The sequence below is a fragment of the Crocodylus siamensis genome, chromosome 5 (assembly GCF_052110815.1).
Source record: "Crocodylus siamensis isolate JL-2025a chromosome 5, ASM5211081v1, whole genome shotgun sequence".
In the NCBI taxonomy this organism is placed as follows: Eukaryota; Metazoa; Chordata; order Crocodylia; family Crocodylidae; genus Crocodylus; species Crocodylus siamensis.
This window is the reverse complement of record NC_143399.1, coordinates 137,735,018-138,311,733: the sequence shown is the minus strand read 5'-3', so window position 1 is coordinate 138,311,733 and position 576,716 is coordinate 137,735,018. Positions and strand designations below refer to the sequence as shown.

The 576,716-nt window shown below is 42.9% G+C and overlaps 3 protein-coding genes and 1 long non-coding RNA gene across 6 annotated transcripts; 1 reads left to right on the top strand and 3 right to left on the bottom strand.

Annotated features, from left to right (window-relative positions):
- Positions 1-60,377: 60,377 nt before the first annotated feature.
- LOC149864668 (uncharacterized protein T26G10.4-like) lies at positions 60,378-62,108 on the bottom strand. Its single transcript, XM_090049113.1, has one exon. The coding sequence runs from the start codon at positions 62,076-62,078 to the stop codon at positions 60,564-60,566; it is 1,515 nt and encodes a 504-aa protein (XP_089905239.1). The 5' UTR covers positions 62,079-62,108; the 3' UTR covers positions 60,378-60,563.
- A 174,949-nt stretch (positions 62,109-237,057) lies between these two features.
- Positions 237,058-242,278, bottom strand: LOC149864667 (uncharacterized). Of its 3 annotated transcripts, none has more exons than XR_016442216.1 (4): positions 241,846-242,278; positions 239,838-239,964; positions 239,647-239,736; positions 237,058-238,227 (listed from the first exon to the last, which is right to left on the bottom strand). It is a non-coding gene; the product is annotated as an uncharacterized LOC149864667 (long non-coding RNA). The 3 variants fall into 3 exon arrangements; XR_016442215.1 differs by having other exon boundaries at positions 241,936-242,278; XR_016442214.1 differs by having other exon boundaries at positions 239,838-241,925.
- A 177-nt stretch (positions 242,279-242,455) lies between these two features.
- On the top strand, positions 242,456-344,762 carry STT3B (STT3 oligosaccharyltransferase complex catalytic subunit B). The gene is made up of 16 exons (XM_090046461.1): positions 242,456-242,900; positions 292,664-292,772; positions 295,757-296,044; positions 303,176-303,241; positions 306,950-307,049; positions 319,046-319,144; positions 320,741-320,887; positions 323,031-323,079; positions 326,468-326,622; positions 328,433-328,644; positions 330,921-331,108; positions 331,595-331,766; positions 336,455-336,628; positions 338,011-338,124; positions 340,115-340,327; positions 343,036-344,762. Exons 1-16 carry the CDS (start codon positions 242,647-242,649, stop codon positions 343,114-343,116), a joined length of 2,421 nt encoding a protein of 806 aa, XP_089902587.1. The 5' UTR covers positions 242,456-242,646; the 3' UTR covers positions 343,117-344,762.
- A 4,072-nt stretch (positions 344,763-348,834) lies between these two features.
- OSBPL10 (oxysterol binding protein like 10) lies at positions 348,835-554,271 on the bottom strand. Its single transcript, XM_090046463.1, has 12 exons — positions 553,901-554,271; positions 500,435-500,610; positions 498,762-498,841; positions 473,696-473,884; positions 430,244-430,454; positions 414,582-414,736; positions 394,650-394,796; positions 382,813-383,296; positions 357,588-357,774; positions 355,755-355,937; positions 354,424-354,577; positions 348,835-351,637 (listed from the first exon to the last, which is right to left on the bottom strand). Exons 1-12 carry the CDS (start codon positions 554,176-554,178, stop codon positions 351,593-351,595), a joined length of 2,289 nt encoding a protein of 762 aa, XP_089902589.1. The 5' UTR covers positions 554,179-554,271; the 3' UTR covers positions 348,835-351,592.
- Between the last annotated feature and the right edge of the window lie 22,445 nt (positions 554,272-576,716).

Below are 576,716 nucleotides of genomic sequence, written 5' to 3'. Positions count from 1 at the left end.
GTTGTACAGAATAAACACAAAAATGAAAAACCATTAAAAGGAACACAACATTGTTACCAAACAAAACTACAGTTCCTCCCACCAAAGGTGTTGAAGAACTTGACCAGAATGCTCTGGATATCAGACCTACTTTCTCAAAGATAATGGCTTCAAACCTCCCATTTGTCTTCCGTGCTAGTCCAAAGATCTTTCTCTACCAGCCTTTAATTCTTTAATTGGTATTGACACCAAGGAAAGAGTGCCACCTACTGACCCACTAGCACTATTTCTTATTGCACATCAATTTTTCTTGCTGGTCTCCCATCAAGGTACTAGGTTTGCGGCCCTCATTAGCGTATGAAATGAAACTTGCAGGGCTGAAACTACAACTATTTCATAAGAAAGGGAATTGATCATGCAGGTTAAGTATCAGATGACACTGTGACTGTGGCTGAAGACCCAGCCCTCTGGGCAAAATCCTGACATCCCTTGTTCTCCCCATTCATGTCAATAGGAGGTTCATCTGAGTAAGGAGCATTAGGCTATGGCTCTTTGGATTTATATACTCTAAGGAACATACTGTCATTTTGACCATTCCATTTTCCCCAATGTTGTTAAAGGAATGAACAAGATTTGGCACCAAGTAAAGGACACGCTTCAAATCTGCTCCTCTGTTTATTCTTCCAGGCCAGGTCCAGACATTACCCTTTTTTTGGTATAAGTGATCAGAGTTTGTGCCAGAAGTGCCAGTGGCTTCTTTAATCTTGGAGTTTCCTTGGAGCATCCCCCTGCTGCTGATTAGCAGAGGGGTCCTGTTGCTCGCCACTTGCTGCCTGCACCTGATGGCCAGGAGGTGAAAACCATAGCATATTTAAAACTCCTTCCTGGCATACATAGACTGGTTTAAAAATGGGGGAACACAGTCTAAGATTTGCCCCTCACCATCAGAGGGTGAATGTGTGTCCTGTTCTCTACCAATCTAAACTATGCCACTTACAGAAAACTGCTCAGCTTAGATCAAATCTGCCTCAAGCTTTTTAAATGTCTGTACCTCATTCAAACATCTCATCTGCACTAATATTTCATCTCATGAACCTCCTTGCACTGAAGTTAAAAAGCAGCAAGAGTGATATCTTGATTCCTAATGCATGCTGATTATTCAGGTCAAAGGATCTGCAGCGACCATGACATGGCTTGTGACAAGTGATGGAACAGTGGATCTCTCTCTTCAGAGATAGTAAATGTGAAGACAGCTGAAAAGCAGGAGCCAACACTAGAAGAAATTAATGAGTAACTAAATGATTTAACAAGTACCGTGTCCTTATTTGACTGGAAATTAGATGAATTAACCTAAAAAGAATAATGCGCTGACAAGGCAGAAGAACAACTACATAAGCATATCACAAGTCAGTAGTACGCGGAAGGGAAAAGACAATCTGTACTTTAACATCCCAATAGAAAAGGTTACAATTCACACAGAAGTTGTTTTCTGAGGATGACAAAAAGGGAAAGCAAGCTAGTATACAACTATTATGTAGTGTACCTGTTTCGTTTCAGCTCAGGAGGGTTCTAGTGTGGTAAAGTAGCAAGTAATGATTTGACACCAGGATAGTCTACCCAAGCTACCAGCAGAAGAACTGTTGCTCTAAGCTTATTGGCTTTGCAGAGCGGGGAAAAAATGAATTTTTCCTTATCGGGACTGGAGTGCAGTACAATGATCACAGCCAGAGTTCAAGGTCAGCAGCTGGGCCAAACTGCAAGAGCCAAAAGCCAGAAGCAGGAATCATGATGCCAGGCAGAGGTCACTCCAAACACAATCCAAGGATCAGGAGTCTGAGATAGGGGTCCACAGAGCACACTGAGCAGTCTACTGTGCTCCTCTATAAGGCCCTGGCCCTTAAATAGCTAAGCTGCCTCCTGCTCCTTGTGAGGCATGGACCAAAGAGAACCAGGAGTCTGAAAAACAAGCAGGCCACTGGTGCGTTAGGCTGAATCATCTTGCCTGAGGTCAACACAGAAGGTTGTAGGGGAGGCAGAACACGTGGAGGAGAGGTGATCTTTCAAGTCATATTCCCCCTGCAATAAAATGAATGAAATGCGTCTGGCTTTCATGGGCAAACAAACTGAAGTATAGACACAGTACTCAGCAAAGTCAAAGGAAATGCATAGAGGGAAATGCTGCTTACCAGGGAACCATGAATCTGCAGAAAAATCACTGAAGAGCAACAGTAATATCATGCCTATCAGTAATTATCTTTGCAGGCTGTTTTGCAAACATTTGGTTGCTATCATGGGCTCCAGCAGGAGTTGCAGCTGCAATATAAGGTGACCACTTAGTGGCTTTTCCCATTGTTTGTTGTTTAAACTGCAAACTGTGCCTGCTGATGAAGGCAATGTGATATACTCTGTGTAATGCTTTCTCAATTATTTTAATAGGCTCACCTTTTTCTTGGTGGTTTATTCTTTGATTGACTACCCAAAATCATTCTGAGGCAATACATCCAGATTTCTTGAAAACTTAATTGTGATTCAAAGAAAAGGTCTTTTAGACAATTTTCATTTTCACCGCAAAGGTAAATGCACTCTAGCTAGCTAACTTAACATCCTGTAAGGGATTATATCAGGCTTACCCCAAAAAATAAAAATTGTTTTGTGCTGCCCTGGTGAATTAAAAAATTGTTTCATTTTTCAGCCTTCTTGAATCAAAAGGACCCAGTAAGAATGAGCCTATATCCTGATGGGTGGGGTTCTTACCTGTAAAAGGGACAACTGTGTCCCTTGTTCCAGTGAATATTAAGTTTCCCTATATACAATGGAACAGCTTCATCAGGGGGCAGCCAAGACCAGCAGATATTTTAATATTTATATAATCCAAGTACCAATTCAGTTCATAATTCTATTGAGCACACATCAATACCCATGAAGATCTATAAAACTACAATCAGGCCAGTATCCTCCATCCCAGGCTTGGGAGTTCAGATATTCCCCATATCCAGGCAGACAGATTACATGCAAATCCCAAACTGGGAGGCCTGGGAGTTCAGATGCCCTGAGTCACTCTCAATCTCACTGTTGAACTGCTGACAACGGTCCAGATCTGTGACCCAGATAAAATTGCTTGTTGCTGCAAATCCAGTTGTCAAACCTTAAATGGTTCACTCACAACAGTAGGGGCCAACCTTTTGGGCAGGTATGCCACAAATTAGCTCCACAGCTTCCTCAAGTGCCATTCCAGTCCCCTTCCCCTACCCAATATGCTCTGCTTTCTGCTTCCTGACCTATCTACCACCAGGCTTCTTGTCACCTCCTGATCTGCTGTGTGCCATGCACAAAAGCTGCCCATGCCACTTGTGGCATGCATGCTGATAGTTGGCCATCCCTGACTTAGATATTTCAGGGTTCTTTTTTTTTCAGCCAAACCTATTCATGGAGTTAGTTTTTAAATGGATTTCCTTGGCCAAAAAAAGAACAGACTATACTTGCTGAAAAAATTTTGCCCAGCTCTAGGTCAAGGTTTTCCAAAGCACTTTGCAAACACTCACTATACAGTCTGTCACACTGTGATACAGGGAAGGAATACACAAGAATCATGAAATAAAGCCTTCTCTGCAGAGCAATAAACTATCTGTTTCAACATTACATTACTCAGCACTACCTAAGGATGAAACTCACTCCTGTCCAGAAACCCTCAAAATAAGGTGTGCGTAAGACTCCAGGGGCTACTTAGCACTTTGGTTGGCCACCATGTGGAGATGTATTTACCCCAAGAGTTCTGGATTGGATTTGATATACCTCTAAAACTGTAGGGAGAATATACAGACAGAGCATCACTTGTACTAACAAAGACTTCTTTGAAATAAGTGCGTGCTGAACATTCCTCTTGAACCTACCTGTTTATTCACATAAGTGGCCTTGGAGTATATGACACATGCTAGTGAAGGCATTCCATATTTTGTCTCTTTACTGCTTTGTATGCATGGCATTAAATAATGTATTTTATGTACTTGCTCTGAAGAATTATGTTTTCCAATTCCATTTGAGTGCTTAGGTGGCACCAAGCAGACACACAAGACACAAAAGTACAATATGCATATGGGAGCTCATGTCACAAAAAAAGAGATTAATAATTTTGTGGTAGACCCATGCTCACTGTGTTGCTGCTGGCCTGCTCTGTCTACCTCAGTGTGCTGCACCAGGGTCTATTGGTCTGCCATGACTTGATGTTACTTGAGGTTCCACTGGAGGAGGATGTTCAGTGTTTTCCAAACCCTGGGCGCTTCAGCTGGTGCTTCTTCTATGGGGCCCCCTACCTCCCCTTCACCCCATCCCTTTCCACTTGGGTGTCTGGCTTGAGCCTCAGCGGGATTTGGACATGCTGCAGGCACTGTCTGCTCCTCCTGGATGGTCTGTCATTGCCCCACTTACCCAGCTGGTGGTACAGTTATCTCCAATCAGAAAACGAACAACTTAACAATACTAGAACCGAAACTCTCCCTGGGGTGCGGGCAAGCAGGGAAATGATGCTTACTGCATCAGGCACCTCTTTTGGGCACCTCCTCCCCTACACATCGGGTACACCGTGTGCCTGTCACAACACTCCTGCATCGGCGCTATGACCCCAAGAGCACTGGGCTCTGGATCACGTGGCCCACAGCCATGTCTGATAACACCCTATGGGACAGCTTCCCACACCGTGGCTTCCCCTAGCAGCCTGGCAAGTTTGGACAAATGTTGCCCAACCATGGGTCTCAACGCCTGAAGGTGTATTGGTGTGGTGGGTTCTGTAGCCCAGCTCCCTGGTGGGTTCGCTTCACTGCTGGGACTTGCCAGTGCATCTTGGGCTGTCGTCATCCTGCCCCAACCATCCTGCGTGTACCTGTGGGCCATGTCCAATGCCGGTGTGGTCTCGGTGGGTTCTGAGTCCCTGGTTCTCTGAGCAACTGCCCCTCTGCTTGAGCCTGGGTTCTTCCTTGCCTCAGTCTGGTCTGCACGGGCCACCTCTGGTTTGGATGGACTCCATGCCTTTAAGAAATGAGGGCTCAGATATAGTGGGGAAACCCCGGCCACAGTTGGAGCTGCCATGCTGCCCGGGGGTCGATTGGCTTGTGGCTCCACCAGCTCATGCCGGCTGCAGGGAAGGTGTCCGGAAGCGCTGTGGGTGGTCCCTCCTTCCTGCTCCCCCCAGTGTGTGTTGGGATGGCTCTTTTTGTCCTTTGAGGAGCCCGGCTGTGGGGTACTGGAGCAGTCACATGCAGACCGGCCACCTGGAGCCCAGCGGTACAGTGAGTAGGGTGCAGACTTGCCACAAATTTGTTTTAATATAATCAGGTAACCTAGCTTTGCTGGCATCTTTGTTTAAACAGAAAAAGATCACCGATCCTTTCAAAAGGGTAATATTAAAGTCTGCATACATCTTTTAAATGTAGATCTAATTTTTGGTATAATAACCTGTAAGGCATATAAGAACAAGGAACAATGGTCTCAAGTTGCAGCAGTGGAGGTTTAGGTTGGATATTAGGAAAAACTCTCTCACCAGGAGGGTTGTAAAGCACTAGACCAAGTTACCTAGAGAGGTGGTGGAATCTCCATCTTTGGAGGTTAAGGCCTGGCCTGGTGAAGTCCTGGCTGAAATGATCTAGTTGGGGATAGTCCTCCTTTGAGCAGGGGGTTGGACTAGACGACTTCCTGAGATCACTTCCCGCCCTAATCTTCTATGATTCAGTATGTTTCAAGGATTGCAATGTGAAAACCATGTTGGCATGGTTCAAATGGAAAAATAGCAGTAGTTACAAAGCAATATGTACACAATCTACAAAAGCTCAATTCTGGAATGTACTAGATATGTTTCTACAGAATGCTAAGCATGCTCAGTGGCCAGCCAATCTGCTGAGTGCTGAAAAACCTCAACAGCTTGCACCAAGTGCTCAACACCCCAAAATTAGGACCTAATACTTCAGTGATTTTTTTAAAGAAAAAATATTAATTAAATATTATTAATTTCACCTTTGTTCTGTATTAAGATTATGTGACTCTCATCAACTCTGGTAATGTCAGAATGAAAACTAAATCTATTCTTAATGCTTTAAACTTTCAAACAAAACAAAAAAACAAAACCCCATCTGTTTATTCTTGGGCTGACAAATAGTTAAAACTTGATAGCAATTAATTGTGAGATTTAAGATAGTAGTTGCAATTAATCACAATTTTAACCACACAGTTAAACAATGGTCAGCACCCCCGACCCAACCGCCCAGAGCCTGTGTACCCTGAAGCTCCTCCCCCACCCCACCAACAGTGCACAGCCCCAGCCCTGACTCTGGCTCACCTGGTGCCTGCTCCAGACTCAAACAGCAGACCAGCTTGAACCCATGCAAACAGCTGTGAACCCAGTCTATCCCACACCTGCTCCAAACTCACTTGCCCATGCTGAGCAGCAGCAGGCAGGCAGAGGCTGCTGCTTAGTAGGAAAGAAAAGCCCCTCCCCCTCACCACTGCTGGGCCCTTATTGCTGCAGCTGCCCAGAGCCTGTTCCCAGGCTGCTCTACCATTCCTCTGCACTTCCACGGCTGTCCCACTGGGCAGCCCAGAGGTGGCAATGATGGCAGCAGAGACAGATACCACTCTCATCTGTTTCTCCCGCTCAATCAACTGCTCTGCTTTCTGCTCCCCACCTGATCTGCCCTGTACTGCCTGGTTCCTGATCTGCTGCATGCAACACACACAGGCTGCCTATGCCAGTTGTGGCATATGTGCCTCCAGATAGCCACCTCTCCTCTGTGGGATAGGTAATTAGCTGGCAAGATTTCTATTTTCAGAAACAGTTGCTGTGTTGATGAAACTGATGAAAAACAGACAAACAGATGACATGTTGTTCAAACAAAGAAAATGTTTTGTTAAAAAAATCCTGACTAATTCTAAAAGGCACCTTTATCTCTGTGGCAGCCTTAACACTGAGATGTGGAACCAAATAGGCATAACTTCCTTTTCATGCCTTGCCTTCAGATAGAGGTTAAGGGTGTCCTAACAGAGCAGTTATGGAAAAGTCTGTATAGCCACTGTTTGTGCTATTTGTCTTGGGGATAAAGATTGCACTATAAACTCCAGGGCCCTTAATATGGCATTTTTGACAAGCATTTAGTTCACTGAACTAAATATCAGTATCTACATAGGTCTATTGATATAAACATTTCCTTACACTTTCTAGACTTTCATCCTTTTAACCAGTGTTTCTCAACCTGTGGGATGTGACCCAAAAGTAGGTTGCAACAATATATGAAAGGGTCATGAACAACCTTTAAAAATGAATTCTCCATTAAAGGAGAAAAACGTGGGAAACCATGGCTTTTCCCCTGCAGGCTAGCAGAGTCCCAGTCTGTAAGGGGCTATTTAAGGCCTCCCCTGGCTCACACATTGCGGGGCTGGGGCCAAGGGGTCAGAGGACAGTGGGTTGGGATGGAGCGGCATTGGGTCTGGACTGGCCATTAATGTTTACAAATGGGTCCTGGTACAAAGAAGGTTAACAACCACTGGTTTGACTACAAGCTTTGAAAACTTCACGTTTCTTTCTGCTTGCCTTCCATTGCACAGTCTCCTCATCCATTCAACCAAGCAAAGTGGCTTATGCATTTTTCCCCCCCAGCTACACTACACAGAATGGCATCCATCTCAATAGAAAGGGTTTACATACAATCCATGGACCACTTGGAACTCCAAGTCAGACTCAGGTGATGCACAGACCTTGCACTGGCCCTCTAGACATAAGAAGCTCCTTAGTGATGGAGTACTGGGTGAAGAGAATGAAAAGTTACTTCTACACATTCAATGAAATTTAAATGGATTTTCAAGCATTAATCTTACAGTAATGAAGGCTGTCTATGGAGCTGGGAGATAATGCTGCCAGTGAGGGGGTGAGATTCTAACTCTGGAAATTCCCTACTCTCCAAGCTGGAGTTGGGAAAACCTGCACACCGGTATTTATTTTCTTAATAAATGTCAGGGGTCTTGCAAGGAAAACCGAAAAGAATACAATATTTTAAAACATGCTTGACATTTCCAAAAAAAATGTTCTATTTACTGAAAAACAGAACTCACAAAATCGAGAATCGATTGGGTGAGGGGGGAGGTTAACCTAGGGGCTGATTGGAATTTATGAAGCGAAGAAAATATCATAAGGCAAATCAACAGGAAAAAGAGTGAGTAATGAACTGCAAAGCTAACAGCAAAATTACCCATTCATTTGGTAAAGCAAGAATTCTGTTAATTAAACTTTTATAGCTCTTATTGCTCAACATATTAAAGGCTAGAGACTGGCTTTGAGACAACATCTATTGAAAGGGAGGGGGTATAAATGGTCATATACAGGTTGGAGTCGTCAGAAGAATTCTGGCAGACTATGCCATCTCTGATGCATGCACACTGGCCTCTGGCCTCCCTCCCACACCAGCCTTGCTTTGCTAGTTTGTACAGGTGGTTTAGCAGAGCCATGGCTTTGAGATCACCGGTCTTTTGTGGAGAGAAGAGGAAGGGGAGTCTGATGCCACTGGACAACTTCATACTAGGGCAATGCCTGCAATCTCTGCTGCCAGTTAGTTTACCTCTGACAGTTTGCAGAGGAAAGGCTTTTCCTCACATTCCCCTTTCCTCAAAATCAATTATTTGGCCCTAAGAAAACAAATAAGAGTTATTAATAACTTGCACTCCTGCTGGCAGACCTGATTTACAACAGCATTCCTTCAGTTTTAGGCTGGTGAAACTGTATCAAGTGCTAGTATAAACCTGGAGGGATGCAGTGGACTACCATGCCAGATCAGTTGCAGCCTCTCTCTAAAGGAAGAAAGTTCCTCTTCTGATTCTATGTGATGGTTAGATCTATTGGTATATTGGGTATATATCCTTTCAGTTTTGTAACATATACACCAAAACTGAAGAAGCCCTGCTGATTTTTGTGTGCTCTATGTTCCCTAGACTACAGTTGCATTAGTCTTCTTCCAGAGCATTATATTCACAGGATCACAAATTCTTGTCACATATTGTCACTTGTGTTTGTTTCCTGCAGCCTTAGTGTGATGGCTGTAAGTGTTGTAGGGCTTGCTACCACTGCCCTGAGCTCGTCTGTCTATGGGCGGCAACAAGGTGGACCTCAGCTTTGGATCACCTGGTCTTCCAGGAAGTTGGTCTTCTGTTTTCTCTCCTGCCATGACTTTGATGAAATATATTCCCAGGAGGCACTGCCTGCGGTGATCCTGCCTGGTCTCGATCCCTGTTTCTTCTATGGAGCTCCAAACCTCCCCTTTACCCCAGCCCAGCCTCTCCAGATGGTACTCACAAAATCCTTCTGCAGCCAGGTCACAGTACTGCCTGTTGTGGTATTGTCTGGCTCTCTACCCCCAGGGTGACCTTTGGTCTCAATTAAGTACACCCTGCCAGGGCTGTTCTTGTCCTGTGCTCAAATATCAAAATGAAAAGGCAAAAAAAATCCCAAGGAAAACCCTGGTTGCTCTCAGCCTCCTTGTCGGGCTCAGTCCATGTCCCCTTTTACCTGGGATCACGTTCTCAAAATCCCAATCGCAGTGATCAAGAAAATCCCTTAGTCCAGTCTTTGTTATGTGCCAGCCTGCCCTGCGCCCCTATGAACATTTACAGTCTCCTTGGGGTCTCCCCCATGTGCAGGATGGCTCTACCTGTAACTGTAGCTTCCCTCAGGCCCTCCTTCGGATCCTCTGTTGAAACTCCACTCTGGAGATTATCACAGGCCTTGTGGATTCCCTCTCTCCAGATCCTCAGCTACGGCTCGGGAGATTATCACCAGCCGTGTGTGCGAAGGCCTCCGCCTGCCCCCTGCTCAGGTCACTGCCCCAGAGTTCCTCTGGCAAGTTCTGCAGCCCTCGCCTGCTGGGATGCTCAGCTGCTCCTCGTTCCCTGTGGTTGCAGGGAACTGACGCCTCTCTGCCCCTCTCCGGGGCCAGAAATACCTTTCGCCAGCCTTCCTGCTCCAATCCTGAGCAAGATGCTGCTCTGGAAGTGTGTTGGGTTATTTTCCTTCCCTTCTGGTCTCCAGCTGCAGCCCTGCCAGCCCTCTATGCTGTGAGTTTTGTCTCACTCCTTCACACTTAGCCACTGAACTAAGCAAGTGGTGACTCCACCTTAGGACTGTAAATACTTGAGTCATTCAGTCCTGTTTGTTGAACTGTCTCCTACTGGGTATGCCTGTGTGTTCATTAATGTGCCCTAATTATGGAGCATTAAGTTTACTACCTGTAATGACATTACCTGCCTTTACAGGTACTAAACTTAATGTGCCATAATCAATGCTTCTGCACATTAGCACAGATTAATGGATTTTTGGGGGGTTATTAGACTAAAACTACTGTGTGTTAGCACAGGCTTTGCATTGTGTCTCATGTAGACACATCCACTGACAACAGTTTGTGTTGCTGTGTGAGGTAAATCCATTAGTTTATCAGCTCAGCTTTTTGTTGCACTATGAGCAACTTCCATGGCCGGATCTTGTTCCTGCTCCTCCTCTGCTCTGCACCTGGGCTTCTGAAAAGGAATGTAAAGCGCAGAGCTAGGGTTGTGCAAAAAAACCAAAAAAAAAAAACCAGGCCAAGTAGTAGCAACCGTAGGAGCTGTAACCCTAAAATACAGTGTGCAGCATCAAAAGAGCAAGTGGAGGTGGGCTAGGGACTCTCATAGTGGTCTGACTGACATGCATAGAGGTACAGAGAACAAGAGGGGGCACAGGCAACATTGCATCCAGGACTCACAAATCATTTCACAAAGGCAGGTGAATGCCATTTTACTTGTAAGGAAAACAAAACACAGAGAAGCAAGAGCTACTCCATGTCACATAGTGGGTAGAGATGGGTCTAGAGAATAGGCCTTCCAAGTCAAAGGTTAGTGCTCTATCCACCGGTCCATACCGTTACATCTTAATATTTGTTAAATATCTATTTAAGCAGACCACCTCATTTCCCATAGTGACTGGGTATTGAGCATCTTTCATATAAGCCATATCTTTAGAAACTTTAACTGAAACCCTAAGGCAAAGGACTTGACTGCATGTGCAGTTGATGAGATGTCAATGGGAAGATATAAACATGCAGGAGAGAGAGATTACAGAGGCGAAAGAGAAGTGTTCCAGATGGGAGGCAGTATTGTATCTGAGAATGCTCCTTCTGCCCAAGGAGAAACACTCTGTCTTTGAGACATTTAGCTGAAGGAAGAAAAGAGGGAGCAATAAGTTTATTTAACTAAATAGGCTTTTTGGTTGTAGCCGTGTTGGTCTAAGGACATAGGCAGGTTTTGAGTACGTGTGATATATTTTTTTTTAGACCAACTGAGTAGTTGGGGAAAAGTTCTTGGCAAGATTTTGCATGAAGTCACCCTTCTTCAGCCATAAGGGGTCTCTGCTGGTCTGAGATTTCAAGGAATGAGAAAAGCTAAAAGTGTGGCAAGATGTCAATGAGAATGTAAATAGGTAGAAATTAGAAAGACAAAAGGTAAAGCAGGGAAGGGATGGGGAAGAAAGCAGGGAGGAGGGGAAGGCTAAAGGGAGCCATTACAGTGATAGAATACAAGGGAGAAAAGAGGCTGTCTGTGAAAAAGGAAATCGTTGGAGATCAGGAAAACAGAAATGAGAGAAGCTAAAAGTATGACAGGATGTCAGTGAAAATATAAATAGGTAGACATTAGAAAAACAAAAGGTAAAGCAGGGAAGAGATGGGGAAGAAAGCAGGAGGGGAAAGGCCAAAGGGAAACACTACAGAGGTAATAATACAAGGTAAAAAAGAGGCTCTCAATGAAAAAGGAAATAATTGGAAATCAAGAAGACACAAGGCAGAAAAGTAGGGGAGGGGAAGGGAGAAAAAGTGGAGGAAAAGAAGAATGTAAGAGGTCAGGGCAGGCAGGGACCTGGTGAATCTGATGTCAGGCAGGTTGTAATGTGTCACAAATCCAATGTCTACATTGAATCCATGATTTTTTTTATCCAGTAGATTTATGAAGTTAAGTTTGTAGGCTCATCTATGAAAGGAGTTTTGTAAATTCCCCTTGAGGATTAGAAATGTAAGACTGGAGAGTGAGTGATTGTCTTAGGAGAAGTGTGCCCGCACAGTTGGTTGGGTATTCGTGTCTTGGACAGAGTTTGGTGTGTGCGCATTCTGGTGCACAGTTGTTGTTTGGTTTCTCTTGCATTTTTTCCATCAGGGCATTTGGTGCACTGGATGAGATATATGACATTTCTGGAGGAGCAAGTGTAAGATCCAGGAATGCTGATGGTTCTGTTGTGGGGTGTGGTTATTGTGGGGGTGGTGATGTGTAGGAAGGTTTTGCATTTCTTGTCCTGGAATGGTTTGGATCCATTGGGTGGGGTTTGGGTCATAGGGACTTTGCTTTTGGTGATGAGGTTAGTGAGGTTTGATACTTGTTTAAAGGCTAGGATGGGTGGTTCTAGAAAGATGTCTTTAAGAATGGGGTCTTCTTCTAGTATGGGTTGTAATTGTTCGAGGATTTTCCATGTAGGTTTCAGGGAAGGGTGATGTCATAACTAGTGGCCTGCGATTGGTGGGGATTTTCTTTTTGTACTGCAGCAAATCTTCACTTGGTACCGGGGTGGCTCTTTCAAAAGTGTGATCTATCTCTCTAGAGGAGTGTCCGTGTTGGCTGAAGGCCCTTTTGAGATTTGTGAGATGGCGATCATAGGTATTCTCCTTGCTGCAAATTCAGTGGTATCGGAGAGTTTGGCTGTCAGTTACAGCTTTCTTGGTGCGTTTAGGGTGATTGCTGGTTCTTTGTAGATACGTATGTTGGTCCATGGATTTCTTATATATGGCATTTGAATTTTACCATCTTGGATATTGATCATGGTATCCAAAAAGGAAATACTGGTGTTAGTGTATTCAAGCGATAGTCTGATGGAGGGATGATGATGTATTTTTGAATATTTGGTGGAAATCAATCAGAGACTGCAGGGTTTCAGTCCAAATGATGAAGATGTCATTATGTATCTCAGGTATAGTAAGGGTTTGATGGTGCAATTCTTGAGGAAGTCTTCTTCTAGGTGGACCATAAAAAAGTTGGCATATTGTGGGGCCATTTTGGTGCCCATAGCTGTGCCCCTAGTCTGGAGGAAGTGTTGGTTGTTGAAACTGAAGTTGTTGTGTATGAGGACGAAGTATATGAGTTCAGCAACATCCTGAGGTCTGTATTCTGAGTAATAATCTTGCTCTTGTATATATGTGAGGCAGGCTTGGATGCCATCCTAGTGTGGGATGTTGGTGTATAAGCTAGCGACATCCATCGTGGCTAGGAGGGTATTGCTGGGAAGACGGACTATGTTTTTGAGTTTTTCAGGAAGTCAGTATTTCTATCTATTTACATTCTCACTGACATCCTGCCACACTTTTAGCTTCTCTCATTCCTTGGAGCCTCAGACCAGCAGAGACTCCTGATGCCTCCCGATGAAGAAGGGTGACTGTCCCCAAAAGCTTGCTAATAACTTTTTTCCAACTACTCAGTTTATTTAATCACATCTACTCAAAGAATCTTGCCTGCCTTTTACTAAGACAGGCAGAAAAGATGAACAGACAAGAGTCAATAGATACAAAAGGGTCAGGATTATCAGGTCTGGCATAAGAATATTTGTTAAAATTACAGGCAGAAATTAGGTGACAGCAAGGAAATAAAAGAAGCAGAGTGACAAAAAAATTTAATGAATTAGAGCTGGAAAGGGGAACATTTATGGAAAGAGTTTCCAACAGCACACAGCTTTGACTGAGCTCTGTTCAGAGAGTGAAAGGCCAAGGCCAAGCCCTTTTGAAAACCCCAGCCTACATATTTCTAGAATTAGACTATGAACAGTTTGCACAGGAACACTGCTATCCCTATTAAATGGAATAACTTTGCTAAGAATGTATATTTGTTTTATTCGTTATAGTGCAAATCACAACACCCTGAAGACTGTGGTCAACATTTTCAAAAATAGAAGCCTAATGTTTGAGTCTTAAGGCTATATGTAGGCATTAAAATAAAGTAGGCAGTTTCCTACTTTAAGTACATAAATGTCACTTTGGGAACCAAAATTTAGGCTCCTATTTTAGAAAACTTTGGTCTATAATCACCACCTTAGTTTTGCTTCAGATTTCAACTCCACTGTGTTCTGAACGCAACTCTCTGACCCAGCAGCCAGCTGACTGGCTGACTTAAATTTTAGATGAACCACAAGCAAAAATATGGCTAGAGAGAGGAATCACACATAACCTGGTATAAGTGATCAGAAACTGGTGTAAACCACTAACAGAACAGGAGTTCAGTGCACATAGACAGGTTTCAAAATGGTGAAACCTAAGACCTGGATGGATGTAATATCAGATTTAATCAGTTTGGGTTAGACCAGTCTATCAAACTGCTGTCCCAGATCCCTTCCGACTCAAGTTAGGTGATAGTCCCCAGAATCCTAGGATGCTTTGGGACCCCAGCTAGGCATGCCTATGGCTCAATGCAGCGGAGGGTCCACAATGACAGCAGGAGGTTAAGGGCATGTACCCTGCAGCTAATCAGGCATGGCCTCAGTTTTGCTGGGTTCAGCCACTCTCGGCAACATCTAGCGCACTAGGAGACATGCAGGAGCACCCTCCACCTTCTAGCCACAGCTGGTGCAGGCATCTGCTTTCCACCCTCCACCAACAGAGGAACATGTGTTCTGTCCTCTCCCAAGCCAATCTATGAAGCTTAGAGAAACCCTCATAGATTGGATCTATTCCTATTCGGGCTGTTTGACGGTCTGTACTTAGCCTTAGCGAACCAGTCATTGCCTTTTATTGTTCAACAGCTGGGACGATTAAAATTCATGCAGAACATTCACACAAACACATTTTGCTTCATTACTTTTAAGTAATAAATAAAAATGGATGTTGAAAGTTCTGCATCCCCTTTCTTCTTTTTATTGCTTTGATATACTAAACTACAGTGTCCCACAAAGGCAGATTTCTATTCCATTAAGGTTACTTCATTGAGAAATGACTCAATTCAGCAAGCATGTTAGAGATATGCACCAAAGACAGTATAATATTGCACCACTGTCTGGAGCAGGAAGAAAATGTTCATAAATACAGTAGAAACTATATTTAAAACAACTGAATGGGAACAAAAGACTATAGACCAGGTACAAGCAAGCAGCACTGTGCCACTGGAATCACCTTTCAAAGCATAGCATTCTTCATGGACTATATATTTCACAGCATCTCTGAAGAAATGTTAAATCAATAAAATACCTAAAGGTTGCCAACGAATCAGACAATGTTATATAAAAAGCCAAGCATTATTGCTGAGGGGCAATGTAAAAGCTGAAGAAATATTTGTCAGGAAAAGGCCATCCATCCTGCTGGAGTCCATTCATATTCTGTCACCTGACATATTCCAGCTCATGCTGGCATGCAGCAACAACAGCAGGTACTGTATATTTCCACTCTCTCTGCTTCAACAGCTTTTCTTGATGCAGCAGGACACTTAACACACAGTCATTTTGATTTTTGGAGCTTCTCTCCTTCCTGTCTCTTTTCTTTAATGATATTATGAAAAGACAGGCTAGTGTTGGCAACACAGAGACCAATTAAGATTCTGGATCCATCAGTAAGATCTCAAAGCATCTGTTTTCTAGACTGCATATTTAGTATTAAATCTCTGAAGAAGTAGTAAATTATTCCTGTCTTGTTACTGTGAAATCAAATCTAAGCACCTTTTCAAGACCTATAATAGACATTTTTTTTTTTACCTGTTGTAGTGCCTGGGAATGCACAGTCTTCCTGCAAACATCTAATAGAATATAATGTAATCTTTGCCAAAGCAAACTTCTTTTTACTGCTGATCCTGTCATGGAAGTTAACTTATTACTCCTTGAATAAACAAAAAAGGAGGATATTTCCCATTTAGTGTTCTTCTTATTCTTGCCTTCTCTTTATTTTGACACCTTAAAGTGTATTTTGGGAAGAAACCCATAAGTAGAAGGTGACTGGAGGAGGAGGAGGATGGTGATCCTCCCATGTTTTAGCTCACTTAACCTCCCATATTTGCAGCTACCCAAGAAATAGAAGACTCAAGTTCTTGGACTCCTTGACCAATAGGAGGTTTAAACCTAAACCTCTCCTGCTTCCCAGCATGGATTTTAAGTCATCTGCAAATTTGGGTTTTATGTTTGCATAGGTACACATATAGGGAGTTGCGTAACTGCTTGGCCAGAATGCAGCCTACTTTGCATGCTCAGTAGCTGGGTGGGCACTTCTGCATCTGCATCTGCACTGCACAGGGAATAGGGTTGCAAACTGTGCATGATTGCCAAAAACAGCAGTTGTGTGGCTGGGTGAGTGCCATTTGGGCATGTATAACAACAGAATTCTGCTCTTAATTCCCAAGAGCAGTGGGAGCTCAGTACCTCTTAAAATAGTTTAAGCCACATGGAACATCTTTGACAAGCTTAGGTCTAGAACTCAATCCTCATGTCTCACAAGGCTGTGGTTAAGCCCTAGACACAGCTCCTACTCTTCTCCTCATTTTATGCATTTCACTCTATAGTCATGTCCAGACAATAATTATGAATTTCAGAAGCATAACAAATGGAAAATATCCCCCATTTTGGAAATAGATTGTGCCAATTTATCTATTTACCAAAAATACAAAAGCACTGAGACTTCTTATAACTATGTTCTCATTTAATTGTGTCAGTTTACCTCCTGCCATCAGGATCGGTTGGTGCCTCAGCTACATTTATAATGGACCTAGGTCTATTGCAACAGTTTCAAAAAGTACAACTCCTAGGACACTAGGACATCCTGAAGAAATACCATACTTATTTTAAACCAATGCTTTTGAGATAGATGGGGTCAAGTTCTCCTCTCAGTTATACCACTGCAACCTCCCTGACCTGAAAAGGTTTCACTAAGGCAGATCTAGCCCAGATTCTACCAGGCTAAGTACAGACAGTCAAAAAGCTTGAGGCAGAATTGATTCAGTCTTCACAGGTGGTGTAGATTGAACTGATAAGCAACTGAAAAGACATTCACTTTTGATTTCAGAAACGCAGCCACATGCCTACAGTAGGCCAGGCCACAGCTTGCCAATCTGAAAGAATCTCAGACTACCCTGGACTTGTGCTCATCCCATCTCAGCTCATCCCAAACCCTTGCTTATTTTTACTTAAGTGCTTTAATGTTGGATTTTTGACAAAGCTTCACTGAAATTCTGATAAGCTATATCATAGTTGTTGACTTGCACCCATAGATGCTTCTCTAGCAAATCCCAGGATGTCATTCTCCCCTTGTACTCGGCCTTGGTGAGGCTGCAGCTGGAGTACTGCATCCAGGTTTGGGCTACACAATTCAAAAAGGATGTAGAGAAGCTTGAGAGAGTGCGGAGGAGAGCCATGTGCATGATCAGAGGTCAGGAAAACAGACCTTATGATGAAAGGCTGAGAGCCATGGGACTCTTCAGGCTGGAAAAGCGCAGGCTCAGGGGTGATCTGGTGGCCACCTATAAGTTCATCAGGGGTGCTCACCAGGATCTGGGGGAACATCTGTTCACCAGAGCACACTAAGGGATGACAAGGTTAAATTGTCACAAACTCCACTGTGACCGTTTCAGGCTGCATATAAGGAAGAAATCCTTTACTGTCTAAGCCCCCAAGGTTTGGAATAGACTGTCGCTGGAGGTTCAAGCACCTACTTTGAACACCTTTAAGAGACTTTTTGATGTTTATCTTGCTGGGATCCTATGATCGCTGCTGACTTCCTGCACCTGGGGCAGGGGGCTGATCTTCTGAGGTCCCTTCCTGACTTTTGTCAGACTGACTTCTAATAAGTTTCTTTGAGGAAGCAGCAAAAAAATGGTAAATGTTAGCAATGCCAGAACCCTTTTCCTATGTTAACCATCCTCTGTAAACTGGGGACTGACATTCAAAAAGAAAAAGCCTGAATTGATTCAATTTTTGCAGGTTAATCTAACCTACATAGATTGAACAAATTTGCAAGTGAATAGACATTCACTTTTGATTCCAGAAATGCAGGCACATGCCTACAGTGGCTCAGGCTAGAAGCCGGGGGGCATTAGAGTGAGCCCTCACTTCCCTTTCTTAGTTTCATAGTTTGTAGGGCCGAAAGAGACCTGAGCAGATCATCAAGTCTGACCCCCTGCCACGGCAGGAAAGAGTACTGGGGTCAAACGACCCCAACAAGGTGACTGTCAAGCCTTGTCTTAAAGACCCCCAGGGTATGAGCCAGCACCACTTCGCTTGGAAGTTGGTTCCAGATCCTAGCCACCCTGACAGTGAAATAGCGCCTCCTGATGTCTAATCTGAATCTACCCTCTGCCAGCTTGGGACCGTTATTTCTAGTCACTCCTGGTAGTGCTCGCGGGAACAGGGACTTCCCCAATCCTGCTGGTCCCCTCTGACTAGTTTGTAACAGGCCACTAGATCCCCCCTCAGCCTCCTCTTGTGGAGGCTGAACAGGTTCAGGTCCCATAGCCTCTCCTTATAGTGCCTGCCCTGCTGCCCCCGATCATGTGAGTGGCCCCCCTCTGACCCTCTCCATGTTGTCCACATCCCTCTTGAAGTGCAGCACCCAGAACTGGACACAGTACTCTAGCTGCGGCCTGACCAGTGCTGCATAGAGGGGGAGGATCACCTCCTTGGACCTGCTTGAGATGCATCTGTGGATGCCTGACAATATGCGGTTGGCCTTCCTGACTGCATCCCCACACTGCCAGCCCATATTCATCTTGGCAACAATGACGACTCCAAGATCCTTTTCTGCCTCTGCACTGATGAGAAGGGAGATCCCCAGCCTGTAGGTATGCTGCTGGTTCTTCCTCCCCAGGTGCATCACCTTGCACTTGTCAGTGTTGAACCACAGTCCCCCAGTTTTTTAATGAGGATGGGGTAGCTAGTCCCAGTTCAATCTCCACCTTGGCCTTCCTGACCACCCCCCTGCAGCCCCAAGCAACCACAGTATAGTCCTCCCTGGTGATGGCACCTCCCTTCCATTGGGTGTACACCTCCCTTTTAGCTAGGAGACATTCTCAGATGCTTTTGGTGAGCCATGGGGGCTTTTGCACACTCCTGCTCTCTTTGATCCGTGTTGGGATTACCTCCCTTTGGGCTTGGCGGATCGTCTCCTTAAGGAGCGACCAGTCTTCTTAGACACCTGACTCCCCTCCCCTCCAGAACCTCAGTACCTTTCACAGCAACCGCAAGGCTGAAGGGAAGGTGACCTGGGGGGCATGGCCAGGCCCCCTTCCAGGCTGCTAAGTATGATTGGGAAGGATTTAAACTCCCACTCTTGCCTGCAGGGACCCCAGCCAGGGTGCCTGGAGGGGAGTGGGAAAAGCAGCCCTTTCCACGCTTGTCCCTGGGGGGAGGGCGGGCATGGCCACACACCATCCCAGGAAGTGCCTCAGAAGAAGGGGGGCAGGAATGGGGATTAAACTCCCCTATCTCCCATCTTGAGCATGGGCATGGGGACCCCAGCTTTCCCCCCTGCTCATGCAGCAGGGGGCCTGGCCAGAGCCGGCCAACATGGCTGCGGCATTTGCCTGGGGCTCAGGCTGGAGCTGCGGGGTTGCGGCACAGGCTGCAGGGCCAGGGCTGAGGCTGTGGGGATGAGTTGGGCTGGCCCATGGGCACTATAGAGAGCAGGCATAGAGGGGCTGGCCCCAGCTGGGCTGTGGGGGTCAGGCCCTTTCCAACTGGCTACAGCTCAGCCTGGGGCCATGGAAGCTTTGCAACCAGATTGCTGCCAGTTTTGCGTGCCCAGGCTAGGAGGGGCTGTCATCAAACAGCAGCCAGCTGGGAAGGCCCTGGCAGGACCAGCACACAGGTTCTGTCTGGCACAGCTGCAGCTGGCCAGGTACTGCACAGTGACAGACAGGGGATGTAACAGTGGTGGCTGCGAACAGACAAGCCCCCATGGTGGATAGCTTCCAGGCTCTGGCCTGCCAGCACCTCTAAGCTGGCACGGGCAGCCTTGAGTATGATTTATCTCATCCCATGCGGCCAGGCCAAATGCCAAGGTACTCACCCACAGCTGCAGTGGCATCACCTCTGTGCCGCTGCCCAGCCAGCTGCCACCCATGCTGCCAGACCAGGCTGTCACAGAGCCACAGCTGGTATGGGGCCTGCCCCCACTGTGCCCTTCCCAGCCAGCTGCGGCTCCATGACAACCCCACCCAGCCTGGGCACAGGGAACCGGGAGCCAGGAGCACAGTTCCCACAACCCCAACCCAAGCTACAGGTGGCTGAGAAGGGCCCGCCCCTGCAACCCAGTCCAGGCTGGCCCCTCTGCACCCACCTGTAGCAGCAACCATGGGCCAGCCTGGCTCAGCCCCGCAGCTCCAGCCTCAGATGAGGCAAATGGATAGTGGGGCCATGCTGGTCCGCTGGATCTGGCCATGTCCCTGCCCCTATAGCAGTGATGGGAAGGGGGTTACCCTAACAGGGACTGCTCCACCCCAACCAGGCAGACCCTGGCTGTAGTCCCCAGAGGGAGAGAGGGAGGAATAAATCCTCTCCCTGCCTACATTCCCTTAAGTGGCCAGCCCCAGCCAGTGTCTGGCCATCCCCCTGCCTCTGTCCAGCTAGAGACCAGAAAGGCGGGGTAAGCCTTGCTGTCTACAGAAGACAGCACAGCCCAGCCCAGGGCTGAAAAACAAGCTGGGATGCTGGGGGACTCTGGTTTAAACTTAAACCAGAAAGGGGTTTGAGACACAAGTTTCATAAACTGGTTTGACCCAGATCAGTTAAGTCTGATACTACATTCCACTAGGTTTACCTTAAACCAGTTTTGGCCATTTTGAAAGTGGTTTATGTGCACTGAACTTCTGCTCTGTTAAACCAGTTTCCGATCACTTAAATCAGTTTATGTGGAACTTCTGTCCCTAGCCTAGAGGCTGGCTGCATAGATTCATAGATTCATAGATTCATAGATTCATAGATTCATAGATGCTAGGGTCGGAAGGGACCTCAATAGATCATCGAGTCCGACCCCCTGCATAAGCAGGAAAGAGTGCTGGGCCTACATTACCCCAGCTAGATACACATCCAACCTTCTCTTGAATACCCCCAGGGTAGGGGAGAGCACCACCTCCCTTGGGAGCCTGTTCCAGACCTTGGCCACTCGAACTGTGAAGAAGTTCCTCCTAATATCCAATCTAAATCTGCTCTCCTCTAGCTTGTGGCCATTATTTCTTGTAACCCCCGGGGGCGCCTTGGTGAATAAATACTCACCAATTCCCTTCTGTGCCCCCCTGACGAACTTATAGGCAGCCACCAGGTCGCCTCTCAACCTTCTCTTGCGGAGGCTGAAAAGGTCCAGTTTCTCTAATCTCTCCTCGTAGGGCTTGGCCTGCAGGCCCTTAACCATACGAGTGGCCCTTCTCTGGACCCTCTCCAGGTTATCCGCATCCTTCTTGAAGTGCGGCGCCCAGAATTGCACGCAGTACTCCAGCTGCGGTCTGACCAGCGCCCGATAGAGGGGAAGTATCACCTCCTTGGACCTATTTGTCATGCATCTGCTGATGCACGATAAAGTGCCATTGGCTTTTCTGATGGTTTCGTCACACTGCCGACTCATGTTCATCTTGGAGTCCACTAGGACTCCAAGATCCCTTTCCACTTCCGTGCCACCCAGCAGGTCATTTCCTAGGCTGTAGGTGTGCTGGACATTTTTCCTCCCTAGATGCAGCACTTTGCATTTCTCCTTGTTGAACTGCATTCTGTTGTTTTCTGCCCACTTGTCTAACCTGTCCAGGTCTGCTTGCAGCTGTTCCCTGCCCTCCGGCGTGTCCACTTCGCCCCATAGCTTAGTGTCATCTGCAAACTTGGACAGAGTACATTTCACCCCCTCGTCCAAGTCGCTGATGAAGACATTAAAGAGTATCGGTCCAAGCACCGAGCCCTGCGGGACCCCACTGCCCACACTCTTCCAGGTTGAAACCGACCCATCCACCACAACTCTCTGGGTTCGACCCTCCAGCCAATTCTCCACCCACCGGACTGTGCAGTAATCCAAGTCACAGCCCCTTAACTTGTTCACCAGTATGGGGTGGGATACCGTATCAAAGGCCTTCCTGAAGTCCAAGTATACGACATCCACCCCTCCTCCTGCATCGAGGCGTTTTGTGACCTGGTCATAAAAAGAGACTAGATTGGTCAGGCACGATCTACCTGCCACGAACCCGTGCTGGTTTCCCCTCAGCATAATTTGTCCTGCCGGGCTCTCACAAATGTGAGCCTTGATGATTTTCTCAAAGATTTTGCCAAGGATGGAGGTGAGACTGACTGGCCTATAGTTACCCGGGTCCTCCTTCCTCCCCTTCTTGAAAATGGGAACCACATTGGCCCTTTTCCAGTCCTCCGGGACTTGACCCGTGCGCCACGAGCATTCAAATATTCCCGCCAGTGGCTCTGCAATGATGTCGGCCAGTGCCTTCAGTACCCTCGGATGGAGCTCATCCGGGCCTGCCGACTTAAAGGCATCCAGTTCCTCCAAGTGACCCTGCACCACCTCAGGGTCCACGCATGGAAGTCTGGTGCCTTGCTGCTGCCTCCCTACACTCCCAGTGAGAGACTTGTCATGCCTCTCACTTAGGAACACTGAGGCGAAGAACTCGTTGAGGAGTTCAGCCTTGTCCCCTCTGTCCGTCACCAATTGTTTCTGCCCATTTAGCAGGGGTCCTATTCCTCCCTGGGCCTTCCTTTTACTCCCTATATATCTAAAAAACAATTTCTTATTGTCTTTTACTTGGGTTGCCATCCTCAGCTCCATGGTAGCTTTGGCCTGTCTAACTGCCTCCCTACAAGCACGAGCAGAAGAGGTATATTCCTCTTTGGTGATCTCTCCCTGTTTCCACTTTTTATGTGCTCCCCTTTTGGCCCTTAGTCTGCCCTGGATTTCTCTGGTCAGCCAGGGAAGCCTCCTGGCCCCTTTCCCTCTTTTACCTCGCACGGGGATCGTCTCGCTTTGTGCGAGAAGGATAGCTTCCTTAAGGCACAGCCACCCTTCTTGGGCTCCCATCATTTCAAAACTACTACTCTGCAGTGCATCCTTCACTAATCGCCTGAGTTCGCTGAAATCAGCTTTCCTAAAGTCCAGCACGTTCACCCTACTGGTTACCTTACCCACTCGACGCCTTATGTTGAATTGTACTTTTAGGTGATCACTGTCCCCCAGATGGCTACCGATCTGTAGGTCCCCTACTATGTCATCCCCCGTTGCCAATACCAGATCCAGTAAGGCATTCCCCCTAGTGGGACCATGTACCTCCTGCGTCAGGTGGAGGTCCTGTACACAGGTTAGAAACCTGCGTGAGCGGTGGGACTTTGCTGTCTGTGTCTCCCAGCAGATGTCCGGGTAGTTTAGGTCCCCCATGACCACCGCCTCTTTAGCTTTTATGGTCTCTGAGAGTTGCCTCAGGAGCCCCAAATCTATTTCTTCCCCTTGATGTGGGGGTCTGTAGCAGACCCCTACCACCAAATCCTTTTCTCCTTGCCCTCCATGTAGCCTAACCCACAGTCCTTCTACTTCCTCATCCTTTGATTCTGTCTTGATGAGGGTTGATGTATATTGCTCCTTAACATAGAGCGCAACCCCTCCCCCCCTTTTCCCCACTCTGTCCTTTCTGTACAATCTATAGCCCTCAATATGTACCGCCCAGTCGTGGGATGGATCCCACCAGGTTTCCGTCAGCCCCACTAAGTCGTAGTCATTTAGTGCAACCAGGAGCGCTAGTTCATCCTGCTTGTTCCCCATGCTCCTAGCATTAGTATATAGGCACTTGAGCCCTGTGACTGGTGCTTTTGCTACCCCCTCGCTCCAAGTCCTAAAGGGCTTTTTGTCTCTAACCTTCCCATGAGTGGCTGATCAACTGATCTGCTCACATGTGAGGCAGAATTACTTTCTTAGCTTACAGTAATGTAGAAGTCTTGCAAACTAAATGTAATGCAGATTCCTCACTAGCTGCCATTACATATGTCTCAATGTCCTGCTTTCCTACAAAAAGTTTTCTGAAACCTTACTTAGCCATTTTTTCAGGTTGTATGCCATTGGCTTGTTATATTCCATACACAATTCTAAACTACTTGGAGGAAAACAAATTTTCTTTATATGTTTTGAGTGTTCTCAACTCCTTGGTAGTTCTGCTTTTCATCCTGACTATGTTCCAAGTTAAGGGGTCCTCAATCTTAGACAAAACATTGTTAATGCCCTCTTGTAAATACGCTTGAAATGTTTTTTTATTTAGCACTACAAATGGGGTTCTTCTCCAAAATTATCATTTTCATGCCAACTGTGTTCTAAAATTTCCCTGAAGGGAAATGTTTTATTATCATGTCAAACAAATGTTTGAAAAATGGTTACCCATTTCAGCATTTAAAAAATGAATTAAATACATTGTTTTGTTTCTAGTTACTGGACATGCCCTCTTTCTCAATTCATCCTGGTTGTGGTACAAATAAAAGAGATTAAAGACCAAATACATTGCAGGTATACCTTATTTAATTTAAATGCAGTTAAACTGGGTTGGATGCAGCCCAATTTGTTTCCATTAGAGTGCATTCCTTTCATAACAACAAGCTTGATGAGAGATCATAGTATCTTGAATATAAAATCTGTTGTCTAACAGGGGATGTTTACAGGGTTTTATCATAACACAAAAACTCTTTTCTTTTCCATGGATTCTCAGTAGTTTTGACACTCAAACATTTCACAAATAACTTTGCCTGTTCTGGCAAAAAAACGGAATAATGTGACCCCACAAAACATAGCTGATCAAACATGGCATTCTATTCACAAAGATATCCACAAAGTAATTTTGTTCAATAATTCAACCAACCCCCCAAAATATCTGGACATATTTTTTGTGGTCTTAGCATAGATTTATGGTTATTGCCTCATTTTTTTTTTTTAACCTAACAAAAACGAGAAGGCTATAGGGTAGAGAAACTGGCATCTCTGTTTATTGATCCTGGTCATTATCCACAGCCCACAAAAGTCAATAAGACTTTCCATTGATTTCAATGGGCACATCTACACGAGACACTTTACTATGCAGCAGACTAATTTGCTGCGCAGTAAAGTATCTCTACACATGCACAAAAATTAGGGTGCAGTACACTATTTTACTGCACTGTTGGATAGTCCCATGAGATACAGGTGGTATCCAGCAGGGCAGTAAATCACTGCACTTACATGCACATGTGGATGGTGATGTCAGGATTAGTTTACTCCAGCTCAGACTGAGCCAGTTTCAGTCACATTACCTGATCATGTAGACATGCCCAATGGGACTCAGAACATCACCTAAAAACTGATTTTACCATGAGTTACATCCACTCCTCCCAAACCCTAGAAATCCTACATACAATGAAGCTTCTCAGTTATGGGCCTTAGAAGAGATGAGGCAAAATAAGCAGGTACTCATTAGCAGAATGAGGTGGGTCATATATGACAAAACCACCAAGGATTCAACTTAAACATTTTTACAGTAATAAATTGAGATGGAGTAAAGTATGTGCCACTTACATGACAATTACTATGTTTCCACACATTAAAAATATGATTTCTCTGCTGCTTCTCTCTTCAAAGTGTACAGATTATGCAGATAAGTCTTTTTTATTTAAAAATGGTCATTGACATCATTTTTATTTGAAATATTTAAATCCCCTTGGCACTATTCATACAAGACCTTTATAAATGAGAAAGGAAGGAAAAGATTCTCTCTCTCTATTGCAGTAATACAGTACTTAGAAACTGACATGATTTTGGCTGTGACATAAATCTGAGCTAAGCACAAATGTATGCCCAGTTTTAGACATATGAATTATAACTACTTTAATGTTAAGCCTCTAAAAGTAACAGCAATTCAGTTCTCCAGCTGGGGCAAACTTACGTAGCTCTCCTGTTGTCACTGACACCAGCTAAACGTTTGCTTTTTCAAGGAGAAGTAACTCTCCCTTTTCTAGAACAGTGCTGCTACCATATGATTTGCAAAGTAGTACTGGTACTGGGGGGGGTAATAAAATTGGTATAGCAAAATGTAGCTAATTGACCAATGCAAACTCAGCCAAATTTCTCACTGTGCTCCAGAAATGAGCTCCCTGAGTTTATAACTCCTGTGCAGAAGCCACATGAGAAAGTAGTTACCTTCTTCATCCTTCCTTTCTGGGGACTAGTATGGAGCAAGATCAAAAGGATGTGAGTCAATATCATGATGCAAACAACTGTCTGCTAAGCTAAACTCACAACATTATTCAGGTCCAGATTCAAATACAGCTGCATCAGTGGGACTCAGATATTTTATGCAAGCTATTCACTTCACCCCTACCCTACTGTTCTCTTAGTCTGGTTAACTTTGCTTATTTGACAGCTTTCAGGCATAGTGAAGCTGGCTGGAAAGCCTCTGGTCACTGCGGTACAGAATAATGTATTGTTATTATGCCATCTCATTTTGAGTCTCAAATGAAAACAGCTGTTCACCCTTGCTTATTACCTGCAGTGTCTTTCACCTTCTGCTGTTATTTATCTCAGTAACTGTATTATTTAACTTTGTGAAGCACTTTGGGATATAGTTGAATTAGAGGACACTAAATGTAAAACAAAGTGGGATTCTTAAATCAGACTTTACTGATTGCTATGAAAGCTTCTAAGGAATCTCTGCTAGTGCTTCCTTCAGAGTCACACTTTACACATCTGTTCCATACCATTTCACGGAAAGAATTTTAGGCCCCAGTTTTGTATACTGTATTTTTCTACCCTGGTAGTTTCTGGAAATCTTTCAGACCAAGGAATATAGGGCAGCCTGTCATCTCTTTAATGGTGCATTTTTAAGAGGTATATAGCAAGTGCAATACGTAGCTTTATGTACCTTTTCTGCATCACTGCATCTTTCCAATTAAGCAAGATTCTCCATTGCTGCAGGCTTGACCAGTCAGATTATGGATTCCAGTGAGATGTGCCCAAGCTGAATGCTGCAACACAAAAGAAATTGTAAATTACATGAAAAGTAAAATTAAACTGATTTATTGTAAATGTAGTCATATAATGTACTTTACGGTTGGAAGAAAAATGAGAAATGTGTTAATTTTAATGCCTAATGGGTCAGATTCATACCTAGTTTATATAGTCTATTAGAATGTAATAGAAAAAGATTTTCCAAAGACTTTTTGACGAAGCTACAGAATTTAATAGAAAATAAAATCCTTTCTATAGTAATTTAAAGGATAGTTTTAAAATGTCCAAAAAGTATACCATTCTTTAAGTCTACTAATTAAAGTCACCTCACTTCTCTGTGACTCTCTTCACCTTCCTACCCTTCATCTGTTTTGTCTTTTTAGACTGAAAGCTCTTTGGGGCTGAGATTGTCTTTTATTGTCTGTGGATGTAGGGCACCCAACACAATGGGGTTTTGACCTGTATTGGAGCTTTCCAATATTATTTTAATATAAACAATAATTTTCTGATGGACAGAGAACTTGTGAAATGAAAGTATTAAATGCAAGACAGAATCTGTCTAGAGCTGTGTTTCTTGGCTTCCATTTATTTCAAAAAACACATGTGCACTTCAGGTCAGAAGTTGACTAGCTACTCACTAGCACTGGGCATAGTACAAGGAAGCATTTCACACACAAAGTATAACGTATGACCTGAAACAAACCCATCGTCTTACTGTTGGCTTTCTCTTAGACATAGACCATTCATTACTGGTTGACACCATGCCCTTTTATCAACTGAAAAACTAAACTGCTCTTCTCTTGTGACCCGAGCCAGGTACAAACCTTTGTATCCTATAGTAACCAGTCTTCTTAATAAAGAAAAATGCAGTCTGTAAGATTTGGTTTGTTGAACACTAAAAAAGAAAGATGTTGATTTACTATTAAATAAAATACCAGCAGACTGGATGCTGCCATCAGTAGCTTCTCTGCTATTTAAGACAAAGGTTTTGAGGTCTTAGAAAGCAAAGGGTTTTACTTAAATACTCTTTGTGGGAAGAAAACATGCAGATGAATGAATCATGGTTTCAATTAACATGAAGTGCACTTTGATGGCCAGCTTCATTCAATCTGATTCATCATTTAAAGATAAACGTACTTCTGTAGAATGAATAAGTGGGCATTCATTGTTCCACATATTTAACTCCTGGAGCAGTAATGGCTGTTTTGACAGATGAACCCACTCTAAGGCAAAGGCCTTTAGGGCACATGAAGTGTTAAGGTCTGTAGATACTCAGGGATCCTCTTAGCTCACTGAATTAAATGAACTTTCAGCTCTGAGCAGAGTGATGGTGAGTACCTAAGATTTAAAGACAAACTTCTCAGGAACAGTCTTCTCAGGCAACAAATTATGGTTTCTTCAAAATGAAGACAACTGAAATACTGCAGAGGAGTCAAGAGGTGGCGGGAACAGGGAACAAGCTAGATGCAGACATTTCCTCATTTCAGAAAAATAATCTGTAAATGAGCAATGTTGTTCTGATCTCAATTCCAGACCACACTGATGCCTCCCAGAGAGGCTTTTTTCTTTGACAGACAAATATTGTATCTTGGTCACATTTGTAGGCTGCTTCCTCCTAGCAATGAACTAATAACAAGGAACAACAATTAATGAACTCAGGGACATTACAGACCATATTACTTTCCCTTATTCATTCTTGCTTTGAGTCCAATGGCTGTGCTTGGTTAAACAAGGGTATGTTATTTTAGAAAAAACATCCAATCTTGTCAAAAAATGTTGGAGTCATAGATGCCTCCCAGTTATGGAAAATCCACCACAACTCTTGGTAAGTTGTCCTAATGACTCTTACCTTCATTGTCAAAAACGTGTGCCTTATATCTAGTCTACATTTGTCTGGCACCAACTGGCTTCATGTAGCTTTCTTCCTTCCTTGGCATAAATAACTGCTAGCAAACTAACTTTGTAGATTATTTCTGTCAGGCCAAGAGTAGATAAGGACGGGGCAATAACAGGAACAAGCAACCAGCAGCAGAAATCAGATAAAATAGATCTCCCCCACCCACATCTGTCAGCTACTCACTATTGTCTAACTTCCATAATTTATGCCCAATGGAATCTGGAACAAAAGATTTCGTTTAATTAGAGACATGACTAGAAAGCAGTCTCTATAATCTTCTATTCAGAAGGGAAGGAAAACGTCTTGCTGCCATAAGCAGAAAACAAAAAATAACAAGGAGTTTTGTTTCGTTCCCTTCTTATAAACTACAATTATAGAATCATAGAAAATAGGGCTGAAAGGGACCTCAGGAGGTCATCTAGTCTGGCCATCTGCTTAAAGTAGATTCATTCCTCTCTAAGCTGTTCCAGACACATATTTGTCTAACCTGCATTTACAAACTCCAAAAATAGAGGTTTTGCAGCATCTGTAGGTACTCTATTTTACTGCTTAACTACTTTCAAAGTTACAACAGTTCTCCTAATATCCAACCTACATTTCCCTTTTTGCAGTTTGTGACTATTACTTTTTACACTGTCCCTTTGGCCAGAAAAATAATATGCCTCCATTCTCTTTCTAATCACCCATCATGTAGTTAAAGACAATCTTCCGCAATCTTTGCTTTTCCAAACTAAACAATCCCAGTTTTACTAACCTTTACTCATCAGTCATGTTTCATAGACCTCTAATATTTTTTTTGCTCTCCACTGGGCTGTTTCCAATTTGCCTATGTCTTTCTTCATTCATTGACACAGACAAAGCTGAACTATCCAAGGAACTCAAATACTGCAGTAATGCATTTTGTAAAAAAAAAAAATCTGAAGATAATAGACTAGAAAAGTGCTCAATCCAGCAATGAATAGAGATCCGGAGAATGCTTGGGTTGGGTATCCCCCAGATTGAACCCTTAATTAAGGAATGATAGGCATGTATATTTTGTACTTCATGGTAATTTACAAAACTGTTCAATTCTCTGCTGGGGTGAATTTCCACCAACACAGAATGTGACCCATTTTCTTCTTGCAAGAACAAGCCATGAAGGTGAAAATGTTCTGGTGGCATCATATAACTTTGAAAGTTGCTACCATACTTTGTACAAGTTTTTTCCAGGTAAAACTTCTGCCCAGGTTTAGGCTATGGAGATCCAGAAGGTTTTCCTGTAGATGAAACTGGTATAGAGGAAGAATTGGAGGGAAGGCAAAACAAGCAGGTGGGCAGTAAACTTTCTCTGGGCTGATGCTGTGGTAACTGGGACTGATGTGCAGAACCACATAGAAGGCAAAAGTCAGCAAAGCTCACTTTCCTGTTTCTGAGCCCCTTTAAGCCAAGCCAAAAAGGGAGATGCTACCTCATCTCCATGAATGTTGCTAAAATTCAGGCAATGCTCTGGAGACAGTAAAGGTAGGAGGTAGGTGTTAGACCCCAGCTCCATGCGGTGCCCAACAACTGGGGAGACGATGGTCCAATTATCTGTGGATCCTGTTACTCATTAGCCAGAGCAGAGCTGGGAGCAAACACCAGCCCATATTACTCGCAACAGCTTTATTCAGAATGGAGACAGCTTCAGGCGAGCTCCCACACTGTCAGAATACGGGAAGCAGCAATGAACAGTAGTTTTTTCCCACATTTATACACTTTGATTTATGCTTATTACCATTCATTCTACCCTCACCCCTCCTATGTTCCACCCATTTCTCCTCCCATCTCAAGCTCTGCCTCTGTTTACTGTTTGTTTCATTAACATGGAATTGCCTATGCATTTCATTCATTTAGATGCCTTTTTGCTATGAGCACATGTCTAAGACCATGAACCCTCTTCTTTCGGTCAATGGGCAGACTCTGAAGGTTTCTATACTAATCATCATCCACCCTTTTGCATATGTTCATCTTGGTTATGTGTTATCTTCCACATTCCAATATGTTTTTCTGTCCCATGTCGTGCCATCCCTACCCTTTTTGGGCCCCTGTATCTTATCTCATTCGTTGCTGTAGCTGGTTCACAGAGCTTAGACTTGATTGCTGCTTTTTTTCCCCCAGAAAAAAATGGTTAACACAATGAAAATGGTTACCTAGTATAGACAAATCATATATATATATAAAAAAGATATGTGTGCGTGTGTATATGTATACACACACATATATACACACACACACACACATATACATGCATATATATATACACACATACATATATCACAACAATCCTATTATATGGTTAAAACTACTTGCCTAAGCATCTGCAAGTTTATTTTAATACACCATTTTGCCTTGTGGCCAGCAACTTTGTTGGGACACAGATCAAAGCCTTATTCCAGCTGCAGATTCAGTGCTCCCCAACAGTCTGATTGATGGTCACCCTAACAGTATGGTCTTGTAGAAGAGAAAAGAGGGGGTTGAATGAGAACATCCAGTAACCATAATCATTAAATTCTATCAATTTTGTTTTCAGGTAGTCAGATTTCTTCTAATACCCCATTGTTCTCTTTTCTTCTGCTGCTTTCTCACAGAAAATGAACCGTCTTATACGAGCACATTTAAGTTTACTTTTAAAACCAGTCATTAACTTCCCCTCCCTGTTTAATCAGCTCAGGTATTCAGATTTATTTATTTCAACAGATCAATCCCCTTATATGACCTTAGAAAAAAACCTGCATTTTAAAAATGAACAAGTCAGTCTGGTGTCTGGGTTTTCACTACTGTGCTTTTAAGACACCCAGATTACCTGCTCATTTTTTTCTTTCTTCCCTGATATGGAAGTTGCTGTGCTGTCTGATATTTACTGTCAGGTCAGATCTGGATGGCAAGACATTGTTTGTACCTGAATCCTGCTAAGACTACTGGTGCTAGGCAACCTGCCACAGGCAGATACTGAATACGGTGAGCTGCTCAAGTTTATAGTTCAATGGGATGCATTTTCTGTCAGCAAAATGTGGCAACTGATTCACTCTCATCTTGACTCAGAGCTTCCCCTCCCTCTGTCTCTTTCTCACAGCACTGTCAGCTTTTTATCAAGTTTGGAATATTGCTGAGCTAAAATAAATGCTCCCTTCCCAGCCTAACACTGTGACCTTCATATTCCAACATAGTCATCATGGGGCACATTGATTATTGCCATGCATTTTAAATTGGTCTAGCTGCTAATATTCTGAGTCCCTTCATTGGTGGATTGAATCATATGGCAGAGACTGAAGAATCTGACTGATGGCTGAATTCTACAAAGTGCTGAGTGTCCTTGTTTTCATTGCTTTCAAAATGGCACTTATTTACCTCCTTTACCTTTAATGAGCACTCAAAACCCTGCAGGATCCAGCCCTCAGTTCCCTAATCAAACCATTAGATACAAACTTTTTTGTGGTTAGTGAAATGCCCAGGCTAGCTTAATAGTATCTTTACTGATATCTTAGCACTTATATATCCTCAGCATCTGTTTCAGAGGTGACAATGTTTCATTCTACTGTACATCTGTATTCAGATCAATACATCTCTACTGAAACTAGGAATTTTACTGAACAAAGTTAGATTAAAACAAGTGACAGCGGGCACACACCTACACAAGATGCTTTACTGCATAATAGGCCAACTTACTGTGCAATAAGCATCACCGTCTACACATGCAGATACTTACTACACAGTAAATTAGTCTACTCCATGGTTAATTATTTAATTATGTGTATGCAGCTGACCAGGAGCAAATTTGCTCCCAGTCAGCTATGTAGTAAGGGGCAGGAGATTTAAAGAGTCAGGGCTGGGAGCTCCTTGCTGCCAGGGCAGAGGGACATTGTTGCAGCCTGGGCTCCACCACTGGAGCCCGCCCTGGCAGCAGATCGCTCCTGGGGACAGGGAGCAATCTCTCCACCCCTGCTCTAATCACGGAGCTGGGGCCAGGAGCTCACTGCACAGGGAGACTTTCCTGCCCAGCCTGGAGCTGGCTGGGACCTGCCCCAGACTGTAATAGTTCCTGGCCAGCCCTGTGTTGTGTGGGAAAGTCTGCACTTGCAGCCTGGAGCTGGCTAGGAACTGTCCTGTTGCAGGGCAGATCCCAGTCAGCTCCAGACTCTACATGCAGAATTCCCTGTGCAGCCCAGGGCTGGCCAGAAACTGTCTCAGTCTGGGGCAGGTCCCAGCCCCACAGCTCTTTCCCAGCTCTGTGCCCCAGTCAGGTGATTGAGGCATGGAGCTTGGAAAGAGCTGTGGGGGAGGAGCAGGTCCCAGCCCCCTGCCCTAATCCACAGGTAGGGTAGCTAGCATTGAGCTCCCAGTTAGGCTACGCCACTGGTAGGACAGCTCCTGGCCTGGAGCTCCCCCTGGCTGCTGCAGTGGGGCAGAGCAGGGTGGGAGCAAATCTGCTCCCAAGAGGGAACACATGTAGACGTGCTTCCCAGTAGGTTTATTGCACAGTATTTTTACTGAGCAGTAAGACTACTTCAAATTTATTACATGTAGACATGCATGTAGATGCATGGAATCAAGTAGTAGTAATGACATTCATTATTATTTGAATTGCAAAGCTACTGAAATCCTTGTCATTTGTTTTGATTTTGCTTCTTGGTGTCATAAGTAAATGTTTATATGGGATTTGAACATACAAAGCCTGATACTAATGCTTACCAGCATGGTACAAAATTTTCATCTAACTGCTTAAAAATAATGCAAATCACCAAGCGCAATGTATATGCCAAATACATAATGTACTGCAGATTTTTCTAGGCATTTCTATCATATCCACAATGTGGTCAACTGAGGGAAGGTAACTAAAGTCCAAAATGCAATTTCCCTTGCCTTACCCCATTTCATATCTTCACCTCATGCTATGCCCATAATGTTTGAAACATTATTTAGGCTTCTGGGTTCCCACCTCTAATCTACTTTAAGCTGAATTTGCTTCTGTGGTATTGTTCACAATAGGTTTAACTAGGAATTGCCTATACAGTGCCTATACAGTCAATTGCCATTTGGTAAACATTGCCATGGAAAATGCTTCTTAGGAAAAAAATGAAGTTTTCATAACAGCTAACACAACATTCTTAACTAGCTCTCCCACCTTGATGGTGAAAACAAATATACCATGTTAATATAGGTACATAAGTGTCTTATACTACCAGAGAACAAGGGGTTGGGGTGGTGCATATGGTTGACAGCCCAAAAGTCACAATCTTGAGGTCATTAACAGAAGCACTCATGGTGCGACTCTGTCGGATTCTAATGAATCTGTGAATTCTGCTAAATACTTGTCACAAAAGGACCAAAGAGCAAAATAATTTTAGCTACATGCAGTGTATTACCAAACCATTGTAATTCCAGGACACATCTTTTACTACCATTAGATTGCTGCTCCAATTGCACTGGTGCCAATGTGTGCTGACACCTAGTTGTCACTTGGGAGAAAAATGGAACCCACATACCATTTACTAATAAGGAATACAAGTAAAATAATAAAATCAGATTCATGAGAGATTGGCCCACATTTGCATACAATACGTTGCATCATTTTTAGGTGCAGCAATGTCGCCCCGGCTGCTTACTCTCTGAGCTGCTTCTTGGGGACAGACAACACAGTACGTAGTTAGACACAAATAAGGTTGGGGGGCAGGAGGCACAGTAAGCAGGAAATGGGTGCTGGGGAGCAGACAGTGGCCCCAATCCAGGTCAGGCGAGAGGGGAACAGGTGGGATGTTCACACTAAGTTGTAGCCTAGAGCAGTGGTCTCCAAAGTGGGGTGCACGCACCCCAGGGGGTGCGCAAGATGATCCATTGGGGTATGGGAAGAAAATATTAGAACTTCTATTTATATTTATTTTTTATCTAAAAAAATAAGAAAGAAATTAAGCTTTATTAATATTTAATATACGGATCGACCCTGGCACCCTCACTCAATCCATATGTCAGATGGTCACGTGTCACATATGGTACGCGAGTAGTACATGTATATAATTTATAAATAAATAAATATACATATATTGAGGGTGTGTGCTCAAAAAATTTTTACTGATAGCGGTGCGCAATCAAAAAAGTTTGGAGACCACTGGCCTAGAGTGGCTACACCTCAGTGTAGCATGATCTGGGTAACACAGATCAGAGATAAACCTAGGGTGGAGTGGTGTAACTTCAAGCTACCTAAAGAGTGCTTAAAACTAGTTTCAGGTGTTAATGTCTGGACAATCCAGGGGGTAAGAGCTCCTGAAGCCACCTAAAATCAACATGTAACAAGGCTCTGAGAGATTGCACAGTGGTAAGTCTGGTGGGATTGGTAACAGAATCCAGAACTCTAATATGGCAGGTGCAAGTCCTAGACATGTTGATTCTCAAAATAATTGTACCCCATGCCTGGGATTGGCTATAATGACTACCCTGACCGCTGAACCATGCTCACCTTTCACAGGGAGGTAGAGAGCCCTGGATTCATGACCACTAATAAGCCACTGCTGTCTGGCAAACAGTTCTGCCTTTTGTAATGATTATTTCAGAGGATAGAGGTTAGCCCAAGCGATAGTGGTGTGTCCTGGGAATCTGAAGATTTGACAGTATTGAAATCTTGCAAAGGGACCCTGTCATTGTTCAAAATTAGGTTTGTTCTCCAGTTTTAAAACCAGAAAATTGAAGTCACACAATTAATGCCCCCAAAACACAGGCATTCCATACTTTAGTCATTCCTTAGGTTATAAATTAGTAGGTTTGAAAGTAGTAGGAAGTCTCTTGCAGGGGACTTTGGAGTAAGAGAAAGGACATGAAAAAGTTGCCTCTGAAGTCACACCGGTACAGGCCAGGCAAGAAAAGGGACTCCTTGACTCCCTGTGGGGAGTAATCTGTGTAGGGACTAAATAGTCTTCAGCAGATGGCCTCAGGTCAGCAGAAAAGGACCTAACTGATATGTTTAATGTATGTGAAATAGCTTTATTTTAAAGAGAGAAAACTGAAGCCCTGAAGAAATGGAACTGAAATCCTGTGGGCAAGGCATGGTCTTTGGGTAGGTGGTAGCCCATCAGCATCCTTTTACTGTATCCTTAATGTGCCTGTGCTATCACTAATACCTATGGTGGAAATGATTACTCCAGGCAGAGAGTATTAGTTATATTTTGCAGGAGGTTTAATGTAAAGGTTTTGCTATTGAAGTATATATTTAGCAGCCATTATATAAGGATTCTTTCTACCAAATGTTATGTTTTATGTTTTGCCTTAGTACAAGCCTGAAACGGATTTATTAGTCTGCCAAAGAACAAAACCATAATTTTCTTTTATTGAACTCACTCTGGGTAGCCATCACTCTACAGAAATGCAGATGGTCATTTTATTCTTCGTCTTCCTGAGAGGATGAAAGCCACCACTTCGCTGACACAGACAGCGAAACAGTCATTTATAATAGTAGGGCAATGTACAACTGAATATTTGCGTTAACTGCACATACTAAGGCATTTTAAACTGCTTCTTTAATACTTTGAAGAATATAGAGATGTAATCAGATTTACATATGTCATGTGCTGGTTTATCAACATAATTTTGGTACTTAAAGCAAATGAAAGATCTGTGCAGTACACAAAATGCTGACCTCCAATTCACCCTTAATTAAACACAGCCCACTTTTACTGTACTTATTCATAATGTTGCTACTAAATAGCTCTACTTTTTTGTTAGCTGTCTCTTTTTCTTCATTCATTTTAAGGGGCATCTGAGATAAGATCAACTTAGAGCTATGCTTTTATTGATCTTTTGGAACTTGCGAGCTTTAATAAATAACTCTGTTGTTCCATTGTGGGTCTTCTGGGCTAGGGACAGACTTTCAAAAAGCCTGAGCCTGAATTGATTCAATCTTTGCAGGTTAGTATAACCTGGCTAGGCTAAACTGGCTTGTAACCACAAAGACATCCCCTCTGGACTGAATAAACGCTGGCACATGCCTACAATGGCTCAGGCTAGGACCAGGAGGGCACTAGAGCAACCCTCCCCTTCCTTCCACAGTGCTGAACTAAGGGGGGCATGGCCAAGCCCCCACAGGATGCTCTGATTAGGGAGGGGTTCCCCCTCCCCTCCTGAGCAGGCCAGCAGGAAATTGATAACACAGTGTTTATCACCCTATTAAGAAAACAACAGAGAGACATTACCAGCAACCTGTGGATTCTGCTTTTCTCCCATCTGCCACAGCATAGACCATAGCCAGCACGTAGTCTGCTAGCTAATTCTGGGTGTCTGTGTAAGGCCAAGAGTACAACAAAATCCCTTCTTGGGGGAGGTGGGGTGGGGAGAAGCAGAAGCTAGGCGGATGCCTGCAGTCTCTGCCAGAGCTGTAGCCAGGGAGCAGAGGGGAGGGGCCAGCCCTGCTGTGGAGCAGAGAGCCCTGCCCAGCCCAGAGAGCATCCTGGGATGCTGGGGGACTCTGATTTAACTTAAAATGGCAAGCAGTCTGGGACAGACATTGCATAAACCGGTTTGACACAAATCAGTTAAGTCTGATACTACCTTCAACCAGGTTTACCTTAAACTGGTTTTGTCCATTTTCAAACTGGTTTATGTGTACTGAACATCTCTTCTGTTACAGATTTAAACCAATTTCTGATCACTTGAACCAGTTTATGTGCAATGTCCTTCCCTAGCTCTGCCATACCATTGGTTCAATTGGTCATCAGCTAGCACCAGAGTTGTCTGACATTTTTGAGAGAAGTAAATAGTTAAAACTGATGATCCAGATTAGATCCTCCATATGTGTTTACTTCAAAAATACCAGAAGAGAAAACTACTTTAGTCATTGACAAACAAATCACTTTTAACTTTCCCAATTACCAAAAGCTCTAACTGAATGGAGTAGAAAATTTGAGGCTCAAAAAATCCCAGATTATAAAAAATCCTATTACAGGTGTATTTTGTTACTAGGATAGAAATAAATGCCAAATAATAAACATAGGTATATCAGGGAAGACTGGTACAATTTTGAATAGTCTGAAATTTGAATACCGTGGTATTTCTAATGTCCAGCAAAAATCCATACTATAGCTATCTGAGATATGTTTTGGAGTATTATTGTATTATGTTTTGACAGCCAAAGAGTGTCTTAGCCTCTGGCTCACATTCTGGTTGCTATGGAGTCTCACTGCCCTAATATATCTGTGCCCTAGGGGGTAATATCATTTCCAGATCACACTAACATGCAGGGAGACCACAGTCCTTTCAGATAATGCTGTGCCCCCCTCTAGGCATCTAAGTAGCTATGCCATTGATCATTTTATTGGGACAGGGTCTGTCCCATACAAAGTGGTCTCCAGATTGAAGGGCAGGGAGAACCATATCCCCAAATGCATCTTATTTTTACATATCCTATTTTATTAATTTCTCAATCCAGCCATGAACTGAACACTTTCTTAACTTAAAGGAACAGGCTGTGTGTGACTAATATATTTCCAGGAAGAAAAGAGGTATGCCATCATTATAGTATCTAAGCCACAGCTACCTAATGTGGATCATAGGTTAACATACAGATTTCCTCAGGGACTTTCTCCCCTTCTCATAATTCCTGCAACAACTCAATTGTTTACTTGCAAAAATAGGGAACTGAGTAAATAATGAATATTTGTATTGCACATGGTTTTTAACACAATTTAGCCACTAGATAGAGGGTGGACAAGGCAGTGGCACGTGATCAGCAGCAAATGCTGCACATCTCCCAGGCTGACAGGCTCTGCTCCAGGTCCTGGTATCTCCTCCAGGTCATGAAGAATTCTCATGTTTAATTATTAACAGAGTGCTAGAGAGCAACAATGAAAGGACAAGGAAATATAGTCTCTGACATTTTTTTTTAAAACGGATTTTCTGTCCATTCAGATTTCAAACGTTGATCACTTTTCTTTTACTTAGGCAGAAACAGAGGTGTATCTGGTAGAAAAGTAATCCAATTTGGTACAACAATCCCACTGAGGGTCTGCATGCATGAAAGTTTTACTGGTCTCTTGTGCTAGTAGGTTTAAAAGTTGGACCTATTTTTAAACTGCTTTAGTTAAAATGATGCACAAATTTTAAAAAATGGACAACAAATAAAAAAGCAGTTGTTGTTAAACCCATTCCTAAATCAGACTGTCCATGGAGCTTTCTGCATCTGTTTAACTCTTTCAGTTTAAATGTATACCTTAGATTAAAACTGCAGCTTCCTGATATAACCAAAGGTTTAGTCAGAGAAGAGAAAATGAGTGAGATGCCACAGGACTCTGAAGATTACCATCACCCCTGCACTCAAACTCACTTCTTGCTGGAAGACTTCCTTTTCCAATCAAAGCAATACAGGCAGTTATCTACTTAGAGGTGTAACAGTTCAGTGCATCTATTTTTCCTACTAAGAATTCACCTGCACTACCAGTTAAATCTAGGTGATAGTCCTAGAACCTACGGGAGGTTAGGGAGCCCTGTAGGCTAAGGGGCAAGCACAGGAGACTCCTGTACTGGCAATTCATTGAGACTGTCGTGATATTTAGTGTTGTTTCTTAAAGTCAGCCATCCTCCAATCACCTCCAGGAGTCAGGTGATTACATGATAATCTCAGCCCTCTTTATTTTTTAAAGTAAATTTCCAGCCTTAATGATTGTTGAAAAAAGGCTGGATACGTGAAATGTCAGCATTCAAAAACCAGATGATAAATACGATTCAAAATGTATTATTTTAAACCTCTAATGGTTTAAAGCCAACCTCATGTCTTGTGAAGTGGACCTCATGATATTTGAATGTTTGGGTTTGACAATTCTGTGGCTGGTGAAGCTCCAGTTGTCAAAAACAGGAGAGAAAGCTTAATTGTTCTTTTCTCCCCCCAAAATGCTGAGCTCAATCTTCATAATAAGGTAAAGCAGCCACACAACCTGCTTTAATGCCAGCTGCCCAAAACCAATTGTATTGGCCACTACTAATGAACAGCTAAAGTACCTAGAACCCTGGCTCGAGCATCTCCCCAACATCTTCCCTGCAGCATCCATGCATCCTTGTTCTAAGTGTGTCAAGTAAGGGATGATAGAAGGTGCATATGCCAGCTTCATATCATCAGAGAAATCTGGGGGAAACCAGCTGTTTTTCATTATGGTAAAACAAAAAGATCCAAGCAAGCCCAGAATTGGAGCCAGTGTTACTTTCAGCCTAGCTATCCATTTGCCAGAGCATTTCAGCGCAAAGAACATTCTTTTACCAATCTGCCTCCACTAAACAGCAATACTGAAGATGCTGGGAGTGCTGGAGAGTCCTAGTAGATGGTGAGGAGAATCTAAGAAACTGCTGAAGGGAAGAGAGGTCAGCAAAGTCTGAATGGATGCACCAAACATCACCAGAGTGCCCCAGAGACCTGGACATCAATCACAAGTGAGCTTTGGAGCTGATAAAATACAAAAAAAGAAATATTAAAATGAAAGTTTTGGGTGTTTATAAGTAGACACTGTGACTACACCAATTTAGAAAGCAAATTTCAATGGTAGAATCACCCTGTCACTGAATCAGCGATTACGCTACAGTAATAACACTTGGGGAAGAATTTGAAGATAGCACAGAGAGTGAAGTCAAATTCTGTGGATTATGGTATTCAAGACTAAGAATTTAGGGATAAGAATGTGCTGTACCTAGTACACTTGGTAAATGGATTCAGTGCAAACCTCCTTCAAACTTCTGCTAATGCCAGATTTTAGTGTTTCCTCTTCAATCAGAGTAAATTATAAGGCGTAAGCATTCATCTCACCAATTAATCTCTCCTGAATCTGATCTGCATATTAGTTGCTTGAAATAGGCTTAATATAGTCTTAATTGCATGAAACATGAATATCACTTTTCACAATGATTAGGTAGTCACATTGCCCTTTCTCTCAATTTGTCTAAATGTTCATATATACATTAGAATTTAGCAGTTAAGTTTTATCTACACAACATCCCTTGATTACTTCACTGTGGCGTGTACTGTACCATCTCGTTAAGATATCTAATCTATGCAAAGTACATCTGCTTGGTGTATAATTTATTAATATCCTTCAGAGCCTCCACCTTTGATAATGATTGTAACTCAGTCACAAAAAGTCCATAGAGAGGAACCACATAAAGGTATTTCTAATCTGATCTCTACAGTAGGAAAAATAGAGTAGTGAAACGTAGAATATTAACCATCTCTCTACAAGAAGAGAAGGTTCACTGAAGCCTCCCTTGTGAACTAATGCAATGTAACTTCATTGTGCTGGAACAATCCAAGGATCATAATAATCCATCAGCAGCATAGTGACATACCTCGTTTGCTATTGAGTACAGCCCAAAATTGACCAGGAAGAGGAAACTACAAGGCTCAACCCCTATCCGACAATCAGACAGGGAGCAGATACAAAGCATGAGAAACAGTCCCTAACATTCAGTTCTTGGTGTGGTATAAATAGGACTCATGCTTTGCATTGCAACGTAAGCCACTCCCAGCTACGATGAACTTTTGCGTATGAATATCTTCCTTCCCCTTCTGGATAATGGAGCATAGTGCAATTATGAACCAAGGAGAGGCCTGGGACTTAAAAGCTCCTGTATTATAAATAATCCTGGTACTGACATTTCTGTGTTTAAGAGTTGGGAAACTACTACTCATTAGGGGCGTTCAAAACAGGCCATATTTTATTTGAATTTGGATTTGGCCCAAATCAGGGATAGTGATTTGATTCGTTGATTTGGATCACTGTCCCAATTTGATTCGGCTGAATCCGAAGATTCAATGCTGATTCAGAGAATCAGCAATTCAGCCATTGGCACAGTTTAAAATGTTTTTCCTACATACCTCGAGGTACCAGGTGTGGCTTGTGAATGCTTGTTGTATTGCAGTAGCTATAATTGGTTTAATTCCTTATATTGCTATTTTTTATAATGAATTATTTAGCCATTAAGCTAAAGTTAATTTTGTTGTGATTTACTTTTCATAATATGGAAAAGAGGCAAGAAGGAGTTTTGGACGCACCCAACAACCCATGACTCCATTCCTCACGGTCGGTCTGGCTGGCCACCAGACTGATCTGAGCAACTTTAGAACTTGGTAATACCTTAACCATTGCAGGACTGTGTTACTGCCTGTGTGTGTGCTTGGTTTTTTTGAATGAATGAATGAATGAATATGTATGGGAATGAGTGAAGCAGGAGCGCGGCGGGGTTCCCCTCCCCCTCCAATTTGCTCAGTGGCAGATTCGGAAGTACATCTGATCCACTTCCAGGTCTGCCACCAAGGGCACGGAGGACCCAGCCCCTGTACCCCCCCCCCCCCAGGTTCAGCAATCAGCCACAGAGGGACCCCAGGTGCCCCCCCAGACCAAGGAGGCACCAGTCACCCAGCAGATCCAGAAGTGGACCGGAAGTATTTCTGGTCCACTTCTGGGTCCAATGCCAAGTGCACTGGGGATCCCCCCCTTCCCCCACCCGTGGGCTTCTCCATCTGCCCCAGCATCTCAGCATTCACAAGCTGCCTGGTGCCTTGAGCAATGTAGAAAAAGCATTTAAAGCTGTGTCTATGTCTGAATCACTGAATCTCTCCAAATCAATTTGGAGAGCTCCAATTCAATGCAGAGAGATTAACGGGTCTCCTGATTTGATCTGGATTCAGAGATTCGGCCACCGAACCAGGCTGAATCGAATCAGTGGCTGAAGCTTCACACAGCCCTGCTACTCATCTCTGTATATTTGGGGCCATTATTTTTACTTATTAATTTATATTAGAGAAGTTTCTTATCCCCAACTGGGATGCATATTGCTGGGAAATATACAAAAACATGGGGGCAAAAAAGACTTCTAGGTGATACAACTAATAATCTGATGTGGGATATGACACAAGTAGGTTTGTTTGTCTGCTACTGTAAGCTGCTCTGAGCCTTTCTGGATAGGGTAGGATATACATCTAAATAATCATGATAATACATAATGTACAAACTTAATGTTGTCCCCAGGATTCTTTATACCCCTAATAAGACCATAAAGGATTCTCTAATACTTTTCCACTTCCCCTTGCTCTCAAGGATGTTACCCTTTTGAAGAATATACAAAGCATGAATTCAGAAGCAAAGAAGCACAGTTGTGCTCATGCAGTCCCTACATTGGGAACATGTCGCACGTGGCCATTTTTGGTTTGCAATGATTCATTAAGGATATTGCAAACCACGTTATTAGCAATCCCAGGCACAGAGCTTTTGCAGCAGTGTAAAACTGAATAGCTTTCCTATGCAGTGCTAAAGCTCACTTTGATACAGTAATGAAACAGAAGCCTTGACGTTTGACTAAAGCATTTTTTTTAAAATAACCTCTCAATTCCCTCATGCATTTACACTACAAAATTGTATTACGACTCAGTCCACCTTCCACTGAAGTAAAGGCAAAGTTCTCAGTGAATTTAAGTGAGCCAGAGCTGGGCCCATGACACTCATTTTTTTCTTTCAAATGAAAAAGAGGGAGGCTGTGTATTACTAGCAGTGATATGCCCTTTCTAGACTGCATTACAGTACAATACATGTTGGGGGAAAAGCAATGTGGTCTGGAGAAAGGAAACTTACTGTGTTCCCTCGGGAAATAGGATTTCTCCCCAACTGTAAAACAGGGACAATAACATTTACCTTTTACATACTTGCTATGAAATTCACCTAATTAACAATCGGTCCAGTACTCGCATATAAAGTGATATAAAAACCACTTGTTCATAAAAAATTATCCTAGGGAGGAAAAAAAATTAAAAAGTGAAAATAAGAGATACATTTTATATCACTTGAATATCAAATTAACTGGTTGCACCTGCAAGTCAGGCAGTTAGATGCCAAGTGTCATAATATACACCCTAAATTATCCCCCAGCCACAAAACTGCACCAACTATTGTTTGCAAATACAAAATCAGAGGCCAAATGAGTCCCTTTTGAAAAAAATCAATGACTTAATTTCTGCCTTAGCATTTGGCTTCTTACTGAAACCTTGGATGGGCAAAGAGTGGCTGCTGAGTTCCTTCGAAAGATACTTACCAAAGGGAACATCATCAGTATAATGCATAGAAGCTGAAGATAATTTATCAGAAACATCATGGCAACTGTGCTTTCCCCAGTAGTCCCAATGATCCCAGTAAACACTGATTTCCACTGGTGATTCTCTAGCTCAAACTTTATTCCAGCTGATGGAAGAGTACATTGTGTGATATGCAATGTCCTGGAAAAAAAGCCATCACCCACCACTATTTCAACCTTACATTACCAGTAGGAGCTGATAAATCTAAGCAAACTTGACAGTCATCTTTTGAAAACAAATTTCTTGCTGCTGGAGAAAGAGTATTATGTGCACAGCATGAAAGAGAGTGATAAGGCAATCCCTTTCTTTGTCTATGTTTCTCTTTTCAGCTCCTAAAGGCTTCCAAAACTTTATCGCAAGAGAAAAAAGACTAAAGCACAGCTGATGTACTTATGTTTACCAGATTTACCTATCTCCAATATATAATCCAGTGTGGGGCATGTCTACACTGTGTCAGGCTGAGCTAAGGAACATTACTATGGAAATACAACACAAACATCATGTAACCAGTTCTTGGCACAGACCCAAGGCACACTCAACACAGCTGCCAAGCTCCAGCATACCCCTGAGAGAAATGCTAGATATGCCCAGAACCACTCTGATGGCAGCTACACTACTATTTTTGGCACAGAGTGCACATGAGCAGAAGCTAGTGGGTGGGGAACATTTTCATGGATAAGTTTCCAAGCACAGTCTGCTATGATATAGGTTTCCTAAACGGGGAAAGAAAACCCCCATCATCAAATGCACGCTTCCAAATATTTCCATTCTGATGTTGTTTTCTTTTAAAATGAAGAGACGATCCAGTCAAGAATGTGACTTCCCGATGGAGGTTAGATAGATTTATATACAGCTCTGCCTTGGGGATGATTCAGAGCAACACTACATGGGGGCTTGTGGGGTTGGGGGCAGAACTGAAAGGGAACATCTTTTAAAAAAATACATTTTGAGCAAAGGCAAAAATGTAAAAGCAAGAGAGAGTACAAAACTGGAATCTCTGGCTTACTGGTGGATAGTGATTCCTGTTCCTTTTGGGAGGAAGGGAACAACAGGCAACCTTCTACTCACACAGATTTCAATTTATAGTTATTGCGTTCACTTTTCATAGTGGGTGGTGTTCCACACAGTTTCATTGTGATGTGTGTCACCTCATGCAAGTGCAAAAACATAACTTACTCAGTAAAAGGACTCCAGGGCATACTAATAAGTGGATCATACTGGACAAACAAGACTTTATTATTTGCATGTGGCTTGGCTCTCCACTCAGCCTGCTGTGTCTGGCTTCCCTTGCAGAAATCAGTGCTGAATGAACAGCTTCCGCAGAGAATTAATGTTGATGCACCTCAGAGCTTCAAGCCTGGGCCAGTGTAGCTTAGGTGTACTGCATGGACCAGCTTCAGCTACAAAGGACTACAGATGAGACCCAAGACCCTTTTTTGCATTGGTAGAAGAGAACTAGTATCCTTCAAAAAAATTTGATATTACCCAACAGTAACCCAAAATAACCCAAAGTAAAGTATTAGCAGTAACCCAAAAAAAATTAAATTACGAAGAAAAAGAAAATGCAACGAAACTGCCCTTACCAGTTAAAATGAGCCATAAAATACTATCATCACTTATAAAGAAGCCCACATGACAGAAATACATAATTAGTAACTTAATCCTTAAAACAGTGTCCATTAAAAATCCTTGTAATATTTCTGATCTATGCAAGTTGATGTGACATAAAGAAAACTATCTCTAGCAATTCGTTCATATTTATAGTAATGGCTTTAATATTATTTTAGAAAATGCTCTTGATACTTTTGAGAAGTATTTACTTCTAAATTATTGCATAATTATATTGCTCTTTACAATGTAGAATTGAGCAACTCACCAATGCACAGCTTTCCATTTACTCTCTCCATGCCGCGATACAAGGGGAAAAAATCCAAATGCAAATGTGTAACGTGTTGTCACCAATCAAGATATTGTTAAATAATATTAACCACAAATCTGTCTATTTTTCAAATAAAAAGTTACAATGCACAAGTCAATTTTATTGAAGACAATGGGAAAAATGTTTCAGGTTTCAGTGACAAACTGCAAACACTGGGAGGAGCAAATTGAAGTGGGGACAGAAGTGACTGTTACTTGTAATGGAGCTGACAGCCCCATCCTGCTACAACCTAGATTGTAAGAAACCCTGGAACTTGACATCCAAAATGACAACCCTGAGGCATGCTAGGGAAGTAGCCAACCTATATAAACTAGCTTACTAAAAGTGGGAAAACAAAGCCACTTCCCACATAAACTGGGTAAGACATTCCACATGAAAACAAAGTAAGGCACTCTTTAGGGTATAGTTACGTGTTACAGTTCATACGTGTTAACTCTCAGGAGTGTTAGGAAGTGTTCAAGTCACCATGTGTTGTGAGCAGTTGCATGTTAAGTATTAATACCCTTTCCGATGTGCACAGCTCAGACCTCTGCTAGAGGGCACGAACACAGGCATGGCTAGGAGCTGCCAACTCTGCTTTGTGCCTGTTCTGTTCACCAGTTCTCTAGCAGCAGCATAGCCTCCAGGGGCACAGATCAGGCCCCCTTCACTCGAGCTCCTTACTCATCCACCCCCACACTTGCACCTAGTTCTTAGCTCCCCAGTCACCTGCACAACAGCTCCAGGGGCTATGTGGGGGCTGGGCTCAGCTCAGAGTTGGGGCAGCCACTGCCTCCTTCTCCTTGCCTGAACCTAGGCAGGAGCCCAGCAGGGGTGCACAGGCCTGATACAGGCACACAGGATACTGCTGGGCTCACCTGCAGCTGCCCAGAAACACTTTGCCCTCCTGCAGTTTCCTGTCAGGTAGTTACTGGTAAGGGGCGTGCCTTCACCCCCAACAGCTGTTCGCAGGTCTTTGCCCCATGCATAGCTGACCCGGGGTGGCTCCCCCACTCTCTCTCTCTTCCTTGTTCCCGACTCCCATGACTTTTCTTGTTTGCTGGTTCTTGAAGATGTAAAGGAAAGGGGGAGAGAGAGAGAGACTGGTGCCACCGCTCGACTGCCACCGGTTGCTGATTCACGCTGTGATCCCCACGCAGGCAAAAAAAAAGAAGGGTGTCATATGAACTGAAGAAATGAAAAGAAATTTTATTGGACCAACAGATTCCCTTTCTGAGTTCATCAGGGTCTAGCCAACTCCTTTACTTGGTCTATCTTCCTTCGGACGGCTGAGCTTTCCCCATAGGAATAGATCAGGTCTCTTCCTTATTTATATCGCCGCCACCCCTGGCCTGATTGTTTTGGGAGGCAGTCAATCAGGGCAAGGGATACCTTGAGGGGAAGCATTGGCTTCTTTCTCTCTTTTCCTAGTAGATCCTTGCCCCACTCAGCATTGATCAGACACCAGAGGAGAGTCTCTTGATATTTCTCCAAGGGAGAGAACAAAAAAACAAAACCAGAGGGAACCAGGCTGAGACCAAAGCAAACCTCACAGCCCCAGTTCTCCTCTCTTCATTGCCGGCCTCTCCAGCTTCATTAACAAGAACCAGTGATCAATTAACTAACCCAAAGATAAGCCGGGGCAGAGAGTGCCCATATTCTCTGCTTGGCTCTCTCCCTCCCTTGGATGAGGGCTCCTCCATGCCCCCAAGCCTACCGGTCTCTTCTCCTTTTTTCCCCAGAGTTCTCCATATCGGGCGAGCCGTGGCCATGTGCCACTCTGCCCACTGGCTTCCAAGTTCACTCCCCTCTCCCAGCCCTCTGCCCAGCCCCAGATATTCAGCCAGTACAATCCCCCATACTGCTTCACCTGGTGACATGTTAAAGCTGGTCGGATGTGCACCAGCAGCTCCCGCTGTAATGTGGAGACCTCAAGCTCGGAGCTGGAAGGAGACGCTGGGTAAGTTTCCCCTGTTCTTTCACATTGCCTAGCAGCTCTCCACCCACCCATTCTCTCCTTCTCCCTGTCCCCTATCTCTCTTCCCCGTGCCCTCCTCCCGCTGCCCCCGCTTTCCCTGCCCTCTATCTCACTTTCCCATGCCCCGCTCCACTTCTGCTCCCCTTCCCCACCCAACTCATCTGCAGTCCGGCTGTCCCCAGCTACCAGTCCACAGCTATAGAGTCCTGGAGGATAGTTAGTCCATGCTGGAAGTGGTACCTCCTGGGATGCTGGAGGACTGCACATTGATCATTTTATCTCAGTGGAGCTGCAAGAAGTTAAGGTAACTCAAGCTAGGTAGCAGGGTTTAAAGATAATACTCACTCACAATGGCATAACTTTAAGACACCTAGAGGGCACTTAGCACTTGTTAATGAGCCTTAACACATGTACAGCCCCCACTTTTAAGTGCCCTTAATATGGTCTAATTGTAATGTGTAACCTCACCCTTACATCAACTAAAATGATTAATAACTGCATCTTCAATTAAACAAGCTGACGTCTGAGGAGAAACTGTTCACCCTGTTGGATAGCATACATGGTGTTGAGTAAATGTTGACGTTCCACAACACTACATCACTGGCAGAATGGATATGTTCCACTTTATGGAAAACTAAACCAGAAAGCATTTATTAGATCTCCTGAGGAAGAAGTATGAGAGGGTACTCTGGGAGCAGGGACCCTGGAAAACAAATGTTCCTTGCTCCCTATTCTCCAAGCAATTTTATTCTCAGAGTCTCCCCTGTATCATTTCCATTCTCTTTCTAATAAAACTGCTGACCTTTCACAAAGTCCACAGAAGCCAATATGAACCACAGAATGAAACAAGGAAAAAAGCAGAAAAAGACTGGGGATCCAAAGAGAATAGACTGAAATCATAAAGAGGGATGGGGGGTACAATGCCCACATAGTAACTAAGTAGGAAGCTGATGACCAAGTGGTCCTCTTTAAGTCTGCAAGTTCCCTTGTTCCCTACTTCACAAGCAGTCCCATTATACTAAATCCCTCTACATTCCCCAGCCATTCTTTGGCCTATGATCTCCACTCTCTGAGTCTTGCTCACCATAAATCAGTATCCACAAAAAGCCTTGAAAATCCACAGAAGATATACATTGTTTTATATAGTGCTCACCATAAGGATTACTCTCTTGGACCTTCTGAGATGTGCAGAAGTTTTACAGTTGCACATGTACTTAATAGATTTCTATGAGGCCAAAATTTTCCCAAACAGTCCCAAATTTGTGCACCAACTTTAACATGAAAATACTACTCATATTGGTGAGTTTTTCAGTCTCCACCTTTATTCAGTCCTTAGCCTTTAAGCAGTTGGTAAGTCCAGCAGTGAAACCTCCCCTTCTTGTATGTTCCTGAAGCCACCAACCCTGTCAGAGCAACAGTGCTCACATGCAGCTAGAACTTGCCAGATTGTGCATAGTTAGTAAATATGGTCATTTGATTATGGTTGACTGTAGGAGTAGGGTTCTCTCATATCACATGTGTATAAAGAAGCAAGATAAAACATAGTACTAATAGATGTGGAATAGATAAAAGTGGAATTAGTGAAGCCAGTTCCTCAGCTTCCAATGTCCCTTTGGAATACTTGTCTTTTAGGCTAGGAACAGACGATTGCATTTGTCCCTGGACAAGTTCTGCCTGTGTTTGTCCCAGAACAGAAATGGCCCAGAACCGGCATGTACATACATCGTCTGTCTAATCAGGGTTTAGTGAACAGCTGAATGCACTGATGTTTTTCTGCCACTGATGCAATAATGAAATCCCAGGTTAATCATTCAGAGGCACGTTGTAATGTCCCAAGAGAAACTGTTAGTACTTTTTATCCCATAAACATTTTTAGGATTTATCCCAGGAGAATGGTTATAGATGTCTGAGTGATTGCATTTTCTCATGGAAGAAATGGTTTATCCCCAGGACCTATTTACATAAGGCTGCTCTAAGCTAATTGCAGATCTGGGTTTTAAGGCACTCCTAATCCATTTTGCATTTTAGCCAAACTACAAGACCAATATTAGGAAGGCAGATTTGAAAGGTGTAGTGAAGTTTCCAGTCTGTACTGAGAAAGGGTTTATGTAGCTAACTGGGCTTTCTGGCTGATTATGGATTGGTAATATTCTTGCATATTAATTATCCAAGCAAACCAAGATAGGATATATTGTGGGTTTATTACCTTAATAGCATGGTCATGTGTTTAGTTGGTAGAGGGTAAGAAGGAGCAAGATTATGGTATCTCTTGGTTTACAAACATATATTATAGGACATTCTATGGTGATGGTTGCACGTTAAGATGTATACAATGTACTGCATGTAGATATAAGTTGGGTTAGTCAAGGATATAGGAGCAACTTTGTTTGTTGATTGGGAATTGTGGCAGTGACTTCAAATGTTGCATGAAGGGTGACATTACTAGAATTTGAAAGTTCTACTTCATTAGAAGAGGACCTCTGGTTTCACAATAAGGTGTTGACCAATTACCTAAATATGCATCACATTTGAGAAATAAAATGATAACATTAATCAGAATTCTGTTTATCCACTTGCAGGATGCACGGACTAAAGCATAAGTAGATATATTTAACACAACATTTAAGAGTCTAATACTTAAAATGCTTTAGAAATGGATGCTGTGGAAAATAGATATATGGGTGACATTATAACTGCTTGAAATGTCACAGATTCTCACCTCAGAAAAATCAGTAATTTTGCATTTTTCTATGATAGATGCAATAGTTGCAACTAACGTAAAATTCATAACACTTTATGCACATTGCAGGACATTCATATTCTAATGCTCCCTCATTTCTGGTATTTAAAAAAATGTCTCCACTTTCACCCCTCTAATTATTTTAAGTGAACTAAATTGATGAGAGATTCTAAGATGAGTGTACTTTTCAGGTTCAGGACTAGTCTTCTGTATTTAATAATCAAGACCCTTGCTTTTATGGACCACAACCCAAGAACAGTTGGGCATATGTAATTTTAAGCAAATGATTCAATGAGGATTACTTAGCTTTAAGAGCCCTATAGGCCAAAAACTTTTCAAACAGTCCCAACTTTCTGCTCCAACTTAACTTGAAGATACTGCTCATATCGGAGAGTTGTTCAGTCTCCATGTTTATTTAGTCCTTAGCCTTTTCCCTAAAACTGTCGATGAGAGTGATATTTCTGTTACAAGATTTTTATTTTGTGGACCACTCTCCCACAGCCCAATAGACTGAGAACACATACGCTACCCAACAGCTATCAAATAATAATCAGTTTCCATTATTAGGAACCTGAGCTATATTCTAGCAAATGTCCTTGAAGCGAATGGCTCAAGGGGTTATTAATGCAAAGCCATTTTTCAAAGCAACAGCATGCACAAAAAACACATCATTATCAGAACCCAAATTATATACCAAACCTGTAGATAGCATCATGAGCAAAATACAACTGTCTCAGAAGAATACTATGAGATATATCACCATGGTGAGAAAAAAATACGGTGTGGATGACAGAGAGATGGCGAGAAAGAGAAGAGTTAGCAAGGTTATATTGAAAGTTTAATCCAAATGCTTAGCAATAGGCATATAGCTGTCTCCAACACTGTTGGTCATTTACTACTGAGAACTACAAAGTTACTTTGTGAACTGGTCAGACCCCAGGAGATTTCACATTAAATGAAAAGTTGAATGAAGAAATGCCAAGAAGGAAGTGAACTGTTTACAGATCTTGAGGGGAAAAATGAGATCTTTAGTTTTAAGCCAAAGAAAGGGCAGAGAAGAAATATAATTTCAAGGAATGTCTTATGTACAAGCTTTCCAGTTGGTACTGAACTCAAGATAATCTTTTAAATATTATCAAAAGGCATTCATTGGCTTGCCCTGGTGAAAGCAGTTTCCATAGTTTTATTATAATTCCTTAAGTTTTATGGAGCCAGTTAAAAAGGAGGTGAAGCAGAGAAAGTATTAATTTAGCCTTTTATGACAAGCTTCACAAATTGTTTTATTCTAAGGAAATAGTTATCTCTATTGCCACTGTATACAGTAATAATGCCCAGGAAATTGTCACTTCAGTAAAATCCATTGTAAACCATGAGTCCTTTAATTTTATATTTAAGTTGATCTCCAAAAGTATTGTAATCATTAAATACCTGACACTTTTTGGCTTTGTAGAAAAGCAGTAAGAAGGCATATCATGTTGCTAAGCCTCTAGAATTAAAATGAAAGACTTAACAGGACTGAAGAAAAATGAACTGTACAAACAAGTTGCAGAATCTGGAAATATTTTCAGAGAGACAGCTAAGATTTTGGGGAGAGTGATTTAGAGTTTCATCTTTTCTCTATAGTCTGCTATCTAGAGATGGATTTCTGGTACAATTTTTCAGAATATAAATACAACACAAAGGTGAAACCAAATCCAAACTGAAAAAAGGTTTTGCTAATGTCGCTAAGAAGAACCTTAAAAACAGATTTCATTCTGGTGTCTGTTGGTCAGATGAACTTAAACATTTCCATACTGCTGATACTTTTCTGGCCAAACTTTCATAAAAGCTTTCTAAATAGCAATTGCAAAATTTGTACATACAACATTGCAAACAGGCATTTAAGCTGGGATTTGTGGTGGCTAATGAAGGTACATACCAACTCCAGCTGAATTCCAATGGCAGCGGGCACATCTACACAAGACATTTACTGCACAGTTGACTAATTAACTGTGCAGTAAACATCCTGGCATCTACACATGCACCCCTATTAGGTTGCACAAAACTAATAACTCCACAGCAGGGTAGTCTTGCAAAATACAAGTACAACCCTACTACAGAGTTTTTTTGTGAACAGCAGCACACATTTAGATACTGCCCTGGCTGGCTGAGGCACAGGGTGCTTCAATACAGAGCTAGCCAGTGGGCAGCCCCTGTGCTGAAGCACCCTTGTGACCTAACTAGGTAGTCCGCAGCACCTGGAGCTGGAGGGAGCAGCCAGGCCAGGGCTGCTTGCCCCCCTGACTCCACATGCTGCAAAAGGCCTGGCTGAGGCACAAGGGTGCTTCAACATGGGGCTAGCCAGCAGGCAGTCTCACACTGAAGCACTTTATGCCTGAGCCAGCCCCTGGCAGCATGTGGAGCCCTGTCTGAGCAGCCCTGGGCTGACAGTCTAACCCTCAGTTCCCCTGCCAACCTGTACTGCTCTGACAGGGGTCCATGTTCTTTGCATGAATAAGCTCCAGAACAATATGCTCCCAAGTTTTCTGCTTCCAAATGCACGTTCAAACATTGCACCCCAGAGCAAAACACTCCAGGGATTATTTATGCACACTAACTGCACGTGTAGATACATCCAGTGGGTAACTGTGTACAGTTCTCCTGCAAGAACTGCTTAGTAACACAAGTAATTATGAATGTTGATATAATTTTGTGCATGCAAATGAGAGGATCTGTATGCGGATGTGCAGATTGGATTTTTCACTTTGAAAATACATAATGTAACTGTCAGACACATTCTTGGAAACCAATAGTACATTTTTATCATCTAAAAAACAGGGAGACTCCATCTCAGCATCTTAGCAAGTGTATTTACATGCTGTCAAAAACATCCTGCTTGTCCTACTCTTGAACATAACAGTCTTGCAGTTTAAATGGATTAAAAAATCAACATGAACCAGTAGATAACATACAGTTATTTCCTATTTTAAACCTAAGGGAGGAACTACCATCCCTCGGGTCATCCTGAATGTTTACTAAGGGTGCCTACACGTTTAAGGGAGGTTCTCTAACTCATGGCACTTTACACAAAGCACCATGAGTTAGAGCTTCCCCCACTCCCCCATCATACACCTGTTGGGTCAGAGCTCAGGCCTGCCTGCATTAGCTCTGGCCAGCAGGCAGAGGCACTCCAGCAGTCTCCCAGGAGTCTGCCAAACCGCCCCTCTCCCCAGCTGCACCCCTCCCAGCCCCAACTGCAGTAAAGCCAAGCTGGCAGCTGTATGACGTCCTTGTCAAGAAGCTCTGGCAGGGGGTGGGGGAAGGGGGATCTCTGTTCCACCCTACCACCTTGCCCCCAGCTCCAGCCATGGTTAAGTCCAGCCAGCAGTTGCATGCTACCCCTTTGCCTTCCTTCCCCCACTGCACAGGAAGGAGACTCTCGCCTCTTTGCGACAGCCCCACACATGTGAAAAATTAACCCTCGAAGGAACCTGAACAGAAGTTCCCTAAGGCATTCTGCTCTCATACGCCTTCAGCTAACAGCTGATTTATCAAGGGTTAATTTTTCATGCAATCAGCTATTTTAAAAGCACTCTGCAGCCATGAGCATGTTTTATGACATGGTTGTAGGGGGCTTTCAGGGGCCAGATCATGCAAAAAATGCAACTTGTGTAAGTACCCCAAGTCTTTTATAAATAATTACGCACAGTTATTTTGGCTGCCATGTTAAAAAAAGCCAAATAAGACAGAACACAGACAATAAAATAGTTAATTAAAGCCCAGCAATAAGTTAATGCCTGCACTAGCATATTACCTCTGTGCCCATGGGGCCAAAAAATGAGAATTTCTGCTTACCTCAGCCACAAATACTTTCCCTTCCCAACTTCAAGCCCAGCTTCAGTCATGTAACAGAAATGTAAGTAAGATTTTCGATTCAATACCTAGCAGATATTTGTCTATGTCACAAAAGTACCGGATGACTGCGTTACCCTCTGTTCAAAAGTAGTACAAGGGGCGGTGACGCTCCTTACTAAGATGACGGAACTGCAAAATTCCACAGTCAGTCCAATGGTAGTTCGTAATTCTCTCCCACTGCATCTGGTAGCATAGAGCTGTACTTCCTACTCCATTTGATGGTGTAAAAACATTATCAAACAGAATAGGAAATTCCATTTCAGAGTCTGAAGACATATAGGTTTGGTAATATTAAGAGACAATATGGGGTTTTCCTTCCCCTCTTCCCAAAATCTTTCCCTCATGGCAAAATTCCTGCTCAATTATGTATTGGCAAATTTTTTCAGGATGAACCAGAGTTAAAAACAGTGCTGTCCCCTCTTCCCTAACATTTTGCTTTGATTGTCAAGTCCTTAGCAAACAGCAGCAGAAATAAGCAGGGGATTTAAAGCTTTGCACTGGAAGGAAATGACCACAGAGCTGCTTTACTACCATATAATATATACAGATGGTGCACTTTCATTTATAATACAGCCTGAACTTAGTCTGTCAAACAAACTGCAAGAAGTAACATTCTGCAGCAATGTTTCAGATTGCAAGTTCAGCCAACAAATATCCTGGGGAGTACTACTCAATACTGCAGAAAATCAAAGGGAAAATTAACTAGTATTTTTTCGATTCCTATGAGCTACTAAAATTTTTTGATTTAGGGATCTACGTCACTCCTTATTGTAGAGGATATCTATGGTGCCAATTTCCTCCCAATGCTATACAAACTGAGACAAGAAGCAAATACCTGGAACTATATATATACTATTTGGCTGAGCAGAACAAATGCAATAAAACTGCACTGACTCCCAAAGGTATTTTAGATATTGTATATAATGCCCTATAAATACTACTTAGCCTTTCTTCCAAAAACTTAATATAAGTGTAAACTTTTATGGATCTTTTAAAAAGGATTAAAATTAAGATTAGTGTATGGAGAATACTTAGTAGGAAAAGGGGGTTGGGTGAACTTCAGGAGATACTACAAGGAATTTCTCCTCAGATCCTGTCACACAAGAAAGATGATCGTTTGGTTAAAAGCACTGAACAGGGATTCAGGAAACTAACTCAGCCACAGATTTCCTATTAATTGGTCTTGTCAAGTAATTTATTTGTAACTCATTTCTCCATCAGTAAATGGGTATAACCATATTTCATTTCTCCTACCCTATCTTTATGTATAATGAAAGGTATTTAGTGCATGGATTTTTTTTTATTTGCCTGTATGCATATAGCATGTAATACAATGGAAATCCAATGCATAATAATTCTCCCTCCAGTTAGTTTTCAGTCCTCTAATAACAAATCACACATGTAGCTACAAGATACACATGCAGCTACTATTATAGGTCAGCTTTTGCTAGCAGACATCATATATTTAACACTTACTTCCCAAGCCACATGCAATGAGCACCCTCATTTTGTGAAATTAAATGTTATGGGTTTCAAGAACTATACCAACAACGCAGTTTCTCACATGCTCCGTTTCACATGCACAGTTTCATTATTCTTCTCCCTCTGGTTTTAATAGATAACTGATGTAAATAAAAAGATGAATTAGAGATCCAAGAAGCTACTTCTGAAACTTCTCCTCTCTCAAGGCTGGCAGATGTTCACTCAATGGCACAATGGGATCTGGTGCCGGTAACCTCCTGCCATACCAAAAGTGACAGGAATCATATCCCTATCCTGCCACTGCCAGCAGAGATCCTGGGGCACAGGTCTGGAAATACTGGATAGCGGGAGTCAACTGATTCCCCCCTCCTGACAACTGCAAACCCATGGGCTCCCCTGCCAGGACCATGGGATCTGGGAACCTCTCCACAACCTAGGATCCCAATGAACCTTTACTGACATCCCAGCCCACGGGGACCCTAGGAGCAGAGAGAGGCTCCCCTGTCCCAGGGTCTCTGTGTGCCAGTGTCAGAAAACTGAGGATGCAACTGAGCTGACCTGCACATGTGGTTTTTTAAAGTCCCAGCACAGTGGGAGATGTCTAAAGGCAAAAAATCTGTAATGGTGACCATGACATAAAGAACATTTACCAACCATAACTGTATTGAAGCAACCACGATACTGTACCACCACTTTCTTCTACCTGTATAATATGAAATAGGTGAGCTACAGTATCTAAGATAAAGGGAAAAAAGAATGAAAGCTTAAAATATATCAGCAGCATTTTAAATATGGGTCAGAAGCTTTTACATTTCCTCCCTGTGGAAATTGCATGGCTACCCCCCATTCAATTCTCTGAAAAGTCAAATGGTCATATGGTATAAAATCCCATCATCTATATTTAGAAAGTTTTCTGAAAATTGCCTGTACAGACATTTTCCTGTCACCAGCCTGAACTCATGGGGTTTTGGAACATATTGGCAGTCAACTCAGAAGGAAAAAAAGCCCCGTATAGCTTTTACCCAAAGTAGCTATAATCTTGTGAGGCAGTCACAAACATCACATTCACCAGAATAAAAGGAGCTCCAGATATATCATGCCTCTGAGGCCTAGTATACATTCTTATTTGTTGGCTTTTAGGTTTAAATATTTAATACTCTCACATCTGTTATTTTGATTTAGAAATCTACTATAAACTATATTGGATGACACCTTGCGGGTAACTGTCTCCTTTGTGAATGAGAACACCTGAAACTTTATCAGTTTAAGCCCAAATTTGCCTTTGTTTGACTCTTTTACTTGAATGTATTTAAGTAGCAAATATCAATCTAGAAGCAAATTGTCAACATGCATATTTCTTGAAACTGTTCCTTAAAGAATCACTTTTGTAGAAGTCTATATGTAATGTGAGTGTCTGATGTTGTTTTAGATTATGAATTGTGAAGTTCACTCTAATTTTGTAATGCCAAGTTTACATCCTGCAAAGAGAAACATTTGGAATAAGTGCAAAGCTGTAGTCTGTCACTACAAAGTGACATGGTGTTATCAAGTAATATCTGGCAAGACACCACAATTGGATTGGATTCTGAACAGATTTGATAACAGTCCAAACTAAGGAAATCGTATCATCTGTTGTGTGTGACTGGTTATAAATTGTTTAGAACAATTTATCCGGCTATTGGTGCCAAAGTCAGTACTGAGAAGTGCAGCTTGAGACAGTAATTTTGGCCTGAAAGATAAACCTGAATTCCAATATTAAGAAAACATAATATTAACACACTGTTGTAACTCAGACAGCTGTCAAATTAGCTGTGCCACAAAATGAGCTGTGAGAGACATTAAGGTGCCAAGAAGTATCATTAATCACTTCGCTAGTGGATGATGTACCAAGTGGCAATGAATGTGACCATTATGGAAAGATGCTACTCGGTGGTGGTGCAGTTTAATATTGATCGCTCCATCACAAGAGCCATTTTACTGGAGACTGCTGATAAATACACACTCAAGTTTTGTAGTCATTGAAGGTGTTTCAGCTGTTATTCATCTATCTGACTTCAGATTATAAGTCATAGAAAGAGAAAGCAACTCAGTACTTTGGCTCAGCATACACAGTAATACCATGTAGTCTCCAGTCAGATCCTGTTCAAATGAGTTGCTTCAAACTGAGCATGAAGCTTTATGGACATTCATCTGGAAACTGACCTGAAATGGAATAACAATTCTAACTCTCTAAATTAAAGATCAGTTAGTGCACTTTCCTATACCAGTGCTACAGAGTTATGTAACCAGTGAAGAAGTGAACAGGAGGATCTCTAGTACCCAATCCCCAGGTGCTAGGAGACAGCCAACAGAAAACTAATGGCTTATTTTCTTTAACCTCCTTATCTAATTATTTTCCCCTCCTTTGGTCCATTTGCCCAGCTGAAGCAAAAGTCATCTGCCTTAACCTCCATTCCCAGGATGTCAATCTCTGCCCCACCTCTCAAATCTCACCACTGGCTTTCTGAGAGGAAAATATTTTTTGTGGGCAATGTCTTACTGGGCCAACTGCATAGTTGGGACACATTTAGATAAGTTTTTGGGCACAAGGTACCCTTTCTCAGATGCCCAGAGAAATCCATGCCTTTCACATATTACCTAGATTACTACAGCTACAGCATCACTCCAACACATCCCTGGCTTTGTGTCATTCTACAACAGGTTCAACCTTCTTGGTCTCACTTTCAACACTACAGGGTAACTGCCTACAGCTTGGTTCTCAACCACACTTCACTGGAAGATTTATTTAAGTATAATGCAACCACACAACGCTCTGGGCACATATACTCTGTTAAAGCAATAGAGCACAAAGTTCTCTGCATCTATTTTGTATAGCTAGATTGCAAAGAGGGGCTCTTTACATGTCTTTAAAAGAATCTTTGGACTCCATTCTTTGCTCAAATCTCTCACTTCTGCTCCCTGCCCTTCTTCCTCAAGGAAAGTAATTAATCTGGAAGGGGCTGATCAGAAGCTATTACATCCATGCAACCCCGTAACAAACATATACTTCTCCATGCCTTTCCCATGGCCCTTATCTTCTATTCCTCACAATTGTTTGCAGCTCTCCTCTCCCCCCTCCCCCCGCACTGGGTTCTGTTTCCCATTTCTCTTTGATCTCTTCCTTCTCCCAAAACCCTCTCTCAGACAGGGGGCTCTCCTTAAGTCCCCATATCTGGTTTGTTTAGTTTAGCAGAGTGGTCCTCAATCTTTTTAGATTCAAGGCACTCCTCTGCAAGTGTTCAGAATTTAGCAGTACATGATCTTAAAAATTAATATAAATTTGGCACATTATAATATAAACATTATATTTTTGAGATGTCATTAATTGTATTACTATATTATAATATAATATAATATAAAATTTAAGACAACAGCCATCCTTTCAGGCTGCTTCCTCTGACACTGCCTGGCCCTGTGCACCCAGCATGGCACCTGGGCTACCTACACATAGCTCCAGATCACTGTTGGGGACAGGGAACTGGCAGGCTAATTTTGTCCGAGTTATCGCAGGGCATCCCTCCTCCCAGTCTAAACTCTAGCCCAGGAATCAAAACAAATAGATCCCATGTGCTGGTCTGCACATACACAGCCAAGGGGGTTCTGGAGGATTCGAGAGGCAGGGAGGAGGGAAATATATGAGGCTCAGAAGGAGGGAAGAGCAGGCAGAGACAGCAGCAGGACCCCCTTCCCTCCCAGGGTCTGTACCTAAAGGGACAAGCACAGTCTCCCCACCACTGCTCCTCCAGGGACTCACAAGCCAGGGTCCAGAGCCACCTATGGCCTTGGGAGCATGTGAGAAACTGGGGAACAAGCTGGACAGCAAAGCATCAGAGCACACTGCTCACAGCAGTTAGTGCTGGGGCTGCCAGAGGGTGGAAGAGGGCAACCATGGGTGCCCCTTGCCTGTGTGACTCTGAGACAGGTGGAGGAAGAAATGAGCAGTGTACTTATCAACTTGTACAGGGGCCAGGCATTACAGCACTCCTGATAAGGTCTTGTGGCACTCTGGAGTCCTGCAGCACCATGGTTGAGAATCACTAGTCTAGAAAAATGAAGGCTGAGAAGAAATACGATTGCCACCTGTAAATACACAAATAGCAAATACTAGGAGGGAGGAAGGACGAGCTCTTTAAGCTATCACTGGCAAAACAGATTGACTTTTATTAGTAGATGTTTTGGTTGGGGAATCCAGGAAAAAGATGACAATGTTGAGATGGAAATACAAAGCGCCCGAGCGAGGGACTAACAATCCAGGGTGGGGGAGAGGAGTGGAACGCGACTAGGTTACATACCATACAATGTTAGCCAACTAAGCCCGGGGGTGGGAGGGGTGTGGAAGGGGGAGGGGGGGATCGCGACGCTGAGAGGGAAAGAAGATAGATACACACATACCCGTTACAGTGGTCCGCGATGAAGGAAGTGGCTCGGAGTGAGCGTCTCAGTCCATAAAGTCCGATCGCGGGGGTCCTCTTCGGGTGGGGCGGGGTCGTCCGTGGCAGCGAAGTCCTCTCGACGCGAAGCGAAGCGGTGGGGGGGCGGTTCAGGCGGCGGCGTCCTCCGGGTCCGGTCCGGCGGCGGCTGGTCTGGAGGGGTCGATGAACTGGCGGTGGCCCGTGATGTGCTCCACGTAGATGTCGCGGGACCAGCGGATGGTGTCGGACACCATGAGGCAGCGCATCAGCTTGGCGTAGCGGCGGGAAACGCGGCAGGCGCGGAGGACGCTCTCGTTGTTGGGGTCCCAGGCTCCGAGCGTCCCCACGATGAGCGCGTCCACCGTCACGTCGTAGCCGCGGCTCCTCAGGGTGTCGGCCAGCGGGGCGTACTTCTCCCGCTTGCGAGCCCGGGCCTCGGTGAAGGCTTGGCGCCGGTTCTCAAAGGGGATGGTGACGTCCACCATCACGATCTTCTTGGCCTCGTGGTCCGTGACGACGATGTCGGGGCGCAGCTGGCTCTCGCAGCCCGGGACGGTGCGGTTCACGGAGATCTCCCCCGTCCCGGCTGGGATGGCTCGCACCAGGCGGTCCTGGACAGCGTTGTGGCGCAGCTGCCAGGCTCTGGCGTGCGGCCTGCAGCTGCACAGCACGTGGGGGAGGGTCTCCAGCGCGTAGCCGCACCGTCGGCACCTCTTGTCCCAGTGGCCGAAGCGCACGGCTCCGTTCAGGGGCAGGCAGTTGAGGCGGGCGCGGTGGAGGAAGCGCCAGTCCGCAAAGCGCGTGAAGCTCCCGCTGGGCATGAAGTGGTTGCTAGCGTCCCACTTCGAGGTGGCGTCGAAGACCTTGCCCTGGTCGGGTTTGGCCCTCAGGTCGCCGGCGTACTTGTTGCGGACGGCGTCCTTCAGGAACCTCTCCAGGAAGGTCCTCATGCGGGGCGTGACGGTGATGCGGTCGGCGTGCGGGGCTGGGCGCAGGCAGACTCCCAGCTCCCGACCCTCCTCGGTCCAGCTCCAGGCGCAGCCGATGCGGTTCCCGAGGCGGCGCGTGGCGTTGCGGGCTCGGCTCCACAGCGAGGCAAAGTCCCCGCCGTCCCGACTGAACTCGCCCTCGAGCGAGCCGCTGAGGAAGGTGGCCAGGTCTTGTCCGGCGGGCTGCCGCCCGATCCTCTTGCGGGCAGTCTCCTCCAGGGCGCTGGCGGCGATGGTACTTACTGTGGCGTCCGGGCAGGTGAGGAGGCGGAAGGCGTGGGTCACTACCGCGATGTCACACAGGTCTCCCATGCGGGGCACGTTGGCACCTCCTTGTCGGTAGGGGATGTGCAGGACCTCGTTGCTGGCCCACAGCGGCAGGTGCAGCCACTTCTTGAGCAGCCACTGGATCTCGGTGTCCGCCTTCTTGAGGGGCGTCTTGGGGACCGCCGAGCCCCTCAGGACGAACGCGACACAGGGGATGAGGAAGGTGTTCACCGCGTCGATCTTCTGCCAGGGGGCCAGCAGGGACGAGTCCAGCTTGCGGGCGTCCTGCACGATCCCGGCGATGGTTTCCTCTGGAGTCTGCCTAGCCCGATGGCCGGTGGGCGTTCCCAGGTGGCAGTAGGCCTCGCCATCGCGCAGGTGCTTCATCGCCTGGCCCTGGACCGTGAGGGTGGAGTCCAGGACGCGGCTCTTTCGCCTGCCGTCGATGTGCAGGGAGGCGCACTTGGCGACGTTAAAGTGCAGGCCCATCCATCTGGCCGCCTCGGAGGTCACGTCCAGCATCTGCTGCAGCTGGGCGGCGTCGGGGGCCAGGAGGACCAGGTCGTCGGCGTAGGCCAGGACGCTCAGCTTCTGGCCGTATAGGTCGAGCCCGCCGGGGCCGCCCGCCACGGCGCGAAGGAGCGGTTCCATGGCCAGGTTAAAGATGATGGGGCTGAGGGGGCAGCCCTGTCTCACCCCCGACCGGATGGGGATCTCCGCGGTCTCTCCGTCGGTGGCGCGGACGGTCGTGGTGCAGCCAAGGTAGAGCTCTCGCACCGAAGCGATGACGCCGTCCGGTAAGCCCAGCTCGCGGAGGGTGTCGAAGATGTGGCGGTGGGGCACGGAGCCGAAGGCGTTGGAAATGTCCAGCCACGCCACCGCGCACTGCTTCCTGGTCCTCCGGGCGTTGTCCAGGGCCATCTGGAGGGTGAAATTGTGTTCGTAGCAGCCCTCCGTTGACATGAAGCCCTTCTGGCTGCGGCTCACGGCCCCGCCGGTCACTGCCCAGTCGGTGATGCGAGCCGCCAGGCAGCTGGCGTAGAGTTTGGCCACCGTGGAGCACAGGGCAATGGGTCTCCAGTTGCCCGGGTCGGTCGGGTCCCCTTTCTTGTGGATGAGAACCGTCATGGCCCTCTTCCAGGCGGCGGGTGTCCGATGGAACTCTCTGCACCTGTTAAAGAGAACAGAAAGAATAAGGCAGCCCGGGTCACGTTTTTTGAGGAGACCGTACCTGATGCCGTCCTTGCCGGGGGCGGTGTCTCTGGTCCTCTTCAGGCGGGCTTCCACTTCCCGCGGCGTGAAGGCCTCCTCGAACCCCTCTGCCGGGGGGACGGGGGTCAGCGCTTCGACGGTCGCGGGGCGTGGGGTGGCCACCTCTGCCGGGGGGTTGAAGACCCTGCTAAAATAGCGAAACAGAGTCTCCCGGGGGACCTGGCAAAAGGCCAAGGGCCCCTCCAGGATCTCTCTCACCGCCTTGGGGCGGTTGGCTCGGTACAGCTTCTGGAGCCGGGAGGCCGCTGCCGGGTCGTAACGCTGGCGTCTGGGTCGTCGCTGGGGCTGCGGTCTGTTGTCTCGTCGCGTCGTCGGTCTGCTGTCGTTGCCTCTCCGGGGTTGGCCCGGGCGGGCGGCCGCCGAGAGCTCATCCGTGAGCCGAGTCACCGAGGCCTCGAAGGTCTCAAAGGTGGCAGCCCAAGAGAGCTCCTCCAGCCAGAGGGCCTGCCACGGGGTGGGCATCCTCTGCTGTGGGGAGGGCTCCGCACCCGGGGATTCCGAGACGCCCGGGAGCTGGAGGGCTCCCGGCGGTTCGGTCTCCCCAGGCGGCTCCGGGGTCCTCGGCGGGTCGGGCAGCCTCGGGGGACCGGGAGGAGGGGTGTCCGGTCGGGGTGTCACGTCCGGTCGGGGAGCTCCAGGAGTCGACCTGCTTGGTGGCGTCGCTGGGGCAGGTCCTTCCGTCGGGTGCTCCTCGGAGGCCTGGTCCGGAGGGATTGTCGGCGGGGCGGTCGGCCTAGCAGGCCTTCGCGCCGCGGTGCGGGTCAAGGCGGCGGATCTCACCAGCGTGCCGGGTTTCCTCTCGGCTCCGGGACCCTGGCAGACCTTGTGGTGGTTCTTGAGAAGTTTCAGGGTCTCGTACTCGATGCCGCAGCGGGAGCAGTAGAAGGCTAGGCGCAGCCGATGGAAGCGCCGGAGATGCTTGTTAAGGTCGTTGTGTGCCCTGTACTGCCTGGGTGGGTGGCAGGTGGGGCACAACAGCTTCGCCGGAAGAGGGAAAGGAAGGAAAGTGAGCGCAGATGCATCTACGCCGTCGCCTGGGTCATCCGTGGGGGGATCGGGTGCCGGGGGGGTTCGGGGCTCCTCCACCAGCATGGGGAGACCCGCAGGAAGGTCGTCCTCGAGACCGCCGGGGTCCGGGGGTCGTCGCCACTCGGGGCTCGCCGTCGCTACCGAGGGTCTGTGGGGGCCCGGAGAAGCCCGGGGCCACTCAGCCGTCGTTCGGGGGGCGTCCTCAGGGTCCGGGGTCCTCCGTCGGGAGGCGGCCCTCGTCAGCCGGGGTTCCGGGCTCCGAGAGTCTCTCTGCTTCCGAGGGTCGGTCGATGTCTGGGGATCTGACATCGCCGGGGTGCATCGGCTCGGGTCTGCTGGTTCACCCTCCTAGGAGAGTCGTCCGAGATCCGTGGCCGGCGGTTCGCCCTAGCGGGGGTCTCCGAGTGCCTTGTGCATTCTTATTAGTGGATCAGGGTGTCCTCAGTCCAGCGGTGTTTTACCCACTTTCGGTCCTCCAAGCACAGGCGTTCGCCTACTCCGACCGAGGGAGACCCAAGGTCTTCGGCTACTAGCCCGAGTCGGGGCTTTCACGTCATCAGGTCCGGCGAGCCGGATAACCCATATGCTACTTGCCTGAGCGACCCAGCGGCTTGCGCAACCGGCGCTCTTTCGGACGTACTGGCGGCACCGCTTTTCCTCGCCCGTCAGGACTGATAAGAACCCACGCTGCACTGGAGAAAAGGAAAGCAAGCTGCTAGTCAGCTCACTTTTTGTGGCTATTATTCCGGCAGTCTACCGGACGGGGCGGGGCGGGCGTCGGTCCTGGCAGAAGTGCAATACCAGGCCGAGCACGCGTAAAAGAAGCGGTTCTCTGTCTTTCCAGATATTAAACTGATAAGAACAGATTGACCTTTATTAGTAGATGTTTTGGTTGGGGAATCCAGGAAAAAGATGACAATGTTGAGATGGAAATACAAAGCGCCCGAGCGAGGGACTAACAATCCAGGGTGGGGGAGAGGAGTGGAACGCGACTAGGTTACATACCATACAATGTTAGCCAACTAAGCCCGGGGGTGGGAGGGGTGTGGAAGGGGGAGGGGGGGATCGCGACGCTGAGAGGGAAAGAAGATAGATACACACATACCCGTTACAGTGGTCCGCGATGTTGAAGGAAGTGGCTCGGGGTGAGCGTCTCAGTCCATAAAGTCCGATCGTGGGGGTCCTCTTCGGGTGGGGCGGGGTCGTCCGTGGCGGCGAAGTCCTCTCGACGCGAAGCGAAGCGGTGGGGGGGCGGTTCAGGCGGCGGCGTCCTCCGGGTCCGGTCCGGCGGCGGCTGGTCTGGAGGGGTCGATGAACTGGCGGTGGCCCGTGATGTGCTCCACATAGATGTCGCGGGACCAGCGGATGGTGTCGGACACCATGAGGCAGCGCATCAGCTTGGCGTAGCGGTGGGAAACTTGATCTGAGCCTTCAAGAGGCCGAGAAGCGATACTAGACATAAACTAGCCCCATTTTCAGCCTAATTTTTTTTATGATTGCAAGAAGATGCTAATGACCTGAGTAGTGAGTGGTACGATTAGAGAGTCCAAGAAGCCTAACTAGTTACTTTTGGGTTGGAGTTTAATCAGTTTACAAATGACATTATATATGACATTGTCTGCCCAGAATGTTCCTTCCAGTTCTATTCTCCTATAAGCCACTTTGGTAAGTGGATGCTGCTACTGAATTGTAAGGACCAGGAGATGGGTGAGTTCTTGGCTACTGATGCAGCCAAACAAAAGTAGCCTTCCATAATGGCACTTTCTGCAAAGCCAGAAAGATTGCTATCACAGCAGCTGAGACAGAACTATGAGTTCCCTTTAATGTAATCTAAGGACCTAATGGTGCTCCTTGACTAATATGTCTGGGGGAAGGAAGAGCTGTGGACAAATTCCTCTCTACAAAGAGGAACTGTGTAGGAAAGATGCTTGTACATCAATAGAAGTCAACCTGGCAGTGTAAAAGGCCAAAATGCTATATCACTTTAGAAGCAGAACTTCATTTATATGAGGAGATTAAATGGCCTAATCAGGTCACCTCAGACCCAAAGACCCAATATTTGGATCTAGATTATTGGAGTAAATATTGGAGAGGGAAGACAGGGAGGCCAAAACTGTAGGGTTAGTTTGGTGCACTGAAAAGGCTGAATCAGTTACAAATTCAAAGCTAAATTTGGACTAGATTCCAATCTCCACCTTTCACCATGACATGAAAAAGGACAGCGCTGGAATCTGGGATAGAGTTAATCCCGACTGAACAGAAGAATAGAGTGCCCTACGTCACTAGTTACTTCACCTTATATATCCAAAAAGAAAAGGAGAGTTCAGTGCATTCTCACACCAGTTCAAAAGAACGTGACTGGCATCTCTTTGGCCACTATTTTGTCAAACAAGCCTAGGACAATTGTTTTCTCCAGGCCACACTCACTTTGCCCATTTGTTTACATCTCATCTACAAAGCTGTTCCTTTCACTATCATATGCTGCTTTTTGTAGTTTTATTGGAAATATTATAACAAATTAATAGATACGATAACAACACATACATAAAGAAAACCAAGCAAAACACATGCAACACATACAGAAATATACTGTGCTCAACACAGATGTCCTTTTCTTTTTTCAGTTTCTCATCTCCCAGTATACCTCAAGTATATCTCATAAAGCCCTGTGATAACACAAATTTTTTGCTGGAATAAGCAGTGTAAGAAAGGAACATTACAAAACTAAGTTAATAAAACTGGCTGCACACTCTTCCTTTCAGACTGGCCAGCAACATCTTTCACTAAAAAGGAAATCATAATAAATAAATTGTATCCCGTCTCTATCAAACCTGCATAATGTACAAAATGTATAATGTACTCTTCTTGTAATCTCAGTTTTCCATTGATAATAGCTCTGAACTCTTCTTGAGTGTTAAGTTTCCATCTATTTTCCAAAGAGAGTTTGTAATCTTTGATTTCTCTTCAACAGAGTGATTGAACTTACTGCAAGGACAACAAGCATTTTTATTCTCTTTCCCCCCCTCTAGACTAGTTCTGTGGCTGTAGTATCCAAAAAATTGAACAATGTTTTAAAAAAAGTAATAACCTCTCCTGTATTATTCAGGCTTTGATCTTTGTCTCCTCTGTAAAGGCACTCAGTATGTACACCTCATTTCATGAATGATTTGAGGAGACAAATAGAAGCGTGTGAAGCCCATAGACAGACAATTAACACCAAGACCAGTGGCGGCCGATCAATAGAGGGTAACTCAGGTGCCGCCCCACCAGTTTCAGACAAACATGATCAATGTCATGATCATGATTATGCTCATACATTTCACATTAGGCCTGTGTGAAGTGGCTAGTATTTGATTCAGATTTAGATTTAGCTGATTTGGGGGACAGCAATTCGAAACACTGTCCTGAACTGATTTGGCCGAATCTGATTCAGAGATACAGCCACCGCCAAGTCAGCCGAATTTCTGAATCAAACAGGCCCCATCCCCTGCCCACTCTCCCAACCCCACCAATGGCTGCTCTGCCTGGCCCCAGTGTCCCAGCTCTTTGAAAAGAAAAAAGCCCCACACTCACCAGTTCCTGCCAGGTGGGGGAGCAATCTCCACTACCCCTCACTTCCCTGATCTGCATGGGGCATGGGTGTTCTGCCACAAGCCCCCACAAGCCCCGATGGCTGCTGCAGCAGCTGTTGAGTGTGGGGCTTTTTTTTTTGCTTTTTTTTTTTAAGAGCTGGGATGCTGGGGCCAGGCAGAGCAGCCATTGAAGGGGCTGGAAGAGCAGGCAGGGCTCAGGGAATGCTCAGGTCTGGGGGAGCAAGCAGGGGATGAGGCCTGGCAGGGGTCCCCCCCATGAATCCCTCCCCCCTCTTCTGGCCCCCTACCCCCTACTTACCGGCACAGAGTCCAGGTCCAGCCCCCTGTGGCAGCGAACATGGACTGCCCAAATCTCCAAATCTTTTCTGAATCAATTTGGAGAGCTTCAAATCCATTCAAACCTTTTAATAGGTCTCCTGAAATGATTTGGAGTTAGAGATTCAGCCGCCATATCAGGCTGAATCTCTTCTGAATTGAACCAGCACCTGAAACTTTGCACCGCCCTAGTACACAAAGACAACAAAAAGCTGAGTATGCGCAGTAAGCACCTCAGGGCAATCTCCTTACTGCCCAAGTAGTGCATGAGCAGTAGAAACACTTCAGTAGTTTGAATGGACTGCAATAACCACTTGTTTAAGCAAGCAGCAGGATGCCTCTACTGCTGCCATAGCCTGGATAAAAAACTGTTGGGAGGAAGGCGAGATGACAGGGGGTGCCATGTGCAGAGACATGCACTGGCCCCAGGCAGCCTAAAGAGCAGCTCCAGCAGGTAAATGTGGGAAAAGGGAAAAGGGGATTGAGGCCCCTGTAGGGAGGGAGTTGGGCAGGGCTGGGGGGCTGCAGGGCCCCAGTGAGGAGCAGGACAGGGCCACACGTGGCTCGTCCAAGGGAGGGGGAGGGCCAGCTCCTCGCTGTTGCACGCACTCTTGGGGGGTAGGGGTGACTTGTGCCCCCCAGAACTGTACCTGCAGCAGGTGCAGGCTGCAGGCTTGAGCTCCCATCCTGTTGCTCTCCCCTGAGGCTTCCAGAGCCCAGGAGCCATGACCTGATGCAGATGGGGACAGCAGGGCCATGCAGAGATTCCTCGCCGCTGCGAGCTGCCCCTGCACTGCCCTGGTAATGCGCCCCCTGCCACTCCTTTGAGGAACCCCATATCGCTGCCCTCACTGCAGCCCCACACACAGGGGGCATGTTGCCAGGGCAGCAGGGGGTGAGAAGCAGTGAGGAGGTGGTTTTTGGCACAACTCCTCCACTCCCTGCAGTGCTGGGTCATGGCGGGGGAGAGAAGCAAGCCAGCAGGGGACAGTGGCAAGCAAGAAGTCTACTGTTCCCAGCCATCTTGCTTCTCCCCCCATGACCCAGCATTTCAGGGAGGGGAGGAGCCACATGGAAAACCTCCTCCTTGCCACTTCTTGCCCCACACTGCCCCAGTGATGTACTCTTTGTGTTCAGGGCTGTGGTGAGGGCAGTGGTGCAGGGCTGCACTTCTCAAAGCATTGGCAGGTGCAGGGGTGCATGGCAAGGGCAGTTGAGGTCGGGGGAGTAGTTCACAGTAGCAAGGAATCCTGCGTGACCCTGCTCTCCCTAGCTGTGCAGGGTCACTCCCAGTGTGAGGCTCTACCCACCTCACCTGTCTCACAGGTCACCAGCCATGCCTGACCAAAACTATTCCTGTTGAACTGATACCTATACACACAAACACAGCAGGATGTTGCATTCATTTATGTCAAATATAGCCTTACAAAACTATTTTTTAGAAGGCCTTTTCATTAATCCAGCGTGTGCAACAAATATTTGACTTTGAGCATTTCAGAGGCCTGCTTTTTCTCCTCCTCCCCAAAGTGAAGATATCAACCTCCATGGCTAGGGACAGACTTTCAAAAAGTCTAAGCCTGAATTGATTCAATCTTTGTATCTTAGTCTAACCTGCCTAGATTGAATCAGTTTGCAATTGAACAGCCATTCCCTCTGGACTAGAGAAATGCAGGTACATGCCTGCAGTGGCTCAGGTTAGAAGCTGGGGTTCTGCAGTCCCAGGCTTTTCCCTGCTTGCTGCTCAAGGGGCAGGAGTGTTGCCAGATCCTGCCCTGCCCCAGACTAGCACTGTGAGGCAGAGGGAATGTACAGTGCTTGCATTTGTTGATGATACTGGGTTTTTCAATCTCCCTCTCCCTGCTTCATCATACTGTCTGCAAACCTGACCAGCAAGGGAGCCAACAGAGGATGATAACACAGAGTTTATCAGCCTATCAACAAAACACAAGCCTCTCTCATTAGTTTAAGCTCTTCTTAAACAGCTTTTTCCAAGGAAGGAAAAGAGGGGCATTATCAGCTGACCTGTTGATTAGCTCCAAAAAGCCCTAAGTGGATACTGTTCTGTCTGCCTTTGTCCTGTCCCAGTGAAATTGGAGACATGCACACACACAGCTCTCAACATTAGCTAGCATACCACATGCCTAGGGTCCATGCTGTAGGAGGAGGGAGAGAGGGAGGAAGGGAGGGAACCTTGCTTGAGCAGCGAGCAGCAAAGGAGTGTGCGGCAGGAGGAAGCCAGGTAGACCCTGTTGTGCCTCCAGTCTCTGCCAGAGCTCTGGCTAGGAAGCAGAGGGGCGGGGTTAGCCCTGTTCTCTGGGGCAGAGAGCACAGCACAGCACAGCCCAGGGCTGCAAAGCATCTGGGATCCTGGGGGACTCTGGTTTAATTTTAACCAGGAAGGAATCTGGGATAGATATTGCATAAACTGGTTTGACCCAAAGCAGTTAAGTCTGATACTACATCCAACCAGGTTTATCTTAAAACCAGTTTCAGCCATTTTGAAACTGATTTATGTGCACTGAACATTTGTTCTGTAACAGGTTTAAACCAGTTTCTGATCACTTAAACCAGTTTATGTGTAAAGTCTGTCCCTAGCCTATGAGACTACCTGATGTCCAACTTCCCTGTGCTTTTGCGCTTTCTCAATAGCATCTTTTTTAAGTAAAATTTGTTTCCATTACCCACCTGGTTTTATAGTCATCTCCATTCTAGACAGCTAATGATAATACAGGATGCTCACACAGCTAAACCAACAGGAAGCTTGGGGGAATATTTAACTTCTTTTCTAGTTCTCCTGAGAGCCTTCACAGAGAGAATTAGTCAGTCAATATCTTTTTGATTTTGCCCAAAAGTAAATTTCTTTTTTTTTTCACATGTACTTTTGCTAATTTAGTTTTGGGGGGAAAGCCCGAGACAGAAAGCTCGAAAGAGGCAGCTGAGAGCCAGGCTGTAAAGGTAAAGGTGTCCTTGGCATGAGAAGTAGGTATGGTCAGCACCAAACTTTAGCTGCCGTTTACTCCCCAGTAGCCAATTGGCTAGAAGGCTGGGTGAAATACAGATACAGTTCTATACAGAGAGATAACAAGCTACTGGCGTCTGATAGAACATGACCTGGGAAACTCCTGTAGATAACACTTTAAAAGATTTGGATTGAACCAGCAAGTGTAATTCAAAATAGCTTTGTTATCATGACATGATGAACTAGCATTACCAAAGTAGAAACATTATATATAATGTATATGCATATAAAGATACAGATATTCAGACATCTGCCAAAAGTAGGCTAGATCTAACCAGGATGGGACTACACACTGTGTTTGGATTGTTCCCAGGTGTTTGGGAGGTGGGAAAGTTTGGCGCACTGCGCATTCATGACCCCAGCAGCAGGATGATAACACAGTGTAGAGCTGTGTCTACATTCCTTCTCCTTATTACATTTCAGTTAAATGACTTTAAGACACTTCTAAAGTTTTGCTAGTCTACCTACAGACTTAAATCCCTGGAGAACAGAAGCAGAAATATTTGGAACTCAGATCTCAGGCAGTCCTTTGCACAGACATACACAAGAAGAAAATACAGGAGTATGGCTGGGTACTGATGTATGGGATTTCCTATCCGTCATTTTGCAATAATATGGGGTATTGCACAATTTACTTCATCTACTGAGCTGAAAGAGCAAGAGCCTGGGACAGCAAGGATTTTTCTGCCCAGTATCTGGGCTACACATGCCAGCCATTAAGTACTAGTCTATAGAAAAAGAGATACATTTAGCAAAAGATGTTTGGATCACTAAATTCAAACAGCAGATAACAGAGCAGCCATCAGTGTCTAAAAGAAAGAGGCCACTAAAATAACCTACCTCCCTCTCTTAGTTCTGCCTTAGAGCTCTAAAGCCTCAGCCCTATACAGCTAATTTAGTAGAGTACAGAAAGTTGTGACAGATGAGGTGAAATGCCATCAAGGATGTCACATTTTGCAGACAGAGTCATAGCCAGGAGTTATTGGAAAAATAAGGTTTGAGAATCAAGAGAGAAAGCAAGCAATGAGGTTATAGGATTCCTCTGTTAAACAAAAGACACCATAGGAATGAGACAGAGGCCAAGAGTGGAGAGAAAATCTGAGTTCTCTGCGGTATCCATAAGGCAACAAAGCAATTTTTAGGTAATATAAGAGTGGTGTATTTTAAATCAACTCTTCAGCTACATCTACTTTCTGCAAATACAAGGGAGTGAGAAGGAAATAGGGCAAGTAAATCTGCAGATATATAATATATATAAGAGGCAAATCTTTGGCCAAAGCAACCATGAAAGGTGCTGTGCCAAAACTTTGGTAGGGACAGAGAGGAGATCAATAGCAAATGGGTTATGAAGCCCCTTGCAGAAATCAGAGGCAATGAAAGGTGATAGAAGGACCCACAAGACAGAGGATACCTGGTCTTACTGCCAAAGTTTTTTATGTCCTACTCTCTGCTACGCAGGTGACTAGGAATGCTTCCTGCATTTGTCTTTGTCATTGCTACCATCTTATAACCAAGAGAGTTTGGTACCCAGGGATACAAAATAAATAGGCACTGAATTGCCTAGAATGAGCTTCTAGACATGTGATTATTGCAACAGATCTATCCCATGTAACATGGCTTCAGTGGAGACAAGATTTCAAGGCGAGCCACTAGGAACACTTCAGAAATGTGGCTCATGTTGAAGCTTTGGAAAAGTTACCACATCTGCTTCCCATTCCCTGGGCGAAGCGTCCTGTTACCACTGGAATTCCTAACAATGCTGACAGCATCTTGTTCAAGGAATGACAGTGGTAACGGACTTCTGTGCATAAATGCAAGATAAGGAGAAGGAAGAATCCTTGGATCCTCTCCCACATGCCTCTGAACTCATTACAAGCCTGTACAGGGCCAGGCAGGCACAGTCTGACCTAGAGAGGTTAGTTTCGTGTCAACCACTCCTCTATTCCAGAAAAATAATCTTGGCTTAATCTTATTTGTAGGAGTCTGATAATAGGGAACAATTTATCATCCAGCTTAAATAAACAAATCTCATTTAAAATCAATTGTTCTACAGAGTATACACAATCTATAGTGTTGAAGTGTCACTGTGAAAACTGACAAGCTCAAAATTAGATCCACCAGCTGTGATGTAGTTTGTGGAAGCAGAAAGGCACACCACACTGTCTCTCTGCTCCACTTTGTTCTTCCATGGAGGTGCAAAGGAGTGGAATATGAAAGAATCTTGCTCACCAAGTACACAGAGAGCAAGATTTGTGTATTTTTCATTATCCTGCAGGCTCACTAGGCTGGAAAAGAAAGGCAAAGAAGAGGATGGCTGTGACACACAAAAGATTTTTGAAAGGCTAGTAGTGTGTGTGTGCATTGGTGGTGAGTTGCCTCACTGAGAAACTAAGATGTTGCCTGTGCTGCAGCCCTCTATTTTGTGCAGGTAGCACTGACAGAGTTTTCCAGAGCTGCAGAATGAGTTTAAAAAAAGTGTAGCTGGATTTTTTTTTAAGGCAGTTTATATATTGTCAGCCTTGACAATGTCCCTGTAAAGTGGCATGTGAAATGAACCAAAGGGAGAAGTGGGGAAAAAGACCTCAAGACTACTAAATTCATGGATTATTGAACATAAGAATGTTTTCAGACAGAAAGATACAAATTCCCTGATAACCAGACACTTCGTTGACAAGTCACATCTCATTTTCAGTTTTAGGATTAGAGGAATAAAACATGATCCGATGTGCTTTTGTGCAGGGAGACAGAAGCAACTCAAATGATTTTTCTCAATATATTAACTTTCCTGTATTGAGCGACCCTACACTCCGAGAATTCTACATTTGCACACGTACTTTCAATGACTATATACATGAACACACACGTACACACACATACACACTTATGATCTATAAACCAACAGTATATTTATAGCATAATTTGTGTGCGTGTGCTTTAGATGTATGCTCACGTAAGCCCCCATATAGTTATATATAGAGAACAGCGCAAATGATACAAAAGTGATTCGCAACCGGGGCAACGTGTTAGCACTGTTGGTGAGCAAATATGATTCCCAAGATAAACCCAGAGATTTCAAACAGGAATCCACAGTGTTAACAATGTTCTGATCTGTCGTGGGCTTTCTGAGTTCTTTGCAACAGAAGACTTACTTATTTTTCTATAGTCAAAAAATTAATGAAAACTAAGCTGGCATTTTCTGAAGGGTGTCTTGATTCTAAAAGAGTTTAGAATTATTATTACAGAATAATGTTATAATTTAGGCTATTCATCTAGATATGCTTTATACATTTTAGTTAATATTATGACATTTAAAAAACTGAAAATAAATGAGTCACAAAATGCCTCTGTGTCTATATGAGTTGATCTTTGGTAATAATACTAGACTAGAGACAATGGAGAGTATTTAGCATTAATGAAAGCACTTCGACCAACAGCGGTATGTTAAGGAAACTAGCTGGAATTGGAAGAACCAGTTTGCTCTTATTTGTCTATAGGGTGGAAGTTTGGAATAGTTGGAACTTACTCAAAGGCATAACAGAGCAGGTTAGCTGTTCAAAAAGAGAGTTATAGAGTCAAAAAACCTCAGAAACCCACAAGATGCTTCGAGCAAGAGAGGCTTTAAGAGATAAGCATGTTTCCAAAGCAGGAATGTTGGATTAGCCCCAAGACCAACAAGGACTGGGAAGAAGAGAATAGCATATTTGTTATAATTATTTCCTTACACTGTGCATACAGCTTTACATGTCATCAGTAACAGTTCAGTCACTGTGACCTGCTGCCCCTGGTCACTCCAGATCATTGTGCTGCTCTCAATTCCATTCTCTTGAATGGAGTAATCTCCGAGTGTACTGAGAATGTCCGCTTGGGAGTTAGTCTGAAACACCTACTCAAACAGCACCATAAATTCACCTTAACTTACCATACACTTAAGAGGAGATTCTTAGTATAGACTAGGGTAGAAAACATCAGGACCTGAAAACACTTCACTATCCTGAAAGAAACAGGTCCATGGCAAACTGTTTGAAAGAGCATGAAATTATGCAACTCAGACTGAATAACTTATGCAAACACAGACAGTGATGATGAGCAATTCTTTTGCATGTTGCTTGCATGTGTAATGTACTTGGATCATGTGCCAAGTATTAGATTGCCCTCTAAGCAGGACCACCTGCAAAACCAGCTGGGATGAGTCTGTAAACCCAGGTCCTTCATTTGGGCTATGGCTGCATCTGGTAATAGTTCAGTCCTGATCCTGTTTTTATACCTCAGCTTCAGCCCCAAGTACCTTGTCTCTGCCTATCCTGTTGTGCATCTGAAATCCCCAGCTCCCGACCTTTGGCCTGACCTATACTATGAACATGGATATTGCTTAGGATTAGGTGTGTGATTCCCACTACCTGGTTCTGACCAGCCACGGATCTAGATTCCCCACAGGCTCAGGCTACCTTCACATTACTCAAGACTGCTCATGCCCCTTCCTTACATGAAGGGCCTGTTGGCAGATTACTTTTACCAATTTTTAAACTTCCATCAGGTTGCTGCCAAAAACACTGTGCAGAATTCAGGAGTGAAGAAGGGTAGCTTCCATCCCTTGGAACCAACATGAACAAATGCAGATTGAATTTATTTTCTTATTAGCTGTTCTTTGACCTTGCATCTCCAACACTTAATCAGATCATTCTCCATCTACCTAAGGATCACTCAACAGCAAAACAAACAGGGGTTGTGCCATAGGCAAACTCTTTGGGGCAGTGGGGCGGACAGTTAAGAGAGGGGAAGCACGCAGGAGTCTTACTTAGGCCTCAGGTGCTGCTGCTGCTGCTGATGCCACTGCTTCTGCATGCACTGCCTGCCCCAGCTCTTGGTCGTAAAACAGCATCAGCTCAGTGTTTGTACACTGACTGCTTGTGCTAGAGTAATGCCATGGGGCTGCTCTTCCTACTAGGGCACAGACTCCATGGGGCTGGGATACAGTCACTGCCCAGGGCTGATGTGCCTAATAGCGTAACTAGTGGTGGGCAAGAGGTGCACCACACAAGGTCAGAACACATTTCAAGTTAAGGCTTTGATTTCTCAGTCTCTCTGCAAAGTCTGAGAGTTATGTTTCTGAGGTGACCTTGTAAAATCACTGCACACGGAAATCCACAAGTGTGACTGAGGTGACCACCTCATTGAGGTGAACCTGTGTGTGCTTACCGATTAAATAGGGGAGAAGGGAAATGCGCATGTGTGAAGCTGGTTGGGGGAGAAAATAAACATTGCCTAATTATCACAGTAAGGACAGAAGCATGACAACAGCATGGAAAAAGGAGAAGAAGGAATTGAAGGAGGAATAACACTGGATGATTTAATTTCACTTAATATTAGACTGAACAATGTAGATAATTCTGAGGCAGCTGACACTGAGTAAATTTAAAGCTCTCAAATGCTGTATGGCTCAGGTTTAGTTGTTACGAGACAAGTGAAAATTTAGATGTCGAAGTGGACAGTACCAGCAAGACATGTGAGCAGAGCACAGCAGCACTTCAGAAATTCCTTAACCTGCTGGAATGAACCAACATTGTACTGACATAGGGAAAGGGACAATGTTGAGTACCAACTTACTCCAAACCATAGGCATCAACTTTTATTTTTGCCGCAGGGGGGAAGACACATAGAAAGTTTTACATATGGCAGGTGACAGCCCTCTTCTCGAGGAAGTCCAGGACCCTCTGGCCCCTATGTACTCAGCACCTCTGCTCCTAGCCACTATGGGGTTCTTGTAGACAAAAAAACCCTCCAAAAAACAGCACTTTATTTTAAACTCTGAGTGTTCCTGTGCCGAGCCCAACACATGCCCAGAAGAGATGTGTTATTTCAACCCGGCCTGCCCGGCATCTGTAAAGATCAGGGATGTTAGTGGAGCTTTTTGGTGTTTTTATCTAATAGCTGATTGAATCAGCTTTAGCTAAAAGTGCCAAAAAGCCCCACTGAAGCACCAAAGTCTTTACGTGCGCTGCAGAGCTGGGTTGAAATAACGTGCTGCTTTTTCTGGTAAAGCGCGTATTTTGTTTTTTGCTTTTTTTAATGTCTGCATGTAGCCTATGTTCAAAAAAGTTTTCCCTTCTACTTAAAAGGGAGTTGGAAACAGAAGAGGTCCACAAAAGTAAAACAATATAAATAAGAATGAATAAAAATCCTCTACGCTCTGATCTATATACTCAGGCTTTTAGGCCATGCAGAGTCCCTTAAAAGTATATGACACTTCACATGGGTCTGATTGCAGAGTCAGGAGCTCAGCAGAGAAAGGAAAAGAGCAAAAAGAGACAACTAAATTAACCGTAAAGTGAGTTTTTAAAAATCTAATGTAAGAATGGCTGGCCAATCAGAGGACTTGCTATAAGTAGGTAACTGGACAGTATAATAGCAACCAATATTCAATGGAGGACTTCAGAATAATGAAAGGAATAACATGAACTCCCTACACACATTGATGGGCTCCAAACACCGTAACAATTTAGAGAGAGGTCTAAGCATCATTGTGGAGAGTACAATGCCCAGCAGCAATATAAAAAAACTAAATAAGATGTTAGGCTGCATTAAGAAAAAGATAGAGAGCAACAGTGAAAATATTATGGTGCTATTATATAAAAATCAATAGTATAACCTCAGCCTGAGTATTGTGTTCCCCTTTTGGTCTCACAATTTCAAGAAGGATAGAGCAGGAATAGAGAAGGGCAATAAAAATGATTAGAGGCACCGAAAGCCTTCCATGTGCGGAGACATAAAAAAAAGATTACAGCTATTTAGTTTAGAAAAGAGATAAATGGGAACCTGACAAAGATATGGAATATAAAGAATGATACATAGAAGGTGTTTGATATTTTGCAATTTACCCCATCTCATAACACAAGAATATGGAAACACCCAATTAAATTAACAAGCAACGCATTTTAAAACTCAGAGAAAAATCCAGGACCTGTAACAATCTCTTCAAGATATAACTGAAGCAAAGAGCTTTGTAGGCTTGAAGAGGGACTAGATATTTGCATGAAAAAATAGGAACTTCATCTTTGTATGGCTATACTATACAAAGTAAACATTGATCAAGGACATTGCTCCAGTGCAAACGTTAATTCCTGTAGGCACATTATTACAAACCTTGTCCATTATAAGTTAAGTTTATACTTTCCTCTGGAGCATCTGGACCTGACTGTTGATAGACTCTGGGAACTGGATGCCTGGGTCTGATTACAGCAACTCCTTTGTTCCTAATGGAAAAGATAAAAAAAAAAAATAAGACTGATGAAAGTAAATAATTACATGCAAAATATAACTAATCCTGGGAATTTACTGGAACAGAAAGAAAATGAGCTGTGACAAGATTAAAAAAGGATCACACGCATATGAATAAAGGGTATGTATTAACATTCCTAAGCACCCACAACTTCAATTAAGGTTGCAGAAGATGCAGGTGCTTACAACTACTGAAAAATTGGGCCCCAGAACAACATCTGAAATTACAGTAGCTGGGAAAAATATTATGAAGGCAATTGATCCTCACGCTTCACACTATGAGCTGGTCACCAGCTAAGGTTAGCACAGCATCTTCTTCTAACTCAGTGCAGGTAATTAAGTGCACAGTAGGAGTGTTTGCCCTCTTTCTAAAGCATCAACAACTAGCAGGCTTTGTGATTCTGACCATTTGTTCTGCTCATTGCAGCAAATTTTCACCCAGATAAAGAGTCAAGATACATATAATTAAATCCAATCACAGTTCACTGCAGCTTCCTGCTGGGATATCAGCTTTTAAAACCAGGGAGTAAGACTATTCCAAGTGACTTATTCCTGTCTGCCCTTTATTTACAAATTACTAGCACCACTGAAGTATGTCAGCTTTGATTGTGCCATGCACACAATCTAAAAGATATTTGAGCTTTACAAACACATTTGATACAGGTTCACAGATCAAACTCAAATGAAAGTCCCAGAGATAAAATGTACTTATTAATCCACTAAGCCATCTACTGGAAAAAAAAATCAATAATATCTCAAATGTAATGTATTGTAAGACAAGTAAATTAGAGTTCAGATTACTCTATCAATTGGAACATCTAACTTTCCTCAGTAATTAAGTATTCCATATATGGTAAAGCGCCTTTGGCACCAGTAGCTTTCATAAAAGTATTATAGGAATAATAACACCTTTTTATTATTAAGTGAACAGCAAACTTCCTAAATTCCATTGACTTTCACTTTCCAGAGGGCATACCCAGAAACAGTGACTCCTGAGCAACCAATGAGCATGTTCCTACTGTAATCAGAGCTAGCATTGGAAACAAAGTGTGTTCTATGAGTAATGCTCCTGTCCTTTCTTACTTTGACCCCACTACTAACAAAAAGTTACATTAGAAAATCTATAAACACTCCTTACCATAGTCATAGGAACAGTATGGCTATAGAAGCCAAAAAAAAATATAGCTTACACATAACTAGAAGCATTTTCTTGAGTTAACATGTGGCTTAGAAGAATACACAATCCCTTTGCATTGTTCTTAGAATCACAGAGTCATAGAAAATGAGGACTGGAAAGGACCCCCATGCTCAAAACGGAACCATCCCCAACTAAAGCACCCCGGATCCCTCTTAGCTGAGCCGGTAGGGAGCCACGCTCCCGAGCCGCGAGAACAGAGCGCGCAAACAGGCGCACTCTGTAAGAGCGCACCAGCGTTTGTGCTGGAGGGCAAGCAGGAAGGACCTGGAGGCTGACTCCTGCAAGCGCAGGGCAGAGGCACCGCATCTAGCTAGTAACAGGCAGTAACTCCTACAATGGTCTCAACACGGAGTGCTACCAGGGCCCCTGCCCGGGGGGTGCGGCCTTCCCAGGGCTTGTCTGAGGCCTCCACCCAGACAGAGCCCACAGGGGGGCTGGTGTCCCCCAATCCCCTGGCCTGTGGGAGCTGCCCAGCAAGGCCTGTGGGGGCAGGGACTGGGGACCCCCACACCTGTCCTGCAGGTGCCCACCTTAGGGCCCTGGAGGCACAGGTGACGGAGCTCCAGGAGGAGGTTAGCAGGCTGAGGGGAATCTGAGAGGCAGAGGAGGAAATTGACAGGTATTTTCTTTCCCTACAGGGTTGTACGACCAAGGAGGATGCACCTCAAGAAGTGTCCTCCACTGCTAAGTGGTAGACGGTCACCTCCCGTGCCAGGGCTGCTCGAGACACAGCAGCACCAGTTCCTCCAGTCCAGCTGAAGAACAGGTACGAGGCCCTGGCAGCCCTGGAGGAGGAGGAAGAAAAGGACGAAACTGGGGAGGAGGCAACTCCACGTTCACTGTGTCCCAAGCAAGCTGAAGGAGACAAGCAGGCCAGGAGGAGGAAGCGTCGCGTGATCATCATTGGCGACTCCATCCTGAGAGGTATGGAGGGCCCCATCTGTCGCCAGGACCCCTCAGCACACGCGAGGTCTACTGCCTACCTGGCATGAGGATTCAGGACGTGAAAGGGATGCTCCAGACCATAATCCGGCCCACTGATTATTACCTCATGGTCCTAGTCCATGTGGGCAATAATGATGCGGCCAGGAGCACGCCTGATCGCCTGATGGAGGACTACCACGCTCTGGGGCGTGTGCTGAGGGAGATGGGCGCACAGGTAGTTTTCTCTTCTATCCTGCCGGTGAGTGGACAAGGCAGATGGCATGAAACGTGCATTGCGGAGACCAACTGGCAGCTACAGGAATTGTGCTTTGAGGCGGGCTTTGGCTTCCTCAGCCATGACCAGCACATCACAACGAGAGACATGTTTGGATGGGATGGGCTCCACCTTTCCCCTAAAGGTAAGCGTGTGTTCCTAAGCGAAGGTGGACCTCCTCCGGCAGGCTTTAAACTAGGCTCATCAGGGGAAGGGGAAGATGAGGGCGGAGGAAACATAAGACTGCCAGACCAAACAACACCCACAACTACAGCCCAGCCCAGCCCAACGAGCGAAACGAGTGAACAGGTAAGCAATGGGGGCCAGGGCAATCCTGGGACTAGGGGGACAGTACACACATCCACAGGAGGCCTCAAATGCCTCTACACAAATGCTCATAGCATGGGAAACAAGCAAGAGGAACTCACCCTCCTGATGGCTGACACCAGCCCAGACATAGTGGGGATCACAGAAACGTGGTGGGACTCTACACATGACTGGGCGGTGAATGTCAAGGGCTATAGGTTGTACAGGAGGGACAGGATAGGAAGGAGAGGTGGGGGCATGGCACTCTATATCAAGGAGGAATACATATCCTCGTCAATTAACAAGGAGTCAGAGGAGTGGCACTCTGAGGTGCTTTGGGTTAGAGTACAAGGCAGTCGAGGGGAGAGAGACTTAATGGTGGGGGTCTACTACAGACCTCCCAACCAGGGAGAAGAGCTTGACCAGGAATTCTTAGTTCAGCTCACGGAGGTAGTGAAGGCTAAAGATGTGGTAGTCATGGGGGACCTGAACTTCCCGGATATCTGCTGGGAGGAGCAGTCAGCCAGGTCTGACCACTCACGTAGGTTCTTAGACAGAGTGCAGGACCTCCATCTAACCCAGGAGGTGCACAGCCCCACCAGGGGGGATGCCTTGTTGGACCTAGTGCTGGCCACAGGTGATGACCTGGTGAGGGGGCTGCAGGTGCTCGACCACTTGGGCGACAGTGATCATCGCCTGCTGGAATTTACCATCCAGCGCAAGGTGGCAAAGGCATGCAGTAAGACAGCAGCCCTAGACTTTAGGAGGGCAAACTTCAACGAGCTAAGGAGGATAGTTGGGGATGCACTGAGGTCCCAGAGGGGAGGGGAGCCAGATGTCCAAGGAGAAAGCTCGCTCCTTAAGGAGGCAATCCTCCAAGCCCAAAGGAAGGTAATCCCAATGAGGATCAAAGGGAGCAGGAGAGCACACAAGCCTCCATGGCTCACCAAAAGCATCCGGGAATGTCTCCTTGCTAAAAAGGAGGTGTATACCCAATGGAAAGAAGGGGTCATCACCAGGGATGACTATTGTGCAGTCGCTCGGGGATGTAGGGGGGCAGTTAGGAAGGCCAAGGCAGAGATGGAATTAGGACTAGCTTCTCAGATTAAGGACAATAAGAAGTCCTTTTTTAAATACATAGGGGGCAAAAAGGAGATCCTGGGTAATGTGGAGCCCTTGCAGGATGCATTGGGAAATTCGGTCGTCACACCAGATGACAAAGCTAACATGTTTAACGATTTCTTTGCCTCTGTCTTCCTAAGTAGGGACCAGAACAGCCACCTCTCTGCCTGGCCCCCCTCGGGCCCCAGGGAAGGCACACCTGGGCCAAAGGTTAGCGAGGAACTAGTTAGGGAGCTTCTGGAGGGGCTGGACATATTCAAGTCAGCCAGCCCAGACGATCTCCACCCTAGAGTCCTAAAGGAATTGGCCGAGGTCATTGCAGGACCCCTGGCATGGCTTTATGAGCACTCGTGGTGCTCTGGTGAGGTACCGGAGGACTGGAAGAGGGCCAACGTGGTTCCCATCTTCAAAAAGGGGAGGAAGGAGGGCCCAGGAAACTATAGGCCAGTTAGTCTTACCTCGATCCTAGGCAAGCTGTTTGAGAAAATTATGCTGGCACACATCCATTAAGGGCCAGCAGGGGACTGCATGCTTAGGGGCAACCAACACGGGTTCATCAGTGGCAGGTCCTGTCAGACCAACCTGGTGACCTTCTGTGATCAGATTACCAGATCATTAGCTGCAGGGGTAGCAGTGGACATAGTCTTCCTGGACTTCCGGAAGGCTTTTGACACTGTCTCTCACCCCATTCTCATTAAGAAACTGGGGGGCTGTGGTGTAGATACCCACACAGTCAAATGGGTCGCCAACTGGCTGGAGGGCCGAACCTAGAGGGTGGTAGTGGATGGGTCCTTCTCAACTTGGAAGGACGTGGGCAGTGGGGTTCCGCAGGGCTCGGTCCTCAGACCCGCACAGTTCAACACCTTCATCAGTGATTTGGATGAGGGGGTGAAAAGCACCCTGTTCAAATTTGCTGATGACACTAAGATGTGGGGGGATGTGGGCACACTAGAAGGAAGCATCAGGCTACAATCGGACCTAGACAGGTTACAAGGGTGGGCGGACATGAATAGGATGGGATTCAACACAGACAAGTGCAAGGTGATGCACCTGGGGAGGAACAACCGGCACCATACCTACAGGTTGGGAAACTCCCCTCTTGTCAGCACAGAGGCGGAAAAGGAGCATGGGCCGGCAGTGTGGAGAGGCAGTTAGGAAGGCCAACCATACCTTGTCATGCATCCACAGATACACCTCGAGCAGGTCCAAGGAGGTGATCCTCCCCCTCTATGCAGCACTGGTCAGGCCGCAGCTGGAGTACTGCGTCCAGTTCTCGGCGCCGCACTTCAAGAGGGATATGCATTGAGAGGGTCCAGAGGAGGGCCACTCGCATGATCAGGGGACAGCAGGGCAGGCCCTATGAGGAGAGGCTACGGGACCTGAACCTGTTCAGCCTCCAAAAGAGAAGGCTGAAGGGGGATCTGGTGGCCTGTTATAAACTAGCTGGGGGGACCAACAGGCATTGGGGGAGTCACTATTCCCCCGTGCACTGCCAGGAGTGACCAGGAATAACGATCACAAGCTAGCAGAGGGCAGGTTTAGGCTAGACATCAGGAAGCGCTACTTCACAGTCAGGATGGCTAGGATCTGGAACCAACTTCCAAGAGAAGTGGTGCAGGCTCCTACCCTGAGGGTTTTTAAGAGGAGGTTGGATGAACATCTTGCTGGGGTCGTTTGACCCCAGTATTATTTCCTGCCATGGCGGGGGGGGTCAGACTAGATGATCTACTCAGGTCCCTTCCGACTCTAGAAACTATGAAACTATAAATCATCCCAGCCAAGGCTTTATCTATCCAGGCCTTAAAAACCTCCAGGGATGGACATACAACTCTGGGTAACCTGTTCCAGTGTTTTACTAATACCTAGTGTCTTCCTAATACCTAGCCTAAACTTCCCTTTCTGCAACTTGAAACTTCCCTTTTTTCTGTCATCTGCCACCACTGAGAACAGTTCAGCTCCACCCTCTTTGGAACCCCCCTTCACGTAGCTAAAGCTGCTATCAAATCCTGCCCCCAGTCTTCTCTTCTGCAGACTAAGCCCAGTTCCCTCAGCTTCTCCTCATACATCATGTGACCCAGCCCTCTAACCATTTTTGTTGCCCTCCACTGGACTTTCTCTAATTTGTCCACATCCTTTTCATAATGGGGGGCCCAGTACTCCAGATATGGCCTCACTACTGCTGAATAGAGAGGAATAATCACTTTCCTCAATCTGCTGGCAACACTCCTATTAGAGAACCCCTTGGAGTCGCATTCAACATGGGGCTTTACAGTCAAAAGACTTATACTATTCTGTATCTTGTAAGTACTGTTCATGGAAAGTCTTTTTTTTTTATAAGAATATGATTATGTTTTCCACAGATCTAAGGCAAGTTGTTCTGGGAAAAGATGAAAAGTTCACTTTTTTGTGCTATTCATTTGTTCTTCAACTCCCTCCCTTTTACAATTGCGTCTGATCCCCTACCCAAAGAAATCAAAAGAGGATATTTATGATCAATGGAAATGTAGTCAAAGTTGCTGAGTTTCCTGTAGTACAGAAGTGTTGAGATCTAGGGACAGATCAGACCATATCAACTAGCTGCATGGAGAAGCAGGAATGACCAGCGATTCAGCACAAAAAATGTTTTATCAATCAGGAAAGAAAGACATACTAAACTTTAGATGTTGATGGTCTCCTTGACCTTTCAACTAATGCCATATGAGGAACAATTGATGAATGAGACAACTTGTGCCTTGTAAATATGATGTTTTGTCATTATTTCTCTTTTCTATAGCACCATTAGTCTAATTAGAATTTTACTGACGAGGCATCAGAATTCTTCTACCCCCAGGGCCCTTTTCCACTACTGAGAGTGTATGTCTACTTTTCATTTCCTGCACATTACATTTACATGTATATTAAAGTAAGAGGCAGAACCAGAGGGGGTGTAGTCATGCAGTTGTACCCCTGTTTTAGGCTATGCTGTAGGAGCATCAGCCTGGGACTTCTTTTTATCCCCAAAGCACTTAAGAATCCCCTCCTCCCCTGCCGTGAGCATCCTATCCCTTCCATTCCAAGCTCAGTGGCACTTTTCCTCCTCTCCTATTTCCCGCTCTCCTACTTAGCATTTTCATTTACCCTGGCTGAGCTGGGGAGTAGGGGAGCTGCAGAGCTGCTTCTGCCCTGCTCCAGCCAGGCTGTGTGGGGAGCTAGACTTGTAGCAAAAGTCCCAGTTTTTCTTTTCTTTTTTTAAAATGCATTCTCTCCCCCTTCCCCAACCATTTCTGACTTTTTCTCTCCCTCTCTCTTCCCTATAGATAAGTATAAGTGAGCTAAGACACAGGATAAGCTTCAGCATATTTTTATTTTATTTTATTTTGGTAGCAAGTTGTATTTGTTTTGGTTTTTTCCCCTTCTTTTCAAACAAGTGCCCTGTTATGGATATCCACTGTTTTATATTGTATAATTATTATGTTTATATTGATTTTTACTGTTCTATGTTACTGTTTTACTGATACTATGTGATTTAGGCATGTAAGTTAGCATAAGTAATGCCAAGTTTCCATTTTGTTTGTCAAGTCTCCATCTTGTGTCCCCTGCCCAGGCATACCCTACTGTAACTCTCTTGTAACTGTGTGACTCATACCTACCCCTCCTATGTAACTTGGTACCTGAATGAATGGGGATGAATGAGGGTGCTTGAGAGACAATGTCAGTAGGTCTAAAAATAGCTTCCTCTGAATGACCAAACCATCAGCTCCACAACCCAACCATCAACCTGCATTGACCCTCCCTGGCTCAAGATTTGAAAGACAAAGACTGCTGCAGATCCCACTCAAGCCACCATTACAGACACCTGAAACTGCTTGTCCTGACCTGGAATGCACATGCTCAGTGCACCAGGGGCTGACCCTTGGCTATGCAAGCCCCCTGCCACTGGGGTCACAGAAGGTCTGCCCCTATAAAAGGGGGCAGTGAAGACAGACCCAGTGGGGATGCCATCTTCACCTGGACCAGACCTGCTCCACATCACACTGCCGGTGACCACCCCCCCCCCCCGGACAACACCTGCTCGACAAAGATCCTGACTGGCCACGGAGGAGCCCCTTCCAACCTAGATAGGTAGCTATCACCCCCACTGTCTCTTCAACCAAGGACTTGGACTTTGTTTCTCTTCCCTACCTGGACTCCAACCTTACCAAGTCTCTTTCTCCTGCTACCATTGTGAGAGTGTGTGTGTGTGTGTGTGTGTGTGTGTGTGTGTGTGTGTGAACCAATAACTTCATGGGGCTGTGCAGTGTGTTGTCTGTTTAATAAACCTGTTATTTTGAAACCCTGAGTTGGGTTTTTGTCTGTTTCCTGATTGTTTTCCCCTTGCCACCACTTATCTGCCTCAATCTCTCAGCTGTCAGCCTGTTTCCAGCCCTAAGCTCCCAGCTTTCTGCCTCAGTTTCCAGCCCCAAGCTCCCAACTGTCTACCTCAGTTTCCAGGCCCAAGCACCCAGCTATCTGCCTCAGTGTCCAGTCCCAAGCTCCCAGGTTTCTGCCTCTCTTTCCTGGCTGTCTCCTCATTGCCACCAGGCTCCTCCCCTTGCACCAGTGACCTCAAGTAACCCTAGGGCTACTTGACCTTAAGTAACCCCAGCTCCCCTCCAGTCTGCCAGTTCTAATCCTGGCCCCAGCAATTTTCACTCCTGGCACTTTCACTGTCTCATTTTAACCCCCATCCATCACCATTCTTCCCCTCCTTCTGGAGATCTTTGACCCTTGATTCCCCCTCCCATAGTCACCAAGCACCCTGGGTATCCCAAGTACCCTAAGCACACACTTACACCCCACACCACCTAAGTTAAGAACTCACTTGTGTGTCTGTGTAGGTGGGTGGTATGTGTGTGAACTGGTAAGTGTGTATATTGGTGTGTGTGTGTGTGTATATATTTATATCATTGTGTGCATGATATATGAATTAGTGATCTGTGTATGTGTACTGAGTGTGTGGGTATTGACAACCAATTGTTGTCTAATTTTTGGTGTGTATAGTGTGTATGAGCTTGAATTGGCAATAGCTGTATGTGCCTAGGCTGGTAATTTTGGATGTGTGAGTGTGCCTGAGTTAGTAGTGTGTGGGTGTATGTGCCTAGTGTGTGTATGCACCTAATTGATTTTTTTTGAGTGTGTGCATGTGCAATTGTACACCATGCCCTCCTGTCTAACAGCGCGATATTGAGATCCTAAGCATTGGCTTGACCCCACAGGACAACAGACTCAGCTAGGGATAGCAGCAATGGTGGCAATGGTGGGTGGCTCCCCCTCCCACCTGTTTCCTACAAGATGCCCCCCTCCAGCCCAGGAGCTGGCACAGAGACAAGGAATCTGCCTGCCACTACTGCCATCTCTGGCCAATCCCAACTCCCCATGCAGGTGCTTCTCAGAACTCAGGCCGCAGCAGGGCAGAAGCATCTGGGACCATAGCAGTAACCTAGAGGCAAAAGTATACAAGGGTGGGGGGAAGCAGGAGAAGTACTGGGAGGGAAGGGAAGGTGCTGCTAAGCATGGAGGGGAAGGAAGGGGATGCTGAGAGTTGGCAGGAGGGATTCTTACCTGCTTCAGGGACTTAAAAAAAAGTCCCTGGTTGATGTTCCCATGGCATGGTCTGCCCACCCTGGTGAAGGGGAAAGAGAGAAAGCTGGGAGCCAAGGTGCAGCTACCACTGCAGCACCAGTTGCTGCTCCCCTTTTAAAAATTCTTGATCAACTTATGATCAAGATTATTTTATGTTACTCAAGAAATATAAAAGCTGGGGTGCAAACAAGAATAAGACCCAACTTTTCTAGACCAAATAATCTAAAGCTTGCAGTGAACATATTAAAAAAATGCATATAACACAGTAGAATGATATTGTGAATAACAATGTACAACAGATGAGTGGTGAAATACATACTCCTGTATAATAGTACTATGATCATTTTAGGATTTATTTTAGTAAAGTAGTTGGGTAAATCTTAGCTAAAATATCTTCTCTTCATACATGTGGAGGTTAAGGACAATAGGAAGAGGTTCCATAAGTATGTTAACCAGCAAAGAAAAACCAAGGAAGTTGTCCTCTGTTAACACGCCAGGTGGAACTCCTATCTGAAGATAGAAAGACAGTGGAGCTACTCAACATTTTGCCTCAGTCTTCACACAAAAAATTAGGCAGTCTTTACAAAAAAATTGGGGTATGCCAATGCTCCTGCTGGGATTTAAACCCAGAGATTCCTAGCTAGAGAGTCTTGCCCCTCCACACAGGGTCAGACCGATTTCCATTTCTGGGATCAGAAAGGAAGTTAACCCTATGGTCAGGATGGTATGGATTCTGAGAGTTTTTGTCTTCCTCTGTAGTGGGGGCATGGCCCAGTAGCTAGGATCTCTTGAGCATTTATCAACAATATTTTATAGAAGCAGGACATTGGCTGCCGTTATTCCCTTGCTTTACCTGTGGCAGGTTAGGGAGTTAGGTTTATGTTGTGTCAGGGCTGAGAGTAATCTTATGTAGAGTTTAAATGAGTGTTTTTCAACCCATGGGTCGTGACCCAAAAGTGGGTCACAAAAATATTTGAAAGGGTTGCAAGCAAGTCCCCCAAAAAATGCAGGAAAGCATGGGTTTCCCCTTGCAGGGTGGCAGCATTCCAGCCTGAAAGGAGTTGTTTGAGGCAATTGGAGGCAGTGGGTGCACATGCATCTGCATGCATGCACACATGGCCAGCTTGTAGCCAGGCAGGGTCATGGGAGCAGCCCTAACAGCTGGATGTACATAAGTGTACAGGGGAATGGGATTTGGAGGTCCAGTGCTTGGGGAGTGAGTGAGTGAGTGAGTGAGTGAGTGAGTGAGTGAGTGAGTGAGTGAGTGAGTGAGTGAGTGAGTGAGTGAGTGTGTGTGTGTGTGTGTGTGTGTGTGTGTGTGTGTGTGTGTGTGTGTGTGTGTGTGAAGGGGATGGGTGCCTGCCAGCACTTGGGGAAGGTGGCTAGGCACCAATGCTGCATCAGGACAGGGGGAAACAGGGGGAAGGTACCTGCCACTCCAGCAGGGGAAGGGGGAGGGAGGGCTCTTTGGGGTTAGATTACATGTAAAAGAATGTAACAACTTTAAATAGATTTTCCTCTTTAAATTATAAGAATTCTCCTCTTTCAGTTGGCCTGCATTTACAGTAATCCTCTGGCCTGTTTGCTGCCAAAATTAAAATGTCTGTGTTCCCCAATTCCACAGTATGATCATACAAAATACTGAATATATGCAAGCCTACAATATGATATAAACTGTATTGTAATAGCAACATTAAAACTGTAAAGCTGTATAGTTTGCAGCATCATGTAGACATTTTTCTTTATCACTGATCCATGGGGGAACTCACCTTCTGCATACCCCGAAGTACTTATCCAGAACACTGTTGAAGTCACCAGATTTCATCACCAAGGATTTGGCTACGCAGGAGAGTTAACCCAAAATTGGTGGGTTACTACCAGTGGACTACTGCTACAGCATTAAACCATGATATGTGTGCTCTTTTCCTGAATGAATGTGACCTTAACTTAATTTCATTTAATTCAGATTGGAAAGCCACTTTAATTTTGGAATAAGAGCACCCACACAATGGTTAATTAGACTTAAATAATCACTTTTAATTTCACACCGTTAATCATTTCAGGCTGCTAGAATTCATTTAATGGCACAACAGGATCTAATCCCTAATCCCAACAATTACTTTTCCTACCATGCTACACATGCAGAGCAGGAAGAGCAATTTTGAGATCAGGGATCAGATCCCAATTACACCCTTTCTACTTGCTAGTGCAGCACGAGCCCAGGATCATGATCCTGAGCTCCCCTGCACCATCAACTTAAAAGCCAGAGGCTGGCAGCCCTACACAGGAGGGACCAACAATCAACTGGCTGTCACTATTCTCATCCCCCCAATGGCCCCAGGTCCAGTTGGAGACTCCAGGCGATCTGAGGTTTGGGATGACTGATAGCCCTAGGTCCGATTCACCCAGGACTGTCCAGGACAAAAATTAGCTGATTGTCTTGGCAGGTTCTAGGTCTTCTTGGCAAGCTGGTTGAAGATTTGGGACTGTCCAGGGCTGATCCTTACAATCAACTGATCAATATAAGGTGTCATGAAATGGCAAACCAGACATAAAAATGTTCTGCATATAGTATAAAACATTTTTATAGCTGTTCTGTCCAGTGCCTGAAATTGAACATATGGCATATCTACACACTGGGGCTGTCTAGGGCATATGCCAAATGGCTTTGGGCTCCCATACTGCCTCTGGAGTCAGTTTAACAGGTTAATTTGTGAGATGGTTCATTGTGTCAAAACTGTTCATAGCCTGAGCAACGAGAACAGCCTAGTCCATACCTATTATACTCTGGAGGTTGGGGCACACAGGCTGGATAGATACTTTTATCAAGCTGGACATCCTTGAGGTCTTCTCAAGCTGACAACTTCTGACTCAGAGGTCACTGTACAGGCAGTCCTTGACTTACAACATTTCCAGTTACAATATTTTGCACTTACAACTTTTATAAATTGACACCCTGTTTCAACTTTACAACTCCAGTTTTGACTTACAACGCTTGACCTGATGCAATGCCATGCCAGCGAACAAGTTCACTGAGTCCCTCATCCCTGGAGAACACCTGTACAAACTTCCTTGGACACTTTTTTTAAGAAAGCAGACAAGACTCCAGAAAAACCTGCAGCCAAGAACCCTTCAAGAAGTCCAACCAAGACCCCTTCAAAAAGTCCAGCAGTCACCTCAAAGAAGTCCTTCCAAATCAATATGATTGCTATTTACAATAGAAATACATTGATGTAGCTATGTTATTCATCTATAATTGATCAAGTACAAAATTCTGGAGTAGTTTTGGTGAAAATAAGGTATCGGGCCTTGGTTCAGGAACCAATCCCCCATATATAACATTGTTTCTTGCAAGAAAATTGGTTCTGAGTTACATTTCGACTTAAGACACAGTTTTCAGGAACCTATCATGTCCTAAGTCCAAGGACTGCCTGTATAGCCTAAGGCCATTTACCTTTCTCTTTGTGTTAAGTGCTGCCTTCTTAGTTTGGCACACAATTGTTGCTATAATAAAATCCAATAATAAAATTGTGCCTCTGGTTAGGACAGTTCCAATAGGACTACCTATATGAACAGCAGCAGTGGAATCAGATCTCCTGTTTGCATCAAATCTAGGAGTTAAGTGAGTTCCATCTGGCGCGCGCGCGCGTGTGTGTGTGTGTGTGTGTTTCTCACAGCTTTATCAAAAACTGAGACACCTAAAGAACAGCCAAATAGGTGAAACATATTCTTAGTCTTGAAAGCTTAGCTTTTTCATGCTTAATAGTTTTTTTAACAGATAGCAATGGTGCCTCCCCTAACTTCAAATTTTCATTTATTTTCTTCTCATTCACTTTAAAAAAGACATTCTAGTCCTTCCACTAGCCAGACATTAAAATAATAAAACAAGAGTTTCACGTGCTGCATATATGCATTTTAACTCAAAACATATGAATTTAGAAATATATTCTTTTCTTCTAAATCATAATATTTTCCTAGATCTACATTCAACAGACAGCAAGAGAGAATAGTAGTTATCTATAGCGCAACAAGGGAAACACCTTGCTGGACTTAGTGTCAGCTACAGGGAATGACCTGGTGAGGAATCTCCAGGTACAAGGTAACCTAGGGGATAGTGACCATTGATTGATTGAATTCACTATCCAGCAAAGGGAAAACTAACCAGCAGGGCTGACGTGGTAGACTTCAGAAAGGTTAACTTCAATGTGCTCGGGAGATTAGTTAGTGAGGCATTAAAGCTCAAGAGCATTGGTGAAATGGAGGTCCAGGAAGAGTGGTTGTTCCTCAAGGGAGCAATCCTATGGGCGCAGAAGGAGAAAATCCCATTGCGCATAAAAGGGGGCAAAGGGGCCAAGAAGCCCTCTTGGCTGAACAGGGAAGTCCAGGAAAGCCTAAGGGCAAAGAAAGAGGTATACAGACTGTGGAAACAGGGGCTAGCTACCAAGGAGAAGTATACCTCCCTGGCTCGCAATTGCAGGGAATCAGTTAGGAAGGCCAGAGCAGGATTAGAACTTAGGCTGGCAACAAAAATTAAGGACAACAAAAAGTCCTTCTTAAAGGCAAAAGGGAGCAAAAGGAAGGCGCAGGGTAACATAGGACCCCTACAGGACAAACTAGAGCAACTGGTGACAGATAGGGGAGACAAAGCTGAGCTCTTCAGTGAGTTCTTTGCATCTGTATTCCCAGACACAGACCAAGACAAATCTCCCAGCTGGATCATAGACAGCCACAGGATGGACACCAGTCCACCACCAACTGTTGGCGCAGACTTAGTGAAGGGGCACTTGGAGGGGCTGGATGTGTTCATATCAGCGGGCCCGGATGAACTCCATCTAAGAGTGCTAATGGAATTGGCCAGTGTCATAGCAGAGCCACTGGCATGGCTGTTAGGGCACTCATGGTGCTCTGGTCAAGTCCCAGAAAACTGGAAAGGGCCAGTGTGGTCCCTATTTTCAAGAAGGAGAGGAGGGAGGAACTGGGAAACTATAAGTCAAGTAGTCTCACCTCTATCCTCGGGAAAACTCTGGAAAAAATCATTAAGGATTACATTTGTGGGAGCCAAGCAGGGGAAATAATGCTGAAAGGAAATCAGCATGTGTTCATTGCAAGTAGATCCTGCCTGACACCCCGTTTCTTTTTATGACCCAGTCACAAAATGCTTAGACCGGGGCGGATATTTATTACAGACAGAGGGCCACTTAACCAGTTTTGGTAAGCTGTCGAGGGCCACATGGGTAGCCCCACCCCTTGACAGGTGCCCCACTCCCTGGTCACCATCTTGGGATCAATGTCCCAATATCTTGGGACCAATGTCCCAGGGCCAGCACTGGTGGGGCCCAGAGCAGGGCACAGGCTGGCAGAGATCTGTGGAGCCAAGTTGGGCTGCACCAGCAGGGACAGGGGGGAGCTGGCCCAGCTCCATAGAGCCCCTGCCAGCCAGGACCCTGTACCCCTGCCACCCTGCTCTGGGCCCCACTAGCGCTGGCCCTGGGACACCGGTGTAGGCCCTGTGCTCCCACACCCGCTCACTCCCAGTGCCCCCCAGCCCCGTGGTACAGGCAGAGGTCAGCACACAGCCCCGACCCCCTGCTGGCCGACAGGGAAGAAGATGGTGTGAAGCACAGGGAAAAGCAGCCCCTTGCTCACCCTGTGGCCAGCACTCCCTGCTGCAGCCACTCACAGTCTGCAAGGGGCTGTCCTGAGCAGGCACAGGCAGCCCCACACAGGCTGTTAGTGGCTGCAGCGTGGGGTGGAAGGCACAGGGTGGGCAAGGGGCCACTTTTCCCATGCTCAGCACCAGCTTGTAACCCTTCGGTCCGCCGCGCTGGCTCCAGGGTCACGCGTCGGGGCTGTGATGTGGCAGCAGCAGCTGCAGCCCCCCTGCTTGCTGTGTCAGGCAGTGTTTGCTGCTGCTGCTGCCTGCCCAGAGCTCACACGCTGGGCAGCCCAGAGGCAGCAGTAGCAGCAGCTGCAGCAGGGAGCATGGGCCATGGGCAGTAGGGGAGGGGCTGCTTTTCCCTGCGTTCTGCACCAGCTCCTTCCCTGCCCTTCCCCCCACCCTTACCTGAGCTTCCCACACTGGGGCAGCCATGTGGTCCCAGGCCAGAAGCCCCTCCTGGGGCTTCCAGCTGGAGGGGTGGGGCCAGGCAGCCCCTGCTGTTGCAGGAGCCCGTTGAGGATTCCCTTGGGTCCTATTGCCCCTGGTTCCTGTCATTTTTGATAGGAACAAAGCACAGATAATTTTTAATTTTCAAAAAAATTTTAGGGGTCCTGTGGGCCAGACAGAATGGCCTCATAGGCTGGATTCAGCCCATGGGCCGTATTTTGCCCACCCCAGCCAGATTTTGCCCACCCCTCAACCCACAGGAGTCAAGGTAGAAGTCATCTACCTAGACTTTAAGAAGGTCTTTGATATGCTATTGCATTCTGTTCCCGTAAAGAAACTGACAGTCTGTGATGTAGATGATTACACGGGCAGGTGGGTGGCAAATTGGCTTAGAGGGTCACATCCCAGAGAGTGGTGGTGGATTGATTGATATTGACCTGGAAAGATGTGGGCAGGGGAGTCCCACAAGGCTCAGTCTTTGGACTGGTGCTATTCAATGTTTTCATCAGTGACTTGGATGAAGGTGTAGAGAGCACCCTGTCCAAGTTCGCAGATGATACCAAATTATGGGGCAGTTAACACACCAGAGGATAGGGAATGGATCCAGGCAGATCTGGTCAGGTTGGAAAAATAGGCAGAATGAAATAGGATGCAGTTCAACAAAGACAAGTGCAAAGTGCTGAGCCTGGGCAAAAAGAACCACCAACACACTTATTGGCTGGGGGGGATGACCTTCTCAGCAGCACAACAGTGGAAGGGAACTTGAAGTCATAGTTGATTCCAAGATGAACATGAGTCATCAATGTGACGAAGTAATCAACAAGGCTAATCGCACTTTATCATGCATTAGCTGATGCATGACGAACAGGTCCAGGGAGGTGATGCTTCTCCTCTATGCAGAACTGGTCAGACCACAGTTGGAGTACCCCATCCAGTTTTGGGCACTGCACTTCAAGAGGGACATGGAGAATCTTGAGAGGGTTCAGAGAAGAGCTACTTGTATGGTCAGAGGCCTGCAGGAGAAAGACTGAGGGACCTAGATCTCTTTAGCCTTCACAAAAGAAGGCTGAGAGGTGATCCTGTGGTTGCCTATACATTCATTAGGGGAGGGCAACAGGGAATAAGAGATGCTCTATTTACTAGGGCACCTCCTGAAGTAACGAGGAACAATGGCCACAAATTGACGGAGAGCTGATTTAGGTTGGACATAAGAAAGAACTTCTTCACAGTAACGGTTGCCAGAATCTGGAATGAGCTTCCAAAGAAGGTGCTGCTCTCCCCTACCTTGGGGGTCTTCAAGAGGAGACTGGACAAGCATCTAGCTGGGGTGCTCTTTCCCACCCAGGGCAGAGGGTCAGACTTGATGACTTACTCAGGTCCCTTCCAACCCTAACATCTATGAATCTATGAAATAAGAGCACATATTTCTCTGTAACTGTTGATAATATCTGCAATGGAATTTCTTCTCTCTCCCCCTCCTACCCCATACACTGCTTATGGGTGGAAGAAAAAAAAATTCAATGAATAATGATACTTGCTGAATAAAATCATATCTGCCCAGGCTTATATGTATTTAACTTTTCCAGAAGAAAGTACAAGAGGGAGTAAAAAAGAACACATATACAACCTTCTTTTGAAGTAGTCAATACAGCTGATAGACAATTCCCCCATGCACTAGTCCCCAGCAAGGGATATTTGTATGTGTTTTCACGTGATTTATAGCTAAGATATTTCCAGACAAGATAACACAGCATGCAAATGACACAAAGTTTATAAAACTGGCTTAAGAAAAAAAGAGAGAGGAATTTGTTGTATTAGGCAACCTAAAAACTTTACTGACTTTCATAGAATATTATTTAATATGCAAAGGAAAGAATTTTCTTGATCGTTTTTTCTCTCCCTGTACTGGTCCTAACAGAGGCAGAGGCTGAAGGGTCATGCACTGGGATGGACCTAAACAAAGAGTTCTGCTCAAGTGCTTCACTCCTCTACACTTCTTGTAAAGAAAAGGAAAGAGAAGAAGCTACTCTGAAGTGTTGTTCTCACCCTTTGGATCCAAAAGATCTTTCGGCCAGTTCTGTGAACCCGCACAAGCAACTAACAAGACCATCTTACTTGAGGATATCTCAAGATAGGGGCGATGTCCTTTTCTTCTCACTAATTTACCTACCCTTTGGCTAATTTACCAGATAATTCTGGAGCTCCTTGGAACAGGGTCTTAATTAGTTTATTGCTTCCCTTCCAGTCATTGTTTCTGTTCTCCTTTTACTAACTAATCTAACTAACTACCTTCCAAAAACTTTTTTCTGTTGCCGACTGAGGCCTTCCAAATTCCATTTTCTCTCTTAAGCCCCACAAGGCTGCTTTCCTACAACCTTAGGGTTTCCATAACCATTGGCTCCTGCCTACTCCTGACTATGACTGCTTAACTGGCCATACTCCAGCCCTCTGTGCAGAACAACTCCGCTACCTCTTTCTCAGCTTTGTTCCCCAAATACTTGTCCCAAACTTAGCATCCCTCAGCTTTGTTCCCCAAATACTCATCTCTAACTAGCATTTCTGCCAGCACGCTCCCTCCCATACCCCTTATGCATCTTGTCTTCAGTACTTCCTGCAGCATACCCTTCCACTCTGGTGATTCCTGCTGCTCTGAGTCCCCAGTCCATTTTGGAAAGGCTGCTACCTTCATATTAAAAGCTTTCTTCCTTTTCCTTTGGTACTACAATGCAACTTAATGACCCCAGTAGCTTACTGCCCATAGCCCATCTTCCTCCATACACCACTTCTACTTCCACTCTGTGCCTGTACTATAAACTGACCCCTTCCTCCTCCTTTTCCTGTGTTCCATGAGACCCATATCCTCTCTCACAGTCCCCTCCCCTCTGCCATTTTTTACTGCCCCTGACCTCTAGTTTTGACCTTTATTTATTTTATGGAGGTTATGCTAAATTAAGTTTAATTAAAGTACAGGAGAAGAGAGAAGACAAAGGCCCCTGTAGCAGGTACAGGGTCCCAGCCCCTGCCATGCTCCCAACGGAACAGCCATGCTGGCCAGAAACTCACCTGTCCAGGTCCAGATGAGCGGCGTGGCTCCAGTGCTTAGGGGAACACAGCTGCTGGCAATCCCAGAAACACAAAAACACGTGCTCTGGGGAATTGGCCCTGATGGGCCCATGGTGGGAAGTGGGCAGTTTAAAAGGACGATGTCAAGAAGAGCTCAGCATTTGGCATCCCTGGTGGGAAAATCTTGCTGAAGACAGCAAGAAGGGAAAACGCCCGCAAAAAGAAGATGTATTCCAGATCCTCAGAAGCTGCTGAGACCGGGACAAGCCCTGGGCAGAGATTGATTCAACGCCCCCCGAAAAATAAGTAAACGTAGACAGAAGCCCAATCTGATGCCCCAGGGGAAGCACACCCATGGGAAATGGTTGGTGTAAACCAGTGAAGGAAGGAGGGGAAAGTAAGAGATAAAAAATGAACTGGTCCGCTAGGAGGAGTGGGGACTGAGGAGAAAACTGAGGCAGCCAGCATAAAGAAACAGGTTACACATGTCCTGTTGATTAGGGGAAAACAAAGCAGAAAGACGCTGCCTGCAGTCCAGTGTACCCTGGAGAAGGGAGAAGAAGGATGTACCCATAAATTCTGAGTTATAAAGAAATAGAGGGAAGAGAGGATCACAGGTTCTACAAGTCTCCACCTCTCTTTGATTTAACCCCTCCACACCAGAGGGGAAGGGAAAAAAAAACCTTCATCCAAAGATTCCCAGAAAGGGAAAATTGAGAAGGCCAAAGTCAAAGGGCCTGGAACCCACAGGGGAAGAACTGTGAATGATTTAATGGAGATAATTCTTACTTGATTTGATGAGAGCACTTATATAGCAACTGAGCTGGCAAAGAAGGAGAACAAGACACTGCGAGTTAAAGACTGGAGAGAGAGAGAAGCAAGGACAGTCTCCACTCAACATCCATGGAAAGTAATGATCATCAACCCAAGAGGAAAGGGCAGAGTGTAGGAGAGGTGGAGACCCGTAGAAGATCCACAATGGGGTCAGATGGACCAGCAGGTCAAAAACATGCATCCACCTGAACATACATTTTCCATCAAGATGTGGCAAGTGAATGGGAGAGAATGAGAGAGACAGAGGTCAGGACAATCTGACACAGTTCCAAAGTGGAAGAACACGGCCTGCTTGCAGCCATGAATGGGCCTTCATTTCTAGCAATAGAAATTTTTGAACCACAAGAAATGTTTCTGGGAGAGGGAGCAGTACATGCATTTAGCCTGCAACCCCCCGCTCTCTGCTGCCAAGTCTGGGTGAGCCCAGTCTTCAAAAAGTGTGGGGAACAGTGGCTACCCCTGGGGGGCCTGGAGCAGCCCAGCAATCCCAGAGACCCCAGTCTGAGGGGACAGGAAGTAAGGACCCACGTCTCTCTCTTCTCAGTGTATGAAAGGAATGAAAGCAGCTGCCGCTCCCCGCCCTCCGGCCTTCTCCAGACCAAGCTGATCCCAGAGTGGAGAAGGCATGGGAGCCTTTCTTTGCCACTCAACTCTTCCAAAGAGGAAAAAGAGGGAATTAGCAGCTGCATCTTATGCGCTTCCCAGACCAGGGTTCCCCTGGTCTTAGGAAGGCTCAGGGACCATTTCCCTACCACTCAACTCCTGGTCCCTAAGAAAAGAGTTTTGTTCTGGGGAAAACTGTGTGAATGCCTGTATACTTCTGGCTTCTACCAGAAGAGCTGCTCTTCTCCTGCAGAAATGTAACACCTGTAGGTAGCCAAAATCCAGCTCATTGCTGTATGTGCTTCTTGAGTGTTCCAGCAAAGATTGACTCCACTGGATCTTCCAGTAGCCTATGCATGACCCAAAGATCTTGTTCAGGATCACCACCCCCAAGTCCTAGGCTGAAGCAGAAACTGACTGAATGTCCCACTCTCCTTAGTATCTGCCTGACTCAAGGCTTTAGTAAGAAGATAATATTGTTTCAACTGAACCCACCCTTCATAGCTGTCCAAAACATGAGCAGAAAAGCTACAAGATCAGGCACTGCAGAATTTAGGAAAAAAATAATATTAATATCATATTAGCAAAATATTTCAGGAAATGCATTTCTAGAGGATTACAGCTCTTCAAGTTGCTTGGCCTACAGCCCTGAGCCTTTCAACAATAGAGCTGAGGTGGGCAATAATCCCCCAGAAAGGCACTGCTGCCTGTGGTGACTTATTGCTTAATCAGATGGAGCTGGGATTTTCTACCACATGCTCTAATGGTTTATGAATAAAATCAGCACAGCCTGCCTTGTGAACATTCATCCCCTCATAGAATAAAACCTAAAGATGTGACAGCTTGCTACCAAAACAAACTCCATCAAAATAAAATTACTTCTGCAGTTCAAATAATGAAAACATAAACAAACAGTACAAATAACCGAATCACATGTAGTACTGTTACTATTAGGATTTATCTTAGGTAGCATGCAATGAGGCCCATTCATGGTCAGGACCACATTGTTTTAGTTAAGGGACAAAGTAAGAGTTTGTCTACATTTGAAATACCTATTTCTAGTTATTTTCCTAATAACTAATCCATACTTCATCATGTAGACACACTTATTCTACACTATGAATGCATTTCTGTAGTTTAGTTTAACCTACTTCCAGAGTGTGGAAAAGGGAGGCTATGTGGGATGTCATATCTGTTATGCTTTAACCCCACATCCTAGATCATTCTATAACTTATATGTACATAAACCCATATCTAAAAAAAGAAAAATCTCTCCCTGAAAAAGTTACTACCTAAGAACCAAATTCTACAAACATTTAGCTGTTAGTTTGACCCAGAGGAATAGCCTTACTGGGTTTAAGTTAAGGATGAATACAGAAGTTTGCAGGATCAGGGCCTAAAGTCAGGAAATGGCCTCTAAAGCTAATCAGAAGGTGTCTTTATCACACCTGTGTCAACTCCTTATTGACAAACAAGTAAATTTACCGGGAGGTTTCTTTAAATTGTACCTATGGGCACTTTTACACATGTTCAATGAGCAGCTCCAAGAGCCTCTCAAATTAAAACCCCACTATCTCTTATATATCAACAACCCCATGCTTCAAAATGGTGGCAGGGGCGCTTGAACTAAAGCTTGTTCTATGAGCTTTAGTTCAAGTGCCCCCGCTGCCATTTTTAAGCATGGGAACACTGATACATGAGACGCAGGAGGCATGGTAACTGCCACACTCCAGCAGACTCAATTAATCGAATTCCAGCACATCAGGGTAGCCTCCACATTCATGTATGGGCTCCCTGTGCTTCCAACGCACCTAAAAAAAGAGTGACCACACATTACTGATTGATTACACATTACTGATTACTGATTTATCACCCCAACACTGCACTGCAATTGGTTTAAGTCTCCAATGCCATGCCAGGGCTGGGACTGACAATCAGAGAGTAGGGCTGTGCGAAGCTTTCATCCCCGATTCAATTCAGCAGAGATTCAGCCCAATTTGGTGGCCAAATCTCCTAATCCAAATCAAATCAGAGGACCCTTTAATCTCTCCAAATCGAATCGGAACCCTCCAAATCAATTCAGCAAGATTTGGACACAGACATAGCTTTAAATGTTTTTTCTACATACCTCTAGGTAGCAGGGGCTTGTAAATGCTGCAATGCTGGGGTGCATGGAGCGTCCCACAGGAGCACAGGGGGCTCCCTGGCGCACTTGGCAGCAGACCTGTAAGTGGGTCAGAAGCACTTACAGTCTACTTCTAAGTCTGCCAGGGAGCACGCGGGGGCCCCCCGTGCCCTCCTGGCTCAGCAACTGGTGCCATCTGGGTTGGAGGGGGGCACCCAGGGTCCCCTTGTGTCTGATTGCTGAGCTGAGGGAGCACAGGAGTACTTCTGATCCACTTCCAGGTTCACCACTGAGCACGTAGAGGGCCCCCCATGCTCCTGTGGGATGCTCCATGCACTCCAGCATTGCAGCGATTACAGGCCACACCTGCTACTTCAAGGTACATAGAAAAAACTTTTAAAGCTGTATATATGCCTGAATTGCTGATTCTCCAAATCAGCATCAAATCTTCAGATTCAGATTTGGCCATATAGAATCAGGGACAGTGATCCAAATCAACGAATTGAATTGCTGTCCCTGACTCAGGCCAAATCCAAATCCGAATCAAGTAGGGCCCACTTCGCACACCCCTATCAGAGAGCTATGCATGTTAGAGATAGTAGTAAACTTTACCATGAAACTGCTCAGAACACATTCTAACTTTAATATCACACAGGTTTTACGGATACTAAGTGTAAACATGACAAAGCCCTAAAAGCAGCTCCATCCTGAATGATCATTGCACTTATCAAAGTGCCTGAAATCACTTGCACAATAAAACATTGAAAAGGTATGATAATTTGAATGTCATACAAAGTATTGTTGTAATTATTTAGCTAGCTCCAAAATTGTGTGGGATTCTTCAAGAGTTAAATCAACATAAAATCCATGCCCTAGTGAATTAAAAACCTGCCCAATAAACAAACAGAAGGATGAACTGAGCTCATATCCAGTATCGCCATGTGAAGATTGTCATCCTTTGTATTCTATAGCAGGAAAAAGAAAGTATCTATCTATATCTCTAACAAGCAATATAAATAAACACTGTGTGAGAAAATCAGGAGGCATTAGTAGTCCGGACTGTTCCAGTGTCTATACCAAATATAGATGCTGCCTAAAGAAAGTGGCTCTAGCTTCCCCTGGAGTCCTAGGCTAGGAACAGACATTACACATAAACTGGTTTAAGTGACCAGAAACTGGTTTAAACCTATAACAGAACAGATGTTCAGTGCACATAAACCAGTTTGAAAATGGCTGAAACTGGTTTGAGATAAATCTGGTTGAATGCAATATCAGACTCAACTGCTTTGGCTCAAACCAGTTTATGCATTGTCTAACCCAGACCCCTTGCTGGTTTAAGCTAATTCAAACTCCCCCGGCATCCCAGTATTCTCTCTGGGCTGGTGGGGCTCTCTGCTCCACAGCAGGGCTGGCCCCTAACCTCTGCTCCCTGGCTGCAGCTCCGACAGACTTGCAGGCACAGCAGTGTCTGCCTGGCTTCCTCCTACTCTGCCCCTCCTCTCACCACTCCACGCTAAGCAAGGATCCCCTGTCTCCACTGCCTTACAGACACCTCAGCATTAGCTCACATACCACATGCGGGCTACAGTCTGTGCTGTGGCAGACAGCAGTGCCAACCTAGGGCTTTTTGGAGCTAATCAACAGCTTGGCTGGTAATGCCCCTCTGTTCCTTCTAAGTTTAACAAGAGCTTGAAATAATGAGAGAGGCTGTTTGTTTTCTAATGGGGTGATAAATACTGACAACAGAGCTGATAAATGCTCTGTTATCAAGGAGGTGGGGAACCCCTCCCTAATCCTGCCAGGGCTGGCCACACACCCCTCAGCTCATCCCTGTTTAAGGGAAGGGAGGGCTGTTCTAGTACCCCCCCAGCTTCTAGCCTGAGCCACTGCAGGCATGTGCCTACATGTCTGGGATGTCTGTGTGTTACAAATTAATTTAACCTAGCCAAACTAAACTAACCTGCAAAGATTGAATCAATTCAGGCTCAGGCTTTTTGAATGCCTATCCCTAGCCCTAGAGATCAGTGAGCAGCTAGTGTAGTCTTGGAAAGGAATTACATTGATTGAGGTGAGACACAGTCAAATAGGTTGCAAGGTGACACGTTAATTCCATTCATCCCATCAGAAGTCCCTCTTCTGGAGTACCTAGAATAAAACTGCTGTATTAAGGAAACACAGAGTGAATGAGAGCAGCAACTTGTTCCTGAAGTGCAGGAGTTCTCCCTGGCACAAGGCCATGCAAATTGTATTATTCTGTACTAATGTCAGGGGAGCAGCCCTGCAACTTTTAAAAACTGTTTTAACCATCTTTCTCCCACATACTTAGTTTTAGTTTTACATAAAGAAATAAGAGCCCTCAACTGGAAACTGGAGTGATGTAACTGACTGTTATATTTCTGCAGCTGCCCAGCAAATCATGTACTCCCTATTTTAATCAGGGAAAATGTTGAAATGTTTTGTTTTACTTCAATAATGATTAATGCCTTTGGCTCTCAACGTCCTAATTAGTGATGAATACTTCAGTGTATTATCTATTATAGATTAACTGGTGTGGGAGAAGAAGAAGGAAACAGCTGCTATTTGAGAAGCCAGTGGACTTAGTTTTCAACACTCTTTCTTAGTTTATATTGTGCAGTATTGCAACACATGTATCTACATGCAATAGAACTCACTTTCGAACCAGCTGGGTGCTGCTTATTTTGGTATTTCTCATAGACTGCAGCTGCTGTGCAACAAAACAGAACCTATACTATAACCATATTCAACCAAGCCATACCTAGAAGAAATAACCTCTTGTTATTCATTCCATGTGGTTTATTGTCAGCCCCAGTCATAGTTTCTTCGGATTATGACAGTTTTGTGAGGCATGTGCTTTTCAGGTGGATTTTACACCCACAGTCCTTTAGAAACAGCCTGCATGAAAATTTAACAGCCCTCCACACTGCTTTTAATCACTGCTGTGCCTGCCTCTTCTTTCAGATCTGATGGACAACACTTCCTATTTGAAAGCTTGTCTACCTCTATCGTGAACATGCAGTTGGTCCAATAAAAGATATCTCCCACAACAATCCTTGCCTCTCGTGTAATTCCTGGACCATCATGGTTACATCACTCTAGCACTGTCTTCATGAAAAATTCATTTTAGTCAAATCACTGCAGCATCAATTTTATCAAAGGAAGTGCTTCTAGGCTCAACTAGTAGAAACCACAGATAGGAGATTTTAAGCAGCAGCATGTAATATTCAAAAGAAATCTGAATATACAAACTGCGCATAAATTTCTCAAGTAACCAAAAAACAACTGGTGATAGCAACTTCCTTAATAGCACATGGATGTTTAAAGATTGAGATGCAGTGCTTTACAATTTCCTTTGACAGGGAACATAAGAAAGTAGGGCTGAAAGAGACCTCACAAGATCTTGCTGACAGCAAGATCATACCTGACTAAACCATCCCATGTGTCTGCCTAAACTGCTCATGAAAACTTCCCAGGATGGAGATTCCACAACTCTCTACATAGCCTATTCTAATGCTTATAGTTTCATAGTTTCATAGTTTCATAGTAGCTAGAGTCGGAAGGGACCTAGGTAGATCATCTAGTCCGACCCCCTGCCTTAGCAGGAAAGAGCACCGGGGTCAGATGACCCCGGCAAGGTGCTCATCTAACTTCCTTTTAAAAATCCCCAGGCTAGGAGCCTGCACCACTTCCCCTGGAAGCTGGTTCCAGGCCCTAGCCACCCTGACTGTGAAGTAGCGCCTCCTAATATCTAATCTAAACTTACCCTCCGCCAGTTTGTGACCGTTATTCCTGGTCACTCCTGGCAGCGCACGGGGGAACAGGGACTCCCCCAATACCTGCTGATCCCCCCTGACCAGTTTGTAGCAGGCCACAAGGTCCCCCCTTAGCCTTCTCTTGTGGAGGCTAAACAGGTTCAGGTCCCGTAGCCTATCCTCATAAGGCCTGCCCTGCTGACCCCTGATCATACGAGTGGCCCTCCTCTGAACTCTTTCCATATTGTCCACGTCCTTCTTGAAGTGTGGCGCCCAGAACTGGACGCAGTACTCCAGCTGCGGCCTGACCAGTGCCGCATAGAGGGGGAGGATCACCTCCCTGGACCTGCTCGAGATGCATCTGTGGATGCATGATAGGGTACGATTGGCCTTCTTGACTGCCTCCCCACACTGCCGGCCCATGTTCATCGTGGAGTCAATGACGACTCCAAGATCCTTTTCCGTCTCCGTGCTGGCAAGAGGAGAGTTCCCCAACCTGTAAGTGTGGTGCCGGTTCTTCCTCCCCATGTGCAACACCTTGCACTTATCAGTGTTAAACCCCATCCTATTCTCATCCGCCCACCGTTGCAACCTGTCAAGGTCAGCTTGTAGCCTATTGCACCCTTCTAGTGCACCCACATCCCCCCACATCTTAGTGTCATAACCACCCTCAAAGTCTAAAAGTCCCTCTTAATTTCCAACCCGAATTTCCCTTGCTGAAGTTTGAGGCCACTGCTCTTAGTACTGTCCCCTATGGTCATGGAGACAAGCCCATCTCTATCCTCTTTGTAATCAACCTTTAGGTATTTGGAGACTGTTATCAAATCCCCAACTCAGCCTTTTCTTCTCCAGACTAAATGACTCTAGCTCTTTCAGTTTTTCCTCAAATGTCTTGCCTCCAAGGCACCTAATAATTTTTGTTACTGTGTGCTGGATTCTTTCTAAACTGTCCACATTCTTCTATGATATCTTTGAAGAGTGGGACCCAAACCTGCACATAGCAATCCACGTGAGGCCTCACCAGTGCTGAAAAGAGAAAAAGAGAAAAAGAATCACTTCCCTCAATTTGCAAGTGATACTCCTGTTAATAAAATTTAGTATGCTGTTACCATTTTTTTTTTTAAATTCATCTATGCTTCCAATAAGAAGTTCTTGAAAATGTCATTAAAAATACCAGGTCTGGAGAGGTAGGTGCATGGCATGCTGGATTGAACTAGGCATCCCAAAATATCTCTGACTAATTTAAATTAAAACTAACCATTCTTAAATGTTCTTGAATGAAAAAATAATAATTTGCTAGTCTTTTCCATGTTGGTAATAAACCACCTCTGCTTTAACATATTTTTATTGCTTAAGTTTCTACTCTGATTTATCTTTGTCTTCCATTTTAGGCTTTCAGTTTATGGTTGAAAAACTGAAATATTTCATTTTGGCTATGCCTACTGCAGTGCTTATGGGAGTTGTAGCTAGGCTGTTTATGCCCTTATTTTCCTCCATGCATGATGTTCCTCAGCTGGACTTTATCTCCTATGATACACTGCCTCCCCTTACCAATAAAGGAAGCTAGTGCATTACGGAAGATGAACTCTAACTAGAGCACTCATTCTGCCGGGGAGAATGGAAGTCTGAGGCATCTGACCAAGAATTCTTTTGAGGCAGTATGATGGCATTTTCTATTTCTATTTTTGGCTAAAATATATCCATTTCCAATTTTTTTAATAAAAGGATGATGTTTCCTGCAGGAAAAAAAAATCTAGCCAGCTCTATTTTAAGCTTGTGTACTTTCTTATTCTCAAAAAACTACTAGTTGCTGAAAATGGATGTAAGTAGTGCACAGATGATCTAGTATGGCCTAGGTCCAAAGGCCCCATATACACTCGGGTAATTCTACAGATGTTATTCTACATGTATATCATTTTAGTACAAGCGAGTGGACCTCTTGGCCAAACTTGGTAACATGTCTGATCAAACACATTTGCATAAACTGGATAATTTTTAACTTCCAAAATCATAAGAACCATTATGTTCAGGGAAATGTTACCTCCCCTCCCCACCCTTACTCTTTCCAAAGGCCTAATAGACAAATGCATGTTTGTGCTGCAGAAAATGAATACCCGAGATAATCCAATATGTAGCAAGCAATCCCCCCATGTCATCTAAATCCAGCCTGTTTGCTAGTAAGTCTCCAGGCACTTTCTTCATCACATTATTCACTCAAAGATGATAGAAAGAGTCATGCTGCAAGAAAGCTTGAGAGCACTGCCTTGAAAGGGATAATATGATAACAATCCTATTAAAACCCTTTATCATATTATTGATAACATCTCAGAATTTTGAAAAAGAAAGGATTTTGAAAAATAAAACCTACTGGATTTTTCAACATTTATACTTTTGTTTGCTTCCTTCATTTCACTCTCCATGAACAAAGAAACCAGGTTTCCAATCTTTTTTTTCCACATTTCCTGCATTTTAAGGAAATATTAAATTCAAAGCTGCAATCCAGCCTACGGTTTTTCAGATAACTACAACTACTGAAAAAGAAGTTACCCAATATAGAATTTATAGCCCTAAATATAAGAAAGGATATTTCAAAATTTTATTAGACTGTCATTTTAGCCACCTTACATTATGGGCAACTATAGAAATTAAATTAAATGTCCTGATTAACAGATTTTCCGGACCCAATTTTCTAAGTTGAGGACAGGCTTCTTTGTGCAGCTGCAAATTCCCATTTATACACCTGAGTGCCAGAAATAAAGGCAAGCAGGACATTTATACATAGAATTGAACAGACTATCTGCATATACAAATACTCATTAGTGCACGCAATTGCAGCAACTGTATCCATAAAATAAACCCTGAACATGAAAAGTAGTTCTTCAAATGCTCCAAGATAAATTTTGTAATGTTAACATTGCTATCACACCAAACTAACCCAATTATTTTAGCAATTATTTTCAGAATTTCTCAATTTGATAAACAGAAGACAGACTATTCATATGTGGCAATAGCGGAAAGAGCCATAACATGGCAAATAAAAGCTAGAGAACTGAAACAACAAATATTGTTTTGGAGTTTCATATAAAAAATGACACAAGCACAGGGACTCTACATGTTTTATGCAGGTCAGGTTTGGCACGAAAGCTTTGGTAGGTGAGCTAGAGACGTGAACAAAATCTTTTTTCAAGGAATAAAACTTACTTTACAATGACTTTGAAAGTCTCTTTCATATCATCCTGTGATGAGCTGCATTTACTTATTCTCAATTTACTTCTCAGCGGGAGGTCTAGTCTGAAGCATAAGCAAAAGGGCAGACCCCACAGAGAGGGAGAGAATGCCTTATTCACTGAATAGAGATACTTAAACATTGACAAGTATTTCAAAAAGCTGTCTTGAAAGTTCATTTTCATGATCCATGTTATTTACTCTTATTTAGCAATGACTGGATCTTGCTGTCAGGTATTACACCTAACTGCTGCACTTTTCCTTTAAATAAAAGAGAGACATTTCATGCAAAGTTAAATAAAAATCATGAAAATATTTTCATGAATATTAAAACTCATCATAGCATCTAAGCCACAGGGAAGCAAAGTGGGGCTCTGCACTCACAGGATCTTCTAAAACCATTTCCCTGAGATAGGCATGATACCTCTGAAAACACTGACAGAGTGCACAAAGCTGTGACTACTGGTACAGCAAACCTTTTAAATACGGCAGTGTTTCCCAACCAGTGTGCCACAGCACAAAAGCATGCGGTCAGAAATGAACAGTTGTGCTGGAGAATTTTGCTATGGCAATGAGTTGCAATAGGTATGAGGATGGGGAATGCCTTAATAGGTGTGCAATGGAAAATGTGTATTAATGTAAGTGTGCCTTGGGGTGGATAAGGTTGGGAAACACTGATATAAGATATGCTTTCCTCTTGAATCTGCTCAGCTCATGGAGCAGTGCCTCTCCCTGTTCTTTTCAGTATCCAGTGATGAGCCCACCACATTTGAGACAATTCTTAGGGACCTACTTCATCTGTGGCACTGCGGACTTTGTGGAAACCGCAAAATCTGGGATTGTCTGCAAAATCTGTGAAATCAACAACGGAAAAAAAAGCCTTAATAAAAATAAAATGCTGGGTCCCCAGTGGGAGCCAGTGGTCCTCACTGCTGGGAGGGGAAGACGCTGGCTGGTGGGGCAGCACAAAGGGCAACAGACAAGATGGCAGCTGCCCCCTCATCCCTCCTCTTCCCACCGGGGCACCTCTGCCAATTGGCACTGAGGGGCAGTGCCTCTCTACCAATCAGCACCAAGGGGCGGGGCCACCGCAAAATGACCACAGAATTAGAACTTTACACCAAAATCAACCCACAAAAATTGGTATACTCCCCACCCCTCTCTCCCCCCATAACTTTGGTAGACTCCTATTAATTCATGGTGAAAAGAACAGGAACTGTGGCTTTAAAGGAAAAGGCATGAACATTTTGCCCTCCCAAACCATCCTCCTGGTCTAGACAGGTCTAGATGCTTATGTTTTTGTAATTAAACTACTGTTCCCCAAATGTGTTTAGCAACTGGTCCCTAATGCACTTATCTTCATAGTATGAATGGGACTCAAAATAGCTGGAACGTTATGCTCTTGACTTTTATTCCTTCCCACCTGGTTGCCAGATTGTTCACTTTTCCTTCCTTAATGGATTAAGTAAAACCAGCACATTGTGTTGATTTGAAAACTAAGGCTCCTCTTTAAAATGACTGTGGGTGTTATTTCTGTTACTGATGGTTTCTGAATTCATTTTGGAGCTTGCAATATAAAACCCCAACTAATTACGCACCTGAATGAATAAGCAGTGTTGAACTTAATAAACTAGATCCATTTAATTTCTGGAGAGGCCTTCAAGATTCTCCTTTTACGCTCAGCATGCAACACAGGCTCCTATCCTTTCTCCCCTTTGCAGTAATGTTGCCAGACTTAAAACATTTTCCTCGTTCTGGGTTGTCCCTCAGGGAAGGAAATGGTGCTGTATGTTGACAAGCTGACAATTGTAATCCTTCTGCCAGGTGTTGCCGGCAGTCAAAGCGCCTAGTTCAAATAGCTAGGAGTTACTATTTAACATTCAACTGGGTCCCCGACAAAGATTTAGGACAAACTATATGCTATTCCTTGGCACCATTACTAGGCAATACTTCCTCTCTTGAAAACACTTAGTTTATATACAATAAAGAAGATTTAATTAAGGGAAAAACCAGCATTTATTTGGAAAACACAATAATATGGCAGGTTTATTGCTATGTCAACGAAAAGAAACACACTGACCCACCACTGAATATTGGGTAGTATTCCTTTGCCTCAGTTTCCTCATTTGCCAGAGACAGAAACAAAAGACAAATATCTCCCTTTCCCTTTCCTTTTTCCTCCATTATCTCCTGAGTTGTGCACCCCTCCCACTTCCTTCCCACCCCCACTTAGTTTGCTGTCAGTGGTTACTAAAGTCTCAAGGAAGCCCAGTCCCAGGCAATACTGTTGCTTAGCCTCTGTGAAGAAACTTGAGGGTGTGCTGTCACCTCTGCACCATCTCTTGCCATTCCACACTCTCCAGCCATAATGGCTCCAGTCCCCTCTGCACACTCTCTCAATATGCCAGATAGGTTCAATGCCAGATTCAAGTCATGAGGTTTGTGATTCTCCTATGTTGATTATAGGTCTTGGGTTGGTAGGTAAGGACACCAAAACAGCTCCTGATCAAAGCCTGATCAGCTCTATCATTTGCACTATGGAAAAGATTCAAGAGCATGACAGAACATTGAACAGAACTTTCCTACCAGAGATTCACACCATTTTTCCACTTTATTGCCCCTTTCCAGGGTTACCACTTTCCCCCTTTCTTAGCCTGCAAAATCTAGTTTGTGGGCTCTCAGGAGGCATACGGCTCCACTGCTCAGCCATTCAGGAGTGCTTAGTTATGGTAACTTCTACAGCAGGACATGCAAGCACAGGCCTGTAATCCTTTGGTAACAGAGTGGAGGAGAACACTTTAGTACCTCCATTCCTGAACTTGAATGTAATTTAAACTAAAAATAACCACAATGCTCCTGATGCAAAAAGGCAAATAGTGGTGCTCTGTCACATCCTCCAGTTCATGTTGGTAGCAGCAGAGAACTCCTTCCCTAAGGCTAAAAAGCTGCTTTAGGCTTACATCATTGTTTTTAAAAATACTAACACCACATGTGACATAAAGGGGCAAACTCTTACACAAAATGGTCTCAACCATAATGATAATTTTTCAGTCACAATAAACCTGAAAGTATTGTGGTCTTTGTTTTTAATCTTAAAACGCATGTGTAGCGAGGGTAACATGACAAAGAGGGAGGCGCAAGAGGCGACAGAGCAGCGCGTGGGAGTGGCAAATGCCACCAGGTGGTGGGAACAGGATTATAGTTTCATAGTAGCTAGGGTCAGAAGGGACCCGAACAGATCATTTAGCCTGACCCCCTGCCACAAGCAGGAATGAAAGCTGGGTTCACAAGACCCCAGACAAGTGATCATCCAACCTCTTTTTGAATTTACCCAAGGTAGGGGCAAGGACCACTTTCCTAGGTAGCTGGTTCCAGATTCTGGCCACCCTAACTGTAAAACATTGCCTCCTGATTTCTAACCTAAACCTATTCTCCATCAGCTTATTACCATTGTTCCTCATCACACCAGGTGGTGCTGGGGAGAACAGGACTCTTCCTATTTGCTGATGATCTCCCCTAATAAGTTTGTAGACAGCCACCAGGTCCCTCCTCAGCCTCCTCTTGCCGAGGCTGAACAGGTTCAGGTCCCTCAGTCTCTCCTCATAGGGCCTGTCCTGCTCCTCTCTCACCAAGCGGATGGCCCTCCTCTGAACCCTCTCCAGGCTGGCCACATCCTTTTTAAAGTGCAGCACCCAGTATTAGATGCAGTACTTCAATTGCAGCCTAACCAATGTCGCATGGCGGGGAGTATCACCTCTCTGGACTGGCTTGAGATGCATCTTTGGATGCATGACAAGGTATGGCTGGCCCTGATGGCTGCGATCTGGCATTGGCGGCTCATGTTTATCTTGGAGTCAATAATGACTCCAAGATCCCTTTCCGCCTCTATGCTTTCAAGAGGGGAACTCCCCAGCCTGTATGTATGCTGTGGATTCCTTCTCCCAAGGTGCAGCACCCTGCACTTATCTACGTTGAACCCCATCCTATTCTCATCTGCCCACTTTTGTAGTCTGTCTAGATTAATTGACTACAGGTCAACTGGGCCCCAGGGAGGTCACACTGAGAGAGCTGACAGAGGCTGGGAACAGAGCGGCTGCTAGGAGGGAAGGGACAGACGAGTTCCTGCTCCTCCCCACAAGTGACCAAGTGGGTCCAGGGAGACAGAATCCCAGGAGCCCATCGGCAGATGCCGGACACTTTTCAGTTAAGTTTTCCTCAGTTACAGTTAGCCCCAGTTGGAGTGGGTTTAGTTACCCAACAGCCGGCCCAAAGATGAAGGACCAACATGGGCAAGACTGATGGCCAGGAAGACCCAACCCTTGTTGAGGCGGGCAGCGTGGATGATCCAAGGGAAGACCTGCGGTGAGCAGCATTTGCCCAAGCCATGGATGTGGTAAAGGTTGGTGTAGCAGGGCACTAAGGTGCCTGCTACTTGGAGATCTGGGATAACCACCCAGGTGCAGGTTGCTAGGGTAACCAGACGGAGCTAATGACCCACACCTGCCTGGCCAGCTGACCGGAAGGGGCAGGGCCCAACTCCTATATAAATCACAGGCCAGGGAGGACAAGGGGGTCTGTCACAGAGCACTTAGGTAATCTGCTCCTTTTAAAGAGGGGAAACTGCTAGGGAAGAGCCCTAGCAGTGAGTGAGGAGCCCCAGGTGCTAGTTGCCAGGGCAACCAGAGTTAGCTGGTGACCCACACCTGCCAGCAGTCAGCTGACCAGAAGGGACAGGGTCTGGCTCACATTTAAACCCCAGGCCTAAAGCCAAGCTGGCAGTTCCCTGCTAGCATCCAAGGGAGAAGTTCTGCCAGAGCAAGCAAAGGGAAGAGGCCTGACTGCACAAGCAGCTTGATGCTGGTGAGGGATGGAACACCCTTAGGGTGGCCTGAATAATGTTATAGTCAGGCAGCTAGAGTTTATGTTATAGCCCAGGGGCTTGTGTTTTGTTTGCTGTTTAAACTGGTGGTTTGGGTGAGGCTATAAGGGGATGGAGGAGGCCTCATAGGGGGGTCCATGGCAGCGTGGGGACCCATGCACCAGAGAGAGTGCAATATTGGGGGTGCATCAACCCCAAACATCCAAGAAATCGCTGCATTGGGGGTGTGCCGACCCAAGCGCCAGGGAGGACACAGCATTGAGGTGTGCCGACCCTGAAGCCCCAAAGAAGGGGGCAGCCAGACACCCTAGAGAAGGGGGCAGCAATTGAAGAGCGCCTGTGAGGAGCAGGGCAGGACAAGGCCATGGAGAGCCTGAGCGCCAGTGAGGCGTGAGGCAGGACAAGGCTGCGGAGAGAGCCAAGTGCCAGAGAGAGTGTGAGATCGAACAACGTTCAGTACATCAGCAAGGCTTGGGGTGTGGTAAAGGGGTGGTTGGAGCCACGCATAGCCCATAAGGCTGGGGTGCATGGAAGCACCCTTTACAGAAGTGGGGCCATTGTACAGGAGGAAAACCGTGTCCAGGGAGATGAAGAGGCAGACTCCCTATAAGATATATAACATCAAAGACGTGGTGGGCGAGAACAGAGGGTGCTTCAGAGGTGAACTGGGCACGGTAGGGAGGCGCTAGGGGAGAACACAGCAACCCTAGGATTTCCCTCCTGTTACAGGTGGAGTAAAGGGGAGGTTAGAGCCCTACAAAGAAAGACCAGGGTCAAGACCCTTTTGGGCCACCTACAGGGAACTGCCTCCCCAGCAACAAACATCAAAGACATGGCAGACAAGTAGGAACAGCGCATCAAAACCTGATCTCAGCCTGACGTCACTAGGGAGCAAGGCACCAACCAAAAAGGGGCCAAATAACAAAGCCCTATAACACCTACCAGTGACAATCGCAATTTTAATCACACAGCTAAAAACTCAAAATTATGCACACAAAAACTCAAAGTTATGCAAAATTATGCAGGTACTTTGTATGGTTGGGGGCTGTGTGTGGGGGCAGGCTGTGAGTATGTGGGGGGGTTTGGACCCTGGGGAGTAAGGGGCAACAGCAGGGCTGGTGGGGGGGCTGTGGCTTAGAAGTGAGGGGCAGACAGACACACTACCCAGCACGTAAGTGTGTTGCGGGGGGAAAGGGTATCAGGGAGGGAAGGTACAAGGAGGGGGCGGTTGAGGACCCCCACGGTGAGGGAGGGAGTGCAGGCAGGGGCAGGGACTGGGGTGAATGGGGTGCTGGGGCAGGTTGTGGAATTGTTGGAGCTGTGGGTGGCTTGTCCAGGAACACACCCTGGGGGAGGGATGGGGGGCATGTGCCTCCGAGATTTGTGTGTAGGACAGAGGTGAGCTGCTGCTGTGAGCTGGGGCTCTGCACCCTGCTGCCTTTGCCCCAGGAGCCATGCACTGGCTGTGCCACGCCCCCCGCCCTCCCAGTGATGGGAGGCACATGGTATCATGAAGCTCTCAAGGCAAGGGCAGCAGGGTACAGAGCCACAGCCCACAGCGGCAGCCCACCTCTACCCCACATACAAATCCAGGGGGCACGTGCTTTCCATGCCTCCCTTGGGGTCCGTGCACTGGCAGGAGCTCCCCCCCCCCCGGCACTCCTGGACAAGCCGTCCACAGCTCCGACCATTCCACAACCCACCCTGGGTCCCCATTCCCCCACCCCTACCTCTGCCCCACTCCCTCCCTCCCTCACTGTGGGGTCCTTGATCTTCCCTCCTACACCTTTCCTCCCCACATCCCTTCCCCCCACCCACATGTACCTGCTGAGCAGCGCTCCACACATGGCTGGGCTGTGTTCCTGGGAACCTGCAGGCTTCAGCTGCCTCTGTGCATGCCTCTCCCTTCCCCATCGCTGCAGCCACTTGGAGTCCATGGGCTCCACTTGGAGTCCAGCCACTGGGCTACCCTGTGGTCCTCTGTGTTGCCACCACTGTCCCAGGGGGTGGCCTGGAGGCAGAGGTGACAGCAACGGAGTGGAGCCCAGGTGCAGGCTCCAAAACCACGTGCGCAATTAACACATTCAAAAAATTAATGCAAACAATGGTTAACGTGTTAATCATTGTATGCATTAACCATGATTAATTGACAGCCCTAGTTCATTTCCTTCTTAAAGGTCCCAATAGTGTTTTAGTTTAATATCAAGCAACAGAGTGTTGGGAAACATAACAAAGCAAGCATTCTTAAAATAGACAATAAAGTAGAGAGAGAGATCCACTGAAGTGCAGCTCATTGAGAACAGAACATAATTCTGATTTTGCACTTCTACCAGCAACAACCATTTTATATCACTCCAGAAGCCAGTGAATAGTTATTCCATGAATAAACAGGGTTAAGTACAGAGCTTTGTTTTGCCACTGGTATGTCCTACCAGAAGATTAGGGTCATGGCCAAGAATACTTTGATATGGAATAATTTCTCATCTGATAAACCTAAGCAGAGTTTAGTTTAACCTACCTAAAATACTTGTGAAAGGACTACCAAGGTACTGCAAGAGGTGGTACTGGTAAGAGAAAAAGAGAACTTCTTCCATCTGACTCAGTGCTGAACCAAAGGTGTTATTGTCCGCAATGCCTCTGGTGGGGCTGTGTTTGGGAAAAGAAGAAAAAGTTCTGAACAATTAATTATGCTAACAGTCTCATTGCTAATTCACAGTAGTGTGGTAAGCAAACCAGTGTGATGGCCAAATTTCATCTTGGCTAATAATATCTTGCATATCTAAAAGGACTTTATAATTATAGAAACACAAAACAATACATTATTCTTCACTGCTTCTCATGATCTTATACCTAGTACAGCTTTACGCTATTAAATATTGAATTCTACTACTGTGTTACAGGGGTGTAGGTTGTAGTCATGTCAGTCTAAGGACATAGGCAGACAAGGTTCCATAGATTCATAGATGTTTGGGTTGGAAGGGACCTTAGCAGATCATCGAGTCCGACCCTCTGCCCTGGGCAGGAAAGAGCACTGGGGTTAGACAACCCCAGCAGGTGTGTGTCTAGCCTCCTTTTAAAGACCACCGAGGTAGGGGAGAGCACCACCTCCCCTGGAAGCCCATTCCAGATTTTGGCAACCCTTACCATAAAGAAGTTCTTCTTGATGTCTAACCTAAATCTGCTCTCCATCAGTTTGTGGTCATTGTGGCCATTGTTCTTAGTTACCCCACAAGGTGCCCTGGAAAACAGAGCATCTCCTATTCCTTGCTCTCCTCCCCTGATGAATTTGTAGGTGGCCATTAGATAACCACTCAGCCTTCTCTTGCGGTGGCTAAAGAGATCCAGGGCCCTCAATCTCTCCTCATAGGGCTTTGCTTGCAGACTCCTAACCATATGAGTAGCCCCTTCTAAACCCTTTCGAGGTCATCCACATCCCTCTTGAAGTATGGCACCCAAAACTGGACATAGTACTCCAACTGCAGCCTGATCAGTGCCACATAAAGGGGAAGTATCACCTCCTTGGACTGTTCGTCATGCACCTGCTAATTCATGATAAAGTGCAGTTAGTTTTACTGATCACTTCATCACATTGATGACTCATGTTCATCTTGGACTCAACAGTAACTCCAAGATCCCTTTCCACTGCTGTGCTGCTGAGAAGGTCCTCCCCCAGCCTGTAAGCATGCTGGTGATTCCTTCTCCCTAGGTGCAGCACCTTGCATTAGTCCTTATTGAATTGCATCCTATTCTGTTCCACCCACTTTTACAACCTGTCCAGATCTACCTGGATTTATTCCCTACTCTCTAGTGAATTAACTTTACACCATAATTTTGTATTGTCTGTAAATTTGGACAGAGTGCTTTCCACGCCCTCATCTGCAGTCACTGATGAAGATATTGAACAGCACCAGTCCAAGGACCAAGTCTTGTGGGACTCCACTGCCCACATCTTTTCAAGTCAATACCAATCCATCCATCACCACTTTCTTGGTGTGACCCCTAAGTCAATTTGCCACCCACCTGACTATGTAATCATCTACATCACAGTCACTCAGTATATCTATAAGAACATAAGGAGATACCATATTGAAGGCCTTCTTAAAATCCAAGTAGATAACATCTAACTTGATTCCTTGCATCTAAGCATTTTGTGACCTGGTCATAAAAAGAAACAAAGTTAGTGTGATGCCCTCAGTTGGCACTGTGAGCATCTCTCTGCTCTCTGGGCCAGGCCCTGACTTGCTTGCCATGACAAGGCGAAGAGCTAGACCAGGAATTCTTAAGTCAGCTCACGGAGATAGGTCAAAGGACTGGTCATCATGGGTGACCTGAACTTTCCAGACATCTGCTGGGAAGAGCAGTCAGCCAGGTCTGACTGCTCACTTAGGTTCCTAGCCAAAATACAGGACCTCCATCTAACCCAAGAGGTGCACAACCCCACCAGGGGAGATGCCTTGTTGGATCTGGTCCTGGCCACAGGCGATGATCTGGTCAGAGGTCTGAGGGTGCTCGACCACCTGGGCAACAGTAATCATCGCCTGCTGGAATTCACCATCCAGCACAAGGTGGCAAAGGCCTGCAGCAAGGCAGCAGCCCTGGACTTCAGAGGGGAGAGTTAATTGAGCTATGGGGAATAGAATAGTCAGGGAGGCACTGAGGTCCCAGAGGGGAGGGGAGTCGGGTGTCCAGGAAGAGTGGTCGTTCCTTAAGGAGATGATCCTCCAAGCCCACAGATGTAATCCCAATGCAGATCACAGGGAGCAAGAGGGCACAAAAGCACCCAAGGCTCACCAAAAGCATCCGAGAATGTCTACTAGCTAAAAAGGAGGCGTACACCCAATGGAAGGGTGGGGCCATCACCAGGAAGAACTATACCTCAGTTGCTCTGGACTGTAGGGGGGCAGTCAGGAAGGCCAAGGTGGAGATGGAACTGGGACTAGCTACCCAGATCAAGGACAACAAGAAGCTTGTTTTTAAATACACAGTGGTTAAAAGAAGGTACAGGGTAACATGGGGCCTCTGCAGGACACACTAGGTAATCTGGTCATTGCACCAGACAGCAAAGCTAACCTATTTAACAATTTCTTTGCCTCCATTTTTCTGAGCAGAGACTGGGTCACCCCCCCACCACTGGGACCCCCATAGGTCCCAGGGGAGGTGCACCCAGGCCTAGGGTTAGTGAGGACCCAGTCAGGAAACTACTGGAGGGATTGGATATATTTAAATCAGCAGGTCCTGATGATCTCCACCCCAGAGTGCTGAGGGAATTAGCAGAGGCCATTGCGGGACCCCTAGCATGGCTTTACGAGCACTCGTGGTGCTCTGATGTGGTGCCAAAGGACTGGAAAGGGGCCAATGTGGTTCTCATTTTCAAAAAAGGGAGGAAGGAAGACCTGGGAAACTATAGGCCAGTCAGTCTTACATCAGCCCTAGGTAAGTTTTTTGAGAGAGTTATCCTGACGCATGTCAGCAAGGGGCCAGCAGGGGAGATTATGCTTGGGGGCAACCAATATGGGTTCATTAGAGGCAGGTCCTGTCAGACCAACCTGGTGCCCTTCTATGACCAGTTCACAAAAGGCTTAGACACAGGTGTAGCAGTGGACATAGTTTTTCTGGACTTTAGGAAGGCCTTTGACGCTGTCTCTTACCCCATTCTCATTAAAAAACTAGGGAACTGTGGCATTGACACCTACATAGTCAAATGGATCACTAGTTGGCTGGAGTGCTGCACCCAGAGAGTGGTAGTAGATGGGTCATTTTCGACCTGGAGGGATGTGGGCAGTGGGGTTCTGCAGGGCTCAGTCCTTGGGCCTGCACTGTTCAACATCTTCATCAGTCACTTGGACGAGGGGGCAAAAAGCACCCTGTTCAAATTCACAGATGACACTAAGATGTGGGGAGAAGTGGGCACGTCAGAAGGGAGGAATAGGCTGCAATTGGACCTAGACAAGTTACAGGGGTGGGCAGATGAGAACAGGATGGGTTTCAACATTGACAAGTGCAAGATACTGCACCTGGGGAGGAAGAACCAGCAGCATACCTACAGGCAGGGGAGCTCCCTTCTCATCAGTGCAGAAGCAGAAAAGGATCCTGGAGTCATTATTGATGCCAAAATGAACATGGGCCAACAGTGTGGGGAAGCAGCCAGGAAGGCCAACCGTACCTTGTCATGCATCCACAGATTTATCTCAAGCAGGTCCAAGGAGGTGATCCTCCCCCACTATGCAAACTGGTCAGGCCGCAGTTGGAGTACTGCATCCAGTTCTGGGTGCCACACTTCAGGAGGGATGTGCACAACATGCAGAGAGTCCAGAGGAGGGCCACCCACATGATCAGGGGTCAGCAAGGCAAGCCCTATGAGAAGAGGTTAAGGGACCTGAACCTGTTCAGCTTCCACAAGAGAAGGCTTAGGGGGAACCTAGTGGCCATTTACAAACTGGTCGGGGGGACCAGCAGGCATTGGGGGAGTCCCTGTTCCCCTGAGCACTACCAGGAATGACAAGAAATAACAGTCACAAGCTGGCAGAGGGTAGATTTAGGCCAGATATCAGGAGGTGCTACTTCACGGTCAGGGTGGCTAGGATCTGGAACCAACTTCCAAGAGAAGTGGTACTGGCTCCTACCCTGGGGGGGGAGTTTAAAAGGAGGCTGGATGAACAGCTTGCTGGGGTCGTTTGACCCCACTACTCTTTCCTGCCATGGCAGGGGGTCGGACTTGATGATCTGCTCAGGTCCCTTCTGACCCTACCAACTATGAAACTTTGATGGAACTGTGATTGAAAGGAGAGGTTCAGTGTTCTTGCCCTGGCCCAGAGACAGTAATGCTCATTGTTTTGCTTCAGCTAACCCTGGGGCTCCACCTCCCCTACACCCCATCTACTCACCAACCGTGAGGGCCGTCATGTCGCCATGCCAACTGCTGGCTCCAGCCTCTTATAGCCTCCCGCTGGGTGTTGGCCTCACTGGCCTGCACATGAAGTGCAGGCTTGTAGTTGCACCCTGCCCCTTGCCTCTAATCCTTGGCCCCACTCTGTCCCTCTACTGGGCCTGTGTCCACCGCAGGTTCGGGGATGGCTATGCCTAACTGCCCTAGGGATGGTGACCGACCTCAAGCCTCTTCCTGTGGAGCTCAGGGTTGGGGAGTCTTGTCTGGCTCCCTTGTACTACCCTCGATCACCCCCAGCAGGGCAGCATCATGGGGAGAATCCGCTGTACTGGGTTGCACCCTGGCAAGCTCTGCATTTTGCCCACCCTCCCCTCCCCCCCCGCACCTAGCTTCTGCCAAGGTTTTTAAATCTTCCATGGCAGTGGTTGTAGCTGATGTCATCAGCCAGCCACCGCCCAGCTGGACTGACAGCTGTTTGAAAAGCCAGCACAGCGCCAGCTTGTGCAACTTCATCCCTGTCTTGGTCTGTCTCCCTGGTAAGTTTCCTGTGGTGCTGGGGTCCCTGGGCCTTCCTATGGAAGCATTGGGGTCTGTTCCCAGTGCTTCTAACCCCTGAGAGCAGCCCCAACCACCACAGTTAGTCAGGCAGGATCTACCTGCTACGAATCTGTGCTGGTTGCCCTTTAGCATACTTTCCCCACTGGAATGTGATCCTTACTAATTTTTTCAAAGGTTTTCCCAAGGATACTAATTGGTCTTCAGCTACCCGGATCCTCCTTCCTCCCCTTCTTGAAAATAGGGTCCCTTTTCCAGTCTTCTGGGACCTGACCTGAGTACCAAGAATGCTCAAACAGCTGTGCCAATTCCTAGCTGTGCCTGTGCTATGACACGGGCCAATTCCTTCAGCATCCTTGGAAGATCATCTGGGCCTGCTGACTTAAACACATCCAGCCCCTCCAAGTGTCTCTTCACTAAGTAAGCACTAACAGCTGGTGGGCTGGTTCCCCCTTTATGCCTGCCTATGATCCAATTGGGAGATTTGTCCTGATCCAAGTTCAGGAATACAGAGGCAAAAAGCTCAGTTTTGTCCCCCCATCTGTCACTAATGATTCCAGTTTGTCTTGTTGGGGGCCTATGCTACCCTGCTTCTTCTTTTTGCACACTATATACCTGAAGAAGGACTTTTGATTGTGTTTTATTTTTGTTGCCAGCCTAAGTTCCTTTTCTGCTTTGGCCTTTCTGACTGTATCCCTGCAAGTGCGGGCCAAGTAGGTATACTCCGCCTTAGTAGCTACTCCCTGCTTCCACAGCCTATATGCATCTTTTTTTGCCCCAAGGCTTTCCTAGATTTTCCTGTTCGGCCAAGAGGGTTTCTTGGCTCCTTTTCCCCCTTTCCTGCACAAGGGAATTGTCTCCTTCTGTACCTGTAGGACTGCTCCCTTTAGGAATGACCACTCTTCCTGGACCTCCCATCTCACCAACTCTCCAGTTCTTCAATGCCTCACTAACTAATCTCTCCTGAGCACACTGAAGTTAGCCTTTCAGTAATCCAGCACCTGCCCTACTGGTTATCTTTATCACCCTATGCTGGACAGTGAATTCAATCAAGTAATGGTCACTGTCCTTTAGGATAAAGATGTTGTGTCAGTAGATCCCCCACCAAATCATCCCCTGTAGCCAGGACCAAGTCCAATAAGGCATTTCCCCTAGTGGGAACATATAGCTCCTGTGTTAGGTGAAGGTCCTGTATGCAGGTTAAGAAGCTTCATGAACAGCTGGATCTAACTGACTGTTCCTCCCAGCAGATGTCTGGGTGGTTTAGGTCACTCATGGCAACCATGTCCCTTGACCATAAGGCCTCTGAGAGCTGTCTGGAAATGTGTTGGCAGATATTGCGTTTCTTGTCATGGCATGGTCTGGATCCATTCGGTGTGTTCTGGTATGTCTATGGCCCAAAACACACTGAATGGATCCAAACCATGCCATGACAAGAAATGCAAAACACATCCACTACCCCCACAATTACTACACCCCACAAGAGCACCATCAACCTCCTGGATACAAAAAACCATGGACTAAATATAGACATTGGATTTATGACACATTATAACCTACCTGACATCTGACTCCCCAGGTATACCTCTCAACTATTTATTTGCTACATTCATTCTCCTTCTCCCCTGTACCTGTCTCTCACCCACTGACTCCTCACTTTATGTCTTCATTGACTGCCTTTCTTCCATGCATACCAGCTACTGGCTTCTTTACTATTCATTCCTTCCAGGAAGAGCACACACCAACTGCAGATGGTTCCTCAGCCTGATGAAGGGCTTTTAAACCCAAAAGCTTACTAAGAAAAAACTTTCTAACTATTTAAGTTGCTCTAATAAAAGATATCACATTCACCTAAAGAACCTTGTCTGCCTGAATTCTACTCCAGCATTTCAGAGATGGGGAGTTACAGCAAAATCATATCTCCCTTTGCGATTCTTAGATAAAAATTGCTGAGACACTTCCCTAATTCATCTTTTGAACAAAACTATGCAAGGTTCTTCTAGTGCTGCCCCTCCAAGGGCATTTCATAAGTATTCTCCATCTGAGGAGATTTTGTCTAAATATCTTCTCAGCTATAGTTTCATAGTTTCATAGTAGCTAGAGTCGGAAGGGACCTAGGTAGATCATCTAGTCCGACCCCCTGCCTTAGCAGGAAAGAGCACCGGGGTCAGATGACCCCGGCAAGGTGCTCATCTAACTTCCTTTTAAAAATCCCCAGGCTAGGAGCCTGCACCAGGTATATCCTTCTGCAGACAGCTTGTTTCTTTCATATGGATCTAACGAAATTTATCATTGGTTTATTTGTATAAATACCAATCTGTTAGTACAAATACCATAGCTAATTGCAAATCAGTCTGAACTATTCCATGTTATATTCATTAAAAATCCCATATGGGTTGTCATTTCTCCACTAAATATAATACCAGTTTGTCTCCACTGGTGGGCACAATATTTTAAATATTTTTGTAGGCTCTTCTGCATTTTTTAATTAAAATACATTTTCAATTTAAATCTGTGAAATTTGGCCTTCCTGGTAACAGAGTCCTTTGGTTACCACAGGAATCATGCAACACAGATGGTAGTAGAGTAAGATAACCTCCTTTTCCTGCCAATATGCTTCTACCATGTTGTGGGTAGAGAAAGTAATTTTTAAGGATGACAGGACTATACTGAGATAGAAATATGACCTTAACCTTCATATGTTCCCATGGGGTAATTTCCTACCCCAAACACATATTTTGTGCAGTATCTTAAAGTTAGTTAATTCTAAAAAAAATTATTTTTAGGACATTGTCACTGGCACTGCAGTGCACAATATCCCCAAAGAACAGCCAGCTTACATGAATGGTTTGCTCTGTGTGGATGAAAAACTGCCCAGGGTAACATGTTACCCCAGGCATGAATGTGTTTTTCCATATGGGGTAAAAACTTACCCCAAGCCTATGTTAACACATTGGGGCAGCTTATTACCCCAATGCAATTTCTGTATAAATGACAGGCCTAGACCTGTTTGGCCACTTTGGGTCAGCTTTCATTCTCACTTCATTCATGTCCACTTCAGGTATCCATGGTGACTAATGGATGGTCATACTCCACTGCTTTTGCAGAAGATGTGGTAATCCCTTTTGCTCACCACTTTGTTTGCAGGCTGCAAGGTCATCAAAGAACTCTGCCCTTTGCCAAAAAAAAAATAAGAAAACCCTTGTAATTACCCAAATCCACCTCTGCTCTCTTTTCTCATGGCAAAAACTGCACCTCACCTGCCCCTTTCATAACATACAAGCTAGTTTGCCCGACCTTTGCTGGAAGTGAGGACAGCAGAGAAGAAATAGAACAACATGATACTGCAATACAGTGTACTCTATGGAGTCCCCTTCAACAGTAAAGGCTTGACAGCCCCCCGCAACTTTTACCTGCTCTCAATAAGCCCCTGCATGTGTGGCTGCCAAACAGCATCCACCCACATTTGGCTTGCCTGCAAAGGGTAGATGCTGGTCTTTGGCTTCTGTGCCCAGGAAGAGAGGGTGCTACCTGCACTGCCATAGGGCAGGGTTGAATTGCTTCTGACACCATGGGTGGACAGGCTTATCTTTGATTGTTATTTATATGCAATAATCAATTTTTTCTTTTTTTTTTCCCTGCAGTCCAGGATGAGAAGGCAGCGCATATTCAGTGTTGAAGCCTGTCTTCCACAGGTAACCGGGGATGACAGCAACACAACCACTGATTAAATCTTATCCCAAGGCAGTGAGAATGCTGACTTGTTCCAGACATAGGAGACTGTTCAGAGCAAGAAGACCATGTGTCTATGGAAGCATCATCCCACTCAGATGAGGAGGAGTTGGTGCCACAAGCAGAAGTGATGCCAACACTTCCAGTGCAAAGGGAAAGAGGACCAGCCTGGGACCGCCGTGGAAGACTGAGGAGAGCTACTACAGCAGGACAAAGAGCAGAACCACTGTCACCACCCACAGAAAATATTGCAGATGATGACGCCTTTAGAGGAAGGAATGGCAGAGTGTGGGGGAAAAAGTCCATAGCTAATACATCTTTGGAGAACAGCAAAGGACATAGTCCATGAAAGTGTTGGGCCAACAAGGGAAAGTAATAAAGACACAGTGGTGGAAATGTTCCACCTGTTTCTCTCACAAGATATCCTGACTGTTATCAAGAGAAAAAGAGAGGCAGAAAAAAAAGCCAGGGAGAAATGATAGCCACCCTGAAAATAGAAATGAGTGGAAAAAGCTTGATGAAACAGAGCTGAAAGCCTATGTAAGCCTCCTACTGCTGAGTAGTCTATACCATGGTGGTTATGAGGCACTGGAGGAGTTGTAGGAGCAACGCACCAGGCGTCCTTGCTTCCTTGCCACTCTGAGTTTCAAACGATTCCATCAAATCACCAACTACCTGAGATTTGACAACAACTGACACACGAGGAAAGGAGAGCTGTGGACAAGCTTGCTGCCTTCAGAGATATTTGGATACAATTTGTGGAGCAGCTCAGGAAATGGTATAATCCAGGAATACACCTGACAGTTGATGAGCAGCTCATTGCATTCAGGGGTCGCTGTCCCTTCAGGCAGTATATGCCCAGCAAGCCTGCCATATGTGGCTTGAAAATTTGGTGGTGCTGTGATGCATCAACATCATTCCCCCTGTCTGGAGACATCTACCTTGGCAAACAACCAGAAGCTCCACGCCAAGGTAATCTTGGTACCCAGGCTATTGAAAAACTGGTTCATCCCTGGTACAAGATGGGAAGGAATATTGTGGGTGACAATTTCTTCACAAGTACTGACCTGGGAGAAAGACTGCTACAACAGGACTTGACCTATGTGGGTACAATTTGGAAAAACAAGGCTGATATCCCAAACGCAAGCAAATCTAAGAAGGGGAAACTTTTTCATCCATTTTTGCTTTTGATGGGGAACTCACCATAGTTTCCTATGTTCCTAAGAAGTCCAAAGTTGTGCTGTTGCTATCAAGCATGTACCAAGACCTGTCAGTGGGTGGAGAGCAAAGAAAGCCAGACATCATCCATGGCTACAATAAAAAACAAGGGTGGGGTGGATAACCTTCACCACTTAGTCTGTATGACCACCTGCAGATGGAAAACCAACAGGTGGCCAATGACACTATTTTTCAATATGCTGGATGTGGCTGCCATTGCCAGCCTCATCATTTGGCCAAGCCACAATATAAACTGGAAGCAAAGATTACATTTAAGAAGATGGTGCTTTTTTTTTGCAGGAGCTTGGAGAGGAGTTGATCGATGGACAAATAAAATGAAGAAATGGTGGATACACATAATCTGTCTAAGCCTGTCAAGTCTGGTATGACTGCCCTAAATTCCAAATTGCCACAGTGCACCCCAGTAGAACCTTCTGCAAGCATGAGTGAACATTGTGCTTTTTGTCCAAGGACAGATGACTGCAAAACCCAGAAATAATGCAAAGATTGTAAGCGATTTGCTTGTGTGCACCACAGTACATCACTTCTGCTTTGTGAAGAATGCAATATTTAGTTAAAACAATTGGGAAATGTTTTTGGAAGTAACGGTTCATTTGAAAACAGTGTGAACTGCAGACTTAGCAAATTGTTCATTCAGATTTTGAAACTCTAAACAAAAGTTTAGATTTTCTTCATCATTCTAGTTAAATAATATTTTGGATTCAAATAATCATAAATACTCTTTCAAACAATCTGTATGTTTAATAGTTTTTGGTACATTTATACTGTTGTCATTGGTTCCATTTTGTTTATGTGGGTGGGGTAACAAGTTACCCCATGAGAACAACAACAGTTATGATTTCATAAGAATGGATGAGGGTTAAGTAGACACTGTGGCAAAGACATCAGTGTTTTACTGAGAGATCATCTCTGATAGAATTTGAGAGACCAGTGTATAAATGACGCATAGGCCAATGACTCAACATTCACAGTCTGAGTCTCTCTTTCTTTATGGTACTTTTATCCTACGTACCCCTGCACATTTCACTTACGCTACTTACATGAGATGAGTCAGGGCATAAAATGCCTTGCTACTGTACCCACACTGCCAAAACTGAGCACTGAAGTGTAAATACAGTCTAATGGAGTGATGGTGCAGTTTCTTCCAGTTTCTGCTCTGTGCCTGGTTTTTTGCCTTCTACAGTCTGGTTTACTGTACCTTTTTCTCCTTTCAACAGGTAAAAACCAGATGGACTGAGATGCCCAAACTGCATTGTGGAATTAAATCTGTCATCAACCATCACTTTGTTCAATAGTCAGAGGCCTAAGAAATTAAGCCCCAAAAATATGTATAAAACCCTGAAGGCTAGAAAAGTTTTCAGTAATCATGTAGGGTTTTTCAGTATTTAACTCAGTTGAATTAGAAGTGACCACATTTATTAAAACTCACGAAAATGAGGTGCTCTGCAACAACTAAGCCTACAAATAGCTTTAGCACAGGGTAACAAAACAATCTAACATGCTTAATAGAAACAAGACGAGGTTTAAGTGCAATAATCCTACAGCATTGGATTTAATACCATGCAACTTAAATGAGGTCACTTTTAACCTCAGCATAGTTAGTATAGAAGTTATGCCTCAGCAAAAGTGGTTTACTTTGTGTTTTAGGCCCAGTAACGTAATAGCCTTGAGCCAGTGGTAAAAATCTAGTTTGCAGGAGCCAACAATGCGTATCGACAACAATCAGCTGCTGTTAGGAAGAGAGTGATTGTAACAAATATTTTTTTTAAGTGGTTCTATAGTAGGTTCTCCTCAGCCTTCAGGAACAGCAGTTTCCTAGACCACACTTTTGTTTCAACTTCCTCCCCATACCTAAAAGAGTTTGACAGAGGCGTTCAACACATTGGTGATATGTAAGGGGTGTATGCGGGTGGATGTGCACACCCTGAGATGGGCTGTGCACCCCCTTGAAGCACAAGCCACAAAACCACAAAACCCTCCCCCAGTTGGTGATCAGCTGCTGGGGAACCCCTCACCCCATCAGCAATCTGGGAACCCCCCAGACTCGGGAGGCACCAGTTGCCCATACTTCAACATGTGACCCGCAAGCCAGATCCAGCCCATCATATCATGTGGCCTGCAGGACTTCCTATAGGTCTGAAGATTTCGCAACAGGGGAACAATGGCACCACTCCCCTGCAGTCAATTTTTCAGACCTATGGAGAGCCCCACAGGACAGAGAGCATGGCCCTGTGTGCTGTATCAGGCACAGGGCCCAATACTGGCACACAGGGCCAGGTGCCAGCGGCATGAGGCCCAGTCCCAGCACACGTGGGTAGCATGGGGCCCCAGAGTGTAATCCCAGTGTGTGGAGGCAGTATGGGGCTCCAGGGCCCAATGCCAGTGTGTGGGAACTGGGAGGAGGTGACATGAAGCCCTGGGGCCAGTCAAGACTGCATAGGGTCCAATCTGTCTGTGCAGACTGGTCAAAGTCAGCATGAGGCCCAATAATAGCATGGGGGATCTGAATTTGCCCACAAACCAGCCCCATGCCCCTCATCTGGCCCCTGGGGCCAAAAGGTCAAACACCACTGGTTTAAGACACTGGACATCATGAAGATGGCAGAGGTCATTCTGGATGGTGGTACCAGTACTTCAATGTATTAGATGTTGTTATTCCGAATAGCTCATTGCTTCTTTCAGTCAAGGACAGTTTTTCACTAACTTCAGCGCTAGACAGAATGAGCCACAAATTTAGTTTTGAAAAGCTCTATGAACAACTATTACTGGATAGATTTTTTAAATGCCTTTATCTTATTTTTAAACACTGCCTCTTCCCGCCCCCCTTTGTCCTTGTTGCCAACTTTTATTGTAATTCTTTTCCTTCAGCTGGTTGTGAAACACTCAACTACCCACTCTATGGGCACACTACCATAGGTGTCCACAAAATGTTTGCAGATGGTTGATTAAAATCAGGTGCACAACAGGGACCAGAATAGTCAAACCCCTGTACCTAAATCCAGGTCTCAAGGGCAGGTGTAAGAGGCACAATGCTACTGAGCTAGCTCTGACTGTGCTACCTACGTCAGCTGAGGATCCTGGACAACTATGTACTACAGATATCTGGAATTTCTAAAGATCTCAGCTTTCATTTGGGTTTCTAAGCATAGTCTGGAGACTCTAAAGTTAGTTTGAAAACTGTGGCTTTATCTTTACAGTTCTAATTAAGCAGTTTAATTAAAAATAATTATTGTAATTATCCGGCTTGTTAAGGAATAGCAGAGTACATCAAAATGGAAGTTAAAAAGCTTGGATTCAGCAAAAGAAAAATACCTTGATTTTCTCGCTTCTTGCTGGACATTTCCCAAGGGGGAAAAAAAACCCAAGAGAAAGCAAGAAAATAACTGTAGAAGATTCATATGCATCATACTACATTGCCATTCCATTCTGCCTTCTAAAAAGGTCCTGATAACTGCTGCTAGTGTCATTTAATAGCTAATATTAAGCAAAAGCAAATACAATGGAGAGAACACATACAGCACAGCAGTAATATAATACAGCAGCAAGTTCTTATTTGCTGCCTACATACTGTAAACTTCTGGGTAACTTTATACATGTGAAGCACCCAACACTCAACTCAGAGAAACAGCCAAAAAAAGCCACCACATACAGTAGTCTGGACAAATAACAACTTCCACCTGAAAAGTGTTGGGTTTTGGTTGGTTTGGTAACTTTTAGTCTTCCTGAAGCAATAAACCAACTCCTGAGAAGAAATGAATGGAAGAGACATGGAAAGAGAAAAAGGCATACTATATCTTTAATTCAACCACTGGCAACTAAAAATACCACCTTTTGATTCAAACTACTAAAACAGGAAGACAGTAAAAAAAAACAAAAACAGGATGCCACCCCCTTGTCACAAGCATTCATGAAAGAGAGTAGTATTTAATTTTAAATTAACACGCAATGCACACAGCATTTTGTTTGAATTGCAGCTCCTGGCTGGTACCCTAACAAGTTGCTGTGCAAAGATTTTCCTTTTTGGGGTTTAACAAGCAAAATAATATGCCTCATAAGTCTTTGTTAAGATTGACCTAAAGTTGTTTTCTCCTCCTGTTTCCAAAGCATAGTAGTGCAGCTCTCACAGTAAGAAGCCAGATAAAGCAGCTGCAGTGCTATCTGTGGAAATGGGCCTGAGCTGACACAACTGATAATGATCCAATCTTCTGTTAACTCTTAACTTTGGGGGCCTAAAGTCCTGAATCGGGCCTAGCTTTACCTCTCAAAACCATACCTCAGGGAACAAAAAGAGGTGCCCTAAGAAAAGGAGACATTTCTAATGTTCACAGACTCTCTTCTCTAGCATTCTTTGGTTGTTGTTAGAAGAGGAAGGAGTGTTTAACAGAATGAGCTGATGAGACATCAAAGGCTCTCATCAATCCTGCAATGCTGCAAAAAATGTTCCTGTCAAAATTGCAAGCATGTAACCTCTCTGCCCAAGACTAAATCCAAATCCTTTCATTTCTCCTTTTTCAAAACCCCACATTGTTTTTTGCAAGCACTGAAATACTATCCTTCATGTTCCCCCCTACCAAGGACAAGCAGCAGTGTTTTCTAACACAGAACTGTCAGCATACACTTATCACAGCAAACAAACAAACAAAGGATTACAAGCTTCTAATGAAGTCTTTGAGGCGTTACAGATCAAGCTTCCTAAATTGCTGTTCTCTGAACAAAAGGACTCCTGTTAATTGTTGGATTTGTGCTTTAAACTTTTGATAGGTTTGCGGCACTGCTTAGATGCTGCTCCAGTGACACGCTCTGTCTATAAATCTGTTGCTTAACTTTACAAAAGTATCTGTGTCATCCTCTTGACCCTGTTTCAAGAAGCTACTTAAACACTTGCTTGTATCACTTCTGTTGAGGAAATCACTTAAACATATGCTTTACTTTAAGCACATGCTTAAGTTCTATTCACTCCAAAGGAATTTAAGAACATTACCTGAATAGGGCTGCTCTTCTGAGCTTGGGGATTAGAAGAAAGAACTATGGAACTCTCTGCAGAACATAGAGAACTATACTAGAGAGAGGAATATCCTACATCAGGGCTGTCCAACTTCTGTACTGCCAAGGGCCACACGTGGCACCAGCTTGCAGCCCCTGGATTACATACCTTACAACCCACTGGCTGTGGGGCGGGCCCCTGGGATCCTCCCCATCATGCAGGCAGCACCATTGACATGCAGCCTTTTGCCACAGGCTGCAGGGGTGACAAGCAGCTCCCACCAATGCATAGCAGGACTGATGGCACATGCCCCCTGTCTTCCAAGACCTTCCCTGCCATGCAGCAGTAGGCAAGCCATTTGCTGTGCTTTTCCTGAAAGGATTTTTCACTGCATTTTATCTACTCCTTTAATAACACATTTATTCTTATTTCCTTAAACTGGGAGTGCCAATTTTTCACTTTAATTTTATCCATCAATGTACAGCCTCCCATCTCCAAGTGGGTGATCCCAGGTCCAGCATGTTCCTTTGGCTAAAGGACAAGTGCCCTGTAGAATCAATCTAACTCAGAGTAAGTTTAGCTGAGGATCTATAAAAGTAAACTACTGAAATGAGTAGTTTTTAATTAAAATATGGAGAAAAATCTCAACTACAAAATTGCTAGAGCCACACTATATTTATGCTGTCCTTCATGTTTTTCCATTTGCATTTTTATAAGTGACATAATAATAGGGGTCTGTCCCCACATCCCTGCTGACTTCTCAGAACTGTCAGATCCCTTTACAGAATTCAAGTAAGTTCATAAAGAGTATCAAGTCCTTAAATTGAAAATTAAAATGATCACATTCATGTTTAAGACATGACAGGCATGTTGTAAATTCATAACATTTATGGTAATAGATTGCTGAAGTAAAAAAGTGAAGAGCACCAATATTTCTGAGTCTGCTCTGGGCCCATACTGGGAAGCCAATCTTCCTCGTCAACATTTTATCATTCAAGACCTTATTTTAGCAGTCCATCTAATTTGACAAGAAAGATGAATACCTAAAGGGGCCAAATACTGTTTTTATTGAAGCCAGCGAGAGATTTTCTATGAACTCCAGGAATCTAGAAGGGTACAGATCAACACTTTGCTCAGTAGTGGTTGATTTCTGGGTGGTGAAAATATCTTTGGGACTACACCACTCATCAGACATTAACTTGAATCATTACTAATAGTATCAACATATAAAAGACAAAGTTAGTCACTGGAAAGGTTAACATTTTTGGAATGCCAAGAGTATTTATATTAAGTGTAATTTCCTGTGCCACTCACCAGCATGCCTTGTTCATAGGGGCTTTTCTGGTTTTACCGTTCCTTGAGGAGAGGACAGCTCATTAGAGGGTTAGATTTCGGAAGGTCCTCACGAGTTCTCTCCTGCCATGTCTTGATGGAAAAAATAGTTTAATTGGGAGGAAGATGTTATGTCCTATCTCCTGGTCCCTTCCTTCAATCTTCCCATCTGTCTTCCTGTTTGGAGCTCTGCCTCCCCTACACCCCATCTAATGCCAACCAAAGATGTTATTCTCTTGCTTCCTCAGTCCAGTCTGAAACAGGCTCTGATATCCTGGCCTTTGAATTATGTTAACTGGATTTGGACGTTGTCTCATCCAGTTCTTCACAAGCCATATTTGGTCTGGCCCAAACTCCTACCTGACCCTGGGTTACCTTGCTCCCTGGTGAATCTCCCCCTCTTTCGGGTCTGTGCTTGCTGTGGTATAAACATCTATCCCTCCTTCTCTGCTCAGGTTCCTACTGGGTCCAATCCTGTCTGGAGATGTCTGGAGTCAACAGCATCTCTTTGGGTGAGTCCTTCAGACCTCTAGGGCTTGGCTTATCTTCACATGCCCCTTTCCAGGGCAGCCACCACTTCCCTCAGTGGGGCTCGGTCCTGCTTCAGGCCCACCAGGGAATCTACTTCTGGTCCCCCACACCTCTCTTCTGCTGGGCTTTTTATCCCGGTTCCAAGGGACTGGCCAGTGAATCCGCACCAGCACATCACCATAAAGTGTGGCCATGCTGGCGCGGGAGCTGGTCCTGGCTCCTCCCGGCTCCACAGTTCCTTTTTTTTCTCTTTGATGCGGCATCGTCTCCTTCCATGGTTTCACTTTCACCATGCTCCCAGTTCAGCACAGCATCCCGCCAGCTCTGCTCATCTCTTATCCAAGGTAAGCCTCTCCTCATGGCTCTGTGCCTGCCACTAAGTTTTAAAATCAAGTTATTGTGACTTAAAATCACAAACTGGAAAAAAAAAACCAATGACAGAAAGAGAAGCCTTAGCCACCATCTTTATTCTATTGATATTTGCTGCAGTAGAAATGTTTAAGAAAAACACATTTTCTGTCTGAACCAACAGTACAAATATAATGGTTTGGAAATGAGACATTTAAATGTTTTAAGTCTTTCTGTTTAGTATAACAATAGAACAAGTCTTGAAAACCATCTAACTTTAAAAGACTGCCAGATACTAGTTAAATTAAATGAATTTACATGCTTTGGATTTTCCATGTTACTTATAACACAACACTCTGGCCATCAAGACCAGAAAGAAGTTTCAGAGAGCAGGATATCTGGGGAAGCAGACACCTGGAAATGACAGAGATGGAGGATAAAAGAGAGAAAGTGGTTCCAGAGTCTCATCTGGGAAAAACTACAAGCCACTTTTCTATTTTGGACCTAGGCCCAGGTTTGTAGTATAACATAAGCCTCCCTCAGCCAACCAGAACCTCTTGCCTCAAAATATATGACAGCAATTAGTAAGGGGGAAAGGGCCAGGGGGCTGCACGGTCAGGCCAGGCTAGTCACATGCTTGCAGGGGTGGGGCAGCTGGGAGACGTTATACAGGGGCAAGAGAGGCTGTGACCAGGCTGCCTGGCACCAAACCACAGCCCCAGCCCAGGACAGGGGGTGCCACAGGCCTCCTCTCCTCCTCCCTCCAGCCCATGCCAGGCAAACTAGCTCCACTGCTACCCGCATGAACTGGAGCCACCACAGCCACTGCACTCTGGCCAGAGCAGGACAGAGCAGCTGAGAGGTCCCTTCAGCAGGACTGGAGGGGGGAGCAGGGGCCTGCAGGTTGGGAGTGAGGGACCCCAGCATTTGGCCTGCTTGTTTATCCATCACCATTGCTGGAAATACAACAAAATAACATTTGGCATGTGGCTGAGCAGCTGCAACTCTCTCCCTTTCTATTTGCATGTAACATCTGGATTCAAGGTTCCTGGATTCAGAGTTCCCAGGTTCTCTCACCCTTCCTTTTCCTCCAACCCAACTTACTTTCTCGCTATGCTGGAAGCATGGATGGGGATCCACTCCCCCCTTGCTAGACCTGCTGAATTAGCTCTCAGCAATTCTGCTTGTGCAGAGCCAGCAAGACTCAAAACCCTAAGCAGACAAAATTCAGATGCTCCGTCCCCCAGCCCAGCCAGCTCCTCGTGCAAAGTTGCAGGAGCAGGGCTCCTGGCACTACTTGGCCTGCTGACTATGGCAAGAGCAGAGGGGTGGCAGATCCCTCTGCCAGCCACATGCTCACTCTTCTCTGGTAGCATTGCCTGCACTCCCTCACTTTTCCTCCCTGATTGCATCATTTCCAGCTGCTGCTCCCACATCCCCACACATATCTGCACACCTCAATCAGCCTTGAAGAGGGGATCTTTAACTCTCCTCTCCTTTCACTGGCTGCAGGGAGGACATGGGCCGCTGGGGATGGAGGAGGGGGTATCAGTCAGAGGCATGGGGGAGAGGTGAGGGAGGTGATTGATGCGGGTGTCTCAGTTGGTCCCTGCCTCCGCTTGTGTCTCCTGGAGATGTGTGAAGTGGGCGGGGGGAGGCCCAGACAGGCCTGTCTGCTGCCTTAGTCGCCACAGCTACTTCACCCCCTCAGCCTCCAGCTGCATCCAGAGCAGAAGAGTGATTGGCCCACTGCCCAGCAGTCCTGTGAATGTGAGCAGAGGGCAGTGGGGAGGGAGGGGAGATGTCCCTGGAATGAGAAAGGGTGTGGAGAAAGGGGGAGCCTTGTGCCCCTCACATCTGCTCCTGAGGGTGCCCAGACTGCTTTGCTAGGATCTCTGTGATGCAAAAGATTGCGGTTTGTTTCTTGGAGGCTTGCAAAGAATCTCAGACACACAGTCATTTAGCAGCACAAAGGGTGTATTTGCAAATAGGGTCAGAGCAGAGTCAAAAACTCAGATTACTCTGAATCCACCAAGGAATTTTTGTAGGCTGTATTTATCTTTTTCCTCCTGGGCACGTGTGCAGAAACAGGAACTCTTACAGCTCATTTCCATTTCATACAAACATATATGTGGTTACATCACTACATCCATCGCATGTACATTATAATTAACTACTTAAGTATGCAGGGCGGAGAGGTAAATATGCATCAGCTAATTGAGCATGCTCAGAGACTATTATAGGTCACCAAGAGTTTAAACCCACCCCCCCTTTCAAGGACACAGTCAGTTGAATTCCAGCTTCTGTAATCTGCATGAGAAAGGCTAGGGAGAAGCTGGGGGAGAGTCTGCGATTTAGTATGAGAAGAGCTGTGGCAAGGCTGGGCAAGGAGAAAAGTCCTTGGCAGTGTTTCTTTCTTATCAGGCGCAAGATGCAAGCTGTGCATTTCTAACAATACTCCATTTCTAACATCTGCAAGGAGACATCTCCAAGATTTCGGAGCTCAGAGACTTTATGCACAACAACATACTCCATCATGCCACACCTGGGCCTAAAAAAGGAAGGGAGATTGGGGGAGCTCCCCTAATGCAGCAGCAAGCAGCTCTAAGTGGGGTGAGGGAGAGACTGGTATAATGGGAAAGGAAAGCACTTTCAGCAGGGCAAGTTAGCCATTGCCTGAAAGCCCATCCACCTAAAGAAACTGCAAAGGGAGTTAGAGAAGTTAGTAATGGATTAAGTGCAAATGCTCATCAAGGATTGTTTTCCATTGTATCTGTTAGAAATCTCCATCCTTGGAGGTTTTTAAGGCCTGCCTTGACAAAGTCCTGGCTGGAATGATCTAGCTGGGGATGGTCCTGCTTTCAGCAGGGGGTTGGACTAGATCAGCATTTCTCAACCCGTAGGTCATGACCCAGAAGTGGGTTGCAAGAATATTTTAACGGATCACAAGCAAGTGCCCAGAAAAACATGCAAAAGCGCAGGTTTCCTCTTGCAAGCTGGCAGCATTCCAGCCTGCAAAGGGCTGCTTGGGGCATGGCCAGCACACAACCAGGCAGGGTCGTGGGAGCAGCCCCAGTAGCGGGATGAAGGTAAGTGTCTGGGAAGGGGGGGTTGGAGGGCCAGGGTTTGGGGACCATCAGGGTGGGGGAAGGGGAAGCAGTGAGTGTGTGCATACATGTGTGTGCATGTATGGAGAAGATTGGGGGAGTGGGGGATGGGGAGAGGTGCCTGCTGGCACTGGGGGAAGTTAACTGGGTGGCTGGGCACTGAGGCTGCGGTAGGGCAGTGGCTGCAGGGGACTATGGGTCAGGCACTAGCAGGGCCAGGGGAGTGTGGGTCAGGACAAGCCATCAATTTTGGCAAATGGGTCCCAGAACGAAAATGGTTTGAGAACCACTGGATTGGAGGACTGCTGTCCCTACCCATGATAAAAAGAATGGAAGTGATGGCTTGACCCCACTGTTCAATTAACTCAAGTTATAAACTACAGAGTTAAAGGTAATACAAGTTCCACCTCTACCCAAAACCCTTAATTCATGCATAGTAATGCCTTTAATTTGAGTTAACTGGCTCAGCTTAAGCTGCACTAACTTCCTTTTTTCATATTAAGTTACTTGATATATAGATGACATAATTCTTCCAAATGAAATGGCCAGTGTTTGTTAATTAGGTAATCCACTATCAAAGTGAATTAAGCTCATCTCTGAACAAGTTAGCACAGAAAAAGGGTCATGTGGACTCACTGTATTTATGGATTACCTTTTTCACTCCTGGCAGTCCTCCCAATGCTACTGCATACTTCACAATGGAAACAGCCTGTTTCTTCACCTGCTTCCACTCTACTGCTCTGGGGTTAGGTTGACCAGCTGCCTGCTCCCTTGCTTGAAATGCCAGCAAGCAGTTGAAAGGACTCCATTTGTGACCACAGTTTGTGTTCCTGGAATTGCAGACCCTACTCCACGCTCTACCAGCATTGTAGCAACCAAGCATCCTGGATCTACATGGAGCTGCACAGAGGTCATGGATTTTCTTGCTATCTAAAGAGAAAGAACGTTAAATCCTGTTTTAAGAGCAGTCGCTGTAACATGTAAATCTGTGAACTTGTAACTAATCAAGTCAGGGATCTGTGATTCCTGCTCAAAGTAGCAAAGGAAAGGAGCTCCAAAGAAATAATTTTAAAGAGTTGCAGGAACAGAAACATGACCTCAGGACCTCCATGTACCCCTTCCCTCCACCCTCTGAGGAACTGGATCAGATTTTTGTCAAAGAAATCACCAGAAAACACAGAGCTGGAATTAGGGAAAATGGGGCACTGGGTGAACTTGTATTTTGACACCATCCCTGCACCCCAACACCCCCCCCCCAAAGTTAACAGCACTGCAGCCCTGCCACAGGGGGGCTTTTCCAATGGGCTGAGGAGCTGGGCATGGCATCTGGCTGTGGCAGGGACAGCCGGCTGCAGCCCCATGGCTGGCGAGCAGGAGCCTGCGATGAGCGGCCGACAAGTGCTGGTATGGGGGCTCTGGTGTCCTGCAGCTTCCAGGGGGACCCTCCAGGACCCAAATCACAGCCAGCCACATGTAGGTGAAATTCAGCCAGAGCCCTTCCCTGCTTCCTCTGTGAGCTGCCAGCCCCAGCCCAGGGTTCCTGCATGTGCCACCCAGCCCCACCCCACCTCACCCCACCTGGGAGGAAGCAGATGCCACTGTCACCCCCATACGTGGGAGCCCGCCCTGCCCTGCCCCACCCTGTTGTCACATCAGGCCCTGAGTAACGCTCCATGCTGGCGCTGCTGCATGCTGCTTGCAGAGAGTGAGTGTGTGTGTGTGGTGTCCCCTGACCACAGTACCGTGGGAAGTCACCCACCCCTAAGACTGGCTCTGAGCAAATATCTGTATATTGTGAAAAGTGTCAAGTCACTAAAAGGCCATGATCCCCAAGTTCAACTAGCACTCTGCTGAGGTGGAGATTTCCCCTAAAATCCACAATCATTCTTCTACCCACTCAGCCCAGGGCAGACTCTGAAAAGCAGACAGCTCCTAAACCCCTCATAGAAAGCTGGCGTGATGATTCTGGGAAGGGGACTTCAACCAATAAGTTATAATGTGCTGTAATAAATAGCAGTGCAGGTAATTTTTTAAAAACTTTGTGTTCTGTGTGCTCAAATGACCCCATCACTTTGGATAGGCCTGACTGACTTACCCCATTTCGCTACCCAGTACAGGCCTCCCATGCATCCTCACAGTACCATGAATTTGTTCAGTGGTTTTGAATAAAGAACCTAATTCAAGCATGCTTAATGAAACATCAGATACAGGAAAATAAGGCAATATAAAAGCACTTTGCTTCACAGTTTGAGCAAATCCCTAAGGTTTCAGCTATTTTATATTTTCCCCAAGATGAGACATCTAAAAATTCATAGAGATATGATATTCAGCCAGCTGTATGCAGACTCTCACTTTATTAACCCTTTTTGTTCCAAACCAGTACTGGAGAATTCATTTTCAGTGCACTTGATTCATATCTGCAGATAAAATGAAACTGAATTTAGGGGCAAAGATACTATTTATTTTGGCATGAACATTACAAAGCAACGTGGCCTTCCTTGGGCTTCCTGTATAAGTAGCATTGCCCTTTCAGTTCTGTAGCATCTCTAAAGGGAACCACTTTGTTGAAGAACATCACTGCGTATCTTGCCAGTTTGCCCATTGTCTCTTTCAACAAGCTCCTTCTCTGCCTTTTGGAGATTCATTCTAGGTTAACACCCCACAATTTAAAGTCTGGAAAGATGCACATTGAGTTACTAACCTACCCCAATCTCACCATCTTCAGCTACACAAACCCTGATGTTTTGTCACCACCATCCTCTCAGCTTATGAAAATAGCCAGCCCACATGCCATGGCCCACTCATTCCCTCCTTCCCATCCACCACTTCTTCTGATCCATGAGCCATGCTAAGAAGCCTGGGATTAGAATAGATTTCCTATGCAAAGGGGAATGAAGGTAAAAAAGTATTATCATTTGTAATCTCATCCCAGACTGGGAAGAGACTATTGAGAACGATGTTTCAAAACTGAGGAGAAAAAATGAACAACAATTTCCATAAAGGTTGCAATTCATAATACATTTGTTTTGTTTCTCAGTTCCCCCAGCTTGTTCACATGATGCCCAATGGACAGGAATGTTATCAACTTCAGAACATCTGACAGATCTCTAGGGCAATAAAAGAACAACACACAACAAGCCTTTGTTGCCATGCAAAAAAATAAAATAAAATGACAGAAAGAAGGGAATTTCTTTTGGCAGAGAGACGATCTTGCAAACAGAGTACAAGAATTGGAAGATAGTGTCATGACAAGAAACACTATTGGGAAAAAAGACAGACATGCAAGAACAGGTCCTGAATTTGTTGCAGCAGCAGACAGTCTTGCTAGTGAATGTGTTCCTGCAACGCTCTCACAACTCAGCATCATAAATCAGAGCCCAGCTATGTCCTGGAACCATGAAAATAATGCAACAAGCTACAATATGCTTTCCAAAGTTCAAGTCACAGGTACTTCCCTCCCAATTCTACATCTCAGTACAATGAAAACAGTAAAGCTAGGACCACATTCTCAGTTCTTTAGCTGCAAATGACGATTTATTCACCATTTCACAACCCAAGGCAAGCAGTAATCTCACACTACAAATGTGTGACAAGCATAGTACAAATGTGGGGGTATTCAGCACTTTTAGACAGCTGTGCACCACAGACTTTGTGCAACATCACAATACTTTATCTTGTTATTTATGACAATAACCTTCTATTTCCCTCAATCCATACAAGCAGAACGACAAAATCTTATCAGAATGCAGAACAAATTACTCTTCAATTTTTCAGCTTCTGGCCTCGAAGTAGGAGCACAAGGCATTTTTGACACTGTGTCCCTGCCAATTTGCCATTCGCAAAGACAGCCATTCTGACTGTATACAGTGTATTCAGTGTCTCCGCACCTCTGTCTTACAGCCATCACTGATACTTTCTCCTTTGCTCCCTTAGGTGTCATGCAAAATACAGCAAGTAGCTGTCACAATGTAAGTATTGTTCCTCAGTGTCAAGCTCATTAGAAGCAATGCCATCTCACTTTTAGCCCTCCTAATGTACATAGTGTCATTCTGCTTTCTCTTCAGCTAGCAAAAATGAAGACACATTGGAATGACAGAAGTTGTGTTGACACCATAAAAACCTACAGCTCTATCAGAAGTTAAGAGTTCCCTTTTTCATTAAAAAAAAACAGATACAAGTTTCAAAAGATCCAAGACCACAGACTTCTCCAAATGACCTCACATCAATACTCATGGTAATCTGCCATAGTGATCATCAACAATCTCCTGGGCATTAACAAGCATTAGAACCTGTAGCACCAGCATCCTCTCTGGAGCAACCTGTAGCCTCTTGACAACATCCCTAACAGCTAAGCTCCCAGTCCAAACTGGTTGTAGCTGTACAGCGTGAAGAGCTTGACAACGGCATGAGACATTCACCTCTCCTTTTTGAGGAGAGTGCTCATGCTGGCGCGTTGCTGTTTCAGCTCCAGGACAAACTCTGTGCAGACTCCTAGGAGAGCAGCGTTTGTCATCTTAAAATTCTACCACTGCTGTTTGGCATCCAAGGCTGCATTATTCTTCCTTCTTGTGAGCCAGAGGCAGTTTTCTTATTCCTGAAACAGTGTTTCACTGAGTGAGGCTGCTCCAGGAAAAGTTCATCCACATGCAAATGGTCAATTTCATCCTTCTCTGCCAAAATCATCTTAGCAGCATGGGTTTAGTTTCTAAAGCCAATGCCACTCAGTGGCATGATCATAAATATATGTGCAGTAGCCTCTACTAAAAGCCCTCACAACTGCATTGTGTAAAAGAGTTCCTTCCATCCATGCTGGTTGACAGCACTGTGAAAATGACACCATCTTACAGAAGGCAGATGAATCATGGGTTGCCAGGAAAGGAATGATGGAAATATGCTAATTGGACCCTAGGTCCTAGAATTCCAGTGGTTTCTGGTACGTCTCTCGCAATCTGTTGCAAGAAAAAAAATCACAGAATTCAAGGACTCCAGCAGTGGAGTAATGCACCTTGGAATGTATGTCCAGCATGCTGACGGCCTATTTTGAAGGGAAAAAAAATCAGTAGTGCATGTGCACACTGATTCAGAGGGAAGTAGGTAAAAACCAACTGAATAGATACAACTATACTGGAATGTCAGTTAGTTCAGAATGATAAGATAACCATTATAGCTAGGTGAACATCTGCAGCCTTTGACATGACTCCAGAACAAGTGCTAAACTCATGCTCCTGGAGACCTTAACCATTCTGTCATTATTTCCCCATATTATTTCAGAACAGTTGTTCCACAGATGTTTGTGTTCAAAACCCTAATCTGGGAATCCTCCTCTATATAGACATCCTCTATGGAAAAAAAAAAAACGTAATTTGACTTCTTGTCACCAAAGCTTTTTAAGACCAGGTTAGACAAACACTAGTCCATAATAGTTTAAATAGAGATGAGCCTGGGGGGTATCCTTCAGCAAGGGGTTAGACTACATGACCTCCTGAGATGTCGTCCAGCCATATTTTTCTATGATTCTGAGATTTCAGTCTTCAGCAAGACATGTTATGAATCAATGACCTCGCCAAATGATAGAGACACAGTAGGAAAACTACATACCCTCAGAGACTCTTGAGAAGGAATGGATTTTTGGTATAGCTATTTTTATTTGAAAAACTTTGTCATCAATCCAGCTGAAGTTGGCAGAAATAATTTAAAGGACCAAAGCAGAGAGATCAGGGGTACTTACAGTCTGTTCCAGTACTATTGAGATTTTGCATACCACCTCCAAAAGGCCCAAATTCTTCCCCAGAACAAACTCAGTCACCAGTAAAGTCCATGCTTGCAAGGGCCAAATTTGGCCCACATTGATCTTCAATAACTTGTGCAATTCGATTAAATAAAGATGAAAAGGTCACTTAAGCAATTTTGAAAAATCACACCTTACATGGTTAAAAGGGAAGAAACAAGGAAATATTTGTATAGGTTTCTAATGATGGCATATGCAGTTAGACTAACACAGATCAATGTATTCTTTATAGGCTGTTATACAGCACTCGCAGTATCTGAGAACTTTCAACTAGTACATTAAGGAACATAACTGTGCACGTGCAACATGTGATTTATTCTCTTATTCTCTTCCCAGGAAGAGAGAAGAGTGCAGTGAAGTAAAATGTTTGGGGTTTTTTGGTTTTTAAATGAACACGTTAAAATGAGGTAGAGAAGATAAGGTCAAATAAATGTATGTTGCACTTGCAGCAGAAAGCAGAAGGGTTTATGATGTTCTCTAATTCCTATCGGTTTATTCCAGCTACTATTAGGACAGCAACACTGCATGCCTTGCATGCATGTGGGAAAAGACTGCTTACGCCTTTTTCTGAAGTATTTGATAATAGCAAACTATGGAAACCAAATAATTAAGTACTAAATCTTGTTTTTCTTTATCCACAGGACTAGCTACACTGCATTTATTTTAAATGAATGATTAACTCCTGACCCCTGATAAGGTAGGTAACAGCTACCAGAAAAAGAACTGAAGAGGAGAAGAAAATTAACAGTTTTCAACAGAAATTTACCAAGGCTACAGTTTTCACTAGGGAAAAAAAAAATCAATCTAGGCCTTCTCTAGATTAAAAAAAAGCCTCAAATCCAAACAATGAAAAGCATGAAACCATTTGCAAAGAAGTGATAACATTTATCTAGATCCAGTTGAAACTATGACTGCTTTCTGGTCAACCAACACTTCTGCACTCAGCTCAGCAGTAGGTTTCCTCTTTCATTTCTGTGCATGAATGAAATTCATTTTAACTTCATTTTTTTAATTGTCTTTAGATGCTTCTTCCAATGAAGCTAAGTGGTAGGAAAGTGCCCTATACTCAGGCCTAGTATAACTCCTTAGGTGTTGGGAAATCTGAAAAATGTTGCCATACACTTGCACACTAAGTCAGCTCCCACCTGGCCCTATATAGTCTCTGGCTGCTCTCCAACAGAAAACTAATCCCTGTGAATAAATTGGATTTCTCATTTTCAGTGGATTGGTGATAAATAGCCTATAGGTTTAACCCAAAGGCTACTTTTCAGTATGTGAGTGTTGGCCTGAAGAGTCTTTCTTTAAGGCTAAGTACAGACAGTCAAAAAGCCCAAGACTGAATTGATTCAGTTTTCGCAGTTTAGTCTAAGCTGCCTAGATTGAACTGATGAGCAAGTGAAGAGAGATTCAATTTTGATTCCAAAAATGCAGCCACATGCCTGCAGTGGCCTAGGTCAAAAGCAGTTTTGAAAGCAGTTTATGTGCACTGAACTTCTGTTGTGTTACTGATTTGAACCAGTTTCTGATGACTTATACTGGTTGATATGTAATTTTTGTCCCTAGTCATAAACCGCTTTCAAAATGGCAGAAACGGGTTTAAAACAAATCTGGATGGATATAGCAACAGACTTAACTGATTTAGGTTAAATCAGTTTATTGAACTTCTGTCCCAGATCCCCTCCAGAATCACCAAACATGAGAAAAAAGCCTCAGGCTTTTTGACTGTCTGTACTTAGCCTATGTGCGCTGAGCTTCTGTTGTGTTACAGATTTGAACTGGTTTCCAGTCACTTACATGGGTTCATGTGAAATTTCTGTTTCTAGCCCAAAAGACCATTTGTTCAAGATTTCAGTGTTCTCAAGCACTATACATCCCATCCAATATTCTTTTCTTATTGACTGTGACTTCACGGATCAGGTCATTATCTCTATTCCAGCTGTCTGGACTACATAATTGGAATAGCCATTCAGTATTATAATATTTGTGCCAATTGGTCACAAAAGCAAGCCCGTTATTCCTCATTGTACAGTACAGAATTGCTCGCCTTTCCCATTTTTGGGCTTCCTGCCAAGGGAGGCAGCCAGTTCAATGCTTAAAGCCTTGAAATTGGTGACAATTACCACAGTTGATTGATTATCCATTTGACTCGCATTTACAACTTTTACTACCTAGCACCCCTCCCTTATGATTTTTACTCCCTTGTACTACCAAGCGGCATGACAAGATCACATAATGTAGCCCCAGCTGTTCCAGGGCACAAATATGTGGGAGGCTTCTGCCATTTTTCTTTTTTTTTTACATTTCTGAAAAAGTTTTTCCACTGTAATTGACTTTCTACTTGGGCCAGTTCCATCCTACTGATCTGACTGATTTGCAAGGGAATGAAAATGGGGGGAAACTGCATCTACTGCCAAATTCAACGGTGATATAATACAACTAGGACAAGCTGGCACTCAACAGGTATACAATATAAGCATGATTTATATGGCATAGGAGCAATAGGCATGTGTGTGTTTAAAATAGAAAAAAAAGGTAATATTAAAACAGGCAATGTAATTTTTTGTAATCACTAAAGACTTCTCCTGCAGTAGGACATGTTTACCTCTGGCTAATTTTGGCTAGTTAGGCTAAATACAGCCTTTGCACAAACAAGTGCAATTGTTTTGTCTATAAAGGAAACTGAACTCAGGTTCAACTACCAAATTAATTCCATCAAATTAAATGCAATGTAGTCCCACCATTTTAGCAAATAAGTTAATGACTGTACTAGCATGTTGATCACACTCTACATTAAAGATTTTTGTCCTTAGAGAGGAAAGAATTAGAAATTCAGGTCTTACCCTGCCTGGAAGATTGCAGAGTAGTAAGGTGGGAACCAATTGCTAAGATGCCAAGTACTAAGAAATTGAAAAAAGAGGAAACCTTTAAGTAATTTGTTTAAAATTTCTAGGTCTTTTTAATTTCAACATAATTATGTCTTTGTTCAAATATTCTTTTTATTTCAATTAAAATTCAAGAGCCAAGGCCTTTTTTACCTACAAATCTAGCACATGGTTAATTTAAATCAATTTTTAAACACAGCTAGTTAAATTATTTGAGAGCAACTTAGTTTTTGTTTAACTTAGGGCTTGTTGCACATTCATTTTAGGTGGCTCCAGGAGCTCTTAACCCCTGGATTGTCCACACATTAACACCTGAAACTAGTTATAAGCACACCTTAGGCAGCTTAAAGTTATGCCACTCCAGGGCAGGTTTATTTCTGATCTGTGTTACCGAACTTGTGTCCCACTAATGTGTGGTCACTCCCCACAAACCAGCCACCCAAATTGCAGTCCTCCAGCATCCCAGGATGCAGTGATCCCTCCCTCACCCTCCTGTTCTGTGTGGACAAAAATGTCCATCCCCTGAACTCTACTGTCCAGGGGATGGTTCTTCCCAGTCCCAGGGATGCAACCCCACGCAAACAGCCTGCAAAGCACATGCCAGCTAGCCAGGTTACAAGGCACACATGGCTCCAGGAGCAGGGTCTCGGGGAAACAAGGTAGGGGGCCAGATCAAGTCCCCTGGGGCAGGAGCACTAGCTCCCCCAAAAGTGCCTTCCCTCACCCCTCCTACTTCCAAGCTACCCCAGGAAACATGACCAGGTCCCCCCACAACCCAATTCCAAATCACATGAGATCTTCTTTAATTTACTTCCTCTTTATTTCATTTTTTTAAGTTCTTTTTATTTTATTTTTCAGTGGCCAACTTCCTTCATTTCACCACCCTTCCCTTACCTACATTTCCTTTCCACCTCCCATTTCATTACCCACTCCCATCCCATTAACTCCCCACCTCCCAGCCTCATGTTCCCACACACCTCCAGCTAGAGCAGGGATAGAAGCCTGTCCTGGCTCACCAGACCTCTAGTGACAAGTCATAGGTCTGCAGGTTAGAGACATCAGAGAAGGCTTTTAGCCTTAAAGTGTGACTGCTTCAAATTTCAACTAGTACTAACACCAATTTACATTTGAGCAGCAAAAAGTGCAGTGTGTAACAAGGCCCTTAAACGCTTTCCTACGTGATTTAAGTTAAATCACTATAAGCCATGCTTATAATAATTTTAATGTGTACATGCAACCTTTTACACCAATTAAATATTTTTAAAAGACACCTTAATGCAATTTTAGTGTAAGCAAACAAGAAAGCATGAAAGAAAAAGAAAGCCATACACATACATAAAATCATCTTTAAAAAACAACCAGATAATATTGCTGTTCATCTCAAATGACCAAAAACGTGGTAGGCAGAGCAATCAAAAAAGAAAAATTGTCCATTAAATTACATCTGTGAAAAGGTTTTTAAAAAATTAAAACACAGCTTCAGAAATGTGCTACCCAAAATACTAGATTTGAAAATCCAAGACTTCATTAACTAAAGTTATTGTTAGCTCCTCCATTAACAGGCATTAAGACATCAGGAAAATAAAAAAACTCTTCATCTGAATAGGACCTTGATCCAAAGCTCACTGAAGCTAATGGAAGTTTTTCAGTGGATCAGGCCTTAGGTCCTGGCACATCAAATCCTCTTGGGTTTTGCAATGATGCCCCAATATTAAAAGCATATGCTGTTACATGCAACACCCCATCAACCACAGAATCCCACCAAAGCTAGAAGTCAATGTACAACAGGCTGCATAATCTTACCAAGTCATTAATTTACATTCAATTTGAGAAAAACATAAAAGTCTAAGCTGTGCTACTCTACTAGATATTCTCTGCATTTTTTAAAATACATAACATATCCTGAATGGCATTAGTTTTCACTCACTCATTTAATTCATTCAGCATAATTATTTTTCCTATCTTGCAAATACAAGAAAAAAAGGAAATGCATTTTGACACTTAATATTCTAGGTGAATTTTTATGAATTCAGATGAACATGAAAATAAGCTTGACAACTACTGAAAGGTTCATAAATTCTAAAAGTGGTTTATTATCTATCAAATCTATTATAAGGCACGAAATAAATATATGCAAACTCTTCTCCCAGCTATTATATGCTGAATTAAAAAAACTCCAGAAGTCACCACAATTTTATGTAACATCATAATGAGTTGGTGTTACATATCTGGCTTATTTTGATGTACAAAATACTTTTATTTTCTTGCCAGAGAGTAAAGAAATTTAGAAACTGTAAAAACCTATCGATACTAAAATATAAAGATACACATGAGATATATAGTCAAAAAAGGATTGGGCATTTATATACATTGTCTTATCATTTATGAACCAAAATATCCCAAGTTATCATGGTTAGTTTTGAGAAATGTTTGGTAAGTTTTTAAAACTTAAACCGATCTTTATCTAGAGATCAGGAATATACCTACTATAGATGGGATTGGTTGTCCTAAGTCTGTGTCTTCTAAGGTGACAGTGGCCACTGCCAGTGAGACAAAAATCTCTTGGGGTGGATGGGGAGAGAGAGAGAGGAGAGGGGACAGAAAGAGATGGCCCTGCCCCGTGGTTTCTCCCTGCCACTGCTACCACCATCAGCATCACCTCCAGGCCACCCCAGGCCTGGGGGCAGCAGCAGCAGCAGTAGGGAGGATCCACAGGGCAGCCTCAGCACAGACTCTAGGTGGCCACAGCCAGAAGGGCCCCAGCAGCAACGAATGCACCAGCTGCCAACTCCCACTTTCTCCCAGCCCCCAGCACTAGCCGCCACCACTCATCGTGGGCAGATGATGGGCAGGGCTGCCTCTCTCTGTCTATCTTTCCCCCTTCCCTCCATCCAAACCATCCTGCACCTACAGCACCTATGGAGCTTATACCAGCTCCCACCCCACATGCTTGAAGCAGCACGAGGCAGTCCCCGGCATCAGCTGTGGACACAGCTCGCAGGTTCCTGCTGGGGATAGGGTGTCTGGCTGAGCCCCTCCTCAGTTTAGAAGGGTGACCCAGAGGCAGCACTGATGGCAGCAGGAGCCCCAGACGAGCTGCCCTTGCTGAAGCTGCCACCCACATCCATGCCAGCTCCACACCCACGTGTAGCCCCATCCCACATAGGGAGTTTTAGTGAGCTGTTGTATGGGGTGTGCTGAACCAGCCTCCAACAGCTCCCCAAAACTCCCTATGGTCCATGAGCCCAAATAATTCCCTACCCCTATGTAACATGGTTGTGATAGGTCAGCATAGATTCAATCCTACAGAATGAATGTGGCCATTGTTCCTTCCTCTGGAGTCCATTTGCAGAGGCAAATTTGTCCCATGGTGACCAGATTTTTTGCTTTTGAATTTTTCCGTAAGTTTCATAGATTTCATACGACATTAAGGCTGGAAGGGACCTCAGAAGATCATCGAGTCCAGCTCCCTGCCCAAAGGGCAGGAGGTCAGCTGGGGTCATAGGATCCCAGCAAGATAAGCATCCAATTTGCTCTTGAAGGTGTTCAATGTAGGTGCATGAACCACCTCCGATGGCAGGCTGTTCCAGACCTTGGGGCTTGGACAGTAAAGAAATTCTTCCTTATGTCCAGCCTGAAATGGTCTTGCAGGAGTTTATAACCGCTCGACCTCATCATCCCTTGGGGCGCTCTGGTGAACAAACATTCCCCCAGGTACTGGTGGTCACCCCTGATAAACTTATAGGTGGCCATCAAATCACCCCTGAGCCTGTTCTTTTCCAGGCTAAAGAGCCCCATGGCTCTCAGCCTGCCATTGTAAGATCTGTTTTCCTGACCTCTGATCATGTGCGTGGCTCTTCTCTGGACTCTCTCAAGCTTCTCCACATCCTTTTTGAATTGTGGAGCCCAGAACTGGATGTAGTACTCCAGCTGCGGCCTCACCAAGGCCAAGTACAAGGGGAGAATGATGTCCCGGGATTTGCTTGAGAAGCATCTATGGATGCAAGCCAGTGTTTTGGTCACTCTACTAGCCGCAGCATCACATTGCAGGCTCATGTTCACCTTGTGGTCAGTGATGACCCCCAAGTCTCTTTCTTCCATAGTGTTAGCCCATGTAGCCAAGCCTATAAGGAAGCTACATGTTTTTCCTCCCAAGATGGAGAACCTTGCATTTTTCGGTGTTAAACACCATCAGGTTCTCATCCACCCATTTGCTGAGCCTGTCCACATCAGCCTAGATCGCCCTCCTGTCTTCTGGTGTGGATACTTTGCCCCAAAGTTTGATGTCATCGGCAAACTTGGTCAGTCCACTTCTGACTCCAGTGTCCACATCATTAATGAAGATGTTGAACAATATGGGTCCAAGGACAGAGCCTTGGGGGACCCCACTGGTCACAGGGCACCAAAACGATTGACTTTCATCAATTACCACTTATCATTGAACTTTAACAAGTAAATACATTTAAAAATATACGTTCCTTATCAAATTAATACCTATCTATAAAACTGGACCTCTGTTAAGGCTGAATAAGTTTTCTCAGGGAAGACTGCACAGTATGCATTATTAGGTGACAGACAACAGGTCAGTAGCCCATGGGCCATGGGCCTTTCAGTAGGATTGGCATTAATCTTGTTGATGAGGTCATCTGTTGTCTAGTTCCAATATCATCCAGAACTTAGTGTTTTTCCATACATTGCCACTAACTCTCATTGATGCGCGTAAAAAGCAAGGCAAGCAGCCTTCAAGAGCAATTTAAATATACAGTATAACCTTTATTTACATACTTTAGGAGTTCCTCCCCTGATCATGGATTATTGCACTGCTCATTTGCAGACTGTCATTGAATTCAATCACTCTATCTATTTTATAATTATAACTAGCTTGTGTGCACATGGATAAAGTAGTAGCACAGGACTGGGGAAGAGAAATAAAGTATTACATAGGAAAAAGAACTATAAGGAAAGGGTGAGGAATTAATATTCTTTGTTCTTATTCTTCTGCTCTGTACTTTTCAGATGAATATTGGTAAAACCATTTATTTCTTTCCTTTCCATTTTTACCTATGCCCCAGCTGAGAAAGTTATGCTTATGTTAGAAATAGCGAGAACCTGTCCCCTCTGTTTTTCACATCACAGTAAACTTAGTGTTTCTCCAAACTACAGAAAAGCACCCTCCAAAAGACCATAATTTTAACAGTATGGTTAGGAGTGTATTTACATCTATTGATGATGAAAATTTAATAAAAGGATATTTATAAGAGGCTGGCTTAAGAAATATTAAGGAATGCTTTAAGTTCTCATGTTCCAGCTGCTAGCAGACCTCTTGTGCCTGATGGCAAATTTACATGAATACATTTTCAAGTTGCTGCCACCCACCCCCTTCTTGCCTTTACTTCAGTACTCAAAACAGATTCCTTTGTATATCCTAGATAAAGCAGATATCGGTGTTCATTAGAATCAATAGACTATGTTACATTTCGGCCTTTCAGCTGTAACAATCCAATAGAAATCATTCCATTTGAAGGGCCCTTGAGCACAAATTAAATGAAAGTAGACTGCAATCGAGGGAAATTATAGTCATAACTACTGTAGAAACGAAGTCAACTCTTTCTCTGGGTGATCACAGCAAACAGTACAGATGCTCACTGCTATCAACATTGACGCAGGTGCCAAAATTCTTTCCTGCTAGAAGAGAGTTATTAAAATGTCTTTATCCTTAAGGGATGTGTCATCAGTATTAAACAAAAGCAAAGAAAGAAACAAGCCTTGAAAATACTATAGGAGCCCAGGGACCAACTTATCCTAGTAGTGTTATTGAAACATATAAATGAGCTCCTAATGATAGACATTACGCATTAGAAGTGAAACAGAATCCATAAATGATATGAATCAGTGATATGTAGGGTGCTGTACTGAATAATGTCCCGTCTCAAAATGGTTGCAAATGAAAAGAATGGCATACAAAGATATGCAGAAAAACCCAAAAGGGCCTTAGCATATAATGTTGCAAAGTTTGCAAGTTCTTGTTGTATGATCCTCATGCAGGACAAAGATGATACCGTTTAGGGTCAGAACCCTAAATGGGGACAGTTTTAGGATCCAGGTTAATTTGGCAACTACCAAATAGCTAACTAACAACATGCAGTGGAACCCTGATACCAGCTGTCACTTGTCAAATATTACTACTGCACAAGATACTATTACTTTGATTATATTTAACATAAAGGACTCTAACTAGTATAGACCAGTTAGACTCTAACTAGTATAGACCAGCTGAAACAACCCACCAATGGTCAGAGATGGGGTGTATGAAAGCTAGAACCCTCTCAGCCAGTGTTTTTCTTGGCGGCAGCACAGTAAACACACCTTCAGACAAAGCCCCATGTTCATGGGTGGAATTCAGCCTCACTCAGTAATCCAAAATAAACTGGTGTGACAAAGCAGAAGATCCACAGATATATACATATACATATAGGTGTGTGATTTTGTGTGTATATCTATATGTTATACACATGCATACACAAACACATACATATGGTCCAATTAAAAACAAACAACTAACAAAATTCTGCAATGTTATAGTCTATAAGCAAATGCATTAGCTAGCAAGGGCACCCATCGTGTCATTCTTACAGGGGTAAGGAAACCTGTGAAAGAGGGTGCCATGCACAGCATTCCAACACTTTGCCACTGGAAAAATAGTCCTATGCCTTTAAGCAGAACATCTGGGTTCACTGAACTCTTGTAAAACTCTCTGGGAGAAGACTACTACCAGACTTCAGAATAAAGAGAGAATTTTCTTAACATAGACGTAGTTCTGAAAGTGCCACATCCTTGCTTTGGAAGTATTACATCTTTAAGTACCAGTGGACAGGGGAGCCCATTCCAGGAATGCTATTAAAATAAAATAAAAAAAGATTTTTGTATACATAAGCAGCTTCATCTACCCACAAATAGCAAAAGGCTACACTGTTCACAGGTTACCAGGCTTAATACAATTATGTTTTACATAAGATTGTCAGGATTCAACAACGATAAATGTCATTTATAGACAAACATCAATAAATGTCAATTTCACTTGACACTCACAGACCAACAAAAAATATTTCCATTGGTAATCACTGAAATTTATAGGAAAGGGATGTTAAAAAACAACAAACCTGGGACAAGGGTAAGGAAATCTGTGACAGAGGGTGCCATGCACACACACACGCGCGCACGCACGCACGCACACACGCACACGTGCGCGCGCGCACACACACACACACACACAGAGCAGCCACTGCAAGCAGGGTGGGGAGGATCCCTGGCTGCACTGCCTGTACACTGCTCCTCTAACAGCAGCTTGAGCAGCCACTGCAGGAGCTGGGGTCCAGGAGCTGGTTGGGCTGTGCTGGGAGGAGGGGTTTGGAGGGGCAGGGCTGTTGGCAGCTGGGAGCCCAGGAGCCTGGTGCTACTTGCTCTGCCTGTGTCCCAGTCAGGGATCTGGTACCAGACTCCCATGAGTTCCTGTTTGATTGGAGCAGCTGAGCCCAGCCCAGCTTTTGCATGTTCAGGTAAGCTTTGCTGATGTATGGATATTTTCTGTTTTTATTTTAACATGTGATTTTCTAAAGCTTTTAACAGCATACTGTTATTAGTGTTATTGCACTTCAAGAGGGATGTGGACAACATGGAGAGGGTCCAGACGAGGGCCACTCACGTGATTTTCATAGATTTCATAGGCATTAGGGCTGGAAGGGACCTCGGGAGATCATCGAGTCCAGCCCCCTGCCCAAAGGGCAGGAAGTCAGCTGGGGTCATAGGATCCCAGCAAGATAAGCATCCAATTTACTCTTGAAGGTGTTCAATGTAGGTGCTTGAACCACCTCCACTGGCAGACTGTTCCAGACCTTGGGGGCTCGGACAGTAAAGAAATTCTTCCTTATGTCCAGCCTGAAATGGTCTTGCAGGAGTTTGTGACCGTTTGACCTCGTCATCCCTTTGGGCGCTCTGGTGAACAAACGTTCCCCCAGATCCTGGTGGTCACCCCTGATAAACTTATAGGTGGCCATCAGATCACCCCTGAGCCTGCGCTTTTCCAGGCTAAAGAGTCCCATGGCTCTCAGCCTGTCATCGTAAGATCTGTTTTCCTGACCTCTGATCATGCGCATGGCTCTCCTCTGGACTCTCTCAAGCTTCTCCACATTCTTTTTGAATTGTGGAGCCCAAAACTGGATGCAGTACTCCAGCTGCGGCCTCACCAAGACCGAGTACAAGAGGAGAATGACGTCCCGGGATTTGTTTGAGAAGCATCTATGGATGCACGCCAGCATTTTGGTCACTTTACTAGCCGCAGCATCGCATTGCAGGCTCATGTTCATCTTGTGGTCAATGATGACCCCCAAGTCTTTTTCTTCTGTAGTGCTAACTAACGTAGCACTGCCGAGCCTATAAGGGTGCTGCAGGTTTTTCCTCCCAAGATGGAGAACCTTGCATTTTTCGGTGTTAAACACCATGAGGTTCTCGTCTGCCCATTTGCTGAGCTTGTCCAGGTCAGCCTGGATCACCCGCCTATCTTCTGGCGTGGATGCTTTGCCTCAAAGTTTGGTGTCATCGGCGAACTTGGCCAGTCCACTCCTAACTCCAATGTCCACATCATTAATGAAGATGTTGAACAGTATGGGTCCCAGGACAGAGCCTTGAGGGACCCCACTGGTCACAGGGCACCATGATGAGTGACTGCCATCAATCACAACCCTCTGGGTCCGACCACGAAGCCAATTTCCCAGCCAGCGGATCAGGGGGCAGCAGGGCAGGCCCTACAAGGAGAGGCTAAAGGACCTGAACCTGTTCAGCTTCCATAAGAGAAGGCTGGGGGGGATCTAGTGGCCTGTTACAAAGCATTGGGGGAGTCACTGTTCCCCCGAGCACCGCCAGAAGTGACTAGGAATAAGTGTCACAAGCTGGCAGAGGGTAGATTTAGGCTAGACATCAGGAGGTGCTACTTCACTGCAGGGCGGCTAGGATCTGGAACCAACTTCCAAGAGAAGTGGTGCTGGGGGTCTTTAAGAGGAGGCTAGATGTACACCTTGCTGGGGTCATTTGACCCCAGTACTTTTTCCTGCCATGGTAGGGGGTCGGACTTGATGATCTGCTCAGGTCCCTTCCGACCCTACTAACTATGAAACTATGAAACTATGAAACTATTACTAAATTGTCTGCCTCCCATACCTCTAATTTTACACAATCCTGAAATTTAAATTGATAAAATAGGAAGAAATGCTTAAAAATAAACAAACATCGATTTTAGCCATCAAAATTGTTAAAAAATAAAAATTGAATTCTGCAAAGTCTAATTAATACACCACAAGCAGTTTTATGAGTGCAGGACAGAACTTACTTCAACAGAATTTGTGAAGTTCACTCGTTATTAAGTTGCTCATGACCGGGGTAAGTTTCTGAAGCAAGGTGACTCAGGCAGTCCTTTGTCCAAATAAGAAAATTCTCAACTCTGAAGCATGTAGGAGCACCCGTTCTTGCCACAGCCCTTCCCAATCCAATCCCACATGCTCCTCCCAGAAAAAGGCACACAGTACAGCTCCATCTGGGCTTCCAACTGTTGCTCTTCACAGAGCACTCTGAGCACAGATACTCCTAAATCATCCATAACCAATGCTTATCCAACCTTTTCTTTAAAATGTTCAATGATGGAGATTTCCACAACTTCCATATGCAATCTATTCCATTGCCTCACTTTTCTAACAATGAAGTTTTTCCTGATGTCCAGTCAAATCCTACTTTGCTGCAACTTCAAGCCACTGGTATGTATCCTGCTCTCTGCAGCACTAGAAGAAGGTATTCTCCCTCTTCTTTACAGCAGCCCTTCAGATATTTGAAGCCTGCGATTACATCCCCTCTCAATCATCTTTTCCACAAGTTGAACATGCCTATTTTCTTTCAACTTCTCCTCATATCGCTTTATGTTTAATTCCTTTATCATTTTTGTCACCCACCCCTAGACCCTCTCTAACTTCTTCATGTGGTTTTTAAAATGTGGAGCCCAAAACTGCACATAATACTCTAGATGAGGCCTAACCAGTACCAAGTAAAAAGGCACTATCATTTCCAGTATCTTGCACTTAATGTTTCTCATCTCTGGCAATCCTTCGAGGATTCTCTCTACCATAGCTCACTGATGGGCTTTGAGTTGACTTAAGAATCCAATCCTTGAGCCACATATCCATCTGCAGAAGTTGCAGGTCTTTCCAAAGAAGAGAGTAGGCTGTAGGTCAGGATTTCTCTCCTGTTTCTTCCTCTGCAATCTCTTCTCTGCTTTCAGGTCAAGACACTTTACTTTACATGGGCTGCAGTTTGGCTGAGGTTGCAGCACCTTTAGAGTTGTTAGCAGTTAGTCAATGCTTCTATCAATGTAGCTGCATAACACCGCAGACTCATATTGACTCTGTGATCATAGTATTACAGAGAAGTAGGACTGGAAGGAATCCCCAGAGGTCATCTAGTCCAACCCCCTGCCTGAGGCAGGATCATCCCTATCCAAGCCATCCAATACAATCCATAATCTGAACTTTACATGGGACTACCATCAACCCTAACCTAACACCCTAACCCATCACATATAAAGCAGGGGAACCACAGCATCCAATGTCCTGCTTCTAGAAAATGAGGAAGGCAAAAGCCCCCACAGTCCATACCAATTTGACCATGAAGTAAAATTCCTTCTTGATCCACCAATACCTCTAGGTTCTTCTGTGTAATGTTGCCACCCAGTCACCCATTTTGTATGTCTGTCTTTGATTATTCTTACCAAGTTGTAGCACGTTGCATTTGTCAGTGCCGGACTTCATCCCGTTAGGTCTAGCCCAGCTTTCCAATCTGTCAAGATCCTTCTGAAGTTTGTTCCTCTCTTCCATAATGAGTTTGTGATCCTTCCCAGTTTTGTGTCATCTACAGATTTCTGCAAGAATCTCTATATTTGCATCCAAATCATTAATAAACACATTGAACAGCACTGGGTCCAAAACAGATCCCTATGGGACTCCACTCCAAACTCCTGCCTTTCTGATATGGATCCATTTTTTGGTTTTGATTCATTCAATAAGTTTCTGATAATACTTCGTACAGAAACTAACTCTTTGGAATCAAGACCCAGAGATCTATTAGAATCTCTGTAGCTGGGAAATGTCTGAAAGATTCCCGACATTGTTAGAAACTTTAGCATAGATAACCTAGCAGCTGCAGATATAAATGACGCAATGCTGAAAAAAAACCTTATCAACAAACTGTCTAATCAACTTTATTCTGAAGACAAGGTTGGTGACCAAAACCTCGGGTATGCCTCAGCTCCTAATGTGACTAAGAACCTGTGGAAATAAAAGGCAAATCTAGTGTTGGCAACAAAGAGCAATTTAATATAAAGCTTTTAAGTGATATCTGTCCTAGAATTAATGCTCCCTAGCTCTGAGTCTAGGCAAAATAAGGTAAAGAGGAACCATATTAGTAACCCAATAACTCTAGGTCCTATTTTAAATAATTCCCAAAGCTTTATCAGGAGTTGACACTCTTAGGGAAGATTCATAGTGGGTGTAGACACATGTAACATAGTGACTTCTGTCCATCAAACTACCAGTTAGCTTTTAAGTTCTTAATAATCAGAGTTAAAGGGATAGAATTATATGCAATCAAGAAAGCATCTGCTCCAGTGTGCTCCTAATTAATAATAAGGCTGGTTAATACTCCACTTCTCCATTATTTTCTTTTATTTACAAAGATGCATTGCTGTGTGCAAAGACTGATCTACACAAAAAAAAATATGCTATTATGGACTAGAAGTCCTCCTGTGTTACCCCTGACCCTCTCTAATGCAATGATATACACAGTAGATGACTTCAGGAAAAGCATCTAAAGTCTTCATGTGTTGAATTATTCTACAAATAGCTCTCTTTATCACTGTACAGCTATAATATGGATCCACTCTAATTTTTAAATCAGCAGTTACATTGTGGAGTTCAATCAAGGAAGAGACTGAAATCTGGAATGGGTATCATCTCACTGAACTTGCCGGTACACGGCCATTTAGGCAATGGCAAAGTCAACACTATGATTTAGAAATGTCTTACTTCCACTCCCATCCACGTAAATTCTAATGAATCATCACTGAAACTTACTTAGTGGGCTAACTTAGTCCGACTAACCAAACTAGCCAGACTCCAGCATCCATACCAGTCCCCACTGAAAATAAACACAGCACCAAAGAGAGAAATGCTGGTGATCAATTTGTAAGACAAGGCCAATCAAGTTTCCTTTCTGAAACAGTGAAAGAAGGTTCAGTGCCCCATGCCCTCAAGGCAAGAAAAACTGAGATAGAGGAACAATCTTTCCAAGAGGCCATCACATGTCTTGATAACTTTGTAATCTATTTCTAAGTCACTTTTGCCAACCTCCATTATTTTCCCAAAGAGTCAATTGCTAGATTCTAGAATCTTGTTCTTCTTCACGAGTAAGACAAAAGTACTTTACATCCCTGCCCAAGAATGGATCTCAAGCGCCACTATCTTGTCATTCACTTTTTTTCAGATTGCTCAATATTTGCACTGATTGTTTCTACTGCTCTCTGCAGACTCTCATGACACTTGAGCATTAATTTCTTGCCTACAGAAATCATTCTGGAAACCTTCTAAAATAACTCACTTGCTGGGCACATAAAATTAGACCCTCCTTCGATAGAGGATGCAGCTCCATCAAGCAGCCAAGTTTTAAACCAAATGACTTGAATCTTGAATCGATGCTGCCAGGCATATGGACTGTCAAGTAAAGTGATCATTAGTAAGTTAAGAATAATTTGTACACCTAGGACAATTCTCTCCCCCTGTAGAAGAAGCCATATAAATTCAGTTAAGTTGAATGCCCAAGAATCCTTGGGAGAAGGTCCAAGTACCTAAATGAAATCGGTTCCAGCAGAACAAAGAAAGCAAAGCAAAACAGATTTTTGATGTGATTCTCTAGACAATTGGTGAACTATATCAACAGATCACAACCACTAAAAAAAATGGCAGCAAGCTGCTGTTCCTTTTCCACCTATACAGCACAGTGAGTTCACAGAATACTCTGGGTTTCTTACTTTTGCCACCGTGTCACACAACTCCAGCAAAAGCTAGTTAATGTAATGTGTGTATATAATTGATTAAACAATTTTGCTTGGGAACAGCAGTCTTCACCTTCAAATAGAAGGGATTTGAAACAACCTTCCCTGTACTATAATTAGCAAAATTACCTTAGCTACCAGAGAAACTCTGTTAGCGGACTACCCAAGTTGTCATTGAATAATTGGTTGCATTGCTTGTTAAAGTATTTCATGTGGTGAAAGAGTGTTTGCAATTTGCTTAAGTGAAATTCAAGGTTATTAAGCAGTAACCTTATATTACAGATAATGTTAATAGTATAGGAAATCTTATAATAATAGTGCTATACCATATACAGGTACTTCAACAGAGGTATGTGTGAGAGAGAAAGAATATATACCAGTCATCTCTACAAACTGATGAACTGTTCTGCTAGAATCTTGAGCACATACTGATGGGTCAGCACTTTGACTCAAGAGTTAGTTTTGTATTCAGCTCTTCCCGCAAGCACTGGACAATTTTAGGGAGACAAGGAAAAACTGGACCATAAGCCTCCCTTTGGCCTGAACAACAGAAACAGCAGCTGGAGGTATGAGCAGGTTTTTGGCAGAAAGAAATCCTACAGTGCATCAGCTCTGCCCTCATTAGTATTAGTGAGCGCTGCTGCAGTCAGAATTAACTATTATGCATGGGACTCAAGGACAATTTAGCCCCAAACAATGAGAAGGCATACACAATTTAACATCAGCAACTATGGTGGCATTGGCTCAGCTGCACTCTAATTCTTTAGAGCTTGAGTACAAAACTAATCCACAGCAAAGTGCCCTATTGTTATTCTGCCTGAAGACTCCCAAAAAACAATCTCCAAGTAACATATAAGTGGAAAAATGTAACACTCTTATAACAGGGGAAAACATTTCATCTTAGAAAATATTGTTTGAAACTATTCATGCAATACAGCAAGCACATACTGAACTCCAATTGAAGCCATTGAGAGTTGAAGGGACTGGATCCTTTCACTAAATGCTCAGCACCAAACAGAATTGAGTCTTTTGTGAAGAAGTAATAGCAGCCAACTTTTATACAGCACTTTTCATCAGTTGATTTTAAAGCACTTTACAGCAGACGTCAGTATCATTATTCTGATTGTAGAGAGAGGTAACATGACTTGCCCAGGCCTAATCGGCAGGATGGTGCTAGAGTTCAGAACAGAACCAAGTTCTCTTAAGTCTAGTCCAGTGCTCGATCCATATACTGACTCCCCAAGAAAGGAATGGGAACACATGTATTTAATTCAACAAGTCAATTGATTTCCAGGGGTACAAAGGACACACATCTATGACTACAGTCAAGATTCAGATGTTCAGTACCTCTGAGAAAAAAATCAATTCATCGATGTTCTCATAATGAAAGAAACACAGTGTCAAGTAATCCCCTACTCGGCATCAATTCTGCCATTTGTTCTACACAGGGAATACTCCTACATCAGCACAGAGCTTGTCTGTAGGATTCCATTTAGGCATAGGAGTCGCATTCACAGGACAAGTTGCAGGATCAGTATAAAAGTCTATTTAGTGCTACCAATTTATTGTTGGGGAGGAAGGGGGGTAATGAAAAAGGGGAAGAGTAAATTTGCAACATTCCCTTAAGCAAAAGTTATTTTCCACACTGAATCTTGAAACTATCCTCATCACATGCTAATAGGTACTTCTGAAACAAATTAAACCTTAAGTCACATTTACTTACACACCTAGGGTGGCATAAGGAGTAATGGTGACTTCCAAAGTAAGAAAAGAAAAAATACTCCATGTTTTAAAAAACTTGATAGTGCTTCCCTCCAGTTGTTTTTAAAAATAACTTTGTAGCATTTTGCCCCTTTTCTGGCTCTTAAAAATCTATTTAATTGGAAGTTGTTTCTTTTTATGTGGCTGTTCTATACATTTTAAATGTGAATTGCATAATTGGCCTTTCCATGGGTAAAAGAAAGTCTATTCATTCACACCTCTAATTTCTTACATGCGAAATTATTACTCCCTTGGGTATCATAAAAATAGCTTATGTAAAATATTACCTTCTGAACTGAATTGAAAACATACACCAAACTCATTAAGAACATAAAAATTTGGGATGGTGCCAAAAGGTATGACTAAGCAGTGCTTTTCAGAATGTCACATGTCTCATGAGTTATTGTCCGATTCTTCCTTACACACACATATCACCCTGCGTTCCCAATTGTGCTCGAGATAATACTGAGGACAAGACTAAGATTTGGTTCTAACACACTATGAAATCCTTAAATGGAGGGCAACTGCAAAAAAAATCCAAAATTACTGTTATTAATTCTTATTGTTTCTCATACACTCATAAAAACTGCAGGCATATCAGTGAAAATTGCTATAAAAATCCATAGGAAGAGTTCTAAACAGATATTGGTGTTCTTAGTTTCACAATGCTTAATTAGCTCAGGCTGTGCTTAATTTTCTAACTAAGACTCACAATTTAAGATGCACCTTAGCTCTGACAAAAAATTTTAAAAAGGAAACAAATGTTACTCACAGCTAGCTTTTCAATTTCAGACACTGCATAGCTACTTGTTAGGAAAGCCATATTTGTAATATTCATAACTTGAAGTAATACAAGAGGGGGAAGATTTTTACACGTTTTATATTTGGAAATACAAAGGGAGAAGAAAATAACGGAACCATGCTATTTACTTAAATACATAGACGTATGTCTAGAGATTCATTTTAGCAACACTAGTGAGTTATTAATATCTATTGTACTAAAATAATAGACAAGGCAAGCCCTGAAGTTTGATGGCAGAGTTAGTATTAATCTAACAAGTATTCATTATGATTTAATTATCAGCAGCTGCCTTGCATACAGGGCTAGAGTATAAATAAGGATCAGAGGGCACAACCTTCAGCTATTATCAGATGCACTGAACTTGGCTGTAATCCCAGTCATTTTTACCTCAGGATGATACAAAGGAAATTACTCCTATTTTATATTAGTGTGAGATAAGGATCAAGCCCACTGTCATTAATTTAATGAACCTGACTAGATTTTAAAATATTAGCATTGGTGTAACTGTATCAGTTTCATTACTCCAGTGCACGCCGCGGAAACAGGTATGCTGCACCTGTATGAAGTGAAGTTAAACTAGGTTACCTTAATCACAAATTGCCCACCTACAGAGAAAGTAGCATCTGTTTAACTTAAAGCATGATTTTAAATCAGGGGTGGGCAAAATACAGCCCGCAAGCCAGATCCAGCCCATGAGGTCATTCTATTTGGCCTACGGGGCCCCTAAAAAAATTAATATTTATCCGTCTTTGGTTCCTGTCAGAAATGACAGAAACCAGGGGCAGTAGGACCCAGCAGAAGCCCCAGTGGGTTCCCACAACAGCAGGAAGCCCCAGCAGAGGCTTCTAACCTGGGACCATGTGACTGCACCACAGCAGTAACTCAGGTAAGGCGGGGGCAGGGGAGGAACCTGGGGAAAAGTGGCCCCTCCCCTGCCCCATGGATGGTGCTCCCTGCTGCAACCACTCACAGCCCGCGTGGGGCTGTTGTGAGCAGGTGCAGGCAGCCCCACGCGAGCTGTGAGCAGCTACAGCATGGGGCACCAGCCACGGGGCAGGGGAGGGGCTGTTTCCCCCCACCCCTGCACTCAGCACCACCTTGTAACCCACCCCTGCTGCCAACCTGGGCCCCATGCCTGCTCCAGGCTCCCCTGTCGGGGCTGCACACGGCAGCAGCAGCTGCAGCCCCGCTGTTTGGTGTGCCAGGCAGTGTTTGCTGTTGCAGCCCTGGAGCTCGCACACTGGGCAGCCCAGAGGCGGCAGTAGCAAACACTGCCTGGTTCAGCAAGCAGGGAGGCTGCAGCTGCTGCCACTGTGCACAACCCCTACAGGCAAGGCCAGAGCCAGTGCGAGGCCCAGGCTGGCAGCGGGCATGGGTTACAAGCTGGTGCTGAGTGCAGGGGAGGAAAAGTAGCCCCTCCCCCACCCTGTGGCCAGTGCTCCGCACTGCAGCTGCTTGCAGCCCACATGGGGCTGCCTGTGCCTGCTCAGGATAGCCCACGCAGGCTGTAAGCAGCTACAGCAGGGAGCTCTAGCCACGGGGCAAGGGAGGGGCCACTTTTCCCCGGGCTGAGCACCAGCTCATTCGGAGCAGGGGCTTGGGGGCAGTGGGAGTGAGCGGGTATATGAGGCCCACACTGGCATCCCAGGGCCAGTGCTGATGGGGCCCAGAGCAGGGTGGCAGCTGGCAGGGGCACTATAGAGCCAGGCCAGCACCCCCCTCTCCCTGCTGGTGCAACCCAGCCCAGCTTCACAGACCCCTGCCAGCCTGCACCATGCTCTGGGCGCCTTCGGTGCTGGCCCTGGGATATTGGGCCCAAGATGGTGACCGGGGGTGGAGCACCTGTCAAGGGGTAATGGTTACCCACGTGGCCCTCGACAGCTTGCCAAAACTTGGTGAGCAGCCCTCCACCTGAAATAATTGCCCGCCCCTGTTTCAAATGGATTTACTTTAAAGTGCTACAAAAGCCTATGTGGCCATTCTTAGAACAGGTTTTCGCTTCATGATGCAGGCTTCTGTAAAGATACTGGAGCTGGAGCTACTCCTTAAGAAGCAAGGTAAATAAGCACGTTTGCTACTGCAGCTTTCGGTACTATAACACACTGGATGCACCTAGACAAGATACTTACTGTGCAGTAGCTCGTTACTACTGTGTAGTGGCGTCTCCAGGCATGAACCATGATGCAATGATACTGCACAGTAGTAAGGAGCTACTGTGCAGTAAACATCATCAGGCAACCATGCCAGGACACTACTGCACACTAACGCCGGATACTGTGCAGTCATGTAGTACTTCGTTTTACAAGTACTAAATGACTCGTGTAAGCAAAACCTTGCTTTATAGCTTAAACCAAGTTCCTTTCAATCTATCTTAAATAGATAGTTCCATGTCAATTATGTAGACAAAGTTCTTTGGGTAAATCTGATATTTTTCATTAGACCAACTAAATCGTTGAAAATACTATTTTTTCAACTATTTAGTTGGTCTAACAAAAGATATCAGATTTACTCAAAGAACCTTGTCTACCTGTCTCCTTAGACCAACACAGCTACAACCTTGTCAATTATGTTAAACTTCAGGTAGCCCTGATTTATACCTAAATAAAGTTGTTGTTACCAGTAACTTAAATACATTTAAAGAGCCCTTAAACCAGAAAGGTCTACACATTATGGCAGTAAACAAATGTTATGGGCTCTCTGAGCACCTTAGGGATAACCTCTTTCATCAAGTATTATCTCTAACTGGTTTTGGGCAACTGGTGTCACACGTGACTATTCCACAAGCCCAAAAACAGTTGAGGGGTCCTCCAGCATCCCAGGAGGCACGTCCTAGCCTCTCTATCTTCCCCCAGTAGGGGAGCACCTAAAAATAAGAATCTCCCCCCCTTTCCACTCCCATTCTGTGGGGCTGCTCATACCAGGTGCTAATTTTAACATGAACTAAAGTTAGCACATGCTATCTATAAAGTATAACTATACCCTAAAACAACCCACACAGCCTTTTACACTGGTTTTAAAAATAATAAAAGGTGCAAACTTTTGTATAAGCAAGAATAAAATGACCAAGTTAAATAACGTGGATTAAACTTCACCTCATGGCAATGTTGTGTCTCAATAAAAGCTTTCCATTAGTCACCCCATGTAGGTATCCCTTTCTAAACACAGAAGAAACCTTTGAGTTTGTTTACAAAAGAAAGTTGGACTATTTTCAATAAAAGAGTAAATATAAAAAGACTGAGTAAAACCAGTTTGAAACCCCATGTGGAAGCACTTTTGATATGAACCAATTTCATTTTGATCGAGCATAACTTGGTTAGGAATCAGTGGCCATATCTATACAAGATGCTGAGTGCACAGTTGTTACTGTGCCATCATGTATAACTTAGTACACAAGTACTAAATGACTGCACAGTAACTGGAGTTACTCCACAGTAGCATCTTCAAACAGCTTTTTGGTGACACTGACTGCGCAGTAGCTTATTACTAATCTGTAGCAGCGTTGCATCATGCTTTGTGCCACACAATGGTACTGCACAGTAGTAACGAGCTACTGCAGAGTAGTAATGAGCTACTGAACAGTCAACGTCTCGTGCAGACTTGTCCAGTTTAAACTAAACTGAACAAGCACTCCTTAAACCAAAATAAAAGCATCTTTGCAAGGTTTTGCACTAGTTTAACTATGACAGCTTAAAAATCAGTTGGTTAAAATGGTCACGTTTCCACAGTTAAGCATATGCAAAGATGTTAACAGAAAGCCCATTAAGATCTACATTTGGTGCCCAGAAACCTTCCATTTGGAGCACTATTTTGCACATGACACAAAGGTGAAAACATTTTCACTGGCCAAATTATTGTACATGTATGATTTGCAGCTGGTTGAAATTTAACCTTGCGTGTGGCAATTCAGACAGGATGAGGTAATTACAGAACTTTGTTTAGAAGTCCAAAATACGACTATATAAAATATTTCCCAACCTATAGCTCCTTAGATCCAAGGACTTCAGCTAACTAACCAGAATTAGAATATTTACTTAAAATTGATGCTTTTGAGAAATTTTAGTTTCATTAAAAGATTTTTTTAAAGAACAAATACAATGACCAACTCAGAAATTTCTGTATGATCCAATGGTCATGTATGAGCTGATAAAATTATTTTAAAAGCCCCAAATGAGTGGTTATCAAGCTTTGAAACAACTTCCAACTATATAAGAGGGACTTATCAAACACATTACAGCTGCATCAACATCTCAAAAGGTACTTATTAGGTTTAACTTACATGTGGCAAAATACTCTGAGGCTATTCCTGACCAGGAAGCAGTAGAAATATCACAAGTACTCTACATTCTCATATGATGTCCGATCTTGTTTCTAGACCAAAGATGTTAATATTTTAAGCTTCAACATTAGAATACAAATGGCTTGGGAACCACAGATTCCAAAGGTACAGTGTATTGTACCTCCTAAAGGATAGGAAGAAATATAGGTCAAGATCCTAGAAGTTGCTCCCAGTTGAGACAATTACAGTTGTCTGTAGGCATGGAGTATGTCTTACTTGGAGCAGCTTACAAGGTTAGGAAAAAAACAAATATAATTCAGCCTATTGCACCAACAAATCTGCATGTCCACTTTATTTCCTATTCTACTTGTTCTTTCTATTAAATTTGAATAAGATACAAGGACGGTCATTCAAAAATGTCTTATTAAAAGGAGACACTGGCAGATTAACACTCATGTTTAAAAGATGTCCTCATCTGAATTACTAACACCCAAAGACTTCTTGATATATGTCCTAAATGTTTCTAAAGTGCTGCTCATTTTTACAAGGGAAGAGTAGCTTTTTTTTGCCTGCTGATTTTGTTTTCTCCAGAAGCAGCTTCCCAAAAGACCTCTAGTTTTCATTAATATTATTAGCTCATTCAGATGGCTGTTTCCACCTCAGTGGGTGTGTCTACACATTCATTAAAGCACTTGCTACTTACTCTGCATTGTTTAGTACCTCTAATGTGAGGTACTAACTAAATGCGCAGCAGCAAAAGCATACGCTTTTTAAGTGACAATGCACAGTAGCCTGATTTACTGCACATTAGCATGTTTTTTGGCATGACACTTTAATGCGCAGTAAAATTGGCAACTGTGCATTAAAGCACACATGTATATGCACCCAGTGTGGTTATAATTGGGGTAGGTGCTTCACTTACGTGTGTTGCTGTGATACATAGCAACATTAACAGGTCTACCAGTGACTAATGTCAAATTGTGACGTTGCAGTGCTTCTGGTGTTGCATTGAAACTGCTGCTAATGTCCAGTGCTAGTTATCCAGTGCTCAGAAATTCACGCTCTCTCTAGAAAACTTGCAGAGAAAATATGTGAAATGTTGAATTATTACTGAAATTAATTTTTGTATAACTGCATTTTGAGTCCCTTTGATTATTAAAACTGAATTTTTAAAACCCTGACTCACTTTCTACCAAGTAAACCACCTTCCTTTTTCATTTCACTTAGACTATACAGTAAAAATAGAAAAAGTGGATACTTACCATACAGTAAATGTGGTTCTTAGATGTATTTCCTTCAATGTAAATTTCATCTAATTACCCCTACACTGAGCCCATTAACTTGTACTTGGCCAAAGTGCATCTGCCAGAAAGGCGTCCAGCTCTTGATCTGAAAACCTCAAGAAATAGAAAATCCACCATTTCCCTTGTTTGTTTGTTTCAGTATTTAACAGCTGATGTTACAGGCAATTTGGTTCTGACTGTAGATACACATGAACCTCATATAAGTGAGACTGGAATGTTTGGACTAGCAGCATTTGCCAGGTCTGTTTGTGCATTGAGTATCTCCTTGTGCTCCTAAATAACAAGCATAAGTGACAGTGTGGCCTGCATAAGTCAAAGCCTGAGGTAGCTGAGGACTCTGAAAAAGGGTAGGAGGGTTGACTCAACACTTCAAAGAACCATAGTGTCATTTTGAGTACATCACTGAGGATAAAACCGCAGGTGACTAGTCTTCCTGGGCAATGAGAGTAGCAAGTCCCACTTATACCATGCAGACACTATGTAATGCAAGAAGTGACTGGAATTACTACTCTTCCAAATCTGACATCTCTCTTGGCCACCAGATCCAGGACTTAGTATTCCACAAAGGCCATATCTACATGAGATGCTGACTGTACAGTTGTTATTGCAGTCATTTAGTACTTGTATAAACACTTGTATATAAGTACTTGTATAAAGTACTGTATAAACAAGTACTAAAGCACTGCACAATAACCTGAGTAACCTGAGTTACTGTGCAGTACTGCCAACAAATGTCTTTTTCATGACACTACTGCACAGTAGCCTAATAGTACTGTGCACTAGTGTCACATCACGGTTGTTTGCCACACGATGCTACTGTGCAGTAGTATTGGGCTACTGCGTAGTTAGTATCTCACATAGATGTGGCCAGCATGACTACAATACTCTACAGCCTTGCAGATCTCTGAAATCAGAGGACATGCTAGATGCAACCCGTGTTTGGGCAGGATGCATCTTCATGTTCAGAAGGAGAGGTTTGTCAGCCAACTGATAGCAGGTGGAAATGCATACTGCATGATCTACTTGGAAATTCTCTGCAACAAGATGGTTTGTCTTTTATACAACCCAAAAACAGCCACAGCCTTATCTAAACTACACAGCAGGTTCCACCCTTGAGAGGCCTGATCACACCCCACCTATCCACACCCACAGGCAGAGAGACAATGACACTGAGGACAATGACATAGGCAGACACATCCCTCTGCATCTACCCTCAGTCTCTAGTATGTGTGAAAGCAACCAATATGGATGAGCACAGAGGGCCCTCACTGGTAAACTTCTAGGTTTGGGGTATGTTGGCAAGCACAGGTGGGCAAAGCATGTTAGTACCAGGACCTACAGCAGCAGTAATGCAAAATGGTGGGTAGGCACCCAAAGAGACCGAGACTTATGGTGTAATGCAGTAAAACTCAGGATATATCCAGAGTGTGCATTTTCTTCTCTCCCAACATACAACCCAGCTTAATGAAGGAAACTGGCAGTGAAATTAGTTGATAAAGGTGAATACCCTAGACTACCATAGAAGTTAATATAAAATGTAGTTTGAGCACCAGCCCTGTCCTTGTGAAAGATGGTGGCACTTCTGTCCCACAAACTAACTATGCCAGATACCGGCAAACTGTAACTCAGCAAGCTGCTCTGCACACACTGCCTCCTGAAGTGGAAGCAACATCACCTCATTCAGGCAGCTCCGTGGGCAGGCTATTTGGTAGGCCTGTGTGAAGCAGCAAGTATTCACTTCGGATTCAGATTCAGCTGATTCAGAGAATCAGAGAATCAATGAGTCAGAAGGGACCTAGACATGGTCCCCCACCATGGGTAGGAATGAGTCCTGGGGGTGGGAGGGGTCATAAGACCCCAGCCAGGTGCCTATCCAGTCTCTTCTTGAAGATTTCCAGGGAAGGTGAGAGCACCACCTCTCTGGGCAGCCTATTCCAGGCTCTGGCCACCCTTACAGTGAAGTAGTTCTTCCTAATATCTAACCTAAACCTATCCTCCCTCAGCTTGTGGCCATTGTCTCTGGTGACTCCAAGGGGGGCCCTGGTGAACAGACTTTCCCCGAGTCCCTGCTGCTGGCCCCTGATAAGGTGCAGCACAAGATCCCCCCTCAGTCTCCTCTTGCGGAGACTGAAGAGATTCAGGTCCCTCAGCCTCTCCTCATAGGGCTGGCCACAGAGGCCCCCAACCATACGAGTGGCCCTCTCCAGGTTCCCCATGTCCTTCTTGAAGTGCGGCGCCCAGAACTGGACACAGTACTCCAGCTGCGGCCTGACCAGCGCCACATAGAGGGGGAGCGAGACCTCTCTGGACCTGTTAGTGATGCCCCTGTTGATGTATGACAGGGTGCAGTTGGCTCTGCCTATTGCTTCATCGCATTGGCGACTCATATTCATCCTGGAGTCAATCATGACTCCAAGATCCCTCTCTGCCTCTGTGCTGCTGAGAGGGTCAGCCCCTAACCTATAACCATAATGCTGGTTCCCTCTCCCCAGGTGCAGCACGCTGCACTTGTGGGTGAACCTGTACAGGATGCGGTTCAACAAGGACTTCTCTAACCTATCCAGGTCTGCCTGGATGTGGTCCCTGCCTGCCGGTGTATTCACTTTACCCCACAGCTTGGTGTCAGATAACTGGTCATAGAAAGAGACCAGGTTAATCAGGCAGGATTGGCCTGGCATGAACCCATGTTGGTTACCCTTCAACATCACTTCCCCTTCAGGGCTCTCACAAATGTGGCCCTTGATAATTTTTTCAAAGACCTTCCCCAGGATAGAAGTGAGGCTGACTGGCCTGTAGTTGCCACGCTCTTCCTTGCTCCCCTTCTTGAAAATAGGGACCACTTTGGCCCTTTTCCAGTCCTCAGGGACTTGGCCCAAGCCCCAGGAGTCCTCAAACAGCCATGCCAATGGCTCCTCAATGACACCAGGCAATTCCCTCAGCACCCGTGGATGAAAGTCATCCAGCCGCGCCGATTTAGATATACCTAAGCCCTCCAGGTAATCCTTAACTAGGTCCTTAACAGTCGGGGAACTCGCATCCTTTCTGGGCCTCTCTACACTATCACCCAAGAGCACCCCATTGTCAGAAGACAGGAACATGGAGGCAAAGAACTTGTTGAAGAGTTCTGCCTTCTCTCGCACGTCTGTCACCAACTGCCCTGCCCTGCCTCATAGGGGTCCAGTGTTACCCCGAGACTTCTTCTTGCTACCTATATACTTGAAGGACTTTTTGTTATCCTTAATCCCAGAAGCATTCGGTGATTTGAATCACTGCCCTGATTCAAGTTGGAGGATTCAAATTTGGAGATTCGGCCATAGACTATAATGGGGAATCACTAAAATACCTATTACTTTGTCAGTTTTTGAAAAGAGCAGGGATGGTAGCCCCTTCTAAGGGCATGAAGCCTGCTAAATTTCAAGGGGATAGGTGCAGGGGTTTCTGTGAAAATGCACCTCAGACACAGCTTTATATGTTGTTTCTACATCCCTCCCCCAGAGCACTGTGACTGGAAGGGAACTCAGAAAAATCACAGTCACTGGCCAGCTACAGATGCCAATATCAGAGCTGTCTTTCCCCACCTCAGCTTTTTCCATATATGGAAGATCATCCCATCCCCCCTCCCTCTTTTCAGTTTCTGTTTGCTGCAAGCCTTCCAAGTCTCTGAATCAATTTGGAGGCTTCTAATTCAATTTGGACCTTTTAATGGGTCTCCTGATTCGATTCAGATTTGAAGATTCAGCCACCAAATCAGGCCAAATCTCCTCTGAATTGAATCAGCTACCAAAGCTTCATACAGCCTTATTATTTGGCTCTGCCTCTCTTCAGTGCTAATTATCATGAACACAGCCATAACTGTTTCACTTTGAGAGGCAGCATGCATAAAGCAGCACTGCATGTCTGTGGGCACTGACAGAAGAAACACTGTGTCCTGTCATTGGCCCCGTGAAAGTGCTCTACATCCATGCCCTAACGGAAGTGCACAACTGCAGAGCACTTTAAAAGTGCCTGATCACACGACAAATTAACCCTCACATAATGAGGGTTCAGATGAAGGCGCTCCAAAGTGGAGCACCTTCATTAACTTCTGTATGACTCCCTGAATGCAAGCAAGGTGCTGTCTGCAGGATGGGAGGAGGGAGGGGCGGGAGCACAGTCATTGGAATTGGAAAGTAAAGAGATTCTTTTTACTCTGTCTCTCATGCTCCCCCTCCAAACCACACACACACACTCCTGCACCAAGCAGCATACAAACTCACTTCCCCTTCAAACTGCACACACATACACACACTTCCCCTCCAAACCACATGCACATGAATACTCCCACTCCAAGCCATGTACATACACACACTGGGCCACTACTACTCCCATTCATAAGGAAGCTCGCACTGCCCCCAGCCTGGCATAAGCATGGCTTGCAGAATGCTGTGCAAGCAGTCCTGCGGGGTTGTGCTGCCATACCCAATAGAGCATGCTGCAGTCCTGCTGTCCCTCCCTTCTCTTCTCTCCCCTCCCATTCTGCAGACAGCACAGGAGCTGGGGAGGGCAGGACTAGGGGAAAGGGGCTGCAGTCAGGTAGCCTCTTTCCACTGGATTGGCTCTGAAGTGGTGATCAGTCCCCTCCCAACAAAAAAGTAAACATGTGTTGGGTCAGGGGGGTCACTCTAACTTAGGTGTCAGCAACATTTTTGCCCATAGCGCCAAAAACACCCCAATCTCAACCCACACCTCAATTTGGCTGGTCAGAGGCAGAGGGCAGGGGAGCCATGAGAGGCCTGATCTTTGTTGCTGGTGGTGGCTACACGCATGCCTCCAGATGGATGGCAGGGGAGAGGCCAGGGTTTGCACAGTCCCAGACCCCTTCCCAGCAGCACACCCTGAGGGGCATGTGCAGCCGCGGTCAACACAGAGGCTGGCTGGGGATACTGAGCTTGGTGCGGCTTTTTGCAGCAGCTGCTGCCTGCCACAGAGCCTGGGCTGCTTGCAGCAGGGCTTTCAGTCTCTCAGCTGCCTGCTGCAAGCAGCCTTGGCTCTGTGGCCAGCAGCAACTGCCCAGAGCTCGGACTGGCTATGGCATACCAAGCAAAATGGCCATGCTCTGGCACATGCACTGGAGGTCAGCTTATGGCACTTTCTGTGAAGCACCATTCATTAGAGCAGCGAGCAGCATGTCTGTCATTGCCCTGTGTATGTGGTATATATCTTGTGTAGACCTGGCTTGTGTAGGCCATGAGAGCCTGGAGTTCACTCATTCTAAGCCAAGTTGATAGCCCCCAGAAGGACTGTTTTAATGGGAAGAGAGAACAGGGATGATTTTGAGAGGTCCTTGAGTTTCTGCACAAAAACAGTGAGGCACCAGTAGAAAGCTAGGTCACTAATAGGACAGAAACTACGAAGGTCTTAAGGAATGTTAATTTTTCTGGTCAACTGCACCGAAGTATAAAAGGGGGCTCATTTGGGTCATGACACAGGGTCGGGAACTTTTGCTCTAAGGAGAAGGGAATGCCAGCTCTTCCAAAGGAGCATGTAACCTAAGATCTTTGGTATTAGTGCAAGATTTGGTTTTTTTTTAACATACCTCAAGTTGCCAGGTGGCTCGTGTGAAGATTTGTTGTATTTTTAAATACCTCGAGGCACCAGGTGGCTTGTGTGAATGCTACAATGCTGGGGTGGATGAAGCATCCCATAGGAGCGTGGGGTGGCACCCCCAGCGCACTCAGCAGCAGACCTGGAAGTGGACAAGAAGCACTTCCGATCTACTTCTAGGTCCACCAGGGAGCGCACTGGGTGCCCCCCCCCATGTCCCTCCAGCTCCGTGGCTGATGCCTCCTGGGTCTGGGAGGGCACCCAGGGTCCCCCCATGGCTGATCACCAAGCCAGTTGGGCGGGGGGGATCCCCCCCAGCACACTCCCCAGTGAAGCCAGAAGTGGACTGGAAGACTTCCAATTCACTTCTGGGTTCACCGCCGAGCATGCAGAGGGGGGCCCCCTGCACTCCTGTGGGATGCTCCATCCACCCCAGCATCACAGCATTCACAAGCCATGCCTGGTACCTTGAGGTATATAGAAAAAACATTTAAAGCTGTGTCTATGGCCAAATTGCTGGTTCTCTGAATCAGCATCGAATCTTCAGATTCGGATTCAGCCAAATTGAATCAGGGACAGTGATCCGAATCAACGAATCAAATCACTGTCCCCTATTTGATTTGGCCAAATCCAAATCAAATATGGCCTGTTTCACACAACCCTAATACTTTGCCCTCTTTATACGTAATAATGGTGGGGGTTCTCTATTACACCAGCTTACAGTACTTTTGCCTTGTCTGTATTTCTTTATCTTGTTAATGAAAATGTCATGGGAGACAGTGTCAGAAGCCTTGCTAAAGTCAAAGTGTATCATATCCACTGATCTTCCCACATTCACCACACCTGTCATCTGCTCATAGAAGGAAATCAGGTGAGTCAGTGCGGCAGCAAAGATCACGCTGCCAGCCCTAAGGAAGTATGGGTCCCAAGGGGAAAAACCTGGAAGCCCCTAAAGAGTGACAGAGGAGTTGCTCCAAGCACAAATGCTTACCTTGTTGCAGACAAGAAGAAGAAGATCAGGACTTACCGGGAGCACAGATGCCAAGATTTGTAAGCTCCTGCCGGTTCTGGTTAGCTGGGCATGCAACGGAGGCTGTCATAAAAATGTGCCCAGCAACAGCTGCAGGGGAGAGGAAGAAACAGGAGGGAAGAGAAAGTTACCAAAGAGTAAGAATGCTTAAGCCGTGCCCAAGCAGAGGTGATGGAGGACAACAGGAAACTCTCTCCTTTTGAGACTCAGAGGAGTCTCTCTCACTTACCTAAATCCAAGATTGAGAAGGGATGTGACAGAAACGTTGGAGAACCACAGTCTGGACGGGAAAGAGAATCTGCAAGACCAGAAGACAACCAACCATGAGTGGTGGTGTTGCAGGGATTGTGGTTGGGAAAAATTCCAGGAACAGGAGCTCTGCAACCCAGCAGAGGATATTTCTTGTTTTCAAAAGGGGTTATATTGGCCCAGATATCCCAGGGCTATGAACGATTAAGTAACCCCAGTCAGGCTTAGAGATTAAGTTAACTAAGAAGTTAGCAATAAAATTACAGGAACATAGGCAAACTCAGGTCTGCAAACATATTGCCATGGTGTGCCTATGACCACAAAGCAGGTCATCGGATGCGAAGAACTACAGCCAGCCATAGATCTACAGCATTCTAGGCCAGCAAGCCTCCCTCTTTTCTTATGCTTTTTTTTTAACATCTAGTCATGGCAGGAAAGAAAGGGCAGATGTGCTGTTAGATACCGAATTTTCAAACCACCTGCTGGGACCTTAAGCACTAGCATACACTCAGTCCCATGAGGAAAGTAAATGAGTGAACTCAATAAGGATTTACTCGTTTAAAGTCAGACATGACTTGCTCTTCATGAATCTATGCTGACTGTTCCCAATTACCTTGCTGTCCTCTAGGTGCTTCACAATGGACTCCTTGAGGACTTGCACCATGATCTTTCCAGGTATCAAGGTCAAGTTGACTGGTCTGTAATTCCCCAGAAAGATGTTATGTCTATGTTTGCCCTTTCCCATTCATCTGAGACCCAACCTCCAAAAGTGCTCAAAGATAGCTAATGACTCTCAAATTACTTCAGTCAATTCCTCATCCATCCCATCTGGCCCTGATGATTTGAAGGCATCTCAATTCTCTAAATAATCTGTTCTGCCATTACTCTGGGCTGTTTGTCTCCTTCCCTATCTTTGTTGCTAACTGCACTCATCATCTGGTAGCTGCCCCTGTTTGAGAAGATTGAAATAATAAAAAAGCATTAAATACTTTAGTCTTCTCTGTATCATCCATAACAAGATTACCTTCTGCATTCTATAAGGGACCTGAAGTTTTTCTGATCTTCCTCTTACTTTTGGCATACTTGTAATATCCTTTTTTATTGCCTTTTACTTCCCTTGCCAGCTGCATCTCAAATCATGCCTTGGCCTTTCTAATTTTATCCTTGCATGCTCGTGCCATGCTCTTATATTATTCCTTAGTATTATGACCAGTTTCCAGTCAGCTCTCCTGGACTCCTTTTACCCCTCTGACTTGCTTCTAGGGGATCCTGCCCATCAGTTCCCTGAATTTACTCAAGTCTGTTTTTCTCATGTCCAGTGCTGCACTCCTTTCTTTCTCCCTTTAAGATCTTTAATTCTATCGTTTTGTGGTCACTGCCACCCAAGTTGCCTTCCAGATTCACAATCTCAACCAATTCTCCCTTGTTTGTGAGCAGGAATTCAAGAAAACTTCCCCCCAAGTTAGCCTGTCTACCATCTGTATCAAAAAGTTATCCCCAATATACTCCAATAATCTGTTGGATTGTTTGTGCAGTGGTGTTTCCTTCACAGAAGTTGTCCTGATAATTAAAGACGTCAATGTTGCACCTCGTAACCAGCGTATCCTTGACCTGCGAGCCTGGGTCGGCATGACCGGCTTGGTGCAGAAGGGATCGATAACCAGACAGGTGGGGATCAACGGTGAGGAGAAGTCAGGCTACTTAAGTGTATTAGTTACAAAAATATTTATTGTACTTACGCTACTGATGGTCGTAGCATAGGCAGGATAGTTGGCTTTGTTCAGTTACAGTGCATGAACTTAAAACAAACTAAAGGGGGTCTGTTGGTTCATGGGGTTCTTGAGCCGAGCCCTTACTTTCTAACCCGGAGGCTAGGTGCGGCTGCCCGACTCAGTAGTCCCAGAACTGGTCAACAGCTCATGCACAGGGAAAAATTATAATGCACTTTCAATCAGTAAACTTCCGAGAGCTCTTTGACAAGACGGACAGATGAACCAGTGAGAAACGAATACGCCAAAATGAAGGTCGGTGGTGGGGAGATGTCTACAGGCAGCCAATCTGCTGACTGCGTCTCCTTAGTGTGCTCGGAGTTCTCTGCTTAATGGCGGGAATCTGCTCTTAGTTATAGTCAGCAGTGACCAATCACTTCATGCCAATTGTGAATATTTACAGACCGCCAATTACGTTCTTACACAGTGACCTAGATACCTATTCATTTGACCTAGATACCTATTCATTTGACCTAGATACATTATTCATCTGGCTGCCCTCAGCGGGTTCAAAAGGTCAACCTTATGATTGGCACCTGCAATACTTATCATTGCAGACAACAAGCTCCTTAAGTGTGGAGAACAAACTTTTAACAAACTCCAACTGCAATGCTGCTTTTAGCAAAGAAATAAAGGCTACTAGTGCTGAGGGGTCTTTATGGCCTGCGTCCTTACTAAGTTATTATGGTTTTTTGCTTTGCTGGCATCGGCACTCTAACCGACAGGTAAAACTCAGACATGACAGTCAATAAGAATCATTTCCTGAGATTTGGAAGATTCTGTCAGTTGTTTAAAGAAGGCCTTGTCTACCTTCTCTTCCTGGTTTGGTGGCCTGTAACAGATGCCCATCATGACATTACTCCTGTTGCTCTCTCCTCTGACCTTTACCCAGAGGCTTTCAACAGGCATACCTTTCACTTGATATTGATCCTCAGAACATATGAACATCGCCTTTATATATAGGTCAACACTTCCTTTTTTCCCCAACAAGCTATATCTATCCATGACTATACTCAGAAATATATTGTATCATTTCATGTCTTTGTTTTTTAAAGTATTCCAACATGGTTTACATTTTTTCTTCTCCAAGGACATGACTGAGCAATCTGGATTAGGGGGAGTATAGCTGAAGTAGACTAAGCCTGTGAGTCTCCTGGGGAGAAAGACACTAGAGGTAATGTCTTTGATTTACTAACATTTTAAGAATCCCAGAGAAGGTCTAGGGTTCCAGCAACACAGAAAATAGGGACTGAAGATGATTAGGTTATGTTTTGTTTGTATACCTGGAAATTGGGATTTTGATAACCGGGAAACCATATCCAGCCTTGTCAGAGGACAAAGTAATGCAAAGAAATAGACTGTGTCAGACAGATGCTATCAATTGATACCATTAGGGCTTGTCAGAAGTAGGTTGATTCATTTGATCCATTTTCCTGATAAACAGACCACTATGCCAAAGGCAGCACACTAGGGTAGCCAGAGACTGAAAGGTCGCAAAAATGTTTTTATCCTTAGAGGTACTACCTCTAAATGAGAGTTCACACCCATTATACTGGAAACTTGGGCTGCTACTACTTCTTCTAAGTAGAAATGCAGGTTCAGTTTCCAGTAGTGTTAATCTGGCACCTTTTATGAATGTTAACAACTTTTCCTAACATTTCTCTCACTCTTGTTATAAGAATGTGTCATTTTAAAATTGTGACTAGCATAGAGCCTAGTTTTAGTACACTTTTTTAGTACAGTGGAAACCCCTCTTCACTGTATAATTCTTCTCAGTATAATAAATCATTATAAAGCCAGTTGGAGTGCAAGATAACATATCTTAAGAACCTTCAAAGAAAAAAAGCAGAACACTATCTACCTAATTATACATCAAAGAGCACTTAAGAATAAATTCTGTTATCTACAATGTAAGATATTTTTTAGTGCTCCACTTTCATAATCTGAAAATACTGCTGCTACTATTAGCCACAGATTTATGTTTAACTGTGCTCAGATACCAGAAAAATCTGAATGTCCTTTTACGAGTCCATTCTATTCTCATCATCGAGATTTTCATTTTCTGTCTTCTAAAAAGTACATTCACAATTCTTCTCAGAGAAGTACTCCCACTGTACTGTTTTGTAATAACTGTAGTCTTTGTCACAAGTTTAACATAGTATTATTAAAATATCATTAAAAATATTTTTATTGAGTTTGTCGCACTAGGTTGAAAACGCCCAGTTGTGGCTAGATCGGTGGGCTGGACACCAATGAGGACGCAGTTTATGATTAATATGCAATATTTATTTGGCTTTAACCTATAAAATATTTACAACTCAAGCAAATGATTTCCTATATAATACTAATCTATGACAACACACAATAATCAAACAATCAAAGCTGGGTAGTGATGTCCGTTGGGTCACAAGGTTCGAGTCAAGGCCCCTTGCTTTCAAACCACGAGTGGTTTTGGTGTGGCTGGCCAAGGCCCTAGTCTCAGACCTGGTCAACAGCTTATATTTCTTAAAAGGTCATTTAACTATCAAAACATCATCAATCAAAATAACTACAAACATCTAAACGGGAAATTATGTCCATTGAGTCACGGGGTTCAGATCAAGGCTCCTTGTTTTCAAGATTGCAGACGACCTTGGTGCGGCTAGCCAAGACCCTAGACCCAGACTTGGTCAACAGCTCGTGTCTTTTACAGGAAAGACAGACAAATACAACCATAAATGACTACAGTCTTACATGCATGCTTACCACTACAACAAATAAAAGGAGCGGCTTCATGGGTGGGAACATTAGTCTCTTCGCGGAGGCCTCAAGAACGACCCGAGGCAGTGCTCGGGGGGGTGGGTGGGGGGGCGACCCTGCGGGTGATCAGTTCGCGGGCCCTTTGACGCTGGAAGTTACGGTTCGAACTTCCCCCGTCAGGGCCTCATGGCTCTACCCTTTTATACCCTTACTCTTTTTCACTTATTTTTACTGGCCAATTATGTTACCTTCCTGCCAGCATTCTGTTCACTCGCCAGTAGCCCCTTCCTCACTGCAGTCCCCTCAATGTCTTCTGCTTAGCCAGTTACGTTGCAATTTCCTTCCTGCTTCAATGGCAGTTCGATGCGGTTGACTTCCCTGCCTCATAAGCATGACAGGGGTCACCCATCCAGAGGCTCGTGTTAGGCCTAGCATTCTGCCATTTCACTGCGGCCTGGCCATTCATCTGGGGAGATGCCCGTGACAGAGTTTAAAGGAGCAAAGGTCCAAATGTATCAGTATTTGTATTTGCCATTTGCATTTCAGTTTTCAATTACTTTTAGATCTTTATTAACACTTTCTCCACAAAAATATATATATGGGGCATTTTGTATAAGAATGCATTTGATACCCATCTGATACATTGCTAGTAAACATCTTTCATTATACTTGCCACATAATATTTAGAGGTACTGTATTTATTTTGTACTGTAACACTTAAGAATGTAGAACCATTATTCCCATCTATACTAATGGGATTCTTGCTGCTGGAATCTCCCGTACTATATTGAAAATGTACCTCAATCTGTAAGCAAGATATTTCAAAATATTTTCAATCTGAATGAATATTTCAAACAATATATTTAGATTTGTTGGAAACCACACTTTTCTCCAGTATTGTATTAAGAAGTAACTATCATAGCTGAAAGACTATAAGCAGCAACTATCATACCTGAAGCCTGAAAGATGTGTAGATTTGAGTCAGATACTCTGCAGGTGGATACTTATATACCAGACTAAAATCTTGCCCATACTATCCCATACTATGTTGGGTAGTCTAGAAGAGCAAATAATTGAAAGTCTTTTCTTTTTTAATGTTAAATCCTTATTAATATTTTTGTTGATTCATTTCTTGCTAACATTGTGGAATCAGGAAGTCTCAAGGAGGTATATCAATTAATAGAGCACTGTTTCTCACCCTTTTTAGACTCACAACACCGCCACTCATTAGACTCAAGGCACCCCTCAGAAAATGCCAGTTCTTAGTTTTTATTTGTTTTTTGACTACAGAAAAATAGTAGAGCAATTTTTTGTTGCAAAGAACTCAACAGGTCAGAATGTTTTTAACATTATGGATTCCTCTCTGAAATCTCTGGGCTTATCTTGTGAATCATGTTCACACACCTAATAGTACTAACACTGTGTGGCACCCCACAGCACCATTGAAAGGATCTGAAGGCACCCCAAGGTGCTGTGGCACTCTGGTTGAGAATCACTGGAATAGAGAGTGGTAGATGGTTAGACTGACATAAGAGGGTATTGCACATACAGATGAAGTGTTGAAAAAATCCATGAAGACAGAAGGAACAAATGAATGGGGCATCAAGGCTGGGATCACTAGCACAGCGGAGAGGGGAGCAGTGACACAATAAGGCCAAGTCATAGATATAGCAGCATATTAGAGACAAAAGGGGATTTTAAATGGATGCAGTGGAAAATGAAGAGCAGATGAAGAATTTAAGGGGAAGGATGATTTCAATTATTTGGATGGATTTGGCAGAGGGACCAATAAAAGTTTCAAGGAGGACACAAAGGAAAGATTCTGCAGTAAATGAAGCAGGAAAAAGCCTGGAAAAGAGCTTTTGGATAAAGAGGAAGAGTCAGGTGATCACACAGATATTTCTACTGCATTATTTCACTTTCATTCGGCACAGGACAGATGAGTAATGATGAAAGTTATGTATCTGCAGGATGTAATACAAGCACCGGGAGACTAACAGTATGTTGTTCGGCCCCAGTGTAGTTTTTACACCAGTGAAAAGTAGATGCAAGTGCTAAGGCTATGCAAAATTTCACTGGCTGTTTCAATTTGACACTGTTTGGACTCATTTCAAGCTCAAAACAGTGAAATCGAATTGAAATGAAGGGCTTTGAAACAGCCTCAAAACAAAATGAAGCTAGCCAAAAGGTTTTGAGGCAGCCAGCAGTGAGGTGGTGAGAGACAGGGGAGAACCAGGTGTGCGTGCCAGCACAGCCCTGGCTCTCCCCATCTCCCACCGCGAGGCTGTAGGAAGCCAATAACAGCGCAGGAGAAGGGAACTGAGCACAACCGAAACTTTATTTTGTGAGGAGCACAAGAGAATCTGCCCTATTTAAATCAGCTAGCAAAAAACAGCTCAATATTCCTAAAGCTCCCTCTCAGGTCAGGAGAGCCCAAAAAAGGTCTCCAGCCTTTGATCATGCTTGGCAGGGAAGACTGTGTAAGTCTAAGTCTTACAAACCAAGAGAGCCTCAGGGATTCAGTTTCTGAAAATGAAAAGAAATTTGGATTTGAGTGGTCAATGACAGACCTCAGATTTGTTCTTCCCTGATCTCACCTAATTCACCCCTAATCTCAAAATAAGGAAAAATTGTTACGTTATAAGCCCTCCTTTCAGAATTCCTGTGTAGTTACTTAAGACATAACTGTTACTGATGGCTATTTAGATGCCTTTGTGAAATGAATCTGGTGCTTTCCATCTATTTTCAAGGTGTCCACACCCAAAAATCTTCAATATTTGACACTATGCTTGTCTCAGCAGAGGCACCAAAGATTAACTTGACACAGGGCCTGAATTACCCTCTTGCTTCGAGACACATTATTAGAACAATAGAAGGAAAACCTTTAGTGCTGCTTCCTATCAGTAGTCAGGCCAGTCTTGAACCTAGGCCTTTGGCCTACCGGGATTAACCACTCACCCAAGTCTGCCATCTCCCCAGATAACTACTCAGGCTGAATAAAGGCAGCTGGAAACTCCATCTGAGTCTAATCATCCACCCATTCCTTACCACCCAGGGCTAGGGACAGAAGTTACACATAAACCAGTTTAACTGATCAGAAACTAGTTTAAACCTGTAACAGAACAGAAGTTTAGTGCACATAAACCAGTTTCAAAATGGCTGAAACTGGTTTAAGATAAACCTGGTTGAATGCAGTATCAGACTTAATTGATCTGGGTCAAACTGGTTTATGAAACTTCTGTCCCAGACCCCTTCCTGACTGAAGTTAAATCACAGCCCACAGCTTTCCAGCCCTGGGCTGGGCTGTGTTGTCTACTCCAGAGAGCAGGGCTGGCCCAGCCCCTCTGCTCCCTAGCTGGAGTAGTGAGGGCTGGCTGACAAGGGTGGAGGGATGGGGTGGGTGGGGGACAAGCCCAGTTGGGGATGCAGCCCAGTCTCCAGGAGGAGGGACTGCCCACCCCCAGGCAAAGCCAGGGATGGGGGTTAAACACCCCTTCCCCTGCTCAAAATTACTTCTGGCTGCAACTGTGGAATGCAAATCCCAGAGGCACCTGGAAGCAGGAAGAAGTGATAAGCAACCCTGCAGAGTCCTGCTGATATAATTCTGGGCTGCAAACCCCAGAGACCTCAGGGGCAGAAGGAAGAGGAAGTGAACACACAGCCAGAGAGTCATGCTCTAGTGCCCTCTCCCTCGTCCAGCTTCTGGCTTGAACCACTGCAGCCATGTGGATGCATTCCTGAACTAAAGGTAAATGTCTGTTCACTTCTGTATCAATTTAATCTCTGCACCTTAGACTAACCTGCAAAGACTGAATTGATTCAGCCTCACGCTTCTTGAATGTCTGTACCTAGCCCAAGCAGCCAGCCGGAGTCAGCTGACCCTTCACTCCCTCCTTGATCCAGAAGAGGAAGTACCTAGCTAATAGGGCTTAACTCTTACCCAGTCTGCATTGTTGTTCCTCATGGCCTGTGTGTCTACTGGTGCTTGATCCCTCCCTGAACCCAACTCCCAGCTTGATTTCCTGGCTACCAGAGCTAGCTAGCCCTCTGACTCCACATTCTGTCTCACCCTCCAGCATTTTGTGAAAAAGGTATTCACTTTGATAAACCCTCCCAGAACCCTGGTTAGATACTCAAGAGGGTAGCCCACATTGAGCTGCCAGGTTGCCACAGCTACACTTCTTGCAGTACCTGACACTACTTTAAAACTAGCTTAGGTATTTCAGACAAACTGCAGGCATACCACAGATTGCAATGTACACCTACCTTTGAGTAAGGAACAGCTTTTAAAGTGGTCATACATTTCCTTGACGTTTTCTGTTTATTTTTATTCCCCTTAATAGTTAATACAATTACACACACAAAATTTACATTAAAACAACATTATTAGTGGTGAACATTCAAGAAATCATAAGACAGGAAATTCTAGAATGGAGATTCCTCATACAATTTTAATATATTGCCTTTCTCCATATGTGTTATGTACAGGCATAGGTGGATCCAGGATGTTATAAAAAGGTGTGTGGGTGGAAGTAGTGACTGGCAATGCAGGGTGACTGTAACTCCACTCCCAGCTTGTCCCCACACCGCACAATGGGACAACACCACAGAGGCAACAACCAGGGCCTTTTTTGAGTTCCCAAATTAGGTAAGAATCTTCCCACCACCCCCAGCTCTTGGTACCTCTTCCCTTCCCCCCATCCTTACTTTCTGCTTCCCTGTCCCTCTTGCTGCTGCCCCTGGCTGGCCTGAGAGTCAGGGGGAATTCTGGAGGTTCTTCTGCCCTGCTCCAGCTCATCTGGGGACAGCAGCAGCAGCAGCAGCAGCACTGGTGGCACCTGCCCCCTGAAGCATTCCCCCTGGGGGCAGGTTCACCTGAGCAAAGAGCGAGAACTCACCTACTATCACTGCTGCCTATTGTCAGCTCCCCATGCAGCCCACATGGAGAGGGGCAGGAGCACCCCACCCTTGGGCAGCTAAAGCCATTGGCAGTGGCAGGCTAGGACCTAAAAGGGAGGAGAAGTAATATGTTGCTGAGCAGAAAAGGGAAGGAGGGAGGGGAATTCTTGCCTGCTTCAAAGAATTAAAGTCCTTGACTGCTATTCCTGCAGTTTGGTCTAAAAAGGGGGCTGCACCCCCCCCAGATCCACCTCTGCGTACATATAATAGATACATGGTCACATAGTATCTTTTCCACAGGACCTCTGCGTCTGCCTGTCTACAGAATGGACAAATGCTTAATTAAGGAGCAGCTATTTATTTGTCCTTATCATAATTAAAGATGGGTTTCCATGCCTTATTTACTAGATACTATTCAAAGTTTGCTATGAAGAAACTTATAGATTTCCTCACAGACTTTTCCAAAGTCTTCTGCACTATAACATCTTCACAAACATTAATTACTATGTGTTCACAAACACCCTGTAAGGGTGTGCCATTGATCCTATTTAATAAATGGGAATTGAAGCACTGAAAGATTATGATAAAAAATACCCACTAACTGTTAATACCCAAAATGTGGTGCTTATAAATATGTTTTTTCTAAGTATTTGCAATTCTACAGCACTTGAGAAATTCAAGCACTATTTTCATCGGTTTGACTTGCAGCTGTGAGTGCTCAATGTTCCCACAATCAGACCTCGGGATCTTAGGCTTCACAGTCACAAAGTGAGGAACCAAATTACTGACCACAGTTAAAAAATTAGGAAGAAAGTTCACCAAGACGGTATGTAACTGTCTTACCCTTCTATCTCTTTCCTCAACCTCCTGCCTTACTCACTACACACCTTCCAAGCATTGCACATGCTGAGCCAGGCAACAGCCTTGATTATACAAGACACTTTATAGATCCACTCCAACCTGTAGAGCAAATTAAGCAGGGGGTCCTGTGAGAAAAATAGCTGCATGAGTAAAATTAACTATACAGGTAAATGGGAGTCACACAGCAAGCAACTCACAGAATACTTAGAAATTTTAGCAAAGTACAATCCCTCTGAAAAAAAATTTTATTCACTCATATTTCTAAGTTACTCACCTTTATATGAGAATCATTCAATTCTTTTTTATATAATATGGCACATCTGAAAAACAAAATCTCAACACTGTCACTTTCTTACAAGCTTTTGTTTTTGCAGAGAAAGACTGTGGAAAAATTAAATCATTAGAGGAAGTGTAAAACAGAAGCACCTGTATATAAGTAAATACGAGTATAAAAAAAGTCACTGAGGATGAAAAGGGAGAAAGACAAGAAAAAAGACTCATTCCTCATTTGTGCAGTGCAAGAAAGAAAACCCTCAGCAGTTTTATATACTGAAGTGATAAATGTTAACCCCCATCCACGTCCCCTATAAAATACAGCTAAATATACAACAGACAAATTTTACCACCTGCTGAGCAGCATCAGAATCTAAGGAGACAGATTCTTCCAGAGGAGGAATAGGAAGAGAGGAGCAATGAGTGCTGTACACCAGCATTATCCTAAAACACTGCTAAGGGACACAAGGGAAATCACACACTAATGGAGAGTGGAAAGTTTCCTTGCAATAGCATTTGTAACCATCTTTATCTCTAAAATAGGTGATAAGAGGAGATGCATGCCTAATGTTCATTAAATCCTGTTTGTTCCCATTACACTGAATTTAACTGTTGGAGCACTGTCAGCCTATTTAAATATGACCTCTAAGCCTATTGCAGTGTCTGTATTAATGTGATCTGTTGCTAAAGAACTGCTGTTCATTCAGATTAAATTTGCTTGTGAGAATTTAAAATTTCTGATCCTAGTATTTCTAGGCCTTTTCAAGTTATTTGTGAAGCAGCTGACAGAATTCTAATTGCACTTTACCAACACAGCACCATAATTAGAACAATATAGGAAGTATGGGACAAACTACAGATTGAACATCCTAGAATTGTTCAGATATTGAGTTAAGAGGGCATTATATCCCATCATACCCCACAGACCTTTTCTTGCCCTGTATATTCAGGTCCCAAATGGCATCTTGCATAGGGGAAGATATCATCAGAATGACTCCAGTGAGAATGCTTCAATGTTTCTTATATCACATTGTAATTTACAAATCCAGATTGAGTGACCTTTAAAAGTTTTTCCTAGAAAGGTTATGTGGATTATGAATGGAGTCTTATTGCAGTCAGGATTAGAACACACATTCTATTAAATTCAAATCCAACACCAAACATTTGGCTAAGTAGCTGGATCAAACAGCAACTGCTGGAATACCACTGTTGAGTTTATGTGGAATCACAACACACACGCGTCTGGTTTTGCAAGGACTAAAACACAGGAGACTCCATGCCTTTCCTTTGTTACAATTATTATTTGGCCCTATCCTAACCACATAGACATTTTCTATGGAGCTGGGCTCCAGACTGCACTTAGACTTCTGTGAATCATACTGGATCCAGATACATCTTTAACCACCTCAGAATTTGTTCTGAAACTGATCAAATATTTTTAATCCCTATAGCAGAAAAAACCAAAACATTAGCAGCAGACCCAAAGTTTGTAAATGGAAAGACTTCCTAAAAATATTTCAGATAAAACTATTATCATGCCACTTACATTTATATTTCAAGGAATTTTCCTATAAAAGAGAAAAAATCCTATTTGTGAAAACAAACACTTGAGAGAATTGTAATTTAAAAGTACAGTAAATTAAAGCTGTTTTTTCTAATATATTGAAAAAAAAAAGATTTTTTGATCTTCCCATTTTACAAAACGTTCTCATTTTCCCTCAACTGAATATAATTCAAAGGCAACCATATCAAAACAGCACTTATAAGACCAACACATTTCATATATATTGACAAATTTATAATTTCTATAATCTAGATTTATTTTTAATAACAGTCATTTTCTGCACTGTTTGCACGATTCAATTTTATTAAAAAAAATCAAAAGGCATCTTTTTTGACAAAGCCTTTCTATCTTTTGAATTCCTTTAAATATAATGTTCAAAAAAGGTCACTCAGTCATCTTTTTTATCAGTCTCTCCTGTTGAAGGAAGGATATTGTACTTCATAAAAATGTCACACTGCAAATGAAAAATCTTCCTGGACTCAAAACCTATAATTAATTTACCAAGAAAAACCTCAAATAAGAAAACAGGAGCTCCTCCCCAGCCTCTGCTCCCCACTTCCTCCCCGCTTACCCTTGTTCTGAGCTGGCAGGCTCCATCTATGCTGCAACCTAAGGCACTCAGCATGACCCCAGCCCAGGCCCCATAGCAGCCGTGCAGGTTGCATACTGCTACTACAAAGCGGGGCTGGGGCTGTGCTCAGTAGCCCAGGCATCAGTGTGGACACAGCCTGCCAGTATGGGATAAGGTAAGTTGCGAGGAATAGAGCAAGGTGCAAGTGGGAGAGTAGAGGCTGCCTGGGGTGAGGAGAAGGAGGGGAAAAAAGAGGCTGTAGGGAAAAGATGGCAAGGTGCAAGGGGGGAGCAGCAGCTGAAACTATGGTCCTGACCCCAGGTACAGCCTGGAGCCCGAGCCACAGCATCCACCTCCTGCCCCATGGCCCTCATACTTAATACTAAGATGAAGAGCTTCTCCCATGAGTAAATATGGTGCTAGAAAACAAGAAGGTAGGTAAGCTAGATGAGAAATCCAACATGACTTATTTGCTGACAATTAGAATACTAACTGGTAAAAATCTTGAGTTTCATGTATCCTTACTACAAATTAAATGTTTAAGTGTGAGATTTTTTTAAAGCCCTCAGCACTGGCTTAGGCAGCAATAAAGCTCTCATTAACTTCCATGGGAGCTATTTGGCCAATCCTGAATATCACTGAAAATCCAGCTTTTTACCTTCCAGGGAAGCTGAAACATAACACGATTACTTATTCCAGATGTCACCTAGAATAAGGGGCAAACACATGATAAATACCATGCACTAACTAGCAAACATAGTAAAATTGCAATACATTTTTGAAAGGGTAATTTTACCTGGATTCAAATGATTTAGTACATAGTATGGCTGTGCATCATGCATTTGTTTTATTTTTATTACAGCAAAATCAATTTACTACTCAGTAAATATGTCATGTTTCTGTACCCTGAGACTCCCAACATGTTCTTGTGGCATTTTTCTGTACTATTCAAAGGAAGTCTTTCTTTGGGCTTTGTACGCAGAGTTTGGCAGGAAGAAATTTTCCCTTCTTGCAATAATTTTTTTTTGAGATTTCAATCAAAATTTTAAAGTTTTTTTTCAGAGACAGAGCATTTGCACCCTGTGCAGCCCTTAGCCCACTAATCTGAAGTCAGGCTCAAGTCTACTGACATGACTGTATGCCCCACCCTGCATAAACCAAGCCTAGAATGGGAAAGGGCCAGGACCTGGAGCAGACACCACCTGGCCACCCAACCTGGCAAGGGGAAAGGCCCAGCCAGCTTGTGGGCTTTACAGGGACAAGGGAGGTAGTGCTAAAGATTGACACTTAGGGGTGCCCTTTGGCCAGGTTAGAATTGGAGATAGGGACGGGGTGGGAAGGAGGAATTGCATTTCTGTTATGGGCTTGGAAGAGACATTACAGGAATGGGAAAGAGATTCCCCTGGGTTTGTAAGGCAGGGGAGTTGGGGTGGGGAGAGGGAAGGACAGCTATGGTCCCCCTGTGAGAAAGGGTGGTATGGGCTTGAGAGGGACATTAAGAGAGTGGGAGGAGGGGGTCTATCTTTTATGGAGGTAGTGAATGAAGTTTGGGAAGTGAGGTGGGGTTAGGCACAAGGGAACACGCTTCTAGGTAAGAGGCAGGGCAGTGAGAATGGACGGGGTGGGGTAGACTGGTTTAGATTGTGGGGGTAATTTGGGGAAAGTCTGCTTTGTCATACTTATTTTAATACGTATTGTCTTCTAACTTTTTTTTAATAATATGCTGCCCTGAGCCTCTTTTAGAAAGGTCAACATATACATCTAAGAAATACAATAAACAAAAATAACTAATTACCTGCTCTGCCATTCTCCCACATTGCAAGCACAACTGTCTTTACAACCAGGCTACTGCTTACTTCAGACTTTTCCAGCAAAAATAAAAAGAATTTTAACCAGAGAACACTGACTTGAGTGTGCCGCTGGCAATCAAAATATTCTGATACATCATTTGGTCCCATATTGGGGACCAAGTATGTTTTTAAAACAGTCACCCAAGATATTCTGAATGATATTCAAAGATATTCAGAAATACTGTACTTTCTCACATACACTTTTTTCCCAAAAACTAGCTGCTGGAAATTGAAGTGCAGCTCATATGCAAGAAATATGGTAAAAGCAAAAGTAAAATCTGTCCAAGATCCACAGGGAGAAGAACAATGAGCAGGCGCAGCTCCTTAGCTGCGGCTACTCAGGTGGTGCTACAAGTAAAGATCTTTTTTTTTCATTCTGACTTTCGAAAAACAAGAGGCGTTTCTTATTCTGGGACACACTGTATATCCCAAATGGTATTTCTAATCAGAAGTATCTGCCATCCTCACCACCTAAAAAAAGAATACCCAGAACCAAGGGATATTATTATAATGGTTCTATCTAGCAAGTTTTTTCTGTAAGTTAAACTTAAAAAGTATATTTGTTGTTGAAAAGGTTCTAATTGGTCATTGGAAGTCAAGGTTCTCCACTTCTAAGCAAAATGTACTTACTATCAAATAGGTACTTTTTTTCGGGAATCTGTCTCATTAAGGTTTATCAAGTGGCAGTACATTTTTTTAAAAATTAGAGGACTTCTGTACTCTTGGCTGATCTTTTGCAGCAATCCCAGGTCAGAATTTTAAACCTTAAAATAGAACTCAAACCTCCTCCATGATATCCCAGATTGAAACCTCAGTCATAAATCCATGTATTCTAATATTATAAAAGCCTAAGTCTAGCTGTCTGGCTGTTCCTAACGCTTTATTTGCACTCTGATTGGTGACAGAAACAGCCAATCAGAGTGCTCCAAGTGTGGGGGAGCACTGCCATGATTCCAAAGCCACGGTGAGGACCAGACAGAGGGTAGGAGAGCCCACCCCGCTCCCTGCAAGCGGTGCTGAGGACCAGACACGGTGTTCTGCCTCTCCTTGCTAGAGGCAGAACAGCAGCAGCATGGGGCATTGGGTGGCGACACTCCATCCTAACCCCCTCTGCCCAATGCCCCCCATCATTCTTGACAGGCAATTGGCTAATATCATCATATAAGTCTCATACAGCACTACTACTAGACATCATATGGTGTCTAGTAGTAGTGCTGTAGTTGAAGGCCTGTGAACCATTCTGTTTTAAAAAAAAATCTAAGTTTTGTCATTCTATTTTAAAATATTAGGACTTGCATCACTTATTTGTGACAGTAATCTTACTCTTGAAAGTAACCCTTTTAATTAGTTACATTCGCAAAAAAATGCAGGATTACATCCAAATTTGAGAACAGCATTCACAAAGTAAGGAGAAGTGGAAATGCTAATTCCTTTCTTTTTGTCTTCCACATATAAAACAAAAAAAGAAATCTGTTCTCCTGAACTTGAAAATTAAATGCACAGGGCACATATGTAGGCACTTACCATGCCTCAGTGGCACTTACCCAGTCATGTATGTGCCAGGTTTGGCACTTACAACAGTTAGTAAATCTATTCCATGTACAGTGTAGATATACAACTTCCTCATCTTGTCCCCTACAGGCACAGAAACGAATCTATCACTATGCTCTGTACAACCACCACTAGAATATTTGGAGACTGTTACCAAATCCTCCTGCAGTCTTTTCTCCAGACTGAGTAACACCAGTCTTCCCTTGTAAGTCATGTTTTGCAGACCTTTAATTTTTGTTGCTATCTGCTGGATTTTCTCTCATTTGTTCACATCTTTCGTAAAGTACAGGGCCCAAAACAGGACTTCAAGTAAAGCCACAGCAGTGCCAAGCAAAGCAAAGGAATCATTTCCCTTGCTTTGCAATTAACAGTCCTATTAATACAGCCCAGTGTGGTATTACAACCAGAGCACACTATTAAGTCCCATTGAGCCCATGGTCCACTATAACCTCCTTGTCCTTTTCTGCAGTATTACAGCCCTCCCCCAGTCTACATTTATGCATGCAATTGTTCCATCCCAAGTGCAGGACTTTATATATGTCCTTCCTTGTTGAATTTTATTTAATTAATTTCAGACCATTTCTCAGTTTATCAAGGTCATTCTGAATCCTGCTTCTACCTTCCAGACTGCCGTGTCAGCAGCTCCACCCAGTCTGGTGTCATCTGCAAATCTGCTAAATGTGCACTCAAGCCCATCCTCCAAATCATTAAGGAAGATATTAAACAACACTGGAGCTGTAGAGTATGCAGTGCTTTAGAGCAACTTTGATGGGGAAAAATAATTAAAAGACATGGGAATAAATAGAAAATGGGATAAAATGTTTAATTAACAGAATATAGCTCAAGGTTAATCTGATCTTTTTCTTTGATAACTAAATTTCAAGATAGAGGGAATACAGTACATTTCCTCTACCTGGACTTCATGAAGGTTTGCTACAGCACCACGTAGGAAATTGTTCATTAGAAAGGAAAAATGGGGATTGGTAAAGGAATTATATGGTGGAAGTAGAGCTTGTAAAGCAGAGCCAGCAGGAGGTATTGTTAATACGGTATCAGTTTGGAGGGAGGTTACCAGTGGAGCTCCTCAATGACTGGTTTTGGGACTTCTGGCAGGCTTGGGGGATCTCTATCTCCAGAGCCTGTTGCCTCTAGGTGGCCAGACTGGCCTGTTGGTGCCCTGCCTCCTCTCTCTCACCTGCCTATGGAAGCCAGGATAGCGTACTCCTTGGTGCTTGTGCCTCTCTCCTCTCCACACAGGTGTACTCCCACTTTAAGAGGGCTGTGATTGCCGTAGGGGCTAGAACTGTGATCTCCAGCTACTTGCATAGTCATGCCCATGCCTTACAGATGACTCTCAGTGGTCTCTTCATAGCAGACCTCTACATCCAAAAATCAATAGGATTAAACAAATATTTAGCCAGTCATCTTCCTGCAGGGCTCTCACATCACTGCCTCCAGGGCATTTAGGGAGTCCTTACACATGCTCCAGGGTTTGGGAAGGAGGTGTTTTAATTAAGGTGACTTTCAGGAGCTGCTCCAATTAAAACACAAACAGTGTCTTTTGTATTCAGCATCCCGTGCTTCAAAATGGAGGTGGGGATGCTTTAATTAAAGCTCATTCAACGAGCTTTAGTTAAAACACCCCCACCACCATTTTGAAACATGGGGCACTGAACACATGCAACGCAAAGACTGCTAATTCTCATTAGAACACTCCAGCAGACTTGATTAATCGATTAAGTCATTAATGTGCTCTAGCACATTCTAATTAGGATGCATTACAGTGTGTTGGAGTGGGCATCAGACATGTATATAGGTATCTTTAGTGCCTGCCAGGGTCTCTCAGGCAGCTCTTCCCATGTAGACCACTGGCCCTTCTTCCTCTCTCCAGGCGCTGGCTTTTAAGCTTCTCAGACCATGGCCCCTCTTGTGGCAGGTGACGCTCCAGTCCCAGCACAGCTGTCACTCTTTAATTCCAATGGGCAGCTTACAGCTGCTGCTCTGGCAGCCCCAGCAGTGCCATTGCTGCTCAAGCAGGAGCCTCCCTACCATCCCATTGCCAGGCAGCTAGCCCCACAGTAGGCACTTGCAAGCCTATGGGTTCGTGGAGGCCTACTCCCCTGCAGCCAGCCCATAATGAGCATTCTTTCCCCCACCTGGGGACATCCCTGTGGCCGCTTCTCCCTTAAAGTAATGGGAGTTCCTGCTCCCTCTTACAGGGTATAAACAACAAATTTAGTAGTAGTAAAGTCTGGAACAGCCTTCCAATCAGAGTAGTGATTGGGGAAAAAAGCAACTACTTCTAAAATGCAGCTCAGGACATTTACATGAGATTTTATGACAGTTCAGGCCCTAGTAGGGCTCTATGACTCATGCAGTCCTCTATGTACCTGTCTTGGTATCGGTACTCTTATAGGTCCATCTTACATCCTAAAGAAGAAGGTTGCTCAGGGTCATCTGGCCACTGAAGAACTGAAAGAGTTTCTTAAAAAGTAGCAATTCCAAACCACTAGCATTTTAACAGGTGCCTTAGCAAAGCATTAGAATCATATTTACAACCTTACGCAGATTCAAGATTGCACAGAGATTCAGAAGAGAAATTAAATGAGGAAACGCTAACAACTCCAGTTGTTTATCTTTCATGCCAATATAGGAAAGTGTATTATACCCCAAAGAAAGAAAAATTAACTCAACCATATAGCAGTATATTTATTGTTTGCTGCAAGCAGGGTAATTATCCGTCATCACATCATAATATAGCCCCATAAAGTAAGATGCTTTTATCCTAAACCAACACACAGAAATTTAATCCCTTTGACTTTTTTTTTTTTTTTTACCAACTTCACATTCTAAAATTTCCAAAATTAAGCAAAAAGAAAATGCAAGACAAATAAAAAAAATCATGTTCTGAGCATTATAGCAAGAAGTTTGTATCCAATAAAACACCTTTTAAAATTACTACTATCGAAAATAGTCTGAACACATGGATCAACATATAAAGCCTGGATTTTCATTCACTCTTCCAGGTCCTTGCTGATAAATTCTTTACAAGCTTATTTCTCACTTAGGAACTGTCATGCCATGTCAAACTAATAGTCTATTCAATCTGGCATTTGGTACCCTTTTCCTCCGACAGTGAGTGTTTGGCTTATGTCCAAAAACATGATAATGGATACCCCTTAAATATTTGTAATCTTAGCTAGTGTTCCTGAGGATGTTATATTTATTATTTATATAAATAATAATAATTAGTGGAAAGAGTGCTCATCTAGAATTTGGGAAATGAGGTTTTGGTTTCCTGCCTGAGACTTGTGTGACTTGAGCAAATTACTCTTTCTGGTATTCAGTTCCCTTCCTGGTCACATAAGTGGCCATTTTTCAGTCATTGACATGGCATTTTTGGTACTTATGCACCTAGAACTCTATTTCTGAACACGTAGCTCTGTGTGCATGGATGACTACATGAGCATGCAGACTGGGCATGCGCAGTAGCACCTAGGATACATCTATAGGCCCCTTGTGGACACAAAGTGGCCTTAAATGCTTCAAACTGGAGTTGACCAAAGCCCATGATTACAAAGACTTTAACTCAGAAAGAAAAGAGACTTCCCATCAGAGCCACTTATAGCATTTTTTGTACCCTGGACTGAGATGCTATCAAACACCAAAGAGAAATGCTGAACTGTAGAGCAGATCATTGCTAGCACTGGGTTCTTGCTTCCCATTGTTTCCTTGCAAGAGTAGCTAAGGTGTTTATCTGGATTCCTGGAGGACCTGGTTCTAGAGTCTCTCCACCTACCCAGAGGGAGTCTGAATCTGAGTCTCTTTGACTTCCCAGTACAGCATTCTAAACACTGCATCATAAGTCAGCGAACATATAGATCCTTCTCTACTTCTTTTTAAGTTGGCTTACCTGGCTGCCATGAGGGGGCCAGATGTGTGAGATATGCGGGGCCAGAAGAAAAGGGAGAAAAGCAGAGGGTGTGTGGCAGCTATTGGCTTGGATAAGGTAGACAATTGATCTCTATGTTGCTCCCCATATTCAGTATTATACTCAGTACACTTTTTTAATTTCAGTTTTACTTTTTTGGATTCTACCTTGAGTACATATTTGCATTGTGTTGCTGATGGTGAAGAACAAGTCATTTTTCTCAACTGCTCTTAACTTTTCAATGTACGTGAATAGTTCAAATCATTTCTTCTAATCTGCATACATTTTTATGTCCTTCTGAATTTCTTTATACTATTTCTATGTGTGACAAGCTAAATCATGTACAATTGCATAATTACCTCATCACTTTACAGATCATTAATATATTAAATAATTCTAGCTCTAGCATAGATTGATGGGCAGTATTTTGGAACAGAGATTGTAGTATAAATCTCAGTAAATGAAGTGCTATACTAAATTTGTCCACAAGTAGACTGATACTGATACTGCATAGCTGCCCTTCCATTTTATTCAACAAACAGCTTCAATTTTACTTTAAAGAAAATTCATAGAAAATTCTGAGAGAGATGGGATTTTTTGGTGATATCTTTTCCTGGACCAAGTATAAAGCTGGGAGAAATTGCTATAAGGTTGGTCCGATAAAGGATATCACCAAAAAAATCCTTCCTCTTGTATATTTCCCAGCCCACCAGAACTACAACATCACTCCAAGTCTACTTATAAAGTCTAAATCCGTGGTTCTCAACCTTTTTGGACACAAGGCACCCCCCATTGGACTTGAGACACCATTCCATACCTTTTGTAACTTAAGTGGCACCAAATTTCAAAAACTAACTTATAAATTACAATGCTTACCTCCTTACAGTTTCATAGTTTCTAGGGTCAGAAGGGACCTGACCATCTAGTCCGACCCCTTGCCATGGCAGGAAAGAGTACTGGGGTCAAACGACCCCAACAAGGTGTACATCTAGCCTCCTCTTAAAGACCCCCAGGGTAGGAGCCAGCACCACTTCTCTTGGAAGTTGGTTCCAGATCCTAGCCGCCCTGACCGTGAAGTAGCACCTCCTGATATCTAGCCTAAATCTACCCTCTGCCAGCTTGTGACCGTTATTCCTGGTCACTCCTGGCAGTGCTCGGGGAAACAGGGACTTCCCCAGTGCCTGCTGGTCTCCTCTGACTTTACTTGGAAGCTGGGATGGAAATAGTTCACTCAGGGATAAGCCTGAGCCTGCCTTGTCTGCTTGTCTGCTTATTTCTTCACGCCTCACATCACCCTTCAAAGAATCTGACATAACTGTGGTTGAGAATCACTGGTCTAGTGATTCCCAATAACTTGAGAACAATCAGGGTTAAATGGCTCCCAGAAGCGTTTTTCCTGGGAGAGAGAACTTCAATATACATATCTTCTGAGAAAATCTGCAGGACAGTCCTCCAGCACCCCAGCATGCTTTGCTCTCAGGTCCAGGGAGACAGCATGTCACTCAAGATGAACTCCATCTTGGGCTCAAATTCTCAACTGATGTTTAAACTGCTTCTGAAAGGCATGCCTTCACCTATGTACTCCCACTCTCCATATGCCAAACTCAGAAATGAGGCAGAGAAACTACCCTGGGGTGGCACTGCCAAAGTGTAAGTCTTCAGCTCTCTCATCTGCAACATGCTTAAGAACTGTGAATAGCTTTACTTTTTCAATTCCACATGTGGAGAGGGAAAGGATGGGTGCAGCATGCTTGGTAGTCACTCAAGAGTGTTGCAGAAACACTATAGAAATATCCTAGTGCAACTCACTTGTCTCACAGCCTACACGCTGGAGTGTATGTCAAATTTCAGCTTACACTCTATTTATCCGTATCTCTGAATTATGTGCTTATATTTTATATCAGTCCTGCTGGCCAATTTTCCCCCCTTTCTTATACTAAGGATATTCAGCGATACACTGGAATCAAACCCATGGCTGGCCCTACCCCAAGCAATAACATCACTTGTTCTGTGGGTTTCTGATCAACAAACTGCATTTGCTCACAGGCCTCAGAATGGTTTTACCATACATCTGCCATAAATGCACAAAAACATTTCCCCAATCTAATGTTGCTAATTGTCAGTGCTGCTGGGACTACAATCCTGCTGGAACTGAACTGGTTGTTGGTTCAACATCATAGGTGCAAAAATGGCTGATCCTTTGATAGCCTTTCTGCAGTGCTTTTATATTTTACAGCCTTGGGATCAGCTAAGTCACACGACAAGCACCCTCCTCTTCACGTAAGGCTCTATGTCTTCTGTCAGTTGCATGTATGTTTGAGTTTTCTTTCAAGGGTAGCTGCAGCACTGGAACATAAAACAGTTCTATTTCCCACACCCTTTATACCATGGCCCATAGATTGGGCACTTTTCTTTCAGCTTTTTATGCTGCTTTAAACTGTAGTCACACTAGACCACAATGTCAATCTCTCTCTCCTCTATTCTGTTTCCTGGGCTCCTTTAAATTGAGCCTGTGCATTTGTTCTGCACTACTGGCTATTATTATTTTGTTCCTTTCCCTGGACAGATCAGCTGCTCTTGTTCTTGGAGGCAATCTCTACAGTTAGATCTATTTCTCAATAGTCTTTCCTGCAAGGGGGAATTGTGTGTCCCACTAATAATACCATCATTAATCAAGGAATCTTTAATGGGTCCAGAGTTTCATGTGAATGCCAGATTTCTCAGCAATCGAACAGATATCTATTTCCATTTCTGTTTCCTGGTTTTGAGTTCTTTAAAAAAATGGAAAAACTCTCTCTCCACAATCTCATTCTGTCAAGGGTCAAATTTGGGGTCATGATATTCATCAAATACCGTTATCAGATTTTCCTGTTTCAGGCAATACTCCTGGCAACTGTCTCACTCATTTCTCATCCTTTTCCCCCCAGGGAGATAGAAAAAAGACATTACCTTCATTTTTATCTCCCCTGGTAAGGTCTCTTTTTTACACTACTTCCATGCTTGTACAAGTTTTATTTCTGGAAAACCAGCATTCCTGGAAACCTGAGACCCTGAAGGATGACAGCTCTGTTTCTTGTCTGGGAATAATTTTGTGAATATCACGTTCTTCCGCAGTGTCTCTCTCACTGGCCTTATTGCTGCCACCATGTTTCCTGTACACTGTGGTGGGTAGTCACATGAGAGCTGTCTTTAAAACTAAACTGGTTCTTTAATAAGAAAACTATTCAGAAAAAAAAGAATGAAACTGCAGTTCATGTTCAAGCCTTGTACACTCAAACTGGCTTCCTGCAGCTCTTCCAAATATTTCCCACCTAAAATCTGTGCTCCTCCTCCCAAGTTCCATACAGATGGCTATACCTCAGTATCTTTATTTACCACCCTAGAGTAGGAAATCATTCAGTTGCAGCAAAAGAATTCAGCTGTTAAGCACCCATCAGGAGTGGTGGAAACTGTTTTTTCCAATGAAGCTTTTATTATCCATATCACTGTAATGTCTGGGTATTAGAATCACAGAATCTATAAATAGACAATTAGGGTGGGAAGGAACTTCAGGAGGTCATCTAGTCCAACCTCGTGCTCAAAGCAGGACCATCTCCAACTTTATCATCCCAGCCAAGGCTGTGTCTAGCTGGGTCTTAAAAACCTCCAAGGACAAAGATTCCACAACTTCTCTGAGTAGTCTGTTCCAGTGCTTCACTACCCTCTTAGTGAGAGATTTTTTTTCTAATACCCAACCTAAACTTCCCTTGCTGCAGCTTAAGACCATTGCTCCTTGTCCTGTCATCTGCCACCACTGAGAACTATCTAGCTCCTCTTTGGATCCACCACACAGGTAATTGAAGGCTGTTATTAAATCTCCCTTAGTGTTCTCTAGACTAAACAAGCTCAGTTCCCTCAGCCTCTCATCATACATCATGTGCCCCAGTGCCCTAACCATTTTTATTGCCCTCCACTGCACTCTCTCCAATTTGTCTACATCCTTTCTGTAGTGGGGGGGGGCCCAAAACAACTCCAGATGTGGCCTCACCAGTGCTGAATAGAGGTGAATAATGGCTTCCCTTGATCTGCTGGCAGTGCTCCTACCAATGCAGCTCAGTATGCTGTTAGCCTCCTTCACAAGGGCACACTCTTGGCTCATATTCAGCGTATTGTCCACTGCAACTTCCAGGTCCTTTTCTGCAGAGCTGCTGCTTAGCTAATCAGTCCCTGGCCTGTACCGGTGCACAGGATTGTTCCATTCTAAGTGCAGGACTTTCCTTATTGAATTTCATGAGTTTTTTTGGTCCAAGCCTTCAATTTACTTAGGTCTCTCTGAATCCTAACCCTACCCTCCAGGGTTTCTACTACTTGCCCCAGCTCGGTGTCATCTGCAAACTTGCTGATGATCCACTGCATCCCATCTTCCAGGTCATTCATGAAGACATTGAGCAAAACTGTCCCCAGACCAAACCCTGGGGCATTCCACTTGATTCCAGCTGCCAACTACATTGAGCCACTGATTACTACCCTACGAGCCTGAGAAGCCAGTCAACTTTTTATCCACCTTACAGTCCATTCATCCAACCCATATTTCCTTAGCTTGCTTGTGAGAATGTTGTGGGAGACTGTATCCATACCCTTGATAAAGTCAAGGTATATCACATCCATTGCTCTTCCCGCATCCACAGAGCCAGTCATCTTACCATAGAAGACAGTCAGTTTGGTCAAGCATGATTTGCCATTGGTGAATCCATGCTAACTTCCTAATCACCTTCTTCTCCTCCAAGTGCTTAGAAACAGATTCCTTGAGGATCTGCTCCATGATTTTTCCAGGAGCTAATATGAGGCTGACTGGTCTGTAGTTCCCTGGATCCTCCTTCTTCCCTTTCTTAAAGATGGGCACTGTATTTGCCCTTTTCTAATTATCCAGGACCTCTTGTAATCACCTCAAGTTCTCAAAGATAATGGCTAGAAGCTCTGCAATCACATCAGCCAACTCCCTCAGCACTCTCAGGTGCATTACGTCTGGCTGCATGGACTTGTACAGGTCCACATATTCCCTGATCTTCCTCTTGTTGCTGACATACTTGTAGAAACCCTTCTTGTTACCCTTCACTTCACTTGCTAGCTGCAATTCCAACTGCGCTTTGGCCTTCCTGATTTCATTCTTGCATGCCCAAGTGATGAAGTCCTCCCTAGTCACTTGACCCAGTTTCCACTTCTTGTAAACTTCCTTTTTGTGTTTTAGCTCATTGAAAAGTTCCCTGCTAAGCCAAGCTGGTCTTCTCCCATACTTGCTAGTCTTCCTGTGCATTGGGATGGTTTGTTCCTGCAACATCAATAAGGTTTCTTTAAAATACAACCAGTTCTCCTGCATTCCTTTCCCCCTCAGCCTGGCCTCCCAGGGTTCCTGCCCATCAGGCCTCTGATTGAGTCAAAGTCTGCTTTTCTGAAGTGTGGGGCTTTACTCTGCTGCTCTCCTACTTTCCTTAGGATACTAAACGCAATTATTTCATGGTGCTGCTGCCCAAGTTGCCATCCATTTCTACATTCCCCACTAATTCTTCCCTGTTTGTGAGCAGCAGATGAAGCAGAACACAGCCCCAACTGGCATCTCCAACACTTGCACCAGGAAGTTGTCCCCGACACTCTACAAAAACTTCCTGGATTCCCTGTGCACTGTTGTATTGTTCTCCCAACATATGTCAGGGTGAATGAAATCCCCCATGAGAATGAAGGCCTGTGATCAGGAAACTTCCCCTCTCTGTTTGAAGAAAGCCTCATCCACCTCATCCTCCTGGTCTTATGGTCTGTAACAGACACCCACCATGACATGCTTCTTGTTGCTCTCCCCTCTGGCTCTAACTCAGACTTTCAACAGGTCTATTTCCAGTTTCATACTGTAACGCTGAGCAATCATACAGCTCTTTAGATAAAGTGCTCCTCCTCTTCTCCCCTGCCTGTCCTTCCTAAAAACAGGTTGTACCCATCCATGACAGTGCTCCAGTCATGAGAGCTATCCCACCAAGTCTCTGTTATTCCAGTCATGTCATAGTTCCACAATTGTGCAAGGATTCCAAGTCTCCCTGCTTTTCCAGGTTCTGTGCATTCATGTATAGGCACCAGAGGTAACTAGCCAATTCTCATAAGCAAGACTTAATCTGTATTATGCAAACATTCTTTTTAAAAAGGGAGACTTATATTTGGATAATTGCACCTTTAGAAATATACTGAGGCAAATTTTGAAACTGTCTACCCACGCTGCAGGTATATTCAGATGTAATAATTAATTTTGAATAAATAATGAACTTTTCCAATATATCACACAAGGTGGTACCTCTCAGCTCTGTCAGAGTGACAGTCATATTCCACCCCAAAAATATCTGAGGCTAATAAATTAGAATGTCATTTCCCAGTGGAGTCAAATTAAATCATGCATAGGTATTGTAATTTACTGAATTACCAGGTACCCATTTATAAGCAGATTGATTGTGGAGCAGCCTTTAGCATCCACCCAGAGTGAAGCTCAAATTTATGCTTCTAGAGCAGTGGTTCTCATCCTTTTTAGACTCAAGGTATCCCTTGTTAGACTCAAGCAGTGGCATAATTAGGACAAGGGGACAAGGCAGCTGCCCCAGGTTTCAACTGGAGGGTGGGGACACTGCAGCTGCACGATCATGCTTGCTGCCCTGGGCACCCAGCTGTGTCATTATGCCTCTGGGCACCCCTTGGAAAATAGCAGCTGTTAGATATCACTCACTTCTTGACTACAGAAAAGTAATAGAACAATCTTTCGCTGCAAAAAAAGGGGGAAAGCAGATGAAAGTTCATTTTATGATCAAAAACTGTAATTGGTTTATCTAGATTTAGATAAAGAATACATTTTAAAGCGTGTTAGCTAAAAAAAAAAAAATCTATGACATTTTAAAACTCTAACTTGCATACATTGCAACATGCTAGCTAATAGAAATGAACTTTGCACTCAACCAGAGTTCAGCTCTAGCAGATAATACAAGGCAAAATACAACCTGTCCTGTCTATGGTAGGGTTTTAAAATATGTTAAGTAGAAAGTATTAGATAACAAATTTTAAAAATAAAACTTCCATATTAATATAGCCATATACTATAACAACAGAAGCAACTCTGAAAAATAAAAAGGATTTTTCAGTCTTCACCCCACAGGTCCTGTATATTTTGATTTAGAACAGACTTTTAACATTATTTCAACATTATGAAATCACATAAATTCAAGAAAATAACATTAGTTACCATATAAACATGTCAACCACTTCAACAAAATCCTCCTCCTTCATTTCAAAAGATTGTTCATTCAGCCAGATATGCTAAGTCTTATTTTAAAATAAATATATAGGCAGCAAAATTATAGACATATTTACATTTTACAGCAGAAACCCCATACAATATGTTTCCTTACTTTTACATTGCAGTAGAAGTGGCCAGATCTGCTCATCTTAGAAAGCAGATGGATGACCACATACTGTATCAACGTATATATTTCAAGGTGAAATTTTAACTGCCTGGATGTCACAATTTAATTCAATATACCTGAAGGAGGAAGATTGGAATTTTAAAAAATTTCTGGAGTTAACTGATTGATGAATAACAGCTTCCAAGAGCAAACTTTTATTCATCTCATTTCATAAGCCCAAAACTGAAATCCACTTGGATTTCTTTAAGTCATCAAAAATGATAACTAAGGACAAACTCTACCTTCCACATTTAGTTTCCAGCATTTTTCTGGAATTTAAGTTTATTGGCTGGATGTGTCCATAAAAGTCATTTCCATAAAACTACTTTTTAGCCCCAAGTCAAGAAAGATTATTGGAAAATACTTTCCTTGTGTTTTTGTGAAGAACATTAATGATGGTGTGTCAGACAGGATTAACTGCTGATGCATATTTTCACGGGTTCTAACTACAGACATATTGGAAAAGGTTTCAGGCTGCAAAGATAATACTTTTGTAAACTTAACTATTGATGCAAATGCTTTAGTATCTTCTTTTCAGGAACTCACCCAGTTAAAGAGATGTTTGCTATAAAGTTACTTTCTTTTCTCACTTCTATATAGCTTAAATATTTTGGTTTTCTTTTACTCATACATCTCCAGGAAGCACATAAATGTCAGCGATCTTAGCAACAGCCACTTAAAAGCAAACAACTGAATAAATTGCATAAATAAATGAAAGAGAAATTTAAGAGATTTAGGTTTTGCATCCACAAGAACCAATGAGAAGTACTCAATAAAAAGTTCTTAGACATACATTACTTTATGCCCTTCTTAAAGAATAATCCATTTTATTTTATATTTAGTACATGCCTATTTTTCCCATGTCATAACAGAATGCTAGAGAGTTTTAACTGGGTGAAATTATCAGCTCATTTAAAAGAACTTCAGTATTTTATATGCAGAAGTATATGGAGGAATCTTCCCCAAACCCAGTGGGCAAAATGTGCAGCACTTGTGGACTGCGACAGGAACTCAGACTACCTGTACATGTTGTAGCGGCAGCCATAGCACTCTACATCAAAGCTAGTTCACAGTGTTTGAGACATAATTAGCCATTTTAGTCTGAATTCAAGTAAAAGGCAGGATATAGCTGCATATATCTGCTCATTTCATCAGATGCTATGCTTGAGAGCAGTGTAAAACTATATATAATGAATCTATGGTCTATTCCCTTATCTAGCTCATGATCTCCCATAACACTGTCTTTAAATTATACTACCATAGTACCATTTAGCCTTATGTTATGACATACAGGTCACTACACATTTACTTGAACTGGCTTCAGATGGCCCCTCTCATCCGCACAGTACAAATAACATAGGTCTACTGCATCTGGTCCTTCCCTGGATGTGAAGAAGGAGAAAAAGTGTCTCCTCAGTCATCTTTAAATAAGGCAACATTAAGTCAGTCCAAAAATGATTAATAGAGGAGTTAACTTCACTGACAACCTGGAGTTGCTTTGCTTGCTTATTTAGCACTATATTTATGAGGATAGTCTGCTGTTCATACAATTAGGGCAAAACAGAACATTTCTATTTTTGCTCATAAAAAATAAATAAATTGCTCAGAACATTCTTTTGCTATCTAAAGTGGTTGATTATGGTGAATTTGTTTTGTCATGAGAATGACAGATTATAACTAGTTTTAAGTATGCCTTCCCATGTAATTATTACTACCATCCATATATTGTACAAGTAATAATTCCTTTCCCATTGATGGTGACATCCATCAGGTCTGCAGATATAGCTCATTTTTTTCTGGAATGTTCATGCTACTATCAGGAAATAGATTTCTAAATTATAAATCAGTCAGGATCATTTGTAATAAGCAGAGTGGTTTTTAAAATATCAGTTTTTGGAAGTCAGTTTCCAACATTAAGACAAACTATCAACACAAGGGCAAGGGTCTTGCTGACCAGAACAAAATGCAAAGAGCAGAGGCACAGTACAACAGTATTACAGAACTGAATTGATAAAATGGGATGTCAGAAGAAATTAAAAGTGCAAGAAGTCAAGAGGATTAAGAAACTATGGACAGTAAGATGATGGGTATATCTAGACTGCGTTCACAAGAGTGATGAAGGCAGTGGTTCTCAAACTTTATAGACTCAATGCATTCCTTGAAAAATCCCAAATATTTACTAATTTCTTGATTACAGAAAAATAATAAAACAATTCTCCTGTTGCAAATAACCAACAAATATTACAACAGGTCTGTAACAGGGCCCTTGCCCCATTGCTGAGAAGAGGACGGAGCCCAGGGCCTGATGGCCAACACAACCTCTTTAACAGGCTTATGGGAAAGGGGGACCTTAAATAAGATGTCCATCTGCCCCAGGTGTAAGCTGTGACTGGCAGGCCTAGGGGAAAGTAGAGTCAGATGACCCAGAGAGGCTCAGAAGTCCAGGGCTTGGCCCAAATGGAGTAGTCTGGCCATAGGAGCGGCAGGAGGGACAGCTCCAGAGAGGAGCCAGTTTGGACTACCTGGAGGAAAGCACTGTGTGTCACAAAAGGGCGGAAGAGACCCTGCACTGCGAGTGACATGAGATAAGTACTCTGAACCTTTTGCACCTACTATGGGATGAGAACCTTTTTATGAGCCACCTGAAAGAAGAACTCCTCAAGGACTGCACCATCAAATCCTTGCTATACTTAAGATATATCGATGGCATCATCATCATTTGAACAGAAAACCTGCAATCTCTAACTGAATTCCATCAGAAATTTAACTATCTCTTGAATACTCCAGCACCAACATCTCCTTTTTAGACACAATTATCAGCAGGGCTGTGTGAAATTTTGCCAGCAGTTTCATTTCAACATTGTTTCAACTTGTTTCGAGCTTGAAACAGCAACATCAAAATGAAACAGCCTCAAAACAAAACAAGGCAAGTTGAAACATTTCGAAATTTTCAAAACATTTTGAGTTTTGAAGCCCAAGCTAGGCTTGCCTGCAGGGAAACAGAAACAAAAGTAAGGAGAGGGAGGGGAAAGAGGGGAAAAGTGTGGGGAAGGAGTGCTCTCATTATTGACTGTGTAGCTGGACAATGACTATCATCCTTTCCTGAGGTCTCTTCCAATCCCAGTGCTCTGGGGGATGGATGGAAAAACTGCATAAAAGGCAGCATTGTTTGAACTGCCCTGCTTTCTGCCTTGGTGTCAGTTGAGTAAGGGCACACCTTAACACACACACACACACACACACGTCATGAGTTTAGCCTGTCAGCAGCCAGGTGTGCAGGGCCCCAGAACCCTGCACCCATCTCCTTGAAAGATGAGTTTCATCTTTCAAGGAGCATCTTTCACCCTGCTGCGCCTTAACACACACAGTCACCCATGTCACGAGTTCAGCTTGAGGTGCAGTTTCCCCCAAACCCCTGCACCTATCTCCTTGAAACTTGGCAGGCTTCATTGCCTCAGCAGGGGCTACCAAGCCTGCAGTTTTGACCCTGCTGTGGCTTGACACATACACGTGACATGAGTTTTTTTGCTTTCAAGACTCTGAGGTACACTTTCCCTGAAACCCCTATATCTGTCTCCTTGAAACTTGGAAGGCTTCATGCCCTCAGAAAGGGCTACCATTCCTGCAAGTTTCATCCAAATCAGGCCAGAAATGACAAAGTTATAGGCTGTTTCAAGCTTCCCCATTATAGCCTCCGAGCGAAATGTCGAAACAGCAGTGGAAATGGAATGGTGCTGTTTCGCACAGCCCTAATGATCAGCATCCAGAATGGTAAAATAAGAAACCCCCACAGCTCGGAGTGCTCCTGGGATCCAGAACCCTGGGGTGTTCAGTACAAGCAAGAATCCAAATACATTCGGGGGAAGATTGTGGTGTGTCAGAGGACTGCATATCTGATGGCAAAGACTGGGGAGTGCAACTCTCATGCCTGCAAGGGGTGTATTTAGGGGCTGAGGGGCCCAGAGCCTGCATGAAGCTAGAACTGGAGCCCAAAGATCTAGAGTCCCAGTGCAGTGTACCCCAGGCAGTGGGACCTAGCTGGATTAAAAGTGAGCTGAGGCCAGGAAGGGCTTGGGTTCAGACAAAGACCTACCCCAAAACCCACATCTGACTCTTGGGGGCCACTTCCCTACAAAACTAAGTGGAAGGAGGTTTCCAGGAGACATCAGCTAAATGGGAGGAGAATCTGCATGGGGAAGAAGTTGAGAACCACTGTTAAACAGCTTGTTCCCTTCCCCTGTGACATTACTGTCTCAGAAGGGTCCATGAATGCAAGACAAACTGTGCCATTCACTATAGCATAAACGTCTTCAAGCAGCACCTTAGCTCTGCATTCCTCACTAAAAGAATCTATAATCCACCTCATAGATTTTGCATCAGATGCTGCATTGACCCAGATCTAGTAATTATCTGAGAAATTCTGTTTCAGGCACTAAATCAACAGCTTTAATCTACTTACCAATCCAAATCACCCTCAGCAGTGAGAAAGAGCACTCTTCAACAGGTAAGCCTTACGGAAAAAGTGATTGCCTCTGTCACCCTAGAAGACCTTCTCACTGTTCAATAGTACTTTGAGCTCCCTGGGGTCACATTCTGCCCTACTGAATTTCACCTCTCCCCATTTTGGCATTGCTGCGAACATGGAACGGTGCCCAAATGCCAAGTGGCTGCAGAATTTCTGTAAATCTTAAGTGCAAGGACTTATGAGAGGTGAATCCATTATTCAATGCTCATCTGTGTTATCTGATTCCTGGTTTGACTAGAGGCTCCCAGAAGGCTCCTATGATTATATGCTTTGTGCAAGCCCTTTTAGTATAATTGGGTTTCTGGGCTTCCATTTTCTTTGTAGCAGCAAAATAACTGAAAAGCTAGTAATGCTCTAGCAATGCAATTTTCAGATAATCCTGCTGTTTGAAGATCTACAATGCCAAAAGCATACTTGTGTTTAGAATTCTTACTCCCATCTGCAGAGCACCTGGAAATCTTAGCTGCATCTTAGAAAGAGATATTAAAGATAGATTAAATCAGTAGTTCTCAAACTTTTATATAATGGGACTCTACACTGCCCAAACCTCTCTCACATATGGCAACGGCAGAATGGTTACGGTCTCCTGATACAACAACCAAAGTTTTTCACTCTGCTTGAGAACATCTAATAATATTTTGAGAAAAGAGAGTACTGTTATTTGAAGTGTTAATGTAGACTCTGCAGCTCAAACTAATAGACAAAAAGTAACAAAAATAAAAATCAACCCACAAGACATACACCAATAAGCCAGTCTTCAAATCTGGAAGAAATTTTCCTGAAGTGTATTTCTTTCTTCCTAAAGTACAAAAACTTTTTTTGTATAGTTGCAGAGTTCTGGAGCATTGCTCAAGAATTAGTGTCCTGTTATACTAAAACACATAGTAAAAAGATATTATCTACTCCAATTTATTCACAGCACTTAGCGTTCAATTTGTATTCCAGCTGGGTAGTTCCATTCTGTCTAACTAAAACTCACCTAGAAGTTTCAAATATTAAAAAAAACCAAAACCCTGTTCTTCACTGTGTCCTAAACTGCATGTACATTAGCAATTTGTTGTGTTGTTTTATATCCTAAGAATCATTTCAGGTTTTCATAGCTGCAATAGTGACCTATGTCAGAAAGTTAATGGCTCAGCTCACATAGCTGTTCACACACTTGATGTAGCATGTACATGAAGACCAGAAGTTAGACAGTTAAAATGTTGCCTTTGTCATGGACTTATCACTGTGCCCTTGAGCCTGAAGAATACCTATTTTGACAACATGAAGAACCTGTTTCAATGGTCTATGCTTGAGCCTTAAGTGTCCTAAGACCCTATAATTAAATGGTATTGGGACCAATGCTTCATTTTGACAATCCATAAAATGATTATCCAGTATCTAAACCTGTTTCTGGCTAAGGTTGTGTTGAGAAAATTAAAGGCCATCTAAATGTCTCAGAACTCCTTTATCAATTTAGTTGAAGAATATCTGAAGCTAAAATCAGAAGCCAGAACTCCCCAGATTAATAAGCACCCTCTTCACTGGGCTACCAATTCATGTTTCCTCTTGTTCTAGCCTCAGGAATCTTACATTCCTTTCTGCATCATGACCACACAAATCCCTTTATGGTCCAAGGGGCCTTTAGGAAATACGAGATCTGCCCGTGCCTCTAAGGCTATGCAATCACTAAACTGGAACGTTTTCATAGGTTGTTAGGGGCTGGAAGGGACCTTGCAGGTCAGTCGGGTCCAGCTCCCCCTGCTCTAAATAGGAAGACAACTGGAGTCAAGTGACCCCAGCAAGGTGACCGTCCAGTCTCCTCTTGAAAACCTCCAGGGTAGGTGACTGCACCACCTCTGGAGGGAGTTTATTCCATAGTCTGGACACCCTGACTGTGAAGGAGATTTCCTAGTATAAAGCCTGAAGCAGCCTTCCAGGAGTTTATATCCTTGGGCCTTGGTTTTCCCCAGGGGTGCCCTCGTGAACAGTTGTTCACCGAGCTCCTGATGCATGAGTCTGATATAACGGTAAGCTGTGATCAAGTCTCCTCGCAACCTTTTCTTTAGGCTAAAGAGGCCCAGGTCCCGCAGCCTTTCCTCATATGGCTTGCCTTGCAAGTCCCTGATCATACAGGTGGCTCTTCTCTGGACCCTCTCAAGTTTTTCCTCATCCTTATTGAAGTGGAGCACCCAGAACTGGATGCACTACTCCAACTGCAGTGTCACCAGTGCTGAGTACAGCAGGGATATCACTTCCTTCGTTTTACACAAGATAAATCGGTTGATGCATGCCAATGTGTTGTTTGCCCTGCTGGCCACTGCATTGCACTGACAACTCATGTTCATGCAATAGTCAGTCATTACCCCTAGGTCCCTTTCAGCCATGGTGCAGGTCAGGTTGTCACCTCCGAGTCTGTACGCATGTTGAGGGTTATTTGCCCCCAGATGGAGCACTTTACACCTGGAAGTGTTAAACTTCATCTGGTTCCAGTCTGCCAAACTCCCTAGCCTGTCCAGATCTGCCAGCATCAGTGACCTATCTTCTGGCATGGTCACACTGCCCCATAACTTAGTGTTATCTGTGAACTTGGCCAGAGAGCTTTTCACTCCCCATTCAAATCATCAATAAAGATGTTTAAAAGCACTGGTTCAAGCATGAACCCTTGACGGACATCACTGGCCACTTCGCGCCAAGACAACATGGATCCATTCATGAGAACTCTCTGGATCCTACCGGGTAGCCAGTTTCCCACCCACTGAACTGTCAAGCAGCTGAGCCCACAATCTTCCAGTTTTCCCACAGGAATATCATGGGATACTAGATCAAAAGCCTTTTGGAAGTCTAGGTATATAAGGTCTACCTTGTCTCCCATGTCCAGATGGCGAGAAACCTGGTTGTAGAAGGAGATGAGATTAGCAAAACAAGATCTACATGCGACAAAGCCATGCTGGCTGTCATTAAGAATCTTACCTTCTGTGACCGTATCACTCATAGATTTTTTAAATGAGCTTTTCCAATATTTTCCCTGGGATAGAAGTTAGGCTGATTGGCCTGTAGCTGTCCGGGTCCTCCCTCTTCCCCTTCTTAAAGATGGGCACAATGTTGGCCCTCTTCCAGTCCATAAGGATCTCCCCTGTGCACCACAAATTCTGGAAGAGCTTTGCCAGGGGTTCCACGACGACCTCAGCCAGCTCCTTCAGCACTCTCAGATAGAGTTCATCCGGTCCCGCTGACTTATAAATGTCTAGCTTTTCTAGTTGGTATTGCACCCACTCAGCATTTACACTGGGGAGGCTGTCAGTTCCAGCATGCACTCTATGAGCCTTATCTTGCTTGACTTTCCCAATGGTCCGGTGAAATACCAAAGCAAAGTGGGCATGCAGGAGTTCTTTTTTTTTCCTGAACATTGGTTACCAGCTGTCCCTAGGTGTTAAGCAGGGGTCCCACACTTCCATTTGTTTTTCTTCTACTGCCTACATACCTAAAGAAGGACTTCTTATTGTCCTTGACTCCCATGGCTAACCTAAATTCAGTTGCTGCCTTGGCTTTCCTGATCAGAGTGTTGGACTTGGTCATGTAATGTTCACCTATATCCCATTTTAGAAGCCTAATCCTTTGTTTGGATCTAGAGCTAAACCCCTAGGTGGCTATTCTTCAGAATTAAAGTGAGAATAATTTGATGTACCTTATTTTAAAGAAAATAAGCTGAATCAAATTAAGGCCATTTCTGAAGAAGAGTGTTCTCAAAGGGGGTTTAATGCAGTTCAACAGATTCTCTTTAAATGTTAATTCATATTAACTCTCTTGATTGTATATATGTACACATGCCCTAATACTCTAAATTCAATATACTGTATAAAAGGAAAGCAAATAATAAATTAATACAGAAACATAATTGACATGAGCCTTTTTACCTGAAAAGCCAACTAAAAAAGTGATCACAAATATTCTGGTCCTGCCATATGAAAAACAGGAATTGGAAACAAATTCATCTAAATAATTCCTGCTGTGAAAATAACTGTAATAGGCTCCTTCCCCACCCCTGATTGAAAATAGTTTTTCTCTGTAATTGTTGTTCAACTAGATCTATACCATGGAAAAAGCTTTGCCATGGATTCATTCTTTCAAAATGTTAAATCCACAGTTTTGCTTTATAATTTATTATTTACAGAGCTTCTGATCTGTGGCCTGGGTCAAGAGGGACTTTTGTGTTGTTTCGTTTTTAAATATCAGCTTGAACTACAGGAGGGAGGAGCATTTTTTCTATTTCTCTTTTTTTGCTTTTCTTTTAAAAACAGTAACCCACGGATGACAATTTCAATCCAACCTAATTTGATATGGTAGTAGAACACCCTCAGGAGGCTGAAACCATTAGTGACCCTTTTGCTTTGAAGGAAGCACAAAATTCCATTCCTGGAGGTGAATGAATAGATGGATCTACCAGGCTAATGGTAATTGCTACAGAAATTTGAGCTAAATTATGCATCCAGCTAATTTACCATAAACTCAGCTAATTTATTATTAGCATCCTTTAGGAATTCTTGAGTTGTAGGATTATCATTGCATTAATCTAGATAGTAATGTAGTGAGACTTGCATTGTTTGTATAAAATTCTCCCTCCGCTTTTACTCTCTGAACAATTATACTAGCATGAATGCTGTTACAAATATTCAGATTGTGGGCACTAATAAACCAACATTTTTATTCTCCTGTCTAAGATTCTCTCTTTCCCTCTTCCTTAAAAAAGGTGCACACACAGTAATGTGCTAACAGAGATCTGAACTTCAGTAACTGGTACTTCTTAGGTTGCCCTCTATGAGAGACCTCTTCTCCCAAAATATGTGTACAAATAAGTACCTTACCTCATTGTTTTGTTAAGGGCACTGGAGTTTAGGATTATGAACACACATAGGAATTTTCTTTTCATGTTCATTGCCAACTTTTTACTTGTGATTAGACAGAACAGGAAATTCCAAGAATCTGAGTTATCCAGAAAGATAAGTATATTCTACATGCTTATAGAAATATATTACACTTAATTTTAGGACTATCAATCCTTGAGAGTACCCTATTGCTTTAGATAGTACTTTACTCGTGTCTTAATGTAATCACACAGAAGACTATTATAAGTTCCAAAATTCAATAAATATTGTATATCAAAATTAAGGTGATGAAGACTGACATGTTGCTTTCTCTCCATTTGAAAGAGTAAAAGGAAATCTTGTATTAGTTAATAATGGGATTTCATTAATGCCATTAATTAGTGGGGTTGTAACAATATTTATTGCCATCTAATTGTTAAGGCAGGAAAAGAACAGAGAGGCTGTAGTGGAGTTATAACAGAGATTAAATTGGCCCCTTATTCTGTTCCATTAAGGAATTAAAATACTAGCATTTTGATTAATCATTCCTGAAGTTTCACTCATTATATATTATTAGTATTTCCACTGGAAAAAGGCATGCAACTCATTTCCTTAATACCACAGAATGAGAGGAAGATGGGAGAAGAGAGATGTTTCTAAACAAGGTAGAAAACTCTGTCCATTACTGAAATTTCCTAAAAGCACAATGATATAAATGCAATTAGGTAAATGAGAAGAAAACATGCCAATTTTAAACCTAAGGCAAGTTAATTTAACCTTTCCAGCCAAGTAGACTTTTAAATAAGAAAAGCTTACTATTCAATTATCCAAAGGTGCTGGGAATTTCAGCACTTCAAAGGGCATGTGCTATGGGCCATCAAGATATAAGTTTTATTTCAACTGAAAACTTAGTGGGACCATAGGTAGATCCAGGATTATTTTTAAAGAGGGGCACAGTAGCAGCAAAGCCCCCAAATCAGATAAGAATGCCCCTCTTCTTACCGCCCCCCCATCACCATTTTGGCACCTACTCCCTTCCCCTCTGTGCTTAGCACTACTCCCCACTCCTATTCTCCCACTCACTCACTCTACTTACAGAAAAGGGAAACCTACTCATTGCCTCTGCTGTCCTGGATGCTCCTGTCCCACGTCAGCCAGGGCTGTGGAAAGGCTGAGCAGGAAGCCAGGGTCGGGCAGGGACACTGGGGCTGCGGGAAGGTTCATCCTTCCCTGTGTCTGTTATCAGGATAGGAGGAACACTGAGGAGGAAGGGAGAAGCTGCTTACTGCTGCCACTTCCACTGTCCCTGCCTGAATCTGCACAGCCTGGCTGAAGCAGGACAGGAGAGGCTCTGCAGCTACCCCCACCCCCAGCTCAGCCAGGGCCAGCAGCAGTGCGTGGAAGGGGGGAAGCAGGGGAAGTGAGAGGGCTACTCAGCATGGAGGGGAAGGGAAGGAATACTGAAAAGTAGAGATTCTTACCTGCTTTACCTTCTTACCTTAAATACTCAGGCCGCTGCTCCTGCAGAGTGATCTCAAAAGGGGGTGCAACCATATCCCCCCCAACTCTGGATCCACCTCTGATTCAACAAAAAATTGACACGCATGCTTAAGTCCATCTGTATTCAATAATGCACTTAAGAACATGCTTAAGTCTTACTGATTCTTTGACTAGTAATCTTTTCAGAATAAAGGCCGTCTTCTTGTTACGCCTAGCATTAAAAGTATAATATAATGAGTGAAACCTGACTGGGATCAGGGACAGGCATTACATTTGTAGTGCTAAATACTCCAAACACTACAAAAAGAAAACATACAGACATTTAAGCAGCTTGAAGCAGGAAAAGCTTTGTGAAACCTCCACAAAAATTCTCTTTCCATCAGGAACTTCTCAGCAGTAGGATGGTTTCTAGCATCATGTGTAAAACCTATACAGTTGCATGTTGTGCTACATAGTGTAGTTCAGGCCTTCATTATCTCCAAAGGCTTGATCCTCACTCCCTGCCTTCACTTAGTTCCAGGGAGTCTGTCTGTGACCAGTGACAAACTCTACTATTCCAGGAAGGTAGAGCTGAGTGCACATGGTGCAATGGTGACTTGCTGCTCAACACCATGGCATCGTTGTTAGTACGAAAAAACCTTCTCAATCCACACAGAAGTGAATTGCAAGCCTTTCCCAGAGAACTTCCCAATTTGAACTGACTGGCAATCATTTTGCTGAGTCTCCAAACTGAATTACACAACCCTGAAAGCAGTCTTGCACTATCTTCCAAAAAACACTGCAGGAATCTACCTCACAGAACTTCTCATCATGTATTACAGATAACTATTCCTGTCTCATCAGCATCTCTGGCTTTACCTGCAAGCTCAGCAGGGGCACTGAGCAAGAACTCATGAGTAGCTGAGTTTGTGCACAAGTACTCAAAGGTCAGCTGAGTGCAACAAGGCTGGTGTAATTGGAAAAAGGCCATGGCTGGGGCAAAGTGCACTGTTAAGCACTTCTCAAAGCCAATGCAGTGGAAGAACCTGACAGGGTGCTGACTTACAAAGGCCATGTTGCAGGTGGCTCCACTTACAGGTGCACATTGCTTTATGCAATGCCATGCAGGACCACAGGTCCCAGGGGTGACCACAGCACTAGGGAACTACATGACCAAGACACTGCAGCAGTGTACTGGCTTGGCACACTTAGCTCAGAAAGCCCCTGCAAGATCAGCATCTGTCCTTCCCCCACCACTGACTTCCCATGAATGAAGCATAGTGCCAACAACTACACATAGCCATGGACCCCTCTAACATTGCCCCTTGCATTGTAGATTTGCCCATGCAGAACTGACTCGTGACACACCAGACGCTGCTGGGGTTGTAAGCTTCCAGGTGACAATGGCAGTGCACTTCTTCATGGTGAGAGGAGCTCTTCTGCCCTGTCAGACAAGGGTGGGAGCCAGCTTGGTGATTATCTCCATAAAGACGACATGGTGAATCTTAGAGATGTACTGCTCCTACTTGTCATCTCAGATCTTCAAGAGAGTGCTCCCAGCAGACAGTGCTTGTCCTGGTGGCCCTGACAAACCAATATGCAGCCTGTAAGTGGTCCCAGAGCACCCTGGCAGAAAGCGTACAGTAGGGCATTGTCCTTATCTGCCATGTACCTGTTGGGGGACAGGAAAAGAAAGCTTGAGGATGCATATGGCCAGGGCCATGGCCAAGTCCAAGTGGACATGCATGGTGCTGCACACAAAACAGCACAGGAGGACTAGGGACAGACATGACACACAAACTAGTTTAAGTGATCAGAAACTGCTGTAAACTTGTAACAGAATGTAAGTTCAGTGCACATACACCAGTTTCAAAATGGATGAAACTGGTTTAAGATAAACCTATCTGAATGTAGTATCAGACTTAACTGATTTACGTAAAACTGGTTTATGCAACGTCTGTCCCAGGCCCCTTCCTGGTTTAAGTTAAACCAGAGTCCCCCAGCATCCCAGCATGTTTTGCAGCCCTGAGCTGGGCTGTGATCTCTGCTCCAGAGAACAGGGCTGGTCCTGCCCCTCTGCTCTCTTAGCCAGAGCTCCAGCAGAGACTGGAGGCACAGCAGGGTCTGCCTGGCTTCCCACTGCCCTACTCCCCGCTTGCAGCTCAAACAGGGATCATTCCCTCCCATCTCCCACAGCACAGACCCTAGCTGGCATGTGGTATGCTGGCTAATCCTGAGAGGTGTCTGTGTGTGTCTCCAATTTCACTGGGACAGGACAAAGGCAGACAGCACAGTGTTGGCTTAGGGCTTTTTGGAACTAATCAACAGGTCAGCTGGTAATGTCCCTCCATTCCTTCTTCGGAAAAAGCTGTTTAAGAAGAGCTTGAACTAATGAGAGAGGCTTTTGTTTTCTTGATGGGTTGATAAACACTGTGTTATCAACTCCCTGCTGGCTCTCTTGCCTGTCAGGTTTGCTGCAGACAGTATGAAGCAGCAGGGAGAGGGAGACTGAAAAGCTCAGTATCATCAACAGATGTATGTTGTCCACACAAGCAGTCCTCCACCCCCAGCCTTTGCCTCAGAGTACTAGCCAGGGACTGGGATCTGGCAATACTACCTCCCCTTGAGCAGGAAAAAGCCTGGGACTGTGCAGGCAGGGTGGGTGTTCATAGCCCTCCCAAATCAGAGTGGCCTGATAGGGCTTGGACATGCCCCCACTCCTCAGCTCAGCACTGTACAAGGGAAGGGAGGGCTGCTCTACCGTCCCCTGGCTTCTAGCCTGAACCACTGCAGGTATGTGTCTGCATTTCCTCAGTCCAGACGGAATGTCTGTGCACTTGCAAACCAGTTCAACCAGTTCAACTGTCGGGAGCTAGGAGCACTGGGGAGAGGAAGGACACAGGCACACGTGTGTCTTACACACACATGTGCCCCCTTACCTGACTTGGAGCGGAGGCGAGAGCAGCAGAAGGGAATGGAGCAGCAGCGGGGGCAGCAGCAGCTGATCCCCTTAAGGTAAGTGGGACAGAGGGACCAACGCAGCTGAGCCGGATCTGGAGGGGAAGCCCCCCAGATCCCTCTTAGCTGAGCCGGCAGGGAGCCGTGCAAACAGAGCGCGCAAACAGAGCACAGTCTGTAAGAGCATGCCGGCGTTTGCGCAGGCATTTGGGCTGGAGGGGCCCAGAGGCCGACTTGTGTTACCACGGGCCAGAGGACCCGAACTCAGCTGGAAACTCCTATGATGGTGTCAACACGGAGTGCTACCAGGGCCCCTGCCCGGGAGGGCACAGCCTTCCCGGGGCTTGTCTGAGGCCTCCACCCAGACACAGCCCACAGCAAGGCCTGCAGCAAGGCCTGGGGGGGCAGGGACAGGAGACCCCCACACCTGTCCTGCAGGCGCCCGCCTTAGGGCCCTGGAGGCGCGGGTGAGGGAGCTCCAGGAGGAGGTTAGCAGGCTGAGGGGAATCAGGGAGGCAGAGGAAGAAATTGACAGCTATTTTCTTTCCCTGCCGGGTTGTATGACCAAGGAGGATGCACCTCAAGATGAGCCCTCCACTGCTAAGTGGCAGATGGTCACCTCCCGTGCCAGGGCTGCTCGAGACACGGCAGCACCATTTCCTAGTCTGGCTGGAGAACAGGTACGAAGCTCTGGCAGCCCTGGAGGAGGAGGACGGAGAGGACGAAACCGGGGAGGAGGCAACTCCACACACACCGCGTCCTGTGCAAGCTGAAGGAGGCAAGAAGGCCAGGAGGAAGAAGCAACGCGTGATCGTCATTGGTGACTCCATCCTGAGAGGTACGGAGGGCGCCATCTGTCGCCGGGACCCCTTGGCACGTGAGGTATACTGCCTACCTGGAGCAAGGATTCAGGATGTGAAAGGGATGCTCCAGACCATAATCCGGCCCACCGATTATTACCCCATGGTCCTAGTCCATGTGGGCACTAATGATGCGGCCAGGAGCACCCCAATCACCTGATGGAGGACTACCACGCTCTGGGGTGTGTGCTGAAGGAGATGGGCGCACAGGTGGTTTTCTCTTCTATCCTGTCAGTGAGTGGATGAGGCAGACGGCATGAAACGTGCATCGCGGAGACCAACTGGAGGCTACAGGAATGGTGCTTCAAGGAGGCCTTTGGCTTCCTCAGCCACGACCGGCACATCACGACGAGAGACATGCTGGGATGGGATGGGGTCCACCTTTCCCCTAAAGGTAAGCGTGTGTTCTCTTCTAGGTTGGCGGACCTCCTCTGGCGGGCTTTAAACTAGGCTCGTCAGGGGAAGGGGAAGATGAGGGCGGAGGAAACATCAGACTGCCAGACCAAACGGCACCCACAACCACAGCCCAGCCCAGCCCAATGAGCGAAGCGAATAAACACATAAGCCAGGGTAATGCTGGGACTAGGGGGTCAGTACACACACCCACAGGAGGCCTCAAATGCCTCTACACAAACACTCGTAGTATGAACAACAAGCAGGAGGAACTCACCCTCCTGCTGGCTGACACCAGCCCGGACATAGTGGGGATTACGGAAACATGGTGGGGCGCAACGCATGATTGGGCAGTGAATGTCAAGGGCTATAGGCTGTACAGAAGGGACAGGATAGGAAAGAGAGGTGGGGGCATGGCGCTCTACATTAAGGAGGAATACACATCCTTGTCAATTAGCAAGGAGTCAGGGGAGGGGCACTCTGAAGTGCTTTGGGTTAGAGTACAAGGCAGTCGAGGGGAAAGAGACTTAACGGTGGGGGTCTACTACAGACCTCCCAACCAGGGAGAAGAGCTTGACCAGGAATTCTTGGGTCAGCTCACAGAGGTAGTGAAGGCTAAGGATGTGGTAGTCATGGGGGACCTGAATTTCCCAGACATCTGCTGGCAAGAACAGTCAGCCAGGTCTGAATGGTCATGTAGGTTCTTGGCCAGAGTGCAGGACCTCCATCTAACCCACGAGGTGCACGGCCCCACCAGGGGGGACGCCTTGTTGGACCTAGTGCTGGCCACGGGTGATCACCTGGTGAGGGGGCTGCGGGTGCTCGACCACCTGGGCGACAGCTATCATCGCCTGCTGGAATTCACCATCCAGCGGAAGGTGGCAAAGGCATGCAGTAAGGCAGCAGCCCTAGATTTTAGGAGGGCAGACTTCAATGAGCTAAGGAGGATAGTTGGAGAAGCGCTGAGGTCCCAGAGGGGAGGGGAGCCAGGTGTCCAAGGAGAGTGGTTGCTCCTTAAGGAGACGATCCTCCAAGCCCAAAGGAAGGTAATCCCAACGAGGATCAAAGGGAGCAGGAGAGCACACAAGCCTCCATGGCTCACCAAAAGCATCCGGGAATGTCTCCTTGCTAAAAAGGAGGCTTACACCCAATGGAAAGAAGGGGTCATCACCAGGGAGGACTATTCTGTAGTTGCTCGGGGATGTAGGGGGGCAGTTAGGAAGGCCAAGGCAGAGATGGAACTGGGACTAGCTTCCCAGATTAAGGACAATAAAGAAGTCCTTTTTTAAATATGTAGGGGGTAAAAAGAAGGTCCCGGGTAATGTGGGGCCCTTGCAGGACACCATGGGAAACTTGGTTGTCACAGACGGCAAAGCTAACATGTTTAACGATTTCTTTGCCTCTGTCTTCCTAAGTAGGGACCAGAACAGCCACCTCCCTGCTGGGCCCCCCTCGGGCCCCAGGGGAGGCACACCTGGGCCACGGGTTAGCGAGGATTTAGTTAGGGAACTTCTGGAGGGGTTGGACGTATTCAAGTCAGCCGGCCTGGATGATCTCCACCCTAGAGTTCTAAAGGAACTGGCCGAGGTCATTGCAAGTCCCCTGGCACAACTTTACGAGCACTTGTGGTGCTCTGGTGAGGTACTGGAGGACTGGAAGAGGGCCAACGTGGTCCTCATCTTCAAAAAAGGGAGGAAGGAGGACCCGGGAAACTATAGGCCGGTTAGTCTTACCTCGATCCTAGGCAAGCTGTTCGAGAAAATTATGCTGGCACACATCCAGGAGGGCCCAGCAGGGGACTGCAGGCTTAGGGGCAACCAACACGGGTTCATCAGTGGCAGGTCCTGTCAGACCAACCTGGTGACCTTTTACGATCAGATCACCAGATCATTAGATGCAGGGGTAGCAGCGGATATAGTCTTCCTGGACTTCCGGAAGGCTTTTGACACTGTCTCTCACCCCGTTCTCATTAAGAAACTGGGGGGCTGTGGTGTAGACACCCACACAGTCAAATGGGTCGCCAACTGGCTGGAGGGCCACACCCAGAGGGTGGTAGTGGATGGGTCCTTCTCAACCTTGAAGGACGTGGGCAGTGGGGTTCCGCAGGGCTCAGTCCTCGGGCCCGCACTGTTCAACATCTTCATCAGTGATTTGGATGAGGGGGTAAAAAGCACCCTGTTCAAATCTGCTGATGACACTAAGATGTGGGGGGACGTGGGCACAATGGAAGGATGCAACAGGCTACAATCAGACCTAAACAGGTTACAAGGGTGGGCTGACAAGAATAGGATGGGTTTCAACACAGACAAGTGCAAGGTGATGCACCACGGGAGGAACAACCGGCACCATACGTACAGGTTAGGGAACTCCCCTCTTGTCAGCCCGGAGGCGGAAAGGGATCTGGGGGTCATCATTGACTCCAAGATGAACATGGGCCGGCAGTGTGGGGAGGCAGTTAGGAAGCCAACCGCACCTTGGCATGCATCCACAGATGCATCTCGAGCAGGTCCACAGAGGTGATCCTCCCCCTCTATGTGGCACTGGTCAGGCCGCAGCTGGAGTACTGCGTCCAGTTCTGGGCACCGCACTTCAAGAGGGATGTCGACAGCATGGAGAGGGTCCAGAGGAGGGCCGCTCGTATGATCAGGGGACAACAGGGCAGACCCTATGAGGAGAGGCTACGGGACCTGAACCTGTTCAGCCTCCAAAAGAGAAGGCTGAGGGGGGATCTTGTGGCCTGTTATAAACTAGTCAGGGGGGATCAGCAGGCACTGGGGGAGTCACTGTTCCCCCCAGCACCGCCAGGAGTGACCAGGAATAACGGTCACAAGCTGGCAGAGGGTAGGTTTAAGTTAGCTATCAGGAGGCGCTACTTCACAGTCAGGGCGGCTAGGGTCTGGAACCAGCTTCAAGTGGTGCAGGCTCCTACCCTGGGGGTCTTTAAGAGGAGGTTAGATGAACATCTTGCTGGGGTCATTTGACCCCAGTATTCTTTCCTGCCATGGCAGGGGGTCGGACTAGATGATCTGCTCAGGTCCCTTCCGACCCTAGAAACTATGAAACCTAGGCAAGTTACACTAACCTGCAGAGATTGAATCAATTCAGGGACAGGCTTTTTGAATGTCTGTCCCTAGCCAAGATAAACAAACTCATCAGAAAAGTAGTGGCAAGCCTTGATTCTTTGTCAGCTGGCTGGCAGATAGCACATACACATCCACTCAGTACTTCTGGATCAGAAGCCATGGGGGATGCAAATGGCAAGGATCTATTCTGGACTGGGAGCTTAAATGAAGATCCTTTAGGAGTGGAAACTGATGGGGGATCTGTGGCTTTTGCACTTCCACTGCAAAGGGAGAAAAAGAGTCCCTTGGTGGGTGTGGCCCCTGGGTGGCCACCCAACCAGCACTTTCCTCAGCACTTGGTTGTTCTCAGGAACATGTGGAGACAGGCCCCCAACAAAGCGCACTGGGATTTCAGCACATCAGTCCTCTGGCTGTGGACCAGTAGTAGCAGTACATGTTCTTGCCATGATATGTAGTGTTTCAGGTGACAAGAGACTTGGATGGCTGTATGTATATATTGTGCCATGTTTTTGTGGTGTGATGCTGCAAGTATTCTGGAAATTTTTCCAGGTAGAAATGAAATTTCATATTGCACAGGAGAGCTGTTGTGCAATATGGAGTTTCATTTGTACCTGGAAGAATTTCCAGAATACTTGCAGCATCACACCACAAAAACATGGCAAAAGCCATACTAATGTGCTAAAATGCAATAGAATTAGTCTACTGTGCATTAGCATTACAAAAAAAAACCATGCACTGGTACTACAGGTACTAACTGAATGCACAGTATTCATCATTAACTGAATGCACCGGTTATTACAGGTACTAACTGAATGCACAGTAACTACAGCACATTAATGAACATGTAGACACACCCTCTATGACAGAATCTAATCTAAACTAGGCTAAAGGGGATAGTTAGTTGATGTTTATAAAGGTTATTTTGGAGCTTTTTTATGATGTAAAAGTACTATATAAGTGCTAAGTATTATTATTATTACTATTACTACTAAAGAATACCAATAGATTTAAAATATAGTACAAGTACTGGAATGAAAGGTAACATAATTTGGAAATTATGCATCTTGCTATGAAACTATTGTCTCCTTTTGTGGGCAAGGATAATAAAAATCTATAAGAGTAGACATTTAAGAAAATAAATCTTAGATAAGTAATCTAAGCCTGGTGGGAGTGCTGTAAATAAATTAAGTTGGTCGGCCTGATTGCTTTTATGCTAAATGGCTTGAGGATTGGACTGATTTCTCAGTCTGCCAGAAGGCTTTCTGTTAAGCTTGATTTGTTCAAATCTATTGTTCTGACAGTCCTCCATCATTCATGAATCTCTTGTGGAGAAAAATCATACATTGTGAGTGTTCAAGATAGTGATGTAATTCCCATATACTGATTTATTCAACCTGACCCCTACCTCATACTGCTTAAAAGCTGGAAACCTTACAGATTCCTAACCTGTGGAAGAGGAAACTGTGAGGTCTGGGTAGAGAAGTTATTCTTTATCTTGTGACATTTCAGGTGGTGTCTGAAACCTAAGGATATGCCTAAACAGCAACCCAAAGTTTGTATGGAAATGTCTGTGTTATCTTTAAACTAGCTAGCATCCCAGCAACATTGTAGCCCACAGACAGTATGGGGTTTGGTCCACACTAAAGCCTAGGTAAATACTTAGGCAACTAGCCTGAACTAAGATCTGCATATTTACTATTTCTGGTACTAGAAATAACTAATTTAAGGTCATCTCTGGTATATCTATACAAGCTGTGATTGTATCTTTGACCTTCAGTACACGGACATATGAGAGAGAACAAAAAAAGTTAGTTTTAAAAAAAATAATAAGGGGTCAGGGTGAGGGCAGGAAGAAGTCTAAGCAGGATTTTTCTAATAAAGCCATTCTCCCCACTCTCCTGCAGCCTGGGGCTGTGACACTGAGGCAATGGACAGCATGCCCTCAGCCTCAGCCACTGCATGGAGGCTCTGAGCCACCGCCACCAAATGCCAAACATCTATTAAGATTGATCACACTAACTTTAAGGAAAAAGTTACAGTACATAAGAAATTACAACACAATCAAAAGTCCCTCCTATCACTTCTGTCTGCATCCCTAATGACATTTTCTTATGAGTCTTTGTGGCAATGTTTCTTGCAAGAGATTCAGGCCAGACCAATTATTAGTCAACAAAGATCTACCATTTTTAGATCCTATCAGGCAACTTCATTTATTTGTTTCTTACTTGTTGCTCTCCTAACTAGTTAAGCAACTTCAAAAAGCCAGATGTGATCAGTTTTCCATGCTAAGATTTTGTGTAGTTATGGCCTCCCTTGATCTTTCACCACAACCTTGGAGTGATCTTTATTAATGAATTCTCATCAGGGTAACCAAATATTAACTATGGCCCTAATTTAGGAAAGACTGTAAGTACATGTCTCAACCTATACTTACCCAAGAAGGCACTTACAGCTCAAAACTGTAGTGCGAGTTTAAGTCTCACTGACTTAGTACATGATTAAGTGCTTTTCTGGATAGAAGCCTATTCTTGCGTTGTTTGACCTTTCCTATTTCACAAATGCCTCATTTCATTAGACAGGGGATGTACCAGGGAAATCACTGCATGTAAATAAAGGAGGATAGCCATAATGATCTCAAGGTTTTGCTGGATGGTTAGCTGATTTGACAACTTCACTGAAACTCATATCTTATTGCATTAGGTCCCCATCTATTAAGATACCTAAGTACATGTCTAATTTTAAACACAGGAGTACTCCTACTGGACTACTCACATGTTTAGAGTTAGGAATGTGCTCAAGTACCTTGCTGAATTGGGATCATAACTATTTAGGAAATGAATAAAAGAGTAATTTTTAAAAGAGGGAATCCCTTCTGGTTGGACATATACTACATTACTTTATTTTCATATGTCTGTTTGTTAAATCGTATTTCAGTGCTTGGTTAATTAAACTGATTTGTTTTTGTATTAGAGATACTGCTAATTGTTTTCTGCAACACACAGTCTTGGAGGATACCGCAAATTATCATTATCCCATAACTTTCCCCCTGAGAGGTGATGGATAGTAGCATCTGCGGGCAAGTAGATGTGCTGAAATGTACTCTAGAGCACCAGTAATGATTGCTTTTGCAACTCTGAGCAAGAACAATAACAGCTTAATTAAAGATGGAAACAAAATGAAGTAAGATGTTAAGAGTTCTGTGTCCTTGGAATGTCATTTTTGAATGCTCCTTTATAGCAACCTTTGATGTAGAAAGATTAAAAGAATCAAACATACAAAGTTTTTTCTAAATGATGGCTTTGCTAGTATATGAGAACTGATCATATAAGCATATAAATATCTATAAGCATTTGCACGTTGGTAGGGAGAAATATGGAGGTACCACAGTGTGGTACCAAGGGAATGTATGAGTTCAACTACCAAGATAAAATTTAAGATGTTTTAATAAAATAAATTTTAACTATTATTGCTGTAAGTAACAGTTAAAATAGGTCTAACAGAGATTGGGGGAGTAGAGGGGGATGGGGGTGGAAGAAAGGGAGTCTCAATTTATTTTCCCTTTTGTTTAGTCAGGATATTCAGCAGTACTTTGGGTTCATGGTTTCCCAGCTTTTTTTTTATTTCCATTTGGAAGCAACAGAGGACAACAAAATATATCTTTTTAAATATAGAAAAAAATATTGTAAAACTGCAAAAATTAGCAAGGGAACCTGTGCTGATTTAATGCTTCTAACAGACGAGTCTTGAAGTTGTGGTTCTTCTAAGAAAAGACGTAAATGTATGGTAAATATCAGGGAAAATAGCATGAGAATGTTTTCTGCTACATTGTTCAATAGTTTCCCAGGAGAGGTGGTCAAAATCCTATTACTTGTGAAGATATTTAGAACTGGATTAGTTTAAGCACTGGATAATATATTGGGAACTATTCTACAGTGGCAGAGAGATAAGACTAGATGATCTCACAGGTCTTTTCCATTTCTAAGTTCTATGATTCATATAATATATGGAGAACAATGGCTTTTATATAATAAAACATAAATATTCCTTGACAGCAGCATCTTATGAAAACTGTTTACTTCACTAGTCTAAGAAATAAATGAGTAATCTGACAAGTCAAATAACTTTTCTAAAATTACAACAAAATAAAATTATTCAGATTTGAGTATCATCTCACTAAGTTTAATGTATATACTTTTTAATCACTGTTTTGTGATCCTTTTGCCTTTTACTCCGATGAAGATGAAAAAACGAAAAATTACACATATAAGAGAACTTATTTTTCTGTTTCAAGATTCATCCTTTATACAGTTTCAGTGACAAAATAATTGAAATGTAGATTTATCTTAAGAGAATTAGATGTCTGCAATAAACCTAAAGCAAATACTATCACTATCAATAATTCTCTAAAGCAGTGGTTCTCAACCTTTTCAGCCCCAAGGGAACCCTCATCAGATTTGAGGCATTTCTCCATAACTTTTGTGAATTGGGCAGCACCCCATTTCAAAAACTGATTTATTACAGTGTTTACTACAGAGAATCACTGCTCTATGGTTTCGATACAGCAAAACCCTTCTGTATAAAACTTAACTTTAAACACTTTGATGCGAGTATCTATTCATATTCTTAAAGCAAAGTGCCCCTTGCCGGATCAGACCCTAAATGAATTACAAAATTTAAAAACAGACTATAGTGAAAACATGACATGCAGATCTTAGAAAAATGAGCTTCATAAAATATTCCAAACTCCCCCAAAACTCTTCTTCCTGGCACTCAGAATCTATACCAGCACCTTCTCTTCATCTACTACCAGAAAGACAAGCTCAAGTACCATTCTTGTACTATGTCTATGTCTAAAAACAAACTGAGTAGATTGAACGAGACCTCAACACTCCAGATAACAGGTAATACATAATACTGCAATTTTTCAACATGTTTCTGACAATTTTCTTGAAAAACAGGATTTGAGATGGTAAGATTGTAGGGACTAACCATGACGACCAAATAGCTAATAACTGTTATCTTTAATAAACTGGCACCTTGACCTTGATTAGAATTTGGCTCCAACAGTTTATCACCAGCTTCTACCCACCAGAAAGGACATGAACCTAACCCCCAGCTAATCGTTCATCTGTTTCCAAATATGTCATCTAATATAGACCAAATTGAAGTGAGGAAGTCTTTGCATTCTTTCCAAACAGTTTCTGTTATCATGGAGTCAGACAGCGTATTCTGAAGTCAAGCAATCATATCTACAAAAGAATTTGAAAACAGCAAGAAATGCTCAACTCTATTACTGAATGCAAATAGCTTCGATTAACCAGGTTGTTAAGCACCAAGAATACTACTGCTGATTGGTATTTCATTTATGCTACAGCAGATGCAGAGACACTTTTTCTTTACCTCCTCTACAACTGTAGCATCAGATTTTAGGATTTCAAATGTGCTCTATGTATCTCTTGATTCAATTCCAGCAATATTTTCCACACTTGGCATTAAAGTGCACCTATACATGAGCCTGATGCCTGTTCTGATGTGTGCTAGTTAGCACGCGTCAGAGCAGACTCTATTAATCCACTCAAAGCAGATTAGCTTGCGTCAGCATTGCATGTATTTAGTGTCCCTGCACTTCAAAATGGCAGCAGGGGTGCTTTAACTAAAGCTCACTGAACAAGATTTAGTTAAAGCGCACTCGCCACTATTTTGAAGCATCGGACACTGAATAAACAAGATCCTGAGGGTGCTTTCATTAGAGCGGAGAGCTGCTCTAATTAAAATGCCCCCTAGCACCCCTGAGCACATGTAAATATGCCCATAGTTTCCTTTCTTTCTTTTGCATCAGGTGTCATTGTGGGGTGTTAAGGTAAAGTAAAGGAAATTTAGGAGCCACTGGCCATTAATGTTCAAGGATTCATTGTAATATTCTATCAAATCATCAAAACAATAACCTGTCAGTATGATTATTCTCAGTGCTTTTTGAAACCATTAGCTTCCAAGAGCAGATAAACTAAACAGGCTTTTTGCCCCAAAGGTAGTACGCACTGTAGTCTCCTAATTAAGGGGTTAATCACATGTTCATGGCTTACATACAAACTCCAATCTTAAACATTTTTCACCCCAGCCAAATCACCACCACTACAGCAAAAAGTCAGTTCCATGGTTCTGACCTGTGGCAGCTGACAGTTGTTAAGGTAGCTATAAACTCCCTAACTAGCCCAAAGGATTCAGTATACCTGGGACAAGGCCCACAACAATTAGTCTTTATGACTAAACATCAGTTGTGAGCAAAAACTGTCAACAGTGCATTAGGACTAATAAGTGGTATTTTTCCAATATTCAGAGATGTCTAAATAGCTATGCGATACATACTCTCTCTTGTAATATAAACTAGTATACTAGTTTTGAATTGCTAACACACCAGCCCCCATTATTCATGTATCATAACTCAAGAAAGTTTCCCTGATTCTTTAGGGATGCCTGAACCTGAGAATAGAGCATTTCCAACCAAAAGAAAGAAAGAAAATGCCTCGGATCTACGTTCTAATAGATTCACAAGTGCCATAACATGGTTCAGGCCAATTTAAATATTCATTATTTGTAATATAAAGCCTCTCCATATTTAGTTTCTCAATTAAGCAAGAGGTAAAGTAATTTGCATAGCAGTGCCTTCTTAGTGAGATGGAACCTAACAGCAGCTAACCTACTAAAATTCCAGGGGGTGATTTCCCAAAGGGTAATAAAATGCGATGGTTTGGAGGTGAGTAAGAAAAAGTTTTCACGTGAGCTTGACAGCAAAGCACAAGTGTAAATAATTGCCAAATTAAACAAAAAAAACAGTTTTCAGGGGCTTTCCCTTTTCACAACAGTAAAGAACAAATGGAAAGCTGGTAGTTCAAAACAGTGGGAGCCAACCTCTTTGGTAGGCATGCCACCAATTAGCCCCTCAGCCTTCCCAAGTGACACACCAATCCCCTTTCATGCCCAATCTGCTGCTTTGCCTGTTTCCTTCTCAGTGCTCCCTACCCAATTTGCTGCTGTGCCTTCTGCTTTCAAACCTATCTGCCACTGTGCTGCCTGTCCCTTCTTTGATCACAGAGGCTGCCCATGCCACTTACTGCAGCTCTGCCACAGGTTGGGCCACCCCTGGTGAAAAGATATAGGTCTTTCAGACTTACTGACACATTTTGGTATCTTGCTTAGGAAACTGAGTGGTTCTGCCTTCCCGTCAAGAGATTAGGTACTTAAATGTTAACTGCATGAATGAAAGGGTAATTAGAGAATATGGTGGCAGAGGAACTAAAATATTGAAATCACATTCTTAATCCTAATGGGGATCTGTAGTCCCTAAGACTCTCTTAATCTGTGACAGATACAGAGAAACCTCTCTGCAGTCATAAATTAATATGAATCTTCACTGCATACCTGGAAGCACTCAAGGTTTGACCTTGTGTTTCAGAATTTTTAGGAGTCTCTATAGTACTCTAGAACATAATTGTATTATGCTGGCAGCAAGTGCTTATAATACCCTGGAGAATCTGCCTGATCTTCAGTAACATATCTTTATCTCAACTAAAAAGAATTAAATAAAAGATACTCACAGCTCTCCCCCTCGCTTTGGTATTCACAACTTTCATGGTGTCTGGCTGAGAGGACCAGTAATGAGCATGTTAATAACATTTTTCCCTATCATATTAAAAGAAACGACATTATTCCAAACTACTCTATTTCCAGATTTACTCTAACCTCCAAAGATCGCAACCTTGACATGGTGGAGAGGTGTGTGTGCTACCAATGACTTTGAGACTGATTTCAGCTGGAGTTTTGTACTCCTGGTATGGTTACATATAGCAGCCAAGAGTGAGGTTTCCAGGCTGCAAAAGCAGATGAAGGCTACAGCAAATTAGAAACCTCTGGTTGTCTAGGTTTCCTTGCCATCAAATTAAGATTTCCTTCCTGTGGAAGGAAACCACATATCATGTGGTTGATGATATGCAATGGCAGCCCCATGCTAAAAGGACACACATGGGCATCTCCCTTCAATAGCAAGTTCTACGACAACGTGCAAGTGGCAGCAGGAGCAGGTGCTATTGATTACTGGAAGCCCCTAAACATGGACCTACACAGAAGCAATGATTGTATGATGGTCATTTCGAATTTGAAACTGAGATTTCACTATTCAACATCAGATAACATGTGCCAGTGCTGCCGCTGAACGTCCTCAAAATCAAGTCTTCGATGGTCATGATGTCAGGACCCAAACCAAACTTTTCTTCTAACAGAATGCTGTCAACCCTGCCCTGCTGTATGACTATGAAACTTGAAACTTGGACAAAACTTTTCATAAACACCTAAAAGCTTTGGAAAATAACTACCAGTGATGTCTTATGTCATATGGGGGAAATCCTCCATATGAGCTGGAAGAACAGAAGAATGAATGCCAGCATTCTGGCTTAAGCAAACACCATCAGTATTGAAGCCATGTTTATACAGCACCAGTTCTGTTGTACAGGACATGTCATAAGGATGCCTGACAACAAGCTCCCAAAACAAATTATTTATTCCCAACTCATCTATGGTCACTGCTTTAGAGGTGAGCAAAAGAAGAAACTGAAAGACACCTTGAAGGCCAATTTGTATAAATGCAATATTAACATCAATATCTGGCTGAAGCACTGAATCATTCCCAATGGTGCTATGATGTACAATAAGGCATCAGTCATTTTGAGCAAAGCTGTCTTGCTACAGAGGTGGATAGATGAGAGAAACAAAGGGGAAAAGCTGTGATCTGACATCACCATGATCTACTCCCTCCTCCCAGAATTATTTGCCACGTCTAGTCAAGTATGCAGATATCAGATAGCCTTCCTCAGTCACCTACAGACTCACCAATGATTCCTATTTACTGGAAGACAAGCTTTACAGAGGAGGTAAAAATACCTGGGACAGTGTTGCCCTACCTTCAACAGAAGTTGACTTTTATTACATCTGCACTTGAACTCTTTCTCTCCACAAGCTTAGCTATGCCCTGATACAATCTGAATTAAAGAAAGCAAAATACAGGCTAACAGTGTTCACTGCTCCTTTCAAAATTCAGATAATCACTTTGCAAATAGAACATTACTTTGTGTAATAATTCAAAGATCAGTAATTAACAGACCAATTAAAAATGGCATCATATTTTCACACAGGTCACATTCTCTGCAGTGAAGGATATAATGTGTGTCATTGCTGAAAACAGAAGTCACATCAGGGAGATACAAAGAGAATGGACTCAGCAAATTAAGGCTAATGGCAAAGCTGCTAATGCTTTTCTTAGTACCATTGACCAATTGTTTGGAACCTTATATATCAAGACCATTAAAGTATCTCAAAAGAAAAGAGTCTATTAACCTACAGATTTCTGAATTTATACTAGCCTTTAATAAACTGTAGTATCTAGGAAGAGAGATTTATGTGACTGCATATAAGTTTATAAATAGTAAGTTCCCTTGGACAGGGTACAGACAATATGGCACGTTAGAAACTTTACATGTTGTCTAAACAAGAATAGTGTACAATGCAAAAAATGTTCAGGTAAAGTAAACAATAGTGCTTGACAGTAAAAAAAGATGTCACAATGCAAATGCTCTGATCCAGACATCTCACTATATTAGCTGTGGATTTGAAAATTATGGAGTCTTGACCCAAGTCTATCATCTTATACCAGTGGTGCCCAGTCTTATTGCCCAGTGGTTTGGTTGGGTGGTGCCAGGCTAAGCCACTTAAGATGCCTACAGGTAATATGGGGAGCCATTTAGATCTGGCAAATGACACTAGTTATTTTAATATTAAAGGCAATACTTAAGCCAAATTAATTGTGCTTACTTCTTTCCAAAGGGAACAGCCTGTGCTCCATTATTTGCGCCTCATGAAATATCCTTACCTTGTTACTCAGAGAGCTTTACCAGCAGCCTTGACATTGCCTGGACTTAGTTACATGGCTGCTAATAGCACAGCACTGAGAACACCCAAGTTGGGTCAGGATTAACCACCCACTGCACATTTCTGACTGTCAAACCATCCTACTAGATGCAGCTGAGACTATATCTTGAATGAGTGCTGATAAATCCTTTATATCCTACCACATACACATTTCGCATTGTACAGACAAGCTGTAGGGAAGAACACATTGTTCTTCTCGTACAAGAAACACCATATTACTTTTCTCAGCAGCCTAATGTAATTTGTAAAGATTCATAAGATACTGAACAATTCTGTGCCCCATTTTCCCCCCATCTATTTAAACAGGGAAAATACCTACTTTTCTGTAGGGATCACCATACTTATTCACATACCACATGCACCTTTTCCTAAAAAATTTTTTAAAAAATCAGCAAGGAAAAATGGGTGTGCATGTCTTAAATGAGGAAACTGATTTCCACAGAGGCCTAGGCTTAGGTTTGGAGCAGGATGCCTCTCCTCCCCCACATTAATAAGTGAGACTTCCTGCTTCCCCACCTTTTTTCCAAGGAAAAGATATTTTTTCTTCATTCTGCCTTCCCAAAACAAGATGCCTGTCTTATCCAGGGCATGTTGTATGAGAATAAATACACTAACTGATTAGTGCTTGAAAAGCAATTTGAAATCTTCAGATGAAAGAGGCGCGCATAGAATTGCAAAGTGTTATTAACAGCAAAAAGAAATGGAACAAAATGAGTAAACCTAAATATGCTAAATTGAAAATTGTATTTTTTTAGAGTTAAATCCATCAGAAAGGATGGTCTCAGTTACAGATGCTGTACATCCTGGATGATTACCACTGAAGGGGAAGATAATGAACTAGCAACAGCGACATCACAGCTAACGTCTCAGTTAGGATGTAGCTTGTGCTGTGGCTCAACTGGTTCAGCTTTAGAATGTATCAGCTGGGTATGTTCCAGTCTGTGCAACACTATCTCTGAATCCAGTTATAATTATAAAACAAAGAGTATAATCTTTTTTTTGTATTTCTGGATGATGTAGCTGCTTTCTTTTGGGATGAAAAAATATTTTGGCAATTGATGCCAGATATGTGATGGGTTTTCAAAAGTAGAAGCACTTATCAGTAACTGGCGTAATATTTTGATACATACCTGAATCCCTCAAGCTTAAGTTTTGAGCAAGTATTCCAAAAAAGCTGCACAAGGGGGAAAAACACAGTGGGAAGTCTTAAACATTGTAGGAGTAATTTCTCTCATGTAAGATTTTTTATAACATTCTGATATAAATATTATTTCTATCACAATATTTCTGATACAAATAATATTCAATAATAAAAAATGAAATGCCATTAAGTTTATATAGGGCAGCCAAAGCCATATACCCATATATAGTGGGTCTAAACTACTGATGTCCCTTATATGAGGAACACCCAATGTAAGAATTATTGAGGTATATACCAAACATTACAGCATATTTTTCAGAACCATACATTACCCTCAAACAATATGCATCTGGAAGGTCAATATATGGCTATTAGTAACTTTTGTGATGCAGCTGAATTTTTTCATAATTAGCTACAGAAATAATTTGGTACTATTGCTTTATCCAGAAAATTCAAGTTACCAGCTCACCAAAAAGTACAGTAATTGCTGAATTCTCTTCTAAAAAATAATATAGTCCTTACCACATATTTGTTTGTGACTATAGTATAATTTCAACCTATCCTCCAAGTGCCCATAAATTTCTGTTTTGTATTTCACTGTAGTTCTTGTCAATATTGATGCCACATCAAAATCACTTTAAATTCTTTTGCAATTCTGATGCCTTTAGTAAGGTGGATTTTGACTAGCAGGTGATCAGAAAGGAACTGAGATAATGCAAAAAAAAGTGACAGTATTTACTCTGAATTACTAGTAATAGTAATGTACTAAACACAATACTGTGTAAAATAACATTTCTCCTCAAGTCTAGACGCATTTAAGCTACAAACCTGGTTATGGACAAAGCTGCACACAGCTTGAAAAGAGAATTTTTCAAACATGGGGAATTGTTGCTGATGTTACATTTCATGATCTTCAGATTTTTCCACCTGAATTAGTTAATGCACTAAAGACAGTGTCCTTATTACAAAAACAATACTTTCCTGAGTTAAACAGCCTGCCAACATGCATCAGCTAAAATAAAATCAGAATGGTTAGACTTTGATAAGTATGGACATATTTTTAAAAGATGATGTTCATACAAAAAACAAAACAAAACACATTTCGTTTACTTCAGCAACTGTGTTGAATATTCCCACTGCTGAAGAAAAGGGTAAGGGAAAAGCACCCTTGTTCCAAAGCCCAAAGTTGTGCTGATTTCAACAAGCTTTGAAACAGGCCCTCGGATTTTTTGTAAGGACAATGAAGTTCCTGAACAATGATCTTCTGATATCCCAGACTGGCCTCTGGTATGTGATGTGGTATGGTGTTATATGCTTACTGCATGGACAATCCTTCTTCTACTGGATTTGGTGACAAAACTCCCATAGGGCGCGTCCAGATGAGCATGCGTGTGCCTGTTGCTCCATCTCAAACCCCTTTGAGGCGGGGCAACAGGCACATGCGAGAATGAAAAAATGTTCCCTGCACTGCAAACTTGCAGCACGGGGAGAAAATTAGATATCCAGGGATTGAAAAAAAACGCTCCACAATACAGGTTCAACACCATGCCCAGAGCCAATCCTCCAAAAGGCATGAGCAGCCTCAGGGCCAGCAGGACCTGGCCCAGTCACCGCGCGCCGGGCCAGGTCCTGCAGCTATAGGAAGGGCCCGGCCGCGGGAGGACCCGGCGTGGCACGCGGGAACTGCATGCCGTGTCAGCTCCTGTCAGCATGGGCCAGGCCCCAAGGCCGGCTCCTGCCTCTGGCACCGTACCTGCGGGGGGGTGAGGACATGGCCCACCCCCATGTGGCTTGCTAGTCTGGCCTTGCACTGGAGCGGGTCACAGGGCTCTGGGAGGCGCGGCTCCTGTGCGTGCCTCCCGGAGCTGTGTGACCTGCTCCAGTGCAAAGCCAGACTAGCAAGCCTCAAGTATCTGGGTCCAGCCTGGTTGGGCTGCACAGGGGCCTCAGGACTCGGCTGGGCCTGGCACGCAGTCCCTGTGTGCCACACTGGGTCCTGCTGCCACAAGACCAGCCCGGCTGGGCGGCAAAAGCAACCCCAGGGCCGGCAGAACCAGGCTGGGCTTGGTGCATGGCTCCCCCGCTGCTGCTGTTAAAGGTTAGTTATGGGCCCTGGGCAGTGGGGCTGGGGTCCTGTGGGGGATAGGGGCTGTGGCCCTCCAGGGGGGAGCTGGGACTCTGGGTGTGGGGAGGGCATTCCATGTGCTATGGGGGGAGCTGCATCCCGTGGGGGCCAGGGGACCCAACCCTCCTGAGCAGCCCCCACACAAGGTCCCCCACACCCACGGTGCCCCCAGCAATTGCCCCACTCCTACCCACAGACCAACCCACATCCCTCCACATCCACCCACTGCCTTCTCCCACACCCCTTCCTACCACCTTCCTGCAAACACCACATCCCCCCATCCCACACCGATCATGTGTGAAGAAAACCAAAAGGACAGATCAACACATAGGTATTTAGAATTTATTTTTTCATGATGATAGAGACACTGGTAGGCTTCCAAATTGCTTTAACATTTTAAATGTACCAATAAAGCATTACCCAACTTATCACTGTCTCTCTCTCTCGCTAGGGTGTGTGTGTGTGTGTGTGTGTGTGTGTGTGTGTGTGTGTGTGTGTGTGTGTGTGTGTGTAGAGTGTTTTTTTGTTTTAGATGTGGAAGAACATGGATTTGGGGGTATTTTAAAAAATAGATTTGGGATGCTGCTACAGCTGGCACAAGGGGTAGTGTCCCCAGGTATTAATTGGCTGGGCCCCAGAAGCTCCAGAGAGTGAGTAGCCCTGAGCTGCTTGCCAGGGCAGCTTTTTGTATGGATGGGGCCAGGACAGCTTTTTATACTGCTGCGGACAGCACAGGTGCTGGCCCTGGGCTCTAGCTCCCCCTGGCTGCAGATTCGGGAGAAGCCAGGCAGGGTTATTTTGCCCCAAGTGACACAATTTGCTCTACACCAAAGCGCATGTCTGAGCACGTGCGCAGTGGCAAAAAGCCCTGGCTCAAATTTGCACCGCTTCTATTTGAGCTGCTGCAAGCACATGTGCTTGCATGTGCAGATGCGCCCACAGAGTTCAACTGCCAGATGAGACAGATTTTTAAAACCGCCAGATGATATAGATTTGTAATATTGCCAGATTACATAGATTTAAAAAATCTCTTACCCCATGTTCCACAGGTTTTCTTTATCCTTCAGCAGTCTCTTTGACAGCTTTAAAGTCACAGCAAGGTATATAATTAGGAGCTCAGGAACTATGACTTCAGGGGACCTAAAATGAAATAAAAATGGAAGATTTTATTTATGCACTAAATGATATTCTTTAGATGCTTGACAAGATATAGCTAAAGTGTTATTTAAACATTTTGTTATTCTAAAGAAACCCATTACTTATAAATAAGGCAGTGATTGAATGATGGGATGGAGTTCACCCACAGCAACACCAAGCGGGCCGGAGTAGTATATATAGAATCACAGAAACAAAGGACCAGAAGGGACTTGTAAGATCATCAAGTCTGGTCCCCTGCCATGGGCAGGAGGTTATTGGACTCAAATGAGCTCAAGAGAGGTGCTTGTCCAGGCTCCTCTCAAATACCTCCAAGGATGGTGACTGCACTACCTCTGCTGGGAGCATGTTCCAGATTCTGGATAACCTTACAGAAAAGACATGTTTCCTAATGTCCAACCTAATTTTTTTCCTCAATCAGCTTGTTTCCATTGGTTCTCATGCTCTGTGGGGGTGACTTTCTGAAGAGTTGCTCCCCTAGATCTTGGTGTTTACCCCTGACATACATGTAGGCAGCTATCAAGTCACCTCAGTCTTCTCTTGCTCAGGCTGAACAAACCCAGTTCCCAGAGCCTCTCCTCATAGGGCCTATTCTTCAGGCCCTTAATCATATGGGTGGCCCTTCTCTATACCTTTCCAAATGTATCCACATCCTTCCTGAACTGCAATGCCCAGAACTGGACACAGTACTCCAGCTGTGGCCTCACCAAAGCCAAACAGAGGGGGAGGATATGCTGGAGGGGAGGGCTAAGATTCAGAGAGACCTTGATGAATTGGAGGATTGGACCAAAAGAAATCTCATGAGGTTCAACAAGGACAAGTGCAGAGTCCTGCACTTAGGACAGAACAATCCCATGCACTAGTACAGGCTGGGGACTGACTGGCTAAGCAGCAGCTCTGCAGAAAAGGATCTGAGGGTTACGGCAAATGATAAGCTGAATATGAGCCAACAGTATGCCCTTGTTGCCAAGAAGGAAAATGGCATACTGGCTGCATTAGTAGAAGTGTTACCAGCAGATTGAGGGAAATGATTATTCCCCTGTATTCAGCACTGGTGAGGCCACGTCTGGAGTACTGTGTCCAGTTTTCCCCCCCGCCCGAAAGATGTGAACAAATTGGAGAAAGTCCAGCAGAGGGCAATGAAAATGGTTAGATGGTCAGAGTACATGACTTATGAGAGACTGAGGGAACTAGGCTTATTTAGCCTGGAGAAAAGACGATTGAGGGGAGATTTAATAGCAGCCTTCAACTACCTGAAGAGGGGTTCCAAAGAGGATGGTGCTAGACTGTTCTCAGTGCTGGCAGATGACAAAACAAGGAGCAATGGTCCCAGTTCCAGCAAGGGAAGTTTAAGTTAGATATTAGGAAAAACTCTCCCCAGAAGGGTAGTAAAGCACTGGAACAGGTTACCCAGGGAGGCTGTGAAATCTCCACCCTTGGAGGTTAAGACCCAGCCAGACAAAGCCTTGCCTGGGATGATCTCATTAAGGATGGTCCTGATGTGAGCAGGCCGCTAGACTAGATGACCTCCTGAGGTCCCTTCCAACTCTAATATTCAATGATTCTCAACCAGGATACAAGGGCACCCTGGGATGCAGTAAGATGCTTGTAAAGGTGAAACAGGAAGTGTGAGGAACAGATAAAGGCAGATTCAGGCTCCAGATGCAAAGACATGAACAGATCAAGGCAGGCTTAAGCCACCTGCCTTCTTCTTCTGCAAACAGGTAAGCCCTGTAATAAATAAATTAGATTTTGAAATGGGGTGCCATTCAATTCACAAAAATTTTGGAGTGGTATCTTGAGTCTGACAAGGGGTGCCTTGGGTTTAAAAAGGGTGACAATCACCGATATATGAAATAAAGTGAACATTGTATAGTAAAACCTTTTGAAATTGTTGCTAAAGGTAACCAGGTATATAATACATGTTGATCATGGTATCCATTTTTTGCTTAGCAAATGCATCTACCTCTGTATTTTGAGAGGGAAAGGAATAACTAAGATCTAGAGACTGAGGAAAATCTAGTTATGGCCCTAAAACTACATAAATACTTTAACTGCATATTTCATAAGGACAATGAAGTTGACCACAGAACAAAAGCAGAACAGATAATGGGAAGAAGGGTATGGAAATGAAAATAACCACCTGTGTAATGGAAGCAAAGCTCAAAGGGCTTAATTTACTCAAGTAAAGGGAACAGGATAAATCCATCCTGCATCGAGAAATGAACTGGTCAAATAAAATTGCATGTCCAGTAGCAAGTATTTTTAACAAATCTATCAAATCAAGGTTAATTCCACATGACTAGAGAACAGCAAATGCAGTACATATAGTTAAGAATGGGGAATAAAGTGATTTGGGCAGCAGACTGTTAGTCTGGCCTAAATGTTACACAAGGATTTAGAACAGATATTAACAGGAATCTAACAGGATAAAAAGCATCAAGGGTTTACCAGAGGCAGATTGTGCCAAATTAACCCAATAGCTTTCTTCCATAAACTGATTTTGTAGACAAAGAAAATGCAGTATCATCTTTCTGGACTTGCATAAAATATTTGATAGTGTCACATGGAAAATTTGAAATTAGAGAGAAATGGATTAGTTGTGGAAGTTTAAGGCAAGGAAGACAAAGCTTAAAACAATAATACACAGTGTTAAAGGAGAAGCGTCAGTTTGGAAGAAGGCTATGACTGGAGTTCCTCAAAAATCAGTTTTGGAATCAATCTTGCTTAAAATTTTCATATGGCTTTGGCACAAAAAGTAAAAGTGGACTAATGAAATCTGCTGATAATAAAGTTAAACATAACTGTCATTACAGAAAACAGGGTAAAATAACTGTATGATCTTGAGGATAGAAATAAAATGTAAAAGTGCCAAATGCAAGGCTACATAACTTGTCCCATAAGCTGTGAACTCATCAACTGAAAAAAAATGAGGAGGAAGACAATGGCCTGGGTATAATAGTTGACCACAGGATGCCTCTAAGCTACCAATGTAATGCAACCATGAAAGAGGGACAGGCAATTTTGGGATTGCATTGGGTGTCTATTTTGTAAATCTTTTAATTCAACATCTAGCAGCATCCAACCCAAGTCTGGAATCTCTAATGAACTCCTGAATATGGGGTCAACATGTCCTCACTCCTTTTCTAGTCCATGTATTTCAGCAATGCACATGTCCTGTTCCTGACTTCCAGCTCTTCTACACCCCATTTCCTCTCTCTGCTGACAGAAAGCAGAAACAAACCAAAAAAAGGTAGCCTGCAACCCAATTCCTAGAAGGGCTCTCATTAACAAATAAATATGAATAGCTCTGGTGCAGACCACAAGATAGAATACAGACAGGAAAGGGAAGCTCATGTGGCTTAGGTTGGTTAACGGCAACTTCATGTTAACAAAGGGTAGAGATAGCCTTAGGGCCTCTATATAAGGCCCTGGTGAAAATTTATCCTGAATACCATGTACAATTTTGCCCAACGATGTTCAAGAAAAAAATTAATTCAAAACAAGAACTGGTACAGGTAAGGGTTACCAAGATAACAAGAGAAAGGATTGCCTACCTTAGATAGGTGGGAAAAGAAAACCAAGAAAGGATAAAAAAAAAAGGAGCAGGACAGGAACAAAAGAATGTTACAAAAAGAAGAGAAGGAAGACAAGTATCAAGAAATGGAGAGTACACAAAATGAGGCTCCATTCTAGCAGGGAGAAAGAAAATAACTAAAATGTAGTGAAGAAAAAGAAAAAAAAAAGGAAAACCTAGATGTGGGGGCAAAGAAAGAAGCAGTTAACACTGAGAAATATAACATTTGCTTAGTTTGTGACATTTCCTTTTAAGGACAGGAAGGGGAAAATTATGGTCGAACAGTATTGGTACCAAGACTTGAGTCAAAGTGTTCCTATAATGCTAGAGTAAGACCTTGTCTAAACACAAAAGTTGCAATAGTTTGAACTCTAATTAGTTTAAAATCTAATTATAGTTAAACAGGTGCAAACTTCTTTGTGGACATTTTTGTATCAGTTTACAAGTGGCTTAAATGATTTAAGTGCATCCACAAAGAGTTGTACCAGTTTAGTTACATTGATTCAAAAATCAATTGTATTTATATTGGTGCAACTTTTGTACATAGGCACGGCCTAACATGTACCTTTAAATAACTACTAAATGTAATTATCCTTGAGAATGTCAAGGTTTGTTTTGTTTTTGCTTTAAACAGTGCTATACATTTTTAAAGAATTACCTATTTAGATACTTAATTACGCTCATTGTCTTTCAATCTGCCTGCCTTTTCACATTATAAAGTTAACATTATAAAGTTTAAAATATTGAAATTCTTTCTTGTCAGGTAGTAAGGAATTCAGGATGCTTATAGAAAAATAGCCAGTCATCCAGCTCAAACCTGAACTGCCTTTGACAATACAGCAGCCTAAACTAAAGCACCTACTTTCTGAAGTATTCCCAAATAAAACTTGGTGGAAACTGTAGTCTAATTTGACATTTTTTTCTTTTGTTTGTACTTCTAATGAATAATTTATCACACAGTCTTGTCCAATTTCTCCTGGATGAATTTTGTTTGCCATTCTGTCAATAGTGGACTGAATGTCAATAATACATGTCAACAATATGGATCAGCTAAAAAACAAGGAGTTCTACTGTCTACAGAGCCATAGCTTCAGAGATTCTGCATTTTAACAATTGTGGCATAATATCAATTACAGTATTCATGATTTAATTAATTGCCATAACTCCACCCTTAAGGCTATGTGAAGATTTTTAAAATATGCAATAAAAAATAACTACTTCTTAGGGACTGTGAGGGTACATTTGAACATTTTTCTGAGTCCTCACAAAGGAAATTGCTCTTTTATAATAGAAAACATAAGTAGTATAGTAAAGACAGTAGTAGTCCTCGACCTTTGGTACAGGTTTGCTATTAAAATAACTCGCCTCCCAACAGAAGGAACTGTTTGGAAGAAAACTGAAGTAGGAAAATGAAAAGGTACTGCTCTGTCTTTGTAAAAATAAGTGTATCAAGTTACTAGAGAGCAGTATTAACTCATTAAAGTGTGTGTTTTCTTTTGGAGAATAGAATTCTAACTCTAGTAGAGGTATAGGGTTCAATGATTTAATAGCTATTTTTCTTTTCCAACTACATCGACCCTTCATCGTGCTGTTTTGTTTGATCAATTTTACTACAAAAAAAACCCAATATTCTAATTTCATACAACAATTTGAACAGTGAAATCTATAGATTTACAAAGATACCAAGAGAGCTTTTAATAGAATATGCTTTTATTAATACAGAAATTCATTATCTGAGCTCTACACTGTTTGAACAGTTTGAAAATGAACAGACAACAACATTATTTGTTACCATGGACCAGATGAGACACTCTACCATTTGTCAGCACTCATGTAAATCATGTTCTGTCTGGGCTTGCCTGCACCAGAAAACTGATTAGTTTAACTCTTGGCATGGTGAAAATGTCATAGCCCCATTGCTAAGGATAGTTTTACTGGTATAAATACATTATAAATTAGAATAAGCCATATGGATATAACTGCCCCCAAGCTGAGGTTTATACTGAAGCAACTTTAAAAGTAAGTTTAGAGTTCTGAAGTTTAAGAATGTGCTATTTTTTAACCAAACTAATTAAATCAGCGTAACCATTGTACAAACCAAACTGCTAGCACTTATACTCCCCCATCTCCCCACCCCCACCACTTGAGTGGCGGTAACAAGTCACCTCAATGGAAGAGCAGAATAGCTAAAAGACTGGTTCAAAAAGAGTATGACAATATATTAGAAAGAGTTTGATACCGACACACTTTTAAGACCAACTTGCTCTTTTTGGTCATGAATAACAATTTAAAAAGCCTTTATTTAAAATACCAGTTGGTCAGCTCATTAAAAGAGACTCTTAAGAGGAAACAGTAGAAATGATGCATTGTCTATGCAGATATTTGGCAACACTAAACCTTACAGTTTTCTCTGAGTTCCATTAATCTTTACCTAAGAAAATTACTCAATGTATTCTTTTGGGAGCAACAGCGTGGCAAAACAATCGCTTATAAATAGGGACCTAACTAAATTGGGGGGAGACAAAGGATTTTTTGTGGCCCACTCATAGCACGCAGAGTTGATTTCATGGGCATTTCATGGTAGCACCATACCTTGGTGCCAATTGGTGGAGAGGCCCAAGTGGGAGAATGAGGGGGCAGCCACCATCCTGATGGCTGACTGCCCTTTGTGCTGCCCTGCGGTGCTGATTGGCAGAGAGGTCCCAGAAGGAAGGGATGAGAAAGTAGCTAACATCTTCTCTGCTGCTCTTTTTGCTTCCCTGCTAGCCAGTGCCTTCCCCTTCCAGCAGAGAGGCGGGACTGGGAAGCCAGCATTTTGTTTTTATTAAGTTATTTTTGTTGATTTCACAGACAATCCAGGATTTCACCGTCTCTGCAAAATTTGCAAAACAGCAAATTAAGTAAGTCCCTACTTGTAAATATAAACAGATGGCTTTAAATTGCATAGAGCTAATATAACAATTAGGAGTGGAAACTTCTACCACTTAAAAAATAATTGTCAAGTCTCTTTGTCTGTCTCTGAATCAGACAATACATACGAGAGGGTATCCCAGGTAGGTTATTATTTATGCTACATAGAATTGGTGTATGACCAATTAAAACAAGTAGACATATACAAGTCAGCGGGACTGGATGATCGTCAGCTGAGAGTGCTGATGTAGCTGGCTGAAGTCATTGCAGAACCCCTGACAAAACTCTTCCACCACTCATGGCGCTCTGGAAAAGTCCCTGAGGACTGGAAGAGGGCCAATATTGTGCCCACCCACAAGGAGAGCAGGAGGGAGGACCCAGGTAACTATAGGCCAATCAGTCTAACTTCCACGCTAAGGAAAATCCTAGAAAAGTTCATAAAGGAGTCGATCTGCAATAAACTTGCAGACAATAAGATTCTGAATGACAGCCAGCATGGCTTTGTCGCAGGCAGGTCTTGGCTTACCAACCTCAGCTCCTTCTATGACCAGGTAACTTGTTACCTGGCCACAAGACAGCAAGCTGACATTGTATATCTTGATTTCCAAAAGGCCTTTGATTTAGTATCCCACAATGTCCTTGCAAGACAATTGGACGATTGTGGTCTTACCTCCAAGACAGTTAGGTGGGTGGAGAAACTGGCTGCAGGATAGGACCCAGAGAGTCATAGTGAACAGATCTGTGTCATCTGGACGAGAAGTGGGCAGCAGTATGCCACGGGGGTCAGTGCTTGGTTTAGTACTTTTCAACATCTTTATTAAAGATTTGGATGTGGGGATGAAGAGCTCACTGGTCAAGTTCACAGATGACACCAAGTTTTGGGAAGCTTTGTCATGCTTGAAGATAGGCTACAGATACAGGTAGACCTAGACAGGCTAGCAAGTTGGGCAGATCAGAACCTGATGAAGCTCAACTTCGAGAAATGGAAAGTGCTCCACCTTGGGACAAGCGACCCCCAACACACCTACAGTCTCAGCAGCACCAAACTGACTAGCACTACGTATGAAAGGGACCTGGGGGTAACAACACACCACAGCATGAATATGAGCTAATGCTGTAGCCAGTAGGGCAAATAATATTCTGGCATGCATCAACTGATGCATCTCCAGCAATACCAAAGAGGTGATTCTTCCACTCTACTCGGCACTGGTGAGACTGCAGCTGGAGTACTTTAACAAGGACATGGACAAACTTGGAGTCCAAAGAAGAGCTATCCATATGATCAGTCTTACACAGCAAGCCATATGAGGAAAGGCTGTGGGATCTGGCACTCAGCCTTCTTTTCCTCAGGCTGAAGAGATGGGACCTGGTAGCAACTTACCGCTATACTAGGGGAGTTCCTCAAGGACTCAGTAAGCAACTCTTCACCACGGTACTCCTGGCTTTCCCCTCGGGTAATGGCCACAAACTCCTGGAAGACCAATTCAGGCTCAACATTAGGAAAAACTTCTTCACAGCCAGGATGTCCAGACTGTGGAATAAGCTCCTTCCAGACATGGTACAATCACCTACCCTGGAAATCTTCAAGAGGAGACTAGACAGTCACCTTGCTGGGGTCATCCAATCCCCAGTTATCTTTCCTGCTTGGTGCAGAGGACTAGACCTGATGATCTCCCAAGGTCCCTTCCAGCCTTACAATCTATGAATCATCATATAATCAAATTAGCAAGGTAAGCATGATTGATACTACAGTGAGATCCATCTGCGTGTTTCTGGCAATGTATTACACAATTACCTGGTTAATGGTGCAATTAACTTACGCTGGGTACACATGCAAATTAACCATCATATGTTACAGATCAAACCAGCTATAAAATTAGAGCTGGAAAACATATAACAATAACATATAGCTGGTTCCTATGCAGCTTTAATTTGCACATGTAGCAGGGTCTATGCCCCCTGGCTGGGAGCCCCATCAGCAGATAGTGATCCCAGCTGTGGGGGTGTACCATGCACTGCCATAGCTAGGGCTCCCACCACAGCACACTCCCATAGGCTGCCATGGCTGGAAGTCCCATCAGGTGATGGAGAGCCCCTTTCCAGCCCCTCCCCCCACAGTGCCACCCATACACTGACGGGTCTCCCATCTGTGACAGCACTTTATGGACTGCCATTGCTTGGAGACTCATGGGTAGGAATCTTGTCAGTTGGTTGGACTGCCAGCCACAGCAGCTTGCTACTAATATGCTGGTGCAGGGGGATCATGGGTTCATGATCCTGGGCTCTCCTACACCAGCAATAAGTAATAGCGGGAGGTGCGACCATATCGACTGAACATCAGATCAGACCACTTATCTGAACGTCTAGAGGGACACTCCTTTTGCAATGATTTTACAAGAAGGAGGTCTTTACGTGTAAAGGAAGTTATTTATATACAGCTATTCGGTAGATTTTGTACAGTCCCTCTTTTGGCATTACTTTACAGCAGTAATTATTTGTTATGTACATTATTTAAAAATGAAGCCTGTTCCTTTCCTGTAGAGACAGCATTTCTATTGAGACGTGAGCACTTTTCATTATACGCACAGCTTATTTTTTTGCAAATTATAGCAGCAAAATAATGCAAAAATCAGTGGCTCTCAACCTTGTTAGACTCAAGGCAGCCTTCAGAAAACACCAGCTGTTAGCTTTTATATATTTTAACTATGGAAAAAATAATAAAGTAATTTTTCTATTGTAAAGAACTCAGAAACACCATTAACAGGCCAGAATGTTTTTGACACTATAGATTCCTATTCTCCTGGGTTTATTTTATGAATCACGTGTAGGTGGTTGCATACTTAACAGTGCTAGTATTGCACAGACCCCCCCTAAATCACCCTTAAAGGATCTCCCAGCACCCTGGTTGACACAAATATCAATGAAGAATGCTCACATCTCAAACTTAATATCTCTAATCCCAGGGTCTTGCATTACTTGTGAAGAAGCACATTAATTTTCTTAATGTATGTTGCTTTCTGTGTCTACTTCCATGTGACTCCAACAATCCTTCTAGCTCAAGTGCAGGGAGGCTGGACCCAATGATTTTGTAAGATCCATTCCAGCCCCTAACATCTATAAAGGATTTAGTGCCCAACATGGAGCAGTGAGAGTTCTTCCCCCCACTCCACCCCAGCCCTTGCCCTGGGAGGGCCAAACACAAACAGCTCCCAAAGAAATCATCACGCTACCCCATAGCTCTAAAAACCCTTTCCAGCTCAGTCAGGGCACCCACAATGGAGGTGCGAAGCACATTAGCGACTGCTTGTGAAAACGGGCCCAGGCAAAGCCAGGCGAGGAGTCCTGCCTCCAGGGGCCTCCCAAGGTTTTTCTAACTGAGAGGCACCCAGTCTCAAAGGCTCATTTATTGCAGTGCTTACTCCTGGCAGGAAGGGGGATCATTCAGGCAAAAACAAGCCTGAGCAAGCAGCCCCCCTCCTCAAGGGGGGCTCTCTAGCGTACCCCACGTCCCTGCGGGAGCCTAGCAGGCCTCGGCCAGACCGCTCCCTGCACAGAGAGCGGACTCACAGAGGAAGCTCACCCCGCGGCCGGTACCTTCCCAGCCCCCGCCGCCCTCCACGCCAAGCGGGCGGACTACGAGTCCCAGCATGCCCCGAGCCCCACCACCAACCGCGAGGCACGCCAGGACTCGATGCCGCGTCGCCAGCCCACATGCACTGCAGCCCCTGGCAAAAAGCCGGGAATCTTATAGCGAGGCTATCGGTACCGGCGCCCTCCTTTATCTCACGTGGTCTGCACCCTTCTTCCCTCGATTGGTCCAAGCGGCCACCAATCACACCCTTCCACTTTCTCATTGGCCCCCGCAGCTAAAAAGCCCGCCGGCTGACGAGTCCTCCCCCCCGCTTTGCACCGATTGGCTGGGAACGCCGTAGCTGGCCCCGCCCCTTGGAAGTACCTGTCGCTCTGTGACAGGTTGACTGGGAGTTCCTGTCGGAAAAAGCGAGGAGGGGATTGGTCCCTCCCACTTCCTCCTTTTCCTCCTCCCAATCCCCGGGCTCCTCCCTTCCTCGGGCTGGGGATGTCCCCGCTAGCCTGACTGGCTCCCCTGCCGCCGGCCTTCCAACTGCTCTTCGCGGGGCCTGGCGCCCCGCCCCACGGCAGGCCCCACCTCCCCAGCCCCCTCCCCCGCCTCGCGCGCCGTCCGGCCCTTGCCTCCCTCGCGCCCGCTCGCGCTCTCCTACTCCCGCCGCACTGGGATGGTGAGGGCGGCCGGGGCGGGCGGACCCCGGCTCAGCGCGGCGGCGGGGCGCGAGTGAGGAGCCGCCGCAGCCCCTCCCCCCGGCCGCGAGGCGGAGAGACGCCGAGCCGCCCGGGGTGCAACATGGCGGAGCACTCGGGCCCCGATAGCGGCAAGCACAAGGCGAACCACGCCAACGCCAACTCTGCGGCGCTGCTGCACGGCCGGGCCGGGGCCGGGACCGGGGCGGGCGGGCTGTCGGGGGGCTTGTCGCAGCCGGCGGGCTGGCAATCGCTGCTCTCCTTCACCATCCTCTTCTTGGCCTGGCTGGCCGGCTTCAGCTCCCGCCTCTTCGCCGTCATCCGCTTCGAGAGCATCATCCACGAGTTCGACCCCTGGTGAGTCCGCGCCGGGGCCTGGGCCGGCCGCTGCTCGGGACAGAGGTGCTGCCCGCCCTCTTTCCCTCCTTCCAGGGGTGTACAGGGGGCAGCTGCCTCCTCCTGTGCCCTCTTCCCCCCCCCCTCCCTCCCGGCGGGGGACGTTGATGGGAGCCTCCGCCGAGCAGCTGCTGTGAGGGTTCCAGATATGCAGCGGTCCCTCTGCTCTGCTCCGCCTTGGGCTCCTTCCCCCCCCCCAGCCAGAAGGAGGGAGGAGGAGGAGGGCAAGGAATGCGCTGCAGGAAGTCGTCATCTTTCTAAAAGTGACTTGCGGGATTACAGAGAGCACTGTGACATTGATTTACGGGCAGGTGTTTCCCGCCTGCCTCCTTTATTTGTATTTTCTTTATTTATTTGGAGCCCTAGGTTTCCTACTGTTTCCCCCCTCCTGCCACGCACAAGTCTCCATTGGTATCCAAAGGTTGCGGTTGGCCAGCGCGCCCAGCTGCTTGATCTTTGAGAGAAGAGGGAATAGGCAGTTAGGCAAAAGGCAGCACTAGTTTCTGTTCCAGTTCTTGCAGCCGGGAGGCTTGTGGCTGCCAGGGAGACGACATGGATGTGGGGACACGTTTTGGAGAGGCTTGCTGTGAAACACTATATCTGTGTAGCACGTTCCTCTGCTTCGCTCTATAAGTGGACCTTCTGGTAGCTCTGGAAGCAAGATCTCTTTCCATGAGTCACTCCTTACCTGTGTGTTGGTGTTTTGGGGGTTTTTCTTTTTTTAACCAGTCTTGTTTTTCTATATGTTTGGTCACTTGGAGGGAAGGGCAGGCTTTGCATTTTGAAAATCTAGCATTTTTTCTCATTGAATAAAAAGTCTGAAAAAGACCACGAAAATTGGAGTTCTCCACTAATCTCTCACATGTTTCAATGCTCCGTGTCAGTATAATTTGGGATGAACTGGTGCAGAATGGTTTTTGTTTTTCCAGAATCATATCAAGTTACTCCATTGTGTACTTTGCACTGAAACCAGAAGCAAAGAATTCTCAGGGGAGTTAAGTATTAGCCCATTTTAAGAGCTTTGTTTTAATAACATACAGGAAATTGAAGGCAACCCTTTCACTTAATACAAATTTTCAACTTTAATTTTTTGAATGTATCTGATCATTTCAGGAAATAACTGTTATAGGATACTTGCTAATGTTTTTTTCTCATCTAAATTTAGGTAAATGGCCTTGTCTTATTCCCTTGGGAAACTCTTCTGTACTGTAATATTTTTCATTGTCAGGAAGTTTTTCTCTGATGGCTTGAATTTCCCTAATAAATAGCAGTAATGGAGTATGATTTAAACTAAGTCTGTTCTGCTTAAATGAAGAGGAATCTTGGTGTGACAAATCAGGTAGTTTTTAGTGTAATCCTTTTAAGTTCTCTTAAAGTTGGGAACAGAAGTTAAGTTCTTAGCTCTTGCTATAATAGTAAAGGTTACCAAACCATACTAAACAGTATATGCTCTGAAGCAGTAGCATCTTCCTGAGTCTTCAGAAAGATGGCTCCAGTGCCTGTGCTGCTGTATGTCGCTTTGCCAACCAGTGGCAGAATGAAGTTTTAAAAAAAAAATTGTTAGTTTTACAGCAAGTCTGGAGGCAAACTGTGACTGACACAAATCATGTTGCTGCATGCCAAAAATGATAAAAGCCAGGTTTGTTTGGGTAATACCTTTTATTGGACCAGCTACATGATTGGGAAAGCTCAGAGCTGTCTTCCTTGGGTCTGGAAAAGAAGCAGATACAGAAGTGGCAGAGGCAGGTAGTAGAGTTAATTTGTGAGAGAGAGAACATAAAATAACTCTGGGGTATAGGGATAAAGTGGGAGAGATCCTTTCCCTATTGTAGCAGTCTTGGTATAAAAGAGGAGGAGAAAGATGCTTCTCTCTCTAAGCAACCAGATGGGAGTAGGACTTGAGATTTACAAGACTCCTGTTATCAGAAGACTTCAAAAAAGAGGCTATAAGCCTAATCCAGGAAGATCTCTCTGGTAGAAATCGCTATTCCTGCATAGCAGCTAGTGGCAGGCAAGCTGGGTTTTCTACAGGGCATTGCCCCTAGTCTTAAAAAAGGTGAAGGCTTCTCTATAGCTGTAGTCTACTCTGTCTCTTCAGGGTTTGGGGCATACCTGGTTATAGTGCCTTGAATTGTCCTCGGTAGCATCTTTAACACATTTGTGCATTGTAACTGTATCTTCTCTTATTCATCTTGTAACCAAGAGAGGGAGCTGCTGGCTGGTATTGGTGGGGAAAAAAGGATATTGTAGTCTGATTTTTTTTTTTTTTTTTTTTTTGTGGTTGGGAAGTTTACTTGTTGCCTCAAAGTGTAAACAGCTTCCTCTTTTACCCCTGAATTGTATTTTTAATTTTCTGGTAAAGCCCATATTGTACTCAGGATATGTGATTTTTGTTGTTGTTGTTGTTGTTTTTTGTTTTTTTGTATGTGCTTTATATCCAAATAAATATCTAGCCTTATTTTTAATCTTCTTTCTAAGTAAATCTTTGTACCCAATCCCACCTTTTTATAGTTAACATAAGAACCCCCTTTATTTATCTTTCTGCCTGAAGTGATGAGAATGAAATACAGTGTTGCAGGAACTGTTGAGGGCGGGCATGAACAGACACAACAATTACAGCATTCTGAAATGTCACCGATTGGGAACCAGATCGCACACGAATGCCTTGTGCCTCCTAAGGCTAGGGGTGCATGGCAGCCACCTGCAAGCGGTAGTGACAGGGTGGCAGTGAGCGGGAACTGCCTGCAGACGGCCGCAGTGATGTTGGTGGCAAGGGCAGGCCAAGTGGGGAGTGCCCACAGGTGGCCGCAGGAGTGTTGGAAATGAGGGGAGGATGGCGACTGGTGACAGGGGAGGGGGTGGTGAGTGGCAACTGCCCACAGACACCGCCAGCAGCATCGGCGGTGGCCAATCTCAGGGGGTGCACGTGCACCCATGTGCACCCCCTATGCATTGCCAGTTAGATTGTTGGTACAGGTCAGGGAGTGTGTGCACATTTGGTGCCCTGGCGTTCCAAGTAGAATGACTGTTAAACTTAGACATTGAAGTGCTGTGGCTCTGAAATGGATGGGTGGTGGGGGTTGTTGACCACCCAGTCCAGTGTGCTTTGTAAGGGGGTGGGGGTGCTTGATTCAGTGCTTTGGAGACCTCAGGGGGGTTGGTGACCTATGCCTGGGGGTCTTTATTTATTTTTTTTTGCTTTCCTTTCTGTCTTAAACAGAAGAGTTCAGTAAAGTTCTGTAGCCTACACTTGACCAAATTCTTAAGTATGCTTGCCTGAAAGGGTTGTGCTTGGACCCATTCTTTTTGGTTTCCAAGATGCTGAAGGGACTTAATGAGGAGCTGCAGTTGAGTAGGCAGTAAGGACACAGCTGGTTATTAGAACTATAGCTTATAATGAACATGCAATGCAAGAGAGTTCATTGATAAGTGATGACAGAAGAAAAAAAGGTGGTGTTTGGGAGCGAAGGTCTGGCTACTTTCCATAGTGACAAAGCTGTGGAATCCCATGCAAAATGCTGACAGGACCAGCTGACTCTGTCACAAAATACTTGCTGTCCACACATAGCATTGACCCAGTTTAAAGTAAACTGGTTCAAAAGCATACCTGATTTTCAGGTACACCTTTGAACTGTTGCAAGCTTTAAACCAGTTTAATAGGCTTGTTTGTCTACATGAGACCTTTTGCTGCATATAACAAAATAATTTTCTATGTAGTAAAGCATCACCATTTACATGTGCACAGCAATTAGGGCTCAGTAGACTGGACTATCTGGCAGCGCAGTAAGTTAATCAGATACAAGTGGTATCCAGCAGTGCAGTAAATTACTGTGCTTAAATACACACTGTGTCAGTGATGTCAGGATTAGTTTACTTAAGCTAAAATTGAGCCATAGTATATTCAGCTGCATGTATTGTGCGTGTAGACATGCCCGGAATGTTTCAGGTTTAAATTATGTTTGAACTGATTTAAGTGTTATGTGTATCCATATCCTGAGGATACTGTAAAGCAGTCCCTGATCTTGTTAACTCATATAATGTCTGTCAGAATCAAGTTGGGGTTTTTTGTATTGCTATCAAAGAGTGAGAAGAGTCTCAAAGTCTGGCATATTTCTTAAAATTCTTTTTTGTGGGGAGGGGAGGGAGAAAGATTACTTTAAAAAAATGCAACCATTCATGTGAGAATAGTATTACACATGTAACTTAAGGATTCCTCTAACATGTTACTGTGATATAAAACTGTGTTCCTCTGGCTGGCAAGAGTCTGACATGCTTACTATGTCTGAACCAGTGGTTTTCAACTTCACTAGACTCATGGAAAGTCTTGGAAACTGCCTCCTCTTAGCTTTCTCTAATTTTTTTTTTTTAACTACAGAAGAATGATAGAGCAAATTGCAGAGAACTTAAAAACCAGATCACACTAGTTTTGATGCTATAGATTCCCATTTGAAATTTCTGGGTTTTATATGGTGAATCATATGTAAATGTTTTCACACTTAACAATACTAATGTTGCATGGTATCCTTAAAAGGATATCATGGGCATCCCAGGTTGCACAGTGTCCTGGTTGAAAATAAATAACCTGTACCTTCTGGTAAATTTCTAGAGAAATCAGAAGCTGTTTTGTATCATTGCTACTGAATATTACAGCCAGGTGCAAAATGTATCATTAGCTGTCCCAAAGTTTTTGATACACAGAGTGATTAAAAGATTGCTGAAGAGCTAGGTTTGGGGTATTTGACAACAGAAATGTAAAGATTTAAAAAAACTTATGTTTTTTTGTGTTTCAAAATTCCTTTCTTTCTTAGGTCCCAAACCTGTAATTTCCTATATGTCAGCAGAGTACCACTAAAATCAGTGCTCTGCATAAGGGTCTGCCCATGTAGACACTTGCAGGATTTGGATTTTGTTTAGGGCTAATGTATATAGTGTGTTCATGCACACAGCTCTGCTGTTTTGAGGTTGTTTCTGAAAGTTGTAGGACTACTGCCTTCTGCTTGTTTGTAGTCAAACTAGTTTTGTAACTTGTTCTATTTTAGTGTTCAACTATAAATTTTGGTAATGCTTATTTACTCTTCCAAATAATTAATGAAGACAAGACAAAAAAAATCTCTCTAGCAGTTGTGTCCTCTTACTTTAATACACTGTTGCTAACCCCTTCCCTTTGTGTACAGTTCTTATGACAGTTTACAGAACATGTGACAGCATCTAGGTCCAAACCAGTTTGAATTCATTTGGAATGATTTTGAAATATTGTAGTAAATGTCTTGACAGTGCAGTTAGTTTAATAGGCATAGATTTTTTTTTCCCCTTCTTTCACTAGTTTTCTAATTCTGGCAAAAAAGGAATAGTCTTTCTTTCAAAAAGTCATTTTAAGGCTGTGCTGGTGTACTGTTAATAGTTCCATTATACTCTCTATATATTTTAGGGGTTTTTTTTACTGTTCCATTAGTCCTTTTATTTAGATTTGAATAATACAAGATGTTTATCCAAAGCTTTAAATGTCATAACAAATTTATAAATCTGGTGAAACCCCAACAGCATTAAAGTAATCACTTCCACAGGAACTGAAACAGCCAGACATCTACAAAAACTCTTCACTCCCCCCCCCCCAATGTAGCAGCAGGAAAAGGGGGAAAAAATTCCTTGCAGCAGCCAAAGGGCAGAAGCATGGGAAATATCCAGAGTACAACATGGGCCTAGATCATCTGACCAATGCCTGTCCAACCTCCTCTTGAGCACCTCCAGTGATGGCAACTCCACAACTTCCCTAGGCAGCCCATTCCACTGCCTCGCCATTCTAACAGTAAAGATATTTTTTCCTGATATCCAATCTAAACTTACTTTGCTGCAACTTCAAGCCATTGATTCATGTCTTATTCTCTGCAGCAAGAGCAAAAAGGTAATTTTTTATTATATAATAATATAATATAATAATTCTTTATGGCAGCCCTTCAAGTATTTGAAGATTGCTATCATGTCTTCTCAAGCACCTTTTCTGCAAGTTGAATACATTTATTGCCTTCAACTGTTCCTCAGGACTTAAATCATAAAAAGCATGGAAGCCTTGTCACCTACCTCTGGACCCTCTCTAACTTCTCCACATGCTTTTTAAAACATGGAGCCCAAAATGACACACATTACTTCAGATAAGGGCTAACCAGTGCCAAGTAGAGAGACACTTATCTCCCATGTTTTGTGCCTAGTGCTTCTATTGATGCATCCCAAAACTGCATTTACCTCTTGTGCGGCTGCATTGCATTGCAAATGTGCATTGATCCTGTGATCTACCAAGACTTACAGATACTTCTCTGTAGTGTTGCCATCCAGCCAGATGTCACCCATTTTGTATTTATATATATATATATATTTTTTTTATTCTTCCCAAGGTATAGCACTTTGAAGTTGTTGACATTTGCTCAAGTTTAGGCACTGTTTGCCCTGATACGGTAGAGCGCTATCAGCTTGCCCCTTAGTTTGCCAGGATACCAGCTGACTTGGAATACACACCAAAAATGGTACTTAGCTGTTTTTAAAGTCCAAGGAGCATGGTTTTGTGTGGGCATGGCTGTAGGGTGGTTCTTAAAAATTTTTATCTTCTCATGATTGGCTGACCTTAGGGAAACCAAGATTTTGGAAGAGCATTTCTTCTGTGGTAGAAATTAAATTTGACTGTTGGGGGAGACCTTATGTTGGATGGAACGTGGATATGATCTTTCTAAAAGATTAGGAAATATAACGTTATGTGTTTCCGGACCCAAAGGATGTATTAATTGGAATATGTAGAACTAATGGTCTATAATACCACCCTTGATACAGCTACTGGTCCAGGTTTCTTTCTTTAGTCTTACTGTGTGCATCTTGAAATTGCTTCCTTTATGTCAACTCTGTTCTCAGTTTTATTTACAAAGTACATTTCAGTATATACTGGAATTTATTTATACATACTTCTGGGAAATATTCTTGATAGAAGAAATGTTTCAACTTGACAGTTATGTTTAAAATACTTTACATATATCAGATATTTTAAAGGGTTTTTTAAATATTTTATCCCTTTCTATTGCACTACCTCAATGTTTTAACTTGTTTTCCAATTCAGACAGAGAAATGGACTGAGCTTGTGTCTATAGTCCATGGTGTAGGAAGCTAATGACTGGCTAGTCAAGTAAATTCTGGAACAAATAAAGGCAAAACTAATTCAGTGTGTGAGTTTTCCAAAAAGCATTGTTAAATCTTATTGTTCTTGGTTAGCATATGGTGCAGACAACTAGCTCAATTAATCTATGTCAGATGTTTGTGGTAATATTTGAAATAATGCTACATATGTTTCATGATTCATTTTGTCTTGTAATTTTTTTTTTAATCTTTCAGTTGCCAAGTAGAGAATGGAGCTTGACATGAAAGAGATTCCATTAAACTCGTGCACTGCAGCATTTTACTTCTTGGTGATTAGGGTCAATTTCATTTGACTTTTGGTGGTGCTGGTGTTCTGAGAACTTTTACGATAATCTTATTTTTCTGCTCTAGCTAAACCTATTTAATGGCTGAAGATTTTCGTTGTTTTTTTGTTGGCTGTAAGTTTAAAGCCTCTTCCCAAAATAAAAACGAATTTGAAAAATTGGTGTCTTTTGCAAAGAAAGCTGAACTTCATTTGCTGCTCAGGAAAATTCCTTTACATAAAATATTGATTTATTTGGAGCAAAGCTTGTAATAGCTATATAGCAGCAGCTTGTTCCAGTATTTCAGCTCCTGTTTGCTGGCTCTACATCTAGGCATCCCTTTCTGGAGCACTTCAGTTAATACTGTACTCAAGTATCAAGACAATATCTGTGTTCAGAGCCTCAACTTTAAGAGTACTTTTGCCATGTTCTTGAGGCCACAAACTGTGCTTGTGCTAGTATGTTCAGAACACTGCTATCTGCTGTTTTATTCAGGGCTACTGTGAAACAGGGAGAGGGGCTGCTCAACAGAATTTTTTATGTCAGTTTAACAGAATTTTGCCCAGGAGGGCTGGCTGTTTTGTAGCTTCTGCCTTGAAGACTAGTGTGGTGTGCTACAGTTATCTATAGTTAGCACTTTTTCAATGAACAAATGTCAGCTGTCTTTTCAAGCTTTCCTTCGGGCTCTCCAAAGAGACTGCAAGTCTAGTCTGAAGATGAGTGATAGGGATCGCTGCTGGGTTTGCCCATCATAGTAATTTGTCTACCCCCATTAAATCCACTTACTTCACCTAGAAATCATTAGAGCGGTGGGCTGCTCAGCAGTATTGTGTTCCATTATTCTAGATGAAGAGGTAAAGCCTCTGTGTAAGAGGCCAAAACAGAAGCCACAAAGAAGACCACAGTTGAAGTTAAAGGGCAGGTCTTTATTAAGGTTTGATTTCCCCATTTCCTTGTAGTTAACATACACAATCAATGCAAAAACAAATTAATGTGTTAACTTTGCATTAATTGCATTAATCACACACATCAGAAAATTTGGGATTTTCACAATTTGGAAAAATTTGGACCAGCTCGGGACCAGCCAGAACCTGTACACACAGCTCCAACCCCAGCCTGCCCTGTGCCTGCTCCAGATGCACCCACCTACGCTGGGCAGTGGCTGGGCAGAAGGTGCTATTCTGCACTTGCTGCTGCTGGGCTCTTGCTGCACCTGCCCAGAGCTCCTCTCTGCTGCTGCAACAGCTGCCTCTGGGCCCCTCAGTGGGGCAGTGGTGGCAGTGCAGAGGAGCTGCTGGGCAGCCAAGGCAGCTGCAGCAAGAAGGGCCTCGCAGCAGTGAGGGGTTGTTTTTCCTTCATGCTGAGCAGCAGTATCTGCCTTACTGCTGCTTCTGCTCAGCATGGACAGGTAAGCTTGTCTGAAGCAGGCACAGGCTAGGTCAGGGTTGGGGCCTGTTTGCATGGGTTTCAGCTAGGGTGATTCCAGAGCAGGCACAAGGTGCCCTGGGGGTTGGGGCTTAGGCTGTGTGCTATTGGTAGCAGTGGGGAGGAGCTGCAGGGTGCACAGGCTCTGGGCTGTTATGGGGGGAGCCAAATATTGTTTAACTGTGAGATTAAATTAATCAATCGTGAGATTTAAAAAGAAATAGCCAATTTTAATCTCTCACTTAAAAAAAAAAAAAAAGGTAATTTGTCAGCCCTAATCAATGTATTTGTAACAGGGAAATTGACAGTAATTTTTGGGAACCCAAGTGTCTGGTGATCTTGCCCACTTGTTCCCCGTTATCTGGAAGACTGTCACTTTTCCAGTTCTAGTTCCAGGCCATTCTCTCTACCACAGGGAAAAAAGCCACAGGGCTGTGCCACTGGTCACCAGGTAAATGGTTGCTTAAGCTAGGGTAGTTTTTCACTCTAACAAGGATTCCTTAGTTCTCTCCCAGGAGGCTGTACTAATTGCTTTCATGGGTCTGGAGAAATGTGAAGGTCACCTTGAAGCATTAGTAAGAGCAGCTTTTGAAGTATTGCCTTGTATATGCACATCACATGCCTTCCAACTCATAGTTAGCTTGATTGAAATCTTTGATAGTCAAAGATGGGAGCTGTCTTCTAGGCATTTGGTGGTCACAGCTGACCCAAACTGCTTAAATCACAGAAGAGTGCTTGTAGTTTCCAATGACTGTTGCTCACTTAAATTGTTTTGGAAGCTGGAGTTGCAGCCCACAAGTATGAAAGAGGAAGCAGTACTCCAGCTTGTGGCAAATAAGGTCTCTCTCTAAAGTGTGCTCAGATTAATTATTCACTGGTTTGTGGTGGTGTTGCTCCTGAAATGATTTTTTTAAAATTATTTTTGCAGAAGGCCTAGTAGCAAAAGAATATTGATGCATATCTCCCTGCATGTTCAGTTACCATGATTCAGACATAAGATCTTTAATTTTTTTAGTTACTTGCCTCCAAATGGTATAGTCATCTTAGTTTAAAGCTTGCTAATGAAGCATTTTATAAATGTTGTGGTCTGAATATAGTTGATGTTAGATTTATTCATTCTTTAGGTAGATCCTAGAACTGCCTGAGTACTGTTCATTTAAAAAAAAATGAAATTTTTTTTGTGAAGGTATGGCAATTTGTTCACCAAATACCAATTAAGATATGTTTTTAAATAACCTAGCCCTTTATCAGGTTTCTGTCCACCTAGCATCACAAACAGTTTATTTCTCCTTTCCTACATCATACTAAACTAAAGCTAGAACCTTAAACTGAAGCATGATTTGTGGTGTGGGCCTTTTCTTCGGTAATAAGCGTCTACTGTAAAATTCTGCCTTCAGTTATGTAGGAATTGTTTAATATGGGGGGGGAAAAAGTGTCCCTAATTTTGTCCTAAGAAATGGTGGAATGGTGTTTACTGAGATTTTCCAAAGCAGGCATGAGACAGACTAGGAATAGCAAACTTTAATGGTTTGGGCTATAATTTTTCAAAAATCTAAACTGAACTGTCTTATGGAAGGACCAAGCAGCCTTGGTTATATAGCAGGCCATCTGCTCTCTTTGTAATACATGGGGACCTATCTAAATTCACAGGAGCTGTCTCTGGGGAGGGATGGGATTTCTGGGGCCCCTCAGCCAGGGGCATGGAGTGGGAAGAAGAAGGCCTGCCACATTCCACCGCAAAAGTCCTCCACTTCCCCCCCCCCCTTCTGTGCTTCACTATGCTAGGGTTTCCTGCATCTGTTTATAGTTCCCTTTCTCTTCTTCTCCCCCCCCTTCCCACCCCACCCCCCCAAACCCTTTACTCACTGGCACTGGAGCCCTGGTGCTGAACATGCAGCCTGGCCAGCCATGTGTTTCAGCACCAGGGCAAGGTGCCAACCACAAAGAAGCTCTGGCAGCCAGAGCATCTCCATGGAGGACCCAGCCTCCAGTTGCCTCAGGGCATGGTCTGGGACTCTGCCCTGCTCCACTTTTTTAAACTTTGATTTTTTTTTTAAATCCAGGGGTCCAATTTTCTCCCTGCACTGCAAACTTGCAGTGTGGGGAACATTTTATTCATTTCTGCAGGTGCCTGTTGCCCTGCCTCAAAGGGGTTTGAGACTAGGCAGGAGGCATGTGTGCACTTGTCTGGATGCACCCGTGGAGGATGAGTGTCAGTGGTCTTCATGTGCCCTCAATTTGAGAGAAGCCTCTGTCAGGATTTACTTAATCCTTGTATTTACCCTTGTAGAGTATAAGCACATAACATTTATGACCAGCTCACTTTAACACTCTTATCCAGCCATTGTTAAAACGCTAGTTCTTTTTAGGTCTTTTTTAAGCATTTTGGATGGGATTTTCAAAAAATATATCAAAGACGAGTCCAGTACTCCTAAAAATCTATTAGCAAGAGGGTTTGTTTTTTTTAATTTTATCCTGCAGAGAGATCATCAACTATTAACATGTAACTTGATATAGTTTTGTCTTGACAAATAAGGAAGAATTTAAATTAAAACTGTGATGGGGCCATCTTGGGGCCAGATCTCATCATTGACTCACCCACCTGCCTAGAGCAGTCTGCCTTGCCTCACCTGCCACAGCTTGAAGTGATGATACCAGATGTAATAATGCGGGAAACTGTCCATTTTATTCCCCAATACCTAGGGTGTTATACACAGCTCTGAACCTCTCCTTTATACCATGTCCTGTGCCTTGCAGATGGCATCCAATTCTGTTATTTCTGGCCCCTTAATAGGGCTGCATCTGGCATCTGGCCTCTGGCCCAGCTTGGCCACAGATGTCCACAGATGTGCTTGGGCCTCCTGACCCTTCACCAGGGCTTCAGCTCCAGCTATTGCAGTCAGTTCATGTGCAGTCCTTCAGGCCCTACTCCTACACAGCCACTGGGCACTACTCTGCTTCCTCACTGGGGCCATGAGGCCTTACACCCCATAGACCTCAGGTGTCCACAAGTGTGCCTGGACCCCACTCTTGGCCTATGACCACTTGGGTCTCAGATGGCTATAGACATACCTGGACCCGTCTCCAGGCCCCACTCAGAAGTTTGTGTTTGCTGAACTTCTTCTGAAAGGACAGAGTGCCACATTGAGCTACCTTTATTCCATGTTTAAAATAAGATATTGTGTCACAATGTGTTCTTGTAGAGTTGCTTGCACAGATGCCCCTTATAGGGATGTGCTTGTGTAATCCAGATCATCTCTGAAGCCTTTTGGAAAAAATTGGCTGTTGAACTCATACTAATATTCCCTATTCTTATTATACCTTTGGCTCTGCTTGCTTCATGTAGAGCAGCAGCAACAAGGGGATTTTATTACAAAAGCATTTGGTCAAGTTCCATTAACTTTCTCCAGCTGCTTTCTTTGACAGTACACTGTTCCTAATTATATTGGTTTTGTTATATCTACTAGTTAAAACCTAAACATGTCACTGTAGTTATGCCATTGCAACAGTAGCATATTTTCTAGTTCAGAACCATCTATATCTCAGTCGGGGTACCTTAAAATCCTTTCGTAGGGGTTGCAGAGTGCCATGAAATGTTAGCATTGTTAGGTATGGAAACATGATTCACAAGATAAACCCTGAGCATTCAAATAAGAATCTGTAGTTCTAAAAATATTCTGACCTGTTGTGATCTGAGTTTTTGCAAAAGAAGAATTGCTCTATTGTTTTTCTTTAGTCAAAAGAGTGAAAGCTATAAAAGCTGGCACTTTCTGAAGGGTGCTTTGTCTGTCAAGGGGTGTCTCTCAAGTCTGAAAGGTTGGGAACCACTGGATCAACATAGTTCCACTTTTAGATGTCTCATTTGTTTGAATGTTGAAAGCATTGGGGAATTCATGTGGCATTTTATCATCAAGTTCTGAGATTATGTAATGGTGTACAGTCCATTTATTCTCTTGTCTTTGTTGACAGGTGTTTGAAACTTACTTCGTTTTCAGGATTCTGCCAGATTTCTTTTTTTTTTTTTTTAAAATTAAAAACTGCCTTTTTGTTTTTCCTTTGATTGCGGTTAGAATCGACATTTGCCTCCTATTACCAATTAATTCCAAAAGTATGAGAGGTGTAGTAAGAGGACCTTGAAGGCATCAAACAGAAAACTGGTGGGTTTAACTTCTGCTCTAGGAGCAAAATGTGGACATTAAAATGCAAGTGTCCAGAAGTACAGAAACTAGTTTTGCAAGTACATTCTTTAGTTGCATAGGGAAATACCCTTTCAATTTAAAGAACAGGAAATGGAAATCTAACAATTTTGTTAGTTATTTATGAATATATACATTAGTTTTCATGCACAACTCTAGGGTACCACTAGAAGTTACATAAAGTTTTCTATACAACTTTGTTCTGTCAGGACATACTTGTTTGTTTGATTGATTGTTAGCTTGTGTTTAAGACTATGAATGTTAATCTGTTCTGCATGAACATAGGCACATGGCTAAGTACATACCCATCAAATGTAAGCCTACCTGAATTTCAAAATAGATCCCATATGCTCAACTGATATAAGTACCATTTATTTCTGCTTATACCATATCACTTAGGCTAATGAAGGATTAAGGAGTATTACTGGACAGAAGTATGTAATCTTAAATAGTTAGATTTCTTAACTGATGTAAGATTGGGTATAAACTGTTCATGGTGGGTGAGCTGGGTAGTTGTGCTTTGATGTTGCTTTGTAGATCTGCCCTGAAACATTGATTTTTGTTTTTGCAGCATAGTAAAAAGTCAATAAATCAATATTATAACAGATGGAGCATAACAGCTGTACTGTAGTGATGTCCAGTTTGTTGAACTAAAAAAAATCTACAACCAAAAATAACAAATGAGAAGGAGATCATTCGGAAGATGAATGGTGGATTACACAGGCAAAATTAGACAAACATCTCAAAAGGACTAAATAGGGAATTGGGTACTGTATAAAATCATTTTGCTAAAGAGACTCAACGTGCAGCCATGGCATTATATGCACTATTTTTTGTTAGCTCCCAGAAATTAAGCAATATTAAACATAGTCTGTAATCAATCAAGTGGTAATTGACAAAGAAAGCATTTTCTAAGGAGTAATATTAGCTTCCAGTGGATTGTGTTAATTATTCAGTGACTAGGCTGCTTAACTTTTAGTCGTATTTGAATTTGAGCACGCTGCTGGGAGGCAGTTTGTGTTAAGAGGAAAGGAACAGTTGTTCTAAAGGTCCTGATAACATCTGGCCATATCGGTTTCACTTTTTACAACATTGGAAAAATCTGACCAGAAATGCAAATGAATTCCAATATAATCCTCATCTGGCTCCTTTAATATTGGCAAAGAACTTGTGGCACTCTAATGGTGCTGCTTTCTTCATAATAGTTATTGTATTCTGCCTTAGAAATAATTGCACTTACATAGTAGATGTCATGATCACCATATGTGTTCCCAATGCAAACTGTTTAAAATGGAATTAAGGTTGACAATATATCTGTAATTTAGGATAAAAAGAGAGATGCTGTAATTACTCAGAAATGCACATTATTTGAGCATGTGTCAGTGTGCATCCCACTGTAGGTATACATATGCCTGTTGCATAAGACTTCTTTAGTGACTCAGTATCTATTTAGACAACGTTGCCTTGTGCTACCTAATGTTCTCATACAAGAACATCAGAAGTGGGGTGACCAGGGCTCGCCTGTAGCTCCCTCTTCCCACTTTTAAAACAAGGAGACAGAGCTATCTGGCCCACTGAACTTAGAGTTTGTTCTTAGAATTCATTAACTCCTCTGGAAAAAAAAACAAAAACAAAAACAAAAAAAAACACTACTATCTGAGACTTAAATAAGTGGAAAGCATTTTACTGACCAAGTCCTTCTGTATAAGCACTTCACTCAAAAACTTGCCTGTGATGGACTAATACTCTTAAAAATGACTACAGCAAGTGCATGTTCTACCTGGGAGACTTCTACATCCTGAACAAATACTTGGCATTCCCCTACTTCTCCCTACTTCTTGTATTTTGCAAAATACAAGATCAATGCTCTACCTCCTTGAGCAGTCTGTGGATGGCTTTGACTTCAGACAACCTTCCTACTTGTCAAACTCCCCATTCAGCATTCCATAGAGCATACAAGTGACTCCAAAGATCACTGGAAAAGTGGTATTGCAAAAAGACCTGGCAGTAGCATTGACGTCAATGCTAGTACCAGTCATGGCTATTTAAAAACCAGTGGTGAACCATGTCCCTTTCAGGATTATGAATATGTACCAAGACTATTATTTAGGTCTTATCTGCCCACTTCTCTCCCCCCAGTTTTATTCAGGCACAAATATACTATATTTCTTCACATACATAAATATTCATTTATACACATCTTTTTCCCCCAAAAATAGCCCTTCAAAATTGGGTCCTACATTTTAAGTGGGGAAACTGAGTAGAAGCATGGGGATGCTGTAATTACTCCTCAGGCCTCTCTTGGGCTGCATGCAATAGAGGCAGAGTCCACCATTGAGTGAGAGAGCTGGAATTAACCCTCTCAGCTGTCACCAAATTAACACAGTAGCTTTTAGCTAGGTAGCTGAAACCTGCTGACAATTAAGCAGTGGCTATAAGAGGGTTAACTAGTTTTTTTGCCAGAGCTGGAAAAGAAGCGGGTACCAGGTAGCCAGGGGATCCCCATTACTTTAAGGAGAAAGAAGCAGAAGAGTTTCCCCAAGTAGAAGGAAACACTGCCTTGATGAGCTGGCTGCAAGGGAATAGGCAGCCAGGGGTCAGAGGCTAGGAGTGCCTATTGCAGAGCTAGTAGCAGGGGCACTGCCACAGCAGCTAGATCAGCCCATTTAGAAGAAGAAACAGCTGTGCCAGGGCTAACAAGCCATCTGACCGGAAGGAGCAGGGCTTAAGACTGGAAGGGCTTGAGCCCAGGGCAGCAGTCTGGCCCTGCATGCCGTCTGGGAAGTAACTCTGCATTGAGAGGGCTTCAGCTGAATAACAGACTGAGATCCCATTGCTACAGGGACCACAAGTAAGGAGCTGAAGTCTGGCCCTGCAAGCTTCCAGGGAAGGAGCTCTGCACTGACAGTACTGGGGCTGAGTAACTGGCTGGGATCTGCCTGACCTGAGAACTACAAGTAAGGAACTGAAGGCTTGTAAAGAGTTTGGCTTTGTTATGCAGCCAGAGTGCTTTATACAGTTTCTGTTGGTGGGGGGTGTGGTACTTTGTTATAGGCTACACTGGTGGTTTGGGTTGGGTTGGGTGGTGTGGTATGGAGACCCAGTTGTGCCTGGGAAGCACCTGACTGTTTTGAGATGCTGGTTAGCATAGATTCTTCTTCCATCTTTATACCACAAGCTTTTAAGGTACAAGGGGACAGAGATTGGGTTGCTGACCTGCCTTCTATTTCCTCTGACTGAGTGCATGAAGGAGGTATGGGCTCATATGGAACCCTGGCATGCTTTTCAATCAGAAGGATCTTGTTTTTCCCCCACACACATACCTACAATGGGATCTGCGTCATCTTCAAGACCTATGGTTACTTTAGACACCCAGATAATACAGCCCTGAACTGAATAGGTTCAATTATAAAGAAGCAGTTAGTGAACTTGAACAACTTAAGCTTTTTTTTTTCCCCCCCCATAGACATTGGGGCTGGAAGGGACCTCAGAAGATCATAGCATTCAGCCCCCTGCCCCAGGGGCAAGAAGTCAGCTGGGGTCAAAGGATCCTCTGGCGGCAGTCTGTTGTAGTTGGGGGCTCGGACAGTAAAGAAGTTCTTCCTTGTGTCCAGCCTAAAGCAGTCTTGGAGGAGTTCATGACTATTTGACTTTGTCATCCCTTGGGGAGCTCTGGTGAACAGATGTTCCCCAAGATCCTGATATACACCCCTTACATACTTATAGGCAGCCACCAGCTCTGCTCTCTAATGATTCATTAGGAGAAAAGTCTAATTTGTCCTTAGAAGTCAGATAGCACCACAAACACCAAAACAGTCACAATCTCATGGTTTTTGCAAGGTATTGATTGCTACAGGAGAGAACTGAGGTTGTTCGAGTGTCTTGCTAGTCACAGATTCACAAAAGTTTAAGGCTGAAACAGAGCTCTTGCGATCATTGGGTCCAGTCCCCCTGCTCTGGGTAGGAAAGGCTGCTGGGGTCAAATAACCCCAGCAAGGTGAGCATCCAGTCTCCTCTTGAAGATCTCCAAGGTAGATGCCTGTACCACCCCTACTGGGAGTCTATTCCAGAGTCTGGTCACATGAACTATGAAGAAGTTTTTTCTTCTATACAGTCTGAAACCGTCTAGGAGTTTGTGACTATTGCTCTGGTTTTCCCCTTGGGTGCTTTGGTGAATAGTTATTTGCCTAGCCCCTGATATGTTTGTAAGCTGCCAGCAAATCCCCCACAAAGTTTTCTTTAGACTGAACAGTCTCATCTGTCAGCCTTTTCCTCATACAACTTGCTCTTCAGGCCTCTAATCATACAAGTGGCTCTTCTCTGGATTTTCTCTCAAGCTTCTCCACGTCGTTCTTGAAGTGCGGCACCCAGAACTAGATGCAGTTCTCCAGCTGCAGCCTCACCAATGCAGAGTAGAGCAGGAGAATAACTTCCTTAGTTTTACTTGAGATCCATAGGTTGATGCATACCAGCATATTGTTTGCTCTGCTAAATGTAGCATCATACTGGTGGTTCATGTTCATTTTATAGACAATTATGACCCCCAGGTCCCTTTTGGGTGTGGTACTATTTAGTGTAGCACCACTGAACCTATAAGTTCATTGTGAATTTTTCTTCCCTAGATGGAGCACTCACACTTGTCAGTGTTCAACAGCATCTGGTTCTGGTCTGCCCATCTAATTAATCTGTCTGGGTCTGCCTGGATAGTCAGCCTACCCTGATGCATGGCTGCACTTTTCCACAGCTTAGTGTCATTGGCTAACTTTGCCAGTGTGCTTTTCACCCCCACATATAGATCACTGGTGAAGATTTTGAAAAGCACTGATCCAAGTACCAAACACTGGAGGACCACACTGGCTACCTTCCACCAGGTTGACACAAATCCATCTATTAGTACGCTCTGGGTAAAAAAAAAAAAAAAAGCCAAAATGTGTAATCACAGCTCATCTTCATGTAATTAGAAATATGTAGCATCAACCTAAAATTTGTGGGCATTTATACACGTAAATTTGTCTGCTTCAACATGCTGCAAATCCAGGATGTCAGAGCACGCAAGCTGGCATGCCTGGTGCTGTGTTGCATATATTTGTATAAACAGCAAAGTGCACATCAGCGCACAGAAAATGGTGGTAGTGAACTTTTGAACTAGTTTAAAAAGCACACTGCCACTTTCTCAGTGCCAACATGCTGTTTATACAAATGCATGTGCCACAGTGCTGGGTACTTTTAAAAGCACCCACTGCTGTGACACATGCATGTGTTCAAGTGCCACATATTACTAACACATTTTACTAACTTTTAGGCCAATTTTTGTAATCTGCTAGAGTAGGATAAGTGTTGGAGCTTGCTGGTCAGCTATGTTGTGTTTATAACTTCTTTTCCGTTTTTCCCCTCCCTGTCCCACAACACACATACTCTGCACCCTTCTTTCCTCTTACTAGATTTGGGGGGCAAGGAGGAAGAATTTTTCTAATCCATGTAGGGCTTTTAGGAATGATCTCTTCTCCTGGTGCTGGATCTTCATGACTGACAGTGTTTGCCAGGTCAGAAATAAAAAAATCCTTTAGAGAATTCCATAAAGAACTGCCCTTGCTCATAATGACTGTTGTCTTATTCTTCTGTGCAAATCTGAGGCCACGGGCTACCATCTTCAGCTAACTTTTTTTTTTCCCCCTGGTGGTCCATTGTTTACAGTTGGAGTGAAACAAAGCAGTTCTGCGGGGAGATTATATCCTCTTGTGTTTAAGAGATCTACAAGGGAGCTATTTTTCCATGGGAAATTTTTGGGGTTAAATCGGTCCCTCCAACTTGCTTGCTGGGTGCTTTTCTGTCAGGGTGTGCTTCCCTATCCTTTCCCTTCCACACAGTACCCACAAGGCTTTCTGGCACCCCATACTTGCCTTTCAGTGAGGAGGCACAGGTGTGGCACTTCCTAGAGACGACCTCACCACAAGCAGCCCCCACCACACCATCCTTCCCAGCAGGGTGTAGTTTTAGGTCATTCCACAGGACCAATGCAGGCCTACCTGCCCTGGTCTTATTCTCACTGGGCTCCTGTATGTTGCACACCATTCTCTTTCCTGGGCCCTCTATTGCAGCCCCCATCTGCTGGCTTCAACTCTCCAAACCGCTCATCAGATGCCTCCCATCTCAAGGCTTCAGCCTCTTTCATCACAGCCTGCTCTCCCACAGAGCCTGTCCTCCCTTTGGCATTGATGTTCCCCCCCCACCATCAGAAGAGACCTTTAGACTCTGGCCCCGCCTCCAGGCCGGTTGGGGTTCCAGTAGTTCTCCGCAGCCCTGGCCTGCCCCTCATAGTGTGCTTAGTTGCCCTTCAGTCTTTCAGCCCCTGGCCCCCTTGCTTTGACCCATGAAGATTCTCTGGCATCAGCGTATCACCTGATCTCTTTATACAGCAGGGGTTCCTTTCTGGGCCCCACCATAAAGCCATCCTTTCCTGGGTTGGCCTAGTGTCCCAAAGATCTTACATGAGGGCAGCCCTTCACTCAGCTAGGCTAACCTGAGCCCCCTGGCCTCACTCCTGCCAGTTCTAATCAGGGGCTTGCCTAGCCCCTGTGTAGGCCTACAACTCTAAGCCCCTTCCCTTGGCTGGCCAAGCTCTCCTTAGTCCAGCCATCTCCTTGGGGACTTGGAACCTTACTGGGTTCCTAGGAACCTCCTTTATCCCCATAGCTCCTACCTTAGACTTTCAGGTGTCCCTGGGAGTAGCAGATCTCAGGCTGGTGATGTTACCTTAGCAGCATCCGTGCAGCAACTGCAGGTTCTACTGCTCAGGGCCTTCTTTTATCCTGCAGTTGTGTAGACCTGCTCCAATCAGGTGGCTTCCTGATGACCAATTGACCCTTCTGATTGGCACTGCAGACACCTGCAAGATGCCCTGCTGCCTGCTCAAGCCCTTAAAAAGTGACAGGCACCAAAGATGCGCTGCCACACCCAGGTATAGGAAAGCCCTTTACTGCCTGTGATCTGGGGTTCTCTGCCATAGTTTTTGACTTATGTCTGGTGCTGTTTAATAAGTTCTGTTTTCTTACTACTGCCTTCTTAAAAAGGGTTTATTTGATATAGGCAGTAGAACGTGTGTATGACATGAGATGATATTGGGTTATCTTTGCTTTCTTTGTGTTTTTTGTAGTTTGGTAATGCTGGCCATGGATTCTCCATTGCTGTGGCACTTTTTTTAAATTAACTTGTTGCCAGCATTCCTGATGGGTGCTTCTTTGCCATTTAGTCTGGCATTGATGCAGAACAGTGTGATACATTCCAATTTTGCAGTGTTGCAAAATGCAACTGCTTTAGGTAATTATCCATAGAAGGCAAAATAGCCGTGCTCCATTCAAGCATAGGCCCAGTCAGCTGCATGTTATTTGCAGTGCAATTTCTTTCTCTTAAACTTCAATAGAAAGTTCTTGCTCTTTTTGCTTAGTGTGATGGGGGCAAGCTCGGGGCAGAGTCTCGAGTCAGCCTGCCCACCTGTCTCTATGGGGCCATTCACCCAGTCTCACCTGCCGTGACTTTGCTGTTCCCATAACTGGTAGAAAATGTGGGAGATTACCCATTACGTGCCCCGATGCTAGGGGGCACTATCCACTGTTCCAAACCTTCCCAACACAGTGACCCATTCCTCGCAGATGGCAGCCAGGATGATATTATGCTCCCAGCCTAAAGCTGAGCCCGCTTAGTCCTTCATAAGGCCTCATTCATACACACACTCACACCACCCTACTCTCACTAGGGCCTTTCGCATTCTACCCCCTCTCACAGGGTCTCTCTCACATTGACAGCTTGTTCTGCCCTGTTCAGTCTTGGAGCAGCTCCGTAGGCCTTGGGGATTTATCCAGATCATGCCTCGGGTGGCAACATGCAGTCTGTTGGGCCTCTCCTGCGACTCTCGCCTGGTTAGTTGCCAGCGCATTCACCACATGGAGGGCTAACTCTGCCCTAGCCTCTCGCTGGGCTTCTCATATCCAACAACTTGTTTTTCAGGGGGTTGGCCCATGTGCTGCCCTTCAGACTTCCACAGCCCTACTCAGCACCCCCCTTGGGCTGTCTTTCAGGCTGACCCTCAGCCCTACTCAACCCTCATCAGGGAACTCGCTACCACCACCTCTCTGGGGCTACACATTTTTCCCCTCCCTGGGGCCTCCAGGGTCTCATTCCCCTATAGGGAGGGGCTCAGGTGGCTGCAGCCTTGCCTGGCCCCCTTATACGCACAGTGTTGTAGGGGCTACAGGATATTGAGGCATCCCGACCTGTCTTTCACCGGAAAGGTGAGCAGTCCTGGTATTTAAGTGAGGCTGCCATGCCACTGGCAGTTCCTCCAGGCCGCCTTATCCTTGCAGGAAGCAGTTTTAGGTCATGCCCAGAACCAAGAGTCCCCTGCTCTTACCTGCCAGATGTTTCATACAGCAGTTCAGCCAAGCAATGTCTGTGCCTGGCTGCCAGCAGCACCTGCCAGCTGCCTGACTCAGCCCGTAAAGTGGCAGGCACTACAAGTCCACTGCCACACTTAGGAAATCTCTGAGTATTTAAAAGCTTGAAAACTATCTAAATTATTTTTTTTTATATTTAACAAAGTACTTTAAAATACAATCTCTGGATGTGGACAGAGGTAACTTTTAACTCTTCAAAAGGGGTGGGGGAGTTGCTACTTGGGACGCGCGTATTAGCTGTTTAACTATCACTAAGGTATCTTCCGGTAGGGTTACAAATAATTTAAGTCACCGTAAATGTAACCCTAAATATAATAGGGTTAAAATTATAGTAGCTCTGCTATACTTGCATTGCTAGAGGGGCGTGCAGATACTAATGATGACATCGTTCAATTACTGGTCAATTGCACGTTTTCATAACTGCACAGGGGCTGGCTCCACTTAACATTGTGACTGCATGAGTGTTCTGTTGTATCCCATTCTTGATGCCTCCAATAGCTGCATGTACTTGGCCAAAATATTTTTGCTTGCAGTGTCCTTGGGCCTTGAGTGCATACTGTGGGCACGTCCAGACATGCATGGATGTTTGGTTCCCGGGGGACAAGTAGGGGCAGCGTACTTTGCACTGCCCCTACTTGTCCCCAGGGAATGTCCATGCCATGGGCACTTTGGCATGTGGGAAGTTGTCCTGGGTGGGGTAGGGGAGGCTGGGGCCAGCACTGGAGCCCCGGCGGTCTCCTAGGGCTGCAGCCAGGGTGATTCTGCCATGCGGAGCCTGCTTAACTGTGGAGCGCAGCTCCTGGCACTCAGCTCCGCTTTTCTGCAGTGCATCCTGGCCAAGCGTGTGTGGCTCATGGGTTTCTTTTTCCATGTTGGTTTTTTTTTTGGCTTTCTTGACCCCTGGATATCCAGGGCTGAAAAAAAAAAAAACCTCTGTGGGGGGGTGGGGAACCAGCGCAATCAGGCAGCGCGCTCTTGCAGCACAGAGAACACCATACTGTGCAGTGTGTGGCACTGCAAGCACGTTTGCAGCGCCACATACCGCACAACCATGCTCATCTGCACAACCACACACGCCCTATATGTCCTTGAGCCTTATTTTAGAAGGTAATCCTGACTACAGATGGAGGTAGGGCAGTGAGATAAAATGTATTTAAAAATGTATGGGGACAGAAGAAATCATCATTCCTCTGGGAAACCTAGGAATATAACCCATTGCTTCCAATCTAATACCATGGAAATTTTGAACAGAGCATCGCTCTTCATACACTCTCAAGGACCACTAATAACTGGTGTTGCATCTATCTTGGTACCTGTTACCTCTGCATTCAGAATTGTCAACCCTTGCACCAGTTTTCACTACCTTAGGGTTTTATTTGATCATGAAATACACCACAATACAAGGACAGTCGAGCTACATTGTTGTCAAATGCACAGCTACGTGGTGGTACTAACAGTAGCTTCAATAACGTATAACTTAGAACTGGCTATACCAGGGCTGTCCAACTGGCAGTCTGAGGGCTGCATGCAGCCAGTGAGGGGTTAACATGTGGCTCCTGGTGTCTTCCACCTGATTGCTGCTTCCTCTTTTGCTCCATCTGTGGCATCTCCCTCCCTCAGCATTTGCAGGTGAGAAGGGAAGTCCACAGGGAGCTGTGGGTAAAGCAGGTTGCTGTGCCACGTGCAGCTGGAGGTTCCTGTTCCCAGGCTTGCAGGTGGCAAAGCAACAGGGTGAGGGTTGCCTGCCCTTGTATATGGGAGAGTGCCCACCCTTGTGCATGGTGCATTGGGGTAGAGAAGCACCTGCCTGTGCACACTGGGTGCAGTTTGGGGGGAGGGGGGGATATGGCCTCTGCTAGTGCAGCTCCTAGTACGTACAGCCCATGCTGGCATGGCCTGTGAGGTGTGTGGTCACCAGCTGCTTAAAAGTTGGCCAGCCCTTGGCTACACTATTATCGGTCCTCAAACTAGCTTGAGTACAGCTTGTAAACTATTGTCACATGTTTAGCTGTGGTGTAGACATCATGACTGCCTATACAGGTGCTGGTTCTCTTTCTAATTAGACTGTTCCAGCATGGCCTCACTACCACATGTATAATCACTCACATGTTTAAAAATGGTTGCAGGGGTGCTTTATCTAAACCTAATCAAATCGGGAATCGCTCTAATTAAAATGCCCACATACCTCACCCTGAAGGCCATTATTTTGATTACTCTACATGGTGCTGAAAATCTCAACCACAGCCCTTGTTACCACCACCACCCCAACACTAGTAGCAAGGCTGTTTTGGGCAGCAAACAAGCCTTGTCATATAGTGCTTTCTGAGCCCACAATAAGAATAGATTCTGCTTTGATTTTTTTTTTTTTTCTTAATCTAATTCTGAAAATGCCAGAGTGCACAGGCCCGTCTAATTCTTTTCATTTGGGTGAAATCAAGACCCCACCCTGCCCTGGCTGTGCAGCACTTCCCCCTGCTCCAGCCCCACTCCCTCCCTCACTGTGGGGTCTTCGGTCTGCCCCCCTACACCACTTTCTTCCCTTTGCCCCATCCCCTACAACAGACTTACCAGCTGGACACTACTCTCCGTGCTGCTGGGCTGCACTCCTGGCCACCTGTGCGCTGCGCTGTGGCTGCACGCATGCACGGGTCATTTATCGGTGACACCAGCCAAAAAAAGCTGATTGCCAATAATTTTCCTTTTAACAGTGCCAGAATGATATGGGACTGATGTATTGGTGTACCTCTGCTAGAATTTTATGGTAGATTCTGGTATTGGACCCCTAAGGTGGCAAACAAGAAGTATTATCTACTGACTGTGAATATTTGTATGCCCTCTTTCTGCATTTCTGATTTTTATTGTGGTCATGGCTGCAAAAAATTAAACAAGAAAATGAAGCAACTCAATTTATTTGGGAGCCACAGTGCTCCCAATTACTCCACAGTTAAGAATTTCTTACTACCAAGATATTTAAATAGGTCTAAGATTTCAGACTTAAACTTTTTCAAGAATGAAAAAAGAATTTTAATCTTTAACCTGTAAAGGCCAGCAGTTCTTTATAGTATCTCTTTAGGTTGTGTGTTGTACATACTGTTGCATACAACCAGATCCCTACATCAACCTCCTTTTGTATGGTGACCAATAAGAAGCAACTGTCTTGTAGGGTTAGTTAAGAACTGTCTTACAGACAGTCTTTAAGATCTTTATTCTCTCCTCCTCCTTATTTGGCACCATCTTTATTTTGGGGGAAATCATGAAACTCTATAAAATCAGATTGCTAGGTTCTAGAAATAATTTGAGGTGTATTCTCTTCTCCTGATAGTTCTATTCAGTGACTGCTCTCATCAGAGATTATTACTCCAAAGGTAGAATTCCTTCTTACTCTTGGGGCAGTAGAGGAAATGTCACTGATATTCAGAGTGAAGGTTCTTAATTCTTATTTCCTATTCAAAAATAATGAGGTGGCTAGTATCCTAATATGGTGCCTACATTTGCTTTTTCAAATTCAGAATGCCTTCTGTAATTCTGTAGTTTATAACCTGATGACTGGTATATGACTTTGTGTGCAAAAAGATGCTTCCTTCTGTATTTAATCAGTTCAGTCACAGGAAGAATCTGCTGTAGGGGAGAGACCAGTATGTGGTCCTAACTTGGGCATTGAGAATTTTCAACCAACACAGTGATAGCGGTTCATCACAGAAAGCATGGACAAATAATACATTCACGTCTTCACAACTGGCAGTGAAACTTGTTTATCAGATTCTGACTCTTAACCAAGTTAGGACTACAGGTTTAAAAAAAACCAAACACAAACCTGTCTTGGAAAAGGTTAGCTGTGAGTCCATAACAAACCATATTAATCACACATTTCAGTAAAACACTGCCTGAATTTGTTGTGTCATCGTACTGTCTGCATGTTTGTCACATGATGAGTAGAGCTTGTTGAAGTCTACCAAGCGTAAATTGTCATCATAGATTTTGTTAGTAGCCATTTCCTGGTTGAATTGGTGGAAAGATCCTAATCTACTGCACGAGAGGATGTCATTCTCCCTGTCAAGAACCTGGTGACCAAACGTATTGTAGAATGAGGGAGTACATACAGACCCATAACAGATGAAAGGTGGGTCACATTCACAAAGACTTGTGTTAAAAGTCAAAGCAAATGATTGAGTCTATGTTTTATTCCTTCCAGTGTTTTAACTGACAATGTAAACACTGAGTGACAGCACAATGCAATGGTTCACATAAACACATGCATACCTTTAAAATACTATTCCCAGGGTGCAGTATCAAGGTTTGATATTTCTTTTAGCAAACCCATGTCACAATCTTTGTACATAGAATCTGTGTATCCATTTCCATCACTTCAACTAACTGTTTGAGAGTCACAAAGGTTGTCCATATGCATGGATGGACCTAGAGTTTTTAAAAAGGAAATGCAAACGGTGAGCTGCTTCATCGCATATTAAAAAAAATACCTATTTTTCCCCCAGTTAATAAACTACAAGCTTTACTAATGTGCTAAAGGCCTGGGGCTGTATTATTCAGTTTAAGGTTGAAGTGAAAACAAATGTATCTTCATTAGAATTGGTTAAATAGGAGTTTCATTACCAGGAGCAGCTAACAGACAGCAGAATGGTACAACAAAGGATAGCTTGATTGGTGGAATATCAAAACCATTAAAAAGGAGAGGGGGTTGTTAACACGGGTGAAATGAAGCATCTAGAAAGGATCAGATAGATTATAATGAGCCATGAAGTCAATTAATTCCCTTTGCACTTCCTGACTAGAAATACTGTTACTGCTGCCAGGCATCTGGTTTTAAAGTTTGGGTAGACCAGAAATCAAAGGTGGGGGTGGTGCAACTGCACCAGTATACTCCAACCTGGATCTTCCCCCATCCATGTGTATTATTTCAGTCCCTAGAAGACATTGTTACTTATTTTAAAATAATTGATTCTTTAAGATGTATAGACTGTATAAAAAGCCTCATGATTTTTCATCTTTCCTTTAACTTTGAACTCCTTTAACACTTCACTTTGTATTGGCAAGAAGAATCGGGCATGCAAAACCAAGCCCATCTTGTTTCCTAGTTGAGGACATAGCTTATGGATCAGGAGTTATTTCTTTTTTCCAGTGTAGGTATTGTACTGACTTAAAATCTCTGTTTGGCCAATACATATTGGGGACATATGTCTGCACCAGGGTGGCTCAAGTGAGTTACCTAGTATTTCATGGTACATATTTCTAGGTATTAGGACTCTGTTCACTGTGCAGAGAACATTGTTTTTTGTAATGTCAATTCTTCTTTGTCTCCAGAATTCATAATGGCTAAAGGTCACCTTTTCCTTCCTGTCTGGCTATTTGGAAAAAAATGTCTGTTCTCAGTGTGTCTCTGGTTATGTGCTATTATCCATAGAAGCTGCTTATCTGTCACATGAAGGAGTTCTGCTTTAAGTTTGCACAAAGCTTAAGTTTCTTTCTCTTGGTGAATGCTAAATATTTTGTGATTCTTGATCACTAGAGAGAACCTCTTGTATTATACATACAAGTAATATGTTTGAATTTTTATTGCTAATCTTTCTAGATGCTTGTGAATTGGTAACTGCTCTGGAAGATTGTATCCAAAGATTTGTCATCTGTATCTACATGGACACAGATTACATCCCGAGAGATATTAGTCATACTTAATGAACATAAAAGCAGTGGCTAGCTATCCCTTTTCTACTTGAGTGAGGTTGTGCTCTTTTGAAGGCAGATGCTTCATATTGGCCATTTTTGCCATAATTCTGCTCCCGATCTTCATTAGAATCACAATGAATCATTATAGGTATAATGTCTGTAATATTTTGGAACTAATGCTTAGATACTAACTTCTGGATTTGTTCAAAAGCACTTTACTGAGATTTTTCCAACATTTCCTGACATCTTTAACTATCATTTTCCCAGGGGTCACTAACTTAAAAAAGGTATAGCAGAAATATATACAGATACTCCCTCAAATCATATATTTTGCAGTCAGAAAATGTCCAAAACAACTTGCACCTTTTCGCTGTCTGCTTTTTAGCCCTCTGATTTTATATGTTCAGTATAAAGTATAATTGACAGGTAGCTTTTCATTTCTTTATTACGTTTAAGATTTACTTACATTGTTCTTGTGAACAGTTTTGTCAGGTTTCAATAATTTAGCATTAACCTTTCAAGGATGTCTCGATAACCAAACATTAAGATATTCTCTACAATTATGTATGTCTAATCTAGTCCCTTGAGCTGTTCATGATGATTCTGGTACTTTTCTGTCACCAGAGAAATGCCAGGTGGCATTTACAGCCAGCTACATATGCCAAAAGGAATTGAGAAAGTCATCAGATATCAATATTCTTGGCACCTGAAACTGAAGTCTTTTTGTCTTTGCAACTCTTGGCAGGATGTCTTCAATTGTTAAAAGATAAATGGAGTGTGTTAGAGCTTTATTGAGAAGGGTCAGGATATTTATGGGTTCCCCTGGCACTTTAATGACTACAACATTACTATTGATTGTGTAACTTTTTTTAAGACTCCCATCTTCTCAAGGTTATCTAAGTTCCGTTTGCAAAGAAACTGATAGTCTTTTTTTTTGGGGGTGGGGGGGAGGAAATGTCATAGAGATTTTATTTGGGGAATAATCTTCACCCAACTTAGTGCATCTGAACTGTATTGCTCTTTGGTTGAGCCAAGACCTGGCTTAATTTGTAGTTGATTGGCAATCAAGATTTGCTCCTTTCTGGTTGAGTTTTTTCCACACAAAGTGATAGTTAACAGGATGACATACAAATTATTTTAATATAATCTTATTCTCATTCATTAGTTAGAGGTATATAGCTGGAACTGTCTGTTGCATTATATATTATTACATCATATACTATTTTTAAGGCTTACCTTTGCATTCTGCTCTGCTTAAAGCAATGGCATCTGAAGTTTTTCACGTTTCTTCTGTTTAGTTTGTATTGCCTAACTTTACTGGAGAAGTCAGGGGTGTTGAACTCATCAGGCTGTCTAGTCCAGATGACTGGCACTGGGCCAGTCTTCATGCTGGATCAGCCCTGCAGGTGAGCCCCATATGCTGAATCCAGTACGCAGGGACAGTTCAAGTTTCTGTGGCCCGTGTGCATCTTAGAGTAGCCCTGAGTGCATCTACATGCTGGTGGTGTGGCACATGCCAATCTGAGACAGAATCAGGAGCTGTGTGATAGGGGGCCAGATCTAGCCTTTATGCTGTATTTTTTGATACCCCTACAAGGTATTTTGCCCTGTTTTAAGGGCATGTTAACATACTGTTGAAGAATGTCTGGAGTTGCCTTCCAGCTGTTGAAGAGATCTATCTTCTACAGTTTTGCAGGAATCTTTAAGTTGTTACATTGTAGGTTATTCCTGTTGGTTTGGCATTCCACTGACTATAGTGCCTTGGTAGGATGTTTCAAGTTTTTGTTATGTAAGTTACTTTTTGCCTTTGTTCCACACATCTCCAACAAAGTGGGTGGTGGTAAGAACCCGCAGGGTTGAGGAAGTGTCGTTTGACACTCCACTTGCTGTGTACTATTTCAGCTCCTGTTTGCAAGAGAATTCATTTTACAAAAGCATCCAGCAAGTTTGTGTAGAACTGTGTACTTGGATGCTTGCCTTTTTCATGTTTTCCCCCCACAGTGCATGCCCTGCTTTGCCCTCTTTGCACTCTTTTATTTTTTATAGGATGTGTGGGGGGTTTTATGGAGTGTTTATGATGACATATATCACCATTATGATTGAGTTCTGACTTGTAATGTGTGCTCTAGCTTCAGTTTTGAGCTCAAAACTAGAATGTTCATTTTCAGGTGTGCCAGATTTGCAGGTTAAGGAAAACTGGCATGGGTCAGAAATGGTCCTCACCCTAGTTAGGCAAATGGAGTTTATGGCAAGGTCCAACTTTGGAGTGCCCAGGGACTGTGGGGCCACACACTATATAGATTGCAGTCCCCAGGCCACACTGTATGGACTGCATGCTGTGGAGACTGCATGGGCTTCCTGGGACCCCAGTTACGTGCAATTCCCAGCTGCTACCACCACATGGACAATGCTGCATGAGAAGCATGAGCCCCCCGCCCCCTCCATTGTACAGGCCATGAATGATGCGTGGCCCCAGCAGCTAGGGGGACATGGCGGCACTGGCAGCAGTGGGAGTGCGGCGGCAGTAAGCATGAAGCTCCCACAGACACTGCTGGTGGGGGGGTTGGTGAGCGCCGACCAGGGGTAAGCGACTACCCACAGATGCTGCCAACAGCATCATTGGCGGCTGGCAGCATCACGGACTGCCTGCAGATGCTGCTGGTGGTGTTGGCTGCAAGGGGTGGGGACAAGCAACTGCCTGCAGGCACCACCAGCGGTGTCAGCGATGCCTTTTCGTAGGGGGTGCGCTGCCATGCTCAGCAGGTGCGCATGCACCCCGTACACGTTGCCAATGGCACAGGCAGTCTGAGCCTCCCAGCAATCTTGCTTGAATGTTCTAAAATGGTTCATACCTTGTGACATCCTCTAGCCTGATTGTTTCTTTTGTCTTTTCTCTTACCCAAACTCTGGTCAAGCAAATACAAACAGATGCTGTACCATGGAATCGTATAGAACCATAGAGAAGTAGGGCTGGAAGGGAGCTGCCAGCCAGCCAGGTGTCCCCATTTTGTATATGTAGTTTTGATTTTTTTTTCCCAAGGTGTAACATCTTGCATTTATCTGCCTTAAACTTCATCCTGTTAGCTCCAGCCCAGTTTTCCAATTGTCTAGATCCTTCTGAATTGCTGTCCCTTTATCCAACATGTTCAAAATCCTTCCCAGTTTTGTCATCCACAAGCTTGCTCAAGAGGCTTTGTATACCAGCATCCAAATAATTAATAAACATCTAGGTGGCAGCCTACTACAGTCTACTTCTTACCAAAGCAGGGCTAAATTGCTGTCTGAGAGGTTAGAGAACTAGCCTCAGAAACCTGGAGACATGTGATCAAATCTCTCATGAGCCTTTTTCTTAAAGTTTCATTTAAGTTGAATATAAGCTAACAGTTTGTACTTGTTACCAAAAAAATGCTAGTAGCATACTGAGTGATACTAACAGGAATGTTGCTTGCAGCTAAAGGAGAATGACTACGTCGCTCTATTGTGAGGCCTCACCTGGAGTATAGTGTCCAGTTTCAGTCATTATTCTTCAAGAAGGAAAGGGGCAAATTAGAGGCCCCAGTAAAAAACAGAACAAATGATTAGGAATCCGGGAAACAGGATTTACAAAGTTTAAAAGAACTGAGATTATTTTAGCCATGAGAAAAGAAGAGAGGGAATGGGGTGGATTTGATGATAATTTTCAAATGCCTGAAAGGTAGTTATGTAGAAGATGGTTATAGACAAGGGGCCAGCAACCCTTTTCAGGCCTGGGGCTGGAACAGCGTGGCCCTAGTCTGGCAAGGCTTGGATGCCATTGATGGCACATGGATAGCTGGGACTTTCCCTGAACCCTTCCCTGAGCTATGAACCTGGGAGCTGCTCCCATACCCCCATTTGCTGTCTGCAGTGCAGGTGAAGTTTCCAGTTGGAGCAGGCCTGGATTGTGACAGGATGGGGCTCTAAACTAGGGGTTCCCAATCTTTGCATGCCATGGCCCAGTCAACTGCGGAGCCCCATGGCCAAAACTTCAGGCGGAACACAGATGAAGTTACTTCCACACCCTGGATGGGAGGGTGGGCCAAACCTGAACCGCAGCTGCTGCGGGCCCTGCAAGAGGAGTCTTGGCCACTCTGCCTGGCTCTGCGGGGCCACGGTTTGCCAGTCTGTGATCACTTCTGGTCCGGCAGCCAACAATTCGAGGCCCCTCATAGTGTGAGGCCCTAAGCTAAAGCTTGTTTAGCTTGTGCCTAAATCTGGCACTCAGCTGGAGCCAAGGGGGGTACACCTGGACTGGGCAGCTGCTTCCACATTGCTGCAGTTTCTCCCTACCCCTATTTCTGACCCCCTCAAGCCTAGCCCGACCTTGGTGCAGCTCCTTACCAGCTGGACTCTGCTTTTGTACCACTGTTAACAGATTTCATTAAATTAACTGTGTCACTGTTTGTTGTTGTTGTTGGGGGGGGAGTTAATTGTAGATCCATAACTACTGTTCTGAGTAGCAGTTGGCAATGAGATTCCTAGCAGGTTGATGCCTGGGAAGCGGAATGATTTTATACAGTAAAGGCAAAATTAATCATTGAATCAATTGCTAATAGCTGGGAGCATTCCTTTTGTGGAAATAGTGCAGCAATATTATGTTTATATTTTAAGGAGGGTGAACACTTTTGAAGAAAAGTCTTATTTTTAGATGAAAGTTCAGTGGACACACGAAATATTCCTTTATGCAAGTCAGATTTCTAATAGCATTAGTAATTTAAAAATGGACAGATTAAAAATATAAAAATATTTATAAATGTGATAGCAGCTTACTGTTTAAACTTTTGAACATGGGCTAACAATATGGGGAAGCAGTCCACAGATGCATCTCAGGGAGGTCCAAGGAGGTGATCCTCCCCCTCTATGCGACCCTGGTCAGGCCGCAGTTGGAGTACTGCGTCCAGTTCTGAGCACCGCAGTTCAGGAGGGATGTGGACAACATGGAGAGGGTCCAGAGGAGGGCCACCCTCATGATCAGGAGTCAGCAGGGCAGGCCCTATAAGGAGAGACTAAGGGACCTGAACCTGTTCAGCCTCCACAAGAGAAGGCTGAGGGGGGATCTAGTTGCCATTTACAAACTGGTCAAGGGGGAACAGCAGGCATTGGGGGAGTCCCTGTTCCTCCGAGCACTACCAGGAGTGACAAGAAATAACGGTCACAAGCTAGCAGAGGGTAGCTTTAGGCTAGATATCAGGAGGTGCTACTTCACGGTCAGGGCGGCTAGGATCTGGAACAGACTTCCAAGAGAAGTGGTGCTGGCTCCTACCGTGGAGGTCTTTAAGAGGAGGCTGGATGAACACCTCACTGGGGTCGTTTGACCCCAGTACTCTTTCCTGGCATGGCAGGGGGTCAGACTTGATGATCTGCTCAGGTCCCTTCTGACCCTACCAACTATGAAACTCTTAATGCCCTTTTCCTCTTTCTCCTTGTACCTGAAGAGATAAATGCAATGCTGCGGCTAGTAAAGCAACCAAAACGCTGGCTTGCTTCTCAAGCAAATCCCAGGATGTCATTCTCCCCTTGTACTCAGCCTTGGTGAGGCCACAGCTGGAGTACTGTATCCAGTTGTGGGCTCCACAATTCAAAAAGGATGTGGAGAGCTTGAAAGAGTCCAGAGAAGAGCCACATGCATGATCAGAGGTCAGAAAAACAGACCTTACGACGACAGGCTGAGAGCCATGGGGCACTTTAGCCTGGAAAAGTGCAGGCTCAGGGGTGATCTGATGGTCACTTACAAGTTTATCAGAGGTGACAACCAGTTTCTGGGGGAACATTTGTTCACATTTGTACTCCTAGCCAAGGGATGATGAGGTCGAATGGTTATAAACTCCTGCAAGACCATTTCAGGCTGGACATAAGGAAGAATTTCTTTACTGTCTGAGCCCCCAAGGTCTGGAATAGCCTGCCATCGGAGGTGGTTCATGCACCTACACTGAACACCTTCAAGAGCAAATTGGATGCTTATCTTGCTGGGATCCTATAAACCCAGCTGACTTCCTGCCCTTTGGGCAGGGCCTGGACTCGATGATCTTCCAAGGTCCCTTCCAGCCCTAACGTCTATGAAATCCATGAAATATTGAACAACTTATTTTGTTTTTATTAGACTTCATTTCTTTTAAAAGGTCACAGGCTTACAGGTAGAAGGTAACATGACATGTCTTCTCATTTATGCTTAACTGTGCTTTAATTCATAACGTGTAACTAGGCTTTCAAGAAATGAACAGTAAAAGCTGTTCAAAGTTTACTGCTTTATAAGGGCAGACATCTATTTTAAGTTAGTTAAAAAGTTGATATTTACACACCCGTCCTCTTCATATAACCGGAAATGAGTTTGGGAAAAGAAATGGGAAGATATTTATATGGCAGCTGGATAGTTGTCATTTTTTTTTTTTGCTTTGATCTTAGGGAAAAATGTTGACAGTCAAGATCTGACTACCAGACATACTTCAGTTTTATATCTAGCTATTTTTAAATAAAAATTTGAAAGTTCTTCTGTCTAATGCTCAAGGTTCATAAAGTTATAAATTGATTCAGTGTCAGCACAAGTGACTTGCAGTCAAATCTGCAAAAGGAATCTATTCTTTGATTATTCCAAAGTGTCTGTGTTTGAGATTTGACAGGAAGATGGGGTGGTGAGAGAGACTTCTAGTCTCTGAATTTAGGCTGCCACACCCAGAGATTAGAAACAAAAGGGTTCGTCATTAAAACCTCTCATTCTCTTTTTCTGTCTTAAATCTCTTTGTCAGTTTGGGAATATCACACCTATGTAGTCTCTGAAACTGATTTGCTGTGATTAATGGTAAGAGCAGCAGGAACACACAAGCTCATGGAAGCAAGGGTCCCAACTAGAGTCAGGGTGTCAGGAGCCCAAGGCCTGTAAGAGACAGGGACATAAGTAATCCCCCAGGTAGAACCACAAGCCAAGGCAGAGGCAGGGATCCAGATTGGAGTTACTAGCTAGGAGGGTCTGGAGGAGGCAGCTATAGACATATGAGACTGAGATGTGGGTGAAGATCATCAAGCTAAGCCACAAACTAGCTTTTGGAAAACAGGGGTATAGACTGGAGAATGGTGCACAAGGGTCAGGGAGGCGGCATGGCAGTTTGGGAGCACAGGGCAGGTCTGGAGTCTGGAACAAGATGAAATTAGTAACCCAAGAAGTAGGACCCATGGAACTGGAAACCAGGAAAAACAAACAGGACCTATGAGCAGACAGACAGGACTGGGAAAGTAGAAATCAAAGGTAAGAGCCAGGAAACTTTAGAGCCAGAAGTCAGAAGCCCATGGTGAGACAAATAGACATTTGTCCTGTTGAGTAGTCTTGTAGGCACTGAAAATGCCATTGCTTGTAAGCAGATAACCTTGCCCATGCAGGCAGCTATGCCTCACCAGGGGTAGTTAAGCTAGTGACAGCCAGGCCCAAGTTAGTCAGAGACAATTTAGCTTGCTTGCTGCCCTGACCCTTAACAAAAGGAAGATTTAACAGGTCATCGCTTGTTGAAGTTTTTTAAGGGTTTTTAAGCTTAGCCTCAAATAGTGGGTATTTATGACTGTTTTATCCATGTTTGCTAAAATAGGTATAACTATAAGGAAATATAAAGATTTCCTTATATTTACAATCTCCAAGCTGAACACAGAAAACATTTATCTTTGGTGGTGTTGGATATGAAGATACAAAAGCAGATGTGTATATAGCATGACTTCCAAGTTGTATCACTCCCTAAGCTAAGGAAGTTAAAATTTCTTAGCTGAAGACCCATCTGTTCTTTAATATAATTTGTGGAGGGCTGGCAGTATAATTTTTCTTTCAGTGTAAGTCCATTTATCTGATCTCTCTTACCCAGCCCTGGTTAGATATTGGGAAGGTTTTTCAGTTGTATTCATTCGTTTTGATGAAAGTAAAGTAAACGTATATGCTGTATGTATTTTGATTGCAAGATTAAAAAGTAGACTCTTCTGATAGCTTCACCTGGGCTGTTAGACCAGAAATCTGAAAAAATAGAGTGGTGGAGTGCACAGTGTGGCAGCTTCTTTAATCTTGGAGCTTCCCCCACATCACGCACTGCTGATTGGTGGAGGTGCCCCATTGCTCACTATTTGCCACTTCTGTGCCTGATGGCCTGGAGGTGAATGATGGAGCCTCTTCACCAATCACCATTAGGAGGACCTGCAAGGGAAGCACCAAGTTTAAAGAAGCTGCCACACCCTACGCTTCCATTGTGAATTCTGAATATCCTTATTTATAATTTACTGAAAGAAACTTTAATCTGTTGACATTACATAAATATTTGAGAAGTAAAAGTAGGCATTTTGTGCCAGTAAGTTCTGCTGTAGTGCATTAATTTTAGTGTAATCGCATGGTATTTCAATTTCAAAAGTAACGTTAGGGTGCAAAAATTCTAATATAGGGTAGTTGCTAATTTAAATATACTGAATGAATATAAGGTTGCCATAGTAATGAGCTTATGTGACATTTAAAGTGGTGCATACAAATATAAATTTGGTTGCTTCAAACTGAGATGTGAAATGTTATATATTAACTTTTCAGTGGCAACCATAATCTGATTTTCCTAGTTCATTAAATGTTAAAAAATTGAGCAAAGAATATTGCAGTTAGTTATACATGTGTACAATTTTGGAGGTAAATTCCGTTGAATTGAATATGCCTAAATGCAATTTGCAGCTGTGTAGCTGCGGTTTTTGTATTTTTACATGGTTGGCATTAAGATGTGGGCAGGTATACACCCACTGAGCATGTTCATTAGGGCTGCACTCTGGCCAGGCAACTATGCAGTTGCCAGCTACTTGCATAAAGTTGAGTCAGTTCTGAAATCATAGCTGGGCAAGAATCCATGACTAGCAAGTGTTCAGATTTTGTTAGATGAGAAGATCCTCTCATGTTTTAGAACAGTAGCCTAGTGATTAGGGTGTTTGTCTGGGAGTGGGAGATCTAGGTTCTAAGCTTTCTTCACCCAGAAAGGGTTTGAACCTGCATCTTGTGTGTCCTAGCACAGTGCATTTTTTTGGCATTAGGCCATAAATTAGTCATTGTGGCCTTGCTTTGGAAGCTGGCCACTTGACCAGCTAACAGAAGGGAGAGAGATGGGGCCAGGAAGAAGAAAACAAGTGAGGTAGTGTTGTAGCTTAGTGAGCTGGATGATACCCTAGATGAGAGAGGGTCCTGTATTTTAGCCTGGGCTCTTGTTCCTAATTGGCAGAAGTTCCCCACTGCTCAATTTATTTATCTAATAGTGAAAGCAAGATGCAGTGGGCTAGCTTCAAAAAGAGGGACTGGAGGGGGGTCTGTGGCCTGCAGATTGGAACGCTTCTCCAAGAGTCAGGAACTGCATATTCAAACCCCTGTGTGGGTGACATGGTGGCCTAGAACTTGGTCTTTTGGGTTAATAATGAAGTAAGCATGCCCTCTTGTATTTCTGGCAGGTGTGCACACAAGCTGATTCTATTTCATCACAGGGCAAAAAACAATCAAAACTATGCACAAGTGCCAAAGGCTGTAGTTAGGCAGCTACATAACACACTTAGGTGTGTAAAGTGAAATAGGATCTGGCTTAGAGTCAGCAGGAATACATTTTTATTACAAAGATTCAGAACGCTACTTGTCCAGATGAGGTGCCTTTTATAAAATTAGTTCTGCAATCTAAACTTTCTGCCTTTGATATTAAAAATCCAAATGAAGTTGTTGCATTTGTGTACTAGTGCCTTTTTGGGTGCATTTTTTTTTTGCTAAAAAAAGTGTGCTGAATTTCATTTGAAGTGTTCATTTTAAATAGTGCTCCTGTCAAGGAAGTACTGATTTAAAGTTTGTCAAAGCCAAAGAGGTCTGCCTATAAATATAGCAGTTGTTGACACTGACACTGTGAAATGTTAACAAATTCTGTAAGCTCCTAGATAAAGTAAGGGTTTATGGTGAATTGTTAGCCAGTCATCTCTCTGCCACCAAGTCATTGAAAAGTTGTTTTCAGGCGTGAATAAAATCAAACCTAAGCATGGAAAGCTAGCTGGAATAAGATTTAATATTGATGTTTATGGTATATTAATAAAAAAATATTTCTCAGTTAGGTTTACAAATTCTGTTGTGTAACAAACTCATATTGCCACGTGTTAATTTTTACAGTTGTTTTGCTGCTCTGCTTTGTCTTGATACACTTTTTGATATTTAATTTCACATGTGCTGTAAAACTGGTAACTAACTTTACAGCCCCATTTTCCTTATGTTTTTGAAGCAAGATATCAAGCTAAAACCTGATTTTTATTTTTTTTTCTTTTTCCCTTGGCTCGGTATGTATAAAAGCTATGCACATAGGACCCAATTACGTTGGTGTGTAAAACCAAGTTGTGGTGAAACTGTTTTAGCTACACTTTAGACTTAGAGACACCAGAAATGGACTGGGTGTGGGAGCATGTTAAGTGGGAGGACATGATTGCTGTCCTGAAGAGCTTAAATTTGTATTGGATGTGATGCTACAAGTAGAAAAAACATGGCAGGAGGGTGGGTGATGGATGAAAGGTAGTGTAATACAGTTTTGTCATTCAGTTTAGGCATGTGTGCTCTCTCAGAAAAAGGAGTTTGTATTTCAGTATACAGGTTATTGACCAGTCAAGGACAGCGCTTTGGTAGGGTTCCAATATCTTGTCTTGTTATGGTTAATTTTAAACTACTCAAAGGGAGCAGCTCATCTGTGTGCTCTATTTATTGATTTCTCTCAGAAACTTGCTAGATATGGTAGAGATGAGCCATCCCTTCCCCTTCAGAAGTTTGCAACAGGAGACTGTCATTTTATGTCAAGAATGGAGTACTTACTGTTCCTAGTCCCTTTCCAAGAACTCAAATCTTTCAGTCTCTGTCCAGGAGGTACTTTGTACCCACTCAAGACTGGGATTCTCGATTTATGGTTTGATAACTCTGATTATCATCTCATTTTTATTGACCCTCAACTTCTTCTAGCTGCTAATCACAAAATTTAAACACTTATTATTTTTTAAAGGAAAACAGGATTGGGAATGGACTTCTAAATTTCCTGTCCTGTTGTTGCACCTGCAAAGAGAGACTTAATACAACTTCTGTCTTCTGAGTTTGAGAACTGCAGACCTAAGATTTTATTACAGATTTAGCAATTTAGTAACTTTATTCACTACTCTGCACTTTTTGCCTTTGTTAAAATATTCCAGGGCTGTTTCATATGTATACGTGTATGTTAGAGGTTTCACAGAAACAAAGTTATGAAATATTTAAAAATAACATGCTGTGCTTAGCTTGGATTATTGTACTATGGCACTTTTATATAGCCTTGTGTTTCAAACATTTTTTGCCAAGAGTCTCTCTGGATTCAGAGAAACATGGTGACTTGCCAAAACCTGGTTGCTGAAACTGTGGAACAGAGCCTTTTGGGTAGGCCAATGGTTCCTGCTGCCTGAAACAAAAATGTATTCTCTTAAGTCATTTTGGCATCAGTCACCAGGTGTGACACCAGCTGAAAAAGTGAGGACACTCCACTCATCTGTCTCTGTGTAAAGGCTTTGTCTTCTGAAGTTATCCAGCTGGTAAGCTTAAAATTGCTTCTGCTGCTACCATCCCATTACTGTCTTGAAGTCATTTTCTTTGCCAATGACTTTTGCTCTGGTGTTACACCCTGGCAGAAACCAGTAACTATTTCTACACTAGTATTGACTCTCTTGATACCATCTGTAATCTAGTACAACACTCCTTTCAGTGTGTTTATGGTGACAGTCTCTACTCAATTTCTGAATTTCTCTCTTTGCATTCAAGACTCAGTGTTTCAGTAATAAATATTTTCACTATAGCAAATATTTTGGCACCAATTTCATGGTAAAAGTGTTACTGTTATATTTGTTCAAGTGCAGCGATAAATAAAATAACTTGATCTCATAGACATTAGGGCTGGAAGGGACCCTGCAAAATAATTGGGGAAGAAAGTCAGCTAGGGTCAAAGAATCCCAGCAAGATAAACATGCAAATGTTTCTTAAGAGTCCACAGTAGGTGCTTGCACCACCTCTGGGGGAAGTCTATTTCAGGCTTTGGGGGCTTGGACAGTAAAGAAGTTTTTTCCTTATGTCCTGCCTAAAACAGTCTTGGAGGAGTCTGTGACCATTGGACCTTGTCATCCCTCTGGGTTCTCTGGTGAACAGGTGTTCCCTCAGGTCCTGATGCACACTCTTTAAGTACTTATAGGCTGCCACTAAGTCACCCCTGAGCCTTCAGTTCTTCAGGCTGAAGAGCCCCATGGTTCTCAGCCTCTCCTTGTAGGGCCTGTTCTCTTGCCCTCTGATCATGTACACAGCTCTCCTCTGGACTCTCAAGCTTCTCCACATCCTTTTTGAATTGTGGAGCCCAGAATTGGATGCAGTTACTCCAGCTGCAGCCTCACCAAGGCCGAGTACAACAGGAGGATTACGTCCTGGGACTTGCCTGAGAAGCATCGTGAGGTGGAGCACCTTGCGTTTTCTCCATATTGAATGCCATCAGGTCTTCATCTGCTCACCTTGCAAACCTATCGAACTTGGCCTGGATAACCAGCCTATCCTCAAGTGTGGACACGTTCCCCAAAGTTTGGTGTCGTCAGCAAGCTTAGCCAATCCACTTCTGACACCAGAATCCAGATTGTTTATAAAGATGTTAAAGAGTACAGGTCCAAGAACAGAGCCTTGGAGAACATCACTGGTCACTGAGTGCTATGTTGTGATTCAGTTCCATCAACTACCACCCTCTGGGTTCAACCTCGGAGCCAGTTCCCCAGCCGTTGGACTGTAGGGTAGCTGAGGTCACAGTTTCTCCATGAGGACATTGTGGGACACCAGTTCAAAGGCTTTTTTAAAGTCCAGGTATATGATATCAACCTCTTCCTCTTTGTCCAGGTGATACGTCACCTGGTCATAGAAGGAAATGAGATTGGTCAGGCAAGATCTACCTGAAGCAAACCCGTGCTGGCTGTTCCTTAGAATGTTGCCTTCAGCTAGCCTATCAAGAATGGTTTCTTTGATAGTTTTTTTTTTTCCCAAGATCTTTCCAGGGATTGAGGTCAAACTGATTGACCTGTAGTTCCCTGGGTCTTCCTTCCTATCTTTCTTGAAGATAGGCACCACACTGGCCCTCTTCCAATCTTCAGATACTTCTTCCGAGCACCGTGAGTTCTGGAAAACCCTTGCCAGCAGCTGTGCTGTGAAGCCTGCCAGTTACTTAAGCGCTCTTGGGTACAATGTGTCCAGACCAGCTGATTTGTGGGTGTCCAACCTCTCAAGGTGTTCCTTCACTAAGTCAACGCCAATAATGGGTGTATATTCACCCTTCCCATGGTCATCCCGCATCATGTTAGGCAGGATGTGCGAGCCACAGGTGTGAACTCAGCAGAGGTCAGTACTATATGTTTTGAACGTAGGGTAAAACTAGGAATTAATTGTTATCAACAGATTCAATAAACAGAATTTTAGCTTAGATTCTCAAGCATATGTTCAGCTTATGTATTCAAATATTTTGTATTCCTTGGGGATCATCCAAAACAGATCTTTTGCGTTAGGCCAGGGCTGTCCAACTAGTGGCCCCCATGGGTTACATGTGGCTTGCAGGAGGTTAACATGCAGCCTCCAGGATCCCACATGGCTGCGGCAGCCCCTTGCTATGGCTGCAGCATCAGCTACCGTCTTGGGGCTTCCTTTTCCTCCTCTGGCTTGTGTTGCTTGACCCAGGCCCAGGAGGCAGCATGTTACAATACAGTCTGAGAGCCCATGTGGTACAGTGCTACAGAGGAGCCCACAGAGATCTACAGGTAAGGTGGGGCACTGTGCTGCCCTGGGGGTGGCAGCTGAGGGTGCCTGCCCCCACTCACACAGTGAAGCAGGGTGGGGGAGTACCTGCCCACACACCTGTATGGTGTGCAGCCTGGTGGGGGAGATACAGCCCTTTCTGGTGCAGCCCCTGGCCACTGAGAAGTTGGAGAGCCCTGCCTTAGGCCTTTTGGCCCTAGGCCATAGAAGGAAACCACAACTCCATGTATGATGGAAGCTTTCTTGCTTATTTTTATCATACTTTTTAATGGGGCCTTGCTAACAAAACAGGATTCTGCATCTTGTGCTCTACTGTTTCACAATACATCTTGCCCAACACAGCAAATATGCTCTTATGGTTGAGAGTCATGAACTAATTATTTTGGGTTGATAATCTTTTCTCACTCCATTTGGTGACTCTGTCTTCTTGATACATGTTCTGTACTTTGCTGGACACTGAGCTGTACCTCAGTCAAGCTGTGTAGGCAAGATGACACCTTATTTCATCAGTTACTTTCTGAAGTAACTGTTCCTCTTACTTATCCTGTGTGGTAGGTGAAACCTAAATTGCATTGATTTGTCTCTTTCATTGGGTGTTAGTTTTCACTTCCGCTAGGTAAGAGCACTGAGAGAATTGCTATGCATCAACTGCTCCATAGTAAGTCCCTGCCCTCTTTTTATTCACTGTAGTTTGTTTTTTGACGATACCTTTAGCTACTGGGTTTTCTGCACCCTTGTACTTAAATGATGCCTATGCCTATTTTTCATCTTCATCCTAGGTTCATAGATGCTATGGTCAGAAGGGACCTCAACAGATCGAGTCCAACCCCTGCCTGGGTAGGAAAGAGTGCTGGGGTCGGATGACCCCAGCCAGAGGCCTATCCAGTCTTCTCTTAAAGACACTCAGTCTTTTCTTAAAGACACTCTTAAAGGGCCAAGGTAGGGGAGAGCACCATCTCCCTTGGAAGGCCATTCCAAATTTTGGCCACCCTTACCACAAAGAAGTTTTTCCTGATATCTAGCCTGTCTCTGTCAGTTTGTGACCATTGTTCCTTGTTACCCCAAGAGGCGCCCTGGTGAACAGAGCATCCCCAGTACCTTGCTGTGTCCCCCTAATGAATTTGTAGGCAGCCACAAGATCACCTCTTAGCACCTCTGCACCTTTTGCAGAGACTGAAGAGGTGCAGGTCCCTTAGTCTCTACTTATAGGGCTTGGCCTGCAAACCCTTAACCATATGAGTGGCCTTCTTCTGGACCCTCTCGAGACTATCCACATCCTTCTTAAAGTACAGTGCCCAAAACTGGATGCAGTACTCCAACTGTGGTCTTACCAGTGCTGCACAGAGGGGAAGCATCACCTCCTTGGTTCTATTTGTCATGCATCTGCTGATGCATGATAAAGTGTGGTTAGCTTTGCTATGATTTCATCACACTGACGACTCATGTTCATCTTGGAGTTGACTGACTCCAAGATCCCTTTCTGCTTCTGTGCTGCTGGGAGGGTCATTTCCTAGCCAGTAGGTGTGCTGCATATTTTTACGCCCTAGGTGCAGCACTCTGCATTTGTCCTTGTTGTACTGCATCCTATTGGGTACTGCCAGCATTTCTAACCTGTCCAGGTCTGCCTGCAATTGTTCCCTACCCTTGAGTATGCACTTCACCCCACAGTTTAGTATCATCTGCAAACTTGGACAGAGTACACTTCACGCCCACATCCAAGTCGCTGATGAAAACGTTGAAGAGTACAGGTCTAAGGACCGAGCCCTGCGGGACCCCATTACCCACATCCTTCCAGGTCAATACCAACCCGTCTACTACCACTCTCTGGATGCAACGCCCTCCCCCCCCCCCCAAGACAATTTACCACCCACTGGACTGTGTAATCATCTAAGTCATAGCCTGTTAATTTATTTATGAAAATGGGATGAGATACTGTATCGAAGGCCTTGCTGAAATCCAAGAAAGTGACATCCACTTCTGCTCCTGCATCTCAGTGTTGTGACCTGATCATAAAACAAAACCAGATTAGTCAGGCATGATCTGCCTACCTGCTACGAGTCCATGCTGGTTGCCGTGCTGCATTATTTTTCCCATTGGTCCTTAATAATCTTTTTTTAAAGACTTTTCTAAGGATGGAGGTGAGACTGACTGGCCTGTAATTACTTGGTTCCTCCTTCCTCTCCTCCTTGAAATAGGGACCACATTGGCCCTTTTCCAGTACTCTGGGACCTGACCCAAGCACCACAAGCGCTCAGACAGCTGTTCCAGTGGTTCTGCTATGACACCGGCCCATTTCTTCAGTACTCTCGGATGCAGCTTCTCTGGGTGTGCTGACTTGAACACATCCAGTCCATCCAAATGACTCTGCACCAAGTCAGCCTCAACAGGTGGTGGGCTGGTGTCCCTCTGTCCATCTAAGAACCCTTTAGGACATTTTATCTTGACCTTTGTTCAGGAATACTGAGGCAAAAAACTCAGAAGAGCTCAGCCTTGTCACCCCCTGTCTGAGAGTAATTGCTCCTGCTTTTTCAGTAGGGGTCATATGCTTCCCTTTACCACCTTTTTACTCCTTACATACCTAAAAAAAGACTTTTTGTTGTCTTTAATTTGTGTTGCCAGCCTCAGCTCTGTAGTTGCAAAGAGGTGGCCAAAAAGGTGAAAGCAAGTGTGGGCCAAGTGGGTATATTCCTCCTTGGTAGCTTCCCCCTGCTTCCACTACCTATATGCCTCCTTTTTTGCCCTTATGCTCCCCTGGCTTTCTCTGTCTAGCCAAGGAAGTTTTTTGGCCCCTTTTCCCCCTTTCCCTTGCACTGGGAAGTATCACTTCCTTTAGGAAGGATCTTCTTTGAGGCTGCCTGCATTTGATCTGGCAGCTGAGAAAAGATGGCTCAAATTTAGCAGTGTTTGACCCTGGGAATGTTTGTTTATCAAGATGTGGTTATTGTCTCTTCAGCTTCAACAGATCTCTCTCGCGCAGGCCTGGGGGAATACATTTGGGTCATCCGTAGACCCAGTGTGGAATCCTGAGTATATCTGAATTCTAGAACTATTTAGAGTTTTTCTTCCCAAAGGGCAGTTATATCAGCTCTACAGCAGACCAAAGGCAAGGAAGAAGAAAGGCAATCTACCCTTTGGGGCAGTGGGGACAAACCTTTTTGACACATGTGCCACTCTGATCCTTTTCCCTTACCCAGTTTGCTGCCCTGTGTTCTCTGACCCAGATGCTGCTCTGCTTTTGCTTTCTGCTTCCTGCCCTGTGCTCCTTGCTGGATCTGATACTCTGCTTTCTGCTCCCTTCCCTATCTGTAACTGTACCACCTTTCCCATCTCCAGTCTACCTCATACTACACAGGGGCTGCCTGTACCACTACTAGCATCTTTGTTGCAGGTTGGCCACCTCTGCTTTGGGGGTTGGGTTCAAGGACAGGATGTTCAAAGTGCATGCATGGCCCAGTGCACCGTTTGCCAAAAGTTTAGCCTGTGCCTGGTGTAGATGCATATCTAGATTGGGACAGCACATCTCAAAGAACCATAAGTAACTATATATATTTTTCTTTGTTCAAAATTAAAACCAGGCAATTTTTGCATCATGATTTGGTAAGCATTTAGTTAGTTTCTAAATATAGAAATCTTGCATTTTTTTTCATTTGCAAGTGTCTGTCTCTCTCCAGGAATGACTTAAACATGAAGTTTAAAGTATAGTGCTTATTGTTAAGCTTCCAAGTCCTTTTTTAAGCTTGTATGTGGCCTGAGTTAAAATACAGAAAATACCCACTAGCTCTGGAAGTTTGGTTTTAGCATCCTAAATAAAAGGTCTTTTATCTAAATGTTAGCACCCTACTTTTGAAATATTATCATTATATCCCAAAGTGAAATAGGGTAGGGTAAACGTTGTACTGTTTTGAGTTAATGTTATAAACTGCAGTATTACAACCATTCAGCTGAAGATCAATAACCCATTTCTTCCCAGAGGTTTTTAAATGTTGCCACTGCAAACTTCTACACGGTTAAAAATATAAAACATTGTAGTTTAGAAAAGCTGTGACATCTAAAATCTGGCTTTTCAAGCTGCTAGAACTGTAAGGATGCTGTCAACACCCACTGGTAGACCTTATCAAGATAAAAAGTTAATGTATTTATTGGAATTGATTTCAGTTGTGGAATTTTGTTCGGAACAGAACTCTTAGAGAGACTTGGCATACTTTAAAAGTTTATGGTGGTGGATATAATTCTATTATAACAAATGTTAAAAATAAGAAAAAAAAGTCTAAACTTTGGTATCCAAGTTAGTTTGTAATTTATTGTAATTATTAAAAATATGATTATGCTACTAAATGTTAGAAGTAACTAAGATAAGTTGTACAACTTTAATAGTAGTTAAATGGCTTTTAACCCCCTCCATCCACTTAAATATTTTTTTTTCCAACATACAAAATTGTTAGCTGCCCTTTTGTAGTAACTGAATTTGACTAAGGCTTTATTCAAGGATTTCTAAACTAATATATTAGATATGTTATCACCAACAGCCTAGGATAGAATCAGCCTCTGGGTTTTCAGTGCATTTTATGTCAGTTCTGCATCTGTTTAGTTTACAAGCTTCTTAAGACTAGGTTCGTCTATTTTATACTGTGCTGAACACGCTGTTGGCACTAAATATATTAGTGATAAACCTTTGCTGTGCTAATGTAAGAGACTAAATTTTATAGGTACAGTACAGTATTTTACAAATCATATTACAGTTCACAATTCAAAACTGGAGAATTAATAAATATATAGCAATCTAATCAAATGGGAATAGCAGCAGGCTTATTAGGTACGAATACCATATTTCAGTTTGATATGATTGAAGCTTTCTGGGTCAGAATGATTGATGTCATTCATATGAATTTTCTGTGAACATAATTCATCTGTTTGTACAGCACATGACATCTTGTACATACACTTAATCTATATGATAGCTTATTTATCATATAGGAATATCTTCCCAAAAGCAATACAATAAAAATCTATTCTCAGCTTTACTTTTGACTAATGATTTGGCTCAATAGATGTAAACACGTGAATCTCCTGATGTCAGGATCTGATGTCAATTCCTTTTTGCTCTTTTGTTGTATAAATTTAAGAATAGCTACTAGTGACATCCATCTAGATGTCCTTCAGATTAAACTGATCTTCAAGTACATAACCAATTTACTGGTAAAGAGAAACATGAGTATTCTTGCACCATATATGTGACAAACTAGCTTCCTTTTCATGAAATTGTCTGAGGTGGAGGACTGGATCTAGTTAATCAGTGATGTGCCAGACATGAAACCTGTGGGAGAAGGATCCCTTAAAATTAAACTTTCAGACGCATCTACTTTAAACTTGACATTTTATAGTTACATGACAGTGACATACTTTGTGAATTCTGAGTCTGGTCTACTCATTGGATGATTTCATTATTTACAGATCTGCTTTTGGTCTTGATGAATTAAAATGGTTGTAGTTAGTCAAGGTCTGCCCAAGTTAAGCCTGCTGCTGAGTCCAACCTGAAGACAGGTCTCTTATTCTTAATAAAGATGCAGGGAGACAACTTTTTTGGCTTTAATGATGTTCTGGTCTAGATGAGAGGAACATCTTGGGGAACCTCTAATACTATAAGAAATATTGGTTAATGTAAACTTTCATTTCTGATTTACGTTATAATTACATTTTTATATTTTCTAACTTTGGTAAATTTTAATGATTGAAGGTTGAATGTTATTGTGTATAATTTGAAGGAAAAGGTAGGTAGAATGATTGGAAGCTAACATTTGACATAATACACAAGAAAATGGATCTTCTGGAAATCCATAAGCAGTGTCTAAATAGCAGTGTAATGATGGGTAGATGAGTAGGCCCAAGGTGCTATTTAAGGCAAGGGTTGCCCAACTTTCCCATCCATCTCCCTGCATTTCAGAGCACTGGCCCATGGTATAGGGAAAGGAATGCCACCACTTCTTTATTTTTTGCTACTGAAAATCAATGTTTAAATTCCCGCTTGACATGTTAGTGGCAAAAATGGAATTGACTCTCCTCCTTACTCCCCCGCCCCCCAGCAGTGGACCTCTGGGCTTGTGCCCAAAGCAGAGTACTGGCCAGTTAAGCCTCTGTTTCTAAATGGTGCAAGCTGAAATTTTGTAGTAGAAAAGAAAGGAGCTAATATAATGCTAATATACTACATTTACTTAAATATGAGTGGTTTTTTTTGCTCCCGATGAGCATGAGGGGGAAGGACAGAATTCTTCATCTTGTATTCACATACAAGGATACCTCATTAAATACATTGCCTATCATTAAACTGCTGCCAAAACAGCATGTGCTCATTAATAGATACCAACAATGAAGTTGATTAAATGCAGCCAACACTGAACATGACTATAAAACACATGGCCCATATTGGGCAAACATGCTGGTGGCAACCTACCACAAGGATAGTTTAGTGTAGCCCATCTGAATATGATATATGGTAGTACCCAAGCTATGTCTCTCTTCCCCTTCCTAATGATTCCTATTTCTTCACTAGCCTTAAATGTCTGACAGACATCACCAAATGGGGCCCCAAACACTTCACCTAGAATCCCTGTCTCCCCTTCTTTTAGCCTGTTGCATATGATTAGTGTGGCCCTGCCCTTCATGAGATGGAAGCAGCCCAGATTGCCCAGCATCTCAACTGCATATATAAATCAGAGGTGCACCAATATATTGGTATATATTAGATCAGCACTGATAAAGGAAAAAAATTGACATTATTGGCAGTCGGCCTTTTTTGGCCAGTGTAGCCAATTAATGTCACCAGTAAATGCCACATGTATGCAGACCAGTGTTTAGCCAGTAAGTCTTTCTGGGGGGAGGGAGGAGACAGGTAGAGGCCCCCACAGTGAGGGAGGGAGTGGGGCTGGGGCTGGGACAGCGCAGGGCGGATAGGGAGGCTCCCACAGCTGCACACACCCCCAGAGGATGCATGGGGAGTATGTTTTTCCCACATTTGTGTGCAGGGCAAGGGTGGGCTGCCTGCCACAGGCTTGGGGCAGACAGGCAGCAGCAGTGCTGGGAGTGGGGGGGGCTATGTGGTGGGCTACAGACACTCCAAAATTCCCCATTGCTTTCCCTCTCAGAGCTGTCCCTGCCCACCCCAAGCACAGCCCTGGCCCAGCCCCCCTGCCAGGAAGAGGCTGGTGCAGCTCCTGGCCCTGAGCCTGCAGCAGGCAGCCTGCCTTTGCCCTGCATACAAATCCAGGGTCACCTGGCCCCATGCCTCCCCTAGGGTTGCACACAGCAGTGTGAGTTCCCCCCCATGTCCCTGGTTGAGCAGCCTGTGGCTCTGCTCCACACCCTGCCCTGTCCTAGCTGGACAGCATTAGTGCCTGCCCCAGTCCCACTCCCTCCTTCACCATGGGGGCCCTCAATCTGCTCCCTTATACCCTTTGTATCCCCACATGTCCATTATCCCCCAGCAAACTTACTGACCAAACGCTGCTCTCCAAGCTGCCAGGCTGCATATCAGCTATTGGATTGGTATTGGCCGATATGGCTGGTTAATAATCAACCATCGGCCAAAAAAAAAATCTTTATTGGTGCACCCCTAATATACATTTTTGAGGATCCCAGGACTTGTAACAAGAACACGTGGTTGGAGTCATGAGTGGAGGCTAATTAGCACATGATCCTTTGTGGGGGTTATCTGGAATATACACACACATGCTGAGCTGTGGGGTCACAATGGCTTGAAATGCTGTTGACTTGGCTGGGGCTAGCCCAATGAACTGTATGGTAAATCATGAGCCTTTTGGCTTTGAACTAATGTCATGCATAGGTCATGCTGTATAAGTAGATGCAACAAAGTGCTGCTCAGAAGAGCGTTTATGGAGTACCAGTGCTAAAACTTTCAGGAGTTTCAAAAACAGGGAAAATGCATCAATGCTGATAAACTAAGTCTATGGGTACCCATAGTAATTTGCCCATATGCAAATTACTACAGGCATGTTTATTTCAGAGTCAGTGTTTTCAAATACGTCCCTCACTTCCACGTGCTTGGAGTAGGATCTGGTAGTAAGGATGGGGAAGAAGTTAGGGGAGCAGAGGATGGGGGGGGGGCTACCTGACTGCCCTCCCCCCATATTTATTTTTGCTGCTGTAACAGTGGGAGGGTGACAGATTCAAAATAAACCTCCAATAATTAGATTCCATACCCTGAAAATTCTAACAACTTTGTAGTAATTTTCCATATATAGAATCTAATTATTGGTGGGTTGTCTTATATTCAGGTTTATCTTATTTTTGTGTAAATAGGGTAGTTTACAAATGAAGGACTTTTAAAGCTTTTACCATGATCTGAATTCATTATGTATGAAGATTTACCTGCTTTCAAGCTGTAGAGATTAAAGAAGAGAGGTGAAGGCTAGAGAGTAGAATCTTATTACTTTGATGCATCTTAATGTTTTTAAAAGAAGGTAGGCAGATAATGCTCTGCATGCGAATATGAACATCAATTCTAAAACTAAAGGAATGTCAGTGTATGCAGAGGCTAATAATGAAGTTTGTATTTAGTTATTCATTTATATCTATGGTTTGATGCTTGAACAGGGCATTGACTTTCTAAATATTTCCCAATTTACAGAAAGAGGAGGGATGCACTAATGTTGGTATGGAATACTTGCTTTGTTCTGAATGTTTTTTCTTTCCTTTCTTCTAGGTTTAACTATAGATCAACCCATCACCTTGCATCCCATGGGTTTTATGAATTTTTAAATTGGTTTGATGAAAGAGCATGGTATCCACTGGGAAGAATAGTAGGTGGGACTGTAAGTATGAAAACAATTGTTTCAAGGTGCTTTTTAAAAATTCAGTAAAAGTACAGAATTAAAGGAGAACTAAATGGAATGCTGTATAATTGAGGGGGGTGGTACTAGACAACATTCTAATTTTTAGCTTCTGTGATTAAGAATTCAGCAGGTCCTCTTTGTACCTTGTAGTTCAGCTGGCCTCCAACAGCCCCCCCAGCTCCTGCCCCTGCCATGCTGCTCCAGTGGAGGAAGCTTCAGCTGGGTAGCTCCTGCTGAAGTGCATGGGCCTTTGGCTCCAGCTCTCACTCACTCTGCCCACCCAGCGTGATGAGCAGCCATCTGTAGGTGGGTGGAAGATGGCCAGGAGCTGGAGCCAGAGCCTTGCGCAGTGGGGCAGGAGTTGCCTGGCTGAAGCTTCCTGCCTGTCTGGGGCAGGAGCTGGAGGAAGAACTGCTGCTGGAGGCTAGGGGAACTGAGCACCACACAGCTAGCAGCAGCTGCTCTGGGAGCAACCCCACTGGAAACTGCATGTGCTGGCCAGGGCTGTGGATGCAGGCAGGAGCACAGAGCTTAGCCCCATGCGGAGCACTGCAGAAGCAGCTACAAACCAGATAGTTGATTAGTGGGCGCCCCCTGCAGGCCAGATCCAACGGGGGTGGAGGGGAGAGAAGGGGAAGTTGATCTAGCTCCTCAGTCATATTTTGCTTACCTCTGGTATATAATATAGACAAGATCTAGGGATCCTGTGTATTTTTAAGTGGACATTATTTCTTGTGTTTTGTAGAACATACTGTTGATATTCCCCTATTGAAAGATTTGTAGGTTAAAAGGGAAGATGTAAAGATTTTTCTGAACTATATTACAAGTTAATGAGATTACTTTGGATGTGGGCTACTGAGCGGAAATTTTTTTTTAAAGACATCAGACTATGGTAGTCTATCACATTTACTTGTACCCAAAACAAGGTTTTTTTTCCCCCATTCAGTATGCTGGAGGGGCTGGGAAAGCAGTTCCTGCCCTCAGACAGTGCCATGTGGTTATCTGGAAATAGAGCTGAAATAGTTATTGACAGTAAGAAACAGGGCTGGGGGCAGGAAGTGAATCTATAGGAGGGCAGGCAGGGGCGGAGGCCGCTGGGAGCAGGTGGGCAGCAGAAGGGACTGGCACTGTGGGGGAGGGGCTCAAGCTGCACATATAGTAGGGGACTAGCTGCCCCCTTCCTCCCAGCTACTGTTTGCCCTGATGCTGTAGCAGAAGTTGAGGGGAATGAATTTAAGATGACCCCCCAGTAATTAGATTTTTTTATACGTTTGCTATATGTAGACTCTAGTTATTAGGGGGTCATCTTAAATTAAAGTTGTCTTGGATTCAGGTAAACGTGGTAATATGTTGTTTACTTGAGGGGAAGTCCTGTAGTGTTGAACAAGAGTAACCCAAGCAAATGCAACAGAGAGAACCTGTTGAAGAATCTCTTTTTGATGATAGGAAAATTCCATTTAAGGTAGAATTTAACGAAATGTTCTACAGTAAATTAGATCAAATTATAATTCAGTACTTAAAAAAATAATAAACTCTGGATAACTTTTTGAATTCTTTATTGGAAGAAACAAACTGTAAGAAGATGATTTTAAGATAATATTTATTAATTACTACCATATTTCATGGGACATTTTGACGTGCTAAACTTTTGTGGCTCAACTCGTCTCCTAAAAATATCTTAAGGATATGAGAAGTAACACCACCACCACCACCCATGTCTGTTTAACAGAAAAGTTGTACTTTGTTTCTTATGTGGCAGTTAAGATATTTGAAAATTATTTTACTTTTCTAATGTGTAGGGTTAGAGAAGCATTTTTGTTAAATTTGTCCCCAATGTTGCTAAATGTTGGAAAGTAAAACTGCTACTTAAAGAGCACCTGTACATGCAACTCAACTCTGTTCCAATGCATGCTAATTAGCACGTCAGAGCAGACCTTGATTGATTAAGTGTGCTGCAAGGCATCTTAAGTGTACTAATTAGCACGCTCCAGCAGCTTCTGTGTCACATATTCAGCATCCCTGTGTTTCAAAATGGTGGTGGGAGTGCTTTAAGTTAAGCTAGTCAAATGAGGTTTAGTTCAAGTGCCCCTGCCACGATTTTGAAGCGCAAGATGCTGAATACATGTGTCACTTTAATTAGAACAGTTCACCCTCCTACCCTGGAGCATGTGTATAGACACCCAAAATGTTTTAGCCTTCTTTGATACTGCATAATATATATATTTTATTCAATATATCAGTACAAAACCATGATGTACTTTTCATTGAAGGCATATTAATTCAGTTCTAAAGGATTTAAGATATATTATATCCCAGAATGTATGCTATTGAAAATCTTTTGAAATTAATACATAGAAAACTGCCCATTCAAAGGACATTTTTCACAAACATTCTTTCACTCCTCAGAAAAAAATGTAGGCTACTATTTTCTCACTTTGCGAGTGTGGAGAAAAGGGGAAGCATTTTAAGATTAAGCAGCATGCAAGAAGTCGCATACAAAATCTGTAGTAGAAATAAGAATTTAAGACCTGTTTAACCAAAGAAAATTATGCATAACATCGTGCAAAATGTTTTTCCTTTTTTTTAAAGCACTTGTAGATGGCTTGACACTTTCTAACCAATTTTGCTAGATATAAAATATAAACCTCCTGGTCCAGTGTCTAAACCAGAAGTTCATCTTTCTTTTAACAACTTTGAGGGTAGATAAGACTTAACCATTTGTTATTTATTTGGAAGAAATGACTATTGCCAATGGTTCAGAAAACCATTTGGTGATGGCAAGCACTATGGCAGGCTGCTGTGAGATGCGTTTTAAAGAAAGGTTAAAAAGCTCTTTTCTCATTCTCTGCATTTAATTGATTTCACTCAAGAAATACACATTTTTATTGTAAACTGTATGCAAGTAGTAGATGAGTGCTTTTTACAATCCTACATTAATAGTTTGATATTCTTTTCTCTCCTAGGTGTACCCAGGGTTGATGGTGACAGCAGGCCTTATACATTGGATTTTAAATATGCTTAATATAACAGTCCACATAAGAGATGTATGTGTGTTCCTAGCACCAGTTTTTAGCGGCCTTACAGCTATTTCTACTTTCCTGCTTACCAGAGAACTGTGGAACCAGGGAGCAGGGCTTTTAGCTGCCTGTTTTATTGCTATAGTACCAGGTTACATATCTCGATCAGTAGCAGGATCCTTTGACAATGAAGGCATAGCTATTTTTGCACTGCAGTTCACATACTATTTGTGGGTAAGTAGTTGAAAATTCCATATTTTTTTAATACACCTAACCTAACTGTCAGTCTTTGCCTTGGCATCAAATATTTGATCTTTAGTTTTCTTTAATTTTTTCTAGCATAAGATTGGAGTAGGATTGGACAGGTACCAGAATGTTAATAATGAGAACTCCATGACACTACCATTTATCAATTTATTAAATAAACCCATTATGCTACTACACAAGAGATGTTCTGCAATAAGTAATTTACATTTTTAAGGCAGACATTGGTTTTCTTGTATTTCAGGCTGTGGCTACATTTGAAGCATTAAGCTAGTATTTTTCAATCGCACTACTTGCTAGCAGGACTTGAGAGAGGTTTTTATCCTATGAGGCAACAAAATGCTTAAAGGGCAAAGATTAAGCCATAGGGTGTTTGTCAATTGTAACTAACTTTTTTAATGTACACCGCAAATACAATAGAACATGAATAAGATTGGGAGCCACACATAGAGTCCATTACATAGCCATTTACTGCAAATGTAGCATATATTCTTGTGCCTCAAAGCAGTTAAACTAAAGATAAACAAAGATTCACTGTATTTTATAAAGCATTCTGTACTGTAGAGTACAGCAGAATGATTTACTGAGTTAATGAGGAGCCTTCAACCGCTCTACTTTGATACAAAAAATAAAGCTAATGATTACTGAACTTCATACCTGATCAAATTTGTTTAAAATTTGAGCTTTCATGAACTGCCAAATAAGCAAAAGATAAAGCAATGTCTTACTGCATGTTAAAAAGATGCTTAAGAGGACTGTCAAATTAAATTACATATCAAGATTTAAAATTTAAATATTGCAACATTCTGGTATGTTTTGCATGGAAATGGAACCACAAAACCTTATGACAAAGACTGTCACAGAAATTTGCCTCTTTCCCTCATTCTTGTCCTTTGTTCAGGAATGCTTCTCATGAAAAATTAAGTTTTAAGACATGTAAATGGTACCCAATATCTGCATACGTATCTGAAAGTTCTGCCTCACAATGTGTAGCGGCCACAACATCCTAAGATGCCTTGAATCATTATGGACACTGACAGACATGGGAGAAAAAACATCCCCAAAACAGTGCTTTACCAGAGAAGGAACCCTGTCAATTTGACCCGGCTTGCCCAGTGTCTGTATAGATTGCACACTTTAGTAGGGTTTTTTGGCTAATAGCTTATTGAATCAGCTATTAGATAAAAGCACCAAAATACCCTGGTGAAGTGTGCGATCTATACTATACAGTCCCTGGGAAAGCCACGTCAAACCGACGTGGTTCCTCTTCTGGGCATGTGATGTGCTCAGTGCAGGGGTGCACCAAGCTGAAAGTAAGGTTCTGGTTATTTTTCTTTTCTAAGTCTGTAAGCAGCCTATTTGTCTCCATTTTGGTTTTAAAAGATCCCTGGGCAATGAGACTGATTGATTACTGCTCATGCACAGGAGCCATCCAGAATAGTCACCTAGTTGTTGGATTCACTCCTCAGCTATGGGCTGCATTTCATATTATTCTGGGAAGCACATAATAACCTTCACCAGAGTCCCTGGTTCTTTTGGAGAAAAATTGCGTTGCTCCACTGATGGAGGAAGAGGCAGAGGAAACCTGGCTATCCTTGGCAGGGGGAAAGCACTAGATTTCAGCCTTTGTTCTCAGTATTGTTTATACCTTTCATCCTCAATGGGAGCAGGAGCTCGAACCAAAAGGCTTCCACCATCCCTAGGTAATACCTTCTCCTTACTGTACTTGAGTCAGGCTCCATTTTGCATGTAGCACTAAAGAAGTACCCACTTTAAGAGGCATCATAGAAGATGTCCATAGCTGTCGTGGTCTATACTATGGTGGTTAGGGGACTTTTGTGAGAAATGTATTTAAACCCCTTCATTGTGAATGGGATCTATAACTAGGGACCTACCCAAATTGAGGAGGCAGGCACCAATTTTGTGGGCAGATTTTGCTGGCTGCTGTTTTCACAAATTTATCACAATAGGACTCTCCATGTCTGATTGAGGGAGGCGCAGTAGACCTGCCACTCACTGCTGATTGGCTAAGTGTGGTCCATCATGGCCACACCCCTTGCTGCTGATTGGTGGACAGGTAGTCCTCAGCCAATCAGTGGCAAGGGGCAGATGTGGCAGCCATTTCAACTGCTCCTCTTTGTGCCTGCAGCCCCTCTTTCATCTTCCCTCCTCTCCCCTCCCCATGGGCTGTTTGGCCATGAGGACTTCTGGCTCCCACTGGGGAACCAGCATTTTATTTCTAGTAAGGTTTTTTGTTGTTGTTGTTGTTGCAGATTTCACAAACAATGCCTTATTTTGCAATTTCCACGAAATTGCAAATTGAGTAGGTCTCTACCTATAACTGCATCTGCCACTTCTTGAGCCTCATGAGTAAAAAGAATGTGGATTCTTTTCCTAATGCTCCTGTCAGTTAGACTTGAGTAGATATCTTCCTCTCTAAAGCCCAGCTTAGTGGAAGTCTGAATGAGCTGAGTTTTGACACGGTGGAAATTTCATCCCACCACTTTGAGTTGGACACAAATTAAAACCCTCTATGTTTAGCAATTGCTATTGACCTATTGATATAGGTGATCCCTGCTTAAATGCTTATATACTCTTGGGTATATATGAGAAAATGGGAGAGCTGTGTGCCTCCCTGGATGGAGTAAGATCACTTTTGTGTAGTGAGACCCGTATTTTGGGTGAGCAGCCACATAAGCTTAGACATCTAGTGAGTGGAATAAGATGTGGGACCTTAATAGAATTGTTACCTTACCACTAGAGGGAAAATTGTAAATCTGAGAATACCTGACCAATATCTGTAAACCTCTTCAGATTGCTTGTTAATTCTAGCCTCAAACATTGCATTAATATATTCACAAGGTCTGTTGTGTCAGATACATACTTCCACTTAATTAAAGACTAGCTAACGCACAGTTCCTGCATTAAAGATTAAAATTACCAGTATAATTTTCTACTGCTTTATTTTATTTCATTTATTTATTTATTTAACACTAACTTCAGAGACCCAGACCCAGGCTTTCCTAAAGAGGAAGCTAATGAAATGGGATATTTAAAGATACAGGGCCTTTGAAACAGTTTTCAAAGTAGCATGCATTCTCACAAACCAAATAGAGCCTCAGCATTATCATTTTGTTACACAACAAATGCAGTCTGCTTAGCTAGGTTTAGTATTTGGAAATCCTACCAAAGCCTTTTGGAACATACCCGACTTTCTTCAGCACTGACTGCAGAGAGATCTTATCGTGGCTTTGAAGGTTAAAGCTCCCAAACACAGTTGTAAGAAGTATTAACTCTTTTACTTTATCCTCTAGGCTTCCCAGAAGCAGGCTTCCAGGTCTGGGCGACACCTCTTCTGATGTGACTCTCAGCTGCAGGAGTGCCCCACACAACCCCACTTGTAATCTCCCAGCTTCAGGGCATGCCATGCGTCCCCAGGGCTGGGAGATCACAGCAGTACCCCACAGCTGCCAGGTCTGAGTGTCTTAGCTGCACCACCACCCCCAATGCACCCCCGGTGCTGGGAGGCTGCAGCCTCCCAACCAAAGGGGTGTTTCACATACCCTCAGGGCTGGGATATCACAGCAGAGTCCTGAGGCCATCAATACCCAGCATCCACAGCTGCCAGGTGCTGCGGGAGCCTAGGCTGCTCGTGGTGCAGCTGGGACTCTAAGCCCTGGCAGTTGCAAGGTACTGCTGTGATCCCCTAGCCCTGGGGGTGCATGGTATGCCCCATGCATGGGAGATCACAGTGGCTGCAGTTTCCCTGCCACAGGGTTGTGTGGGGCACCCCTGCAGCTGGGAGCCAACATCAGAAGAAGGGGCTCCTAGCCCTAGGAGCCTGCTTCTGAGAAGCCTAGAAAATAAAGTAAAAGCATTAATACTTCTTACAACTGTATCTGGGGATGAGACTTTAACCTTCAGAGCCAAGATGGTAAGATCTCTCTTCAGCACTGACTGCAGAAAGTCAGGTGTGTTTCAAAAGACTTCCAAATGGCTCTGGGCTGCAGGATACTGCTGTGACCTCCCAGCCCTGGGGGTGCATGGGGTGTCCCACAGCTGGGAGGTCACAGCAGCTGCAGTGGGGTTGTCTGGGGCACCCCTGCAACTGGCAGACGCATCCAAGGGGGCTCCCAGGCCCAGGAGCCTGCTTCTGGGAAGAATAGAAAATTTAGATTCACTCAGCTATTAAATAAAAGCACCAAAAAGCCCTGCTGAAGCATGCAAGCTATCCAGATGCTTGGGTTGCCAGGTCAAACTGATGCTGTTCCTCTTCCTGTATAGCGCTGTTTTGTTTGGTTTCCATGTCTGTTAGCAAAGATTTTTGGTAAATGTGCTCTTTGGAAGCAAGTTAATAATAATTTGTTATGAGAACTCTGGTATCTGTTAATGGATCTTTATTGGTTACATTTGTCTGTTTTATTATGCATTCTAGGGTTGACAGACACTTCTGGTCACTTTTCGATTGGTATCCAGGAGTGTAATTATACAGTTCTGTTGCTGTGTTTTTCTTTTCTTTGTTTGCAAATGCCCATAACCAAACTGTATATCAGAAGAAAGGCAAAACAGAATTCCCATCGGTACTAACATTAGCAAGTACATATTTACAATTGGAAAGAATTGGATATTTTTATTTAATATACCTTCCCTATTTTTATACATCTCCTTAAATAGATATTTAATATAGTTTTACAAGGTTTTTTAGGTATAGGACATTTGAAACTTGTGTTGCAATGAGATGGGAAGAGGGTAACGTAGATTATCAGTTTTTCCTGATTTTTGGCCAACTGTGACTGAACTGGAGATACAGGAACTAAAGCAGAGACAGTCTTTGTTATGAGTCAGTGTCTGCTAATCCAAAATAAATTTGCACTGGTAAATTTTCCCTTTTGTCATGGTTAAACAAAATTGACTTATGTTGTTACTTAGAAGTAGTTAAGCTATGAGCAGAGTAATCTATTCTATAGTAATTTATATTTAACTAAGATCTGTGTGGATTGCAAATTACACAAACATGTAACAGATTTAGGATTCCTATAAGGATTTCATTTTTTTTTTAAAAGCCTCTAGCTCTCACCAGTCTTCAGAATTGGAACTGGAATAAATTGTAATGATCACTACCTGCATATGCAGACAACCAGAAACAATAGTGCTCTGAGGTGTAAATTGATCCCATTAAACTGTAAGAAGTGTCAACTTTTGAACTCTAATTACTGTTTAAATTTTGATTTTTATGAATTTGTCTGTGTAAGAAAATTTTCTAGCATACTTATAGCAGAAAAAGTATGCTGCTGCATAAGTGTGAACAGTATTGGGGATGAAGTGGCTTTATTTCAGAATAGCTACTCAGTTCCATTGTAGTAGAAACAGTGCACCAATATCTTTTTGTTACCCAGGGCTGTAGTAGACTATGATAGGTTGCACTTGAGAATTGTTTATTCCCAGCCATTGCTGGGGTAGGGAACCAAGGAATTGAAATTTGTCTCTTGACAAATTTAAAATCAATTTTACCCATCTTAGAAAGAAGAGGGAATTAGAAAGATGCTTTTCCTTCTCCAATACTGTATTAGAAGATAAAACTAGGTCTTGCACCTTTGAGTACAATCACCATTTGTTTATTTGCTGCCAAAATCTCTAACATTCTCCAAAACAACATACTGACTCATTAGTACAGAAATGTACAGGATGTTGAAAATCTTAAACTTAATATCAGGGCAAAATATAATTATCAGGCTAAATAAGGATTTCATTTTTAAAGTGAAAGTATTGACTCGATTGAAATAGTGCTAGTTCATAATTCAGGGCTAATGCAGGAGTCAGCAACGTATGGCCCACAAACCAGATTGCCTGTGAAGCCATTGGATCAGGCGTGCAGAACTAGCGCCTCAGCAACATTCGGTAGCTGGGGCTTTGCTTGCATCGTGCCTTTGCAGCTGGGCAGAGGGCTTTCCCATGCCCTGCAACAGCAAAGAGAAGTTGCTGCAGTGGCTGATCCTTGGTACTGGCCCACCTTGGACCTGAGCTTGGCCATTCCAGCCTGGTGCCAGAAATGGTTGGCCCCCATTGGTCTAATTTATTATAAAAAATAAATAAATAAATAAAACCACAGGACCCTTATTCTTCCTCAAAACCTAAAAGAATTTACCAAGAGGTGTTACAGATGGCTACAAAAATGTTAAAAGGTAGTATTTCAGCTGTTCTTTGAAGAGTCCACTGTATGTTTTGCATTTGTAGTTTTTGTCATTTACCTAGAAAGGATTTGATTTGAATATGGTCTTTTGTCATTAAAAATATTCTAAATTTGTGAAATATTTACCAATTTGAAGGTCATATTTTATCTAAACAAACTTAAGAATATATAACTTAACATCAACTTATTCATATCCTTATTTTTTACATTTTTATTATCTTTGAAATAGTGAATGGTGTGTTTTAGTTTTTACTAAATGATTCATTTATTTTATTCCTCATCTTGTATCAAGCTATATGTGGATGAAAATTTGATTTTATTAAATGCAGAAAATAGCCATTGGTTTTCAGGTTAAAATAGCACATTGTCCAAAACTGGTTACAAAGGCTGGGAAAAAGGTATGCAGGTAGGAAGTTAATGGGTAGTAGTTGGAGGAGGACCTGTAAATCTACATTTACAGCAATCAAGTCGCCTACACCCTACCCAAAAGGTGCTGTAAAGTACTCATAGTAAAGTACTGAAAGCACTATTCTGCCTCAAAGATTGACGTACCTAATATAGTCGTATGTTATGTTAATATTAAGTACTGTTCTGCCTCTGAAGTTGAAGTACTTTACTATCCTAGCACCAGATGGAATGAGAAGTTGAGTATAGACTACTTCAGTTGCTTGCATCATTTGCACAGGAATTGCATCCTTATTTTATTTCAGAGATTCCGTCTCTCTATACATCATTGAGTTTTGAGCTGTAGGCAAATCCAGTATGAACTGATTTTTTTTTTAAATAGTTGTATTACCCATGGTTTCTATAAGGCTGATCTTTTTAGCTTTTCTGAAAAAAAAATTACAGTGCTAACTTAATTGTTGAAAATAATATTTCTATAACTGATCAATGCCTGCTCTTTTTTAAAGGTGAAGTCTGTGAAAACTGGGTCGGTCTTTTGGACAATCTGCTGCTGTTTATCCTACTTTTATATGGTAAGCCCTTTATGTGTACATGAGCTAAATTTATTTGGCAAGATAGGTCTTTTTGTCTACAGAGCTAAGAACTGTGGAGATTAAATTCTCATTGGAAGCCTTCAGGTTATATCAGAATTGTTTAGTACTAATGTATTAATGAGTACACAAGCAACTTCTGAGAACTGACAGTACTTTTGAAGGGTATAGTTATAAAAAGTACACTTCCCTAGTGATATTCCCGTAGAAAAACAGTCTAAAATAAATTAAATAAATTCTCAGACTTGATATCAAGAGAGTAGTTTTGATTGGAGTTGCTGCTCAGTCCAGTTGCAGAGAGGCAGGATTTTGATCTTGTGTGTGGATGAAATTGAAATCTGTTTCTGATAATATGAAAATGTCACACAAGAGAGCAGATATGAGAGTCTAGGTAAACAGATTTTTCGTTTGAGTTCACCATGAATTTTGCAATTTTTGATTTTTGTAGTTGGGGAGAATATGTTGGGTGGGAAGATAGTCTGGCAGTAGGAATGACTTCAGTGAGTGAATTGGTGGATCATACACAAATAGCATCTGGGAAGGTACAGAGAAATCCTTATCGTTTATTGAAGAAAAGGTGAAGAAGTGACTTTTAATCATCATCCACCCCCCCCCGAGCAGTTAGCCTGAAAGTAGCTGCCAAGGGGCTCATCAGTGTAATAGAGGCACAATAAAGTTCAACAGATAGATATTCAAGTTGGAAAAATTAAGGTTGAGAATCAAATCCACATTTCTAAGGGAGAATAATCAACTGTTAGTACAGTTTAACAAATGGAGTATAGCTCTTCTATTACTTAAGATCTTTAAATCAAAATTGGATGTCTGTCTGAAAGACTTGCTCTACTTCAACTGAAGGTTGTTAGGTTTAATGTCAGAATTTTTGTATGGAATTCAGTTACTTATGTCATACAGGAGGTCAGACTGCTTGATCATAAAGGTCTCTTCTGGTCTTTCTTTGAAAAAACAAGAGTTTCTGCAACAATTATTAACTGATGGGGATGGGGGATCCAAAGTAAAACTGAAGGAGAGATTGTCCCATGGTACTTTAAGAGTTGAAAAATGTCTCCATTCCACATCAGAATGAAACAAGGGCCCTTCTAAAATTTGTAGCAAAAAAGCAGAAGGAGAGCACATCCCCACCTCCCACCATAGAATAGCTTGTAGTCGTGTGTTCAGGAAATTCACCTGGAATGTAGAAGACTTGGTTTAAAAATCTGATTTAAGCAACTCAACCATGGTGTCCTGTGGGCGAGCTTACAAAAAAGTCCCTGATCAGAGAACTGTATATTTTTAAGCTAAAGAATACACAAGTTATAGGGCAGATTGGGGGTTATATATAAATTTTGAAGTGTTGGATGCTGTTTAAATGGTCTAAAATGGGGATGTGCTCAACTTCTGGTCCATGGGCCAGATGTGTTTGACTAAGACACCCTCCCTTGCTACCAAAATCCCCAAGCCCAAGCCCTACATGGCAGATCAGGGCCAAGCCACACTCCCTCCCTCCACCCAGCAGGCTGGGGCTGATCCATGGCCCCTATCCCCCTGCAGGGCTGTGTTGTGGCTGGACTGCCCCCTGCTCCCTTTCACATGGCCAGATGAGACCTGCCCCACACACTGGTTTGGAACCACGAGCTGGATCCAGCCTGCGGGCAGACTCGGCACTGCTCATCCAGCCCACTGGGGCAAAGAGGTTGGCTACCACTGGTCTAAAAGCATATGTTAACAGTATATGATATTATTGTTCTGGTAAATCCATTAATTGAATACACATCTTTGTTCTATGAAATCTTGCCCTCCTAAAGCAGGTTTATGTTATACAAGGTGTTTGTAAACCTGCTATAGTTTCAAAGTATGCTATATATGAAATCTGGGGGAAAAAAACAAGGGTTGGGTTTCATAACCTTTTTTGTTACCATCCACATAGTCTAATCAGACCCTTTAAAATGAGTGAGCTTCATGAGCAGGTAAATATAACTGTTGCACTTTTACTGTTGAAAATAACTGTCTGCAGTGTCCCACTGAGTAACTTCTTAATTAGTCTAATTTCACCACCTCCACAAGATTGTACAATGTTGAAAGGAAGGCAAAAGTAGAGGTAGTGGATTTTCCTCATGGATCCTCCCCAAAATGTAGGACTTGTATGTGTAATATTAGAAAGACTGCTCTAAAACTAATTTAACTTTTATTGCTGCTTTTTTTCCTTGATTTTAAGGGCATTTTCAGTTAGGGTAAGGGTTAAAATTTGATATTGGATTAATAGTGAAGATAAAGTTGTTCCATCTATAGGTAGCTTCCTTGCATTATTCCTTTGGTGATTTATTTCCATACACCCGTTCCTCTTGGAAATGAGATCCTCACTTGCCATGGACATTTTAATCCCAGATATTTAGAGCCTGACATAAACGTATCCCTCATAATATATATTTTTAGTAGAATATCAGTGTTTTTTGCAGTATCAGTTGAGAACTTTATAATAGAGTGGTTTTTGGGGGTTTTAAGCTTCATTCTGCCTTGAGAAAGCCAAGGAAATAGTAGCTTGCTTGAAAAAAGAATTGTTTCAAGATTGACTTTAAAAGTTCTGCTGATAGATGCAAAGTAACTGTATGGACATGCATAAACACTTCTAATTAAGTTCAATAGGATGTAGAGCTCACTGATGCAGTAATTTGATCTGCAGAGTTTTCTTCAAATTGCGTGACTTTTGCTTATTTTTGTACTCATGCTCTATTATGCGGTTAGCATTTGTTTGACTTTCACCATTGCTGTTCAATATGCCTTTCACTGGTGATTTGTATTTATAGTCTTGCACTGAACAAGATTTAATTTGGCCTAACAGCATGTTCCCCTGCCCATCTGCAGCTTAGATAGACTTCTAGAAAGTTCAGCTTTCATTAGTTGAGAGAGGATCAGGCAAAAAGAGGTGCATTTAGACTCTAAATAAAGAGATTTGGACTTAATCATGTGCCTTCAGGCAACAGAGGCACAGACTGATTATGAAATTGCATGTGCTCATGGCAATACAAGTCTTCACTCTGCAGTTACTTATTATAGTCTTCAAACATGCATGCATTTTCTTTTTATCCCCTTCCACTTTGTTTTAAAGCAAATGAAATTGTTAGTGAATATAGTGATGCTTCCATGTAAACAAACAGTACATCAGTAAAACGTATTTTTATGTATACCAGACTTTCAAAATTCTTTCCTGTTGACTGTAGATTATTTTAATGTATTTAATCATATCATCTGGACAATACAGACTTTGTAGCTGTGCCAGAAAAATAAATAAAAAAAGTTACTGCACATTATGATTATACTAAATTGTTTACAAGTTTGGCCTAAATAATTTCACTTTCTTGCTTTGACCATGGAGTTCTAACAATAAATTCATGAATCCGAGCTTTTTTCAAAACTAGGTCTAAAAATGTATTGCCTGGTATGATCCGATATAGATAAGGCACATTGCATTTAACACATTCTTAGGTGGGGGCGAGGGAAGCTTAGCTTCAGCTTGACAGTTTGATATATTTGTAAATATAGGCCGCCTTTTCTGCACTAAACTAACGCATTTTGAAGAGACCCATTTTCATGTCTTGCTTATAAAGCCTGGTCTACACTAGGATTTCTGTGACAGGCCATCTGATATTTTAAGTCATATTTGAATTATCTAACTTACAATTTCATTTCCAATAGGTCTCTGCATGGGGTGGTTATGTTTTCATCATCAATCTTATTCCTCTACATGTGTTTGTTCTGTTGTTGATGCAGAGATACAGCAGGAGGGTCTACATAGGTGAGTGTTCTGACTGTATTATAAACCACTTTTAAAACATCTGATTTCATTTTCATTGAATAATCCATACAGTTTGGCAAGCATTAACTAAAGAATGTGAAATAATCTTCCTACCTATGAATTTTGCAGTAAATAAGGAAAACTGTCTCATGTGAAGTCATTTTAAGTTACATTATACTTTCCGTTTTGCACTAGTGAAAAAGGAGAAATCACTGATTTGTAATTACATTTTTAAAGTCCTTTAATCATTCAATAAATTTAATACACAGGCTTCATATTTTGCCAATATACTCTTGCAGCATTTTAGAAGCTGTTCATCCAATTTCCACAAAACTATAAAATATTCTGTGTCAGAAGAGCATTCCATATTCCACATAAGAGTTATATAAAATGTTGTTTTGCCAAGCCTTTAAGGAACTGTTGTTCGGTATCCTTCTAGCATAAGGCACTTGAAACAGCTCACTTAAAAAAAAAACTGCATACAAACGTGCACATGTATTCTAAATGAGTAGTGATTTTTAGATGCTCAATTTGGAGTTGTTCTGAAAAGTAGATACTCAGCTATTTTTTCTTTTTTTATTTGGCAACCTGAAGTCAAGCTGGATACTTGTGTATCTTCTGTGACACTCAGGAATAGCTTCCTGTTTATCCTGTGGTTATCCACTTCTATGAAACAAAACCTGAATCCAAAGCTCAACCAGTTCCACAGAGAGGGGTGGTATGTTTCCTAGCAGTTTTCAAACCAAAAAGAGAAACTTTTTAGGTGAAGTTGCATAGGTTGTAAGGGGCTGAAAGTGACCTTGCAAGATCATGAATTACCATATTTACTGAAATCCAAGATGAAGTCCATTCATTTGTCCCTCCCAATCAGTAGGAAATGTGTAGCTAGGTGGAGTGTGGGAGAGACCACAGAGACAGAAAAGAACTATGCAGCACCTCCCTCCACCCCCCCCCAGTGCCTGTGCCTGCATCCTTCCACCAGCTGCCCCTTACCTTCTTACTCACTGCTCCAGCTCTGGTCCTTCCAGCCCTAACCAAGTCCACTGGTTGCTGTTTCTATTTCTTCCTTGCCAGGCTGGGCTGAGGTCAGGTCAGTGCCTTACTGCTGCTGAGTACCCCAAAGGAAGAGATTTGATAGGTGTGGAAGGGGCAGCAGGTGGTAGAGGTCTGGCCCTTTGCTACCTGCCACTGTAGAAGTAATGACTTCAGTCCTCTTCCCTGCCAGGGAAGACACTATGATCCTTTGTGGTCCCTTCCAACTCTACAATCTATGAGTAATGAGTTTAGGACACCCCTGCCCCCCCCAACACACACAAGATTTTATATATGAAAATTATAAACTAAATGTATAAATTTTCCATGTGTACAACACAAGGGGATCATCTTAAAATTTGAAGTAGTCTTGGATTTGGGTAAATAGAGTAGAGTATGGAGATTTTTTCCCAAAAATATGAAGAAAGCTAATTATTTAAACCTTTCATGGATTTAGTATATTTTCCCAAAATAGATGCTTTTAACTTTCTAGTATGTTGAGATGTAAAAATAATAGCTTTAGAATTGATCAAGTCCAAAATAATCGTTCAAACTGTTGGTGAGTATGCTTTTAAGCATACATAAATAGCATTCTGAGGGGATTAACTTTAATTGATTTGCTTGGCATTCAAACTATGTCTTTATGTAAATCATTGACAGCATTATCATATTGCATAAGTTGGTCCTGATGAAAATACTGTCATGGCTTGTCACAGAGGAATAAACAAGAACTGTGTACCAGGAGTCTGGGGGCTGGTGTTATCCAGAAGGTTAAGTTTTTTGTTTTAAACTGTTTGGGGCAAGTGTCCTTTGGACACTTCCTGCTATATTGTCTACTGCCATAATAAAAGTGTTAAGTCCTAGGAGTACACCAATAGAGATTTGAGGCTGATACCAGTATCAGATTTTTAAGGAGGCATGTCAGCCAATACCAGTCAGATTTCTGATACTAGCTGGAGGATTCTCTCCATGCTGTAACTCTGCTGTGGTGGAAGGGGAGGGGTGTGGGGAAGCAGATCAACATATCCCCCCACCCCCCCAAACACACACACACACACACACACACACACACACAGTGAGGGGACGGGGTAGACGGTCCAGCTGTAGCTCTGTCCCAGCACTCCCATGTGCTTGGTGCAACCCCAGCTCCTCATGGTACATGGGGGGAGACAGCAGCCATGTTGGGGCTGTGCCAGGTATGCAGCAGCACTAGAAGGGAGCCATGGTGAAATTTGCAGTGGCTGCAGCCCCCTCCATAGCCCCCGTTGAGAAGAGCCCAGTGCAGCCCTAGCTCCAGGCTGCCCCATGCAGATCCAGGGGCACACATTGTCCTCCCCCCCACCCAAATGGCCATGGGTCTGTCTTACACCCTGGCCTGGCTGGGAAGCACCTGCCCCTGTCTCCTCCCTCACTGTGGGGGTGGGGTTGATCTGCCCCCTTCCCCCCCACATACTTGCCAGCTGGAGGCTGCTCCTTACCACTCAAGTGCCGTGCTACGGCTGTGCGCACAGCCGCATTTATTGGCCAAATTGTCAGCCCCATCAGGCAGACTTCCAATACAGCCAATTTTCTATATATTATACCAATCCAATATTGAACCAATGCATCTCTAGTTAAATAAATACCTTTTCACTCAAGAATTTTTTAAAAATAAATAAAATAAATAAAACAAACCAACTAACATTCTTATATATATTATACACACACACACTTGTATTTTTGGAGATATCAGTTTGGATTACTATAGATCATCTGTTCTAATTTTATTTTCTGTTTCTACTTTTTAGTAATTTTCTTATAATGTAATTTTTCTTATTATCCACTTACTTGATCAGCTTTTTTGCCAGCTAGGAAGATATTGCCAGAATATAGTGTTCTGACTATATACTGATATCAGTCCATATCATATAGACACTGATCAAAGAAAAAAATTGACATTATTGGCAATAGTCTTTTTTTTGGCTGGTGGAGCCAGTGTCACCGGTAAATGCTGCATGCATAAACCAGGCTTGCAGCCCAGCAGTGTGGAGAGCAGCATTCAGCCAGTAAGTCCATAGGATGGAACAGGATGTGGGGGAGGGGGGAGCACAGATAAGGTCCCCCACAGTGAGGGAGGGAGCGAGGATGGGACAGGGGCAGGTGCCATGGGCAGCTCATCTAGGGAGAGGGAGGGGCCCCCCTCTCCACTGCAGTCTGCATCCCCTGGGGGAGGGGCATGTGCCCCTCGGATGTGTATATGGAACTAGGGCAGGCTGTGGGCTTGGGACCAGGGACTGTACCAGCCTCTTTCTGGGGGGGCGGGGGCTGGGCAAGGGCCACACTCGGGGCAGACTGTGGCAGCACTGGGAGGGATGGTACAGCTACCCCAAAATTCCCCGTAGCCACCCCTCCCAGCACTGCTGCTGCCACCTCACCCCTACCCAGGAGGCGCAGCCTGCCTTCGCCCCATGTACAGATCCATAGGGCATGTGCCCCCTATGCTTCCCCTGAGGTTGCATGTGGTGGTGAGACGCACCGCCCCCCCCCCCGATGAGCTGCCCATGGCTCCATCCTACCCTGCTCCAGCTAGGCAGTGCCTGCCCCATTCCCTCCCTCACTGTGGGGGCCTCAATTGGCCACGCTACATTTTTAATCATAGAATGGTAAGTGTTGGATTTCCTTGCTAGACGATTCATTCCTTATTTGTGATTTCTGTGTCAAGCTACATCTGGATTGAAATTCAGCTAAAGTACACAGAAACAGGATTATAGAAGCATGAGTTAGAATTTTGTGCTAAATACATATTTAAGGGGGAAAAACTAAGTTTATCAAAAAACGTTAAATCAGTTTTAAAGGTAAAACTGTGGCTAGAAAATTGAACTGTTTAATACAGAATGTCCTTTGCCATTTTAGACCTAGTAGATTTCATCTTCTTGCATTTCGTTTTATTTATAGATTGAAGCAAGAACACTTGTTTTCCTATTTCTAAAGTCAACTTCTCAAATTTTGAATGAACTAACCGTTTAACTAATTGAATAAAATGAAAATAGTCTCATCAGTAGACGCAGAACTATTGGTATCAAATACTGGTTTAGGATTCAGTAAATCTTGCTGCTCCAGTGATTTCCACCAGTACAGTAGGTCTACTTCAGCAGCAAATGCTGCTTGAATTTATCAGAATGTGTTAGTGTAGATTAAGTTATCAGACATTTATTTTTAAATAGCTTGTTCTCAGAAAAGAAAAAAAGAGGAGCTATTTAAATAACAGATCAGGATTAAAATTATGAAAAAGTCAAATACAGGCTCAGATCACCAAAGATAGAAGAGAAACTAGCAGAGTAAGACACTTCTGTGAATTTTATTTATTGAAATACATTGCACATTTTACTCACTCCTGTCTCCAGTCTTGTCCACGTTAAGCAAGATAGTTTGATATTTGTTTAGAACAAAAGTTTATTCTGCTAAAGCTGTTCATATTTGCTAGCTATCTTTTTACAAATTGTTATTAGTGTTATCAAAGCATGAAGTTTTCATGCAGTCTAAAAAGTCTACTTGCTAGAATTGAGAAAAAGTGAGGTGGTAGAAAGGAAATTAAAATTTTTCCTTGGTTTATGTAAAATCACTTAACTGCGTTTTAATGGGTCTTAAGATGAACAGAACAATATTAATCATTGTTTCAACTTTCCTAAAAACATGAATTCTGATAGAATTGAAGACTGACTCAGGCAATGTGAACTAAGAATCTTGTTACCTACTTGGCATCAGTACTTGACCAATATGCTGCCTGTACTTCAAAAAAAAAAAAAAAACAACAACAACAAAAAAACCACACCACACACATGAGGTTAATCCACTGATAACTTAAGTAAATCTGGATGTAAATCTTTTTATTTTTGCATTCAGGTTTCCCTTAAGTGATTTAGAAAGAATAAGTAAATTGTTTACAAGTGTAATGGAGTGCAAAAATCTGAATATTGGATACATTTCTAAATCAATATAGAAATGTTAAATGTTTTGTTTTTTAAACTGTTGCATAAAAGATTCTTACTGCACTGTAAAACATTTGTAATGGAATAAATGCATTCTTATGGTATAATTGTGACCTTTAGAGAATTTGTAGTCCCCCCCCCCCATTTGAGATCTGAATCATGCAGCCTTGAAAGTTTAAACATGCAGAACGTTAAAATGTATTTAGCAAACATGCATTTAATTGAGTTGTTAAAGTTGAGCTCACTTAAATTCTAATTTCCCCTGGATAATCTCAATAAGTTTAAACCTGCAAGATCTTTTTTTTTTTTTTGTGTGTGTGTGTGTGTGTGTTCAAATTGCAACATATTAGTATGGAAGACAAGGAAATGCCTATTCAGTTGGTAAACCAGTCTCAGTTTTACTTGTTGTGGTAGCAGTACATTCTTTGGGACTGAGGAGTTCTGTTTGTTGAGCTAAAGTACTCTTGAAATCAGGCATGGATTATTGAAACTAGATAAATTTTATTGTAGAACTTTTTCTAGTATTGGTGTGGTCACCAACATATTTCTAGGAGTTTATTCTCTTACAGTTTCATAAAGTGCATAGCAACCAAATTATGTTACCTCTCAGTTTTATGAAATTTTCTTTCCAAGTATTTTTTTTTCTGGTGACCTAATTAAAGCTTTCAAAATCATGAGACTAGAATACATGAATCAGAATGAACTACTTGGTGTGCATATTCTGTGAGAACATGCACACCAGCAGGGAAGAGATTGGGAGTACTGGAACAGTTCTCTTACACACAGCTTCAGTATTCACATATAATAGTAGTATCAGTTTTATAAATTCATCTTTCATTTAGGTCAAAAGGAGCAAGTAGTCATGAAACAATCATAGAATTTAACCCCGAGAGAAGATAGTGCTTTGTGCAGGTGACAAGTAGAAGGGCTGTGCTGTTTTCATTGTGGAACCTCCAGGGTAGAATGTGGGTTGGATTTAAATTAAGTACAGGGTCTGAAATAAAGCAATCAGTGTACTAGCTTTTCTTTATTTCTGCTAAATGTTCTCTGGTCCTTTTAGGAAAGGGGAATCTGAGGGATAGTGTTTTATATTTTCAAAACGTTGCAGCGAGTCAGGGAAGATGAGTAAATGGGGAAAATTACCATTATCTAGAAGTTAGAAAGAATTATTGGAGTAGGCTTAAATGTTTGTAGTTAGAGTAATTTATTATAAAGTGATGAATGTCATTGTCTAGTGCCACAGGATGGCAGTCTTGTAACAGTCTCATGGTCTGATGAATTATTTATAACATTGCAGTGAATTCCTTTTTTTTAAGTTTTAGAGAGCAAAATATGCGCACGCTTGGTAACATGTGATGAGATGGCAGGCAGACCAAGCAGTTGCTAAAAGGGATCAACCAATAACAAAAAAGGTGGCAAGTGATCTTGACTGTTGTCACAGATTTATTTTTACTACTTTTTCTGAACAGCATGTAGTACAGTGGGGGGTCATAATCCTTGACTGTAGCCCCTGAGAGCTATAGAAATAAAAAAAAAAAGTAATTTTAGGAAGAAGAATGTATTGAGAATATAGAAGTTGAAGGCAGGAAGGGAAGGAGGGAGAGCAGCAGAGTAAGAGATAAATGAAGTTCAGGAGAGCAGCCTTGAATACATTCAGATAAATTGGGAGGTAAAGATACTATACTCAAGGCAAAAAGGAGGTCAGGAGAGTTGCCAGTTAGTATACATTTATGCCTTCAATACTGTTTTGCTATCCCAATATAACAAAGGTTAAGTGTGATTAATGCTAATCTTGGCTAGATGGCAGAAGTGAGAGCCATTCAGTGGCCTAACCTAACATTCAAGTAACCCTAGCAGAAACAGGCTGCTTGCAAACGTTAAAACCAACAAAAGTTCAAAAAACCCGGGGGAATAAGCAAAACAAAAAACAGAGTGTTTTAAACTCTGTGCGCTCCAGCGCCAAGCCCAGCACATGCCCACAAGAGTCCATGTTAGTTGGATCTGGCTTACCTGACATCTGTATAGATCAGGTGCTTTTATCCAATAGATTCGAATCGGCTTTAGCTATGAAGTGCCAAAAAGCCTTGCTGAAGTACCCATCTATACAGATGCTGTGGAGCTGGGTCAGAGTAACATGCTGCTGCTTCTGGTAAAGCATGGGTTCTGCTGTTTAACTCATGCAAGCAGCCTGAAATTGGATTCCTAGAGACAAAATAAGTCTAGCATATCATCATGTAGGGCTAGAATTAGGAAGGTCAGGTGCAAAATGAGATCTAAGCCAGTAATGGAAATAAAGAATAAAAGAAAAAACAGATAGTTAAATTAGTAGAAAGAGGGAAAACATGGTGCAAAGATGGCTGAAGTTGTGATGCCTTTGTTTTGGTATTTGCCAAAAGTTAATACCGATCAGAAGGTTAACATGAGTCAAACAACAAGGTAAGAATTCAAGCTAGAATCGAGAGCACTTAGTGAAGATGCGTGTCAAATTGGATGAGCCTGGTGAACTTTATGGTGAAGCATTTAAAGAACTGGCTGAAGCAGTTTCCAAGCTGTTAGAAATTTGTTTGAGAACTAGAAGAGGATAGATACGTTCCAGAAGACTGGAAAGAGGCAAAGCTCCTCTCCTTAAAGTGGTTAAAAAGACAACCCATAGAATTACAGACCAGTTATCCTGGAAAGATAAGAGTTTGTTTGTAAGAACTGAGAAGATGATAATCAAGAAGCCAACAGCGATAAGCGACTACCAACTTAGATTTGTTAGTCATGTTAAACCAATCTAATCTTTTTCTATGGCAGAGTAACAGGCCTTGTTGATTGGGGAGGAGCTATAGATATTATGTACCTTGATGTCTTTTCACACTTTCACATTTTAATAAGCAAGCTAGATAAAGATGGCCTAGAGAAAACTATTGTAAGCTATCTGAGAATAGGCAACAGAAGTAGACTGAATCTAAAGTCAAGAATTACTTCAGGATCATCAGAAAAACTGAGTTGAAACAATTAATTTTGGAGTTCATTTTGTTACGATTTGCATGTGTCAAATAATGGAGAGGGACCTCAAAGGAAGAGAGAGGTCATGGAACAAGTTGTGCTGATTAACAAAGTGGCTGGCTTAGTATAACCCCTAAAGCAAATGAAGTATCAGTGTCCTGGAATTGAAGAGACTAGTTGGCTTAAGATGAGTTAAAGCTGAGTCTTTACTCTTTCAAGGTGAATGATGAATTGTTGTAGAGATTACACAGAATAATGAATTAAAGGGATTTAAATGCTTCAGGATGGGGAAGCAAGATGAGCCATGAGTGATACCAACAGTAGCAAGGATAGTTTAATGAGTATAACTGAAATTTGATCTGAAGACTGTCATAAATGGCATGTTGCAATTATAGATAGTCCCAGAGAAATAAAGATGACCACCACAGTGCATTTCAGTGAGGTACAGTATTATAATGAAGGAGATACCGACTATGTACATCAGGTAAGGCTTAGTGAGTCAATAGTTAATAAGAAAAAAAAAAAAGCCCCTGACAAGCGTTGTTATGAAATTGGAAATTATTTGAATATACTGCACTCATGGGGCATTAGCTACCTAGGTCTATGTACTAGAAGACAGAATGAAACACGAGTCATAAATTATAGAGGACAGTATTATGCCATTTATAATCTCTCTCATAGGCCTTGTTGATCAAGAAAACCAGAAGAACTTTTTAAAATAATTTGAATAATTGAGCTCCAGACAGTTTTTGAAAAGATTTTGGAGAACCTAACAGCAGGAGACCCAAGGAAGTTGACTGGGCAGATACTTTAACTGCCTTTTTGTTTTATCCTGGCAAGTCTTTTACTATATTGCTTATTTAAGTGTGCGTGTGTGGGGAGGGGGAGGAGGGAAAAAGAGAAGAAACAAAATTAAAGTAGCTTAATAAAGGTGTTGTGTGTATGTATGTGAGAGAGATATTACACACACTTTTTTTTTTTAGTATCCATGAAAAGATGCTTAGAGGACTTTGAATATTGACAGAAGTAAAGGACAGAAGTGGGGGGTGGGGGAACCACCACCACATTTGGCTCTGAGCTCTCCCTGAAATGTGTGTGTTGTTTATCTGGGGCATTACTATACCATGTAGTTTCATCTCTGTGTGACAGCTGAGAGACTAAAACCAGCATATTTTAGTTACAGCCACTTTACTACCAAAATGGGTCCTCAAGTTCAGTGCAGATTTAAGAGGAAAGTTTCACCTGGCCTGCTGGCATAGAAGTAATATTATTAAAGTATGACAGAAGAAAAAGTTTCTTGATGATTTTAAGTATAAAAATTGCAGAATAATTCATATGGGGGGAAAGAAATGTTCAAATCACTTTGAAAGACAGCATTGCAAGGGGGAAGTCTGTCTGCTTAATCCCGTTGTGAATACTACAGCAAATATTTTGCCATTATGGAAGAGAACAATATTTTTTTTCTGAGGAGGAAGATTGTTTTCTTAAGTCTGTACTCACAGGTCAGTTTTCAAATAAGAAACAAACCAACCCACCAGCTACACAGTGCACTATACTTGATAGAAATTGTGTTTTGGTGAAATTAAGGGAAGGTGTCAGATGCAATGTTGGAAATCTTGTGCAGGGAGTGAGGGACAGGCAGTAGGATAAACAGGAGCAAGTGTTCTGGATGCTTTGCAGAACTCCTACAATGGAGTAAAGCAGCTGGAGCAGAGATAAATATAGTTCTAAAATTCAGGGGGGGAAAAGAAGTACATGTGATGTAAATTCAGATAATTTGAAACATTACAAGATAGCATTCTTTTCGGTTTCTTCTTTAGCATTTGTGTATGAAGCTTGTAGTTAGTAGTTTAAAGTAGTGAAAACATTAGAGGTACACTGATTAATCTGTCCAATATTGGATTGGTACTGATATAAAGAAAATTTGCTGCATCAGATATCAGCCCAATGGGGCCAGTGATTTGGCTGATAAATGCCCATGCCGCATGCAGCCACAGTGCAACAGAGCAGAGCTGGCAGTGTAGAGAGCTGCCTCCAGCTGGCAAGTCGGAAGGGGCATGGGGGAGGCAGATCAGTGCCCCTGCAGTGAGGGAGGCAGGCAGGGGATACAGGACGGAGCATGGGCAGGGGGGCGGCAGCTCCCACTACTGCTTGCACCCCAGAAGGGCGCTGGGCAGGGCGGGCTGGAGCCAACGCTGCATGGCTCTTCTTGGTGGGAGCTAGGCTTGGAGTGGCAGGAGCTGCAGCACCACTGGTGCCTGCTCAGAGCCCAGCCTCCTCCAGAAAAAAGCCGTGCAGTGCTGGCTCCAGCCCATCCCACGCAAATCTGGGGGGTAAGCAGCAGCAGGAGCCACCCCTTCCCTGTTCAGTGCCCCCACTCCCTTAAGCAGTGCCTGGCCCTTCCCTCGCTCACCGCAGGGACGTTGATCTGTGCCCCGCCCCCCCCCCATATCCCTCCCCTCCCATCCCCCCCTCCAGTTCCACCACAGACTTACCAGCTGCAGACAGTTGTATTGGAAATCAGATCGGTATTGGCTGATATTCCTCCTTAAGTATCGGCTATCTTTATCGGCGCCCAAAAATCTCTATTGGTGTACCCCAGAAGACATTTATTTAGATTAGTTTAATCTGATCTAAAATTACAAACCTGAACATTCCTTGATCTTAAATCATGCTATAAGGTATCACTAAAAAGAGTGAGGGTTGCTTGTTTTCTGACCAAATTTCTAGGTCAGAAAGTAGGTTTGAACTTATTTAAAATTTAACCCCAACTCTGAATTCCCTCAGTTTCTACTGCTTGTTTTGAGGATAATTACAACATTTCCTTTTTTGTAATTTAAAGTGAAACACATTATCTAGTCTCAATCGTTTTAAAGCAATGTGGGTTTTTTTGGCCTTGTAATTAAACATAACCATGGTTAGGTAGATTGCAGCATTGTAATGTAGGATGCATGTCTTGGTGGTCCAGTTCTGAACATTACATGATCCTGTTTTGTAATAGTCATATGTTCATAGCATCTACACTGAATTACATTGGCTAGGATCATATGTGGAAAGTTTATAGATTTCATGATGGCTTCTTAAGAGAAGGACCACAAAGCTAGGACTGCTCAGAAATTCCCATTCCAGATCTGGCCAGTCTGCCTAGAATACTGTTATAACTCTGACATTTGCCAGCACCAGATTCTTCACAGATATTTGTAAGGTATGTATTGGATGATGATGACAGGAATCTGCAAAATCTTTATGTAGTGGATTGCCGATGTCTTGAATCATGATAATATAGCGTTCCCTTGAAATAAAACCTCTCATTTTATCTAGTATTACTATGGATGTTCCTATTCATAGATGTCTGATCTTTTTAATTGTACAAGGCTGTTACTTTCCACTTCTTTCTGGTAATGAATTTCATAGAGTAGTATATCTATATTGTACATGTATATAGAAAGCATTTTAATTGTACTGCTTTTCATTTCAATTAAATCTCCCCTTTTCTCTGTTAAAACAAAGGATTAATAAGTACACTAATTTATCTTTAGCCATTTGCTCTTTTGCATGCCGTCTATTTTTTAAATACTGTAGTTTCTTTCTTGTCTCCTCCTGCAGAATGTTATAGATGTCTTTTCTTGTGGGGTAGGGCAGATTACTTCTCAGATGATTTACCTCGCAAACTGCAGAAAGAAAAAAACCTTTTGTTTTGGAACAATATGAAGTAGTGCGATTAGTTGCATTAGTTTTGGAGATCACGAGGAGACTAATTATGAGTTATGCTATACTACAAAAGTTTCTCTTAAAGATTCTCTTAAAGTTTCTTTTAAAGATCTCTCTACTTTTAACAAATTTCATACTCCATACTAAAAATAAGCTAGATGAAATAAATTGTAGGGTTATGCTTTATTGTATTGGTGTCATCTGTGACAAAAAAGAAAGTTAAAAACCTCCCTTGAAATGGAAACTGACATATCTGTGTAGTAATTGTTTCTTTTTCTCTCTCGTCTCCAATAGCATATAGCACTTTCTATATTGTGGGCTTAATATTATCAATGCAGATACCATTTGTGGGATTTCAGCCAATTAGAACAAGTGAGCATATGGCAGCTGCAGGTAAGAAAACCAATGTTCTCTTCATATTTTCAGAATACTGAATATATCAAGGAACCCAATACATTTTTAGTAAAAAAAAAAAAAAAAAAAAAAGAAAAAAATTACCTTTTATATGCTGTTAAGCCAAAGCATATTGGCTAATTGTAACAGGCAAAGCTTAAAAACAGGAAAGTTTACTGGAGGAGATGCCCATTTAACTGTTACATTGTCCTTCTTGTCTATCTCCCTCCTTACCCACCCACCTTCTCTCCTGGAGTGCATCCACCCCAGGCTAAATGGTAACTGGTCAGTTACATTATTAACTGTTCACATCCCTAATAGATTTGCCACTAAATATAGTCTTGAGGGTGAATCTGATAGTTTTCCTTACTAAACAAGAAAATATGCCATATCTCTATGCATAACAGCAAACTTCATTTTTTAAAAAATTTAATTTTTTATTAGTGTGTGATGACACATTTCCTATGTGCCAGCATTTTACCATGATTTTTGTTGGCCAGCAATTCAATTAAAGGTGCACATGCCATCTATTTAAAACTTGTTTATTAGTTAAATAACAAATATAGGAAAAGAATAAGCTTATCAAATATTTTGCATTTAACTATATTTTATTTTTAGTTAATAAATTGAATTAGCCATTTCTCATTACCAGGTGTCTTCCGATTTTAAGTGGTAGATTTTCATCCTGTCTCCACTCATATCATAGACAAGAAATGGAAAGCCATAATTTTCTGTTTCTTTTAGTTCCAAAGTCTCTTAATTGCAACGGAATTAGTTATTGGACTGAACAAGCTGAAATCGTAGAGAAAATGTTTTCTTTCACCTAAAGAGGTTATTGCAGTCAAAAGTTGATTTAGTACTTTAATCTTTGTGTTTTTTAGGTGCTTAACCTGTAACTTCTACCACTTCAGTAGTTTGAGCTCATTTATAATATAGCAGAAAACTTTAATGTTTTATTTAATTTTAAAGGTATTTCAATTAATAGGTTTTAAAAAGGAAACATGTATTGTTTGAAAATCTAAATTTTGATTTTTTTTCCCTCCAAAAATATTCACTTACTCTGATTTCTGCTGAAAGTCTGAAAATGAGCTTAGCTGAAGGAAATGTATATAGGAAAATGTTTTCATATTTTCCACTTGCGTTCCTCTTCTTTTGTGGAAGGGAAAAAAAAAAAAAGTTACTTTCAGTTGTGCCATGCTGTAGTTCATTTAGTGATTTAGGTCTGGGAGATCTGGGTTTGATTTTTGGGCAGAGGCATTGGGCGTTAGGCTGCATGACAAGCCAAGAAGTAGTTCTCTCAGAATCACTGGCAAAACAGAATTCTTTATTTTACTGAGCATCAGTCACGGCCTGCTATAAAAGATGCCAGTGGTCTTGCTTTCAAGTAGCCTTGTGGATGACTTATCCAATAGGTACATGTATTAGCAGGCTGCTTGCCTGGGAAAGTAAGCAGCGGGCTAGCCCTCAGACTTAAGGCCATAGGAGAGGTGCCTTTTCCAAAATTGCGACCTAATCAAAGGATTCCAAGTAATGTAACAGATAGTACAAGTTACTGTTTGAGGATTTAAACAAGAGCTTCTTCCTTTCTTTAACTAGGTGTTTTTGCACTGCTGCAGGCCTATGCCTTTTTGCAGTATCTGAGAGACAGACTGACAAAGCAAGAGTTTCAGACCTTGTTCTTCTTGGGCGTGTCATTGGCTGCTGGAATTGTATTCTTGAGTGTCATCTATTTGACATATACAGGTGAGTGGCCTCAAATGAGAAAAGTGAAAGTATGTCTTCACTTAACCTGGGTGATCAGCACTCAGATTACCCTACAACAGTGTTTCTCAACCTTTCATCCCACAGCACACTGGATGCGGGGGAAGGAGGAAGGGGCAGGTTGGTGCCATGCCCCACTGGGAGCCATGCACACACCCCACCCCCAATCCTGTGGCACACCTGTTTAATGTCTGACAGCACACCAGCTGGGAAACACTGGCCTACAAGTGTGCTGGCATCCCCACAGTGAAGTCATACCACACTATTGTAGGATGTTCATCATAATATTTCCTGAAATACCATCCTCCTCCGACCCAACACTTTGCTACAGTAATTGCATTTTTGCTGCTTTAGTTGGTTTTCTTAATACTTCTGTTATAAAAGTTACCCTCAGGAATTATAACGCAAGTGCCAAAAGAAGACTGAGCAGGGGGGAAAAGAAAGGAAGGAGAAAAGAAAGAAAAATGTTGATTTGAAAGTTTTCGTGCTTAAAATTATAACAAAGTTTCATTTTTAAAGTTAAGTTCCAAGCAGAATAATACCAATGTTACCAGGTGCTCATTAATGCTCCTAAAAATGTGATAGTACAATCTGCTTTTCATGGGAGCTGTTCCCATTGACTTCAGTGGATGTTTTCAGGTTGATAGCCCAGGAAAGTTTTTGCAATTTAGTAGTTAAAAACTTCAAGGCATTAGTCATTGTTATAGAAATAAGATTTCCATTTCCAAAATACTCATGAATTCTAACCCACTTGCAGAAGTCGCAGATAGAAAAAGAAAGATCTTATAGGATAGGCCATATAGGTTATAGGTAGCCATATAGCTCACCAACATTGTAGTAAAACTGCATAACCCATAAAAAATAACTCGTAGCAGGTAAAAAAACAACTTGGAAAAAAGTGTCACATATATAGCTGTAGTATTTAATGGAAGATGCGACTGAAATAACTGTGTGTCCATTTTTCCTTTAATCTTGTTATAACATGATTAAAAAACTCTGAGTTAGTTTGTTAGGCTAGAAAGATTTTCATACTTCTATAAAGTGATATAGATTAATAAGAAACATTTATTTTTTTTTCACATCCTCACTATAATATTTTTCACATTTATTTATTTTCAATAAAATATGGATTTTTTTTTTCCAAGTGGCAAGATATTTTAAGTCATTTTGTTCCAAAACAGTTTAAAAAACAAAACAAACCAAAAAAACCACTAACTCAGTTTGCTGCCAAGGACTAACTAAACACTTTCCTATGAGCTCCATTTAAAAAAATAAATAAATAAAATGAAAAAAAATGTTGACACCCTGCTTTACAGACTGCAGGCCGATTTTCTTTTGGCTTTTTTCCTGGGGATACAGCATAATTACAACTGCATTTTTTGGCAACTGCTGTCTGTGGGCATCAGTTATGAACCTGTCCAGTTCAGTGTAGTACTGAGGATTCAGTCCATGGGAGCCATTGAATTGTTAATGGACTTCGGCAGCAAGCACTCTCCTTGTGCTGATATGGGGACACGCGCTGACTGCGAACCTCTGCCTTCTTGGACAGGTGGCAGCCAAGTTCTAGCTAGTGCAGGGGTCAACAACTTTTTGGCCAGTGCCAAAAACACCCACAGCTTCAACTTGGAAGATGTTGGCATGTCAGGGGCAGATGGCAGGGGAGCAGCTGAGACTGAGCTGTTATGACAAGGATTGGGCCTGCTGCAGCTCTCCTGCTGCAGGTGTGAGTGTCAAGAAAAATTCCTGTGTACACCATGCTGTGGCACACATGCTGGGGGTTGCCGACTCCTGACTTACTGCCTGCCCACCTCTGACCCAGAGTGGGTCATTTTGGTGTTCAGTTGGAAAAGTTTGCCTATTCCTACTTTAATCTTCCAGTTATGCCTAAAGATTGAGTCTCCTTGTAAGGGGACTATAAAATTATTTCTGTACTACAGGTACACCAATCTCCAGGCAGAACTCATGTACCTGTAGTACAGAAATCATTTTACAGTATAAATGTTTCTTTAAAATCCAGATATTATTACTACAATTAGTGTGTGCCAACATCTTAAGGAACAGCAAAAAATCAGTTTAATTAAATACCTAAGCATTTTTCCTCCCCCTCCTTGCTTGCCCTTTTCAGGTTACATTGCTCCATGGAGTGGCAGGTTTTATTCATTGTGGGACACAGGGTAAGTAAGGATACCTGAATTAAGCATTAATTATCTGTTGAAAGAAATAAACCATTTCTTCTTCCCACCCCAAGATAAAATCATTGATTCAGTCAAGGAAAGCCAATGCATTTTCTACAAGCTACCTAAAGAGACTTTACTGTAAAGTTTCTTGATAATGTGACCATTGTAGTTAAATCTGTTAAATTTGTGGAGTTTTCATAGCAAGTAGGTTGCATCAAATTTGTATGAATCCTTAAAAGCAACTATTACATGCACAACTATGCTCTTAGCAAATAGTATTGCTGCTATTTATACAAATTCCCAGGCAGTCTGGGAATAAATCCTGTTTGTTGGGTACAATGCAACTATAAATTTAAGTTTAGTCCTTAAATTCATATGTAGTATATCAAAACAGTCAATTAAATCAATGGCATTTCTAAGGGTATGGACAGGGATACCACTTAAAGCACTTCAGAGTGAGTGAACAGAAGTACATGCTTTCTGAAGCACTCCCAAAAAAAAAAAAAAAAAAAAAAGAGGGTGGAAATGCTCAGAAGTAACCCTGAAAAACAACCCCTATTCAGTAATTCATTTTAAAGTGGTTCTTGTTACATGCATGCTCTGTTGACAGTGGGTGGACCGTCATTCCAGCATCCCATAGTGCTCTTGAAAAGAAAAAAAGTACATGGCAGACTCTCTGGCCCCAGACAGATGCACACTCTTTCTCTCTCATGAGTTGTATGCAAATACTGCATGACAAATTACAACATGCCAAATGCTAAACCAGCTGCTCTTTGCTGGGTGGGGGGAAAATAATGTAGACTGGCCCCCAAAAAATTGCTTACGTTCAATTTTATGCATAGAAGTATCCTGCAGTAGTTTTAATGCTTGGTAATCTTAGCATGCCAAATGGCTAAGTACCAAGCCATGTCTAGCCTAAGGGTTAATCACTCAAAGGCACGGAGATCAGTTCTACAGGGAGCTGAGTATATCTGGAGGGGTCTGGTGTCAGAATGGGATTTAGAAGCCATTGGCCAAGTCAGGACAAGCCAAGGTCAGAAGCTGAAGCCAGAGACAAGGTAAGCAACGGATTAACCAGGATCAGAAGCAAAAAGCCAGAGCTGAAGGTCAAACCAAAATCACAAGCAGGGAACTAGAATCGGGGAATGCCAAGGGTCTTACCAGAGTCAGTAGCTGAAATCAGAGTCAGGGGTCAAAACCAGAAGACCAGCAGGGAAGTACACAGGAGGTCAAAAGTGACAACCATTTGCCTTTGCCTGGACAAGAACACTCTGGGCTGCCTGGTTCTGGCTTTTAAGGGCTGGAGCAGATGGAGCCTATTGTGTATGGCTTCAGGGGATTGGCTGCCCCAACTGTCTCTCCCAGCCCAGTTGGGACCAAGGCATAGCTCTGGGCTTGCTGCAGGTGGTGCCTGTTTAGGAGCTGACTTATCCTGGTCTCTTAGTTGGGACCAGCTGGGTCCAGGTTTCTAGCCTAGTCTTGTTGCAAAGATTGCATTTGTTGCATGTTCTTTGTATCATAAAGAAACATGTGCCTGGAGCCCCTGTGACCACTGTCTTTGTGTGCTCTGCCTCTGCTCTCCCAAAGTGCTCTCCTCTTGCCCTTTCCCCTCCTTGCACTGAAAATGGGAAAGATCCTGGAACTGGAAGACCAGGGGCCCTGGGCCTCTCCTGATTCCAGCAGGGGTAGGGAGGGCACTCCAAGAGAGTAGAGGTGAAATGCACAGAAGACCTGATTAGTTAGGATGGTCAGAGCAGAGCAGAGCTGCAGAATTCAGCAGTCCCCTATCATTGTCCCCTAGCTGAAAAGTAAGCTGCTGCATACAGCCACAGTGGATCCAAAGTGCTCAAGTCAGGAGGTGCTTCAGGAGGCTGTTTCTCTATCTACAGCTGAGGTGCTCTATTTTTTAAGTTCTTTAAGTTGAATCTGCATTTGAAGCATTTCAAATGTTATACCTAAGTGAACTTTGTATGCCAAAAAAGAAATCTAGAAACCCCTGCAACAGTCTTTTGGTAGAACCATGATTTTAACTTCAAGAGCTGGGGACACTGAAATTCAAGCTACCTATAACTTTGGTTTTCCCAAAATCTTAACTCCAGCTACATTTTACTTTTAAAGTGAGTCAAGTTGTGTTAAACCCATCAAAATAGAACTGATGTCAATAGGAGTATCTTAAAGTTCAAATGAAGAACAGTGATTGCTGTGCCCATAAGTAGAATGATCTTCCACTTACATAGCCCATATTGGTCTTACATAGCCCATATTAGAAAAATGTCCTGTGTTAAAACACATGAACATGATATTAAAACAATTTTGTTCTCAGCACAGACAAAGACTAATAAGTTTGATAACTTTTCTAGTGTTTAGCCCTAGAGTTAATCACAAATATTTGATGTTTAATATTAAATGCAGTTTGTCCTTGTCTTCACAGTAGTAGTCAGTGGTGCTCAATCTTTGGGCTCTATGGGCTAGATAAGTGGTGTGGGACCTGCCTGTGGGCCAGATCCTTCACAGGGTTAGCATGCAGGATTGGGCCCTGCATGCCCAGACTGGACCCCATGCACCTTGATCTGGCCCTCAGCCGCCCCAGCCCTGCATAATTTGCAATGCTTCTAGCACGCAAGGCCATGCTATCCAGTCTGCCAGGCTCCTCACAAGTCCAGGAATTGGGCAACAAGGGACAGCAATTAACATTGCCACCACTTCTCCATTGTCAGCTTTGCAAACTGGTGGGGAGTGTGGCAGGCTGGATGACAGCTCCACAGGCTGGATCTGGCTCATAGGCTAGGGTTGAGCACTCCTGGTATTAGTGTTTATGTAGTTTTCCAATTGTAGGATGTTTCAGTGCCCCCAGGGATGCAGTTGCTGGCATTCTTGAGTAGTTTGCTTATGGTTAAGGTTGGCCCTGGTACCTAACCTCTCAGCTTCATTCCCTGCAATAATGGAAATATGTTGGAACACTTTTTGAAACCGTTAGCATCGAGGACTTAAGGAGATGTGTTGCAGTCGCTCAGATGAATTACACATTTCTAATATCTGGGAAAAAAAAGCGCTTTGTAAAGCTACATAAGTATGTGATTCTTTTAAATCTGCTTAGTATTTGGCCAGGGTGACAAAGTAAAATATTAAATAATACGGACTATCATAGAAATACACCTTTCATATTGAGGTTTACCAGAAAAGAATCTGTCTTGACTATCTTCTGAATGTCATCAGATCTAGGTCCAGTATGTATGCATAAAAAAACTGCTTCAGATATTTGTTTAGAGTCTTAACATTGTAATTTAAAACGCTTCTTTTAAATTGACTTCAGAACTCATAATGTATGCAGTTTTGACAACTTCACCATTTCAAAATAATTTGAACTGAATTTTTTTTAAACAAGGTATGCGAAAATTCACATCCCGATCATTGCCTCTGTGTCAGAGCATCAGCCTACAACATGGGTTTCCTTCTTTTTTGATCTGCATATTCTCGTGTGTACTTTTCCAGCAGGGCTGTGGTTCTGTATCAAAAACATCAATGACGAAAGAGTCTTTGGTAAGAGAATTCATTTAAAAATTGCTGTGTAGAATCTTGTCTTCATGTAAGGGCTGCTTTCTGTTCATATAATGCAAGTATACATTCCTTACTAAAAGAAGGCTTTGAAACTTTGTTAAAGATGTGTTTGAAAAGCTTGCTGTTACCAAGTAATATTCCACACAATTTATTAATATGCAATTTATAGCAAACAAACTTATTTTTCAAAAGATAGGTTGAAAATATTTCTTATCGATATTCTGCTTAGCAGCTGCAATGCTGGTATAACATTAAATGATCTCTCAAAGCATCAGTAAAATTCTGCAAAGCACCAGGAGCAACAATGCAGCCTCGTTACATCTAGTACCCATGGGACATGGAGCAAAGCTTGTTAAAATTAGGTGTTCACTATAATAGGGTTAGTCAATTTGCTGCATTCTAATAATGAAAAAAATGGTTCCTGGTTTCAGGATGGTTTAAAAGCATGGGGTTATTATAAACAGGGTTATAAGGAGTCTATTGTATACAGACTTCTATGCCCAGAGCCAGGCGCCAAGGTGACTTTTTTAAGCCACCTCTGCACTTCTACATTTGTGGGTTGTTCCCAGGGCGTGAGAAGCCTGCGAACAGTTACAGCAGTCTCCTACAGTTGTTGATAAGTTGAAGCACTGCCTGAAATGTCAGCTGTGTTGCTTGCTGTTACCCTGGAACACTATGTACTTCAAGAGCTTTTAAGCTGTCCTTTAAAGACAGCCTTATGCCTGTGTGTTTCAGTGTCTTCACCAAGAAAATTCTTCCCTGGCCTTAGCTAGGGCATTTAGGGTCCCAGTACTATTTTAAATCTTCAGTTCAACATAAAGGGGCAAAGAAGCTTTACCACTCACCTATAAATACTGGGCAGACTTGCATTATGTCTTCCATTAATGAACTGGAGTATTTCCAGATTTAATTAGTTAAGTTCTAAGATAATTTCCATTACGAACCTTTTCCGTAATAGTGATTTGTTAGCTTACAGCATGCTCCACATGGGTTGACAATGTTCTGTCCTATGATTTTTATGACTTCTATCCACAGGGATGATATTTTCCCAAGAAAAATAGTATTATAAAATTATTCAATAATTTTTAGTAGTGTAACCATTGGAGGGGGCAGGGAATGTCAGCTCACACTGTTCCAAGGACACTTCCTTTAGAATAGTGCTGGGAAAGCCGTTAGAAGTGGTTTAACATGTACGTTTGGCATTGTGATGTGGACAAGTACCCCATTGTTTGCACATTTCAAAGTAATGGTATATACCATGATTTAAATGATATATATGTATATGTATGCATATATACACGCGTGCACACACACTAATTTAGACGTCATATAAGTACTTCCTTTTTTTCAAAAAATACTCAAGAACTGTTCTAATGTATTTTTTTATCAAACAGAATTACACAGAAATACATTTTTCCATCAGCACTGTTAAACGTGCTTTCTTGGAAAATAAATTGTTAGTGAAATGCAGTAGATTATCAGTACATATCAAAATCGGGCTATATTCTCAGCAAGTGTGCCCAGCTACGTTTTAAGAAGCCTTTTGGGCTTACAAGCAATGCATTTGATTGCACCACATCTCTAAACTATTCAGTAAGTGTTTATGAAACTTAATACGATGCATGCTTTAAACATGATCCATACACTGTGATTCTTCTTTTCGTCCGCTTTAGAAGTCATTATATTTATTTCTGCGACTAATTTTATACTTGCTATGTAAATCTTTTGCTATCTCCTTTCAAGAATAATTGAACACTTTCTGAGTGTCATTAGTGAATTTGTGTCTCTGCAGTTGCTCTATATGCAATCAGTGCTGTTTACTTTGCTGGTGTGATGGTTCGTCTGATGTTGACTTTGACTCCAGTGGTCTGTATGCTATCAGCAATTGCTTTCTCCAATGTTTTTGAGCACTATTTGGGTGATGATATGAAGAGGGAAAATCCACCAGTAGAAGACAGCAGTGATGAAGATGACAAAAGAAACCCAGGCAACCTGTATGACAAGGTGAGCTCCACCTGACCTTCCCCCTCACCCCAAAAAAGAGATTTGGTATGGATAGATCAACAAATTGCAGAGCTGGAAAGGCAGCTTAGTTTGCATCAGCTGCTCTGTGGTAATTGTTTTTATATATTCGCTTCTGTCCTGTGGTAAGGGGAGGCTAAACTGCAGTAACTTAGCTGTGATTCATTCAAGACAGCCCCGGTTTAGCATACCATTGCTGCAGGATAGGAGTGGACTCGCACAGTACCACAGAGTAGCTGATGCATAGCAAGTTGTACACCTCGCCATTTAACTTGGTAATTTGTTTGTCCAGCCATATATTGAAGCATTGCTGATGTTTTATGATCTTTTATTGTATTAGTATCAAAAAGCAGAAGACTCTGAGGTACAATAGTTCAGACTCGCAGCTTTACAAGTCTCATTTTCCCGTGCTGAAGTTAAGATTGCTGTAGCTTGTTAAAGCACTATGAAAAGGATATAATGCCATATGCATTTGTTGATTCATGGGTGAAAAACCCTATTCCAGGGATCAGCAACCTTTTCCTGCTGCTTGCAACCTGGCCTGTGCTTGCAGGCCTCAAATCTCCAGCCCCCAGAGCACCTGATTTGCCTGTGCTTGATCTCACCACCATTCTCCATCTCCTGTGGCAGTGAAGACCTTTGCAGGCTGAACCCAGTCTCTGTGAGCTAGATTCAGTTTGTTGGAAGGTGCCAATTTCTGTCTTCTTCAAACCTCTGAAGTGTTTTTGAAGCATTACACTTAAATGTGCAAGTTTAAATGTAACACAGTAGATGACTCTGTTCATCCATTTTAACTCTGATCTCTTGTAACTTACAGAAGGATTTGAACCTAAAAATAAAGCTAGTGGGTTTTTAATAGTGTGACACAACCATTTGTTTTTCTGGAGAAGCACAGGCCTGGAATAAAAAGCTGTAGGTCAGGATAGATGAGCAGGGGAGCTTGCATCTACCTTCACATTCTGGCTTAGTATGCACACTGAAGTTCAGAGACAGAAATATGATTGGAGGGCAGGCTTGCATTCCTCCTCCAGCTGTTTTTAAGAAGCACTGTGCAAGTCAGAGCAGAGACAATTTTACATGTTATTTTTAAAGATATTTTATAAAAATACCATTAAAAGCCTGTATCATTCTCATCATATAATTTACTGTTAAACACCTGGGGGGGGCGGTGACATGCATTGATATACTGAAAATAATTGTGCTTTAAATAAATGGCTCTCTCCCTCTCAGCTGCCACTGTTACTTTTCTCTAACCTCATATGGGCCCGAGGAAATTGGTCCTTGTTCAGCGGTAGATAGTTGTGCATTATCATTAAGACTAGTTGCACAGTTCTGTATTTTTTCACCTGTATGCATTAGACCCTTAGGGGACCTTCGTGGGGGACAGGATGCCATCTGAGCATCCTAAGAGCAAGTTTGTACATCTTCTCTAACATCCTGATGCAGAGTCTGAAATTCTCCCACTGACTTCAGTTGGCCTTGTATAAGTACCTGAATCTAAATTTAGAGGGAAAGATTAACTATAAATTTTATTGTTTCACTGCTCTCCCATTGTCTGTCCAAGAGAGTCTTGCCTAAATGGCTGCAGTTCAAACCTGGCAAAACCAACGCTGCTAGTTACTTTAAGAGGCAAACACTTACAGGAATTTGACATTTATTCTTCTGCACTATAGTAGAGATTGTGTTTTATAGGAAGATCTTGTTCATAAGCCTTATGGCCTCTTCTTCTGTTGGAGGTAAATGGCAAAGAACAGTTTTTATGGTTCTGGTTTACTCCATTTTGTGACACAGGAGGTTGGTTATCTTCTCTTCATAGTTCTTGCAGCAAATATTCCAGTTATTCCTCCACACCCAACCCTGCCCCAGAAAGGCATTCAGACTTCTCCTCAGACATAACCAAACATGTTCAGTGTAGAATTCAGAAATCCATATTCTGCATATTGGTAAAAACTGACTGTAAGAAAAAAATGTCTCAAACCTCTCCTTAATAAAAAGTTATTTTTGTAATTCTTCTTAAATATAGCGGTCTTTTTCACCACTTATTTTTGCTCAGCACTGAAGCATTGCATCAGCCTAGACTCTTAAACTTGTGATATAAGCACTTTCTGCTAATAAGAATCCATTTTTACATGTTGCTGGCAAACAATTTAATCTGGGTTGTTAGGTGCCTGATACTGTGAGAGAGGGGTGAAGTGAAAGCTGTCAGATTCATTGACATTGATGGAAATATTTTCAAATTTCAACTTGTTCTCATTCAGGCAGGTAAAGTGAGAAAACATGTATCTGAACAGGAAAAAACAGAAGAAGGCCTGGGTCCCAATATTAAAAGCATTGTTACAATGCTGATGCTCATGTTATTAATGATGTTTGCTGTCCACTGCACCTGGGTAACCAGCAATGCATACTCCAGCCCTAGTGTGGTTCTGGCCTCATACAATCACGATGGGTAAGAAAATGCTGCCTATTTAATAGCAGTTTGTAAAAGAATTGTATCTCGAGTTGTTTTGCTTTCCACTTAAAAATTCTGTAACCGTAGAAGTTTGATTTAACCAATTTCTAACTACTCTAGCATCTCAAAAGGATCTTTTGTAAATTTCTAAGCAGGAGTTATTTTGTTTGTTTAAGTACATCCTCAGAGGACTTAAAAAAAAACAAAAAAACACCCATTTTTTGCTAAATTCTAAGCTAAAAACACTGTGTACATTTGTTTCCAAATAAGGTCGTCCTAAAAATAAGTGAAAGTACTTGCTATTAATTCAAGCATGGATTAATGGCTTGAATGTACTGTTGAAAATACTGTTTTGAACTTCTGGAGAAGTTGCTGGTTTTCAAGTTAAAGAGCTACGAGCAGATCTAACCTCTGAATCTCCTTAAAGTAGTTTAATGTTGCTAACAAGCTTAATTATAGACTAACTTGATGCTTCTGTTTCAGCACTCGGAACATTCTTGATGATTTTAGAGAGGCCTACTACTGGTTGAGACAAAACACAGATGAACATGCCAGAGTAATGTCTTGGTGGGACTATGGCTACCAGATAGCTGGAATGGCTAATCGGACTACATTAGTTGATAATAATACCTGGAACAACAGCCACATAGCCCTGGTAAGGATGGTGATATTATGTATAGATTTTCCTTGCTTTATGTTGTATATGGGTTCCTGGAAAACAGCGCATAACTCAAAATCGCGTAAAGGGAACCCACTTTACAATGTAACAAATAGGGTTACGTTCCAAGACCTTAACTATACTGACCCCTCAGACCCATTTCTACCACTTTTACATGACAATTTTGGTACTCACCAACAGCAGACAGTACACACAAGCACAGGGCACTATCATAATGGGGGTGACAACTAAAGAAACACGTGTCACAAACAACAAGTGAGGAGCACAGATCTACACAGGAGACTGTATTTTGGTGCGCATCACTCCCACAATGCACCACACTAGTCACATAAGAGTGAATTTACCTTTCATATAACAAATTTTTGGTATAAAGAGGGTTATCGCATAAGAGTGAATTCTCACATACAGAACCTGCATAAAGCAAGGGAAACCTGTACTCAGCAGTGAAAACAGGAAAGCAGTTGACACTGTTGCTGAGCACTAAAACAGTGAACAGGATAATCTTCAATCCTGATGTCATTTCACCTCCTTCCCTTCCCCCCCCCCCACCAAAAAAATCTTTTTAAGTACAGATTAAACTGAGAATTAAGGCTGTGCATCAAAATCATCTACAACCGTAAATTTTTAGATATCTAAATTTGAAGCTCTTCCACAATGCTAGTCATTGTATCTACTAGGAAGGATGAAAGCATTTCCCTAATTGTTCTGTGAGTTGGTGGGTTTCCCATTGTAAGATCCTCTAACTGTTTGGTCTCAAATTGTCTGTTTCAGACATGGTGTTATGATACAGTCTTTACATGATCACATACATTTTTTTCTCAGCCCCCTGCTTCATTCAGTGAACACGCCGGGTGCAGTTTGCAGTAGGGTGGCATAGTGAAGGAGGCTTTTGTCTGTACATCTACTATAAGGAAGGAGGTAGAAAATTATAAATAATATAAAACAGGGCTGGAAGGGACCACAGAAGATAATCTAGTCGAGGCAGGCTTAAGAGAGTTCATCCAGAACCATCCTAGATGAGTATTTATCTAACTTGCACTTAAAAAAAATATATATATATCACAAATGCAAACCCAGCAGCCTCTCTTGATGTGTATCGAAGAGACTAACTACCCTTGTAACCAACTTAAATTTCCCTAAATGCAGTTGTAGACCCTTGTTCCCTGCTGACACAAAATAGTGTATTACCGTCCTCTGTATACCACCCATCCTTAGGTATTTGAGGACTATTTATTTTCATCCCCCAAAGTCTTTTTTCCTTTAACCCAAATAACCCCATTTTTCAGCCTTTCTTTGTAAATTGTTTCCCAGACGTCTAGTCATTTTTGTTGCTCCCTGCTGGACTCTTTGTAATTTGTCCACATCTTTCTAGAAGTACAGGACCCATAATTTGACACTCTACTCCAAGTGAGGCCTCACTAGCGCCAAAGAGTGAACGAATCACCTCCTTTAATTTGTAAGCTGTTAATCCAGCTTAGTGTATATATAGCATTGGCTTTCTTTCAAATGAGAGCGCTCCTTTGGCACATACTCATCTCGTGGTCCGCTATAACTCGCATGTCCTTTTCTGCAGCTTAGCCAGTGATTCCCCAGTCTGTATGCAGTAGCCCCATCCCAAACTCAAGATATTGCATTTGTCCTTACTGAGTTAATTTTGGACCATTTTTCCAATTTATCAAGGTAATTCTGAATCCTAATCCTACCTTCCATCCAGCCCAATGTCATCTGTAAATTTGCTAAGTGTGCAGTCAGTTACATCCATGAGATGCGTCTCCATTATTAATGAATATATTGCACAATGCTGGACTGAGGTCAGACCCTCCCCTGTATATCTCCTCCAATTAGACATTGAGGCTAGGGACAGAAATTAAACAAACTGGTGTAAGTGATCAGAAACCAGTTCAAATCTGTAACAACAGAAGGTCAATACACATAAACCTCCTTCAAAATATGTCATACTTCTAGTAGCCAGTCTAGTGCACCTGCAGAGGCTGATCTTAGTCTAACCTGTGGAGAGATGTAGCTCTTTCATTCTGGCACTGGCAGCAAGAAGCATTTCCTATTCTGCAGTAACCATTCTACCCAAGATGACACACATCTGGAATCATTGCCTTTTCCATTCTGGCAGTGGGCATCCTGCTAGACAGCCTAACGTGCTTCTGTCAGGCTAGGATTCAACTAGTCTCACTGATTAGAGGCATCCTATTAGAATCCAGTTCACTGGGAAAAGGTGTCTACTAGTGAACCTGACAGACAGCAGCAGGACTGACCTCCTTGAGAGAGGACTAGTGATGATGGTGCTTGTCCAGTGTGCCTGTGAGACTTAAAACCCAGGTCGACCACACTCAGGGAGCATTTGAACTTGTCTTTTACTTCCCAGGACAATGCTGTAAGCACTAGGCCATGGACTAAGTAAAACCGAGAGCATCCTGAGCAACACGTGCAGAAGATTGTGGCTGTTTGGCCCTTTAAAGCCCTTGCATGGGAGCACAAGATGGCTGAGAGTAGATGTGCAGCCCCTACAAACACTGCTGTTTGAAAGGCTGTCAGCGTATGCACACCTTTACACACTCACATTTTGTTCTATTTTGTGGTCATTGCAGGACTTAGATTCCATGAATTAAATGATGAGGGGGCACAAAGAAACATTGACTCTACCCATTCAGTGAATGAGAAAGGGATTAAAATCTGATTATATACATAAAGACTGTATTATAAGTTAAGGTTGCTAGGTCATTTCCTGTTTTTAAGTGCTTGGTGTTGCAGCCGTAACAGTTGTCTACGAACTTTTTTGGGTGTAGGTCTATAAAGCAGTTGTACATAAGAACACTCTGTTTGCTTCAGTGATGCCTTGCTGTACTTCAAATGCCGGCAGCTCAACAGTAAATGAAAGCACTTGCATCACTGCAGTAGTGACTCCTTAAGTGCCTCTCATCTCCATATTTGCACTCTTTCTTGAGAAATTATGAGAAGTAACTATTGCATGCTATATACTATATGTATGTTCTTGCATACAACGTGCCCTGGAATACAGTGTGCATCTTGTTTTTGAAAGGCAGAATGAAGAAAAAAAGCTACTTCCTTGTAGTAATTGAGTAACAGCAACTGGGAAGCCAAGCCTGCTCATTGTTTTGCCTCTTGCAAGTTGCATGCAGATTTTTATTTTGTATCTGCCCATAGCTAGCAAAAACTTTTATAGTTTCAGTTAGTGGGGTCGGAAGGGACCTGAGCAGATCATCAAGTCTGACCCCTTGCCTTGGCAGGAAAGAGTACTGGGGTCAAACAACCCCAGCAAGGTGTTTGTCTAACCTCCTCTTAAAGACCCCCAGGGTAGGAGCCAGCACCACTTCACTTGGAAGTTGGTTCCAGATCCTAGCTGCCCTGACTGTGAAGTAGCACCTCCTGATATCTAGCCTGAATCTACCCTCTGCCAGCTTGTGACCGTTATTTCTAGTCACTCTTGGCAGTGCTCAGGGGAACAGGGACTCCCCCAGTGCCTGCTGGTCCCCCCTGACTAGTTTGTAAATGGCCACAAGATCCCCCCCTCAGCCTCCTCTTCTGAAGGCTGAACAGGTTCAGGTCCCGTAGCCTCTCCTCATAGGGTCTGCTCTGTTGTCCCCTGATCATATGAGTGGCCCTCCTCTGGACCCTCTCCATGTTGTCCACATCCCTCTTGAACTGTGGCGCCCAGAACTGGACGCAGTACTCCAGCTGCGGCCTGACCAGTGCCGCATAGAGGGGGAGGATCACCTCCTTGGACCTCCTTGAGATGCATCTGTGGATGCATGACAAGGTATGGTTGGCCTTCCTGACTGCCTCCCCACACTGCCGGCCCATGTTCATCTTGGCATCAGTGATGACTCCAAGATCCTTTTCTGCCTCTGCACTGCTGAGAAAGCAGTTCCCCAGCCTGTAGGTATGGTTCTTACCATATTTCTTGCATATAATACACATTGTATTTCCAGAAACTTCTTTTGAGGAGAAAGTGTGTGTTATATTGAAAAAATATGGCTAAAGTTAAAACTTTTTTTTCCACTCATATGTTATATTTTGACTAAAATGTTGTCTCTGGTGTTTACAAGATCCTTGTTTTTTTGTTTGTTTCCACACTATAAATTTAGTATGGATGACATCACATACAGTCTTCAGCCTAGGCAGTAGTAATCCTTAGCTAGTCAGGGACATTGAAGCCAAGCAAACCGAAAAATGGAAAATTAAATAGTTATCTATTAAATAATTTCTTTTCAAGGTAGGCTACACCCACTGTTTTTAAAAGGTTCCTATTGTGTATTGGGACTGCCTATCAAACCGTGCTTGAACTGTAGTTGGAATAACTGGTCATGACAAAAAAAATCTAACCAGGCAATTTTCCTGCAAACTCAAAAGCTCCGTCCAATATACATCAGCTGCTCTTCAGAAAAAATAATTACTTCTGTATGCGTAGAGCACTTTAGTTTGTAAAGAAATAAGTGAGCAACGTCCTTATTTTCTCCAAAAGTAAATGAACATTTGCGTACATGGTAAAAGCATGCTTTCCCTCAGCTGAACAACTGGTCCAAAACCAGCGTAGCTCCACTGAAGTCAGTGGAGCTCTAATATTTGGACCAGCTGGCCCTGTAGGCAGTTTTACAAACACTAAGATATTTTTGCCTGCAATGTTGTAGGTGGGAAAGGCAATGTCATCAAATGAGACAGCAGCATATGAAATCATGAGGAGTCTGGATGTGGATTATGTTTTAATTATTTTTGGTGGTGTGATCGGCTACTCTGGTGATGATATTAACAAGTTCTTGTGGATGGTGAGGATAGCGGAGGGAGAGCATCCCAAAGATATCCGGGTAAGTGGGGCTGTTAACACAATATAAGCCATGTGTTCCTAGCAGAATAAATTTGTTTGATCTATGGTTTGCTACCATATGGCGGTCTTATCTTTTTAATTAAACCAGCACTCTTTTAGTGTGAGCTTATTACAAGAGAAAAAAAATACAATTTTTTGAGAGAATGTGTTAATTCATATGGTTTCAAGGGCTTTTTGCATTAGGACAGCAGTGCATTAGTCCATTGTCTTTCAGTATACATGGTTTTGAAGGGTTAGTCATTTTAAAATTTCATATTGCTGTGATACTGAAAGTACAGGGTATCTGCATTGTGGAAGTATTTGACTACTGTAGGGCAGAGAAGGGAATGTCTCTACACAATCTAAAACAAAATTATAAATTCTCCAGTCTTTGAATACTGTGTAAGGAGGCAAGCAAGCATTCAAAGCTTTTATAAGACTATCTTACAGAAACACGGAAGTGAGCAGATGCAAGGGATTAATGTGCTTGGTAATTAAAATTCTGCCTTGCACCAATGGACAGGAGCTGCATACTTTTGCTTGGCTACCTATTGTTTTACTCTGCTTACAATTAACTCTCCTAAACATGTGATTGTGCATTTGAGGCACAGCACATTTATGAAGTTTATTGGGTATACCATCATATTTACTTTGAGGATAATTGTTTTAGTGACTGAAGCAGAAAATACTCTGTATATGCCAAAATTACATATTTTCTTATGATCAGTGTATCAGTATGTTTTTCAAAGATCTGTTTTCTGTATAAGAGCTTGGTAAAAGAAACTCCCATCTATACCTGCATACAAACAAATGGATTTAGTCAGATTGATCCAGCTGAGGAGAGGGTACAGGGGAAAGGGCATATTTTGGTAGAAGACGGGGAGTACAGGATAGCTACTGAAATGCTCCTGTGTGGGTCATACAATGGACTTAAAAACAATAAATAAAAGGCTGGCCTAAACGCCTGTTCTTGGCTTACATACTGTGGTATACCAGCTAGAACAGCACGTTTCAGTAAAATTGATGGCCCACAGCCTTTGTGCCTTTACTTATAGCAGAGAGCATTGCTTTCGGCTTCAAGATCAACTTGAGCTTGTTTGGCATGTAGAAGTCCACTGTACGAAGTCCATCACTTTGACTCCTTTGCATCTATCTATACATGCGACAGACTTCTGCTCCGACGCATGCTAATTAGCACACATTGGAGCAGACTTGGTTAATTGAACAAGCTTTCGTTAAAAATTAAAGTGCAGGACGCTGAATACACGTAATGCTGTGGGCATTTTAATTAGAGCTTAACCTCCGAGCACATGCATACACAGCCGAGGGAACAAAGTGACTTCATGTGCCTTATTCCCAACTGACCCCTGCGTGTTTCTTCAGGAAAGCGACTACTTTACTCCCCAAGGAGAGTTCCGTGTAGACAAGGCAGGTTCTCCCACCTTACTGAACTGCCTCATGTATAAAATGTCCTATTACAGATTTGGAGAGATGCAGGTGAGTGGAATTTTTTTTTTACTTTATCGAATTTGAATTCAAAAGACAACTAAGAAAATTGCTAATATCATAATGTTTGGGGGTGGGATGTGCGAGTTGACAGCTGTCATTCTGCTAGTGCAGTGATGGGAATTGTATTTATTTGAACTTGCAAAATTATTAGGGGTATGTGAAACAGGCTGTATTCAATTTGGATTTGGCCCGAATTGGAGACAGTGATTCGATTGGTTGATTTGGATCGCTGTCCCAATTCGATTCAGCTGAATCTGAAGATTCAGTACCGATTCAGAGAATCAATGATTTGTCCATAGACAGAACTTAAAATGTTTTTTCTACAGACCTCAAGGTACCAGGCGTGACTCATGAATGCTGCGATGCTGGGGCAGATGGAGCATCCCACAGGAGCGCAGGGTGGGGCCCCCGCGTGCTTGGCGGCACACCTGGAAGTGGATGGGAAGTGCTTCCGGTCCACTTCTGGGTCTGCTGCTGAGCATGAGGGGGCCCCCACTCCCATGGGATGCCCCATCTGCCCCAGCATCACAGCATTCATGAGCCTTGAGGTACGTAGAAAAAAAAGATTTAAAGCTATGTCCGAATCACTGAATCCGAGGGTTCTGATTTGATTCAGAGATATTAAAGGGTCTCCTGATTTGATTCAGAGTTTCAGCTGCTGAATCAAATCAGCAACCAAAGTTTTGCACAGCCCTAAAAACTATCATCAGCCTTTTGCAGAAAGCCACTGCCACAAGCTTAGGTCTGTAATCCTTCATTTGCTGTAGCAGCACTAGTCTGTTGACTTGTATTTGGCTCAGTTTTGCTGCTGTGGCTTTGGGCATCATGTTACCTCAGGCAGACACTCAGGGCACCCGTGCTGGAGCATGGCAATTGCTGTGTTCCAGCATCCCCGCGCTTAAAAATGGTGGCGGAGGTACTTGGCCTAAAGCTTGTCAAATAAGATTTATTTGAAGTACCTCCACCGCCATTTTTAAGCATAGGGATGCTGATACAAGGCACAGTGATGCTTTGAGAGCTACTCTAAAGCACTGCCCCTCCATTATCCATGGAGCACGTGTAAAAAGTGCCCTTGAATTCCATGGTGCATTATGAGCAGTTAACTTGCTAAAAAGTTGCACTTCAAGTTAGCCTTTTTATGCTGTAATATTTAAATGCAGTTTCACACGCATGAAAAACCTGCTTATTTTGGCACAAGCCAAATCACTGATCGCTATGCTAGGATGCATATACAGTAAAGATTATATTGGCAACATACCACGACCTACCCAACTCAAAGGTATTAAATTGATAGACCTCATTAAGATGGCATTTGTCATGAACAAAGGTTTTCCATGTATGAATAAATGGCAGTGATCTTAACTGTTTTTTCTTGCTTGTTTGTTCTACTCCTACCCCCCCCACGCTTACCTGCAACTTTCCTTAAAGCTTCTAAAACTTTCTTTTTATATTCCTCTCTGGAAGGCCCTTTCCCTTTTTCCATACCCAGCACCAAGTGTACTTTTGTGAGTATGACTCAGTTCAGTGGAGCTTACACTTGCTTAACACCAAGACAAAATTTAGTCTGTACAGATGAGGAATGCTGGACAGAGGTTCATTCTTGCATGCAGCACTTTATACTGTAAAGAGATGAGAGGTGATACTGTAGGCTTTTGACTTCCAACATTCATTTCTGAACAAAGAACTTGAGACTACCCTAATACTGCCTTACAGCACATGGCCTAACTGATGCATGCAAGTAGAAGTCATATTTGGATCTCTTTCCTTTCCAGCTGTTGAAGAAATTGGATTGCAAGCACCCCTTAAGCTGTAGTTTAAGATTTTTCTGAGAAGTAGTTCATGTTGCAAAAAGGCTAGTTTTGTTTTCCGCCAAAGGTCTTTAGAAACAGCTGAGGAAAAGTGTAGCACTGCTGAGTGTGCACTGTTACGTTCCATGTTTCTCCCAACCTCAACATAATGTGTAACTTTAATTTTATAGCTGGATTTTCGGACACCTCCAGGATTTGATCGCACGCGCAATGCTGAGATTGGCAACAAGGACATTAAATTTAAACACTTGGAGGAAGCCTTTACCTCAGAACATTGGCTTGTTAGAATATACAAAGTGAAAAAATTAGACAACAGAGAGACATTGGACCACAAACCTAGAGTAACCAACATTGTACCGAAACAGAAGTATTTGTCAAAGAAGGTGGGTTTGCAGTGAAGTAACTGAAAAGGGGCAACAAAATCTTTCATTTGTTTTTAACAATGAATCACATAGCTGGTGAATTATGTATTTCCACTAGTGAGATCTTTATGGATACAGTTCATATTAGTGTCCAATATCAGACCCGCCTGCTGGTAATTGTTAATTTACTGTCTGCTTAACTGAGCATGTGAAGATGCAAGGCTAGATTTTTAGGCAATAATGCTAACTGGAAATAGACATGTCACTGGCTGTTACAAACCTTAAGAATCTTCATGTAACTGGAAGTATAAAGTACATCAATTCATGTTTCAGTAACTATGGCTCACTAAGTAAAATATAATGTGGCAGTTGCTTTCTGAACCTGTTTGAAAATAGTGATGCCTAGAAGTTTAAAAATGACATTTTTGTATAAAATAAATTAAAACTGAACTTTTTGTTGACGGAACTTAGTGTCTGGCTTCTTACTCTTTGAATTCATCTCACCTAATGTTCCATTTTTTATGCATGTCAGAATGTCTTGGTGTGCTCCTTCATTCAGCATTAAGCAGTAGAAAGGAAGGAGGGGGATGTGGAGAGGACCAAAAGAAAGAAAAAAAATATGTGCACCTTCAAAGCAGAAGTGGCCCCTGCTAGTGTCACGATTGTGTGTAAATGCAGGAATTCATCCCCAGTAGGATTCTAGAATAGTGTCAAATGAACAACTTATTTACCTGTACTAAAGCACAGTGTATAACGTGAGGTTATGGATAGTCCTTAACAGTGACCCTTAACCAGGGTGCCACACAACATCAGCACCATTAGGTGTGCAAACATGATTCACCAGATAAACCCAAGAGATTTTCAAATAAGAATCTGTAGTGTTAAAAACAAACTGACCTGCTGTGGGCTTCCTACACTCTTTGCAACAGAACAGTTGCTCTAGCATGCCCCTGTATAGACAGCAAAACAGATTTTATGGTAGGAAATGTAAAATGTGCTTGGTATTAGCCCAGTTAGGCTGTGATTAAGCTTGTACAGTATTCTTTTCAAGTTACTTCACCTATACTAATTAATGTGTCATTTAAAGGTAAGTTAAACTTGTGGAGTAAACTTCATCTATAGTGGTAAACAGAAATCTGTTCTGAATTGACACTTCCAATTTGTTATTGTACGCCTTAAAAATAGAAAAGACCTGGCATAGTTTGCCCTCAGAATATCAAGGTGCATGTTTTAACACTGGCATGCTTTTTTCCCTGCAGCTTTGTCTCATCTTATGCGAGAGCAACATGGCTAAGTTTTTGTTTGTTTGTTTTTTGTTTTGTTTTTAATAACAACAGAGATACATTAGCAAACAAAATTTTGAAAGCTGATAAAACTAAAAACTTCAGCTTAATATGGGATGGGTTAAAGACTGGTCAGCATTTAGATAGGATACTTGCCAGTTTCTGTAAGACATAACATTTACCCCATTAATTATCAGTAAATCAGACTGTTGGTGTGCAACATTTCATCCTAAAACAGAGTTTAAGTGTATGGTAAGTGTAATGTGTGCGTGGTTTTTTAGGTCTACAAGTTCTGCAGGAATTGTATCCTTACCCAGCCTCCAGCTAGCAGTTCTTCTGTGCACTCTTGTAAATGTGACCAGCACTCATAGCTGTTTATGCACTGTTCCACTGCTGGGCTAGGTAGTCACCAATCAGTGATGAATTAAATACCCGTTTTCACTGATACCACACTTGCCAGTTTTGCCCTACCACATCTTAAGTAGATAGTTGTTTGTTGGCATTGGACTGTAGCCTGCCAATGCACGTGGCAAAAATAAAACCCAGGGAAAATAAACTGTACTTCATGTATACTAACTCCAGACAAATATTATATTTAGTAAGACTGCTTATACTTATTTGTAACTAACTACTATATTAAAAGGAGGCTGGAGAGCATTAATCAGTCTGGGAACCTTATTTATAAAAACATGAAATTTTCTTTTCTTTCATCCTAAAAGCTAGGATATTAAATGTAAAATTTAAAATGGCCAGATGATGCTATTAAATGAGGGATGAGGCCTTCAAAGCTTGCTGTGGCTAGATAAAAAGCTTGGACTCTGCTTTGAAATAGTCATGTTAATCCTTGAAAACACCTAGGTTCTCTTAAGTCTGTTTTCAGATGCTGATATTTGCTTTAAGCAAACATATCAGTAAGATATAGGAAGAGTTGTCTGTCTAGTAAGAGTTTGGATTTGTGTTTGTTCTACCCTAATCAAGAACATTGGAGTATTAGTGTTAGGATAGAAAAGGCTGAGCCTATTTTCTTATCCTCAGATCTCTGGAAGTTTTTACTTCCAAGATTGAAACCAGTAATCTCCACTTTGCTAGGTCATGTTGCTCCTTGTATGATACCAGAGCTGAAGTTAGGGTGACTTTATTAAACTGCTTCTGCATCAGCACAGCTCTGGAGACAAGCCTGTACATGACACTTGCAGAAGTGCTTCTTGTATAACTTACAAAATGGATGTGTTGGGAAGTGTAAAAGGCAATGGGGCAATTAAGATTGTATCTTGAGTTGATGTTAGTTTAATTATCTTAACTCTAAAATAAACAGACAGTAGTAGTGGCAGACCAGTACCTAAATGTATTTTAAATAAGTCCAGGCATCGTGCAATTAAATGGACAAAAGTGGAAAGACTAAGCATTATAGCTAACTAATCCAATGTATTTTTTTTTTCTTTTTAGACCGCCAAAAGGAAGCGTGGCTACATTAAGAATAAACTAACTTTAAAGAAAGGCAAGAGACCCAACAGGAAGACAGTTTAAACACACTGTTCTGATTGCTAATACGAAGCAGTTGTCCTTGAGATAACCAGTCTTTGCCTTTAGCTCAAGTCATGTTTCACAGCAACATGAGGGTACAGAACCATCATTGGTCCAGATAATTGTACAAATTTTTCAGGCAATGTCTGATCAAAAATATTGGCTTATTGAGAACAGCTGTTTTAGATTTGTAATGTGAAGCAAGACAGAGCTGCTGTCCAAGTCTAGCAGCAGATTTTTTTATTGGTACATATTATCCTTCAAATCAGTTGAGAATTTGGACTGACTGCACCAAAGAACCCTCTAATTTGGTCCTTGGCACATGCATACTTGTCAATTTTTTTTTTCTCTTTTGGAAAAAACTTGTATCAGCAAAATAGCAATACGTTAACTGGAATGGTGAAAGGACTGTGGCTTGTGAAAAGACTGGTTTTATGACATGACATTTTAAACACTTGAGAGATGAGGAATGTGGATCTTTGAAATTCAGCTATTAAAAAGCAGATTTTCTCCCTGGATTGACATGGAATCATTTAAATGTACTTTTTCCTCTTGCTGAAGTTAGTTTTGGACTGGACTGTAAAGGCAAGCTGCCATCTCACAAACTATCATGGGACTGACTGCCAATTGGATGATGTGGGTTTATAATGCAGTTCAAATTGGAGAAGCTGCTGTGGGTTTGGGGAAGGTGCTTTGTTGGTTGGTTTGTTTGAAGCGATTGCAGCATTGCTGTTTCATACAGCCAGATCTTGCACACTTTAGGAATAAGGGCTAAATTTGTATCCTTGTGAAAATCTAAAGCGACAGTAATGAATGCTACTGAGCACCAGAGAAATTGGTGTTTCAGAACAGAAGTTAAACTAGTTTTGGTAAATGTTTACCTGGTAAAGCAAGCAAGTATAGCCTGTTGAAGGGGGGAAGGAAAAAAAAAAGAGTTGACAAGTATACAAAATCTCTTTTCTGTGGCTATTGGGAGAGGTAGAGGGTTTTGCAAACCTCAGCCTGCCTCCTTAAAAGGGGCAGGAGAGGGTTTCTAGAAAATGATTAATCTGTTTTTCTGCATTTTATTTTTAGAGTGCTTTATCAGTTGAAAAGCTTCTGCTTTAGTGCTATTTGCTTTGTCTTTTATACTTTTTTTTTTTTTTAAGGTGACAGTTCTGTCAAATTAAATGCACTAAAATATAAATGGAGATTGAACATGTTCACTTTCCAGCTATAGGAAACTTTATACAGACTTGAAAATTTTTGTTAGTTCTTTTAATAAAGTGAAAGAAGGGGTTTTGCAGTTTGTGTTCCTGCCACAGGATGCAACTTCTTATAAGAAGTGACACCAAACATCTTGGTGTAAAATGCAGAATAGTATGTACCTTTCATGAAGAAAATGTAAATTTGGAATGTTCCGTGAAAATGTTACTGCTGACTTCTTTCCCAAGGTGTAGAATATTTTTTGATTTATAAACTCATTTTTTTACCCTATTGGTTCTTTTACAGACCAATATTACAGCTGCAACATTTTCACATGAGTAACTCGATCTGGATTTCTGACCCATCATTTTGAGATTTCATTTTACTTTGTTGCTTTAAAGCTCAGTGCAGATGAGTTGTTGACTGTAGGGGGAAAATAAAGTTAATTCAAGTTTTGTGTTAAAGGTGTCTTGTCATTCTTTAAGCTGGCTGTAAATAACCAAAATTGTGGTCCTTGAGGAATTTAAGTCACTGAGCAAGGTGAACTGCTTCATTTTCTTTCCACAAAGCTAATACTTCACTGTGAAGCTGCAGCAGCCCCTACTGTCTTCAACCACCAAGTTCCACATTTAACTTCCTGTGATGGAAAGAGTGGGTGGTTACTAATCTTTAGAGAGCAGCTGGCATCTTGCCCCACAGATTGCTATAGCAGTGAATCTCATTTGCAGATTGCAAAGTTCAAGGCATACATTCCCTAAAAATAAGTTAGTCAGTGACATGAAGCAGTCTGAAAAGACCCTGTATTGGGTAGTCTCAACTTTGGTCTAGTGTATGCCTGGACCTCCAGGTCAGATCTTGATGTCTACAGGCAAAAGCAACTGAACGCACCGCTACAGTACCAGCAGCAAAGGATGTTGTAATCTTATAGCAAATAATATATTTAGCTTATCTTCTGGCATTTCTTTTGGAAGTAAAGTTTTCCCAGCTGGATAGCTTCTATTACTTTCCCCGGCCAAATCTTCAGGAGTGACAGCCACAAACATGATCTGAAAAAGACTCCAAGCGAGTCCCAACATCACAGTTCAAGATTTAGCAGTGCACTATTATAGCTACAGTTAGGTCTTTCAATCTAGCCAGAAGCAATTGGGCAGGGTGGGACCTCTCAATGTTTAGTATATGGCCCAAAACAAGTGAAGGAAAGAATCTAATGGAAGACTGATTCTTAGCCTGGGTACCTGATTTCAAATTGTTGATGCGAGGAAGCCATGAAGAACCAGGGAGCTTCCTTCTCTGTACCTGTTTGAATTCAGTGTCCTTCATTTGTCCAACCAGCTGACGTTGGGTGGGGAAAGAACACCCAATGTGCTGATGATTCCTCAAAGCCTTGAGGCTGGTTACAAGGTCAGACTTCCTTACACCAGAAGTGCTGTTCTCAGCCCCATGATTCTTTACTAGTTTAACTGGAGCACACTTTGCACTGAAAGAGCCTATACCCTCAGCATATGAGGGGGAAGGTATATGATCACTTCACAGTTGCTGGTGACCACTATCATCATCCATCCATCTCCCTGTTTGTAGTACATGAATGGCAAAGGAAAACTTTGGTGCTTAACTGGGCGTGCAGTAAGACTAACAGTTTTTTGCTTCAGTACCTACTGGTGACCATAATACAGTTGGCTGATTATAGCTGAGTTGACACCCATCATGCTTTTTCACTTGGAAGTCCCACCCAGATTCTGTAGTGTGCAAGTTGTTCCTGCAACAGACGATACAGGTTTCCCTTCCTTTATGCTGCACACACATTCCTGGAAAATGGTGCACAACTCAAGTTCACATAAAGGGAACCCACTTTACAATGAAACAAACAGGGATACGTTCCACAACCTTGACTGTACTGGCCCCTAGACCTATGTCTACCACTTCTACAAGGCAATTTTGATACTCACCAACAGCAGAGAAGGGTAGGAGATAAGCTAGTGGCATGCATAGGAGCCATAATGCAGATGGCAACTACAGAAAAACACGTGTCGCAGGTGAGCGAGGAGACTCTATTTTGGCACGCACTGCTCCCACAAGGCACCACACAAAGCAGCTAACTGCAGGCTTCCACCACACTGATAGCATAAGAGTGAACTTACCTTGCATAACGAATTTTTGGTATAAAAAGGGTCATCACACAGCAAATTTGCACATACAGAACCCACAAAGCAAGAGAGACCTGTACAGGCAGTCCTCAGACTTATGATACAGTTGGTTCCTGGAAAAAGCGTCTTAAGTGAAAATGTTGCAACTCAGAACTAATTTTCCTACAGGAAACAATATTATAAAAATGAGGGGGACTAGTTCCTGCACTAAAGCTTGATACCCTGTTTTCACCAAAAATAACCCCAAATTTTGTAGTCAGTCAATTATAGATGAGTAATATAGCTATATTAATGCATTTATATTATAAATAACAATCAATGATTTGGAAAGAATTCTTTGATGCGACTTTGCTGGACTTCAGAAAGCTGAAAGAGGGTGTCAATTTTAGAAACGCAAAGTGCAAAATGTTGTAAACTCAAAACATTGCCAGTCAAAACGCAAGTCGAGGACTGCCTGTACTAAGTATGTCAGGACCTTACCACAGGGGGTGTTTTGAAGTGCTTGCCCGATCTATTTTCAGTGGACACTAACATAACAGGTCAATCCAATATGTAAATTCACAAGTAAAAGCCCTGAATAGGTGTGCCCTGTGTTCAGTTCTGTTGTTACAAGTTTGAAGTAGCTACATGACCTATTTTAAAAGATTGTGTAAAGGGGAGCCACAGGGTGAAGTATTTAAAACAAAACATTTTCCTAGATTGAGAATTCACCTGTTCAGGTGGCAGGGCACAGGAACAATCTTGGCTCAGTCAGTGCCACAGGAAGAGCAAGCTCAGGAGCCATGCAGAAGCACAGGACAGACAGTTGACAACAATACAAACCTGAAGCAGTTGTCAAAGTGTTAAGAAAAACTCAAAACACTCAAAGGTCTGCAGAACACTAGAGCAAGAGGCCAACAGAGTAAATGAAAATATTCACAAAGGTCTCACAATTTAGACAACTGTGTGAAAATAACTGAAATGCAGGGATTAGAGAACTGTTGGCAAAGACCAGGAATGGCACAAAACCACAGCAAAAAGTAGTATCCATAAAGAACAGACAGGAATATTCAGGCAGCAGTATCTGTACTGACTGGGGGGGGGGGGGGGTTGTAGCATGTCACCAAGACCCAAGTCCAACTCATCGATTTGCACATTCTGTAACTTCTGAGACACGTTATCCTAGTCTTGAGATAAAGACAGTGCCGGGTCTGTCACCTGTTCAGGTTAATCCTTAGAAACAAATTAAAGGATTCCTCAGCCCCTAAGTCTGCTGCAGGTGATGGTCTGAACATCAGCTCCAATGAAGTACCAGCTTCCCCATGAAAACATGGCAGTGTTAAACTGATAGTGGTAACCATATATCGTTACATGCATGTAGGCAAACGCATGGCCCTGTGCATGTGCCCTTCTAAGCTAACCAAGTACAATGAAAGCAGTGTCTTTTATGTCCTGATATTTAAAATCTCTCCAGACAGTATGCTCACATTGCTCCTCTTCCAAGTGTTTTCTACATCAGTTGTACAGAATACTGAACAAATACAGAAGACGGTAGTAGTGGTGCCATCAGAGATGCAGTTAAGTCCACAAGCAGCTGTAACATTAATATCCTCATTAAATATCAGCGTGACAACAGCGACAAGGCCTATAGTTTAAGTCTGGACTTTGTACCAAAAGGTACAGAATTTGAGGCACATCCATCTTCACAAAAGAGCAGTAGCAAATCTGTACCATATTCTTGCAATCTTACCTACTGCCAATTTCATTTTCCGGTTCTCTTGCATGAACATGTGGCAGTGGTACACAGAGGAATAATACATGGAGGGGCATGTAGCAGTGGTACATAAACCTTCAGCAAAATAATGTAGGCCCAAAATATGTTGAAGTCATTGTATTATACTTGTCAGAATCCACTGGTCATAAGAATATCAATTTCTGTCACTAGCGCTGCTTTTTGCATGTTTCATCTGCAAAATGTCGTGCACTCTTTGGTATAGAAGGAATAAATCATTTTCAGGAAGTCAAGGCTATACACTGGCACTGGAATTTCTGCCTGCTGATCAGCATTCTGTTAACTGGTCAATTAGGTCATACATCCCAGTCCAAGAGTGCCGTCTCCAGTCCTCTGCACAGACCACGCATTCATCCTTACCTGCAGTTGTCTAGTGCTGCCAGTCACCAAACTTTCCAGCCTCTTCATGTGCTGCGATCCAATTTAAACAAAGCTTACCTGGTTGGATATCATCTTGTCTGCTGAAAAACAGGATTCAAGTGACAGTAGCTCGTGCATCAAAACTGATCACGTAACATGTAGTTGAAGGTTATAGAGAAGTGTACGTGTGTACAAAGGATATACAGATTTGAGCAAATGGTGCCATTTTAACATAATGGAAAGAGAAAAGGCATCCACCACTAATTCAAATAATCATTTATTGACAGTGTTGTCAGTTTGTAATTTTAATTCACAATTATGAAAGGAAGGCTAATCAGAAGTGACTGCCGGATTTCAAAATTTTAAACAATAAAAGGTAGAAATCTTTTTCAACAGTTATACCATAAGAAAGAAAAGTTTGCATAGGTTCTACAGGTGTGCACAAAAAATTAGATCTGAAGTACATCAAGATTTACATTACAATTCAAAGTGTACACTGGCTATTCAAAAAGAAAGTATCCATTTGGAAGTGCCAGACACCTGTTGAAACAAGCTATAGAATAAGGGTTGTTTACTGCTCAATCTTCAAAATCCTCTTGTACAGTATCCTCGTATAACGTATGGAATATTTTTTTCTGATAAAAATATGCAAAACACTTATCCAATCTTCCTTTTGGGATATGTTGATGATTCAGATCTTTCAAGCAAAAGTATTTGACCTGCCTTACAGGATTGATTTGTGGTGGGAAGGAGGTGGAGAGAGGAGAGAGAGCATAGCATAGTAACATCAGCAGAGTCTTCACAGCCTTGAAAGCAAAAGGATTTATTTGAACACGAATGGGATGTTGTCATCATGCACTAACCACCATGCAGAGAAGGAAATCCTTAAGTCAGAAGTGCAAAATTATTTCAACTCCTCGTCCTAATAGCAACAGAATCTTTCTAGTATGAATAGTCGAGAGCAAAGCAGAGAGGCAGACCTTAACTTTTGAAAAAATGTGGAAGGTTTGATGTTGCCAGTTCTTTGGTAAGGGTGAAAGCTACGATTTTGAAAAAAAGTAGACTATGATTCTGATCTATTTGATTTTGTACTTTAGAATGCCCCTTGTAAAGATACCATCTTCCAACTCTGTAATGCTTCGGTTACTTACCAGACTAACCTCTTTAAAACAAGAGTGGGTCCAATGTGCACGGGCTCCTGGAGACCATGAATAATATATATCCTCCTGAAGATACTTGTTAGTTCAGTTCTTACCATTTTGACATAATTACAGAGTGCTAACTTAGCCTAAAAATAAAATTTTTCTTACAAAATAGTGTTCCTTAATACTGGGCCTGTACATTCTACAATTATTAATAGGTTTCAATGCCTGTAAGAAAGCCCCTAGCCTTTCACATGCTGAGATAAGTATATACAAGCAAATATAAAGTAATTTAATGGTGGCGGGGGGAGGGAGGAGGGACAGGGAGGAATGGAGGAAGGGGACCACACCCGATTAAGAATCTGAAGCGCAAAATTGAAAGATCCTGTAAATTAAATGTCAGTTCCAAATGACCAATTAATGCTTTCCATTACCTATCAGTAACCTTAACAGCCACCAAAAAAAACAAACAAGAAACCTTGTAAAACATGGATACATATGAACAGATACGAGCAATATTTCAGTCTAAATACATTTGTCTAGTATCTGGAAAATGTGAGCAATTATATTAAGAATGTAGGCAAAAGGCACAAATTAATATTCCAGAAAGTCAGGCATTCATGCTAGTGTGTTAGAGATACTGTGATGTTTTTAAGGGGCACTGTAAAAAAAAAAAAAACAAAAAAAAAAAAGGAGTACTGGGGAGAAGTCAGTCTGGTGTAAATCTCGCAAAAATCAACACATCTCACTTTTACAGATAGGGAATGAAATGCAACTAAAAACTTTAATACATTGGTTTTTGAAGTTTACTTTCTTATCGTCACAGTGGTTACCTTACAAAGTAAAATCAACTATAGATTTTTACACTGCAAAACATTATGGCCCCACAATTTTTAATTACTGAAGCCCTTATTCACTGTAGAGAAGTAAGTTTCCACATCATTTATTTTTTGGCGTAATAGTTGTTTTTTATGAGACAGCTAGACATAAGTTCGCTCTAAAATAGCAATCAACTGAACCAAAAGGGAGAGAGATCAGAGACAATAAATACAGAACTGCTTGGAGCTTTAACACAAAACTTACGGACTTTCAAGTAAGTCAGCCCAACACCACCAGCCTTCCCCACCATAATCACTGCCACAGACAGATACCCAACCATTTCCAGGGTCAATGGGTTGAACAAATGGGCACGCAAAATATTAAGCATCTCTCTGGAACACAAGCTAACAGGACACCTAGGACTGGAATGAACAGATTTCTTATGATATTGCTACTTTTTATAAGGTGGCAGAAACTGCACGTTTATAAGTGACAGGAAGTCATGCCAGTAAACCAATATCCCGAAGAGAACGTTGGTCAATGCATCATTCTTACGTGAAATTCTGAATTATTTAGCCATTGTTCAGACTGACCAATGGCCTGTGGGGAACAATTCACATTTTATAAGTGCAAAACATTTTTGGCAAAAGTGAAAAATAGAAAACCTTAAACTGTACTAATAAAAAAGTATTCTGAATACCAACACAAGGCCTAATCCTGCAAGCACACCACAGGGAACCCTCATTGACTTCAATGAGAGCTCTGTGTACTACCACTTAAAGGAAAAGGTCTTGAATCACTGTTAGTGTGTATAATATGTTTACATATATATATCAATACATAGCATGTGTGTGTATTCACACACACACACACACACACAAAATGGCTCTAGATTAAAACTTGAGCTTGTAGCTATTTTGAGATGCATCATTCACAGTATATAGCTTCCCACTTGTATCTTGTTATAACTGGACTTATGACACCTGAAGGTTATATACTGCATCATTTTAATGCCTCTAAGATGTTTTTGTTATACGACAACAATGCACTTTGTCTTGTCAATGGGCCTTCCAGAGGGGATTGAAGTATATCCAACCATCGCCCTGTAAGAAAATTAGGGAGATTTTACAAATGAACTTTTAATATTTTATACACACAAACACACAGCCACACCCCAAAAATATTCAGCACAAGTTAATTTAACAATATCAGCTACAAAAATAATCACACTGATGTCTGAAAATATTGTACATACTAGAATGACTATATCCAAGACTCCTAAAACAGAGAAGTATTAGAGTGCAGTCGGATTTTCCCTTGTTGAAGAGGCTGTTACACTCACCAAGGGCAGATCAACTTTAAAAGTTAGTTGAAAGGGCTATTATTAGAAAAGCACATTTTTAAACTGGCCTGAATATATATATTTTTAGTTTTAAAGAAACAGTGGATTATTAAACATCCAGGTATGCCAAGTAGACCTGGTTCGAAACATCTTGCTTCAACCTCCATAACAATGGAAAAAACGGCCCAAACATTTTGGGTCATATCCTACCCTCCATCCACAGAAAATGCTTCACTGACTGTAGTGACAGCAGGCAAAGCTGGAGGTTAACATTTTGTGTAGAGATGATATTTCATGAAGTAACTTGTTTAAATTATCTCCAAAGTAATTATTGGAGGTTGGCCTTGAATTTGTCCCTTTCCCACTGCCACATCACAGAAAATACATCTGAGAGGCAAGCCCCTTTGCCTTCTGCCCTCCTCTAACTCCTTCCCCCTGCAGCACCTCATCCATTCAACGTCAGGCTTTGTTTTCCATGAGCACATGCAAGGGAGGGGCATATCTGAAAACACTGACCTCAAAATAAACAAACCAGTAGTAATCTGCATACAGGCAAATTACAGGCACCCAAACAATTAGTTCTTCAAGAATTGATACATTTTCCCTTTTTTGAAACTGCTGCAAGTTTTAATATAGCTACTCCATAAACACACTTTTAAAAAGTACTTTTGTACCTACTTATATATAGCGCAGACTGTGTGGTATTAGTCCAAACCCCAAAGGCTCGCAACTTACCATATAGTTCATTGGCTAGGCCAGAGCAGAGTCAACTGTGTTTCAAGCCATGGAGACCCCATAGCTCAGCACAGCTCAGTATGCGTGCATGCTCCAGATACTAACCCACCCAACACACTACGGATCCATGTGCTAATTAGTCCCCACGGGAACCAAGTGTTCTTGTCACAAGTCCTGGGATCCTCCTAAAATGTATATGCAGATGAGGTAGGCAACCTGGTCTGGCTCCACTTCATAGAGGCTGGGGTTAAGCTTGTATGCAACAGGCTGAGAAGGGGGTGGCAACAGAGAGATTTTGGATGAACTGTTTGAGACCCCCTGATGTTTGACAGATATTTAAAGCTAGTGAAAAAACAAGAATCACCAGAAATGGGAAAGAAAGATGCAACTCAGCTGTGTGAGTGAAAAGGAAGCTGAAATGTATTCAGTCTTGTGGCTCATCGTGACTTGAAAAAGAGAGTTGGTGCTGAGAGGGACTGCATGCCGTGGGCACGCCTATATATTTTATTCAGAAGAGCTGCACTAACTTGTCCTTGTGGTATGTTCCCACCAGTATGTATGCCCAATATAGGGCATGTGAAAAAAAGGGGTTTTATAGTCATGCTCAATGTTGGCTGCATTTAATCAACTTCATAGTTGGTTTCCAGTTCTGAGCACATGCTGCTTTTGGCAGCAGTTTAAAGGATAGACAATGTATTTAATGAGGTCTCCTTTTATGTGAATATAAGATGAGGAGTCAGGCTTTTTCCCATTGCTGCCTCAGGTGGGGTGGGGTGTGGGGGAAATTCATCCTGTATTCAAGTAAATATAGTAGGCAGAGAATCCCAAAAGTTGCTGATACTGACAGTGAGCAACTGTCACTGAGTAATAAAAGGCCTGTGAATTGCTTCTTGCTACTCCCATTGTGCAAACACGCTGCATGCAAGTAATTTTATATACATAAACAGTTCCCATACATTTCAAGGATACTACTCATATGCAGAAGTACTACACCTATGCTGGCATCTGTTGCACTGCTTGGTAGGTGCTGGTGTCTGAAATGACAGCCATGTAGCTAGCTACAAGTAATCGTTTTAGAAAATGCCAAGTAGGAAGAAGGGTTTCTACTCATTGCTAAAAATAGTATTCTAAGCATTACTCTCTATCAGATCCATTCTTTCTAGAAAGTGACAGGTTGTTTCTAAAAATCTCCATCATTCTTTCATGTAGCTGTTTTAACATTGGACTCCTTTGGGTTTCAGTATCCTAGTAGAACAGTAATAAACAATCAGCACTGCTCAGACTATATAAAGGAAATTACTAACAGAATACCAAATGCTCATGAAGTAGAAACTAAACCAAAAAGTCTATTTTAGTTAGGCATGTAAAGCCACGTGTAGATGCCTCTTACATTAAAAAAAAAACAACAACTGATAGTCAAGTTCCTGGCTGAGTATTCACAGCTCCCATTCACTTCAATTTACTGGCTGCCAGGTCAATGGATAACTAGCACTGCAGAGAATCAAAGGTACTTATTTAATGGCCAAAAATCTAAACAAAGGTTAGGCAACCATTCGTCAACATCAGGCCTTACCTACCTCCAGCTAAAAGGCAGGGTGAAAGAAAATGAACAATGGTTACAAATTCTACTTTTAAGAGCCAACGTTTGAAAGATCACTGCATTTCTAGGCACATGATCACCATGTTATTAAAAAAAAATCAAAAGCTGATTCTCACTGTTTGCACTCACACACGCCCAATAGGCAAGAGGCTCCATTACACTCCATCTTAGTCTCAAAATAGCAAATAAATGCTTTGTGGGATTTACATTACCTCTCTGGTAAAGTATTTTGGTTTCCAAAGAGCATTAATAGCCACACGTTGCCCCTCCTCTACTCGCTGCCTCTCCTCAAGGCGGTGCTTGTGCTCTGTTGCTGCATCAATATTGCCTTCTTTCAGACAACTGGTAACGTGCTGCCAAAGATGCCTGAGTGATCGATTACACACAACACACAGACAAGACTGAATTAGAGCGTCCCAGAACCAACAAAACTCTTGGTAGGGTAAATGTATGGAGGAAACTTGCTCATCCTCTTTACTAGAAGCGTGGTGCGTTCTCCATTCAGTACTCTACTTGCGCCATTATCTAATATTCTTACTTATCACCATCTAGTCAATCATTTTCATTACACTTTAATAGATACCAACAATAGATACAAACAACTACTACTACTTATGATTTAATGTCTTGCTTATATTATTTAAGCTTGAAATAATTTCCTGTAGATACCTCCCCCCACCACCTTTTTAGTTCTTACAATCCACCCCACCAAAGTATGGGTCAAATTTGCAGAAGGGCTCTGCTCCCACTTTCTCACTTCATTTAAATGCCTGAATGGGAGCTGCTGAGTTTTCAGTTCTTGAAAATTTGGCCTTAATATCTGCAAATCATTACAGAGTTTTGATGGCTACTTTTTCCAGACTTGGTATAGATTTATAATAAGGGCACATTAGACCCATTGGCACACTTAGCAGAGGAAGGGCAATGCAGTCTTTTTGCATCCATATTACTTTAAGATGCTTTATTCTAAACAAGTTTATTAAAAAAAAGAGAAAAATATTGATGGCAATTTCCACTAGGGTACTAGGACCCCAGAGGTCCCTTCCAGTGCTGTATTCTTACACTTCTTGCAACTGTTTTCAGTTGGAATCAAATTCAGCCCTCACATGTTTGACAATATCCACATAAAATGTCCCTCAATAGCATAGCAACCAAAGATTACTTAGACAGATTGTGCGATGCACAAAAAACATTGACCAAAAGCTGTCATAACATTTTAATGTGTAATTTTCAATAGTGATAAAGTGAGCATTTTATTTTAAAAGCATTAACAGTAAGTGTTCAGAGACTGAAAGGTAATAATATACTGGTTGGGGTTATAAACATAAAACAAGCACCAGGGAATTACAGGCTTCTCTCTCTCTCAAATTTTCCTTTGGGGAAATATGAAAACAGAAATAACATTTAAAAAGTACAGCTTATTGGCTCTGGAAAGATCCATGTACCACTTGCGTTATATAGCTCTGGATGGATACATTTGGTCATAAAGCTTGCTTACTGTTTTTATCTCATAATCAGAATAGCATTGTGCCCACATTCTCACCTTGATTCCAGTGGTCCTTGTTTCACTATTGGTCTAATCTTTTTTCGGATAACTGGCAGCTTAGTGGTGTCAATCACTTTGGTTTCTCCATTGCTGTATGTAAATTCCAGCATGCCGTTCCACTCCCCTTGTGCCTTACAAACAATGGTACCAGTGGGATTGTGTTTCACTTCTGCTGTAACCCTGATTAAAGCAAGACATGGTAAAATATTCGGACTATTTTATTGCAGCACATCAGAAAGGTCATCAGCCACTAGGGTTCCAAGTTACTTTTCGAAGTTCAAGTATACTCTTGCATTAAAACAAACAGTAAAAAACAGGAATCTGATTTCTGTTCCTAAAGAAAAAGCAAGCACAGGCCATGGTAAAGCTGTGCTGGTATTCCAGCCATACCTTCTAATATTTTTCCTCCTCGTCTTCCAGACATAAGTGACCTCAGTTAAATTAAGAAACAGTCAGAGGTTTTCTGCTGTAACTCTGAATTTATTTGCTTTGGTGTGGCTATGCAAGAAATCCTTAATATTACATTAAAGGAATGTCAAGATTGAAAAGCACAAAGCCTGAACTTAGCACCTTAGTATTATTATAGCCAGGTGAGAAAAGTGAATTCTACTCTAAATATTTATCCCACCATTCCCTGCTAGGGAACTGGTTGACAAGCCAGTGAGGGATCATGCTCTGAAACGGGCCCTGCAGACAAAACAGCTGCTGGAAGATTTGGGATTTATTTTGTAAACAACTAGCAAATGCACCAAAAGGTAATTTTGGCTCTCTGCCTTCTGTTAATAGAGCAAACCAGACATCTGAAAATGCACCTTACAAAACTTCCCAATTTCCCCTACTCAATGGTCTCCACCTATTCCACAGCACCTCACAATACCACTGTGCACAAATGGCCAGTGCTGATGTTTTTGGCAACGGTCACTTTTGTTTTATGTAGGTATTCAAGAGCATGTAGATGGATTTAACAAAAAGGAACCTGCACAAAATGCCCCAGCCCAATAGGCTGCAGAATCTTATCAACATTATGATCTATTCACAGGAGAGCCAAGAGGGAAACATCATCTAAACCCTCTTCCCAAGTAAGACAAGGAGGCACATGGCCCCATCACTATACCCCACAAAGGGAATCCAGAGTGGTTAGCTGTGTGCTTCCTGCTAGAAGAGCTATTGCAGTTCAGAAACACTTTCCCTGATCAATTCCCTCCCTTGTTCAGCAATCCACAGAACCCAATTCCGCACAGGGAAGCACCAGGAGTCTGTGTACACCCAGGCAGAAGGGGAGCTGGCCCTACAGCTATGGTAGCCCTTCGTTGCATGAACACAAGTGATGGAAGAAATCTGCACACAGTGACCTGTCCCACACTTTTACAAGACAAAGGCCAAGATTTTTTAGAGATCAAACAGGTGTATTTTCAGGTAAGGAAATGCTTATACTGCTTCCCTTGAGACCAATGTCCTAAAGGAGTGCATTGCACTGTGTTAAGTATACTTCCAAAAAAAATGTGCTGCAGGTTTTTCTACAATCAGTCACTCTTGTTTTGTATCTTGTTTCAGAGACAGTAATGGAAAAAAAAAACAAAAAACAAAAAACTGTACGCAGTATGCAGTCAAGACTCCAAGCCAAGACCAATCCCACACAGCATTACTTGCGCAATTTCAAGAAATATAGGCAGGCAAGCTTCTTTGCCTAGATGTGATATCTTTTATTAGATTAACTGAGTAGTTGGAAAAAAGTTCTTTGCAAGCTTTCAGACACAACTTCTTTGGCTTTTTTCCCCAAAATGCACTACACAAGTCAGCCAAGCAGCCAATAAGCAGCTGTTTCAATACCTGTGAACTTTTCCTCCATAGAAAGGCTTGGTGTGGAATGTGACAGTAGCCGAGTAGCCGGTCTTGGCACAGTTAATACTGACTTTACCTCCAAGCTCAACCCAGGGAATGGTAAGTATAGAACGAGCATAGGCACTGGGCAGGGTGAAGACATACTCCTCTTCGTGATCCATCAAGTAAAGAACACCTGGGGGGGAGGAGGGGCAAAAAAGAGGCTGAAAGTGAAACAGTAAACTACCAGTGGGAACCTGCCCCCAACTGGCTCTGTCTGCCATCAAAACTCAGTACACAAACTCAGGGCTTTGTTCCACCTTACATTAAGATGCATGATTGTTGATCGGTATTTAGTCCTAGCTCACGGTTGGAGCCTCACACTTCAGGCCAAAGGGGCCTAAAGGACTAAAAAGTAAGACTCTACTACCCCTCCCAGCCTGGGCTCCCCTGCCTGCTCCCTGGGACAGACAGTGAGGGCAGCTGTAAGTAAGTGAGGAGAGCTGCAGGGGGCCAGAAAGCCAGATCCAGGCCAGTGGGGGGGGGGGCAGGTGCAGTGTTTACACTAACGTGTGGCCTACTATAGTTACATATTAGCTGGGTAACATGGATCAGAGAGAATCCTACCCTGGAGTGGTGTAACCAAGCTGCATAATGACCGCTTAAAACCAGTTTCATGTGTTCATGAGCAGAGGAGCTGCCCAAAATTTCTTTGCAAAAAGGCCCTCAGAAACTGGAAATACAGCAAAACTCCTGCCAAAAGACTCTGGCTCAAGCAAAAGGCCTTTTTGCAGCTCTGGATTTTATTAAAATGACAATTAACAGGGCAGAGTAAGTGCAATTTCTGACGATGTTGTTGTCACACACATCTGAGTGATCTTCACTCATTTTGCATTCTATCTACTGCCACCAAGTCTCTCCCCTCACTTCCCATCAGCTTCTTTGTCTTTGCTGAAGGGGCAGTTGGAAAACTGCTTTAAGTCTGACTGGTTCTAGCTGGGGAGCATCAACGGCAGGGAACAGGAATTTTCTAAGCTATTTAAGGGAACCTCCTGCCTGATCATACAATCTCTCTACCTTAGCCTGCAACAACACTCAGAAGATACCAAATCAGGTCTGTCCCACCATTAGTGGCTGGTATTTCAAGACAAGATACAGCACTAATCAAGTATAGCAAGGAGGGAAGTGATCAACATAAGTGCACACTAATTCTACAACAACAAATATTCTTAGCTGTTCGCCTATAAGGCCAGTCGCAAAAAAAGAAAAGGTTACTTGAATTTATTTTGATGAGGCTTCTTATATTTTCCCCTCTTTTATATTTACAGTTTCCTTTGAGCAGAGAGAGGCTTTGAAAAATTTCTTGGCAACAGATTAAAAGGGGGGAAAAAAGAAAGAAAACCCCACAGAGTAGATCCTTAGATTTCAGAGAATCTTTGACCATCAGATAAAAATAATGTGAAACCAAACTGGACATAAAAGCCTTGATACTAATATGATTCATCCCAACACCCTTACCATTAGGTGAAAAAGTTGCAAAAAATTAGGAAATTATTGGTATTCATTATCGGTTTTTTTCATTTGTAAAATGGGAAATAAATCACACAAACTTATTCTGTAAAGCAATTTACAGAGGAAAACCCCAATATAGGGCCAGGACATTATCAATATTCTTAGTTTATCAACACTGATCTGAAGGATTCAGAGCTTAAAAAGGAAAGAGCTCCAATACAGCTTTGGCTGTGTACACACATTCAAATGATCTGGGAAAATTCTCCCAGTTTTGTTTTCCTGGTAGAAAAGCTTGCCCAGAGATGCCTGAGCAAGCATTCAACTGCTGAGCCTTTGAAGAGCAGACAGCTTGCAGTGGTGATGCTGCCCAGTCAGGGGGTCCCTGGGCACACATCTCAGTGTGCTCTGCAGATACCTTCAGTCTGCTTATAAACAGATGGCTGCAGTGTACAGGGCAGCCCTGATTTGCTGATCTCCCAGCAGCACAACATGGGATTGTGTAAAGGGTGGGGGGGGTCTCCTGCTCCCTGCTTGGCTGGAACAGCAGAGTTCACTCTGTTTCTCTGGAGGGAGAGGATGGGAGAAAAGCACCCTGGGTTGCTGGAAGACTCTCCTCTGGAGACATGTGCAGACATTTGCTCTCCCAAGAGAAATTCTTCTGGAAGCGATTTAACCCTGGTTGTTGCTGGGTTATTTCTCTCCTGGAGTGAACGTTTTTGCTCTGGGAGAAAAAAAAAATCCTGAGTACCTGTATACTTGTGGTTTCTCTTGGGACAGGAGCAACTCTTTCTGGAGAAACTGAATGTCTGTATGTGGCCTTTATTTAAAATGTGGTATTTCAATCCAGAGGACTGACTATAGTAAGGAGGCTTCTAAGGTTTAGACACCAAGAGACTGGAAATGCTCCACCCAGAGAGGTATAACAACCACCACTGTTTTTCAGAACCACTTATTCTGCCACCCCAAAATCTCAATCTGCCAATAATGAAACAGTTGACACCTTTACCCCCTGAAGAGAACTATAGAGCATCTGGGAGGTGAGGCAACACTGAATAAGAAACACAGGAAAATAACAAACTAACTATACTGCATTTGAAAGGCCCAAAGTTTCCAGAGTAATATGGCAGACTCTTAGGTTAATGTCAGTAACTGAAGATGCTGCTAGCCTAACAGCCCAAAATATTACAGTAAACCTGAACTATGCACTTTTCTGAGAACAAACTATTGGGAAGAAATTACTGTCACCCTGTCAGAAACATGCCATATAACTGTAGTTACCATTTCCTCACTTGTTAGTAACTGCCTTATTGCTAAGGATTTACTCTCCTAAGATGAAGCAGGAAACCAATGACAGACCAATACATCAGTTTTAAAGCAAACAGATCTTTCACATTCAAGTCTTAACAGAAAGGGTACCTATACACATGCAGACTTGATTGAGTCTGCTGGAGCATGGTAATTACGGCACCCCAGCAGACTCCAGTGTCACGTGGATCAGCATCCCTATGTCGAAGAATGGCAGTGGGGACACTAACTAAAGCTCATTTGAGAAGCTTCAGTTAAAGCACCACCACCACCTTTCTGCAGCACAGGGATGCCGATACATGCAACACTGGGTACTTTAATCAGAGCAGCTGCTCCAATTAAAGCACTCCCCCATCCCCCACCTCCCAGAGGTAGAGTATAAACACCCAAAGTGCCTATATTTTACACAGGCTGGCTTAAATTCTAGTTTTAAGACAGTTTCCCCTTACTACTTTTAAAATGCCAGGTTCAAGTCACATTTCAACTAATCACACTTAACTGGTGAGATTATCTTAAAATATCTCACATACAGATTATTGTACCTCCATTATTGTCTCTCCCCCAAGGAGTTCAAACACATGCAACATTATAATTTACCTTCTCTATGATCTTCCAACTCTTAGAGACAAGCAGCTTATTTAGAACACATTTTATACCTGACCATTTAGGAGGATTGCCCACCTGGCAGAGCTTATCACAGTGTACAAATCTGAAAGTGAATCTTGTTCTGTGCCATATGTTTAATACTAATCAGCTCCTGCAGGGATGACACCAGAGTTGCTTTGCTGCCGATATTAAAACAGGTTTACCTTTATTTTGAAAAAAAATCTTTTGCCCCTTCTCCAGCTGCCAAGGAGGTTTCTAAAAATTATATCGACTTTACAAGCAAATAAGGGGAAATACATAGTAGATTTTGTTCCTACCTACCAATCCTTGTGATATGCCATTTGACACAAATGCAGTGTTAATACAGTATTTAATATTCATACAGACATCTGAACTCCCAAATTCAGAATAATATCGGACTCCTTAGGAAAATCACCACCACCTACAATACACCCCAAATACTTAATACTCCCTTTGCACAAATGCTTCCATTTCCCAATTTATACACTGTCAAAGCCCTATCCCCATTTTAAATGTTAGTCTGCTGTGCTGACCAAAAGAGTTTTCTTTAGGTCTATTAACTTGCAATTCCACTTCAAGCCTATCCCCTCTAAACCCAGTCCTTATGAATATAAACTAACAACTCTGAGTCCCAGCTGCTGGTGACAGATGCCAACATCCATAATAGAAAGTATGCGAGAAAACATGGGTGAAGAGCTAACGAATAAGATACTTTATGAGGCTTGTGTTTCATGAAGAGAGAATAACCAGCTTTCAGCATATCCTGTTAGCCTGTCACTTCTCACTGCAGCTATCTCAGTCTGACACCAACTAATAAAAGCAATATGGATGAGGGTGGGTGCAGGGGAGGAAGGGAGAGGATATTTATTACAGTCAGAAGCACTAAGACAGATAATAAAAAAAGAGAATAGAAAACAAAATCCTAGGTTGTCTTTAGAACTGACAGAGGCTCAATTTATGAAAACAAATAAATATATTTGAGAAATACAATCCTGAATCTACCCTTCGATGCCTTTGATGAGTAACATTCTCTACGTGGACTTTACCCTAAATCTCTGTCATTTATCCAATAAGGAATTCTAGCACACATGACCAAAGGAGAAAAGTCAAGGTCACTAGCATTATACTGATGTAGGTCCATTTCTTATCTAAAAGTAGTATCTATTAGACGTGTACAAAGCAGCTAGGATTCACTTCGGGTTCGGCTGATTTGAGGGACAGTGATTCGATTCAGTTATTCAAATCACTATCCCAAATCGATCTGGAGGAATCTGATTCAAAGATTCAGCCACCACCAAAATCAGCTGAAAATTGAACAGGCCCCATCCCCCACTCGCTTTCCCAGCCCCATCAATGGCTGCCCCACCCGGCCCCAGCATCCTGACTCAAAAAAAAAAGCCATGCACTCACTGGCTCCTGTCAGGCTGGGGGGGAGGGGGAGTGCAATTGCCACTGCCCCACGCTGCATGGGGGGGGACTCTGCCACAAGCCCCAAAAAGCTGCTGCAGCAGCCAGTGACTGCGGGGCGGGTTTTTTTGTTTGTCTTTTTCAAGTGCCAGGACACTGGGGCCAGGCGGGGTAGCCACTGATGAGGCTGGAAAAGTAGGCAGGGAGTGCTCAGGGGAGCTGGGGGAGCAGGCAGGGGTCCCCCATGGTCCCCTCCCCCCTCCTGCAGCCCCCCTGCCCCCTACTTACTGGCATGGAGCCTGGGTCCAGCTCCCTGCAGCAGCAAGCAGGGACTGCCCGAATCTTTTCCAAATAGATTCAGAGGCTTCAAATTGATTCAGACCTTTTAACTGGTGTCCTGATTCAATTCAAATTCAGAGATTCGGCCACCGAATTGAGCCGAATCTCCTCTCAATCGAATCAGCAAACAAAGCTATTCACAACGCTAGTATCTACCAGTTTGCAAAAACTGCCCTTATGAAAGCGATAGAGCCAATGTCAGGACCTTTATGTAGGAACATTCATGGATGCGCACGCATCCATTATTCCTACATAAAAGGTCCTGATATTGGCTCTAAAGCTTTCATCTAGCCATCTATCTAGTTAGGTGTGGGGCTGGCAGCTGGTGTTGCACCCCTCAGTCAATGGTGCTCCCAGCACAGGGGAGCACTGGCCACATATTCAACTAACAGCATGAGTATAACCAGCTACAAAGTTATTACACACTTTTTGTTAATAAAACTTCGTAGCTTATTGCTTGTTTTATCATGCCATTAATTGGTTGATTGTGTAAGCTGGGTCAGAACTTAACATGCGATTACCTAGTTAATTACGCCTGAAGTATAACATGTAGGGGGAACTGAGAAGCAATTCCCACGCACATGCACGCACAGGCACAATACCTCTTCCTCCCTTACACATGCGTATATACACACACACCCGCCCATGAGAAGACTGGTACTATAGACATGCACCTTCTCCTTCTGTGTGTTAGGTTTTTAAAAGTAGTAAGTAAAAACAAACTATAGATCAATCTAATTCCCACAGCTGCCTTAAGAGAGTAGAGTGGAAAAACATCACACTGAAGTACTTATTTTAAAGTTGGGAAAATTTAGCAAAAACAAGTTCACACCAAACAACTATTGCAAATATGCTAGCAAACGCATGGTGTTTAAACCCTAGCTAAACCCAAAATTGCAAAAAGACAGATTGAAATTCACGGCACTGAACCAGTTTCCAGGCAAACTGAAACCACGTTGTACAACATGCAACAGAATCTTTATTATATGGATTCTACAGTGGTATAAAATAATAAGCACATCAAGTGCTTTTAATCAGATTATAAATATAAAGGTTTAGGGACAACTGATTTGCTTATTTCCTTCATGCTTAACTAGACCATGATGGTTTATTATTCATATGTGGAGGGCTCTGTGGATCTCAGAACTCTTTCCAAGAAGAGCAAGGTTAAGTGTTGGTAATCAACATACATCATAGCGGTGTCATCTGACAGTGAGAAAATATAGAGAGGATAGAGGGAGATCCTGAAAGTCAAGAGAACAACCACTGCTGCTCTACATTCCCAACAGGTTCATGCTTTCCATCGATTTTATTAGCCTAGAAGATAAACAACCATTGAAAACAATTTACCAAGGGCAGTAGTAAATTTTCCATCACTGCAAATGTAAAGACAAGACCTGGTTTTGATTTTAGGAGATACACTCCAATTCAGCCACAGCTCTTGGGCTTCAAGATAGAATCAGGTCAGGGAAGTCATACTGTCTGAGATACTACTGGACGTCAAAACTAATCCTGTTACAGTGGATCCTTCTGTCCTTTGAATCCATTTGTTCCCAAGGAGCGGCTCATTAGGGTGACTTCCACAGTAGTGGCTTTGTGGTCAAGAAAGAGATCGATCACCAAATTGGTCAAGCTCTGTACTCACTGCTGGAGGGGGTTGAGGTGTGTGTGTGGGGGGCGGTAAATAAAACAAAATCAGGTGCCATATCTTTTAGTTTTAGGCCAAATGAGTGGCTTGGGGTCAGTCCATAGGTCAGATCCCACATGCCCCAATCTGTCCATGTATCACCCTGACCTCACCTACTTACCACCTACTCCCGTCATGCACCAAACCAAATCTCACATGCAAGACTACGTTATCTGGCCCTGAAAATCTGGCAGCAGAAGAGCAGCGATAAAATATTAGAACTGTTTCTTTGCTTCCAAATTCCCAGACATTTGGCAGAGTTCTGCAGGTTTGCTGACACAGCTCTATTGGCCAAATTCAGCCTGTGGGCCAGGGTTTGAGCACCCCAGATTTAGTTCATCTAGAGATGCTTCTCTCAGGGTTCACCTGTCCTACCTCTGAAACAAAGTTCTCTCTTTACTGGAGAAAAAAACTAAAGAGAAAGAGAAAGCAGAGGGTGCTGCATGTGCATGTGAACATTAAATAATATTTTTACGAACAATACAAAGACATCACCTTCAACATATACAAATAAAACTTATTGTATATTCTGTTTTTGTTCATTTGTTTATTTGGTTCTTTTAGTGTAATGTGTAAAGTCAACATTTTCTTGGTATATCAGTGTTTTACACTATTTAGGTAATTCCAAACAGACAAAAGGAAAAGCTTTCATTCAAACTGACAGAAGAAACACCAAAGAGAAATCAGCTTGTGCTGCAGATATCAATAGGCTGGAAAGGACATGTACGCTAACATTTTTTTTAAGTCTAATTTAACAGTGTGGTATTTAAAAAGGGACATGTACTGCCAGCTCACTGGAGAGATTACCTACCTAACATGGTAGGGAATATAAACCAAATTGCAGATTTCCAATACTTCCCCTTTATAGGCAAGTATCCTTTCACTCTCCTTCGCTTATAAAAGCCAAACATCAAGTACCGCTAAGTTAAAGCTACACAGAGACTACAGTACTGCCATCATAGTTTGACTTAGTGCCATATGCCCTTTTTCCAATGCAAAGGGGAAGCTATAACAAGATTATAATAACAAGGATTCATTTTGTCACAATACTCAGGTCCTTTCCCAACCGCTTTAATTCTTGAACATTTAAATACAAAAAACAGAAACCTACTGTGTACTGCAACCTTTTTAATATCCCTGGCTTATGATAAGGACTTTTTAAATAAGATATCCTGGATCTTTAGTTTTACACACACACAGTTATCATACATGTAAAAATATATCATATATACTAGGGGCATGCAAAGCAAGCTCTACTCAGTTCAAATTCGGTCCAATTTCATAGTTTCATGGTTGGTAGGGTCGGAAGAGACCTGAGCAGATCATTAAGTCTGACCCCCTGCCATGGGCAGGAAAGGATGCTGGGGTCAAATGACCCCAGCTAAGTGGCCGTCTAGCCTTCTTTTGAAGACCCCCAGGGTAGAAGCGAGCACCACTTCCCTTGGAAGTTGGCTCCAGATCCTAGCCACCTTGACTGTGAAGTAGCACCTCCTGATATCTAGCCTGAATCTACTCTCCGTCAACATATGGCCATTATTCCTTGTTACTCCCAGTAGTGCTTGGGGGAACAGGGACTCTCCCATTGCCTGCTGGTCCTGCTTGGCAAGTTTATAGGCAGCCACCAGATCCCCTCTCAGCCTTCTCTTGTGGAGGCTAAACAGGTTCAGGTCCCATAGCCTCTCCTCGTAGGGCCTGCCCTGCTGCCCCCGATCATGCAAGTGGCCCTCCTCTGGACCCTCTCCATGTTGTCCACATCCCTCCTGAAGTGCGGTGCTCAGAACTGGATGCAGTACTCCAACTGCAGCCTGACCAGTGTCATATAGAGGGGGAGGACCACCTCCTTGGACCTGCTCGTGATGCATCTGTGGATGCATGACAGGGTACGGTTGGCCCTCCTGTGTCCCCACATTGGCAGCCCATGTTCATCTTGGAGTCTATAATGACTCCAAGATCCTTTTCTGCCTCTGTGCTGGTGAAAAGGGAGTTCCCCAGACTGTAGGTATGCTGCTGGTTCTTTCTCCCTAGGTGTAGTACCCTGCACTTGTCAGGATCGAATCCCATCTTATCATCTTCCCACCCCTGTAACCTGTCCAGATCCAAGTGCAGTCTGTCCCTCTCTTCTAGCATGCCCACTTCTCCCCACATCTTAGTGTCATCTGCGAATTTGAACAAGGTGCTTTTCACCCCCTCGTCCAAGTCTCTGATGAAGATGTTGAACAGTGCGGGCCCGAAAACCAAGCCCTGGGGGACCCCACTGCCCACATCCCTCCAGGTCAAAAACGACCTGTCCACCACCACTCTCTGGGTGCGAACCCTTCAGCCAACTGGCAACCCATCTGACTGTGTAGGCATCAACACCACAGTCTCCTAATTTTTTAATGAGGATGGGGTGAAAGACAGTATCAAAGGCCCTCCTAAAGTCCAGAAAGATTATGTACGCCGCAATACCTGCATCCAAGGATTTTATGACCTGGCCATAGAAGGGCACCAGGTTGGTCTGACAGGACCTGCCTCTAATGAACGCATGTTGGTTGCCCCTAAGCATACACTTCCCTGCTTGCCCCTCGCAGATGTGCACCTGGATAATTCTCTCAAAGAGCTTTTCCAGGACCAAGGTAAGACTAACAGGCCTATAGTTTCCTGGGTCCTCTTTCCTCCCTTTTTTGAAAATGGGGACCACATTGGCCCTTTTCCAGTCCTCTGACACCTCGCCAGAACACCACAAGTGCTTGTAAAGCCATGGCAGGGGTCCTGCAATGACCTCTGCTAATTTCCTCAGCACTCTGGGGTGGAGATAGTCAGAACCTGCTGATTTGAACACGTCCAGTCCCACCAGAAGTTCCCTGACTAGGTCCTCACTGACCCTGGGCCTGGCTGTGCCTCCCCTGGGACCATCGGGGATCCCGGTAGGAGGGATGACCTGGTTCCTGCTCAGAAAAATGGAGGATAAAAATTGTTAAATAGGTTAGCTTTGTCATCTGGCAAGACCACCAGATTTCCAAGCGTGTCCTGCAGAGGCCCTACGTTACCCAAAACCTTCTTTTTATACCCTATGCATTTAAAAAAAAGAATTTCTTGTTATCCTTGATCCGGGTTGCTAGTCCCAGTTCCATCTCTGCCTTGGCCTTTGTAACAGTCCCTCTACAATCCTGAGCAATGGAGGTATAGTCCTCCCTGGTGATGGCTCCTCCCTTCCATTGGACGTATGCCTCCTTCTTAGCTTTGAGACGTTCCTGGATGCTTTCGGTGAGCCGTGGGGGCTTTTGAGCACTCTTGTCCCCTTTGATCCGTGTTGGGATTGCCACCCTTTGGGCTTGGAGGATCATCTCCTTCAGGAACAACCACTCTTCTTAGACTCCTGACTCCCCACCCCCCCGGGACCTCCGTGCCTCCCCGACTAGTCGTCTTAGCTCAAAGAAATCCACTCTCCTGAAGTTTGGGGGACAGTGATTCAATTCACCGAATCTGAAGATTTGATTCCAATTTGGAAAATCTGTGATTCCGACACAGATTTGGGCAGCGGGCATTGAGGGCTACAGGCTGTACAGACAGGATAGAGTGGGGAAAAAAAGGTGGGAGGGGCGTTGCTCTCTATGTTAAGGAGCAATATATGTCTTCTATAGTCAAGTTGGGCTTAGAAGAAGGGCAAATTGAGGTACTATGGGTCAGATTACAGTGGGGTCAGGGAGAAAGAGACTTGGTAGTGGGGGTCTATTACAGACCTCCACACCAGGGGGACGAGTTAGACCTAGAATTCTCGAGACAGCTCTCAGAGGCAGTGCGCTCAAAGGACCTGGTTGTCATGGGTGACCTAAACTTCCCAGACATCTGCTGGGAGGAACAGGCAGCCAGGTCTGCCCGTTCATGTAACTTTCTAACCTACTTACAGGACCTTCACCTATCACAGGAGGTAAACGTTCCTAGTATGAGAAATGTCTTTCTAGACTTGGTGCTGGCCACAGGGGATGACTTGGTGGGGGACCTGCAGGTACAAGGTAACCTAGGGGACAGCGACCACCTATTGATAGAGTTCACTATCCAGCCAAAGGTGGAGAAAATAACTAGTAGGACTGAAGTGCCAGACTTCAGGAATGCCAACTTCAACAAGCTCAGGAAATTAGGGAGGGACTGACGGGCAAAAGCATTGGAAAGATGGGAGTCCAGAAAGGGTGAGCATTTCTCAAGGGACTGATCCTGCAGGCACAGAAAGGAACTATCCCAGTACACATCAAGGGGGGAGAAAGAGCAAACAAACCCTCTTGGTTGAGCAGGCAAATCCAGGAGAGTCTGGAGGAGAAGAGAGGCCTACAGGCTGTGGAGGCAGGGGGCAGCCACCAAGAAGGAGTATACCTGCTTAGCTCGAGCTTGCAGGGAAGCAGTGAGGAGAGCCAAATCAAAAATGGAGCTTAGGCTAGCAGCAAAAGTTAAGGATAACAAAAAGTCATTCTTTAAATACACAGGAAGCAAAAAGAAAGTGCAGGGTAACATAGGGTCCCTTCAAGATGGACTAGGGCAACTGGCAACAGGATGGCCAAAGCAGAGCTCCTAAATGATTTCTTTGCATCTGTGTCCCTGGACACAAATATAAGCATGTATCCCAATGTGACTTTAGCTAAGTGCAAGATAGTTACTAACCCACCAATTGCTAGCGCTGACCTAGTAAAAGGGCACCGGAGGGATTGGATGTATTTAAGTCAACAGGCCCTGATGATCTTCATCCTATGATACTTAGGGAATTAGCTGGAGTCATAGTGGAAGCACTGGCGCAACTGTTTGCACACCATTCTAAGTAACACACCTACAGAAAGGGATCTCAGAGTTGTAATCGACTCCAGGATGAATATAAGTCACCAGTGAGATGAAGCAATAAGTAAAGCTAACCATACTCTTTCTTGCATAAGTAGGTGCATTAAACAGGTCTAGGAAGGTGATACTTACACTCTTTATGTGGCATTGGTCAGGCTGCAGCTGGAGTACTCCATCCAGTTTTGGGCACCACACTTCAGGAGAGATGTAGATAGCCTGGAAGGGGTTCTGAGGAAGGCCACCCATCTGGTTAAAGGCCTACAGGAAAAACCCTACGAGGACCAATTGAGGGACCCAAATCTCTTCAGCCTCCACAAGAGAAGGCTGAGAGGTGATCTTGTGGCTATCAGCAGGGAACAGCAGGAAATAGGGGATCCGAAGTTTACCAGTGCGCCCATTGGGGTAACTAAAGCAATGGCTACAAACTGAAGGAGAGCAAATTTCAATTGGACATCATGAAAAAAATTCTTCACTGTAAAGGCTGCCAAAATATGGAATAGGCTTCCAAGGGAGGTGGCACCATCTCCTTCCTTGGAGGTATTAAAGAGGGGTTTGGACAAACACCTGGCTGGGGTCATCAAGAACCTAGCACTCTTTCCTGCCCAGGGCAGAAGGTCAGACTCAATAAGTCCCCTTCTGACCCTAAAAGCTATGACACAGCTTTATATGTTTTTTCTACATACCTTGAGGTACCAGGTGTGACTCATGAATGCCAAGATGGTGGGACAAATGGAGCGTCCCACACAAGCATGCAGGGATAGGGGCAGGGTCGGCCACGTGCTCAGCAGTGGACCCAGAAGTGGACCGGAAGTACTGCCAGGTCTGCCGCTGAGTGCACAGGAGATGCCCCCACCATGCTCCACCAGCTCAGTGATCAGCCACAGGAGGAACCCAGGTGCCCCCCCCCCCCGACCTAGGAGGCACCAGTCACCAAGTGGGGGTGGGGCAGAGAGACCCCACATGCTCCGCGGCAGAGATCTGCTTCTGGGTTCAAGGCCAAGCATGCAAGAACCCCCCCACCCCCTCACGCTCCCATGGGATGCTCCATCCACCCCAGGATCTCAGCATGTACAAGCTCCACCTGGTACCTTGAGGTACATTAAAAAAACAAAACAAAACAAAAACAAATAACCACATACAGAGCTGCATCTATGGCCAAATTGTCGAATCTCTCCGAATCAATTTGGAAGCTTCCAAGTCAATTAAGAGAGAGATTAAAGGGACTCCTGATTCGATTTGGAGATTTGGCCACCAAATTGGGACAAATCTCCTCTGAATCAAATCAGCAACCAAAGCTTCGCACTAGCCCTAATATATACTATATACAGTATTATATACAATGCGATTAAAAAAAAATATATTATATACATATATATAATATTTAATATATTATATGTGAATCTAAATAACACACACTTTTAGAAAAAATATTTTTTTTTTATTCTTTAACTCCATTCATGCTTCAGGGAATCTTCAGTTCATCAAAATTTTTTTTGCTTTGATTACAAACATAAGCACGTAAAATTAAAGAATTTTAGAAGATGCTGTGATTTTCAGTATTGTTCCCTCTCTTTACACTGCAGAATTCTACAGAATCTCTCAAAACAGTATAGACATCTAGAAGGCACTCCTAGCCCAGGAAAGAGTAAAAATTACTACATAAAATAACTAACTGTCACACACCAAGTAAGCATACTCGAAGAAAGGAAAAACATTCTCTCTCACTAATTATATAAGGCTTTGATATCCAGGGATCCGGGTTTTCTGTTTCCCATGGAAAAATGGAGAAAACCATGCATTCCCTGTTTTAAAATCAGAGAAAACGCAGATTGCTTTTTTTAGCAGAGAAATCAGTGGGCTCTCCACTTCTGCAAAGAGCTTTTGCAGGCTGGCACAGCTCCAGCCTGCAAGGGCCAATTGCAAAAAGGGCAGGAAACCCCCAGCCCTGGCGGGTTGGGGGCAGAGGGTGCAGGGGGTGCGGCCAGCCCCAGGCAGCACATCGCAGCTGGGAGCAGGGCCAGGGATGAGGGCAGGGGTGCTCCTCTGCAGGGGAGCTTTGCAGGCAAGTGATATGGGGTGCAGTGTGGTGGTGCCCACTTGCCTGCAAAGCCGCCTGCAGAGGGGCACCTCTGCCTTCATCCCCTGGCCCTGCTCCCAGCTGCAATGTGCCGCTTGGGGCTGGCAGCACCCCCTGCTTCCTCAGCCCCCAACCATCTTCCCCAGCCCTGCCCCACAGCCCCCAAGCCACACTTACCTCTAGGATCCAGGGACAAAGGACATAGCTCCGCAGTGGCAGTGCTTGTCCACAAAGCCCCCCCACCCCACACCACCACGGAGCTGTGTAGCTGGTTGCGGGGCATGCCACTGCATACAAGCACCCCGTTTCACCCCCAGCTGGGCAGCACGTATGTGGCCCGCACATGATGGTTGCCACCCCACTACTGCTGCCGCACCCTGTGCCACTTGCCCACAAAGCCATTCAGATGGCTGTGGGATGGTAGCACAGGGTACAGTGGCAGAGTTGCAGTGGCAGCCTCCGTGTGCAAACCTCCTGGCAGATCGGCCAGCATGTGTGGCCCACAGAGTGGCACCCCTGCTCTCACCCCCCTGCCCTGTTCCTGGGATTGGGCACAGGGACACACCCCACACTTCTTGCTCTATACCCCAGCACCTTCCCCTTCCCCCGCCTTGCTCGGCTCCTTCCCCCCCCCCCACTTACCTGCTGGAGTGGGTGTCAGTGTCCGCATGTCTGTGGGTCTGGGAGGCTGCTGCGAGGGGCATCAGGACTGCTGAAACTGGGGGGAGGGAAGGGGGGGGAAGTGCGGGGTACCAGCAGCACTGGGAGGGGCTGTAGGGGGCCTTTAATTTTTATCATGGATTTGGGGTTTTTAAAATCAGAGAATTTGCAATTTTTAAATCCGAGAAAACCAGGATCCCTGTTGATAACAAAGTCCTACTGGAACAGCATATTAACACGTGATTTTTTTCGAAGTGATAAACATTAATCCCCAAAGTAAAGCTGGAGTTTCAAACTCCCTCCTCTAAGATTATTCCCTGCCACCTAGTTCAACAGCTGTTTTATGTAACAGCTACCAATTCTATTTTCAGTCTCACTCATCTCGTCATCAATTTTTAGCATGTCTTATTTCTTTCCCAAAATACAGCACAATATAGTCAAGGATTCTTGCACTGACTTTAAAGCAAGTTTGTTTTGCTTTTGGCTGTAACATGTCTACCTCTCACCCATCCTGTACTTCATGAATTGATTTTGCTGTAACATGCATTGATGAAATACACAGATGAGATTCTAGGTCAATAATGTAATTATTAACTGCAGAAGAGACATGTGCAATTTAATGCTTCCCTCCAATTGTTTAGGGATCAATATGAACAACAAATGATACGTGGGTCATAAATGGCCTGGAGCAGTTTCCTAATGTAACAGGCTCCTCACACTCCATCTGTATTATTCATCAGATAACAGACAAGAATAAGCATTTGTTCTGGACAAAAGCAGACATGGCTGCAGAGTGCCGACAGCTAAAATTGACTTGCACAGGCAAAATATAATTACTGGACTCCATCTCCTATCATGTCATAAGCATTTAAAATATCTTGTGCTGCGTTCTTTGTTTTACAGTCACAGAGAGACCATTTCTAATAGAAAATGAGACCTGTTAAAGGAAGTGCCAGGACAGTGCTAAGTTCACAGAATCATACAGAAGTAAGAAATCATCTAGGCTAAGGCCAGAAATTACACAAACTGATTTAAGTGATCAGAAACTGGTTTAAAGCTGTAACAGAATGCAAGTTCACTGCACATACGCCAGTTTCAAAATGGCTGAAACTGGTTTAAGATAAACCTAGTTTCATAGATGGTAGGGTCGGAAGGGACCTAAGCAAATCATCTAGTCCAACCCCCTGCCATGGGCAGGAAAGGATTCTGGGGTCAAATGACCCCAGCTAGGTGGCTGTCTAGCCTTCTTTTGAAGACCCCCAGGGTACGAGTGAGTACCACTTCCCTTGGAAGTTGGTTCCAGATCCTAGCCGCCCCTACAGTAAAGTAGTGCCTCTTGATATCTAGCCTGAATCTATTCAGAATCAACTTATGGCTGTTGTTCCTTGTTACTCCCAGTATTATTTGGGGGAACAGGGACTCTCCCATTGCCTGCTGGTCCCGCTTGGCAAGTTTATAGGCGGCCATCAGATCCCCTCTCAGCCTTCTCTTGTGGAGGGTGAACAGGTTCAGGTCCCATAGCCTCTCCTCGTAGGGCCTGCCCTGCTGCCCCCTAATCATGCAAGCGGCCATACTCTCGCCCTCTCAATGTTATCCGCATCCCTCCTCAAGTGCAGCCCCAAGACCTGGATGCAGTACTCCAGCTGCGGCCTAACCAATGTCACATAGGGGGGAGGATCACCTCCTTGGACCTGCTCGTGATGCATCTATGGATGCATGAAAGGGTGCGGTTAGCCTTCCTAACTGCATCCCCACATTGGCAACCCATGTTCATCTTAGAATCAACAGCGATTCCAAGATCCTTCTCTGACTCTGTGCTGAGAAGGGAGTTCCCCAGCCTGTAGGTATGACGCTGGTTCTTCCTCCCCAGGTGCAACACCTTGCACTTGTCCGCATTGAAACCCATCCTATTCTCATCCGTCCACCTCTGTAATCTGTCCAGATCTAGTTGTAGCCTGTCCCTCTCTTCTAGCCCACTTCTTCCCACATCTTAGTGTCTTCTGCAAAATTGAAAAAGGTGTTTTTCACCCCCTCATCCAAATCACCGATGAAGGTGTTGAACAGTGTGGGTCCAAGGACCGAGCTCTGGGGAATCCCACTGCCCACACCTCTCCAGGTCCAGCCAATTTGCAACCCATCTGACTATAGGCATTGACACCACAGATGCCTAATTTTAATGAGGATGGGGTGAGACACAGTGTAGAAGGTCTTCCTAAAGTCCAGGAAGACTACATCCACCACGACACCTGCATCCAAGGCTTTTATGACCTGGTCATAGAAGGCCACCAGGTTGGTCTGACAGGACCCGCCTCTAATGAATCCATGTTGGTTGCCCCTAAGCATAAACTCCTCTGCTGGCCCCTCGCAGATGTGCTCCTGGATAGTTTTCTCAAAGAGCTTCCCCAGGACCAAGGTAAGGCTAATGGGCCTATAGTTTCCTGGGTCCTCTTTCCTCCCTTTTTTGAAAATGGAGACCACATTGGCCTTTTTCCAGTCATCAGGCACCTCACCAGAGCAGCACAAGTACTCATAAAGCTGTGCCAGGGGTCCTGCAATGACCTCTGCCAGTTCTCTCAGCACTCTGGGGTGGAGATCATCCAGACCTGCTGATTTAATTTGAACACATCTAGTCCCTCCAGAAGTTCCCTAACTAGGTCCTCACTGACCCTGGGCCTGGCTGTGCCTCGGAATCCCATCCAGAATCCCAGTAGAGGGGATGTCTCTGTCCCTGCTCAGAAAAATGGAAGCAAAGAATCTGTTAAAGAGATTAGCTTTGTCATTTGGTGCTACCACCAGATTACCAAGCATGTCCTGAAGAGGAACCACATTGTTTGGCAGCTTCTTTTTACCCCCTATGTATTTAAAAAAAAGACTTCTCGTTATCTTTGATCTGGGTCACTAGTCCCAGTTCCATCTCTGCCTTAGCCTTCCTAATAGCCCCCCTACAATCTCAGGCCAATCCTCCTTGGTGATGGCCCCTCCCTTACATTGGGTGTACGCCTCCTTTTTGGCTTTGAGGCATTCGTGGATGCTTTTGGTGAACCATGGGGACTTTTGAGCACTCTTGCCCCCTTTGATCCGTGTGGGGATTGTCATGCTTTAGACTTGGAGGATCATCTCCTTAAGGAACAACCACTTTTCTTGGACTCCCAACTCCCCTCCCCTAGTTGAATGTAGTATCAGCCTTAACTAATTTGGGTCAAACTGGTTTATGGAACTTCTGTCCCAGACCCCTTCCTATTTTAAGTTAAATCAGAGTCCTCCAGCATCCCAGCATGCTTTTCAGCCCTGAGCTGAGCCGTCTGCTCCAGAGAGCAGGGCTGGTCCTGCCCCTCTCCTCTCTAGCCAGAGCTCTCGCTGGCTGAGGTGGAGACTGCAGGCACAGCAGCATCTGCATGGCTTCCGCCTGCCACTCAGTGCTCAAGCACAGTCCCCTCCCCCACTCCCTCAGCACCGGCAACAGCCAGCATCTGATCACAGTCCTCCCTATATCTCCCCCCACCCTCCCCCTTTGATTCAGCATGCTAGCTGGGGGCCAGATTCTGGCAATACTCCCTGCCCTTGAGCAGTGAGAGGGGGAAGGAAAAGGTGAAGCCTGGCAAGTGCTGCTTCCCCCTCCCACTCCAGGCACACCCCAGCTGGGGACTGTGCAGGCCAGGGTGAAGATTTAAACCCTTCCCTAATCATAGTGCCCTGCCGGGTCCTGCCCACACCCCCCTTCAGCTTAACAGGCCATGCCCCCTCAGCTCAACACTTTGAAAGGGAAGGGAGGGCTTGCTCTAACATCCCCAAACCCCGAGTTTCTAGCCCAGGGGGTGGGCAAAATGCGGCCCATGGACCAAATGTGGTCTGCCAGGCCATTCTATCTGGTCAGCAAAGCCGCTAAAAAATTTAGAAAATTAATATTTATCTGTCCCTGGCTGCCTGTCATGCAGTCTTCGATGGCTTACCAAGACTCAGTAAGCATCCCTCCGCCCAAAATAATTGCCCTCCCCTTTTCTAGCCTGAGCCACTACAGGCATGTGCCTACATTTCCTGAATCATAAGTGAATGCCTAGCTACTTGCAAATCAGTTCATTCTCTGCAGGTTAGAATAACCTGCAAAGATTGGATCAATTCAGGCTTGGGCTTTATGAATGTCTATCCCTAGCCCTAGCGACTAGATTCTAGTCTAACTGCCTGCCCAAATTAAGAATCAAAGAGCATACATTTTAGGAGCTGCAAAACACTTAACAGAATATTAATTAATTGCTGCTTTCTGGATGTATTCTGACTAAAGGGTAGCTTCTTTTCCTCCTGCTGTTATATCCATTAAACTTTTTAAAGCCTTATTTTTAATTTTTAGAAAAAGCTGCCTGAAGATCCATACCATACTCTCCTGCTAAACATCTTCATATAAAGATAAAAAAAAGTGGCTGGTGCTCAATTAGATGGAACAAAGCAACAACAAAATCAGAACAGCCTCCACATGCTCTCAAAATTAACTAATAACCTCCATTCCCAGGGCTGTGCTTTCTGCATCTGCATGCTTTTTGCTACAGAGAAACACTACAATACATCAGAATAGTGAAGGAGCCTCAAAAGGTGAGGCTGGAGATCTCACACTTTGCTTTTGCACTAATGTATACTAACATATATTTTTTTGCTCACAGCAACGTCTGGCAGCTCTCTGCATGATATAAAACTATTTACACAAAACCAGATACATTTCAACTCCCCCTTCTCCTGTGTAAACATTCATGATTTTTCTCATCACAGCCACCTCTTTAGTCTGTCCATTAAAGCAGTGGTTCTTAAGCTCCAGCCTGCAGGCCAGATCTGGCTCACAGAACAATGTCATCTGGCCCAAGGGTCTCCCTACAGGTCTGGAAATTTGGCAGCAGGGAAGTAGTGGCAGTGCTAATTGCTGCTGCCTTGCTGCCATATTTCCAGATCCATTGGCAGTCTTGGATAATGTAGCCCTGAATGCTAGCTCAAGCTGGTATAGGGCTGAGCCAGTGTGCAGCTGCATGTGGGGCCTGGCTCCACGCATGCAACTAAACCCACGGATCAGGCCAATGCCACTCCTTCAGCCTGCAGAGCCTGACAAGTTAGGCACCACTACATTGTATTGGTTAAAATTAATTAGGTCCACACGTTGTGAGAACCACATCAATTCTTAGATGCAAAAACACTTTTGCTGGTCTCATCCAGGGTGTCCCTTCACATGGGGAGAGGAAGGCCTTTCATGTGGGACGACTGCTTTCTAGCAGTAAAAAAAAAAAAGAGAGAGGCTTCATCTTGTGCTAAAGCACTTTCTGGGAGGAAGAAGAGGAACCAGATTTAAAATCAAACCATATCCAGAGATAAAGGACTAGCAAACAAGGCAACTCATCACATGACTCCAACAAGATCCTCTTGGATTCCCATTCATCTCTAGAATGCTGCAAGTTCAGCTCATCTGTTTGATACGTAGTTGGAACAAACAAATCAGAGTGACTACACGTGGACAGGACTGCCTTTGTTTTATCTCAGAGGCAATGTTTTTTTAAATATCCCAGGACAAAATACTGAGCTGCAATATTTGGCTGAAGGGATCTTACTGTCACTAAACTCCATAACTGAAAGCTTTCTGTATTATTCCTGTTTAAACCTCACACTTGTTCTAGTTAAAAAGAACAAAGGGCAACACTTCCTATACAAGGTCATTGAGGTGAGCTGCAAGGAAGTGGTTTCAGAATAAATAGAGAAGTATTACCAGCACATTCCTGATGCAATCTAGTTTCAAGCATTCTTTATCACGTTATTTATGAAAATAGGCAACTACTGAGTAACACATCTCACCCAACAGTCAGCACCCGCTAAGAAACATTCACCAGAAGCTAGGGAACAAGGTCTTCTAAATATAGCATGGTTTTGTGTGTTCTTCAATGAGGTCAAAGTTACAGGATGAACACTGTAGTCCTGTTAATTCCTGTTAAATGTAGCAAGATGATGTTTACCATCTACTGCAAAATTAACTGAACTTTAAGAGCGTAGTAAAAATTATGTCAGTTGTGTAGCACACAGTCTGAAATGTTATCTACATACAGAAAAGCAGCATTTCCCTAGATCTAGAGCCTTTCCCTTAACCTAAAATGCACTCAGGGCCAATGGAAAAAATGGACCAATAATATTATCCAAAATACTGACAAGTCAATAAAAGGGACCTAATTATAAATACTGTAAAAACTGTCATTCAACTGACCTACTGCAGAATCTAAAAACTCCTAGCAATCCAATACATGTTCAAGGGCACCTAGACATACATTCAGAAAAAAAATAACTTAAAGTCAGTGTAAAAATACAAGTACCAAAGCTATAGCTGGAAGAAGAGAGATGCTGAACAGAATAAAAGCAGGATTCTCTACCCAAGGAAAAGAAGGGAAGAGAAGAAAAAAACAGCACAAAAAAAGCAAAGAAAATGATAGGAACCAGAGGTAATCCAATTAGGCCACCACCACAAAGAACATGTTGCAATACCAGTAGGTATACAAAGAAATACCAAAAATATTTCAAGCTACAAAGACAACAGCTTTTACAATATTAAAGCAACACAATTTCATATTCACCGTAAGCTCTGAAATTCTAGGTCAAGGCACTTCAACCACCCTAAAAATAGAAAGCGTTGATAGTAACACTCCCTATATCTTTTGCCAGTGTTAGTACTTAATGCACATTTTCTATGATGATTACAAGAGAAAAATTGCTATGGTAGTTTTCAGCTTTTGCTTGCTTTTACAAATCTACTTGCTACCTGTATTAAGAAATCCTCTTGGGCATCTAACCTGTCAGTTGGTGTACAAATATTTTTTTTTTTCCTTTTAAAAGAAAGGGTGCCTTTTTTTAGGTGTGCAGAAATCTTGATTGAACCCCAGTATACACCAGTGTAATCATGGTTTCACAAGCCTCCCCAGAGAATCAAAAAAGTTACACAGTTGTAGGAACTGCCAAATCCACTACCTACACACAGCATGAACAAATGGGCTCCAGAGAAGAATTTCCTCCCTACTTCACAGATGTCCCCACAGTGATTACTGGAGTCTCCTGGCTAGTACAACAATCCCTCCCCAAGTGCATGGATGTAGCAATAAGTCACCATGCCCTTCTCTCTCCTAGGCCCCGCAAAGCCTTACTATGAAACAGAATGGCAGACTGTTGAACATGGGAGATGGCTACTCTCTGCAGACACTTAGCAGAGAGTAGCCATAATATATACTATTTCTCTTGGAAGCAGCAGCTAAATTCACCACCAGAGACATGAACTACCTCTATATCCCATCTTCATTGGTTAGTTCGCTCTGAAGCAGTCCTGTGGTTTCACTTTATTCCTGGAAGCTGCTGCAACTAGGATGTGCATGCAGCCCTCACTCCAAACCCTGAAAGCATTACATTTCACTAGCAGCAAACAGGTTAAATATGACCAACTTCCTCCAACACAACTGTAGGCACAAGTATGCCTCTCCAATATGCCCATCTCAAAGAAGAGTTTAAAGAAAAGAGTTCCAAACCTGCACTATCCACCTGTGTTACATAGATGATATTTTCATCATCTGGACTGAACACCTGGACTTGCTTATTAAACTTTTGGCAGCAAATTCTTTCTGGAATACTCCCACACTAACATCATCTTTCTTGATACCACAATCTAAATCTGGGAAGGCACCCTACAAACCACTGAATACAGAACACCCACAGACCACCACACATCCACAAAACCAGTGATAACTGCAAACACGCCAAAAAAAGCAATGATCTGCAGTGAAGCCTTCAGATACTACCGCATCTGCTCTGAGGAGAACACCCATGACACCCAATCTTGCCAAACTGAAAGCAGCCTTTATACAACAAGAACATTGCAGCAGAGAAATAGACTATATGTTTAAAGGAGCCACCGAAATACAGGTTTCCCCTCGCTTTATGTGGGTTCCATATGTGTGAATTCACTCTTATGCAATGACCCTTTTTATACCAAAAATTCATTATATGCGAGGGAAACTCACTGTTATGCTACTGGTGTGGTGGAAGCCCACAGTCAGCTGCTGTGTGTGGTGCATTGGGGGAGTGACGCGCACCAAGAGTCTCCTCTGTGGATCTGTGCTCCTTGCTCATTGTCTACGACACACGTTTCTGTAGTTGGCAACCCCATTAAGGCTTCTAAGCGTCCCACTAGTTTATCTCCTACCCCTCTCCCTGGTCCATCAATGAAGCCTTCACTACTCTCTTCACACCAGCTAAACATTCACCACCACTGTGCGTGTGCGTGTGCATGCACGTACTGTCTGCTGTCAGCGAGTACCAAAACTGTCTTGTGAGAGTGGTAGAAATGGGTCTGGGGGTCAGTACAGTCTAGGTCTTGAAACATAACCCTATTTGTTACATTGTAAAGTGGTTTTCCTTTATGCGAATTCATGTCATGCGTCATTTTCCAGGAACACGCGTACAGCGTAAGTGAGGGAAACCTGCACCCCACAGCAACCTGCTACAATACAAGCACATACACACCACTGCACACCCATGGTTGTCACCTTCCATCCACACTTGAACCTATATGAAGGATCAAACAACTACAGCACTTGAAAAGGACCAGACCTTGAGAAAAATATTCCCAGTACCCCCCACACTCCTAGTCTTCAAACATCCCCCTAACCTCACCCACCTCATTAATCAGAAGTCATCTCCCTGCTGATCAACAGGTACCTAAAGGGACACAGCCCTGCCTCAATAATAAATGCAAGATCTGTCAACTTATCTCTGCCAATCAACACTCCCCACAGCAAAACCATCAGAATCCACAGCCATGTTTATCTGAGAATGTAGTATAAATCATCCAGCTTTGATCTCAGAGGCTTGAGGAAAGGTACTGTGATCCCCAAAAGTTTGGGTATGTATACCAACCGTACAGTTGGTCCAATAAAATATCAACCACAAGAATTCTTGCCTCTGTCCCATCTCCTGGACCATCACAGCAACAATATCACCTCAACAATACAAACTTGACATTTTGCAATGTTTTTCTGCATTAAATACTCACATAAAGAAGTCTGAAAAAGTGTGAAAAAGATCACAACAGAAGAAGATAGAAAAAAAAATGTCTACAGCCAGAGTACCTTAATTTTTCCACCTACTTTGTTCTATTACTGAGCTATTGCAAAGGCATTCCTGGGAGACCAGAGATATTCGCTTCCTGACTCCCTTTGCTCTCCATTTTGCAGAACCAAAGCAACATGTCTGAAGAAGTATCACTCTGCCCAAAATGGCAAAAACTGTGAAATGACATTACAGGATTTGGTTCCATTAAAGCCAGCAGTGTCTTAAAAGTTTCAAAACTATTCCATTTTGCAGTGACTAAACTGGAAAAGTGTTAACATTAAGAAAGATTTTATAGTAACCTTTCTCTAACTGTATTTTTGTTCTTTACCTCATTATGTTACTTTGCTCTCCCTTTTATATTTGCGAATCTTGGATATCAAGGAGTTTTAAGACCACAATAACATTTCACTGACCAAACCCACTTCACGACATTCACCATTATCTCTTGCTTAATATCTCAGAAATATATATGCAACTGAAATGTAATAATGTATCTGTAAATACTGAATATGCCTAGAGATGACTGATCTCATTATTTTTTTATGCCTCTCTACTTGCTGTTTCCCCAAGATCGTAAGTCTCAAAACCGCCTGAAAAAATATATAGAAAATTATCCCAAAATGGCAAGAAGCTTTAGCTAGATGTTTTAAATGCTTTGTTTCAACAATTATATCTTAACACCTAACAATATTACTGATACATCTGTATTTGTTAAGGAATTGCAATCTGATAATGTTTTCCAGAGGCATAACTGGCTAGAGCTGTGCCCCCAGTGTATTCTCCTCCCCCTCCCCCCCTTTTTTTTTGTGCAGGGCTCTGGCTCCAGCAGAAAGTGTGCACAAGGCACAGCTAGAGGTCATTGCCACAGACATCAGCTTATTTTTTGCCACAGACATCCACATCGAGTACCCTAGAAAGCATCCATTTCCAGTGGCAAAAATAGAGTAACATCTCTCCCCCCAAACAGCAACAAACTTGACTGCTTCTCAAGAGCGACATTTGTCACAGTGCCTTTCACTCGCTCACCCACACATGCCACCGCTGGCTGCTCTCTTGGTAGAGCTGAAGCTGGAAGGCTGCTGGAGGGGACCACAATAACAATTTCATTCCATTCTGGTACCCCTTTTCCCTCCCTCTTCGGTAACACCTCGGGCTCATGGTCCCATTTGCCCACCCATCCTTATGCTACTGATACTTTCTATACTTTTTAAACCAGTTAAATGACCTTTTCCTGAACATGCAAACATGTTTATGATAAAGCAAAATAGTAAAAAAACCAAGGCTATATCATCCTCTGCCTGAGTGGCTATAAAGTCTGAGAAAGCACAAAAGCCTAAAAAGTCTTGGGAAACTATATCTTCACCTACTAAGAGTATATGAAGTATACAGATGCAGCATGAATATCTTAAGTATACAGCGTGTAGGCACATGATTCATAGGAGGCAAGCAGAAATAATTCCATATATTATTTTGAGTCACACATGCACACATACTCCCTTCAATAAAATCTGGACAATATTTTCAAACACACGTCCCATTATTTTAATTTTATGAATTACCAGAAGCAAAACAAAAGAAAGATTAAGATGAAATATTTGGAGATTTTTAAAACTTACTTAAGCTAAAAAACAAGAGAGGTCTACATATTTCAAATGGATGTCTCTTTAATAACCTTCCAAAAAATAAAAGTATATATTTCTTACCTTCACCTACCATCGAAACACCTATTGACATTCCCATAAACTTGCTTTTGGTCCATACGTGGGCATTCACACACATTTTCTTCTCCTTGCACTCACAGTAAAAGCAAGATACTGGTGGATGATGGGATACTTGTTCAGCTACAAACCTCAGCTTGTAGCACTCTGACTGGTCCTGGCTAAACTCCTTGGTTTGGTCTTTAGAAACTGCAGAGGCACTATTAGTTCTGAAAGGTTTCACTTTGTCTTTAGGTACATCCCATGAGCAATGAAACATTTCACCAATTATTGGGTTATAGGGCTTCTTAGCAACAGCTCCTTTTCGGCCTTCATGAAAGGCTGTTAGATAATATTCCACAAAGCAGATAATTCTTTCCTCCGGAGTGGCTCCAGCTGCAATTGACAAAAACAGGTCTGGATGGGCCATGAAATTTGCATACATCTCCAGCAGGGATCTTTTCTCCAAAATAAATGTTGGAAGCACTACCTGTATTCAAAGCAGACAAAGGCACATATGATTCCCCATGATTATACTACAGAGATAGTAAACAGTTAAACACAGCTGCAGTTTATTTCAGCCAAGCTTCACAAGATCAATGTTTCCCTGCCACAGCCAAAGAGCAATTTCTCGTGGTTTACAGTGTAAATAATGAAATCAAGGAAAAAATTAGCAGCCTACAAGCTGTTTCCTATTTCATTAGGGTTCTCACTGGCAGATCAAACATTAATATGCTATCCCAACTGCATGCTATTCCTTTCAGCCCCACCCCTCCTCTCCAAGCCAAGCATTTCAGAAGATAGTTATCTATGTTCCCAATTTCCAAATGGTTAACAAGAGCATCAAATTGACCATTTAAATCTGCTTTTAAAGTTCATATGGTTTTGTTAGTAGTAGCAGCTTTTAGTAAAATCTCTTCAGATACAGTGCTGTAGAACACAGAATAAGGTCTCAAACTCAGAACATTACCGACAGCTCACTGAGAGTTAAGATCATCATTTAACATCTATAATACTTCAAGTGAACTGAAAGTACCAGATACGTCCTTGTCAGACAGATGTTTTCCAGCGGGAACCATCACTAACAGAAAATACATTTGGCACAGATGACAAAATGGAAGCCAAGAGGCTAAACTAGTAGCATTGAGTATCTAAATCAATGGTCCTCAAACTTTTTGTCCCACAGCCTGGGTGTGCATGGGCAGTGCCTGGGCCATCCAAAGGTCAGATCTGACCAGTGGCTGTGATCTGGGGTGCAGTAGGGCCTGACCCAGGCAGAAGTGGGTGGGGGGCAGCCTGACTCTTAATCTGACTGCACAGGGGAAAGGGGGCATGGCCCAGTCCCAACCCAGGTGTGCCAGACTTGGGAATTTGGCAGCAGGAGAAGTGTGGCAGTATTAATTGCCACTGCTTCCCCACCACCAAATTTCCCAACCCATGGGGAGCTCCACAGGCTGGATGTCATGGCTCTGTGGGCCAGAGGTTGAGTATCTCTGCCGTAAACGAACAGCCTCAGTAAACACTTCTGTGACTTCTTACCTAGACTCATTTTGACAATGGACTTCTTACCTATACTCATTTTTTTGAGTATTTTCTACCCTCAGCTCCTCACTTCATGCTTTTTCTTGCCTGACATATCAGAACTATTTAGACCAAGGATCCAAGGGCACCTCCAATGGAGACCCTCACTGATATAAGTCACACCAGAGTATGTTTTAACCCATTTTAGTGGATACCATGGGTAAAGAAATGGAAGCTGTCAAAAAGCCACAAATATTTCTTTGAAATAATATTCTCAGAGTTTCAGAGTTTCTAGGGTCGGAAAGGACCTGAGTAGGTCATCTAGTCCAACCCCCTGCCATGGCAGGAAAGAGTACTGGGGTCACACAACCCCAGCAAGGTGTTCATCTAACCTCCTCTTAAAAGCCCCCAGGGTAGGAGCCTGTACCACTTCTCTTGGAAGTTGGTTCCAGATCCTAGCCGCCCTGACCGTGAAGTAGCACCTCCTGATGTCTAGCCTACATCTACCCTCTGCCAGCTTGTGACCATTATTCCTGGTCACTCTTGGCAGTGCTCAGGGGAACAGGGACACCCCCAATGCCTGCTGACCCCCCCCGACTAGTTTACAACAGGCCACTAGATTCCCCCTCAGCCTTCTCTTTTGGAGGCTGAACAGGTTCGGGTCCCGCAGCCTCTCCTCATAGGCCCTGCCCTGCTGTCCCCTGATCATGCAAGTGGCCCTCCTCTGGACCCTCTCCATGCTGTCCACATCCCTCTTGAAGTGTGGCGCCCAGAACTGGACGCAGTACTCCAGCTGTGGCCTGACCAGTGCCGCATAGAGGGGAAGGATGGCCTCTTTGGACCTGCCTGAGATGACTCCAAGATCCTTTTCTGCCTCTGTGCTGACAAGAGGGGAGTTCCCCAACCTGTACGTATGGTGCCGGTTGTTCCTCCCCAGGTGCATCACCTTGCACTTGTCTGTGTTGAATCCCATCCTATTCTCATCCGCCCACCCTTGTAACCTGTCTAGGTCTGACTGTAGCCTGTTGCTTCCTTCTAGTGTGCCCACGTCCCCCCACATCTTAGTGTCATCAGCAAATTTGAACAGGCTGTTTTTTTACCCCCTCGTCCAACTCACTGATGACGATGTTGAACAGTGCGGGCCCGAGGACCGAGCCCTGCAGAACCCCACTGTCCACGTCCTTCCAGGTTGAGAAGAACCTATCCACTACCACCCTCTGGGTGTGGCCCTCCAGCCAGTTGGCGACTCATTTGACCGTGTGGGTCAACCACAGTCCTCCAGTTTCTTAATGAGAACGGGGTGAGAGACAGTGTCAAAAGCCTTCCGGAAGTCCAGGAAGACTATGTCCACTGCTACCCCTGCATCTAATGATCTGGTGATCTGATCGTAAAAGGCCACCAGGTTGGTCTGACAGGACCTGCCACTGATGAACCCGTGTTGGTTGCCCCTAAGCATGCCAGAATAATTTTCTCAAACAGCTTGCCTAGGATCGAGGCAAGACTCACTGGCACAGATCTATAATACTTTATGCTGCACTATAATAGGCTGGGGGCCCCACAAGTAAACTCCAATGGCTGCCACTCAGATGGGCAGAGTCTGATCATTACAGTCATTACTATTAATATCCAAAGGAGGTGGGCAAGGGCTTCATTGCTCCAAAGGGATCTCCAACACATTAATATTATAGACAGTAAAATATCATCTCTTAGTCTCCTAGTTACCTCATTTACCATTTTTGGCTGTTTTAACTCCCCCTGGAAGAGCTGCTAGTACTTTATTCCACTGGATCTCTACATTATGGGGACCCTATATCAGCACTGTATCTTCCACCATGCTTAGGCCCAAAACCCGCAATTTGTTTCAGGTGTTTGTATCACTGCACCCTATTGAGTTTGCAGGGCATGGGCCTTATGTTACCCAATACAAAGAACTCAAGACTAGTCCTGAAGATGAGCTATTTTCCCTGTGCCTAAGATGGAATCAAACTTTGAAGAATAGTGAGGGAAGTAGGTCCCCACAAACCATACCAACACAAACTTGTTTTATTTTTAAGTTACTCACACTTTACGCAAATATTTCTTGCCTGGCAGGAGAGAGAGACTGCAAAACTAACATTAGATAAGACAGTCTTTTTCCCCCCATATGGCCACATCTGATGAGAAAAACCCTTTCCTTGCATAGAAAGGGGACAGGGAAGATGTAAGAACATACATAAATGTTGCAATTTTGATGATTAAATTTTAAAGCTACCATGATTTCATCCTCCTCTTGGATTAGGAAAGCCCTAATGTTTATTTCCACCCTCTCCACCACAGGATTTATGCTCTGGGGTCAGCTGTTCCACAGAAATGTACCAGCAGCACTGTGTAAATAGGTACAAGAAAGTAATGGATACTTTCATAATAACATTATTATATTTTTAAACTGTAATCAAAGAGAGGACTACAGCTCCAATTATCCTTAAAAGTTTTTTAATCCTTACTTGTACATTTTTATAGTATAAGACTCCAAAACAAACATTCAAATAGCTAAGTAGCTATTTCAAAAGGGAAATTTGCAAATGAAAAGAAGTAAAGATTGAGTTTTTATTAACTTAAGGCAATGGCTTTAAAATCCAAGTAATTTAAGAGTTTTGAGAAATACTGGGATAACGTTATTTCTTATCAGATGCCTTAATTCTGGATGTCTGGATAGCTCAGGCTGCCGTATACTAACAAACAGTCTAAACAGTAGTGGCCAATTTTAGCAGCTGCCCCCCATTCTTGGATATTAGCATTGCACTTTGTCATGAACCCACTAAAGTTTAAGGCATGTTTTCCTGAGTTTCTCTTACTGATCTGGCATGTATGGTTTCAACATACAAGTAGCCTCAAGCTGTGTTCAGTCTTGTCCTTCTTACGCATTGTAGTATTTGATACACACGCATTTCCAAAGTTCAAATAAGGCCAAGATTGCATAATGAATTTTTTTTGCCTGGGAGAGGCTCAAAGTCTAAATGGCTGAAGAGAGGTAATCAGTAAAAAAAAAAAAAAAATCAGCATCCAACATGGATAAATAGCTAAATAGCCAAATAGATAAATAGATAAATAGCCACGCCTCCAAGACAATGTTCAACCTACATTTTAAAAGAAGGGGCTGTATGAAGAACACCTGGCTATTCAGGCTATCCAAAGAAGCTTATTTCTTACAATGGGGAAATTAAGTGAGCATTTCTGGGATGTGTCTAAAAAGACTCAAATATTCCCCTGGTCTTAATCTGATCATGAAAGACTTAGTCTAGTAAACATGCACCTCATGGAGAGAGTAGGAAGTTACATGCACAGTGTAGGCTCCCCAAGAATCCAGTGGGTGATGCATGTAAATAGACAGATAAGAAACCATCCTTAAATCTCTGCCTCATTTTTACAGGCATAGGGAAACAGAGTCCCTCACCTAGTGGGCTGAGTAGAAACTGAATTCTTGGTTCTGATATTTTGTATTTGGTTCCAATATTCTGATATTTCTTTTTGTTTGTTTGTTCTTACATCTCTGTCTGTACCTCAACACATGGTTATAGATTTCTTATGCTCATTCTTGGGCTTTTTTGTTTGTATTCTTTTTAATAATAAATCTTTTTGTAAGCATACTGATCTCAGAGTATGTGAACCTACAGGTAGGGTTCTTCCAGGGGGTGGAGAGGCATGGAAATCTGTCTTTTCTGAACACATGACTGGACAAGGATACAATTTCTCTAGCTGGCAAAATCCCCTCTCCTAAGAGCTGGAAAGACCTGGGTGAGATGACTAAGGCTGAGGAGCTACAGGCCAAGCAGTTAATTCCTGGCATAATCTCAGCTGGTTCTCATTAGTCAAGCAGCAGATGACACAGGAGCTTGGGACTGAAGGGCACCCCCCTGAAGGCAGGAAAACACCTCAGGAGCCTTATCTCAGAGGCACACTTGGCCACTCTAGGGTCACGGAGCATCACTTACAGTGTATACACTGTTTCACAGAGACTACTACATCCACTTTGTCACTGCAGGAACACGGAGCATATATGCAAGTGCCTTATGCTCTAACATTAATGCACTCTGTCCCTGGCAAAACTATTGCACTAATTAACTCTTTAGAAATATGTGCGGAATTAGGACTTCTCACATCTAAAACAGTCCCTGGCACCTCTCAAATTTTTTTGTTTCTGCCTTAAAGAGCAAGGCTGTCTCACTCTTTCCTTTTGGGGAAAGATCTGCAATTTGATTTAAAATGGGGAAAAATGCATACCAGATCGCCAGTCATCAGAATCCAAGAATCTGCTACTAAGAAACTAAAGGAATCTCAATTTACTGTTAGGAGAAATAAACTACTAGACATTCTATGTTTCTTCTTGGGATAGAGGACAGCAGATTGGTGCACAATGCAGTGATAAATCTGTTCCTAAAGGACTTCACAGACCCACCTAAAGCTTACTCTAACAACGTAAAAGCTTTGCTTAACACAACCTATGCTCAAGTGCTAACTGGAGAAAGTAAATTCAAGAGTACTCCTATCTCTTGCCACAGTCTATGGTGAGGGAAAACTGCTGGACTGCACTTTTCTTAGGAGGGAATGGAAGATCCAGCAAAGCCAAATCCTGTTAACCTGACAATTCACTGTTTTAAGAGGGAAAGAAGCATTGAACTATTGATGAAGTAACTGTGGAAGTAAAATAAAACATTTCATAGAATCATAGAAGTAGGGTCGGAAGGGACCTGGTAGATCTTCAAGTCTGACCCCCCGCCTGGGTGGGAGAAAAACTGGACTCAAATGACTCCAGCTAGGTAGGCATCAAGCCTCTTCTTAAAGACCCCCAGGGTAGGAGCCAGCACCACTTCCCTTGGAAGTTGGTTCCAGATCTTAGCCACCCTAACTGTGAAGTAGTTCTTGTGGATGTCTAATCTAAACCTACTCTCCAATAATTTGTGTCCATTATTCCTTGTCATGCCAGGGGGCACTAGGGGAAACAGTGTCTCCCCCAAACCCTTTTGGTCCCCCTAGTGAGTTTATAGACAGTCACCAGGTCCCCCCTCAGCCGTCTCTTGTGAAGGCTGAACATGTTTAGGTCCCGCAGTCTTTCATTGTAGGGTCTGCCCTGTTGTCCCCGGATCATGCAGGTGGCCCTCCTCTTGATCCTTTCAATGTCGTCCACATCCCTCCTGAAATGGGGTGCACAGAACTGGACACAGTACTCCAGCTGTGGCCTGACCAGTATCGCATAGAGGGGGAGGATCACCTCCTTGGCTCTACTTGAGATGCACCTGTGGATGCATGACAAGATCCAGTTAGCCCTGCCAACCGTGACCTCACGTTGTCGGCCCATGTTCATCTTGGAGTCAATAATGACTCCAAGATCCCTTTCTGCCTCTGTGCTCTCAAGAAGGGTGTTTCCCATCTTATAAGTGTGCTGCTGGTTTCTACTGCCCAAGTGCAGCACCCTGCAATTGTCAGTATTGAAGTGCATCCTGTTTATGCTAGCCCATCCCTGTAACCTATCCAGATCTTGCTGCAACCTCTCTCTCCCTACTAGTGTGCTCACCTCACCCCAAAGTTTGGTATCATCAGCGAATTTGAACAGGTTGCTTTTCACCCCATTGTCCAAATCGCTGATGAAGAAATTGAACAGCACAGGCCCAAGGACCGAGCCATGGGGGACTCCGCTGCCCACTTCCCCCCAGGTCGAACATGACCCATCCACCACCACCCTCTGAGTACAACCCTTCAACCAATCTGCAATCCATCTGACTGTGTAGGCATCAATGCCACAGTCGCCTAGTTTTTTAATGAGGATGGGGTGGGAGACAGTGTCAAAGGCCTTGCTGAAGTCTAGAAAGACTACATCAACAGCGACATCTGCATCCACTGCCTTTGTGACCTGATCATAAAAGGCAATCAGGTTGGTCTGACATGACCTGCCCCTAATGAAACTGTGCTGGTTGCCCTTGAGCATCATCCCTGAAGCCAGCCCATCACAGATGTGCTTCTTGATGATCTTCTCAAAGGAGTTTCCCTAGGACTGAGGTAAGACTGACGAGCCTATAGTTGCCCGGGTCCTCTCTCTCCCCTTTTTTGAAGATGGGGACCACGTTAGCTATCTTCCAATCATCTGGCACCTGGACCAAGTACCACAAGAGCTCGTAAAGCACATTTGCATCCCCCCGATTTTTTTTTTACATTCAAGCCAGATGCACACACCTCATACATTTACTGATTTCCCCTGGGTTACTGCAGGACTTGTTTGCTGTATGTTATTTCTAGGTTAGTCGTAATCAGCTAGAGAAAAGAAGATACTAATCAGTACTGCTCTAATAACCAAACTCAAACCAGTTGATCTGTATGATGGAATGTGAGAACACGATTATCCAGCTATATGACCTGACTGGTACATGAAGGACAGAAACCTGTTAGACCATTTATAATTTATGAGGTGACTTGTAATTTTTGGCAATGTTCAATTAAGAATTCAAAAGATACACATTTTCATTCGATTTGCACAATTCGTCCGCATTAATATCATTTTAAAGTAAGGCATCAGATACAATGTAGCACTGTGTCCTTGAACAGGTAACTGGCTGTGTGCGCACATCCCTGCATTCACACAGGGCCACTCTAGTTCTTACCGAAGTCTGCTGGAGTGAAAGAGCTCAGTCTAGCATCGTCAAGACAAGACAGCTAGTGCAGTAAAATTCTTCAATAGGAAATGTGGCAAGAGTGTCTCATACCAGCATCGCAGTAATATTAAAGAGCTTTTATTATTTTCCTACAAATGTTGAGCCCTTATGTTTTCAAGGCCAATACTAATATAATAACATAACAATAAACTACCCCTAGAAAAGGGAAGAGATGCTGTCTTTGATAAGGCATATGAATTTAATGGATTAATCCTTCAGGAGCAGATGCCACTAAGTGCTCAGAAGAGCTGTTTGCCCATCTGTTTAACATCTAACAAACACTTTCTGGTTTATGAAAGAAACTTAAAAAAGGAAAAGCCCTGAGGAAGCAAGCACTGGAAAAATGTAAACATTTTAAACCTAAATTTACTTTTGAAGTATTTTAAAAAAGATCTTGTCAGATCAACATCCCCTGTGTCACCACCAGCTTCCACAGTTCCAAAAGCTGCCCAGTACTATAATATTGCAGTTTTATTTTTGGAAAGAAAAAAAAACATAGAGAAAGTACGGTCACCAAGCAAGCCAAATTTGTTTCTACATCTTAGGGCAGGGGAAAGAAAAAGGAGCAGCAGCAGAGAGAGAAAAACTAAAGAACAGAGGAGTTAAGTCCCAAATAACCAGAAAAAATAACATGCAAATGGCACCCTGTATTCACGTAGTGCATACACCACGGGTGTCAAAGATATGATCCACAAACTGGATCCAGGACATAGAGCCCCATCATCTAGTCTGCTGTGCTGCCCATGGATTTTAGACTGGACCTATATGCTAGTTACGGCGCACAGCACACTGGTCAGATCTAGCATGCATGCTGCAAAGCACACAGAGCTGATTCCAACACGTGTGGGGCACAGCACCTGGAGATGGTCCAGAGCGCTCACAGTGCCCAGACTGGAACAGCCCTGCACACTGCTTCTTTTTCCCTTCATGCGACAGATACTACAGACACATATACACATCAACTTACAGCCAGCATTAGACCATTCATAGACAACCTCTAAAGTTTATATAGCATCTCTAGTGCTCTATGTTCATGAAGTGAAAAGGTCAGCATATAGATTTGTGTTATCTTTTTGTCTAAAGGTATTACATACTTTATTTACTCGCATACCCCCCACACCCCTTTTCCAAAAAGAAAATCAACACCCCCCCCCCCCCATAGAGGTCTAGGTCTTAAGCAGAGAAGCTGATTTTGTGCCCAGAATAGAAGCATCCTATTTTATTCTTGCTTCATCTGGCATCTGTAGTGGCATTAGTACTCAGGCAGCTGGCTTAATGGCTCATTGTCTGTCACTGCACACATATTAACAATCGTTACTCCTTCTTATTGGTTTGGTGCTGCACTAATCTGCTAAATACTCCTGGTCTCTCTTCTCTTATTTCACAGCCCTGGAGACTTTTAGAGCTCTTTACAAAATTATACGTCTACTCATAACACGTCTTCAGCAGCAGTGAGAGTTTCAGCTTTGAGTTAAACAGAAAAAAGGGAAGCTGAAGATTAGGCTTTGTTCCTGATCAATGTATCTATAACCAGAAAGGGGTTTTTTGTTTGTTTTTTAATTCTGCCCTCCCATAAACAAGGTGCTTACCTTATTTGGGGGAATGCTGTATGCAAGAAAATATTACATTTATTCCCCATATTGAATAAAAATAAATAAAACAAAAGGCAAGATATTGGCACCCTGCCTTGATACAGACATATTTTAGAACCTTCCTCCAAGTTCACACAATTTGGTATTTGTGGGCTCTGTGTGTGGCAGTAGGCAAAATAAGGGGGAGAATTTCCCTTTAGCTTTTTAAAGAATCTTGAGAGAAAATGGTTTAAAAGCAGGTATTACTAATGAAGTCAGATGAAGTATCTAGTCCAGTTTAACATTCTGAATACAGGATAGACATACTATACCATTTACAATTAAGCTAATAGACATACAGAGCTAAGAAGCAGAAGAATAGGGAAATAAAAATAAGACCAATAAGAAGTTTTTCTCATCTCTAAGAGGCAACAAAGAAGTTACTAAGTAATGAAATGGGGAAGCTTTGATTGAATTCAGAATATTGTTTGTAGTACAGTACCTAATGCATTATTTTTCACAATAGATTAAAGGACTATTCAGTTCTAAAATGGTCTTTTTAAAAACAAAAACAATCCATTTGTCTTATTTCAATCATGGGCCAGAAAAAGGGAAGTGACATACATGAAAGTATATGAAAAGGATGGACCACACTGGGCAAATCTATTTCAGAGAAAATATACATTAATCAAACTGTTTCTGAGATCAAAAGAAAAGCAGATCTAACCCTTCTTGTATATCCACATGCCCTTGAGAAGAGCTCTCTTACATAGTAGCTCTACACACAGATATCCCTCTGATCTTTCCATACTGTTCTTATTTGTACAGGAAACAAGTCAGAACAAATTCATGTTATTTATTTCACTTCTTTGAAGAAAAATAAAAAGCTATCTAAAAGGAAAAGGATCTCTATGCCATTAAAAAGCCCTCTCAAGGTTTGTATAACCGCAAGAGATTAGATTACTGGAATGCAAAAATTAATGGAATAAGTTTCTGTTTTTAAATCATCTACAAAATTTCCAGTTCTAAAGAGGCTTATGAAAAAACCCATCTGCTATCACTACCTCTAATATCCCATAACAAGATTTTTTTTTTTTTTTAAAACATCAATTGATTTCGTTGGTTCTACAACAACAAGAATGTGTAGACAAAATACGACCTTTTGTGCCAGGACTTTAACATGAAAAAGTAGTGTTGCACAGAAGGACCAAAACTTGTTACTGTCATTTGCCAGAAATTTCCCAGTCATCACAAGGAATCTGATATCAAACTACTAACGTAACCCACCTCCTCTTCTTAAATTGAGGATCTTTAACTCCCATCATTCATTTTATTTTCAGATGCAGGTGAAGTGACATTGACTGTGAGCCTACACTCTGCTTATATTGTATAACCCATTGATTTAATGGGCTTTGGATGGACAATCAATGCAGGAAGTTGAATGAGCTATGAGAAAAAAAAAAAAAAAGGCAAGGCCCAGACTTGTGTGAAACAACCATAAAACAATCAATGAGTGCTTTCAAAATCATGCCAAGACAAATTTTACAAAGATAAGATACATTTTTATCATAGTCTTTGTCTACTTCTGACTTCAAAAGGAATAGGAGTTCACCATGAGAATGTGAGTTGCCCTGTGAAAATATTTTACTAGATTTCTATTTGTATAGATTTAAAAAAAAACAAAAACAAAAAACTATGAATATCTCATTTTGAAGCCTACAGTAAATTCCAATATTCTATGATGCATTAGAGCAGAATTAGACCATGTGTACCACTGATTACAATCAATATTCTTTTTTTTTTCTTTTTTTTTTTTTTGCTGCTGCTGCTGTATTTTTTTTGCAACTCATGCTGTGGTTTCTTCCTATGAAAAAATCTGCCAAGCAAAGCAGATCTAGCTCCAAACCTCTTTTGTAAAGGACCAAGTCCATTAAGTCTACCTTAGAAGGGTTCCTGGAATTCACTGGCGGGGGGGGCGGGAGCGGGGTGAGAACCATAAGAAGCACCAACTTAGTAAAAGAACAAGCAACTTAAATTTTAAAAAAAGAGAGGATTGTGGTGTTCATACCCTGGTAAGGTCCATGCCCAGTTTGAGTTGAGAGATAAGATGAAGAATTACACTACGCTGTTCATCCATGACTCCCAAGTCCTCCTCTTCATTATCTTCGGTATCTGTCATCTCATCTTCAACTGGGATCAACTCGGGAGTTGAATTCTGAAATGAAAACAAGGTGTCGTCAACATCTGAAAAAAAAAAAAAACACACACAATATATCCCTATGCAGGCTTAAAAATAGGGATGGCTTGGGCCATCAAAAGCAAATCCCTCTACAAAAATCCACTCCGACAGACTTGTAGTACTATTTTCGGATCTTGGTAACAACAGCAGCAAATTTACCATGTAAATAAACTAACTACTAGATAAAGCATTAATAGGTATTAATATTGCAGTAGTTGCAGCCAAAAGCAGGTAGTGGCACTAAATACGGAGTAATGAAATGTCTTTTCCAGAAAACTCCCCACTGTTTTACTCAATATAACAACGATCACAAAACTCTCTTGGTACACTCAGATTCATAGACACTCAAATAAATACAATGAGAATCCTTAATATAAAAAGTTGATTTCAAATGATTCCCCCCCATTTATTCCAGTTGACCAAGTCTAAAAGGCTTGGATTTTATGCATTTTTAACAAAATGTTTAGCAGTGCTAATTTGACCACTGCATGAAAGAACCCAATCCTAATAAGCACTAAATCGGAGACTGAAATAGACTGTTCAGAGAAATAAAAAATAATTAGAAACTTCCTGATCATGTCAGTACCATGAATTCACTGTGATGTGTGAAGTAATTACTTCTGTATTTAGACAGTAAATGATAATGCCCACTTTTCAGACACTCCAGCTAAGGATTACCAAATAAACATTATTCCATCTCCCTTCAAAGAAAAGAGAAATAAACATTATGATCTGTTGCAGAGTTTATTCCTTTCTTCTAAAATCATGGTATATTAACAAACTGCATCAGAAAGAGGTGGCAATTACATAACAAAACTATTTTAGTTTGAAATTTGTTCCCTTAATTAGGGAATTCCCTTAATTTGTTCCCTTAATTGACAACTTAATTAGGACCAGGGTCTAAACAACTACAGGGTATGAATTATTTGGTTTAGCTCTGTGCAACTGTTTCTTGTTTATGTTGCTGAAAAAATTACAATAAGATTGTTCATGTCTCCTTAAGAGAGCACCAATTGTTCTTGACAGCTAACAACTTTGACTCATTTATATTTAAAATTTTGGGGGAAAACAAAACCAAAAATCCAGCATCACTGCTGCAGCAACAGTTGCTCCATTATTACAATTTTGGCATAAAAGATCACTGTAAAAACCATAGTTTAACTCTCAGTTCCATGGAATAAAGAGTTGATAATATGCGCATTCTCATATAGTACACAGAATTACATTTTAAAGCAATTCTCTATGAAGATAATCTCCAATCATGCTAAAGCAGAGTAGATCCCTCAACTAGTTAACAAAGCACCTTTATTTACCAATATTTACTGACTGGTCTCTGTTTCGGAGGAGACTTTTTAAAAATTGGAAAAAAAAAAATACACATTTACAATAACAATTCACCAAATCAAAATATGGCTAGAAAACCTCCCAGCTTAAATTAGCAAGAGTATATTATCTGGCCAACCAACACTACAATGCAGAACATTAAAAGGTGCTTTTGTAATTACTACATCAAGAAAATAATGTAAATGCTGACCCTACATTAAACTTCAAAGCTGGTGAACAGTAATATTAACATCTGTTGGGGCTTTTGAAGGAGTGACACATTTGACTCCCCTCACAAGAAACAGCATGAATATCCCCCATCCTCTCTGCTCACATGCAAATGCATTTCTATTTAACTACAGCACGATTGACAAGTCCTGTCGATTACATTTACTGCCCATGATCTAATTCTGTAACCATCACATATGAGATGCAGAATACTGAAGCCCTACCCTGACATATATCATTCAATTTCAACTAGAGGAACAGCAGGGAAGGGGGCTTCTGAACTTACAGCAGACGTTTCTACATCTGGCTTGTCTTTGATCCAGCTTGACCTCATCGAGAGTACTGAGCTATTGAATAAAAGTGCTGCTGCCGGTGCTGCTGCTGCTGCAGCAAACTCGGCTTATGGCAAGCAAGCTCAAACTAGAGTTAGTAGCACTAGGGACAAGCAACAGAACCTCCCCATCCCAGTTTCCACTCCTCCCGCCACACATACATTTCTTTCCTTTTTTTTTTTTTTTTTTAAATATATTTAATCTGATCTTAAAAAAAAAAAAAAAAAGTGTATGGGGTGTCAATCTGCTCCCTGTATTTCCAGTCATATGACACCGAGACCAGTGGACTTAATTTTGTTCCCAGCTAAAAAAAGATGTTTTTGCTGTTGCTCTTTCCTGAAGGATGTCCTGGTACATTGCTATGTGCTTATAATTTGTTTTAAAAAGTTCTCTCCAAGCAACATAGGGGCGGACACTATACCAGGAAACATGCACATTTTTAAAAAGTGCTAAACAATAATGAGCTCCTAAGGGCCACAAAAATTAACTAAATGATCAGCTCACAGAATTCGGACAACAGTACAACCCTCTGTTGTTGCTGAATGTGAGCAAGAGGCAAAATCTGAGGGAACAGCAAGAGACAACACTGGTAAGAAAACAAGGATTTTATTTTTCCTTTGCAAGTTTACATTCCTCCAAGGCTTGACATTCCAGATTTCTTGCTCACTAAAATGGAAACACCATTTTCAATCATTCTAAAATATTTAGAAGGCAAATATCAACAGGCTGTTCTTGCATCTGTTAAAAATCCACACCATGGTACAATAAAAAAAATATATTTGCCAGGTCACTCGGAACACTTTTAAGATCAAAAAGAATTTTGATATTTATTGTTACCAAAGAGGTGAATGAGTATTTTTTTAATTTGAGATTGCATATATTTAATAGCAATATTGTAAGGTCCATCATCAATGGAAGTTTCACCAAAATTTGAAGTAAAATAAGTATATTATCTTTATTTTCTCTTTAAAAAAATCTTAATATATCCCTAATTAAACATTATTAATTCTCCCTCAGAACATATAAGCCAAGCAAAAGTTTGCATGAGAATGATAACAGTAATCTACAATAACTCTACAAACTCCTCTAACGCTCCCCATATTATCATTTTGATCCAAAATGCAAGTAGTATGACATGTCTACTTTAGTTCTTTCCTCTTTGCCAAATCAAGATTAAAAACGTAACTGGCAGCCTTCCATTTCTACGGCAGCAAATGAACTGTAGTCCTCGGCAGCAAATGAACTGTAGTCCTCGGCAGCACAATAAGCCAGATCTTTTAAATACAGTTTCACAGGTGTAGGGGAATTGCCTGGTGCCTTAAAACAGACAATTCTTTAAAAGAATAAACAAAATTAACTTTCATCAACAGTACATTGTGACAGTCACTCAAAGTCATAGTCTAGGGTCTGTGTGAAAAGAACTATAAAATAAAAGCAGGTTGCTTCAATAAAGCGTCAGGAACATCCCATCCAGTTTTTCCAATTCTTTGCTTTCAACAGAATTAACATACACGAGCCTAAAACTAAGTGTCATCATAATCCAGCTCAGCATAAAAGATTATGGCAAATGATTATCCTTTAATAGCAGGTTCCCAAAATAGAGTCCAATATGTGAATTTTTTTTTTTTCTGAAAAATATCATTGCAAACTGAATTGCATTATTTGCTCTCCTCTTAAATTTTTAAAGCAGGCATCAATGTTATTGAGATGTTCGTTTAAACAGCCATGCATCTGACAACCCATGGGTAAATATTACAGCAGTTCTTGGTTAGTACCATAGCTTGAGTAAAACATTTCTCTCATACATGCTTATGTCTAAATAAGAAGTGCTCAACCTCCAGCCCATGGGTCAAATGCGGGCCCAGATTAGAGCCAGGCTCCCCACAGGCCCTGCTGCATCTGCCCCAGATGCCAGATTGGGTCCACCAGCTAGATCCAGCCCACTGGCAGACCAGAACACACTGCCCACCCAGCCCACTGGACACAAAGGTTGAGCACCACCAGTCTAAACCATTCTAATCCAACAGTAAGAAATGCAAACCAATATAAAAAACTCACAGTTGATAGGATGAGATATTAGAAAATTTTTCCTCCCAAAATAGTTTCTAGAAGACTCTGTATAGAAAAAGCAGATTATTTTTCTTGGAATCCTATTTAAGTCTTTAAACTGCCGCTTTTATTTCAAAGTAACAAACAACATTTTAAGGCCACCATCCATATTAGCATCTTTTCAAGTCAAATCTAAGAGACTTTATGAGAAAGCACTCTTTTGAAGCTGAATCATTCAAGACAGTACACTTAATTAAAAAAAGGGGACCATTTCATTTAGAGAAGTAATCTGCTAGGATAAGGAATTCATGTTTTAGCCAGTGGCCCCTGTCAAGAAACATTAATTTCCTTTTCAACAGATGAAATCAGTAAGTAAGAGAATTTGCCTTTCAACAAGGTACACCAGCTAAAAAAAAAAGATTCTCCCTCAGGAAAAATCCACTTTCACGGTCATAGGAAAAAAAAGAGGACACAGCCAATGGTAGAGTTTCTATAGAAGGAAAAAATCTGTCACTCCCCCCCAGAAATAGTTAAGTCCCTTCCCATTACAACTGAAGTTCTATGACTCAATTTTCACACACAGTTTCCCAAATGGTACAAGCAGATTTTTTTAAACAAACTGAGTAACTGTACCATTAACAACAACACATTTTGACAACACAATCTGGTAGTAAAAATAAAAGTTATGTGCATAATGGCCTTATATTAGACTAGAGAGATGATTATCCTTACTATACCTTGGCATCTATACTCAATTCCGGGTGCTTTGTTACAAGGAAGTATAGAAAAATGAACAGAATGCTAAAGAAGTGTATTCTGATACAAGGGGGTTGAACAACCAACATGAAAAAATTGATAGAACTAAATCTATAGAGCTTAGCCAAACAATGAAAAGAAGGGCGGGGGGGGAAAATCAGTACAAGTATTTAAAGGCAATAAATGTTAAGTAGAAAGAAAATTTCAAAGCAAGAAAAATGAGACGAAATTAAGAAAAGGAAATGCTCTCACAATCAAGAAATCCTAAACAGTTAAGAATGTTCCAATGGAAGAAACTGGAATTAGGTTTTCCCATTTAAAACAAAATTGAGAAACATACTAGAAAATATGCAGTATGGAATACTTTTGCATTAGGAGAAAGATGGACTAAACTCATCACAAGATTTATCTATACAGGAAAATATTATATCTATTCGCATACACCATTAAACACAACTTAGTATTCAGTGTAAGTAAGGACTGCCACACTTAATCTCAACTCAGCTGGCTGTAGTTAGCCCTTTCAGTGAACCTTAAAGTCATTGTAGACAAACAGTCTTTTCCATATGTAATTTTTCATTCCAATTTTAAGAGTCACCTTGCTCACAATTATACGTATGCCAGCATCATTTAGCATTTGCTCTCATGACAGCATTTGAAACTCATAAGCCAGAACCTGTAGGTATCGGAAAATTAGTGTAGTTCCGTAGAAATCCATGGAGCGATGCCAACTTATATTAATTGAAGAAATGGCTTGTCCATTTGTCACTATAGTCAGTGCAAGATTTAGTTTTCTTTTTGTAAAATAGATAACATTATCTACACACAGATTAATGAAGAACCATTATTTCCCAAAGACTTCTTTGCTCATTGTATGACTGACAAAATGGCACATGAGCTATACTATGCGTGGCTACCCACTCAGACCCTTGCCTTGTCTTCATTTATATTTTCTAAACATTTAATCACATTTATTGTCCATTGTGCCATGCACATGATGAGATAACATCCATCAATTGACTGCATCCTTGTTGGCAGCAATTTGAATGAGTGAGCTTATCATTTATGGCTCAGGTATAGCTTCTTCAGTAAGTAGGTGTAATTAAATAAAACTAGCTCTTGTTTGCAATAGTTTTTTTTTTTTAGTGTATTCTGAAGAGGGGCTAGGGAAATCCAGAAAGGCCCATCCCAAACTGAAATCAGCATTCAAAAAGCAAGAACTGTGCTTCAGGCATACCCATGCCTCAGGCCCACCATCCATGAAAACAACTCTGTTGACCTCTCATATTGAGACACAAGTTTAAGTTTATGGTAGGGAAGAAAGCAAAGTCTTGCTGAATAAAATAAGATAATCTCTTACACAAGGCTCTTTTCATCTAGAGAGAATTTCAAGTAAAGTGGGAAGTAACAATACTCTTAAAACAAAACCAGAATGGGGAGTGAGGAAGGAGGAGCAGACAGCACTGTCACAGGTAATTCAAACCTGTTATTCTAAGCTTGACCTGTCAATCTACAGCCCTACCTACAGGACCTCTTCCTAGCGACTGACCTGATATTGGAAGAAAAGAAGCAACAGATAATGGGTAAATTTTAAGAGGTTTTCAAGTAACCTTACCCCTGAAGTCCCATTTTTCAAGACAGATTTGAGAGCCAGAATCCTACAGATGTACAGAGACAAATGTTCAAGTCCCTTTTGAAAATGGGACTTTTCTAATTTAACAAAATCCAAAACTGTTTATAGCTTTATAAAATGAACACCCTCAGCTTTTACCTGCACCCAGAATCTAACAGACAATCAGCAAATGCTATACAAAACTGGGGTAACCTACACAGAAACACAAGATTTGAAAAGACATTCTGGGTCATTGTCTACAGCAGGGGTGGCCAGTCTCCAGGACAAGTGGCAGAGACAGCGCTTTTATGCGTGGCACACAGCAGACTAGGGATGGGACAGGCAGCACACAGGCAGATAGGACAGGAAGCAGAAATCAGAGCAGCAGATAGGACAGGAAGCAGAAATCAGAGCAGCAGACTGGGCAGAGAGCATGGAGCAAGGAGGAGAAGCTGAGCAGCAGTTCAAACAGAGTAAAAGGATTAGTGTGGCACTCAGAGTGGGGTGCAGGACTAATCTGCAGCACAGTACAAGTTTGCCAAGAAGCTTGGCTCCCACTAGTCTAGCAGAATTCGTTAACTGAGAGCTCGATACAGAATTTAGGTTTTTTTCCCCCCCTTGATTACTTCTACTGAAGTGGTATTTCAGAACCTCCCTCTTCTAAAATTTAGACTCCTATTCTTATTTTTCTTTCTAAATTATTTTCTGATTAATTTTTACCGATTTGTCTTTTTGTGGACCTTGTCCTTTAGCTCCTCCAGCACTTGTCCTGTATATACACACAGCAGTCACATCTCCTCAGTCTTCATTTTGCCAAACTCTCCTATTCTCTTTTCATTTGATACACAGCCCATTCTCATAGCCCTTCTCTGCACTTGGTCAGTTTTATTCTTTTTAAAATGATAAGTACCCAAAACTGTACACCATATCCAGATGAAGTCTTGTAAGCAACTTGTACACTGGTATTAATGCTTTTCTACCTTGACAGGAAGTAGGAAGCAACAGAAGTGAGATGGATGGATGATATTCAAAGCCTCCTCAGTACTAAAACTTCTCACTTCGTGTCACAGGCTGATTTCATCAGCATATTCTTACTTGTTATGCCAAAGTCATGTGTGAAAAACATTGGTGCCAGAACTAATCCTGAAACAAAAAGACCAGAAATCTCCTTCCCCATGAAACACAACGTGTTACTGTTTCCCCTCTCACCAATTCCTTACCCATTCTAAAACACCAACACTAACCCCCTTTTCTTTCCTGTTGAACTAATAATTCCTCATCTGGCACTACATGAAATATTTTTGGTGAAATCCAAAAGGTGATATGCTACCGCTGGCATAAGGCACCATTAAATAAACAAGCATCTATGTTCAGCACAAACTTGAATTCTTAGGTATTCTCCAGGTATGGTAAAATGCCCCCCTTTTCCTAATCCCTCAGAGCTATATACACAATGATAGCTATTCCTGTTTGCCCCTTAGCTCTTTCGCTATTCATCCCTTCTCAGGGTGCTTCTCCTTAAAGTAGAAGTCTACAGGGGCAGACTTTTCCTAGCAACAAGATTCAAGGAGGCCCTAATCCAGGTAGGAGACTGTGAAACCAGGGATATAATGTCTCCACTGGAGACAATGGCATTGCAATATTCTATTCTTCTGGTCTTTAATACTCAAAGAGATAAGTAATTATCTCCTGTAAGGCCTTATAGCAGAAGTCAAAGGGTGGATATGAAAGAGATCTAGAAAAATCACGAAGAGCATGGACCAAGTGAACAAGAAACTATTGTTCACCAAGTCCCCAAATACTATAATTAGGGGGCACTTGCTGAAATTAGTAGCCAACAGGTACAAAACTAACAACAACACCACCACCACCACTCAACTTGCAGAATTCATTGCTACAGATGGTGCCGGAAGCAAATGGCAGAGCCAGGTTCAAAAAGGGACTGGATAAATTAATGGAAGATAGATTTATTAATAACTACCCAACAAAATGATTGGAGATGTTTCCCCTGGCATCTCTAAACCAGTAATGGTGGATGCCAGGGAGAGTATTGAATAGGAAACAGATCACTAGAAATATCCAGTCCAACACTCTTCCTCTATAGCATCCTTTTCTGCCACCATTGGAGACAGAATACCGAGCTAGAAGAACCACTGATCTGACAGAACCTGAGAAGTATTGTACTAACTATGGTGAGAGATTTGTACTAGTGACACCCTTTTCAACAAGTGCAAGTGGGAAAGAAAGCAGTCTCAGACATAATGTTTCACATTTGGGAGCATCAAAACAACTTTGCACAAAACATCAAATTGTGAATGTGAATTAAAAACATATGCACTCCCCTGAATCAAGGATGATAATCAAGTTAATATTTATTCTGGTCATTTCCTTCAAACTATCAAGGTTCTCTCAGACACGTCTGGGTAAAACCTCTGTGATGCATCAATACCCAGGTCTCAATGTTTGCTAGATAGTCTGGGTGCAGATTTGTCCAACAATACTGTATTTATACTGTTACAGATACAAAAGGAAGTAGAAAGACAGAGAGAATATCATGCATATTCTATGTTATTTCTTTCCCTAAGCTAAGGAAAACTAAAAGCAAACCTGATCCATTTTAATCAAATGCATCTTGCCTTATTAGCTGATTAACTTAAATTTGATTTGGCCAGAATCTGCCTGAATACTCTCCCAGAATAAGCCTTATATACTTGCAAGCTTCTTTGTCATTAACATTTAATGAGGCAGGGGTGCCAAATTAGGATGCTGCTTAATTGAAAAATCTAATACACAAAAAGGTTTCTCAGTACTATATGACAAGACAAACATTTTAAATCAGTATTGCCATTAAATTAGGAGGAAAAAACAGTAAAGGGATCATAATAAAAATGATCAAACAATGATCAGACTGCAGACTTATCCTAAATTAAAGGCAAAACACCTTGAAGGCTAACAAATCACTTATCGCAACACTGCTACCAAGTACCCCCTGAAACATGGAACATGCTGAATTTTAGCCGATTTTGGCTTTTAAACTTCACTGCAGAACAACAAGAAAGTTCCAAAATGATATCTTTTATTAGACCAGTCTCATGGACCCAGAGGGACAGCCTTCCATCTTCAGCTCCCTCTGTGCAAAAATGAAGTATATTTCCTACCTATGGGGACTTTTTACCATCTTGTACCATCTACACTTTTCCCAGAGCCTGACGAAGGGACTTTGATCCCGAAAACCTGCAGAAAAGGACAATTTTCTTGCCATTTTCTAGTTGGTCTAATAAAAGATATCATTTTGGAACCAAGAGTTCTAGTTTTTTTGTATGCCTTTTTATAACAACAGAGGAATTTATGTCAACCTTAGAAAAAAGGAATCTAATGTGATTGCATACAGTTTGCAAAGTCATGAACTTGAAAAGTAAGGGAGTGCTAGATTTAAGGTTATCCAGGAAACCTTAATTCTACCTCTTTCTGCATCATCATATGAACTAAACAAGGAAGAGTTCCGGTGGAAAAATAGTATGTCATGTCATCCATGACAAGCATCACTTGCTTCAGAAAAAAGAGTTGTTTCACCACATTCCTGCAAGAGGAAGGGGTAGGTTTATTTCAGTTTTACAGATGATGGGGTCTAAGCTGCAGACAGACTGAGGTCAGGAGTGGCCGCTAATCTTGGGTGAAAAATTTGAAACCCTAGGGACCTGACTATTCATAGTACTTAGGATTACATCTTAATTTATATTTTCAAAGCACATCTTTTGACTTCAATAGCAACTGAATGTGCTCAGCACTTCCACAAATCAGAACCCAGAGTCTCATCTCAGGCATTTAATAAAAAAGAAGATAAAGTTAGTGACAATTTGTGAAAAGTTTGGTTTAAGTCACTTACCCATCACATTGAATTTCTGTGGCACAGATAGTGATAAAATCCAATTCTCAAAGGCAGCATTCAACCAACTATACATGTATCCTTGCTTGCCCTGTTACCCCATGTCTCATAACAGTGCACTTCTCAGCTTCTACCACAAATGAAATAGAGGCCTTGAAGACCCACAAACCTATGCACCGTACCTACAAAGCAGGTCCATTATAAGCAGAGAGTAATCCACAACAGCAGAAGGCTATCCTGTCCGAAGCAGAAGAACAGGACAATTTCCTAGTCAGTGGGCTTCAGAGATGCTTGTTATCAAGGGAGGGAGGACAAAGTCCACAAATCCTAATTTTAGCACAGGCTCTGGAGAACAATGTTTCTCCAGTAGATAAATGTTTCTGTACACTTCCCCCAACTGCATCCTCTTCATCTCTACAATCATGGGCGCCTGGCGCCTCTTAGGTCTGGGGGTGCACCTGCAGAAGCCGCCATCACCAGCAAGGACAGGGCTGGCAAGAACCTGCAGAAGCCACAAGCAGCAGGGACAGCTGTCAGGGGAGATGTGCTCCCCCTGTGCCCTCCCTACCAATCACCTATCTTGTTTCTTTCCCACCCCTGATTTTGTTCAAGTCCCAAGTCCAAGTTTCACCTCTTCAAGGCTTCTCATCCTCGTCTCAGTCGCTTGGCTAGAACTTTAATAGAAAATTCTTACAGCTTTTTCCAAGATGGGCAAAACAGCATTTTCCCCATAGCTACATACTCTGACTCTCACCACCAGTTTGGCTGACATCATCAGAAAAAAGCAAACCGATTCAGTCTCTTCCATTAAAAAAAATCAGCCCAAAACATTACAGTTTGGTGAAGTTATAAGCAACTGAAAAAAGTCTCATGAGGGCAAGTGTTGGGCAACCTTAAGAATAGGGAGGGATACCACACCTATTTATAAGCACACAGAGGGATATGGCTGACAGCATAAACCAAATTCCTTATTAACATACAACATGAATATAAAATTGGGCTTGGTATGGGGCTGTTAGTTTTACTTACATGGTAATTTTGGCAAAGAATAATAATTAAGAAATTAATTAATTTTAATTTATTTTTAAAAACTTTACTGTAGCAGGTCTCACTGAATTCTTTACATTCTGTTACTCCTCAACCTCACAGAACTCCACTTGAAATTATGGCATTTGTTATATAAACTGGAGATGGGGATTTCTTCAAAACAGGTTCAGATTTTTTAAACACAAAAAACTTGAATGGCCTTTTTAATAAGCAAGTATATTCTCAAATATGTCCTACATAGATTTTGGGGGGAGGAGGAGCTAAAGATAATTCAAGTGGTTTGTCTTAAATGTGCTTCCAACATAAAATATTTACATATATAGTTTTACTAGGGACTCTGCTTACTATAACAGGAACTACTGGAGAAAGCTATTAAAAAAAAAAAATCAAGATTAGTTAGGTTAGTGCAAGCCATTTTCTATCAGCGTTTTTGTAGCAAAACTTACTGTCATTTAATTCTACTTTAGTGTAATTGTACATTTAAACCTTAAGTAAGCCTTACTTGGGAGTTTGTAATTGATTATCTATATGACATTTCTGGATGGTTTGATAGCAAGAGGATTAAACTAGTAGCATCCATCCACAGAGTAATTTAGCTATCCAAGTCATTACAGGCTAAAGGAATTTACTATATATTATGCAGCCTAAGAAGGATTTAATCATGCATAATGGAATAAGTAGAATGCATTAAGAAATCCTCTGCGTTGAAGAAAGCACCTCTGCGTAACAATGCACATGTTCCTTACCAACCTCAATCTCTTCTCCTTCCATTACCACACTTGTCAGCATCACACATTTATTGTTTAGATGTTCTCAAGAGCATCAAATACACAGATTTTATCAAGGGCAGGGGCCTGGGAAACATGCAGTCTCAAATGTATCTATCACTTAAAATAGTTCAATAGAATGTGTTCTTTTGACCTATACTTCTATGCTGATTAATTGTTAAAATGTAAGGAACCACTGTCCTAGAGGAGTACCCCTACGGACTCCAGTGCAGGGTAGGACCCTGTTGTACTTACTAGGGATCGTACAAATACTCAGTAAGAACAGTCTGCAAAGGTTGCAGCCTCAACAGATAAGGCCAAAACAATACTATTGATCTCTGAGGCTTCTTGCAGATGTAGTCCCCACCCCCTCCAAAAAAACAAAACAAAAACAAAAAAACCCCACACAGTTTACTGGAAGCAGCAGCACGTTACTTTGACCTGGCTCTGCAGCATCTATGTAGATATGGCACTTCAGTGGGGCTTGATTCAATCAGATATTAAATAAGTGACAAAAAAGCCCCACTAAAGCACCCAATCTATACAGACATTGTTTGAGCCGGGTCTAACAAATGCACTGCCTCTCCTGGGCATGTGCTGGGCTTGGCATGAGAGCTCCTTGAGTTTAAAATAAAGTGCTTGGGGGTTTGGGGGCAGGGGGGTTAAATATCTGCAAGCAGCCTGATTTAGTTAGTCAACATGATGCATATCTACCCTGCTTTCTGCCTGACTTCAGACTAACATGACTTAACTACCTCTCTCAGCTCATAAAATAATCCCACCGGGGAAAGTTTACAGTCACTTTTTATGGCAGAAAACACTAAGGTGCAGTTCCTCATTGGAGAAACACCTAAATACTTCGAAGTATCTGGGCCTAAAAAAGTTTAAGAAGGGTCTGATAGCAACCAGTGGATCCAATTGTATGGATCTACTCCCATATCCATACAGAACTACTCCCAGCTGCAGCAGTGAACTGGCTTTACAATTGCTATAAACCAAACTGCCAGACAAGGAAAGTTTCCTTCCCTCTAAAACAACCATTTAGTATTGCATTCAGTGGTTAGGGAAGTCATTTGGCTTAAAGCATTTTCTTCTACGCAGGACAAGCTCACTGTATGTACAGCTTAATTAGAAATCAGAATCACAGATTGCATACTGAAATAATTCAGGGATTCATTCCATTTACTATAGACAAAATTCAACTACATCCAAATAGGCTCTAAAATACAATTTCAGTATTTTTTTTTTATTTTTATTTTTTAAAAGGGAAGTCAATTTGGAGCTTCCAATATGGACACCAAACAAGTCCAGGGAAAGATGCTCAAATAGAGTGGTTTATTTATTTATGCTGGAATTATTTTTCTCTGCTTTTAAAAAAAGATAAGGTAAGAACAGATATTTATTTCAACCACCTACCTGAAAGCAGCTTACCAATTGATAGGCAAAAGCATTCTAGTCAGTCCAATACAGACCAGAGTGTTAATATTTCTTCATTCTGCTCAAGCCATAAACAGGATACTAGGTTGGCAGAAGTTAATTATCCAGAGTGGAATTTGACTAACCTGCAGTTGTGTAAAAAAAAAAAAACTATAGTAGCAGCAGAAACTATAAGAACCCAGATAGTAAAAAGCAAAATTGCCATGAATCCTTCACAAACTGAATATTTGTTTTGTTCAATTTCTAATCAACAATGCTAAAGGATCTCTCAGTAGCCATCCAGTGTCTGTACTTGATTAGGTAATGCCCTCAGAAAGGGAGGCCCGTCACCCGGTGTTTCACTACACAAATGCATTAAAAAATAAAAAACACAAAACAAAACAAAAATGGATTATTTTATACAACCATACCCAGGCCAGGAAGGCTAGGGACAGATTCAAAAAGCCAGAGCCTGAACCGATTCAATCTTTGCAGGTTAGACTAACAGCCAAATCAGTTAAGGCTGATACTATATTCAACCAGATTTATCTCAAACCGGTTTCAGCCATTTTCAGACTGGTTTATGTGCACTGAATGTCTGGTTTATGTGCACTGAATGGTCTGTTCCGTTACAGGTTTAAACCAGTTTCTGATCACTTAAACCAGTTTGTGTATAATGTCTGTCCCTAGCTGAAAGCAGCAGCTGATACAGGCAAACAAAAATACCTCTTTCACAGCATTCAATCTCTCTTTGGTTAGCTCAGGTAGTAGTACTTCAGTTGCAGTATGTTGTATTTGAAGAAACACTATATACAACAGAAAGCAAATAGGCACTGGTAAGCTAAGAGAAGATCTCTAGATATAACACACACTACCAGATGAAAGAGACCAGATGTATATTTCTCAAATACCAAAATTCTAACAGGTCAAAAAAGAAAAGCCTCAATAAAATTCACAGCTCCAAAACTTATTACATCCCTAAAAAAATATTATCAAGTGTAGGCCAAGAATCCAAAGCATCTTAAAAAATGGTTCACAATTGACATTCTGTTCATGGACATCTAAAACACAAGCAACGACAAACCACATGTCAGATGTTAGTCACATTGCTTAATGCACACTGCTGGAAGTACTCTGATACTGTGTTGCTGAGGAAAAATAATCTTTATAAATCAAAAACTCCACTATCTTCACAAATGGCTCAGGCAACAAGAACCAAAGGCCAAATAATTAAATGTAAGGGCTGCTTGGCCTTGAGAAGAAAAACTGCATAATTTTTTATCTGCATTAAGGCACTATATTTCCTAAAGCAACTATACACCAGTTAAAATTAAGTAGGCCACTACCACCAGGCTGAGCATTTTGATAATACTACCAGAAAACAGTTGGCATGGAGGTTACGGCCTTACATCTGACAGAGATTCTTCAGCAGTCTCTTCAGCCTAATATTTACCCTCTTTCTTTTCAAATCACAATGAAATTCAGTGATATACTGAATGCTTCACATGGAACTTCAATCGTCTTTCCCGATAGTCTTCATGACTTAAGCCTAGGTCAGATGCAGCCAGCCAGATTCCAGCAATATGCTAAGTATTTACATCACATGGGAGGGTAAAAACAGAGTGCTTTTGTTGCTTTGGTCTTTCTTTTTGTAAATAAAATACTGTAACATAACCAGCTGAGTCAGCTGATTTCCTCAAGGGTAGCAACGTAATGGCTTGTTCTATTTTAAGCTATAGGTCGCTTCACATTTTGTTTAGTTGGTACATCTAATGGATTATGCTGCATGTCAGCCAAAAAGCTCTCTTCTTTTCCCTTGGGGCTATGGCCCCAGACAGGGAAGACAACTTACCACGAAAAGCACAGAATTTCTCCACAAAACTATTTCCTGCTTTCCAGCTCCTCCTTTACCCACTCAAAAAATAAAAATCCTACAGCAAATCAAGCTTTCTATAAATTGAAAAGGGGAGGAGGATCCAGAACTCTGTTTAGTGTTCCAGGCGCTTCACTGTATTCAATCCATTTTAAGTGGAAGCTACTCGCAGTCACTGAGAAATAAGAAGAGTTTTGTAAACTCCAGTTCTTGCCAAATCATGCAATGTGCCCAAGTTTTATGATGCTATAAAATCTGCAATATATTTTTCTGATGCCCCAGCTTCTGGAGTCATGTATTTATGTGAGAATCGCAGCTTCCATGAAAAGAAAGAGAAAAGGTGGGGAAGGAGAGGGAATGGTGGGAAAGAAAAGAAGCACCCTGGTCACAGTAAATACCAAAAGTGAGACCGCAATACATCTTCAGGATCAGAAGTTATAAAAGTTAGGAGGGTGGGAAATTGTTTTTTGTTCGTTTTTTTAAGTGCACGATTTTTGGCTAACATCATGAGTTTGAGGCCTGTCTTGTGATGTTCCAATACTGGGGATTGGCAGTATTATCAAAATATCCTATATATGAATAAAAGACTATGACAATACTTGAAAAATCAAAAGCAGCAATAAGTGTTATAAAACACAACACAGCAGCTGCTCTCACTGCAAACCACCACCAGAGTGGAATTAAAGAGGTGACTGCTCCTCAGACCTGGGAATGGGCCCTATTTTCAGGTTCTGAAAATAGAAATGAATGAATAGAAATGAATTCATGAAATCCAACAATCAGGTGGGCATTCTTTCCTGATGGGATGAAAGGTCACATGCTTTAGTGATTATACACAGACCTTCTCCTTCGACATCACACCTGGTATCAGACAGAGCTACATAATAGGCTCCTGTCCTCTTCACTGTGCATCTGAAATTTGTCCCCCCATAATGCCTATGACAGCACACCCACATCAAAGCTTCGAATTACAGTAATATATAAAAATGGTAAGCTCTTCACCTACAGCAAATCATGTTCAAGGCAGCGACTAGCAACTTACAGTATGCTGACAATACTGGCTTTGAGGTTAAAAAAAAAAAAATCAGGTCAAGCTGCAACAAGCAAACAGTTACTGCCCTAGATGAGGCAAAAGTCACCTGTGGCCTACCAATGAGTTATGGAAAGCCTGATGTGCCATGGGGACCACCATGTCAATGGCAGAGAAGGAAAAATACAGAAGGAAACCTCTGACTCACTACTTGGAAAGCAAGGCACCTGCTGATCAATCACTTAATGCAGACATACAGAGGAGGACTGTAAAGTGCTTCTGGAAGCTAGCTTTGTTACCTCAAGGTCTCATGCAGAAAAGAGGGCTTTCAGTGCCAAAGATCTCAGTGTATAAAGCACAGTGCTCCCCAGTTTTGGCAAAACTTGGGCCACACTAAAAAGTCACATCAGTTATGCTTGAAGCTAATTTTGAGGATCTACTGGTGGTCATTCAACAATAAGGTACCACATAAAGCAAAGTGATCATACATGGAAACTAGGAACAATATACAAGCGCCTAGTGAAGTCAATGTACCGCATAAACAGCTGTTCCTCAGGGACCTGAGTTAAGGCATGCAGCTTATAGTTAGGACGACTACATAAAAGTTGACCAGAAGAGAACCAAATGCTTGACAAATAACACACCAGATCACAGTGCTTGGCATGTGCTGGTTCAAACATTCAGAGCAGGCAATGCGCAGAAGCCTTTTTAGAGGCAGCTGCTGAAATGCAAACACTGACATAGGCAGCATCCTATCACCACTTGTGATGGGAACCTAGTTAAGCTTAGGTGGACAAAAACATGCTTTCATGTATTCTCTCTTTACCAGTACATTTTATGAATAATAATGTGGATGACAAAGGGACCAGCATTTCTACCTACCCAACTGGACTTTTTAAAAATACATATCAAAATAAATGGGGGGGGGAGGGGAATGAATGTCATGTAAAGTCTATCATGTGAATATGGGCAAGAGGAATCAGATACATCAGCCATGTTGTGGGTCCACACCTTATCAACTCTGTTGGGCATAATCAGGTGGGACTTGGGGCACTGACAAGCCATTGAGGTTTAAACTGCAATCTAGAATTTCAATACTCTGTAGGTCAAGCTATTTATGCCCAGCATGTATCATCAATTATCCTCCAGCAAACCCGTTTCCAAGCCACAGCTGCTTAGAATTCACTTTTGTTGAGTTAGCTGTCAAAGATGCTGTAATAAAAAAAATAAAGAGGCTGTGCTGGTTAAAAAAAAGAACAGGAGAGGAAAATAATGCAATTATTTTTCCTTAAAAGTTTAACATCTGAGGCATTTTCTCAACCAAAATAAAAAGACTATATCACACTGACAGTGAAACAAGTAAGGAAAGAAAGAATCGTAAAGAGGCTTTATGGACAAAATTGGCAGGAGCTCACACTCGGATGCCAGGAGATATAATTGACAGTTATTTTTGCCAACTTTATCTCTTGCTGAACATGTCAAAAGCCCAATGAAACAATTTACAGTTTATTCAGGAGCAATAAAATTATTCTCACAACAGTGCTCTTTAAAAACCCCGTCTCCCTCCGCCTTTTCTTTTTTTTTTCTTTTGCATGCATAGGCCAAGAGAAACGTAGCTTACTTATTTGAAAAAATACGTTACACAAACTTCCAAAAGGCAGAAAATTTACATCATATGCTTATCTGCTGTCCATTGACCTCAATGTTGGATGAAATATGAATTATGTTTCGTAAATATTAGGGCTGGAAGAGACCTCGGAAGATCGTCGAATCCAGCCCCCTTCTTCCAATCCTTCTTATACTCAGCCATTCAAAAAAAAAAAAAAGAAGAAGCGGTGAACAACCTTCAACTAAAATTGCAACTAACTTTGTAATGGCAACAGCCATTTTTATTTCATTATGCTAAATTCAGGGTGGTACGACATGGTTGAGAGTAATACTTCACTGATGGACAAGTCCCAGATAGTTACATATTTCATTATAGGGGGAAAAAAAAAAAAAAAAAACAGTAAAAGCTTTGTTATCCAGCATGAGCGGGGTAAGTGAGGTGACAGTTACATAAAAATTACACTTACCTGAGGGCAGGGGGGTTTTGGCCGGATGCTGCACACAGAGCAGAGGGCATGCGGAGTGGCAGCAGTGCAGAGGGGTGGGTGGCAGTGAGCTTTCGCCACCACATGCGAGCTTTCCCCCCTACCTTCACCCCCCTGCATCCAGCATGGTGGAGCACATGACAGACGCAAGTGACCAAAACCTCCATCACAAAGAGAATGAAGTCAGCAGTGCCGTCCCAGAATTTAATGGTGTTGCTACAATAGGCTACTTTGAACAGCACACTGTTTCAGTGCATCCCTCTGTGATGTCAACATGGAGCCCCCTGCAGAGATCAAAGATGTTCCACTACCAAACTCCTTAAGTAAACTCCCCAGGGGCACAATTACCCTGCTGGTGCAAGATGCAATGTAATACAGCAAGCTTTGCCCACAATCTCTTCTAATATTCAGACAGAGAAAACATATCTTAGAACCGTTCTCTGTTCTGAAAGGTAATAGGCTCAGAGCAGATGAAGTGTGCTTCTCTGCAGTGCTCCCTGGTGAGATACCCAAGCAATGCAGAACTGATTTCAAGTTTTCCATTGCAATTAATTTACAACCCCGCACCCCTTACAAAGCTATCCGTCTCCTTCACTGAAACCCAAATATTAACATCACAATGGAATTAAATTACCAGGCATTGTACCATTCACCCTCAGACTCTGCTGTGTGAACTAGCAGGTATACTGCAGGCTCAGCTGCTAAATTCCTCAAAGAGCGAGATAATATGTCGATCATCAGCATGATAATGCTTTATAGCAATGTCTATCAGCACACAGTATGTACATTAATATCTTAATAAATATTCTGCTGCATCCTGCCAGTTCAGAAACAAAGACATGTTAGGCAGTTTTTATCATCTACATCCTTAATACAGACAACTAAAGAATTGCCACAACTTGCTATGTCAGTATGAAATAAGGAGACATTATTCCATGAAGTGTTAAAATATATGCAAGAACCACTCCAACCATGTATCATTAGATACCTTCTTAATGGACTTGTTACAACCCTTTCATTGGGGATCAAAACAGCTCCAGATGGAGTAGAACCTCATGTGGTTGTATGTTTATCTCCAGTATGTCACAGATTCAACAAACACACACAGTAGGTGCCGTATAAAACCAATTTACATATTATAAAATGGACTATGCTGATAAATGCATCTTATCTGTTTAACATGACTTACTGAGTCATTTAAAATAATACAAGTTTCAGAAACCTAAAAAGCAGTAGGAATGAGTAAAGCATCCATTAAACAACTAGACAAGAATGAAAAAACACTTGAAAAACAGAGCTTTTGTAACCCAAATAAAAAAGAATCTCATGCACAGGTCAACTGTGTTTACCTCATTATTCAACTGTAATGCTTGCCCATCTTGCATTGCAGTTGGTACTATGGCCCATGTTAAGCTGGCACTAGCAGACGATAAGGAGCTGAGGGCACCATTTTTCAGTTCATCAGTAGAATGAGACTTTGGCCCATGCCATCCCAGAATATTTTCTGTAAATAGAAAGCTAGAGTTAAATCTCACGACTTAGGTTCTAGATCAGTTCATCTCTCTCATTTTTCTAATACAATGAACAGATACCTGTATATACATTTCTTGGCTCCAGTATTTTTACCACAGAAATAGAAAGGTGTCTGCCTCTCAGATAAATCATTGCAAAACATTTTCTCTGAAATGCACAGCTAATATTCTGGATTTACCAAGAAGATTGAAGCAGCTATTTTCTATATTCAACCATGTATTACAGAGAGAAAATTGTCCTATTTAATGTATCTATTCTCTCTTAAAAAGCACAAAAATCTCAATTCCAATTAAAAAAAAATCTTTTAAAGTAAATTATTTGTGATACTGACATTCTAAAATGTCCTTCACATAGTAAATAGGAATTAGCTTTATGAAACAGGCATCACTTATTTTTTAGTTACTGAATCTGGCCTTTATCCAGAGAGGACTTCAGATCGTATTCCACAGTTTTTTCCCCATTCTTTGTACATATATCTTTACTATATTACCCTATTACAGATCTTTTCCATTGGTCAGGAAATCATTGTAGCACCTCTTTTTTTACGACAGTTGTTTAAATGTAGTATGCATTAGAAAGATACAAATTAAAAGACAAACATAACCCAAGCCCCTAAACCACATCAACCTGGAACTCTTGGGATAACTCTCTGTTCTGACTCAAGCGAATATTATAGGAATAAGGGTTTCCTGGCCAGAATAGAAAAAAAACAAGAGGACATCTCTGCTGCAACTTACCTTCCCCTGGCATAGTGAGGTATGTATTGCTTTCACCACTGCTCAGGACAAGAACTAACCGTCTTACATTGCAATAACATTCTTATATTGAGGCAAGGGTTTAGGTTGGCTCCTCTCACAGTGCACATGGTTACATACTGGAGCAGGTTACTTAAAAAGGCTGTAGGATCCCCATCCCTTTAAGTTGTTAATAGCAGTTTAGACAAAGACTTTAAGGAAATGGTTCAGGCAAAGATCTAGGTCTTGTGCATGGAGTTAAATCAGATGACTTCATGAGGTTCCTTCCTGCCTTCTTTTTCCATGATTCTATAATGCTTTGATACTGTTAAAGATTGCCTCCAAATTATCACCATCACAAATTCAAAGGCTTACATTTTTTCTCTTCACTACACAAAATAGTTGCGTTTGCTGGATGGATTTATGACCCAGATACCTTGTTCTAAGTGGACCCAAAACCCTCAGACTGATCATGACTTTCCATTCAATAACAGACAAATGTTATTGATACCAAGTGACAGCAGATAAGAACGATGCAAATAATTCTGTATCTACCCGTCCTAGAGCTGCAGAGAGTCAAGGTACATCTGGCCAGTACATTGAGGTTCTCTCTTGAATGTCAGATGTCAGCAGCCTTGAGGTTGGAGGCTGAGTTCCCTCCCCCCCCAGTGGAGCGGGTATGAGGGGCTGGTAGTATGCCCTCTGTCCATGGTGGCCTCAGGTTTCCCTCTCAGGGACTCTCTGCTGTTCTGAAATCCCTTCTTTTGTATTCTTTTCCCCTCTGTGATGACTCCTTGCTGGCCATTGCTGATTGGTCTCTCTGTGGTCATCATACTATCCATGTTTTGTCCTATCAGCACATTCCTTTCTTTCACAAACCCATCACACGCATACATCCTAATTTGGGCTTTACCGATGTCCTTCTAATTTGGTCCATTTCCCCAAAACTGGAAATCCCAAGGTCTTTGCACTTGGGCACTGTGACCTGGTGCCACCTTATCTCATGTTATGGAACACTGTGGAACTTGTCTTCAATTTTCCAGCTTGTGTGTCTGTTTGCTGCTTGCCTGCATCAGATACAGCAGACCTTGAGGAAACTGTATCATAAAACAGGCTTTTTAGAAATCAGTTAACTTTTGCTGTTGCCCAGGACCATTACTCTAATGCATATCTACTTTACCTATACGACAGTTCCCGAAACCAAACCTCTAAATACCATTTTCTAGCCATCAGTGTTAATATAATGGTTCATATGGACCCAATTACACAATATACTCAAAACAAGGGGCTCTTTCCTATTGCTTTGGGAGGTGGAAGAGTTCAGTTTTCTAAAATGTTGTCAAAGAACAGTATAATTTGACTGTAAGAGCAAACATGACAGCAGCTTTCATATATAACTGAGTAGGCACCTATACTTAATTACCAGGAGCACACTGGACAGTAAAATTTGATACGAATTATGAAAAAGTAGTTTCTCCTTCACTTACTCGAGAAACAAGGCCAGGAACGTTTCATGTTTTCCCTGTAACAATTAATGACATCACAAAGACGCACAGCTCTCCTTGCTCACCATGAACTTCTGAGGTCACCAGCTGCACAAGAAAACCCAGGAACCAAGGCCTCAATAGCTATATTAAATAGGAACTAATTTTGAAAGATCTGTAAGCTTAAGTATGAAAAGCTTATTTTTTTATTCTAACTATACAATCTCTCAACTAGCAAGTAGTATGGAGAATAAACCAGGAGAAAATAAGTTTAACCATAATTAAAGTTATGTACAAAAATTCTATAACAAAAATGTAAAAAAATTCCCATAACTGGAATACTGATAAGAAATACCACCTTGTTCAGAAAAAAGACAGGCAAAAGAAAAAAAGGATATATACACTTGCTCTGACATCCAAAATGTGGTGGGAGGCAGCTCTACTGAAAGCCTCTAAGTAAAGATAAAATAAAAGAAGAGATCTAATGCTGGGGATTCACTGAAGACCATAAGAACCAAGATGATCAAGTAACTGGGGCTTTCTTTGTTTTTGATAAACAGAATCAGCCAAAATACAGAACTCTGTGGTAATACGGAACAAGAACTAACTAGATATGCATCAATATACTAATATGGCAGAACTCTGTTGAAGTTTCTGGAATGCTGTAGTGACTTAAATAAAAGAGGTAGAGAAATCTATTAACAGGGAGGGTGTCTTCTAGCATCTGAACAACAAAGAGGAACTGGGGAAGAATATTAAATGGTAGAAAGCAAGGTAGGTGACAGTGGGCATGTCTACATGTTCATTAATGCACCACAGTTACTGCACATTAAAATTTAGCACTTCCATAACCAAGTACTAAATCACTGTGCAGTAACCAGTGCTACTGTGCAGTAATGCCAGCACACATCTTTTTAGTGACGCTACCACACAGTAGCTAATACTACTGCACAGTAACATATTAGCACTGTTTTTGATGCAACACACTACTGTGCATTGAGAGTCTCGTATAGACACCCAGTGACCATGACATGGGTTCATGATTCTTAGGGAGGGAAGAAAAGAACAACAAAAATAAGGATAATGGACTTCAAGACTTCAATAAACATACAATTGGCTAGATATATCCCATTGAAAACAAGTACAAGACAGAAAGCAGTGCATGGGGATTGACAGTTATTTAACTTAAAAATATTTAGGTCATAAGCAATCTATCCCAATGGAAAAGGGACTAAAGAAGCAATAAGAGACTAATTTGGCTAAACCATGTCAGTGACCTCAAGGAATTGTTATACAAGTAGAAACTAGGTATTAAAACACAACAAACACGCTTACTATGGGCATAAAAGGTACAACAACAGCAAGAAAAGGCAAAAACCGAGGGCAAAGGCAGAGACTGAAATACAACTAGCAACAGACATTAGAAAGCATGTTAAGTGCATTCACTGAAAGAGGAAATTTAAAGAAAGAATTGGTCTACCATCCAATGAGAAGAGAAAGGTAGTAAGTAGCCAATGATGCCGAAAAGGTTGAAGTGTTATTAAACCTTTTTTTTGCTTCAGTCTTCTCTAAATGACTATGATGAGATAGTTAAAAATATTATCAGTCATAAGGAGGCAAGAACTCTGGCCTGAAGAACTTCATCCTAGAGTACTTCAGGAACTGGTTGAAGCCATCTCAAAAAATTAGAAAGATTAGGAAGTTACAGAATAATGGAAAAAGGACAAACAGTCTATAACAGGAGAATGATTAGGGAACTCAGGAAACTATAACCTAACTTCAATTCCCAGGAAGAAAACCAACCTAATTGGTTTGTAAACACAAAGCAAACAAATTGCTAAGCAACAGCCAACACTGATTTATCAAGGTGAAGTCATGTTAAACAAACCAAGGACTGTGGACAGGGCTGAAACCACAGTTGTAATATAAAGGCTTTTGAGACACTGTCCCACATAACAGCACCTTAAACAAACAAGCAAAAATATGGAGAATACTATAGGAGACTACTATAACATAAGCACATAGCTAGTTGGAAGCTATATTCAAAGGAGTATTAGCCCTATTTAATGGCTAATATATCCTGGAATTTTGTTTAAAAGGGGTCTCTGTCAAGTCCAGAATTACTCCATATTTTTATTAAGGACCTGAACAAGGGAAAGGAGAGAATACATTTATTAAAATCTGAAAATGATAGCGAATTGGGAAGATGCAATTGAAATTCAAAGTTATTTAGATCTCTTAAAGAAATGGCCTGAAATAAGTAAGACGAAATTCAACAAAAAGTAGTATAAAATAACCAAATATAAAATACAAATTGGAGAAAGACCACAGTGGCAGTAGGTCTACGGAAAACAATTAGATCGAATATAACTAGATCGAAGTGAAATGTCAGTCAACAATGGAACACTGTGGCAAAAAAGTGAGAGATGCATGAATAGAAGCATCGCCTGTAAGAAGCATGAAATGATTCATCCACCCATGGTCTCACCTGCCGTACTGGGTCAAGAAAGAGGCATACCAGTTAGAAAGAGGCCAGAGGACAGAATCAACAATATTCAGGTCTAGAAAACATGACCTGCAATTGGAAAAAAATTAATAAATGAAAGAACTGGGTTTCTTTAGTTTAGACAAGAATGAGGGTAGAGGTCTTAAATAGTTTACAAATCTTCCTCTTTGCAGTAAACTGTTATCCATGCCACCAGCGATAGGGCAAGTAGTGATGGGATTAAACTGCAAAAAGGGAGATTTAAATCAGATTAAGGTTAGATTAGTAAACACTTTTTAACTAAGCACTATGGCTCACTTCCAAGGGTTGTCATGGGATCTCCATCACTAGATGTCTTAAAGAGAAGATTAGGCTAATATCTTGATGTACTTCCCAGCCCTCTAGGATTCCCATTAGCTGAGGGGCTCATTAATACTTTGCTTCATTATTTCTACACTGCTGGACTTGGAGAGGGGGAGAAAGGGGAAAAAAGAGGGGAGGGGAGATGTAAACATTTTAAGTCAGTGGAGCCTTGTCTGAACCCAAAGTGAGATTTGCAGGGATGTGAAGGATTCAGATTTAGATTCTGTTGGAGATCCTACTTAAGTTTTTGATCCTCATTCTATTTTTGTTCACTGCTCACTTGTTGTAAAGGCAAAGCAATTTGTCTCTAGAAAGAAAATGAGCTCTAGCAGAACTGATGTGTTCTGGCGAATGTCCTGGAAGATCCAAAGAGCTCTACAAAAGATGAACGGAACTTATCTTCAGCATGAAAGGGTAACACCAAAAGAAAAATCAACTAAAAAACGTGTCATGTTGTTTTGAAAACAAGGTTCTTTGGGTGAATCTAATATCTTTTATTAGACCAACTTAAAAATAGTTGGAAAACAATTAAGCAAGTTTTTGGGTTCAAAAACCCTTAGTCAGGCTAAAGAAGTTTCTGCAGTTTGTGTGCTCTCTTCCTGGATAGAATGAAAAGTAAAGCAGCCAGAGGCTGGGCTGGTATGCATACAAGACAGGTAGCCAGTGAAAATGTAGACTAAGGAGTCAATGGGTGAGAGAAGGGCAATGAATAGTGGAGAGATACCTGGGGAGTCAGATGTCAGGCAGGTTATAATGTGTCATAAATCCAACACCTATATTTAGTCCATGATTTTTAGTATCCAGGAGGTTGATGAAGTGGAGTTCATAAGCTTGTCTCTGGGAACTTTATTTTGAAGAAATTATTGCAAAAGTAGAAGCAAGTCTTTCTTTATAAAGATCCCATATAGTTATTTCTGGTAATTGGTACAGATCTAAAACAGCAAGAATGCTCTGAACCAGAGCAACTTGACCAAGCTGGAGTAAAACTGACAATCTGTTTATATCACAAAGTTTAATAAAATTTATACAGCCTCAAAAGATTACATTTATGTAAGATTCATGCATATCTCTTGTTCTTTATTAGTTGACAATTTTGCAAATACACACGAACACGCAGTCAAAATTGCCCTTGCAAAATGAACAAGTCAATGTTGTATTATTATTCGCCCCCTTGTTCAATTATAGAATAATTGAATTGTCCAACCTTTTCAAAAATGGAACAAAAAAGTATATCAGTTCATTATTCCCTTGGACTATCTATCCTCTCATGTCCCTTAAATGCACGCTGCAGCCCTGTTAGCAAATATGAAAAGATTTAGGAGGTTTGGAGGTGGGGGAAAGAGGGCATTCAATTTAAAAACTGTTTGTGTGGGGGGCGTTAATCAAATTGACATTAGAGAAAGTGTAACTTCAAGGACACCTCACCTGTAGTTTAAATTCAGAAAGGCAAAACAAAGTTGGCTGCACAAATACATACATAACATTATTTTACAGGTATTTTATTTCCTATCTATATAACAAATAATTAATAGATATTACTTTAATTCCCTTTTTTTCTTTTGACACAGACATCTGTTACCGAGGCCAGAGCTTACCATCTGTTCCTCATTCTTTTTCCTAGGTCTTAAACTCTGTAACAGAATTAGAAGCTATGTGAAATATGTAAGAATGCATTTCTGTTTGTCCCAAGGGCAACCACCACCACCACCATTGAGGAAGAACAACACTTGTCAACTTAATTAGTATTTTAAGTTGCTGGTAAGGCCTACACAACCAGCAATGTTAAGATGCCTTCAGCCAAGGTCCAAAGGGCAAAGCACACCCGTTTCCAAACATCACTTCAGACCAGAAAAATAATTCTGTTGTACTCCACCTGCTTGCAATCTGACCACTTTACAAAGCAGTGGGAAATACAACAGCCCACAAAAGCAGAAATGAAATTTTTGGCCTACCCCTTAAAATAAGGCTGCAGTCATTACCCATAATACTTTAGAAAGCTAAATGAAATAGTTTGTAAGTAGGAATGATATACTACAAGAGAGTTTTCAATACATTTTATGAACATGTTATTCAGTTCAGATGTTCACTTGTGACATGTCAGATCCCCAATTTCATTTTTTTAAATTTCCCAAATCTAGTTTTCAAGGAGAGATACAGATAGGGGCATCTTTTCATTCCAAAACAGAAGCTGGTCTTCCTCACTGGGAGCTAAGGTCAGTGGTGTTTAACCTGTGACCCATGGACTTGATCCAGCCCCCAAAGTAACTGGATCTGATCTGCAGCATGGGAGATTAGAGACAAGCAGCTCCGCTGGGTGCATCCTCTTCCCTATGCCGCCGATTCCCTCCACGGCCCTCCCTGCTCTTTCCCTCTCCTCTCCTTGCCTTCCCCAGGCAGAAAAAGACACTTCCATTCCTCCTTCCTCTACCAGAGTAGTGGCCAATGGTGCAAACAGGTCACAAGAATCCAGCCCGCAGCTCTACAAGGTTGAGCTCCACTGATCCGGTACCTCATTCTGCTCCCCAGAAGAAACCAAAGTCTTATGAGTGCTAATAAGCAACAGCTCTTTTAGTGAGGCTAAAAGTTCAGTTCTACCCTTTTTCAGCAGGCTTACAGAAGAATAACTTCCCAATTGTTAATGTTCTTCTGTTGCATTTCAGAAACTTTACAGAAAGTCTAGAAAATGCATTACTGTAAGGGACAAGTTCCCCGAATTGTTCCCTGTTTTGAGTTGTTTGCTCAGTGGAGTTCAGACCCAGAGGTTTCTGGAAAGGCTGAACTCTTAGAACCTTAATGAAGTGACGACCTACTTTTCATTACTGAGCATGCTCAGCAGCACCCACATTCTGGCAGGAAAGAATGAGAGATGAAATGAGTACGTTTGAGTGAGACTGACAGGTAGAATGTCGTGTGCAATGGTGAGGTGCGGTGTGCAATAAAGCAAGAACATGTGCACAGGCGTGCGATTGTTTCGTCAATGACCGACAGGAATGATGTGACATTGAATGTATAAAAGGGTACTGATCAGACAGATTAGCATTCTCTGCAAGTTTGACTAGTGGGCAGAGTTGTTGTGGAGTATGCCACATCGTTGTCATTCTGTGTAGCAGTGATCATTGGTCAGTTGCACCCAGGACCACGAGCGTGCTTGGTGCGGGTAGTTGCATGACTGGCGTGTCTGAGGCTGGAGGGCCTGGGAGGCCAATAACCTGTGACGACCCAGTGCGAGTGACAACCCACTGAGATTGAGAGAGGGAGTGATGGCCTGAGAGGCCAAGATCTCCTTCCTCTGTGTGCCTGGTAAGCACCTGGGTTATCACTCCTGCAAAGGATGGGGGGAGAGCATGTAAATACTCTCTATTGCCTCTTGTAGCTTGCTGTATTTTGTTGGTTCACTGAAGGTGTATTTTGATCTTGCATTTGTTGTATTGGTTGGAGTATACTGTATTAGGTTAATAGCTTCTTGTTGTTGATGTTCCTGGTATTAAATATACCATATTGTTCAAACCTTAATTGGAGTTGGTGTTTATTTATCAGACCATTCACCAGCACTGGCCAGACTCGTTAGCCTGGACTGATAAGAGATTAATTACCCACCCCTTCAAACGGAGGGAAGTTCGGAGGACTAACAACCATCATTTGCATTAATCTGCATATTGTAATTCCCTCATTCAACATTACTTTGCTTAAAGGAAAATTAATGTAAACACAACGTTCATAACCTGTACTTCAACCACACATTTAATCATTATCAGCACTAAAATTGTGCTTGGCATGTGTTACATCAGTGTGAAGTAACCAAACAACACAGGTAGGGGACAGTGTAGGTTTAACAATGAAAGCCAAAGTCCCTTTAGATGAGACTGCAGGACTTTGTATTGAGAAGACTGGAATGGACTGGACTGGACTGTTGGGACACTTGCTGAAGCAAAGACGAGCTTTGCAGAGACTGCCAACAGCTAGATTACACTACCACAGTTTGCTTTGTACTTCACATAGAATTTAAGTGTGCATGTTTGTGTACTGAGAGCCCCTACAGAGAATATTCAGAATTATGCCTCTACTTACCAGACAGAGACCCAATGAGAATCCATCAGGGTGCAGCAGTGCCCCGTACACAAATGAAACCCAGCACCAGAGACATACTCTGCATTTGTGTTGCTCAGTGTTAATGAAATAAATGATTATCTGGGGATCTACAAGCATGTGTGGTAATCATGAAGAGCTGCAAGATGTTGGGGGGGGAGCAGGAACAGTGGAAACATGAAAATTAACTATAGAAAGGTCAGGTTAAGAACATTTCTTTAATTTATTCTGTGTGTGGAGCAGTATAGGAGCCTGATATTCTAGGTAACTAACTAGTCTTAAAAAAAAATCCCATTGACACCCAAAACTTATCTTTTACGGTTTGTTTGTTTTTAAACAAACTTTGGATAATGAAAACATAAATGTATTCTGATATACTGCAAATGTCGGTGTATGCAGATAAAACAGCATATTTATAAAAACTGACAATAATACAATCAGCAACTGGCCCTTAGCAGTTCAGATTCAGTGGGCATCTATGACAGACCCAGAGTTAGATCTGGAATCTGCCCTCTGCTCCCGCAAGCATACAACAGAATAATATTTTCAAAACTGTATTTGCTGAGGAACAAGGTAATAGGATCCTGCTGCCTTATAAACTCCACAGAAGCTGCAGTCAGCAGCAACAGCTAGAAGAAGTAAACTACTTCTCTCTTTTGCAGGTTAGGGGCAAAGGACTGGTTTTACTTCCCTCTGTAGTGAATGCAAATTATCAGAAATGCGTAAGGAAAGTTGAATTATTTTACAGAAAGAACAGTAAATAGGTATTACTGATTTCCAGATAAGGTCATAAAGTCAAGTACTAATGTATTTAAAGGAAAATATGGCTGACTACATGGAATCTGGTAAGTTAAAAAGGCAATTGATTTTATGCTTAAGAACTGACATCTTTCTGGAAGGCTGAAAGGAATTTAACTGAGTATATTTTCATCTCTCCTCAGCTTAGCTACTGAAGAACCTCTTTTTTTTTTTTTTTTTTTAAAAAAACACTTCTTTGGCACAAAACATTATAAAAAATAGTCAGCCCTTTGCCCATCCTGTAAAATCACATTTTCTTTTTTGTGATGAAAGACAGTCACTAATGAGACCTGTTGAGAAAAGTTCTGCACACCTTACCATGCCTCCAAAATTCTCCTCAGCCTCAACTGCACCCACCTGCCAAAATAGGTACCACAAAGAGGTGCTCTAAGCCCAACACAATTCTGTTACATCTATGATAACTAATGCAAAATAGATAATGTATTTTCCATGAAGTGGTTACGTTCAATATAAGGAAGGTATTTTTCTCCCAATTGGTGGATTCTTTACTTACAGAAGATACAGGGCACATCTACATGTCCAATTAATGTGACTGAATATACTATGGCTCAATTTGAGCCAGACTAAACTAATCGCATCTACATATACATTTAGGTGCTGTAATTTACTGCTACCAGATACCACTTGCATCTGACAGGACTATCTGGCAGCACAGTAAATTAGTCTACTGCACCCTAATTATCACACTTGTAGATGGTGATGCTCTACTGCGCAGCAAATTATTCTGCTGCACAGTGAAGTGTCTCACGTAGACATGCCCAGAGATAAAGAGGAGACCATAATTTCCTTTCCTCTCTCATTTAGCAATGTCTATTTAGAAGGAAAACAAAACCAGTACATAAAAACAGTAAGTAGTCATTTTAAACTGTAACATTAAGATTGCTTTTTTTGCACTGAAGTCAAGACCTTATATAGCAGGCTCATTTGGCAACCGGAAGGGAAGTAAGTTTCAGCCCACAAAAGCTTGTGAGACAGACACACACACACACACACACACACACACACACACATATTACTGTGCTCACACTTGCTCTTTAGGCAAATAATCTGTATCCTTTAATAGCAATATAATTTTTACATCCATCTACATGGTATAATAGTAGTAGTATGAGACTTATGTTATAGATTTGAGGGAGTGCAGTCCTAAAAAAGGTATGCAATTAGGACTTGCATAGATCCATGATTTAATTTTGGTTCTTGGTAACAAACTCAACATCAAAGACTGGTAACCAAAATAGAAAAATATAGAATTTAAGAGCAAGACCCTCTCTTCAAAATATTTATGACACCCACCATTGCCAAATCTTTGTGATGACAGGCCAAATTCAGCCACTTAAAGTCCAAGTACAGTAAAAGTCTTTGCTTTAAAAGCCTGGAATAACAATGCAGATGCATGGCATACAGCAAAAAGGAATATTCCATTTAACCCATACATCCAATTGATTTTTCTACCTCTTCTTTCTCTCTCTCTCTACAATATGAACTCCGTGAAGGGAAGAAAGGTAAATGCACATTGAACATTTGTAAATCCAATTCTCATTTCTGCAGGGCTAAGTACAGACATTCAAAACGCCTGAGCCTGAACTGATTCAATCTTTGCAGGTTAGTCTAACCTGCAAAGATTGAACTGGCAAGTAAGTAAACAGACATTCACTTTTGATTTTGGAAATGCAGCCACATGTTTCCAACAGCTCAAGACAGAAGCAAGCATACACTAGAACAAACCCTCTCTTCCCTTCCAGAGTGGCCAGAAGGCTGAAGGGAAGCTGAGCTAAGGTGGGGAGGGCATAGCCAGGCCCTAGCAGCCTGAATATGACTGAGGAAGGGTTTAAACCCCCACCCTGGCTTGCAGGAACACCAGCCAGGGTATACCTGGAAGGGAAGTGAGGAAGCAGCCCTTGCCAGGCTTTTGGACAGTGGGGGGAAAAGGGGAATGTAGCCAGCCCCTAGTTCCCAGCCAGACATCAGCCCAGCATGGCCCCTTAAGGTGAAGGAGACAAGGAGGAGGTTTATTCCCCCCTCCCTCCCCTCTCCTATGAGGGGACCACAGCTGCCATTTGCCTGGCTGGGGTGTAAGCAGCCCTTGTCAGGGTCCCCCCACCCCCATACTGCCCCAGTAGCAGAGGTAGGGTCGTGGTCAGACACTAGCAGGCATGGCCCCCTAAGGCAAAACAGGTTTTTATTCCCCCACCCTCTTCTCTCCCACCAGGGGACCACAGCTGGGGTCTGCCAGCCCTAGCCACTGCCTCTGCCACTTGCCCCCAGCCAGGCACTTGCCCCCAGCTGGGATTCCCCGGGGGGGGGGGGAGGGGAAGGAAGGAGGGGAGAATAAGCCCCCTCCCTGCCCCCTTTGCTGGCCAGTGTCTGGTCATGCCCCCGCCACTGGAGTGGTAGGTGGGGGAGGGGACCCTAAAGAGGGCAGCAGCCCATCATGGGTCCTGGGGAGTGCAAGCTTCTACCCGGTGTGGAGGTTGCACTGCAGGTACAGCAGGGCAGATGGGGCTTGGGGGCCTACGGCCACCCCAAAATTCAGCTTAGCCACCCCTCCAAGCCCTGCTGCCACTCATCATGCACAGGCTGCGGCAGCTCTGCCCACCCTACTCCCATCTGCAGAGCAGCACCCCCACTAGGAAGAGGCTAGTGCTTCCCCAGACACCATGATAGGGGCTGCTGCCCTGTCAGCATCTCTCCACCCCCACCCCGGTCCAGCCCTGTTCTCTGGAGCAGACAGCACAGCCCAGCCCAGAACTGCAAAGTATCTTGGGATGCTGGGGGACTGTGATTTAACTTGAACCAGGAAGGGGGCTGGTTCAAGTTAAGCCAGTTTGATCTCAATCAGTTAAGTCTGATGCATTCAACCAGGTTTATCTTAAACCAGCTTCGGCCATTTTGAAACCGGTTTAATGTCCACTGGACTTCTGTTCTGTTACAAGTTTAAACCAGTTTCTGATCACTTAAACCAGTTTATATGCAACTTCTGTCCCTAGCCTAGGTAACTAGGTTGTCTCTCTGCTGGACTGTCTTTGTTAGTTTTGAGGCAGGAAGCAGTAAAGCAGGTTTGTCCAAGTTCACCCTTGACTGTTACACAGAAGTAGGTAAAACCTTTCCTAGCTACCGACCAGAACACCCCACCCTGCAGGCAGATGAAAGCAGATGCTAGGACCCGCCCATACACACTACTTATCCCTGCAGCAGCACAGGAAAAGTACCCACAGGCAAAGCCCTACCTGTCTGCAGACCTGATCCAATGGTTTTGTGGGCTATATCCAGCCCACATACCCTCAGTTGCCAACCTCTGATGTAGAAGATTGGTGGACTTGCAATAAAGAATTCTTGAGGAAAGCCTTCTTTTAATTTAGGTAAAGAATAAAGAGGTGACACTAGACCATGCCAATTCTGCTTTTACTGATGTATTGCTTATGTACACACTATCCAAGCAGGCTATCATCTGAGCTCAGATCAGATTATTAAAATGTTTCAAACATCCTTGGAGTAGAGAATGGATGTTGAGCTAGTAGGAATTTTTTTTGCCTACTGATATCCAGCCTGACAACCTGGATCGTCCTGTTAGCTGAAAAATAAAACTTCCAGCACTTGGTATAACAGGACAATCTCCAATTTAGAATTTGCTGAAGGATTACTTGGAAACACTAGAATTAGCTTGATTAGCTAAATTTTATTCTGCTCTGAGGAATCTCAAAACTGCTTACTTAAACAATTCCTCCAAAATGATAATCTTACCAGAGAAACTCTGAACAGGATTCCTTTTTCAGGAGAAACTGGTAAACAAACCTCTCAGCCACTGGTTCTTTCAGGTAGCTGCATTGTATAACAGTTTCGGGGGAGGAAATAAAATAATAATAATAAAAAAAAAAAAATCTCATTTCACCAGCTTCCTCTTAGCAAGGAGCAAACTGTAAATATTTTAGCAGCTTTTTAGTTTGTTTATCCTGATTTTCTTTCCTAGTTGAAGGGGTTTGAAACATATGTATCCAAGTTCTCACGGTAAGTGAAGATCTGCTGACAACAGGTCTGAGGGATTTTGAGCGAAATCTCTACAAAGATTTCTACAGAAATCTTTGATAAGGTGCTGAATTCTTACGAATGAAGATAGTATTTTCAATTTTAGGATAAAGTTCTTATTTTTAGGACCACATAACATTCCATATGGGCACAGAAGTCTAACATCTTCATGCAGTTTGTTTCACACAAGTAATGAAGAGAGGCCAGATGTGCAAAAACTGAAACTATCATTCTTCTTTGAAGTATACTTTTCATCTTTGCTTTAAACTATACTAAAAGGGCCTAAAAAGGGACAAGGACTCAAAAAGCTATTCTCAAAAATAAATGCTACCTAGATTTACCGTATAAATATTTATATTTTACTTGCATGTCCAGGAAAGACTGCAGAACTGCAGTTTGGAAAATGAAAGATGCTCTTTTGTGCTTCTTACAAGAGTATGAAATACTCAAAACATGTAACAAGCTGTGTAAAAGTCTGAAATAAGGCAGGAATACTTATTATCCTGGCATGAAAACATCTGAATAACAACAGTTTGTCAAGAACCACATAGCTCCAAAAATGGCCTCATCTGTGCCATCTTTCTGCTCCTCCACACGCATCCTTACATCTTTTTGCCATTCTCCTCCACTTTATCTTCAGTGCTGTCCCCAACAATGGACGTATTGAATGGGCTTCCTGCTCAGCTTTCTTTGGCACTGTATGGGTCTTAACCAGAGGTAACTAATTTGACAGAGAGGGTTTTTATTAAAAATTCAGGGACAAGAATAAAGCAATATCTAGCATCAAGTCATCACACTCCTGGTCTTAAACCAAGTCCTGATCATCCATATGGATCTGATCATGCATGAACAGCACCACTGAATACGCTACTCCAAAAGAAGCCTGCCACAAGTGTTCACCAGCTTAAGACAGGGTGAACATTCAACTGCAGCTCACCAGGTAGCTGCAGGGATCTGAGTTTGTAGATCAGGGTCCTAGTTTTGCAAGTAACCATGCACTCATGGTAATAAAAAAGGAAATATTGTTTAGTCCTTCCAGACTCAAAAAACCCTTTGAACACTGAGTCAATATACAGCGTTTGTACAGAGGTGATGCAATCTTCTTTGGAGATATCTATTTAGAAAGAAATAAAGACAAATGTTCCACTTCTGAATACATCATGTTAAATTCACCTAGCTTTAAAGAAGTCTTAAAGAAAAATTATTAATAAAAAATACCATAAAGATTTTGCACTCTCAACATTTGCTATTTTCAGCATCTGTTCACTCTGAAGATACTTAACAAAAGCTGTCCCCTTTTTCCAATTTTGATAGGCTTCACAATTTTTTGTGGTTGAGAAGAAAAAGCTGGTGTTTTAAACTAGCACTAGCTTACGCTGTGTTCTTCTCAAGAACTTCTCTAAGGAAAAGTCTATCCTACCATACTTTAAAAAAAAAAAAAATTATATATATATAAAATCAGCAAAGAGACAGCTTGTGCTCACCTGAAGGCAATGTCCTATTATTGTGTTGGCCCACTTGATGCATGCTCTGCTGTAATAAATTCAGACATTCTCCAAGGCAGCTCAGGGTGGCAGCAGAGGTAGCTTTTAAAAGCAGCAAGTCCTGGTCAAAGGCAGAGAGAGGTCCAGAACTTGGAAGGGATTCAATGGCTTGCACAAGATTCTTCTGCTGTCCTTCCACTTGGCTCATGATCTGCAATTATTTAAAAGGAATAAGAAAGGCTTCAGCACAGTCAGATAATGATGATATGAGTACTTACAGGTTCACATCACCTGTACAACCATAAATTAATTGACTGAGTATTAACATTAGAGACAGAAATTTCAGACTCGTGAGGAAAGAAAGATTTTTTGATTTCCAATTAAAGCCTATAAAATTGATAGAGCCTTGGCCACTTAAAAATACCAATTCTAAAGTAATTAAGGCAAAACTAATATTTAGCACTCAAGATTTATGCTTTATATTTTCAAAAGTAACCATCTGAAAGAGTAGACCAACTCCTTTTCTGTTACAAATTCAAGCAGAGATTCCTTGCTGAGGACTTCATTTACAAAACCCAAGCAGACTCATTAAATGGTGATGGATGTTTTTATAAGACACAGTAACTGATTCCTTCCACACACTCCCACTACCACCACCACCACACAAATTTCAGGGCGAAAGTTCACCTGTTTCTGGATTTGGACTGTGTAAAGGAAAAAGAAATAGCAGACTTAAAAAGAGGAAGGAGATAATCAATTTAATATCCAATCTACCTGTAAGAGTACTTAGCAGTAGAGCGGTCATGGAGCCTACATTACATCATGTTTTAGACAGGGACATCCCTGCTTTCAGGAAAGGTTGGGATAGATCACTACCGAGTTACCTTCCCACTTTTTTCTTAGGATTTTCACAACTGAATGAGTTGTGTAGGGGCTGGTCAGTACTCAGGCAAGTTAAACTTCTGGCACTCCACTTATAGCTCAAAAGACAAAGAATGTTTACATCCATAATGCATTTGAGTTTCATGGGCTTTAGAGTACAGTACTTATTCATTTTTCTTTCACCCCTTTTCCAGAAACAAGACCACCAAATGCATCAGTATATGATGCAGGTATAAAGCCACTGAACTAAAGAGAAGTTATACCAACTTATACCACAGTTAAAATTTGGTCCCGTGCTCCAGGGTATCAAGTTTTGACTAGAAAGATTCAGAATTTATCCCTAAACAAACTCAGAAGGATGAATAATTACCATCATTTTTCAGATGCCACCAACTGATACTGATTTGTCCTTTACAAAAGGAGACAGGGAGATATGACCAGGAGACAGAAAAATGAATGAAAATCATAGGCAGACATCATCTTTGGAGTAGGACCCATTGTGCTAGGATGAGTCCCAACACAGCTGATTTGCTTCACTGGCATCTAGGCTAGGGACAGAAGTTACACAAATGGGTTTAAGTAATCAGAAACTGGTTCAATAAACCTGTAACAGAACAGTAGCTCTGTGCACATAAACCAGTTTGAAAATGGCTGAAACTGGTTTAAGATAAACCTGGTTGAATGTAGACTTAACTGATCTGGGTCAAACCGGTTTATGAAACTTCTGTCCCAGACCCCTTCCTGGTTCAAGTTAAATCACAGTCCCCCAGCATGTTTAGCAGACAGCAGGGCTGGCCCCGCCCCCTGCTCCCTAGCTGGAGCAGTGAGGACTTGCTAACAAAGGGTTGTGGGGGGAGCAAGCCTGGCTGGAGATGCAGCCTAGTCTGGAGGGGAGGGGACTACCCCCCCTCCCCCAGGCAAATCTCAGCTGGGGTCTGGGGCCAGGGAGGGGGCATTAAACACCCCTTCCCCCATTCAGACTTACTGCTGGCTGCAACTGTAGACTACAAATCCCAGAGGCACCTGGAAGCAGGAAAAGGAAATGATAAACAACACTGCAGTGTCTTGCTGCTGTGATTTTGGACTGCAGATCCCAGAGACCTCAGGCACAGCAGGAAGAGGAAGCAAACATGCAGCAAACATACCAAAGAGCCATGCTCTAGTGCCCCCTTGCTACTGGCCTGAACCACTGCAGGCATGTGGTTGCATTTCTTGAATCAAAGATAAATGTCTGTTCACTTCTGTTTCAATCTGCAGCTTAAATTAACCTGCAAAGACTGAATCAATTCAGCCTTGGACTTTCTAGCAGTCTGTACTTAGCCCCACAGATGTCACTAGGACCCTTGTCTTATAGGGTCACACACCTGGCATTTCCTGAGCGTCAGGAGCCCAGGTACTGGGCTCTAAGGAATGTGCCCCCCCTCCCCCATGGGGGTTCCCCTGCTTATAGATACATACCCTGAGTCAAGGACCAACAGACCAATATGCATGCCATGGGAATTCTCTACAGAGGATTCCAAGGGTACATGATCCTCAAGATGCGAGGAGAAGCAGCCTGATGCACACACTGCAGGAATCTCTTGAAGGGGATTCACATGGTACGCAATAATCATATGTCCTCCCATTTAAAGCAAGACATACTGTAACCTTTGATCACAGCAACCTCATCTCTCCAGCCCCAGCCAATGTGAAGTGAGAGGATCTGAAAAAGAAGATGGACCAACTCCCTTCTTATTACACATATATTTACAGAACATTCCTTCTAGGCACTGTCTCATGTCCCCTACCATCCTCACACTATGTTCTTCCCAATGATTCAGGAAGTGATGGGATTTTTTACTGAACTTGTTATACTACCACCAACACCCATTTCTGTGATTTCCTCAAAAGAATTTGACCTTAGGATTTCTTCATATGCCTTTTTATTTGATTAAATATTGTCTTTTGAGACTCATTATAACTAAATGCATCTCTGGATACATTTGTAGCTCTAGCAAAATTCTTACCAGATGAACATAACAGATACAGCTTCTGTAGCTATATTCTTTTTACTTTATTTACTCAGACTGGTGTGACTGCACAGAAGCAACAGGAATAACAACTAAAATTATACTTCATGTTTTTAAGAATAAATGCAAAAAACAACTTCATTGCTAAATATATTTAGATTCAAACCAAATACTCTTTTCAGTTGGTCAACATTTACAAACACACATTTGTACCTAGGTAGCCTGGATCTTCTAGCAATTAATCAGAAATCTACTAATTCAAATGCTGCAACAATAGTTAATAGGTTTAGAAAGTGTGCAGATTCAAACTACAGCTGAAAAGTCTTAATACACCAGAGATTAAACAAAGTCTACCTGCTTCAACTAGTTGCATTAGCTGCCCTCAAGTTTACAAAATTCGTAAACACTGATAATCTCAGGTAAAATGCACCATATTATTTGTGCTACTTCTATAATGCTGCTTACTGATCAGATTTACTGGCCATAATGAGATACACTTGACTTAACATTCATACAATTCACCTTGCAACTTCATATGTATTGTATTTTAAAATTAATTTGATTACAAGTGTTTCAAGGCAGGTGTTCTTCTAATCCATGTCATTACACAGACAAAAACTCAATAGGTCTCTAAGCTCCTTCTACACATTGTACTTCTACCACAAATATTGTGTTAAATCACAGCATTAATGGGTAGGATGCTATACATGTACACAGTTTAAGGCACCATAAAAATAGGACACAGGCCAGAAAAATGTTCCACATAGTATAGTATAGTATAGTATACATAGTATTGTATAGTATCTTGCATTTAATGTGAGGCTGAGGGTTAACAATCAGTTGACTGTCAGCCTTGGGACCAAGACTGCACTGGGGTCTGGAATGGCCCCACGACTGACAATCAACTGATTTTTGGCCCCAGCCAAGGCTGGGGATGGGGAGATAGAAGAAGGGTTTCCCCTGTCAGGCACAGGTACTCAGAGGCTCCTGATGGTGGGGACTGAAGTCCCTGGGAGGAGAAGCTCTTCAGTTCCCCCTGCAAGAAGCTCTGGTCCCCTGCACCTGACAGGCCAGCCAGAGCTGCCAGGCACAGGGTTTCAATAATCAGCTGATAGCCAGCCTGAGCTAGACAGACACAGGTCTCAAACTTGAGCTGTCTAGGCCAGGACCAACAATCAGCCAATTATCAGCTCTGTTCCCAGGACCGCACTGGGGTTGAACTGGGCCTGGTACAGTCCCTAAACTGAAGCCAGGCATCAATCCAGTCAGCTCTGGCCCCAAAATTAAACAAACATGCACCACAGTCTTAGCTCTATTCTAACGGAAGTCAAAAATTCCCCAATAGAGGCTTTCTAATAAGAGTTTCCAACCTGTGTAGAAAAAAAAAATGATACTAGAAGTACAGTTAAGGACAAAGCCATTGATAGCAAGAGATATCTTGCTAAAATGACCTTAACTGCAAACATTTTCTTAGACACATTTAGTCTGATATTCAGTAACCACAGATGCTGTTTTCCAGCAATTTTAAAACAAGTTATCACAATGAATTGAATGGAACTTTTACAGAATAATTTAAAATTCTATGCAATTAATATTACTTCATTGTGCAAACCATAAGTGAGAGGCTTTAATGCTTTAAATACCTCTCATGTGAATATTAAAATTTAATTAATAAGATAATTGTAGGCTTAAACTTAAATCTCTGAAAACCACAGAAAAGGTTTTAAAAATCTAGTTGACAAAGTAATCAAAATTTCAGCCTTCATATGATTAAATTAGTGCCTTACAAATTACAGTAAACTTCATTCTAGTCGCAGAAACTTAGAAACTGCAAGTGAAGTATGCCATATTAAAAGAAGGCAAAGTACCACAGGTAACAACACATGAAACACTGAAAAAAAGATGCCTAGTGAAACACAAAGACCGAATACACAGCAAAAAAATTGTTAAACTGATTAAAATGCAAGTCAGCATTCTTGCAAACGAGTTATATAGCATACAGGAAAGATATAGTATTACTGTAAAGCAAAGATAAGTTTAACAGGCAGAAGCTAAAACAGTGACTTGGGGAGGAGGGGAAAATTTAGGAAAGAAATATTGACAGTCTCAAAATAATTGGATGTGGCACTTTCATTTGTACAAACTGAGGAAGGTGATGTGAAAAAAAATTAAGATCGTTTGAATACTCTTGTTTATGCATATACGTAGTCAACATCCACAGCCAAAACAATCAAAATGTGAAACAAATCAAGACTTCAGAGAAAGTCAGATAGCTTTGTGTTTGTATCAACATTAGTTAAATACATACACAATCGAAAAAGATCATCAGGAATAAGGCAAAGCAATTATGCTCTCAAATTACTGTCAGAACCAGAGAAAGATTTTTTTTTTTGTTTAAACCTGGCATTAAAAAGCCTTTTCGAAACATTCAGTTCCACCAGAGAAAATTCAGGCAAAGATTGTTGCTTACAGGATACTAATCAGTGCACACCTTTCAGAAAAGTCAGACACCAGCAAACTCAACAAGCCAAGAGTTTAGCTGTAAAGAACAGACAGTAGGTGTACATAGGCTGGTTAGAAGGAAAGTCACCCCTCACCAAGCAAAGAGGATCCAAGACAGGGAATGTCAATCATATGATGTTCTTATTCATTCCAGTTGGTCACTTCCCACAAATAATTCTGGTTACAACAATAGATCAGTATTTTCCAATGAAAAACATTTAGTTAAAAAAAATCCTGATTAGCCCTTATCTAATGTGACAGTTGTAGAAGTAGCCTGGAACAGAATTGTCCATGTACACTCCTATACATCCTTCATAGGCTAGGAATGAGCTTCAAAGGATCATCTGCCATCACCTTTGATCAGAAATGAAGCTACCTATCTAGCTCTCATGTTGGTATATCTCTCTGGAATGAAGAGGAGCATTATATAAGTGACCAATCAGAACAAGATGCATTTGAAGAACTCTGGCAGATGCTTAAATATAGAAACCACTATTACCATATTTCCTCACATATAATGTGCACCCACAATTTCCAGCTGCTGATATTTGCGATGTTGTGCATGCTGTGAGAAAATATAGTAATAATGTGTCTTCAAAATTCCAGGAGAATGTACAGGTTTATATAGACTTTGAGCTTCAAATTCCAGAAATAGGAGGAAATGTTTAGTTAAAATAGCTTAAATGTACTTTAATTCATTCATTTTAATAAGATGAGTTTACAGCCTCTTAGATTTGTTTACTAGGGAAAGCAAGGACACTAAGTGGAAGCAGCAAAACATACAGACAAGGAAGCAAGCAGCAAGATTTACTATCACAGCTGCCACCTGCACCATCTTCTGGGACTCAAAAATCTACTAGGACAGTAGTTTACAACCTTTTTCATTTGCAGACCCCTAAAAAAAAAAAATGTTGAATGGAGGTGCAGAGCCCCTTGAATTGTAAGCGTGGGCATTCACGCACTTAATTGATCAGTCATCTTTTGTAGACTCCTTACACAAATCTGCAGACCCCCAGGGGTCTACGGACCACCAACTGAAAAACACTGCACAAGGACATTGCTGGGCCTTCTGATCTGTCCAAATTAGACCAAACCAGAGAGAAGGAACCATATTGTCACTTCCACTGACTTCTGCCAAAGCCTCAATGTGAGACTTAGTTCCAGCTAAGAACTACTCTCTCATGTCACATTCTTACCCCCTTATTCTTTCCTTTGCCCATCTCTGTCCCTCTTCCAGCCAGGGCAACTTTACCGTTAGAGTAGTACTTGCAGCTGCCTTTCTTGTTAAAGTCCTCAAGCAATTCCTTAAACAGGTTGCTAGTAGACCCATATGCAGGCCTGTACTTTACAAGCACATTTTGCCAGCATTTATCTGGTTTATTCATAAAGTAGGGCCAGAAATTGAGAAGCAGCAGCTCTAACCCAATGAAATCAACTTTTTCTTCTACCCCCAGACAATGAAAACCAAGGTATTTTTCCTGATATCATCATTAACTACAGCATTATCACAATTTCCATGTGCCTAGGTCAAGGATGCATATATGTCCACCCACTCTACAAACAAGAAAGACCAGCTCTGACTCAGCAAACCCACAAACCAGTGCTACCAAAGAAAAGAATAAGCAGTATTGTTAAAATGGAAGCCTACTTATTGCCTTCCATTTCATAGGACTTTTGTCATCTTTAATAAAAAAAAAGTTAAAAAAAGAAAATTTTAATAGTACTTGTCATCACAGGATTGCTCCCACTATAACATAAAACTCCAAAACATACTGTTTTATTTTGTAACTTCATTCACTCACAAATAACATCCCTATATTGCAAAACAGGAATTACACACCTGTAAAGTTTAGAGCCACAGCTGATCTAGTAATCTTCCTATACTCTGACTTTTTTGTAATTCAAATGACAACTTCAGGAGTTGTCACACATCAAAATACAGTAAGTGAAATACACGCAGTTTAGTTGATGTATAAATTTGATTTTTTTTTTTTTGGCACAAGCAGTCTTCATAGTCAGTCATCAAGTTTAAATTTATAATGACACATTCAGAGAGACCCCTGCCAGACATGCAGGTGCACAATCCACACAGTCATGCTTCCTGTCATGCCACATGTGCATGGCAGAAGGCATGACTGTGGGAATAGGCAGCAGATCCTATTGCAATCCCAGCCTCCCCCTCACTGCAAGCAAAGAGCTGCCACAGCTGGGAGTCCAGATCAGTTGACAAGGCTTCCAGCCACAGAAGTACATGATGCACCCCCATGGCTCCCAGCCAGGCTCCCAGGCATGGCAGCAGTTGTTGCCCTGCTATGGCTGGGAGCCCTGAAAGCTGATGAGGCTTCAGGTCGTGGAAGTGCACTTGGCCACACGCTCAGTTAATGGCATGCTAGGAACCAGCTACAGAAGTTAATACACTTTTCTGTGGCTTATTCCTTGCTTTATGATGCCATTAATTGCTTTAATGTGTGGCCAGGTTACAACTTAAGATGTGATTAACTGGTTAATTATGTCATAAGTGTAACCTGTGGCAGAGGCCAGAAAGTAAACAAAGCCTCATTTTGGAATCTAATAGGAACATAATGAAGGGTTAGGACAGGCCTTTTATTTATTTAAGTTAATAGGATATAATACATCACTAAAACCAGCACTTATAGCATGAGAAAGTGATAAACAGGACAATGCAAAACCCAATAAGAGATTAAAAATGCAAATGACTAATAAGCAGGGATCCAGGTTTGCCATTGAAAATTACAGATTTTCTCCTTTGAAAGAGAAAAACAAGGGAAACCACAGGTTTGCCCTTGCAGGCTGGCAGAGTTCCAGCCTGTAAAAGGCTGCTTGGGGCTGGTGGGAAATGAGGGGAAAACAGGATGCAGGGAGCCACACGCACATGGCCAGCAACACAGACAGAAAGGGGTGGAGAGCATCTCCCCCAGCTTCCTGCAGGTAAGTCTATGGGGAGAAGGGGACATGGGCAACATGGGGTGAGGGGGGCAGACTGAGGTGGCCACAGTGAGGGAGGGAGTGGGGCAGGGTTGGCCCCTGGGCCTAGGATTGCTGCCCAGGCGATGTGGTGCCCAGTGCCAGGGCAGGAAAGCACAGCCATGGGGCCCAACTGGAGGAGTGGAATGGAACCAAGGGCAGCTTGTCTGGGGAGTTAGCAGGGAGCTGGCTCCCTCCTGCTGCACACTTGCCCAGGGAAGGAGACATGGGGACACATGCCCCTCAAGATTTGTGCATGGGATAGGGGAGGATGCAGGCTACCTGCACTGGGACTCAGGGCTCTCTGCCCTGCTGCCCTCCTCCTGGAGGCCTTCATGGCCCAGTACGCAGAACCCAGCACAGGAGGGCAGAGTGGGGTAGGAAAGCTTGGTGCTGCTGCCACCACCACAAAAAGCCAAAGAGGTGGCACCCCTGCCCACCCAGCAACAGTGGAGCAGCACAATTCCACACCACTACCACTAACCCTGTTGCTGCCAGGCAGGCAACGGGTGCCTTGCCATGGCAGCACAACTGGCACGGGGCTCCCAGAAGTGGCAGCACTGAGTCTTGCCCCCTGCTCTACTCTGCCCTCTCACACCAGGTTGCACCCACTAGGCCATGGAGGCCTTGAGGGGTACGGTAGCAGGGTGAGGAGCCCTGAGCCCACAGCAGGTAGCACGCATCACCCTCCCCTCCACAGGCTCTGCTCTGCTCCACTGTAGCTGTGCCACCCACTGGAGAGTGGAGGAGAGGGGGCCAGGCTCTGCGCTTTGCTCCGGCTGCAGCAGCTGGGGTCTGTGCACTGCTGGCCAGCTGTGGCTGGTGCCGGTGGAGCAGGGAGCAGAAAGCATGCCACTGTTGGGTTCCACAGCCCTGGCAGCTGGGGACCTCCTCTGGCAGGGCTGGGAAGGGGTAGGGGGCTGCAAGTTCGAAGTGAGTGGCCCCAGCAGGGTTGCAGGGGTAAGGAGCTGTGGGTTGGGAGTGAGGAGCCATAGCATGGGCAGAGAAGCAGGGCACTGGCAATGACTGGGGCACTGCTAGGCTTCCAGACTGCTTTAAAATTGGAAATATATCAATAAAACAATGTTCAACTAATAGCTATATACATATATACACACACCCAGTTAATCAAAGTTATATACATTTGATTAATATATCAAATATAATTTAACACTTAATATTTCAAATATAATTTTTGCAATTGAAATGAAATGTCACATATATAGATGCATATCTCTCTCTCTCTCTCTATATATATATAAGTTTGATCTGTGTGTGTGTGTGTGTGTGTGTGTGTGTGTGTGTGTGTGTGTGTGTGTGTGTGTATCTCTATATCTTTGCTATTAAATCAAAGATATCCATCTATTAGTACCATTTCATTTTAAAATCGCAAAAAAAATGGGGCTTTTTAAACTGGAGAATTTTAGATTTATCTCAGAGAATTTGGGATTTTTAAACAGAGAAGGCCACAATTCCTGTCAATAAGCATTTCTGTATCACTACCAGAGCTGGGCCTGACTTCCGAAAAAACCTAAAGCAATAGGAGGTCACAGAGGAAAGAGCTACCTATTCAGGGGTATTCAGTGCATTTTTGCTCTTCTCTCCTCCTCCCATCCACAGGCTCAGAAATGATCACGAAAACATGCTGTACTGCCTTGCAGACAAGTTATGAATGTCCAGAGAAAGTATCTTAGACCAGATTAGCCAGTCAAACTTTTGGAGTTACTGTACCTATCCCCTTGTCTAGCTAAGCATTTCTAGTATGATAATTACCAGTGTCTAGTACTTTAACTACCTGACAACAAACCCCTTCCTGCCCCCCCGAGATGCCAAGTTAAAAAGAAAAATATAAGAGTAAAAATATTTTGTGGCCAAGTTGGAAAGCCCTTTCTTGCTCAGTCCTTCTTCATGACCTCTCATCTGTTGCTAATGGTAATTGCTTCACCTCCCTATTACAGGTTGATAGTAACCCCCTTAGTTACTGCCATTCCACACTACTCCCTTACAGCTGGGACTATATCTCCCTGGTCTCAATCTACAGTAGTTGTACTGATAGCAGTAATTCACAGAACTGAATGATTACAAGCAGATGACCCCAAACAAACAGGTCAGCAGAGGTGTCAGCCCTGAGCACAATTCATATAGATTATGAGGGAATATAATTTACTGTTTTCTAACACAATTGTGGATAATTAGGACAAAGCAAAAGCAAGACAACACATTTGGTAATGCACTAAATAAAAGCTGGAATTTAGCTGCTAAAAATATATTTTTTTAATTATTAATAAAGATTGAAGTGCTATTTCTACAGTAGAAAAAAGTAACAATTCAATAATTTGTTAAAATGCCAGAAGTTCTATTAATCTTTCCCCATTGCAGAAATGCCATCTTACAAACCTTGAATGTCTACTTTGATTTAAAACTGCAATACATTTCTGAGACTCAGTAAGGAAAAGAAAGAGGGAGAGAAAACCACACATTTTTAAGTGCGTTTCACTAATAATAAACTGTTAAATCAACAGTTTTTCTTCCTTAACCTAGTTTAGAGATGCACTGAAATGAAGAGGGGGAAAAAAGCCCCATGTTAACCAAAAAAACCCCAAAAAACACAAAACACCAAAGACAGGATCCTTATGGAGAAAAACCCCCACATGGCACAGGTCGATCCTATGACCCCAGCCGACTTCCCGCCCTTTGGGCGGGGGTCTGAACTTGATGATCTTCCGAGGTCCCTTCCAGCCCTAAAGTCTATGAAATCTATGAGGCGGGTAGGGCAGCCATTGCCAGGCTGGGAGAGCAGGCAGGGGATGGGCCTGGCCTGGCTGATTCAGCCACCACCAAACCTCTGAATCAGATTTGGTCGAATCAATTCGTGACAGTGATTTGAATCACAAAATCAAAATCACTGTCCCCCAAATCAGCCGAATCCAAAGTGAATACTAGCCACTTCGCACAGGCCTAGTTTCATACTAGTTAGAAATGCTGTTGCATACAAGCGTAATCCAATTCAATACATTTGAAAACAATAAAGAAACTTTTCTCTATCATTAGGAGGCTAGAGGGATTCTAAATTTGTCAAGTTGTTCTGCAGCATACTGGATATTAAGCTAAATATACTCTTGATACCAATGCCAATAAGCTACTCTTTTTCCATCTGTATTACTGTTATTTTGACAGCCTGAATAGAATGTACTAACATGTGATGGTTCATTAGTGAACACTAGTACCATATGGACCAGCCAGATAGCTGTACCAGTTTCTTTTGGAAGATTTAATACTATCATCTAATACAAATTTCCTTTAACTCTTGCATTATTAATAATTGTATGCCAGCTGAAAAACTGCCTGAGCTAAAATTTATCATATGAACAACAGAAGAAAAATCAGGGGAAAACAGTAGTTGAATGAAGATGTAATAGCTATAGAAATACCTCAAGTTGGAAGAGCTTTAGGTATTTAAAATGCAACAAAAAACAGCAGTGTAATTAAAAATAACTATTTTTTTCACCCAATCCTAGACCAAGTTTCCTACATGACCGATTTTAAATTGCAGGAGTCACTTCGGAAAGTGCCAAATTCATCCTCAATGAGTTCTGTTCAATTTAACACAGATTATTTTCTACAGATTAGATTTTTGTGACAATTACTCCTTTTCTAACTCATCGTAAAATGTGCATTGATTTGAATCGGTGGCCCCCCCCCAAAAAAAACTCTTTACAGCATTAGAATTTTAAAATTACAGTAAGTAAAATTTAGAGAGGATAAAAGGGACAAATATATAAGAGACTAGGCTTCAGAAATTACCTTTGGACTATGGCAAAGGGGTGTTATATGGACACTGTTCATGTTTCAGATGAACAAGTGTACCACAGCAATAGTATTTTGCAAAATAAAACTCAGGTAGATAGATTATAGGAAGAAAAACTAGTCCAAACAGAGCAATTCTTATAACTCATTAATGCCAGTCTTAAGCAACAATGTTCTTCACTACAGATTCCTGACCTGGACTTAGTCAGCAGAGATAAAAGCTTATACATTTTAAACTTAAAAAAAAAAAAAGCAAGCACAAAACCCACCATGCAAACAAGCATGTCTGGTGCAACTGCACTGACAAAGAAGGTATACCACGACTGAATCTAATCCATTGGCTGTAAGTTCATTCCTATGCTGTACTTGTTTGGATACCTCTCTTATAGCAATATAGTCAGTTTGAAAAATAATAAGGTACTATAAATTTTATTCTATAAAATTGCCAGATATATAATCATCTTCAAGCAAAGATCTACATTATCAGCACACTGGGCTGTTAGCCTATTATTAATGTTTGCAGCTGCAGAATTCAGTCCGGTCTATTACTGGCTCATGAATACACCTCTTCTGCTGAAAAGCCTGCCAAATTGAGATAACCTCCAGAGTTATGATAAAAACTGTCCTATTAATTTAATTCACTTTATTACAAATAAAGCATTAATAATTTAAATTAGGAACATGCCTATTGCAGAGCACAAGAATTGTGCTACTCACTTAGCTTCTGATCCTTTAATCTTACAAGGTCATTCAGATGCAGGCCTTACTACTTGCAAAAAAAAAAAAAAAGGAAATTTTCAGGTAAGCACATATAAATTGCTCCTATTCTTTGGCAATCATATCCATGGATCTTTCAATGGGACTTCATCAGCAGTGTGCAGCTAGGGAGGCAAAATTATGGTTTAAAAAATAACTAAAATTGAACTGGCTCCACACACAGGCCGTCGCCCAAGGCACTGCAGCATGCAACATGATCCTCCTATACAGCACATTTTGCGCATCAGTTTGAAATGCTTTAAGAAGAAACATATGGAAGACCAAGTGGTCATGTTACAGGTTTTGTCTACAGTTTTGCACTTGAAATATTTGCCCGCTTTACAGTTGCTGAAGTAGAACAGAATTAGCAGACTTTTCAGCAGGCGGGCATTTCTTTGGGCCATTGATAGGAGCCACTGATAGGATTCTGTCCCCAAAACTATGCATAGACTAAGGACCCATTGTGGACTCCATTATGCTGATGATAAATGTTTTGAAAGGGATTTAAAAGAAAGATTTAAAAAAAATCATGGGGCAGGGGGAAGGGGTGTTATGTGATCATGTGAAAACATTTTAGAAAGATTAAACCAGACAGAATGGCACCCACATCAATTGTCCATCTTTGACCATTACAATTTTCCCATTACAAAGGAAAGTCATTTTATTATTCACCACCATCGGCCTCTCAAAATAGCAGCCTACTTGACCTCAATTATTTTAAAAAGGCAAGTGATGAATAGTAAAATTGAAATGCTCTGTTACATAATAAGGCATAGGAAAAAAAATTTCCAATGAAAGTTTAAAAAAGCAAGTTATATCTTTCAATTAGTATCTAATGTAGAGAAAAGCCAAAGGAAAAATGACATCACAAATGCCAGATATTTTCTTTGACCAGTCAGGATAACTAAATGCCCCACAAGTATTTTTATTCTGTTCTTCTGGGCATCCATCTTTGAGTCTTCTCTTCAAAAAGAAATCCCCTTAGCCTGGTTGACATCTCTAATGAGGAATTCAAATCTCTTGTTTAAAATTGGGCTTCAAAAGCCAAGTAAGCAGAAAATAACAGTCTCAGCTAAACCACTGAAAACATTTGCTGCCAAAATAGAATTAGCCTGTCCCATGGTTCATTCTGAATAACCTATCCAGAGCAGTATGCTACAAGAAAGAGACAGGGTGGAAGAACAAGAAACTTAGACACACAGGGCAGGTACAGACATTACACTTTTACTGGAGAAGTGAGTGGAAACAGGTCTCTCTCTCTCTCTAACAGAGCAGACGTTTGGTGCACAAAACCAGTCTGTACTCATAAGAGAAGTTTGGCATATATATACACTGGTTTAAAAACGGTAGAACCCATCTAAGATTTGCGCCCCCCCCCACACACACACACACACGCACACGGAAACGGAAGCCCTTGTGTCCCTTTTTCTTATCCCTTTGTCCCTTTCCAAAGGGAAAATTTCTCATGGAATCAATGCTTTAAAACAGACTTTGGAATAACACCAGAGATATGACTACAGGTTAGAAAGCTACCTTTTTAACAAGCATATCCCCAGGGAAGAGGAACTACCTTCTTCCCCCATTATCTGACCTCTTAAAAACATAGCGTAGACGCTTCAACTACAAATAAGAAAGGGTCTAGCCCAGGCTTTTGCCCAACACCGATACAAAACCTGAAATGGTTGAGACTTTAAGTCATCCACCAGCAGTAGGATCTACCTCATCCTACAACATGAAAGAACCATACGCATATAGTAATCTAAAAGTCCCCTTACCTGCCACCAAAATCAGTGATTTTAGTTGCCCCTGGAGACCTAAGAAGTGGTGGCAGGGGAAAAGGGTGACAAATGGCAGCAGTGTTACCTAACTTCTGGAACCAAGCAAAAACTGGCTCCAGCAGCCATGGGGATTAATGCTGCCATCTGTGGTCCAGATCTGGCTCACATAGTCCAATGAGTTTGATAGCCCTGACCTACATGAACAAAAGCAGCTGAAATGTGTGCTATGCTAGACAGCTTTACTAAACAAATATCTGTTTTGGTAACTAAGGATCCTAAACCTACTCTTGGATTTTGTGGTGAATTCAGTACTTTTAGGTGTTTGGGGGATAAGAGCCACTTCTCTCCAAAATCTTGGACCAGGGGTACTTGGAAAGGGGCTAGGGAGTATGCATGGGCAGGCAGAGACAGAAGCCAGCACCCAGAAACAGGGCTGGGGGAGGGGGGGGGCGGTAAAGGCAGCCGCTCCCCTCTACAGGCCAAACAGGCACCGCCCAGCCAGCTGGACACAGGGGGCAGGGGAAGAAGCTCTTAACACAGGAGCTGCCACTGCCATCCACCACTCTGCACCGCCATGTGCAAGCCCCGCCTTGTTCCACATCCAGCTGCCACCCCCACCCCACTGCTCTGCCAGAAGTGTACCCAGAAGGAGTACAATCCTTAAAAAAGGTTGAAAACCCCCGTTTGAGAATAAACACAAAGCTCTGGATATAAAAAGATGCTTCTTGACACTACCAATTCTTCCAAAAGAAGCTCCTATTGGCTCTCACAGGCCGAGTCTAAGGACACTTCTGATTCTCCATCTCTGAACAAAGGTCTCAGGGCAAACAGCAAAATACTTAACGAGAAAAGGGCAGCACAAAGACTCACACTTTTTCTTTTCTTAGGAAAAGAGTGGTGAGGGAGCACTTCTCCCAGAGCAAAAATTCCTATGGCAAAAATGTAAGCCCTCTAAAAATAAACTACTTGGGAGTCCTTCAAATAGTGTTTTGGTAGTCTCAGTACAGAGGTTCAAGCACCTGATAAGATCCAACTATCAGCATGAACTTTATTGCTATACAAACACTTCAGGATCTGAAAGAAAAAAGTTGAAGAGATTTATAGAGACTATCCCAGAGAGCCATTTTCTTCACACATGAACTTTCACCACCAGATGAGTGAGCAATCTCAATGTCGGTCACTCTTCAAAGCAGCAGCAGATACTTCTCAGTCAGGGTCCACAGAGCAGTGTTTTCTGGTCTAGGAGTAAACATGCCACTGGCAGGAGTCATAGTTTGTTTCTCCTTTGTTTCCTTCTTTGGCAATGCATGTTCTGAGGAAGTAAAGACATAGATAGTAGGGCTATGCAAAGCTTCAGTCACCGATTCGATTTGGAGGAGATTTGCCCCCCTTCAGCAGCCAAATCTCTGAATCAGAATTGAAATTGGGAGACCCATTAAAAGGTCTGAATTGAATCCAAAGCCTCCAAATTGATTAGGAAAAGGATCGATGGGGGAGAGGCAGGCACAGCTGGGCAGCTGCAGGTTCTCCCGCGGCTCCTCCGGCTGCACTTGCCTCTCCCTGGGGTGGGGGGGAGCCACAGGAGAAGCCCCCATGGCTGCCATGCCCCTCTGTGCAGCATGGGGCAGTGGAGGGCAGCAGGGATCATCTCCCCCTCCCCACCCAATCTGGCACCCACATAGCACAGTTCGGCAGGGCACCACACACTGTCTGGGAGCTGGGGCGGCTCCAGCACTCAGCCCCAGCTCCTGGACAGCGTGCAGAGCCCTGCCAAGCTGAGCCACACCCATGCCATGGGGCAGCTGCCATGCAGGTGTTAGGCAGAGTGGGGGGGCAATCCTCACTGCCCTCTGCAATGCAGAAGGCTCTGCCACAAGTCTTCAGAGGCCCTGATCCCCGCTGCTGCAGCTGGTGAGTGCAGGGCTTTTAAGTGCCAGGAGGCTGGGGACAGGCAGGAGATAAAGCCAGGCAGGGAAGCCACAGGGGCTTCTCCCATGGCTCCCCCCACCCAGGGAAAGACAGACACAGTTGGAGGAGCCACAGGAGAACCTGCAGCCGTCCAGCTGTGCCTGCCTCTCCCCAGCGGATCCAAATCTCCAATTCTGATTTGGTTGAATTGAATGGGGACAATGATTCGAATCAGCGAATCAAACTGCTGTCCTCCAAATCAGAACCGAATACTTCCCTATTTGCACAGGCGTAATGGATAGAAGAAGGGCCTCCTGAGGGAGTGGCACGTAGAAGAACCAAAACATCAGTGACTACAGAGGTCAGTTTTCTCTGTGTTGCCCCTGAATAAGTAGGAAACAACATGGAAGTAAAGCAGGGAATCTCAGAGATCAGGAAACTCCAAGATGGTGACTGGCTGTCATCCAAGCTGGCAGAAAGCATACTGCCAAAGACAAAACCACAGATTATATTGATTTTAGTGTCAAATGATGCTTTCTAAACAACTCTGGTGGTAAATCGTTATTTGTACAGACTTTGTACAACAGATTACCTTAAATTGTACAATTTAAGCCATCATTCTAGTGGTTAAACAACAATATATTTATCCCACTACTTTTCTGACTGCTGCTATCTTCTTTACAGTTCAGGACAACTTTGGTGAAGCTGCTGGATATTACATGCTGCTGGACGGCACACCTGATCTTAAGTAAATGAAGGAACATATACAAATTCCTCAAAACATTTAATAATCTGTAGGCATTCTTTTAATTATGAAGTAATATTGCGAACTGCATGCAAATTATATTGGTTTATTATGTAGCTCTGTGCAACACTATTCACAAAATCCACAGTCTTCAGAAGAGACCAGCCTGAACTATACTTAGCTGAAAAATATTAAATTATACATCCTTTAAGAGACAAGAAAATATTTACCCAGATTCCCAAAAGTTGTCTTAATCTATTGAGGTAACTGCATATTTCAAAAACCTCCTTAACTCTGCCCTCGGTAATCATCATAAAAGGTTTTTTAAAATAAAAATAACAACTTTAATCCAACGAAAAGCCAGGAAAGCTAACATGCCTTAATCAATGACATACACAATTTAAAAAATCCACCTGGTTCAGGCACTAGAGATCTAATCCTTAGCTGGTTTACATCAGCAGTTACATTAACTTCAGAGGATATAAGCAACTCCACAAATGCAACCAAAATAAAGCCAGTTTAGGACACTCATTTGACCAGCTATTACAAAATTTTTTTAAAAGAATGCTTAGTAGAAGCTATGCAAACTTTTGCCAGTCTACACATTTTTGTCAGCATACACTTATGTGGTTACTTCATTATTATTTTATAAATTATGTTCTAGAAGAATGTAAGCAGCCACCCCAAGATGTTTTAGATGAGCAGAAAGGGCCAAGGAAACATGCAGAACAGCACCAGCAAAATCACAGGGCAATTCATTCTGAGAACACAACAAGCTGGAGGAAAGAAAACCAACAAAATTAGTCCCATATGTACAAACACGGAACTCAACTAAACACAACAGGATGCAGTACAACAAGGACAAGTGTGGAGTGCTGCACCTAGGGCGTAAAAATATCCAGCACACCTACTGGTTGGGAACTGACTCTCAGCAGCACAGAAGCAGAAAGGAATCTCAGAATCAGAGTGGACTCCAAGATGAACATCAGTTGTCAGTGTGACTAAATCAGCAAAGCTAACCATACTTTATCACGCATCAGCAGATGCATGACAAATAGATCCAAGGAGGTGATATTTCCTCTCTATGTGGCATTGGTCAGACCACAGTTGGAGTACTGTGTCCAGTTTTGGGCATCATACTTCAAGAAGGATGCTGATAGACTCAAGAGGGTCCAGAGGAGAGCTACTCATATGGTATGTGGCTTATAGGACAAGCCTTATGAGGAGAAATCAAGGGACCTGGACCTCTTCAGCCTCCACAAGAGAAGGCTGAGAAGTGATCTTGTGGCCACCTACAAATTCGTTAGGGGGGCACAGCAAGGGATTAGAGATGCTCTGTTCACCAGGGCACCTCTTGGGGTAACAAGGAACAATGGTCAAAGTGACAGGGGGCAGATTTATGCTAGATATCAGGAAAAATTTCTTCACAGTAAGGGTGGACAAAATTTGGAATGGGCTTCCAAGGGAGATGGTGCTTTTCCCTGCCTTGGGGGTCTTTAAGAGAAGGGTGGGTAGGCATCTGGCTGGGGTCATCTGACCCCAGCCCTCTTTCCTGCCTAGGCAGGGCGTTGGACTCGATGATCTGTTGAGGTCTCTTCCAACCCTAGCATTTATGAATCTATAAACCGCAAGACAAAAAGTACATGCCAAGCATGTAACAGGGAAAATGCAGTGCATCAGTCTAGACTACTGGCAGAGATTAATCACTGCTAGTAAATCTCAGGCCCTGTCTTGACAAAAATCCACTATTATAGACAACCAGACAAGTGATTGAAGAATCTGAATGCAAGCTACATCTACAGAGTCTTAAGCAGAGGTGGGCAAAATATGGCCCCTGGGCCAGATCTGGCCTGCCAAGGGATTTTATTCAGCTCATGGCAGATCCCTTGCCCCTGCCCTGCCCAGCCCAGGCACAAGGGGCAGCCCAGGCCGTGGTGTGTGCAGCTGGTCCCACCATCCCCAGGCACACAGCAGGACTAGGACAGCACAGAAGCTGGACTCAGTTCCCAGCAGCCGTATTCACTTCCCAGCAGTCCTCGCAGTGTGGCTCCTTCCAGCTGCCACCACCAGTCTCTGTTGCCAGCCACACTGCCCAAGCACCCTGACCCATCTGCCCCACACCCACTGCTGGGGGTACTGGAAGGAGTAGGCAGGCAGGGTCTCCATGGAGACCAGCTGGGACCTTCACAGCCAGGGCATGCAGGCAGCAGCATCTGGAAATGGGACAGGCAGATGGGGCAAAAACCAGGATCGCAGGGTGGTGACAGTGTGGCACCATACTAGAAGCAGATTGCAATTCTGCCCTGGGCCTTGGCCCACATCCTGACCCCATGCCATCTCTGCTCCACAATCCTGCCCCCAGCCCTACCTTCCTGTCCTGCTCCCAGACACGTGTGGCCCCATCCCATCTGCCCACCGACAGAGACCCCAATAACCCACAACTGCTCACCAAAACTCCTTAAGTGGCTTTGCAGCCCAAATGATTGCAAACCCCAGTCTTAAGCCACTGGTGCTCAACCTTTTGTTGGTGCAGGCCAGATGACTGACTCAAGGAGAGTTCATAGGCTGCATCAGGCCCCATGAGCTAGAATCCGACTCCGTGCCACCTCCCTCAGCCCCAAACTGCAGGATCAGGGTCCACACCTCCTTCAGCTGGACCCATGTGCCTGGACTGGGTCCCAAGGCCACCTCCATGTGCAGCTATCTGGCCCACAGGGCTCTCCAGGAGTCCAGAAATTTGGCAGCAGGACAACAACTGCTGCCTCTGCTCCCCTGACATCAGATTTTCAGACTCCTGGAGACCCTAGAGGGCCAAATGGCATAGCTCTGAAGGTAAGGGGTTGAGCATCTCTGTCCTAAGCAACATGCAAGTGCTAAAATCCAAGCAAGAAATGCAGAACGAGAGTTGTGATATAAATTATAATCATACAATTTGAATAGTAGGCTAGTTTTTCCCTTTGCTTACTGTCTTCTGTATGGTACATATATTTTCCTAAAGAAAAAGTAGTCTTTAAACTTTGAAGACCAAACCGCCACTTGCCCAGAATTACAATATATTTGTTAGTACAAAGAACATCCAAAATTATCTTCACGTTAATTTAATAAAACCAGCATCAAAATTCTGAATTTCAAGCCAACAAAACAGTGCACTTGTCTTGAAGGCAATATATCCTGACCAAAAAAAAAATAGTTACAAAGGAAAGTAAATGTGTTTTGTCACACAATTATTTGCTCTGGAACACAGCTGTTGTATAAGTCAGCCCCCCAGAAATCAGTGCAAAAAATTAAGGCCACCAGGAAATACCCTACCTAGGAAGGGTTACTCAAACATTAAGAAAAGTTTTATAGGATGTTTTTTCTTTAATGCTTTATTTTTAAGTGATTACCTATGAAATGTCACTGCTGCAGTTACATACACACACGTGCATATACAGGATACATTAGCTGCATGGATGTATGAACAATGCAGTTCTGTTTTCAAAGCATAAGGACCTTTGTTTTTTCCCTTTTTATTTATATAGTTCTGACTGAAATGTAAATTCATATGTAGAAGAAACTCTACACTATTGATGATACTTTACTCTTGTTGAAATAATTTAAGAAGTTACTTGCAAAGAAATTTCCCTGGGAATTCTGAAAGAGCTGGAGGGCTTCAGCACTCAACTCTCATTGGAACCCTATTTCTCTAGACTCTTTTGAAGACCACAGATATACTATTTCTTTATCACCCTCTCTCTAACTGTTTGGAAAATGAATGCCACGGTTTATAGCTTCCTAAATCATCTCTCTCATAATCCAAACAATTCTGTGGATAAAATAAATTCTATTATATTCTCTAGTGATGTCTTATTTTTACAATAATGTTTGAAAGTCAAAACCATCACTTCTGCATACCTGTCAATTCCTTCTAAAGTTACTGGTAAAAAGTGTTATGCCAGAAGCCATACTGGTGTAATTAGCATTTAAAATTTAGAGTCGGAGTTGAGAGATGAAGGCAAAATTAATTGTTGACAGGGCTTCACAACCCAGTGGAGTGGAGCCCTGACAGTGAAAAATGTTGCTACAGGAACCTTTGGGCAAGTTATAGCTCTACTTGCACACCTATACCTGGTATTAATGCAAAAGGATACATCTTGTATGTTTTAGAACAAGAGTGGGAAAAGTCCAGCCCCCAGGCCAGATCTGGCTGGCAGTGGATTCCCAGCAGCCCCTGCCCACATGGCTGGGGCTAGTTTCCATGAAGACCCCAGCAACAACTGTGCTATGACACTAAGCCTGGGGTTTCCGTGGAGACTGGCACCAGCAACACTGGCAGGGCATGCGGCAGGGTGGGGAGCTACTCTGGAGCCACTGGGATCTTTGGCCGCGACAGCATCGTCTAGAGCCACAATCTACAACCTGCACGCTCTGGGCAAGGGCATGCAGACAGTGGATTGCAGCTCTGCCCTGGCTCCTTGCCGTGGTGACAGTGTGGTCCGGAGCCAAGACAAAGCCGCAATCTGCTTCCTATACGTTCCTGCCCGGGGCATGCAGGCAGATCGCAGCTCTGCCCTCTTTCGAGACCATGTTGTCACTGGCACAAGATCCCAGCAGCTCCAGAGCACCTACCCACCCTGCCAGTGCTGCTGGGGCCAGTCTCCCTGGAAACCCCATGCCTGTACTATCACAGCACAGTTGCTGCTGGAGTCTTCAGGGAAACCAGCCCCAGCCATGTGGGCAGGGCTGCTGGGAAATGGACCCACCATTTTGCTCACCTGTGTTTTAGAAAGTGTGATGCATGTTCAATTTTAGTCATCCTACCTGAAAAATATTACAGCAGAAATGGAAAAAAAATTGCAGAAAAAGAGGTTAGGAAATATGGAAATATTATCTGAAATGCTGGTTTACATAATTTCAATAATGAGATTTTTCTCCCAAATGAAGTAGTGGGGTGATGACTGCACACACATTTCCAGATGAAGCTACCACCCATTCCTTTAATGGAACTACAAAATTTCATGGGTGTTTTTGTTTTTTCTTGTTTTTCTTGATTGGGATTTTTTTTTCTTTTTTTAAATTACAGTTGTGCATGGACCAGAGGTTTTCTCTGGGGTATCTACAACCTAAGACCACTATGCTTTGTTACCTCTTGTAAGGTAATAGCTGTAGCAAGTACCTTTTAGATGCTAATCTAAACTATGGCAATCCATTCTCCTTTACATAATTCTGATACATTTAAAGAATGCTAGGAAACTACTGAACTATGACTTTCCATTACAAAAACAATGCCAATTAAGCCTTATATTGTGATCTTGCAGGTTTTATTTAGTTTTTAAATTAATTACATTTACAACTGTTTTGTCATGTACAGACTACAAGCAGTATAGACTTGTATAATACACTAGATACTCTTCAGACTAGTGGTTCTCAACCAAGGTACCCCTCAATAGATTTAAGGCACCCCTCAAAACACTAGCTCTTAGTTTCACACTTTTTTTGACTACCAAAAAATAATAGCAGAGAGGAGGGTGATTTTTGTTTTTGTTGTTGTTTTTTTAATAGAAGGAAGCTCACTGGCCTTCCTTCTCCCACCCATGTTTATAAAACACGAAGCAAGTAACAGACTTGTGCTGTCACCAAGGTAGTAAACAAGTCATGAAATGTAAAAGTTGAATGTTCTGATTGATACACCCACATATATTGGAATACTGTACATGTTAGCGTACATTTAATAAGCTTCAGCAATAGGAACCTTAACTGCTGCATCTCCATATATAAAAAAGCAAGGTCACAAAAATAAAGCAGCTATTTTGCATCAGTATTTATTTACCCTTAATAAATAATCACAAGGGTTTATTGTGAAGATAGTTCTAATATATTAAGAAGCTCAACAAGTTATATACACACACAAGATCAAAAAATTATCACTAACCAAAAGGGAAAGAGGGGGAGGACAGCCCCCCCACCCAAAGATGACCTTTTCATGCTGCTTAATAAGTTAATAGACCAGTTGTTCTCCATATGTTTTCAATAAAATGAATGCACAGGAAATGGATACATGTAGTTCATTAATGCATAATATTATTTAATCAACAAAGCTAAACCTTTTACTAAAAAAATCGCCACTATGTGAAAACTGATGATCTGTATATTTTTCCATTAAGCAAACATTGAATTCTAGTATAAAACTCAATCATGCCTACAGAAAAATGTCACTCTTTGATAAATTATTTAAATAGAGAATGGCCATTAAAAGCAGTATAAAATTTACAATCATTAAAAAGCCAGGATGTCATCTTATACAGCTAATATTTCAGAAAGCTTCAACAGCACAGCACTACATTATATAGATGACCACCATTCTCATCCCTTTGCTTTCCCTCCTCATTCCCTAAAAAGATTATGTTAAATGAATATTCCACTCCGTCATTTTACTACAAGTCACTCATTTTGCAAGGCAAAACCACTTCATCCTGGTATGTTTTTAAAAAGATGTTTTCCCCGAAGAACATGGACTGTTTAAATTAGTCCTGTGAAACCACAGGAGGGAGATAGCAATCTGACCAGGACTTGTTTATAAAGGTCATAGAGATAGGATTTCATCTCTCTTAGAGCAGGAGTGGGCAATTATTTCAGGCGGAGACCCGCTTACTGAATTTTAGCAAACCATTGAGGGCCACATGAGAGGCAGCCAGGGGCAGATGAATATTAAATTTTCTAAATTTTTAGGGGCCCTGCAGGATGGATAGAATGGCCTGGAAGGCCGCGTTCAGCCCATGGACCGCATTTTGCCCACCCCTGTCTTAGAGTGTACTATAGGAAACAAATGCAAGTATTTCTTATACAATAAACCTTCAAGGAGGTAGAATTTACCAGCATTTAGAGCATGCACTTTATTTTTACTGCTGGTTAGGTGCAAGGTAATAAATCTCCTCTACATTATTCTAAATATCTGCAATACCAAAATATCAAAAGAAGAGGGAATGATCAAGGTGCATGCAGTTGATGCTGCATGCTATATTCCTCTTATCTTGGAAATCAGAAAGGATTCTACTTTTTCCATCATCAACAGTAGTAGGTTAATTCTTATAGGCCCTAACCAAGAGAAGATCCTGTTGTAGGTCCAAACAAAGATGGACACCCTATACAAGTGCTTGGGAAGGGGAGGAGGGGGGTAATCTTAATTAGAGCTGTTCCCAGAGAGCCTCTCTAATTAAAACCCCCAAGCATACCAGGAGTGACCAGGAATAATGGTCACAAGCTGGTGAAGGGTAGATTTAGGCTAGATATCAGGAGGTGCTACTTCACCGTCAGGATGGCTAGGATGTGGAACCAACTTCCAAGAGAAGCGGTGCTGGCTCCTACCCCGGGGGTCTTTAAGACAAGGCTAGATGTACACCTTGCTGGGGTCATTTGACCCCAGTACTCTTTCCTGCCATGGCAGGGGTTCGGACTAGATGATCTACTCAGGTCCCTTCTGACCCTAGAAACTACGAAACTATGAAAATGCCATGGCATCGTGTGTATTAACCCCCTACACATTTAAAAATAGCCACAGGATGCTTTAACTAAAGTTCATTCAGCAAGCTTTAAAGCACACCGGCAACCATTTTGAAACGCAAGGACATTATAATGCAGTGATGCTAAAGCGTTCTAACTGAAACATGCTGGAGCACACATATAGCCAACCAGGGATTCTATCCAACTGCCACCAAAAATGAAAAGCAATATACCCAACCCAGCCCTCACAATTCAGCTTTGAGAACAATACTTGCACCTGGTCTCTTACAGCCTCTGGATTTACATTCGACATGTTCTCTCTGGCTAAAACACTCAAGTTGTGGCCTGGTAGCTCAGTCAGCACATTTAAACCTCATATTGCCCGCTCCCTGCCAATTTCAGGTCATCTACTGATAACTCTTAGAGAAATAACCTTTGTAATACAAAGGGGAACTGACAATATAGCCAACTCAGGGACACAACATCCATAAAAGTTGCTTGTGGCCTTGAACTATTCAAGGTTTTACATTTGAATAACTGTGTTTTACATCTACTAACAACAATACCATTTCTTAACCCTCTCACACAAGTTATATTAAGCAAGGTCATAAACTATTTGCTTAATATTCAGTCTCTTTTCCCCTTCACAGTCACTGTTTTATTGTTTGTTCTTTCTTGGTCTCCTATTTTTAGAAGCTCGCTAAACAAACCACCATAGAGAAGTCTTATTTTGGTGCTCATTTTCTTTATTGCTGCATTTGCATCATCGACATTTTTGCTCCGAGCCAACTAAGGAAACCTTTTTGTTTTGCTGTTTCTCTTCTACCACCTTAACCAAGTACACTTTAACTGATGAGTGCAGAATTCTTCATATTTTCAAAGAGATTTACTATAGATAAACAAATTGCAAGCAACTGACCCAAAGTGGCTCTCTTTAACCCATATAAAAGTTCCTCTTTATTCCTTGTGCTACTGTAGCTACTTGAAACTTACAGTTTACCCAAAATTTCTTCTGAAATAAACAACAGCCTATAGGAGCAGTTCCCAAACTGAGTCACCAGTCCACAAGGTTCAACTGAAAAAGCCTACACTAAAAGTAGGACTGCAAAACCAAAAAAGAAGGGGAAACACCATGAGTTGTCAACCTCAGGGTTGCAACTAATTCTGTCACTTCACAATTAAACAAAGGAGAGCCCTCAAGCTTTTTCAGTTGTAACACGGAAGTACAATACAGAAAAAGTTTAGAACAATGAATTTACATTCACAGCCTGTGTTGACATAGAGCAGGCTAAGCCCTACTGCACACACTGGGAAGCGTCAGAGCTGATGCCCTTTATTAACCGCAGAGCTGGAAACTACAGCTCTCATCTAACTTATCTGGAAAAGTCATTTTTTCTTATTTTAGGAAAAAAGAAAAAAAGGAGGTGTGAAAACTGGGTTATGATAGGGATAAGCAGCAATGCAGAATGCCTAACAAAAGGCCATCCTTATAACAGAATACCTGAGGCTGTCAACTGTTATCAGTTATCACCTACTCCTACATGGAACTGAATGCAATTCTAGATAGGATTTGCTTTGCTTCGTGCCTGTTGGCTAAAGTAAGAGCTGCCCACCCTGCAGATGTGCTTCCTGCCCCTCACATGGAGGCACATGGAGCCCCTCAATGGCAGATCACTAGATAGCCCCCAACTTCCCCATGCACTGCCTATTTCTCTGACCATGGACAGAGATGGGAGTGGCCAGGCAGGTATACCCTGCTGTCCCTCCATGCCCAATAAGAACAATTGTAGGATCTTCTTTGAAACCCTGTGTGAAAGGCACACATGGATGATAGAAGTACATCATGGCCATATCCTCACCACCTGCCCTGACAACCTGAAGGCAGCTCCTACTGGCAGCAACACTAGAGCAAGCCCACCCCATCTGCAGTACCCTGTACAAGCTACCCATTGCAAGAGAACTGATGATGTCCAAGACATCTGCTGCACAGGGCCCTTGCAACGGGCATCTATGTCTAGACCCGGTGGTATCAGCAACCTGCCCTTTCTGCAAGGAGGTGAAGGAGACTGTTCTGTACCTTCCTGGACTGCCTGCCCCTGTCTGGGTCACTCGTTGCTGCCCTCACCACCCTCCTTGGCATCCTGGATTTGGACTTCTCCAAGATAATATACACTTTCTCTATTCTGTATCAAGAAGCTGAAGGAAGCATCATCTGCCTAGCCAGTTTCCTGCTAGGCCAAGCCAAGATGGAGACCCTGGAAAGATGCAGAAACTAGCTTGCAAAGGTCAGCTCCAATAATATCCTCCAACTCTTCCCCTTCTTGGTTCAGGAGCTCATCACATTTGAGTTTGGCCACTTCACCTTGCAAAAAACAAAAAAGTATAGACCATTCTGTGTCACACTGGGCCAAAGGGACACTCTGCAAGGTAGAAAATGGACAACTCTTCCAATTATATAATCCTATCAAGGTTGCTGGCGATACGAGTGTCTGTTACTGACCAGTATTTTGGATTTGGCCACTGAGAAGGCCACACACTTTTACTCTTCCACTTTTTCATTTCACAGGTTTCATTTCACAGACATTTGGGCTGGAAGGGGCCCCGGAGGATCATCGAGTCCAGCCCCCTGCCCCAAGGGCAGGAAGTGAGCAGTGATTATAGGATCCCAGCCAGATAAGCATCCAAATAGTGTCTTGAAGATGTTCAAAGTGGGTGCTTGAACTGCCTACAGTGGCAGTCTATTCCAAGACTTGGGGGCTCGGACAGTCAAGAAATTCTTTCTTATGTCCAGCCTGAATCAGTCGCGGCAGAGTTTGTGACCATTCGATCTTGTCATCCCTTGGGGCGCTCTGGTGAACAGACATTCCCCCAGATCCTGATAAGCACCCCTGATAAAGTTATAGGTGGCCATCAGATCACCCCTGAGCCTGCGCTCTTCCAGGCTGAAGAGTCCCATGGCTCTCAGCTTCTCATCATAACGTCTGTTTTCCTGACCTCTGATCATGCACATGGCTTTCCTCTGCACCCCCTCAAGCTTCTCCACATCCTTTTTGAATTGTGGAGCCCAAAACTGGACATAGTACTCCAGCTGTCGCCTCACCAAGGCCGAGTACAAAAAGGAGAATAACATCCCGGGATTTTCCTTTTAACGGATTTATAGCAAGAGCTCTCTTGCTTTTCCCCCCCTATCACTTCCCTTATGTCATACTGCAATGAAATCTGATGGCCCCATTGCTGTAAGTAAGCTTGAAGCCCAGAAGCTCTGCCCCTTGGTCACCAACCTCAAGTTGCCTAGAGCAGTTGCCTTTACTCATGATGGTGTCAAGGGCCTAGTAGTGAAACACCTAGAATCACAATTGTGTATAATATGAATTGAGAGATAGACAGCTGTATCCCTATATTTACTGAGCAAGTCACCTGAAACTCCTCACAACTGTATACAGGCTGAGTGGCTCCCTCCTACTCCCCACAGTACTTGCCAAGTTTAGTCCAGCTACACAGGCCATGAAACCACACTGATCTACTTCATATTCTTGTATAATTCTTCTTATGAAAAAAATTCTAGGAATTTTTCAGTTAGTTAAACATTTTACTAGTGGCCTCAGCTAGTGCATTTGTTAGCTTCACTTCTCCACATACCCAAAAACTATCCTCTAGCAGGGGAGAAAAAAAAAAAGACAAAGGAAGACAGAAGGACTGACAGTCTAATCTGGCATCCATAATACAATGGAGAATATAGAATATAAGTTGGAAGAAAAGTAAAAAGATCAAGATACATACACAGGGAAGTACACCAAGAAGTTAAGAAGCTCCCAAGACAGGAAGCAAGGATGCAACAAGGCTTTGATAGAGCAAAATATCCAAAGGCTTGCCCATGGGCTTCCTTTGTACTACACAGACAATTCCACCTTTCTGAGCAGGACCTGGCCCACACAGCACCCACCTCTCATAACATGTCAATATATCATGTCACACCATCCTTTCCATTTAGTTCTAAGGAAAAGACAAATTACTGAGAGTATAAGTATGCTTATCTGTAATTCATTCAGGAGCAGTTGGCATCCTGAACTAAGTTTTGAGGCTTTCAAAATGTTCTAAGTAGTTGTTACTGCTCAAAAAATTTGCTTGCAAGTCCCATGGGTTATAAAACATATGACCTTCGAAAATGGTAGCTCCTCATGAAACACAGAAAATGCATTAGCAATTCATTTATAATTCACGTAAAAAAGCAAATTAAGTTTATTTATAAAACTGCACAGATAAATAGAAGGCAGTTTGCTGCCTGGCATAAGAGTGTCACTATTAAAGTGCAATCTAAGGCCCTCCCTCAACCACAGAGGACCTCAATATACACCTGCAATTGTACTTCTGTCTGGCTGTTGGGGGGTGGGGGAGGGGGAATCAGCAGTCATCCCTGTCAAATATCAAAGTCTTTGATTTCAGATGCCGATGGCAAAAGGTCAGAGGCTAACACAACAAACTCTGTAATTGTAGTCTCACACTATTATTGTTTAGTTTGTAACAGTGCTGCATGCACACACCCCTGCCTGTGCCTCATTTCAAATCACTTGAGCTCCCAAACGAGAGAGAAACTGACCTTGACAGCCCAGCACGAAAGATAAAGTACCTATAGTAACGAGATTAGCTAACTTTAGTGAAGTTATAAAATTAAATAATGTGTCATGCTTACCCTCTTGTGACCAAACAGGCTCAGTACCACCTAAACTAAAAGAAAGGCCCCCCTTTCTTGAAGGATGGGCTGCCAGCATGAAACCTGAGCAAACAAAGAAAGGACAAGTGCCAACCTGTTAATTATTCATGCCTGGCATATAGTAATTGGCTACCCTGGCCAAGTATAACTTTGAAAGAACTTCCGCCTAAAGCGGAGAACTCTCTACACACACACACCCAGGAGACGCAGTTTGTAAAGTGGCCTCTTACAAACATCTCCCCACCTTCGATCCTTATCTTGGTGTAACCCCGTCCTTGCCAGCTCGACTATCTCCCTTGTTATCTTTCTTATCAAGAGCTCTCGGTAATCTGCAGACTGCAACGGCTTATGTGAATTGCTCGGAATCTGTAACAAGCAACTTTCTTACCCACCCTGTAAATGCTGGGTAACATGATATCTGCATGCTGTAACTGAATAAATCAACTCCTCTGCCTACACTGCATCACATCAGTAGCGTAAGTAAAATAAACTTTCTGTGTAACCATCACGCTTTAAATCATCTGACTCCTGCTCGCCATTAACCCCCACCTGTCCGGCCATAAATCCCTCCTCGCGCCAAGCCGGTCGTGCCTGCCAAGGCTCGCCGGTCAAGGGTGCACCGGCATCAAGGGTGCAACAATCCTATTTCTCTCTCTACTCAGCTGACAACATTTCCCCTGTGCTCCACTAGTATGTTTAACTAAAATATTTCTGTTATTGGTGTATGTTGAACTCACTGATATTCAGCCTATTCATGGGGTATTTCCAGTGCTATCCAATCTACTAGGTGTACACCCTGCACCTGCTCAATGATAATTAAATGTTTCCTGGCCACCATCCAGTAGGGCTCTCCAAAACAGCACCGTTCCATTTCACCTGGAGTTTTGAGGTTTCGACAAAACAGCATTTCATATCAAATTTAATTTTGATTCAAAACAGCTGTCCATTTTGCTTCCTTAAAACAGTAAGGCTGTTTCAATGTTTCACTAGACCAGCCAGGGACAAGGAGTCAGTCCAGCTGGGCTGATTTCCCATCCCCCTGCACAAGATCGGGCCGAGGCCAGGGAGTCAGCCCAGCTAGACTGGTTTCCCCAGTGCAATCGTGGCCCTGGAGAAGAAGACACAGCCCAGCTGGGCTGATTTCCTTTCCCCAGCCCCATTTAGCTGGGGATGGGAACTCAGCTCAGCTGGACTGACTTCCCATCCCCAATTCTATGGTCAAAACATTTCAACTAGCCTCGTTTTGTTTCAAGGCTGTTTCAAAGCCCTTTGTTTCATTTCAATTTTGCTGTTTCAACCTTGAAATGAGTCAAAACAGCATTGAAATGAGGGGCGAAATTTCACACAGCCCTGTCATCTAGCTCTTCTCTATAGAACTTAATTAGCTGGGACAGGAAGAAAAAGGTTAGGCCTCCATTACCACTGAAAGCCCTATGAGAATGCTGTGGTTCAAGAAAAACGTCCCTGCTTGCAGCTTTTCAAGAAGACTTGGATTCCTGGAAACAAGTTGATCACGCATCTTCCCTGATCACCCAACAGTGAACTATCCCCAATGAACCAACAATGCTAATATAATTATGAAAGCCCTTTCTGTTTATGAACTCAGAAAAGTGAGCAAGAATACACCCCCACCTATTACCTTAACAAATGCAAGCAGCTTATTGCATCAAATCCCTTTATTTCCTTCATGTTGCCCACAATCACAGTACTGTGCATTAGGACACAGGAACATAGGACAGTAGAGATAGAAAAGGCCTCAGGAGGTCATCCAAGTCCAACCCCCTGGTGAAAGCAGAATCAAACTCGGTTAAACCATCCCAGCCAAATGTCTCTGTCTAACCTGCACTTGAAAATTTCCAGGAATGGAGATTCTACAGCATTGCTAGTTAGCCCATTCCAACGCTTAACAAGTGTTATATTCAGAAGATTCTTCTTTTTCTCCAAACTAAATCTCCTTTACTGCAACTTGAAGCTATTGCTGCTAGTCCTGTCCCCTACAGCCACAGAGAATAGTCTACCTCCACCCTCTTTATAATCATCTTTCAAGTATCTGAAAGCCAGTTATAGCCTCCCCGCCATTTTCTCTTCAGGACTAAATAATCCTAGATCATAAGTCAGGTTTCCTAGGCCTCAAGTCATTTTTTCACTCTCCACAGGAGTTTTATTCTAATCTGTCCACATCTTTCTTAATATCTGGGGCTCAAAACTGGATACAGTACTCCAGGCAAGACCTCCCCAGTGGTGAACAGAAGAATCACTTTCCTTGATTTGAAAAGGGAAACCCTTGTTTATATAACCCAATATACTGTTGTTTTGTTTTTCTTGTTTGTTTCTTGGCATGTTTAATACCCTTCCATACCTAGATGACAACACCCTCATGATGTATTCTCACTATTGATTGCTGAAGTTGAGCAATTCAGCATTTCAAGCTTCCAAAGCATAATCACAATTTATTTTTCCACTGAGCAACTCATGTACAGGTGTTGGCACCAAAGGACAAGAGTAAGCTTAACACGTGACTAGACACAAGGCCTTCCACATCCCAAAATTTTGCAGCCAATGCTAATCACTTCAGGCATTTATATACGTGCTCAAATCATCTCCTGCATCAGCATCCCCACACTGAAAAATGGCAGCAGGGGCACTTTAAGTAAAGCTCAAATGAGCTTTTGTTAAAGTGCCTCCACTGCCATTTTTTAGCAAGGGGACGCTATCACATGACACTGGAGTCTGCTGGAGGGCAGCAATTACCACACTCCAGCAGACTATTAATCAAGTCATAACATAATTACAACATGTTGGAGCAGCCTCTCTGCATGTGTACAGGTGCCCTTCATATCTGCTTCAAAATTCTATCACCCTGTGCCCACTACACCAACTAAAGAATGCTATTTCCTCACTCAAGATTTTCCTTCACTCTATATATTTTCTTTAAAGTTCACTCATCTCATTTTTACTCTTGCACAGCCATCTACTATACAAGCTACTGAAGCTGTACAAATACAAAAGAAACAAGCACCCTATTTCTAAAGCACTCCAGAGAACTTCACTGGTTGCCATCAGAAGTGTGAAGCTGAACTAGAGACCTTGGAAACTGGAACAAAGAGTAAGTTATGTGATGGACTGGAAGAAAAGTTGTGGAAAGTTAAAGCTCCCATGATGTAGACCTAAAATAACCCCACAAGGCAGCTCACTGGGACGTAGCAGCAGGGACTTAGATGTCTACTGTGCATCTTTTGTGGATATAATAATTCTCTGTGCCAAAATCCTACATTAGCAAAAGTAGCCAAAAACACAAGCACATAGTCAATGGCAGTGTTGGAAGCTATAGGTCAACACAAATCCTACCAGTAAAGCTTTCCAACGTAAACATGGTCCCAAACCAGTAATTTCACTAAGTCCTGGGTTATATATGCAAAATTCATGGCACTATAAAACTAGTTAAAAAAAAAAAAAAACCCAAAACTTATTAACCCCAACCTACTTTAAATGAGACATCTAGCCCCAATGTGGATTCAAGAGAGCAAAAATATGAAAAAGTTGCTTTCAATAATTATATTCTTCCATCCAGCTCCAGTGAGCCACGACGCTTTCTTTTTCACTTTGATCTGACAAAAATTACATCTTTGAAAAACATGACTTGTTACCACCTGTAGAGGGAGAAGAATAGTACCAGTAATTACTCAAAAATTACACTCTTTGAAAGGAAATAATCTTAACCTGCTCTTTTTCATTTGCTATTTTACTTATGACTATAGGACAAAAAAAAAGTGACACGGATATTTTTTCCAATCAAATCATTCACATAAACATGCAAGCATACATAAAAGCTTTCTAGCCGATGATCAAGGGTTAGCCTACAAATTTAACAAAACCAAAGACTCATCCATACAGAATAATGTACTCAAGCATCAAATAAATAGCCTCAACTAATATTTAATCACTTGAAAGTATTCAAAAATGTTTCTGTTAAACGGCCAATATGAAAATGGAACATAACATGACTAACACAGACCAGTAAAAAAGTTTTTAAAAAGTCTGCCTTTCAAGAACTAGGAGATTCTTTAAAAGCTTCATTCACATGTTATTGAGGCAGATAAAATCCCTCTGAATTTAACATATATTAAAATATGAGCATAATTTAAAAAAAAAAGAGATACATTTTAGGCTCCATATTTACCTGTTTAATCCAGAACCACTTCTTGTTTCATTTTAAAAAAACCCTTACGTAAACAAAGTCTTAATAAATCCCCTTTATTTTTGGCCCAGCAGTGGGTAATTATTTTGGCTGGAGGGCAACTTAAGTTGTGGTGAGCTCTTAAGGGCCGCAAGGGTAGCCCTGCCCTTTGACAAGTGCCCTACCCTCTGGTCAACTTTTTGGGACTGGAAGTCCTACCCCTGGAACCACTGACGTTTGCCACTGAAAGTCCTTCCTTTTGCCCCAGAAGTACTCCTTCTGATGTGAAGGGCAGGGGGAGGGCGGGGAGATGCCATCTGGGCACCAGAAAAAAAAAAGACAAAAAACAACCAAATGAATCACATACAAAACCTAAACATCTACTATACCGTATTTTAGAGGTGCACAGATACATTGATCTGATAATCGGATCGGCACCAATATAAAGAAAACTGGCTGACAATTTGGCCAATAAATGCCCAAGCGTGCGCGCAGCTGCAGTGAAGCATGCAGGTAGCGAGAAGCATAGCCCAGCAGCTTGAAGAGCTGTGTGCAGATGATGTCTGTTGTGGTGGAAAGGGAGGGGTAGCAGCATGTGCCCCTAGATCTGCACAGGGTGGGTAGGCTGTAGGTTGGAGCCGGGGCTGCACCAGACTATTCTCGGCAGGGCTGTGCTCCAGGCGGGTAGCCCCTGGGAGGGGGGACTATGGCAAAATTTGGGGGGGGGGGCTGCAGCCCCCCCCCATAGCCTCTCTCCCAACATCACCGCCACGTGGCCTAAGCCCAGTCCCCACCGAGGAAAGCCTGACATTGCCCCAGCTCCAGCCAGCAGCCCATCCTGCACACACCCTACCCCCCATGCCCTTCTGGGAACCCACCCCCCCTACAGCCCTCTGAATGAGCCATGGCTCGATCCCACGCCCCACCCAAGCAGCATCTTCCCCTGCCCCTCTCCCTACCTCACTGCAGGAGGCAGTGATTTGCCCCCCACACACACACCCCTTCCCTGCCTCCTCCCATTCCAGCATAAGGGATTTACCAGCTGCATGCAGCTAAATCAGATCAGTATCAGCTGATGTGTCTCTTTAAAAAAATCAGCTATTGGTATCGGCCCCTAAAATCCATCAGTGCACCCCCTACCATATTTTAATTTTATTTCAAAAAAAAATTTCCCCCAATGTGTGTGTTTGCATAATGTACATGGTGCATAATAGATCAAAATAGACATTACTCTTGTATAGTGTGTGGGGGGTAGGGGGATGTAATTGAGGGGGCTTGTGTGCATGCATGTGATGGGGAACCCCATAGCGCATGGCTCCCAAGTCCCCAGCCCCACATGGCTGCAGCATGCAAAGCCAACCTGGCCCAGCCCAGCCCCACAGTATGCAGCTCCTGCACTCCTACCCAAGTCCCTGGCTTGATGTGGTGGCAGCATGCAGGGAAGGCCCCACCCGGCCCCTTAGCATGCCGCTTCCCATGCTCCCACCCAAGTCCCTGGCTGCACACTTCCTGGCCCCACAGCACACGACTCCCTGTGCTCTCAGCTCTGTTCCCCTCCTACAGAAGTCCCTGACCCTGGCCCAGTGGAGTCCTTACCTGAATTTCCACTCTTGCAGACAGGGAGGGATGGGAAACAGCTACAGGGCTGTCAGGCAAAAGCCTCTGCCAGGCAGAAGTTTGTCTCTGATGCCCCCCTACCTGGGGGTTAGGGACAGGTCAGACCAGGTTGGGGTGGGGGTTGGTTGCTTAGCAACCAGAGCCAGCACCTCCTACATGGAGGCACCACCTTTCATAGGGGCAGCCAAGGTCCTGGGCCAGTGATAACTGTCTTTTGGCTTCTGGAAGGTCTCTGTGGGCCATATGGAATCACATAGTGTGTCAAATCTGGCCCATGGGCCATATTTTGCCCACCCCTGCTTTAGACCTTTTCTAAATACATTTTGAAAGACCTTTCTAAATACCTTTTCTAAATACAGAAATTAAGTAGGATGAATTCAAAAGGTAAGAGACTGAAAACGTTACACACTGGAGCAGTGGTCACCAACCAGTCAATCTCGATTGACTGGTCAATCATGGGCTTCAACAGTAGATCTCAGTCCGTCAGAACCTCCATAAATTGGGAGCACCAGGACGCATGTGGCTGGGCTAAGCCACACCCCCTGCCACCCAGGCTGGGCAGGGTGAGTGACGTCAGAGAGGCTTGTCTGGAAAGGACGGGGGCAAGCAGGGGCATGGTAGATCCTGGGATGCCAAAAAGTGATCTTAACCATTAAAAGGCTGGAGACCACTGCACTAGAGAATCTTACGAGAGTTTCCCAATGGTGCTATTCCTGGGTCTGCTGAACCGAAGGTGATACTACAATGGGATTCTTAGTTTATAAAAGATTCTTTGGCTCCTTTACCAAAGCAAAAAACACAATTCCATGATGCATGCATACCAATTTTGTTTAGTAGAAACATAAGCTATACCTCTCAGGGGGCAGATACAATCCATGACTTTTATGTTCTAGTTCTGAAGCATCAAACATACAGCCCACAGTTATCCGGAGTTCTCCCAACTCTATCCAGAAGTTGGGAGGCATGGCCAGGGGTAAGTGAAGTGATCTGCTGCACAATCTGGGGCCCTTGGGCCCTGGTGGATGTGGCAATCAGCAGCAGGAGGGCAAGTGAGGACTGATGCAGGTTTTGATCATCCTCCAGCTGTTTTGGCTGTCTGAACTGCCATGGCCCTACCTTCTTCACTGTACCTGCCACTGCCTTGTGCTGGAGAAGCCACCACTGCATGCCCAGGTCAGAACTGGAGCCACTTATGCCACCATTGCTGCATGCCCTGTTCCCTGTGCCAGAGTCAGGGGTTCCAGAGCTGCCACTGCCACCGTATGACCCAGGTGGATCCAAACCACAAGGAACCCAAAGTCTAGCTCCGGCCCAGGGCACAAAGTGAGTTTAACACCCCTGTTCTAGTTAATTAATAATATTCCTGTCATTTAGCAATGTCTGCACTTGTAAACATTTTAAAAGCAAAGGGCCCAGATAATACTAAGAGTTTAAAAACAAAATGCAATTATAAGATGCACACACATGCTTATGCACTCTCATCCTAGCATAAAAGCTGTGTAATTTGGTACAAGCCACCTAATGCACTACTTAATTCAAGCTATAATTTACTTGTGGGACAGCAGGAAATAGAACACTTGTGCACAAAAATCAGTGCAAAGAAGCCAGTTCTCTTGCGTTAATGTAGCGGTAAATTTCTGTTTTGCTATAAAAAGTTACGAAATACAGACTGACCCACTAGCACCAATTTTATATATACAAACTTGTAAAAATACCATAAAAAACCCAACATTGTAGATTTTGTTTAAAATAATAATGACAATGAATAGTTCTGGGCTCCTTTCTGATCCAACGTTAGAAGGTAAAATAGTAAGAATATTAATTTTTAAAACATTTGGAAATTTTTTGCTGGCAACACAAAAAAAACCCCTCTGTGACACTAAAAACTTTGCTCAGTTTTCAGATTATAAGTATTTGGCACCAAAAAGGAAAGTCCTGTTTTTGAGTAAGGTGTGTTTATTCCATATTTCATTTTGGCGTGCTACACTGATCAAATTGAAGAGTAATCAAACAAAGATCGCTCTCTCTCTCTCTCTTTTTTAACATTACATATCAATTTGACTATACAAGATACTCATCTATTGATCTTTAAGTATTAAAGTTCTTCAAATACCCTGTATACAAGAGAAATACCTGAGTCAACACCGAATATGCAAGATGGACAAGCTGTTCCTTGTATCTTAACTTTCAAACAAAATCTGAAAAACACTACTGCAGTCCTTTAGAATATAGGACATCACATATCACCTGCAGTTAAGGTACATAGATACAATCCAGTGTTTGAAGGAAGTATCTAAACACGTACTGTATTTACTTGAACAAGACAACCATGAATATAAGACAAGCTCCCAATAAGTAGGTTCTATACACAGAAGAATTAGAAATTTGTTATAATTTTCCAGTTATATAATCTAATTATTGGAGATTTGTTTTGAATTTGCCACCCTCCCATCCCTACAGCAGGAAAAATACATCTGGGGCAGGAGTAGGCAACATTTTTGGGCAGTGCCAAAAACACCCACAACATCAACTTGTAATATGTTGGTATGCCAGAGACTGGCAGGGGAGCTGCAAGGGACCTGATCCTTGCGGCAGCACAGCCCCTTCTCTGCAGGTGGCAGGGAGGCTGAAAGCAGCTGCACTAGGGTCCACAGAGCCCCAGCCCAGCTCCTTGCCAGAGGCGGGTGACAGCGAAGGGGCCAGCGATGTACTGCCACAACAAGGGCAGCTGCCTCCTTGCAGCTGCCCTCCCAACCACCCCAAGGCATGTGCAAAGCAAAATGCCTTTGCATGCCATATTCTACCACCAACGACAGGGGTTGCCTACCCCTGATCTGCCCTCTATCCCTTGCCCCGTCTCCCCCAGCTTCCTCCCCCTACAGTCCCTTCCCCCTACTTCTTAGTGTCAGACCCTGCTCTCCTTGAGCACATGGAAGGGAGGGGGATATTTGAAAAACACTGACCTCAAAATAAACATACCTGTAGTAATTTGTATACAGGCAAAATTACGGGCACCCAAAGACTTAGAGTTCATCCAGAATTGGTGAATCTTACCTTTTTGGAAACTGCTGCAAGTTTTATCACAGTTACGCCAGAAACACACTTATAAGCAGCACTTTTGAACCTACTTGTATATAGTACAGACTATGCATGATATTAATCCAAGGCCAAAAGGCTCATGATTTACCATACAGGTCATTGGCCTGGGCCAGAGCAGAGTCAACATTGTTTCAAGCCACACTGACCTTACAACTCAGCACTGCTCAGTATGTGTGTGTAATCCAGATACTTTCTCCCCCCTACACAAAGGATCCATGTGCTAATCAGACTCTCACTCATAACTGGAATCAGGTGTTATTGTCACGAGTCCTGAGATCCTCCAAAAATTTGTATGCAGATGAGACACAAGACAACCTGGTCCAGTTCTACCTCATGGAAGACAGGGACACACTAATCATATGTGACTGGCTGAGAGAAGGGGCAAAAGGGATTCTGGCTGAACTGTTAGGGGCCCCATTTGGTAATGTTCACCAGACATTTAAGACTGGTGAAGAAACAGGAATCATTGGAAATGGGAATGAAAAGGTACAGCTCAGCTGTGGGAATGAAGAGGCAGTTTAAATGTATTCAATCTAGTGGCTCACCATGACTTGAAAGAGTTGGCACTGAGGGAGACTGCGCACAATAGACACTACCATGCATCTTAATTTTATTTCAGATGGGCAACACTAGCCTATCCTTGTGGTAGGTTCCTATCAGTATGTTCGCTCAATATGGACCATGTGTTTTATAGTCATGTTCAATGTTGGCTGCATTTAAATCAGCATCACCATTGGTTGTTATTACTGAGCACATGGTGGTCTGGGCCTCAGTTTAGTGACAGGCAGTGTATTTAATGAGGTTTCCTTGAACACGAGTATAAGGCAAGAGCCCCTGCCTTCATCCAGTCCCAACTGGGGGGAAAAAAACTTGTAAAATGTACTGTAACTAACCAATTGGGAATTCAGATATAGCTCAGGACTTGCATGAAACCTGGGTTCAGTACCTGATTCAGAGTAGTAGAGACTTCAGCTCACAGGTCTAAAGAGCCACATTCCTTACACAGCACCTTCAATCGTATAGCTCGCATATACACACATTTAGAAGTCCTGAGAAAGCTAATAACACTTTATTTAGTGTACAAATATTTCTAGTGTTATTTTAACACATGGAGCAGGGAGGAGGAAGATCACTGCCTCCTCTCCCCATTTTCCATGAAACAACTTCCCATGATGCCGACCCATGAAACAACTGTTGCACTGATTCACTTGTATTTTAAACAAAACTGGTTCACACAGTTGTACGCTAAAAGCAACTTACTTGGATATTTAAACTTGAATCTTACTCATTAAGAAAGATTTTTACATACAACTCTATATAATCACAATATAAACCTCTTTCCGTCGTCCAAAAAATCATTTACCGCAAAACAATTCCATGATTTAAAAAAAATAAATAAATCCCCATACCCCCAGCATTAACCCACAAGAAAAAGAAAGAAAGAGATAACTGAATCTATTGCTGCTGTTTTTGTTTTTTATCCTCTCCTGAGGGAAATTAATCAATCTATATACAGCACCCTTCACAGATTTTGGAGCAGAGCACCAGCAAGTGCTTTTTGGACAGATGACTATGGACACAAAGAGCTTTCTTCTCTTTCCAGTTCAAGGTCATTATAAACTATTATGAACAGGAGTTGAAAAATAAAATCACCCAAGGCAAAAAGAGATTTTTGCATGGCCAATTGGGCTGTCTGAGCCCAGAAAACTAAAATGCCTCCTTCCTTCTCTGGAAGGGAAGTTGAGCGGACATGAACAGAACAGTCCAGGTGTTCAAAGTTCTCTCTCTGGAGGGACTAGAAAAACAGAACAAATGACACCACTATATTTTTTAAGTTATGTTATAAGTACGGAGACAGGAACCAATGAAGGCCTAGAGAACAGAAGAGAAGACTCAAAAAGAACAGGAATGTGTATTACTGCTCCTTGAAGAGGAAGGGAATAGGGACAAAGGACCACTGGCTTACTGCTTAACTACAAGACTCTTTCCTATAAGCCAAGCACATCAGCTTATAGTCCTGAGGTTAAAAATCATGACAAAGCTTACTCCGAATTGAAAAAAATACCACCTCCCACGAAAAGGAACTACCTTTGCCTTGTTTGTTACACTAATTCCCAAAGGCAGTTTCAGGATATGTCTACACATGTGCTCCAATATGCATTAGCCTATTTTACAGCGTATTAACTAACTAGCACATTTTTCAGTGACATTCTAATGTGCATTAAAATAGGCTAACATCCATTGAGCATCACTTAAAATCCATGTTCTTTAGTTAATAAGCATTAAGATATGCTAATGCAGTTTCCTAGTACCTCACAATGGAGGTACTAGGATTTAATGTGCATTAATGTACATGTAGATGCACCCTTAGATATCCTTATTATGAGTGCTACATGAGAATTTAAGTAGAATAGCATAGCAACCTGGGAAAGCAGCAGCAGAAACAAAGACAGCAGCAACAAAGGAATCCCAGAAAGAAGAAGAATTGACGACAGCATTAAAGTTAACTTATTAAAAGCTAGGACTAACTTATAGAATCATAAATATGCACCCCTGGAAGGGACCTTAAGAGGCCATCGATTCCATCTGAGGCAGGTTTCAAATATACGACTAAGACCATCTACCGAGATAGAGGTTGTTTCAGTTGCTCTATTCTACCCCTTCCCAAAAAAGGAGATTATTCCAATACTTCACTACCCTTAGTATAAAAAAAAGGACACTGCATTTTTCCCTGGACAATTTGCACCTATTTTTGTCCCAGAACAGAAATATACTGGGATTGGCATTTACACACAACTCTTCCCATCAGAATTTAGTGAGCAGACCAATACACTGCCATTTTTCTGCCACTGATTCAAATGACAATCCCAGGAGCATTTAGTGTTGTCCCAGGTTAAACTGTTAGTATTTATCCTGTGAAACTTAACAATTTATAAAATGGGGGACAAAGAACATGCACATCTGAATGACGCAAGAAAAGCAACCAACTCCATCATTTTGCAAGTGCTAAGCATCAGCAGAGTGTGTATACCATGTACAAAAGCTGGCAACAACAGCACCGCAAGTTCAGAAACATTTTATATAGGAACAAAGAATAATCTGCAGCCAAAAATGATTTGGACTATAAGCCTAAAAGCAAGTAGCACATATATTAATTTTAAATTGCATGTAAACACAAACTAATACAGTGCCAGAAACACCAATATCAACCCTGAAAAAAAGTCCCAGGCACTCAATAAAACTCCTCACTTTAAATAATTAAGTATCACCAACTAAGGAATTAGGTGAACTTAATGTATGGATTAATTAAGTGGGCTATTTGCAATTTGCTGTATGGCAAGGAAAAATATATCCCTTTTTTGTTAGAAATTATGTTGTGTCCTTGGTCTCTTCCACGGGAGAGCATTTATTGAATGGACGGGGGAAAATGCCTTCAGGAAACAGAAATGCTCAGAAGAAAATAATAGAGAGTTTGAGAATAAAAAACAATAGAGCTGATGGGGCCAAAGGAAGAACTCGCTTGGAGGTGTTATAAGGGCCATCTGTAAGATGGCCAGGGTCTTTGGATTTTTCCTAGGCTACAGAAGGATGCAAGTAGCCAGGAAAAGGATCCAAGTAGCCAAGACTAGCAGAAATCAGCAGGGAGGCTGATTTTTGGAGATATTGGCAGGACTTCCCACTGGCTACCACCTAGCCTCCTGGCAGCCTAAGAAACTCTTCTTTTTGTTCCATCTTAAAACACTATGGTCAGTTTACTCATATGATTCTTTTCTCCTATATAAACAAATCCTTTTGATGTCTGTCTCTTTACTGAGTGCTTGTGGTGAAGAGTCATTTCTGGGTGAGTGATATTCCAGGAAAACCCATTCTATGGGAAGGGGGGGGTCTAAAAATGTATTTCACAACCCAAGGAGAAGCAACCTAGAGCTGGCAGAGATTCCACTGCTGCAGCTGTGAAGTCCCGTATAACAGCAGTGAAGGTGAGGCCACAGAGATACAGAGTTATCCCAGGTCAAACCTTAGTCTGTTTGTTGGGACAAGCAGCAGGACAGCAAGGAGAAACTCTGGGCTCTAGGGATACCCTAGGGACAGGATGTGACAGAGACAAAATTAAGTTATCCACAGATGTTTCCACAAAGGGTATTGGTATAACCAGAAGTAATGGATTTACAGCTGCTTAACAACAGTATGCCGATGCTTTTGGGGAAAACCATGCATAAAGTTTTTAGCTGAAGAGTGATTCCCCTACCCCACCCCCTGCAAAAAAAAAAGCCTCACATACACACAACCAGCCTGTGCATCTTTTCATGGCACTGCATTATGCAGGACAGATGTACCCTAATTTGCACCGATTAGGACATCTGCTAGATTTCTGAAGTTTCATCCTTTGACAGCAGTGGCAACATATAGGGGGTGCACAGGGGTGCATGGGAACCCCAAGAGGGCTGGTGCACTCCCTGACCAGCTGCACTCCCCACTCCGGTGATGGCCAGGCAGGAGCACCGGTGCCCCCTCTTTGAGTGCTGGCTGGGGAGTGGGAGCGCCAGATGAAGCATCATGGCCACTTCTCAGTCAGTGAGTTTTGCCGCAGGGGGGACCGCTTTCCCCCCCTCCCCCCCAGTCACTGACTGGTTACCATGGGAGCATGTGCCCCCCGCCCCCCCCAACTAAGGTGGTACCAGTCGCCCAAGTTTGACATCATACCTGGATAGTTTGTTTGATGTAGATTCCTACGATACAAGTTTAAAACTTTGATTTTAGTCAACTAATTAAAAGAAAAATTAAATGGTACTCTATTTGTAGAGGTTTTATTTCAAAGTAAACATATATACATTATCTGCAACTGTATACCCAGATTATCATACTATAATAAAAAAATTGAGGGTCATTATATTTAAACTTTTAAAAAACTTATCCTAGAAAGTGCATGTCTAAAAACACAGAAAGTAAGAATGCATACACCTGAAAAATAATAGGGACACCAAAGAAGCTCTTACCTCTCTGACTTCATGCATTTGACCAGACTGCTGGCTCTTGGCTCTTCGGGCTGCTGCTGGCGATTTGTGGTGTGTAATGGTGACAACCGTAGGCCCACTTTGACTCAGATGTTTTTGACTACTAGGAGATGCAGAATTAGTTGTTCCATGAGGAAGCAAAGAGAAGCTTCTGTTTCGTGAGGAATTACTCTAGAACAAACAGGATATTTATTCATTTTAATACACACACCAACATCATATGCAATTTAATTTAGTACTTTAGAAGAAAGAGCGTATATATTTTTTATCATAAAACTGAACCCGGAGGTTCAAAGGCACTCTGGCCTTGCTAATGAAAGTAATATATATGAAAAAGCCTGCTACGTGCTTTATCATTTGGGATGTCCAAGGCATGGTCCCCAGTTCCAATGCATGAACATGGTCCCCAGTTCAAGTCCACTGCTATATTTAATATCCTATAGGCATCCTTGTAATCAAACACTGTTTAAAAGATGACTACTAACCTACTTCATAAGAACAAAAAGTATTCCAATGATACTAATAAAGGATTTTTTTTTTTAAATAAAAAAAGACACTGACCTGTAATTCATAAGACATGCTTGCTGAATTACTGTATTTGCTCAGTTGTAAAACAAGGCTTTTCCCCAACATTTAACATGGGGGGGAAGGCAAGGGGAAGCCCCTTGTCTTAGAATCAAGTACTGTGGTGGTGGAGGGGCAGGCAACTGCTGTGACTCAGGCTCCAGCCCCTATCTAGGGTCAGTGCCATAGCCACAGCTGCCTGCCCCATCCCTCTGCTCCCCTCCCTGCCCTTCTCCCTCCCCTGCTCCACACCAGCAGTGTCCTTGCATGCTGCAGCCTGGGGCACTGTGCATGACCCCAGTCCTGTAGCAGTGGTGGACAGCTCGCATGGCTGCAACAGATGCTGGGGCGGAGTTGTGCTCAATGCCCCAGGTTGCAGTGTAAATTGAGCCTGCCAGCACAAAGCAAGGGAAAGGGAACAAGGGGGGAGAAGAGGGGGCAAGCTACTTTGACCTCCCCATTCCACCTGCCCTTCTGCAGCAGTGTGGGGGGGGAGGATGAATTAAAGATGACCCTCCAATAATTAGACTCTATAAATAGAAAATTATAACAATATTTATAAATTCTCCATGTATATAAATTGAATTAGTAGGGGGTCATTTTAGATGCAAGTAGATACAGTAATATTATTAACAGGAAATTAATTAATGTTACTGCCTTCATGGGATTACTTTCTGAAGTAGTTTGGCACTTCACTTATAAAATTCTCAGAGCGGCAATAAACATTTTAAGTTTTCCTGGAAACCAAAGTAGGAATAGGTTTTAAAAACATTAAGAGATTGTTCTTTTAGAATGTGAACCAGAAGGGAAGGACAGAAGAGAGAGAAAGTGTCCAAAACATGATCTATCATCCATTCATGATCTATTAAAAGTCTCCTCACTACCACAACTGCAACATAAGATTTCCACTATTCCCACTTCTGATCATTTAAGAGTCTTGCTATTCCAGCTTCATTCAAAGGTATTTTATATTACAGAAGGCCTTAAGTACTTCAATTTTCAGCTTAGCATGGATATGACCATTAGAGATATTTGTCATGACATATATCAGAGTTGCATGCACACAAATAAAGCTGTAGTAGGGTTGGAGTATTATAGCCATGATGGTTCAGGAAAGTGTCTAAGAAGCAAATAGTTTTTGTGATAGCTGTTATTGGACCAACTGTATAGTTGGAAGAGCTGCTGGACAAGCTTTTGGGCATCAAGTGCCTTTCCTCAGAAAGGATACCTGATGCCCAAAAACTTGCCCAGTTATACAGCTGGTCCAATAAAAGCCATCACAAAAATCCTCGTCTCTCATAAACAGGTTATCATGAGATGGCCCATCAGCACGTAATTCTACTTTCAGGTGGTTTTGATTTAAACCAAATCAATTTAAATCATTATTTAAATCACTGCTCAGGAAGCCTCAAATTTAATCACTGTTTTCTATAAAAAATGAATTCTTGTTGTTAGATATCCTTTATTCATTTAAGTTCTTGAAACTGCACTTGTGTGTACACAAGCTTGCAGAGAGACAGTAGGGCTGATGGGTGGGTAATTAGGTCTGTTACCTTTCGTTTCCATATACTGCTGTTAACAAAGATATTTATCTCTAGAGACAAACTTTCCCTATGCCTGAAGAAAGGTGTTTGTGCCCAAAAGCTTTCAAAGAACAATTTTTCCAACTATTTAGTTGGTCTAATAAAAGAAATCACATTTATTCAAAGAACCTTATCTGCCTATGATCTCTGGAGATACAAATCCACAGTCTGAGAACTTAAACTAAGCATCACAGAGATACTTAATGGGATCTTCTAGATCAGTGTTTCTCAACCTTTTTGGTACCAGGACCCATGGCCAGTCCCAACCCAGTACCCCTCACTCCCAATCTGCTGCCCCCTGCACCCAGCCTCCCAGTGTGCAAGGGAGGGGGGGCAGAAGCCCCCAAGCAGTCCCTTGCAGGCTGAAACTTTTAGAGCCTGCCAGGGAAAAGCCATGGCTTTTCTTTAAAGGAGAATCTATTTTTTGTCTCTAATCCTTTCATATATTCTTGTGACCCACTTCTGGGTCACAACTTACAGGTTGAGAAACCCTGTTCTATATTGAGTGCTGAGTCCCATTGGGTCAAGTGGTTTTCTTTAATCTTTACTAATATACAGGGAAGCCTCTGGGAACCCCATAAGATTCAGCCCCTAATATAGTCCATGGCTTGTTGTGACGCTCCTAAAAAGGTTACATTAATACATCACCTCAAATAGTATACAATTACAAGACATAATTCCTATTCCATGATGATATCTTTGAGCTATAAACCACTGGCAACACATAGGGGATGCACGCTGGTACACATGCACCCCCTGAGATTGGCGGTGCACCCCCTGAAAGAAGCACCGCCAATGCTGCCAGCTGTGTCGGCAAGCAGTCACCACTTGCCACACACCCCCACTCACTGCCTATACCATCAGCAGTGTCTGCAAGAGGTCGCTGATCGCTATGGGCCACTGCCAGCAGCATCTGCAGGTGGTTGGAACCCACCACCCATCCCCCCCCCCCCAACACCACTGTAGCTGCCTGCAGGAGCTCCCCACTCGCCGTCGCCACCCAAGGGTGGTTGTTGTACCCCTCCAGCCTCCAGGGGCACCTGTTGTTCATGCTTTAAAACACATCTTAAAAATTAAAACCATCTTTATGTGTGTTTATTTTTTTAAAAACAACATTAAAAAACTGATTACATCAAAAAAATTGGATTTAAATAAAAATTCATTTTCTTTTAATCATTGATTTTTATCCACCCTGGCTACTTTTGTCCATACTGGAAAGATTTTCTCAGTAATTAATGCTGTCATTTGAAATGGTCTATATTACATTAAGCATCTCTGTTCAAGACTACTATTATTATTTTGTTTTTGCACAAGTAGTTGGCTTTGTTAAGGTTGCCCCATTCTATTTAAGGCTTGAACCAAATATAACATGACCAGCAAGATAACATTTGAAAGCTCATTCCTTTCTGTCCTTTACAGCTAGTTATTGGCTGTATAACCATGAAGTAATGGCTGCCACTTTCATTCAAGGGCATTAAATGTAGACCTGACATGCTTAATTAAGCCTAGTGCTAATTAATTAAAAAGAGTCAGACACTAGGTAATAGCTGCATTGACAGTAGTTTTAAAAAAAGAAAAAAAAAAAATTCAATTAATAATCCACTTTACCATGAAAAAAGAAATGGAAGTAAACAAGGATAAAAGGACCAGTTACTTCAACAAGAGATGCGTCACTTCAACACTTGATGTTGCATCCTCTACATGCACAAAACAGCTGCTGCAAATCAATGGGAGCTGACTGTATTGCGACAAAACAATAGCACATAGGTCTAGATTTTGGCTGCATACACGCATTCAAAAAATCTGGGAGAACTCTCCCATGTTTTTTCTCCTGGTACAGAAATTTACCCAGAGCCACGTGTATAGACATTCAGATACTGAGGCCTGAAGAGTGGGAAGCTTTCAAGTGTTAATATTGTGCACCCAGTGGGGGAGGGGTGGGGGATGAGAGGAGGGAGGCTGTGCACATCTCCACATCAGGCTTCCTTAGTCTGCCTGGCAACAGTGGTAGCCGTGCATAGGGCAGTCTTTATTGAGCAGTCTGGGTCAGCCAAAGTCAGTCTGTGTTTCCTTGCAGATCCAGTCCTCCATCCTTTGTAGGTCTTTCTTTTTAGACACAGGAGGTCTGCTAGTTCCTTCCAGAGCCAAGGGGGCTGCTGTGCCCTTTTGCTGCCTTTCCTCTGAGATAGAATAGACTTTTGCTTGTGCATCCAGGATCACTCCTTTGAGGAGCAACAACTCGTCCTGAACTCCCCTCCCCTCCCCTTTGGGTTGTGGCCCTTTAGGGCCTCACTGATAAGCCTCCTGAGCCTGTCAAAGTCAGCTTTTCTGAAGTCAAGGACTTCTGTATTACTGACTGACTTGCAAGCTTTACAGCAGATGGTGAAGGTAATCAGCTTCCAGTCACTGTCACTCAGCTTCCCTTCAATTGTTAGGTCATTGGTTAGGTTGTCCCCCACTGCCAGAACCAGGTCGAGCAGTGCTTTACCTCTCATTGGCCCGTAGACTTCTTGCGTCAGATAGACCTCATCCACACACGAGAGAAAGCTTTGAGACCACTCAGACTTGGCTGAGCGCTCTTCCCACGAGATATGTCTGGGTAGTTGAAGTCTCCCATGACAACCATGCACTGGGAGCATGCAGCCTCAGCCTACTCCCTGGCAAACTCCTGGTCAAGCTCTTGATCCTGGGAAGGTCTGTAGTAGATTCCCACCATTGTGTCCCCTGTGCTTTGTTCCCCACAGATTTTAACCCAGAGGGTCTCTAGCCATCCACCCTGGGTGCCAATGTCGGCTTGCAGGGACGACGAGCTTTTCTTGACAGAGCTACACCCCTGGCCCCTTTTGTCTACGTGATCTCTCAGGGTATAACCATCTATACCTGTGGCCCAGTCATAGGTGGAGTCCCACCAGGTCTCCGTTATCCCTATTACTTCATTATTATTTGTGTTAAGCAGGACAGGTTCCTCCTGTTTATTCCACAAGCTCCTAGCATTTGTGTACCAGGCATGCAAGTGTCCCTTTGGGGGCCCGTGCCTTGCCTACGCTCGCTCCAGGGCTGGGACAGGGGTGGGCTCCCTTAAGTGCTTCAGCCTGCTGGCTTTGCAAGGATTGCTCAGCAGGCCAGCACTGGCAGTGACCCCCCCCCATCCCCCAGCGGGCTTAGTTTAGCCCGGTGGAGCAGGTCAGCCAGGCTCGCTGAGAAAAGCCTCCTCCCCAGCAGAGAGAGGTGGATGCCATCCCTTCCCAGCAAAACTTGAATTTACAAATTAGCATTAACATGATTCTGTACTATTGTACTGCAACGTTCCATTACTACAAAACTATCCAAGAAGACAGATAATGCAACACCCACTTGTTTTCAGACACCTTCTTCTGTCACAGACCTGGAAGAAACCGAAAGGGCCATTTAATCCAATACATTTCACAGGTACAGGATGCACCATTCCTAAAGCATTTCTGATAAACAAAGGAGATTAAATATCTTCCTTAGGGACTTTATTTCACTGCTCTACTGATGGTTTGGAAGCATTCTTGAAATATAAATTAAATCAGCTTTAGTGCACACAGTGATGGTAGGATATGAGGCAAAGGAGGTCATTTTCTCTCGTTCATCTTTTCGGAAGCAGTTCAGATATTTTAAAAGCCACTATCACATCTTCCCTTAATCTCCTTTTCTGCAAGCTGAACGTTCCTGGCTCTTTCAGCCTTTCTTCATGCAGCTTACACTCCAAAAACACTTACTATCTTCATTGTTTGCCTCCAAATCCTCACCAAATTCTCTACTTCCTTCTTAAAATGCAGTGCACAAAACAGAATAGACTCTAGCCAAGGCCAGACTAGGGCCAGGTAGAGCAGTGCATTGTGCCTTACAATGCTTCTGTTAATACAGCCAAAAATTGCACTTGCTTTTCTTGCAACAGCCATGTGGTCCACCCTCACCTCCAGAACTTTCTTGGCAGGCCTACTGCCAAGTCAGCAACACCCTGTTCTAGAGGAAGAATACAGTATCAGAGAAAGTTCACAATCACTTCTCTTTCAAAGTAAAGCTATATTTCTGGCCAGTTTAAGAACAAAAGGCAGTCACCTGAATTGGCAAATACAACTCACTATGGAAGCAAAGCCCTGCTTCCTTACTCTATGCTGCTACTCTTTACTGGAGAGGCTTAAACTAACATTTTGGCACCCTGGGCAGGGGCAGTGAAGGGGAGTAAACAGCTGTTGCAGCCTCAGCACAAGCTTTCCAAACACTGGATGCTGCTGCTGCAGTGGTAGCACAGTCTCGCTGCCATTCTGGCACCCCCTCTAGACTGGATAATGCCCTAGTAACTCCTTACACTACTGGTCCAGGTAACAAGTTGCATATCACCTTGGCATCCCTCATGCCTTTGAACTGCTACTTAGTATTCCTCCTATGCTCTTGGGCTGTTTACAGACATTTAAAAAAAAAAAAAAAAAGAAAGAAAGACAGCTCCATAGCATCTGTATGGATAGGGCACTTCAGCGGGGCTTTTTAGCTCCATCACCTATTGGATAAAAGCACTAAAAAAGCCTCACTAAGGCACTTGATCTATACAGATATTGGGTAAGCTGGGTCAAAATAACACAATGCCTCTTCTGGGCATGTGCTGAGCTTGGCATGGCAGCATGTAGAGTTTAAAGTAAAGAGCTTTTTGTGGGGGCTGGGGGGAAAGTGGTGTGCTTTTTTATGTCTGTAAGCAGCTTCTAAATGGTAGATAAGTAAGTCAGGGCACTGAAGAAAGACATGCATGCTCACTGAAAATTGTAACAGATTTCCTTTTGTCAGGTTATTAAAGATATTTTCCACAGCCAGTAAAACTTTAATTATAAAATTAGACTACAGTTGTCATTAAAGTCACTTTCCAGAAATCCATACGTAGGAATATATCCTAAGAATCTTGACGTACTCACTTACTACTCTTCTCAGCATTGCTGATACGACTTCAGCCCTGCTACAGCATGGTTTACAAATATAAAAAAAGACAAGGGAAGGCTGATGAAATGAAAATAATAAGCTCTTTTAAGATGGGTTGTGCAAGGAGGCAATAATGACTCAACAGCTTACAGGCAGAAGTGTCCCAAGACAATTATAAACATTCCTTCATGAGACCACACTTTACAGAAACATTAATGGTCCACTGCTAATAAAATGAAACTAATATAGAATAATTTATAGCTTATGTTCATTTGTTGTTGGGTTTTTTTATAGGCTAACATCATTTCAAACATATCTAGTAATCTAATTTAAGGAAACTATTTTAAATGTTGTCCACCTAAAGATGAATGCATAATACCCTGACTGATTCTCAGTCTATACAAGCCATAAAAAATTTCCAACTATTAAAAATACTGAAACTGTATATAGATGGGAGTCTACTGTTCTAAAATTTTTGCTACTCATCCCAGAAGATTGCTCACTCCCTTTCAAAGGAGCTGGCAGTTTTCTTCCATTTACCAGAATGTGTGTAATTGTGTTTACTTTAGACAGAAAATGTAATGTTCTCAAGATCAAGCAAGCTAATGTCTGAAGCACAGTCATATCCGTTTATGGTTGGTCATCATTTCTTTCAGAGCCACAGTTATTTAAATAGAAAACAAACCAAAACAGACCACCCTTTACCCATTTACAGTGGACATTTTCTTTCTGCCACACGCATGCTCATTCCTATGCACCAGTAAGCTCTACACAAAACATAAGTGCAATGTGAGTTCCTGCATTTTGACTGGAGTAGTTAACTTGTAAGCTGCTGCTTCCCTTCACAGTAATTTTAAATTAACATTCTTCCAGCGTTCGTTAAAAACAAAATAAAACACAGCCTAAATGATGTGTCATGATATTACAATAATTGTATTTGTTAAAGGATTCTTGAAAGGATTCTCGCAGATTCTTTTGTAGACAAGCCTACAAACTTCACTTCATATATTTACTGATACAAAAAATCATGGACTAAATATAGACATTGGATTTATGGCACATTATAACCTGCCTGCCTTCCAATAACCCTAGGTAACCTCTCTACACTTTCCCAGCTACATTCTATCACTTGGTCAGCATTCCCTGCTTGTCACCCCCACCCACCTGTCTCTCGCATATCATCTCCCATGCTTCTGATCTTCACTGCCACGCATTTGCGTTTTCACAGATCTGGATTTTGCACATTGCCTTCTACTCCACCCAAGAGAGCACACAAAACTCCCGCTGCCTGAAAAAGGGTGTTTGTGCCTGAAAGCTTGCAAATAACAGTTTGTCCAGCTATTTAGTTGGTCTAATAAAAGATATCAAAGAACCTTTTCTTCCACTCACAGAATAACACTTCAGAGATGTAACAAATCTATCTGGACCTATCTTCTATTTTGCAGAGAATAATGTGATGATCTGATTCAGAACAAACTATTTGACTTATTTACAGTACCTCAAGTGAGCAACTTGAAGATCTCTCCAAGTCCTCTTCAACATTCACGTTTGTCACTCACAAAAGCGAAAATAGACGATGGGCAGATCAACCAAATTAATCCATATGACATGCAAATCCTGACACCATATAATGGCCAGCATGTTCTATTTATGGTGCTATTTATCAAATACATTGCATTCTATAGAAATGTCTCAGTGTATCATGGCAAAGTTACTTAAGTAATACAATGGGCTGATCACAAAAGCCATTACATTTGAAAGGGGTCTTCAGCACGAGGTCATTTTCAATTTTCAGTGAAGATTCTAATTTCCGTAGAACGGTTTTATACGAGCACAGGAAAGACAAGTCTCTTCTGCTACTACTTGCAATAGGAAATATGTCAACCAAATGCAACCTTCATTCAGCAAAATGATGCTTACTTCTCAGTTTTGCCAGTCTGAGGACTTCCAGAGGTATAACCAATTTCCCTTAGCAACATCAGTTGCACATGTCTGACTATCTTCCATAGAGGAAGAAAGAGGGAGAAAATAACCTGTTGAGAGGATAAGAGAGGAGAGACTTCAAACCTAAATTAAAATTTGCAGGTGGAGAAGGAAGCAGCTGACAAAGGTCTCAAAAAATGTTTTTTTAAATGCTACTACCCTGACCAAAAGGAAATACCCATTGCATTGGAGCTAACAAAATACTCAGCTTTCCAAAGTTACCAAGATCGTCTCTACTGTCTATTCAACAGCATGGCAAGAAGAGATCTAGCAAAGTGTAGAGAGCACCCTGTTCAAGTTCGCTGATGACACCAAGCTGTGGGGTAAAGTGAATACACTGGCAGGCAGGGACCACATCCAGGCAGTCCTGGATAGGTTAGAGAAGTGGGTGAACCTGAACAAGATGCAGTTCAACAAGGACAAGTGCAGAGTGCTGCACCTGGGGAGAGGGAACCAGCATTATGGTTATAGATTAGGGGCTGACCCTCTGGGCAGCACAGAGGCAGAGAGGGATCTTGGAGTCAGGATTGACTCCAGGATGAATGTGTTGCCAATGCGACAAAGCAATAGGCAGAGCCAACCGCACCCTGTCCTGCATCAACAGGGGCATCACTAACAGGTCCAGACAGGTCTCACTCCCCCTCTATACTCCAGCTGCGGCCTGACCAGCACCGCACTGTGTCCAGTTCTGGGCGCCGCGCTTCAAGAGGGACGCGGAGAACCTGGAGAGGGTCCAGAGGAGGCCACTCATATGGTTGAGGGCCTCTGTGGCCAGCCCTATGAGGAGAGGCTGAGGGACCTGAATCTCTTCAGTCTCCACAACAGGAGACTGAGGGGGGATCTTGTGGCTGCCTACAACCTTTTCAGGGGCCACCAGCAGGGACTCGGGGAAAATCTGTTCACCAGGGCCCCCTTGGAGTCACCAGGAACAATGGCCACAAGCTGAGGGAGGACAGGTTTAGGTTAGATATTAGGAAGAACTACTTCACAGTAAGAGTGGCCAGAGCCTGGAATAGGCTGCCCAGAGAGGTGGTGCTCTCACCTTCCCTGGAGATCTTCAAGAGGAGACTGGATAGGCACTTGGCTGGGGTCTTATGACCCCTGCCAGCCCCAGTGCTCCTTCCTGCCCATGGCAGGAGGTCGGACTAGATGATCTGTCTAGGTCCCTTCCAACTCATTGATTCTATGAAAGTTGACAAGGAGCTGAAAGCTGTGTCCACTGAAGGATTTGGAAGGATGACAATTGTAAATCGCCAAACTAAGAAGAGAAGTTAACCGTCTGAATTGTGCAGCATCCAGGACACAGAAAACACTTAGGGCCTCTACACTTGTGCAGGTAAAGACATGATAGGATCTCAGTGTGTGATCCATACAAATCACACCTCCTGCCATGTCACCAATGCACAGCAGGAGGTGTGCTTGTGGGATCATGCATAAATCCCATCATACCTAGCTGTCAGTGCAGTGGGAACCCAATGATAAGCTGAGAGGGCTCCAGCTGTCGGGCACTGCATACACCCCTATGGCAGGGAGACTACAGCTGCTACAATCTCCCAGCCACAGGGGTACTTCACTGGGATCTCTCAACTCTTAGGAGTGCATGGGGCACCCCTGCAGCTGGGAGACCACAGCAATCATTGTCTCCCAGCCTTGGGGGCACCCCACACATGTCCAGAGTTCAGAGATTACAGCAGTGCCCTGCAGCTGCTGGGATCCAGCACTTGTAGCTGCAGGATGCTAGGTCCTGGCACTGCACAGTGCTGCCAGGACCCAGAGTCCACAGCTTTTGGGTGATGTTGGGGCTGAGAGTCATCTCAGTTGTGGGACTTTCAGCCCTAGCTGCTCATGGTGTACCCCTGTGGCTAGGTGCCCAGTCAGCTGACAGGCCTCCTACTCACAGGTGCAGATCCTGCTTCATGTGCAAATTCAAGCTGGATAGCAACAAGTTATAAAGTTAGTACGCGTTTTCAAAGGTCTTACTTTATACCTGGTTGGATCTTTATTGCACAAGAGGTACTTTCCACATGTAGCTTGTCTCAGTTAATTGTGCAATATCTGTAACATGTAAAGGGAGCCTTAGACGTACACTTTTTAGTTCAAATTTTCATGGGTTATAAAGAACTTCTACCCCCCCTGCAGTTTCTTGGTGAGTACACTTAATATCCAAATGAGATTCATTATGTTCCAATCCAACAACACGTGTAGACCAGCAACAAAAGTAGTCCTTGTGTTTACATTTACTACTTCTTATGCAGCTTCCTCGTATGCCAGTAAATCAGCAGAAAAAAAAAAACATGGCAACAAAACCATGAATGAAAAAAATATTCTCTATTCTTTTACTTTGATCACAATGAATTACTGATTTTAAAAGCTTCTAGGAAAAAAAAAAAAAGATTCGGAACCTGTTTCTTCAAATCATTTTATCCTACTAAAATTCCAAATCAACCTATATTTAAAATAAGTAAATTGACTGTATAACGCTCAGAACAACCACCAGTCTAATCTCTGTATCAAGGCCTTCTCCCAGTCCAAAGTAACTTGGCACATGGTGGCAGAACGCTTAATTAGGTATTGCCCAATAACATTCTTACATGCAAAAGCCCAAGATTTTTACTTGTAGCACATAGCATGGAAATTATTTGCAAAAGAGTACATTAATCTTTAGCAGATCTATCACTACAGCATTAAAAAAGTAAGTTAAAGCAAACAAGCCTAAAAGGGATGACATGAACCCTTCTTACTAGTATCTCTCATATTTCGAATGTTTCTGCCCATTAGGGTGCAGAAGAATTCTTATACAAAGAATTGCTTTTGAAGGATTTGTTTGTTTAATACCTTTTATAACTACCACCGAAGCTTCAGTGGGAGACAAGCTAGTCCAGGGCTGTTCAGATCTGGTGAGGCAGTGGGCCCCAGATGACACCAGCATGTGTTGCACAGGCTGCACGCTGTGGCGGTGGGCCCCTAGGACCCCCTCACTGCACAGGCTGCTCCAGCAGCATGCAGACCACCATCCTCAGCCATGCAGGCTACATTAGCAGGACCTGAATCACCAAGGAGGCAGCTGGATGTACAGAGCCTCTGGGCCGGGCTCCTCCTGCCTCCCACCCAGCCTGGCTCCAGCAACTACGTGCCCCGCAGCCCCGGCCTGGCCCTGAGGCACCCCCAGCTCCGTGCGAGAACTTACCTCGTGACTCCATCCACCACACAGGTGGGCAGGGCACGGGCCATGCTGCAGCTCCCCCGGCCATGTGCCAAGGCAAGGGGCAGAGCCAGAGAAGAAGCTGCACGTGCTGTCCCCAGCTGTCCAGTCAGGTGTGGCTGGGGCAGCCCCACACCGCGCAGCCCTCGGGGCAGCAGCAGCAGGACCTGCAGGGGTAAGCAACTCCCTTCCCCTCGCTGCCAGCTGGGGCCCGCGGGCCAGCCCTGCCTGCCTCACCTCGCCGCCAGCTCCATGCTCCGTGCCTGGCAGCAGCTCTGCTGTGACTCTGCCCTCAGCTACGGCGGTGGTGCTGCAGTGGGCTGGATAAAATGGCTTGGCAGGCCTCGTGGTGGCCCACGGGCCATATGCTGGACAAGCCTGTTTTAGACTGTACTCATCAGCATCAGGGAATTGTAATACTACGTGGAAGAAAATGCAATAGAAAGCTCTTTAAGTATACTGTTCATATAGGAATTCATCCAACATGAAGCCAATTGGGTTTCTGGGGTTAGGGGCAGGATAACATCAAACAATACACAAAACTCTATTTGAGTCTAAGTTAACATGCCTGTCAAAACCATAGACTCTATCCAAACTGATAAGCAGGGATCCTGGTTCTCTCTGATTTTAAAAAATCCCCAGTTTTCAGTTAAAAAAAATTACCCCAAATCCATTTTTTTCATGATTTAAATGAAACACCACTAATACATAAATATTTGCTAGTGGTGTTTCATTTTAATCATGGAAAAATGTGAATTTGGGGTTACTCTTTTTTTTTTTTTTTTTTAAACTGAAAATTGGGGATTTTTTTAAATCAGAGAAAACCAGGATCCCTGCTAAGTACTTGAACTTCCTACCCATGCCTTACAGAAACAAAAACATGCGGACTAATTTCTGAAATGATGTTTCCAAAGTCCTGGCATTTTTGTATGTTAAATCTCCAATACTAGAAAAACTACCCAAAGACTCAAATATTTTTCTTCAGTTTTTTAAGTTTTCTTCAGGAGAAATGCAGTTGTAATTGTGTGTGTTCACCTGTAAACTTGCAGTCCTTTCTTTCTTGTCTGATCATCACAATATCCTCCCCTGGATATCCTGTACCCCACTCTCACAAGCAAATGTGATAAAGGTTGTAGTTGTGTTGGTCTGAAAGCAAAAGTAGTCAGTATGATAGAGGCAATATCTTTTATTAGACCAACTAGATAGTTGCAAATATATATCCAATAAGAAGTTTCATTTTTACCTGCGTGAAATTTTACAATCTTTGCATTCTCCTTTGCCTGGGGAAGGGCGCATGAGCCCAGAAGCTTGCAAATAATTTTTTTTTTTTTTTGCCACCATCTATATGGTCTAATAAAAGATATCGCCTCTACCACACTGACTGCTTTTGCATTTTAAATTTGTCCTTTACATGGGAGGATACCTATTAAACTGAATACATACACTATATACTAAATTACAGCTGTGTCTACACTTGGAAGGGGAAGGTTTTGCTCATGTGCAATACTCACAGCTTGGATATGGCTTAATGGGCAGAAACTGCTTTTCGCATCTGTACATATTTACACTCACACTGCTTCTAAAATAAATTGAACAATAAACCAGAAGGCTCACACCTTCACTGAGATTCTGGAAAACTGTCTGCTTAATCTGCAGGGAGTCTGAGCCATTGGTACTGGACACTGGGGACAGACAAATGGGTTCCAGATCTCAAATCAACATGGCTACAGATTGCAAGACAAGGGCTATAACTAAAAATCAGTTTAGATTCCCAAGGCTTATTACACCCAAAGGATCCAGTCCCCTGGTAGCAGTGATAAACCACCAAAATTATGCTGGTATAAAGTTATTCCAGCCCACCCAAAATGAAGGAAATTGTGCCAGCAAAAGCCCTGCTAGAATAATGAATGTAAGTCACAAATAACATCTTCATACCCCCAGCAGAGGTAAGCCAACAAGTGTGCACTACAGACCTGCCCTCATCTCTGAATTCTTCATATGCAGAGAAGGAAATAAAAATGATTGCTTTCTAATGCACATTCAATGCTCTCCCTCTTCTGATCCTCCATGAATTGCAAACTTTTTCCCAAGACTAATTTTGATGCCGCTAAATTAACCACTGTTCTGCTGTATATTAAATTACTTCTAAAATTAATCAGAAGCAGCTGTTACAAACATGCTAAAATATATTACCTATACACTATATCAGAGAGAACACAATAATGCAGTTAGGTGGCATTTTCTTTTACTTTTAAGAAATAAATAAAAAAAGGAAGATTTTGCTATCAATTGTTGAATCTCAGAATTGAAAAAAAATAGTGTAGAACTACATATGCTCTTTAGTTTATGGTACTGTAAATGAAAAATGAAGTCACTCTGTTGTAACCAACATCCTGGTCTCTGAGGCTTAATTAGTGTAGCATTAAAGCTTTTGATCACTGGCTTTTAGAAAGAAATTATGTTTTTAAGAAGTCTTTAAAACACCCTTAGGTAAATCCAAATGAGTATCATATAAAATGCTACACCAGGGACATGCATGCCTAGGCTTGTGCAAGGCTTCGGATATGGGGCCGCTTCGGACACTTTGACGTCCAAAGCACCATGCCCAGAGCAAACCGCGGGCTCACTTAAAATGTCTGAAGCAGTTCAGAGCTTCCGAAGCACTTCGGAAATGCTTCGGATACTGAAAGTGAAAATTAGAAGAGGGAAGGGGAGCGGGGTGGGGGGAAGACTGACGTGTAGGTGGCCAGTGAGAAGGATTTCTCTCTGGCTGCCTTTCCAATGACAGCATCTGGGGGGGAGAGACGTAGAAACAGTATAAAAAGCCTCTGTTTGGAGGTGTGCTGTGCCTTTTCCTAGCTTGTTCCCTCTCAGGTACTGCATGAGAAAGGAACCCTCAGACACAAGAATTTCAGCTTGCTTTACGCAGTAGTTGAACTTGCCTGCTCCTTTTTGTTGTTAGAAAGGATTGGGTAGGATTTAGCTCATCTTAGCTTAGCTATTCAATTACTATTCAATTCATCTCTTTGAATTTATATTTGCTCTTTTTTTTTTTTTGGGAAACTTTGAAAAAAAGAAAGCTGTGTTTTCCTTTGCAGTGTGATCCATCACTGTGCAAGGAGGCAAACAGATTGTGCACATGTGCACAAACACACACTATAAAGAAGAAAATCAGATATTCACAGAAGACAACAGACAGGCGATAAACAGCACACAATTTTTACATAACTCTGAACACTGAAGCAAACAATTGAAGAGGGTGCAGTGCACACACACACAAGAGGGAATAAAAACACAATACAAAAGGACTGACACACACAGAGACCTTTTAAAGCACAAGAAAAATCAACATGAAGCATGCTGGAAAGGGAGGTGTCAAGCAGTGGAATCACCGTCTCCTCCACCCCAATTTCATCTCTCAGCGTGAGCCTCCCACTGCCAGAGGAGGAGCTGAAGCTGGAACCAGGGATGCTGAGCACGCTGGCTCGAGCAATTCTGGGGACTGAGGGAGAATCAGAGTTTATGCTCCACACCCCTCAAATTTCCTGTAGACCCAGGTCTCCTCCAGAAAGCAGCACCTTGGAGGAGGTTGTGGAGGCAAGTGGCTCAGCTGAGGGAGCTCCTCCTGCTGTTGAGCCTCAGCCTGCTGAGGCGTGAGATAAGGCAGGATCCTCATCCTCAACCCAGAAGCAGGGGAGTAGTGTAGTGTGGGAGCATTTTGAGCTGGCAGATGATCTCAGGTTTGCCATCGGCCAGCACTGCCGAAGGCACATGAGTCTTGGCAAGGATGTGAGACATTTTTCCACCACGGCGATGCTGCTGCATCTGAGGAGGCAGCACCCATGTGCTCTTCTTCCTGCTCAGCCTGGCACCAGTGCAAGTGTGCCAGGGAAGTCCCCCACTCGCTCCAAAGCCCCCTTCTCCACAAAGCAGAGGCAGGCCACCTTGGACAAGTGGGGAAAAGGTGGACAGAAAGGGGGATGCATTCCCAAAGCAAGTGAGATCATCCAGAGCATTGAGGAGATGCTTTCTCTGGATAGCCAGCCCTTCTCCCCACAGGCCTAATGCCTAGCCAATGATGCTAGGCTCTTGAAAAACAAAAACCAAACAAAACATCTTGTGAAATGAAACAATGGTTTTATAGTACTGGCTTAAACCAAAGATTACTTTTTAGCGCTATACTGGACACCAAAGAGGGTTGCATTTTCAGTAGGTAACTCTCAGTGCTTTGTCTGTTGTGCTTATAAATCAATAGAGAGGGTGTTGTAAGGCACAAATACCAGTTTTTTTCCCACTGTTCATGAAAGTATAGAGCTGTTGGCAAAGTTTGGGTAACATGCAGAGTACAATGAACTGCAATGCAAGATGACCAATTCTAAATGCACAAATACTGCCACATAATACAGAATTATGAAAACATCAAGAGAAGTATAGAAGAAAATCTGAACCTTTCTATATGAAAGTAAACTGAGTCCACATTGCTACAAAACCTCAGAGGATCCTAACCTGGGCAACTAATTATCAGCTACAATGATGATTATTATGAGATCATAGCTGAAAGCTTTTTTTTTCCTTTTTCTTTTTTTTTTTTCTTTCTTTTAAATGAGAGAGAGGCATTTAAGGGCGAGGCAAAGCAGTTGGAAGAAGTGATATATATCCCCAGATCCTGTACAGAAAGTCTTTCATATACACATGCAATAGAAATGAGCTTTAGGTTACAAGAGAGACCATCTGCTTGTTCACTTTTAATATTTTTATTGGGTAAATGTTTACAGTTCCTTGTTCTTATTAAGAAATGTGTGCTTTCAATCAACTGGAGTGAAAGAAAATGAGTTTGAGAGCAATGGTCTCCAAAGTGGGGTGCCTGCACCCCAAGGGGTGTGCAAGGCAATCCATTGGGGTGTGGGAACAAAATATTAGAACTTCTATTTATATTTATATAAATATACATATATTGGGGGTGCATGCTCAAAAATTTTTTTACTGATAGGAGTGCGGGATCAAAAAAGTTTGGAGACCACTGTTCTAGAAAACCAAGAAAGAAAAGCAAGAGGATCTTTTATAAACCTCAAAGTCAGTTACATAAAAGAGAAGAGGGGAAATAATGAAAACCTGTAACAGATAATTCACCCAGGGCAAAACAAAATAATACCCCTAGTTCAGCTTGGGGTGGGATAGTGAGAGTCAAAGTTGGCAGGATGACCGCCCAGTTCTGTCACTGTGCACATCTGCAATGGTGAGCCACAAGTTGTCTATGGACTTGTTTTCTCTCTCTCTACTTATAAAAAAAAGTTAAATTTTTCACAGGATTAAATCTATACTACATTGGCACTACATTATTTAGGCTGATTGTTCCAGTATACCTTGATTACTTGGTGGTTTTTCAACTGACTAGTGTAGTGTAGAAAAGCTGCAAGTCAGAAATATAGAACTCTAGATGATTTTTATTTTAAAAAGTTATTCCTGCCTGACCTAAAATGTTTAATGAAAAAAGGACTTCTCTCTCACTCTGAACATATTTTAATGCTCTGCACCAACTTCTATTATTGGCCCAAAGGGGATTTCTGTATGGACAAACAACCAGCACCAACCAGCCATACAGGAAGACAGCAGTGGACAATTCCATGGTAAGGAATTTGGAAATTATTTTGCGACAGAGAAAAAGAATCCTCAGGGTGCCAAAGTACAGAGTTCAAATAAATGATTGAGAGCAGCTTTCACATCAAAACCCAGTGCAAGTCCAGCATTTCCTCCTCTTCACACCTGCTTCCATTTTCACATATACCTGAGCATTACTTTGTGCCAAAAAAAGTGTTGGTCCCCAACTATCATCAAAAATTGCAATTCTTTAAAAGAACAAGCAAAATACAGAACAATAGCTAACACTGACCACAGATCTGCCTGAGTCTTGGTAGAATTTGTTAATTTGAGTTTCAAAAAAAAAGGGGGGGAGGGGAAAACAAAACAAAACAAAAAAAAACACCACACACAACTTCCCCCCACTAAAAACAAAACACCAACAAACAATAATAAATATTTTGCTCTGCTTAGCACCACTTTTAGAAGAGTCCAAGCTACTCTAAAAATAAAAAAATAAAAAAAGTTTTTAACACCTCGAAAAGTACCGTAAAGGATACATGATATACAGGCTCTTCTACACCAAAGTGGTTATACCTGGTTAATAGCGTATTGTGAGAATCAAAGTTGCATACTGCCATCCCTCACCAGTGCCTGAGCTTCTTCTATGTAAAGTCAGTAGCAACAGCAGAATCCTCAGAGCATTTTGTGCAGTCTGTGGCACTTCGAGGGGAGCAGGCTGTTTTGCTTGTTTTTGTTATGAATTTCCATGGCAGGAAGGGGGAGGAATTTTTTTTTTCAATATAACCACTTAAGATAAAAAAAGCAAGAAAACCTATATTCAACTGAAAGGGCAAAGGAAATGGGCAGAAAATTTTCTTACAAGTGCAGGGGTGCTGGACCCAATAGTCTGCAAGGTCCCTTCCAGCCCCTAACATCTATGAAACTATGAAAAGAACTGCTAGAAATGCATGCAAATATGAACAACCTGACTTACTAGAAACAGGACTAATAAGACACTTAGGACTTGTCTATAATGCAGGAGCCACATATCTCAGATAGGAAGCTCCTGGGCATGCTCTGTTTTCCCCCTTGCTGCTATAGGCACAATCTAAACCTGGCAGTGCACCTATGACACCACTGCAAGGTCACTGTCAAGCATGCCATGTCTCAAAAGCACACCCACGTGGATGCCCTGAAGCATCTTCAGCAGACTTACAGGTGGGAGGGATGTCCTCAGGAACTGTCAGGCCAGCACATGCCACTGCTGCAATGCAGGTGTATACTTAATGAGCAAGAGTGGCCAGAACTTTGGCTGCAAATCACATCCAAAAGTTACCATCTTTAGCAACATTACCAAAGTCAGAGGGAAGAATGCAGTACCACAACAACTTCTCAGCACTTTACTTGGGGACTGATGGATAGACCAAACCCTGTTCAGTACGTAATATTAGAAAGGGTTAACAGGATGAGAAGAAATAGCTCGATCTACCTTGCAAGTGCTGAACAACATTTTACTTTAAGTTTAAAACTTAAAAGTATAAAAACACACATAACACTTGTTATCCTCTCTTCATTATAGTATCTACAGGTAAAGCAAGAAAGGCACACTATAAAGAAAATTAAATAATATACATTTAAATAAGGCATCCAAACCAAGCACTCTGCTAGATCTGAAACTGATTTTCCCAGAGATCACTGGGGATTTGGGTCAAGCATTTAGTTTGTCCCCTTCTTCCATAAATACTTACATGAGTTAACCAGGGTACAAAACAAAACTATGTTGTAAAAGGGTTTGCATATACTACTGATGGATTAATCTTCCACAATATTATTGCAGACAAAAAAATACTTGGTTAGTTTAATCAAGCTTTCAAAATCAAGCTTGCAATGCTACAGGTAAATGATCTGTTTTTAATTAAAACTGCTACGAACAATACTCATAGGAAAAACAAAGTGCTTACAATACCGCCACACTAAAACCTGTCTCACTATAAGCTGAAACTCTTGGTTGAAACATAGGTTAATAAGTCATGTCCAATAGCACAAGAATCTTGGAACAGTGGACAGCCACAGCCTTTGCATCAAAAAGTTTATAAGAAAGTTCTGAGGCAGTAGCAAAAAGACTTCCATAAATACTTACATGAGTTAACCAGGGTATAAAACAAAACTATGTTGTAAAAGGGTTTGCATATACTACAACAATCCAAACTTCCCTAATTTCATTTTTTGGAAAAGTACCACTAGTATTTGAAAACTCAAGCACATAGTTCTACACTTCATATTCCTCCCATATTCCTGGGAGGAACAATTTATTAGGTTTTAATTATTTCTATTCATTCAGAGAAACAATGCATCTTTCTGTTTTAATAGCTGAAAATTATTTTTGAAAGAAATATAAAAGTTAGGGAAGTCATCCCCCTCTTTTGCCTTACTCTCCCTATAACAAAAGGGCAAGATGAATTCTCAAACAAAAAAGACATTTATTCTCCCAAGAAAAATAGAAAACCGCTATAAAATTAAGAACGGAATTTTAAAAAATTAACTTCTTGATAATTTGCTGTCACATCCAAAAAAGGATTAGATTATTTTATAGACTGGCACACATGGGAATTAGAGACTTGTATAAAAGATTGGCTAAGTGGATCAGTGTCTAAATCAAGCATAGTGATTTCTACTGATCTAAGGAGGAACTGTTGGTTCTCAACAGCTCTGAAGGAAATCAAGCCTTTCCTCCCAATTTAAATGAAAATAAAAACAGTTGACATAGAAAGTCAACTTGTTCTTTCTGGTAAATGCATGCTTAAGTTGATAGAAGCTGGACAGCTTTTGTTGTATTTTTGTTGTAAAAAAGGAAATGTTCCCTTACTACTGAAGTTTATCCATCCAGGGGAGAGAGAAAGACACCCCTTTTCCCCCTACAGTATTTCAGGATGGATTTCCCAGAACACTGCAAGTATAATCTTCACTGCAGAGTTAACCTGCACTATCTACCTCTCAAGTGAGAGCAGCCAAATGTGCAAAGAGCAGTCAAGTTTCTATGTTCATAGTAGTTGCTGCCCTCACCCAGTAAAATACATGAAACTCGAGAGGTTTTCCTTTTCTGAAAAAAAAAAAAAAAAAAAACACAGGTAAGTGAGTTGCCTGCAGGTAACAGCTTCTGATAACAGGGATTCTACAACCTCTGTAGGTAATACCAAGTTTAAAATTTCCCTTATTGAAATTTAAAAAAACTTATCAGTCCTGGTTTTATTCCCAGCAGACAGAAAATAATTGATCACTATCCTGACCACAAATCACCACTATGCCCTTTTTCAATTTGAAGACTTCTCAAACCCCTCTCAGTCATCTCATCTCTAGCCTGAATAATCCTAATTCTTTCAACCTATTTCTTCCTCATGTCATGTTTGCAAATATATTATGCTATTTATCTGTATTTAGTTTTTGAACCACTATCACTATACCACTCTAGCTTGTTTTCTGTACTACTGCAGTCTAACTAGTCTCTCCCTATTTAGGTTGATATTAAAAAGATTTTTCTTAATAAAAAGCAATGAAGTACTGGAATGCATAACCTGGAGAAGTGGAATTTCCATAATTGAAAGCTTAAATGAAGGTTAAAGAAACATTCATCTGGGTTTGTTTGGAGAGGGCAGATCCTGCCAGGAGCAAGGAGTTGACTAGAAATCCCTCCCAGTCCTACGTTTCTAGGATTTTGTATTTCTTCCATCCTACAGGCAGTACTTTGTACTCATCTTTCTTTCATTTCATCCTACTTATTTTCACTACCTGACCTCCGTGAGTTCACAAAGATAACAGCCACAAAGACAATGGGGAGAAGGGGAGGGGTGGCTCTGACCCCTACCCCACGTGGAGTGGGGGGTCCATGTCTGGGAGCCACTCTGAGCCTGTGGGGGTGGGCTGCTCAGGAGCAAGGCAGGACACTTCAGGAGCCGGTACTGCACCCTCTCCCTTCCAAAAGGCAGCTCCACACTGCACCCCTGTCCAGTGGCCCCGGCCTTCCTTAACTCACTCTCCTAAGTATCCCCATCCCCACTGGGTAGACCTAAACCCCACCCACCCTACCTAGATATATGCCATCTTCATGGGGGTTCACAGATATAGACTGTGCATGGCATTGCTCTTCTCTGCTTTCAGCCCTACATGCAGACATGACAGGACTGCATGACGACTGCTGCCCAGTGGTACCCTTGGGGGGCTGCAGTGGAGCTAAGGAGCTTGGTGTGCCCAGCCTGGCCCTGGCAGTAGCATGGTTTCTCCCCACCCCCCACCAACAGCATCCTCCAGCCATCTCCAGCTGGGCAGGTAGACAGGGACAGCACTGGCCTCTGCCAGCTCACCCAGGCTCTCCCCAGATGACGAGACACCAACCTCATGTCCCTGGTGGCACAGGGCAGTCACAGATTTGTGTTCCCCACAGGCTTTGAGGCCTGTGCTGAAGGGATGGAGGATAAAAGCTAGAGAGGAAGAGGGTGGAGTGACAGGAAGGCAGCATGATGCCAGGAAGACAGAGACACTGGGGTGGCGGCAGAGCTCACATATGCATGGGACAATCCCTGGGTTCAGGCTGGATGCTCCCTCCACTGAGGGACCTGGCAGAGCTTGGGCGGGGACTGCATTCCCAACCAGCTCCATCCTGCCTAAGAAACCTAGGAGAGTAGGGGATGACAGGGCAGTCCCATATGGTCATCCTATAATAGTTGATAGTTTTTAGAATTTCAGTAAGCTAAGCTACAGTTCCCACCAAAAACTGAAGAATTTGTTCATCCTTCACACACCAGGGAGCTGGGAAAAGCATTGGAGGATTATTGGATCCCACGTGGGCACTGACTTGTTGAGCAAAATCCAACAGTCATGGTGTTTGGCCAATATACCACTCCTCTCAAGTGGAAAGGCAAATGGGGGGGGAGGGAGGGGAGACACCACACACAGGATTCAAGGCAAGAAAAATACTCAAGTTAATTTTGCATTGAAAAACAAGCCCATAAGATGACAACTAAATCACTGAAGTTATTTACATTATTCTCAAAATCTTACACCTAAAATTCAAGCCTCAGTGTTTGTAACCCAAAAACAAAGCCTAGCACACCATCAGATATTACTTAGTACTGACTTCATTCAAACAAAAGCTTGTCTTGCTATTTATTAATATTCCCTACTGTTCTATTAATGCAAGACTAGTGCAAGGAATGAAATTAACAAAAAGCCTGCCAGAATTTTAGAAGATTTTCATATATCTCTATTACTGCTCTTCCATTCCTTAAAACTAGGATTGCAGCATTAAATATTGAATAATCTATACAATAGTTTTAATACCATCTTCCAATTGATCATTTCCCTTTCAATATACAAATCACACACCAGTTGCTCTCTTCCACAGATTTTAAACACTGCAACATTCAAGCACATCTTAACAGATTTGCTTTGCCAACTGCAACATCAGCACTGAACAATGTACCAAGCTCTAAACTTCTATTTCCTACACATTTCCTCTACTGTAGTCCACAAACCAGTATTTGTCTAAAGAAGCATGTTGTTAATCATGTGGTGCTGGCCTTCCACTGTTTTCAGCTACAAAAACAAGCTAAAGAGTATTTGCTTTTTCCTCATAGTACTTTTTTGGTAAGCAATCACTGCAGTTGCCAGAGATCTGAACAATACAACGGTGGGAAAATGGGAGAGAGAGGGAAAGGGGTCAGTGTTAAGCCACACTTCTGCCAATACAAAAGAGTAGACTCTAGACAGTCACTCTGATAATGTGCATGTTGTATGCACATCTGGAAACATAAGAAATTACTTACAATTGTGTGACTTGTAAATAACCTGTATTATCTTTAGACATGAACAGTTGCAAATTACTGCCAAGAACCAGGTGGTAGCAGCATCTTTTAAAATAGGATTTATATATTTTAACTCTTAATAGTTTGTTCAATAAAATCACGCTCAAGATGTAGTAAGATGTTTTTTCCTCCCCACACCCTCGCTTTTTTTTTTTTTTTTTGGGGGGGGGTGGAGGATATCATTTTTAAAAATTGTGGAAACTGAACAAACTCTATCCATAATATTCAATTGCTTGAGGGTGAAAACAAAGTCACCCTTCCAAAAGAAAGTGTAAAGTCCAGACAAAAAATCATACTTGAAACTCGGAAATGAGCTGTTTTGTTTATACATGCTGGAAAACTGTTTATTATTAAGTAGATTGAGTTTACCAGTTCTTTTCAGAAGGTTTTACTATACAAGAGATAACCAGCACTATGTAACTTGAATTAACTGGTAGTCAGCTGCGTACAAACATGCCAGGCTGAGCTGAGATACTTTTTTCACAACACATACAGGTTTTCTGCCCTCTACCTAAGAGAGGTTTGTGGAGCAACTACACTCTAAGTACAAAGGCCTTAGCTAAACTACCAAGTGAATTATCTGCCAATTAACTGCTATGGGGCGGGGGGAAAAAAACAGCCTAGTATACACAAAGCCACAGATCAGACTATCCACTTCAGTCTTGCCAGGTGTAGCTCACATTTAGACTAGTGGCAGAGGCAGAACTATGGATTTCATTACCTGCCAAAGCCAAGTCACACAACTATTTAAAAAAAAAATATATCATTACTTGTTATTTTAAGATTTCTTTCCAAGAAGTCTTCATTTTGTAAGATATTACAACTTGTTCTTGTCATATGCTGGCAGCAAATGAGGCAATCAATTATTATTTGAAATGTTTTCAGCAGTTTGCAACCCTAAGTTTATATTCTGGCTTACCAGACTGCATAATCATTTTCAGACTCCCAGATCGTTACAAATTAGTTATCCATCTACTAAATCTACCTATGCAGTAATACTTCAGACCTCTGAGGTGCCAAACATTTACATAAAGATTAAAGAAACAGAGATTTCTTCCTATGTTTATTCTTTTTTAAAACCTCCTCATCCCAGTTACCTAGTCAGTCTAACTCCCTCTCTGAAATAATGAATAATAAGAGTCACTGCCATACACTTGTATTTATCTGGCTAGAAAACTTTTTTTAAATGAATAACAAAATAAAGTTGAAATGCAAAAACACCCCAGAAGTTAACCCATTAACAACAGTAGTCAATCTTCCAGGTTATTTTGTTCTCCATTTACCCCTCCCCTCCCCCCCACTATTAAATACAACAAGGTTTTTTCTCTCTTGTACTTATTTACCTTAGAATTACCTTCCGTGTGGTACTTGGCACAAGATCGAAGCTGAGTCACCCAGTATTGTTTCTCTTTTGCATCAGCAGCTAGAAATGAGACACAAGAGTGCATAGACTGTACAAAAGCCAAAATAATATTAAAAGGGAAAATAAAATAAAACAAGTTTTTTAATTTGATAGCTCTCTAAAAGCTTTCCTAGGTAAAATTATAGAGTTATTTGTTGCATATAAAACTTTGTAAAAGGTATTCCATATGAATACATTTAATTGGAACAAATCTGAATGATGGTGCCTTATACCAACATAGCTAGTATTCCTGTATGGGAAGTTAGGGTTTGCTACCCCACTGCATCAGTTAATTTGTGGTATGCCTATATGTACATCTTACCCCACATTCGGTACAAAGTGGTTTGCTCCTTTGTTAGCATGGAGGTACCTGGCATTTACCATGGGAATAAAAGCATGCACATAACATAACAGCACAGATTAGATGATACACTGTACATTCAAACCCTAGTTGACATGGTAGTACACTTGCTCCCTGGTAGCACTAGTAGTGCTCATGACTTTTCTCTCTCTATGATGTGCCAAGACATCTTGGGAGGCTTTTTAAGTAGAAAAAGAAGAAAGCAAAAAACAAGCTTCCCACCTAAAGTATTAAACATATTATAGCTGGCGACTAGTTAATTTTACCCTAGCAACATTTTAATCAAACACAAAATTAATGGACTGGATATAGCCATAAAAATCGAGCCAACCAATTATACTGAAAAAGTCCAAGTCAGATTTCCAAAAAGCCATATTAAAAAAAACCCACAAAAAACCCAAGTTATTCAGAAACCTAATATTATCTAGTAGAGAGACAGAACAGAAAAATTTATATAAAGATCCTATAGTAATATTATCTTGTCAGTATTTGACAGAACTAGAATATGATAATAAGTTTCTCAGCATTCTTTTTGTATACTCTCCAACCTATCAACAGATTTGCTGCTGTTTCCTCTAAATGTACTGTATCGGATTGTGGGGCTGGGGGGGACGGAGGGGGAGGGGCGGGAGGAAGGAAGCCAGGCAACATCCCTAATTAGATTGTGTTGTACTAAGTGAATAATGAAGTCAACTCTCTCATCCTTTGATTCAAAATAGGGTGCATGGCACTATCAATTTGCCATTCTCACATACACGCCCACAGCAATATATTTAAAAATATGCAGTAATGTAGCCATTTATTGGACACAGCAATACAAAAGGCAGGAAGGATTTGTACCTTATAGACCAACCAATATATATGCATACATGCATGCCTCTACATACATAGATCTATATAGATCACACACACAAATGTAATCTATATCTATGTAAAAATACGCACACACATGCACACGGTAAATAGAGAAAGCACAAGTTTTCATGAGCCCAGCTCAGTTCAACAGATGCTGTGAAAGGACATGCATAAAAGCAATATATAAAATGGAGAGACCAATTAAAATGTAAAAACTAGAAAGGGTGGAGGGAGGAGTCAGTGTTAGGGGAGGCAAACACAACAATATAACCAATATAAATTTCAACTTGTTTTTTTGTTGTAGTTAAAAGGAGGGAGAGATGGAAAACAGCTTATAAAATAGGAGAAAAGGCTAGTTTTACAGACATATTTGTATAGCAACTAGTAAATGTCTGTACCTCTCAGCTTATACATCTCTCCATTAGCAGAGTATACTACCAACATGTGTGGTGCTTCATCACTAGGAGATATGATGGCTCCAGCTAAAGACACGGCTCCTCGTGGCTTCTGATTTTTACTTTGTTCATTCACAAAATACTGCAGAATCCCAGTCTCAAAATCCAGCACAAAGTATCTGTGAAAAAAAAGATAATAATGATTAAAGAAAATACTGAACAAGGGAGTTTTCAAATGTAGTTGGTAAAGAGAAAAAAAAATTATAAATTTGTTTAACAGAGAAATATTAAAAACTGAAAAAATATTTAAAACTAGATGAAATAACAAAACCCCCAAATTTATTAAGGACTCATGTCCCTGGCAGGTGTCTAGATTTATAGAGGGATTTTCCACACAAAGATATTAACCTCTTCATATGGGAAGGAGACTTTGGGGTCTCTGGCTTTTCTTCTGAAACTGAGGGAGGAAGTAGTAGACAGGCTAGAGTGGAAAAGTATGGGCCAAGACCAGAGCTAGGACAGATATCTGTTCTCCTGCCTCCAAACTCAAACAGCTGGGCTAGGGACAGAAGTTGCATATGGACTGGTTTGGATGATCAGAGGTTGGTTTGGGCCTGTAACAGAACATAAGCTCATAACAATTTCAAAATGGCTGAAACAGGTTTGGGATGCACCTGGTTGAATGTGGTATCAGACTTAACTGATTTGGGTTAAGCTGGTTTGTGGAATTTCTGTCTGAGACTCCTTGTCCAACCCTCCTGGTTCAAGTGTTGAATCACAGCCCTCAGCATGCTTTTCAGCCCTGGGCTGGGCTATGTTGTCTGCTCCGGAGAGCAGAGCTGGCCCTATCCTTGTGCTCCCTAGCTGGAGCAGTGAGGGCTGGCTGACAAGGGGGTGGGGTGGGATGGGGTGCAGGGGCAAGCCCAGCTGGGGTGCAGCCCAGTTTTCAGGGGGGGTACCCCTCCCCCCAGCCCCCAAGACAAACCCTGGCTGGGATCTGGGTCCAGGAAGGGGGTTTGCCCCACTCAAACTGGCTGGGAGTACTGTGTCCAGTTTTGGGCTCCACAATTCAAAAAGGATGTGGAGAAGCTTGAGAGAGTCCAGAAGAGAGCCACGCGCATGATCAGAGGTCAGGAAAACAGATTTGACGATGATAGGCTGAGAGACATGGGACTCTTTAGCCTGGAAAAGCGTAGGCTCAGGGGTGATCTGATGGCCACCTATAAATTTATCAGGAGTGACCACCAGGATTTGGGGGAATGTTCACCAGAGCGCCCCAAGGGATGACGAGGTGGAATGGTCACAAACTCCTGCAAGACCGTTTCAGGCTGGACATAAGGAAGAATTTCTTTACTGTCCGAGCCCCCAACGTCTGGAACAGTCTGCCAGCGGAGGTGGTTCAAGCACCTACACTGAACACCTTCAAGAGTCAATTGGATGCTTATCTTGCTGGGATCCTATGACCCCAGCTGACTTCCTGCCCTTTGGGCAGGGGGCTGGACTCGATCTCCCGAGGTCCCTTCCAGCCCTGATGTCTATGAAATCTATGAAATGCAACAGGGAGAATGGATTTTTTATAGCTTGCTTTCATTATTTTTTTTAAACAGTACCTCTGACTATTATGAATTATCACCAAACTGGCAAGTTTAAGGAAACTCATATGAGAAGAGGGATTTTTAACTGAATAAGCTTCTGCTTTTACAAAAAATACCCAAAAGGTGTAACCTGACATACACATAATCATACACACAAACACACACACACAGAGGAAGCTATACCCTCCACGTGGTATTTCAAGCCTGTCGCTTCAGGGTTTATGATGTACCTGTGACTAGCAAATCAACGAACTACTATTAGAACATCATCATCATCATCATCATCAAATAGTGAGGTCCATGGCAGACACTACACTTTAGATGCAGTTTACCTGTGTTGTGCCATAAATGTGTTGTGCCCATTCACAAGTTCAGTCAATTAGTGCTGTGGCAAAGTGAGAAACCAGCCGTAGCAATATTCCACAAAATGTTTTTATGACTGGTTTCCATTGCTTCTTAAATGGAAGATGTGGCAGGGTCCCCACTGCTTAGCCAAATGCCAGTTGCATGGTACAGGTTGGTTGACAGTTCCATTTGTGTTGCCAAACTGAGAGCTGTGTGGTGCAGCCCTCCATGGGGGCTGTGCCCCACTGTTGTTAGGGTGCCGATTTAAAAAGGAGCTAATCAGTTGGGCTGGGGTACCCATAAACACAGCATTGTGCTTGCCTTACCCATTGCTCCTGTAACCTGGCAGAGAAGTGGGCAGAAAGAAAAAGCAGCATAATTTTTCTTTCAACAATGTTTCTCTCTAAGGTAGTGGGTGGTAGCCATGCTGGTCTCAGGACATAGGCAGACAAGATTATTTGGGCAAATATATATGTGATTTACCCAAAGAACCTCGTCTCTCTAAGGTATACACTTTATCCAAAAACTTAAAACTAAGAATTTACAGCTGATGGGAGTCATGCAATACTTCAAAACTGGATTGCACTAATTTATACAAAGTCCAATTACAAAAATTCCTTACACTTAAGTTTAATATTTGAATGGTTCCAAGGTAGATTGTTGAGAGAAAAAAAGAACAATTTACCAAAACTGGAGAGTATATTTACAGAAAGTGTGTGCAAAGTCATCTTAATGGAAGGATTTACAACAGACATCATTGTAACACAGTACGCAGTATGGCAAATTTCCACATCAATACTGAGGTATTCAAAATCTGAAAATGCAAGCCCTTCATTTCTTCTCATTAAATTCCTGACATTTCAAAGGTATTAAAAAGCCCTTCCAACTGCACTCATTCACAATTATTTTTAAAAAGTTCTCCACAATAATCCACTTATTAAGACTGAAAGATGAACAACGATAACCTTACTTCAGCCTGTAAAAATGAGGCAATGCAAAATAAAAATACCTCCAATTTCAGCATCACAGACTGAGGATTTATTCTTTTTTTCTTAAGCCTCAGACCTGGAACCATAAAGTATTTTTATAATTCATGTTCATAATTTAAGCATGGAAAAAACAGTACACGTCAGCCGGCCCTGACAATCTGCACCCCAGGGTACTCAAGGAGCTGGCGAGCATCATAGCCCAGCCCCTGGCACGGATCTTTGAAAACTCCTGGTGCTCTGGTGTAGTGCCCAAAGACTGGAAGAAGGCCAATGTGGTGCCGATCTTCAAGAAAGGGAGGAGAGTGGATCCGGCTAACTACAGGCCCATTAGCCTGACTTCTATCCTGGGGAAGATCTTAGAAAAGTTTATTAAGGAGGCCATCCTTGAGGGACTGGCCCAGGCTAACTTCCTAAGGGGTAGCCAGCATGGGTTTGTTGCGGGTAGGTCTTGTTTGACCAATCTCATTTCCTTCTATGACCAGGTAACCTATCACCTGGACAAGGGAGAAGAGATTGATGTCATATATCTGGACTTCAAAAAAGCCTTTGATCTGGTATCCCACGATCACCTCTTGGCCAAACTGCCCAGTTGTGGCCTTGGCTCCACCACGATCCACTGGCTGGGAAACTGGCTCCGTGGTCGGACCCAGAGGGTTGTAATTGATAGCAGTCACTCATCATGGTGCCCTGTGACCAGTGGGGTCCCTCAAGGCTCTGTCCTGGGACCCATACTGTTCAACATCTTCATTAATGATGTGGACATTGGAGTCAGGAGTGGACTGGCCAAGTTCGCCGATGACACCAAACTTTGGGGCAAAGCATCCACGCCAGAAGATAGGCAGGTGATCCAGGCTGACCTGGACAAGCTCAGCAAACGGGCAGACGAGAACCTCATGGTGCTTAACACCAAAAAAATGCAAGGTTCTCCACCTTGGGAGGAAAAACCTGCAGCATCCTTACAGGCTCGGCAGTGCTACGTTGGATAGCACTACAGAAGAAAGAGACTTGGGAGTCATCATTGACCACAAGATGAACATGAGCCTCCAATGCGATGCTGCAGCTAGTAAAGCGACCAAAACGCTGGCTTGCATCCATAGATGCTTCTCGAGCAAATCCCGGGACGTCATTCTCCCCTTGTACTCGGCCTTGGTGAGGCCGCAGCTGGAGTACTGCGTCCAGTTTTGGGCTCCACAATTCAAAAAGGATGTGGAGAAGCTTGAGAGAGTCCAGAGGAGAGCCACGCGCATGATCAGAGGTCAGGAAAACAGATCTTACGACGACAGGCTGAGAGACATGGGACTTTTTAGCCTGGAAAAGCGCAGGCTCAGGGGTGATCTGATGGCCACCTATAAGTTTATCGGGGTGACCACCAGGATCTGGGGGAACGTTTGTTCACCAGAGCGCCCCAAGGGATGACAAGGTCGAACGGTCACAAACTCCTGCAAGACCGTTTCAGGCTGGACATAAGGAAGAATTTCTTTACTGTCCAAGCCCCCAAGGTCTGGAACAGTCTGCCAGCGGAGGCGGTTCAAGCACCTACATTGAACACCTTCAAGAGTCAATTGGATGCTTATCTTGCTGGGATCCTATGACCCCAGCTGACTTCCTGCCCTTTGGGCAGGGGGCTGGACTCGATCTCCCGAGGTCCCTTCCAGCCCTGATGTCTATGAAATCTATGCTCTTCACCAAGGTGGTGGAAAAATTTCAGAAAACACTCTCCCATCAAGCAAAGCACACTACATAGGAGGTCATACTTAAAATGTAGACAACCTCCTACTGCATCTTTGATTAAGATGTATATATAATTCAACTCTTAAATATGGTTAAACTTTAAAAATTGGTATTTGCCAGGTATACTATTTGTTACTACTTGCACAAGACTTAATATGGAAATAGGGAATGTAAAGCATTACATGGTTTCATGCTGCTGTACGGCAGGGGTTTTCAACCTTTTTAAGCAGTGTACCCCTTTTGGTAGCAGCAGTCAGATGTGGGGAGGTGGGGATTGCATATGGCAGCCACTACCACCACCCATGGCCCCGCCCTGCCACCACCTTCCCACTGCCAACTGCACATGTGGTTTCATGGGCTGCTGATGTGCCTCGCACCCAGCCAATCATGCACTGCCCATCAGCAGGCCACAGAGCTGCACATGCGACTAGCCACAGGAAAGAGGCAAGCGACGGTGGCAGTGCAAGAGTGGTGGATGGCAGTAGTGGCCGCCACATGCAAGCTTCTCCCACTCCCTGCATCCAGCTGGCCAGGCCACACCTGTGCGGCCCGCAGAGGGGAGCTGCTGCCCTCACCTCCCCAGCCCTGCTCCTGGAAGGCAGCAGCACAAGGTGGTAGCGCTCCATCCCCACCCACCTGTGTGTACCCCCTAGGACCTTTCCAAGTACCCCTAGGGATAGGTGCACCCCGGTTGACAACCCCTGCTGTACAGAGTTATGTCAGTTGTAAGAAGCTGCAGCTCATGCTGCAACTCCAGCTTCTATTCGAGTCAAGATAGAATATGGGGCATTACCTCCAACATAATTCTTTAGCTGGATTCACACATGCAGGAGATATCAAAGTTTTCCTTCCTCTTTCCAAACAATATTTCCAACATGTCCCTTCTTTTACAAGCCCTTATCTCAAACCTGAACCAACATAAAACCTCTTGGGCTCAAAGTCATGTTAAAACTGTAGCTAGGGTAATCCTCCTGGCTCGCTGTTCTGACTACTTTGTTCCCAACTTTACACTCCCAGACTCAACTTAGCACCAAATACCAAAGTCATGTCATCACTTTTAAATCATCCACAGATTAATCCTACCTTCCTCAGCAGATTATTTAGCACACTACTAACCTCTGCTTCTGCTCCATCAGAGACCGAAGTCTCAAATCAGCCACTTCTCCAAATACCCTTTATGCCATCCCTTTCACAACGACATAAGTACCCTTGAAGACCCTGACCTAACTGGTCTAACTGGGTTTGTTTTGAAGTTATTATAAAATACTTGAACTGGGAAAATAAAGTGTTACCATTTCAATAGTGATTTCTGGAATAGCTCATTATAACTTGTAGGGCTGGGAAAAAACAGCATCGTTTAATCTTGACACCCGTTTCAAAGGGACAGTGTTTCATTTCATTGCATCGTCTGGTTTCAAAGCACTGTTCTGTTTCATTTTGTCAAAACTGTTTTGCTGTTTCAACGTTTTGCCCATAGGCTAATGGGGAACCATGAAAATGCCTAAACTGTTGTTATTTCTTCTCTGATTCAGATGAAATTTGCAGGGACAGTAGCCCCTTCAGAAGGCACAAAGCCTGCCAAGTCTCAAGGAGAAAAGAGCAGAGGTTTGTGTGAAACTGCACCTCAAACTGTTCAAAGGAAAACTCCTGACACTTGCCAAGAGCATCAGCCTCCTCTCATCCAGCGCACAGATCTGGGGCCTGCACCCCCCAGGAGGGCTGCAGGGCTGTGCCGGACTCCTCCTGGGGGTGTGAGCCCCTGTATCTGCACACCGGATGACAGGAGGTTGCCCTGCCACCTGGGACCGGTACTGGGCGCAGCCTGCACCCAGCACCAGGGAAGATGCATGCTGCCACCAGTCCCAGGCAACCTCCTCTCATCCAGCGCACAGATCCAGAGGCCCGCAGCCACATGGAGCTCAGCCCGGCAGTGGGAGGTGGGGAGAGCCAGGGCCACGCTCCGCCTCCCACCGCTGAGCTGAGCTCCATGGGTCTGCAGAGCTGCTTAGAGCACAGCCCTGGCTCTCCCCTGCCTCCCGCCACCAGGATGCTTCAAAACTTGAAACGTTTCAAAACGTTCAAAAAAGTTTTGAGTGCCCACGCTTCATTTCAAAGCTTTTCGTTTCATTTCAATTTCACTGTTTCAAGCTCAAAACATGTCAAAAAAAGGTTTGAAATGAAACTCAGATAAATTTCACACAGCCCTAACAACTAGGTTCCCAGTTTCAATTCCCCAAAAAACTCAGTGGAAGTTGAGTATCAACTCCCTGGGATCATTTGGAATTCTTGGCCATGCCTAGATACTTCTGCATCGCCTCTTATAGGTGATGGCTTATTTGTCTGACGTGTAACACCACTACATCATTTCATCAGGTAAAGAGTTGTGTCCTCCTTGACTCAAAATGTTCTTCCAACTCTTATCCCAAGAGTCAGAAATTGCAAGTTAATCTTAAAATGCTTAAACCTCTTAAATGGCAATTAAAAAATGCCAATTAAATAAATTAAATACCAATATGAGCAGCATGATTCAAATCTAGTCATATTAGGATAAATACCTTAATATATAAGGTAAAAGTTTGTGGTAATGCTCGAGAGATTTGGGGGTAGAAGGGGAAGAAGAGGCAAAAAAACCTGTTGAACTGAAATTTAGTCCATTTTAAAAGAAAATACTATGACACTATCAACCAAAACCTTCCCTATCCATTTTTTTTTATTTTAATTTCCTATTTGCCAATTTTTAAAATAGTTTCCTCTTCCCTGTTGCTCTGTGAAAAACCATGTACAGAGGAAGGCTGACTAACCAACAGGAGAAAAAAAATAGCAAAAAAAAGTAAACAAAGTTAAAAGGCTGAACAAGGCATATTTCCTAATTCTTGTCCATTATAATCAAATTGATTTATTTTTTTCCATAACCAGGTAGCAAAAAGCTTTGAACAGAAAAAACAACTGTGCCTACAAATCAGTAGTACAACCTGACCTTAGAGTATACATGTACAGCAGTCAAAAATGACACAACCTTACTTTCATGCTCACAGAGTTAGTATGGAGACACTCGTCTCATCTAAGCCTTTCCAACTGTGATAATCCTGGGATGCCAACTTCTGTCCCTTTTATGTTTAGGTCTGAGCATATCTGTTCTTATTCCTGATGTCAGTTTAGCACCCTCCAGGCAAAAGCAGACATTGATCCCAATGGTAGATTAATTCAAACACTGAAAACAACTGAACAGAGCAGTGAAACCAAATACCTGCAGACTCTTTCTACAGAAACAAAATAATCACCGTCTATAAAACAGACATCCAGCATTTGTGTCAGCAGAACTGCATGTCAGTACAACTTAGTCAATGCTACTGCCCTCTGGCCTAGTCCAGGGTCAAAAGATGAAAGAAGAAAAATGTCTGGAGCTTATTGCAACTTCTCCCCGACCCTCATACTGCTCCTATGACTCCCAACTCAAGCGTTGTGGACTGAGGCTCACTTCCCTCTTTGCCTTTAATGTATACATAAAAGATAATGTAGGAGAAAAATAAGAAATGTGGACACTGTATAAATTGCAAGCTCCCACAGTAGAAGCAGAAGGGTCAGGAACCAGAAAGTGCTCTAAAAGTGTGTGAAGAGATTCTAGGAGCCAGGAATAAGGGAGACAGAGGTATTGATCAAAACTGAAGGAAACAGAACAGATAACATTTTTTTTTTTTTTGGGGGGGGGGGGGGGGGGGGGAGGAGAGAAAATGAAAGGCCAGAAGGATCCATCCTTTTGCCACCCAAAAGAAAAAGTAAAACACACACACAATCCTCTGGTTGTACCTGAAAACAAGCCAGCTCAAGCATCATAAAAACACAGCAGTAACAGTAAAAGGACTAGAATAATGTTTTTGAAAATAGAATTTTTAAAAATGGTATAAAATACAGAAAAGATTAAGGAATGGGAAGGCTGTATATCACATGGTGGAAATTCCTCCAAAAAAATGCACTGCTTTACGCAAAGACGAGGAAATTTTTTTAACTGGAGTTCCGTAAGTCTGTTCAGAAAGTTATAAAACACTGTAAAAGAAATCATGGTGCCACCCTGTCTATAATTGATTGTTTCCTTTTTCTCTTTACATTTTGTCATCATTGCTCAAATAGTGCATAAACACCTAACAAGGATACATAACTTTGGGCTTTCATACTTTTTGTTTTTATATATAAAGATTAACACTTACCAAAAAAAAAATCTACCATGCCCTACAGAGAACGTCCTGGTGGAGGAGACTAGTGAAAAATTACATAATGCTAACCATGCACACAATCAGTTAGCATTACACAGGACTGTTAAGCCTAACACCAATCAAAAAAACCCACAACTTAGGAGATGTATCATACAGAATGGATTTTTTTTTAATGAAAATTCATTGAAGAGTCTCTCTAAAAGGGAAATAAAATATTAGGAGTTCTGCAATTAGTAAAACTGACTGATGTTCTACTATAAAAACAGAAATGGAAAGGTATAGGCAAGTTTAAACATAAGTTTAATGCAACATGGTTCTAAATGATTTTTTATTATGAGAGCTAATCAAACATCTAAGCCCACATTATATAAACATATACTGGTATGTTACAATTAGACATGACAAGATACCTTGCTGTTCAAACATTTAACTTGTCACTATCCATAAGTGTTTAAAAGCTATTCAAAGTGCATCAGCCAGGTTTAGTCGCACCTTTAATGAGACTATATACCATACTATTAAAGACTGTGTTCTCCCTAATTAACCCAAATTTTAAGTACTGCTGTTTTGTCATTTCAAGTCAAACACATCAATAACTTCAAAGTTTTTTAATGCTTATTCACTATCTTATCAATAAAACGTCATCAGGGTAATTATCTTGCTAATTTGCCTGCCATCTTTCAACCTCTGAATTTATTCTGAGATAAAGCAGAAAATGTATTATCTTAATTAAACACTTGTTCCCTTCCACCTATCCTCATAAGTTTGAAATGAGAGAGAGAGTATGAGACATGGCCATGACTACATTGTACATGCTGGGGTAAAACAAAGAAATTTAAAAAACTAAGTAATTCATATAAGCAACAAATCAGTTCTTTTAGATGAAGTAGCCAATTACTCAAAAAGGAATTCTCTAAACCAAAAGCCACATGCAGACATAGTTCTTTTAAAAAGGTACCAATCCTGTAAAATGCAGTGACTTTAAAGTGGGAGACAAGTGATCTGCAACACAACTTCCAAGTATTCAGTATATTATTTTAAAGGCAGTTAAAACATTAAAACATGCAGCTCCCCATGGTGCCACACCATTCCATGGCTTTGGAGCAGCAGCATAAAGCCCTAGTTCTTCCTTACAGACAAGGGTCACAGACTAAACTATTTCTTCCTCATTCTTATTCTGACCTTCATTGCAAATCTTGGTTGCTTATTTTAAAGCATAATTTTATATCATCCCTTAATCATCATAATGGCCTTCTTGGTAAGGACCATCTTATTTGTTTGTATAGTTCCTTGGACCATGACATTTAATTGCATTACAAATATATTAAAAATGAAATTTCTAGTATGTAATACTCCTCTCCTGTACTTCTTTTTTCAGATAAAGAATTAAGTGGAAAAACATTTCCAGATAGTGAAATATTCATGGCTAGATTTTGTAGAGCACCTAAATGGCAGACAGGATACAATATGATGCACACTATTTAAATACATCTTTCTTGCTACTGGATGAATGCTTTGACATACAAAAGTCCTCAACCGTTGCAATTTCCCAGTCTGCCAAACAAAAAAAAAAAAAAAAAAAAAAAAATCAATGCAGGGGAAAAAACAGGTGTGTTTAAGCTCTGTGATATGTCTACACGGCACACTCAGCAGTTCTCTGACAGAGATTTTTTAACTTTAGATTGCATTGATAATCTGTTGCTTCCATCCCACCAAGTGTCTCTCTGGTTAAAACTGGTCTGCAGACATACATATGCCCATGTCATTGACAGAGCATACTGTACCATCTTTTCATAGATTCATAGAAGCTAGGGTCGGACGGGACCTCAATAGACTATTGAGTCTGACCACCTGCCAGTGGCAGGAAAGAGAGTGCTGGGGTCATGTGACCCCAGCCAGGTGCTTGTCCAGTCTCCTCTTGAAGACTCCCAAGGTAGGGGAGAGCACCACCTCCCTTGGAAGCCAGTTCCAGATTCTGGCAACCCTAACTGTGAAGTAGTTCTTTCTGATGTCCAACCTAAATCTGTCAGCTTGTGGCCATTATTTCTGGCTATTCCAAGAGGTGCTCTGGTAAACAGAGCATTTTCTATTCCCTGCTGCCCCCACCCCCCAAATGAATTTGTATATTGCCACAAGATCCCCCCCCCAGCTTTCTCTTGAGGAGGCTGAAAAGGTCCAGGTCCTTCAGACTTTCCTCATAGGGCCTTCCCTACAGGCCTCTAACCATATGAGTTGCCCTCCTCTGGACCCTCAGCATTGTCCACATCCTTCTTGAATTGCAACCCCCAGAAGTAGTCAGGCTGCAGGCCTGACCAGTACCGCATAGAGGGTTATCATCACCTCCCTGGACCTATCCATGATGCACCTACTAATTCATGACAAAGTGCGGTTAGCTCTGCTAATCACCTTGGAGTTGACAACAGTTCCAACAGCTCTTTTGCTGCTGTACATCTGAAAAGGTCATCCCCCAGTCTATGGGTGTGCTGGCAATTCCCTCTCCTGAGGTGCAGCACCTTGCACTTGTCCTTGTTGAACTGCATCCTATTGTACTGTGCCCACTTCTCTAACCTGTCCAGGTCTGCCTGGATTCAGTTTCTTCTCATCAGTGTGTTTGCTTCACCCCACAGTTTGGTGTCATCTGCAAATCTGGACAGAGTGCTTTCCACGCCCTCATCCAGGTTGCTGATGAAGATATTGAACAGCACCAACCCAAGGACCAAGACTTGGGGGACCCCATTGCCCACATCTTTTGGGGTTGAGACCCATCCACCACCACTCTCTGGGTACGACCCTTAAGCCAATTTGCCACCCACATGACTTTGTAATCGTTTATGGCACAGTCGTTCAATTTGCTTATATGAATAGGATGGGATACCATATCAAAGGCCTTCTTAAAGTCCAACTAGATGACATCTACCTCAACTTCCTGCATCTAAGCATTTAGTGACCTGGTCATAAAAAGGAAACAAAGTGGGTCAGGCTATGAACCTGCTAGACTCCTCCAAAAATTATCAGCAATCCTTGATAATTTTTTCAAGCGTTTTCCCAAGGATAGAGGTAAGACTAGCTGATCTATAGTTACCTGGATCCTCCTTCCTCCCCTTCTTGAAAATCGGAACCACTGGCCTTTTTCCAGTCCTCAGGGACCTGACCTGAGCACCACGAATGCTCAACCAGTCATGCCAGTGGCTCTGCTATGACACTGGCTAATCCTTTCAGCACCCTTGGATGGAGCTCATCTGGTCTCGCTGATTTAAACACATCCAGCCCCTCCAAGTGTCTCTTTACTAGGCTGGTGCTGACAGTTGGTGGGCTGGTGTTTCTCCTACTTCTTTCAGTAATGCATTTGGGAGATTTGTCTAGATCTGAGTTCAAGAATACACAGGCAAAAAAAACTCATTGAAGAGCTCTGCTTTGTCCCTCCTATCTGTTACCAACTACCCTCGTCTATCCTGTAAGGGTCCTATGCTGTCTTGGCACCTTCTTTTTGCTCCCTATATACCTGAAGGACTTTTTGTTGCCAGCCTATGTTCTAATGCTTTTATGGCCTTCCTAACCAATTTCCTGCAAGTGCGAGCCAAGAAGGTATACTCCTCCTTGTTAGCTACCCCATGTTTCCACAGCCTCTATGCCCTTCTTTTTGCCCCTGGCTTTCCTGGAATTTGCCTGTTTACCCAGGAGGGCTTCTTGGCCTCTTTGCCCCCTTTTCTACACAGTGGGATTGCCTCCTTCTGCATCCAAAGGATCGCATTCTTGAGGAATGACCACCCTTCCTGGATCCCCATTTCGTCGATGCTCTTCAGCTTGAAAGCCCCACAAACTTAATCTCCTAAGCATCCTGAAGTTAGCCTTCCTGAAGTCTAGCACTTCTGCCCTCCTCATTACTTTTCCCACCCCTTGCCAGATAATGAATTCAGTCAACCGATGGTCACTATCCCCTAGGTTGCCTTGTACCTGCAGATCCCCTACCAGGTCACCCCCCGTAGCCAGAACCAAGTCCAGCAAGGCCTTCCCCCTAGTGGGATCATATACCTCCTGTGTTAGATGGAGGTCCTGTAAGCAGGTTAAGAACCTACGTGGGCAATTAGTTCTGGCTGACTGATCCTCCCAGCAGCTGTCAGGGTAGTTTAGCACACCCATGACAACTGTATCTCTTGACCGTACGGCCTCTGAGAGCTGCCCGGAGAATTCTAGGTCTAGCTCATCCTCCTGGTGTGGTGGTCTATACTAGACCCTACTACTAAGTCCCTTACCCCCTTGTATCCTAACCCACAGTACCTTAGTTCAGCCCTCCTCTGATCCCATCTTGATTATAGAAGATTTTTATTTTTAAATAGAAAAGTTTCTCTCAGACTTAAACATGTTGACACAGTTCAACATTACAAAAGCTTCACTAAACATTTCTAAAATCCTCCACATTATACTCTCCAACTTTTGCCAGATGAGTTTGGCAAGTAAGGGCTCTCACATTTCTCCTTCTCAGACATTCATGGAAGCTTAAATTTGTAGCTCAAGACAAGTTTATGCTGTGCTCAAAGTTTCAGCATTACATTCTGAAGAATATACACATGGATTTTTGAACTTTTCACCTCACAATTACAAGAAAAACACAGGATTTAGGGGGAGGGAGGAAATCCTATTAAAAATCTTGAACTGCTTTAAAAATGCTTTCACATGTATGCACACACTTCTTTGTTTTGGTTTATACAGCTAATTACTGATAGCAGTAAAATGTTATATTATGGTATCTTTTGGTAAAGCCATATGAAAACAGATAAATCAAGACAAGACATTTCTACTTCAGGTTTTCTGGTTTTACAATAAAAACATTGCGTACATGTTTAAAGTAGCCAGTGTCATTTCTAACCCCCTCAACATACACACTTTGTAAAAAGCATTTTAGTCTATTAAATATCTTCCACACATTTCCAGTACTTTCTTCTTCAAAAGCAAGTCATTTTGATTTCCCCTTCTATTCTAGTCTATTTTCCTTTATTATTTCCTCTTTCTTCACTGATGCTCACATCAACTCATTTTGGTAATATAGCAGCATTCAGAACTACGGTCATCTTCTACAAGGTCCCACCTATATATTCCTACATCATAAAAGCAGCTGCTGAAGACTTACTCAAAATGCACCCTTCGGCAAAAAAGTGGACAATTGTTCTCAGCTTGATGCATCATTTATCATTGCTCTTTGTTCAGCCTTTCTGCCAGGTTCCAGCATTCATACCCAACCTATTTCAGAATGATTTAATACCATTTCAGACTTGATCAAATTATTTACCGAACAAAAACATAGATGAAGAGAATGCAACAGATGCAATATATTTTGTAACTATCCCCCTAAAGTAAAAAACAGTCATGTAATGAAATTAGACTCTTTCCCTCCTACACTAAAAGGGAGTTATAGAATACAAGCCCAACAACCAAAGCAAGTTAGCAAATTTATGGCACTGTTCTGGTCAATCAGCAGTCGTGCTATGCTACATAGAGGTTTACCTAGAACAAATACTTTATTTTATACCGAGCAGGACTAGTGCCTAACAAGCATACACGTTTAATTTATTGCCATGAGCAGTACTACTGAAATTAAAGAGAGACTACTTGTGGTCATAAAAGATAGGCACATGAATAGATGTTTGCAGGGCCAGGACATTTATTACAACTTTGGGGATAAAATTCTAATTATGCTGCAGGTACAGCCATGATGATCCAGAGAATATACAAGCAGCAAGATTTGTGAGGTAAGACAATCTTGCTTTTCAAACATCCTCAATGCTGTCATTTAAAGTCATACCTGAAAAGCAATTTTGAAAATTAATGTTAGGGGAACAAATATATTTGAAGATGGAAAATTTTAACGTTTTCAGAAGACTTAGAAAATAAGACCAGATCAAGCTACCAAAGCAAAACATTATTTTAAACAATAGATCTTCTGTTGAGAAGAGATACCGAAGTCTCTAACACTAGTAACTGGCTCAAACCAGTTACAGAACATATAAAGAAAAAGAAAAAGAAAGGTTGTATACTGAAGAGTAAACTTAGTGCAAGGATTTTCAAGCTTTTTCACAGCCTGGATCATCTCCTTTTCTGGTAAGGGCAATTTGTGGATGGTATGACCATCAATTCACTGGAACATTTCTCTGAAAGCTACAGCAATCGTTCTTATTAAAATATTTCAGTTTAGTCGTATACAATAAGGGAGCGTCATGCAACCAGCCAGCTTGGTTTAGATCAGGGGTTGTCAACCAGAGGTACGTGTGGGCAGGCAGGGACGGAGCATCACCACCCACCACCTCGCGCCGCTGCCTCCCAGAAGCTGGGCCAGGGTGCAGAGTGGCGCTGCTGCTCACTCCACCGCCATCCACCACCCCACACTCTGCCGCTCCGTATCCAGCCACACGTGCCCCCCGCCCCACTCCCCTCAAATGTCCCACTGCCAGGGGTACACTTACTAAAAAAGTTTGAAAACCCCTGGGATAGATCACCAGACTACAACAAGGCTGACTACTGTTGAGCTATATCTACTTGGTCATCTGTCTCCACCACAAGGGACTCCAAACAAAAAGTGAAAGATTAACCTTGTAAAGAAATCCCTTACCTGAGGACTGCTTTACACTGCTCTTACTCTATTTACTTGCATACCACACCCCCTCCCTCTCAAATAACAACACACCTTGTTTTGGGAAGGAAGAATGGGGAAAAAAGGTGGGGGCGGGATTTTTTCCCCAAAATCTTTACTACCACAGAAAAGATTCAAAAACTGACTGAATGCTGGCCCCAGGGAGGAGAGGTGGCGCCCACTCCTTGGTATCACTTGGCTTCTAGCTGCAGCTTCAAAACTACAGTTTTATGGCTCAACAATCATAACAGGATTAAAACTAACCATAACCTAGAATGGTGGACTCTGTCCCTCCCTCCTGGGATGGGAAACAAGCACTGCCCATGGCAGCCATTACTTGACTTTTCTACACTGGAATTGAAGCAACTCCTCTGGCCTTTTGGCCAGGGGAGGGCAAGCAAAGCTACACAGCATCTTAACTCCAAGGCCTCTGGACTTGGGGCTTGCAACTAGGATGCTTGTCATGTGTTTGGGAGCATTTGAAGCCCCAGGCTGAAGAGACTGGGAGGTAGGATGCTTGCCAGTGGTCATGCCACACACACTTGAATGATTGAGCTCTGCTCAGTTGATAGAATTCAGAGCAGATTTGACCCAAAACACAGAATAAAAAATAAAAAAAAAAAAAGCTTCTCCACTTAAATTGGGGTGCATGATATGATTTTTTGGGAAAGGGTACATGTAGTATGTAAATAAATACAGTATGCTTTTCTTCCCTAACCCCGCCACTACCAGTCTACCTCCCACAAACCCAAGTGCATCTAGCAGTCTGTGTAACAGTAAGCCAGATGTTTTCTTTAAGAATCAGCTCCCTCTGACAGCAAATAAAATAATTAGGAAGTCCAAATATCCCACCAATCCAAAACAGAAGTAATAGTAATCTACTTCTCTGGAAGCATGAAATCTTGGTATTATTTTAGCTTGAACTGTTATTAGATCACTGTATCTAGGTTTCCTGAAATAAAAGTATGTTATTTAAAAATCACCAATTTCAATCAGGCTTTAAAAAAAATAGTAAGCAATAAACACTTATTAAAAACACACATTTTGAATCTTAGCTTGCATTTGTGGGTTTTGGGGGTTTTTTTAGTTATTTGTCAAAAAAAGATGACTTCATTAGATTGTTAACTAGTAAGATATGTTGATTTGCAACTCAATGTAGCCTTTGTATTAAACTTTGTTGGTTAAAAACGAAAAACAAAAAACAAAAACCCACCCAGAAGAATAAACTTTAAATTTAAACAATTTTACAGCCTTACTTCTATTATGGGTGCATACAAGCATTCAGTTCAACTAGTAGAAGTTCAGTCACTTGGTTTAAGACATTTGAAATTCAACCTTGAAATTCATACAAAATGTTGAAGCGTGCAAAGGGCTGTCTACATGCTCTGCAGATAGCCTGCAATACTAAAAGCATCCAGCAAGAAGGATACAGACACAGCACATCCCAGTGTGTTTTGCAGGTTTCCATCTGCCTGAAAACAGGTGACAGCAGCCCCGGCCACATGTCATGGCTTACTGGCTGGTAGTCCAAGGGGATCACACAACACCCCTAACCCCCTCTAACATTACTCCCTCACAGGTTTCAGGCTGCAACTCAGCAGACAGTGTGCGTCTGCTCTCTTTTGAAACTGGGGCTTTGGCCAGGCAGGGGGCAGACTTTGCCAATAGTCTGCCAGGGCTATACCCCCACCACTGCAGGCACAGCTCAGACTGGCTGCAGTGGGGGATATTTCCCAGTGGGCAAAAGGGGCTGCATACCCTACCAGTGCTGCTGGGGCTCTGACCACAGGAAGCCCCACCGCTGAATCCAGCACACAGCACTCAAGCCCTGCAGTGGGGAGCTTTATCCCAGTGCAGCATTTCAGAGCCCTGCACCCACATCCCACACCTGGGGCTGCAGGTGAAGAGCTCAGTGATGTGGCGAGGAAGGAGGCATCCAGTTAAGAGTTTATGAACCCAAAGGAGCAGAGGGAAGAGGTGGCAAAACCCCACAACCTGTTCCCCAGAATGGAAACATACTCCCTGCTCCCCTTCTCAAACGGTCAGGGGGCAACTAGAACAGCATGTAAAAGCCCCTACCCACTCCTTGGAGCTGAGCAGTATTTGGGACACCATTTAAAGTCATGGGCTGGTTGGTTGGGATAGAGGGAGGGGGGCAAACCTGACAGCTACAGAGCTCCTGGATTGTGGAGAAGAACTAAGCTTCCCCAGCCCCTAGCTGGAAAGGGGGGGGGGGGGGGGGAGGAATTGCTGCAATTCTGCTCCAAGTTGCCTGGGGATGTATACAAGCATTCAAATACTTGAACCCCAAACAATTAGCGCTTCAGTGTCATGCCAACAGTGGAGATTTCCATTGCATCATCCATTTCTTAACTGGCTTATGCACTCTGGACACTTGTATGCAGGTGGAACTGCAACTCCTCCTTGCCATTAAATAATTTCCACACTCAATTTGCAACCCAGATTGATGTTAGCCACATGTTGTTCTGATTTTTTTTTTTTGGGGGGGGGGGGGGAACAGGTGAGTGGTCTCATGACACTCACGCTCATTTCAGAGGTCTGCAATATAGACTTGCCCTTGGGAAACAAAAACAAAAAAACAAAAAAAACTGGTTTGAATCCTTTCCTCTTGGCCTTTAAATGCAGTGGAATACAAAACCTGCTGTCAAATTCAAGCAGGAAGAATGCTACAAATGATCAGCAATACTCTTTTCTATAGAAAAGTAATGTAGAAAAAATTGAATGCACTGCAGAAATAGTCAACCTTCCACAAAACATAATGAAAATCTGTCACTTGGAAAAAGACAAAAGCCACAACAACAACAAAAGGATTGGACAGCCTGGGTATATAGACTTCACATCTAAAATTGCCTCAGAAGCCACCTTCTGAACCAAGTATTCACTTCATCTCTCCAAAATTATTACAAACTATAAATAGTACAAAAATGCACATTGTGGGTGACAGCTTCAGTCATACAAAGCACTTCTATTTAAGAAGTCAATATTCTAGATACTTAGAGGTCAGAAATTGGTGCCAGCATGGTAAATCTAAATAAGTTCCAGCAGAGGCATAATGGCACAGCTGGGCACCTGGGACAGCTAGCAGCACAGATGGCTGAAGGGGTAGTGGCAACTTCTGGCTGGGCAGCCATTTTTTCCTGCCTCCTTCCCCCCTGCCATTTAGCATCCTGGGCAGCTGTCATGGTCACCCCCCAACCCTAGATGTGCCACTGAATCCACTGTAATTGCCTTTAAAGTCATAATCATGTCAAAGAATTTTTTCAGAGTAGGTAACACTGTCAGATCAGTTGCCATAAGCACTGCTCACTGTTGTGCTGCTTAAGACTAGCACTCCTGAGCCTTTAAATAGCTAACATTAAAAAGGTAAAACAACCTAGCTACCTTAAGTAGGTACAATGCACAGAAGGAGTATGCAGCAAATCTTAAGCACAAAGAAAGTGCAAATCCTTAACACTGGTGTCTTACCATGAAAGACAAGAAGAAAGAGGATGAAAGTTGAAGCTGGACCTCAGCCCAAGCCAATGCATAAGACAGTGACCAAATAAAAGTCCTGCTCTCATATGCCCTGACCACAGGTAATGTACACAGGTCCTTCCTTTCCTTCCCCATCATCCTCTCATTTGCAGCCTAGGGTTGCTGTTCCTGCCCCAGCATCTCTGAAGCTCAAAGAGGTTGTCCAACCATTCAAATTCACATGGTTAGCCAAAGAAACAGCATACAACTGTCCTGGGTTAAAAATAAAAGCCATCCTTTATTTAACCTTGCATCACACCAAGGTACACGTTAAAAGTTTTATTTCAAACCCTTCACTCCCATCTATATTCACAACTCTACACTTCGAAGCTGCCAATGTCTAGGGTTTCTGATCATCTGAAGTGCTTTTATTAAATAATTCAATTACATTTTGTGTACAAGTTCACATACTTATTGGGACCAGGAGGATGTCAGTTTTTTCCATACACCTCAGTGGAAAAAAAATGTTGCTCCAAAGCCTTTAATTACACACCAGACTACTTTATTCACCCAAGAAGTAATTCAGTGACTGGCAAGGAATTGTTAGCTACAATGGAAGGTTTGGGGATGGGGTGGCCAAGGAATTTGAAAGACTGATCAAAAATCCTGCTATAAGAAAAAAAAAAATTCTCCTACATCCATCCTTCCACAAGACTAGAATAAAACTTCAGCCAAATTGGTCTGCCCTCTTCCCCCACACCTCTCCTCTCCCCAGGTCCAGAGCAAGGGTACACCAGCTGCCAATTCAGTGATGAGCATCACCTCCAGATTTTCTCCAGGGTCCTTCATAATTGACTAATTTCTCCAGAGGTTTCTTATCAATTCAGAGAGTAAATAGATTTTGTACCCAAGATGTTCTGAAACAGTCCATCACGCAACAAACTCATAGCACTTTGCTGCACTGTAAATTATGGTCTGAATTTACTAAAAATTGATGAAAAGGGAAGTAAATCTTTACCCATCTTTGAAGCCATGTATGCTGCAGGAGGAAGGCCCCAAAATGCTATCCTATAAAATTGAAAGAAAATATTTAGTAATTATAAATACAAGAGAAGCATAGGATGTGCACACTCATGAAAGGCAACATCAAGGTTTACTAGTTCCTGATGACTGTACTTAACAGCTTTCCAGTACACTGAACAAAGTAATGAGAAATCAAGAGCAGCCTGTTCCACCCAGCATCAGGAAGCAACTGAATATTTGTATAAATCAACTTTACAATATTCTGCCATAAAAGCACTCCATATTTGTGACTGATTATATTCACCCGCTACTTACTAGTCTGTCCTTTCTAATCAGTAATGCTAGTTTTGCTTAGAAGGCTTTTGTTATTGTTTTGCTGCTTTCAAATTTTGAACAATAGGGCTAAAACCCCGAAGTCAGCAACTTTTAAAATATGGCCTCATCTTCTTTGGTCTCTTCTACTTCAGTTAATCATATCTGGATGTTAAATATCTAAGAATAAAGCATAAATTATTTTCTCTGTTATTCATTTATAATTGGTATCATCTTCCTTGAGGACATTCTATTCAGCATTATTAATCTTCAAATGATAAGTTGGACGTGAGAAGACAAAAATCAGCAAATGAAAACACAAACCTAATCCAGTTCTATCCATTCCTCAGCACCACAATACATTCTTGCACAGTGTGCTAATCATAAAGATGACCTGCAAATGAAGACAATATTCATATCTTCATTGTTATTGTTTCTTTGTAATCTATAAGGGAAGCCTGTAAAATGTTTTAGGGATTTTTCCTCCTTGCAGTATATTATTTTTTAAACATCAGGTCCAGCTCTCCCTAGTTTTGCTGAGACTCAAGGTCTTTGGCACACTGGAAGCAATCCCAGGGATAAGTAATAGTTGGCAGAGAACATTGGGGAAGGGGAGGAGACAGAGGCACATAGAAAATTCAAGGAGGAAAAAAAGTTTAAATAGCTCTACCCTTTACATTTTACTTGCTCCTGCCTCTTATTTTAATATTCCATACCCTTCTCCTTGCCACCTTCCAAAAAGGGTACTAACTTGTGAAAATTTCTGTTTAAAGATGCAAAATTGGTAAAAGGAAGGAGTTTTCCTAGACATACAAATGCAATAGGCAAATCCAAGCCTATTCCTTCACACCCTTACAGCATGAAAAAAGGGGGACTAGGCATATACATCCATGAATTTTAATATACTTTACTGGATAGATCTTTATGGTAAGACGACAGATGGATACATCTCTGGAAAGTTGCCAGCCATAGTTGGATAAGTGTTCCTTGGCACTACTTTAGATCAGCGTTTCTCAACCTGTAGGTCGTGACCCAAAACTGGTTCACAAGAAGATATGATAGGGTCACAAACAAACTTTAAAAATGGATTCCCTTTAAAAGAGAAAAATGTGGGAAACCGTGGCTTTTTCCTTGCAGACTGGCAGAGTTCCAGCCTGCGAGGTGCTACTTGGGGTCCCCCATGCCCCACATACACCCCCACCTCCTACCCCGCACTGGAGGGCTGGGGTTTGGGGGCAGCAGGTCAGGAGTGAGGGGCCCTGGGTCAGGACTGGCCATTGATGTTTACAAATCGGTCCTGGTACAAAAAAGGTTGAAAACCACTTCTTTAGATAATGCAGCAGAAGTAAGGAATTTTTAAAAAGTCAAAAGAAAGCAGCTCATACATTCCTGGATAGACTAATTGCAGAGAACTGTTAATAAGATAAACAATATGTAGACAACTACACATGCCATCTTAATCTCTACATTTACATATGTGAAGTAATTCCAGATCTCAAAGTACCACACTGGTTCTCTTGCTCAGTTCCACTTTACTGGAGCAGTGGTACAAACTGACTGAAGTTGCAACTCTACCAAGACTCCACAAATACGCCATTATTATATGAGCCACTGAGATGCTGGATATTGTGTCAACACAACTGTGCAATGTAAGGAAGTGTGTAAAGCAAGTTGTCAGTGAAACACGCAAGTGGAACAAAAACTCCCAGCTGTACTTGGTCACTTTCTTCCCTTCCTCAATGGCAAAGTGCACTTTAAAAATCTTGGCTCAGCAGCTGACCAGCATAACCAGGAGATGGAGTAAAAGATTACTGGCCCATTGTTTTCATTACCATCACTGTCTAACTCTCATTTCAGGTAGAGCTCAAGAACACAGCTAACCACTGCACTTCTTAAGTACAATACGGTACACAACTCAGTAAGTCAAACTTCTGGTACTGGAGGAGTTTTGTAGAGTAGCAGATCAGGTGAAGAAAAATCCATTTCTTTCATCAACTACTGCATACAGCAAGGTCATCTCTACACTGCCTCTCTATTAAACCAGGGAGCATCAAGATAAAAGTAGGCTCCATCCTCTCAGTAGTCAGCTTAGAGCAGCTGGCAACAATGCCAATTTTCAAGTGTACAGTGTCTTAGATGTGCTTAAAAATCAGAGATGTGGGTTTTCCAGAAAACTTTGAATTGGAATTTTTCCAGCAAGTTTTCCAATGCCCTAAATAGAGAGTGATCTGATTTAGCATGTTTACTTGATTTTTATTTAGTAAACAAAACTCAAAATTAACACAGGGGTATTTTTTTTTTATATATATATCCCAATAGCCTCAAGTATTTGAACTGAAATATTTGATTAGGAAAAAAATTAAATACAGCACACAATGTGGTTTAAATGTTATATTCAAACAAATTCAAAATTTCACGGTAGAAATAAATTATTTTTATTGGAATACTTGTAAAAATGTAAAGACAATCCACAATAGCATGTACTTCCTTTACACTGCTTAAATTTAAGAAAAAAAAGGCACTGAAAACTGTTGACACACTAATTTTAGCACACTCAAAGAACTGTGCACGATATGCCGTGGTTGTCCATTCATCTACTTCAACAGAGTTTTACTCTCTTCCACTGAGGTCATTGCAGCACCTCCAGTTTCACTGCCACTATCTGTAGAATCACTTGCACTACTTATTATTTCCATTTTAGAATCAGAGCTGCTTGAGCCACATTCTCTTTCGCTAAAGGATGGTTTTACAATGGTTTAACCATTTGTTAGGCTATTCCTCTTATGTCCTAATTGAGCTGAAAGCCTTCCAGTTCCAGTCACAAGAAGCTGCTGCTGGTGGAATGCTTAGGATCCTTAGAGCAATCCTGGACAGTCAGGTGTTACAATATCCCTTCCACCATGTGAGAGGAGTCATATTCTCTGCTGCCCACCAAGCTTGCCTAATATTGTATTGGCATCATAGATTCATAGAAGCTAGGGTCAGAAGGGACCTCAACAGATCGAGTCCAACCCCCTGCCCTGGGCAGGAAAGAGTGCTGGGGTCACATGACCCCAACCAGATGCCTATCCAGCCTTCTCTTGAAGACCCCCAAGGTAGGAAAGAGTACCACCTCTCTTGGAAGCCCATTCCAAGTTTTGGCCACCCTTACCATGAAGGAGTTTTTCCTGATGTCTAGCCTAAATCTGCTCTCTGTCAGTTTGTGACCATTGCTCCTTGTTAGCCCAAGAGATGCCCTGGTGAACAGAACATCTGTGGTTCCTTGCTGAGCCCCCCCTTAATGAATTTGTAGGCGGCCACAAGATCGCCTCTCAGCTTTATCTTACCGAGGCTGAAGAGGTCCAGGTCTCTTAGTCTCTCCTCACAGGGCTTGGCCTATAAACCCGTAACCATACAAGTGGCCCTCCTCTGGACCCTTATCCACATCAGTCTTAAAGTACGGTATCCAGAACTGGATACAGTACTCCAGCTGCAGTCTGACCAATGCCATGTAGAGGGGAAGCAACACCTCCTTGGATCTATTTGTCATGCGTTTGCTGATGCATGATAAAGTGCGGTTAGCTTTGCTATGATTTCATCACACTGATGACTCATGTTCATCTTGGAGTCCACTGTGACTCAGAGATCCCTTTCCACTTCTGTGCTGCTGAGAGGGCCATTCCCCAGCTAGTAGGTGTGTTGAATATTTTTATGTCCTTGGTGCAGAACTCTGCATTTGTCCTTGTTGTACTGCATCCTATTATGTACTGCCCACTTTTCTAACCTGTCCAGGTCTGCCTGCAGTCGTTCCCTACCCTCCGAAGTGTTTACTTCCCCCTGGAATTTAGCATCATCCGCAAACTTGGACACAGTACACTTCACACCTGCATCCAAGTCATTGATGAAGACCTTGAAGAGTACAGGTCCAAGGACCAAGCCCTATGGGACCCCACTAACCATACCTTTCCAGGTCGATACTTACCTATCTACTACCACTCTCTGGGTGCGACCCCCAAGCCAATTTGCCACCCACCGGACCATGTAAGCATCTAAATTACAGACTCTTAATTTATTTAAGGGATCTTATTTATTGATAAGACACTGTATCGAAGGCCTTCCTAAAATCCAGGAAAACAACATGCACCTCTGTTCCTGCATCAAAGCGTTTTGTGACCTAGTCATAAAATGAAACAATTAGTCATGCATGATCTGCCTGCTACAAGTAAACGCTGGTTGCCCTGCCGCATTATTTTTCCTGCTGGTCTCATACAAATATGATCCTTAATAATCTTTTCAAAGACTTTTCCAAGGATGGAGATGAGACTGTCTGGCCTATAATTACTTCCTCCCCGTCTTGAAAATAGGGACCACACTGGCCCTTTTCCAGTCCTCCAGGACTTGACCCGAGTGCTATGAGCACTCAAACAGCCATGCCAGTGGTTCTGCTATGACACCAGCCAATTCCTTCAGTACTCTTGGACAAAGCTCATCCAGGCCTGCCGACACATCCAGTCCATTCAAGTGACTCTGTAGCAAGTCAGTGTCAACAGTTGGTAGGCTAGTGTCGCTGTAATGCCCATCTAAGAACCCATTAGGAGATTTATCTTGACCCTTGTTCAAGAACACCGAGGCAAAAAAACTCATTGAAGAGCTCAGACTTGCTACCCCACCATCTGTCACTAATTTCTTCTGCTTATTCATTGTTACTAATGAATTTCATGAAACAACAAATTTTTAGAAATGGAAAATTTTCCACAGAGAAACAAAGGATTGGAAAATTTTCTGCCCCACATCTCTGGCTTTAATAGCATATGCTTAGAGTCACTCTAAGAAGGGCTATATTTCTGCATATCAAGGATATGGAGTACTCAAGCGTGCTCAGGGAGGACTAAGAGAGGCCCAGAATATATAGATATGCATGCCCAGTGTTTTCAAACCTAAGATGCAGCAACTGGAGTTCGCAATTTATTAAATCTCAAAAGACAGTTCAGTAGCTTGAAGACTCAGTAACAGGCTGCAAATAAGTTTGTCTATCAGCTGTCCCAGGCAGGTGGAAAACAAGCTTTTACATAAACTTACCTGTGTCTCAGACAGACTGTGAGACTACTACACCTCTAACACATCAGCATCACTTTTATCAAAATCTCCAAACATGATACCAGTATATGGATAGGATTCTGGAACTAGAGGCTTTAATGTTTTCAGGATTCAGGCTTTAATTTTTCAATTGTAGCATATATTTAGAAGGCACAATATCTTGTTAAAATACTTGTAACATCTTATTGGATTGGATGTTAGATCCAGTTTGGACATTAAATACACATGCAATACTTACAACCTATTAAGTAGAAAATCAAGTTAGCCTTTAAGAACCAGATTTTTTTTTCTACACGCAGACACACAGACCTCCCTCCTCCCAGATTTCTTTTCACATTCTGTAATTATAATCAGGTGGGTAATCAGGAGAAGATTCAAAAGTTAACTTTCCATTATTAATCTATTCTATGCCCTTCAATGCAAACAGAACTGGTAAAATTAAATTAAAAGGAAGCAAAAAGGAGAGGGGGAAAAGAAAAATTCCATTGGCAAAATTCAAATGGCATGAACTTACTTTGACACAAAGTTTAAACAACTTTACAATAAATCAATGTGCAGAAAAGCAATGAATCACAGAATTTTCTGCGATTCATCATAGCTACATTAGACTACCTAAGTACATAAGAGACAAAGGTTTGGGTGCCCCCAAAGGCAGGCAGCAGATAATTGTTTACTGTCATATCAGCAATACTTTGGCAGTAAAATAGAGACAGAGAGAAGGAGGAAGCACTTTCCTGAAATACACTCCCATCTAGAATCTGGAATAGAGCCAGGCATTCCTGTGCATCAACAGTCTTCTGCTGTCAGCAGACAGCTGTGAAATAGAAAGCAAAAAACATATTGCAACTCTCCTTCTACTGGCTGCTCCATAGGGAGATCAACAGGCTGTTCCTCTTCTTAGCAGCAGAGATCTGCCTTTGGATACGAGGACCACAAATAATTGAAATTATGGATTTACTGTTCTTCATAATGGAAGCTGACTCCTTCAAAAGACGAGACAAATTTTGCGCCCCCACACACGCACACCATTTTTTTCTTTCAGTTTCCTAATTTATCTGAAAACATTCAGGCCACAAAGGTAAACCTGCTACAGATGCTCACTTATGGTATGCTCATTTTTTTCTGATCATCCCACTAGATACTCCGGGGCCTGATCTGCAGAAACGCTCAACACTAACAGCTGTAACCAAACTCAATGGAAACCATACTTTAAACAAAGTCTGTACAGCGCTACTCATTCTCAAAAAAATTCAAAGGTTCGAAGTGTCTCATCACCCTCTCCCCACTCTACTTCCATCATTACCAGACACAACAGTTCTGGCCTTTGTTTCCCATCTCAGTTCCCCATCCACAGTAGCTCCTGCCACATGAGAAGTCACCAATTTTCATGAAACACTCTGATATTGCAGCTATCAGCACCTCAAAAAAAAATTCTGTATTTAATGCAGTATTCTTCTGGCATACAGGAGTATTAAAAAAATACAAGTTAGCCATCTATTCAGCAACCATCTCCCACTCCATGCACTAAATGAAACAAAGGGTGGAAAGGGGGGGAAAAAGCAGGCAGTAACATACTACTATAATTAATGCATATGCAACCATACCTTGTCCCTCTTGGCATAGGTAGCCTTCATTCTACTATTTCATTACTTGAGTGCGTGACTCTGCAACTAAGTCAAACTGTGCCAGGGAGCCCTTGGGAAAATAGGGGCAGGCTAGGTGGTACTGCATCTAGGGGGAAAGAGGCCAAGCTGGGCTGGGAGATCCATGCCCCACCTGGGAGGGGGGGCCAGGTGGGCCTGGAGCACCAGGCCATGCCTTCGCGGGCAGCAGCACTTTGGGGGGCTACAGCCCCCAAAATTCATTTTAGCACCCCCACAGCGCCACTGCAGACATGGCGCAGCCCTCCTGGCCCGGTCCGGCCCTCTGCACCTGCGTGGCTACATGGCACAGCCAGGCAGCAGCTCCCTGCAGGTAAGTGTAAGGGAGGTTGTGCGGGGAGTGAGACTGAGCCTCAGGCAGCTCACACTAGGGCAGAGAGCTGCCTCCCTCCGATTGAGAGTGCGGGAGGGGGGAGGTCCCGTGAGGGGAAAGTTTGTGTCTGTGTCTATGTACAGAGAGTAAGAATAAAGTGCACGTGCACATTAGGCCATAGCAGGGGCAGGGAAGAGTGAGAAGAGGCAGACATGTGCCCAGCCTGGCAGAGTTGACACAGCCTCCCCCACCAGCACTAGAAGGGAAAGGGGCTCCTCTCCCCCCATTCCCCACAGCCCATCTCCCATGGCAGGAGGGGGTCTCCAATTTTGTGCTTGCCCAGTATACCTTAATCAGCCTCTGTTTCTTCCCCCACTACCCCCCAACACTGACCTGATGGGGGAAGAGGGCACAGTAGATCCTGGGTTGCCCTTTCATTTAAGGTGAAGATCACTTTGAAAAAATATTGGAGACCACTGCTATAGCTGTTTTCACTAGCACAATCCCATTCAATGGAGAGATGTCCTTACGTTCAGGGATGCACTGAAAGATTTTTTGGAACCGATACCAAAGGCTAATTATTAAAATCAGCCATATCAGCCAATACAGAACTGATTGCTGATATGCAACCCAGCAGCTTGGAGAGCAGCATCCAGCTGGTGAGCCTGTGAAGGGGAGGGGGGAACAGATCAAGGTCCCTATGGTGAAGGACGGAGTGGGGCTGGGGCAGCTCCTGCTGCTACACAAAGCCCAGGGGAAGCTTGGGAGGCACGTGCCTCCTGAATTCGTGTATGGGGTGAAGGCAGGCTGCCCACTGCACGCTCAAGGCCAGGGGCTGCACTCAGAGCAGGCTGGGGGGCAGCAGCAGCACTGGAAGGGGAGCTACAGAGTGAGCTACAGCCACCCCAGAATTCACCATAGCCACCCAAAGCTCCTCTCTCAATGCTACCACCACCTAACCTGCCCACAGGCCCAGCGCAGCCCCCCCCACCAGGAAGAGGCCAAGACAGCCCCCAGCCCTGAGCCCCACACACAAATCTCAGAGGTACATGCCCCCCATGTCTCCCCTTTCCCACTCCCCTCCAGACAAGCCACTGGCGACTCTGTCCCAAGCTGTGCCCTGCCCCGGCCAGGCAGCACCTGCCCTTACCCCTGCCCCACTTCCTCCCTCACCATGGGGTTCTTGATCTACACTCCATACCCCTTCCCCCCCACAGACTTACCACTGGACACTGGTCTCCAAGCTTCAAGGCTACATCTCTGGCCACTCGCATGCTGCAGCTGTGCACATGCACACAGCATTTATTGGTGACATCAGCCTCATCAGTCAAAAAAAGCCAACTGCCAGCAATGCCCATTTTCCTTTTAATTGGTGCCGATATATCAGTGCACCTCACATTACATACACGTGGACCTACTTCACAACACTGTCATCATTGGAATACAAAAGATGGAAAGATTTGACAAAGATACTGTCCACAAAGAAATAAACTTGATTTCTAACAGATTATCACAACTTCACTCCTTAATAGAATCAAGTAACCTTGTGAGTATAGGAGATGCATGTACATCTGGAAAAACAAATCATACATAAGGACAATACAAAAAATATTTTCAGACAGGAATTTGATTGTACTACAGTTTCTAGTGACACTGAAATAAATAAAAGAGAATACCCTCTGAGCTACCTGGCTGGCAGGTCTTACTCATGCATTTAGAATGAAACTGAAATCCAGATTTGGGTTCTGGAAGAATCAGACTGAATCTGACTGAAACAGAAAAGTGTCTTCCTCCATGCAGGATTCAAAATTCTGAACCCTCTCCTGCAGCTAGGAGCAATTCTGTTTCTACAGTGATGATGAGGCCCATATAAAATCCCTGGATAATCTGTCATTCATGTCTACTATCCCAAAGGATTATATACTACATCAGGGGTGCTCAATCCCTGGCCCCCAGAACCATGTCATCTGGCCAGCCAGGCTGCCCACAGGTCCAAAAGTTTGCCTGCAGGGAAACAATATAGTATTAATTGCTGCTCCCCGATGGCAAATTTCCAGGCACATGGGGAGCCCTGCAGGCAGGCAGCATGGCCCTGTAAACTAGATCAAACATTCAAAGCCTGATGCAGATGGCGTGAAGTGGGATCTGGCCCACAAACCAGCTCTGCACTATTCACCCTGCCCTGCAGGGCCAAAAGGCTGAGCACCCCCAATCTATAATGGAATCTAGAAGATCAACTTACAGGCTAAATAAACTTCCCAATTAGAGGACAGAGAAACATTTTCCTTCACCTTACAAGAAGTTCAGAGTTTAAGAAAAACTGGAAGGAAACAAAAGTTGTTCTACCCTTCGCCCCATACCCTTCTCTTCCTCTCTGAGGAAATTAAAGGAAAATAAGTAAACATGCTTTAAGTGCAGTCCAAAAAGTTCTCTCTATTTTTTCTTCTAATAACTAAAGAAATCAATGCTGTGGCAAATACATTAACCATTTGTTTGAAGATTTTGTATTGAAATCTTTTAGTATTATTCTGCTGTGTCAACAACTATTTGGCAGGAATCTAAACAGCTGCTGTTCCTAGTTATTAGGATCTCTTATTTGGCTTTCAAACAGGCAAGATTTCAGATAGGAAATCGAGAGTATTACTTCCTTCCCACTGCAGCCAGAACCCTCTTTTCGGATACATGAATAGTCTAAAATGCAGGCAATGAAATTCAATAGAGTGAATAAAATCTTCCGTTTCTCAAATGGCACTGCACATTGAGAAGCTGCATCCCAGCAGCCTCAACTTATTTATTATTTCAGCTTTTAATATTTGTCTTGTACATACAAACACTTGAAAGGAGAAACATTTGGCACTCTAAATAAAAGCACTAATGTTTCCTCTCTCTCCATGCAGTTCGGTGTTAGGTCATTCCTGTACTGCAGTACTCACTCATACCGTAGCATTTTGCTTGAACACAACCATCAATTCCCAAGCCCACTGCAGCATTTGACAGAGTGCCCTCACTATTTTCCTTCCTATTCTTAGCAGACAGGCCAGCAAAAAGATTCAATACAAGTGTAGGACAGAAAAACAAAGAAACAAAAACAATTTAGCAGATCAAAACTTAAAGAAATCCCACTGCAAATGAAGTCTTCAGTGAAATTTTGCTCTTGTAAAGATCTCTACAACAGTAAGTACAGTATTAAACTATTGTTAAACATGCATACATGATGAGGGAGGGGGGGAAGAATACTTCAGATGGATCCAAGAACAGAGGAATTGATTAAGGAAATATTTCTTTCCCCAAAAAAGGCAGAGAAATAAAGCCTAGTCCTTTGTTTCCTGTACTAGTACAAACCCCACCCAATTAATGTTAACAGAATTAAATCTCAGAGCCAGACTTCACGATGGCAAATAAAGATTAAAAAAAAAAAAAAAATCTCACAGACAGAAAAACAAAAATAGGGTCAGGGAAGACATATGGGAATGCTTATCAGTGTAAAGTGGAGAAATGGAAAATGCAAAGCTCCACTAGTTTTGAAGTTTGTAGAATCTGAATTATAAACCTCATAATTTAAAGCTGTTTTTTAAAGTGTGTGTGTGTGTACACACATGCATACACAAGTGTGCAATATAAATAATTACACACAGATGCACAATCTTCTTAGTGCAATCCATCATCCATGTAATGAAATCCAGCTGAGAACATTTAGTGGAAACCCATTTTTCTTAACACTTCTCCAAAATCTCCACAAAGCTTGAAATTATACTCCAGTGGCAACTTGCACATTTTCAATCTCTTGGACATCTGTTCTTCAGTATCTCACCACCATCTCAAATACACCATATCTAATAAACTGTACTTGTATTTTCTCTAGATCAACTGCATTCCCCATTACAAATGACAATTTCATTAATCTTCCTAGTTCAACATACTCTAAAACTCTCCAATCCCCTTTATTCAGTCAGTTCATATTATCTCTAAGTCTCATTCAAGAAAAAATCCTTTTTTATTATCTCAACTGCTGAAACTTTTGCACAGATGTCATCCCTTTCTAACTTTTGTCATTGTAACCTTCTCATCTGATCTCCCAGTTTTCCACTTCCTCACCTTCCACCCAGTCTCCCCAAAACATCGCCAATATCTTCCCCTTCAGCTGCTCAGATCAAATCAAAAACCGGTCCTGGAATCCACACATTAGCTAGAAGCTTTTTACAACAGTAAATAGAAAAACTGCCATCTTCACCCTCCAGCTACATACATCTTTATTCCCACTTATGCCTCCCATTTGATTTCCTTTCACTTTCCTCACTGGTCCTTGCAAATTCAGATGTCCTCAGTCTCCCAGGACCAGTTCCACACTTTCATTTATTCCCTCCATTTACACTTGCACACAAAATAAAATTATGTTTTTTTTATTCCTGTAGACTAGCTGGCCTTTTTCCCAGCCCAGGAAGGCATAATACCACACCTTCAATCTGACTAGGGATCTTCTCTCAGGGCTTCAGTTTTCTTAGTTGGTAGGGTCGGAAGGGACCCGAGCAGATCATCAAGTCCAACCCCCTGCCATGGGCAGGAAAGAATGCTAGGGTCAAATGACCCCGGCAAGGTGATTATCAAGCCTCCTTTAAGACCCCCAGGGTAGGAGTGAGCACCACTTCTCTTGGAAGTTGGTTCCAGATCCCAGATGTCCTGACTGAAGTAGTGCTTCCTGATGTCCAGCCTGAACCTACTTTTAATACTTTCCAATAAATTTAGTGCTGTCTCAATAGTCCTTTCCCTCTTACCTGAAGCTTTCTGCAAGAGTCCCCATCTATTCTCTACAGGCCACACACATAAGAGTCATACCCTGCTTCCTATAGCTTTCTCCACTGATCCAAGGATTTCTTGCCAGAGCCTTCCTACTATTTGTAGCCTTCTACCCCAAATGAGCCACTTGCTTGCTTTTCAGATCACTCGATCCCCATCTGATTCATCAAGGTAAAGCCAGAGCCCAATTCCCCTAAAATAGCTAACCACCTGATCATCTAAAACCTATAAGGCACCATGTCATTTTTTTTCACTCCTACTTCTTTCAGAAATTGCTTTTCTTATCTAGGAATTTACTTAAAGCCTTGATATTGACCTGCCTACTGTTAGTCCAACACTACACTGATAACTGGCTACACAAAAATATTGCTTAAACACTCACACATAAAACATTAATGAACTTTATCACTAATAGATTTGTTTCATTTGAATATTTCAAGTTATAAACAGCTGCAGCTGGTGACAAGCATTTTTCAGTAGCTTAAGTAAAGCACTAAAAAGAAAAAAAAATTCTATTTTTTGCAATGCTTTCTGCCACAGTGGCTTTGCAGAACCTTTCAGGATTCTGTTCCTTCTCGTGCACCATCTGTTGAACTGTTCTTTAAATTCCAACTTTAAACTGACTGAGTCCAATTTGATCCTTTAAGGCTATAAGAGAGATTTTTCTCTAACCAGTGAGCAGATCACATTGGACCTGGTAGACACCAAGGCAAACACTGAACTCTATCAGACTTGACCTGGGTGTTTTCCAAGCAGAATCATGATTTCACATCTATTTTTCACAAACTCATAATTAGAATCACAGAAAGTTGAGGTTGGAAGGGACTTCAGGAAGTCATCCAGTCCAACCCCCTCCTCAGAGCAGAACCATCCCCAACTAGATCATTCCAGCCACTGCCTTGGTTGACACGGGCTTTAAAAAAGGGCAGAGAAGAACTAGATGTGTTCCACTAACCCCACATTTCCCATTTCTGTCCCCATCTTTCAATAAAACCGTGGAAAGAAAAAAAAAAAAAAATCAAAATTGCTCAACTAAAATTTTGACTTCAGACCTTTTGGTGACTGGTTCAAATCTTTTTTAAAGCTATTCATATAACACCATAAAAAGTAAATGTGTATTTCTTGCTTGTTCTGCAGAAGTAGTTACATGCTTTTTGTTTTTAATGTCATTTAAAAGGGGGTTATTTTGTTTTACTTCTGGTTATAAAACAAAAACAAACTGACAAAAATAGCAACATGTTGTTATAATAATTATTTTGCAATCTAACCTATATAAAATTAAGATACAACGTCCAGACAATGCAATGCCTCGCAGATAGAAAGCTAAGACAGCTAACTCATTGCAGAAAACATCTCCTTTCACAATATTCACACAGACTGACTTGAGTTTTAAGCCTGGCTGATTGTGATTTTGTCAGAATTATTTCCTCCCACAATTTTCCATGCTTTGAGAGCAGGCATATAGTGCTGCTTAAAGTGAAAAAAAAAAAAATTAAGATGAAATCCTTATTCATTTTTTCTCCTAGTTTTAAAACATATCAAAACCATCAGATTGCTTCTCCTCTCTCTTCTCATTATGAAACTTTGTTATCCAATATTACATTTTTACATGATAATAGACAAGGATACCATCTAGTAGATGTATTAGAGATTGACCAACAGGTATTTCTGAGAACTGGTCTGAGGATGAACTGCTTCATTCAGGTAGCCTCTTGGCAACCAGCCCAAGAAGTGTTATACAACACCAGCAAAGTGATCACACTCATGGCTGGTGAGCCACCAACTTGTCTCCCGGACAAAACAGATGTCTAGACATGACACTTGTGAACTACTGGCAAGTCCCCAGATTTTCAAGAAAGACCTCATGCATTTGTGTTCAAAAGAATATCTTGCACTACAAGCAGATTTGCATGTGCACACACACTCATGTGAATGTGTATGTAAAATGAAATTAATTTTCATCTCAAATTCCATTTGCTCTCTTGTATTAATGAACATTTGTCTTTCTGCTAGATTTGATCGACTAGGATATGATGTGCTTATCATTAACTGTCTTTCACTATATGACTTCAGCTACCAGTCAGGTTTATCTCTTGTTTCCCCACCCCTCCCTTTTAATTTAAAATGGTTTTCGTCTCATAATAATAATATACTCTTTCAATGGAGAAGCTACTTCACAGTTACTACCAGGGTAAGAGCAGGCCACAGGCAGCTACTACAGAATACCTAACATGTTACAAGTTCACAACCTAGATTAACTCGCAGTAACTGGCTCATACACCTTTAGTAGCCTCAGTGCTGGCATGGGAGAAAGCACCAAGTAGCTCTGGGGCACATCCACAAAAGCCAAGCAATATTCTACTCAACAACACTGACAAACATAGTCAAACAATTAGTAAATTTAACAGAAATCAAAAGTCATGTAGTAGAAATCAAACTTTGTTCCACAAAATTTAGTCCTACTGCCTTGCATTTATTTTTAATGAGGTTTGAAATCAAGACTGGTTTTTTTGTTTGCCTTTTCTTCAAGGACAAAGAGACCGTGAGAACTTTGCGTGTTATATATTAAAGAGGCATATGAACAGTAATATTTCTGCTTTATACCGCGAATACCAGACATCTGAATTATTGAATTCCTAATGCTCAAACTTCAGTTCTAGCATGCATTAGAATGAGATGAATGCCGCATAGGCAGGAATAACACTGAAACTCTTTCAACACTGTCTGCAATTACAGCTAAGCATACTTGTGTGTTATAAAGCAATGTACAGTACCTATTCACATGTTCCTTCATGAGACCTCCACAGCAAAACAGTTTCTTCAAGTTTATACACTATTAACAACCTCACAGAAGCAGTTTTGGCTTTTGATCTGTGCAGTTATAGATTATTTTACTCTTTCAGGCCTGACCATTGACCTCTCACACTCACAACTCATCTAATAACACACTACCCCTTACAAACATGAATAGCTGCTCTGCAAAGTGACACAATTTCATGATTTGGCCCTTTGGGAGTAAGGTTCATTGGGTAAGGCAACTGTGCATTCAGATGTATGTTTGCCAGCTGAGACAAATGTCACCCAGTATTAGCATTGTAATATCTAAAATCATAGTCAAAGACTTTTGATGCCTACTGCCTCCTACAACTTGCCCTGATGATTATGGAAAATGCTTTTACTTAGAATTAAGACCTGATGTATCTTTTAGGTAAATACCATTTTCAACAGGTAAAAAGTCCCATCTGAAGTCAGATTTTTAGTTCTGCCAGATTATTGTACTCCTAGGCAAACACTACTCATTTTTTTTCCGTAATCAGATTAGACTGAATTAATTAGATTAAGAATTCCCTCACCATTTTCATAACTGAACATTGCATAGATGCCAAGGTTATACAAACTGCCTTAAGTGTGAGATTTACTTGCCCCCCTTCCCATGGTTTCACCACCTTCTCTCCAATTTAACATTAGTTCTGAAATTTCTAGAGAGCCAGCAGCACATCAGCAGGAGTTTACCTGCATCTGCACTACAGCCAGGCACTGATGCCTAGCTGGGGAGCAAGCGTGGCTTCTAGCCAGTGGGAAACTGGACTGGGTCTGGGGCCTGCACCTATACCACTAGTACTTCACCCCTCACCCCCATCCTGGTCCTTTCCCACCCCCCACCCCAAGCTGCAGTGCAGAAAGCTTCAAACCAGTGGGGAGCTGTACGGGAATCAAGCAGCTGAAAGCTGCATTGCCCTGCTGCCACTTCTCCCCATCTCCTGGCTGTGGCATGGGCACAGCTGGAAGCTGTTCCCATGCTGCAGCCAGCAAGCAGGGAGAAGCAGCAGCCATGCAGGCACAGCATCCAGATGCCTAGCCACAACATAGTCAGAAGTAAAGCCCTCCAGCTCCACAGGCCAGATTCAGTGGCTCTATGGGCTGGATCCAGTCCACGGGCTGTATATTGATGACCCCTGCTCTGAATATTTTTCCCCGTAAGGTTCCTATTAGCAAGCCATTGAGGTCTTGTTTGCACTTGGAAGAGTTTGTCATTATAGTCGTACTGATAGCCCCCCCCTTCCCCTCCAGCCCCTAACCTCCTATAGAAACATAACTTGTACAAAAAGTTTGTTCTATAGTTTAAGCTAGTACATGAACAAGGTCATCTACATCAGCAAAAGGATTTTTTGCCAGTATAATTCGCTACCCAAGCTACACATCATGGCTGTTACACTCCTCTCAGAAAGTGCAAGACAAGTATAAGTATTGATTAGGCCTAAAACAATTTGAATTGGAGCTCAACATTCCAGCTGTTCCATTTGTCACTTGTGCCTGTACAAACCAACCAAAACAAAAATCTTGTCCAGTTAGAGATTAAATATGACTATATTTCAGCATCTAAGGAATAGCAGTCTCAAGTCAATAGAATTTTGCAACCAGAAGTCATCACAAGTCACTGCTCCCCAGAACTTCATAGTTCACCTTCACACTAGCAATGGCATTATATACATGTTTGTGCCTCAGCTTACTCATCAGTAAAATGGACATGATTTTTTTTTTTTTTAACTGGCGAGTGTGAGGCTTGACTAAAGTTAATAACGTGCTTATGCACAGTTAATACACATTATACCACATACTCAGAGTATTAGCTCTTCCTTCGTAACTTCTGGTGTTATCTCATTTTTAATATCAAAACCACAACTTTTGTTATTATGATAGAATTAAAATATTGATGTCACTGTACACAGTACATTACAAAATCATTTAGGAGGTCCCACACTAGGTATATAAATCCCAATACAACTGGGAATCAAAAAAAAAAATGGTTTTCAAAACCATTTTCCACTTAAATTGAGAAGTCGTTCAAAAAGGAGAAATGTAGGATGCAACTCTTATGTTATACTACTTAAGTAGTTATGCCAATGTAAAAAATTAGTACATGCAAGAATCTAACCTCAAGGATTTATGTGTTTTAAGCATGAGGCGCTAAGAAACCATTCGAAAGAAGATTAAAATACCAGTAAACTCATGGCCTGCCAGAGCAACACACACGGTGCAAGGTACTTCTACCCAATAATTCTGAAATGGGAGAAAGTAAATAAATATTTGCTTCCAAGAGACAAAGCTGAGGACTTAGAAAGTGACAAACACCACTGTATTACACATTCACCAACTTATATGAAAGGTATTTATAGTAGCTATATCTAGTAAAAGTTGCAATACAAATCTAAAGAACGCCTGAAGTCTTGTGAACACCCCAGCACAAAGCTAGCTCAAGCAGAGACCCAATATATGGTAGAGAGGGACTTCTTGAAGAAACTGTTGTGAAGCATAACCCTCAACTCGCAGTTCTAATGTTATAAAAGTCTGAGTCTGTCTGTCTGTCCATAACTCTTTATTCGCATTGACTGGCTGACAAACAGCCAATCAATCAGAGTGCGAACAAGCATTTGAACACAAGCTAGCAGCAGTGGAGCACCACCATGGGGGGGGGGGGGGCCGGGTTAGCACAGCTGACCTTGCCGCTCCCTGGAGGCGGGGGCAACAGAGTGGGCAAGACAGGAGATGAGCCTAACACCTCCACCCTTGCCCCCCTGCCCTGCTCCCTGCAAGTGGCAATGATGCAGCACAGGGAGGGGAGGGGAGCGAGGCCACCGAAGCTGGCCACACACCCCCTTACTTCTTGCATGTGATGCTGGCAGCAGCAGCATGGAGGGGAACAGGGTCGAGACACCATGGGGGAGGCAAAGCCACTGGCTCTGGCCCTGGCCCACCCTCCCACCTTCCATCATCACCACCTGCACAGCCGAAGCAACGGCACTGGGAGGAAGAGCGGACCCAACATGGGTTGGGGAAATACCAGGCGTGCTGCAGTGGCGATAGGGAAAAGACAGGAGGAGTGGGCCCAGGCCCAATGTAGGCTGCAAGGAGGAGAGCCCAAGCCAGGGGAGAAGCCGGCCCGCCATGGCTGTGGGCAAGGGGAAGCAGCAGGCACAGCCCGACACAGCAGCAGTGGGAGGGATGGGAGGAGCAAGCCTCCTCCCCCCTCCCTCAGGCCTAGGCCCACTCCTTCTCCACCCCCCTCCCCATCGGCTCTGAACCCACTCCTCTCATTCCCCCGCCCCCCACTCACACAGCCCAGCTTCTCCCCACCCTCGGGCCTGGTCCTCCCCGACATCAGGTCTGGGCCCACTCCTCCCTTCCCCTCCCCCCCACTGCTGTGGCAGGGAGGGGCAGGGGGAGCAGGCCCAGACCAAGCAGCAGGAGGTAAAGGGGGAGCTGACCCAGATGCAGGGGGGCCCCACCACAGTGCTCCGTCCCTGCACGCTTTCCCCCTCCCCATCATTCCTGACAGGTAATTGGCTAGTACTCTAATATTAACTGTCTGTAACAGCTTTAATAGCGGATTTATTTTCAAATTAAATATTGATCACTTACCACTTTCATGTCTATGCCACTTGAACACAAATATTTCTACCTAAATCTCAAAATTTATTCAATAATTTTATTTTACAGGTACCAATTTCAACAACTAATATTAATTCCATTTGAAACAGTCCAATATCAAAAGCACAGGGTCTTACAGGAGTTATGGCTTTTGTTAACAAGTCTCATCAGTTTGTCATCTGCAGATTCCCCCTCCCCACTTAAATGCAGAGCACACAGATAGCGTATCTTGTCTTAATGATATTTTAGGGACACTTTCTATTCCATTTGCTCTTTTTAACTTTAAAATGGATGTTTGCACTATTGTAAGACTTCCTTGGCTTTGTGGAACCTAATGAACATCTCAGAAAAGTAATATTGTTAGGTCTTACACCTTAAAATAAGCCAGAGCATAAATATTCAAAGACTTCCTTGCTTCAAAAATGTTAGTCACTTAAGCTAAAAATAAATAAATGCTCCAAGTTCTCTCTCACTTACTCAGCATGCCTGCTGTGAGGGCACCATTTTACCAGCTCTTCAATTATTGCATTTTCCAGGCTACACAGGAACTGAATTTTCAGTTTAAAGAAAAAAAGTCTATAAAATTAGCCTGAAAAAACTGAAGAAAATGGGCCACAAGCTCACCTTCAAACAGAAAAGCCAACTCATCTCTCTCTCTTCCCCTTCTCCACTAACTTAAGCTTAGCAGAAACAACACTTCTTACCTATTCTGCCATCTCAGGGCAAGGCCATCTTTCCATCACTCCACAGTAACCTTTTCTAGTCAAGCAAGGACTTACATAGATTTTAATACCTGCAGTCACCTAATCTAGCCTGAAGAAAGGATGTTGTAATAAAAACACTTGGGCACCCTCTACACATGCAGGTAAAGGCACCATGGGATGTAATGCACAATCCACATAATAATGCCTCCTGCCACACCAGGCATGGCGCAGCCAGGACCAAGAGTCCCAGCAGCCATTGGATGCTGCTGCAATCTCCTTGCCACAGCATGGATTCCCCTGCAACTGAAAGATTGCAGCTGCTATAATCTCCATGCCTCAGGGGTGCACTGCGCTTCCCAAACAGCTGGAAGACTGCAACAGTCTCCCAGCTGAAAACTACACATTCAAATTAAAGCTTGATAGAAACCAGCTGTAAAAGTTAGTACACATTTTTGAGTAATAACTTTACACCTGTTTGGACCTTTTTAAGGTGCCATAGTTAATCTGAATGTGTAGCCAGTCTAAATTTATTGCACAATTAACAAGGTAAATTGCCTAATAAATATAGTGTGTGGAGGGGAGCCTTGGATGTTTAAGTCAACAGGGCTGGACAGGAGGCATCCTAAATTACTGAAGGAACAGGCTGAAGTAATTTCAAAGCTATTGACTACTATCAGCTAAGATCCTGAATGACTGGAAAAAGACAAATATAGTGCCCATCTTTAAGCAAGGAAGATCCACAGAATTAGTCTGACCTGGATACCAGGAAAATTAGGAAGCAGGTCATCAGGGAGTTTATTTCTAAACACATGGAATGTGCTCAGGAACAACCAGCATGGACTTATGGAGAGCAAGTCAAGCCTTACCAAACTGATTTTTATCTGTGACCAGGCAACAGGTTCTGTGAATGGGAGGGAGGGCGGGGAAACAAGAGAGCAGCAGAGGTAATATACCTTGATTTTACCAAGGCTTTTGACACTATTTCCTACTACATTCAGTAATAAACTATGGAAATACAGATTAGATAAAAAAAATACTATAAGGTGGGTACATAACTGGTTGAATCATCATGCTCAGTAAGTAGTCATCAAGGGCTTGATGTCTAATTGGGAGGAGGTATTGAGCATCAGTTTCCCCAGCGTCCAGTATTGTTTAATACCTTCATTAATGATTTAAAGAATAGGACCAAGTGGGTACTTAGCAAATCTGCAGATGACACCAAATCAGGTGGACTTAGTGACTCTAGAAGGTAGAATTGGAATTCAGAATGGCCCAATAAACTGGAGACTTGATCAAAAACAAAGCAAAACAAAACACAAGCAAATCAGATGAAATTCAAATAAGGACTAATGCAAAGCTTATACATAGGACAAAACAAAATTGCATATACAAATACAGATTGGGGAATGGCTGGCTAGGCTGCAATACTGCAAAATAGACTTAAAGGGTTAAAGTAGACCAGAAGCTGAATGAGCCAATGGTATGCTCTTATTGCAAAAAGGCAACAGCATACTGGGCTGCAACAGGAAAAATCGCCTCTTCTCTATTTGGCACTGGTGAGGCCTCACCTGAGCGTACTGTGCCATGTTTTAACTTCTGCATATCAAGAAAGATGTGGACAATTCTGGAACAAGTCCAGCAAAAAACAAAAGTTATTAGAGCTCAGGGAAACATGACTTCTGAAAACAGGCTGAAATAAGTGGAATTATTTAGTCTGAAAAACAGACGTCCGAGGGAAGATTTGATAAGTCTTCAAATACCTGAAGAGTGGTTATACAGAGGATGGAGATGAGACTACCTCTAGTTCTGTCCCCTACAGCCATAAAGAGTAATAATCTCAAACTGCAGCAAGGGAAATCTAGGTTTGTAGATTAGGAAAGCCTCCCTATGCATGTTTAACCACTGAAGCTTGAAGATGCTGTACAATCATATCTTCAGATGTTTCTGCGAGAAAGTTTAAACTAAACCATTTAAGGCAAGTTTGTCAGGGATGATCCTACCGTTAGCAGAGAGTTCAACTAAATGACCTCCTGAGGTCCAGACCTAATATTCCATGATTTTAGAGTACCCTGTGCAAAATGTATTATCTTCAACTTGGCACCTGTTATGTAGTTACTGGCTAGCTGCCTGATAGAATACTCCGTCCTTGAAGACCGACTCATACATGCACAAAAAAAATCAAAGTAATACAGCTGTCAGTTACTGTTTACTGCAGACATCTGCATAAGCAGATCTATCACAGTCATTTGTAAAACTACCATTATTTCCAAGGCCTTTGAATAGTAAATTGCTGCAGCACTATCTGCCCAACTACTCCAAAAATATTTTTTCTAGCTATGACTTATCTGGCATGCATAAAAGTCCAGGTAATCAACTCTTCTGTATCAAACATCAACACAGAAATGAAGAGTGGTAATAGAGCAACATTATTCACATGAGTGCAATTTCCCACACAAACCCACATGCTAATTTCAGGGCAAAGAAAAACCTAGCAATAAGTTAATAAGCACCAAGATGTGTACAATTTTCCAGGTGCTCTATTGTCACCAGACATCAGCTAGAATAGAGCAAGAGACAGTCATCTATAAGTCAACCCTTCCCTTCCTCCCATGAAATACTCCAGTGTTTACCTCTCCTTCTGCTTATCTCCACACCCCCCACCCAACAAAAGCAGAGAGTAACTGATCCAAGATCACCAGATTCACCATCTATTCTGAATAATAACAACAGAGATGCACTAGGTATTGTTTTATTGCAACTGGAGAAAATGGTAAGCAGAGATCCTGGTATTATCTACACTAAATCAAACTGTTCACTTTAGAAAGTTTTCTTCACAATCTTTAGGGCTAGAAACTTGTTTGCTTAAGTTCTGCAGAGGGTGATGACAGTTGTTCTAATATTTGACTCGTGTGTAATTTTTTTGGCAGGGGAGTGGTTAAAAAATACCATTTACTACATTTGAAAGATTAGATACATGAAGTATTATTTTGGTTATTGGTTCTCTATATGAAAAAACTTGGGTTTATTTTTTTTTTATTTTTTAGACAGAATGATTATAAATATACTACAACAGATTTTACTTGTAAACAGTTTTAAATTCCACCACAAATTTTAACCCTTTCATGATACAAATCTTAAATGCAACATGAGATTAGAACTGTGACAGTGTTCTAATTGCCTTGAATTGCAATTCACATTGCCTTTGAGCCGCCATAAAACTTTTTATGGCAGCACAAAGGCCAAGCAAACAGAAATCCATGCCTGTTACAGGCAAAATGCCCAAAATTTGTGACTGCAACAACAGTACTATGATTTTGTCCCCCTGTTTTGCAGCTGACATCAGTTTGCCTTAAGGCAGGAGAGGACAGGCAACCAGACCCACCTGCACTGTCTAGCCACCCCAAACAGGCACTCCCTTGGCTTCCAGGGCCTTATCCTGCATGTCCTGGGAACTCCCGTTCCTGGGGCAGCAGGATCAGGGCCCTGAATCCCCAAACACTCCTCTGCCAGTGGGAAACCCAGAGTTGCCCTGTTTGCAGAGGGATACCGTGACTGTTTTCCCCACAGAATCAGGCTCTAGGCACTCCTGGCACCAGCAGGCCTGTGGAATAACAGGCAGAGTCCATTTCATCCAATGAAGCAAATCAGTTGTGCTGGGACACATCCCAGTATCATCAAATGAAGCAGATCAGCTATAGGAATCAAATGCAAACTTGGGAAAAAAGGAAATAATGACACTAACCTCCTTTGTTAAACTTCGAGATCAACCAATGAAAAGCACTTTATATAAGCTTTATTACTTCTACAATAGCAGTTTTATCAACTTTCATAAGCCAGCAGTTTGGGCCAAGGTAGTCTATGGTTCACACATGCACAAAATACACCACACACACCCACCTTCTTGTTCCATGAACTGGTGGTGGAATTGACTAAATTAAAACAATTTCCCAAACTCAATACAAGAACAGTATTTGGAAACACTTTGCTGTTGGAAATACAGACTCTTTCTGACTACTGCAGAACCTAGTTTACTCAAAATCTCAAGTAATTTTAGCAAAGATAAGGATGTTATCAAGTTTATCACAACCTGGCTACTTGGTTTCTATCTATCTAGCCTCTTTATAATCTCAGTTGAATAAGATGTTATGCTGCAAGTTTGTATCAGAAAAACAATTCTGTAAAGCAGCATTACTTCAGTTATTTTTTTTCCCCTAGGGCAGTCTGAAACATGCGTGGATTTTCATTACTAAAAGATAGATCCCACTATAAAATATGCTTCCAAATATCACACTTCAAAGTAGAACTGTTCATCTGAATTATATTGTATCTTGAATTATAGGATGATCTAAACTATTTATTGCTATAAACAACTACTCCTAAATATGTTGTATCTATCTATAGATCTATCTATCAGGAAAACACTGCCAATTTGAACATTAGATACTTTTCACAAGATACTTTAATAGCTGCTAAAAGTTTCCTTCTCAACATCAACTGAGAAGAAAGTTAAAAAGCCAAATATTTTCAAATCAGTGTGTCTGGATAATTTGCAGCCACACATTTTTAAAGAGCTAGCTGATTAATTCTCTGCATCAATAATATTTTTCATGCAAATCTTGCAATACTAGGTAAGTTCCAGAGAGCTAGGAGAAAGCCAATTTTGTACCAATATTTTAAAAAATTAAGTTACCTAGATTTTCCTATGCATAGAGGTCTCTCAGGTCTTGAATAAATTAATGGAAGAGCTTATACAAGGATTAATTGGCAAAATATGTAAGCAGGGTAATTAGCAGCAATTATGTGTGTGTTTTACATTAACATCTCTCATTTAACTTGATATTTTCTTGATGATATTACAAATTTAGGTATAATTACATAGATGTATATAACTCTAGTAACATAGTCAACAGTAAAGGTAAAGTTCTTTATTAAAAAGAACCTGATGGTGTTTAACACCAAAAAAATGCAAGGTTCTCCACTTTGGGAGGAAAAACCTGCAGCATCTTTACAGGCTCAGCAGTGCTACGCTGGCTAGCACTATGGATGAAAAAGACTTGGCGGTCATCATTGACCACAAGATGAACATGAGCCTGCAATGTGATGCTGCAGCTAGTAAAGCGACCAAAATGCTGGCTTGCATCCATAGATGCTTCTCAAGCAAATCCCGAGACATCATTCTCCCCTTGTACTTGGCCTTGGTGAGGCCACAGCTGGAGTACTGCATCCAGTTTTGGGCTCCACAATTCAAAAAGGATGCGGAGGACCTTGAGAGAGTCCAGAGAAGAGCCACGCGCATGATCAGAGGTCAGGAAAACAGACCTTACGACAACAGGCTGAGAGCTATGGGGCTCTTTAGCCTGGAAAAGCATAGGCTCGGGGTGATCTGATGGCCACCTATAAGTTTACCAGGGGTGACCACCAGTACCTGAGGGAACGTTTGTTCACCACAGCGCTCCAAGGGATAAACGAGGTCAAACAGTTATAAGATACTGCAAGACCGTTTCAGGCTGGACATAAGAAAGAATTTCTTTACTGTCCGAGCCCCCAAGGTCTGGAACAGCCTGCCATCAGGGGTGGTTCAAGCACCCACATTGAACACCTTCAAGAGTAACTTGAATGCTTATCTTGCTAGGATCCTATGACCCCAGCTGACTTCCTGCCCTTTTGGGGGGGGGGGGGGCTGGACTCGATCTTCCGAGGTACCTTCCAGCCCCAATGTCTATGAAATCTATGGAAAAAAAACAAAACAAAAAACATTAAGCTCAAATGCAAAAGTTCCAGACACTTTCAAAACCATAAAGCAAGTAATTAACTGAGGGAATACAACAGTTCACTTTTGGACATGATCCTTTACACTGTATAGATTTGAATATGTAATATATGTTTTTACCTGGAATATACACGTAATCAGATCTGATTTAAAATTAAATCAGTACAGTGCATTGTAACAAAGTTTCCTTAGTATAAAACGTATGTCGGTTATCTAATGTCCATCATGCAAGATCTCATCCACCTGTTCAACATTAACACATAGGATTTGCATTCCACATTGTTCAACAGAATATACAAAAACAGCAACTGTAACTTACAAAAAAGACAATCCAATTCACAGAAGTATTTCTCCCTCAACATCCCCTCCAGAAAGTGAGGGAGAGAGTACACACATGCCAAGCACACACAGTACCCAGTATGTCAGTCACCAGACCTTTTCAATGTGTTTGTATGTCTAATTTACTTTATAAAGGCATGAATTACAGTCTATGTTCCAAAATACAAGAAGCAATTTTCTAATCTTCACTTCCCCTCAAATAGAAGCATACAATTCATTCCCTCTCCTTATAACAAAGGACCCACAAGGTCACTTCACCTACCCAAACAGTAGTCTGTATAAATTTAATCAAGACCTGTGGACATGTTCCAGCTACTGTGACAAGAGGAAGTCAGAAAACTGTTTAACTTAGATTCAAATTGTAGTTTCAGGCAGTCATTGCTGTTTAGTTGTCCTGAAAGAAACTGTAATTTACTTTTATAACTCATTAATATTGCATACAGTACAGTACAAATAGGCAGCAAACCTATTCCCTGCCTTTAGGGAGCTTTTGAACACAAACGCAATAGGTAGAGAGTCAATTATATATTATATTAATATGTACACAAACAGTCTTGAAAAGTATTATATGTTCCATTATCAAATATTGATTTCTTTAATGTACAAAAGTTCCTTCTTGCTTCCAAATATTCTCTAGTTCTAAGAACTTGAAAACAAAACAGTTTATATGGAAATGAGGATTTCTCTTCACAAATTTATTTTCTCCCACACCTCACTCTCCCCAACTATGAACATACAATTCAAACCATTTGAATTTTCAAGTGTACTAGGGCACCTATACACAAGTGCAGAGGCTGCTCCGATGCACTGGAATTCTGTGCTCTAGTAGCCTCCTGTGTCCCATGTATCAAACATCCCCGTGCTTAAAAATCATGGCGTGGGTGCTTGAACTAAAGCATTTTTAAGTGCAGGGACATTGACACAGGAGATGCAGTGACATTGCAGACCCATTGTAAATAAGTGCTGCCTCCCCCACCCCTAGAGTACATGTAAAAGTGTCACTGGTGACCATCTTCCAGTTTAAGTGTGGGAAAGATACATGCTCCAGTTTAGGTCTGAAAGTACACAGCTCACGTCAATGATTAGAGAAAGTCTACCTATACTTCATATCCAGCTTCCAGTTTCTGACTCACTGATTTCCTCAACTGCTTGGCTCAAGCATGCCTTTCCCAAATGAAAGCTCCCCATTAAAACAGGTACTCCTCACTTAACATCGTCTCGGTTAAGGTTGTTTCATTGCAGGTCGATCAGCTTGACTTCAGTCCCCAGTAAAATTCTCAAGAAAATTATCCAGGAGACTCTTCTGGACAAGCAGGCTGAGGGCAATATCCTGAGGGACAACCAGCACAGGTTTGTGACAGGTAGGTCTTGCCTGACTAATCTCATCTCCTTCTATGACCAGGTGACATATCACCTGGACAAGGGAGAAGAGATTGATGTCATATACCTGGACTTTAAAAAAAGCCTTTGATCTGGTGTCCTATGACCTCCTTATGGAAAAATTGGCTAACTGTGGCCTCAGCTACACCACAGTCCGATGGTTAGGAAACTGGCTCCAAGATCAGACCCAGAAAGCAGTGGTCGATGGCAGCAAGTCATTATGGCACTCCGTAACTATTGGCGTCCCCCAAGGCTCTGTCCTTGGACCAGTTCTCAACATCTTTGTCAATGGTGTGGACACTGGTGTCAGAAGCGCACTGGCTAAGTTTGCTGATGAATCCAAACTTTGGGGCATAGCATCCACACCTGAAGAGAGGCTAGTAATCCAGGCTGAGTGGGATAAGCTTAGTAAGTGGGTGAACACAAACCTGATGACGTTCAATACTGATAAATGCAAGGTACTCTACCTCAGGAAAAAAAAAACCCACAGCATATTTATAGGCTCTGCAGTGCTACACTTGCTAGCACCACTGCAGAAAGAGGCTTGGGGGTCATGACTGACCACAAGATGAACATGAGCCACCAATGCAATATTGCAGCTGACAAAGCAAACAAAAGCATCTATAGATGCTTCTCAAGTAAATCTCAGGATGTCATCCTCCCGCTGTACTCAGCCTTGGTGAGGCCGCAGCTGGAGTACTGCATCCAATTCTGGGCTCCACAATTCAAAAAGGATGTCAAGAAGCTTCAGAGAGTCCAGAGGAGAACCACGTGCATGATCAGAGGGAAAGAGAATAGGCTCTATGAAGAGAGGCAGAAAGCCATAGGTCATTTCAGTCTGGAAAAAGCGCAGGCTCAGGGGGAGGGACCTGGTGGCCACAAGGGGTGGTTCATCAGGATCTGGGAGATCATCTGTTCACTAGAGTGCCCCAAGGAAAAACAAGGACCAATGGTCATAAACTCCTCCAAGTCCGTTTTAGGCTGGACACAAGAAAAAAATGTCTTTACTGTCCGAGCCCCCAAGACCTGGAATAGAGTCCCTCCAGATGTGGTACAGGCACCTACTCTGGACATATTCAAGAAACGCTTGGATGCTTATCTTGCTGGGGTCATTGGACCCTAGCTGACTTTCTGCCCCTGGGACAGGGGGCTGGACTTAATGATCTTCGAGGTCCCTTCCAGCCCTAATGTCTATGAATCTATTATTACATCACTAATCTATTAGAGAACATACTCGTTTAAAAAAAACAGTGTATATAGTCTTTTTTTTTTTTTTTTTTTTTTTTTTTTTTTTTTAATAGCAGTGGGCAAAATATGGCCCACAAGCCAGATCTGTCCCACCAGGCTATTCCGTCCAGCCCACAGGGCCCCTAGAAATTTTTTCAAAATAAATATTTATTTGCCTCCGTCTCCTGTCAAGTCACAGGAGCCAGGGCAGGAGGACCCAGAGGAAGCCACAGCAGGCCCCTGGAAGAGCACGGCCTGCCCCGCCTCGCCCCACCCCAAACTGGAGGGACCGTGGGGCTGTTCCTGCCTGTGCCAGAGCAGGAAACTCACGTAAGAGGAGGACGGAGCTGCAAGCGCTGGTCCCCGCCTGACCATGGGGCTGCGGCGGCTCCCCTCTCTCCCTGCTGGGGCAGCCTAGCCCAGCTCCGTACAGCCCAGCCTCCTGCCACCCTGCTCTGGGCCCCATTGACACTGGCCCTGGGGCACTATCTGGCGGTTGCTGACTCCCACCCCCCTGTCCAGCCCTGGGGGCAGCACAGGGGGCACCTGGGGCTGCTGGGAGCAGCACCAGCTGGCAAGGACATGGCCCAGGACAAGGGAGATGACATGGAGCTTGCATCCCATGCCAGAAGTCTGGGGCAGCAACAGCACAGTTGCTCCCCACCAGTGGGAGCCTCTGGTGGGTGCTGCTACCCCAAGGGGAAGGCCCAGGCCCCCCCCCCAACTCACATGGGCCCAGCAGCAGCTCGCTCCCTGGTCTCAGGACGGACAGGGAGGCTGTGCCAGGAGCAGGAGTGGAGCCACAGCCGCTTTTCTGCTCCAGAAGCTCCTGTGGCCGTGAGGAGCCCAGGGAAGCTCCTAGCTGGCCCCTGAGGCAGCATGGGGCACCTCCCAAGGCTCCTGGGGGTGGCACGACCTGACATAATTGGATTTGCTTAAAGTCACATTTTTCCAAGAATGTAACTACGACATTAAGCAAAGAGTAGCTATATACAAAATTGCCAAAGTGCACAAAGATAAAGATACGACACCATTACTGAAAAGAAGAAAGAAGAGCTTTTGTCCATGGTACATTTGAACTCACAGCCCATTCCTGATACAAATCCATCATCTCTCTACCTTTTCTTCCCTTAGTTGTCCAAGTTTACCAAAAGACCAATAACCCTAGTTTACTCTTCACATAAGTGAAAAGTTTTCAAAAATAGTTGAGAGCACGCATATGAGAGCGCACACATGCAAGCACATGATTTTTCTCATTTCTTTCAGCCTTCAGATCCTTACAAGTTCCATGTCATACACCTTATTCTTTTCAGTTGCAGAGCACATCTACCATATCTAGGGTGGAATACAGGTTGTAATCACAAGAACACTCCCTTATGAAAATATGTTGAGGATCCTTTGCTAACATACTGAACCAGTGGTAGTTCCATGACGAGAAGGGCAATAAAAAATTATATGTTTAGGAAAAGAAAAGAGTGCAGTCACATAATCTTATTCTCACAATTCCAGAACAACCCTTACTTGATGAAATGTACTTCCCAATATTTCTAGATATGACAGCAGTTAAACTAAGTTTTTCCTCAAAGACTAATGAAATAAGCTAGACTCAGTAGAGTTCAGTAGCAGTACAGCAGGGGAAGCCGGGGGGGGGGGGGAAGGAGTACAACCTATATGGCCTCAGTTTTTGTAGAAAGCTTATATAAAACTCAGAGATTATGTCCAGACCAATGGCTAAACCAAAAAAAATACAAAAGTAAAGTACCAACCCCTCCCCTCCCCCAAAAAACAGGCACAATTAATTCAAATTAAAAATAAGCTACAGTTCTTAGAGAAAAAAAAAAACAATAAAAACAGGGATTCAGAGAACACTTGTGCTAGAAATATGTTTTAATTCAGGGTCTTCTCCAAGAGGTTTATGATGATATGGAACTGAAGCCATTCGATCTCATCTATGCACAGTGAAAGCAACAGCATCCAACTGCTGGGATGCCATCCATTTCTTAATGGACTGTGAGGGCTTTGCTTTCATAATGATCTTTGCCCAGGCAAGAGCACACAGAGATTTCTACATACTTAAAAAAAAAAAACCTTATGAACATAGATTTACAGGCATCTTACTTCAAGAGGGTGGGGAGAAGCTTTGATTTTGCACTTGGATGCAAATAGATTTTTAAGAAATTATAAAATTTTACTCAAAATTTTGTTACAGTGTTTTTATTCAAGAACAGGACAAAAAGCTACAACTCCATTCATTAACACCAACTGAAGTTACTGAAAACAGGTTCTGAGTGGCATTTGACAGTTCTTCAGGGACACGGTTATCTATTAAGCCCACACAGCTCCTGTTTAAAAATACAGACTAATACTCTCCCACACACACTGAACAACTAAATCCCACCACAACTGTAATATGACAGTGCATCAACTCCAGAGAATATAATTATTACAGTTACGCAGCAGAAAGATTGGAGGCATTTAGATGTCCTTGCCTCTTAGGACAAGTGGGATAATGCCAAGATGTTTATGATTTAAACCAAATTCTGCTCTCTGGATGTTAAATCCAAAAGAAGTTTGACATCAAACCTTCACTGATATAACAGGTTAGATTTTTTCGCCCTTCTGGCTTGAGGCCTTCAACTGCTTCATTAATGCTTAGAAATAAGGTTTTAAATATATTTTTGGTCAGCATACCAGCCATAAGAAGTCAGTTGTGCTGGATACCCTACACATTACTATATAAACAAACAAAAGGAAGTCCATCTGTAAAAACAAGTGATGGGAAAATGCGATCTGAATTGAATTCCTTTGAGATTGCTTTTTACATTTAGATTTAAGAGATAATCCTTGCATTGGATTAGTAAGCATAGGTCTTTTGTAAAATCCCTTCAGTTTGAGCATAATATTGCAGAAATTAACCTAACATTAACCATATCATCATAGAAAGAGCAAATGATTTTAAGATTTCCAGTGTCCAATAAACAGGATTCGAAGGGAGGAACTCTTTCAAGATTCCTTCATGTTAAGATGAATTACATATGACACCCCCAGCTCACAGGAAGTATATGACAAATATTTAAGAGGTCAGAGACAACAGCTTGATATTAGCTATATGCTGTTATTACTACTGCATACAATTTAAACCCTGGTTTCCAGAAAATCCCAAAACAATAAATCTCTTTATATACATTGCAAATGGAATGGGTTGTGGTCCCTGATTAAATAAACCAACTATAATTCACTAGAAGAGCTCTGCTGACATCATAAACCTCTGGATCAAAACACAGATTACATAAAATAAAAAGAAAATAAAGTAATTGACAAAAGCACACTAACATAGCATTAAGATAAAAATGAAAGAGAAATAACTGCTAGAAGATTAAATGGCTTTCCAACTTGTAACTCAAAAAAGTATTATTAGAGGAAGCTATATAGTTTCTCTTGGTGTATTTGAACAACGTAGATTAAAATTCTCTCTTTGTACAACCCACTGAGTAAAAACGCAGGCACGAAGAAAAGTGACTCCTGTCATTACTGTTTAAAGTGCCAGTGATTACACATTCAATCAAGATTTCATTGTGCAAGGCACTACACAAACACAGTAAAGATGCAATCCCTTCCCCACAGATGTTTCAATCAAAGGCCTCTATTCTGCAGTCAGATCTGTGTGAACACAAGTTTGCAGAAAGGAAAAATTACACTGAAGTCAAGGCAACCTGATCCAAGAAACAACTGCTTTCAGAAGAATGCTGAGATTCACAGATATAACTTTCCTTCTATTTTCGGACTCACAACATAACATCAAAACTTACTTAAATAAGGAGAAGTTCTACAGTTGTTGAAAATCTAAGAGAGGCATAAGAAAAACAGACCCAAGAGTCTAGCTCAAATCCAACACAGAACTAGTAACCAAAGGTTTGACAGCTGCTGACTGATAAAGTAACTACTGATTGCACTAAATCAATTTAGTCAGCTGAGCACAGCCCACCTCAGAAAACAAGTACAACTGACATATTTTGCAGCACTCAAAGAGAACAAACATGAAGCCTCTAGCCTAAGACAGTGCCAGGCTTTAGGTCCCGGCTAAGGGGTTTTCAGACGGAAAGATTCCCAAATCTGTTACTACAGGTTCAGTTCCACGAGTGACAAGGTTGGGACCTGTAGCAAAGAAGACACTTCCACAATCACCAACTTTTTCCCTACAGTATGATGCTAAACCCGTTTGCAAAATGCATTTAAGTTGTGTATTGTCAGAACACCAGGGACTGCTTCCACTGTTTTCACCGCTTAGGAGGCACCTGCGTGCCACCAGCGGCAAGAAACTTTTGCCAGAAATCCTGATACCTCAAAGGCCTTGCACAGCTGTGTATGCTGCCTGCCATCACTTCCCCTTGGGTACAGTCACCAATTTCCCACAACGACCTACTGAGAACACTTTGTTCAGAACGGGCAAATTTAAGTCCCTCACAGGCCTGAGGACCAAAACAGTAGCCCAAACTCGAAGGTGCAGCAAGCTCCCTTTTTCCACTTCCATCCCCGATGCAACACTGTTCATTCCACAGCCTGACAAAGGCAACGTGGGCTCTAAGTCTTTTGGTTGTCTCATGCAGGCAGGCTGCCAGCTTATGCAGATTCCCCTGGGGTGGGGGGGAGTTACAAACATGGAGCAGCCCACTCCACGCAGAGCGGGGCCTGTGTCTGGGACTAAAACAGATTTCACACAGACCGAGGGGGAGGAAAGCAGCAAGAAGAAAAGTTTGAAAAAGAAACAAAAGTATTGCCAACTCTCATGATTTTTGGCGTTGTTCTTAAAAGTCTGCACTGAGGGAATGTGAAAACCTTAGCTTTTTCATATACACATATACAACATTCTCTGGAATTGATGCACTTATATATAACTAAAATAAATATAAAAAACAGAGCTAAGTTTTTCACATTCCCGCAGCATAGACTTTAAGAACAAGGCCTAAAACCACGAGAGCTGGCAACACTGAAACAGCCCCTCTCCCTCCCAAACAAAACCAATGGGGATTTGTTGTTGGTTTTGCTTTCTGTCCATTTCTTCACAGTGCTAGGGTCTCCCCCAGCAGCAGCTCCACCAGGCTGCAATGCCTGAAGAGAGTCCTAGCTTCCCTGCTCTGAAAAAAGAAGAAACCAAATGAACACAACCAGAGACCCCTTTAAAAACAGAGCGAGAAAACAGGCTGGAGGAGAAAACAGGAGCTTGACAAGCCCACTGTCTGCCCAGGCCCCTCACACCTATGCCTGCAGCTGCCCACACGCCCCCAAGCAAGCGCAGGCCCAGGCCCCGGCCCGCACCCGGCTGGGCGTGTCTCCGAGGGCGCTGCGCTGCGGGGATGAGGAGCCCGCGGGGGGGGATGGGGAGCTGCCGCCGGGGGAGAGGCAGGTGAAGGCGGAGGAGGAAGAGGAGGAGGAGGTAGGGGGGACGTGTCCCGCCGGGTAGCCGGGGTCACCTGCTCTGCCAGCCCTGCAGGAGGTTGGTGTACTTGCTAAGCGCCCCCTCCAGCACCGGCTCCCGCCTGCGGCCGCTCCCAGCCGGGCTGGCCGCCGCCGAACTGGGGCTGCTGCCGCTGCCGCCCTCCAGCCGCCCCCCGGCTGCCGCCTGCCGGCCCGGGAGCCCGCGGCTGGTCGACGACGAGGGCGACGAGCCGGCCGACGTGGGGCGGCTGCTGCTGCGGCTGCTGCTGTTGCTGCCTCCATCGCCCTGCGCCGCCGCCGCCGCCTTCTCCATGAAGCCCGGGGAAGGCTCCGAGGCGCTCCGGCCGCGGCCGCCCGGGAAAGCCCTGACTCATAGGCAGGGGGCGGCGCCGCTGAGGGGAGGGGAGGGACGGAGCGGGTTGGGCTGTGGAGCGGCCTCCTCTCCTTTCCTCTCCTCAGGGCCGGCGGAGGCGGGGGCAGCGCTGCCACCTGCGTGCCCGGGCACGGGGGCCGCCCCGCGCACACGCGAAGTGCGGCCACCGCAACGCGCAGCCGGGCCCTGCCACGCGCGCAGCACGCCCACTGCCACACGCACACGTGTGCACCATAACACTCACAGGTCGGCTCTGCCGCACACGCAGCATGCCTACCGCCACACGCACACACAGCGTGCCCACCGCGACACACAGCACGCCAGCCACCTCATCACACAAATACACCCCCCCACAACACACATTTGTGCAGTACAGCATACAGCGTGGCCCTTGCAACACAAACAGCATGTCCACCACAACACACATATTCAGCACACCCACCTTGACACGCATACACGCAGCATGCCCACCGCAACACAGAGCACGCCAACCACCTCAACACACACCTACAGTATCCCCACCGCAACACACGTGCACTACAAAGCACACACAGCACGTCCACCACAACACACACACACAGCATGTCCACTGCAACACACACAGAGCACACCAACCACCTCAACACACAAATACATACAGTGTACCCACCACAACACAAACATACACAGCATGTCCACTGCGACACACACACCATACCCACTCAACACACAGATACACACAGCATGCCCACCACAGCACATGCACACATGCAGCACACCCATTGCAACACACACAGCACGCCCATCACAACGCACACATGTTCACTGCAATACACATACAGCATGCCTACCACAACACACAAATATATACAGCATGCCCACCACAACACATGCACACATGCCCACCACAAAACGCACATTCAGTATGCACGTGCACTGCAACACAGAGAGAATGCCCATTGCAACACACATACAGCATACGCATCACAACACACAGCATGCCCACTGCAACATATACACATAGCATGCCCACTGCAACATATGCACAGTATGCATGCCTACCTCCACACACATGCAGCACAGCTACCACAACACAAATATAGACAATATGTCCATTACAACGCACACAGCATAACACCGCGGAGAGAAGTGCCCAGCACCCAGTCCAATGCAGACTGTGGCACACAGTGCATGCCCACCAAAACACACATGCAGGGTGATGTAATACACCCTACACAACAGACACTAACGCATGTGCACAGAGCAGTGTAGCAGCAAGGAGTGCCAAGTAGACAGGCACTCAAAAGGTGCGTTACATGCCACGTCCACCCCAGCACATGCAGAATGTAACTGCAAGAAAAGTGTCTTCAGCACAGGGCCACATATAGGATGTGGTACACACAGTATGCCCACCGCAACATACAGAAGGGACCATGGACAGAAGAGTGGTCTACATATTCAGCAGTTCCCACAGCAACAGACATATAGCATAACACCCAGAGAGAAGTGTTCAATATAGTGTGTAATACACACAGCAGTGGCAACCATAATATGTACACAAAGCATAACATCTAAAGAGAAGTCTGACATACTTTAATGCGTACTGCACTGTACACACACAAACATAGCAACATATATAGTGTTCACTACATATGTGGCAGTGTACTAAGTACACACACAATCAGTACCATCCACCCCAGCATTCAAAAAATATGACTAGGATTATGGGTTGAGTTAAACCTCTTTCAAAGTTGGCAAGATTGTTGTCAGAATGTAAGAAATAATGGCCAGCCTGGAGCTCAAACAGGCATATGTCACCAATCAAAGCAAAGGTGTTACGCCTGGCAGATGTAGGAAGAGGTGTTTCACTGGCTATTGTTTTGTAGTACAGGCATACCTCGTTTTATTGCACTTCGCTTTATTGCGCTTCACAGATATTGCATTTTTTACAAATTGAAGGTTTGTGGCAACCCTGTGTCGAGCAAGTCTATCAGCGCCATTTTTCCAACAGCATTTGCTCACTTCGTGTCTCTGTGTCACATTTTGGTAATTCTTGCAATATTTTGAAAGAAGTTCTACTGTGGGTAAAATGCTATCAAACAGCATCGCATGCTACAGAGAAATCTTTTGTGAAAGGAAGAGTCAATCGATGCGGCAAACTTCATTGTTGTCTTATTTTAAGAAATTGCCACAGCCACCCCAACCTTCAGCAACCACCACCCTGATTAGTCAGCAGCCATCAATATTGAGGCAAGACCCTCCACCAGCAAAAAGATTATGACTCGCTGAAGGCTCAGATGATGGTTAGCATTTTTTAGCAATAAAGTATTTTTTAATTAAGGTATGTACATTGTTTTTTTAGACATAATGCTATTGCACACTTAATAGACTACAGTATAGTGTAAACATAACTTTTACATGCACTGGGAAACCAAAAAATTAGTGTGACTCGCTTCATTGCGATATTCGCTTTATTGCGGTGGTCTGGAACCGAACCTGCAATATCTCCGAGGTATGCCTGTAATTTGGTCTGTGAGAGAAAAGCAGAAAAGCCAGGGAAGCTATGAGAAAAGGAAGAAAGGAAGCACCAGAAATGACAAAAAAAAAAAAAATTGGTAACAATGGCCTGAGGAAAAAAGCCAACAGACCAAGGTTTGAGGAGAAATACTGGCTGGAAGTGGTCTTTAGCTGTGAGCAAAGAAGCTGCTCCTGTTGTTTGATTCCTCTTGCATTCAGAAACACCGCTACTTTTTTGTGATTATGTAGGATTGTATCAGTAATACCTGATCCATCCTCCCAGCAGAAACAACCCATACAATCTTTGACTTCAACTATCTGTTCCAGTCAAAAGGGGATACAAAATCAGCTATTTCCATCCCCCCTCCCGAAAGTCTGAATATTGACTTAAAATCACAAAGTGTGTTTTAAAATAATTGTTCAATTCTTTTCCTTCAGCTTGTGAGGTCCTGGTGTTCTCTTGGGCCTTGTTTTCAATCTCATCTCCACAACTGTGAGAGCTAAAACCTTACCATCTGTTTAAAAAAAGAAAAGATGAGATGTTTGTGCTATCTCCTGATTCTGACAGATTGGGCTTAAGGGAGAAAAATGTGATGGGATTTATGAGAAGGGGGCAACAAAACAGAAGCATGTTCACCACAACACATGGCATGCACAACAATCAAGGCATTACTTTCTGAGAGTCATGCAATAGAGTGCATCACACTAACACAAATAGCACTGAGCGCTAAAATGGAAGTGCAATACTTGCAGCAAGAACAGTCTGGTTGAAGCACAGGAGCTCTGGTTCAATTCATGCTTTTGTCATCATCTTCCTATGTGACCTTGGTTCAAGTACTTGTCTCATACCTCTGATCACAACATGTGGAGAGTAATACTTCCCTATCTCCTGGGTGTTGTGAAGATACATTAATTAATAAATCAGATACTACTACATATGTTCCTAGATATATCAGACAAAAAAAGAGTGAACAAATGCACACACTAACACATGCATTAATGTGCGTGGTGTCTAGGCCAATTCTGAAAGGCTGTAGATCCTGTGGTCTAAAGAGGCTTCCACAGGAAAGAATTGTACTAAAGTTCATTCTTGCCTTCCCTCTTATACATGTCACATAAACACAGAGTGATAAAGTAAACCCAATCTGTGTTTTGCCTTTTGAACTTAAACCCTGCTTTTCTCAGGGCACTGCTTTGTCAAGGCTTGGCACTAAGAAAATCTACCTCAAAGAAACAAAAGAGGAAGTGAGAGAGAAAAGGATATTTTAAGTTTGAGCAGTCGAGCTAGCTATGCTTTCCTTATTGCCTACCAATTTAATTACCAGTTACTTCTACAGTGATCATCCTCCTATCAACTTATATCTTCCTCATTTGGTCATTTTTCAGGCCTCTGTTCACCTGGTCACTTCACTTTCTGACAACTTGTTACAGCTTCTGAGTGTATCTTCCTCCAGGCCCCCTTCCTCTCCTGATAACTTCCATCCACAAAATATTGTACAGGCCTTTCATGCTTGCTGCTTTTTTTTCATATCCTCTCGTTTTCTGTAGTCAGCCCATCCTTCTGCCTAAGTAAGCTTTTCATGTCAGCCTGTCCCAATTAATAGGAGTTGTATGTACCTTTGACAAATAATTAAAGAATATGCAATGTTAGTTATAAGTCGGAACAAATAATGACATGGGTCTTCAGGATGCCACAGATAGGCATTTATCTGTGGTATTAATATGGCACCTGAGTGCTTCATAACATCTTTACTATATTTATCATCATAATACCCCTATGAAATATTATCCTCACTCTGCAGATGCTGAAGCAAGGCACAGAGAGAGTATGTGACTTGCTCAAGGTCATTCAGGAAGTCTGTGACTGCAGGGAATTGAACACAAATCCCAGACAAAAGCTCTCGCCATTGGACCATCATTTTCACCTGCTTGAAACAAACCTGCAAAAGAAAGGACAGAAATAGAGTGTATATAGCTAATATATTATTTTCACACACATATGCGTATACATATATGTATATAAATATACATACAGTTTCTAGTTGATTTCAGTAGTCGTTACTACTGATTTACAGCTCAGACCCAGTCTGTGTAGGGAAACATATTCTAAGAGCAGGTTAACTCTGTCAAAATGCAAGCATAAATTAGACTATTATAACATTGTATCTTTATTTTCTTTCTGTGCCAACCTCCTGTTGTCACCACATTGCTAAGTCATTCAGCTGTTGAGATTTGTGTGTTTTTTCTTTATAATTTGCCAACATTCATGGCTGCCATAAAAACTGAAACCTTCTAAAATATAAACTAACCAAATATTCTTATAATTCCATAATAAAGACTAACATATAACCAAGAAAAGTGAAAAAATATGGATAGCAGAGCTAAGATGACATTCCAACTAATACCCAATCTTCAAGATAGCAAACATAGGACAAGAAAAATAAATAACAATTGCATTTAAATCCCTGAGTTTTTTTTCTGGCTTTTTTTTTTTTTTTTTAGAATCCCTCATGCTTTTACTATAAATTTTGCTGGGTAAAATTACATTTTGAAAATAATTATAATCCAAATGATATACAGGCTATAAATGTCTTACTGTAGATCTCAGTCTAGTGTGTCTTAATGAAATATAAATTAGCTTACACATCATGGACTAATTTTTGCAAGATGCTGAGTTTTCCTCTGGCATGTTGTGTACATAAAGGTTGCTCCACCCCTTTCTGGATCAGACTGCACATGCATTTATATAACAAAATGACAGTAGCTACCAAGCCATCATCATTTTTCACTGAAATCTCTTTCAAAGCTTATTTCTTTCAAGATACCCACAAAAGTCAAATTAATAATTTTAAACAAAACCAATTTTCCTCTGTTTTTCCCAGTGTATTCTGTGTTCTCTGAATATGACTTTTAGATAACGCAAAATTGTTTGTTAGCAGATCCTAAAGGGGGTCATGCACTTTAAGGCAAGAGGGTAGGAGACAGGACTGGGAAAGAAAGTGGGTATTTGCCCTGTTTTGGAACACAAAACTGAAAGCTTGAGCAGAAGATAGGGAAGAATGGGAGAAGCTGAAGTACTCATGGACTTTAGAAGAAACCTAGTGGCCCTAAAACAGAGACTGGCAAAATACGGCCTTGCGAGCCAAATCTGGCCCACCAACTGGTTGGATTTAGCCTGCAGGCAGGTGCTCAGTTGACTGTACCCAGCCTGTGACTGCCCCTGCAACACTCCACATGGGGCCAAGCTACACCTGCTCCTGCCTGGGGCAAGTCACACTGTAATCCCACTCCCACCCACCAACAGCCCCATCCCCAGCCAGCGTGCACAGTGTAGGGAGCTGAGCAGTGCCCACCTGGGCAACTGCAGCTGAACTAAGAGCAGGCCTGCTGGGATGCTTTGCACACTGGCTGGAGCCAAGACCGTTGGCCCCATGTGGATTGCTGCAGAGGCAGTGGTGAGCCAGATGTGGGGGCTGACTTCACCTGCACTGTACAAGCTTTGCTGCACATGCCCTCTGCTCCCTTCCTTCTTCCCCCAACCCCCAGCCAGCTCCCAGGACCTAGCACACTGACAGCTCCCCACACACACATGCACACCCCCCCCATACACATCACCCCGCACCTAATATACAAGAGTAAGACTTTATTTTGAGCTATTATGAAATCACCTCTATATACTCTCCTCAAAAACACATAAATCAGGACAAAAATTATTTTTTAAAACCAAATTCAAACAGTATAGTAGATGTTTGAGTTTTAGTATATAACTTGTTTTTTTATCTGTAATTTGTTAAAAATGGTATCTTCTGAACGATTTGATGTATGCAGACATTGACAGCTCACCAAAATTTGCTAAGTTGCCTACCACCCAAAATAATTGCCCACCCCTGCCCTAAAAGATAGCGGATGAGTTGTAAATTATTTTGGATGTCTAGGATTCAGTTTCTCTGCAAAAGCTTGAAAGAGGTAGAATTCTGGTTTGGGAAGAGAGCTAAGGTAACATACTGATGAGGGGCAGCAATGCAGTGGCTGTGTTACCTTGGAAACAGCAAGAGGCTTCATCAGGCATATTGTTGGTACAGTACTTAACAAATACTAATTAAGAATAATTCTATCAAAGTATGAAATAGGGTGGTGAAAAAATCCTGGCTTGTGTCAGGTACTGAACAGCTCTGCTAGGCCAGATTCGTAGGTTCAGTATATAGGTTCAGTAATTTCAATGCAGCTGTGATGATTTCTAGTAAGTAAGGCTCTTCTATCAGGGTCGTGATGAGGTCTTATCTGTCTAACATTTCTTGATTGTAATATTGAGCCCATTCTGGGCAGGGTGGGGATGAAAACATTCTCCTTGTATCTAAATGTGAAGAAAAACATTATATATGATGCAACACAGTATGAATATCTGATTCCTGTAAAAATCCTTGGTTAACTAAGGAAAAAGAATCCTCCTAGTTGCTTCTTTCGGATAGGATCTTCTGGATTTCAGTTAGGGAGGGCATGGAAATGCCAGATGTGTAGCACTTTATCCCCTTTCATTTCAACACAGGCATTTGGACTTTACTGTATGGAAGAGTGCTGGTTTTCATGATATAATTCCCTTCCCACTGGTGCTTTACTGCTCTGTGGTAGGCAAGTTGATACTCATCTGATCACCCTCTGGAACAGGAGTGGGCAAAATACGGCACAGGGGCTAGATCCAGCCCATGAGGTCATTCTATCTGGTCCTCGGGGCCCCTAAAAAAATTAGAAAATTAATATTTATCTGTCCAAAAATGACAGGAACCAAGGGCAGTAGGACCCAGAGGAAGCCCAGCGGGCTCCCACAACAGAAGGGCCTGCCGGGTCCCCCCACCCCAGCTGTAAGCCCCAGCAGGGGCTTCTGCCCTGGGAACACATGGCTGCTCCTGTGGCGCCGGAACCCCAGGTAAGGAGGAAGGATGGGGGTAGGGCAGGGGAGGACCCTGGGTCGGGAAGGAGCCCACGGAAAAGTGGCCTGGGGAAAAGCTGAGTGAGGGCAGGGGAAAAGCAGCCCCTTGCCCGCCCCATGGCTGGCACCCCACACTGGAGCCACTTGCAACCCACCTGGGGCTGCCTGTGCCTGCTCTAGACAGCCCCACATGGGCTGCGGGCACCTGCTGCAGGGAGCACCAGCCACAGGGCAGGCAAGGGGCTCTGTTTCCCCGCACTCAGCACCAGCTTCTTCCCTGCCAGCGAGCAGGGGGTCGGGGCTTTGCACTGCCCCCCACCTGTACTGTGGGGCTCGGGGTCACTGGGTATGAGTGGGTGCGGGAGCCAGTGGGAACATAGGGCTTGCATCAGTGTCCTGGGGCCAGTGCCGGCGGGGCCCAGAGCAGGGTGGCAGGAGCACGGGGTTCCAGCCAGCAGAGACTCTATGAAGCCAGGCCAGCTCCCCAGTCTCCCCGCTGGCGCAGCCCAGCCTGGCTCCACAGACCCCTGCCAGCCTCTGCCCTGCTTTGGGCCCCACTGGTGCTAGCCCTGGGACATTGGTCCCAAGATGATGACCAGGGGGTGGGGTACCTGTCAAGGGGTGGAGCTACCCACTTGGCCCTTGACAGCCTGCCAAAACTGGATGAGTGACCCTCCACCCAAAATAATTGCCTGCCTCTGCTCTGGAATGTGAAACATATGGTCAAGCCCTGTCCTAGGGGCAGTGCTTGATGGGAATTTCCTGGCATTGTGTTTTCAATAGAACATATTACCCCAGTGCTCTGGACAATCCTTTTTCTCTTAACTAACTACTAAGTCAAATTAAATGTTCTGGTTTTTAGCTGAGCCTAAGAGTCCTATGTTCCTATGTTTTGGCCTCAAAGTCCATGAACTATAATACACGGGGTATGAGGAAGGACAAAGAAAATGTGCCATTGCAGCATGTGCCCCATGCAGTATGGGTGCATGCAACCTGGACAGTATGAAGTTCAGGGGCATGCACCTATGTTTCAGCCCAAATCCTGGATTTTTATGCTCCCATAAATCTGGCACAAACTGCATGATACTTACTCATTTCACAAATCACTGTTGCTGCAAGTCCATCCTCCAATACTACCTCCTCCTTGCTATGCCATGCCTTTTGATAATTTGGGGAGTGGGAAGATATATTTATCGTTTATGAGGAGAGCATGTACCAAGTAGAGGAAAGAAGGAACAGGAGTTGAAATGCAGTCTCAATCTCAGATCTCTGGGCCTAATATAAGGGGAAAGGACTCCTCCTCATCTATGGCAGAGGAATCTCAAAGACCTGGGAAGTGGTCTCAGTTTAATAAAACACCCAGGGAGAGGAATGCAGCCTGAAGCAGAAGTTCTCAGGGGTGGAACTGATCTTTCCATTCAGTGGAGTTGGAGTGATGTTGTAGTTCATTCCTTTCAGTGCACTTTCTCATTCCCTCTCCCCACAAAGGTACCCTCCACTAGTTGAAAAGAAAATCTTGAATAACTGTGATCCATTAAAGAAGGATCAGAGCCATTATTTGAGGCCCTGATATGGAGAAAAAATAAGGTATGTCTATACTGCACACATAGGTGTAACAGAAATATTTGTGCTTAAATGAGCTGTCTCCGAACATCATGTAGTCTGTGTGTAGACAAAATGAGGGGTGTGTGCACACAATACTTTAAAGCAGGTTAAATGCTTTTGCACTGCTTTAATGGTGTTGGTGTTTGCATGCGTCAGCAACATATCATGCAGTAATTCCAGCCGCTGTAGCAAATTTGGAGGCGTAATGCGCCTTAAATGACTTGGGATGCTGCAAACTAAAATCCTCTGAGGAACTGCAGAGCAAAGCACTGGGCTCTGTGCAGCTCCACAGCAGCCCGTGCAGGCAGCCTGGCAACAGCCCAGGAAGGCAGTCTCCACCCAAGAAAAGCAGCAAGCCTGATCTTTTTTTTCCCTGGAGCCTGCCTGCCTCAGCTGCATGGGGGCCCAATGCATCCCTTCGTGGCTGCAGTGCCTCCCAGGACCACCCGAGCCGAGTGCCTGCAAGCGGGTGCCACCTGGGGGGAGCTGCTGGTGCCGCAGAGGGAAGCACCAGCCCCTCCCAACAGCCCAGGGACCGCTGCACCTGCCGGCTCACCCTCCCTTCTCCCTTCTCCTCCCTGCCACCAGAGACGCATGTAAGTTTGGGTGGGTGCATGCATGACATGGGGGTTTAACGGCCCTCAATTGAAGCAGTCTTTTTTAAAACCCACCACTTCAGTTTAGGGGCCCGTTTCATCTACACACACCCATATAAAGGCACTTCTGCAGGTGAGATTTAGCCCTCAGGGTTTTTTTTCTATGCCCTGTAAATTGAAAACTTTTCTGTCACGTTATGGTGAGGGGCCTGATTCCTTTCACAGTCCCCCCTGCCTTCTCCAGCCACCAGCAAATCCAGCTGCCCTCCTGCCACCTTCCTGCATTACCCCATGGGGCAAGCCAGCCCATTTCTGGGCAGTTCCAAGCATCCTGCCAGCCACAGGAGTCTACTGAAACCAGAAGTGGCGATGGGTCCAATCCTTTTTTCGACGGAGACTGCCTGCCTCTCCCACAGCCAGGAGGGCGAGCTGACAGATTAATGGCTGTAACGTTCCAAATAGTAACGTTGCCAACTAAACTACATCAGGATGTGGTTTAGTTTGTGACGATGCAAATTCATTTAAAAGTTCCCAAACTGTCATGTGTGTAAAGCGTGACACCATTAAGCCACACAAAAGGAAATTTTCGTCACATGTACATAGTAACCATGAATAAGAGAGCAGAGCCTTTCCCATCAAATAAATACATAGGAACAAATATATCTTATAAAAATATAACAATTACTTATGCAGAAACTATGGCATGCCATCATTTTGAGCCTAATCCTACAGCAGCCCAAGCACAAACCTCTCAGTGAAGCCATAATGATATCAATAGGAAATAGGTGTTTAAGTTGCACAGATATGATAAAAGACTGAGTGTTTCTTAACCACTCTTCCTGTATTTGTCATACTTCTTAGGAAATGACTCCTAATATTTAGCAATTTGTACATAAATGTTTTAGAAGCTAGATAGGGATTATCTGGTTCCCACTTTTCCCAAGTTTAAAATTAAAATTAAAGGTAGGGTTGGGTTGCACTAACTTATTCAGAGAAGCATGAACTTTCATAAGCTAACACCTACTTCATCAGATGTTACATCTGAAATAGGCTATAATCTATGAAAGAACATGCCTCTGAACAAGTTACTGTATTCCACAATAGATAAGTCGGGTTTTCAAGCCCAGTTTTGGGGGCTCAAAAATCCAATTCAGCTTATACAATGTGCTGCATCAAAAAATTGAGCATGGGGCTGGCCTTGGAACTGAGCTAGCACAGCCCCATCCCCTGCAAGTGGTGCTGCCTGGGCCACACCAGCGCCACTCACAAGGGACGGCTCCACACCAGCAAACCGCCGAGCCTGGTCCTGTCCCCTGCAAGCAGCGCTGGGCATGCTGCGCAGCAGTCCCACCCACAGCAGACAGGGCCAGGCTTGGTACTCAGCTGACATGGCTCATCCCCTGTGAGTGGCACTGCCGGTGTTCACGGGGGATGGGGCCGCAGCGAGTGGCGCTGCCAAACACTGAGCTCAGTGCTGCTCGCAGGGGATGAGGCCAGTGCCAATCATGGGATAGGGCTGCACCAGCCAAGCACCAAGCCCAGCCCCAACTTATACACCATGCCTATAAAAATACCTACCTTTCAAATTGGAAAGCCAGGGGTCAACTTATACACTGTGTCCACCTATACACTGTGAAGTTGTTTAGAAGGTGCCACACTCCCCTGCCTTCTGCCTAACTTCCAATAGAGTTTATTATCTCTCATTAAGATAAAATTCAGGACCTTTAAAGCAAATCCTAACAGTTGCCTTTTCTGCTTACTGTTACTAATAGAAATACAACCCTTAAATAATTGAGTAAAATATTGCTATGTTTATCCATTCAATATAAACTTTTAGCTATCACTAGCAAAGCAGTATATAAATTATGTAAGTGTAGCAAGTATCCAATATTAAGATTTCTTATATACCTTTGTTTTATTGCTTTATTTTAATTAGCTTTAAAATGTATTAGCTCTACAGTTGCCAAGACTAATATTTTTGTTTGCCAAGATCTATGAAAGAGTGAATTTTTACAGCCAAATTATAATGGCTTGAAGTGGATTTCTGACAGGTGCTAACAGAATATTTTTAAATATTAGAAAAACTAGTACTAGTTTTGTGTGTTGATCCATACTCCAAATAAACGTCAGAAGCATGGCAGCAAGGATATTAGCTAAAGTACTGGGCCTATTCTGTACTAGTTTGCAAATTGACTACAGATGATCAAATTCTATGCAGAAGGACAACGCTGTGTTGCCCCTAGGATTCCTTTTACCAGAGACCCCCAAGGATTGACACAGCCCCTCATCCAATTTGGTATCAAATGAACTTTCTTAGTAACCCCTAAGCTTATTACAAGTATTCTTCCTCGTAGTACAACCTGGAAAACAGTTCCTTAGATTTTACAGCAGCAACTTTTGGTGGTACCAGCCTCAGACCCTCTACTGGGTGCGTGAGGTGTTAACTTCTGGATGCCTCGTTGTTCAAACGAGAAGTCCAGATTTGTTCCTGTCTCCCAAGGGTGGCAACACAGAACACACGTGTTCCTTTGTTTGTCCATCATTTTTGTAATTTCTCTCATCACAGATTGTCCAGTCCTCTGGCTCTGTGCCAAGCATTCCTTGTATGGTGCACCAATCCCCTGGCACTCTGCCAGCCACATTTCTCATAGGGAAGCTGTTGTCCTGTGCTCATCCAGCGCCCAGTCACAGCACTCACATCTCCCAGTGCCACAGAAGGCACTCTGTTCAACTTTATTGCTTAGTTGTGGGAAGGCCTGGACTATGGCTAAAAGCCTTTAGCATAACTCAGTTTGCCCACTACTCTCTGCACTGCTATAACTGAAGAACATTAGAGACTGAAGTCCAGGTTAAATTAATACTACTCTCACATTCTGTCTGGTTGTTAAAAAGGAAGAGATTCCTGCTGTCTTCCAGCTTTCCCCTAAGAAGAAATGTGAGTCTCCCTCTTTCTTGGTAATACCTGTTTTTTCATATTATACCCAGCCTTTGACACAAGGATCTCATGGAGTCCACACCATGTACAAAAGGGCCGAGTTAACATTTTTGCCTATTGGGATGCTAATTCTATGCAGTCAGTCTTCACTCCTGAAACTCTGACTTTTGAGAACTTATTTCTCAATATCAAGTTAAAATAAATGCTAGGTTTTAACATGAGATTATCTTCCACTTTTTTGAAACCAAGAATGAAATTTGAATTATTTAAATCAAGCATATTACAGGCTCAGAAAGACAGGCTTTTCAGTGGGACATCTCCTGAACCCAGGCTTCTATAGCAGTAGGCTTCTGAAACTGGCATTCTTTATCTAAAGCTTGAATCCAGTCCTGCTAAACTCTGATCTGTGCCATTTTCAACCAATCAAATTGTTCAGCCATCTACAGTGATACCCAGTGAGTATATCTACATGACACACTTTACTGTGTGGTAGACTAATATACTGTGCAGTAAAGCATCAGCATCTACAGGTGCATGCCATTTACTGCATAGTAAATTAGTCAACTGTGCAGTTAGTTACTATCTGCAAATACAAGTAGTAAACTAACTTGTGCACGTGTAGATGCTGACCAGGAGCGAATCTGCTCCCAGTCAGGCTCAATACTAGGGGGCCATAGGGGATGGGGAACTCCCTCAGTCCTGGTACTACTCACCTCTTGGCTCCTTGTAGAAGCTAGGAGTTGAACAGTGTGCAGATGGGGTAGCTCTGTCCCCACACCATCCCAGTGCTGCTCAGTTCCTGGCTCCAGAGGAGCCAGGAGCTGAGCAGGACTAGAACTTGGAAACTCCCTACTTCCTCACACAGCCTGGGGCTGGCCAGGAACTGTCTCTTCTTGGTCAGCTCCCAGCCAATTCAGGACTGAGCAGAGATTTCTCTGAGCAGTCCAGGGCTGGCTGGGAGCTACCCCAGAAGCGGGCAGCTATTTGCCAGCCCCAGGCTGTGCAGCAGGGAAGGCCTACTGGGTATGGGGTTTGTCTTTATGTGCATGGGGTCGGGAGAGCTGTGCAGTGGCAGCTGTCTCCCCACCCTGTGCCTATCAGGACTCCTCCCCATTTGTATGGGGCAAGGAGAGAGCTGCCACTGCAGATAGTAGATCTTTCCTGGCCTTGTGCACATGGGGAGTGGCCCTGTGCTCCCTGCCAGCCCCTGGGCTAGCCATCTGGGGAAGCCTGGAGCTTCTTCTGGCTGCTGCAGGGAGCCAGAGCAGGGTGAGAGTAGCCCCGTACTGAGCTGCTCCTATTGGGTCCATCCAGATGAGCATGCACATGCCTCTTACCCCATTTCAAACCCCTTTAAGATGGGGTAAGAGGCACGTGCAGGAACGAAAAAATGTTCCCTGCACTGCAGGTCTGCAGTGCAGGGAGAAAATTAGTCCCCTGTATCCAGGGGTCAAACAAAAACCCAGGAGGAAAAACGGGCCAGGGTGTGACGGCCAGAACCAGAGGGATTAATAAGCAATAAATATGTGCTTCTTGGAGGCATTTGGTATTTTGCCTAATACGCAATATTAGCTAATATAAAGCTTGTAAGCTCGTAACCCACAAATGTAACTTGTTGTCATAAGTTTAACCAAAATGATAAAACTGTTTGTAGAACTGACTGGGCCCCAAAGGCAAAGCTGTACCTGCAAGATTAGCTAACCTAACGGTTTTTGTTCAGGGTTCAGCCGTGATGATAAAAATTGGATCCAACCTCCTGGCACACCCAACACATTCCAGGAAAGCATGTCTCAAGAAAGCATATTCAGGACAACCTAAAAGGGTTGGGTTTAGTAATGTTAATTTCAAATCTAAAAATGCTGCATTGTAATTTGCTTATTGGATAAACCCGAGTCCGGGTAGTAACCTTTTATGATAATTTTTAATACCTTTCAATCCCATAGGGTAACAGCTATAGGGCAAGATTGTGAGTGGCTCTAAAGCCAACAGATTAGGTACAAAAAGCACATGCGTCAGGTTACCAGTAGGAAGGAGGGAACAGAAAGGTCATTGCTCTTTCAAGCCCAGACTGAACTCCCAGTGTGAGTGAGGATCAGATCCTGATCAAGGGACCTTCCCCGGTAATCCCTCTGACAACATGGATCAAGGATGCCTGACTTTGCTGGAATCACTTGGCGCACACCTGGCATTGAGGGACTATCAATAAGTTGCCAACCCATGTCTGCCTATCTGTTGTTTTGAACAGCCCAGTGACTGATACCCTCACAGTGCCCATTAGCCTGCGACAGAATTGATCTATCTGTTGTTATTGTCTGTTGTTATTATTTATTATTAGCTCTTTAATACTGCTTATCTGCTTGTTGCATTTATCTTTCTGTTAACTGTTGTGTGTGTAAGCTATAATAAATTTGCCTTTGCTTTACTCCCAACTCTGCTGCCTTGATCCTGAACCAAATAGCCCAGTGGATGATACAGTTGCAGCACCCAGTCAGCCTGCAACTAAACTGATACACTCACAGTGCCCAGCTGGCCTGTGACACCAGGGCACGATCCCAGACTGTGCCCTGAGGCAACCGGAGGCTCAGTCCTCCAGAGATGCTCTGGCAGAGTGCCAGAGTGTTTCTATGATTGGCCCTTTTCCCGGTCATGAAGCATGCTGCCTACCTGTGCTGAGCAGGCAGTGGTGCAAGCTGCAGGGACCTGGACCCGGCTTTTGCCAGGTAAGCAGGGAGTTGGGGGGTTGGAGGAGGAGAGAGGGGACCATTCCCAACTCCCACCCCACCTCCATTCCTTCTCCCCACCCCACGTTTTTTCCCCTAGCTCCATGCTGGCTCTCCCAGGCCCCCACACTCACCAGCAGTACCAGACAATAAGCAGCAGGCTGGAGACAGCCTTAGAGACATTCCCCTGTGGTCTCCAGCCCCCTGCTCCTTCCCCTGCTTGTCTCCAGCCTAGATACAGCCACAGGGGCATTTCCCTGCTGTCCCCTGCTCTCCCGAGGCTGGAGGCAGCAGGGGAATGTCTCAGTTTCATAGTTGGTAGGGTCGGAAGGGACCTAAGCAAATCATCAAGTCCGACCCCCTGCCGTGGGCAGAAAAGGATGCTGGGGTCAAACGACCCCAGCTAGGTGATTGTCTAGTCTCCTTTTGAAGACCCCCACAGTAGGGATGAGCACCACTTCCCTTGGAAGTTGGTTCCAGCTCCTAGCCACCCTGACAGTGAAGTAGTGCCTCCTGATGTCTAGCCTGAATCTACTCTCGGTCAACTTACGGCCATTATTCCTTGTTACTCCCAGTAGTGCTCGGGGGAACAAGGACTTTCCCATTGCCTGCTGGTCCCCCTTGCACATTTATAGGCAGCCACCAGATCCCCTCTCAGCCTTCTTTTGTGGAGGCTGAACAGATTCAGGTCCCATAGCCTCTGCTCATAGGGCCTACCCTGCTGCCCCTTGATCATGCGAGTGGCCCTCCTCTGGACCCTCTCGATGCTATCCACATCCAACTGCGCAGTACTCCAACTGCGGCCTGACCAATGTTGCATAGAGGGGGAGGATCACCTCCCTGGACCTGCTCATGATGCATCTATGGATGCATGACAAGGTGTCATTAGTCTTCCTGACCGCATCCCCACATTGGTGGCCCATGTTCACCCTGGAATTAATAGCAACTCCAAGATTCTTTTCTGCCTCTGTGCTGACAAGGGAATTCCCCAGCCTGTAGGTATGCTGCTGGTTCTTCCTCCCCAGGTGCAATACCCTGCACTTGTCCATGTTGAAACCCATCCTATTCTCATCCACCCACCTCTGTAACCTGTCCAGTTCTAGTTGTAGCCTGTCCCTCTCTTCTAGTGTGTACACTTCACCCCACATCTTAGTGTCATCTTCAAACTGAACAGGTGCTTTTCACCCCCTCATCCAAGTTGCTGATGAAGATATTGAACAGTGCAAGCCCGAGGACCAAGCCCTGAGGAACCCCACTGCCCACATCCCTCCAGGTCGAAAATGACCCGTCCACCACCACTCTCTGGGTGCGGCCCTCCAGCCAATTTGCGACCCATCTGACTGTGTAGGTGTCGACACCACAGTTGCCTAATTTTTTAATGAGGATGGGGTGAGAGATAGTGTCGAAGGCCTTCCTAAAGTCCACAAAGACTATATCCACCAAGACACCTGCGTCCAAGGCTTTTGTTACCTGGTTGTAGAAGGCAATCAGGTTGGTTTGACAGGACCTGCCTCTAATGAACCCATGTTGATTGCCCCTAAGCATAATCTTCCCTGGCTGTCTCCACCCCCCTGCTCATTCCCTAGCTGTCTCCAGCCCCCTGGTCCTTCCCCTGTTTGTCTCAGGAGAGCAGGGAGAGCAGGGGAAGGAGCAGGGGGCTGGAGACAGCAGGGGAATGTCTCTGGGGGCTGTCTACTGCTGAGGACAGCACAGGTGCTGGCCTTGGGCTCTAGCTCCCCCTGGCTGCAAATCTGGGAGGAGCCAGGCAGGGTTATTTTGCCCCAAGTGGCACAATTTGCTCCACAACAAAGTGCATGTCCAAGCATGTACACTGAGGCAAAAAGCCCTGGCCCAAATTTGCACCACTTCTATTTGAGCTGCTGCAAGTGCACATGCTTGCATGTGTGGACATGCCCATTGGGAGCAGATTTGATCCCAACAGGGAGCATGTGTAGATGTGTTCCCTGTAACTGTCTTACAGTTTTTAGCAAAGACTTTATATTATTTTCTCTTTTCTGTATAACTGCCGTGCGGCACTCTCACATTTATGTAACCTTGAAGTAGACTGTTAATCAAAATGAACGCTTTGTACTTCTCTCCACTGGCATTAAGCTACACATGCGCATTCTGTAAATTTCATTTCTTATCTAGAAGTGTCATTTCTGCAGAAATGAAACTTATGTAGAAAATCTGCCTAGCAATAATTATGTAAAAGAAAATCATCCTATCTGTATACTATAGTTAGTGTCATAGAGGCAGTCCAACAAACATTTATAAAAGAGGCAAAAAAGCAGGAAGCAGCAGAGACGACAACTGGAAAACTCTGTGGGCCTGATCACCCCGCAGACCGGTTCTCAGCCTCCCCGCCTGGGCGTATCCCAGCGAAGATAAAGGCCTCAGAAATCCGACAACAGACAACGATTCACTGTGTTACAGTATTGCTTTGTGTTTCCCAATTATGAGCCGTTGACCAGTTCTGGGACTTAAGGAGTCGGCAGCCGCACCTAGCTTTGGACGTGTTCCACTGTTGGAAAGCAAGGGCTGGCTCTGGAACCTCGTGAACCAACGGACACCCTATAGACTATCCCACTCATGAGCTGTTGACCAGTTCTGGGACTACGGAGTCGGCAGCTGCTGGCTCTGGAACCCCGTGAACCAACAGACCCCTTTAGTATCCAGCATACTGTAACTGAAGAAACATCGGAGACTCCGCTTCTCAACTGCCTCTCATCGTAGCTTAGACAGCATACCTGCGCTCGCTATACTTGTATTTACTGCAACTTCGTTCCAACCGGCCTCCCCTCTTACTTGTAAGAGGGTGAGGCCAGGTGAGTGAATAAATCTTTTTATTTTACTCTATATCTACTCCGTAATAACTTTTATGACTAACATTCCATATCAATGAGCCGTTGACCAGTTCTGGGACTTAAGGAGTCGGCAGCCGCACCTAGCTTTGGACTAGCTCCACTGTTGGAACGCAAGGGCTGGCTCTGGAACCTCGTGAACCAACGGACACCCTATAGATTAAGAGACACTAACTACTTACTCTAAGTCGTCTACTTGTGCCAACTCGGCGAACCTCGAGGGCGGCTAAGAGCTACCTCAATCCCGCCCCACAAGCCGCGCGCTCGCACAACTCCGCAAAGCCCGCGGCTCCCCTAAGCGGTGCCGGAGCTGCTAGCCCGGCATTTCGCCACATTCCCAAGGAAGGCTTACTGTATTTTACTGAACAGTAAGCCTTTATAGCATTATAGCCTGTGTAGATGTGCCAACTGTAACTTAAAAATAAAGCAGTTTTAAAATAAAATCAATGCAATAACATAGACACTATGAATATTGGTAAACAGATCCTACACTTCATCTATTTTAACTTATTTGAGAAGGGGAAATTAAACAGTTGTGCTTGATTGTTTTACTTCTTTATAATATACATAAAGAAGACCTGACACATTTGCTTTCTCTTTCCAGTATACCCTCAAAATACAGTGTAATCTCATAAATCCAGATATCAAAAATATGTAATTCTTAAAAATCCAGCACATTGGGGAGTAGTGGTGGCTGGAGCAGTGGAGGGGGAAGCTTGCACAAGGTGGCTGCTGCCACCATTCAGCACCCTATGCCATCGCTCTGCGTGCAGCTGCTGCTCTATGACCGGCCACCACTACCCCCCTATCCCATCCCACTCTACAACCGTCCGCAGCTTTGGTTTCAAAAATCCAGAATTTTTAAATTTCCAGCAGGTGTTTGGTCCCAAGCATGCTGGATTTATGAAGTTATACTGTATTCTCTTTGTATATTTACAGCAGGAATGTATCTGCTATGTCAAATCTGATCTTTCTTGTCTTGCTACAGTATGACTTTTGGTGTGCACTGATATCTGGCTTAGATTTGTCAGCCTTAAATTTTAAAGACAAAAATTGCGTATAAAATGTTATAAGTGCTGGGAAACCAGCTCAAATTTGTAACACAACAGAAGTTCAGTGCACATAAACCACTTTCAAAATGGCCAAAATCAGTTTAAAATAAACTTGAAGAGATGTAGTATCAGACTTAACGGATGTAGGTTAAATTAGTTTGTTGAATTTCTGTCCCAGATCCCCCCCAGATTCAGATTAACTCACAATCCCCAGCATCCCCAGATACTTTGCACTTCCCCCAAAATCCCCCCACTTGTAGGATGGCTAAGCTACCCTTGACCCAAGTTGTCTGCTCTAGCTGAGCATGCTCTAGTGCCCCTGAGCTTCTGGCTTGTGCCACTGTGGGCATGTGGCTGTATTTCTGGAATCAAAAGTGAATGTCTGTTCACTTGCTTACTGGTTTAATCTGTGTAGGTTAGACTAATCTGCAAAGATTGAATCAGTTCAGCCTTGTCTTTTTGACTGTTTGTACTTAGCCAGAGAGCGGGTGTTGAGTTTCTGAAAAAAAGATCTTGTCTCACAACTGTTGGTAGGGCTTCAGAGTTAAACATGTTAACAAATAAAACAACAAAGTTTTAGATAGCTTCATAAAAATACTTTGTTTCACTTTTCTAATGTCTGATTTCATAATTCTACTAGTTTTCCAACCTAGTTTTCAAAATCTTCTGGGATAAAGTTTGAATAGATAAGACCTGAATTTCTAAAGTGAATATGAAAATGAAAAAACCCCACAATTTAAAAAATCTTCATAAAACCTGCCCATTTTCCTTTCCTATATATTTATCACCCAAACAGAAATAGCATACAATAAAGTATAGAGAAATTACATCATGCAATTTTGACACTGGCAACTTTAAACACAACAGCATTTTTTAAGTCAATTACTCTGTATATATGCAGAACATATAGTGAACAATTTACAGATCTGGGAATATGGACCAAAACTCTGAAAGGTTTCAGTTGTGTAATTTATCTCAGAAAATGCGAGCTTTTTGCTTTCATTCATTCCTTTAATATGGAAAAATAATAGAGCAATTTTTTTTGTTACAAAGAATTCAGAAAAACCACAACAGGTCAGAATGTTTTTAACACTATGGATTCCTTTTTGAAATCTCTGGGTTCATCTTGTGAATCATGTGTAGGTACAAATATTGCATGGTGCCCCATCCTTTCAAAGGATCTTGCCTCATCCTGGTTGAAAATCAGTGGCCTAAAGACATATTGGCTGCCTATACATGTGCTCATGGGTGAGTGGGGGCATTTTAATTAGAGCAGTTGCTGGACAGCTCACTCTCACATGTATTAAGCCCCCATGCATTTAAAAATGGCCTCAGGACTCTATCTAAATCTCATTCAACGAGGTTTAGATAGAAAGCCCTGTGGCCATTTTAAAATGCATGAAGTCTTAATACATGTGACAGTGAGGTGACACTGGATCATTCTAATTAGAATGTGAATGAGCACGTGTATAGGTAGCTTTTTTAATAGTCTCAGATGAACAGTGACATTGGAGATGCCTGCTGCACAGGGTATAAATACAACCCAACACAATAAAAGAATCCATCATGGTGGCATAGAAAAAATTGGTCTGTTGGAGCAAAGTAGCTTAGATTTGTCCACAAAGGGCATCTATACACATGTTCCAGGGGGGAGGGGGGAGTGCTTTAATTAAAGCATCTCTGAGAGCTGCTCTAATTAAATGCCCACAGCATCACATGTATTCAGCATCCTGAGCTTCAAAATGGCGGCTTCCATGAGCTTTAGCTAAAGTGCCCCCCCATTTCAGAGACATTAGGAAGGGACCCCAGAAAATCATCAAGTCCAGCCTCCTGCCTTGTGGGGGGTGCTGAATATATGTGATGCAAAGGCTGCTGGAGTGCACTAATTAGCATAGTCCAGCAGCCTCCATATCATGTGTATTCAGCATCCCTGCATTTCAGAGTGGGGGTGGTTTAACTAAAGCTCATTGAACAAGCTTTAGTTAAACTGCCCCACCACCACTTTGAAGCATGGGATGCTGAATACAAGTGACGCTGACAATGCATAATTGAGTCTGCTCTGATACATGCTCATTAGCATGCGTCAGAGTAGAGCTCAGTTCCGTGTATAGGTACCCACAGAGAGGAAAATATAGACCATTGTTCTATACTGTTGCTTTAGACTAAAACTAAACAGATATTTCTGCATGTCAGGTTTATTTTTACTGGATGTAGTCTGACAGTACTCCTGATACAGTAGGCAAGAGTTTGAGCACTTTGGCCGTGTCTACATGAGACAATGCAGTCGTTACTGCACATTTATTTAGCACTAGTTTATACAAGTATTAAATAAATGTGCAGTGACTTGTGCAGTAGCATTGCATCACATTTTTTACCACGCGATACTACTGCTCAGTAGTATCGGTAGACTGCACAGTCAGCATCTTGTGTAGATGCACCCTTTGTGTTTAGATTTGTATTTAGGTGTGTAACCACTAGTCTCCATTAATGCCAATCCAAAGGGCTGGTGAGGAACAATGTAATGTAAATAATAAAGCTGTAATGAAAAATTCTTGCAGTGTCAGATAGTGATCTTATTTAATACTGTTAAAATACAAGACAGCCAGGGTTCCCTCTAAGCTGTTGTGGTGTGTGCTGCTGCACAGGCACGCCTGGCAGCATGGTATGAGCGCACCTGTGCCACACAGCTTAGAGGCAACGCTGAAGACAGCATCAATGAAATATGTGTTGTGCCTTGCCAGGACCCTCAGATTTTATTTAACAGTATATTTAAAATAACAACATTCATCATATTACAAACTGGCATCAGAGAAGCTAGATTTGCAGAAATATGAGAGGCAGATAAAGTCAAACAAACAAGCAAAAATATCAATATATCTGGAGGTCCTGGGAACTGCTAGCATGCAAAGAAAATGATTCAGCACATATCTATGATAAAAATTAATGGTTATAAAGATCACTGGTGTCACATGAAGTTTGAACTTCTTAGGAAGTCCATCCCAGATATAAACATTGGTGACATTATCTTTATCTTTCTGAAAGAAGTGAGATAAGGACAATGAGTATGGTGATTTGCCCAGAAAGGTCTCAGATAAGCAACAATCATCCCCGATTAAAACAGATGAGACCCAGGACATCGTACTGTCAAAACAAAAGGACTTAGTGTTTCCTGGCAGCATTAACACTGATATCTCAAGGGGGACTTGAAATATCAGTGTTAGAAGCAGCAAGGAGGGAGCCTGCCAGATACATCTGGGGCTCAAGAGATCTGGAGAAGAAAAAG

What these genes read in the sequence shown, in the direction of transcription:
- LOC149864668 (XM_090049113.1), bottom strand. Translation starts at nt 62,078, where the DNA reads ATGAAGCACCTGCGCGATGGCGAGGCCTACTGCCACCTGGGAACGCCC.
- STT3B (XM_090046461.1), top strand. Translation starts at nt 242,647, where the DNA reads ATGGCGGAGCACTCGGGCCCCGATAGCGGCAAGCACAAGGCGAACCAC. An exon ending in AGTTCACATACTATTTGTGG is followed by an intron (nt 296,045 to 303,175) that starts GTAAGTAGTTGA and finishes TCTTTTTTAAAG; the next exon opens with GTGAAGTCTGTGAAAACTGG. An exon ending in AGAAGTATTTGTCAAAGAAG is followed by an intron (nt 340,328 to 343,035) that starts GTGGGTTTGCAG and finishes TTTTCTTTTTAG; the next exon opens with ACCGCCAAAAGGAAGCGTGG.
- OSBPL10 (XM_090046463.1), bottom strand. Translation starts at nt 554,178, where the DNA reads ATGGAGAAGGCGGCGGCGGCGGCGCAGGGCGATGGAGGCAGCAACAGC. An exon ending in AGAGATGTATAAGCTGAGAG is followed by an intron (nt 498,842 to 500,434) that starts GTACAGACATTT and finishes TCTCATTTCTAG; the next exon opens with CTGCTGATGCAAAAGAGAAA. An exon ending in TAATAGGACATTGCCTTCAG is followed by an intron (nt 414,737 to 430,243) that starts GTGAGCACAAGC and finishes TTCTATTTACAG; the next exon opens with AAAATATTCTGGGATGGCAT.